The sequence below is a fragment of the Pseudorca crassidens genome, chromosome 12 (assembly GCF_039906515.1).
Source record: "Pseudorca crassidens isolate mPseCra1 chromosome 12, mPseCra1.hap1, whole genome shotgun sequence".
Classification (NCBI taxonomy): Eukaryota; Metazoa; Chordata; class Mammalia; order Artiodactyla; family Delphinidae; genus Pseudorca; species Pseudorca crassidens.
Genome location: NC_090307.1, coordinates 69,787,253 through 70,306,702, shown reverse-complemented (window position 1 = coordinate 70,306,702; position 519,450 = coordinate 69,787,253). Strand labels below are relative to the sequence as shown.

General features: G+C 48.2%; 10 protein-coding genes, 3 long non-coding RNA genes, 2 other non-coding genes and 1 pseudogene across 44 annotated transcripts; 6 read left to right on the top strand and 10 right to left on the bottom strand.

Moving 5' to 3' along the window:
* The first annotated feature begins 46,450 nt into the window (after positions 1–46,450).
* ZNRF3 (zinc and ring finger 3) lies at positions 46,451–195,099 on the top strand. Its single transcript, XM_067700364.1, has 9 exons — positions 46,451–47,001; positions 137,426–137,551; positions 182,645–182,719; positions 183,135–183,266; positions 184,599–184,709; positions 185,600–185,767; positions 187,583–187,685; positions 188,356–190,128; positions 191,543–195,099. Exons 1-9 carry the CDS (start codon positions 46,702–46,704, stop codon positions 191,584–191,586), a joined length of 2,832 nt encoding a protein of 943 aa, XP_067556465.1. The 5' UTR covers positions 46,451–46,701; the 3' UTR covers positions 191,587–195,099.
* On the bottom strand, positions 94,444–95,780 carry LOC137204159 (origin recognition complex subunit 4 pseudogene; annotated as a pseudogene).
* Positions 195,100–195,693: 594 nt separating the features above from the next.
* Positions 195,694–197,042, bottom strand: C12H22orf31 (chromosome 12 C22orf31 homolog). The gene is given in 3 exon segments (XM_067701391.1): positions 195,694–196,011; positions 196,014–196,137; positions 197,038–197,042. Coding segments are annotated over 3 exon segments (447 nt in total).
* Positions 197,043–206,261: 9,219 nt separating this feature from the next.
* KREMEN1 (kringle containing transmembrane protein 1) lies at positions 206,262–270,768 on the top strand. Of its 2 annotated transcripts, none has more exons than XM_067700361.1 (9): positions 206,262–206,454; positions 224,522–224,684; positions 229,550–229,641; positions 246,526–246,650; positions 253,004–253,157; positions 263,047–263,379; positions 264,230–264,391; positions 265,467–265,551; positions 267,172–270,768. In XM_067700361.1, exons 1-9 carry the CDS (start codon positions 206,358–206,360, stop codon positions 267,338–267,340), a joined length of 1,380 nt encoding a protein of 459 aa, XP_067556462.1. In that variant the 5' UTR covers positions 206,262–206,357; the 3' UTR covers positions 267,341–270,768. The 2 variants fall into 2 exon arrangements, with proteins under 2 accessions (XP_067556462.1, XP_067556463.1); XM_067700362.1 differs by having other exon boundaries at positions 206,263–206,454; positions 264,230–264,388.
* Positions 270,769–270,792: 24 nt separating this feature from the next.
* On the top strand, positions 270,793–351,992 carry EMID1 (EMI domain containing 1). 5 transcript variants are annotated; one of them, XR_010933242.1, is made up of 20 exons: positions 270,793–270,923; positions 277,156–277,293; positions 300,705–300,829; positions 318,692–318,805; positions 319,272–319,375; positions 327,357–327,440; positions 328,467–328,528; positions 329,983–330,103; positions 330,343–330,393; positions 330,473–330,562; positions 331,178–331,315; positions 331,908–332,057; positions 332,589–332,678; positions 332,811–332,863; positions 333,382–333,444; positions 333,547–333,591; positions 341,528–341,572; positions 346,835–346,919; positions 347,680–347,917; positions 351,157–351,213. XR_010933242.1 is itself a non-coding variant. In XM_067700359.1 (16 exons), exons 1-16 carry the CDS (start codon positions 311,005–311,007, stop codon positions 351,279–351,281), a joined length of 1,377 nt encoding a protein of 458 aa, XP_067556460.1. In that variant the 5' UTR covers positions 310,915–311,004; the 3' UTR covers positions 351,282–351,992. The 5 variants fall into 5 exon arrangements, 3 of the variants coding, with proteins under 3 accessions (XP_067556460.1, XP_067556461.1, XP_067556459.1); XR_010933243.1 differs by lacking the exons at positions 270,793–270,923; positions 277,156–277,293; positions 300,705–300,829; positions 331,908–332,057 and adding an exon at positions 310,915–311,105; XM_067700359.1 differs by lacking the exons at positions 270,793–270,923; positions 277,156–277,293; positions 300,705–300,829; positions 331,908–332,057; positions 346,835–346,919 and adding an exon at positions 310,915–311,105 and having other exon boundaries at positions 347,827–347,917; positions 351,157–351,992.
* LOC137203692 (uncharacterized) lies at positions 270,917–273,222 on the bottom strand. Its single transcript, XR_010933244.1, has 4 exons — positions 273,112–273,222; positions 272,819–272,920; positions 272,212–272,302; positions 270,917–271,062 (listed from the first exon to the last, which is right to left on the bottom strand). It is a non-coding gene; the product is annotated as an uncharacterized lncRNA (long non-coding RNA).
* Positions 316,319–316,425, bottom strand: LOC137204237 (U6 spliceosomal RNA). The gene has a single exon (XR_010933475.1). It is a non-coding gene; the product is annotated as a U6 spliceosomal RNA (small nuclear RNA).
* Positions 351,993–353,066: 1,074 nt separating the features above from the next.
* On the bottom strand, positions 353,067–358,720 carry RHBDD3 (rhomboid domain containing 3). 10 transcript variants are annotated; one of them, XM_067700349.1, is made up of 8 exons: positions 358,242–358,673; positions 357,910–358,077; positions 357,457–357,593; positions 356,023–356,212; positions 354,947–355,330; positions 353,854–354,016; positions 353,480–353,767; positions 353,067–353,392 (listed from the first exon to the last, which is right to left on the bottom strand). In XM_067700349.1, exons 4-8 carry the CDS (start codon positions 356,168–356,170, stop codon positions 353,215–353,217), a joined length of 1,161 nt encoding a protein of 386 aa, XP_067556450.1. In that variant the 5' UTR covers positions 356,171–356,212; positions 357,457–357,593; positions 357,910–358,077; positions 358,242–358,673; the 3' UTR covers positions 353,067–353,214. The 10 variants fall into 10 exon arrangements, with proteins under 10 accessions (XP_067556450.1, XP_067556454.1, XP_067556456.1 ...); XM_067700353.1 differs by lacking the exon at positions 357,457–357,593 and having other exon boundaries at positions 358,577–358,697; XM_067700355.1 differs by lacking the exon at positions 357,910–358,077 and having other exon boundaries at positions 358,577–358,688.
* On the top strand, positions 358,701–386,523 carry EWSR1 (EWS RNA binding protein 1). 6 transcript variants are annotated; one of them, XM_067700341.1, is made up of 18 exons: positions 358,709–358,845; positions 363,151–363,187; positions 363,325–363,376; positions 364,624–364,747; positions 365,174–365,191; positions 369,695–369,881; positions 372,131–372,298; positions 374,382–374,593; positions 375,513–375,693; positions 378,450–378,484; positions 379,015–379,047; positions 379,326–379,444; positions 383,058–383,187; positions 383,961–384,083; positions 384,447–384,609; positions 384,981–385,078; positions 385,703–385,955; positions 386,119–386,523. In XM_067700341.1, exons 1-18 carry the CDS (start codon positions 358,833–358,835, stop codon positions 386,156–386,158), a joined length of 1,986 nt encoding a protein of 661 aa, XP_067556442.1. In that variant the 5' UTR covers positions 358,709–358,832; the 3' UTR covers positions 386,159–386,523. The 6 variants fall into 6 exon arrangements, with proteins under 6 accessions (XP_067556446.1, XP_067556445.1, XP_067556443.1 ...); XM_067700340.1 differs by having other exon boundaries at positions 378,447–378,484; XM_067700342.1 differs by lacking the exon at positions 365,174–365,191 and having other exon boundaries at positions 358,705–358,845; positions 378,447–378,484.
* On the bottom strand, positions 376,719–381,131 carry LOC137203689 (uncharacterized). The gene is made up of 2 exons (XR_010933241.1): positions 380,600–381,131; positions 376,719–379,522 (listed from the first exon to the last, which is right to left on the bottom strand). It is a non-coding gene; the product is annotated as an uncharacterized lncRNA (long non-coding RNA).
* Positions 386,524–392,711: 6,188 nt separating the features above from the next.
* Positions 392,712–398,209, top strand: GAS2L1 (growth arrest specific 2 like 1). Its single transcript, XM_067700339.1, has 6 exons — positions 392,712–392,880; positions 393,803–394,472; positions 395,833–395,940; positions 396,025–396,121; positions 396,202–396,373; positions 396,898–398,209. Exons 2-6 carry the CDS (start codon positions 393,822–393,824, stop codon positions 397,910–397,912), a joined length of 2,043 nt encoding a protein of 680 aa, XP_067556440.1. The 5' UTR covers positions 392,712–392,880; positions 393,803–393,821; the 3' UTR covers positions 397,913–398,209.
* A 161-nt stretch (positions 398,210–398,370) lies between these two features.
* RASL10A (RAS like family 10 member A) lies at positions 398,371–401,138 on the bottom strand. Its single transcript, XM_067700357.1, has 3 exons — positions 400,406–401,138; positions 399,282–399,406; positions 398,371–398,998 (listed from the first exon to the last, which is right to left on the bottom strand). Exons 1-3 carry the CDS (start codon positions 400,622–400,624, stop codon positions 398,731–398,733), a joined length of 612 nt encoding a protein of 203 aa, XP_067556458.1. The 5' UTR covers positions 400,625–401,138; the 3' UTR covers positions 398,371–398,730.
* An 8,430-nt stretch (positions 401,139–409,568) lies between these two features.
* On the bottom strand, positions 409,569–462,778 carry AP1B1 (adaptor related protein complex 1 subunit beta 1). Of its 6 annotated transcripts, XM_067700334.1 has the most exons (24): positions 462,632–462,760; positions 446,106–446,182; positions 445,562–445,639; positions 442,765–442,827; positions 438,863–438,968; positions 436,214–436,349; positions 435,198–435,443; positions 433,797–433,987; positions 432,540–432,761; positions 429,944–430,064; positions 429,485–429,580; positions 428,356–428,471; positions 427,841–428,006; positions 422,512–422,610; positions 421,780–422,039; positions 420,963–421,164; positions 420,146–420,166; positions 419,402–419,545; positions 414,715–414,860; positions 413,327–413,456; positions 412,940–413,024; positions 412,221–412,307; positions 411,981–412,128; positions 409,569–410,503 (listed from the first exon to the last, which is right to left on the bottom strand). In XM_067700334.1, the coding sequence occupies exons 4-24, from the start codon at positions 442,799–442,801 to the stop codon at positions 410,413–410,415; spliced, it is 2,850 nt and encodes a 949-aa protein (XP_067556435.1). In that variant the 5' UTR covers positions 442,802–442,827; positions 445,562–445,639; positions 446,106–446,182; positions 462,632–462,760; the 3' UTR covers positions 409,569–410,412. The 6 variants fall into 6 exon arrangements, with proteins under 6 accessions (XP_067556435.1, XP_067556436.1, XP_067556434.1 ...); XM_067700335.1 differs by lacking the exons at positions 445,562–445,639; positions 446,106–446,182 and having other exon boundaries at positions 409,569–410,487; positions 411,974–412,128; positions 462,632–462,772; XM_067700333.1 differs by lacking the exons at positions 445,562–445,639; positions 446,106–446,182 and having other exon boundaries at positions 462,632–462,772.
* LOC137204228 (small nucleolar RNA SNORD125) lies at positions 414,128–414,224 on the bottom strand. The gene has a single exon (XR_010933468.1). It is a non-coding gene; the product is annotated as a small nucleolar RNA SNORD125 (small nucleolar RNA).
* A 1,038-nt stretch (positions 462,779–463,816) lies between the features above and the next one.
* LOC137203681 (uncharacterized) lies at positions 463,817–504,155 on the bottom strand. Of its 2 annotated transcripts, none has more exons than XR_010933236.1 (3): positions 504,031–504,155; positions 465,742–465,842; positions 463,817–464,083 (listed from the first exon to the last, which is right to left on the bottom strand). It is a non-coding gene; the product is annotated as an uncharacterized lncRNA (long non-coding RNA). The 2 variants fall into 2 exon arrangements; XR_010933235.1 differs by lacking the exons at positions 463,817–464,083; positions 465,742–465,842 and adding exons at positions 492,077–495,302; positions 499,429–499,633.
* Positions 504,156–506,246: 2,091 nt separating this feature from the next.
* On the top strand, positions 506,247–514,182 carry NEFH (neurofilament heavy chain). Of its 5 annotated transcripts, none has more exons than XM_067700316.1 (5): positions 506,248–507,216; positions 509,108–509,307; positions 510,285–510,409; positions 511,859–512,276; positions 512,367–514,182. In XM_067700316.1, exons 1-5 carry the CDS (start codon positions 506,349–506,351, stop codon positions 513,579–513,581), a joined length of 2,826 nt encoding a protein of 941 aa, XP_067556417.1. In that variant the 5' UTR covers positions 506,248–506,348; the 3' UTR covers positions 513,582–514,182. The 5 variants fall into 5 exon arrangements, with proteins under 5 accessions (XP_067556416.1, XP_067556417.1, XP_067556418.1 ...); XM_067700317.1 differs by having other exon boundaries at positions 506,250–507,216; positions 512,493–514,182; XM_067700318.1 differs by having other exon boundaries at positions 506,253–507,216; positions 512,655–514,182.
* Positions 514,183–519,450: the final 5,268 nt, after the last annotated feature.

The following is a 519,450-nucleotide window of genomic DNA, read 5'->3' as shown; positions in this document are numbered from 1 at the left end:
ACACAGGTCAGCTGGATAATCTTGGAGAATTTACATAACTTCTCTGAATGATTTCCTGCTCTTATGATGGTTAGTTTAATGAGTCAATTTGGCTAAACTATAATACCCAGTTAGGCTGTTAAACACTAATCTAGGTGTTGCTGTGAAGATATTTTGTAGACGTGATTAACCTCTGCAATCAGGTAAAGGGGATCATCTGAGCGGGCCTCCTCCAATCAAAGACAGGCCTTAGGAGCAAATCTGAAGTTACTCAGAAGAAGAAGAAATTCCTTCTCAGGCAGCACTGGCTTCTGCCCAGTTTCCAGCCTGCCAGTCTACCCTGCAAACTTCAGACTTGCCAGCCTCACAACCACATAAGCCAATTCATATACATATATGAGTCTTTATCTATATACACACATGTATATGACTCATCCCTCCTCCTGGTCCTGGTTCTTTGGTAGGAGGCAAGCAGACACGCTTCTTCCCTTTCTCTTCCCTGACCCCCCCAGGACCCACTACCTCCTGCTCCTCTCAGTTTTCCCACATCTAGTCGTGAAACCACAGAACTTGGACCTGGAGGGCCCCTAGGGGCTGTGTAGTCCACCCTCCTCCGCATGTGGATGAAGACATTCAGACGGAGAAGACCTGTGATTTGTCCCAGGTCTGGTGACTAGCACTGAAGGCTGCCCTGCAGGGTTGGGACAGGGATGAGACCAGAGAGACACTTGCCTCAGGTGCAAAATTCAAGAGAAATTCAGTAATCAAGATAAAGAATACTTTGATGCAATTTTTTTTTTTTTTTTTTTTTTTTTTTTTTTGCGGTACGTGGGCCTCTCACTGTTGTGGCCTCTCCCATTGCGGAGCACAGGCTCCAGACGCGCAGGCTCAGCGGCCATGGCTCACGGGCCCAGCCACTCCGCTGCATGTGGGATCTTCCCGGACCGGGGCACGAACCCATGTTCCCTGCATCGGCAGGCGGACTCTCAACCACTGCGCCACCAGGGAAGCCCTGATGCAATATTTTTAAAAATCTAAATTGCTGCAAAAGAAATCTGTGATGAACAAAGTATCCCATTTTTTGTTACTATTTTTTTAATGTTTTATATTGGAGTATCCTTGATTAACAATGTTGTGTTAGTTTCAGGTGTACAACAATGTGATTTGGTTATACAAGTATCTATTCTTTTTCAAATTCTTTTCCCATTTAGGTTATTACAGAATATCGAGCAGAGTTCCCTGTGCTATACAGTAGGTCCTTGTTGGTTATTTTAAATATAGTAGTGTGTACGGGTCAATCCCAAACTCCCAATCTATCCCTTCCCACACCCTTCCTCCTGGTAACCATGAGTTCGTTCTCTAAGTCTGTGAGTCTGTTTCGGATCAGTGTTGTTGGTTTTTCCTTGTGCTGCATGCTCCATTGAGGTTGGCACAGCACCGTTGCCCTGTGTCCACTGGGGTCTTTGTATTACACATGGCGTCACGTGCTCCCTGTGGTGCTGTCATTATCATGCGTGTGCTTTCCTCTGGCCACCGAGACCGCACAGAGGTGGCCAAGGGACTGAGGGGTTTTCCCGGACGCGGGACTTTCAGTGCTTGAATTGGAAGAGTCCCAGCAAACCAGGATGGTTGGTCACCTATCAGAGAAAGAAGCAGGGACCAGATCTTATGCACTTTTGTGTCCCTGAGCCACTTGATTGCACTCAGTGATTTTTCTTGACTGAGTTTGCCCTTTCTGGCAGAGCGTTTGGCAGGCACTCAGCACATCCCTAATCCGTTTCATATCTGAGGCACAGAAAGGAAAAAGGGACTTGGCCAGGACCCACTGGCTAATCCCTGGTGTTCCTGTGCCCAGCCCGCCTGCCTCCTGAGTGTCCGGCCTGCTGCTGCTCACCCATGATCGTCCCCCGGGATTCCTGAGATATGGGTGTAACTAGTGTAACCGGTAAAGGCTTAATTGCCTAAAACCTGCCCAGGAGGCTGGTGGTCTTTATTTATTTTTTTAAACAAGCACTAGATTTGGAAACTCTATGCCTAGACACAATGGTCCTTTTGCTTCTAGGATCAGTACACCCTGCCTTCAGCTAACAGACTTGGTGTGAGTTTCGGCCACTCAAAATGGATGTTCTCTTGCTCTCTGTCCATCCCCCCTGCTCTACCAGTCCCTGCTTCACTCACATGACTACTCAACCCTCTTCATTATAGGGCTTCATTAATCCCTGTTTATTGATGAGCCCACCTGATGTCAATTCCCCCTATAAAGGGCAGCCTCCTTCTCCTCCAAGCAAGGAAGATTACTGCTATGTCCTTCCTGCTGTCTGCTGTACATGGTGGCGGTATTGCTCCAGGACATTTTGTGTAAGATCCTCTGTCCAACAAGTCATTGATGTCTCTGTAGCTGTCTCCAGGCTCTTTCTTTGGTCTCAAGGCTGGGCAACTACAAGGCTCTCAGGCCTGCGAGGTGCAGCCCAACATCTGGGAACATTCCAGGTAGGTTGCTAACTAAACAGCCTTGACTCGGTCACCTGAGTCAAGACCCCTGACTGCCTTGGGCCCGAGTTTCCTCAGTTACCAAACGAAAGCCTTGAACTTGCTATTCCAGGAGATAGCAGGGTGCCTCTGTGACCATCAGTCTCCTCATCTGTGAAGTTGGCATCATGATACCTTTTAAGGTAATTGTGAGGATGAAGTGGGATGATGTATGGAAACCGCCTTGCACAGTCCCTTGTGGGAGGTCATTTGTTTTCCTTCTTTCTAGTTCTGCTGAGTCTAAAGTACAGTGATTTTATGATTCCACTTTTACAATCAGTAGCACAGTTCATGTATTTCACTCCAAAATGTCTTATTGTTCACCTACTGTGTGCCAAGCATCACCTTAGATATTAGGTGCTAAGCACGTGATGGTGAGCAAGAATCTGGTTAGAAAACATCCAAATTATCCAGAAATCTCCTGCAAAGAAAGAACGAGCAAAAATACCAACGGCAGAAAGCACCTAGAGGTCAGAAATCATCCCTGTGATTAGCCATTTTAGATTGAGTAGCTACTACTTAGCAGGTGGTCACAATTCTCCCAAGTGGCTGCTATTCTTGTATTTAAAACACCTGCTGCTGTTTCCAGGATGCTAACATTTACTTTGGTCTTTATGTCAATGCCTTTTGTACAGAGAGCCAGCTGTGGGGCTTTTCTGTTTCAACATTGTCCCTGAATTGTGCTTTGTTGATAAGAAAATAAACACCACTTGCTAAGATAGCACCGAGCAGCCTTTAAGACTGGTTGGAGCAGGAGCCTTCTGCTCAAGATGAAGAATAGGTTTTCTCTTGCTGGTGTTAGGAATGTTGTCCTTCTTCGTGGCTTGATCATGTGGCTTAATTTTACTTTACCTAGTGTTGCTTCTGTCCTCCTGCTTTCCCTTCCTTGGAGCCCTTTTTAATAATTCCTCTCTACTTGTGGGATTTTACCAGACATTTGAGGATTGATGAGCCATAAAAAGTAAAGGTTAGAGAGCAGATGAATGGTTGCCAGGTGCTGGGGGTGGGGAAGAACTGGAGGGTGAGTGCTTATTGGGGGCGTGGTCTCCTTTGGGGGAGTGATGAAACTGTTTTAGAACTTGATAGAGGTGGTGGTTTCACAACATTGTGAATGTACTAAATGCCATGAAACTGCACACTTTAAAATGATTACTTTTATGTTATGTGAATTTCACCTCAATCAAAAACAATAAACGTTCTGAAGCCAGATACAAAAGAATATGATCTGTATGAATCAATTTATCTGAAGTTTGGGAACAGGCTTGTCTCTGGTGATAGAAATCAGAACAGGGGTAGCCGGGGAGGAAAGGGCATGACTGGAAAGAGGCACAGGGAACTTTCTGGGGTGATGGAAATTGTCTGCATCTTGTTTTGGGCAATTGTTACAGAGTATAAACAATTGTCCAAAAGTACCGAATTGTATGTCAAGATTTGTGCATTTTATTGATGTTAATTATACCTCATTAAATTTTTTTTAAATTTTTAATTAAAAAATGAAAAGGTGGGGAATTCCCTGGTGGTCTAGTGGTTAGGACTCCAGCTTTCACTGCCGAGGGCCCAGGTTCAATCCCTGGTCAGGGAACCAAGATCCCATAAGCCGCATGGTGCAGCCAAATAAAAATAAAAGAGAACCCAGCGATATTTTTTTAACATTTATTTATTTTTAATTAATTAATTTTTGGCTGCATTGGGTCTTAGTTACTGTGCATGGGCTTTCTCTAGTTGCGGCCAGTGGGGGACACTCTTCGTTTCGATGTGCGGGCTTCTCATCACGGTAGCTTCTCTTCTTGTGGAGCACAGGCTCTAGGCACGCGGGCTCAGCAATTATGGCACACGGGCTTAGCTGCTCCGCGGCATGTGGAATCCTCCCAGACCAGGGCTCGATCCCATGTCCCCTGCATTGGCAGGCGGATTCCTAACTACTGCCCCACCAGGGAAGTCCTGGTCCCAGCAATATTTGATTTGACAAGTTTCCCTGGAGTCAATTCATCCGTTTTTTAAAAATTAATTTTTATTGAAGTAAAGTTGATTTACAATGTTGTGTTAGTTTCTGCTGTACCGCAAAGTGAAGCCATTATTCATATACATATATCCACTCTTTTTTAGATTCTATTCCCATATAGGTCATTACAGAGTATTAAGTAGAGTTCCCTTTTTTAGATTCTATTCCCATGTAGGTCATTACAGAGTATTAAGTAGAGTTCCCTGTGCTATACAGTAGGAATTCATCCATTTTTAAAGGTGTTGCCCTGAAGAACTGTTTGCTGGTACTTCATTGCTTGTTTTATGAGTACAGTTTTTGGAGGGGAAGAGGTTGCATTATTACTCACTTGTGGGCATATGGCTTTTGTACACACATAATTTCATTTCGGAGAACTCTATGTGCTTTGAGCTAATGGAGCTGGGTCCTGAGCACAATAGTAGATTTAGCCCTCTCTGGAGAGCGGCTTTGAAAAAGCGGTCACCTGGGGACTTCCCTGGTGGTCCAGTGTTAAGACCCTGTGCTTCCAATGCAGGGGGCGCCGGTTCCATCCTGATCGGGGAACTAAGATCCCACATGCCATGAGGCACGGCCAAAAGATTAAAAAAGAAAAGAAAAAGTGGTCACCAGCCTTGTTTTGTAGTCAGATGCTCTGGGTTTGACCCTGCCTCATCTATCTGCCTCAGCCACTTGGTAGTTGTGTGACTTTGGGCAAGTTGCTTAATTTCTCAAGGCATGCCTTCTTCCTGGGGTAAAAGCAGGAATGATAACAGCCCCCCTAGCAGCACTGTCTCGAGGACTGAGCCAGCTGATCCCAGAGTCCAGCACAGGGAAAGGTGTCAGAAAGCATGGCTGTGTGAGTAGGATTGTCAGGTAAAATGTAGAACATCCAGTTACATTTGAATTTCAAATAAACAACAAATAATCTTTAGCATATCAGTGTTATGCACTGAATGTTTGTGTTTGCCCCTCCATCCCCCAAATTCACACGTTGAAGCCCTAACCTGTATTTGGAAGAAGTAATTAAGGTTAAATGAGGTCAGATGGGTGGGGCCCTGATGCAATAAAGTTAGTGTCCTTAGAAGAAATACCAGAAAGCTGCTCTCTGTTCTCTCCCCATCCTGTAAAGACACAGTGAGAAGGCTGCCATCTGCAAGCCAGGAAGAGAACTCTCACTAGAAAATGAATTAGCCAGAACCTTGATCTTGGACCCCTAGCCTCCAGAACTGTGAGAAAATCATTTTTGTTGTTTAAGCCCCCACATCTATGGTATTTCATTATGGCAGCCCAAGCTGACTAGTACAAAGCATGTATCAAATATCATATTGTTTATCTGAAATTCACATTTAACTGATCATCCTGTATTTTCATTTGGTAAATCTGGCAACCCTATGTTTGAGGCATTATAGAAAGCCTTGTCATCATTAAGGGATAAAATGAAATGACATGTCTGGTGAAAAATAAACAGATTCATTCTCTGAAAAGTTCACCTGTGGAGCTAAATTTAGATTCTGGGAAAACTGAGCCTCAGAGACCTTAGATTTGGGGACCCCCGCAGAGCAGAGGATGGAAGTAAGACTCTGAACTAAGAACAAAGGGATTAATGGAAAGTCTTCAGAACAAATGGTTAGACTTCCAGGCCTCATTCCCTCTCCTAGTCCCAGACAGTTTATTCCCAAACAGGAGTTCAGAGGTTCTTCTCCAGAAAAACTGAATTGTCCCAGATAAATGACTTACATGCCCTGTCATTTTGGGAGCCCTCAAACGAAAAAGACAGGCTTTCCCTTGATCGCATTACAGGGAAAAGCAAATGACTGACAAGCCCCCCCCCCCAACATATACAGAACCTTGAATCAGGTTTCTAGTTCCTCCATTCTTTTCTTTTTTAAAAAATTATTTATTTATTTATTTTTGGCTGCATTGGGTCTTCGTTGCTGCAGGCAGGCTTTCTTCAGTTGCGTTGACTTCATTGCAGTGGTTTCTCATTGCGGTGGCTTCTCTTGTTGCGGAGCACAGGCTCCACGCGTGTGGGCTTTAGTAGTTGTGGCATGCAGGCTCAGTAGCTGTGGCTCGTGGGCTCTAGAACGCAGGTTCAGTAGTTGTGGCGCACGGACTTCATTGCTCTGCAGCATGTGGGATCCTCCCAGACCAGGGCTCGATCCCATGTCCCCTGCATTGGCAGGTGGGTTCTTAACCACTGTGCCACCACAGAAGCCCAGTTCCTCCATTCTTAACTTTGAACTGATGGCCAAGGATCCTTAGACATTTGAGGAAATTCTTAACTATGAAAGCCTGAGAACAAAAGAAAAAGAAAAAGGAATCTGAGAAAACAGAACCAATGCAGGGGGTATGAGAAAACAAAACAACAACAGTAATAAACAAGTAACCCCAAACCTAGAGTCATTATCCTCAGAGAGGTAGGGAAAATATTGCCATCACTCCAGAACAGGATGTTATGAAAAAGGAACAAAATTTAAAAAGAGCTCTTGATAAGAAGAAGTATGATAGCTAAAATTAAAAAGCAACAACAAAAAACCCCAGAAAGCTTGTAAGGTAGAGACAAAGAAATGCCTGGGGGAGCAGAACAAAAAGACAAAGAGATGGACAATATGAGAGAAAAAAGTATTCCCTATTGGTGGCTCAATCCAGGAGGTCTAATATCCAACTAATAGACGTTCCAGTAAGAAAGAACAGAGAAAATGGAAGTGTGGAAATTATTGAAGAAGTAATACAAAAAAAAAAATTTCCCCAAAGTAGAGGCTATGAAGCTTTATCTTTAAAAGTGTTTTCTGACTACCCAGCACAGAGAATGCAAAGAGCCACAGGAAGGCATTTTTACATTCAGAACACCATGGATAAAGAGAGAGTAGTACATTTCTAGAATGAAAAACAATCAAATACAACAGACTGGAAATCATAACGGATAGAATTTCTCAACAGCAACATTCAAACCTTGAAGTCATAGGCAACGTCTTCAAATTTTGAGGAAAATTATTTTCAACTTTGACTTCGCAACCCAGCCAAACCCACTAATCAAGTGTTAGGATGGAATAAAGAATTTCTTCAAACATTCCAGGACTCAAAAAGTGTATCTTGCAGGAATTCCTGGCAGTCCAGTGGTTAGGACTCGACGCTTTCACTGCTGTGGGCCTGGGTTGATCCCTGGTCAGGGAACTAAGATCCTGCAAGCCGTGTGGTGCAGCCAAAAAAAAAAAAAGTATCCTGCCATCCCATAGAATGGGAGAAAATGTTTGAAAATCCTATATCTGATAAGGGGCTTGTATTTAAAATATATAGTCTATTATAATTTAATAATAAAAAGACAAGCCATTAAAAATGGAAAAAGGATCTGAGTAGACATTTCTCCAAAGAAGATACACAAATGGCCAACAAGCACATGAAAAGATGTTCAACATCATTAGTCATTTAGGGAAATGCAAATCAAAAGCACAATGAGATATCACTTTATACTAACTAGGGTGGCTTTAATTAAAAAGAGAAAATAACAAGTGTTGATGAGAAGGTGGAGAAATTGGAATCAACTCTCACCCCCTGCTGGTAGGAATGTTAAATGGTGCAGCTGCTTTGGAAAGCAGTCTGCAGTTTCCTCAAAATGTGAAATAGAGTTACCCTATAACCCAGCAATTCCACTCCTAGGTATATACCCAAGAGAAATGAAAACATGTCTATACAAAAACTTGTACACAAATTTTCATAGCAGCATTATTTATAAGAGCCAAAAAGTAGAGACAACTTATGCCCATCAACTGATGAGTAGATAAATAAAACGTAGTTTATCTCTACAATGGAATAATACTTGGCAATAAAAAGAGTTGAAAGCAGGGACTCAAGATACTTGCACACCACGTTCATAGCAGCATTATTCACAAATAGCAAAAAGGTGAGAGCAACCCAAGTGTCCACTGATGGATGAATGGATAAACAAAATGTGGTCTATACCTACAATGGAAAAGGAAGGAAATTGTGACACATGCTCTGACACAGATAAACCTGGAGGATGTTATGGCAAGCGAAATAAGCCAGTCACAAATGACATGAGGTCCCCATGAGTAATCAAATTCATACAGAAAGTAGAACAATGAATGCCCGGGACTAGGGGGAGGGCAAATAGGGAGATGTTTAGCGGGTATAGTGTTTCAGTTTTACAAGATAAAAAAGAGTTTTGGAGACTGGATGCACAACACAATGTGAATATACTTAACACTACAGAACTGTACCCTTAAATGGTTAAGATGGTAAATTTTATTATGTGTATTTTACCATAATTAAAGTTTTTAAGTAAAGTGCTGATACATGCTACAACATGGATGAATCTTGAAAACTTTATGCTAATTGAAAGCAGCCAGTCACAAAGAACCATGTACTGTGTGATTCCATTTATATGAAAAGTTCGTAACAGGCAAATCCATAGAGGCAGAAAGTAGGTTTGTTGTTGCCCAGGGCTGGCGTGGTAGAATAGTGAGAGGGGTTGGGGGTAACAGCTAAAGGTATGGAGTTTCTTTTGGCGTGGGGATGATTGTAGTTATGATTTCACAACTCTGAATATACTGAAAACCGTTGAATTTTACATTTTAAATGGATTAATTATACGGTATGTAAATTTTATGGAAATTAAAGATGTCCATATGTAAAGATGTCCACTGCATATGTTTAGAGCACTACAGGCCAGATGTGCTTCAGGAAAATAAGAACGTGTCCAAGAAAGAGGAAGTAATGAGATCCAGAAAATAAAGAACTCCCACGCAGGAGCGGGTGAAGAGAATCTGAGGAGGACGTTTGTACCACAGGCTAAGGCAGCAAACAGTCTACATTGGAGCAGGAAGGTTCTAGATAGGAACAACAACAACAAAAATCCACAAAAGCATTTGGGTAAAAAATTTTTAAAAAAAGCAACAATTACATAGAAAAGTAAGAAAACGAAAAAAACAAGGTTGTTATCAAGTACAGGAAAACGAAAAAGTTCCAAAAAGAAAGGCAATCTAATCATCATAGACTATGCGTCTCAGCTGTGACTAATAATAACAATCATAATAACTCACACCACTAATAAAAATGGTGACATAAAATATATCGGAAGAATGAGGGGCAGTGGGGGGTGATGGTAAAAAGAGAATGAATTTCTCACCTGCAAGTCAATTAAGGAAGTCAAAATAGAACAATATAAGGTTATTATTTACAGAAATGGAGATAAACCCATGACATAACATGAAGTAATGGCAAGGAAGTTGCCTCTGATGGGTAAGACTCGGAAGAGGCTAGAGGTAGGGTAGGCAACCTGGATTTTGTTGTAAGCCTTTTAAGTCTGCCTTGACTAAAAACAAAACAAGCTATATGCACATGTTACTTAGAATGTAGTTTAAAAAGGGAAACCTAGAATTAGAAGGATCAAATCGTATGCCTACTGAACACTTTTGCATGCCTATTTCCTATTCAGGAAAATGGGGGGTACTTTTAGAGCTCAGAGCACCGAGATGGAGGAGGGAGGGGAAAATGCAAGAATTGGAGGTGAGGTGCCCCACACAGAGACACTCTCTTCCGCCTCCAGCTGTGTCTAACTTCTGGGGCCAGCCTCATTTCTTGCCTCCCTCTGAGGTTATGGATTCCAGGTGCCACACAATCCCACCCCTCCACCCCCCACCCCCGCCCCCAGAATGTTCTTGCTCATCAATCCCTGTGTCTATGGGAATCTTCCCAGCACTGCATCCCAGACTTGCTGGCTCTGTTTGCTTGCTCTCAGATGACCATCTTGGCTTCCTAGCTGATGCCCCAAACTTACTTTTCTAAACATGACACTTGGGACTTTGCCTGCCTCTCTGCATTTGGGGTTCAGACTCCAATTCCTCCATACACCCCACAGCTGCAGACCAACCGCACCCAGCCCGGCTCCCGAAGGCCTAGCCTAGGGAGAATCCAGGATCCACCTGCATGACCAAGAGGGAAAGTCACCTCTAGAGAATCACCACAGCTCTCTGTAGTCTCAGACCCCTCTCTGGTAACTTGGGAGAGATTATTCGTGTTGTGAAGATTCAAGGTGTACAGCAATTCGAACTGTGATCGGCACAGAGTGGGCCTAAGGAAATTATTAGCCAAAGAAACACGGAAGGAGCATTTCTAGTCAGGCCAAGAAACAGCAGCAGACAGTTGGCTTTGGTGAGTGCGTGGGCAGCGGGACAGAGCCAAGACTTCTGGAAGCGAGGCCAAGCTGAGTGAGGGTCTCAGATTTTAACAGTTCTTAAGAAAAAACCAAAACATACAGAACAACAGCTGTGTGCATAATTGGATGGTCTTCTACACCCATCCCCGGGACTCTGATGCTGTTTGGCCACACCTAGAGACTCACCATCTTTCCCTCTCACTGTTGTGGCCTCTCCCGTTGCGGAGCACAGGCTCTGGACGCACAGGCTCAGCGGCCATGGCTCACGGGCCCAGCCACTCCGCGGCATGTGGGATCTTCCCGGACCGGGGCACAAACCCGTGTCTGCTGCATTGGCAGGCGGACTCTCAACCACTGTGCCACCAGGGAAGCCTGAGATTCACCATCTTTAAGTGCAAGACCAAAGCCTGTGTTCATCCAGGATTCCTCTTCCCTGTTCCCCTTCCTTCCATTTCAGAACATCCCCAACCCTGGGCAGGTCTGAGCTTTCTCATCAACCTCTCAGTTGTGCCTTGACCTGCAATGTGATAAAAGACTTCTTGCTTTACTTTCTCTAGAGACATCTCCATGTATCTTTCTGTTGATACCTTCCTGACACTCCTACTATTTAACAACTGAGTCAATATTTCCCTTGGGAAATTCCTACTGGCTCTGAACTTCCTTGACTTTACAATTCTTTTATCAACATCTTTTCATTTCACTATTTTTTAAAAAGCCTATAAATACGGTGTTCATGACTATATTGAAATTTCTCAGGTACCGTAGCTTGTTTATTTCAAAGGCCGCTGCTTGGAGGGCTGAGAATCTTTAAACCGCATTAAGATATTTGACTTGGATCCATTTTTCATGATAAGCTAGTACTTTACTGATCCCAGACTTTCCAGTAGGTCAATTTTGCCAAGGAAGAATATTTGCTAAGGAGTGACCATCTATTGCCATCCCCCAGAGTAAGAAGGGCATGATCTCAGAATAGAGAAAGGTCTTTTAAATTTAATACATTAAACTTTTTGAAAAATGCCCCACATTGTGCATATTTTTCTCATTTCTCTGCTCTTTTTGTGGTTTGGCCACTAGGAGCGCAGAGGCCAAGGTGGAGGGCGGTGACACTGAAAAGAACTGCAGGGCCATCTAGTGGCCATTTGTTCTCACTGTATGTGCAAGTGACAACTATTCCACAGCTCCCAACAAAGGTTAATTCCCCCCCAGGGCTTCTGGCATGAGAATCAACCTTGGTCATTTTGTGGAATTTCTGAAATTCATTTTAAAAACGTTCCTACAACCTTAGACTTAAAATTATTGCCTCAGAATAAATCTGAAGATTGCGTTTCCAGCCAGTAAATGGTGATTCTGAGCACTGTTACCCAAGTCAGACAGGCCTGGGTGAGTTTGCTGTCTGGGTGACTTTGGGCAAGTTACCCAAACTCTCTGACCCTCAGTTTCCTCTTACACAATGGAGATAACAGTGGACAGGACTGTTCTGAAGACAAAGGAAAGTGTACATGGTGTGTATTTGCCACTGTTCCTGACAAGTAAACTTCTGCTATTAATTTGTTCAGTGCTTATAGAAAGACAGCATAGCCCAGGTAGGGACACAAATCCACCCAACAGGCTCAAGTATTGTAAAAGGCTCACTATGAAGAGCCCAAGCATTGTCTCAGAAATCCTTTACTTCCTCTCAATAGTGTTTTATAGGTGTTGTTCGTTGTTTTTTGTTTGTCTTTGTTTTTTAATTTAATTTTTATTTTATATTGGAGTATAGTTGATTTACAATGTATTAGTTTCAGGTGTACAGCAAAGTGATTCAGTTATACATATACATATATCCATTCTTTTTCAGATTCTTTTCCCATATAGGTTATTACAGAAATATTGAGTAGAGTTCCCTGTGCTATACAGTAGGTCCTTGTTTATCTATTTTATATACAGTAGTGTATATATGTTGTTTGTCTTCGTAAAGAGATCATATACAGCTTTTTAATACTGATTTCTAGGTATTTTACTTTTGATGCCATTATACACGATGCTGTTTTACATTTCATTTTATAATTGTTGCTTGTGTGTAGAAATGCATCTTTTATATCAACCGTGTATCTGGCAAACTTGCTAAATTAATGTCTTTATTTTAATAGTTTATGTTTAGATTCATTTGGGCTTTCTACATGCACAATCATGGGACTACTGAATACTGGTAGTTTTACTTCTGTCTGTCCATACCTTATGCCTTAATTATTGCCTCTCGAATGGCCTAAAGGACCATGCTAAATATTTGTGATGAGAGCAGATACCTTGGTCTCCTTCCCCGTCTCAGAAAGAGAGCTTTCAAAGTTACCATTAAGTATATTTGCTAAAGGTTTCCAGAGGGTCAGGTTTAATGGGATGTCTTCTGCTTTCTAGACCTTTCCACATGGTGACTCCTATAGATAAGAACTGAGATAATATAATTCCAACTCTTAACAGTGGTTCTCTCAGAATGGGGGAGAGGTTGCATGACATTACTTACTAAGATATAAATTACTTTAGCATCTGAATAATTTACCATGAACCTAGATTTCTTTTGTCATCAGAAAAAATAAAGCCAAAGGACAATTTAATTAAACCAATGTAACATAACAAGCATCAAACAGTAAAATAGATCATTCTCAGACAAAGTTTGGTGAAGATATGTCCATGTACATATTTTTCAATATTCCTTTCCCATCAGCACATCCTCAGACTCTGCTTAGACTATTTCTTTCTAATTCACACTGAACTGCAGTGTGTAGGGAGATTTGGTCTCTGGGGTAGATGCTGTTGGTGCCCTGCCCACTAGGAAATGGTACACCCTCTTCCTAGCTGCTCTGGGTGTTGGCTACTAAAAGCTCATGGCTCCATCCTTCTCTGGAGGATTCTCTTAGCTAATGGGATCTGCCCTGCCAGGAGATGCCTGGGAGGTTACAACACACGACTGGCCGGGGTGGCCCATGGCCAATGGCTGACTAACAGGGTGGGATATAAAGCCCAGCTCCCTGGCCTCAAGGCGGGACAGACTGCAGTGTAATAAATACCCCTAGCTCCCTGTGGGATCAGGCTGTGGTTAGACCTCTCCTGAAAGCACACATTTTCTTGGCTTCCTCCCTGGCTCTGTCCTGCTTCTTTCACTTCCTTACAGGTTCCTCCCTAGGGTCCTTCCTCAATAAATCACTTGCACTAGAATCCCTGCCTGCTCCAGGCTCTGCTTCTAGGGAAACCAACCTAAGCCTCTGAGAGTAGGCTCCCTTTGTCCAGCGCCCACCTGAGTCATCTGTGACTTGGGTGGGGGGACGCGGAGTTAGGCAGCCAGGGAAGAGCGGGGGGTGATGTTGTGGTCAGAGCAGGGGATACCCAGGAGGGGCAGCCATGGAGCACCAGGAGGAAACACGTGTGAGAGGGAAAGTGGGGGCTGATGTAAATCTGCCTGACTCTAAACCCTGGATCTGTAACTATGACCTTGGACTACTCTTCGCTCTCTGCCCATACTTTCTAAAGTTTTAAGCTGCAACTTTTCTAAAAACCATAAAAGGTGTCTGCTTCATCAACACAGCTTCTAAAGTGTTGGCTGTAAGTTCAGCGCCCAAGAGGGCGGCTGCTCCGACAGGCCTCCGCTGCAGCTGCTGAACTGGCCCACTTTGACTCAGGTGCCAGACCAGTAGGTCGGCATGGAAGGGTTGGTGTTGAGACAACAGACTCTTTGTATGGAAAAAAACAGAATTGTCTCCCTCTGTCCCATCAGACCATAATGAATTTCAGATGCATTAAAGCTCCAAAGGTGAAACATTAAACTTTACAATTTTATTTTATTATAAATTTATTTATTTATTTTTGGCTGCGTTGGGTCTTCGTTGCTGCCCACGGGCTTTCTCTAGTTGTAGCGAGCAGGGGCTACTCTTTGTTGCGGTGCGGTGGCTTCTCTTGTTGCGGAGCACAGGCCATAGGCGCGCAGGCTCAGTAGTTGTGGCGCACGGGCTTAGTTGCTCCACGGCATGTGGGATCTTCCCGGACCAGGGCTCGAACCCATGTTCCCTGCATTGGCAGGTGGATTCTTAACCACTGCGCCACCAGGGAAGTCCCCAAACCTTAAAATTTTAGAAAAAATTTTAACAAATATATTTGGAATATCAGAGTGGAGAAGGACCTTTTAAATAAGATGCAAAAAGTACAAACCATTAAAGAAAAGATTGTCAAATTTGACTGTATCAAAATTTAAGACATCTGCGTGACAAATTGCATTGTAAAGGGAAAAGTGACGGTGACTGTTTCTGACTTACTACATGCTTCGTGTTCACAGTGCTTCTGCCTGGAGAGGTATCTCACCCTTCAAGCCATTTCGTCCTCTGTAGTCTGTGACCGCCCATAACTAGGTGAGACTATGAGCTAGGCCAGACGCTCTCCAGGTTCAAGGACTGGTGAGGCAGATGACTTGGACCAGCTGCCAAAGAGCTGCACGAAGGAGACAGTGAGATGGAAGGTACCCCCGGCCATGGATTTAGACCCCTAGTCCCCAGAGGTGCACCGGAAATCCAGTGGCCTCAGCTTTCCTAGTGGGAGGAGGAATGTTACCCACCAGAGTGGTGTAGAACCCTGGTGGGGGGCATTTGTCTCTTTTTATTCTGGAAGAGGGACCTAGGTTAGCCACTGTGCCATGAGCCTGATATTGGTAAGTTCAAAATTCCTTACAAAGTTCAAAATGCCCCAGTCACCGGTCACTTCTGCATTTTATTTCTCGCTGCCCTACTAAACCCACTTGAGGTTTCAATGCAGCAGGGCTAGTCTGGGCTACCACAGCCTATAGGTATTAAAAAATTGAATCGAAATTTTCAGTTACGGTAAAAGGAAACTATCCAGCTCTCTTTAGCCCGCAGTTCTCTGGGGTTGTTTTGTGACTTTAAAACTGCCCTTGGAGCACCTGAGCAATCAGCTTAAGCTCTGTGCTTTCCATAGATCCCCTTTTCAAATATACTAGCCTTCAAGAAAAGGAGGTGGGATTTCCCTGGTGGTGCAGTGGTTAGGACTCTGCACTCCCGGTGAGTGGTGGTGGGGGACCCGGGTTTGATCCATGGTCGGGGAGTGGGATCCTGCATGCATGCCGTGGCCGGGAGTTCACATGTCACAACTAAGGAGCCCATGAGCCACAGCCAGGACCCAGCACAACCAAATAAATAAAATAAATAAATATTTTTAAAAAAGAAAAGGAGGGCTTCCCTGGTGGCGCAGTGGTTGAGAGTCCGCCTGCCGATGCAGGGGACACGGGTTCGTGCCCCGGTCCGGGAGGATCCCACATGCCCCGGAGTGGCTGGGCCCACGGGCCATGGCTGCTGAGCCTGCGCGTCCGGAGCCTGTGCTCCGCAACAGGAGAGGCCACAACAGTGAGAGGCCCGTGTACCGCAAAAAAGAAAAAAAAAAAAGAAAAGGAGGTGACGTCTTAAGGCAAGTGACTATGGTGACAACTTTACACCACACTATGTTGCTAACTCTGATCATGATACGTATTTTTTTAAAATAAACGTAATTTTTAAAGAAAAGTTTTAGATATACCAAGAAAAATTGCAAAGATAGTACACAGAGTCCCCACACACCCAACACCCAGTTTTCTCCTATATTAACATCTTACATCAATGTGGTATATTTGTTACAATGAATGACCCATAGCAATATGTTTTTATTAACTACAGTCCATACTTTATTCAAATTTCCTTAGTTTTTACCTAATGTCCTTCTGCTCCAGGATTCCATCCGGAAGACATTATATCTAGTTATCATGTCTCCTTAGGCTGTTGTTGGCTGTGACAGTTTCTCGGACTTTCCTTGTTTTTGATGACCTTGACAGTTTTGAGGAGTCCTGGTCAGGTATAATTTTATGACGATTAGAGCAGAGTTATGAGTTTTTAGGAGGAAGACTCCAGAGGTAAAGTGCCACTCTCATCACATCCAGTCCAGGGCACACACTTCCAACATGTGTCATCACTGTTGGTGTTGACCTTGATCACCCGGCTGAGGTGGTGATCCACATTTCTCCACATTTCTCAGTGGGGACGAGGGAGTAACAATTATTGAGGGTCAAGTATGTGCTGAGGCCATTTTGTTTTTACCCCATTTAGTCATCAAAGCAAATCTGCAAAGTACTGTTGCCTCACTTGCCAACAGTAGGATGGCCAAGCCTAGCTGCCTGGGGGTGCAGGGCAAGCTGGCATCTGGGGCTGGGGGCTTCTGAGGTGGGAAGAGTGTTCTTCCAAGATTTACCTAGCAGGGAACTCCACACACACAGAAGGGGGAAAGGGATTCCTCCTCCACACTCGGTGGAGGGGAGAAGAGGCCAGGACATTCAGGACATGAGTTTGAACTTCAGACTTGGTTCTGCAGGCATCATGGAAGTAGGATTTTGAGAAGTCCTTCAATCCAAAAATCTAACACAGCATATGGTGTCATGAAGATGCGTCGCTCAGCTCTCCTGCTTCAGGGAGCATCACTGACTGGCCGCCCAGGTGCTGCCCTCTGGGTCCAGCCTGCATTCACACCAACGCCTCCCAGCCAGTGACACAGCAAGTGGGGCTACTGGTGCACACCCATTCCTAGGAGACTCGGGACACCTAAAATAGGCAGCATTGGCTCCGGGCCTCCCCGTTGGCATGGCTGAAACTTTACTAGAACTGCATGGTCATCTGAGAGTCTTTTCAGCCAGCCCTCCTTCCGGCCCCTCCCTTTCACACGTTTGAGACCTGCGTGGAGGTCTAAAGACTCTCCTTTCCTTCTCTGTCTCCTCCCCTTTAACGTCCACAGCTGTTTCTCCCATAAATCTCTCCCACGTCTAAGCCTATCTCACTGTCTGCTTCTTGAAAAATATGACAGACACATCTGTATTTTGGGGACTTTTTGCAGTAGAAGCAGCCATTGTCCAGGATGTGGAAATCCTTTCCATTTTCTCAGCTTCACTGGAGAAACTGACAGTCACCGCCAGCAGGTAAGCAAACCTTTCAGAACCTGGTGGCCAAATGTAGACATTGTTGAGATGGCATGTTGAAAGCAACAAAGATTAAATGAAAATGTGAGTTGTAACTGGCTAGAGCCTATTGCCCATATAAAAACCACTCCAGGGACTTCCCTGGTGGTCCAGTGGCTAAGACTCCACGCTCCCAATGCAGGGGGCCTGGGTTCGATCTCTGGTCAGGGAACTAGATCCCACATGGCACAACTAAGAGTTCACATGCCACAACAAAGATCCCATGCGCTGCAACTAAGACCTGGTGAAGCCAAATAAATAAATATTTAAAAAAACAAAAACAAAAAGCACTCCAAGTGAGAGAGGCTATAGCAAAGGCAGAAAAATTCATGCAGGTCCTACAAAAAAGCTGCAAGTCGATAAGAAACATAGTTTCCTGAGGTTCTTACACTGCTAGCTTTGCCCAAGTCCATCAGAGACAAGGGCCAGGTAAAAATCAAGATGCAAGGGCTTCCCTGGTGGTGCAGTGGTTGAGAGTCTGCCTGCTGATGCAGGGGACATGGGTTCGTGCCCTGGTCCGGGAAGATCCCACATGCTGCGGAGTGGCTGGGCCCGTGAGCCATGGCCGCTGAGCCTGCACGTCTGGAGCCTGTGCTCCGCAACGGGAGAGGCCACAAGAGTGAGAGGCCCGCGTACCGCAAAAAAAAAACAAAAAACAAAACAAAACAAAAAATCAAGATGCAAAAATAGATCAATTGGACAGCATCAAAATTTAAAACTTTTGTGTGTCAAAGCGCTTAATTTCCAAAATATACAAATAGCTCATTCAGCTCAATATCAAAAAAACAAACAACCCAATCAAAAAGTGGGCAGAAGACCTAAATAGACATTTCTCCAAAGAAGACTTACAGATGGCCAACAGGCACATGAAAAGATGCTCAATATTGCTAATTATTAGAGAAATGCAAATAAAAACTACAATGAGATATTGCCTCACATTAGTCAGAATGGCCATCATCAAAAATAATAAATGCTGGAGAGGGTGTGGAGAAAAGGGAACCCTCCTACACTGTTGGTGGGAATGTAACCTGGCTCAGCCACTATGGACAACAGTATGGAGGTTCCTTAAAAAACTAAAATAGTTACCATATAATCTGGCAATTCCACTCCTGGGCAGAAAAGATGAAAACTCTAATTCAAAAAGATACATGCATCCCAATGTTCATAGCAGCACTATTTATAATAGCTAAGACATGGAAGCAACCTAAATGTCCATCAACAGATGAATAGATAAAGAAAATGTGGCACATGTATACAATGGAATATTACTCGGCCATAAAAAAGAATGAAATAATGCCATTTGCAGCAACATGGATGGACCTAGAGCTTATCATACTAAGAAAAGTAAGTCAGACAGAGAAAGACAAATATCCTATGATTTCACTTACATGTGGAATCTTAAAAAATAATACAAATGAATTTATTTACAAAACAAACAGACTCACAGACATAGAAAACAAACTTACGGTTATCAAAGGGGAAAGGAAGAGGAGGGATAAATTAGGAGTTTGGGATTAACAGATACACACTATTGTATATATAAAATAGATAAACAACAAAGACCTACTGTATAGCACAGGGAACTATACTCAGTATCTTGTAATAACCTATAATGGAAAAGAATCCGAAAAAGAATATATATATATATATATATATATATATATATATCTCATATATAAGATATATACATCAGAATATATATATGTATATGTATATGTGTGTGTGTATATATATATAAAAAACTGAATCACTTTGCTGTACACCTGAAACTAACACAACATTGTACATCAACTATGCTTCAATAAGGGGTCTCTGTTGGCATCGAGGAGCCACAATACAAGCCCTCGGCTGCCCAGATCTGGGCTTTCTGTTACATGAGAAGAATAAGGCCCCCATTTGGTTAAGCCACCATAAGCTGGGCTTTCTGTTATACGGAGCCAAACCAATTCCTAGTTTATTCAAGGCCTGAGAGAGCAAGATATGTTAAGCTGCGGAGCTAGAAGTGGTTCAGGGGACTGGAGAAAAGGAGCTGTAGAGATGATGGGGTTGGACACGTGCAGGGACCAGATCACAAAGGGCCTTTGATGTTTTGCCTAGGGATTTGGGCTGTATCCCGGAGGCTTCTGTTCCTTGAACCTGGATAATGTATAAATGGGCTTCTTTAAAAGGAAGATACTTCTTCCTGCCCTCTCCTTGCCATAGTATTCACTGAAAGTGCTTTTATGATAATGCAGAAACATAACACTAGCTGTACACTCCTTACAAAGATATAAAACCAAATTTGCAAATAAAAATTAGTTGTCAACAATCTAATGTGACAGATGATGTTGTTTTGTTTGTTTGTTTTTTTGCCCGCACCTCACAGCAGGTAGGATCTCAGTTCCCCGACCAGGGATCTAACCTGTGCCCCCTGCAATGGAAGCACGGAGTCCTAACCACTGGACCACCAGGGAAGCCCCAGATGGTGTTGCTTTGCTCAAACTGTATTACCACTCAAAACAAGGAGGTGATGCTGACTGCAATGGCTCAGTTCTTTACAGGTGACCCGCTTATAGTCCAGTGGGTCAGGCTGACGCTATTTTCCCACGACTTTTCTCTGAGTATCGACCCCACCTGGTCTTTGTAATGTGCGCTCTGGAGTCAGGCTGCCCGAGGTAGACCCGGGCTCCTACCACTTACTAGCTATGTGCTTTGGGCAAATGACTTCTCTTCTCTGAGTCATGGTTTTCTCAGGAATAAAATGGTGTGGTGATGACACCTATCTCATAGGGATAACAAAATGAAAGAATTTGTGTAAGATGCTTAGAACAGTGCTTGTATTAGTGACAGCAGAAGTGCTAGGAAGCAGAGGGGGAGGAGGGAAAGGAGGCTCTGAAACCTTCCACCGTTCACCCTGCTGGGATATCACCAGCCTTTGCTTGATGCGAGCATAAATTTTAAGCATTGAGTCCAACTCTTTTCTTTCCTTACTGGCCCATGACAATTAAAGCAGTGCTGTCTCATCTCCATGAGGATCAAACACAAACAAAAACTTGAGCATTGTGTTGCTCATTTACTCTGTTCACCTAAATTTCTGCCTCTCTGACTTCTGGCCACCTATGGACAAATGAGAGGTGAACTGAGCCAGAATATTTCATTGTTGGTGTGAGAGCTTTCAGAGCTCTATTCTCTGCTGTCATGACAACCAGCAACATTCAAAATGGGGGCTACTTTGGTATTATGCTGGCTTTTGAAGGGAGGTGGTGTGGAACAAAGCACCAGCCAACATGTAATGAATATGTAGCATAAGATAGTAATAAAGATAGTAACGTTATTACAAGACACTGAGGTTTGGAGTCTGTTTGTTACTGCAGCATAATCTAACCTATCCTGTCTAATCCAGGCACTGAATTTGAGTGGCAATGCTATAATATAAAAAGGTCATCTGGATGATCCAGAATACGTTTATATCAAGTTTTTTATATTATTAAAACAGAACAGTAAAATGGTCATAAACATAAAAATATTGTGGTTATATAAGAAAATGTCCTTATTCTTAGGAGATGTATTTTGAAGTGTGTAGGAGTAAAATGTTTTCACATCTGTAACTTACTTTCAAATCGTTCAGCAAAAGTGGAACAGAAAGATAGGGAAGAAGGTTAATAATTTGTAATTCTAAATGAAAGCTATATAGGCTGTTCTTGACACTCTTCTGTGGATTTGAGATTTAGAGAGAAAATTATCACAGACAGCTCAGGGAGCCCCAAGAATACGTCATTAGCTCTTGGTTTCAGAAGCAGCTCTTATTAGTGGGGGACACTGAAGTATTTTCAGTAAAGAAGGGGCAGGATCATATTTTCAGTCCAAAAGATCAGTCTGGCAGCAGCAGGTGAGCAACCTGCACCAGGTTTTGGCTGTGATGTAAGTCAGATTGACAGTGGGATGGGGAGGAGGCTGTGGATTTGGAACATCTGCAGGAAGCAGAGTGGACAAGGCTTGGTAACGGCTTGTAAGTGGGGGATCAGTTCCTCTCCAAAATTCAATTTAATTAATTATAATTAAGGAAAATTGAAAATTCAGTTCCTCAGCCACACTTGTCACATTTCAAGCCATACTTGGCTACTGGCATAGGACTGGACAGAGGAAATAGAGCACATATCCATCATCACAGATGTTCTCTTGGAAGGTGCTGGTCTATACCTTTCCCACTTCATCATACTGCTTTCCCCACCCTCTCTCAAAGGAATCCGATGTTGTTCCCTGTTCTCTAGAAGCTCACAGACAACCAGATAACCAAAGGATTTTAATACAATGTTGAGATACAACAGAAAGATGTGGAGAGCTTTCTGTGAAACTTCAGAGGAGGAAGCAAGCATTTCTGGGAGAAAGTAGCATTAGTGGAAACTTGCTGATGACATGAAGGTGAGGAGAGGAGTATGGGGAGGCATGGCAACCTGATGGAGAAGGATCTTTGCCTGCTTGCGGGAGAGAAAGATTGAGGATGGCCTCTTGACTCTCTATCAGCCTTTCCCCAACAGATCTATAGCTTCAGTATAATCCCAGTCAAAATCCCAGCAGGTGTGTGTGTGTGTAAATTGGTAAATTGATTGTAAAATTTATATGGAAGTGCAAAAGACCTAGAATAACCAAGGTAATAGCAAAGAAGAACAAAGCTAGAAGACCTGCACTACCAGACATTGAGACCTTGTAAAAAGCTGCAGCCAATTAGACAACTTGGTACTGGTGCCAGGTGGGCCAACAGTCCAACAGATGGAACGTAGGGTCCAGAAGCAGATCCTCACATAGTTCATCACCAGATTTTAACAAAGGTGACACTGCAGTGCAGTGGGGAAAGGATGGTATTTCAATAAATGATCTGGGTGAACTTGGTTTCTGTATGGAAGAAAATGAACCTTCACTCATACTTCATACCATGCACAAGCATTAATTAGGGATAATCACAGACTTCAACTTGAAACAAATCAAGCATCTAGAAAAAGATATAGAAGAATGTTTCATGACCTTAGGATAGGCAAAGATTTCTTCAATGAGGCACAAAAAGCACTATTAATATGAAAGACTGATGAACTGGATGTCATCAGAATTAAGGACTTTCATTCATCAAAAGACAACACTGAGGTGCTTCCCTGGTGGCGCAGTGGTTGAGAGTCCGCCTGCTGATGCAGGGGACATGGGTTCGTGCCCCGGTCTGAGAAGATCCCACATGCCGCGGAGCGGTTGGGCCCGTGAGCCATGGCTGCTGAGCCTGCGCGTCCGGAGCCTGTGCTCCGCAACAGGAGAGGCCACAACAGTGAGAGGCCCGCATACTGCAAAAAAAAAAAAAAAAAAAAAGACAACACTGAGGACTTCCCTGACGGTCCAGTGGTTAAGACTCCGTGCTTCCACTGAAGGGCGCACAGGTTTGATCCCTAGTCGAGGAACTAAGATCCCGCATGCTGCATGGTGTGACCAAAAAAAAAAAAAGACAACGCTGAGGGTGGGAAGGTAAGACACAGAGATGTAGAAGATATTTATCATAGATATATATTGCAAAAGACTCATATCCAGAATATATAAAAAACTCTTACAAATGAATAAGAAATGACAACCCACTTTTTTGTATGGGGTAAAATACACATAATATAAAATTCGTCATTGTAAATTTTTTTTTTAATATTTATTTATTTATTAGGCTGGGCCAGGTCTTAGTTGCTGCATGCAGGATCCAGTTCCCTGACCAGGGATCGAACCCGGGCATCCTGCATTGGGAGCACAGAGTCTTAACTACTGTGCCACCAGGGAAGTCCCATTGTCATTGTAAATTTTAAAGTATACAGTTCAGTGGCACTAAGGACATCTACAGTATTGTGCAACCATCACCTCTATCTAATTCCAGAACTTTTCCATCACCTCAAATACCCATTAGCAGTCACTCCCTATTCCCCCCTCCCTCATCCTCTGGTAACCACTAATCTGCTTTCTGTCTCTATGGGTTTGCATTTTCTGGATATTGCATATAAATGGAATCATACAACATGAGGCCTTTGGGGTCTGGCTTCTTTCACTTGGCATAATGTTTTCAAGGTTCATCTAGGTTGTGCTTCATTCCTTTTCTGGCTGAATAATATTCCATTGTATAGTTGCACTACATTTAATTTATCCTTCATCAGTTGATGGACACTTGGGTTGTTTCCACATTTTGACTATTGTTGAGTTGCTATAAACATGCGCATACAAGTTTTTGCACAAGTGTGGACGTATGTTTTCAATTCTTTCGGGATGTAACTGAGAGTTGAATGGCTGGGTCGTGTGGTGATTCTATGTTTACCCTTGTGAGGAGCTGCCAAACTGTTTTCCACAGGAACTACGCCTTTAGACATTCCCACCAGCAATGTGTGAGGGTTCCAAATTCCCTGCATATTTATTATTATTATTATTTTGTTCTAATGGCTATCCTAGTGGGTGTGAAATGGTACCTCATTGTGTTTTTTTTTTTTTTTTGCAGTACGCGGGCCTCTCACTGTTGTGGCCTCTCCCGCTGCGGAGCACAGGCTCCGGATGTGCAGGCTCAGCGGCCATGGCTCACGGGCCCAGCCGCTCCGCGGCATGTGGGATCCTCCTGGACCGGGACATGAACCCGCGTCCCCTGCATCGGCAGGCGGACTCTCAACCACTGTGCCACCAGGGAAGCCCACCTCATTGTGGTTTTGATTTGCATTTCCCTATTGACTAATGATGTTGAACATCTTTTCACATACTTTTTGGTCATTTACATATCTTCTTTGAAGAAATGTCTACACAAGTCCTTTCCTCATTTTTAAATGGGGTTGTTTGTATTTTTGTTGTTGAGTTGTAGGAATTCTTTATATATTCTGGATACTAGACCCTTATATATAATTTGCACCTCCCCTTCTGTGGGTAAACAATCCAATTTTTTAAATGGGCAAAAGAATTGCACAGATATTTCACAGAAAAGAATATCAAAATGACCAATAAACTCATGAAAAGTTGCTCACCGTCTTCATGAGAGAAATGTAAATTACAACCACAAAGGGCTAGCACAATATACTCACCAGAAGGGCTAAAGTGAGAAAGACTGACATACCAAGTGTTGGTGAGGAACAACGGAATCCTCTCCTTCTGTTGATACCATGTTGATACCGGGAACATGTGTTGATACCGCTTTGAAAAAGTATTCGGCAGTAGTTACTAAACCTAAATATATGTATACTCCATGACCCAGCAATTCCATTCCTGGGCACATACCCAACAGAAGTAAGTGTTACATCTACCAAAGGACATGTTCAAGAATGTTCTCTGCAGCTTTATTCATAATGACCTCAAACTGGAAACAACCCAAATGTCCATCAACGTAAGATTCCACTAGTATAAAGTTTAGAAACAGACAAGATTAATCCACAATGATGGAAATCAGAATAATGGTTACCCGGGAATTCCCTGGTGGTCCAGTGGTTAGGACTTGGTGCTTTCACTGACAGGACGGTGTTCAATCCCTGGTCGGGGAACTAAGATCCTGCAAGCCGAGAGGCGTGGCCAAAAAAAAAAAAAAAGTTACCCTTAGGTGGGTACTGACTGTCGGGGGCCACAAGTGAGTGTGTTTAGGTGCTAGAAATTTCATATCTTTTTTAAAAATTGAAGTATAGTTGATTTATGGAAATGTTTCACGTCTTGATCTGGATGGATGTTCCACAAGTATGGTATATGTACACTGGCACCATATCAGAAAGACTTTTCCTCACCACTTCAGTGGAAGTAGTATATTGCCTCCCCACATCCTGATACTGTGGCCCTGTCTTATTTTTCTTCACAGTAATTATGACTACTCAACTGTCTTAGTCAGCTCGGGCTGCCATAACATAGTACCACAGACAGGGTGGCCTAAACAACAGACATTTGTTTTCTTGTAATTCTGGAGGCTGAGAAGTTCAAGATTCAAGGTTCAGGCTGACTCCATTTCTGGGGAGAGTCCCCTTCCTGGCTGCGTGCTGCTGCCTTCCCACTGTGTGCTCACATGACCTCTTTGTGCATGAGGGGACGGAGAGCAAACAAGTGCTCTTTGGGGTCTCACCTTATGAGGACACTAATCCTACTGGATCAGGGCCCCATCCTTATGACCTCATTTAATCTTAATTAGTTCCTTATAGGTCCTCTCTCCAAAGTCACACTGGGGCTTAGAGCTTCAATATTAGGATTTGTGGTGGGGGGACACAAACATTCAGTCCATAACACCAACATGCCATGTGTTTGGTTATTGCCCTGTTTACCACCCATCTTTCCAAATTAGAATCTAGTCTCCCTGAAGGCAGGGATTCCATTTGGGTCCATTTGGCATCCCCAGAACCAATAACAGTGCCTGGTACAGAGGAAGAGCTCCATAAGTGTTTGTTGAGTGAATGAAAGAAGGAAGATGGGGTGGTGGTCACAGCAGCCTAGTGCTACTAAGCTCAGTGTCTGGAACATAGCACAATAGGTAGTAAGGCCACCATCATTATTAATCCTCGGGGTACACCACCCAAAGTTCTTGCCTTCAAGTAATTTGCATTCTAAAACAAGAAAAAAATGTATGTGAATTTGTCTGTCTTATATCATGTTCTATATTGGGTTTTTGAGAAAATTATTTCTTGGATTATCGCTTTATGGTAGGCATCCAGAATATGGGAGTCAAAGTTTAGGAGTTGGTTCTAGTCCTGGCTTCACCATTAAGTTACCGTACGTCCTGATGATTTCCTTTCCCTCTGTGGACCTTGCCTTCCTCAACTTCCTCTCTAATCCAATAGGATTAGTGTCCTTATTAGACTTGAAATGAAGGGTTTTGATTGAATTAAGATCTCTAAGGGCAGTTTTTTGCAGCTAGAAATTGTTACAACCCCCGTAGTGTGCTGTTCTTGTTTCTAGCACTAGGGGGCGGTCAGAACATTGGAACGCATTCTGCTATTGCAGTTGCGTGCTGTTAGATGCAGGGGTTGATGCAGAAAGATGATTGCTCTCTGCTTTGGTTCCCCTACCTCTTCTGAAACCTGAAGCTCACAAACCCGAACCTTCTACAGGGATGGCTGGAGACTCAGACTTCCATCAAAGGGAACAGGGCTGAATCGCCCATGAATCTTGGATCTGTCATGGATCACACATGTAGTTGGAGGTAAGGCATGTGAGTGATAAATGGCCTGTGAATGACAAATGGACAACCAGAAGGAGGAACACTAGGGTGTAGACTGAGATTTTGTTTAGAAGAGAAAACAGTTTAGCGATACTCTCTTGCTGTGATGTACCGATAAGACCAGCACGTGATAGGAAGGTCCATTGAGGCCATGCATAGAGAAGAAGAGCCACAGCCTGAATGCGAGGAGAGCATGTACGCAACTTTGCCCTTGACCTTCAGAACTTTGCTTGGAATTTTCACATCCAGGTACAGAATGTGGCTACATTTAGGCACAAATATCAGGTTCCTCTAAGGAAATTTGGAATTAACTAGGGTTTCATTCCTGAAAGATATGTCCATTGTATGATGTAGCCACCATCCATTTAAAACCGGATGCAAGTAAATGTGTCCTGTTAGTACTACTGGACTAGAAGTCAGAAGACCTGCGTTCTGTTCCTGGCCTCACTATTTATAAACCTAATGACTAAATGTCTCAGAACCTCAGTCCCTCCACCTATAAAATGGAGATAATTATATCTACTTTACCTATCTCAGGTTATGAAGGTCAAAGACCATATACCTGAAACTACATTGCAAAGGGCAAATACACCATACAAGTCCAAGGGAACGTGATAATGATTTTTGTAGGGACCCTTTTGGGGACATATTTATCATCTTTTTTTTTTTTCCTCTTCTTTCTACTTTAAAAACATTTTAAAATTTTTTAATACAATTTTTAAAGGTTACTTTCCATTTACAGTTATTACAAAATACTGACTATATTCCTCATGTACAATATATCCTTGTAACCTATCTTATACCCAATAGTTTGTACCTCCCATTCCTCACCCTCTCCCCACTTCCCTCTCCCCACTAGTTTGTTCTCTATATCTGTGAGTCTGCGTCTTTTTTGTTATATTCACTAGCTTGTTGTATATTTTTTTTAGTTTGTTGTATTTTTTTAGATTCCACATATAAGTGATATCATACAGTATTTGTCTTTCTCTGACTTCTTTCACTTAGCATAATGCCCTTCAAGTCCATCCATGTTGCCGCAAATGGCAAAATTTCATTCTTTTTTATGGTGAGATAATATTCCATTGTATACATATACCACATCAGCTTTATCCATTCATCTATTGATGGACACTTAGGTCATCGTGGACTCAGTAAAGGAATGCCAGATTTCTGAGCTCTTATGCATTGTTGGCAGAAACAAAATCAGAGCAGCTCTCCAGAGATCTACTGGGCAAAATGAATCAAAAGCCTTTTAAAAACGTGCATGGGGCTTCCCTGGTGGTGCAGTGGTTGAGAGTCCGCCTGCCGATGCAGGGGCCACGGGTTCGTGCCCCGGTCCGGGAAGATCCCACATGCCGCGGAGCGGCTGGGCCCCTGAGCGATGGCCGCTGAGCCATGGTCGCTGAGCCTGCGCGTCCGGAGCCTGTGTCCTGCAACGGGAGAGGCCACAACAGTGAGAGGCCCGCGTACCACAAAAACAAAAAACAGAAAACAAAAAATGTGCATGTCACACACCCACTAGATTAAGATGTGTTAAGATGAAAAAGGCACACAATACCTACCAAATGTTGGGGATGTGGAGCAGTTGGAGCTCTCGCATGCTGCTGGCAGGAGGGATGACTGGGACAGCCACTTTGGAAATCTGTTTACTGAAGTTGGCAATATACACAAATTTTATGACCCAGTAGTGCCACTCCTAGGTATTCACTCAACAGAAATGTGTGCATATGTGCACCAAAAGGCATGGACCAGAGTGTTCACAGCAGCACTCTTTGTAATAGCAGCAAACACTGAAAACTGCCCTGAAGCTCATCAACAGTAGAATGGATAAATAAACGGGTATATTTGCACAATGGGATTCTATTCAGCAGTGAGAATGAAAGAACTAAAATTACTTACTGCAATAGGAGGAATCTTATAAATGTGTTGAATTAAAAGTGCCGACTCAAAAGACTATGTGCCATGTAATTCCATTTACATTAAGTTCAAAAACAGGCAAAACTCATTTGTGGTGATGAAAGTCACGAAACTGGTTACTCTTGGGGGAAGGTAGGTATTAAGAAGGCTTCTGGGTGGGGCAGGATAATGTTTTGTTTCTTGGTCTAGTAGCTGGTTACACAGATGTGTTCATTTTGTAAAACTTCATCAAGGTGCACGCTTATGATTTTTTGCACTTCTCTGCAAGTAGGTTAATATTTGACAAAATAATGTGTATGCCCCCGACCCGGAAACTTTAAAGAGTTACATTTTTAAAATAAAATATTTATTAAGCAAATATTGGTGATAACTAGCTTAGATTCAATGCTGTGTCACTTTGCTATAGTATCTTTTTTTAAAAAATACAGTCACTACAGTTTTCTTTTTATTAGAATTTAGTTGGTATATCTTTTTCCATCCTTTTATTATTATTTTTTAAATAGCTTAATACCAGCTTTTGTTTTTAAGATTTTTTCTTTTGATGTGGACCATTTTTTAAGTCTTCATTGAATTTGTTACAATATTGCTTCTGTTTTATGTTCTGTTTTTTTGGCCGGGAGGCATGTGGGATCCTAGCTCCCTGACCAGGGATCAAACCTGCACCCCCTGCCTTGGAAGGTGAAGTCCCAACCACTAGACTGCCAGGGAAGTCCCCATCCTTTTACTTTTTTGGTGAATTTTTTTGGCCATGCAGGGATTGAACCTGTGCCACTGCAGTGGAAGTGCAGAGCCTTAACCACTGGACCACCAGGGAAGTCACAGTGAATTTTTTTTTTTTTTTTTTTTTGAGGTACTTGGGCCTCTCACTGTTGTGGCCTCTCCCGTTGTGGAGCACAGGCTCCGGATGCGCAGGCTCAGCGGCCATGGCTCACAGGCCCAGCTGCTCCGCGGCATGTGGGATCTTCCCGGACCGGGGCACGAACCCATATCCCCTACATCGGCAGGCGGACTCTCAACCACTGCGCCACCAGGGAAGCCCCTATATTTAACTTTCTGAGGAACTGCCAAACTGTTTTCTATAGCAGCTGCACTATTTTCCATTCCCACCAGCAATGCAGAGTGTTTCAATTTCTCTGCATCTTTGTCAACACTTGTTACTTTCTGTTTTTGTTTTTTAAATCATGGCCATCCTAGTGGCTGTGAAGTAGTATCTCACTGTGGTTTTGATTTGGATTTCTCTGATGGCTTAAAGACATTGAGAATCGTTTCATGACCTTGTTGGCCATTTATCTATTTCTTTGGTATCACCTCTTTTAAAAGTATGTAATATTTGATGTGCCAAAATATATAAAGGGTGATACAATAAACACCTGTGTTTCCACCACATGGCTCAAGGAATAAAACATTCTCCAAGCTGCAGGATTCCCTCTGCGTCCCTTCCCGTTCACTTCTCCCCCACGTGAACCCTATCCCAAGCCTGATGTCTATTATTCCCGTGTATTTCTTTATAACTATATTACACCTATATGTATGCCCTACCAAAAAGTAGTATTGTTTTGCATGTTTGTACAGCTTATTTAAATGAAATCATGCAGTGTGTCTTCACCTTTTTATTTAGCATTTATGAAACAACCAAGTTGAGGCATGTAGCTTAGTCCATTCACTTCCCCTGCTCTATGCTGTTTCATGGTGAATGAACCACATCTATCCATTCTTCTGTTAATAGTCATTTTCTCCCCAATTTTTTGCTATTACAAACAATGCTCTCTGAGCATTTTGACTCACCTCCTTGTGTGCATGAGCACGACTTTTTGCATATATATGCATGTAGGCATGTGAGTGAGGGGTGGTTTGGGGCAACACATCTTTCGCTTTACCAGATACTATGAAATTACTCTCCAAACCCACCGTGCCAACTTACACGCTCCCAGCGGTGTGAGTTTCTGTGGTTGCACGTCACTACCGACACTTGGTATTGTCAGCCTTTCTAACTTTTGCCAACTGATGGCCGTGAAATGGATCTAACCATGGTTTTAATTTGCACTTCCCTTTTCATCAGTGAGTTTCTTCACACATTTATTGGCTGTTCACATTGCCTATTCTGTGGCTTGCCTGATGGTGTTGTGCCCACTTTTCTATTGGTTGCTTATCTTTAGCCTATTTGTTCATAGATGCTCTTTAGGTCTTCCTGATACCGATATTTTGTTGATTACGTATTGCAAAAATCTTCCCATCTGTGGTTTGTGTTTTCCCTTTTTAATGATGTCTTTTGTTGAACAGAAGATTTAAAGTTTAATTTGTCTCTCTTTTCCTTTATGGTGTGACTTGTTTAAGATATATTTTCCTACTCCAGAGTCAAAACAATATTTGCCTTTTGAAGTCTTGCTTTTTAAGTTGAGCAATTTAATCTTCTTGGAATTGATTTTTGGGGATGTTGTGATGCAGGGATTCCCTCCCCTCATTTTTCTATTTGGATAACAAGTTGTCTGTTCACCAGATGTTCAATAATCAATGACAATTGGCTAATGTCATTCCGCTACTTAAAACCCTTCCGTGGTTCTCCATGCCATGAGGAGAGGCCCCAGTTTCCTTGCTTCAGTCTGCAAGGTCTTGCACATACTCCCCCCGCAAAGTTCCCTCCTCACCTCTCACCATTCTGTGCTCCAGCCACATGGACCAGGCTCTCTTATTACCTCGGGCCTTCACTGGTTTTGTTCTCATTACCTAGCATGTCCATATTCTTCTGGTCTCAGTTAATATTAGTTGTGGTGGGTTGAATGGTGCCCCCCCGCAAAAGATACATCTACCCAGAATCCGTAACTATGATCTTATTTGGAAAAAGTGTCTGTGCAAATGTAATAATGTTAAAGATCTCAAGATGGGATCATCCTGGATTACCTAGTAGACCCTAAATCCAATGTCAAGTGTCCTCATAAGAGACAGAAGACAAAAAGCCACACAGAGAGAAGAAGAAGGCTGTGTAAAGATGGAGGCAGAGTTGGAGTGAAGCAGCCACAAGCCCAGGAACTCAGGCAGCCACCAGAAGCTGGGAGAGCCAAGGAAGGATCCTCTCCCAAGAGTCTTTGGAGGGAGCATAGTCCTGGGGACACCTTGATTTCAGACTTCTGGCCTCCAGAACTGTGAGAGACTATATTTCTGTTGTGGTAAGCCCCCAAGTTTGTGGGAATCTCTTCCGGCAGCCCTAGAAGACTCATACGGGTGGGTAGCTGGAGTGGGGGGCGCTGATGGATGGGGAGCCCAGGCTGGAGGACTGGAGAAGATGAGGTGGGCAGCAGGATGCAGCCTGTCCAAACTCTCAGCCAGGAGGAAGTCCACTCCCTCACTTCTAGGAAGAGGGCACAGCGGCCAGGGAGAGGATGTAAGTGACAGGGCCACAATGGAAGGAACCTTGGCTCCCAGTGTCCCCAGTGAAATGAATGAATCTACTCCAGACCCCTTGAGATACCTCACCTACAGAGGAGAGAGGCAGGAGGGACCCCAGGGAGGCCCAAGGGGCATGGGGCAGTGAGGGAGTGGACACTTCAGCCACCACAGTGGGCCGGAGAGCAGCAGACGAGTCTCAAAGACAGGCTAAGGGCTAACCAGTGCGTAATTAACGGCAGAATAGGTAAGGTCCGGGGGCAGCAGTGCAGAGGTGGATGCTTGCAGACTAAAGGACAATTCCAGGACGGGGCAGAGGGAGGCTTGCTGTGTCTTTGAGCTTCTTTGATCCCTGGGCCACTTTGGTGGAGACAGAGCCTTGGGCACCAACAGGGTCATGTCTGTTTAAACAAAATTAAACACTGGAGGTAAATCATTAACTCACTGAAGGAGACAGGAGCGTAGGCCACTCCAGCACGAGGACGTGAGAGCCGCCTGGACGTTAAGAAGTCCCACTTATCAGGAGAGACTGCCACTCAAGGTTCCCACAGGCTGGTGGGAGCATTTTCTGAGCAACTTCTCTACAAAGGAGTCACAGTGCAGGTGCTGTGTGGACAGAGGCATGGAAAATCAGAATCTGCCCTCAGCTCGGAGCTGGGGGTACCAGAGCTCGCAGCCATCACAGGTAGCCATGTGCCACCATGGGTATGCCATCACCGTGCCCTCCACGATCCATGATGATCTCATCTAATCCTCATGCCGACCCTCTGAGGTAGGGTGAGGACTGCCTACATTTCACAGACCAGGAAAACCAAGCCCAGAGAGGGAGAGAACTTGGCCCGGTCACACAGCTTATCAGTGGTGGGGAAAACAACAGAGCTGGCTTTAGCAAAAAGGGGAATGAATTAAGGTTCAGGGTGTGTTTAGGACATTAAGGGTAACAAGCATAGCTGGGCCTCTTAAAAGACAGGGGCCAGGACTTCCCTGGTGGCGCAGTGGTTGAGAATCCGCCTGCCAATGCAGGAGACACGGGTTCGATCCCTGGTCCAGGAAGATCCCACATGCCATGGTACAACTAAGCCCGTGTGCCACAACTACTGAGCCTGCATGCTGCAACTACTGAAGCCTGTGCGCCTAGAGCCCATGCTCCGCAATAAGAGAAGCCACCGCAATGAGAAGCCCGTGCACCACAACAAAGAGTAGCCCTGTTCGCCACAATTAGAGTAAGCCCGTGCGTAGCAACGAAGGCCCAACACAGCCAAAAATAAATAAATAAACAAATTTTTAAAAATGGCTTATGAACTTCCCACAAGACTCTGTAATGATATATGTAACTTGTTAAAAAAAAAAAAAAAAAAAAAGGACAGGGGCCAGGACTAGCAAAGCCATCAGGAGACCAGGAGGCCACTGACCCCTTCTCTCTCTTTTTCTGGGATTACATAGTCTCCCAACTCTACTTCTAACTGAACATTAATTTTATTCCTCCCTCTATTTTTGGGTTAAGAGCAAGGGTGATAGCATCAGAGCTGGGTCCAATCCTAGCCTCACCATTTATTACCTCTGCGACCTCAGGCACACATGCCACTTCCCCACCACTAAATGGGGTTGCTGTGCTTCCCATGGAGGGATCAAAGGTGATAACACGTGCAAAGCCCTTGGCACAAAGCCTGGCACATAATAAATGCTCAACAAACAGGAGTTGCTCTTATCATCTCACATGGTAGGAAACAGCCTCCCCAGCCCTCCCGGCTCCAACACTGCCCATCAACTCACTAGCACCTGGTCCTGACTTCTTCAGTCAGAGAACCAGCTATTGCAAGGGAGGGTGCTTTTGTTCAAACAGTCTCAAGTGAGTGTGGATTAACTTTAAGTGGAGATGAGGGACTTCCCTGGTGATTCAGTGGTTAGGAGTCTGCCTTCCAATGCGGAGGACGTGGATTCGATCCCTGGTCAGGGAACTAAGATCCCACGTGCCGTGGGTCAACTAAGCCTGCATGCCACAACTACTGAGCCCGCGGGCTCTGGAGCCTGCGCCACAACTAGAGAGAAGCCCGTGCGCTGTAACGAAGAACCTGCATGATGCAACAAGCATCCCGCCTGCCACAACTAAGACGCAAATCAGCCAAATAAATAGATAAATAATTTAAAATAATAATAATACCTTATAAAAAAAGAAAGAAAAGTGGAGATGAGAAGTTGAGCAGACTAGTCAAAAGGTTTATATTACAGAAATTTCAACTGCAAGGTCTTGTTGTCAGAAAACTGGTTGGCCAACCTTTCCAGATCCCTCCATTGTGAACCCTTTGGGTGTGGAGGGAGGGCAATCAGGCCAAGGGAGTAGCAGGATGAAGGCTTAGAGGTGGTTGCTGACCTATAGGCTGTGGAAGGTGCAGAAGAGGCAGGTTGGTTTGAATGTCAGGACTTTATTTTAGCATAGACTGAAGCTATTCATTCATTTAGCAAATATTTATAATGTGCCAACTGTATGTAAGGCATTTTGGCAGGAATTACTGCCTAAGTGAAAGGCATAGTCGTTATCCTCAAGGAATTAAACGGTCCAGTAGGAGGAAACAGGCACACAAATGGAGGAATGTTGTCAATGTGATCGAAACTCTAAACGGGATCTGCTTAAGGTGCCAGGAGAACAGGGGAGGAACACCTGTCCATGCAGGGGTAGGGAGCCGGGGAAGGAGGAGGTGACTATGGCATCTAGTTTTGCTTTTGTGGGTTTTGCCTGCCCAGCATCCATTCCCCCTCCAGTCATCAGTCAATCTCAGTCCCTGTGGCTGGAAGGGACTGACCCTCTTCTCCAGGTCCAAAGAACACCTTGAGCCAGGCCTAGTCAATCAGCATAGTCCATCCCCCTGGCCATAGTGATTGGTTCACTGTGGTGTACGTAAACCAGCTCTGGCCAATGAGAGTCAAGTTATGACGGGGTGGAAACGAGAGTAAAGAAGCTCTGCCTTCCCTGGGAGTGTTGGCAACGTGGATGATGTGAGCCTGGAAGACAGCATGATGTGAGCCTGGAAGACAACCCCCTGGAAGGGGTTGCTGAGTAGAAACCGAGAAAAATGACGTCATAGAAGAAAGCAGAGCTAAGAGCTGGAGGAAAAGGTGCTTGATAACATCCTTTGAGCCCCTGAACTCAGCTGTGTCTGAAACCAAAATTATCTCTGGACCTTGCGGTTACGTGAATCATTAAATCCACCCCCGACTTTTTTTTTTTTTTTTGCTTAAGCCTGTTTGAGTTGGATTTCTGTTATAAGAGAAAGGATTATGTTTAGTCTCTCTCCCATCCCAGACTTACAATTTTTTCCTTTATTCAAACAATTCTGAATAACAGTTTCTTCTGTACATTCCAGGGGAAAAAAATGTATACATACATATATGTTTGTTTGTTTTACAGAAATGGATATCTAACCATAAGATACCTCCATCTCATGACCCTGCCTTCCCCCATTGAGTTATTCATCTTGAATCCCTGGCTTTCCTTTTATATACTTTAATTGCATTAATATATAATGCTGAGTTTTTTCCCAAATCAGTTACTTTTAACTTTATAAAAGGATATCACAATGAATATAATCTTTGCGGATCTTTTTTTCACTTAATATTATATTGCTAATATTCATCCATATTGTTCTAAGTCGTTGAAGTTTACTTGTTTTGACTGGTATAATATTTCATTGCATAGATATGTCAGAATTTATTCATTTCGTTCTTATGTTGATGTGCATTTGGGCTATCTCCCAAGTTTTTGCTCTTGTGAGTAATGCTTCTCTTAACATAATTCATGTCACATTATACAATAGCCTATAGGTTATTTTCAAGGTCCTAGTTTTCATTTCATCCAAAATGAAATTCAGTGGGATCATGGGTGGTATTCTATTATTAAAACTAATTAGCTAACTAAATAAAAGTGGGCCATGTATGGACCAATAATGTGTGTGCCAAGGCTAATTTAATTCTATATACCTGAGGACCAGAGAGAAAAATAAATTGGGAAAATACTGTGTATGTTATAATGTACACTGTATTTTGTATGTAACAATATGTCTCGGAACTCTTGCTGTATCAGTGCATATAGCACATCCTATATAATTTTTAACCTATACAGAATATTCTGTTAATGGACATGTCATAATTTAAATACTTAAAAATTTTTATCATGGAAAATTTCAAACATATACAAGAGAACAGCAAAAGGGAGTTCCATGTATCCAACACCCTGCTTCAGTAATTACCATCATCTGGCCAATCTTGTTTCATTTGTACCCCAGCCCTGCTCCCTCCCCCAGTGCATTATTTTGAAGCAAATCTTGTCTACCTTATCATTTGTCCATAACTTGCGCTCTATTGGTGAACACAGGTTGTTTGCACTCTTTGGCTTCTATGAACAGTGCTACAGTGAACATCCTTATAAATAAATCTTTACAGCAAGTGTAAGGGAATCTGTAGAATAAGTTTACACTAGTGGGCTTGTTTGATCCAAAGGGCAAATGAATGTTAAATTCTGATAGATTTTGCCAGATTGTCTCCTAAAGGGGTTGCCCCAGTTCCCACTCTGCATCATCAATTCTTTGGTATCTTTTTTTAAAAATATATTTATTTATTTGGCTGCACCGGGTCTTAGTTGTGGCATGTGGGATCTAGTTCCCTGACCAGGGATCAAACCCGGGCCCCCTGCGCTGGGAGCATGGAGTCTTAACCGCTGGACCACCAGGGGAGTCCAGTTCTTTGGCATCTTTTAAACCTCTTTCTCATTCAATAATGAGAAATTCATTTCAGGTTGCTGTTTCTTGATTTTTCTCTTCTTCCTTCTATCTAAGATGAAAACAGGAAAGATGCCCAGAGGCAGGAATAAGTATGAAAGGCAGAAGTAAGGCCACTCATAAAGCTGTTCTTGGGAAAGGACTGTCAGCTCCTTGGTGCCTGAGCTGTGGCTTCCAAGAGCCTCAAGGCTCCAGCTGACCAGGGCAGGAGAAGGTGGCACTGCTGCAAGCCAGTGCCCCAAACACACAAACAAATAAAGCAGAAGTGTGGGACTTCTCTCTTCCACAGCACTTCTGTGCCCAGTGTTTAATTGTTGCCAGACAGCACTTGTACATAAATGAGGAGATGTCGAAGGCTAGGGAAAGCTGTACTCTATAATTTGCGTCCATCTATTAGCTTGTTGTGGGTTCTAGGTCTTGGTTTTCTTATCTGTCAAACAAACAACACTTATATGATTCCTAAGGTGCCTTTGAGCAGTAAAATGTGAGGCCTCTCTGAATTCCATGTCACATTTTGGAGATTACAGTTTTGTTGTTTTCTATGTAGTGAGCTATTTCCTCCAAGTTTTCTCAAATTGAAATGACAAGGAACTCTAGTCTGAGTATGTACTCATTCATTCATTCATTCATTCATCCAGTCAGTTAATATATTGAATACTTCTTTATTTTAGATCTTTTGTTTTGGAATTCTTTCATTTTTCTCGACTTGCAAAAATTTGGGGGGCGTGATAGATACTAGAGCTCTCAAGATGAAACTGATTGACTCAATTGCTTTTAGCAAAATGTGGGTTTCTCGATCTACCTCAATCTCAGAGTTTCTTGTGTGTGTGTGTGTGTGTGTGTGTGTGTGTGTGTGTTACTTCCTATTGCTGCTGCTGCAACTATCATTGAACTAGGCACCTTTTTTACTGTTGTATTTGACATGAGTCTTTTTTTTTTTTAATATTTATTTATTTACTACCAGAAAACTACTAGAGCTAATCAATGAATTTGGTAAAGTAGCAGGATACAAAATTAATGCACAGAAATCTCTGGCATTCCTATACACTAATGATGAAAAATCTGAAAGTGAAATCAAGAAAACACTCCCATTTACCACTGCAACAAAAAGAATAAAATATCTAGGAATAAATCTACCTAAGGAGACAAAAGACCTGTATGCAGAAAATTATAAGACACTGATGAAAGAAATTAGAGATGTTACAAATAGATGGAGAGATATACCATGTTCTTGGATTGGAAGAATCAACATTGTGAAAATGACTCTACTACCCAAAGCAATCTACAGATTCAATGCAATCCCTATCAAACTACCACTGGCATTTTTCACAGAACTAGAACAAAAAATTTCACAATTTGTATGGAAAAACAAAAGACCCCGAATAGCCAAAGCAATCTTGAGAATGAAAAACGGAGCTGGAGGAATCAGGCTCCCTGACTTCAGACTATACTACAAAGCTACAGTAATCAAGACAGTATGGTACTGGCACAAAAACAGAAAGATAGATCAATGGAACAGGATAGAAAGCCCAGAGATAAACCCACGCACATATGGTCACCTTATCTTTGATAAAGGAGGCAGGAACGTACAGTGGTGAAAGGACAGCCTCTTCAATAAGTGGTGCTGGGAAAACTGGACAGGTACATGTAAAAGTATGAGATTAGAACACTCCCTAACACCATACACAAAAATAAGCTCAAAATGGATTAAAGACCTAAATGTAAGGCCAGAAACTATCAAACTCTTAGAGGAAAACATACGCAGAACACTTACGACATAAATCACAGCAAGATACTTTTTGACCCACCTCCTAGAGAAATGGAAATAAAACCAAAAATAAACAAATGGAACCTAATGAAACTTCAAAGCCTTTGCACAGCAAAGGAAACTATAAACAAGACCGAAAGGCAACCCTCAGAATGGGAGAAAATATTTGCTAATGAAGCAACTGACAAAGGATTAATCTCCAAAATTTATAAGCAGCTCATGCAGCTCAATAACAAAAAAACAAACAACCCAATCCAAAAATGGGCAGAAGACCTAAATAGACATTTCTCCAAAGAAGATGTACAGAGTGCCAACAAACATATGAAAGAATGCTCAACATCATTAATCATTAGAGAAATGCAAATCAAAACTACAATGAGATATCATCTCACACCAGTCAGAATGGCCATCATCAAAAAATCTACAAACAATAGATGCTGGAGAGGGTGTGGAGAAAAGGGAACACTCTTGCATTGCTGGTGGGAATGTGAAGTGGTACAGCCACTATGGAGAACAGTATGGAGGTTCCTTAAAAAACTACAAATAGAACTACCATATGACCCAGCAATCCCACTACTGGGCATATACCCTGAGAAAACCATAATTCAAAAAGAGTCATGTACCAAAATGTTCACTGCAGCTCTATTTACAATAGCCCGGAGATGGAAACAACCTAAGTGTCCATCATCGGATGAATGGATAAAGAAGATGTGGCACATATATACAATGGGATATTACTCAGCCATAAAATGAAATGAAATTGAGCTATTTGTGATGAGGTGGATGGACCTAGAGTCTGTCATACAGAGTGAAGTAAGTCAGAAAGAGAAAGACAAATACCGTATGCTAACACATATACATGGAATCTAAGAAAAAAAAGTCATGAAGAACCTAGGGGTAAGACAGGAATAAAGACACAGACCTACTAGAGAATGGACTTGAGGATATGGGGAGGGGGAAGGGTAAGCTGTGACAAAGTGAGAGAGTGGCATGGACATATATACACTACCAAACGTAAAACAGATAGCTAGTGGGAAATAGCCGCATAGCACAGGGAGATCAGCTCGGTGCTTTGTGACCACCTAGAGGGGTGGGATAGGGAGGGTGGATAGGAAGGAACCTCAAGAGGGAAGAGATATGGGAACATATGTATATGTATAACTGATTCACTTTGGTATAAAGCAGAAACTAACACACCATTGTAAAACAATTATACTCCAATAAAGATGTAAAAAATATATATTTATTTATTTTGGCTGCACTGGGTCTTAGTTGTGGTACGTAGGATTTTTTTTTTAGTTGCAGCATGCGGACTCTTAGTTGCGGCATGCATGTGGGATCTAGTTCCCTGACCAAGGATCGAACCCAGGCCCCCTGCATTGGGAGTGAGGAGTCTTACCCACTGGACCTCCAGGGAAATCCTATGAGTCTTTTGTCATAGGGATGGATCCAGGGGATCAAAGGATGCAGCCAGTACCCTTCGTATTCTTGTTTGTCTCATCTCAGCTTGCCTCTGCTTCTCCTTCTTCTCCTACAGTAGCAGCATCTTCTCTGTGGTTGGGGAAAATAGCCACAAATACCTTAAATTTACATAATCCTTAGGGTTTGAGATCCCATGGGGGAAGACAGACCTTCTCTCCCTCAGTTTCCAAAAAGATCAAATTTTAGGGAAGACTCTGGTTGCCCCTGCTTTGGTCACATGCCTACCTCTGAACCAACCACTGTAGCTAGAGGAGTGGAGTACTCTGGCCATTCTGGGCCACATGCCCACCTAAGCTGGGGAGCTGAGTCCTGTGTTTGACAGCCGCAGAGAGATGGTATGGGCCAGGAAGAGGTGGGTACCCACAGGAAGAGATGCTGAGTCAACAATTCCTGTTCATTACCACTTCTCTGCAAGCTGATGGGGCTTTCCAGCCAGGATGAATGGAGTGTGCATTTCTGCATTCTCACCCCAAATCCCTCTTCTCTCTTATTGACTCACCTCTGTTCTAAGCCACTTTGTCCCACACAGTTGGAGAAAAGCAAGTGATTGGCCTTTACTTTCTTCTAGTGTTTTCACTCAATCCCTTTTTACCTTCAAATAGAGGTATAATCAGTGTTAAAGCCACCTGACTCATCTATCTTTCAAAGCTCCAATGACCCCCTTATCTACTATCAGCCTTTCTTTGTCAAGTAGGTATGTGATTACATTTCCACCTCAATTGAATATTACATCCTGAAGATAGGCTCCTCCTGTGGTCAGAGGTGCAGCCCACACATACAGCTATCTCCTTTATATAGTGCAGCATTTATGCTTCTCAGATATTAGGGTTTCTTCCTTTTCCTCTAACTTAGCAGCCTAGAAGCAACAGTTTTACGACCTGGTCCAATCAGCATTTGCTTTGTCACTGGTCTGTGTCTTTTGGGCACAAAATGTGTTGCTTTTTGGACCTGTAGGTGTGTTTATTTGGCCCCACACAGCAATATAAATATTTTAAATCTATTGTAAACATTTTAAAACCAGGAGACACTACAAATACATTTGGAATTTTGCTTGTTTTGAACAACTTGGAAGATCTGTGAACCTGGGCCCATGTTCCCCAGAGCAATGATGCTCGGGAGTGGCCCTCTGGACCGGCTGTGCGTTCCCAGGCCACCACTCCCAAGGGTGTTCCTGCCTGAGGCCCCTTTGCCATTTACCTTCTTACTTGCTGGTTATTTTTGCTTACACCTGGCCCACCTCACTCAGTCACATTCCCTGCCTGGCCCCTGGAGCATTGTTTGAGTTTGTGACTCCTGGTTGGGTGGCCATTGCAAATCAGGGACAGGTTGAAGCAGGGTTTAAACCACTGATGAATCGGGCCCAGATTGGCCTTCTGCCTCAAGGCTCAAAGTAGACATAGATTGATGGTATACTTCAAAGGCGGAAGAGACACTTGTAAGAGTTTTGAAAGAACTGCCGCTACTTGTCCGTGTAACATCTATTGTACCTTTCAAGAGAATTATATGATCTTTAAATACAATAAATTAAAGTTTCCAGAAATAGATATAAATACTGTGGAAGAATGCTAGCATGTCTTAAGTTTGAATCGCCTTAAAGAAACAAGATGAGATTCAAACTCTTAAAATTACTTTGTAAAATAAAGTAGACTTTATTGTAATCTTTTATGACTTCTCTAACTGCCCCATAGAGATATCAATGTTTGCAGAAGGATGGAAGGAGAGAAGAAAGGAAGGAAGGAAAAAGGAAGGAAGCTACTTGAATACTGGGACTTGCCAATTGATTTTTTAAAAGATTTTTTTTGATGTGGACCATTTTTTAAGTTTTATTGAATTTGTTAAAATATTGCTTCTGTTTTATGTTTTGCTTTTTTGGCCACGATGCATGTGGGATCTTATCTCCCTGACCAGGGATCTTATCTCCCTGACCAGTGCACCCCCTGCACTGGAAGGTGAAGGCTTAATCACTGGACCACCAGGGAAGTCCCATGGCCAATCCATTATTAAAATTTTAATTTTTACTTGTAAATAACTAGAAGAAGAAGTTACAAAAATAGTACAGAGAGGTCCCATGTTCTCATTACCTAGATTCCACTAATGCTAACACCTTCCATAACTGTAGGCCAATCCCATTTCATATTCCAGTGGCACGTAGAAGGTGTTCAATATAGTTTTTTTGAGGGGACTTCCCTGGTGGTCCAGTGGTTAAGACTTCGCCCTTCCAGTGCAGGGGGTACAAATTAGATCCCTGGTCAGGGAGCTAAGATCCCACATGTCTTGCGGCCAAAAGCCAAAACATAAAACAGAAGCAATATTTTAACAAATTCAGTAAAGACTTTCAAAAAAATTTTTTAAAAATAAGGTTTATTGAATGAATATGTTTGCATATGGAAAATGAATGTTATCTGTTGACTTAGCGGGTTGGTTGCTCTATTTTATTTTATTACCTTTGAATAGGTAATATATGTGCAGGGAACAAATTCAATACATTCAAAGGGTATACAGGGAAGAGTACGTCTCCTTCCTTTCCCTGCCTCCCAGTCACCCAGATGCCTCCAGAGGCAACCATTTATTCATTTCTTATAGCTTCTTCCACACATTGTTCATGTTTGCAAGTTCATACCTCACGTATCTGTTGCCTCCTCACCACCCCCCTCCACTGTAGAATAACCATATGCACATCTTCTTCACTGGGCAATATGTATTGGAGATCATTCTATGTAAGTTCATAGAACGCTTCTTCATTGTTTTTAATGACTATTTAATATGTGTTCCATGATATAATAAATGGATGTATCATAAAAGAATTTATTTAACTAATCCCCTATTGATAAGCATTTAGACTGTTTCCTGTCTTTTATTATTAAATGTATTACGGCTGTGGGACTTCCCTGGTGGTTCAGTGGTTAAGACTCTGTGCTTCCACTCTTCCACTGCAGGGGACGTGGGTTTGATTCGTGGTCCCTGGTTGTTGAACTAAGATCCCGCACCCCAAGGCTTGGGGTTAGGGGGAGAGGAGACAATACTGCTGTGAATATCCATGTCTGTTTTGATTTAAGCAGATACAGTCTCTCTCTCTTTTTTAAAAATTTTATTGAAGCATAGTTGATTTACAATGTTGCGTTAATTTCTTCTGTACAGCAAAGTGACTCAGTAATATATACATATATATATTCTTTTTCATATTCTTTTCTATTATGGTTTGTCACAGGATATTGAATATAGTTATCTGTGCTCTACAGTAGGACCTTGTTGTTTATCCAGCCCATATATAATAGTTTGCCTCTGCTAATCCCAAATTCCCATTCCTTCCCTCCCCTCCCCACCTCCCCCCGGCAACCACAAGTCTGTTCTCTATAACAGATACAGTCTCTTTAGGTACTAAAGCATATGTTTTATGGATCTGAAATCCCCAAACTTCGCTATTTGGTCATGTAAATAGAACTTTGATGGCAGAAAATTTCCTGAAGCTTTGTGTGGTTTCTGGCCTAAGTCAGTGAGATTTGTTCAAGGTCTGGCTGGCAGCTTTAACTGATGCTGATGCACCTGTTCTCCGTTATTTTCATCTGAGCTGTGTCTGATAAGTAGAGAAAGGAGCAAGGCAAGTTATACTCGGGATGATTAGGGATGTGCCTTGAAGGATAGTGAATGTGCATTGCTTCTCTTCACTCCTATCACTTGATCCAGCTCGCTGATCCAGCCCTTGCTCCTGGCCTATGTGCCTTCCCTCTTATCTGAAGTTATCTTCTATCTTCCCTTACTGCCCAGCAGATTTTGGTGACATTTCATTACTCAGCAAACACCTCCATTTCTAAACAGCTTTACACTGTTGAGATGAATAATATTACCTCTGTGTTGATGACCTGTGTCTTATTAACTGTACCTTTCTTCAAGCAGATTTTAAAAAATCTAAACCGGTTTCTTTTTTGACCCTTTACTGGGTTTTCATCACAGTCCCTGAGGGAAAGACTGTGCTCTTCTCCATGTTCAGAGTTTATTTTGGTTCCATGAAGCCCAGTGCTCCTAAACAGCTGTTAACAAGCTGCCCCAAATGCCTGCAAAATGAGAGGGTTACACAACAATGAGCTTATCACTCATTCATTTAGTCATTAATTCATGCAACAAATATTTATAATTGAGTGTGGACTCTGGGCCAGGCAGCCTCAGCCTAAGTCAGTGAACAAGACAAGATCCTTGCCATTACAGAGTTTGTTCTCCAGCATGTGTGTTTATGCGCATGGAGGAGAGACAAAAATAAACAAGCAAGTTATTTAGTATGTGAGGAGGTGATAAATGCTATGGGGTGGGGGGATGAACAGGCCAAAGGAGGTTGGGATTGGGGGGACAGGGGGCATACTGCTGTTTTTGCTGAGGGTGTGAGATTTGAACTAAGACTTCAAAGAACACAGAATATCCTTACACAGTATCTTGTATGTTATGTGTATGTTTGCATGAAAAAGACCACTAATGACTTTGTATTTGTTGAACAACTGTACTGAGATATAATGCTCATACCATTAAACTCATCCTTTTAAAGTGTACAATTCAGTAGTTTTTAGTGTATTTACAGAGTTGTGCAACCATCACCATTATCTAATTCTGGAACATTTTCATCACCCCCAGAAGAAACCCATTAGCAGCCACTACCCATTCCTGCCTCCTCCCGGTCCCTGGCAACCACTAATCTACTTTCTGTCTCTGTAGATTTGCCTAATTTGGACATTTCATATAAATGGAATCATGTACTATGTGGTCCTTTGTGATTGGATTCTATCACTCAGCATGTTTTCAAGGTTCATCCATGTTGCAGCATGCATCAGTACTTCATTCCTTGAAGAATAATATGCCATTGTATGGATATACCACATTTTGTTTATCCATTCATCAGTTGATGGTGACCTTGAATTTTAAATATTGCAGCGTGTCACGGATGGGCTGTAGCGATGGACCTCCCTGTTAAGGACTGGACTGTGCCATGTAGAGGGAGCCCATTGTCAGGACTGATGTTGCCCAGTCCAGTCAGCACTGGTTAGGCTTGGTTCTGGAGAAACTAAAAAGCCACCATACTCAAAACCCTGCTTTTCCAGGTGCCTCCCTCCTGAGCAGTAGCTCTGGGTGGTCCAAATGCAGCAACACAGACCTGTGGAGTTTTTTCAAGTGTATTTTCTATTCCACATTTTTTCTACTTTAAATTGTAACCTTGGTAAGTTGTTTACCCAAGACAATTCACAATGAGTTTTCTTTTTAATATTTTGGGTGTGGTAGCAAGTAGAAGCAGATCATCTTAACCAACTATTTGCAAATATCTGAACAAAGTCATTCTGGTCATACAGGGAAGACTCCACAGAGGAAATGGGAATTGAATCTGGATTTTGAAAGAAGGTTCGATTCTCAGAGAGGAATAGATGAGGAAGGAATATTCCAAAGAGAATATTCCAAAGAGGCAATATCCAAGGCATATTCCAAAGAGAATTCAAAGTTTATCTTTTGGGTGACTGGGAAACCCTGGGCCCTAGAGCACGTGTCTTAGGTATGATAATTTAGCATCTATCCTCTGCGCATAAAGTGCGATGGTGTTGGAATCCTCTGGACTCCTGCACAGGAGACAATCAAAGTTTCAGAACTTCTATCGAGGGGGATGTTTCAGTTACAGCCTCTGGGGTTGCAGACAGATTATTTCCATCAGAGTCCAAATGACTTAATGGCTTTCTCACCCCCGCCCCCCTCCTACACACACAGTTGAGAGTAGCTGTCTAAGCGACACCAGTGCAAGAACCGGACACGCCCCGTCATGGCCCAGCGGCACACCTCCCCAGACCGCCGGAGTCGTTCCCTTTCGATCCTGGGGGTGGGGGTGGGGGTGGAGGACCAGGTGCAGTGGCTCCGCTCCCAGGAACTGCAGATTGGGGCGGGGGAGCCGGGAAGGACAAGAATCTAAATCTTGCATGGGAGCAGGAGGCGTGGGGTCTCCATAGAGGACGCACATCGGCCCAGAGCAGAATGCGGTCCCCATTCCCGCCGAACTTCAGCAACCGCGAGGAGAAATGTCTGCCGCGGAGGGCGGAGCGCGGTGGGGGCGGAGCTCGACCCAAGGGGTGGAGCTAGAGCGTGGGGGCGGGGCGAGGATGAGGGGGCGGAGCGAGACGGTGGGCGGTGCGACAGCAAGGGGAGGAGCGCAGCTGCGGACGAGAGGCGGGGCTGGGATGAGGGGCGGGGCTAACACGGGGGCGTGCCCGGCCATCCGGCCCCGCCCCCGCCGCAGGCGCGCCCGCCCCGCCTTCCCTCTCCCCCCGGCTGCAGAGGCGGTCGAGCGCTGAGAGGGAGGGGAGAGCGGGTCACGACGTTGCCGGGGCGGGGATAACCCCTCACGTGGAGCAGATGAAAGGGCCGCAGCGCGACGCCCGGGGGAGCCGAGCAGAGCCTGCGACCCACAAAGCCGCCGCCGCCGCCGCCGCGATGGGGCTGTGAGGCGTCCGCCCGCGCTCGGTCCTCCGCCGGCCCGCGACTATGCCCGGCCGCGCCCGCCCTCCGCGCCCTCCCGCCGCAGGACCATGAGGCCGCGCTCGGGCGGGCGCCCAGGGGCCCCGGGCCGCCGCCGCCGCCGCCTCCGCCGCCGCCCCCGCTGCCCCCGCGGCCGCCGCCTGCCGCCGCCGCCGCCGCTGCCGCTGCTGCTCGGGCTGTTGCTGGCGGCCGCGGGGCCCGGCGCGGCGCGGGCCAAGGAGACGGCGTTCGTGGAGGTGGTGCTGTTCGAGTCGAGCCCGAGCGGCGACTACACCACCTACACCACCGGCCTCACGGGCCGCTTCTCGCGGGCCGGGGCCACGCTCAGCGCGGAGGGCGAGATTGTGCAGGTAGCTGCCCGCCGCCCGGGCCCCGCGCCGCCGCCGCCACAAGATGGCTCCGGGGGCTGCGCCCGCCGACCCCGCCGCGGGCTGGCGGGCGGGCGGGCGGGAGGGGCAGCGAGGAGGCCAGCGGCATCCCTCCCTGGCTGGCGGGCGGGACGCGGCCTCCAGGGCGCCGCTGCGGGGGGCGAGCGCACGTGGGGGCTCGGCCTCCTGTGGGTCCGGGGAGCGGGAGCGGGACCCCGGGTCCGGGCACCCACGTTGGGGCAGCCGCCTCGGGCCGTTGGGGCTTTCGGTTTGCCTCAGGTGTAAGTCCCGGGAACTACCTGTTGAATGCCAACTTCGGAAAGATAAGTGATGAAGGATGGGTTGGCTTGTTCCAGGTCGCAGGCTGTCCTTCCCACCCGTGCATGTTCTTTTGGGGAGTAGCCAGCCTTGTCTGAGGGGCTGCACAACATCAGGTTCTCCCGTGGAACCTGCCGCCAGCCTCACCTGGGCGCTGACCCTCCTGTGGGGCTCTGGACAAGCAGCGGCAGGAGGAGAGCAGCGGGAGCCCGCCGAGGAGTGGGGCTCGCGGGTGCCCTGGAGTGGACGAAGCAGGCAGCCCTCGCTGCGTGCCTCAGATTACAGAGGGTGGGAGGGAGGCAGCCTGCCCGCTTCTCGGCCAAGGACTTCTGCAGAGGGCCTGCAAATCGGGAGACGGGGTCGCTCACTGACAGGGCCTCCGCCTTGCTCCAGATGAAAGAGGTGTGCATTCCAAAGGCTAGGGAGAGCTAGCTTTAAGCTGACCCCGCTCTTTCAAGGAGGAACTCTGAGCCCAAGCCTCTGCAGATGGTGAACTGGGTAGATGCCTTCCTGCTTCGGGGCTATGATTTTATCAACTTGTTAGTAGACAGCCAGCGCACTTACTGCGGTTAATATGCGTGCCTGGGATGGGGGCGATTTGAAACGTTTGGCTTGTCTTTGAACCTTTTGGGGGAGAAGGGTTGGCTGCAGGGCTCTAAGCTTTGGGCCTTCTGCACTTCACTCTTGGATGACTTATGAATGAAGAGAGGGGGACCGAGTGGAATAACTGCAAGCAGCCTTTCCTTTCCCCTCTCCTGGTGCAGACTCAAAGGCCTGCGTGGTTAGGACAGGGAGCCCTGCAGCTTGGCCCTTAGAGGTGTGTCCTTACATCCCTATCTTAAACTTCTGCAGGTTGAATAGAAGGGAAAACGCATGTTGTTTGAGTTCTGTGACTACATATATGTTAAAGGATTTTGGACTTTTTTTGTTTTGATAATGTTATAATTACGGTCTTTATAAGATTTAGAGACCATGGTTTGCTGAAGATTCCTACACATTTCATTCGCAACCTTCAAGCACAGTTTGAATCTTAAAGCTTACTCGTTGTGACTCCTTGTTTCTCTTTGAGGCTTTCACTGTGGCCTGATGCCTATAGAAAATGTTTGATTTACAGCCTTCTAAGAGAAAAGATGTTTTAACGTGGCACTTCACTTTTTGAAGGAGACTTTTGAAGTTTGCGATTTTTATCTGCAGTGTTTTTTAACTTGTACTCTTTCTCCCTGGTAGTTTGTCTGGCGAGCTATCCGTTATGAGTAGTGCTATGCTTTGGAGATAATCTGGGGTTCGCCATTTAATACAAAATTAGCAGTTTAAACACACCATTTGTAACTTTTATCCTTGTGAGTGGAGAGATAATGTGTGAATTTGGCAGAAGGAATCTATTCTCTTTTAAAACTTTTTGAAGTGCTTATCTAACTCCTTTGTAGTCCATTAGCCTCGCCAAAAAAAAAGTCAACAATTGCTAAGTAAAGAAAAATGACTTAAATGGTATTTAATAAGTTTACCTGTTAAGCAGTCACTAATAGGTGTCCTTAATTCCCTTATAACTGCAGTAATGCTGGTGAGTTTATCTGAGCTGTCTGAATAGTCATTTCTTGGTGTTCTCACTCTATATCTTTGATAACTTTGTTGTGAGGCCTACTTGCCGAACCTCTCCGTGTGCACAGAAGGAGCTCAGCGTGGCTTCTAGGGCTGTGTGTGTACAGAGGCTGGCATGCTTTTATTATTTCTTCGAATACGCTTGAGTGAAGGAACTGGTGTGGCCCGTCAGCCCTGAAGAACGTTTTTGTAAGGAAAGCTGATGTTTTAGGACTGCTGAGAAGGAATGTCACATTTTGCGTGAGAAATGAGAATGTACAAGAAACAAATTGGTGTTCAGCTTCAGATTAATCAGGTTTTCTAAGTGCCCTTGTTGAACTTTTCAAGCCTCCTTCTATTTACTATCTTGAAAAAACTCTGCATAACTTGCTATTTAATATTTTATGGTCTTCAGAGCAGAGTTCATTTTCCTTTAACAAAACGTAAATAGTAGCACCTATAGGATTGCTTTTGTTATTTCCCGTGGGATTCCGCAGCCCTGTTGTTCATGCTTTAGGGGAGAAAAGAACCGTTTTGGGAGACTCTCTCCTTTAAGAATTCTAAGATAGGAAATTGGTTTGTATCACTGATTTTTTTCCCTCCGTATTGTATGCAATGGAAGTATGTGTGTGTGTATGTTTATAGAGTAGATACCTTATCATAGTCTGGTTTGCCCAGATACTCCTAATTAGAGTACCTGTTCATTCATCTGCATGAGTTGGAGTAGGGGGAGGCTTAGGGTGTGTGTGTGTGTGTGTGTGTGTGTGTGTGTGTGTGTGTGTGTGTGTGTGTGTGTGTCTGTGAGGGAGAGAGAGAGAGAGGGAGAGAGAGAGGGAGAGATTCGAACCTTGGGATTAGTCACAGGAGTCTTGGTTCTCTCCTTGTGCATTTTAGGCTTAAATAACTTTCCCAAGGTCATCAGTGTGCTCTGGAAAAAGTTTTTTTTTGACATCTTCCTCTGTGAAAGTTGTGAAAACAATGTGTTGCTATGAAATGCTATTCATTACTTTTATTATCTTATTTATTCATGCAGCATTAAAGCCCATTTGCTTTTAAGTGTCAAGCATACAGTGTGAATGATGGAGGAAGTAATTACACTTCTCCCATAGTTCTGAAGTGTGGAACTTTAAAGGGTTCTTAGACATATTGATACATATTTCATCTTTGAACCAATTTGTTGCTATTAATGAGATCCTTATCTGAAACTTTGAGACTTGGTTGTTCAACTCACATGGTTAGTGATGTTAAATAAAGGCCCAATTAAACACTGGCTAGGGTATGTGGATTGGTTAAGCAAACAAAGAAAACTTGCATAGAGGTGAAAGATTGTTTCAAAGTGGAAATGCATCTTTTCCCCTCTTGAAGTCAGATATTTGGAAATGCTTGAGAAATTCATCTGTAGAAGACATCTGATTGGTAGGTTTTGTGTAACTTTAAAATCGGCCTCTCTGGATCCTGGGTTAAGTGATGAATGATCTTGAAAGCACAGCTTGCTGAGAACATTTAAGAACTAAGCCAGTGGGACTTCCCTGGTGGTGTAGTGGTTAAGAATCTGCCTGCTAATGCAGGGGACGCGGGTTTGATCCCTGGTTCGTGAAGATCCCACATGCTGCGGAGCAACTAAGCCCGTGCGCCACAACTACTGAGCCTGCACTCTAGAGCCCGCGAGCCACAACTACTGAGCCTGCGTGCTACAGCTACTGAAGCCCGTGCGCCTAGAGCCCGTGCTTCACAACAAGAGAAGCCACTGCAATGAGACTCCCGCGCACTGCAAGGAAGGGTAGTCCCTGCTCACTGCAACTAGGGAAAGCCCGCACACAGCAATGAAGAGCCAACGCAGCCAAAAATAAATACATTTATTAAAAAAAAAAAAAAGAACTAAGCCAGTGCCTTTAGCCATGAGGGGTGGGAGGAGAGCTGAGTGGTAGGTTAGAAAGGCTGAGTGAGGTCCTTAAATAGCCAGTGTTAACTAAGGGTATCAGAGACAATAATTTTAGGAACCTAATTCCTCTGCCTTGTTTCCCTGTCAGTTTGTTTCTGCAGTTTAGCATTTGATCACTTTCTTTTCATCTCCATTTTAAGTTAACTTAACAGGCCTGCCTCTAAAAATTGACTTGGCCTAATAGAACAATTGCGTGCTGACAGCTGACCTGGATTTACACAAAAAGGGACTGCTGACTGTCTTGTCAGAAGGGCCTTCATAGGTTAAAACCAAGCATTTGATTTTGGGAAAAACATTAGGGCTGTGTTTTGTGACCTGGTGAATTCTTAGGGGCTCTTATTTTCTGTCTTGTTCTTTGAGATGCCCTGGGGGTTACTAATACAGCTCTGTATGGAGATGAAGATGGGAGTGGGAGGTAAGTGTGGGGTCTGGAGACTAGAGAGGGTGGTGATGGCTTCCATTTAGGAGCATTTATTTTGTACCGGGCACTGTGCCAAGCACGTCATGTGTTTGCTCATCTAATCATTACTTTAACATGGACTCAACAACTGTTGTTAACCCATTTCACAGATGAGGAAACTGAGGCTGAGAAAGGCGATTTGACTTATTCGACCTCACACATCTAGCGCATGATAAAACCTGGGTTGAAACCCAGGTCTTTCTGGCCCCTTTCTTCCTATTATCGCCAAATAAATAGGACTTGGCCGGCTAGGTCTTGACATTAATTCACGTCTAATTTTTAAAATTATTTTATTTATTTAATTTTATTTTTTTTGGCCGCATTGGGTCTTAGTTGCAGCATGCGGTATCTTCGTTGAGGCATGCGGGATCTTTCACTGCGTTGCGGGCTCTTCGTTGTGGTGTGTGGGCTTATCTTTAGCTGTGGCGTGGGTTTCTCTCTAGTTGTGGCACAGGGGCTCCAGGATGCACGGGCTCAGTAGTTGTGGCGTGCAGGCTTAGTTGCCCCATGGCATGTGGGATCTTAGTTCCCTGACTAGGGATTGAACCCGTGTCCCCTGCATTGGAAGGTGGATTCTTTACCACTGGACCACCAGGGAAGTCCCAAGTCTAATTTTTAACAGTCTAGCATAGGGGTTCTTAACCCGAGGGACACAGACTTCCAGAGAGCGCCTGTGAACCCCTGAAATTATACACACAATCCCGTGTATGTGCACTTTCATTTTCCTGAGAAGATACATAATTTTTCCCCTTGGTGGGTTCTGTGATGCCCCTCCTCTCCAAGAGGAAAAAGAAGCACTCACCTAGTACCTGTCATCAAGTAGTGCATCACTGAGGATTTGAGTGGCGTGAGTTGTAGAGAGGTCTGCAGGTTTATGTGTTTCCATCGAGCATGTTCATTTGATAGATTTCTACCAAAGCCCTATTCTGTACCAGATACTGTATTGCTGTTGTCTTCTGGAGTTCACAGTCCCTTATAGAGCCAGACGTGTGTGGATAAATGATAATTCTTCCCAACTGGGTTTCCCTGCACAATAGAGCCCTTGGTCCTGAAGGCATCCATTGTCTCTAATGGATTAACTTCTCTCCTGTGCGTCTATCTGATAGTAGTTAAATGCATCATCCTTGGGGGAAGTGAGAAGATGGTCACTCCCAGAATTTTGTGCATTTTAATATCGAATCATTATGTTGTGTACCTGGAACTAACATAATGTTGTAGGTCAATTATACTTAAGTTAAAAAAATAAAGAATTTTCTGCATTTAGCTGGTGAAGGGCAAGAAGGTGAGGCTCAATGCAGGGTGTGAGAGTGCGAAGTGCGGATGTTTGTGCCTTTGCAGTAATTCACTGGAAAATGAAACGGAGTGTCCGTCGATGTTGAAATGCCTTAAGAGCAACTCCTTACATCTTCCTTGTGGACCTGGGCACAGGCCTATTTGCTTTTGTTCATCCCTGGGTCCCTGGTACCTGCTGCTTATCAGACACTCACTATTAGTGAATGAATGATGGATTCAGAGTGGACACCAGGCAGACAGTGGGTCTTAATGGGCTTGGATTAATCGATGAGAACAACGTCATTTGCTTTGGCTATACATGCTGGGATTAGCTTTCCTTCTTGGTTGTTATTTACAGAAACTTGCTTGATTAGATGCAAAGAATGGTTCTGGTGGACCCACTGATATTATAATACCAGGTTGTATGAAAGTGACCTGTGTGTGTGCACATGTTCAGGGGCAGGGTACCTGACATAAAGGTCTGAAGACGTGCTTTTCGTGGTAAAACACTGATAATTGAGAAAGCCCTAATGTGGACAGCTGTTATGGATGGACAGACACATGGAGAATAGTTCACAGCCAAACCCTAGTGTCCCTGGGAATAACTATAAAGGTTTGGTATTCAGAATCATCATTAACCTGAATATATGTCATGTGAAAACTTTGCTTCTTGATGGCGTTTCCCACGTCTGGACGATGCGGATTTGCAGTTCATGACAAAAATGACTTTTAAATCCATCTTAATAATCCGAAGAACCAGACTCAGCCCTTTAATGTGTTCGATAAGGAGACGAAGTTCCAAAGAAGCGAAGGGCCAGGGCCACATGGTGAGGTATAGATGACCCTGGAGAACTGTCTGGGTCTCCTGACTTCCAGGCTTGGGCCTTTATGTCATCCTCGGCTGCACCTCGTCTGAGTGTGCCAGGGAGAGCCAACAGAGAAGCGTGCTTTATGATCAGGTGTATACTTGGGGAAAGCCAGACTTTCTAAATCTGCACATTGGGTTTAAGTGGTTGCTTTTCTCCTTTAATTTAGATTTTGAGTTGCTCAGTTTTCCTCTGTCAGAGCTTTTAAAAATAGGTAGTAATGATCATATGCTTCTGCATGCCAGGCCTTGGGCCAGTGCTGTGCTTACACTTAACGGACGAGGTAAATGGGATGCCCCAGGTTTTCAGATGAAGAAACTAAGCTCAGAGAGGTGAAGTCACTGAGCAGGTCGGTAGCAGGGATCAGATTCAAACCCAGGTCTGTGTGATTCTAAGCCATTTCTGTTTTTACAAGACTGCTTCACTTGGCACTTTCTTCTGCTTGGGGTGAGATTATGGCAGCTGATGGTGGAATTTAGAGTCAGTAATCCAGACTGATGGACCAAGAAATGAGTCTGTAACTTCAACTGAGAAAACCCTCCACTCTTAGAGATCTCTTCCCTCCCTGCCTCCCGCCCTTCCTTCCTTCCTTCCTTCCTTCCTTCCTTTCTTCCCTCCTTCCCCTTTTCTCTCTTTCTTCTTTTTTTAATCACACAGTCTCATTCTACCTTGTTTTTTCCACAAAGAGCCATTCTGCCAAGGTTGGGAAGAGGGACCAGTGACTTGAGTACACAACCGTCGCTCCGTGGCACATCCGTTGTTGTTTGGCTTTGGGAAAGTTGGAATGGCCATGGCGCTCTGGCATTTAAAGGGATTTCTGACGTGAGACACACCTCCTTCCTGTGGCCAGCTTTTTAGAGCCATTTCGGAGCCTGCATGGCTTTTTCCAAAGAGGCCCCATCCTGTGTCCATCACCTTTCTTACTTTACACAGTCTGCATGTTCCTTGTGATTTGAAATTTGATTTAAAAGATTGTAAGAACCTAAAGCTGTGGCTTCTCCCCGCTCATGCCATCCTTCTGGCTGTTAAACCTTCCCATAGGTCTGCATTTCCGTAATGGACAGGCATTCACTGCTGCCTTCTGTCCCCAGACCCTGTGCTGGGTGAGGCAGCAGGTGGGGACGAGTGAGACACTGGCCCTGCCTGCATGCAGCTGAGTGGAGGGGGCGGACAGCGTGCCAACCACAGGTCCTCTGGTGGAACACGCCTATGGGATACTGAGGGTACGTCTGGCCCTGGTGCTATGTGTAGGCCTGGGCAACCCATTCTGAAGAAGAACGTCTGTAATGACACAGTACATGGATTTGCGCCTTCTGGCCCTTTCTGACTCATTTTTTTACCTACCTTTGAGGTTAAAGCTGATAACCCCTTCGTGGAGACGTGCCTTTATACCTGTCAAACAGGATGGGGAGGCTGTAAAGGGTAGAGGTTCTTTGTTCCATTTGCAGCTTGAATGAGATGTTTTAAAATCTGACTTTTAGCGGCTCTGTTGACTCATGATAGTGTGAAGAGAATGAGGTCAGCTGGCCTATTGTGGTTCAAGGGAGAGCGTTTTATTTTTATTACCCTTAAGATGTGTTGTAAGACTTGATATTAACCCCCTTCTTTCCCCAGCAGCCAGTCTGTTATGGTTGTTTAGAAACTCAGTGTGTAGAGCTCATTTGGTGAAAACAGACTTTGATGATTCTAGAAGTTTCACGGGGGAATTTATGTTGGAATGGGGACTTCTGGTCTCCTGGTGCAGAAGCTGCTGCATTTTAAAAATAGGAGAGTAGGGGTGGTGCTCGATTAGGTGTGTGTATGGGAAGCCATTCAGTGCTGTAAAAGTTTAATTAAAACTTGATTTTCTACTTAAACTGAATACCCTAACTTGTCAGCAGACATTTATTGAGTTCTTACCATGAATACAGCCTAGAGAAGAAACATATACACCCACAATACAGTTTGTGATTTACAGATGTCATTTTCATGATTTCTCCCATACATATTTGGGCAGTTGAATTAGCTGCACTTAACAGAGGAAACCAGGGCTGAGAGTGTAAGTAAGCTTCTCAAGGCCACAGAGCTGGGAGTGAACTTGGGTCACTTGAAGACAAAGCTCACTGACCTTCTTGCTTAAGGACCTGGGTGTATTTTGATACAATTTGGGCAAAAATGTTAGAGTAGATTCATTTTACATTACTTCTTGTCAGGGCCAAAATTTTCCTTTAAAAAAAAATCATCTAACTTATTTTTTAATTATAAAAATAATGCATATTTATTGTAGAATACTTGGAAAATACAGAAAAGTATGAAAAAGAAAATCAATCCCGCTGCCTACACATACTCTGTTAACCTTTTGTGTTTTGGTATAGATTTCCTTTCTTTTTTTCCTATGAGCTTGGAGGGATTTTTAAGAAAATTGGAAAAAACATTACATAGTGTTTATAACCCTTCATGTACCTTAAGTATTTTCCTCTTACTAATAAATACTCTGAAACATTTTTAGTGTCTTGTTTTTCTTTATTGTAAGTAATGCTGTGAGGAACATCTTTTCTCTGTCTCTTGATTGTCTTCAAAGAATCAAGTTCTAGAATTGGGACCACTGGGTCGAGAGGTATAAACATTTTTCATGCTCTTGTTATGTATTGTCAGTTTGCTCTGCAGAAGAGTGGATCTAGTTTACACTCCCCAACCAGGTCCACACACACCCACTCACAATGGGTAGTATCTGTTTCTTAAAAAAAAAACAAACCCACATCAGAAAACAATTTCATAAAAGTGAAAGGCTATATATTCCTATCACTTAGTAAATGGTAAAGTACTGGCTTTTTCCCTCTGCCATGAGGATCCGAGTTATGACCAATGTCCGCATCGAAGGGAAGGTACCTGGCGTGGTACCTGGGTCCCTCCCTTGTAGGCGTATCTGAGCACAATCCAGGAGCTGCTACCCTAGTGTTCTGGGCAGGGACACATCGGCTGGCCAGGCAGATGGCCATGCTCCGAGGCCTAGAGGCGACCTCACGGGAGGGACCACTGTGCTGTCAGCATACCCCGTGGCAACTGATTGTGGCCCAGGTGGGTGCTGCTGCACTTGATGTTTTCTGCCCTGTCTCTTTCCCCGTCCTTTCATTCAGAGTGATGCCGTCAGTTTGTGGTGGGCAGAGATGCATTAGAGCCAAGCACCAGACCGTCAGGGTGCCTCCAAACAGCAGGCCCATGGGCTGAAAATGAATTCTTGCTATTTTGTTTGATCCCTGTTAAAAAAATCTAGAAATTTTACATAATAATCTGGAGCTTTGGCTCTTCCTGAAAAATGAAAAGATCTGGCAACGTTGGACCCACATTCCCACGTGGCGACAGCCTGCCCCAGTGGAATAACAGCTGCCCTCTTCAGATGGGACACAGGCCCCAGTTTATAAGCCTCTGTTGCGTTGCTGCGGCTTGCTGCGCGCACTGTAGCGATCCGGTGTCTACCAGTGCCTGGGCCCTGTGGGTATTGACGTTTGCCATCCGTTCTATCGCTGGAAGTTCTGGAGCTGAAAGCTTTTAAGTTGCACTTGGCAGGTCTCTGTTCGCTCCTTTCTCAGCCATTTGCGTTTCAGATGGCCATTAGTGGCTTTATGACACTTCACCAGACCATGTGAGCCTCAAGTTCTGCTACCGAGGAGGGCTGCACTGGCCCTAGGGTGACCAGAGTGTTCTCTTCACTTTGACATAGGTGCTTTCATTTTCTAGAGCCATTTGGCCTGTGCCTTCATTATGATCTTTGTCCCTTCTCTCTTTTTGCTCCTTGGTTTCTTTTGACTGCAAGAGTCCTTGATTGAGCTGGAGGGCACCCTGGAATGCTGTGGCTTTGCTCTCCTTTTACAGTGAGGGCGCTGTGGGCAGGCTCCTCAAGCCTTTGGTCACGAGAGGAGCTGGGGTTAGAACTTGGGTCTTGGTGTTCCCAGGTGCTGGTCTTTCTAGAGCGGCATCCCACTCTGATGCTCAGGTTCCAGCAAATCTTCCACATGCTTTAGGGGCCCCCATGAACTTTCACCTGTGTTATCTTGTTTCATCCTCCCAGCTAGGAGCACCTTCCCTGGATTCTACCCAGAAGGCCGTCTGCTGTTCAGGTTGTCCTGGTTGCCAAGGCTTGTCCCACACTTGACGTAGAATGCTTCTCTTTGTACCTATTGTATGCTTTTACTTAAATGCATTTGACATTGTGTGTTCAGCACCTTTATACGATTTTTGGAACCATCAATGGGTACTCGGTGACTTGGCATCTTTTCAGAAAGTGCCTCAGTCTTGGAGTAGGTGGGAAGCAGGCAGCTAATGGCATGTAAAGAATGTTGCAAGCTTGACTTGCAAAGCCATTTCAAAATTTAAATCACGGTAGCTTGTGGCCAAGTCAGAGGAAATGAACTTGCTCGTTCCTTGATGACCTTACCGCTTCATGCCAGGTGCTGCCTAAGCATCTCCCTGCCTCACAGTCTCACTCCTCCCACCAGTTCTTCCCCTCCCCACCGGATTCATCTTTCCAAAGTAACCTCTGATCTTGTCATTCCCTTGATCAAAATCTTTCAGTGCCATCCTGTTGTTTACTAGCAAGTTGAGCACAGAGATGGCCTGGGATGCGGGCCTGGATCCTGTGTGTTCCCGCCCTTATTTCCTGAATGGGTCCTGGGCTTTCTTCCTTCTGTGCCCTTCGTTTTGGATTGCCCTTCTGCGGGAATATGTTTCTACGCCTCCATGTTCCTGACCCCCACCTTTGCCCCCTACCCTCCTATCCTCTCTCCCAATGCTTTCACCTGTGGTCAAACTTCCAGCTCTTCCCATCAAGTGTTTCCAAGTTCTACTGGTGGGTTCCTTCGACTGAAGCACTCCATTTTTCACTTCTCAGCTGGTCTTCAATACCTTATTCTTTGTTTTCTTTTCCCCACAAAATCACAGCTCCCAGCAGAGCGGGCTTGTGTCTTACTCATCCCCCTGTTGCCCTGCAGTAAAACTCTTAAATATTTACTGAGCTGAAATTCTTCTAGATCATGATACTTTGGGATAGGATAGTGATGGAGATGTTAGTGTAGCCAGAAGAAGACTTGGCTTTTTGAGGGAGAGCTTTCTGTGATTGTAGAAACAATTCACAAGACATGGGTGTGTCCTAGGGATATTCCAAGTAGTTGGGAATGGAGCAGACTCTGAAAATAATTTCACCTTGCCTCTGTTCTCCAGGCCTGGAAAAAGGATGTGGGATCAGGACGTAGCACCATCTGACTCCTCCCAGGCTGGCGTGTGGCTGCCTGGGTGCAGTGTTCAGAGCATGCTGGAGAAGAGACATCTCAGCCTGACTGTAGACTTTTAGGGGGTATGTTTTATTTAAATATGAACAATATTTTGGTGTCACTTAAAAAACTGGCATTTTGGGGAATAGGAACAGTTACGTGTAGTTCCAGAATGAACCATCCTTACTTAAATTTATACCATATTGTTTCCTCGATCCCCCTCCCTCCAGCCTTGGAAGTTCTGGCTGAGCCTGTGTTTAGGTGCTGGATGGGAAGCAGTTTTAAAGGACTACAGTAGTATTTCTAAAGAGACCAGCACACTACGAGTGGAAGAAATTTAGATTTCAGTTTAATGAATGTGATTTTCTACTCTTTAAGGGCCCCACTATAAGCATTTGGGAATTATTAAGTTATTGCTTCATTATGTACATATTGAAATTTTTTTGGGTTATTGTTGCTGTTTGTTGTGGAACAGTGGTTATTATATGGGTGCTGGGGCCTCCAGGAATATTCCAGAGTCTATCCATGACGTGTTATAGTTCACTTGTACTAGAGGGTTGTCATGCCTTTTCACGGCATGTCCACTCCGGAAATGTTCCAGTGCCCATCAGTAAATATCACCCTCACTCAGGGAGTTAAATGAACAGCTAATGTGTAGTTTTGAAACTTTGGAGTTATTAGGTGTAAATCTCTAGGACACATATAAACTTGCTTGGCATTAAATGTGCCGTATGAGTGATTCAAGTTCGAGAGGCAATTTTTGCATTTCCTGACTCTTGTGTTTAAATTTGCAGTCTCAACATTGCATCACCATAGGATTTCACATTTAATGAATATTTATGTTGAGCCGAGTTCTATACAAATGCGATGGTTTCTGACTTGATTATAGCTTGCTGTGTGCTGTGGCCAGGAGTGCCCTACAGACAACAGAGCTGGCACACGTCTTAGCAAGCCAGGCCCTGGCGGATGTGGTTAGGGACCACAGTGACTGGTGCTCTGGTTGCCATGCCAACCTTGTTTTTGGAAGGGGGAGGCTCTGAAACAGCAATGGGATGGGGGTAGAATAGTTTTGAATATTCCAAGTGAAATTATTCCCTATATATATATTCCCTATATTCCCTATATAGGGAATATATATTCCCTATATAGGGAATATATATTCCCTATATTATTCCCTACATCTTCTTGTGTTCCTACAAGAAGATGTAGAAAACTCTAGAATTCTTACAACATGCTCAGATGACATTAATTTTCTTAATAATTAATTTTTAAAATTTACTTAGGCAAGGCTGTTTTAATTGTCCTCTTGCAAACTTGTCTAATTTCACGTATAAATGTCTTCCCTACTTGCTGCAGGGTAAATAAGGAATCTTCTGTGTCGTACTATTTACAAACCCTTCCTCCCACCTCCTGCCAACATCCCTTGCCCTCTGGTAACTCTGATCCAGTAATGGCTGATTGGGGGAGGGGAAGGGAAAGAGCAGTAGGCGGGATGGTTGGGGGACTCCCCCTCCCCAGCTCCTTATCCTCATTCCTCCCTACTTCCCATTTCAGGAAGGCTTATCCTCTCCCCTCCCTGATCGTGTATATTCAGCAAAGACCATGGTGACAGGTGCCATCACCCATAAGTGGGATCTTAGGATGCCCCAAGCTCTCAAGGTTTGGCATTCAAGAGCTGGGAGAGGAAGAGGAGTGATGTGTCTTGGCATCCAGCACTGGAATTCTGTCAGCCCCTTTGCATATGGTATCCCGCATAATTCTGTGGTGCTTGGTGGTGTGCAGTGAAAGGTCCAGAAGGGAATTGATTAGGCCTGGTAAGCCAGATGGGAGCCCCGGATGGCAGGATGGGATGGGACGCTTGGGCACCATCCTCTGTCCTAGAGCCCCTCTACATAAGGAGACCCAAGCCACTGGAGGCTGGGCTTGTGCAGCTTCAGTAGCTCAGGCAGTCCCATGACGTAGAGGGCCTGTCCTCAAGGCTCATCCCACAGAAAAGAAAGCACCCCACCCCTTTGTAAATTTATTTATTTATTTATTTATTTTTGGCTGCATTGGATCCTGGTTGCTACGCGCGGGGGCTACTCTTCATTGTGCATGGCTTCTCACTGCGGTGACTTCTCTCGTGGAGCACGGGCTCTAGGCACGCAGGCTTCAGTAGTTGTGTCACGCAGGTTCAGTAGTTGTGGCCCGTGGGCTCTAGAGCGCAGGCTCAGTAGTTGTGGTGTACGGGCTTTGTTGCTCCGTGGCATGTGGGATCCTCCCAGACGAGGGCTCAAACCTGCGTCCCCTGCATTGGCAGGCAGATTCTTAACCACTGCGCCACCAGAGAAGTCCCTGCCTTTGAATGAAAACTTACTATTCAGAAGTGGATGCTGACCACACATCTAATCGTTGCTTGCTGACTTGGAGTCGCCTGTGTGACTCCCCAGTAGATTGTCTCATCTTCAGCACAGGGCTGGTGTCTCAACCTTTTAACATTTCCCCACTCCAACACAAAGGGTCCCTCTGCGTGAATTAGGGAAAGCTGTCCCTTCCTTAAGATACCTGGCTTCTGTTTGCCATAATGTGGATCTAGGATGACTCCAGAAGTGGACAGCGCCTCCTAGAGTTGTGCAGGCTTGAGGCACCTGTCTGCAAGTTGTTCCCTCCTCTCCAGCGCTTCTCTCTCAGAAGTTGTGATTTGCCGCTTCTAATTTCTGTAGTCTATTCCTAGAACACCAGGGAACCATGTTTGCCAGAATTGAGTGTAACGTTAAAAAACAAGATACCAAGGTGAGTAAGGAGTTTAGTACACGGATTCTTGACATCTCCTTTGGCTGCTTTTTTGCTTTGTGCTGACTGGAGCGGGGTCCTCAGGCCTTGGGTGCATTACAATTAAATGGATAGGCCTTTTGTGGAGCAGAAATGGCATCACCATTTTATGGGAGAAGATACACATGTCTTCCTAGTAACCAACTTAAAAATTAACTTTCTGTCTATAACCTGATTTGGGTGTAAGTTCTCTTTAGTTCAGTGTTACAACCTTGAACCAACTGTATTTGGGAGGAGTTGGGACAGCACTTCCGTGTCATGGGACATTGGTGTGGCTATTAGAAGCAGGAGTCTGCACCTTTGCTATGCAGACACCCAAGGTTTGTCGGGTTCCTTAAACTGTGTTGTAAATTTTGCAGAACAAAGTGGTTCTGGATTTCCTTTGCTGATGGGAGAGGCAGCAGAGCACCAAGTCTGGAGCCAGACTGCCTTGGCTTGGACCTGACTCTGCCAGTTACCTGCTGTGGAAAGGTGACTTTGCCTTTCTGGGCCTCAGTTTCTTCATCTGTACAATGGAGTTGAGTTCCTCACACCACGCTCTTTGTGTCTAGTGATGATAACGATGATGATGAAGAAAATAACATACAGAGTTACATAATGTTCCTCACATATACTAACACTTATGTTGTAGTTCCCAAATGGCTGGAAATTTTTATTCTAAAGTCGTAGTTTATCAAGGTTAAAGAATCCAAAGATGCTAGTCATTGACAAGAGAAATGATCATATTGTAGGTATCATTTCCAACATGCTCAGTACTGACCACTTGCACCTGTGTCCTTTCTCCCCTGGAAGCGCTCTGCGAGGGGCCGGGGTGTTCACACCTTGCTGATCCCTGGTTCCCTCTTTCAGCTCTGTGTCCTGGGCAGGGGTGGGGTGGGGGGCGGGGGGTGTGGGGGTGTTTGCTGCGGCTCCATCTGCTCACCCCTGCACGCTACAGCTAGATCACCGTCCAGGCTCTGAGCTCTGTCACTTGGGCCCGTGCGCACACACACACAGACACACACACACAGAAGTGTGTGAACTGCAAGTCCGGTGCACAGGAGGCTGGGTTTCTAGGCCAGCCTGTCTGTTGTTCCTGAGGACGCTTGGCCTGCACATGGGCATGACTGCTCGGAAGGGAAGTGGCGTTGTGGCTTGCTTCTTTGGATCCAGCCAGGTCATGTGGAATGTTGTGATGTGCTAAGGCTGTGCTCTGGGGTCCTAATTATGTGGGACCTGTGGCAGGCACAGGTGACTTCAATGCTTGATTTGATCCACTGTGCAATTATGCCAATGCAAATACTGTATTAATCTTAACCCCCCAAGTTAGGCACGTGGACTTTTTCTAAAAATGGGAATGATAGGAGTGCATTGTGGGTTTTTTGTTTTTTTTTTAATAACTCCCCCCACCGACTCTGCCAAGACTGTGCAGTGCATTCCTCTCCTTGAATGGAGACGGTAGTTTCCATCTCTGTCTACCCCCTTCTCGCACATTCCTGAGACTGGGTGACGGAAAGATGCCCCTTCCCCTTCTGTGCAGGTGTGTTTTCTCCTTGCTTTCTCCAAGAGGTACCGCTTCTTTCTACTTCAAGGCCAAAGAATCTTGCTCCTCGAAGGATCTGGCATCCTGATGGAACTTTCTTAAATGGGGACTCTTCTGGTTTCCTTAGGATCCTGATCCTGAATGTGTGTAGGGAAACTGCTCGGTGACTTCCTGCAGTGACCTTGAGTGTGCCTGGTGGGGCTCAGCTGTAATTTCTCGTGAGGCACTCGAGCGAGGTCAGGGCTTCCACTCGACACCCTTGCAGTGTCTTAGGTGAAGGGCCCACTCACAGGGTAAGTAGAATGTATCTGGTATCAGGAAGTGAGGTCATTCTTACCCAGTCCAAACTGGAAAGAAGAAAAGCCTCTAAATAAGCAAGCAACCTAACCTCACCTTGAAAACGATTCTGGGCCAGCCTCCTCCCTTCTCTTCACTCGGCCTCTGAGCGGACCTGGTGGGATTTACCAGCTTTGAAGTCCTAAGGTGCTATTTTAATACTTTTCTTTTACACTGCAGGTTTCGAGACCGATTTAACTAGATTCTGGAGGGAGCTCACTTTACAGCATTCTTAAGAGCTCGGACAGTCTTGAAAGAGTTAAACTCTAATTAGCTCATTCCTAAGGTATTTAATGCCCTTATTAAAACTCAACTGCTCGTTCGCTTTTTTCTTTAGTGAATCAGATTTCTCGAGGAGCTGAGCCCTCACTCCTCAGATCACAGGCTCACATGTTGAAGCTGGCAGTGCTAGAGGCTAGTTCCTATCTGTGTGACAGCATTTTTAATTTAACAGGACCGCCTTTGATGTTCCCAAATATTTATAGGCAGCTTTAGATCATTTCAGCGTGTGCTTTCTTTTTCTTTTCTTTTCTTCTCTCTCTCTCTCTCTCTTTTTTTTTCAAACTGGAGCAAAAGTTCTTCCTCATGCAACAGCCTTCCTTTTATCCTGTTAGTTTATTTTTGTTTCCTTTGCAGCTTTGGCGAAGGCTCTTTGGCTGCATTCACACACACAGGATTGACTCTTCCTTTTGCTTCTTTGGTAAAGGCTACCTCTGTGTATCATCTGCCTGCTTGAATTTGCTTAAAGCACTTCTCTTTGTCCCTTGACTTTCTAGAGACTGAGGTTTTTTCTGATTTGGATCAGGAATCTGCTCTCTGGCTGACCTGAAACCTTTTAGGTCCATGCAGAGACCTGGGCAATGTGTGTGAAGGTGTCTCTTTATGGATGACCAGGCTGCGCTGTCCTACTCTGCCTGTGCGTCTTGACCGGGCCTCAGCAAGTTATGATTTATGATGTAACTTTGGCAGAGACTGTTGTAGCTGGGGCAGGAAATACAGATAGACAGAACTCTGTTCTGATCATTGCAGGCTTGCTCCATTTGGCTTTGCTGGACTTCCTGGCCGAAAGTAATAGAGAATGGTCGACTTCAGACTCAGGAATGGGAAAAACAGAGCTGTGATGTAGATTTGTTAAACCATTAAGGAAAAGGAAAAGGAAACTTTGTACCAATCAAATCAAATGACAGGACAGAGGACAGTGGTTTCTCCAGCTTGGACTCTGGGTAAACACTCTGCTTGTGAAACAATCTAAGCTTTTTTTCTTCCTTCTCAGCTGCTGTCACTTCCCCGGGCCTGGAACCTTTCTGTGGCTGCCTTCATCGCTGCTGGCTGCCTCCTCCTACATGGAAGGCTTTTGGGGCTGAAGGTCACATAGGTGGTTGGTGAAATATTTGAATGAATGAATACTGTGTCAGACACTGTCCTTGGAGCTTTACATCGTTGGTCCCACTAGATCCTCAGGACCATTCTGAGTGATAAGAGGTTCCATCCCTGTGTTTCTAGATGAGGACACCAAGGTGCAGAGAGGTTTAACACAACTAGTGAATGGAGAAGCTGGCCTGGAACACAGGACTGTGTTTCCAGCCTCACCATAAGGTAGTCTGAGGTGGGTAAATCCGATGGCGGTCTGCTGATCTCTTATGGCTAAAAACCTTTTACATCTAACATCAGCTGTGAGTTGCATTCTGAGAGTTCAGAGTTAACCAGACTTTTGCCACGTAAGGGGTACAGTAGTGGAGAGCAGCGTCCTGGAGTCAGGCCAGCATTTGCATCCCGGCTCTGCCACTGCCAGCTCTGTGACCTTGGCCAGGTCACCCAACCTCCCTGAACTACTGTTTCCTCATCTCTAACATGGGACAGTATAGCTTGTACCTCCAAAGGATTGTGAGGATTAAATGAGATAATATATGTATGGCATCCAGTAAGTGCTTAATACGTGTAGTACCTGTGGCTTTGCTGCTATAGAATTATCACCCTCAAGGAATTCACAGTCCTGCCGGAAGGACAGTCAGGTAAAGCAGGTGAACGTGGTAGCTGCCGCAGAGATGTGCTAGTGCTTAGCACGGGCCCAGGAGAGAGCCACCGGCTTGGTTTTCTGTCTTCTTTCATTCAGCAGATGCGGATTGAGTGCTTGCCCTGTGTGAGGCAGAGCTTTGAGTCACACTCCCCTCCCCCTCCTGAAATTTCCCTTTCCCTTGGGGGAATTTGGGTTAAAATGTTAATTGCCACCTGGAGAAAAATTTCCAGAAGTCATTTTCACATGAAATCCTAAGGTGCCAAATGGGCATTTGACAGTTTATCTCTTATGGCTTTGTGTTATCCTTCAACTGTTATTTTAACCTTATCTAATTTTCCCGGTCTCTCATACATGAAAACGGTACTGTCCTTGAGAATGTACAAGCGATTGCCGAGGGAGCAGGTGGTGATCCTTTTGTTCCTCACAGTGCCCAGATGGTGTCCGTGCCTTCTCATGGTCTGGTTCCGTGGGGATTTTGTTGATAAGATTTTGCTTTGATTTGGTTTTCCAACCCAGTGCCATATTCGGATTTGATTACCGGCACTGTAGCTTGTTTCTCTGCTTAGTTTCATTGTCTCTGTCATTGGCCGTCTGGAAACATAGGTCCCATTCTTCACCTCCCCATCCCTTCACAAGCCGCGGGGATGGTTGTGCAGGAGAACTTTTTAACTAACCACCGTGTGCGTGGTACAGAGTGGATGGTTCATAACTTTCATTTGTTGAGTTGATTGATAACATATTTAACCAAATATGTTAAATATTTTTAACAAGTAGTACAACTGAACAAAAGATACAGTTGAAAGGCAGTTGCTATTGTCTTCTATATACGTTAAGAACCCAAATAAGCCTTTTTTCTAAAATAGATTTAAGGTAATTTCTGTGCCTTTCTCGTAGAGTTAGCGAGCTTTCAGTGGGAGGTGGGTGTTTTCTAAATACACTGTTGATTTGAAGCTAAGATGATGCTCTAACTACTTTTGGACCATGAACATAATGTTAATTTTTTACCTGGCTCTGTTTGAAGGTACCACCAGCATGGGTCAATCTATTCAGCATTCGTACCCATGCTTTCTTTAAATAGCATGCTTGGGCTTCCCTGATGGCGCAGTGGTTAAGAATCCGCCTGCCAATGCAGGGGACACGGGTTCAAGCCCTGGTCCAGGAAGATCCCACATGCCACGGAGCAACTAAGCCCGTGCGCCACAACTACTTAGCCTGCGCTCTAGGGCCCACGAGCCACAACTACGCGCCACGTAGTTGAATTCTGTTGAAGAATTCAACACGCGCCACCCCTGTTGAAGCCCGCACACCTAGAGCCTGTGCTCCGCAACGAGAGGTCACCGCAATGAGAAGCCCACACACCGCAGCGAAGAGCAGGCGCCGCTGGCTGCAACTAGAGAAAGCCCGTGGACAGCAATGAAGACCCAACGCAGCCAAAAATAAATTAATAAATAAATCTATTTTAAAAATAAATAAATCGCATGCTTAACTTCACGTTAAAGTAGCTTATATTCAGCTAAATCAAGCACTGATTGACTTAGGAGGAGGGTTTGGAAGAAGGGTGAATGAGAGAGAGAAGGCAGCATGCGACTGAAATTTGCTGCAGGTCAGCTCCATAGTGTCCATGAGAATTGAGCAAAGCCGATTTCTTTCCAAAGAACCCCCAACACCCTTGATGTTTACTTACCTTCTCTTGGGCATCTTGGTGGCGTCCTTTTGTCCTTGGTCCCCAGTACACTCCAGCCATGGATAAGGATAAAGCAGTAGTGTCTGGAAGCACATCTCCAAGCAGTGTTGGGTAGTGTGCAAGGCTGTTTTGGAGGGGAGAAGTGGGCGTCACTAACAAATTTGGACAGAAAGAAGTCTAAGAGGGTTGAATTAGTCCCCCTAGGGCCTGAACATGGCGATATTTATGTTTTCTAACAATACTTATGGACCATCCACTTGCCCCATGCCCTATGGGGTGTGTCTGCCCCGACTCTCGTTGTCAAAACTAGGAGCAAAGGCCATTCCACATCGCACCCCTTCCTCCGGCTCAGCTGGACTGCCGCTTGCACAGTCAGTCGGACGCAGTGTGGTTTTGCTCAAGGAGGGGAAATCCTGCATTGATGATAACAGTGATAGGACCTGTGCTTGCAGTTTGGGTGTTTGTAATTGGGGATTAGAGCTGTCTGGGCAGGGAGCAAAGATGAAGGTAATGGTCGAGTAGAGACCATGGGTTCCCAGGCCAGGCCTCGTGTCTCAGTTGGGCTTTTTAGGCACCCTTGCCTGCAGAAGGTTTTTTGGTTTTGAACCACTTTCCCAAACTCTGAAGCCCTTCCTGGTCTTAAGTCTGTGGAAACTTGCCCTTTGGGGATGGGCAGCACCTAGGAGCTGACAGCCTCTTAGCCTCGACGGTCCTGTGGCCTTCCTGTTGGCCTTGTTCACTGCCCTGCTGTGGACTCTACCTACCTCTAGACCAGGACAGTTTTCACTTGTACTGATTTTCTCAGAAAATAATCAAACTAAAATTTGCTCTTGCTGGTATAGGATGATTATGCAAATCAGATCCGTATGCTATGTTCCTGGAAATGTTCAGCAAAAAGAAGAAAAGGCCTTCCTCTGGCTCATGTACTTTCCTCATTTACGCAATGAATTTGATGAAATCTGGTTTGTGCCCGGGAGCCTCAGTTTCTCTGTTAGACTTTGGATCTGAAGTGTAGTAAGAGGAAAGGTGAGGTAACGCAGTGCCGTCTTCTGTGGATTGGAGCAGCCCCAGTGTCTTCACCGACGTCTGCCCTGTTCCTGTGTTCTTGGGTACGCCGGTAAGGAAACCTCTGGTGTATAAAGTTGTGTCTGGCCGTGCTAAGTGCCTTCTTTCCTGGAGCGGTTTGATGGATACGGGCTTGACATCTTCTGGATAGTGTTCACAGAATCACTGCCGGCCTCCTTCTGAGTGTCTGGGGGCATGGGTGGTGGGGAGGGCTTATGGGCCAGTGGGAAAGCCAGCATGTGTCCCTGAGATGGTGACATGGCTGGACTGAGTACCACATGCCTGGGGTTGCGGGAAAGTGCCTAGAATTGCTGAGAAGCTCCTGGGGGCGGGCCTCCAGCTGGATTCTTAAAGAAGGCTGCCGCTTGGATCTTAGCCCTGCCAGCCTGTGGGTGGGTGGGTGGGTAGGTGGGGGGCATTCCTTGCTGAGACCCAGGCTGGCTTGGCATCCGATGGGGCTTTTCCTAGTTTGTGGGGGTAACAAGTAGACCGGAGGCCACCTGGTGTGTAATGTGCTTGTGGCAGAATGAGGCATGGCTAGGAGACAAGACGCCCGATCTGCTCCCCGATCTGTCACTTAAGTGAGACCCGAGGGGAGCCAGCCTCCCTGAGCCTCAGCCCACACATCGGTAAACTGGGTGAGATGCCTGGGGGCTTAGATCTGTGTGCCCGGGGTCGGGGGTGGGGCAGGAGCAGGAAGGGGGAGAATCACCCAAACTGGACACCCAAACTGGAGAACCAGGGAGGGAAATGAACTTCAGAGGGCGAGTAGGGGATGGACAGGAGGGGCTTTCAATGTCAGGGAAGGTGTTTGACGTTTTTTGTAGAGACTGATAGGTCCCACAGCCATGTGCGGTAGATGAGGTCTATGTGCACGGCCAGATTTTTGATAACACCACCTCCCCTGGTCTGTGTTCCCCAGCAGCACGGTTTGTAATCACACCAGCCCGGAGGCTCAGTTGGGAGCTGTGCTCTCCTCTCCTGAGAACAGCCTGGAATGTAAGGGAGTAAGTGGCATTCAAGTGAAAACCTTGAATTCGCTTTATTAAAGATAAATAAATTACATGCCAGCTTTGGCCTTTAACTGTTATTACTAACAAATTGCTCTCCACCCGTACTCTCAACCATTCATGACACCCTGGGGAAATTTGCTGTTGTGGCTCTTTTTTCCGAGAGTTTTTTTTTAATATACCATGAGTGCGTAGAAACTTCGGGAGGGCGATTCATCAGCTGCCATTCAGGTCCTGCCCATAACCCATCAGTTGGGGCTCCATCTGTTGACAGTCCTGGGTTTCAGAGGAGAGATTTCGAGGTCCGTTAGGATTAGGCAATAGAGTGACAGGGTGGTTTGGACATTTTTCTGGTTATTGACAGGCCTTACTGTGGCTTCTCCCAAATGAATGAGGAATATATTTTTCTAAATCCAGCCACTGAGCCAAATGAGCCACACTAGGATAAACTCTGTTTGTTTACAAATTATGTAAGAGAAGGGCCTGGCCATTAAATTCTTCTGGGCCAGAATTCCTACCCCTCTTCAAAGTTGTAATCAAACTAAACAAACACTTTCCACAGGAACTAACTCCCTCCTGAGAAACAGGAGCAGATGCTCCTGGGAGGCCTTTAGCAACTTCGGAATGTTTAAAGTAGAAATATGTAACCAAGGTGAAGTTGTTCCAGAAGCGTTGCTTGCTCTAGCCAGGACCAGAGCACGTGTCAGCTTTTTAATTTAGGGCAGGAGGTGCAGAATGATCTGGGCCAGTCCAGGCGGAATTTTCTCTAGGATGTTTAATTTTCTATTTTCATCTTCCCCTGCTTCTCATAATTTCAGCTCTTTGTGACCTTTATTCCTTTCTGCTTAAGTAACTTTTTTTTTTTTTTTTAGCTTGATTCTTATCTCTTAGCTATGCTGGATTACATCTGGGGATCAAGGAACCCTCCTCCTAACCAAAGCACTTAATTATTGCTTCTCTGTCCCTAGGAAGGATGTCAGGTGCAGAGCAAACACTCCAGGGGAGGGAGACAGAGGCTGCCTTGCCTTTGTTGTTGTCCCATAAGACGTGCTTCTGGGGATAGGCAAAGACCATCAGGCTCAGGGACAGAGTTTCCCAGCTCTTACTGATTTGGGTCTTTACCAGCTGGCTTGATTTATTTTGGTTTGGGTATGCTGTGAATTTTTAGGGCCTCAGGCACACCTGTATTAAAATAGAGGTACAGTTTCTAATGCCAGATGCAGATTTCTCTGGATTATGCCTCAAAATGAGCTTTCTTCAAGGCACCTTCTGAAGGATACCAGTCCTACAGAATACTCTGGAAAGGGTTCCTTGGTGAGCTAACTTTGAGAATGCTGTTTATCATCATTGCCTCTTGGAGATTTAGACTGCACAGTAGTAATAGCTCTGAGAAATACTGCTGAAAAGGAATTTAAATGAACTCTATTCAAGCTGGCATTTTGCAAATATCCTTGATCCCAGAACTCCTTTTTCGAAGGCCCCAAGGTGCTGGGGAAATTCCACTCTCAAATAGCTTGTGTTAGGTTGGTTTACGGGCCGGGCTTGTCCAGTTGGTGTCCCACTGGATTATGAGCTCAGAAGCCCAAGACTGTTGATTTCCAACTTCCCACAGGGCCCTGGGATACAGTTGTGCCCACCAAGAGCGGTCAGAATGCCTTTCAGCTGTGATGGGACCTTTTCTTCCATTTGGGCTTAGCAGGTTTGTGGTCTTCTCTGTACTTGGGTGATGGATGGGGTAGGGGTCGGAGTATAAAAGAAGCAAGAAACAGCACCTCTCTTTGAAGAATTTAATTTCTACTAGAATGGGAAGATTCATGAAAGAGTTAAACAGAAATACCTTCCAAGCGGATAGGAAGTGATACCAAAGCAAGCTTAGCACGGGTCCAAGCAGCCTGTCCTCTGGGTGCTTGTCAGGGGTGGGAAGGAGTGCGTGTGTTGCAACTGAGCGAGCTGTGGGGAGATAAGATAAAGGAGCACCCTGGCAGCTGGGACGTCCTAAATGACTTGTCATTAGACTCGGCCCTGTGTTTAGCACATGTTCACGCGGAACAATCCCTTAGACCCCCCCCAAGGTTGGCGTGTTAAGAGTTGGATGAAATGCAGCTCTGAGAGCTCTCTGGAAGGGAGCTGTCTCTGGCTGCTCTGCTGGATTTGGGGTTGGCCACCCTCCCCAACTCTGACTCTTTAAGCTGTGAGTTTGGCTGCCGGGTTTTGGGGGCCAACTGCCTTGGAGGCGCTGGGCTGAGGTGAATGGATGTGCATTTTTCAACTTTGTCTACCTTGGTTAATGCACAAAAAGATTAAATACGCATTTCTGGCTCTAGTTGCCTTTAGGAAGAATGTGACGTGAGCAGGGCTGAGATGCTCCTCCCCCTGTGAGGTGCTAAGAGGAGACTCCAGATGAATTTAAATTCTTCTCCAACAACGTGTCACATTTCATAGAGTGTTGACATAGGGCTTTTTTTTTTTTTTTTAACTTTTTAAAGTTGGGTTGACCTACCTGACGGATATTGTCAGCAGCTAAGTTCTCTCCATAGCCTTGGGCATCCAGCCCTTTGCCTCAGTGGCTTTTGATGAGGCCCCAGGCTCTGCTACTGCACTAAGGGTGGGGCTCAGCCCCTTCTCAGCTTCCCCCCTCAACACACACACACCCGTTAAGGAAGCATCCTCTTCTTGCAGGGTGCTGATTGTCAGAAAGTTCTTCCTTACACTGGATCAGACTTCTGTGCCTTGGTTCTGGTTCTGCTTTCTAGAGTATATTAGTGTCCTAGGGCTGCCAGAACAAAGCACCAAAGAGTAGGTGGCTTATACAACAGAAATTAGTTTTCTCACAGTTCTGGAGGCTACAAGTCCAAGAAGAAGGTGATGGCAGGGTTGATTTCTTTGGAGGCCTTTCCCTTTGGCTTGTAGACGGCCAACTGTCTTCTTCCTATGTCTTCACATGGTCTTCCGTCTGTGACTGTCTGTGTCCAAATTTCCTCCTCTTAAAAATGACACCAGTCATATTGGATTAGAGCTCATCTTTAACTTAATTACCTCTTTAAAGACCCTGTCTCCAAATAGTCACACTCTGAGGTCCTGGGGGTTTGACCTTCAATATAGAGATTTGGGGAGACACAATTCAACCCATAACGTAGAGCCACTAAGACATGATGGCCCTTCAGATCTTTGAAGGTGGTTATCCTGTCACCCCGTACCCACCACCACCACCAATTAAACCAATAACATTTGTTTTCTCCTTGCTGAGCACCCTGGTTCTTTTCATTATTCTTCACATGAGATGGTTTTGAGGTCCCTGACCGTCTTGGAGTCTTCTAGACTTGCTTTCAGTTAAAAAGAGACAAAGTCGAGCACTCTGAACTGCTTGCTGTATTCTAGATGGAATTCATCCCAATATCTGCTCCAGCAAATGGTTTTGATGATTTTTTTGAAAAATTTAAAAGATTAAAAATGGACCTGAGTTTCAGTGGCAACTTTTATATATTCATCTTTAATTGTGCCTGAATAGGTCTGACCATTGACACATGCACACGTGTGTATACACACACACACACACACACACTCATGAGAGCAGTGCTAACCATAGTCTTCTTCTGAGTCAGGCATTGATTTTTAGAGTTAAGTGCTCAGGGTCCAAGTTTATACACCACTCTTGTCCTTCCTTATACTTCAGTTTTAGGAAAGCCAATGCGGGTAGTTATTTCAAAAGAACAAATAAATGTAGAGATGTGTTTGTTCTTTTGAAGTGTAATTGCTGTCTGGAGAGTCTAGAAGTAACTCAGTTACTTGAATATAACTCCTTTTAGGTACAGACTCTTATGCCAAGTTCTAGTGTAATTAGATTTAAAATTATAAGGTATCCTCTTCACTTTTGGAGATTGTTTTACTTCTTATTGCCCACATCTCCTCCACCAGAAATTAAGTGTCAAAAGGCTTATCTGTTTTGTTCTTTGTATTTTCAGCACTTGGCAGAACCAAGTTTAAAAAAAAAAAAGTTTGTTGAATGACTAAATGAAGCCTCTGAATCATCTTGTGCTTATTTAATCAGGAGTGTCCTGTTGTGCCTCAGAGGCCTAAATGCGGCAGAAATATCAGCTTGGGGTTAGGGGGTTTTTCTGGTTGCTTCCCCTTTTGCTGTTGAATTGTGGATCTTTCCACGAAGAGACCCTCAGCGCCATTCACTTTTCTGCTAAGTAGTGGTTTGTAAATCCTGATGGATAGTTCTGACAGACTTTCTCCCTCCACTGTATTCTGTTCAGATGGAGTGCGACACTCTTGGAGTTCCTTTCTTTGAAGATGCTTTGACTACACCACCCAGGGTTTCCAAATTGTAGCTCTGAGATGCCCAGAGCCCTGGCCCCATACAGCTGTTAGGCCCGACAACATCAAAAACACCAACTATTTATAGCATACTTTTCAGTGTCAGGAAATTACAGGATGCTCTTGCCAGTGGGACAGGGCAAACACCCACCTGCCCGCCACTATGCTGCTGCCCAGAAGTTTGCAGCCAGGTGGCAGGAGCTGAGTCCCACCTGAGTGCTGCGGGGGCCTCCCTGGGCTGAGGCCTGCTGGGATGCCAATTACACTTCAAAAGAATAAACACATCTCTACATTTATTTGTTCTTTTGAAATAAGTATCCCCACTGGCTTTCCTAAAACTGAAGTATAAGGAAGGACAAGACTGGTGAATAAACTTGGACCCTGAGCACTCTAAACATCAATGCCTGAGTCAGAAGAAGACTTATGGTTAGCACTGCTCTAGTAGAGCCCAGGTCCTTGGAGATGGTGTGGTTGCGGGTAAAAGAACAAAGGATGCCAGGGTATGTGGACTCTTGAGAGAAGCCCATGCTGCTCTAACTGCCAGCCCCCAGGTAGCTGTGTCTTCAGTGGTCTGTGCAGAGAAGCTTGTTAGGTTAGATCAGTGTGCAGTGCAGTGTCTGTGTAATTGTCCCTGGAAGGATCCCTCAGATTTCAACCCAGGAACTCAAGATGCTGGCTTTGGATTTGGGTTGGTACAATCTCTGGAGGGTGAAGAATCTGGAGAGAATGTGAAAGCTCTCGAGAAGGCCTGAAAGGGGTCTTAATCTTCCCTCACCTGCCTCTGTGGAAAGCTTTGCAGGCCGCCCTTGAGAGTCCAGGGGAAGGGGCAGCCCCCCCTCAGGGCGCTGCTTTGAACGTTTAGAAAGGGCTCAGCTGCTAGGATGCTGCTGAGGGCGAGCTCTCCCCTGGCCTCCAGGCCTGAAGGGGTCGGACTTTGGGGGGCAGGCTTCATGGTGCTGGCTTTTGAGCCCTTCATCCCCTCGTGTGGCTCAGGGAGGGACTGGGTGTGAGAGAGAGGCCTGTTCTGTTAGTTGGAGTTGCCACTGAAGCGCTGGCTGCCGGAGCCTCTGAACCTCCAGCAGGAGGGGATTTATCACGGGCTGTTTGCGTGCTCGGAGGAAGCGGGGCGGCCTGACTGTAGGGAGTGAGCAGGCTGAGCGGGCGTGGCTCCGCTCCCCGCGACCCCACCAGGCCCCCACGGCCCTCTCAGGGTTAACGGCTCTGCTTTGGAAGCAGCTGGCCAGTTTACACTCCTCCCTGGGCTGTACAAAAATACTTCCTTTGAAGTGTGGGGAGAAGCGGTGAAGGGTAAAACCTGGTGGCGAACCGAACCTGGAGCGGGGCCTGCGCGCATGTCTCTCCCAGGAAGTTTGCCCGGGGACCGAGCCCCCAGGCTTCCTGGTGACCCACCAGCCGGTAGGGTCTCCCCACACATTTCACAGCTCACAGCCGGGTCGCAGCTGGCTTCCTCTGTGTGTATTTGTGTTTAAAGTCTCTGCGAAAGGAGTGTTTCTCCACGAGAGAGACGGTTAGACTGCAGCTCCTGGCGCGGGCAGGAATCCCTTTGACTATACGGCTCCCTAGGGCTGCTCCAGTGGGGGTGGCCGGGTGGCGTCTTGGTTCATGGGAAGCCCTGGTATCTCTACTTGGTCCTCAAGCGGTGAGCCTGACTCCTTGCTCCCCACACCGGTGTAGGACAGCCGCCACGGATCCCGCCTCTGATTCAGATCAGAGCAGCTCAGTCCAGAAGACCCGTGGGCTCAGAGCAGGGAAGTTCTGGTTCTGACGCTTGGGACTACTTGCTGAGACCCAGCACGATGCTCTGACTCCTCTTAACCTTGGGGTCCCATTCTGTAAAGTGGGGCTGGCAGCTCCTGCCACCAGGATGTTGTAAGGATCTGTGGAAATAAAGGGTTGGGGGCACCCTGAGAAAGTACAAGACACTTCTCCAGTGCAGGGCCTGCTGTTGAGCAGAAATGGCATTTAGGAAAAAGGGGCCGAAGAGAAGAATGCCAGAGCAGAAATGAGACGGAACAAAGCTTGAATGTCTTCTTAATCCTTGAGTATTTGCAGCCGAGGAGGGGTCAGGGTGAGATGGGAGGAGAGGCAGCTGTTATATTCTAGAGAAGAATGCCAACCTGTTTCTCCCCACAGATGGGGCCACACAAGTTCTTTCTGAGCTGGGGTTTGCAGTCCTTTCTTCCTTGGGAGATGCCCTTATCATATGGATTTCTTACTTCTTATGACACTACTTCCTGTCTCTTAGACAAGGCGTGAGGGCCACAGATTTAAAATATCACAGGGCTAACATTTATCGCTGACTTGTGCCAGGCATGACGTTAAGCACCCAACACAAACGATCATATTTACTCCTCATAGCAGTCTTGTGCTGTGAAGCACTTGTCCCTGTTTTATAGATGAAGAAACTGAGGCTTAAAGAAGGGAAATGACTTACCCAAGGTCTTACTACCTACTGATACAAGTATGGAAATACAGGCCCAGTCAAGCTGATTTTAGACCCTTTACTCTTCATAACTCTAAATTACAGTAAGTGTTGAAGGATGAAATTTAATTCAGTGCCCCAAGCCCGGTCAGAAACTGTTTTTAGGGAAAGAAGCAGAACGTTGAACTCTGCAGATGGTTACGTTCATCTGTTGATTCTTGCTGATCAGTTGTATTTGAATAAACATAAATGCTTTTTCCCCTTGTCATTTCTGAAAAGGAACTTTTCTAATTTCTAACTCTCTGTGTTGTCTTTATAACGTAAATGCTGTTTTCTTTCTCATTGGGAAGGAGGGACGATGGTTGTAGGGCTCTGTAGTCGTGGCTTTCCTACAGTTGAAGTTCTTGGTGTTAGGGATTGATGGGTATAGTCTGTACCTCTAGGAATCTTAGCTGTAGGCTGTCGGTCTTTTCCCCAACCTAGATCCAGACTTGGCACTTACTACAAGGGACTTGAGATCCCATCCTTGACCTTCCTCAGTTAAGGAGGGAGAGGGGGAGCGAGCTGGGAAAGCTTGAGTGATTTGCCCCCTATTACACTTGGGGCCAGACCCAGGGCTGGCCAGCAGGCCACTGGCCACATGCTTCTTCTTTTCACCTGAATTTCAAACAGGAGGGAAGATGAAAGGAATAGAAATGACAAGTCAGAGGAGTAGGAGGGCTGTCATTTGCAAACAGTTTCTTTTGATCTTCATCCCCTTGTTACACACACACACACACACACACACATACACCCCAAAAAAGCCACACTCATAGTAGGCTGAGCACATGATTCTCTCTAGTTCATTGAGGGACAGTCATTTTTCTTTGAGCAGGAAGCCCCCCACCCTCCAGTGGTCTGTTTCAGTTAGGGCCCCACATCCCCTCTTCGATTCTGCTACTTGGCTGCCAGATGTCACGTTGCTCTTCACAAATCTTTAAGAGCTTTTTTACTCTTTATAGGATGGAGTCTAAACCCTGCCTTAACCCTAATGTTAAAGCCCTTGGCATTTTGCTCCCCATCTGTCTTTGCAGTTTGATACCCTACTGTAGAACCATTCGCCTCCTCCAAGCAGGCTCTGGCCTTTATTTGCCTCTGCTCACATTCTGCCCATCTTTCAAGGCTGCCACCTCCAGGAAGCTCTCTTGGACCATTGCAGGACCCAGTCATCTCTGCTGCCTCTGAACTTGAGACAGCCTGGTCTGGTCATGAATTCGACACTTCATAATGTGTTATTTTTTTGTTGTTTAATTTGTGGGTGTGTCTGTCTTCTCACTAGATTGCGGGCCTACTGAGGTCAGAGGCAGGCCTTCTGAACTGCTTTACATCACACCAGCACTCCATTGGGCCTAGGCTGGATGCTACATAAGGATCTGGGACTGTAATGTTAACTTTTTTCTGTTAATAGGAATGAAAGACTTGATAAATGAGTTTCCAAAATAAAATAATTAGCAGAGAGATTTTTATGCCAGAAAGATCTTGAGATCTTGCTATGCCAGAATCAGTATGCTTTTAAATCAGGAGTCCTTGAATGAATCGGGGAGTTTGTGTACATTTTTTAATATGTGTGGTTTTACTGAGAAATGGTCTATAGTGGGAATTTTGGACCTAGACCCCTTCAGGATGACATCTAACAAATACATGCAGTTTTAATCTGCTGATGATGTTTTGCTCCCCAGTTAGTTGCCCTTTTATTTTTAGGTTTTTACTTCAGTGTTCTGATAACTTCTCCCTCAAACTCATTTCTTGGATCTCTTCTCACACTGTTATAGTTGTGTTCTTCTCTTAAAAATATCCCTAATCTTTTCTTTTCTTTTTTTTTTTTTTTTGCTGCACGGCATGGGGAATCTTAGTTCACTGACCGGGGATCAAACCCTTGCCCCCTGCAGTGGAAGCACGGGGTCTTAACCACTGGACCACCAGTGGTTAGATTAGAAGTCCCCCTAATCTTCTTAGCTATTATGATACTGTGTTTTGTTTCCTTGACCCTTTCCGTAGTTTATGGTTTTGCCCTCGACTCTGAGGGGTGCAGGTAGGTTGGTGGTCTTCACTGGATTTTTAGTTTGACCTCCAAAGGCGGATCCACCTGTATGGGAAGGATATATTTTCCCTTCTCCGCCCCCTCCCATTCCTCCCCTCTGCCTTCAGGCCTGTGTGTATGAAATTCTGGCTTTGAACACACCTAACAGTCCTGGACCCTTCCTGCTTCTGAGTTAACTCTTTTGTGCCTGGTCTGCGTGTGGCTTGTTCAGCTGCAGCAGTGGATAGAATCGTGTTTGCATCCCCATGTACCTTTTCCTTCTTGGCATTTTTTCCACTTCTTACTCCCCAGTTAAGCGTGTAGTAGAAGAGGTGGTGGCAACACAGGTCGTCATTAATACCTCTCCATTTACAAAATGCGGGGACCTGCAGGGAGTGGTTCACGACTTACCTAAGGCCACAGGGCCAGTAAGGAGCAGAATTGGCCTTGTGAGGCAACTCAGAGATGTACCATGCCCCACGACGGCCCTGTGTGGTGGCATTGGGAGGCCAGTGACTGGTTGGGTACCTGTAGCCCTTTGAGGGAGGGAGTTGTCCAAATGAAGCAACCTGGAGTGCTTAGTCCAAGGGCCATTTCTAATCAGATTTCTATACATGATGGATTTTGAGGGTGGGTTTGGTATTTCCTCCAGGTTCTCCTGTGTTTATGGGTGTTTTTCTGGAGAGATGAGTTTTACAACATTCATCTTTCTGTTAAAGAGGGCTGAGATCCTTCAACCAGTGAAGAGCCCCCAAGGGGGGGGTGCCATTTGTGCCTCTCTCCCTGCAGGGATTGCACTGGGGAAGCTGGCCCTGGGGGCCTGCTGCGCCCTGGTAACTCCAGGGACTGCCCTGGGGGCACAGTTGGAAAGTCTGATGTGATCCACCCTCACCCCATCCAGTGTCAAACTGCTGTTTTCTTTCCTAAAATAAAAGTCTGTGAGGAATAACCTTTTAAAATAGCAAAGAGTTAGAGGTTGGTTTCTTTTTCAAGTTCTTATTATAGAAAGTGTTACATGTATTCACAAGTAGACAGTAGGTGTCCTGTACACAGTGTACCTCCGCTGTCATGCCCCACCCAGTCATCATCACCTGCTTTAGAAGTTGTCAACTCCTGGCCCCTCTTGTTTCATCTGCACCCCAACCTCTCATGTTATTTTGAAGCAAAGCCAGCATTATCATTTTTTAATCTGTAAATATTTATCAATCTGTAAATATCTGAGTTTTTCTTAAAAAATGTAATCTTAGTGCTATTCCCACAACAGGTTAACGCTGTTAGTGGTGTCCCCCCAAAGGGACAGTGCCCCTTCCCCCCACTTCGTAAGCCGTCAGGTGTCCCTGGCACTGGTGCCCTGATCTGGCGGGCGCTGGCGGGGACGGAGAGCTGGTGGGGACAGAGGCGGGCTTGGGCCGGACGGTCCCAGCGTGGACGGTGGGTCCCTGCGTGGGCGCGCGATGGTATCAGCTTGGCCCCAGGGCTGGAACCTCAAGATCAAAGGGCGCCGCGCGCTCAGCGCTTCAAAGCCGCCGGAGCAGCCCGGATTGATGCAGAGAATGAGAGCGCTCTGCTGATGTAATCATAGCCTGTGAGACAGGTTCTTTTTTTTTTTTTTTTTTTTTTAATTTAAACAAAGACACCCCTTGTTTGTTTAGAGAGGTGAAGCGTGTGCCGTGGAGGGCAGGCGGCATCTGGAGGCTCTAAGCCGGGCTGGGGTAGGCGCGGGGGCGGGAGCGGGGGGGCGGTCGGGCAGGAATGCCCCAAGCGGAGGGAGTTTTCTTAGATGGACTTGCAGATTTTTCCGTAAAAGACAAACTGTTTCTGTTAAGAGCAGCTGATTTTTGTCCCTTTCTTAGGATGGTCGGGTTTGTTCCCAAGTGACCCTCCTGAGATTTTGAAAGCAGCCTCCTCTGGTGGATGAGTCAGGCTTTGGAACACACCTGGTCCAGGTGGGAGACAAACCAGGAGTAGGCAGGGGAGTGTGTGGGCTGTCTGGGGTCGTTCCTGCTCATCTGTCCCTTCCCCAGTGGGTGTGAGAGGCTTGCCTGAGGCTGGTGAGCAGGGCTTTCTGTTGAGGGGGGGTCCCCAACAATATGGCAGAATGCCAGGATCTCCACCACCCCCAGCCTGAATATTTTCCAAGTTTTTATAAGAATCACAGACGAGTGGCTGATTTTCTAGGTGTTCCCAGCTTAAGCTGGTGTGTCTGCCTTTAGCTGTTTGTTCAGGACACACATTGGCGAAACTCTGTGCCATGCATACCTCCATGATAGCCATGCTCCATTGTCTTACAGACAAGTAGTTGCACAGACAAAGCAGTCTTCCAAATTGAGCCAGCTTGCTGGCCCTTGAGCTCCTTCCCAAGATCTTTCTCACATCAGAGGTCGGGATCAGTGGGGTCTGAGGCACTCACCAGGCTAAGTCATGGTGACTAACGTCCACCTCAGCATCTTATGGGCACGCCAAGCAAACCAGCACCTGTAAAACCAGATTTCTCTTCTGTCCCCAAATCCTTTTCTCTTGGGTTCTTGCCTGTAACTCAAGCTGAAATCCTGCTGTCTGTCTAGACTGTCTTCTCTCTTCTGGCCCCAAAGATGCCTCTGTCCACGCATGTCGAATTGTCTGTAAGCTTCTTGACAGCAAGACTGGGAGGGTTTTTTTTATCCTTTTTTAAACTGTAAATCAGATTTCCCCCATCTTCTACAACCCCCGCCCCCCAGTATTTGATCATGAAAAATTTCAGACATAAAGGAAAAGTAAAAGAATTTTATAGTGAACACCTATATACTCATTGTCTATATTCTACCATTAACATTTTACTCTGCTTGCCATATCACATATCTGTCCATCTGTTCATGTGATATGTCTTTAATATTTGAAACCTGGGTACATGTATATGGTAGGTGCTCAGATGTTTTAATGGATATGACAGGGTTTTTTGAGGTTCCCTTTTTATTCTGGTTTTACAACTTTTAGATCCAAATATCTGTCTTTCTCTCTCTCTCTCTCTCTCAAGTTGGAGCAGCCCCAGGGATTTTGCTTCTTGATTTGGACACTCAAGGGAGAACCCAGAAGCTTGCAGTGGCCAGAGGACAACCTGGGGCATGGAGTTTGCCTTGGAGACCTGTTGTGTTTGAGTGACTTGCCTCCTCATGCTTCCTGGAATGGAGCCCATTGCTCTTCCTTGGTCTTGTCCAACCCTTTGCTGCCTGGTGGTTGCAGGGCTCAGAGACTGTAGATTTTCATACAACAAGGGTGCTACTGTAGAGTGAACGGTTAGCCAGCTGGGTGGAACTTCTGGTAGTTTTTTTTTTTGCGGTATGCGGGCCTCTCACTGTTCTGGCCTCTCCCGTTGTGGAGCACAGGCTCCAGACGCGCAGGCTCAGCGGCCATGGCTCACGGGCCCAGCCGCTCCACGGCATGTGGGATCCTCCCGGACCGGGGCATGAACCCGTGTTCCCTGCGTCGGCAGGCAGACTCTCAACCACTGCACCACCAGGGAAGCCCCTGGTAGGTTTTTAAAGAAGCTGGTTTTAAAGATCTCTAGTTTGAAGAGTACTGTGTTGTTTATTTTTATTTTTGAGTAAGTAAAACAAGTCACATTTCTTGAAATATCAATATGAACATGTGCTTTGGAGGGAAGTCTCATTGGAATCGACAAAGTCAGCTTATTTGTATGACCCTTTCAGTTGAAAGGCTTTAGCTCTCACTTGTAAATCTGCTCGAAGGATCCTGGAATCCTAAAATATTTTGACTTATATGTAAAAACTTAGATGTAAAAAGCTTTGCAAAGTTTAGATGAACCACAGCTTGTTGCACTTAAACTGGCTTCCCGTGAGCTTTTCTTTTTCTTTGCTTTGCTCAGCTTTGTGTCTCCTCCGGAACAAGCCGTTGGGATTGCGGGTGTGTGCAAAGTCTTCTAGAGCAGAAGCCCTTTCTTTCACTGTTATAAGCAGGAAATGGACCAGGTCTGCAAGCTTACCAGATTCTTTCTCTTCATAGGATGGGTAAGCTCTTCACCTTGCGCGTGGGGAGCATATTTTCATTCCAGCCTGTGGTTTCCTTGCTTAAGGGGTTGGGTTCAGAGAGGTTTCAGTTTTAGGGGTGTGTGTGTATGTGTTCAGAAGAACGACCTGACTTTGCCATGGTCTCCATGGTGCCTCCAGGGTGCCAAGAGGTGTGTGACATGGGTTGTGTTGTGAATCTGCTGGGTGTGCCTTTTTTTTACTCCAGGGTTATACCTATTTTATTTTGCTGTAGCGGTAGAAGGCAGCTATGCAGCCTTTTAATAATGAAGCGAAGACCACCATCTCCAGTTTGATTCTGTTTGGAGACCTTTTTTTTGGTTGGTCTAGATTCATGATCCAGCGGTACTTGTGATTTGATTGTCTCCCTAACCGCCGTCTTGGTCTGTGTTTAATTTTTGCCTAGCTCTTTTATTTTGAAGTTTTTAAGCATTTAGAAAAGTTAAATGAATAGTTGAGTGTGGCAAAATGTTAACAGTGGCTCAGTTTATACTCTAACATATGCTGTGTGTGTGTGTGTGTGTGTGTGTGTGTATTTTTTTCTGTTTTGGCTAGACCATTTGAAAGATGCCAATACCATGACCTTTTACCCCTTAATACTCCAGCATACATCCAGCTAAGATTAAGGACATGCTCCTAACCACTGTGTCATCATCACGCCTGTGAAATTGACATGTTAGAGATTTCTCTAAGTGTCTCAGACATGTCCGAAATAGCTGGCCTTAAAAAATCCAGGATGCATTCAGGCTTCTCTCATAGTATTCAACTTTTAAGTAGTTATATTGTGATGATGCACAGATACTGTAATGCTAATGGGAAAGCAAAATAAAAGGAAAAGCTTCTAACACAGTCCTACTATCACAATAAACCAAACCAATTTCACTTTTCCATCTTCTTATATTTAAAAACGAAGCTCTGGACAAATTTTTTAGTTCATTTTTATCGTCATCCATGAGATAATCGGAGGTATTGTGGAATGTAAAAGAAAAAAGAAAACTGACCAAGACTCTTGCGCAGTTTCACCACATAACCAAAAATTGTGGTCTTTGAAAATTCTTGCTGAGAGATTGGGAGTTTTACTAAGAATGCCAAGAGGCCGGTGGCCTTTGAGTACTGTTTGAATCAAGAGGGAAGAAATCAGCTCTTCCTTTGGTTTGTTCAGAAGGCTGTTTTTTTTCTGATGATGTAACAGTGTCTGTAGGTCTTAGATCTCCTTTTTCCAGGGTGGCTTCTCTACTCTTGGCACTTCAAGCTGGATCATTCTTTGTGGTGGGGGCACTGTCCCACGCATCAGAGGATGTTGAGCAGCATCCCAGGCCCCTACCCACTAGATGCCAGTAACAAGCTTCCCTGTCAGTTATGACAGCTAGAAACGTCTCCAGATATGTGTGTGTGTGTGTTGGGGGGCGGGGGCACAGCACAAAACTGCCTGTAGTTAAGAACCATTGTTCTAGAAACTCTTTAGGGTTAATTATTGAGTTGGGGTTAATTATGCTACTGATGAATTTCTGTGGAGAGACATTTCCTATTACAGTGAGAATTAAACTATGTTAAGCCCTATCCCTGTCTGAGAACCCAGAAATTTCTAGATGTCACTGGCATCTAGAAGGGATTGAAATCACTTGGCAGATGACAACAGAGCGTGTGCCTTTTGTGATTTTCACACTTTAGCTGGAGTTTGTTACCTGATATTATTGGGACCTGTGGATAGTTGGATGATTGAAAAAGGTCAGTTCAGTTGAAGCTGGGAATGATTTAAAAAGTTTAAAATCATATTTTAATGAAAGTCTGTGAGCAGACAGTCAAACCCAGGCTTTTGTGAATGGGACCACTGATCTGTATTCCTTAGAGTCTTACTTTAGTCCTCCTCTTGATTTAGCACTTAAAATTCACAGTTCTGGGCTTTTTTTTCAAAGTGAAGGAAAAACAAGTACTTGCAGACTATCAGGAGCCTTCTAGAAATTTGCCGTTTTCCCCCTTTTTGTCTAGTCTTCAAAAGTTGCACTTAGGGGCTTCCCTGGTGGCGCAGTGGTTGAGAGTCCGCCTGCCGATGCAGGGGACACGGGTTCGTGCCCCGGTCTGGGAGGATCCCACATGCCACGGAGCGGCTGGGCCCGTGAGCCATGGCCGCTGGGCCTGCGCGTCCAGAGCTTGTGCTCCGCAGCGGGAGAGGTCACAACAGTGAGAGGCCCGCGTACCGCAAAAAAAAAAAAAAAAAGTTGCACTTAGTTCTCAGCCATTTTTAGTTATTTGTCTTCGTTTAATCTTTCTTTCCAAATTATTTGACTTAGTCTTCCTAGGGTAAAACTCAACTTTTTGTATCATTTAAGATTTAGTGTTGTTATAAATTTATATCAGATAGAGTTAGCATAAACAGATTTACAAACACGTACAGCCTGGCTGGTGGGAGCAGTGGCGTGTGGTGGTCCTGGTGATGGTTTCCTGGCCAGGCATCTGCAGTGGGAGCAGGTGCTGGCTCACGGCATATTGGGCTGGTCTGTCAATAGCCCCTGCTCTATTCTGAAGTAGCGGAGAGGCTCCAGACAAAGGTGGTGCCCTTTCTAAGTGTGGGCCTCCTCAGGAGTTGGAAGATCTGGGGGAAAGATCTGCCTTAGAGGCCCCAAGCTTCTCGTTGCTCATCTGCCAGGTGGGAGTGACAGCTATGCCTAACTACCAAGCAGGTTATCCTGCAGGTTCCACGCAGGTCACCTAACGGACACGCAGGATGTGCCTTTGCAAATGTGCTGTGGGCCCCTGGGGTGTTATTGATGAGTTAGCTTTTGCTGAGTCTGAGAATGGATTGCTCTTCTGAGGATGTGTTTGGCTGCTTCTTGCTCTCTGACCAGAGGACACTTGAACCCTCACACTGAGAGCTTTGGACCAGAGTAGGAAACAAGCGACTTTGCTCAGTGCATGTTCATACCCATCCCGGAGGAAATCGCTCTGGGCTCCTACCATGCTGATGGCAAAGCCACATGGCATGACTGAGTCTTTGTTGCAGGTCTTGCTTGAGTGGAGATTACTGGCTTCTCAGTGATGAACCCAGAGAGCAGACGGGAATGAGGGGGCAGGAGGTGGGAGGACAGGGGCTCGGCTGGGGTGTCAGAGGCTGGCAGGGTTCTCATCACAGGTCCTGTACCCGCGCTTTGACGCGCATGCAAAGTAAGTGACTTGTGGAGACTGCACCACCCCGGAGGAGAAGAAATCATCGTTGCAGTGCAACATTCTAGGGTCTTCTGGACAGTAAAATTTATTTATTTTTGCCAGGATGCCACTTTCATTCTTTCATCATCAGGCTGACCAACGTTGGTTATGTCAGCAGAGTCTTGTGCTGTTGAATGAATGGTTAGGTAAATCTCACACTGATGTTCAGACCTTGAAGGACCGTTTGTTGTGGAGTGTCACCAGTTAGGGAAACTGAACCCATCCAGTTACTTCTTTTTGTAACCTTCCTCCTTCTCCCATCAAGGGAAGCTAGAATCTTCTCAGTAAGTGAAGACGTTACTTTGTAAGTATGTTTGTAGCTTGAAGAATAGCGAAATTGTGTCTCAGTTAGCATTAGGGAAACCCTGGAATTATTGATGCAAATTGTTATTAATACAGCACAAATTCTGCCCTGAAGCTAACACTAGTCTTTTGACATGGGAAGTGACAAAAGGGGAATCAATCCAGGAGGCTACTATTGGTTAGGGAGCCCATCCATCCTTGCCAGGCACTAGGTCAGGCACTAGGAACGCTGCAATGGAAAAGACATGGATCCAACATCGCACTGGGGAACCTATGTCCCAGTACAGTCATTCTGGAAACAGAGGGACTCTTCCTGTCCAGTTCCCTGGGGCTGTATGTGTAGTACATGTGTGATCGAGAAACAGCTAAGCTTTGGTCACATGCCAAAATACAGGTGAGGCTCCCGTGGTCAGAGAAGGCGTGATGGGGACATGCCGAGCTTGGTGATGCATCGGTGTGGAGAGCCTGGGAGACTCGAACTCGGTGACAAGTGTAGGTTGTCAGCCAGGCACGGGGCCAACTTGGAACAGAGGCTGTGGAAGGGACAGGGGTGTGTGCGGTACCTATAGCTGAGGCTCAGGTGATGACCTTACCCTGCTCAAGCTCGGAGAGGACGAGTTGAGCCACGCACACAGTCATCCCTGAGCACCTATTTGAAATCAAGGGTAAGAGCCTAGAACAGGGAGGTCTGCCTGGGGCAGTAGGGTGTGGAGGAGCTGATGCTTATCTTAGCTGGGGAGGGGCCTGGCCCTCTCCTGAGCTTGGTTTCCTTACCTGTAAAACGAGGCCTACATCTCAAAGGTCTCTCCTGGTTTGATTTAAAAAAAAAAAAAAAAACACACAGAAAAAAACTTAACATTGTTGAGTAAGAATGTAACCACTTGCCTCTTTGATCTTTGATCAGTGATCCGGGTGAGTGGAGGGGACCTGGCTTTTCCTGGCTTGTGCTACCTTTGGAGTGAATGCAAAACGTCTGTTTGTAGATGGCCAGGCCCCTGTTGTCATGTACAGAAGCTCAGGCAGCGTGAGAGTGCAGGAGGCACACAGCAACATGGGGTCATTTTGTGCATGTACTCGTGGTCTGTCCCCGGGCCGCTCTGCCCGGCAGTGACTTGAGCTGAGAGGCAAGACTGAGCAGAGAAGTGGTTTCTGCAACTAGAGCCCTGAAAGCTGGTGCAGGGCTGATCCCTATTTACTTCAGTCCTTGTCTTGGGTGTCTCTGGCTGTGGTTGGTTCTCCTTAAGAACCTGCCTGGAGGAGGTTTACTCAGTGTCCGCCTTCTCTTTACTGGCAGTAGTGAATCTTCAGTTGCATCCTCTCTCAGATGTGCTGTTCCTTCTCGCCCCTCGTCCCCATGCCCCTTGCCTCTCCCTCCCTCTGCCTGAAAGACAGAAAGCAAAACTTCTAATTATATGGAAACAAAGATTGCCGAGGTTTATTAGAATGAAGTGTTGTGTGTGTGTGTGTGTGTGTGTGTGTGTGTGTGTGTTCCACCTATAATAACAGCCAAATCTTCCAAAGTACATCATCTGACGTTTTAGGATATAGACCTTCTTCTCATGGCAAAGCTGTATTTTAATAGCTTGTGGTTTTTAAAATATCATCTAAACTCACGAACAAATGCATTCTTCTCAATTATACCCTGATTCTCCCATGATCTTCCCTTTCTTCTCCTTAATGTCTCTAGAAATTATTGGAATCTACTTATAAAAACTGAGGGATTGTACATTATAAGTGTTCAAAAATGAATCAGTTCAAGTCTGAGCAGTATGGTAGTTAAAAGGAGTTTTAGGTGTTATTCTGATTTTCTTTTTTTAAGGAACATTCCTGAACTTGATTGAAGCCGTCAGTGTACCTGATGAGCCATGGGCCCGTGAAGCAAACGTTGGAGTCTTCTGGTGGGCATCATAACTGTTAAGGAGTTAGTGTTACCCTTGCCGTGTTTCAACATTAACCAGAGGGCTTCCTCTGCCGTTATCTGTTATCAACAATTATTTGGAACATTTTCTGGCAGTCGAGCTTTGTTTTTCCTCCAAGGAGATGCTAGAACAGGATGAGAATAGACATTAGGCCTCAACAAAGGAAGATTCTTGATTATATCCAGAGAAACAACTGGCTTTGCGGGTACATAGAGTTTGCCTTCTTAACATTTTGTAACCTCCTGTCAGCACCCCCTGCCCCCCCAATACACACACACACACACACACACACACACACACACACACACGAGTTATCTGGATCCGGGGGAGAGCGCTGTAGTAATTATTTTATTGTATAAAAATGAATGGTACCTCTTTTCCTATTAGGGATACTCATTAAAATTGCTTCTTGGAGACAGAGTGATGGCGAGGTACAATGAGACACAGTCGAGTGCTCTCTGAGGTATTAATGCTCTGAGGCCACTAATATTTGGGGGGACACATAAAGGGGGTACTGCTCTATTGCAGATGTGTTCATTTGGTTATTAACAAAAGGCTGGGGTGACCCAGAAACTTAAACCCAGAGAAGAACAAAAGTACTTTCAAACTCACAAATGGGACGATGTTGGAGGCTCCTGAATAGCCCCTCTGGAGTGCTTTCTCTGCCACCTAGCTGCTTTGGAGCTGTGGCTTCTAATAGCTTCTCAGCCTAGAGGGCCCCATAAAATTTTAGCCTGTTTCTGTATAGAGTGCTTTGGAGTGGCCATTTCTCTGTGCCTCTTATTTACTCTCAAATACCCTCTGGAAAAAGAGCTGATGAGGTGCATTGAGAGTTGACATCAAAGGCCATTCATTGATCACCATCACTCAGTGCTCCTGTATTTTTGGCCTTAAATTTTGTTTTAAAAAATTGTTTTAAGGCAAAACTCGTATAATTCAAGCAAGCATTAAAGTCTAATCAGTGAAAAAGTATATAGATTAAGAAAGGAGAAGCCTTCCCACCCTACTCTTCCTCCTGTAGATGCTGCCATGACCAGCTGGGTGCCTGGTTTTTCTTTTTGGCAGTTATCTGTGTACCCTGTTCCTAGACTTGCTGACCCAGGGCTTCTCCGAATGGAGCAGGGGCACCGGAGCACCATAACCAAGCCTCAGCGGGGTGTGCAGTGTGGGTCGCGTGAAACAGGACACACTCGCAGGCATTCGTGGGGCAGCGGTGCTTACCTTACGCCCCTGGGTTTCATGTCTCTTCTGTACGCTTCAGATGTTGCCCCAGTTTCTGGGTATGGCTGTCAACAATTCTTGATTCTTCTGGTGTTGTTCTCCTAATAGGGCACTTCCGAAATGGAATTTCTGAATAAATATCTCAATTCTTTTGATCTCAGATACGAGCACACAGACCCTGTCCCTGTACCCGACCTTTGTCCCGAGAGGCATTTCTGTGGGAGCCCTTCAGAGGCAGCCCACCTTGGTGTCACAGGTGATAAAGCCCCGTTGTTTTCAGGTTTCTGGTCACTCGGCCCCGACCTCGGCATTGCTTCTCTGTGGCTTGGGTTTCGCGTGCCCTGCTGGTGCCCTCGGTTCATCTGTCTTTATTCTGGGCTCTTTGCTTGGCATGCATTCACCAGGCTCTGCTCCCTGAGGGCAAGGCTGCTGTCTTTGCACCTTGGAGGCTGGCCTGTCCACTGTTGATCCCCTGACACCCCACACATCTGGCCAGCTGCCCCAGGTCAGCCCACCTCCTCCTCCAAGGTTTGTTGGGTTCTGTCCTCCAGTGGCTGCAGAAAATGATTTTCTACAATTCCATCACAGTGGTTTATGAGAGAATCCATTTTCCTAATCTGGATATGGGGTCCCTTCCACCAGCAACAGAGTATTCCCTGAGGGCCTCCAAAGAGGCTCCCCACCTGGATCCCCAGCCACCTCACCAACCCCAGGAGTCTCGGCAGGTGAGTAGATGATCTTTTTATTAGAAGAAGCAGTGCTTGTACTTTTGTCCTTCCCCACCGTGCACTGAACCCCACCAGGCCTTTCCTGGTCCCCTCCTCGGCGCGGGAGACTCCAGGGGTGCAGACCAAAGGCCCAGTCGAGGTGATTTAGGAAGCCAGACCCTCGCTTCTCTGGCATAGGTTTCTCTGCATCTGTCAGGCTCTCCCAAGAGCTGTTTTGATTCACCCGGCACCTTTATTGCTGGTTTCCACTCACTGGCTGGCCTGCTGCTCCCAGACTCATGTGAAGGTCTTTCAGCTGTAGGTCCCTAATGGGGAGGACAGTCTCCTGTCGACTCTCCAGTGTCACTCTCCTTATCCTCTGGCTGAAAGTCCTGACCTGACCCAGCCATGTCCCAGACTCGGACCCTAGGTGGCCTTTCTAGCTTGGTCGACCTCCCATCTCTACTTGTGCAACCTGGGTTGTGTGGCTGTCATGCCCCCTCCGCACACCACACCTGTGCAGTTTCCTGCCTTGAGGACGTGCTGTCCCCGAGCCCTGGAGTCCGTCAGCAGCAGGCCCGACATCTTTCAGGTCCCAGTGCCTCGGCACCTCTCTTGGGTTCCCGGGGCCCTGGCAGAGCAGCAGGCTCAGTGCCTGGGTGTGTGGCCCTCGGTTCCTGGGCCTGTGAAGTGCCCTGAGTGGCTGCTGGGTCGTGGATGGCTCACTTCTGATGGCTGTGGTCTTGCTCATCTCCCATTCCTCCTCCCCCTTGGCTCTAGGAGGTAGTAATTTTTTTAAAATTAATTAATTTATTATTTATCTTTGGCTGCATTGGGTCTTTGTTGCTGCGCGCGGGCTTTCTCTAGTTGTGGCAGGTGGGGGCTGCTCTTCATTGCAGTGCGTGGGCTTCTCATTACGGTGGCTTCTCGTTGCAGAGCATGGGCTCTAGGCGCATGGGCTTCAGTAGTTGTGGCTCGCGGGCTTAGTTGCTCTGCAGCATGTGGGATCTTCCTGGACCAGGGCTCGAACCCGTGTCCCGTGCATTGGCAGGCGGATTTTTTTGTGTGTGTGTGTGGTACACGGGCCTCTCACTGTTGTGGCCTCTCCCGTTGTGGAGCACAGGCTCTGGACGCACAGGCTCAGCGGCCATGGCTCACGGGCCCAGCCGCTCCACGGCATGTGGGATCTTCCCAGACCGGGGCACGAACCCGCGTCCCCTGCATCAGCAGGCAGACTCTCAACCACTGCACCACCAGGGAAGCCCCTCTGTGCTTTTCTTTACCATGGCTTTCCAGTTTCTCTTTTTCACCTTTTAAAAATATTACTTTTTAGGAACATTTGGTATAATGTGCATAAAATTATTTACTGATTTATGGGCAAAATGATACAAATAGCATCTTTTTTTTTCATAAATTTATTTTATTTTTGGCTGCACTGGTTCTTCGTTGCTGCGAGTGGGCTTTCTTTAGTTGTGGCGAGCTGGGGCTACTCTTCATTGTGGTGCGCAGCCTTCTCATTGTGGTGGCTTCTCTTGTTGCGGAGCACAGGCTCTAGGCGTGTGGGCTTCATGGGTTGTGGCACGTGGGCTCAGTAGTTGTGTCTCGTGGGCTCTAGAGCACAGGCTCAGTAGTTGTGGCACACGGGCTTAGTTGCTCCGCGGCATGTGGGATCTTCCCGGACCAGGGCTTGAACCTGTGTCCCCTGCATTGGCAGGCGGATTCCTAACCACTGCACCACCAGGGAAGCCACAAGTAGCATCTTGATTGAACATCATTTACCTCAGATATTCAACCAGCAGTACATTTTTTATGCAGTCTCAACCAATATCATATTTGTTACCTCTCAAAATATTGGTAAACAATTATTTTGGCTTTACTCTGTATTTCGTGTTAGTGTTTTGGGCACAGGTTGTGCTACTGTCAAATTTTACTTGCTCTTTTTTCTGCAAGTATTTAACAGAAAGTTAAAAAAAGAAAAAAAGTCCCATAAAACCCCACCTTGGGTAAGTGATTAAGTATTGTACAAATAAAATGTGTGCTATCCCCATTCCATTCCCAAGTTAAAAAAAAAGCTGTATGATTCGCATATGAAGTTTTTCTTCAGTTATATGTTCTTAAAGAGAGAAACAGTAGCTTTATAATTTATAGTGAGGCTTACACCTTGAGATTTGCAAGAATGGGGATAGGTGAAAGGGAGGTTTGTCAGTTGTGGCATTTCCCTCCTTTGTGTGTAAGCAGATTGTATTCCCACAAAAGTACATATGTTGGTCCTGTCAATTTTAAAAGAGGCTAAATGGCATTAGTTATCTTGTCTTTTTCATACAGAGATTTTTTAAAAGTGGCTTAGGAAATAGACATCAAGATATAAACTACACTTCCCAGCTATAACTAGTTTAACAATTGAACGGAAGAATTCTGTTATTTTCACTTAGGGTGATCACCAAGGAAGCTAGTTTCATTTACATTTTTAGTGTTGCAAATTCTTTCGTTTATCCCATGACTTGCAAAGAAAATGGGGGTGGAAGAGCCCCACCTAGTCACATTTAGTGTCATAGTTCACACCAATGGATTCTCAGTTTTTTTAGGGTAAAGGTTAAGGAAAGGGCAACACTTGGGTTATGGTGGTTTGAAAGAACCTGTGTTGTCTTCTAAAACCAAATGAAAATGCAAACCACAGTGGAATCTGCAAGGAATCTCTGCAGAAAGACCAAAACTGTTTCCACAGCGCTGCTCTGCAAAACAGATTCTTCAGGAAGTTAATTGTATATAATCATCATATATAGCATTATGATGTGGTAAATTTGAACCAGCAGCTCTTAATTCCTCAGAGCCATTCACATGCATGTCCACAAAATTGGAAAGACTTTTTGTTTTTTTTTCTTAGTAAGATCCTGTTTCTGGTAGGGCACTTGGAGGGATCACATGCGTGAAAACTGCAGCAATGCCTCTAACATTCCTCCTCACCTGTTTTTCAATCTTTTGATTGTGCTGTTAACAGGCTACATTCCTCTTCTAGTAAATGAAAATATCTTTAAGCCATATTTGTTTACATTATTCTCAAAAGTTTTTTACTAGGGCTTTTTCAGATTTGGTTTTTATTTTATTGATGATGGTTTAAACAATTTAAGAGATGAAGTTAGTTTTAAAAATTTAAAGTATATTTTAGCTTCTCTGTATTAGGGAATATGGAAAGGGGAATATCAACATTCCTTCTCTGAAAAAATGTCTTTGAAATGTAGGCACGTGCTTCATTTGTATGACTTTTGCTAACCTATTTTTTCTAGTTTGTTTTATAGCTCTTTCACTGATGTTGATGGATTTTCTGTAGCTCTTATGGAGACAGGGAGGCAGATGAGTGCTCTTAATCTTTTAGTGGAATCTTAAGCTGATAAAAATTTGCAGTCTTCAAGCCAGTTCTTTAGGTACTTTTGTGGTCAGTGCCTTTAAAGCAGGGTACTTCCCTAAAACAGTTCAGAAAAATTTTTAAAGGGACAATTTTAGCTCAAGTGCAAAATCCTTGCTTCTAGTAATAGTGAATCTACCATGGTAAGTATTTTGGCAAACTGTCCCCTAAAAATCTATAGACTATTGCATAGAACCAGGATGCAAGCCTTAGCTTTCATGAGACACTGCTGAAAAGTAATTGACAGTGATCTGAAAACTTAGAATGCCTAAGTATGCAAAGAATAGGTTGCAACTACTGAAGAGCTATTTTTATGCACAGAAATCTCATATTCCATTCTAAACGCAATACTTCTTCAAAACCAAGTAAATAATTTCTTAGAGTACACTTTTAAAAATACATGGTAAGGAACACGTTACTGAGCTTTGGTGTCAGCGAAATGAGTTGAATTCCAGGGTCTGTCAATCCTCTGGACAGGGCCACTACTGTGTTAGTTTTCTCACCTGTAAACAACAGTAACTAAATATCATTGGGTCTTCGACAGTTAAAAGGATTACAAACTGCACAAGGATAGGGACTCTCTCTTCTGTAAACCTTCCATGAAAGGAATAGGCAATCAAATATTCTTGAATAAATGAAGTCACAACACTTAATGAATGCTTATTAAATTTCACTTTAAACATATACCAGGGACTTCCCTGGTGGTCCAGTGGTTAAGAATCCGCCTTCCAGTGCAGGGGACGCGGGTTCAATCCCTGGTCGGGTAACTAAGATTCCATACGCCTCCGGGCAACTAAGCCCTCACGCAGCAACTACTGAACCTGCATGCTCGCCTCGCATTGAAGATCCATTGCTGCCAAAATAAAAATAAATAAATAAACAAGCAAACATATACCAGTATTAGTTCATGGATTCCTGAATTTATAAGGTAATGCTTTGACATTTCCACGTTCCTCATAGGGGTCTACTTTTTGTTACAAATAGATTTAGTTAACACTGTCACACACTTTCCATTATTTGTGGGAGTGGTTTTACAGGAATTTCGTAAAGTGCCTGTTAGAAAGACAAATGCTAGTCCCTAGAAGAGGCCCAAAAATCTGTATTTAAAAACCTCCTACAAAAGATTCTTCTGTAGATGGTATGAGTACCATATTTTAAGAAGTCTGGAAGAAAATGTTCAAACTTTTGGCTTTTTTCTTCCATGTGAACCATCTTCTAGCCAAACTGATCAGTCTCCTGAACTAGAAGACCTTGGTCTGGGACAGAAACCCAAATTTCCATGAATACAGAAAAACTGCAGCACCTCCCAATGGACCAAAAGATTACTCATTACACCTCAACTCTTACCATTGTTTCTTTACTGTTTTAAGGATTGTTAAAACATCTGGCTGCTGGGTTGAAATGAACTCTTCAAATGTACCACATAAATACTTCACAAGTGTTAAATAAGCATGTGGTTCAATCCCTAAAAGAGTCATACTTATTTTTTTGAACAGCTACTTACAAAATAATCTAAGTCACTGGAATTATAAATCATGTAACTGCTTGTGATTCAAAGGCAAGGCACAGCCATGATACTGCATATGTAACAGTCTCCATAAATACAAAAATACATCTTTATAAATATAGGAAAACATAGTAACATATCTTGTTAAAGGACAATAGCTTTTAGTTCTTTAGAGAAGTATGCCTGAAACTCCATAACTGAAGCCATGGTTATATTTATAACCAGTTTAAGGAGGATGTTGCCCACTGCCTAACATATGTAGGACAGTTAGGGTATTTCTGCAAAGCATTCATAATTTGTGTGTTATCCAGAAGTAGTTTCATCAGCCGGTACTCCCTCTGTGCATTTACTGATGTTCTTTCCAGGGGCCTTATTAATTCTAATTGTTGTAAGTGTTCAAAAGCCTTCATGACAACAGGTTTCTCAAAATTATAAACAGAATGGGCCCTCCTTTGAACAAACTTCTGAAACTCATTATAAACCATTTTAAAATTAAAGGGCTCCTCTTCATAGATGTCATTTAAATGTTTCATTGCTATGATAAGACAAATTTCCAAGACCGACAGACCACGTACAATATTTGCTTTAGAGTCCACGCTACACAGCTGGTTTGCCCCCATCAGATCTGCTGCAGTCATAAATGGTTGTGATGTTGTTACGCAATTTAAAGCAAGCCTCAGTAGCATGTGTAATGACCGCAGGTTTTTGCTGACATTGAAATGCTTCTGCAGCACTTCTTGCACACTTCTATCTTCTGAGAGACTCTGAACCTTCTCATTCCACTTCTCAGTGAAAATCTTGTCTGGAAATACTGCAGATAGAGATAATTGTTCTCTAAATATTTTAAGATACTGTGGAAAACCAAATGAATTCATTAAGTGTATCTGCCAGTGGAAAAATCGTGACTTCACTCTTTTTTCTAAGAGTTCCAAAATATGCAATCTACGTGTAAGACCAATAACTGCTACTGGAGTCTGTGCAAACTGAGAAATGTCAAAAAGATTATAGAGGAGCGTTTGGTTTTTATGATGAGCAAAAAGATCAAATTCATCTAACATGAAGATCGCTGGGCAACTACTAGTCCAGTCACCTTTTTTTAAAGCTTCCAGAAGAAATGAAAGGTTTTCAGCAAAGCTTCCAAAAACTTTATCTCCAACTACAGTTTCCAGATTTAACTGCCTTTAGGGCAATTTTATCATCGATCTGCAGCAGTCCATTTAAGTGAACTTGTAATACATTTTCACTCCCTCTTCTACTTCTATTAGTTCTTTCAAAGCATGGTTTATTAACATAGTCTTTCCTGATCCTCGGGGTCCAATAATGAGAGCAGAATTACTTTCTCCATGGATAGCAGTTCTTTTCAGCAGCTCAATTAAGTGTTTATATTGTACTTGTACTCCAAATAGGTTACTATGTGGACTCTGATGACAAAATCTTTCACGTAAAATTCTTTGTACCCGCGAAAGGTATTCTGCTTGTATTAAGTTGTTACTCTTTGATTTACGACTGCTCATTTCAACAAATTGAAATCCAGGGCAGAGCAGGATTCTGGGGACCGCAGGAATCCCTTCATAGGCTCCTCTCACCGCATACTCTGCTCTGCCTCACCTGCTGCCGCTGCCAGCGATACACCCATACTCCCTTTACCATGGCTCTCATGGAGCTGAGCCAGCAGGCAGAGCAGCCCCTTGAGGGTCTCTGAAAGCAGAGCTGAAGTACAGACTCCAAGGGTCTTCTGCACGAGGTGGAAGGAGTCTCGGGATGTACCTGGAGGGGAGGAAGCCAGCCGGGCATTATAAATACTCCCGGGGCCTCGGAGTAGGATGGCAGAGGACATCCGGGGCCATTCCAAAGGCAGGGCTGATAGGCTCACACCTTGTTCATGTGAGCTGCTACTACATTCATGTTTTAGGAATTTTTTTTTTTTAATTATGAAGATGAGTCTCTACCTCTTAAACTGTTAGTTGTCATGCCCTGGCTGGTGCTGTTAATATACAACTGAGACTGGAGGCCATAAATTTGAAGATGATGAGCTGTTGCCAGCAAACTTTCCTCTTACAATAAAAAATTTTTAAAAAAAGAAACCCTCCCCCCATGCCAGATTTGTTTGTCTGAAACTTGTCTCTGTAGGTATCCCAGGGGCTCCCATGGAAGCTGGCCTGGGATGGTGGGGAGACAAGGGAAGGGACAGAGCAGGTCAGTCTGAGTTGGGACTGGCCTGTGCTTGCATCCTGGTGCACGTGCTGTGTCAGGGCCTGCATCTGGGCTTAAAATGCTATTCATTCATCAACATACTGACCCCCTTTTCAAGTTTCATTTTTCTGTTGTTTTGACTATAAAAGGGACACTTTTTATAAAACCAGTTTCTGTGATCTGGAACAGGGTTCTCAAACTTTTATGTGCATCAAAATCATCTGGCCCCCACCTCAAGAGAGTCTGATTCAGTGGCCCTGGGGTGGGGCCTGATAATTTGCATTTCTAACAAGTTTCCCGATATCACTGCTACGGCTGATCTGGCAACCACCCTTTGAGAACCACTGATCTAGAAGGTACAAGGAAATGAGCACCATCTTCAATCTTACCACTCAGAACCATTGTTAACATTTGAAATGTAGTGAATATATATTTATGTATATGGACAGAGTTTTAAAAGCAAAGGTGGTTCTGTGCTATACATATTATTGCTTTTACCTTGCAGCATGTGGAACTTCCCCCACCAGGGACTGAACCTGCACCCCCTGCAGTGGACACACGGAATCTTAACCACTGGACCGCCAGGGAAGTCCAAAACAAACTTTAAATTTTAGAATCGTTTTAGACTTAAGATAAGCTGCCAAGATAGCGAGTTCCCATATACCATTCACCCAGTTTCTCTTATTGTTAATGTCTTACATTATTGTGGTACATTTGTCACAACTAAGGAACCAACAGTGGTACATTACTGTTAACTCCACACTGTTTTTGCTTTTAATGAAAATATTACTTTTAATGTTTTTTTATAATAAGATTCAAATATCAGAACTGAATAGTGACAGAAGGAAAAGACCTCTTTACTCCTCCCATCTCATTACCTATATATTTCAGAGTATTTTTCTGTGCACTTATATACCTATGTAATCAGACCACACACACACCTTTTTTTTTTTTCATTTAATGTGTCTTGAAAGTTTTTCTTTATCAGTATATCTAGATCTGTCCCATTGTATTTCAATGGATAGCACACATTGCTTGGAACCCTTTTAAAACTTAATAATATCAGTTTCCAGAATTTAAGTCTAGTGGATGAAAGGTGAGGTAGGGCATACCTCCCTTTTATCTTGCATTGGAGGTTAGACATTATTTGCCCGCCTCTGTGGAGTACTTAGCATGTTCCAGGCACTGCCAAGCCTTTAGCATGCATTATCTAACACACTTATCAAAACAACCTTATGAAACAGGTATCATTATTGTCCTTATTAACAGATGAGGAAACAGGGTCAGGGAGGTTAAGCGAGCAAAACCCTTTGACGACTTTCTAGCTGAAGCAGGCTCTCTGGCGTTTTGAGTGTCGTGAGCCACTCAGTTTAGTGTGACCATGGTGTGTTTGTTCAGCTTTCCTGTGTGCCACACCCAGTGCTAGAATATGAAGGTGAAGGATGTCGTTAAGGAACTTGGGTTAGTTGGGAGGACATGCATGTAAACAAATAATTATAGGCTAAGAATTACACCGGAGGTTTAAAATTCCTGGTGGGGTTTTGACACCTTAAAAAAAAATCCACTGGAGGAGGGGATGTGTGCTTGGAACTGTTGCATTGCCGAGGTGCAGAGGGAAATGCAGCATCAGACTTGGCAATCTGACCTGAGTTCGAAGTCTAGTGTTACTTTTCAGCTGAGTGACCCTAGGTAAGGCACTTAGCCTCTCTGAGTTTTTGTTATGAGTATCTTAAAAAATACTTCTTATGGGCTTCCCTGGTGGCGCAGTGGTTGAGAGTCTGCCTGCCGATGCAGGGGATACAGGTTCGTGCCCCGGTCCGGGAAGATCCCACATGCTACAGAGCGGCTGGGCCCGTGAGCCATGGCCGCTAAGCTTGCGCGTCCAGAGCCTGTGCTCCGCAACGGGAGAGGCCACAACAGTGAGAGGCCCGCGTACAGCAAAAAAAAAAAAAAACTTCTTATGGTTGTAAGATTAAACAGATACATAGTAAGAGCTAGCTATTGTTATGCTTAATAAATACACAAATATATATTAAGTATTTTATATATTTAGTGGGCTTAATAAATATAAATGTGTAATCTGTGCCACATCAGTTGCTGAGTGGAAACTTGGAGGACTTCCCTGGCGGTGCAGTGGTTGGGACTCAGCGCTTCCACTGCAGGGGGCACGGGTTTGATCCCTGGTTGGGGAACTAGGATCATGCATGGTATGCGGCGCGGCCTAAATTAAGGGAAAAAAAAAAAATCCTTGGAAAGTTCTAGACAGAAATAAGTAAGGAGCCAAATCTCACAGTCTGTTATCTCTCGAGACCAAATCCTGAAGGCCTCCCGGGACGCCTCATGCCCCCATCTTGCCCTCTCTTGATGGGCCTCGCTCTTGGCACTTACCCCTCACTCCCACGTGCATTTTATTCTTTTCGTGCCTTCTCTCCTCTGTGTAACTGCAGTCTCTTTGAAGGGCAGGATCTCTGCCTTTCATTCTTGTGTCCCCTGCAGTTAAATGGAAACACGTTGAACATCAGTTGCAGAACCAGGTGCTTTAGGAGGGGAGGTGCACGCTCTCCTTGCCAAGATGGTCGAGCTTAAACAGGATGGTCTTGGAAGAGTTTTTTCACCTCTCCCAACCATTCTTCCCCCCTGGGTTTTTCAGACGTTGGCCTTTTACACCCAAACTTGAGTTTTTAACATGGATGGGTCACTCAACATTTTGTTCAAGATTTTTAATGAACTGTATCTTAATATATGAGTAGTCTGTGTTATGAGTTAACTTAGTCCTCGGATCTTTCACTGGGAAGAAAGATTTATGTTGATATTCCCCGCCCCCCAACTTAGAAAAGCAGAACAAAACCTCAGCAGGCCTGCGTCTTGTGTAGCCAGGACAATTCCGACCAGACTGCCACAGGTTAGATAAAATGCCTTTTGCCTTTTTCCTTTCCTACTTATGCTTGGGGTAAAGAACCTTCTGGCAAAGATTCTGGACCAGCAAAGCTGGAATAATATTGTAAAGAAGTTTTGGTTGAAGATGAAGCTAAGTGAGTTGAAGGAAAGAGTAGCTTCTTTGCTGTGTAATGGCTTGGAGAAGTTTCTAAGTTTGTCCTGGGGGATTGGCGGTTCAAACATGGTCCATGTCAACCTGAACTGTCTAAATAGTAATCTGGAGAAGAAATAAGGCAGTGTTATTTTTTTTCTCCTTTCCCTTGAAAATTGGCTGAACCCCACACGTTGGTTGGAAAGTGGGCTTGACTTGAGTATGTGAAAATCCACTTTCCTGGATCCAAAGAGCAGGACTCCCATTTCTGAAGGGTAGTAACAGAGAGCCAGGCGAGGTTTCTGCTGTTTTGTGTTTTTTTTTTGGAAGGAGTTTGCTCCCCCTAAGAGAGCCAACTATTCAGAAAACTTAATCACAGGTTCTTCCTCCATTCAGACTTAATCTGGTCATTCAGAAGCACTTTCCCTCCCCTTCAGAGGCTGCTGGCACCTGACCTGGGGCCACAGAGGTCTTCCTCTGGGCCTTTGGAAGGCTGAGAGGGCAGGAGCAAGTTTGATTCTTTGGGTTAGGGGGTTGGGTTGGGTCTCTTAAACTTAATCTCCAGTTGTGAACTGTAAGGGAGACCAACTCCCCTTTATCATTTACCATTGCAGCCAGAAGCTTCTAATGGTTTCAGCCAAAAATATTTATGAAAATGACCCAATATAACAAAAATGTATTTAACTGAGGTTGTTCATTTTATGGACAGTTGTTCCTTTTCAGGCACTTGAATCACCCTCATGAATTCCTTTTTTTTTTTCCCTCCTCGTTTTCTGTCTTCAGTTCTCTAACATGTTAAGTGACAGTGGAAGGTACTCGAGAAGTCTTTCTTCATATAAATAAGTGCCTACATCTTTCCTCATACTTCTCTTTTCTTTTTTTTTCTTTTTAATTTTTATTGGAGTATAGTTGATTTACAATGTTGTGTTAGTTTCTGCTGTATAGCAAAGTGAGTCAGTTATACATATATCTACTCTTTTTTAGATTCTTTTCCCATATAGGCCATTACAGAGTACTGTACTTCTCTCTTTTCTTGACACTAAAAACCAAAACAAAACAAAAAACCCACAAGAGTAGAAGTAGGGTTCTGAGAAGTCCTGTGTTGGTGGCAGCATTGGCGGCTGAGGAAGAAAGTGATGAGACCCTGGCACGCTGATTAGGAGCACTTGCTTGTTTACTAGCTGGGTGGCAATAAAAGGTGTCTGGAGTACTGCAGACTTATTTTTGTTGATTTGAATTCAGAGTTTATTTCATTTTTATTTTTTTAATTTCATGTTTACTCTTTTCCACTTGGCTGAGGACAAATACAGATAAAGTCTTGGCCTATTGAAAGAACCATTTAAATTTGTTTGTTTTTTTTTTTAACAGCACATTTTATATCCGCAAAATGTGATGAAGACAGAGCCATTCATAAAAACAGATTGCACAAGTCTGTGACTTCTGAGTGTTTACCCTGGAAGAAATCACCCGTGCCATTTTAGCCTTGCCCTTTCACATGGGATATGGTTCTGTGATTGAGTTTCAGGCCTGAACCCTTTGTGTGTGTACATCTAGCCCCATGAACCTCTCACCTGTTTCAGGAAATCATTTTGAGCAAAATGATATCTTCTTTGAGAGTCTGAGCACTTTCTCAGCAGAGCCATGTGATACAGACACAGAGAGCAGGGTGAGGACATACAGATGTGTCCACCTGCCTGTGGGCCTGACTTCTGTGAAAACCCACCAGAACCAACAGATGGACTGTTCTTTGGGAGCACTTTGTTTCAGAACTTCATATAGCACATCAAGCCATTTAGTAGCAGCCAGAAGCGAAGACGAAGCTTTAGCCCCTCTCCTTGTCCCTAGACCTTTATGGTTGTTGCCCATGACAACCAAGAACTTCAGCTTGGGATTTGGGAGACCTGGCTTCCAGATGAGCTGGGGGAATGGCCTAAGGTCTGTCTTCATTTGGAGTGAAGGAATGGGACTTGATTCTCTAGTGGTCTCTTCCCCCTGAGTCCTGTGTGATTTCTGTGCACCAGTGCTACATCTGGGGTTGGAGAGCTCAAATGCAAAAGGGACTATTTGAGATGTCCACTTAGGGGCTGTGAATCCTGTCGACTCTTGTGCTTTTTACCTGGAAAAATGAGGGCAGCTTTTACCCAAATTAAAGGCCGCCCTGAGATTCCCCTATTTGGATTCTGTGGGCAAGTGGTAGGTCTACTCTTCTTTGTGGCTGCTGTTGCTGTATTGGGAAGGGGGCATTTGGACCAAGGATTTAGAGATTTTTCTGCCGGGAGGTGATCACATTTGTACTGAGATGGTGCTTAAAGCTGATACTTGCCGTTTTATCACTAATGGCTGTTTCTCTTTCCATAGCCGTGGGTTTTATCTGGCCGTCTCTGAGGTACGTTGACAGTTTTGACTAGCGCTTAAAAAGGCAAGTTCAGGAAATGCTATTTTCTGTGTTTCTTCTTTTCCTACTTTCCCCCTTGTTGAGCAGCACAAAACTGCCAGGTTTTATGTTCCACTGGGCAGTTGCTGCTGGTCTGATGTTTTTCTCTCCCCTTCTTCCTCCTCCTCCTGTGCCCCCTCCCCCGGAGACGCCCCTCCCGCATCCGTGCTATGCTCCGAGGGGAGCTGTACCTTTGTGGTTCTTCTGCAGCTGCCGGACTTTGATGGGGACATGCTTGCTGCCTCTACACTTGCTTCCCGTAGCAACCGGCTCTTTGAAGATGACCTCTTGCTGTTTGCCTGTTGTCTCTTGTGTTGGATTATAGATGAGAGATTTACCAGGCTGGGGGTAGGAGCCTGCTGTTAGCACATTTCTTTTAGGGTTCCCAGCGTCCCTCAGCCTGTGCTTTCTCTTTCCAGAATATGAGGTTTTGCGGGGGTGGGGGTGTGGAGGGGATATTTGTGCAGAATCAAGCACAGTTTTGAGTGTGTAGGATTGCCCTAGTTGTGAGATAATGTGGAAATAGTTGCTGCAGTGATTCCTTACTGAAGCTATTTGGTTTACTTTTCATTTTTATTATAATGTGATTAACACTTATTAGGACGGGAGGGCACTCTTTGGCCCCCCACTCCCCCCAGGTGTTAGTATGTTGGCAGTAAACTTGCTTCCCCATGTAACATGAGTGCTAGGAATTGCCGAAGTACCTAAATCTCCACACACTTGAACACCCGTGTTTTCCCCCAAAGCATCAATTTTTCTTTCTTTACAGCAGCAGAATCCCCTCACATGTGGCCCCTGTCTTGCTTGGACAGCCCCTGATGTGCTGTGCACAGCTAGTGTGTGGATTTCTGTTCAGCTCTGTGAACTTGCCTTGGACAGAATGAGGACATTGTGGAACAGCAAGGATTCCAAAGGAACCCTCGATTAAAACAAAAACTAGCCTTTTTTTTTTTTAACCTATCCAAGTGACAACGGCTAAAATAATAGTAGCACACATTTTAGTAAAAAGGTACAAGAAAATAGACATTTTTATGCACTGCTGGTAGGAGGGTTGTTTGTAGCAGCGTACGTATCAAGGGCCTTAAAAATATTCATACTCCTTGACTCAACAGTTTTTCTTCTAGGAATTTATCCTAAAAAACAAAAAATAAAAAACAAAATCAGAGGTGCATATCAAGATTTTTGTGTGAGGATGTTCACTAATACGTTATTTATGATAAAAATTGCCAACAATGAGGATATCTGGCTGGCAAAGTGATAGTGCTTTTGTTCATATAGTAGAGTGCTTTACAGACATTAAAATTGTTTGAGAGTATCTAATGTCAAGGGAAAATGCTCATAAATGGGAAAAAAGCAGAATATAATAATGTAGTATAGGGAATTCCCTGGCGGTCCAGTAGTTAGGGCTCTGCGCTTCCACTGCAGGGGGTATGGGTTCAATCCCTGGTTGCGGAACTAAGATCCCGCGTGCTGCGAGGTACAGCAAAAAAAGTGTAGTATATCATATGATCCTACTTTTTTTTCATTAAAAAATAAGAAAAATTGTATGGCATACATAGAAAAAGGCTATAATGAAATACTACCTCTCAATTTTTTCTCCGGTAATGAGATTTTGGGGTGTGTTAATTTTCTTCATATTCCGAGTTCTTCAGTGATCAGATAATTACTTTTATAAGCTGAGAAATTTAAAAAATTGATTCCCTACAGATTAACCTACAAAGTACATTGATAATATTTTCTTTCAAAGCTAAGTATTTTTTAAATAGGTGAACCAAGATAATGCATCTCTTCTTTGTTTTTTTTGTCATTAGAATGTGCTTGTGGTTTTTTTTTTTGTTTTTTTTTTAAATTGATGCAACCATCATTCTTTGTGTGAGAGAAATGGCTTTGCAGCTTTAAGAAGTTGTGGTTTTATCCAAAAGGAAGTTCTATCCCTTAGGAGGAATTCAATAAAATAATATATCATCTTTTGTAATCATGCAATGATGCCTGACTTCAAAGTGACTTACTAGTTTGTGGGCATTGGTGTTTGGATTGGTTGTTTTTGGCAAAGTCCAGCTGGACTGTCCATTTGTTAAAGGTGGATGCATGGCACTGGGCTTTGGAAGCCCTTCTGTTTGTTAGTGGTTGAAATCACTAGTTATGGACCTTACCTTTATTTGGAAATATTTGTGATTTGGGGGAAGAAAGAGAAGTTTCGCAGGTGATGGTTCTATGAGCAGGTTATCTAGGGGCATCAGGGTGGTGGGAGAGTGTTTTGGGGACCGGAGGGCGTGTTTCATTTGTGTTTGACAGTAGCCGATGGTGGCTGATGGTAGGAAGATCTGCACTGTTTGTTAAGGTGAACTTGACTATGAGGTTGGTTGAGTTATTCAGCTATGCTACAAGCCTTATGCTTCTTCAACCCTCACTGTCACCAATTACTTGGGAAGCTCATAAAGCTGGGAGGAAGAGAAATATAGCACTCATTTCTTGGGAAGGCATTGAGAGGCAAGTCTAGAATGCTGGAATATGGGTAAAACTAGCTTCTGTTGGGTTCATCTTGTGGGAGGGACTGGTGAAGTTAGGGTTGGCTCTCCTGAGAGGGTTTAGTTTTTTAATATCTCTTCTATTTTGAATCCTTTAAATAGGCACATGTGGGAATCCACAGGTGTCTAGATGGAGTTTTCTTTTAACTGGTATCCTGTTATTAACCACAGATTACTGAATAACGTTACATCGTATGGACACCACATTTTGTTTATCCATTCATCAGTTTATGATCATTTGGGTTGTTTCCACTCTTTGGTTATTATAAACAGTGCTGCTGTGAACATTCATGTTCACGTCCTTGTGTGGACATGTTTTCATTTCTCTTGGGTGTAAACGTACCAGTAGAATTGCTAGGTCATACGGTAACTCTATGTTTCATATTTTCAGGAACTACTAGACTATTTTCCAAGTGATTGCACCATTTTACATTCTTATCAGCAGTGCATGAGGGTTCCAATTTCTCTCTGTCCTCATCAACACTTGTCTGTTTTTTTGATTATAGTCATCCTAGTAGATGTGAAGTAGTACCTCGTGTTCTGATTGCATTTCTCTGGGGCTAATGGTGTTAAGCATCTTTCCGTATGCTTATTGGTCTTTTGTATATCTTATTTGGAAAAATGTCTACTCAGATCCTTTGTCCACTTAAATTGGGTAATTCTTTTTTTTTTATTGTAAGAGTTCTTAACGCTCATAAAGTTTTTTTTTTTTTAATATTTATTTATTTGCACTGGGTCTTAGTTGCAGCGCGCATGCTCCTTAGTTGTGGCATGTGGACTTACTGGTTGCGGCATGCGGACTCTTGGTTGTGGCATGCATGTGGGATCTAGTTCCCCAGCCAGGAACGAACCTGGGCCCCCTGCATTGGGAGCGCAGAGTCTTACCCACTGGATCACGAGGGAAGTCCCTCATGAAGTATTAAGGTGCACAAAGAGATTTTCTTTATGTGGGTTGTATCTACTGATATTTGCCAGGTGAGAAATTAAAACAAAAACTTTAAAAATATTTAATTTTAAAATATGCTTTAAAATAATAATAAACCCATTACATGTTAACATAACTAACATTTTTTATGAAACAATATTATGCTTTGGAAAATATAATGAAGAGTGGTCTTTTTAATATTTTTATCTCTTTAATATCTGGCTTAATAGAAGATAGTTGGATTCTCACATCTACTTCTGTACCCAGTTTGTTTTGATATGCTTTGGTTGAAGTATATGAAGAAAATCTGGCCTTATACAGATGTGTAGTTGGAAAAGGGAGAAGTATTTTATTAGTTTCTTAAGATAATTGTGGATATCTTTGATACTACATCAAAACTCAGCAAGAGGTAGTTTCTTGAAGGTTAATTGTAATGTGGAACCTGAAGCCATATAGATGAACTCTTCATATTCTTTTATGTTGAAATCCATTGGTCTTGCTTGCACTTTGAATGGGTCTGTTACTAATGAATGATTTTGTATTATCGTGCATTGGTTATTTAGAAAATACTGATTCACTGAGTCATATGGCTCTTTCAAATGCTGACACATTTCATTATACAGTATTAAAAAATCACATTTGTTAATATCCTCATCATCCTCAATAGGAAAGTCTTTAAGTAGTATTGGGATTCTGTCAAGCACATGGTGGTAGATACAAATTTCCCCAAATTCTTATTTTACTTGGAAGCTCAGATTTTATTGTTGGCAACAAATATTGTCAATTGTTTTCCTTGAAGTGGCAGGCTCGCTTCATTCGTGAGAAAATGTCTGCCCTGTACTTATCTGTATAACCATACTTTGTCAGTTATTCTTTTAAGTAAAAATGGTGTCCCATAAAAAAGTGGCTAGTTCAGTTTGCAACTCACAATTGCACAAGTACTTTATCATGAAGCAGCCATGTGCTTTGGTATGCAGCAGAAGTGCTCTACGCATACTTCCTTTGTCACACAGAATATTAAAGAAGTATGTACTCAGGAGTTGGGAGCTAATAAAATAAAAAACAATAAAATAAAAATAGTTTTTATTCATCAGTGTTCTTCATCAGTATTGCTTCGTCAGCATTCTTAAGGAAACTCCTTTTTCTGATTGCAAGTATACAGTAGTCAGGAGTGCAATCTGGCGCCACTGCCTTGATTCACTCAACAGTATTATCCCACTGTTACATTTACACAATCAGTGCAAATGTCGGCATAATGTAAAAGGCAGTTGTTGTCTTAGTATTATTACAAATATGGTATTGCCCTCGCAGATTCTTTTAAAAGGTTTAAGGACCACCCCCACTGCCGCCCCACCAGGAGCTTATAGAGTGGACTTTGAGAAACACGGGCTAGATGGCATTTAATGGAAATTGGGGTGAAATTGTTTTGAAGGCACTTGCCTCTCTGTTATCTCAGATGTTAGCACACATTTGCATGATGATAGTGACAGTGTGTGTGTATGTGTGCGTGTATTATGCACCTTGTAGTTGGACATTCTTCCTAGTCTTCAGCAATATTCAGAATCACAAAGCTATTACCACTGAGGCTCCTTTGAAAATAAAATGCCTTCCCGTTTTCTTTTCTTTTTCTTCCAAGAAAAAGCCTCTCTTCATCACCCACCTTTGCCAGATGTGATGTTTCCTTATTTCATGTTTTGAGTTTGAGAAAACAGGGGCCCTTTAGGGCCTTCCTGCATATGTCTGTTTCTCAGGACACTCCTTACTCTGGAAACCCTAGATGGGTGTCTAGCTCAAGCCCAGGCCAGTGGCTGGCAATGACCTGATCCTTTCCATGTAAATCCTCACTGAATGGCATGAGACTCAAAGTTAGCAGTTCACGGAATTGTAAGGTGAGCCCCGTTTCCCAGCCAATTATGACCCGATCTAAAGCCATAGCTGGGCCATTAATGTATTTTGGGCCTTGTTCTCTTTTATATCTTGCCAAACTCAGAGAGTCTACTGTATAGCTCCTGGCAACAGGCCTCTGCCAAAACTGTTTATGAATGTATCATTTTACACCTCATTTTTCCTGTTTCCCCTTGTGATGGCACCTTGCCTGTGTTTCTCTCCCACATCTTTCTGCCCACTTAAAAAAAATTATTCATTTAACTTATTCCTGCATTGTGATACAGACTTTTGGCTTCTGCAGTTACTTATTGTGCAAGAGATGCTAAAGAATGAAAATGCTAATTTCTTACAGGACCCTTTCTTTCTCAACTACCAGTGATTCTCCAAGGGCCCTCTTATGGGGTTGAATTATGTCCCTTCCTCCAAATTCATGTGTTGAAGCTTTAACCCCCAGTACCTCAGAATGTGACCATTTTGGGAGATGGATTCTTTACAGAGGTAATCAAGTGAAAATGAGATCATTTAGGGAGGGTCCTGATCAAATATGGCTGGTGTCCTTATAAAATGGGGAAATCTGGACACAGACACGAACACAGGGAGAACCATGTGAAGATGGGAAGCAGTGATGGGGTGATGATTCTACAAACCACGGAACGCCAAAGATTGCCAGCAGCCCCCCGCCAGAAGCGAAGGGAGAGGTGGGAACAGATTCTCCCTCAGCCATCAGACACCTTGATCTCTGACTTCCGGCCTTCTGCACTGTGAGACAGTGCGTTGGTGTTGAAACCACCCAGTCTGTGGCATTTGTTAGGACAACCCTAGGACCCTGATCCTGGTTTCAAGGCTGACTGCTCTCCCTCGTGGCCCCGTGGTTCTGTTATTCACCTTGGACCTTTGTTCCGTAGGTCGCACCATGGATGGTCTCCCAGGGCGACCTGTGCCACCCCCCCGTGTGAGGGTCCTGCTCAGAGCAATGCTCCCTTAGTGCTCTCACTGATGAGGAATGCAAGGTTGAGGATGGCATCCTCTGGAGGAATGGAGAGAGACGGTATTGGACTCCGGGGCAGGCAGCTTCACGCATCTGCACCCATCCTTTCCCCGGCACTGATGAGAGATGTTGAAATCTGCCTGGCCTCCTCTTGCTCCCCTTTCCTGCGGAGCAAGGAGTGTTGAGCCAGAATGGGTACATTTGGCTTTATTTTCTCCAAGTGCTTTCTCCCTGGGACCCTCCTGCGGGTTCCCAGCTGACCGCCTGTTTGCACCACACTGCAAGGAGAGGTGGCCAAGAAAAGCGAGCTGCTGGAATGCTCGGGGCCCCGAAACATTGCTCTTCGTGGTAATTTGGTTCTTGCCAGGATGTCCTTGTAAAACTTTTATGAAGATGTTGTTGTACTTGCATTGGAGGTTGAAAATTGCTGTTAACTTTGCTAAGTCCCGTGTCCCCCAGGAATGTGGGCCACTGAGGAAATGCCTCCGGCCCTCCCTTCTGGACGGGCGCTGCGCTGTGGCAGCTGCCTGCGCAGAAAGTTGAGCTGGATGGATGGATTAAGGGACATCAGCTAGGCCTTTGTTTAAAAATATTTAAAATATGTTTGAACCTCCCTTTATCAACAAAGAACAGTTCCTTTCGGCAGAGAGAAGTTTTTCATTTCCATGTTTTTTTTGCGATTTTGTTTGGTCCTTTTGTATATTCGTGACTTTGGTAAAGTGTTCCCATTCACATTTTGAAAGCCGAGTACAAAAGGCGCTGCATAATGTTCTATTTTGCTTAAGGGAAAAGAGCAGTTTACTTCTATTAAGAACATAATGTTTATGAAGATAATCTTCTCTGGCTTGAGTTAATTTTTTCTGGTGCTGAGCTTTGACGATTAAAAAAAAAAGAACATGTTTGAGAATGTGTGTATTTTAAACTTCTCTGGAATTAGGAGTTAATGGAGGCATATCAGTAATGAGAATGAGCTTTGCAAGTTACAAAGAAATAAAAATGAAAGAGGTTCCTATGTCGGGGTCTGTGCTGCTTTTAGAACCAGGAGTATTAACCAGCTCAGAGTCCTTGACTATTAAGGTATTTTGAGTTAAATGTCAGAATAAAGTATTTTCCTAAAATAAGATCCAGGTTTTTCCTTGCCTTCCTCCGTGATGATCCCAGTTTTGTGTATCAGGTTTCTGCTTAACTTCAGATCTTCTCTGGGCATTTGCCCAGAGTTATTAGAAACCTGAGCTCCTTCTCTACATATGTGCAGGAAGGACCAGCATGTTGCACAACTCTAGGGGCCCCATTCATCTGAGTAGATGAGACCAGGGTGTGAAGGGTGCCGGCTGGAGCCGGCTGCATGCAGCCCTGAGTGCAGGTGCCGACAGGAAAGGCATGGTGGGTGGGGGCCCCTGCTTTGGGGGTCATTTATTACATAATTACTTTTAGAAACAGACCCTGGGCATAACCTTTGATATTCTGTGCCCTTGATGAACCAAATCATTCATCTTGAGAAGTATTTGGCCAACCCCGGCTTATGGCTTTTGCCCTCCAGCCACTAGCTTAGCCACAGCTTGACAGGGGTGAGGCCACAGCTTGTGAAAGATCAATCCAGAGAATTATTAGTTGTCTCTTAAGGTTGTCCTGAAATTGCTTGCAGGCCAGCCCTGAAGTTTAGGAACAGAATGTACTTGCATTTCTCCTTTTTATACCTTTCTCCTGCAAGTATTCCTTCCTGTCCTTCAATTGATTCTGGAGACTGGAATCCAAGTGAAGAAAATGAAAGGGGCTTTAGGTAAACATTCTAGAATATTTCAAAAGTTTCAGGGTTTTGGATTGAGGTTAGGGATGCGCCGCCCACGACCGAGGTTCCACTCTGCCCTGAAAGGAATTCTCTCTAGTCAGTCACGTTTCAGCCGTTAATCAGACATTTAACAAATGGCTGGTGCGACTATTAGATTGAATCCTTTGCACTTGCCATTTTTGTAAGTCAGAAATAGTTAAATATTGGCGGTTTCCCATGGTCCTACCCGGAGTTCTCTGGAGAGGCTCAGAAGAGCAGGGAGCTGGGACCCACATGCCTGGTGCTGGGCTGGGCTTCTCACCTCGGCACCACCTGTGTGTGACATTGGGCAGGTCACCGCCCCCATCATTCTGCAGTTCGCTGCTCTGAAAACAGGCATGATGCGGTACCTCGTCATGGGGTTGTTTTAAAGATTAAATATATTCAGTTCTATAAAGCACTTAGAGCAGGGCCCTAAGCAAGCACGGCTTGCTCTTGTTATATAATGTAGTCATTCTTATAACACCTTCACAATTCCTCCCATATCTGTGTGCCACACTCATTTAATATTTCTCTTTAAAGTGACTATAATTCTAAAAACTGAAGTAACTTTTGATTTTGTTGATTCTTAGATGCTTTGCTTTTTTTGTGTCTTATCATTTCTGACATTGGAATGTCTTAAAATCCATTGTGTGTCCTTGTTTAATTTTTTCCTTGCCACTCAAAGATGTTTGGTTGATGGTGTCTTAGCTTTGGTGAAAAAGGAGATTTTATCAAGAATTTGTGCTTCTCTCTTCTAATTCATGGTAAAATGAACATATGTATATTTATGTATATGAACATAAAACATATGTTTTAAAAAGTCCGCCTGTCCACCACCTAGAATCCTCTGTGGATTTACTTAAGGGTGGGTTGATAGAAAGGACTTCCTGGGGCCTCCCTGGGGGTGCAGTGGTTAAGAATCTGCCTGCTAATGCAGGGGACGTGGGTTCAAGCCCTGGTCCGGGAAGATCCCACATGCCACGGAGCAACTAAGCCCGTGTGCCACAACTACTGAGCCTGCTCTCTAGAGCCTGTGAGTCACAACTACTGAGCCCACATGCCACAACTACTGAAGCCCATGCGCCTAGAGCCCATGCTTCTCAACAAGAGAAACCACTGCAATGAGAAGCCCACGCACCACAATGAAGAGTAAGTAGCCCCTGCTCGCTGCAACTAGAGAAAGCCCACGCGCAGCAACGAAGACCCAACGCGGCCAAAAATAAATAAATAAATTTTAAAAAAGAAAAAGAAAGGACTTCCTGTACTAAACATGGCTTGGAAACCAGCAATAAGCCATCCTTCCATTTACCCCACTGACTACCTGCTGCGGTCCTAAAGGCTGGGCAGGATGGAGTGCAAAGTGTTCTCTTCATCCCCGGGACAGGAAAAGCACGTTGGCCCACCTGGCTGATGGGTGGTTGCTCTGTTCATTGTTGGAGCATATCAAGTACCACAGAGATGGTCAGAGACAGGGATGTCCGCCTTGGCCAATAGTGCCTTCAAGTAGGGGGTGTGTTCTCTGCAGGCTGCTTTCTGGGATGGAAATGGGCTGGTAAAGTGATGTGGGAGGCCAACCCTGAAATACAAGGGACTGGACAGTGTGTAGTACAGATAAGGTGGGGAGGGGTGAGGGATAGTTCCTGCTAATACCTGTAGATCTTCCTGTTAGCCGGAAGTGTCTGATGACATATTTTAGGTTTTCTGAGCAACCTTTGATTTTTGTTTCCTTGATTTTTTTTTTTTTTCTTTTTTTAGCAGCAGCTTCTTGTATTGGATGAAATCCCGAGCTTCCTAGAAACAAAGAGACCTCCTGACTCTTCTTTCCTTCCCTTTTCTGGGGCTGGTGTTTTCTTCATGACCGAGTGTGTAGCATGGAGAATTTGGGGAAGCTGATTTTGCCTACTCCAGGAAGAGAGGCATGTCTACAAAGCATGGGGCCTGACTTTCAGTCCTTTGAAGTCATCTGCTCTGACTGAGACCGTTTCCCCACTAGCTTCTTGAACCTTGAGCTGAGCAAAAAGTTACTTAATCGCCCCCAAAGCAGTACGTGAGGTGCGTGCAGAGGGCTTCATGCATTCCTGCTTTAACTTTATCTGCCAGAGAGCTGAGAACCGAGTAAGGCACTCCTGCTTCTTAGACCTCTGGGCATCAGAGGCCTCCTGTAGAGGGGGGTCTCCATGCCTTCAGGTCTGGGGGATGAATAGTCCCAGAAGGCTTTGGAATCATGCTGGGTCCATTCTGGAGGAAAAATAGGGCCTAACAGCCATGACTGCTTTTCACCCCAAAGTGTATTTAGCCCTGAGGGTCTCAGCAGCCAAGTGGGGTCCAGGGGCACCAGGAGTCCCGAGTGGCACTTCCCCCTCCCAGCACATCTTGATTTGTTAAGAAGGAAGATTTGAATTAGGTCTAGAAAGGTAATATGCATATAGGGCAGACCACAGGGCTTTTTGTTCAAGGCTGTCTGCATTTGGAAGAGAATTGTAGAGCAGTGTAGATTTGTGTGTAGTGTCTTTGGTTTATGACAATTTTTGGTTTATTACAGTGTTATGGTTTGGAGCCAGGACAGTGCTTGCTTTCCAGATTACATCTTTGGAGCCAGGACAGTGCTTTCCAAATTCTGTCTTTGTCGAGGGGCTTTGCAGTTCTGAGATTCTGCTCTGTTGGCACCGGTTACAAGATAAGACTGACAGTCAAAGAATTCCAAGCCGATTATCATCTGGAGCCTCTCCAGCGTGGGATCCTTGGTCTGACTCTTCACTGTGTCACTCACAGCACCTGTCACAGTGCATGACACCCAGAGGGTGCTCAGTAAATTTAGTGAACGTGTTTATTTATATATTTTTAATAAATTTATTTAATTTATTTATTTATTTTTGGTTGCATTGGGTCTTTGTTGCTGAGCACGGGCTTTCTCTTGTTGTGGCGAGCGGGGGCTACTCATTGCGGTGGCTTCTCTTGTTGTGGAGCACGGGCTCTAGGCACGTGGGCTTCAGTAGTTGTGGCACATGGGCTCAGTAGTTGTGGCTTGTGGGCTCTAGAGCGCAGGCTCAGTAGTTGTGGCACACGGGCTTAGTTGCTCCGTGGCATGTGGGATCTTCCTGGACCAGGGCTCGAACCCGTGTCCCCTGCATTGGCAGGCGATTCTTTTTTCTTTTTTTGTGATACGCAGGCCTCTCACTGATGTGGCCTCTCCCATTGTGGAGCACAGGCTCCGTACGCGCAGGCTCAGTGGCCATGGCTCACGGGCCCAGCCACTCTGCGGCATGTGGGATCTTCCTGGACTGGGGCACGAACCCGTGTCCTCTGCATCGGCAGGCGGACTCTCAACCACTGCGCCACCAGGGAAGCCCTGAACGGGTTTATAAACTTACAGATTGCTTTCTGAGACCTCGTCCATTGTGCTGCATCCAGCAAGATCGTATACTGCCTCCCCCAGGTTGCACCACGTTTAGAGGCGGGAACCAATGTTTTTTCTCTGTCTGGCAGTGTGAAGAACTTTGGGATATGGGGTGGGGCAGCGGAGTGGAGAACGATGCTTTGAAAAGCAAGTGACTCTTCTGTCTAGTTGTTAATAAGAACTGAGGCTCCAAGCCATTGGAATCAGTTTGGTCTTTGCTGAAACCAGTTGATCTACCAACAACTATTTGCCTACTATGCCGGCAATAAATCAGTAATTGATTGATTTGGCAATGGGTAAAAGTTGTTTTTACTTTTGTCTCCCTCAAATCCAAAGAATGACTAAACAGTCATTTATTTTTCCTGTTGGGGAAGGTGTATGACCCAGTGACTCGGGGGCCTAGTTGGCAGAGGGGATCAGAGTGGCTGGTTTGAACGTGGGTCCAGCTGCCTCTGTGTCTCTTTGGATGTGTCGCCTCCTGAACGCAGGCTCTTCCTCAACACACAGGGACAGTAATCTCTGTCATGCATACTTGCAGCGAAGGAGTGGATATGACCTTCATTAAGGGTTGTAAAGACTGGGTACCCCAAAGTGGTTGCCGCTCACGGGAAGAGAGGCATGTCTACAAAGCATGGGGCCTGTCTTTCAGTCGGGGGGAGAGGATGAAAGAGTGGCCCTTGTGGGGCACAGACTCCAGGAGCCTCAGGCTTGTGACGGGCTGCATTTGGTGGGTACCAACTCATCCAGTTTCCTTCGTTTGGCCCATTTCCCAGTTTGGCTTCTCTCTTAGCTCTAGGTAAACAAGTTACTGTGGTCGAAACTGAATGACTTGCACCTGGTACATTTTGTCCTCGCATCTTATAGCAAGAGCTAAATGGTACCCTGGGAGCTTGGCAGAGTGAGTGCCGACTTCATCAGCAGAGAAGAACGCAGTCTCGTGGGAAGGCGAGGCCCTGGAGGAGAGTGCCCTTTCTGGTCTGGAATTTCTCACCAGTCACAAGTGCTCATGAAAATTACCTTTTGGTACTCACTCTCCCATCCTTCCCAAGGGAAGCTGAGTAGCTTCTCAAGTATGTCTTACAACCACAGGGATGAGAATCCCAGTTTTGTTGAAAAACTAGACCTCAGAAACAGGAAGATACAAGCTGGTCTTTTTAGAGGACGAAGGAGATTCAGTTTACACAAGGCTCTGGCCCAGCAGCTCTGTGGCTCCCACATGGGAAGTGATCCCTTAGCTGTGGAACCAGGCAGCTGGAGGGACGCCATGCCCGCAGACTGCCACACACCCTGGCTAGTGCCACCTCCCCTCTCCTAGGGGAGCATTGCAGTTCACAATGGAGACAAACCTCTGGCCTGAGTGGACCTCTTATATTGACAAATTAAGGTTATCCTCTTCTATGGATAAGAAGATGCCCATTCGCCAAGGTGCATGCTTGCATCTAGAAGTAATAGTACCTAATTACCATATGCAAGTGCAATTTTTGTAAATAAAGAACTTGGCAAACAGTAGCCATTTCATATCATTTTTTCCACTACTTGGAAGCATTGAGTTATGATTTCTGTCATGTAGTCAGTTTCAGGTAGAAAATGGGAAGCCTAATTTGAATTATCTTCCTTGTCTACACTTGACCTGTTTTCTTTGGCCTAGGCAAGTAATTTTCAAAGTGTTCTCAGAAGTTCACCTTCATCAGAATCATGTTAAAATTCCTAAGTCTGTGTCCCAGCCCTAGAGACTCTGGCTGGGGTTCTGTGTATGGCTGGACCGTGCATTTTTTGTTTCTTTACAGTTCTTTCTTTGAGGTTAAAATTTGCATGGAATGAAATGTACAAATCTTAAGTATTCTACCCTGTGGGTTTTGACAAATGTGTCCCCTTATGTAACTCAACCTGTATCTTTTTTGTCAAGATAAAGAACAATATGACCATCAGTCCAGAAGATTCCCTCGTGCCCCTTCCCAGTCAGTCCCCACTGGACTGTGCATCTAGCAGTGCCCCAGTGCTTCTTGTTAATAGTGGCTGAGGCCAGAGAGCCACTGGTAATTAATGAACTACAGTACAGCGTTGGAAGTTTGATCTAGCAGGAAGGGTTGGGGATTGGAGTTACCATCTGAATTCAAGGTTCTTGAATTCTGTAGATCTTGGATCCTATTGATAGGGACTATATTTTAAAAAGACATATTTTGGCAACTTGCTTAGGAGTTGCAGGCAACCTCTGGGCCTGCCTTGCTTCTCCCTTCCGAAATCAGGGTGTTTTCAGTTCCAGATGTGGCGTCTACGTTGTTGCTTGCACTTTCAACTCCTTTGGGCTGTTTTAACAAAATACCACGGACTGGGTAGCTTATAAACAACCGAAATTTATCATTCACCGTCCTGGAGGCTGGAAGTCTGAGATGTGGGTGCCAGCATGGTCGAGTGAGGGCCCTCTCCTGGGTTACAGACTTCTTGTATCCTTGTGTGGCAGAGGAGTCCAGGGAGCTCTGTGGAGCCTCTTTCATGAGGCACTGATCCCATACGTAACTTTAAGCACCTCCCAGAGGCCCCACCTACTTAATACCATCACCTTTGGGGGTTAGGATTGCAACATAGGAATTCTGTGGGGAGACAAGCATTCAGACCATAGCAGAGCCCATCGCCTGTCAGGCTCTTGCAGGCTCCAACCCCTTCTTGGCGGGGTCCCCTGCAATTCCATGGTTAGGGTTTCCCAGCTACTGGTTCTTCTGTGGCTGTTGCCAGTCATCCTAAGTGTAGAAGACCAATGCCATTCTTGGCTTCTTCTTGGTGACTCACTTGAGTGCATCAGCTCCCTTTCCTTTATGATGTTGCTGTTTATTTTTCATAATATCAAGGTTTGTCATTTGATCCAGAGCCAGTGATTGACAACCCCCTACCCTCTCCATAGGGAGAGAATACACATGCAGTAGTTAAGCTTAGAAGAGTCCAAACAGGGTAGGCGTTCAGAAGTGGGAGCAGTAATAGTGAGTGGAAGGGTTCTGGAAAGATCAAGCAGAGGCAGTGGGGTTAGAGCTGGACCATGAAGAGTGGATGGAGCCAAGGAATGGGGCATAAGGACCTCCAGGTTACTTAGGTGAATTTATGGTGACATCTTGCTTTTAGGTAGCATTTGGTACTCTTCGGTACTCATTACTTTTTCTTCTCCTTTCTAACAGCTCTGTGAATTAGATGTATGTATGTGAATCCTATGTATTGCTGAGAAACTGAGGTCCAGAGAGAAGAAGTGATTTGCCCAAGACTACCCAGTGAGATCACTGGCAGCCTGAGCTCTCCCTCTTGCTATCTTAAGTTTCCTGTGTCACCTGACCTCCCACTGGTCTCTGACCCCAGAACACCTTCACTACTCGTTTCCTGTGGTGTTTTGTTTTATTTTGCATTGCCTGGTGCTGCCAAAACAAAATCTTTTTAAAACAGCATTTCCACTGTTAACCTGTATCATCAAACACATTTCTTTATCTTCTAGATTTGAGCCAGTCCTGACTTTAATTTGATACTTTTAAGATAACTGGAGGTGGACAGGGTAAGAGTGTGTTTGGACTTTTGTTTTCCTTTCTTTCTTGAGATTGTAGGGGAGTATTAGATTTCAGAGTCTAAAGTTAACATAGCAGTCATTAGCCAGATGTGGCTTCTTAAATTTGAATTAATTAAAATTAAGTAAAATTTAAAGTCCAGTTCCCTGCCTCCAACAGCCACACGTGGCTCACGGCTCCTGCATTGTCAGTGCAGGAACAGAGCTTGCCCATTGCCGTGGAAGGTGCTGTTGTTTGCCAGCCCTGGTCCACAGCTGCAGCCCCGACTGAGTGACTTCCCATGACCTCTGACCTTACAAGGAAGGCTCGGAGCATAGAAGGTGTGATAAAGCTGTCCATGGCACTGACATGTGTTTAGGCCATGTTCTAGCAGTCTCTGGTTCAGCTCCCTAAAAGACACAAGCAGTCGCTTGTTTTTCACAGAGAGGGAAGACCTCTGACCTGAGTTGTACTGACTCCGGTACAAGTGCTCCTGTGGTTGGGCAGCATCCCACGATAGAATCTAGAATCAGTGTCCGTCAGCCCAGCGTAACCACAGGTTCCACATCCATGGATTGAACCAACTGTAGATTGAAAATGTTCAGTTGGGAAACAAAATTCCAGAAAGTTCCAGAAAGCAAAAAGTGAATTTGCCTCATTATGGTGACTATTTAGCATTTACATTGTGTTTACAACTGTTTACATTGTACTGAGTATTATAAGTAACCTAGAGATGATTTAAAGTATACGGGAGGATGTGTGTAGGTTATATGCAAATACTGCACCATTTCGTGTAAGGGACTTGAGCATCCTCGGATTTTGGTGTCCGCAGGGGTCCCAGAACCAGTCACCCGTGGAGACTGAGGGACAACTGTATTATCGTTTGTCCCATGTTTATATGTGGCCATATTACATGTGCTGTTAGTGGTGCGTATTTACATGGTTGTGTGTGGGTGGGTGAAGGCATACGTGTGAAGATATCTGCCTGTGTTGGGAGAGGTATGGTGGGGAGAACAGCTGTAGCCAGAAAAGCTCCTGTGCAGAGGAACGAGCTGCCATGTTGCCGCCTCCACCCTTAAGAATGTTCTTTGTTGCCCGTCTCCGACTGGAATTTGGTTTGTACATACTTTGGGTTTGCAAGAATAAAAACCTGAATGCAGAGTTACAGATAAGGGGCTGGTCTTAGTTCAACTGCATTGAGGTGAGTCGTTTTACACACAGTAGCTTACACTGGGAGTGTCCTTTTGGAAGAGGGAGGGAAAGAGGGCTCTTGTGTGTCTCAGCATGTACACTGCCTCTGACGGGATGGTTAGACATCTCAAGGGCCCTGCTCTAGGTTTTAGTCTTTATTCTACCAAGATTAGGGTTTACGAAGCATGAAGAGCCAAACCCATACTAGCTGTCTAAAAAAGACGTCGTCTCATATTGGTTTTCATGGCCCGATTCTGAGCTAGACCTGAATCAGAAAAGGAAGGTTTTCTCTTTTCTCCCCTGGGTCATCATGTGTTTATGAATTAAAGCCCACTTACATAACTGAGTGTTGGCGCTGGGATGCTTGTTACTTTGGGTTGGATTGGAGAGCTCCATGGTAGAGTTGTTGACTCTCTTTTTATAATGCTGTCTTTGTTTTTGCACCGAATTCCGCAATTTCCTTAAAAAAAACAAACAAAAACCCTTTTAATTGAAGTATTTATTTACCATAAACTAACCATTTAAAGATGCAGTATAGGGTTTTTTTAAAATTAATTGATTATTTATTTTTGGCTGCATTGGGTCTTTGTTGCTGTGTGTGGTCTTTCTCTAGTTGCAGCGAGTAGGGGGCTACTCTTTGTTGCTGTACGTGGGCTTCTCATTGTGGTGGATTCTCTTGTTGCAGAGCACGGGCTCTAGGCGTGCAGGCTTCAGTAGTTGTGGCTCACGGGCTCTAGAGCGCAGGCTCGGTAGTTGTGGTGCACGGGCTTAGTTGCTCCACAGCATGTAGGATCTTCCCGGATCAGGCCTCGAACCCGTGTCTCCTGCATTGGCAGGCTGATTCTTAACCACTGCACCACCAGGGAAGCCCCCATTAGGGAGTTTTGATAGATGTATACACCTGTGAAACCAGCACCACAACCAACATTTTCATCACCCCTGAATGTTTCTTGTCCCTTGGCAGTCCATCCCTTCCTCTGCCCCAGCCCCAGACAATCCCTGCATTCTGTCACTGTAGATAACCTTTTATTTTCTAGAATTTTATATGAATGGAAACATGCATTATGTACCCTTTTTGGGGGGAGGGGAGTAAGTCTGGGTTATTTTATTCACTGTGTTGATTTTGTATTCATCTATGTTGTAGCGTGCATCAATGTTTTGTTGCTTTTTATGGCCAGGTAGTATTCCATTGTATGAATGCACCAGATTTTATTTATTCATTTACTTTGTTGATGGACGTTGGGTTGTTTCCACTTTTTGGCTATTACAAACAAAGCTGCTATGGCTATTTGAGTACAAGATTTGTGTGGAAAAATGTTTTCATTTCTCTTGTATAAATACCTAGGAGTAGAATGGCTGGGTCACCTGGTAGGTGTATGTTTTACTTTATAAGAAACTGCCGAACTGTTTTCCAGAGTGACTGTGGCACTTTGCATTCCTGAAAGCAGTGCATGAGAGTTCCCGTTGCTCCACGTTGTCACCAACGCTTCGTATTATCAGTCTTTTAATTTCAGCCATTCTAGTGGGTATGTAGCAGTATCTTGTGTTTACTTTGCATTTCTCTGATGACTAATGATGTTGAGCATCGTTTCATGTGCTTGTTTGTCATCCCTGTCTCTCCTTTGTGAAGTCTTTATTCAAATCCTTTGCCCGTTTTTAATTGGATTGTTTTGTGCTTCTGTTATTGAGTTTTAAGAGTTCTTTATATATTCCGGATAGTAGTCCTCAGTCTTCTTTTGAGTCTCACAGTAATTTTGGTGTCTTTGTAGTAAGACAAGGCCCAACTTTCATTTTAGTGTTTAAAACTGAACTCCTTCCAAAACAAACCTATTCTGTCATTCTTCCTCATCTCAGCTAATAGCATTTCTATCCTTGGAGTCATTCTTGACTCCTGTCTTTCTCCCCCACCCACATCCAGCCCATCAACAATTTCTGCTGCTCTACCTTCAAATTATATTCAGAATCCAACCACTTTCACCACCTCTACCCTGTTCTCACCCACCCTCATTTATCCTCTGGGTTCTTGCAGGAGCCTCCTAACTGGTCTCCCTTCATCTTACCTCCCACTTCCTGCCACTCTCCCCCACCCCATCTTTTTCCAAGTGCAGCAGCCAGAACAATCCTGTTAAAACCTAAGTCCAACCCTCTTGCTACTCTGTGGAGAATTTCCCATTGACTTATGAGGGCTTGTAACCCTCCGTGGTTTGGCCTCCTGTCCCCTCTCTCCCTTTTCTCCTGCTGCGCTCCATCCCCTGTGCTCACTCTGTTCTTCAAACATTCCAGACCTGCCTCAGGCTTTTTGCACTTGCTGTTGTTCCCTCTGTCTGGAATAACTTTCTTCCTCCAGGCGTGACTCTCTCCCTTACTTCCCTTTACGTCTTTGTTTAAATATCTATCACCTTCTGTTCAGTGTATATGTTTAATTTTGGATCACTTGCATTTGTCCCCCAGTTCCAAACACCAAACAAAATTAAAGATGTAATTATGCTCAAAAACAAGATAAACATATCTGTAAAAAAACAAATACAAAGCAGATTGATGCTGAAGCCACAGCCCCGCTCTGCTGTGAGTCTGGAAATAGGCGGTGGAGCTGGGAGCTCCGCTCTGCTGGGGCAGAGGGAACTAAAAGTAGCCCATGAGCCAGACTCACTGCTGAAAACAAGGTCTGGGCTGGGCTGCTCCAGCTATGGAAGGAGGCTAAAAACATCCAAGACAATTACTGCTCAGGGTGAAGTCTAGGGCGGCGGGAAGAAACAGACACAAGCTTGCAGCCCACTCATGGGCCAACATCACCTGGAGACATGACTGAAGTTTACCCGTGTCACTGTGTTCGAGGGGTCCTGGTCTGTCAACACGAGACTTGTTCTAGGCTTGCAGATCCTGGGAGTAGTGACCACAAAACTGTGGGGGAGGGGTGGTACGGAGAAGACCTCCCCTCCCCAACCCTACCTCACCCCACTCCACGTCCTCCTGACCAACTCTGACCATATGAATTTACAAACCAAAATTCCAGAACACCTAAACTACTAAAGATAACCAGCAAAATCAACAGTGAGAGATTAATTTGTTCAGGATTAAATGAAAAGAGAGCCATCTGATACCAAGTGTAAGATGCATGTTTAGAATTATCAGAGATGAAAGGCATTACAGCTAAAAGAAAATATGAAACACAACAGGCAGAAAGGAAATATTAATAGGTAGGTATGAACAAAAACCTGTAAATGCTGGAAATGAAAAGTAAGCATCGAAATTTAAATCTTAATAAATGAAGCTCCACACTGGCCAAAGATGCAGATAGGATTAGTGAGTTGGAAGATATGCAGAATGCAGGAGGAGGAGTAGAAATGTTTTGACAGAGTACTTGGGCCACGTGGAGGGCAGACCTAAGCCTCCAACCCTGGTCTGATAGATGTTCTAGAGGAAGAGAGATGGGTCAGTGGCAGACAAGCACTGTTCAGAAAGATGAAGGCTGAGAATTTTCCAGAAGCAAAATAAGACATGAGTTTTCAGATTGAAAACACACACAGTGCTTTGTTTAACAAGGTGAATTAAAATAAACCCACAAGTCCACCCCTAGACATGTTGCAGTGAAATAGCCCAATGTAGGGATAAAGCCAAAATCTCCCAAACCACCGAAAGAGAGAAGGCAGGTAATCTACCAAGGAGTGGCAGTTTTAAGGTAGTCTTTTTTTTCTAACCACATCCTACTTCATCACAAGCCTCGATCCTAAATGCTAAGGCAGTAGGTTATTGTTTATGCCCTTAAGCAGCCACAGATTGCCTCATTGAGCGGGAACTGGGACCTGTGTTCTAAGTGGCCACCCTCTGCTACACACTGTATCTGAAGATGTACGAGCTGGGGTGTTTCTTGCCATATTTTATAGACACAGAACCTCGAGGCCCAGAGGGTCTAAATGACAATGACATGTTCAAGGCCATGGCTGTAAGAGACCGAGTTGAGGCTGTGACCCAGAGTCCGTGCTCTGTCCACCTCTCCTCAGGGTGGTAAGTCAGCTAAGCAGACGTCCTGGGCGATCTGGAATTATTTAGTTCTCCAGGCTAAGGTGTAAGTTAAAGTTCTCTTGCTGGGCTCCTATTGTGGCAGGTGATCTTTCTTGCCAGGGCTTCTGGCTGTGTGTCCGCTGCATCCTGGTGAAGGAGAAGGGAAGACTGGCTGGTTACCCTCCTGTGCCGACACACAGACTAAACACCTGGTGTAGTCCCTGCTTCTTTGGCCGCCTCCCAGTTTTGTTTTTTTTTTAAATGACCTATTTCCTTTATTAACTTGTTGCTGGACCAAGTTGGTACACTTACGATTTGCTATTATGTGTTACTTTTTTCTTCAGGTTGGGAAAGTTGACATAGATTGGTAGTTTTCTTCCTGCCAAGGTATTTTTGGTACCTTGTTGAATTTCAGACGTTTAATTTTTTTACACCTTTCCCCTTCATTTAGACAAGGACCTAAGAGCTTTGCAGAGGTAGGAATTAGGTTTTTGCCACTCAGGGCTTTGGGAAAAATATCTGAAAGTAGACAGACATGCTAGGGAGATCACTGATTTATGGAGTGGGTAGAGTGTGCTTGAGATGGGGGTGCTATGGGTGGATTTCTTATGTAATAATGTCATCCGGTTTATGCTTTCTTAAGAAATCAAGGGATTGAGATGTGAAACAATATATAAGATACTTGGGTATTTATGAACAAGCCCAAGAAATAGTATTTCCCTCTCCTTTCCTGCAAAATGTGACCACCATCTTGAATTTGGTATTTTTACTTCCATTGCTACATCTGTCTTACACGGGTCCAGTGTTTGGCTGAATTATTGTGAATGCTTGCATATTCCTAGATTTGGACCTTTGGTTTGTGGAGGCAGAGGGTCATGAAGCTCAGTTTGTCCTTCTTAACTGGGAACCTATTTGATTCTGCTCTGCTCCCCACCCCCCATCACTTATCACTTCTTCAGTCTCTTGTTATCTACATCCCTGCCAAGCCTTCTCTTTTTCTCATTGTTTGTTTGTTTGTTTAAACTCAAGGTTAATCAAATAACTAAGAGGGTATCAGGACAGGCACCATTCTAAGCACTTGGATTAGATAAAACATGTTACTTTCTTTTCAGCACCAAGAAGGTAATGGGAATATATTTCATGTCTACTATGGCAGGGTGGTAAAGGCTACCCGGGTTTAAATCCCAGCTCTGCCACTGACTTGGGTGTGACCTTGAGCAAATCACTGAACGTCTTCTTGGTTTCCTCATCTATAAAACGAGAATACTAAGAATACCCCCCTCAAGCCTGTTAGGATCAAATGAGTTGACACCTATAAAACTAGAAAACCAGTGCCCAGAACATGGCAAGCACACAGTTAAGTGTTAGCGGCTATTATAATCACCGCTCTGGAAGTTTAACATATGTTATCTCTAATCTTTACAACACCCTTATAATATCAGTTCACCGAACTGGATAGAGACCCTTGAAGACAGAGACCCACATCAAGTATAGTTTTTTGTATCAATTTTACACGCACACGCAATTTTACACATGGCCTTGCCCTCGCTTTGAAACACCGTAAATACAGGTTTCTTTGTATGTGAACTCAGAGTCCATCTGGTTTCATTAGTTGGTAGCCTTGAACTTAAAACCTACAAAAACCTGTCCGTGAGCCTGACACCCAGGAACAGAGTAGTTCAGTACTCCGGGAGCTTGTTCCTGCTCCCCTCCCCAGCATGGCGGTCACTCCCCTAGGGCCCTAAATGTTGGGGTGTGAGGGCAGTAACACGAAGCAAAGGGTCTCAATTAAAACCCAAAAGTCCAGAGAGCCTTTTTAACCATCCGTCTCTGGCATCAAATGCTGGGCGCTGTGCTGAACGTTCAAGGTACCCTATTGCTGATGAGCAGGGTGTAGGGAGTGGCGTTAACAAGGTTGGCCAGGCAGAGCAGACCCAGCCTGGGTTATGACCTCCCTGGTCCACTCTTTGAGAGAGAACTTTAATAGCAGACGTAATAAAGCACAGGTGGCATAATGAGGTGAGGAATGGGCAAGAAACTGTCCTAGCTTGTGCTAATAGTGCCTGAGACCTAGTATTGTCTCCAGGGAGCCCGAACCACAGCTCAGACATTATCTCATTAATCTTCCCAAAACCCCCATGGGGTAGGCAGGTGGCAGGCATTCCCCTTGCTCTCAGGATCAGAGAGAATGGGGCCCTTATATGACTCACCCAAGGTCGGGTGAGGGTGGCAAAGCGCAGCATATAATTTATTGCTTTTAACACTGTGGTTTCCTTTCCTCCCTAGCCCCCTGCCCCTGTTATTAACAGACTACACAGGACTATTTTAATCAGGCGATTTTCATCAAGTGACCCTTTCTGAAGCGCTCTGGTTTGGAAACTCACCAGTGCAGTTACAGAGAAGCGAGGATGGGATGGGGGTGAATCTGTAGCCTGTGGGTGTAGCTAGCGAGTCCTCGAGGAGCTTGAGGTGCCCTTCCCCTCCCCACGGGCTCTTGCCCCCATTCTGGATCTATCACTGGTGTCCTGCTTTCCTGCATTCTTGCGATAGGTTTCTTGCTTGGGTCCATGGTCTTGGGCATGGTGAATAGGAGTAGTTCTATTTCCACCTCACTCTGCTCTCACCAATCTCCTGTTGTTACTCTTTTCATGGTGACACTGCCCTGGCTAGAGCCCTTTCCCTCTTAGGCACTGTGCTCTAATACAGTCCCCTCACCCCCAACCTTGGAATCCTAATTTACCGAGTGCATTGGCTTGTGCCATCTAACTCGGGTGATGCAGGCGCTGTCCCTATTTTACACACGAGGAAACTGGACCTTGGGGCTGTGTTCTTTTCAACACGGCATAATTAGAGTCTTGCCCTACTCTTTTTTTTTTTTTCTTTTCTAACTTGCCCTTTATTTGCATTAACTCTTTCACTAGCAGCTTTGTTGAGATATAATTCACACACCATTCAATTCACCTATATGAAGTGTACAGTTTAGTGGGTTTTAGTATATTCACAGAGTTGTAGACCATCACCACAATCAATTTTAGAACATATAAATCATATCAAAAAACAAACCCTGTACCTTTTAGCTCCTACTTCCCTATCCTTTCATTCCTCAACCCTCCAGCCTTATGCAACCACTAATCTATTTTCTGTCTTTATAGATTTCCCTATGCCGGACTTTCATATGAATAGCGAATAGAAGATGTGGACTTTTGACTGGCTTCTTTCACTCAGCTTAATATTTTCCAGGCTTATCCACGTTGTAGCATGTATCAATATTGTTCCTTTGTGTAGCCAAATGATATTCCATTGTTTGGGTATACCACATTTTGTTTACTGATTCACCCGTTGATGGACATTTGGGTTATTTCCACTTTTTTGGCTGCTATGAATAATGTTACCATAAACTTTCAGGTACAAGTTTTTGTGTGGGGGCAGGGAGTGTATTTCTAGCAGATGGTGAAAGGATTTTTAGCTTTGTTTTTGTTTTGAGTGTTTTTCTCCATCTGTTTTGCGTGTGTCAAAGGAAGGAACCAAAACCATGGTGTAACTTCATAAAGTATTTCTTTGATCAGGTGGCCTCTGGCACAAGCTCATCGTGTCGGGATGACCGACGCTAGACTGCTGTCATCATCCATTAGGATGGTGTTTATTGTTGATTCCACACTGCTTGCCGGTTTATCATACTTTCCTCTCATGTTTTCTTGCTGAGCCCTTGCAGGCAGCCTGTGCTGCTTGGCCAGCACAGGCTCCCAGTGCCTGGCTGTCCTGTCCAGCACCCACGGAACGCTCTCTCCAGGGTGTGCTCAGCTGCTGGACCATTCTGTGGTGGCGTGTTGCTGTGGGGAGGAGCACATCTGTTTGCAGATGCGTGTCACTACCTAGCAATGCCGTTTGTTACTTTTAAACTGTGTTGTACATAGAGCTGATTTATATGAGAAAAGCCCTGATGAGCTTCAAATTTCCGTCACCTGTTGTGTCAGCAAATGCACATACATTTTAGATTTTTTTTTTTTTTTTCAAATTACTGATCAAACAACAGTGGGTCTTAATTACCTTTTCTTGTCCAGTGTCCGGCACAGAGTCAGTGCTCAGCAAATATTGGTTTGGATGAATACTAGAATCCAAAAAAGGAAAGTCTCCAGCTACCCTTACTCTCTAAACCCATCAACTTTTAAGATTCTTTGTTTCCTTGCGGTTTTCGCCCATCTGCAGATGGTATTTTTAAATAGGTGTTGTTTTGCACATATGCTTTTCTTAAAATTTCATACATGGTACTTTTTATACCATGTTATCTTCATCATTATCCTCTTATAATTATATAATATCCCCTAAATTATGCACATTGTTTTGTTTGATTATATAGTCTTTGGGAAGACTTTTTTTTTTTTCTTTCACATTTTCATAGTTTGGAGAAGGACTGCTTGAAGATTTTATCATGGAAAGTTACTTCTTTGTTTTATTTATTTATTTCGTTTGTTTTTGACTTAGTTTTAGGTTACTTCCTCAGGATCTGCTCTAAAAATGGAATTATGGGAGAAAGAAAGTCATAGGATCTTGGGTTTGTTGCATATTGATAGACAGATTACCCCAAACTGAGCCAATTTGCAGCGTGGCCAGCCAGGTGTGTCCACATATACCCAGCAGCCCATACACCCAGTAGCATTGAGTTACGTTGGTGATTTTACTGTGCATTCATCAGCAACAAGGTTGATGGTCTTTCTGTTTTCTTACTATAAACTATTTATATATATCCCATAACTGTCACTTCATTCCTTTCTGTTACTGATAATACGGAGAAGTTTTAAGAATATATTGCTCTTTCCGCCTCCTTTGTCACTGTCTAGCTTGTTAATTGTCCTAAAGGACTTCCCTTAACTCGAGTTGCCTCACTGATTCTCAGAATAACTTATGGACGGCCAAACTGAGCTTTTCTCTGCATTGCTATCCACCTGTCCCGACAGAATTTATTGAGTCCTTTCTGCATCCTTATGTTGTCCTGGTTTGCATCATAAGATCTTTTAATATTTTAAATATGTTTTTGGAATTTCTTTTCCACTTGTTTTATTTTTCTAGTTCCAGACTGGCATCATGTAGTTTTATTGATTTTGTGGTTTTATAGTATTCTTTTTAAATCTGGAAGAATGAGAAGCCTTCTTTACCCTTTCCCCTCCAACATATTTCTTCTTGATTTAATAACTGTTTTGTGTGCACAAGCACCAAATCCTTACCTTTTTATAATAAGAACAATCAAGTGTCCTTTATGATGTTGCCTTGTAATTTAAAATAAAACTATGTCTGTGAATTTCTATTTAGAGCTCAATACTTGTCATCTGGTAGCTGTATGTGTCACTTTGAGTCATTTAAAGAATAGATTTAGAATTAAATTTTGCTTAACATTTTCAGATGGTTTCCTATCGGCTATTGGATACTTTTTTTTTTTTTTTTTTTACAAAACGTAACCTATGAAACATCTCCTTACCTACTTGGAATTGGAAGTTCTAAGTGAAGGTCTGTAAAGTCAGACATGCGATATACACAGGGCCATATCTAAGTTTCAACATGATTATCTGACAAAATGCAATTCAGGGGATGGGAGATATTCAGGTGAGAAGGTAGATTTGAAATACTTGCTGCTTTGCCCAGATTCCGACAGGCAACTTCTCAGTTGTTCTTTTGGTACCAAGAACAAGAGGAACCAAACAGGGTAGAGGCTGTTCTTGGTTTTTCTCTAAAAAGTGACACCCACTGCAGAAGACAGCGTTTGGAAGACCAGACCCCTCAGCGAAGAAATGCCGGTTTTAATCCTCACGCAATTCCCATTTGGAAGTTTCCAACAAACAGCAGCAACAGCCAGCTCCTTTTCTGTGTCTGGGGTCCTTTCCGTTCCCATTGCTATGACAACGGGGGGAAAAAACTGTGTTCGGGTACCTCTGGATTCTAGATCCAGAAAAAGGCTCAGGCTGTTTGTTCAAAGAGCAAAAGAGAGTTGTCTGTTTCCTTGTACATAGAAGAGAAAAAATAATCCTTATGATTCAAGAGAAAAATGGGTGGAGCTGTCCTTTTCCATTCTTTCACATAAATTATAAGTCTTGATTCCAGCCACCACACCTTTTAAGAAAAGGTCCAGGGCTGTTGTTTCATGTGAAACTCTGTACCACAGTGACACCCTACCCTGGTCTGCGGCGGCAAAAGGACAAAAGGAAGGAAGTTTCCCTTTTAAATCCCCAGGAATTTTTTGATGAGATAATATTACAGAGTAAAATGTCTCTCCTCCTATTCGTTCCGTGTTTGGCTCCAGTGTAACAGTAACCCACTTAGAAGCAGGCGGCCCTTTTGAAGTTATTTTAAACTTCCAGCAGAGTGTGGAGATATTGTAGCCTTGGATAAGAGCACCACCAGCCCCGGTTTCAGTTTTGCCCTTTCAGGCGTGTGGAAAGTGCCCCAGTATATCTCCAGGATTTTGTACTGAAAGCTTCTTAAAGAGCTGGTCTTGGTTTCAAAGCTTGGCTTGATGTCCTGTACCCAAGGGAACGTAGTTCTGTTTCTCCAGATACTTAACCTTGTCTGACATAGTCTTTTGGCTTTGAAGTTCCCGTAGAGTCTTTGTCCATTAACAAAACAGTGAAATCATGATAGCCAACCTCATTGGGCTCCGAGAAATTTGAAGAAGGTCCATCTTCATGTTTCAGCGTAAAACCAGATGCTCGATACCTGGCACTGATGGTGGCCAGGACGCTGCCCTGCTTATTGTTAGCCATTTTGCCCGAGCAGCTCCTTGTTTGGAAATGCAAGGAGGATGTTCAGCACCCCTTGTAGAGGTTATAGGATCTGTCTGTGTCTGGGAGAAAACTGGGGCTCCCTAGAACAACCACCCTGGTTGTTGTGTCTGCCACCTCTGTAACTCCCAAATCCACATCACACTCTGGTGCCCCCGGAAGTTATTTGGCTTATGGGGGTGGTGAGGGCTGCTGGTTCCTTCTTCACCATTCTCCCTGAATCATCCATGTGCTGTGTTCCAGCTGTCCCCAGCCCAGGGCCTGGGGGCTCCCGAGCGTCGTCCCAGGCAGTCCTCCAAGTCCATAGTCCTGTGCAGGTTGCCTGTTGGGGTCTCTCTTTGGCCTGATGCAATGCTTCCCTGCAGGACCCAGAGAATCTGCTGGAACACCTGAGGAAGGGGACATTTGTCCAGCAGTGCCTACGAAGATCTTAACCAAAATAAAGCACGTATACGTTTACAGAAGGGAAAGAGTACTTCATGGCTTTTAATTAAAAGAGCGTTCCTCTGGTGTACCCTTTGCCATCCCTGATTGCTATTCTCAGAGGCAACTACTTTCAATTATTTAGTGGTTTCTTCTGCCGTTCACCTCTGGGAATATTTCTAAATTTCTGTCAATAATTTCTAAACCTGCTTATACTGCCTCATATTTTTAGCCCATTTATACATTTTTCAACTTCCTACTCTGGAAGATGGCGATTTTGTTCTCTTAACCCCCTCATCCCTTCCCCTGCCCGGCCTTTCCACCTCCCCACCCCCATACACAAATTTCCCATCTCTGCATTTTCCCAATGTAGTTATATCACAATCAATGTTTAGATAAGGATTTACGTTATTATGGCTGTCACTGTTGCCAGCCAGGCCATGCATGCCATACCCTGCTTATGGTTTACAATTCTGGTGTGACTTTTTGGTTTTTTTCTTCTGGAGTTAATAACTGTCGCCCCCACCCCATTACTTTAGTTTGCTATCTGATTATCACATTTCATTCTCCTGTTCGGGACTGTAACACTTCTCAACACTGTCAGTCCCACTGGGTGATGACTCAGGTTGTTGTTTGTTTGCTTATTTGGGGAGCTCTCCTGCAGCCCTCATCCTTCTGACCCTATCTGGGCTGGTCGCCTGGCAGGCTGGTGGCATAGCTGTCCTCCTGGGATTTCCCTCTATTTTTCTTCTCTGTTGGATTCTCTGTGCCCTGGATCCCATGCCTGCCTCTTCCTCGGTTTATTCCCTTGTTTTCTCGGAGCTGACAGCAGCTTCTGAGGTCAGACAGGGGCCGGAAATTTTGAGGTTTTGCTTTTTAGGGGAGGAATCCTCTATTCCTCTTCCCCCTCCATCACCCTCATAAAGCACTGTTGTGGGCCTGCCTGAGTAAGGGCAGCGGCATTGTGTTTTCTGCACATGGAGAGTGTTACCTGCCTCTGCAAGCCCAGCTGCTGAGACCAAGAAGGAACAGCCTTTGCTCCTGTGCCATTCCCAGTAAATCTTGAGATTGCCGGTAAAGTCCTGGGAATGTGTTTGGTGACTTGGGGATCAATGACTCTAGGAGCCGGATCTTTTATTAAAGTTCCGGCAGCAATTTGTTGAAATCCTGATCTCTTTGTCTTGTTCCCTCAGTTAGCCGAACAGAGACGCAAATGGCTTCCCCAAACAGAGCTGAGATGCGGCAGCAGGCCTGTCTCCAGGCTGAGGGCTGGAGACACCCAGCGGTCATTTATTGAGCACCTATTGGGCACAAGGCTCTGGGTGGGGTGAAAGGGGACCTCTGGGCAAGACTCCTTGTAGGAGCAGGTACCCATCCCAGAGGAGAGGCTGAGGGAACTGTGCTAAGCACCATGTAAAGCATTTGGGAATGTAGAGGTGGAAGCAACTAGCTATACTGGTGCCTTCAAGAAAGCTCCATGGAAGGGCTGACGTTTAAACTGGTCTTGAAGGACAGAGAATTCTAGGCAAATGCATGAAGGGCAAGCAAACGTGATATGTCAAGAGAAAGTGAAGAAGGAGAGGGCTTTCCCACTGATTGAGCGTCTACCATGCAACTAAGATTATATATTTTATCTCATTTAATCTGCACAGCACCCTGTTGAAGTGGATGGTACTGTCCCCATTTTACAGATGAGAAAATAGAGGTTTATAGAAATCGAGTCATCTGCTCAAGGAGGTATGCCTCATAAGAGGCAGGTTTCAAAACATGGTTACATGATTCCAAAGCTCTCATCCTCTCCATCCCCCAAACACCCCTCAGAACAAAATCAGGAGTAAGACAGCCAGAGGCACCGCTTCTTAATGTCAAACCTCCCGATAGAGGACTAACTGGGAATTTGCCTTCAATTGACTTAAGCCAGGGTGTTGACATCCTGAAGTTATTCTGAGAGCACAAGACCAAAGTTATAACTCAGGACATATCTTCTGTTAAATCCTCACACTTTAGTGTGGCTTGTTAATTATTGGCATTTTTCTTCTCTGGACCCGCCCCAGGAGTTTTGCTTATCTTCTCATTTCAGGCTGTCCTTCTCCTCCTTCAGTATTCTCTGTCCAGTGAGTTTTTGTCAAGTTTTGTCAAACCCATTCTAGGTTTCTGAGTTTATTTGGTTTTCCCTTTATGTTTTCATTAGTAGTTCTTTCTGACAATCCTGAGTTCTTATACACAATTTAGCCATTTTTTTCCTTCCAGTTTTGACATACAGCACTGCATAAGTTTAGGATGTAGAGCATAATGATTTGACTTACATACATCATGAAGTAATTATCACAAGAAGTCTAGTGAACATCCATCATCTCATACAGATACAACATTAAAGAGAGAAAAATATATTTTTTCCTTGTGATGAGAACTCAGGATTTACTCTCTTAACCATTCATATGTAACATACAGCAGTGTTCATTATATTTATCATGATGTACATTACATCCCTGGTACTTATTTATCTTATGTCCTGGAAATTTGTACCTTCTGACTACCTTCATCCAGTTCTCCCCACCCCCAATTCAGCCATTTTTAACCTTCTTAAAAATATGAAGGCAAAAACTTCTTAAATTTCAAACATCTGATCAGGTAAACCCCACACACCCAAACATTTTAAGAAAATAAACTCAGAAATTCCTATAATTGTTAAATGCTTATATGCCACATTAAGTTCAAAGTTAACATGCTTGAACATCATTCATTGAAATCTCCTAAGATTAATTTTGCACACACAGGTCTTATGTGTAGTCACTGCCTATATGTCACTGGCTGGTGTCAGCATGTACGAATTCACAAGCGTGGTTTTCATGTGATGACTGTCTGGCAGCAATGTATCACTGAATATTTAGAATATATGTGTTTCATATGTTGGAGGTCCTCATTCTCCGTAGATGACTGTGATCCAGAAAAGGACTTTGGGATCTTTTTAAGTTAAGGGCTACTATTTCTCAGTAGACAGTAGAAAGATTTGGTTGGGGCTTTATCTTGAAACGTGGAACACAAAATAAGTTTGTATTTGAATTTAACAAGTTAAATTATAATTGCAACTTTGTTCTGATTTCTGAGAACAAAGAGCAAATCCCCTGTTGGCAGTGTTGGGATATTTCCAGCAAAACTGTCTGAGAATATGGATGTGACATCCTTCTCTTATGTTTGACTCCAGCGGCAGGATCACCCAAAGTCATTTTTCCAAAAATGTTAGAGAACTCTCTCTTTTCCCAAAGTTCTGTCTTAATCCTTTTATCATTCTCCATGGAAACCCCCATGTGGATTTCTTCTTTAATCCTTAGCTAGATTGTTTGCCATTTGCTTTGAGTGGATCCTGTTGTTGACTAATATGACTTTGGTGGACTCTGTTATATTGGCATCATTGGCCGATTTGCGGTTCTAGTTTGCAATTTATCGCCATGGTCTAGTCACTCTGTCGTCTGATAGACCAATTAGCAAGAGGTTGCTGTAAGGATTAAACAAGGTAAAATACATAAACAGAGTAATATGGTTGATGCTCAGTTAACAAGAAAGCTGTCTCCTTCACTTTCCCCAGATTTGGCATATTCGTTTGCATTTTATGCCTTTGCCTAGAGTATTCCATCCTTTGACACAGGTCAGTTTATGAGTGAATATTTTCATGTTATGGCTTCCCTATAAAACATTCTGCTGAGCCCTTGGGAAAAGAGAACCCCAGGGCGTAAATGTTTGGAGACCTAGGGTGGCGGGCATTTCTGGAAGCTGATGCTGTCATCAGGGGCGAGCTGAAAGAGACCTGAATTGTACAATATTGGCAGGTGAGTCAGAGAGGCCAGTTACACTTGAGACGTAGCTGAGGTTGAATTCACAACCCCAGTAGTTTGGACCTCTGGAGATACAGACTGGAATAAGGAACTCAGAAGAGAAGAAACTCCGGAGTGGAGCTGGGAAGGGGGAGGATGGTGAGGTCGGTTTTGGATGCTCTGAGATGTGATTTTGGTGGCCCTTTACCCTCCCTGGGAAAATAAACCACCCACGCCAACCGATTACACCCACCAGCACTTGAGAAAAAATTCCTTTTGGTTTTTAAATCTTTGATCCCCGTGCAGAAGTCAACACCCTTGACAGGGCTGACACTTTGAGCTGCTCACAGGCACCTCAGTGACAGCGGATGCTTTGAAAAGGAGTCTTGGGGCCAAGGAGGGGGAGGGCCCCACATGGGGTGCGGCCCAGGGTGCCAGGGGGACCTCAGCGTGTGTGAGGCTCACACAGTTGGGATTTCCAAGTGCTTCGGACGCCCTCTTGCCATGCCTCCCCTGGCCACGTGTCCTGCTCCACAGCTCGAGCCTCAGCCTGGTCTGCTAAGGGCCTCAACTTCTACTCCTGCTTCTGTTGCTCTGGGTTCACAGTCACGCCCTCCTCCTCCTCCCGCCCTCCCAGGCCCCCCCTTCTCTCCAGCTGCCCCCCACCGTCCCTCCATCTCCTCCCACTGCAGCCTTTGCTCTTCGCATCACGCGTGTCAGCGTTTGGCTCGGATCACATCTACTTCAGGTTCGTTTCTTCTCACACGCGTACCTGTGCTCTCCCTAACTTGGCATTTCTCGGAGTGTGTCCCATGAAACAGTGTGAGCATATTAAACACAAAATGGGTTGATCATCAACGGGTAGGAAATGCTGGTTTTAGCAAAGGTTAAAACCCTTTTAAGTTATTTAAACCTTAGGCCTCTGCAGAGCTTTAATTTCCAAATGTAGATCCCGAATCCCTATGTCCTATTCCTCAGCATTAGTTGCGTGTGCAGGAACCCATTTATCATCGTGCAGGGCTAGTATTCTGCAGGACACAGTTTCCCGAAGGGCTCTGGTGGTTGGCTTAGGCTCAGGAAGTGTGGAAACCACATCGTCCTACACTGTGGATTCCCATGTTGGCTGAGGACAGTCATTTCTGAGTAAACTCTTAGGACTTTTTTTTTTTTTAATGTTTATTTATTTATTTATAATTTATTTTGGCTGCACTGGCTCTTAGTTGCGGCACGCAGGATCTTTTAGTTGCAGCGTGTGTGCGGAATCTAGTTCCCCAACCAGGGATCGAACCTGGGCCCCCTGCATTGGGAGCGTGGAGTCTTACCCACTGGACCACCAGGGCAGTCCCTGACTCTTGGGACTTTTTTTAAAAACTTATTTATTGTGGTAAAATTGATACAGAATTTACCACTTAAGCCATTTTAAAGTATAAAATTCAGAGGCATTTGGTACATTCACAATGGTCACCCATCTGTTACTATCATCTGATGCCAGAACATTTTTATCACCGTAAAAGGTCTCCTGTACCTATTAAGCAGTCACTCTCCGTTTCCCCCTCCCCCAGGCAGGCATCCACTAATCTGCTGCTGTCTGTTTCTATGGATTTGCCTGTTGTGGATATTTCATATCAGTGGAATTATACAATATATGGCCTTTTACATCTGGCTTCCTTCTTCAGTAAAGTTTTAATACAAAGTCTTAGACCTGCATGATTCCTCTGCTTCCCTCGACGCAGCTCTCTATCACTGACCAAACCCTATATAGGTGTAAGTAACAAAAAGCACCTTTCCCTCTGGAAACCTCCAAGGCACATGGCCAGGTTAAAAATATCACGGAACACTGTAGAAAAGTGTCAGTAGAGGGGCTACCATTGACGTGACTTGACCTGGGATTCAGGAAGCAGACTTGAGCCCGGCTGGGAGCCACTTCCTGGAGGGTCAGAAGTACCTGGCTCTTGGCACGACTGGCTTATTGCCCTTGCCCATCCTCTCCAGTTGGAGATCTGCATTTCAAGCCGCTCATCATTTAATAACCATCGAACATCGTAGAGTGGGCTGAGTTTTTCAGGGGCAGCTGGAGGGAGGCTGTGCCATCCACTGCACTGCAGGACCCTCCTTGGTCCTTTGGGCAGACTCTTCGAGCCTGAGGGCTGGTGCAAAAATCATATGTCGCAGGCTTCCCCATCTCAGGTCCTGCAATTCCCAGGGCAGGGTTATCCTGTGCCTGCTACGAAGACAGCTGCCGGCCACCCCTTGAGCTTGCGGCGCTCACCCTTCCTTGTGGGTCCATCGACTTGCCAAGGATCTCTGCCCTCTGGGCTGCTCCCTCCCCTCCTCCGCTCACTCATCCTCTCCAGTCCAGGGCCACCATTGCCAGAAGGTGCAACCCGCCTGCCTCAAATTACTGTTCTTGGTGCGCCGCTTTTCCAAAGAACCTGTGGTGCTGTCCTGGTGTCCACATGCCTTCCTGATTTTTGAGCCTGTCTCTCTCTTCTTGGTGTCGACTGTGTCCCTCCATTCTGCTCAGGTAGCCTCTCTTCTCCCCCTAAATCCCTCAGCTCCTCGTCCCCGGGTGTGGATGGCCGCCCGTCCTCTCCCCTGCCCCGGACCCGTCCAGCTCTCCCTTTGAAGCTCAGCTCAAGGCTCAGCTGCAGCTCTGGCCACCTGCACCAAACTCACATTACACTCCCACACCACCCAGTTCAGAGCTGGCAGGCAGCCTTTCTTTACAGAGATTTGTACCTCTTAGTCTTTTCTCCCCAGTCAGGTGACCAGCTCTCAGAAGAAGGGACAATAAAGTTAAGCAAGTGGAGTTGGAAGGTACTGGACTGTGAATTCAAGGGCCAGGCCACCCCAGGGGCAGCCACTTGCTGGCTGTGTTGTCTTGGAAAAGCTATTTATCTTGAACTTCTCATCCTAAAATGAGTGGGGGATAAGGAGGTTGTATTAGTTTCCTATTTGCTACTATAACAAGTTACTACAAACTTAGTGGCTTAAAGCAACACAAACTTAATCTCTCATAGTTCTGGAGGTCAGAAGTCAAAAATGGGTCAGCAGGGCTACGTTCCTTGTGGAGGGTCTAGAGAGAATCCTTGTCTTTTCCAGCTTCTGGAGGCAGGCCGCCTGCATTCCTTGGCTCATGGCTCCCACCTCCATCTTCTGAGCACATCACTCCAACCCCTGCTTCCCTGGTCACATCTCTTCTGTTTCCACGATTCCCTTTTTTCCTTGTAAGGACCTTTGCAATTACATTGGGCTTACCCAGGTAATCCAGGATATCAAGCTTAATCACGTCTATAAAGTTTCTGGTGCCTTGTAAGGTAACGTATTCACAGGTTCTGGGGATTAGGACATAGATGTCTCATGGGCCATTATTCTGGCTAACACAGTGGATTCTTCAGTCTCTTGTATCTCTAATATGCCATGACTCTAAAGACATATTTCTTCCAGCTATTTAAAGAGTTTAGCACCGTGCTAGACTCCTTCACGTCTCGGTAGGTTAGGTTTATCCACAAGGACTTCCTCTTCTCAGATGGTTATTAGGGATTCTGGGGTCTGATAAAACTCAATACTAGAACTGTGAGCGCAAGCCGTAGTACCATTCTGTGTTCAGGCTTCCACTAAATGCACTTTTACTAGTAAAAATTTGACAGTGCTCTCCTACCTATCTTTGCTTTTGTGTTTTGCAAATTTTGAAGAAACCTCAAAGAATTTCGTCTATTTTCCAGTAACCAGGGGTAGCCTTTAAACAGCCTGTTAATTATCCTGGTGATTCCGCTGTATGTCTAATGGTCTCTCCATAAATTCCTGAATGTGTTTCGAGGTCCTCTTGCATCAGTTGAAGTAGATGTGTTGTCAAGGTCTGGAAGCCAAATAGTTTTGGATGCTAACCTAGCTCGTCTCCTCTGTAGCTGCCACTGAATGTTATGGTATTTCACAGCCATCTAGACCGGGATTTATGTGGGAGTTACGCTATCTCTCTTTTCCTACATCCCATTGGGTGGTGTCCACCTTAGGTAACCACTGCTTACAAAGCAGTGAGAAAGCATCTGTGAAGTCTATTTGTAGTGGCTCTACTGTGTTCTCTCCAGGGCTCAGCTCATTGTACTGAAATAGGATCCACTCAATGGGTTGAAAAATGCATCCCGCCCATATGACTTTAAGTTTTGAAGTTGTTTTTGACTGTTGAGTCTGAGACGTGCACACCGGGAGTCAAGCAGGTCTGCAGCCTGCCTACTGAAGTTTTCTTTCCATTTGTTTCCTAGATGCACCCACTGGGCCTGTGTAATAACAATGATGAAGAGGACTTGTATGAATATGGCTGGGTAGGAGTGGTGAAGCTGGAACAACCAGAACTGGACCCGAAACCATGCCTCACTGTCCTCGGCAAGGTAAGCACGAGGCCCTCTGAATTGCTCCCGTTTTGATTGGTGTTCTCCACACCCTTATTTCCCCAATTCCTCAAACAGCCGGTTACGGAGAAGAGCCTTGCTGGCACAGCACTCTTTCCTGGCTGAAGTCATGGCTTGGAGCAGCCCCCCATGGTACCCAGAAGCTTGGACTCTGATGGCAGCTGCCAGCCTCAGAGTGGGCTCCACCCTGCCCACTGTGTGGCCTTGGGCAGGCCACTTCCCCTTGAGGAGTCTCAGTTTCTTCTCTGTGAACTGGGTTGATAATAGAGATTCACCATCCCTATCTTACACCCTTGGGGCCAGATATTTCAGAATTCGGAGATTTGGGGCATTTAGAAAGGTATTAAGATGCACATATTTTGTATTAAGGAGCTCCCAGGAGACGTGGGGCCGTCCTCAGGAACGAAACACATGCATATTTGTGTAGCAAACTACATGGATATTCACATTAAGTGGGACAACTAAAATCTAAATAGCCCCGTGTTAGTTCAGGGCAGCTGTGCCTCCAAATGAGTTCAGGGCCATTAAGTTTCGCTGCCAAGTAAGTTCTGAATAGACTCTGGGGTTGTAGAGCTTTTTCAGTTTCAGAATGGCAGATAGCAGTTGTGGTCCTGTATTAGACCTTACCTCATAGGATGGTTAGCAGGTGAGATGAGATACAAACGTCTAGCAGAGAAAGCTCTCCAGAAATGTTCACTGCCATTGGCTATTGATATTCCGTTTAGAAGTACTAAAAAAAAAAAAACTTTCTTAGCCTTAAGGGTCAGCATTACCTCTGGCTGCAGTATAAGATAAAAGACAGAAATACATTTACTTTGGAAAACCATCTGTCAATGATCTTAAAATATGACAGATAACAACCTGTTTTGGTTTTTTTTTTAATTATTTATTTTTGGCTGCATTGGGTCTTTGTTGCCGCGTGCAGGCTTTCTCTAGTTGCAGTGAGCGGGAGCTGCTCTTCGTTATGGTGCGCGGGCTTCTCACTGTGGTTGCTTCTTTTGTTGCGGAGCACCGGCTCTAGGCGTGAGCTTCAGTAGTTGCAGCACGCGGGCTCAGTAGTTGTGGCACACGGGCTTAGTTGCACCGCAACATGTGGGATCTTCTTGGACCAGGGCTTGAACCCGTGTCCCCTACATTGGCAGGTGGATTCTTAACCACTGTGCCACCAGGGAAGTCCCAACAACCTGTTTTAAACTGGATCATTTTGTTAAAGGGAAAGGTTTGGAGAAAGTTGTTAGAATTTTGGTTGGAGAAAAGGTAGTATATCCTAAGGGTAGTGTTATTGCTTGGGAATTTTTTATATTCTCAGAAGCTGCTGTTCTAAGTATCATGGGGAGACAGCTGGGGGGAAAACAGTCCTGGTTCTGACCTCTTGAGGAGATTCAGGCCAGAGAAGAGGTGGTTTTGATGTAGGGAGCCTTTCCCACAGTCAAAGCTGTCCCAGCCGGTGTCTCCTGAAAGACTTCTGGCCCAGGAGACCCTCATGGATCTAATTTGTGATGTTTGTGTCCCACTTGTCTTCTGAGTAGCTTCCGACCACTTGTCAAGTTCCCCTGCCCTTTTATAGAAGGAGAAGAAGAAGAAAAAAAAAACCACAGGGACTATTACCTATTTGATTTATAATTCCCGAAGGTGAATCAATGTGTTTTAGGCAGCCCAGGCCCCGATACTTCATCGTTTAAATAGTTGGCCAGAGCTGCCTAATGATGCTCGGAGAGCAGTGACCCCCTTGAGAATACGTTAGTGTTTTCCTAGGAGAAATGCCAGCTCCATCCAAAGATTAGGAACAGTGCTTTCCTTGTAGGTAGCACTCTCCTAATAGAATATTTTCTCCTGTACTTAAGCTGCTGCTGTGCAGGGCTCAGCAGCTCAGCTTCATTTTGTTTGCCCCACTCCAGTGGGTCTCCACCTACGCGTCTGTCATGTCTGTAAATGGGTTGGAACAGGGCCCCTCAGAGACACCCCATGTTCTCCCATGGCCTAGTGGTGATGAAGTCCCTCAGAGAACCCAACTGCTCCTCCTCCGCCTGGGACAACCATGTAGTGGTTTGACTTGAAGAGTTCTGTATGGTTTGGCCTGCCGGCCTGTGAAGCCACAGGGAATAAAAACCCTCGACATATATTGCCTCATTAAGTATTTCTTGAGTTTATTCATTCACCAAGTATTTATTGAATGCAGGGGCCCAGGAGCTAAGCGCACGGTTGTACCTTCTAACAAGCAGCACCCCACTCCATGTTTCTCCGTGTTGGGAGAAACATGTTTCTGTTTGGAGAGGCTGTGGTGGTGGCCAGGTCGTATTTGCAAGTGGTTAATTACTGAAATTTGGCTTAACACCTGAATAAAATCATTAGCCAACGCGCTTGGGCCAGACAAAGCAAGACGGTTTAGCGTTTGCTTAAAACCTGGGTTGGTACAGGAGGTACAAAGAGTCAGGCATCTCTCCCTCTCCCTCTCCCTCTCCCTCTCCCTCTCCCTCTCCCTCTCCCTCTCCCTCTCCCTCTCCTTCCTCTTCCTCTTTCTCCCTCCCTCTCTTCTGCTCTCTCACCTTGTTCTTAAGTGTAGTTGTTTTCAGCTTCAATTTTATTAACTTCGCTAACTGTTTTCTTTCTTTCTGAGCCCCCAAGTGCAGTGGCAAGAGGCTAGGGTAGGAAGAGCAAAGTGGTCCTCATGGGTGGCCTGCTCACCTGCAGACACACAGCATGGTTTTCTACCCTTTCTTTGCCCTTAGTGGTGAAGGCAAGAAGGAGGTGGGCAGCTAAGAGAAGCACAAAAGGAAGACGCTACAGCCAGGTCCCCGTGGGGGTGGGGGAGGGACTCCTCCGTGTAGATGTTGAGACTTGTTGAAAACCATAGACCGGGGTGGGGGGTGGGGGTGCTGTCGGGCGTTTGGAGGAGCCTGGGGGAGAAGGGGGAGGGGCAGACGCAGACCCCTCTCCCTCCCCCATCACCTACCCCCATCACCCACCTGCCCACAGAAAGTGCCATGGGGTGAAATGTGGAAAATAACAGAGGAATGTCCTAAATTAAGAAAACGTAAATGCCTCTCCAGGAGTTCAAATAAAGTTTCATTTTAAAAGGGAAAGACGTAAACTCATCACCTCCGTTTATTACTAAGTGCTTTTGAACTCCAAAAAAGGAACACTATAAACTCATGAGAGAAAAATGATTTATGATCCCCGCCTTATAATCTTTTTGATTCTGGAGGAGGCAGGGCAGACAGTCGGATCAGCTAGGGGGGCAGAGTTGGGGTGGGGGTGAGCTCCCCCAGAACGTAGCAGGCCAGGGCACCAGGCCAGGCCCCGGGCAAATCCCTTCCGCTTTCTGGGCCTTTCTTTTCCACTTCATGTGAAGAGGCTGTTCTGGGCTCCTTGATTGTCTAACATTTTGAACTTCTGTATCATATTAAAAATCTCCCCTTGACATTCCAGTTTTTGGGGATTTCTAGGTGCGGCCTTGAAAGTCTCTGTTAACCTGCAACAGTTTACCGTCCTCGGAAATTGAAACAGAAAGAAATAGACGTTACTGAGCAGCTTGTTATTGAAAGTAAGGGTCTTAAACCATCCGCAAAGTGCAGGAGTCTGTGTTTATGCCCCAGGCATTTTAACCCTTCAGTTCAAACAGTGTTTATTATTTAAGCATCTTACGGGATTGGTAAGACATTGGAAGGTCGACTTTAATAGCCGTGGTTCTTACGACTCTTCCACCTCATGGAGAGCCTCGTGGCAGGGAACACACAAGACGTGCTCAGATCTAACACAGCCCGCCTGGCCCAGATTCACCAAACATGGAAGAAAACCAGCCTCTCTCCCTCACACCCCACGCTGGAGTGGACTCGTAGGGATGGTTTTAAAGGGCAGGGTGGACAACAGGCATGATATTGGCTCTTGCCAGTCCTTAGGAGGAGAGCAGAAAGTTAGCAGAAAGACAAGAAAAACAAGGGATTTAGGTCAAAGAGATGCAGCTCTGGCTGAGTGACCTCGAGAAGGTCACTTCAGTTCTTGGGGCTCATGCTGCCCTTGTCACTGTGTTGGGGGTACTGCGAGGGGCCCTGAACACAGAGCCTGGCCCTCGGGGGACGCCCGGAAAGAGTGTAAGAGCAGCCCTCGTGTGGTGGGTGCTCGCTGAATGCCGAGAGCTTTCCGAGCAGCGTCTCCTCTCATTGTCAGGCCAACTCTGGGACCGTGTCCAGATTCCCATCTTAACGATGAGGAGATCTCAACCTAACCTGAGATCCAACGGCTCCCAATTGCTGAGCCGAGATCTGAGATCAGGACTGTCACGCCGCCGCATCAGCGCTGGTTTCTTCCTCCTGCCTCCTTTTGCCTTTGCCGGTTTTTCTAGATAAAAATCGGATGCGTTTCAGTAGTCACCGGCTGGGCAAGGACTGTTGGTCGCATTGAATAGAAACCGTGCTTGAACTGTGTTGAGCCGAAAGGGGAATCTTCTCTGGAAGCTCCTGAGTGTGTCGTCAGGGAGCCTGTGATGGGTGCGCTGCTGCTCCTCTGGAACCGCCGACCGCAGGGCTTAGGTCTTCTGGGAATCTGCGATATTCTCCACCACCCCCCACCTCCTTGGTCGGGGACAGCACCCCAATATCCCTTGGGCTGTCGCTCTTGGTTTCAAGTCTAAAGGATTCCAGAAAAGGGATTTAGTGGCCCATCTTGGATCAGGTGCTCACCTGTAGTCTGGTCAGCTGTGATCCGGGGCTGGGAGTACACTGCGACTGCCCAGCCGTGTGTGCGGCGTGGGTGGAAGGTGTGCCTTCCAGAAGGAAGCTGGTGGGGGCAGTGACCGTCCCCAAGCAGCTCCCTCAGTCACCCAATCACATGTGCACTCACAAGCAGCTGGACGATGGCCTCAGTTTATCCCAGGTCGGTCAGAGAGGCGCCAGTTGGAAGGGCCTGCTCTGGTTCCTGTGTGCTGGCAAGAGTCACCTCCTCTTGCCCTGAACCGAGGGCCAGTCGCTGGCACAGACAGTGGTTGTTGTGAGGAGAAGCACGTCCCCAGTGCCGGAGGGGTTGGGGCTCTGAGGCGGGCGCATAACCTCCAGGAAGAGGGCGGGAAGAACGGGAGCAAGTTCCTCAGGGGGCATTGAAAGTTGCTGGGGCAGGAAGAGGGTTTCGGATGAAGGAGTTTCATCTTCATCCCCAGGAAGCTGGGAGCCACTGAAGGTTGTGGGGATGTTCATTTGGCAGTGTGTCTAGGCTGGTGGGAGAGGGGAGGGTCAGGTTACTCTGCTGGTGGGTGCTTCTGGAGCTGAATGGGCCCAGACGTCAAGTCTCTTGAACGCTTTGGTGAGGCTCCAGCCTGTGACGTTGCCAAGGACACCTCGTGTTCACCTTCAGATTTCCCGGCTTGTCTACGGCCAAACCACCCTAGACGGGCCCGATCTTGTCTCCATCTCGGAAAATTTCCCGGCTCTTCATCTCGCCTCTCCAGTTTCCACCTGCAGCAGCAGCCTGGCCGAGCGCACGGCAGGTGGACACTGCCGGGAACCGCTGTGCCTGTGAGGCAGGGGAGCGGCTCGGCAGTCCTGGCTCTTCTGATGAGCAGCGCGAAACCCGGTGGCAGGTGGGGGCATGGTCAGTGGAGAACTGAACCCTTGCGTTCACTCCACCGACCCACATCCAGCCCTCGGAGTGTCTAGGTAACTTCTTCAAAGAGAACAAAGACCTTAGTGACCAAAGTGACCACAAGGCAGAAAACAGAATCAAAGGAATTTAATATTTTCAGGATGGTTGGGAGGAGAGGGAACACATAATGGTTAAGACTGGGGTTTAGTCATCAAACTAACCTGAATTTAAACCCCAGTTCCAACCCTTTAATCCATGTGACCTGGGATGGTTCCTGAACCCCTCTGCCCATTTCTACCTCAGGAGACAGGAACCTCGAGGCACCTCAGGGAGAGAGTGTATGTCAGGTTCACACGTGGCTGGAAACACAAATTAGCAGCTCTTGGTGCACATCCTCTCTCCCTCCCTCGCTCCTTCCCTCCCTTATTATCCTTCAGTTTCTTTCAGCACTCACAGTGCTGTTACTTAAGTAGTCAGATCCTTAGAGACAGAAAATAGAGTGGTGGTTGCCAGGGCTGCGGGAAGGGGAGAATGAGGAATTAGAGTTTAACGGGGCCAGAGTTTCAGGAGGAGGTGGAAAAGTTCTGGAGATGGGCGGTGGAGGGGGCAGGGGGCTCGTCGTGCCCTTCTCGTTCAGAGTTTGGTCACAGATGGGTATTTCCTGCAGTATTGGGTGCCCCGGCCCTTAGGCTGAGCCCAGCCTAGCGCTCCTGAGAATGAGATTCCCCGCTTTGTCTCAAGAGCGATGGTGGGACTAAAATCTTAGGGTCTGACTTGAAAGGAAGGTGGTGGCTGACTGGAGCAGGGTCTCAGAGCAGCTGCCCCCATCACAGGCATTGGCCTCTTGAGGCAGGGAAGTGAGTGTGATATTTGCCACATACCTGAGCTCAGGGTACTGTGACTACCCACAGCTCATTGCCGTGGTATCCTTGGGAGCACCTGTGCTTGGGACACTTACCTGTGTCACACCTTCCCAGAGCATGTTACCCAAGGCATCTTATTGCAGCGGTTCTCAACTGGGGGTGTACACAGTGTGCGCCCATGTGCGCGCACACACACACACACACACACATATACACACACACCGCCCCAGGGGACATTTGGCAATATCTGGAGACATTTTTGGTTTTCAGATAAAAATATCCAGGCGAGGATGGGGGTGGGGCTGCTGCTTATCACCCTACAAGGCATAGGCCAGCCCCCCTACAACAAAGAACATTCTGGCCCCAATGTCAGTAGTGTCACCATTGAGAATTCCTGTCTTTCTGTGACATGTTTTCTCTCCCTAAGAAGACCTTAAATTCCACTTCTTCCTTCATCCTTTGCTTCTCTGCCCTGCTGGCCTCCAGTACAGAGACAGGTTCCTGGTGTCCTGTGGTGTGTTCGTTGAAGTGCACGAGCAGTGTTAGAGCACGTTTGTGTTTCCACGTGAGGAGCGCGGGGAGCACGGTTTGCAACTATGCTGCGTGGCTTCACGATCTGGGCTCCCTGCGGTCCTCTGCGCTCCTCACTTTAGGCTAGTTAACCTCTCTTGGTCTTTGTTTCTCCATATTGCCCTCTGTAAAGATAGTTGTGACAATTAAAAAAATGATGTGTGTCGAGTTCTCGGAGTGTGTGAATACTCAACAAATATCAATTTCCTCCCTTCTCTAAACATACTCCTGAGGTGAGGTGGGTTTCTGGTTGGAGAGGAAGTTTGGAAGGCTCTTCAGATTTATTTTAAGGAGTACTTGGGTAAATACCTCCCATCTTTGGTTAAAAAGGAAAGCAAGAAAGGAACTTAGTGAAAGAAATCAAATCAGGAGGAAAAGATTGACATGATATGAATGGAAAAAGGAAAAACTTGGGGACTCCCACTTTTCTTCTAAGGTCATGTGTCTGATTTGAAAGTCACAAACTTTTAATCTGTTGCTTTTCTTCTATGCCTAAATCTTCCAGGAACCTCTTGGTTAAAAGGCTATATTAAGCACAAGACTTTTTTTTTTTTTCCTTAAACTAGGTCTGAGACATTTTCAGCTATAAAAGGCTAACTGAAACCATTATTTGAAATCCTCTGAAAGACTTAAGGGAGTTTTGAAGATAGAGCGAGTGAACAGAACAAATAATGTTTCTGCCAACCCAAGGAGCACAGGCTGATGGCCATCTCCCCAGCCTGGGGGAAGCCTGGCTCACTACACTCCTTCTGGCCATTGTCCCCTCTGATTGAGCCAGGCCATCAATAGAGCAGGGGCCACAAATGAGGCTGTCCTGGAAGACTAGGACTGGTGTGATGAGCCAGCAGAAAAACCATCAAAAACAGTTGATGACCTTGTCGACTTTTGAGAGGCCATTTTGAATAATAACCGAAGTTAAAACCTAACATATTAAGTCATGATAATATGTATAGTACCAGTCCCAAGTCAGGTGACCTGAATCTCTTATACCTGGAGATAAGCCCCAAAGTCCCATCTGCTCACTGTTCTCAGAGAAAGGGGTCTTGCACGCACCTGGCTGTGTGCGTGAATTAACCCAAATAAGCAGCAGCGGGCTGCCCCTCGAGTGCGTTTCTGGCCATGTCCAGGGGCATTTCAGATTTGGTGGGGGCCTGTCTTGACAGTGACTGCATGTAACTGGTTAACGATGTACGTGGAGAACCTGTGCACAAGGTTTGACCAGCTCACAGTCTAGGGCACTTGAGCTGCACCTGTGCAGGAGGGCGCCTGGGTGCCCAACCTGGGCGGAGAGACCCATTGGGTGAAGACGTGGAGGAACGGGAATACTGGCCAGATCTTTTTTTTTCTTTTTTTTTTTGCGGTACGCGGGCCTATCACTGTTGTGGCCTCTCCCGTTGCGGAGCACAGGCTCCAGACACGCAGGCTCAGTGGCCATGGCTCACGGGCCCAGCCGCTCCACGGCATGTGGGATCTTCCCAGACCGGGGCACGAACCTGTGTCCCCTGCATCAGCAGGCGGACTCTCAACCACTGCGCCACCAGGGAAGCCCCTGACCAGATCTTGTCTGCTAACCTTGGTCACAAGACCTTCTCAGACTGCGGACAAAAGCCACTTCTTTGCCTCGTCCTCTGTCTTTCGTGTTTGTTCCCCTTACAGAAAGCACCATATTTCATTTGATAAAAGGTAGCATTCAGCTTTGGTGATCTTATTTTCCAAATCAGACCTCGGGCTGTGTGTTCTAATACTTTCTGTGCTGTTTTAAGTTCGAGGCAGTCTAAACAATTGGGATACTGAAATCCTTTAAATTCTGCATCATTTTTGCTAGTTATAAAAATAATAAAAGAGTATCAACACATTCCAGTAGTTCTATGCACTGCTGGATGCAATAAAATTCTAGTCAGCCTGAAGAACTTTGGCTGTTTCTTGGCATGTGTAAAGCCCTCGGCCTTCACTATTACACCTTACCCGGTTGCTGATAGATGTTCACAAATGTATCAACTTTTAACTTAACCTCAGAGAAAAGAATGTGGAATATGCAAGGAACTTTTGTTACCTTGGCTTGCTCTTAATCAAATTTTAAAGCGTTTAGCTTCAAAAGCTTTCTTTTTCATCTATTTGTAAGCATAGTAGATTGGCTTTTAAAATGAGTTATTTTCTTAGTGTTTTTCCTTTTTTTTTAGAGTTTCAGTTGCTAGAATCTTAACTTTTTTTTTTTTTGCGGTGTGCGGGCCTCTCACTGTTGTGGCCTCTCCCGTTGTGGAGCACAGGCTCCGGACGCGCAGGCTCAGCGGCCATGGCTCACAGGCCCAGCCACTCCACAGCATGTGGGATCTTCCCGGACCGGGGCACGAACCCGTGTCCCCTGCATCGGCAGGCGGACTCTCAACCACTGCGCCACCAGGGGAGCCCTAGAATCTTAACATTTTTATAACCCCTAATCTTAACCCCTAATTTTAAAGGTATATCCAAAATTTATAGCATTAACTTATTTTACTGTTTCTGTAACTAACAAATTTTCTGGTTCCTTTGTCTTTTTTTTTAAGTGTGTAATTCTCATATTCCTAGTGCCAGGAACAGTGCCTCGTACATATAGTGGGCACTCAGTAGATATTTGTTGCATGAAACAATTAACTATGGAGAATTTAAAAATAGAAGGAAAAAACCCAACTTTAATTTTGCTCCTTTAACACATGTACTGTCAATCTTGGTTTATTCCTTTCCTGTCTTCCAGGGAACACAAGTCTGATTTTTAACGTAATTATTATGAAGGTATGAACATCTGTTCTGCCTTTTCAAACTTAATAACATATGGTAGTCATTTTACCAGTTTGCTATTATCTTCATAACCTATCATTTTATTGGTTGCATAACATGACAATAGAACATACCGTGATGTAGTTGACCATTCCCCCAGGGTTCAGTAATTAGATTGCTTCTGTTTTATTTTTAATCCTTACAAAGAAACCAAACTGAAAGCTTTCTTTATGTAAGATGGGCTTTTGGGGGTTTTTTTCCCTCTTTGAATTATTCTCTCATGGTAATATTCCAGGAGGAGATTATAGATCAAAGGATATGAACATTTTTTAAATGATTCTTGGTGCAAACAGTTACAAATTGCTTTTCAGGAAAGTTCCCTCAGTTTACCTTGCCACTAGTGAAGTAAGAGTGAACCATTTTCCACAGAAACAATGCTAACATTGACTGTTATCATTAATGTTTCTTTACTAGTTTGAAAGATAAAAATAGTACTTCATTGTTTTCATTCGCATTTCTTTGATTATTAGCAAGTATTAAGCGCCAAGCATTTTTCCATCTACTAATTAAATTTCCTCTCTTGTGAATTGTCTATTCTGGTCCCTTGCTCATTTATGTGTGGATCTTAATGTAGGTTTTTTTTTTATAGCAATGTATTAATTCCTTGTCATTTTGGAATATTTTTAAACTGGCCCTTTTTGTTTACTAATTTTTTTTTTGTTTTAGCTCTCTTGGCATGCAGGAGTTTAAAATTTTACAGTCATCACTCCTTCATGATTTCTTCTATTGCTTTTAAACTTAATTATTTTCTTCCCTCCCTTGCAAGCTTAGAATCATTTTTGCCTTTTCTACATTTTCTGTGATCACTGGTTTTAATATATTGCACCTTTAAATCACTCAAAATTTATTTTGATGTGTAATATCAGGGAGTGGCTAAGTAGAGTCTCTCTCTTTCTCAGAGTTGTCATTGCCTTCATTTTATGTATCTTCCTCCTTTTAAAAAATATATTCTGTTCTACTGAATTCTGTAACAGAATCACATCCTGTGTTATCTACTGTCAAATTCTGTATCCCTTTTTGGGCCAATACCACACTGTTTTAATTTTTGTTGTTTTAGAACACAGTCCCAGAGTTAAATGAAATATGCTTGCGAACACATTTAAAAGAATTAATCCATCAGTAAATCAACAAAGCAAATGCCTGTTTGTGGTATTCTTTAGAGCAGGGAATCCTAGTTAATCCTCATCCTCTCCCACTTAGTGAGTATATCATAACCCTGCCCCAACTCTGTCAGCATGGGGAGCTGCTTTCAGAATCTGTTCATTATTGTAATTGCCATATTCCAGTTTCACTCCATTCCAGCACGCACACAAAATTTTTATTAGGAAATGTATACTGTGGTTAAAACCAACTACTAAGCCTATTTCAACTTTCGGTTACCCAAGATTGTTTCACCACCAAAACTTTTCTACCCATTTCTGTTCAAGAAATAGATGATTGGACTCTATACAGAAATAGAACAGAAATGACTGATCAGATTGTTCCCACATGAAGGCTTCTTTTTCTCTAAGTGCCCAGTGGTTTTTAGTATATTCATAGAATTGTGCAACTACCACCACAATCAATTTTAGTATTTTCATGTTCTTTAAATATTATTAGATACAAGTCCCTTATCAGATGTCTGAACATTTCCATCAACCCAAAAAGAAACCCCTTACCACTGAGCCATTATCTCCCTTCCATCCTGGACATTCCGTATAAATGGAGTCATGCAGAACGTGGTCTTTTGTATTTGTTTCTTTTTGTTTACCATTATGTCTTCAGGGTTCATCCGTGTTGCAGCAAGCAGCAGTCAGCAGTACATCATTTCTTCTTATTGCCAAATAGTTCATTGTGTGTTTATTGCTTGTTTATCAGTTGATGGACATTTTGGTTACTAAGAATAATCTGTGAATATTTGTGTACATGATTTCTTTTTTAAGATTTATTTATTATTTATTTATTTTATTTATTTTTGGCTGCATCAGGTCTTAGTTGCAGCATGCGGGACATTTGTGGCAGCATGCGGGATATTCGTTGAGGTGCGCGGGCTCTTCATTGTGGCGCACAGGCTTCTCTCTAGTTGTGGCATGTGGGTTTTCTCTTCTTTAGTTGTGGCGCGCAGACTCCAGGGCACATGGGCTCTGTAGTTGTGGTGCGCGGGCTCTCTAGTTGAGGTGCACGAGCTCAGTAGTTGTGGTGTGCGGGCTTAGTTGCCCCACGGCATGTGGGATCTTAGTTCCCTGACCAGGGATTGAACCCGTGTCCCCTGCATTGTAAGGCAGATTCTTTACCACCGGACCACCAGGGAAGTCCCTGTGTACATGATTTTGTGTAGGTATAGGTTTTCACTTCTCTTGGATAAATAACTAAGAGTGGAATTGCTGGGTCATATGGTAACTGTTTAACCTCTGAGGAACTGCCAGACTGTTTTCCAAAGTGGCCACACATTCTGCATTACTGCCAGCAGTGTATGATTTCTCCACATCCTAGCCAACACTTGTTATTATCTGTCTTTTTGATTACAGCCATCCTAGTGGGTATGAAGTGGTATCTCATTGTGGTTTTGATTTGCATTTCCCTGATGGCTAATGATGTTGAACATCTTTTCCATGAGCTTATTGAAGGGTTGTATATCTTCTTTGGCGAAATATCTCTTCAGATCCTTTGCCCATTTTTTAATTGATAATTTATCTCTTTATTATTGAGTTGTAAGTGTTCTTTATGTATCCTAGATACATGTCCCTTATCAGACACATGATTTGCAAATATTTTCTCCTATTCTATGGGGCTTCTTTCACTTTGTTACTAGTGTCCTTTGAAGCATAAAAGTTTAAATTTCAGCAAAGTTCAGTTGATCTGTTTTCTTTTGGTGTCATGCCTAAGAAACCATTGGAAAACTCATTCTTTTTAATTTTATTGAAGTATAGTTGATTTACAACGTTGTGTCAATTTCTGTTGTACAGCAAAGTGATTGAGTTATACATATATATATATTCTTTTTCATATTCTTTTCCATTGTGGTTTATCACAGGATGGAAAGCTCATTCTTTCACTGAGACCCACTAGTCATCTTTAGTGTGGTATTTTACATGGTCGTATATTTAAAGCCCTTCTGGGATTTGTAATAAAGAATTTATTCTCTTTCTTTCCAGAAGCTTAAAGCTAACAGAGGGCCAGGAAGCACTGGTCTCTCTTCATCGCCAGTCCTTGTCTTGAGCTGCTCTCCAGATCCCTTGATTTCACCGGGGTCATCTGAGCCACTACAGTCTCCACGTATCCTGTGGCAGGTGGCTGGTCCAGCACGGGGCATGCAGTGGTGAGGACTCCTTCAGTTCCAGCTCAGTAGCTGAATGGCTGGGTTAAATATATGGAAAGGCAGCAGAGCTACTGCCCAGCCTTCTCCTTTTTTTAGCTAATGATGGTTTTGGAAGAGACTGGCCTGCCACTTCCTAGAATCCCAGCAAATGCCCATGAATATGGGTACTCCTGCTGACCAGAGTTAGGGACCCGATTTCTTTAGGGTTTAAGGTTATATTCTGTCAGGTTTAAGTAGGGAAGACAAGACAGTCTATCAAAATAAAGGGAAAAGAAGAGCCAAATGCTACAGAAAGGACGTAGGCGAGTGACAGCTGTCAGTAAGGCTCCCACCTCTGCTGTGCTATTAGTGCCTTTGAAAAGACAATAGCTCAAAGGTCCCATTTTAGAACACTCAAGATCTTCAAATGTTTCTAAAATCATTTTTCTCTCAAAGGTTTACTGATGAGCACCAGACTGTGAAAATAATTCCCCCTAACTGATGGCCACACCCCTGTTCTCAGAAGAGAGTGTAGGTACGGTCTTCTGGGTTGAGGGTCATCGACCAGGATGCTGTGCTCCTAAGAGCAGCACCAACAGGCAGTGCAGGGACCTTCCATTGAGTTCTAGCCGTAACCCACAGCCTGTCTGGAAGGCCTGACTTCACTCAGCCTTGGCAATCAGAAAGCGCCCGGCAGAAATGGGAGCTGATAGACGGGCACACATGGCAGAGGAGCTGGTGGTTGCAGTGACTTCATGCCTGCTAGACCTGAGACTTTTCCCAAGTTCTTTCTCGTGGGGCCAGAAGCACCGAGAAAAGGGAGAAAAGTTTTTGTAGTTATTTCTGTGTCATTTATAGCATCTGAAATTCATCTAAGACCCTGCAAATACTGTTTGTTGTTCAAGCACCCCATTTTTCCTGTTATATAGTCTTGAGTTCCTCTGCTCATATTACAGTGCAGTTAGCTTTTATATCATGATTATGTGAAGATGGATAGATAGATCGATCCATCCATCGATCCGATAGATAGGAGACTGGATGCAATTGGCTACCACACAGAATGTTTACTTGACATGGAAATGGACTCTTCCCTAAAGGTCAAAGTAGTCAGTTTGTTTTGCAAAAGGATTACTTGTAGAATTGCTTTCAGCTATCCACACTGCCCTGCAAACGAACCCCCATCACCACCAAAAAAAAAGACAAATGCAGTATACACCCATCTCTTAAGCATTGTATTATGTTAAGAAGGTGGTATTCTGTAAAGCTGCATCTCTTACCAGGCCCTCACCCTCTTTATCCCTCTGTGCTATTGTCATCTCTGCTGAGGTTGGGCTCTCTTCTATGAATGAGAGAAAATAAGAAAATTGCCTGTTTTAGGCAATGCAGGTGTGTTTCAGAGATATAGAGTTAAGAAGTCAAGTAAATATTTTGGCAGCCCAACAAAGGTAAGCAAGGGAGAACGCACCTCATGGGCTTTTCAAATTACAGGCCTGTCCAAACACTGCCTTCCTCAAGAGCTGCTGGTCAGGGCCAGAGCCTACCCTGCTCGGCGGTGGCGACAAGGCCTGGCCGAGAAGTGGGCTCGCTTCTCTCACTGTCCCTGGCCCTGTGCCCAGTAGGACGCTGTTGGACTTCGATCCATCCGACCCGAGAGGAAAGATACTTATCAGTAAGGGAGAGATCTTTCCTCCTTAACAGATTCTAATCACATAGCTTCCTCTTCCTTGCTGAAAAAATCCCCGATAGCTTTTTCTCCCCTTTTAAATTGGAACGCTGAAGAGACGGGGCATAGCATCTCAGGTAACTTTTTCAGTGTAATGTCATCCATCTCGAGGGTTAGGAGGTGGACAGCTATGAAAGAGGACCTGGAAGTAGCATGTCTCAGGGGGGCTGGGCATCCACGTGCACCCCAAGTGCATCATTCTAGGTGGCTTCTGGGTCTCCTGGTTTAAGAGCAGAGACATCCCAGAAGGAGGTTGCTCTGACCTGCTAGTGGCATGTCTCCTCCATTCAAGCTGTGCTTTGTGTCTCTTCTAACAGAACGGCAGACGTGAAAACTCCCTCTCTTCCTTGCCCTCCCCCAGTGGCTTCCACTGGATCACCTTGGCAGGGCCTCATCGGAGGAGGGCGGGAGGGCTGGCGGGAGGAGGGTGGTGGCTGCACCAGCGGCCCCTTTGATCACCTCCCTCCCGGTTCCAGGCCCCGCCGCCAGCAGGCCAGCCAAAGGCCCGGCTCTACTGATCTGATGAGGTGCTGAATAGGACCCGAGGGGCAGTGACGGGAGCGAGAAGAAAGCCTCGGGAATGAAAAGGAAACCCTGTGAACCTGCTTGGCTTCACTGGCCAGATTTTCCTACCGGGGAGCCGCTCAGTTCCTGCCAGCTCAGCCGCCTGCCCCTCACCCCAGCCCCTCCTGTCTCTGCTTTTCAGACCCAGTGTGTGTTTTGTGTTTGAATCATGGCTGCTCTCCCTGGTTCTCAGGCTGGGAACCCACTGCGCCTGTTTCCATGGTCACTGGGAAGCGCTCAGCGCCATGTGCTTCAAAGGGAACCTTTCCCCTCCCGGCGCTTGAGCTGCCCGCCCCAGGCGGCCACACAATAAGCAGCTCCTCCGAGCCAGGCCTCTGACCCTCGCTTGCCAGGAGGAAAACCTTGCCTCTGCCGAGTGAGGCTGTGCAGCCTCGCAGAAATACCCTCAGCAGAGCGTGTGGATGTGCACAGGGCAGGCGAGTGCATGTGTACGCCCGTCTCGCGTGCCCCGGCTAGATTTGGATGGGATGTAGAGATTACAGGTGGTGAGCCTTTGGGAGCCTTTCTGAAGTTGAAGGAAAGAACAAAGCCTAAGGCCCTTATAAACTGGAAGAGAGGTGGCCTTGTTGGGGGTAGGAGAGGGGAAGGAAGAGGAGGCTTGGACTGAGGAAGGTCATGGGACTGGCAGGCCATGTGGGACTTTCTCCGTTAGCTTTTGGGGTCAGCAGAGAATGGAGTCAAGGCAGGTGACCCTGGCTTCCTGTCCCCAGAGCCAGGGTGAGGAGGGTATCTGCTCACTCCTCCAGGACCACGGATGCCAGAGCAGTCACCCTACCCCTCACCTCCAGGTTTGACTTTCATCTTTGCTTGTTTGTTGAATAATGCAGAGGAGTGGAGCCTCTCACATTGTTTGGAGAGACAGAATCAGTGTTAACCATCTGGGTGGGCTGCTGTACAGTGATGCTGGAAGTAAAAGGTGAATGTGCTCTGAGAGCTCACCTTTCAAATGTCAAGCCTGCCCCCCTCGCTTGCGGCCCAAGATGTTAATTTCTGCCTTGAGCTTCCTGAGCTAGAACATGTGTGGGAAATTGGATGTTTCTCCAGCTGTTAATTTGCTACCTGTCTTTACCTTTTGTAATATTTTGATCGTACCTCCTCTTTTTCTCTTGCTCATTTGCCCCTTCTATAAAAACTGTATCTCTTTCCTTTTTACAAAACTATCTGAAATGGTACTTCTCTCGTTTGCACACTCAGATGATGAGGAAGGACATGCAAGGATGGCACAAGTTCTGTGTATTAAAAAATGTCATCATCACCATGTCCTGTTTGGTGGGCAGAGTACATGCTCCAAATTGTATTCTTACTAGTGGGAGTTGGAGACCTTGAGCTGTTCAGAGTCTGGCCGTGGCCATGGGGTCCAGGGATAGCTGTTCACCCGAGTGCATGCTCCTGGAGGTGATGGCTTCCCTCATTCCAGGTTCTGAGCCAACTCTCTCGAGATTCTTTATCTACCTCGACATGCAGAAGTTAATGGTGGTGTGATTTACTTTGGCCCTTTTAGGTGTCAGGCACGTGTCTTGAAGAAACTAGGAAAGAGAGGTTAGGGTTCTTGATTCACTTGAACCTTTTGGGTTTTCTGTCTTTCCTTTCTCCCCAGTGTCAGGCCTAACTTGGACGTAGTACTTCAAGGCTGAACGAATGAGCACCGTTTTCTTTCTGTGTGTTCTCAGGACAGAACTAAATGGGATGGGTGTGGGATGGCAGGTGGAGGGTGCATTGGTGATGGCTCTTGGCTTGAATTTAGCAGTTCTTCAGAAGAAGGTTATTGGTTTTTCACCAGTTATGCTAACGACTATCCTTGTTGGCAGCTTTAATAGAAGGATTAGGAGAATTGGATGTCTCTCACCGCTCGAAATTGATTCTCCAATTCAGTTCTATTGTTTGTCCAAGTTCTGTGGCTGTGATAGTATAAGGAGCCAATTACTCTTTTTTGTTACCAAGAAGGTTTATTCAGTTATTGGGCCAGAGTTTGTCATTTAAGATGCGGATGTGTACAGGATGTTAAATTTACCTGATGGCTCAGAACTACAGCTTCCCACATACTCCTTTGCCCTGGTTGCCACGGTCCCTTGATCTACAGAGGTAGCTTCGGGGTGTCCACAGGGCTCCAACCACCCTCTGGGCACTGCAGGGCCGTCATGGGGAGAAAATTAGGACAGACTCCTTCAGGTCTTTGCTTATACATTGCTTTCTTTTAAAAGTCTTTCTGGGTCTGTGGTGTGTTAGCAAGGGAAGGCTTCACAGAAGAGGTGAAACCGAACCTTCAGGAATGGGTGGGTTTGGGGTAAGAAAGGGATGCAGGAGGAAACGCCAGGAGTGGGGCCAGCAGGAGTAGCCTGCTGGTGTGTAGTTGGTGTGTCCCAGGGTGGGTCAGAAAGAGCAACTTGACCCGGCTGTGTGGTTTTAGTAGACAGGAGATCCCCTTGGTAGGGAAGGCATTTCCAGGGAGTGTGTCAAGAGGTGTGCAAAAGAGGAACACACAGTGGAGGGGAGGGGCACGTGGTCCCAGCAGAGGGAACCAGGATGTGATTAGGCCTAGAAATAGATTCCCAGTTTGGACATTTCTATGATGTTGCTGTAAATTGCTATTCTGTGGCAATTTAAGTAAAAGAGAGGAATAAAACAACGTATCAGAGGCCTTAAAATGTAAAATCCCAGAGAAGTTTTACATGATTGAACTAAAGTGGTACTTGGTAGAACCTGCCCGGCCAACGTAAAACACAAACAGGGCTCTAATTTCCCTTCCCTGTGGCGCTAATTCTTTTTACCCTGAATCTTCTCTCTCTCTCTCTCTAAATCGTGGTTCAATATATACATAATGTAAAGTTACCATTTTAGGCATTTTCAAGTGTGCGATTCTGTGGCATTAAGTGCATTCACATTTTGTGCCACCATCACCACCATCCATCTCCAGAACTTTCTCATTTTCAGTTGAAACTTGGTACCCGTTAAATACTAACTCCGCATTCATCCCTCTCCCCAGCCCCTGGCAGCCACCATTCTACTTTTTGTCTCTATGAATTTGACTACTCCAGGTGCCTCATGTAAGTGGAATCATATAATATTTGTCCTTTTATATGCTTTTTACTTAGCATAATGTCTTTAAGATTCATCCATGCTGTAGCACGTATCAGAATTTCCTTCCTTTTTATGGTTGAGTAATATCCCACTGTATGTATACACCATGTTTGTTTATGCATTCATCCCTCGATGGACATTTGGGTTGTTTCCATCTTTTGGGTATTGTGAATAATGTTACTATGAACACAGATATACAAATGTCTCTTTAAGACCCTACTTTTGGTTCTTTTGGGTATATACCCAGAAGTGGAATTGCTGGGTCATACGGTAATTCCATTTTCTACAACAGTTGCACCATTTTGCATTCCCGCCAGTAATGTACAAGGGTTCAATTTCTCCACATCCCATCAACACTTCTTGTTTTCTGTTTTGTTTTGTAGAATAGTCATCTTAAGAGGTGTGAGGTGGTTTTTCACTGTGATTTTGACTTGCATTTTCCTAATGATTGGTGATGCTGAGCATCTTTTCATGTGCTTATTGGCTATTTGTATATCTGCTTTGGAGAAGGACTATTCAAGTCCTTTGCCCATTTTTTAATTGAGTTGAAATCCAGATTCTCCAGTTTTTTTTTTCCTTTTGTGGCCTGTGCTTTTGTTGTCTCTTCTCTCTCTTTTGCACTTGCTCCTTAATTCATCATCAGCTAACATTTTCTTACACATAGAAAGTTATACAAGCATATCTTACTACTCGGTCTTGGTTTAGAATTTACTGTTGTCCTGAGAGTTCCAGAAAGGAAGAGAAATTTTACTTCCTGGGCCAGGCTCTCGGGGACTCGACATGTTGGAAGATGTGCTGTTGTGGATACAAAGAATGATACGGAACTGCACAGAAGGTTCCAAGGCTGTTCCTAGGCTGGCCACAGGGGTCCAGCAAGCTGGCTGCACTATTCTGTGGTTGACCCCTTGCAAATGGGGAGCTCCTGTCCGCCTCCGTGGCCAGCTGCCACCAGCCCCATGGTGTGAATGGTGAGGAAGTGGGGGCTGGCGGCTGGCCGGGCTCCAGGATGCAGCCTTTGCTGGCGGAGAACCAAGGCGGGGGGGGGGGGGAACACTCTTGTGTATGAGAGAAGTAGTGCCAGTTCCAAAACCTATAATTCCCAAGTTTAAAAAAGAAAAAAAGATTTTTCAACCAAACTGTGCTTTTATCTTTGGATTCTGAATGGGAGATTGTTCACACAGCTAAGCTGGCTGCAGAAGCCAAGCCAGTTAAAACAATATGCAGGCAGCTCTCCTCCAAGTAACCAGAAACTGTTGGCTCAAAGGACCCTGAACCGAGGAACCAACCTGCTGGGAGACGTTTTCCAAGTAACTCCAAGCAACGGCCTGAATGTAAATTCTCCTGTTGGGGAATGGCACTTTGGCAAATGAAGACCCTAATTAGAGATGGAAGGGTTTCTATTTTGTTTTTCTTTAATCCTTACCCTGGGGCCTTTGCAGGGCCGCCATGTCTCTGCTTGTGTGCAAAGAAATTTCCAGCTTCTCTTTGTAACAAGATCCTCTTTTGGGAAAGAAGCAACAAGCTGACAATGTGGGCCCACCGCAGCCGGGGGACCCCACCACCAGCCTAACCCAAAACAAAGAGCTCGGTCTGGGCCAAGAGCTGGGTCACCTGGATTGGCCAGTCGTTTGAAGCTGTTGGCCAAGTTGGATCCCAGGCTGCGCCCCCGCCCCATGAGATGCTCAAATCCACGCTTAGACTGCAAGTGAAGTTTCTTAAGTCCCGAAGGAGAACAGTGAGAACAAAATGCAAAGCAGTGAGGGGGAACTGCAGCTCTGAGGTGCCAAGGCCAAGGTCGAATTGGCACTGGGTGGTGGGACCCTCTTATGTCTTCAGCCTTGCACATGAGTCTATGCTTCTTGATCTTGGCCATGAAGTGGAGGGGCTATGCTCCTTTCAGACTGATCACCTCTTAGTTCTTGATTATCCGGAAGTATCGCGTGTGTAGAGAATCCACATACACCTGTTTTGTTTTGTTGTGGGTACATCGTTGACTTGCCCAGGAACCCTCAGGGGCTAGAACAGATGATCTCTCTCATTTTTACTCTTTTGTCCTAAAAAGGCAAAAGAGCAGTGTTCTCTGGGCCCAAAGTATAAGACTGTTGGTAAATGATAGAATCAATTTTAGACAATTCTAGATAATTACCATGAGCACGAGCGATGTGCCATTTCCCAGCTGATCTTTGAGGCACCCTTCGTCCTTCATGTTGGTAAGTGTGGGAAGGGCGCGTGAGAACTTTGTGTGCCTGAGCATTTTATGCACAATTGAGGGCTGTTACCTTATTCATCGTTAAGTTCACTGGGTGCTTGTGCCTGAGTGACTTTAAAAGTTCATAAGGGGAAATTACACTTTTTGGAGTCAAATGTGTGAAGCACGCTTCTCCTGAGTTCCGTGCTGAGCCCTGGGCTGCACTCTGTCCAGACAGAGTGTCCTCTGGTGTTCACAGCTCCGGGAGCCAGTTGATACCCGCCTTTAAGATGAATACACTGAGTCTCGGGGAGGAGACTTACCCACAGCCACCTCCTGGCTCTGTCCAGGTCCTGAGGTAACTTCAGACCTGCTCTTTCTAGGCCACCCAGCTCCTCTTTGCCCGTTAGTTACGTCCTTTGAATTAGAAGCTGAGCCTACAGACGGCAGTTCTTCTTCTACTTGTGCATGTGTAACAGGACAGACAGATTCCTGACCAACAGTCCACGCCCCCGACTGGGGAGGAGCCCAGCGCTGCCACCCATTCCTGGTTGTCATGTGCCAGAGGGACGTGTCCACTGTGTCTGTTTCCCACAAGCCCTCAGCTTGCTCAGACTGTCTGAAGTGAGGTTTCAGGGAACCCCAGGACGTCTGTCTTCCCGCGCCATGCCTGTGGTTAGGCCGCTGTAGCTCGGCCACTGCCTGGCAAGATGATGCCAGTGGAGAGTATCCTGTCAGTGCCAGCAACTGGCCCTGTTCCAACCTCGCATTCGTGCTTCAGTTTTCATTGGGGCTTGTAGAAACTACTTAAAGTCATTGGGAAACGGGTAGATCCAGAAATAAAAAGACAACTAAGTTTTTAGAGGCCACGTTGATCCTTTTAAAGAGATAAGACAAAAGAAAACCTTCCCACCATGGCCTTGATTTATCCTGTCGCTCTTTGGGGAGTGTGGTGCTTAGGTGACAGAATGTGGTAGCAACTTGACCCTTGTTGTAGAAAATCTTGGCCATGTTACACCCTCACAGCTAATTTAAAGCTGTATCAGACCGAAAGGAGGGTATATGATCATTTGCATGTCAGCTTGTACCTAATGATCAGCTTAAACCGTTGCCTGCTAAACTTGTGAAGACAGTGGGCTTGGAAAGGGACTCACGTGTCAGGAACCGAATTCTATCACAGATTTTTCAATTGCCGGTGTAGCTATGACACGGAGAAAACTGAACAATAGTGGATTTACGGCAATGATGCTTCACTCCATTAGCATGAGGAACTGGTGGGGTGGGCCTGGGTTGGAGTGGGTACCATTCTCTAACATAAGCAACCACAGTCGTCACAGAATATTGGTGGTGGTCTTTCCCAGAACAGCCTAGCATTGTTAGTAATGTTAAAATATCTCCATGCTCAGAAGAGAAAAAAACAAAACAGTGCAAAAGGCTTCGTAGTCTTAATATTGTTCCGTAAATATCTTTCCCTGTATTTTTCCTCTTGCCCTGGTTATTTCCATGTTGCCAGAAAGTCACACAGACGGGCGAGGGCTGAAACAACAGTGAGGATCCTCGCCCAAATCTTGCCCCTAGGAAGAGCTGAGAAATGTCACTCGAATTACCACTGTTGTTTTTCTTGCTTTGTGCTCCCCCTTCCCCGCCACTTTTTAAAATTGTTTTTGTTTGTTTTTTTAACAAGGCAGTTTAATAGTAGTGGCATCTTTGGTGTCACTCAGTCATCTGAAGTCATTTGTTAATGCCCTACACGCCCTCAGTCCCTTCCCCCAGGAGCAGTAGCCCCATGGGCTGCTTGACCTGTCGGGCAGGCTTGGGTGATGTGATTTCTCATGTCTGTGGGATCCCTGAGCCAGGGCAGCTCAGCAGTGCACTGCACAGAAGCCAGGGTGGGGACAAAAGCTTGTGGACCATTTTACTGCAACCCCTTCATGTGACCAGAAGCAAAGACACCCGAGGCTCCCAGCAGTGGTGAAAGGATGCAACGAGCTTGACTCTAAGCGGCTCCCTTTTGTAGCTCAATGTAGAAGAACCGACTGCATCTTTAGATTTCATTCCTCTGTTTATTAAGTACCTCCTATATCCCAGGTCTTCTGCTAAATGCTGCTAATACAGTGGTGACTCAGATAGACAAGTCCCCTGCCCACAGGGGGCTCACAGGCAGTGGGGGGATGCAGAGGACACCAGCAAGTACACACATATACAACAGGCTGAGTGCAGCCTGTGACGTGCATCGCAAGACCAATAAACAGGGGTGGGAGGATGAGTGGGGTGTCTCTCCATATAGGCTGCCTTGAACTGAGAGCCCAGGGTCAAGGTTCCTGGAAAAAAAGAGGGAAACATTCCCACACCCCTCACCACGTCACAGTGTACCTGCCTCTGCACCTACCCGCTCTGGCACCTGCTCTTCAGCACATCTGCCGCGTGAGGTGTGAGCTCTTGATTCCTGTGATTCCTGTCACTTTCTAACCATCAAATGGCACTTTGCTACCATATATGTCCTATCTGCCAAGTAATAAAACAAGAGCACTCAAGTTTTGCAGAAAGTTAACGGCTTATTTTAGGTATCTTGTTAAATATTATCTACTTGACTATTTGGTGACAACTGCTTTCAAACCTCTAAAAGTTATATAATGTGCTATGTGATGTAACAGGATGTACTATATGCAAAATCTTTTATTCTAATAATTGCCAAAAACTTACCGTGTGGGTTTTTTTTTTTTTTTAATGCTAAGTTGTAGCCTAAGAAACCCAAAGTTTAATTGAAACTTACTCCGGTTTTGGTGTATTGCTTTGAGTTAACATCCTTCCTTCCAGACTTCTTGCCCTCTCCCAGTGGCTTTAAGAAGGGAAGGAAGGAAAGGGGGAAAAGAACAACCCAAAACTGATTAACATGCAGACTGGCTTGGCTGATGAGACTTGTATCTTCTACTCTGAATTAAATAATGTTGCAAGAGGTCAGCTGATCCATCCCTATGTCTGTGGTCCTGGCAAAGCCCACGGTCACGGTTCACGCAGAGCTTCCCGGTGCGTTGACCTTGCCTTCGCTTCAGAATCTAGAGACCAGACCACCCAAGCGCCCTCTCAGCCCGCGATCCGTGCATTTGGGAAGGTGAAGCGGTGTCTGACCACCTACGGAAGACACAAGTGTGGAGACAGGTTGCAATGAGCTAGAGAACTTTCTCTTTAGAAAAAAGTGAATGGGAAGTAAGGCTTTGCCAGGGCAAGGGGTGGGAGCTCTAGCAAATAAAAGGTTTATACTAGAACCCACTTCCTTTGTTTGTTCTACTAAGTAAAGTCTTGCTAACACTGAATAATTATAGTAGGAAAAGCCTGAATGAGGCCATCCTTTCAGTTGTTCAATGAAGGTTAATTTAAGGAACTTAAATTCAAGGGTTAATTTAATGAGACTTGAGATAAAGCTTGAATTTAGGGATTTTTGCAAATTACCTGTTAGAGGCAGTGGAAACAGAAGTGTATTTGTTCCTTAATACGTGAGTGACCTCTTAGTATTTAAGTGATTACTGATTAACCAAGGAGTTTCAAATAAGACTTTTCATATTCTGATTTAAAGTACTTGCCCCGGCTGAGAGAGAGCTGGCTTATGTTGGGGTGGGCTGGGAGCAGTGGTGGTGGTGGGGGGGCTGCTGTACCTCACAGAAACATGACTTCAGCTGGAGAAACATCCCTCCCCTTCTGGATGAGGCTCCCCCATGTCCTCGGGAGTGTGCACAGCAGTGCACAAAGCCACCTGTGCAACTCATTTTCATCCAGGAGACTTGAAATGGGAGAGAAACGTAATGCTTGCCTAGAGAGAAAGGTGGTTTGGTCCCTGTATTCTAGATAAACTGAGACAGCGGTGCTCTGCCCCCACAAATGGTCTTTGGGGGCAGAGCTGGTGAGTGGCAGAGACGGACTCGGCCCAGCTCAGGAGCCTACTCATTTATTTCCGTTCCTGAAGTGGGGCGTTTTCCAGGCAGAAATCTGAGGGTTTGTTGAAGGCCAAAGATGTAAGGCACTGGCCACTCAACGTGCACCTGCACAGTGTTTTAAGTATAAATTAGGTGTCAACACTTCAGTTGGAAGATTTTAATATAAAAACCTGCATTTCTACCTTCTCTTGAAAAATGAGAAGGTCCGGCAGTGCTGGTGCCCCATCCCTGCTGATCAGGATCACCTGAGCTGCATGGACCCTGCCCCCATCAAACAGACGTGCCCCAACCAGTCTGCCACTGTCCCCGCCACTCGGCTGCTTTCCTCTCACCGTGGCAGCATATGTGCTGCCGTCAGCCTTCTACCTGGCCCTGTGGGCAGCTGAGTTTGTGATCTCCATTGCGTGATTTTTAAACTGCCAGGGAAATACCATCAAGGTTGTCTGCAGAAGGTTTAGTGAATCAAGTGTGAACACAGACCACTATTTTCTGATGGTCAAACAGTCAGTATGAAGAAGAATCCAAGATGGGTTGGATTTGCCAAATTCTTTTATGCCTCTGATTTGTGTCAAGCACTATAAGACCAATGTAGGGTGACCACGTCATTTGTCATCCATGCTAGAACACTTTTGAGAATGGAAGGGTATGCTGTCACTATTCATTATGGTGGGAAGACAAGTATAAATCACAGCTGTCCCAGGCATGCTGGGCACAGGACACATGACCGTGCTAGGCCTATACGACATGAAAACAGGAAGCTTACATTCCATCAACCAGGGTGAGTGAAGTAAAGGTTCATAAGAGGCGCTCACACGGAGGCTACGGTGGTATAGAGATGGTTCTGGAAAAAATGGGTAAGACTTTGCAGAGAAAGGAGGCTTTTGGGTAGGTCCTTGAGCATGAGGAGGGCTTTGAGAGGTAGAGAAGGATCCAGAAGAGCCATTCAGGGAAAAGGAACAGCCTAAGCAAGAAGGTGTTTGTGTGTCTTAATTTTTCAGAATTGGGGCGACCATATGTCGGGGGCACAAAGTGCTTTGGAGGCAGACAGCGGGAGAGGGTTTCTGGATTCACGTGATGGTGGTTCCATTAATCTGAGACAAGTAATGTAGGTTTGAGAGACACTTGCTGGCTGATTTTGGCTGTATTGAATAGGAGACCTGGAATCCAAGAAAGGGGCGGGGGCTGGCGGTTGGGAAGTCATTGTGGGGGGAGTGTGTTTTCAAACCAAGAGTCTGAATGAGCTTGTCCAGGAAGAAAATATAGACCAGGAAGAGAAAGGGGGCCAGCACAGGATTCCAAGGAAAACTTGGAATAAGGGATGACGAGAGGGGAAAGCCAATAAAAGAGATTGAGGAGTAGTTACGGAGAGCGGTATGTCAAGAGGAGATTAGTGTTTGGAAATTTCCAGAGGCAAGCAGGCAGTGAGTGGGACCACGTAAGAGTCATCAAGGGGAACCTGAACGTGTGAGAGAGGAGAGAGGCCAGCCCGTGAGCTCAGAGCAGTGTTCACAGGGTTGTGGACCAGCACAGAGGACAACCCAGGTGAGGGAGCATGACCTTGTCGTGCATTCAGTTAACACATGTGTATCCATTAGTTTTTGCTGCATAACAAAGTACCCTGAAACCTAGTATCCTAAAAAACAGCAGTTGTTCTCATTTATTCATGATTCTATGGGTCAGCTGAGCAGTTTTGGTCTGGGCCAGCTTGGCTGATCCCTGTGGTCTGCTGGCGGTTCTTTGGGGCCTCGCTCGGAACAGTGGTACCTTCTCAGTCCGTGCTCTCATCATCCAGGAGGCTGGCCCAGGCTTCTTCATGTGGTCGTCTCAGGGTTCCCAGCAGAAGAAGAGGGCAAGCCCAGTGCACAGGCACTTACCAAGCCTCTGCAGGCATCATATGTGCTAATGAACCACTGGCCAAAGCAAGTAACATGACCAAGCCCAAGTTCAAGGGCTGTAGAAATAAACTCCACCCCTTGATGGGAGGAGCCACAAAATATTGTGGCCATTTTTTCCCCATCTACCCTGACAGGTGTGAATTTCTCGTAACAGTTGGCCAAAGGAGCTATTTGATGCTTTGGGTCAATCGTGTAATTCTCAATTGAGCCAGGAAGGATTGAAGATCACAGTGGAGCAGTTTAAATTCTGAAGACTCATCTAATTGTGGAGATTGTTTCAGTTCTGCTCCAAATGAAAACTGAAGGTGGTGCAGGGGAAAACAATGCCACTCGTATTCATGAGAGCAAGCTAAAGAGATTACTAAAGACATTGATATTCCTTGTTCAAAACTCAAACCCAAGTTCCTTTCTCTCAAAGCAGCATTGTCTAATTTGCAGCAATCAACACTTCTTAGTGCTGTGACTCATTTAAGACTAGATCATAGCTGCCATTAATTGGTGCCTTCAGTGTGCCCAAACCGTGGCAAGCACTTTACGCCCATGAACTGTCTGATCCCCTGAACACCCTTACGGAGTCCTGTCACTGGCCCGTTTCTACAGATGAGGCGCCTGAGGATCAGAAGTGACTCGACAGTGGGCACCTATTTAGGAAGTAATAGAATTGGGAATTTTTAAAAATCCCTCAGGCCACTGGGCTCCCAGGACTACGGGCAGCAGGAGCATGTGCGCAGGGACACGCACCCCCCTCGCTGCCCCCTCCAGTCCTGACCATCCTCACATTGATGTGATCTCCTGCGTGACCTGGGAGTCCCCGTGGGCTCCCTACTGCTGGTCCAGCTTTACCATTCACCTAGATTCACTGAGAGTGGATTTGTTTTAGGATGCTGGGACACTTTTACATATCAGAAGGTCTTACCTTGCTCAGTCTGGATAATTTTTAAAACCAGCTTTAGAATTTTCCTATATTAACTAGAATTAACAGCATTCACATGATGAAAGCTACTTGTGTCATAAAAATTTCGCTTTTAAGCAATAAGAGCAATAATGGGAAAAGAATGTTTGTACATTCTGTCCCCACCCCTAATTTTTTAAAGTTCTTTATTGAAGTATAGTAGACATTATAAACAGAATGTATTTAAAGTGTACAATTTGATAAGTTTTGACCTACACACACACACGTCCATGAAACCATGACCACAATCAAAATAATGAACTTCCCATCGCTCCAGAAAGTTCCCTCATGCCCCTTTGAAGCCCTTCCTCCCCCTTCTCTCTCTGTCCCTTGCCAGTCCCCACACAACCATTATCTGCTTTCTTCTCTCTAGATTAGTTTGACTTTATATGAATGAAATCATACAATATGTACTCTTTAATCCGACTTCTTTCACTCAGCATAATTACTGTGAGGTTCATCCATGTTGATTGTATCAGCAGTTTATTCCTTTTTATTCCTTTTTAAATTTTAAACGAGAAAAGGGAACACTGCTTTTTTTAACTGAACTTGGCCCAGGACTATTGAAGTTACCTACAAAATTGTCCATTAACTAACTAATGCCAGTGATGAGTTAATCTATAACTTCATCTGTTAGCTGTTAACGTGACCCCCAAACCTAACAACCTCTTGACTGTCAGACCCTGATCCTGGGCACCCTTTCTCTCGGGGCTAAAACTGAAGTCGGGCTGTGGGGCTTGGGGAACCCAGTACTTGTGAGTCTTGGTTGGTCCCTGCCCAGCATCATATCTGAATGTAGCACATCTTCATTCTCTCATGACAGTGGGACTTTGGGCTTTATGGTGGTGTGACCAGCAGAATAGGAGGAGCTGGGTGCTCAGTGAAAAGCCTGGGCTTCAGTCAACTCTTTTATTTATATACCTGAGCTATGCAAATGCCCAGTAGAAGCAAACTCAGTATATGGGCAGAAATTAGGGGCCTTCTGTATTGTTTCAAAAGTACTCACTTTAGGATTTTTTTTTATAGTGAACTCAATTGGTATATTTGAAATTATTTTAATTTACACTTCTTTTCAAGACTCCATCCCCTTTTAAGGCTAGCATACACTTGTCTGCTACCAAGTTCATTACAGTCAACCTTATTCCTTTCACAAATCAGTTTTTAATAAACTCTTTCCTTAAATGCTTGGTTTCAGACCTCTTAGTATAGGAATGTTCTAGTAAACGATCGCTTAAAATAATATGCAAAATACTTATATTCTTACTAATAGGTGCTGGTTAAATATTATCTTTCAGTTATTTTTGGAAAACTAACATTGGATTTCCCTAAGTTTTGATTTTCTCCAAAAGGGAAAACTTAGACATGACAAAACGTAAGGGACCATAAAGAAGTTGGGGGGCAGGGCTGACAGGATGCAGTCAGCTCTGAGTTGAACACCCTCCCCTGCTGCCAGCAGCTCTGACCTCGGGAAGTCACCGCATCCTTTTGCAAATCTGGGACGTGGGACTAGGTGCTCTTTAATCCCATTCCAGGACTGAGAGGCACTTAATCGATTCAGATGGACCGTAGTCAAGGTCATTGTTGCCTAAGAGGCCCCATTTGTCCCTCTGCATGAGGACTGCAGTGACTCTTCAGCTGGGCCATACTGGTGCTCGGGGCTGGGGAAAGCAGGCTCAGTCTCTCCTCTGGATTTGGCTCACTGGTCCTTCCAAATGTCCAGCCTCCTGCAGTGTACACAATTTGACTTGTTTAGTCTCAAAATGATGCCAGCCAGCCCCCACCCCCCGCCTGCCTGATAGTTGGGTGCCTCTTGAACCAACCTTGGCATATTCTACAATTGTCTGCTTGTTTGCGGGGGGGGGAGTCTCATGGCACTTTGTAGTTTCAGCTCTCTCCACTTACCACAAACCAGACTGCCAAGCTCCTAGGTTGTGAAACAAAGCGTAAGCACCTGGATCATGACCCAGGTCTTTTCCTGTTCTTCTTTTGAGACTTCCCCAACAGGAAAGGCTCTGGGTAATTGATAGAGATTATCCCTGATTCCCTTAATGTAACCTTCTTACTCTTTCCTTTTCCTGGGATTAAACTGTTCCTTTGCAAGAAGTCCTTTTCTTAATGACACAGTCATCGACCTATTATTGACCAAAGGAAGTGATCCAGCCCAACTCCACCTTTCTGTGGTTCATAGTCCTTTTAGTCTGTTTCATTATAATGACTTTCAAAGTTATTAACTGTTTTTTTCAATTTTCGGCACAGTTAAAGACTATCAAACTGTACTTTAAAATTAATCTGCCTTCTTGAAGCAATAATTGCCCGTATATTTGTTCTTGGATAAGAGAGATGTTTCAGTATTTGCTGAGTGAGGGTTCCGTGCACAGGATGATGAGTTGAGGTCTGATGTAAAGGGGAGACACATGAGCCCTGTCAGCAGGCACCTTTCTTCCCCCCCTGCCACCCCCACCTTCCCTTCATTCAAGGAAGTATTTCTTGCTGTGCACGCAGGCCCCCTAGTGTGATTACTGGAGCTCCAAGTTAAGAGGGACTAAATCTTCTAGGACTGAGCCTGTTCAGCATACGATTGTACCATCATGGTAGGCATTCAAGAAATATGTGTTAAATTAACTCCTGGGGAAGACGGTCACTTAGAATTACACGTTTCCCTGTAAGCACACAGTGAGCAGACTGAGCTAGTGTAGGGGTCAGAGAAAATAAAATTTCAGTTAGTGATCCAAAAATGTCAGTAAACTATAGGGGCTGCTTGGACACTGTGTCACAAACTAACCTGTGGGTGTGCTGCCTGCTACTGAGAGAAAAAGAGTCAGTAAGTAGTAGTCAGTGTTTATATGATGGCCTTAGGAGTGGACTGTAATGTGTAATCACCATGCAACCGAGCACCGCCTCTTCCCTTCGTGGGACTTGACGTGTTTGCAGGGTCTGTGGCCTCAGCCAGCGCCTTGTATGTCCAGCTCCTGGCCAGCCTTCCCTTCCTCTTCATCCGGGCAGCTTGGTCTCCATGAAGCCCTTCCCGACCACGCCAGCCCATAGCACACACCACCCCCACATCCAAGCTCATCTGTTCCAGACCTGTTTGGAGCCTCCCTCAGGGTGGTCCCACACAGTTGGGCTCTTGACCCATTTGTTTTCCTTGTTGGTCCAGCTCCCTCTCTCTAAGTCAGAAGATTGCAAGCTCTGCACAGGCGAGCTCTCATTCCCGACTGCTTTGCAGCCCAGGTGGTGGGGCAGGATGGGACTGTGAACCCAGGAGCAGGAAGTACCATTGCCTGACACCGGGCAGGGATGCCCGAGAGCATCTTCTTCCTCCAGCTCAGGTCCTTTCTCGGCCTGAGGAAGTCCTGCTTGGTGCCTATTCAGCTTTTCTCCTTCCCCTTCCATCATCACCACCATTGTTGTGACTGTTTATTGAGCGCCAGGCCTGGAATGCATTCGGAAAAAAATAAAGAGTGTACTTTCAATGTGGCCTTCAGCTTGTTGGCCTATAGAAATGGGATTCTAAGGCTTGTTCTTTGAATTAGACACTAAAATATGGCCTTTCTGGGTTTAACTCACATTATGTTTTATAGCCTAACCTGTGATCTGAGCTGCTGCAGCCTGTATCACCCCTCCACACGCATAGTCCCATCAAGCAGTCGTGACTTATTGCAGGGAAGTGGAGATTAGGTGGGCAGTTGGCATCCACGTTCTGTGACTTGGTTAACTCAGCTCAGTGTGTTTGCAGACTTCATTCAGGAAAGCATGTGTTTTAGGGACTTCCCTGGTGGCACAGTGGTTAAGAATCCACCTGCCAATGCAGGGGACACGGATTCGAGCCCTGGTCCGCAAAGATCCCACATGCCATGGAGCAACTAAGCCCGTGCACCACAACTACTAGCCTGCACTCTAGAGCCCACGAGCCACAACTACTGAGCCTGTGTGCCACAACTACTGAAGCCCACGTGCCTAGAGCCCGTGCTCCGCAACAAGAGAAGCCACGGCAATGAGAAGCCCGCGCACCGCAATGAAGAGTAGCCCCGCTTCGCTGCAACTAGAGAAAGCCCGCGCGCAGCAACAAAGACCCAACGCAGCCAAAGATAGATAAATAAATTAATTAAATAAATTAATTTTTTTAAAAAAGCGTGTGTTTTGTGAAGAAAAACGGGACTTAAACTTGAAAATGGCTTTCTTGAAATTCTTGTCTTTCTGAATTTTCATCATGCTATTATCACAGAAGACTTTTGGAACTTACATTCTATTGCTCTGTCCAGTCAGGGGGTGGAGGGTCCTGGACTCAGGGAGGTCCTAAGCTGTGAACCCCAAAGCCTGCCCTGTAAGGAGTAGATAGTTGCTCTTATGCCACAGCGCCTCCCCCCAGCATCTGTGCCCCGTGGCATTTGCTGCCTGCTGGGTTCCAGATACCCTGCCTGCTGGGGGCCTGGTGACCGGAGGATGCCTGGGATAGTGGCTGCCCACCCCCAGACCTTTGACTGTGAGAGCCCCAGGCTTCTGCTTGGGGCAGGGCGGGGGGGAGGTGTATCATTCCCACAGCCAGACATGCCAAGAAGCTCAACTGCTTATTGCCTTGAAGCACATTTTTCTGAGAGCTTTCCTTAAGTCTGAGTTACAGTAGCCTAAGTGGGTTTCTAGAAACCAAATAGTCTAACTGAGAAAGGAATCTGGCAGTTCCGGGAGGGGAGGAACAAGGGATGGGTGAGCTGGGCTTGAGAAGCACACTCCCACCACCCTGTCCTCTGACCTCCTTAAGGTCTTTGTCTGGTGGGTCCCTATCTTGGCTGTGCCCAAGGATCAACCTGGGGAGCTTTCAGGCCTACAGAGGCTGGGTCCACTTCTAGCCCAGTGCCCCCCAGTCTCCAGGGAGGGGTCTGCCCCTGTTTTTAATATTTATTTATTTATTTGGCTGCCTCGGGTCTTAGTTGCAGCATGTGGCATCTTAGTTCCCTGAGCAGGGATCGAACCTGAGCCCCCTGCATTGGGAGCACGGAGTCCTAGCCACTGGACCACCAGGGAAGTCCCTGTCTCTGTATTGTTAAAAAGCTCCCCAGAACATTCCGATGTGCCACTCTGACAGCCACTGACCACCTTCTGCCGGTTTTGGTGCCTAAACCGTGAGGTTCCTGTGTGTATATGGTGTGCAGTACACTAAGGTCGACTTCCAGAACCTTCCGAAGGTACAGTCACTGTGAGTCCCAAGTGCGTGCCACTCTGTGTGGGAACTGGACCTGCAGGAGGGTTCAGACAGGGTGCCTCAGCTCTCCTTCCTGGAGAGGAGAGGAACCCTGTATGCAGATGGTCAAGGGGAGGGCCGGGCGCCCCAAGGAAACACTCATAGTGTATGTGCTGTGTCGAGATGGAGATCCAGCTGAAGTGCTTACCGTGTGCCAGGCATCTTCTCATCTTGCCTGTTAGCATTATCCCCACTGTGCAGGTGAACAAATGGGAGCTGAGAAAGGTCGTCACGTCTACTCACAGCCAGAGCTGGGGAGATGAGCCCGAATTAAACAGTGTGAGGTGACAGCTCCATCCCCTGCCTTCCCCCATGGCAGTGCTAAAAAGAACCTGGGTTGGCCCGCCCATTCACAAGTCACCTTCAGGCTGTGTTCTTCCTCAGGGCCACCGTGGCTGGGGGCCAGATAAGAATAGCTAGGCTGAGGGGGACCCAGCTGGTAACACTGCCCAAGGTAGGTGTGGGGAGAGATTTGGTTCTGTTGCTGTTATAAATGATTTTGGTGTGAAGTTGAGATAATGAAACTATATCATTCTTAAATTCTAATACAAGTCACAGATACAAGGAATCAATACAATAGGGTATGCCAAGGACCATATGGAAACAAGCTTCGTAGATCCTTAAGAAGTATACAGGGTGAAGGTTGTACTATTTGTGAACTTGCATTGGCTAAAGAGCAATGGATATAACTCCTCTGAATGAAAGAGCCTCTGATGAAACAGGCATGAGCTTTCAAAGCAGCTAACCTTGTACAAAAGTAGAACTTTCAACCCTGCCATCCCTCCTTATGTTGACTATATGAGCTGCATGACATTTGTAAAGGGAGTTTTAAAGATGGAGTCCGTGGGACTTCCCTGTTGGTCCAGTGGTTAAGACTCTGTGCTTCCAATGCAGGGGGCATGGGTTCGATCCCTGGTCGGAGAACAAAGATCCCACATGCTGTGTGGCATGCCCCCCCACGCCCCCCAAAAAAGATGGAGGGAGTCCAGATGGGTTAGGATAAGAGATATCTGGAATTTCCTTGTGGGGTTGGGAAATAGAATACTTACATAAGCTGTTAATGGACTACCTGAGTTTCAGCATTCATGTTTATACTTGTGCACATACCTCCATCATGCTTGATTTTTGGAAGCCCCTAGGATAACATGAGTGTTTCTGTAGCCTGGGATTATGGAGAGAGGCTGATGTCAAATTGTCAGCTCTCTACTACTCCGTGGCTGTGTGATGTAACTTCTGAGCCTCCAGCTGTGAAATGGGAATCAGCCCCACCTCGCCTGCAGATGCTGTGCAGATTTAGTGCTATTTGAAAGCGCTCATTGCCTTGCCCCGTACATAATAAGTACTTTCCTTACTTTTCCCCCTTGGAGTCTGATACTTTGGGGCAGTAACGTCCCAAGACCAGGCAAGGGAGCCCTTGCTTCTAAAGCTTCTGGCCAATTGGTGACGAGTCCAAGAGGAAGTCCCCTTCTAAATCATTTCCCAGATCCCCACATTGCCCCAAGATGACCCTGTGCTGGCTTCCAGGACCTTGCAGACCTCTTCTCCAAGACCCTCCTCCTGGGCGCAGACTATCCTAGGAGCACACCCGTCTTCCCAAGGAGGGTGGACAGACCTTGGCCTCAAGGCTGGAGTGTCCACTCGCACGTGTGTAAGCCCCCCTCAAAATGCACAGTGGGCCAGGGGTGAGCTTTCTCCACACTGACACATTCTAATAAGGAGTTAGAGAAATCGTTTGGAACCTGAACTTTCAGGTCTTTATGAAGGTGTATATGTTAAGATAGAGGGTAGCATTGATTTTATTTAATGGTTTTTTAGCTTTGTCCCAAGCCCCAGAAATGTTAGGAGCCAGCCTGCTTCGGGCATGCAGAAATTCTTTCATCCAGATTCCTTTCCTCTTAATAAAAATAAGAAAGTCATATAATCAAAATATCTTGGGTTTTTGTTTTGTTTTGTTTTTTCAGTTTGCCACCTGATTCAGGAATTCTCTACCATGTTCCTTTGCCTCATCACAAGGTTTGCCTGGGGTGCTGGGTAGGCAGCTTCTGGACCTCCACGAGTCCAGCTGAACCAGGAGAGGGTCCGGAATGTGCATCTGACAGGCATCCCAGAGGCTTCGTGCAGTTTGGGGCTCAGTGGTACTCAGCCCTACCTGAATTTTAAAACTAACTGGGGAACTTTGAGAAAAATACTTCTGTGGGGCTCCATTCCCCATAGATGAAATAGGCATCTCGAGGGGCCGGCGGGGCCCAGTTGCCTCCCCAGGGGGCCAAGGTTGAGAAGCAAGTCCACCCAGCTCAGCCTCAACAAGAGCCCCGTCTCCACTCTCCTGGTGGAAGGGAGACTGTAGGGTCTTCAGACTTTGCAGGCACTGTTGTTCCTTGTTAAGCCCCATTCCGCCACCTAATTAACACTTGTTTATAAACAAGTGTTCGCTGCCATATGCAAAGAAGGGGGTGGTCCTTTCTGAAGTTTCTAGTTGCTGACTTTGTAAGATTTGGCCCGAAGTGGGACTTCTGGAAACTCAACCCGGGATAGCTAGCAGCTAACAGGTTCTTCCAGAAGTTTCTCTTGCAGCCATAGACATCTCACTAAACAAGCCAGCTGCTGACGTTTTTCCATAACACCCCCTGACCCGGCAGTGGCGACGGAGCGGAGGGTGTGGACAGCTTCCTGGGTTTTGGTGCTCCTTGTCAGGTGTTAAAACAAAGAGGATCATTGTGTTTCTTGGAACTGGCCTAAATGTCTATGTTTAAGATTAAGATCTAGGGAAACGCATTTCCGTTTGAGACCCAGTATTTTCTGACTGTGAAGGGCACCAACCTGGTAATGGCGCCGTGACACGGCCGCGGCCTCCAGCCTCTTCTGCCGGTTCCTTTAATTAGGAGAAATTAAGTGGGGCTGCTACATATTTTGAGAATAAATAACGCTAAACTTAGGCAGCCTTAACCACTAACTTAACCGCGGAGTTCTCGCTGCTACATGTCTCCTAAATAGATGAGCATAATCTTCCCTAGGACTTAAAATGCATCACCTTCGTTCCGGAGCTCAGAACCAGCAGCCGACAGGAGACTTTGGAGGCTTAATGACTTCAATTATGGCGAAGAGTACCTTCTCCGGGTGGGAGGGGCCCGGCCGGCGAGCTAGGGTCAGAGGAGGCCGGATGGGAGCCCGCCCCCGCCCCCCCCCCCGAAAGCGGCCCCACCGGGTGGGGGGAGGGGCTGGGGGTGTGGGGAAGCCGATGGGGAGGGACCGGGGACGGGGGTGGCCGCGGGGCCTCGGAGTTCTGAGCCGTGTTTGTGGCTCTGGCGCTTTGATCTCCGGCCAGGGAAACCTGGAAGGTCAGGCCCGGCTGCAGCCAAGCCCCGGAGCCAGGAGCCGGTGGAGCGGGCCGGGCTGCGCCACCCACCTGCACCCCCCACCCGCACCCCCCACTCGCCTCCTCCCGCCGCGGAAAGTGAGCCCGCCTGGCTGCCTGGCATCCCGACCTCCACTCCGTTGGGGGCTGTTTTGTGTTGGTCTGCCTTAGGCAGTGGGTTAGGGGCTCCAAGCCGTGACAGTCAACTAGCCAAATGCCCTGCACGTTTGGTTTGCAAAGATCGTGTTTGTTGTACATACTGTAAAAGAAACCAGGTTATTTTTTAAGCTATGTGCCCCCCCTCCTTCCTACCCCCTACAGATTCCCTCAGAGCTGCAGGTGATTCCCCTGAGGTTTGTGCACGTTAAGGTGTTAGGGTCGTTTTTTTCTGGCCACTTCTTCTGATGCCCCGCCCCCTTCTTGGCACCAGGATTTTCTCACCAGTTACCCATGTGCGCTGGTGTGTGACCTCATTTCCTATGGAATGAAAGGTTTCTGCAGGAAAACAGGGCTCTTGGTGAGACGGGCCTTGCAAGCCCCCTTGCCTGGCAAGTGTGTCCCCTGTCGTGCAGTGACTCATGCTTCAGGGCACAGCAGCTGACCAGAATGCTCAAGAGCCCGGTGCCTGGGTGGTCACTACTCAGTGAAGAACACGGGGGAGGAGGAAAGGAAAAAGTGAGGAGGGCAGCTTTAAAATCCACTTAGTGGCCTCCAGAGGGAGGGGCATAAAGGGACGTGGTGAGCGCTGGCTTGTTTGCACTGGGGCGGGAGCAGCCAAGAGAGACTGGTGGCCATCAGGCGAGGTGTCTCTGGGTCTGGCTGGTGGGTCTCTGTCGTGTTGACAGGCCCTTGCCCCTCCCTGGCCACAGAAGCAGGCCCTGTGGCAGTGGCAGCCTAAGCAGGGCTTGTTACCGGCCCTGGGTTCCTGGCAGTGATTTGCTTGAAGCTCAGGCCTCAGGTGGACAAGCCTCGCAAGCCTGTGCTTTTAGTCTCTCATTGGTCCACCTGAGGCCACCACTGAGTTTAGAGTTTGGAATCTGCGGCCAGTTCCCAGGATCTTCACAGCAGGTGGGGAGGGCAGGCCACTGTCCACACACTCTCTTCCCTGTGTGGTGCAGGCCATCTTTTTCCATCAGTCTTTTAGGCTGAAGAAAAGCAAAGTTCCCCTAAGTGATATCGGGAGAAAACTGAAAATCCACATCTCCTGCCGTTTGTCCCCGTGGATATGCCCGAAGCTGATCGTTTGGTCTGCTTTCCTTTGGTGAGAGTTCTCAGGGAGGCTTGCATTCCTCCCTTGAGTAGAAAGGCCAGACTCTGCAAGTGCACAGGCTCCTTTTCTGAGAGCTCTGACATCGGAGATGTGTTCACAAGAGGCCTGGGGCCCCATAAGGATCCACCACGAGGCAGAGCCACTTTCAGTGACTGGGGTCGAGGTTGCCCAGGGAGAATAATTCCTACATTAGAACCAACCACCAATCAAAGACCCATCAGCAAGCACTACGGCAGAAGACGTGCATGCGGTTAATAAGAAACCAAATCCCGAACATCTGCACTGCGGAGAATCTTGAGTTCTAAGAAGATATGGTAGAGAACTGGACCTTCCACAATTCAAGAGTCAAAGGAAACAGGAGATCAGGCGGCCTGGAGCGAGCTACAGCCTGTGTTTGGAGTAGCAGGGCCCAGGGTGTTTGATGCTAACCCCAAGGGCAAAATCTCATCCTTTTTAGGTTAAGCAACAGACATTTCTTGGCCATTTACCCTGTGCCAGGCTCTCTGTGGGATTCTGGGCATTGAGCAGGAAAGAAGTCTGAGGCCTTGGCTGCCCTCTAGTGAGGGAGGCACTTTAAGTAAACAGTTACAGTGTGATGTCACAAGAGCTGCACCCGTGGGGCTCAGAGGCAGGCTGCAGGCCAGGCAGTGCAGAGGGAGTGACACCCAAGGCAGGGAGAGTTAGAGGAGGCAAGGCGGGCTGTGGGGCGATGTGGTGTGTTTCCCCAGCAGGTGGGCAGGCTCACCTATAGAGGCTCCTCCTAGTCAAGCTCTGGGGCTGGAGTGTTGAGTTTGCTAAAAGCCAGGGAAGTCACATCTTATTCTAAGAGCAGACACAGAGTCGTTCGGGGAGAGTGGGGCAGGTCAGATCGGTGGTTTATTAACTAGAAAAGTCCCTCTTATGCTGCGTGGAGACCCTACCAGGGGCAGGTGGGGTGGACTAAGGAACCCCCAGGGGGGGAGTGTTGTTGTGACTTACGTGGGAAGTCTGGTGTCCTGTACAGGGTGGCAGCAGTGGAGATGGAAAAACAGTGGATGGATTTGGAAGATGGAATCAGCAAAACTTAGTAAGCAGTTGAGTGTAGGGGTGAGGGCAAAGGGTTGTAGTTTAGCTTGGCCCCCTGGGGGCGCTAGCGGGGCACCTCCCTAAGGAGGGAGCCCTGGTTGTAGGAATGTGAGGACTGCATGGAGGGTAGGCCCATGCACCTGTATCAGCCTGAGCAAGAACAGTGAGCTCTGCCCCGGGAGCAGCGGCAGGAGCTTGGGGACCTTGCTGAAGCAGAAAGCTGATGCCAGGTTGTGGGAACTAAGCCCTGAGACTCTGGTGCCATTTTGGATTCTCCATGATCATGGTTTCTGCCACCTTGGGTCATACTGCTGTATCAGTATGCCAGAGGAGAGCTGCAAGAGAACACTCTCTTGGGTAAGAAAGGAAGAGACCTCAGTGCCCTCACCCTGCTCCTTGCTAAGCAAGATCTCTTCCCCCAGGACACCAGCAAGTGTGTGGAGACAGACACTTCTAGGAGGTCCTGGCTTGTATCTTTCTTGGGGCTCCTGGCACACAGTTGGCCCTCTTAGGTAGTTGTCAAATTGAACTGTATACAGTTGACCCTTGAACAACACAGGTTTGAACCATGCAGCCCACTTATACATGGGTTTTTTTCGGTAGTAAATATTACAGTGCTACACATCCCAGTTGGTTGAATCTGTGGATGCAGGACTGTGGGTATGGAGGACCTTGGAGACAGAGGAACCGAGATTGCGGAGGGTGACTGAGTTACACGTGGATTTTCCTTCAACTGCGCAGAGGGTTAGCACCCTAACCCCTACGTCGTTCAAGGGTCAACTGTAATTGAATATACCAGGAACCATCTCATTTAAACTGCAGTGTGTGTATTCCTTAGTATCATTTTCCAGATCAAAACGTCGATCTGTGGCCCATCCCTCACCCTCTTACGTGAGTTAAAGCCAGGGAGTGGTTAGGGGGTGAGATTCCTGTCACGTGAGCGTGGCCTGTGCACGGAGCCTTGGGTCCCAAAATTTCTCCCATAGAAGGGAGGGTAGGGTATGGACAGGAGTTGCTGCAAAAAGGGTCCTGTGTCAAAAAACCTGGGGATGCCGGGTAGCTAAGAGCCTTATCACAGGCAGCATTTCTCAAAGGACACTGACCGGGACAGTCTCTCCTCCCCTGACACCTACTACAGGGATGTGGGATAAGTGACTCCTGGTTGGTAGTTTCTTACTCATTGGCCCTCAGAACCAAACGCTCGGACCTTTCCTGATGACTCCCCCAGCCTCTTCAGAGAGCCCCGTGCCAGCACTGCTGACAGAATGGACACTCCGTGAGGACGCGCGGCCACCATTCTGCTCACTGTGTGTATCCTCCAGGCCTGGCGCACGTAGTAATTGGTTAATTACTACGTGAACAAATAAAGTAATAAATGGCACCTCAAATAGAATTAAACTCTACTGCCGCCTACTATGTTAATTTGTGGAGTATGGGCCGCGCCCAGGGCAGTCTGCTCTGTTAGGCTTTACAGGGCACAGACACTGGTCAGAGATGTACCTCCTGGCTCCATAGATCCCGGGGCAGCTTAGCCTGGTACCCAGTCAAGACATTTACATGTGAGATGTTAGTGCCATCCGACTCCGCAGGGCCACTTGTAGCAATTTAAAGGATATAGATTCCACCAGAATGCTAGTACAAGAAGATAAATACAGCACTGTTCATAATAGAGAAAATGAAGAAATCCCCTGAATGCCTGTCAGAGGGACAGTCTTAAGCTCCATATAAGGGAAGAATATATGTAGCCGGTAAGAAGAATGGACATTTTTCTGCATCACTGCATATAATATTGTTGAGTTAAGGGGGAAAACAGCAGAGTTGAGAACATTATATACATCCAATTTATTTTTAAGTATATTTTGGTATGTGAGTGTATATAAACATAAGCATTTTATTGCTGCTAATATATGAGTTTGAAAAAAATGGAAAGATATAAACCACACTATTATAAAGCTGGGATATAGGGAGGTAATAGGTAGATTATCTTTTGCTTTCAGTTTCTCAATTGTTTTAAAATTTTCATGTCAGGCTCATATTACTTTTATTAATAGCAAAAATACTAAAGATGGTCACACTTGTGGGGAAAAATGCATCCCAGAAAGTGGTAAGTGGCAGAGGAGAATCTTGACTGGTATTAGAACTCAGAGAGGGATAAGAGCTGCTTTTCACTAAAGAGAAGCACTTACCGGTCTTATGTGACAGGCTTTGCACATGAACTTGACCTTGAAGAATCAGTAGGCTAGGTAAGATCAACTCATTATAGTTCACTTTGGAGATCTTTGTGCACCTGAAGCATCACGCAGAGCGTTACTCTGAGACTGCCTGCCTCCTCCTAGCCAGCTCAGCAATGGGCCACTTTATCCAGAAGTTAAATCTGTTGACAGATTTGCCTTTTACTGTCTGTGTCATCTTATCTTGTCATTACTGCAGATAAATTAAGAGTTGAGTGGGTTTATAAGGAGGGGCCTTAAAATCCTATGTGGATTGTATTAAGATTCTTAATAATCTTCATATTCTTTGGCCCTGGGCCTCCATCCTAAGAAAATTGGAAATGTAAGCCAAGATTCATTCAACATGGCATTAATTACAAGAATAAAGAAAAAACTGGAATAGCCCAAATATCAAAAAGATATGAGTAGCGTATATGAAGAGATATATCACAGCCTTAAACATATTAACAAAAAAATTTAAATGACTTGTTGGAAGCTTATAAGTACAAAAAGGCCAGAATGGGAAATTATATTCAATAGAGGCAAAAAAAAAAAAAAAAGTCTGCTTGAAGCCCCCATATGTCAGAACTTCCTGTGAGAGGTTGAAGACACAAGCCTTCATATCAGTGCTAACAGTCCAGCTTCCTGGGTTATCCTCTGGTCAGGCGTTTGGGACAAAGGAGATTTGGGGCCATCTTTTGGGTTATTTCCGATTAAGGTTGTGTGCTATCGAAAGTTTTCCTACAATAAAGATTAGGCACTGGGACGCCACATCCAGTGCTTGACGAAGAAACGGATAAACGGGGAAATGGAGTCTGTTCCCAGGGGCTCTGTGGAGTAGCTATGGGGTGGGACCAAGCCCCGAACCAAGTCTGGGTGTTACTGCACACACCAGGGAGAGTGCCAGGTCCATTCCTGATTGGAATTCCTGAATTTAATTGAAACCCAAGCAGACTCTAGGCTGTAGGTTTTCTCACCCACAAGGTGGTAATGGGACTATTCTTATCAGAATGCCCCCCACGCGTCCAGAAATTCACGAGCCCCCTGCATTGAGAGTGTGGAGTCTTAACCACTCGACCGCCAGGGAAGTCCCAAGACTCAAACATATTGATAGAAGCACTTTCTTAGGAGAAAACCACATCCACGTTCAGGGAGCAGTAACCCAAGAGTACGGTCTGGGCAGGTTTGCTTTCAATTAGAATGACCGTTTATCGAATAACCATAGGAGTCTCGCATTGTGATAAGTGCCAGCCACGTAAGATCCTGTCTTCTAGAGCTTGACCTTTTGTACTTTGCAATAGGTAAGTCTGCAGATGTTTGTGCTTTTGCTACGTGTCTCAGTGGCTGTGGCAACTGTCTAGCCTCGGGTCTCACAGCCCTGGAAAGGTAAATGAGAGACCATGACAACCTTTTACTCCTCATTCTGCTGCGGGGCTTGTGGTCACCTGCTGGCTGGTGCCAACCTGTCCTGGCCTGATGGAAGCAGCAGCAGTGATGAAGGGTGGGGAACACCTGTGTGAGTGGGGTGAGGGGAAGGGCGAGCAGAGGTCAGTAGGCAAGGCCTTCAGTTGCTTCTGGGAGGCCTTGCCAGGACATCCCACCTGCTTTCTGCTGCTCACACCCTTCTCATGCTCTTCTTCCCAATCCAGTCTGTGCACAGGTCAAGGGTAACTGCCCTGTCCAACTGAAGCCCAGTGACCAGTGACCTTCATCTAGCAACAGGCACCAGGCTGTATCTTTCTCAGCCTTTTGTTGAAACAGCCTTATTCTGAGAGATTTGGACATTGGGTGTGTGCCTTTATAAAGTTAGTGTTTTGAAATAATATTCCAGCCCAAGCTTGACTAGAGAAAACAGTGAAAGATCTAACATATGAAGACATGTTTAAGGATGCCTCATCAATTTTTAAACTGAAAATGTGGGGCAAGGGGGAAAGTATGACCAAGTAGTGGTCTGTGTTTTCGTTTGTTTTAGGAATAGTATGATCAACGTGTCATTTTCTTAAGTGTGGATTATTCATGGCCTATTTTCAATCCCAAGCCTTGCTCCTGACAGGCGAGTTCCTGACGTAATCCTGACTTGCTTCCTGTCCAGTCCTGAGTGCAGGAAATACAACCTTAATTTAACAGCAGCTTACATTAAACATAACTTTTAAAGTAAGCCGACTGTGAGAATTATCATTTTCTCAAAATATTAGTACTTTGGACCCTGTGCATTAACCTGGTTGTGTCTAAAGTTGAGCTATAAACAGGATTAAGCACCTTATTCTTGACCTGCTCTTTTCACTCGAGAAACCTGGAGATGAGTCCTCCCTCCTAGATTTTGTTTAAAATGTCTTTTAAAACATGCCTGGCCCACGGGGGTCATACCTGGCCTCCAGATCCCCGTGACTTCTGCCTCCTCGTGAAGCCAGGGGGGCTGGAGGCGGGAGCAGGCGGCAGCCGAGGCTTGCACTGCCCTGGGGCCTGCAGCCTCTTGGCCTCCAGGCTCTCCAGATGCACCCCACTGAAGCTCCCAAGCAAGAGGGAGCTGCACGCACAGTCCCCTCAGGTGCTGTTTGATGTGCTCAAGCAGGGAACAAAAGCCAAATAAAGGAACGAGAAGTCCTGTCTATTTCCTCGTTTGTGGTGCTGTCCCTCAGGGCCTTCTGCGTCCCTGAATTTGTGAACACGGCTGGGCTACCCCCTGAGACTGGCACCCACTTGCTGTTAGTTAACTCTGGAGACCCCGAGGGCTTGTTGACCTCAGGCAAAGGGGTCTGTGCCCCTAAAGAGCTTCATGGAGGAAAGTGACACCACCTGGCCCCGAACCTTCTCACTGGGCCATCATGTCCTCTCTTGCTGGAGGCAAGTGACAGCTGTTGCAGCTCTTTCTGCGTCACTCTGGACAGTCCCTTGCCTCCTTGAGTGGCCAAGACTGCGAACTGGAAGGGACCCTAGTCCTCATGACAGAGGCTCCCTCCTCCTTTTACAGATGGGGAAACTGAGGCTGGGGCTGAAAGAGACTCTGACTCGCCCACCACTGGCAGCTTGTCTGGCAGAGCTGGAGACAGCGCCCAGGGGCCCCTCCTGATGCAGCGTGCTGGTGGGGAAACGGGGTGGGACAGGCAAGCGGCAGAGCAGACTAAATACATCGAATCTCAGTTCAACAGGAAAGGGTCCCCAGCAGAACAAGGACAGCTTCTGCAGCACAGCACTCAGGTGTCTGAGCTTGTTCAGTTGCGGAGGACTTTGCTGCATCCCTGACAATCCACCGTCCTGCTTATTTAGTACCAAGTACAGGGAGCTGTCTTGTTGTAGAAGGTGTGAGGTAAGGCCGCCCTCTGGTGGCTGATGGAGCTATTGCTCTAGCCACATTCTGGTCTAAGGCTCAGTGTTGCTTTCCTGTGGGGAAGGAATTCAGATTTTATTCTTTCTCAAGCACTCTGGCTCACAGAGACTTTCTTGACCTCTGAGTACTAGCCATCATTTGCCCATCTTATAGGGGCTTTGGTTTTTGTTTTGAGCTCTCCCCCCACCCGTTAGAGGTGTCTCGCTTCCCTAACGAGATTCAGGTTCCTATAAGCAAGGATTATGTCTTACATCTTGTTCTTCCTCAGCTTCTACCCGTTGTTCCCTTAGCTGGACATGAAATTAGAAGGTTCACTGGGGTGGAAAGGAATCCTTTCCTCCAAAAGAGAATCCCACCCCTTCTCATTTTTCCCTAAAACGTTCTAATCTCATCTTTGATCAGTAGTTCCCCAAGTGGCTGAATCATCAGAATCCCTCGGAAAAGCTTCAGAACTCAGTTTCCTGGGCCTTACTCCAGCCCTGCTGAATCAGTCTCTGTGGTTTGAGCCAGGAAATCTGCTTTACAGACTTCCCAAGTGGTTTTTGATGTGCAGCCAGGTTTGGCAGCCAACTGCTCCAAATCCCCATTTACAATTATTTCTCATAGCTTTTCCCCCGACAGCATGTCCAAAGGTCTTTAGTTTATGTCACTTATTAAAATTGACCGTTTTGAGATTCCTTCGGAAATATTCAGTATGTTCCTCTAACTGCGGTGCTGGATGATGTGGGGAGGAAGCAGGACCGCAAGAGAAGGACCAAAGGCATTTGCTTTAGTTGCCAGTGGCCCTGTGTTCATAGCAGAAAATACTGAAACCAATACCTTTATGCTGACTGGGCAGGTTATTGGTTTGTAGTTTGATTTTAAGGTTTAGGCTGGATAGGGAGACAAAGGTTAATCGAGTACCCAGCTGTTTATTTTCACCATTTCTAACTCATTTGGTTCCCAGGATAACTGTACAAGGTGCTGTTGCCCACTCCCCACCCCCCCTTTTTTTAAACAGATGGGCAAGTTGAGGCTTAGGAAAGTTAGTAACTCACCCAGTCACATTAGTTGGTGACTGTCAGATTCTGCATTCGAATACAGGTCTGATTTCCAAGGCCAGCTTCAGAAAGGTAAGGACCAGGGTGCCAACCTGCTCTTTTTCACTCTGCCAGGCCAAGCGAGCCGTGCAGCGGGGAGCCACCGCAGTCATCTTCGATGTGTCTGAAAACCCAGAAGCTATCGACCAGGTAAGCTCCTCGGGCCAGGCCAATGCTGCAGTGTCCCTGAGAGAAGCACCTCCTTTACTTAGCCTGGCTTCTCACGGTTGTGTCACCCTCATCCTCAGGGCCCTTGCACTTGTCTGCCCTTGTTAGTTATCCGTGTTTGCACATCATACTCCAAGGCAAGTGTATCAAGAGGGGTAAGAGCCAAGAAGCTGAGGGTTGGTGAGGCATTTTCAAAGGCCCTTCTGGGGTCCCGCTCCATCCTAAAAGGGGCATCATCCTCAGCCTCGTCCTTCTGGGAGCTCCAAGCCTACGATGCTTGAGGAGTTTGAGGATTTCCAAAAGGGTATCTCATGTTCTTTTCCTCCAGCCTTTCTTTCTCTCTCCTGCTTCTTGAAGTAATTACGTCTTCTAACCAGGACCTCCTCTCCTTCCTTAGCTAAACCAGGGGTCAGAAGACCCACTCAAGAGGCCAGTGGTGTACGTGAAGGGCGCAGACGCCATCAAGCTGATGAACATTGTCAACAAGCAGAAAGTGGCTCGAGCAAGGATCCAGCACCGCCCTCCTCGAGTGAGCCTCCGCTGGCCACGCCGCCACCTTCCCTGCTGCCGCCTGTGCCTTAATCCCCTTTGGGCTTTGGCCTTTTGCTCCTACCTTCTTTCCGTCTACAATGCTGATGCGCCCCAGGTTCCTGCAGGTTTAGATCAGACTTAAGGCTGGAGGCCAGGGAGAAATTTCACCCAGCTCCTCTAGAGGGGATTTGAAAAGTCCTTCCAGAGATAGGTGATTTGTGACCAAATGTCTCTTCCACCTGGCATCCCCTCCGGGTAAACTCCTATCCTTTTTTCTCTTCTGTCCCATCTCCCTGTGAAAGGCTAACTGAGGAGCATTGAAGGGAAGGACACCCTGCACTCAGCTTCCTGTATCTCCCTCCTTCCGTCTGGCCTAGACTAGAGGATAAAGCCTGTGCTTCCTTCTTCCTATGGGGCAAATGCATTACTGAAACCCCCTAACTTGTATTTGATTCTGGAAAAGTAAGCTTTCAACAGGGATTGGGGCTCACGACTTCCAGGTGGTTAATGAATAGCTTCATTTTTTAGGCTTCTCTTAGGTGTATTAAAGGGACACTGCTGGCATCTTTTGCCCAACCTCAGACTGAAGATTCTAGGAACCTAGGACAGGTGCCCCACAGATGGTTTATTTCCTCCTCACGAATATTGGAATATTCACATAGAGGATGGGTCTTTTGCACAAAATATCCGGATACCCGTAGCATTCAATTAGCAAAACTCCATTCCTGTTGGCTAAACACGTCCCAGATGAGGTAACTTTAAGGTTTTAGGAGGCAGTGTGCCATGAGGAAAAGGTAAGAACTAAAACTAGAGGGAGTTTGCAAAAGAACTGACTTGCTGGCTGCTTTTTAAAGGAAAAAAGGGCCCTTTGGTAAATATGACTCATTGTAGTGGAAGCTGATATTTGTGGAAGCAGCATACAATTTTCTGAGTTGTTGTAAACCATTAATTATATGGTTAGTAATCACGGTTCCCTCAAAACATGACACTCACTCTTTTGTCCCATAAATGTGATATTTGTGTTTATTTGGAAGGGCCTCTCCTACCGGTTACGGCGAACTTTGCGCTATTCTGCAGGGAGCGAGGCTCTGTGAACAGAGTTCTCCTGGCTGTTAGGAGGCCTGGCTGAGACCGCTGCGGCCTCCCCGGGCCACGCTGTGGGGCACTACCTGGGCCTGGATAGCACACTGTGTGTGTCTTAGCAGAACCCTACATGTGCCCTGCAAAGGAGGGGAAATGCAGCCCGGTGGCCCCATCCTTCTCCCGACCAGGGCTGGCCCAGCCCGTGTGCCAATCCCCTGTGACTCACTGTGTCCGTGTTCTGTTCCAGCAACCCACGGAATACTTTGATATGGGGATCTTCCTGGCCTTCTTTGTCGTGGTCTCCTTGGTCTGCCTCATCCTCCTTGTCAAAATCAAGCTGAAGCAGCGACGCAGTCAGGTAACGCAGAGCAGCCTGTGAGCGTTCATCCCTGCGGCCCCTTTGCCGGCGCAGACCTGGTCCTGAGCCCTGCAGCCTGTCCCCAGCGGCCTAGAACCAGCAAAGATGGAGAAAAAGCAGAGCAAAGCTTATAGCACTGTGTCGTCTCTGTTCTGAAAGGGCCAGTCCTACAAAGGCCAAGCCCTGGGGCCGTTTCCAGCCGGGGGTTTTTCCAAAGAAATGTTTAAATGTCAACCTGGACCCCTAGAGCCCTGCTCCTCAAATATGATCTGGGGACCAGCAGCATCAGCATCACCTGGGAGCTTGGCAGAAACTCAGAATCTCAGGCCCCACCTCAGACCTGCTTCATCCGACTCTGCATCTACCAAGCTCTCCAGGCGATGTGCTTGTAGGAAGGAAGGATTGGGGGTAGAGGGCAATGGGAGGATACTCGGGAATCTAGACTCTCAGAGGTGTAGCAGTGTGATGTCCACAGCGAGAGACGGTGGACTGGGCGCTGACTTCTCTGGAGGATGGGTGGCCATCAGCGACGGAGCAGCAGCTGATGTTTGTCGAGCGTGTCTGGTTTGCTAAGTGCTGGGCACCCCAATGCATGGTCTCATTTGCCCTCAGAACGTTCTCCAATGAAGGAAGGAACCCTTAGCACAGAGCAGAGTTGGCCAAATAATTAGAGTAGACCTCTGCTGGTACTGCTGCTTAGACCGATGTGGTGGACACTTGGGAGTCTAGAAGATCTGTGCTCTTGTGCCGTGGCCTCTGAATCTTTAGTGATTTCTCAGAAGTCTGTCCTGGCCTGATGGAGACTAGTGTTTGGCCGACCATGGCCCCAGGGGTGACTAGTGCTGTTAACATGTCCCAGACCCTAACATGGACCACGTTCTGCTGTGCAGAATTCCATGAACAGACTGGCCGTGCAGGCCCTGGAGAAGATGGAAACCAGGAAGTTCAACTCCAAGAGCAAGGGGCGCCGGGAGGGGAGCTGCGGGGCCCTGGACACGCTCAGCAGCAGCTCCACGTCCGACTGTGCCATCTGCCTGGAGAAGTACATCGATGGAGAGGTAACGGCAGAGGCGGGGCCAGTCCTGGTGGGGATGAGGTAGACAGGCCTGCAGATGGAAGGGGAAGGGCTTTTCCCACAGGGGAAGGGCCGAGCTGCCTAGGTCTCCAGGAGACGTCCTGAGACCTTCAAACTGCTCTTCCCCCCCGCCCCCCGGAAGCAGGTGGCCACATACACAGACACTCTCTCCAGGGGACCGAGCTGAACATAGGTGATTTCGGAAGTTGATCAGAAATATATAATGGGCCAGAAAACATCTAGTTGTAAGAACATTTACACTTAATTTCAGAATTGCTCTTCTGAAAACTCTGGCGCTTGACTTGATACAAACCTCTCTTACAAAGCCGTATGGAACGTTTACGTTTTTACTTATAAAGAGACAAGGGGGGCTTCCCTGGTGGCACAGTGGTTGAGAGTCCGCCTGCCGATGCAGGGGACGCAGGTTCGTGACCCGGTCCGGGAAGATCCCACATGCCGCGGAGTGACTGGGCCCATGAGCCATGGCTGCTGAGCCTGTGCGTCCGGAGCCTGTGCTCCGCAACGGGAGAGGCCACAACAGTGAGAGGCCCGCGTACCGCAAAAAAAAAAAAGAAAGAAAGAGAGACAAGGGATGTGATGTCCCCTTTTTCCTTCTAGCTTTTTTCTGAAATTTTAAGACTTTCAGAAAAGTTGCAAGAATCAGACAATGAATGCTGGATCATTCATCTAGAATCACCCATTGTTAACATTTTGCCACATTTGCTTCATCTCCTTCTGGATAGAGGCGTGCATATACACACACATTTTGGGGAGTGGGGAGCAAACCACTTCAGAATTAGTTGCAGGCATTTGATGCCCCTTTGATGAAAGTGTCCCGCTGCTGTGTAGACTGTTGGATGAAAAAAGAGGTTTTGCAGAGGCCTCCAGATGAATAGTCTCACATGGTCTCTACCTGCAGACTGCCTGAGTTCTCATCTGGGCCCAGGAGGGTTCTAGCTTTGTGATCTTGGGCAAGTGACTTTATTCTCTGTGCCTATGCTTGTGATATGGGCCCGAGACTGACCTGTACTCCAGGTGATCACAAAGGTTACACGAGAAAATCCAGGTAGGACTCTTGCCACGGTCAGGCACAGCCTTAGGTGTTTGAATGTTACTGCATTGAGCTGGTCAGAGAATGGAAAATCAAAGTAAAATTAGCAAGTCTGGAGGGTGCTTTGGGCTCAGGAACTTCAGAGGTGGTTCTGCCTGCCTCAGAACCCCATTACCTCCTCTCCACGTTGGGTGCTTTGTTATTAACTGTGTGCCCCCAGGTGAGTGCTGAGGGTCCAGTGAAGGGGAGGACGGGAGAATTTTGCCCCCTTGCCGCCCCACCTGTCAATCATGAGTCCTGGGCATCTTCCTTTCTACCCACCCCATTTTGGGTATCTGGAGCCAGCCACCATCCCAGAAGTGCAGAAGGTTTTGGGGTGTATCTAGCCACCCTTCCATACCCCCAGGCTCACCATTTGCACTAGCATACAGCTCTGGCGGTCCCTTATATGTGGCGTGGGTGTGAGTGCCCTCCTCACAAGAAGGGAGCTGGCTTCCTCCCTCAACACCAAGCACCGTGGTTGGAGCTGGCTGATGGTCCATGTCTTTCTCCCTAGAACCCATGTGTGGGCCCTGACTCCAGGGAACGGAGCCCACTTGTAGCTAGAGATGGGGAGGGGGAGCCTCTGGGCACTGCCACAGTGAACTGGGCTCCTTGGTCCACGGGAAGAAACACTGCAGGGCTGAAGACAGCACCGCCCTCTGCCTGTGCCCTTCCTTCAGGCTGTGTGTCCTCTCTCCCTCCCAGGAGCTGCGGGTCATCCCCTGTACTCACCGCTTTCACAGGAAGTGCGTGGACCCGTGGCTGCTGCAGCACCACACCTGCCCCCACTGTCGACACAACATCATAGGTAATTCTCCGCTGCCTCTGTTGTTGCTGGAGTGTCACTGTCTTTACCGAGTACCTAGCAGGAGCAGGACACGTGCTGGGGAGCGAGCAAACCACCGCAGCATTGCCACCTGGACTTGGAGGCGTGGGGGCTTGGGGTTTGGAGGCCTCTGAAGAATCACCCTGAGTCTGGGTTCTGGCTTTGACATGAACTGGCTTCCTGACCTTGGGCCAGGCACCCGGCCTCTCCAGGCCCTGGGCCCACAATCTCTTCAGCGGGATGACAGTGGTGACGCTTGCTGTGCCTGGTACCTCGGGGTTGTGATGCTGCTGCTGCCTCCCTGTGGTGGTGGATGAGGGCCCAGAAGGCAGGGTGCCCTCCAGGTATAGCTGTTCTCCCAAGAGGGAAAATGCCTTTCCCCTCCGTGTCCCTGTTGCTCTCTCGAGCCTTATGCCGTGCAGAGCAGCTGGGAGGTGGGAGATGGACCCTGACAGGAGTGACCACCTTTCGAGTGGAGAAGCAGGAGGCCTCTACCCGCGTGGCCAGGTTTGGCGACAGCTTAGAATGGGCCATGGTCGTGAGACTGGGCACCTTGGCGCCGGCCGCCTCAGTCTCTGCCCGCATCCGCCCCTTGAGCCCTTGGCCCCAGCGTGCACGCCCCCCTGACCGCGTTTCCTCCGCCTCTCCCCAGAACAAAAGGGAAACCCGAGCGCCGTGTGCTTGGAGACCGGCAGTCTGGCGCGCGGCCGGCAGCAGAGGGTGATCTTGCCGGTGCACTACCCCGGCCGCGTACACAGGGCCAGCGCCATCCCCGCCTACCCCACGAGGACGAGCATGGACGCCCACGGGAACCCTGTCACGCTGCTGACCGTGGACCGGCGCGGGGAGCAGGGCCTCTTCCCGCCGCAGACCCCCGCCTACATCCGCGGCTACCCGCCCCTCCATCTGGACCACAGCCTGGCCCCTCACCGCTGCGGCCTGGAGCACCGGCCTTACTCGCCGGCCCCCCCCTTCCGCAGGCCCAAGTTCGGCGGCCGCAGCTTCTCCAAGGCAGCTTGCTTCTCCCAGTACGAGACCATGTACCAGCACTACTACTTCCGGGGCCTCAGCTACCCCGAGCAGGAGGGGCAGCCCCCTCCCGGCCTCACCCCTGGGGGGCCGGCTCGGGCCTTCCCCCCGGGCGGCGGCGGCGGCAGCAGCGGCCTGCTCTTCGCCCCCGCGGTGCACGCGGCCCCGGCCTCGCACCTGGAGAGCGGCAGCGCGTCCAGCTTCAGCTGCTACCACGGCCACCGCTCGGTGTGCAGCGGCTACCTGGCCGACGGCCCGGGCAGCGACAGCAGCAGCAGCAGCGGCAGCTCGGGCCAGTGCCGCTGCTCCTCCAGCGACTCGGTGGTGGACTGCACGGAGGTCAGCAACCAGGGCGTGTACGGGAGCTGCTCCACCTTCCGCAGCTCTCTCAGCAGCGACTACGACCCCTTCGTATACCGCAGCCGCAGCCCCTGTCGCGCCGGAGACATGGGGGGCTCAGGCCGGGGGCCCGTGGTGCGCCTCGAGGGCTCCCCGCCCCCCGAGGAGGTCCTGGCTGCGGCCCGAGGCCCAGGTGCGGGGCGGGGAGAGCCCTGGCCCGGGCCCGCCTCTCCCTCGGGGGACCAGCTGTCCACCTGCAGCCTGGAGATGAACTACAGCAGTAGCTCCTCCCTGGAGCCCCGGGGGCCCAACAGCTCTACCTCAGAAGGGGGGCTCGAGGCCTCTCCCGGGGCCGCCCCGGACCTCAGGAGGACCTGGAAGGGGGCCCGGGAGGGGCCGATGTGTGCCTGCTGCTGTGAGCCCCAGACCCCCGCCCCAGACCCCGGAGCGGGAGCGGCTGGGGGCGGCATCTTGTTCCTGGGCCCCCCGCCCTGTGAGGGCTGCGGCCCCCAGGGTGGGGAGTCACAGCCGGGGAGCTCCCAGGGCCCCTATGGCCTTCACCCAGACCACTTGCCCAGGACAGATGGGGTGAAGTATGAGGGCCTGCCCTGCTGCTTCTATGAAGAGAAGCAGGTGGCCCATGGCGGGGGCGGGGGCGGGGGCGGGGGTGGCGGCCACTACACCGAGGACTGCTCGGTACGTGTGCAGTACACGCTGGCCCAGGAGCTCCCGCCCAGCTGCCACCCCGGGGCCCGGGACCTGAGCCAGCGCATCCCCATCATTCCGGAGGATGTGGACTGTGACTTGGGCTTGCCCTCTGAATGCCAAGGGACCCGGGGCCTCAGCCCCTGGGGTGGGACACTGCCAGGTCCGGATGCCCTGTGGCCCCACAGAGGCTTGGGAGCAGCCCAGCAAGAAGAGCGGGTTCCGTGCTGCCCGGCCAGGGCACCGCTGTCACTTCCCTGCCCTCCAGAGGATGTGGGGGCCCCTGGGGCCAGCTTCCCCAGTGCCCCCCAGGACACTCAGGACTCCAGTGCCACAGCCACTGAGGCTGCAGGTGAGAGCGGGCGGTGACGGTAGGCCAGGATCTGGGTCTTCTCTCCACACAGTCACTTTCTGAGTGACTTTCTTGGTGCCCTTGGCTTTAAACAGCATCCGTAACTGATGATTTCCAAGTGTTACTCCCCAATCCAGCCCTTCCTCTGGGCTCCAGACCTGCTGGCCCTCTGCTTCCATGAGCTCTCTCCCCCAGATGCTGCAGAAGCATCCCGCTTGATCCTGCCACAGCAGTGTCTCGAGTTCCTCCCTCTGCACCCCCTTCTCCAAGGCTCCCTACCCAGATGCTCAGGCCAAAAGCCCAGGCCCCAGCCCTGAGCCTGCCCTGCCCCTCATGCATCAGGGTCCTGGGCTTCTCAGCCTGTCTGTGAGAACCACATGTGCTGGTTTTCCCCTGGTCCAGAAAATTGAATCCCCAGAAAAATGAAACTTAGCAAAAGACATGCAAAACCCAAGTCCAGATTTTTTATTATTAGATTCAGCAGACATCATCAAATTGTGATAAAGTTGCCAAATCTTTTGTCTTCAGTAGTGAACAGTGTGCAGTCTAGCACCTTTGAATAGCACTGGGACAATTCCAACTCCAAAGTAAACCCCACGTGGATCTGCTCTGCTCCCCGCCTGCTGTCCGCAGCCAGGCCTATTTCCTCTCTCTAGGGTGAGGGCAGTAGCCTTCTGACTGGTCTCCTGTGGCCAGTCTTGCCTTCTGTTCCACGTGGGTGCCAGAGTCGTCTTTTTTAAAACATAAGTCTGTCTTTATACCAGAAAACTCTTCACTGACTTGCCATTACCTTCCAAATTTTAGAAATGTAAACCCCTCACCCAGGTCTGTATGATCAGGCCCTGCCGCCCCCGCCCAACCTCCTCCCGCATCCCTCCTTCTTCATGATGTCAGCCGCCTTGCCCCCGTCCTGTTCCTCCAACGTGCCAGGTTCATTCCAGCCTCCAGGCCTCTCTACCGCTTCTCTCCTGCAGATCTTGGGTTAAGAGCCGGCCTCCAGCCCCCTCCGAGCTCACTCTCACACCCTCTGTTTACTTCCCAGGTTTTCACAATCTGAAATTACTTTGTTGTGAGGTGTGGGAGCTCCGTAATGGGGGTCTTCCCAGTGCCTGCAACAGGGCCCAAGGCACATCTTTTGTACATTGTGTTTTCATGCTGCCTAAGGGTTTCCAGAAGGCTCTGCACAGCCCAATGTGGGAGGCCGGCTCCCTAGAAGGCCTCCGTGCCCTCAGAAAGGGGGCTCCACTTCAGCCCTTTACCATATACACAGTCCATCCAGCATCCAGAGCTGTTACTTCTGAGAGCCCACCACACGCTGGGATGGGCCCCCAGGTCCCTTGCCTCGTCCCTGCATGTGGTGCCCAAAGCCTGCGGGCCTGGCCCCCTCCCCTGACGATTGTTCTTTCTCTCCCAGGACCAAGATCTCGCCTGGCCGACAGTGGAGGCCCTGGAGCCTGAGCTCAGATGGAACTCTTCCGTGGAAATGGGAACTGTATGGAGATTCCAAACTCTGACTTCCTACAGAAAAAAAAAGAAAAAAAAAAGATTTTTTTAGCTTTGACAAACACAAAAGTGGTAATAAAGAGAGCCCTCCTCAACCCAAAATGTGAGCCACGTGTGGCAACCCCTCCTCCCAATTAACAAACCAACAGACAAAATTCTCTTAGTCTTTTGCCTCTTGATAACATGTTACTCTTCTGTTTTGTAAAGTGTGTGTGCTTGGGGTTCGAGGTGTGTGGGATTGACTTCTCTGCTTTGTTTTTTAAGATATTATATGTAAATGTAAAAAGTTATTTAAATATATATTTTAAAGAACCCTAACCGCCAACTTTTGCTGAAAAAAAAATCACTGCTGCAGTAATTGAACCACATCATGTGTAGATACTGTTGTCTCCCTGGAGGGAGCTCAGGCCTTTGAAAAGCTCAGGGCTACACCTGCCTTAGAAAATGAACCAGAAACTTGAAGTAAAGCTAGTTGATATGGGTACAAACTCTGAGGAACAATGCAATGCTGCCTCTTACTTTCTCGTGGCAAATCCCAACATACAAAATGTCAGGCCTTCTCGGAAGCCATGCCTCTCCAGCCTGCACCTTCAGGCAGCTGATGGAAACAGCTTGGGGTCGGGTGGAAGGTCTGCAGCACTGCGGAGCCGGGACAAGCCATTGCTACGTAAGCCCCAGGGTGACAGGGACGATTCTGCGTAGTGTCCTCAGTCTGTCCCCTCTGGTCATCGTCCTAACTAGAACAGAGTTTACAGTCCTGATTTTGGGCTTCCCGCCACTGGCTGCAGAGATGGCTCGACGGGGTGTGTGGGGAGAGACACCCAGGAGGAATGTACGTGGTTTTGCAGCCTTGGTGTCTACCCCAGCTGTGGGAGAGGTGGGATGGAGGGCGCCCCGGAGCGGACCTGTGCGCATGCGTCCGTGTGTGCCCGGCCACACACACCCCGGCTGCTTCCGGCGTTGGGCTGCCTTCCTGGGTGCGCGTCGCCGGGACCCGATAGGGTCTGAGCTCCCTTTGAATGACAACGTTTCCCATCCCATTGCTTCAGGGTTGTTCAGCCCTCTGCCTCGTGGCTGAAATTGCTCATCTCGCCTGTAAATGTCTACTATCCTTTCTACCTAATGCACTATTCTGTATTGATTCTCCATGAGACAGAGTGAAAGAGACTATCAGATAGTTTAGACCCAAAGGGTAGGTTTTTATATATTGTTCCAACCTTTTGTTGTTTGTTGTTGCTGTTGTTGTTTTAAGAGGGAAGAAGAGTTTAAAAACCCAAACCATTTTTTAAAAGTTTCCATTTTAAAAGGGAGAATCTATTTAAAGCTATTTCAGATCAGGGATCGTTATCCTTTTTGTCCAATGTATTTCTTGTTATTAAAAAATTTTTTAGAAGAAACTAATCACATTAGCTCTTGTGTTCGCTAACTCTTCTGGTCACTTCTGTTTATTCATTTATTCAGCAGGTGTTTGTTGTCATCTGAAATGCTCATTTGCTGAATAGGAACCTTGAGTCCTGGCCCCCTGTAGGTGGGGAAGCAGAGACCCACCCTGGGCTGCCAGGGGACTGTGACGGCTCTTCTCCAGTCAGGCCCAGGGAAGGTCAGCCCAGGGTCCACATCACAACGTTTTGAATGAGAATCTTACTGAATCCCTTTTTCTTAAAAACCCCAGCCTGTGATGAGGAAATTTACTTACTTCCAGCCAGGATTTGTCAGAAAGAAATTCCAGCATCAAACGATTGAGCCGTTTGCCATTAAGGAGCTCACTGTGGTGAGATTTGTCATCCAGCCTCTGAGGTGCAGTCCCTTGGGGGCTGCCCCCACCCCCACCCCCAGCACCGCCTGTGCCCAGCACACCTGTTGGCGAGGGTGTGCGAAATGCCTGAGCCCCGTGACACGTGATCTGGGCCGCCTTTATTCCTCGGGCCAGGAGTAGCAGCTGCTGAGGACAGCAGCTTGCATCTTGTGATTTTAGGGAAGGGGTGGGGGGTATGGCTTCTAACATGAACTACAAAAAGCAGCTTCTCATTGTTGAGATTTTGTTTGTTCGTTTGTGGCTTTGTGTTTGTTTGTTTGTTTTTAATGCCTTTGAGTGCATATTATCTTCCTTGTCTGAAATCATACCCCCAAAGTGGCTTTCTTTAGCCCTGGCTGGAAAACCACTCCTCAGCAGCCTTAAGCAATAAATAGATGAGGAGAGCATGTGGCTTCAACTGGGCTTATTAAAATAAATGAGTCCAATTTTCATTTGAAAGAGCAGTAACTACAGATGGCCAAAAAAACGACATTTAATTTTCATAGTTTATAGGGTGGTAGAAACAGAAAAGTGAAACTTTCAGGCTTTAAACCTCAGCCGTTGTCTTAAATTTGTGTTGGGTCACCAGAGTATGGTGACCAACTATATCGCCTCACCATTCAAATCAAAAGAAATGTCTTCTTTGAAGTCGTAAGACTCCAATAATGATGACAAGTACCTTTCCTTGGTGGCCTCTCAGTGGCATGTGGGAGTTACATAGCTATGGAAACTGGGAGCATCACATCTTCCATTGAGAGAGACACACACACGCACGCACACACACACACACACACAAACACACGCGCGCGCAGGAATGTGACTGTTGGGTGTGGTCCCGTGGCTCAGCCTTGGGTGTAGGACAGCCATGTAGACTGAAGAGTGCTAGAACCAGTTAAAAATGGGGGGTTGGGAGTTCTGGTCCACCAGGTACCTCTTTGTAGTAGACACAGCCCCAGGATGCTGGCCTTAACTCTCCGTCTCTTTGCCTCTCCCTAACCCTAACCCTAACCCTAACCCACGCCGTTTTATGACACGTCCACCACTCTGCTGTCCACCACTCACACCCTCCCTTATGTGCTGCTAGTTCCTACTCAAAGTTCATGCAGGACTAATGCTTTTAAAATGAGGTCTAAAAAATAATTACTAATCAAGAGTATTATTTTTTAAACAGAACTGCCTTTTTCTATTCTTTATATAAACTCTATTGTGTTGGTCTAACAAGGCACTATTTTAAAATGTTTTTTTAAAAATTTCTCCCATAGCACTTAAAAGATATTTTGTAAAGACTTTGCTGTAAAGATTTTGTAATAAAGTGGTCTAAGGGCTCCTTCTCCAACATTACCATTAAAAAAAAAATGTTTTAAAGGCTAGAAAACAACTTATGTATATTCTGTATATGTATAGCAGCACATTTCATTTATGGAAATATGTTCTCAGAATATTTATTTACTAATATATTTATCTTAAGCCATGTCTTATGTTGAGAGTGTGACGTTGGAATAATCATTGAAAATGACTAACATGAGGCCCTGTAAATACATGATAATTGCACACAGATTTTACATATTTGCCGACCAAAAATGATTTAAAACAAGTTGTAGTCTTCTATGGTTTTGTAACAAATTGTACAAATGACTGTAAAAAAAAAAAATACAATTTTATCAAGTACGTTATATATTGTCATTGCTCTATTTGGTAAAGGTCTACAGATTCCACAAAGGAGAGGTCTGCGTGAAGCAGTGCCTAATAACATCCGCTCGCTCATGGGAGCATCTGTGTAATTTCCTCTCCTGTTAACACAGAGTTCAGGTTATTGGGGATCCAGGTGGTGTCTGGGCAAGTATCTGAGAGACAGCGTTTGAGATTATGTCTCTGAGGTGGTGATAGGTTTTCTCCTCAGCCCTATGGGGGGAATGGTGGTCAATCCCAGCAGTCCACTTTTTGAACATAGGGACCGTAAACTGGGTATAACCATCGACTTCATCTGCTAAGCCTTTTCCTATCTGGAAGACTGAGGCCCTCCAGCCCCTCTTTAAGGAAAAGGGACTTGTAGGAAAAAAGCTTAAGCATCCAGCCTGGAAATGACCAAATCATGAAGGTGGAGAGGGGCCCCAAGTCTAAAGTGAATCTCATACCCATCTGTCTTGTTTCCCGGGGAGGGTAGTCACTGATCTGTAAAGTGCTCTGAGATCGCGTGGAAGGTGCAAAGTGGTGTTTATTCTTCGGACATTTAGCAGAGAATACCCTAATCCTGTGAGCTCCTGTCCCTATTTCTCGCTCTTTGACTTGGGCCATTTCTTGGGAGCATGCTCCTCGTGGACCTCTGGCCTCTTCCTGCCTGGCAGTGGGTCCTTCTGAGCACCTTCAGGGGTGGCAGCCTGGCTGCAAAGAGCCTCCCAGGGCTTTGTTTTGATGGCCTTGCCCAGCTCCTAAGTGTACCTCTCGGGGGTCCCTGAAGGGTTCCACAGCATTGGCTCCACCACCGTGTGGTGCAGAGCCCAGTGGCCCTCTGTGCAGAGGCCATGGGTGGTTAATGCATCCTCCGACAGCTGCTGTCTCTTCCTGGTTTCCGGAAGTGAGGTGAGGCTCGGCCCTTCCAGGACACTGTCCCAATGTCCCGGGGTAGCACTTGGGAGGCAGCCACATGTTCAGCATATCTGCTCTCGAGATCTTGGCAGAGTGTTCCTTTTTTCTCCTTTGAACTTTCTTTACTGTAGCCAGGAAGAAAGCAGAGAAGTCAAAGCTAAAACTTGAGAAGGGAGCTCAGGATAATTATCTGGGATTTGTGTCCCCAGGTCTTGGTTACAGCCACAACCAACATTTGTCTAGCATGTTCTAGTTTACCGAATTCCTTCAGGGATACCACTGCGAGTGTTTCCCCACAGCCCTGTAAGGTCAGCAGGAGACAGCTTTAAAAGCAAGGAAATTGGAATGGGTTTGCCCAAGGCCACACAGCCAGAAGGTGGACCACGGCTGTTACCTACTGAGTGCCACCCAGGACCCTAAACATCTACTCTGTGCCAGGCTCTGCTCAAAAGCCCTTTGCATGCATTAACTCATTTCATCCTCATGAAACCCTGTGAGGGGAGGGCTGTTTCTCCACATCTTATAGATAACAAAAACCTAGGTAGAAAGAGACTGAGCCCACGGTCCCCCTCAATTACGGTCAGAGCTGGGATTTGAACACTGACCACCTAGCTCCAGGGTGCATTCTGAGCTCTGCCGGCCACTGTGGACTAACGGAGCTGGACTCAGATCAGGCCTCTGGGCGCCAAGTTCTCCATGTGGACGTTCATGACCAGGTCTGTGGCTCAGCTCTGGGGTTCAAGCATGTGCATCTGAGCCTTTCCCATCCTCATTTTTGCTTCAAGTCAAGTTTCTTTTGTCTCCACTTCTGAAAGCCACTTTATCCTCCTCTCAAACTGAGCAAAGGAGAAATATGCATGACCCCAGATCTGTCCTCTCTCCACTAAATCACGCCCCCACCCCCATCCTGACCCCCCACAATCCTGTCTTTAACTTCAGGGTTTCCTTCTCTTGGCATGAAGCCCTAGCTTACCTTTCCTTCTCCCCACCCCATCACATTTTCTCCACCACCAGCCATCACCTACCTCATTGACGCCTCCTGCAGGCCTCCTGTGCCTGGGTGAACCTGGCCACTGCCCCACTGGCCACTTGCTGTTGGAACTGATGGAGTTTCTTATCCCGCCCCGCTGGGCGGCTTTCGTTGCTGAATCGTCCTTGGGCTTTAATCTCTTTGAGGGTTTCGCATCTCCAAACTTGCGTGGTACTGGGCAGCATTTCTCCTTCAGTTGTCGCCTGAGCAAAAGTCTAACCAGGGAGAAGGAACTGGCAATTAATGGGTTCTTTACAACTTCCCAAGAAGAGGTGGTACCTGGTACGGGAGCATTGATGTTCTGCTTTGCACACTTTCTGGTTGTCCAGATGTTGGTGAGAGCTGGCGAGTCCACATAGCAGTCCTGAAGCCTGGTGTTCATAAGATAGACTGTCAGAGTCCATAGGTGGGGTTGCTGGGATCTCATCTCACAGAGATTGGATGCTAGAATTATAAGGGGGAGAAAAGGAATAAAAAAGGCCAATTCTCAAGCAGAGACTAGAAGGTCTACTTTGGAGGTAAAGTATTAACATCTTTTTATAGACCATTCCTTCCACACAGCTCTTAGAAATCTTTCTGCACAACCTCTCTCCTGCACACCAAAACCTTTTGTACCAAGTAGGGAAGCAGTAGAACTTCACAAGGTCACAGTGATGGTCAGGTTCTCAGAGAACATAGCATGCTTGGGCTGGAAGCTGAGGGAGGGTCAGAGAGCATTTATAAGGAATTAAAGACCATTTCTGTCCCCTGGAAAGCTAAGGGAACCCATGGCAGGAAAGGAATGGGAGATGGGATCGCTCAAGCTTCCTATAGGAGCTGTAGCCACTCCTCAACTATGCTGCAACCCAGAAATGACAGCAGGTAAAATCGTGCCAAGCCCTGAAATCACTTTCTAACCAGACTGCCATGAGCCAAGAAAAGCTGCTAAGCAGGGAAATATACTCTGGGGTCTAAAAAGGCAAAAGCACAATGTAAATGATGCTGGCCTCCATTTCTTGGGACCAGCCAAGAACAAGAGAACAATTTGGATAGATTAGAATCACACACTTAAAGAGACCTGGCTTTCTAAGAAATGTCATCTATAATAAAATAAAATCACCTTACCATATTTCGGTTGCCTTAAATTTTATTTTAGTTAGCTTAGTAGGGGGAAGAAATATGTATTTTCTTTTCCCTTTTCTCTGTTTTTTGTTTTGTTTTAATATTTCTATCACCTGTCTTTCTCTGCCTCAGTCACGTATGGGCAAATTGCTGTTTGTTTAGATTTTGCCTCTCATGCAGTTTTGAACCATTATCTCTAGTATTTGTGATGTCACTCTGGTTTGTGATGTGGGTGTGGGTGGGTGTTACATCATCAGATTTTTATAATTAAATTATGTTGGAAGAAGTTCTATTTTCTTGTGCTTACAGCCTCAGGAACTTCTCAAGCCCTCATTTTCCCCAATATGGCGCGGGTGAATTTTGAAGGTTCTGACATTCTTAAGAAGCACACTTTGCACGCAATGTAGTCAAATATGCAGACCAGATCTGTGGATACAGGTAGCGAGATGCATCCTTACAGGTGCGAAAGGGCCCTTCTCCGTGCACATAAAGGAGGTACTGTTAAGTTCTCAGAATAGCTGCCAAGGCTAGGGACCAGAAATGAAAGAACACGTTCCTGCAGCCCTGGGCACCTCTGCCCGCATGTCTCTCTCGGGGGAGAATACGTGGTTTCTGGAATGCGGTTTTATTTTACATCCCATGGCAAATGCAGTAATTAGAGCTGTTAGCAGTGTCAAGGGCTTGAAACAAGAACAAAGACGCCTCTTCCTGGGAACTCTTGGGCAATGCCTATCTCCTTATCAGGTGCCTGCCCTGTTGGTGGTTTTGATTTTTCATGTACAGAATGCCAAAGGAGGCTCCCTCTCCGGGGGGAGGAGAGCGAAATGGTGGAAAAACAGAGTATGAGTCTGGCAGGAGTTCCTGGAATCACATGCGTTGCCTGTTTGAGTTTTTTTGTCCCTGGAGTGAATCAAAGTCGCAGGCAGACCGCACCGCAGGCCACCGTGGAACCACCACCAGGCCACCGGCATCTGGACCCACAGATGCTTGGGAGGACAGTGGGGTTAATTCAGTGGCAAGCTCTGGCCTCACCTCTCGAGAGGTCGGTCAGTTTTAGAGCTGGGCGTTGGAAAGGGTTTGTCTTTGGGAAGGGTCTGCAAACGTCTGGAGACTGGGCAGGCAGGCATCCTTTCAAAGCCAGTGAGCCCTGGAGAAGTGCCACCGGGCCCTGGGGCTACGGTCTGCCTTTACTCTGCGTGGCAGGGACAGAAGGGCAAGAATGGCACATGGAGCTGCTCTTCTGCTTTCCTTCTCTCCTTCCCCATCTTGAGGTTGGCTTTCCCACACCACCTCTTTCCAGACACTCAAATGTATTTACTTTCCTAGGCCTTTGACTCAAGAAGCACTCAGTGTCTCCTTCTAGCACAGAGCTGTTCACACAGATGGCAGCTGATACAGACTCTTCAAGTTCTATCAAATTCTTCTCTCCCTTCTGTGTAACTCCCTTCAATTGACCCTGCCCTAGCAGTAAGCCTCACGTTCCTTAGAAATAACTCAGGGTAATTTGGCCTGTGCTATTTCTCCTGTTTCAGTAAAATCTGTGTTGATTTGAATGCTCATTGTAGTCCAAACATGGTTCTAGACAACACTTTACCAACATCATCTCACCAAATGCTACCAACAGTCTTCTGCATGAGTTTGGGTGCTGCTGCCATCCCTACTTTATAGATGAAGAAACTGAAGGTCAGGGACTTCCCTGGTGGTCCAGTGGTAAAGAATCTGCCTTCCAATGCAGGGTACGTGGGTTCAATCCATGGCTGCGGAACTAAGGTCCCACATGCTGCGGGGCAACTAAGCCCGCATGCCACAACTACTGAGCTCTTGTGCCCAAATAGAGAGCCCGAATGCCGCAAGCTACAGAGCCCACGTGCTCTGGAGCCCGCGTGCCACAACTAGAGAGAGAAAACCTACACACCACAACTAGAGAGAAGCCCATACCACAACGAAGAGCCTGCGTGCTGCAACTAAGACCCAACACAGCCATAAATAAATACATTAATTAATTAAAATTTTTTAAAAAGAAAAGAAACTGAAGGTTCAATTGCTCAAGGACCATGCCTCAGGCCCAAAAGCTAGTAACCAACAAAGGCTGGACTCAACCCAACCAGGGTCTATACCACCTTTGCTCTTATCCACTCAGAGCTATGCTGTGACACTTTGCCTTGCATCTGGTTGGCCCATCCACGTACCACACCTGGGCACGGACCACATCAAATCCTATTGATGGCTCCCAGATCCATTTCTCAATGGGCAAGTGAATTCACATCTCTGGGCCTTACTTGCCTCATCTGTGAAATGCGGATAGTAGGAGTGCCTACCCCAGGATCACTACGCGGAGGAAATGGGACAACGCATGTGAAGCACTTGGCATGGCTCCTGGCAGAGAGTAAGTGCTCAGTAAATAAAGTTCTAATTAATGTTGGGGTTTTTTTGGGGTTTTTTTTTTTTTGTTTTTTTTGGCTGTGCTGTGAGGCATGCGGGACCTTAGTTCCCGAACCAAAGATTGAACCCACGCCCCCTGTGGTGGAAGCACGGAGTCTTAACCACTGGACCAGCAGGGAAGTCCCTAATGTTATTAACATTATGGCCCATTCACTCATCTGACCCCTTCTTGAGCCCCTGTTGCTCATGGTCTGAGTGACTTAACCCAACATTTTATAGGAACTTCATCCCAGGTCCTTAGCTGTGTGCCCATCTGGTTTATGAGACCAAGCAATGAGCCTCTTTTTTTTTTTTTAATTGAGGTATAGTTTTTCAGATTCTTTTCTATTATAGGTTATTACAAGATATTGAATATAGTTCCCTGTGCCACACAGTAAATCCTTGCTGTCAAGCAATCAGCCTCTTGAAACAGGGGATGATTCTGATCTGACTTGGGTATCATGACATTTCTTTTCCCACGATCCACCTTCACTAAACATTTGTCAGATTCATCAACCTTATGGAGGTGATGTATCTACAGGAGCTACATTTCCCCTTGGTTTTAGAAGTTGTCCCGAATATCCCTGCTTTGTTAGATGGAAAGGGAAGCGGGTACCTGAGGATACACTAAGGAAAGTAACTAGTCTTTAACAGAGGTTGTTCTGTTGAAGGTTGTTCAGAAGTATAAAGTCAGGATGGAAAGACTCTATTTGATCCAGGGTCCTGAAACCATGGCAAGAGTTTCCATTGTTGGTGCCAACACTTGATCCAGAGACCTTGGGGCTGAGGTCATAGGGCTTCCATGTTGCTGAAAGTCCTGTTCCTGAGTTTGGTTCGCCAATGAACCTTTTTCACTCTGCTGAGATCAGTCTAAATAACCTTTATTTTCCACCCATCCTTTGGAGCTGTTCTTCCTGACATATCTAAACCACTGCTTCTGTCTGGAAACACATCTGCCCGTCTCTGATGCTTAGCCAGTCTCTGCTCAATGTATTTTTAGCTCCGATAATCTTTCTTCTTTCTTTCTCTCCTCTACTACCACTCTTCTCTCTAATTTCTCTGAGCTCCTGTTCTCTTTCCGGAGGGTCAGTGAATAAAGAGGAAATTGAGCCGGGCTTCCCTGGTGGAGCAGTGGTTAAGAATCCTCCTGCCAATTCAGGGAACACAGGTTCGAGCCCTGGTCAGGGAAGATCCCTCATGCCGTAAAGCAACTAAGCCCGTGCGCTACAACTACTGAGCCTGTGCTCTAGAGCCGGCGAGCCACAACTACCGAGTCCACGCGCCGCAGCTACTGAAGTCTGCGCACCTGGAGCCCGTGCTCCGCGAGGAGAGAAGCCACCATGATGAGAAACCCGCACACTCACCAAAGAGCAGCCCCGCTCTCCGCAACTAGAGAAAGCCTGCGTGCAGCAATGAAGACCCAACGCAGCCAAAAATTAAAAAAAAAAAAAAGTTAAAGAAAAGAGGAAATTGAGCCAATTTATATGAACTCTCATCTTCCTCCTTCATGCCCCACCCCCAAATTCTAGTGGAATTTAGTTGTTTTTAATTTCCTCAGAAGATGTTTTTATTTTAACACCCAAGCAAGTAAACTTCCACACCCATATGGGAACACATCTGAGGTTTGTGATGTAGAAGTTTTAGGAGAGAAGAGAAAAACTTTGGATGAGAGAACTTGAAAAGATTCCTGAACCATGATGCAAACTCGGAGGACTAGTGATTTAGACCACATGTACTGAATACACACCTATCATGGGCCAAGTATGTGAAATGAGGTTGCCCTGCCCATTCTGCCGCCCCTTCTCACCTGGCTCTGAGTTCTCAGGTGTGGCCACCTGGATGCCCCACAGACACTGCTAACTCATTATGTTCAAAACCAAATTCTTTTTCTCCCTTCACCCCCATCAGAACAGACTAACTACTGCTTCTCTTGAATTTTCCATCACTAGTTGCCTGACCCAGAACCTGGGAGACAGGATCAGTGCTGAGATGAGCCTGAGGCTAAAGGAAAATCAGGAATCTAGGTCCTGTTTTTATTTACAGTTTTTTTTTTATTTTTTATTTTTATTTACAGTTTTGAGATTCTGTTCATCATTAATTTTTTTTTTTTTTTTTTGAGGTACGCAGACCTCTCACTGTTGTGGCCTCTCCCGTTGCGGAGCACAGGCTCCGGACGTGCAGGCTTAGCGGCCATGGCTCACGGGCCCAGCCGCTCTGCGGCATGTGGGATCTTCCCGGACCGGGGCACGAACCCGCGTCCCCTGCATTGGCAGGCGGACTCTCAACCACTGCGCCACCAGGGAAGCCCTGTCCATCATTAATTTTTTGACGTTCATTTAGAGTTTTTAAAGATATTGCATTAAAACACTGTCCATTAAATATATTTAATATATTTAAAAATTGATTAAATATTTGTCTTGATTACTGAGTTTTGGGGGGCCCCCTTAAATCTTGTGCCTGAGGCCAATGCCTCACTTGCCTCACCCTAATCCCAGCCCTGGACCACTCAGTAGGCGTTGGTTGCTAGAACCCCATAAAGATAAGAAGGCAATTTACCACGGTGATGAGGAGTAGGGTCCTAAAGTCCCACTGCCTGGGGTCATAGCCCAGCTCCACCACTAGGCAACCTCTAAGCAAGCCATTTAACCTCTCTGTATGAGGGGGCTCGTAAGAGTGCCTCCCTCATAGGGCTACCGTCATATGAGAAATGTGATGACAAACATTGCACACTGCTGAAAGCTTAGTAAAATCCTCAGTAAAGGTTTGCTATTCTTGTTATTATAATCAGACTCCTCATCCAGTGCTCTCTCCACAACATGACTGCCCTTTGAGTAGAAATCACCGCAGCTGGAGTTTCAAAGATACCAGGATCGCCCAAACTCCACCAGCTGAGATCTCTCAGCTTCTTGGCAAATCCTGCTGCCCTCGGGAGGAATCCAAGGGCCTGACTGCAGAGCCGGCAGACAGACAGACACCAATATCTTCCTGGAGGCCCGGGGGCTACAGTCAATGCCCTCACTCTTTCCATGAAATAAAGCTGCTTAAGGACTGAGGCATGTGAAGTATTGAAATGAATATCTCAGGCAGCTCCTTGCCAGGGCCAGGGACCACATAACTGAGCAAAGACCTTGAGCCATTACGTGCCCTGACCTAGACCTCCTCGGTGGTATTTTTAGCCTCTGTGTGCTGTTTCCATCACCTGTGCTGGGCTTTACGCTGGAAAAGAGGGGAGGGAGGGCTGGGGACAGCTAGAGAGATGTTTCTCATGGCAGCCAGTGGGGGCAGGAGCTTGCACACTATTTCTGAGCTCTGTTGCACAAGTCAGCTTTCATGGGCTTGCAACATTTCAGGGGTGTGTGTAGTTAATGACACAGGCCCACCCCCCCGCCCCCGAGCTTAGAAGGACCTCAGGCTTGGTTTAATGCTCTGTTGTCACCATCTTGAAATTCTTAAAAATTTTGAACAAGGGGCCCCACATTTTCATTTTCATTTTTCACTGTAGCCCATTCTGGTTACACAAGGCCAAGAGAGCAGAATAAAGGAAGGGGGCTGGTACCCAGTCAACAGGGGTGCCTTTCTGCAGGGCAGTAAGACAGATGGGAGCTGCTACCATGAGGCATAAATCCCCAGACTTGGCCAAATAAACCTGATTTTGAATCCCCGCCCCCCCCATCTGCCTCTTCTTATTTCCTCCTCTGAAACTAGGATGAGATATGAAAGGACCTTGTAAACTGTAGACAGCTGTGTCCTGCTTTGCTAAAACCTTTCCCCTGCACTCTGTTTAAAACAGTCCACAGAGCACCCTCTGTCAATATCATCATTTTCTTGTTTTTGTAGTACATTTTGCTCTCTGAAATTCACATTATTTTCCAGTTGGTTGACTGGCCTCTCCCCTCCTTTTGAGTGTCAGTTCTAGGAGTGTAAGTTCTTGTCTTGCTGGTGCTCTTGACAGGCTCCACACTGAATATTTGTTGAATGGAGGAGGGATCACGCTTACTGAGTACTTGCTTTGTGCTGATGGTTTTACCTGCATCTTCCCATTTTATTCTCCTTCTAGGGCCTCCTGCCTGGGAGAGTGCAAGTTAAGAGTTGAAGGAGTGCCAGGTTATGTTGGAGGAGGTGATTTTGGAGGTGGGGAAGGGCCCAAAATGGTGAAGGAGAAGGTAAGCAAGAGTGGGAGACACCAGGTGGGATGTGGAGGGCATCCCCCTGCTCCAATAAGGAGCCAGAGGATTCTCGACCTTGGTAATGACCCAGGGAAAACAGTGATTGAACAAGCATACTCTTGCCGTGGCACTGGGTCGTGTGGGTAGTGTGACGGAGCCAAGAAGCCTCGTGGGTGTAGTTGTGCCTTTGGGGCCCAGCTCTGGGAGCAGCTGGGATGGGGGGATGGTTGGGGGCGAGGTGGCGGGTCTTTGGACCGGGCGAGGGGGATGGCTAGGGGGCGAAGGGGCCGGTGCACCGAAGGCGGGCCGGGGACAGCCCAGCACCGCTCAGGGCGCGGCGAGTCAGCACAGGAGGGCTGAGGTTCCCGCCGCCGCGTGGGGCACAGGCCCGCACTTGCAAGTCTGGGACCAGGGACTTAAAAGCGCCCGGCGCACCGCCCGGACCTGCCCCGCGGGGCGTCACCGCGGCGGTTTAGGCTGGAGCCGAAGGAGAATCTCTGCCTGGGGTAGTGTGGGGGAGGAGAGAGGCCCACCACAGACCGCGGGGGCGGGCGGGGAAGACCTTGTGGGGGAGTGAGGCCACGCGGGGCCGAGAGTTTAAGCGAGCCACGCGCTCTCTGCGTCCCGGGATGGCAGTGTCTAAGAAAGCACCATTGCCCCACCCACTTCTGGATTTTCTTGGTATCGGGCGCTTTACTTGCATCTAGCTAATCTAATCTTGTGAAGACCTTTTAATATTCCTATTTTGCAGATGACAAAGAGCAGGAAACATGCCCCAGCTGACAAAAAATGTGCGATAGGATTCGGAACCGGGGCTCAGTATGCTGCCTCTTTTGTGGCTGCAAAAATTGGGTTGGTAAAAGGAGCTCAACATTTTCTAAGCTCCTACTGTGTGTGTGTCAAAGTTTCCACGCATTGTCTCATTTAGTACAACCTCTTTGGGAGTAATTGCTATCAACGTCCCCATTTAACAGATAAGGAAATTGAAGTAAGAGAGCTATTTTTCTTTTAAATCCGCCCAAGATTTTACGGGTGATCAAGTGGGATATGAACCCGGACAGGCTGACTCCAGAGCACCCTTTTTTAAACCGCTGTGATGAGCCAAGCAGGGAAAAGCGGTTTGCAGACTGTTGTTCTGACTATGACGGCTGCGGCTGAGCCCGCGTGTGGGTCACGACCCGAGTGAGGTTGGAGCAAGGGTCACTGGACGCCCGGCCCGGTCCAGCCGGGTCAAACCTCCGCTTGTGGACTCGGAGGCTGTGCCCCAGGCTCCGCCCCTCACCTGCTGGCCCCGCCCCTCAAACCAACCAAGAAAGTGGTCCGCGGGTGGGCGGGCCCAGGTGCAGGGGGGGATGTGGGTGGGGCCTGGGGCGTGAGTGACAGGCGCGGGCGGGGCGAGGCGGGCGTGCGCAGTCGGCTCCGCCCCTCGGGCCTCGCGGCGGAGCCTGGCGGGCTGCTGGCGGCAGGGGTGGTGGCGGCGCTGGGGAGGGCGGGCCGGGGCGGGGCGGCCGGGCGGCCGGGGCGGGGCCACGCTCAAGCCTAGCGTCCCGCTCCCATGGCCGCCCCCGGCTCCCTGCGTTGCCCCTTCTCCCCCGGGCCGCGCCCCGGGGCCCCGCACTGACGGCCCATGGCGCCGCCCGCCGCCCGCCTCGCCCTGCTCTCCGCCGCCGCGCTCACGCTGGCCGCCCGGCCCGCGCCCAGCCCCGGCCTCGGTCCCGGACCCGGTGAGTGAGCTGCCCCCCCACCCCCCGCTCCGCCCGTCCTGCGGGGAGCCCGCCCGGGGGGCCCAACTCCCTCGCCCCTGCCTTCTGGGACTCCTTCTCCAGTCCCTCAGCGACGCCCCTCAGACGGGGCGGCCCCTCTCCTCAGGACCTGGGACTCCCCCAGACCCCTTCAGCCGCCCTCGGCCGGCGCCCTGTCTGCCTCAGTACCTCCCAGACCCTTTGGTCAGGCTCCTCAGCGACGTTCCCCCGGCCGGGATGTCTCCTCTGTCTCAGGACTCGGCACCCCCAGCTCAAGTCCCTCAGCGACTCCCCCCGGGCCGGGACGCTCCCCCACTCCGCCTCAAGACGCTGCCGCCCCCCGCCAAGCCCCTCAGCGACACCCGGGGCCAGGATCCCCTCCGCAAGCCCCACAACGGCGCCCCCAGTCCCCCCTCCCACCCACGCCCGCGAACCCTGAGTCTACCCGCTCACGAGCGGGTGCGGAGGCGACGGGAGCGGGTACCCGGCCCCTCTGCCCGGTCCCGGCTGCACCCGCTTGCCCAACACTAATTTCTGAGTACAAGTTGAGGAGAGTAAAGTTGACCTGCCCGCCCTGCTAGAGGTAGACCTGGGTCCGGAGACGACCGGCTCTACCCAGCCAGAACGTTCCCTCCCTAGCCATCCCCCACCCCACCGGGGCCGCTTTGAACTTCCCCGTGACTCGGTGCAGGTCCAGCGTGGAGAGGGGAAGAAAGTAAGGGGTGATGGGAATCTTCTCCCCTACAGAGCTTAGGGTGCTTATCCTGAGAGTACAGTGCAGAGCACTCGTTTCCCCAGTAGGCCCACACTTTAAACAGGGTAACCCGCTCCCCAGGCCAAGGTCAAGGCCAGGTCTTCCCCAAGTGGGGCCCTAGACCAGGATGGAAGCTGTGACTTTGCTTAGCTTGCCCGCACACCCTTCCTTGCAACAGAACTCTCCAAGTTGAAGAGCAGGCAAGGGGGCGTTGTCTGGCCCAGGTACATTGGTCCGCAAGTTGTTCAGGTGTTGAGAATTCAGCATTAATGGAAGGGACAGGAAAAGTGCATTACAGGTTTGCTGAAGTAAGAAAACCGGCCTCTGGGTTCTCCACCCAAAGTCGCAGACTGTGATGTTGGAGAGACAGGATTTTGCTGATGAAAGAAAACTCCAAGTTGCTTTGTTTACTTACCAGCTTGGATTTGTGATAAAGATAAGGATTTAGTGTTGTCACTTACTATGTGACTTTGGGTTGTGCCTTCAGCTCTCTGAGCCTCAGTTTCCTCATCTGTAAAGGAGGGATGATGATAACTCCCTTGCAGGGTGTTGTGAAGATTAAATGATGTACTGCAGGTAACACACCCACATGTAGCAGGCAGTCACTAAACATATTTAATACTTCTTTTTATAGTGCTTTACAGTTCACCAAGTGCTGGACACCTCCTTTGCCCTGGGAATGCTATGAGCTTCGAGTCTGATTAATCCCTGTTAAAGGCAAAGCTTGGCTTTAGAGTGGTAGAAGGGGGCTCTCCAAGTGCTATAAACCTTAGGCTCAGGAAGTGGTTTCTGAGTGATCAGTGGCCTTCCAGGGGACAACTACAAAAACTTGTGCAGAAGTTTGATCACTTCTACTGTTTGCTGTATGTGGGGAATGAAGGAGGGACTTTCTGAGAGCCAGGATATGTCAACATAACTGTAACCTAGTAACCCCTTAGCTCCACTTTGCCATATGTGTGGTCAGGATTTAATGACCTCTATGGAGAGAGAGGTATGGGTGGAAATAAACTGTTTCCTCTCCTGGAAAGGGCAGAGTAATAGCTCTGAAAAGTGTTCAATGAGCCAGCTGTGTGCTTATGCTTGTTGGAAGGTGGCACCCTCTCCTCAGGCACCTTTGCTTTGCTTGGAAGGGTCAAATGCAGCAGCTCTTATGTAGTTTGAACCTCAAACCTTGGTGTGTGCTTTTATTGGAGTCTGGTTAATAAATAACCATTGTGAAATGATTTATGATAAGTGGCCCATGTTCCCAATTCAGTGAGCCTTACCAGCTTTTTTCCCTCCCATCCTAGTACATCAGTGCCTTTGTGACTTCTCCTCTTTAGTTCCAGAGGCAGTTTTAGGGAGATACCACATGGTCTTCAGCATCACATCCTGTCTAGAGCCTACCCACTAGTTTTTAAAAATCCTTTCCAATGAAAAACACGTTTTACTCTGAGGATATGCCAAACTTGACATTTCATATTTTTGATACTGTAATTTTCTCTAAAATTTTGTGGATGGAAAAAATTATTTCAATACTTATATTCTGCATAATTTTGTAATATTTAGATTACTGGTGGTTTGCATTTTTGAATGCTGACTTTATAAAAAGTTAGCTCATTCCCTATCAGTGCTACTTCTAATTACAGTGTGTAGCCAACCCCAGATGACCTCCCTTCTCTTCATTCTTTGAGATTCTTTCCTTTCCTTCACAACTGATAAGGAGGAAGGTAGAGGTTAGTGGTGGAATCTAGACTCCCTTTTCAAGGAGGAAGGCAGCCAGGGCCGTGGGCTGATGGGCTCTCTGAAGTGAACTCCCATCTGGAATTTACTGACCTGCAGGGGACAGCCGAGAGGTAGGAAGAGCAGAGAAGGCTGAGTGGACTTCAGCTCTGAGTTTTCCGCCTAAGGCATATACCTGCTTGGGTGTTTCACCACATTTAGGGGTTTTCAGGTGTGCGTCAACAGAGTGTATCAACTCTGGTTATGTTTGCTGTGAACAGCCTTTTATGCTCATCCTCCTCCAGCTCCTCATGTAGAATTTGTCCCATTAGACAGCAGTGTGTCTTGCCATAAAACCTATGAGTTCAGTTAACAGTGAGAGCTTCATACTGTACAGGGCCTTATCCCTCTTGGGGACTCCATTTATGTTGTATAGAATTACCTGTATACAACCCAGGGGCTGAGAGGAGTGAAGGGGACTAATGTGCATTACCAGTTACTTTTATGTATTTTAAGAAACAGGAAACTATCAAAACTGACCTGGCATCAAAGAACTCTGATCTTTTTGTGAAAATTTTTGGCTCCTCGACAAAGCTGTTTAACTGTTTGAGATATGCAGTGAGACCTTTTATAAATCTTAGAGCAAAATGAAGTTCAGTTTAGGCTCACTGCTAATAAACAGCAAGTTGGTACACTTAATATAGATATTATTGATACACTTATGATTTAGCATATGTGGATCAAAAGCAATAAATGATGAAGGTAAAATATATTGCTTTAAATTGCTTTACAATATACAGATTAGAAATTTTGGGTGATGGGCAATATACCATCTTTAGTTTAGAATTTTTGAGCCTATAATGCCATCTTAGGCTCTAAGTCAGGTAGGTGTCAGCAAACATTTTTTGTAAAGGGCTAGACAGTAAATAATTTGGGCTTTGTGGGCCATGTACTGTCTGTTGCAGTACAACAGCTGCAGAATCTCAAAGAATGAAGAGAAGGGAGGTCATGTTTATAGAGCAAAGCAGCCATAGACAGACTGTGAATGGATAGGTGTGGCTGTCTTCCAAGAAAACTTACATGGACACCAATATTTGAATTTCATGTGATTTTTTTAACAGTTTTTTAAAAATTTTATTTATTTTTGGCTGTGTTGGGTCTTCATTGTTGTACATGCGGGCGTTCTCTAGTTGCAGCGAGTGGGGGCAACTCTTTGTTGTGGTGTCCGGGCTTCTCATTGCGGTGGCTTCTCTAATTGCGGAGCACGGGCTGTAGGCGTGCGGGCTTCAGTAGTTGTGGCACGTGGGCTCAGTAGTTGTGGCTTGCAGGCTCTAGAGTGCAGACTGAGTAGTTGTGGCACACGGGCTTAGTTGCTCCGCGGCATGTGGGATCTTCCCGGACCAGGGCTCGAACCCATGTCCCCTCCATTGGCAGGTGGATTCTTAACCACCAGGGAAGTCTAATGTGATTTTTATATGTCACAAAATACTGTTCTTTTGGTTGTTTTCAACCGTTTAAAAGTTTAAAAAGCATTTTTAGCTCATGGGCCATACAAAAACAGGCAGTGGGCCAGAGTTGGCCTGCAGGCTGGACTTGACCAAGTCCTGCTCTAGGTCCATATGTGTTGATTTTTTGCAGTGTTCACTGGTCTGGAAAAGTGACAAGGAGGCTTGCTAAATGAACCTTTTACCTTTTACTATAAACTAACTTTAAGAGGCATGGGAGAAATGGTTAAAAAGGTAAATTTTGTGTTAGGTATATTTTACCACAATTAAAAAAAAACATATCGAGGGAGGGAAATTTCATACACATACATTTAGATCTTTAATAAGACTTTAAAAAATACTTTAAAAAGAAATTCAGGGGCTTCCCTGGTGGCGCGGTGGTTGAGTCCGCCTGCCGATGCAGGGGACACGGGTTCGTGCCCCGGTCCAAGAAGATCCCACGTGCCGCGGAGCGGCTGGGCCCGTGAGCCATGGCCGCTGAGCCTGCGCGTCCGGAGCCTGTGCTCCGCAACGGGAGAGGCCACAACAGTGAGAGGCCCAAGTACCGCAAAAAAAAAAAAAAAAAAAAAGTAATTCAGTATGGTTCAGTGTGCACTACATAAAGAAAATAGAGCCTTTCTCGGAACCAGCGCATTGTTTGTTCAGCTATGCAGATGTTGCTTGGATCAAACTGTTGAGAGATTTGTTTCTCAGAGGAAAGCCCAGGCAGCAGGTGGCACCAGCCCTGAGACATTTTAAAAAAAAGAAAAAAAAAAGAAAACTTCTGTCACTTTCCTAAACAGTTGAATGGTTCTATTGTCATTTTTAAAGTGGCCTTTAAAAAACAACTGTGCTTAGCATGGATGATTATTTTGTTTTAATTAAAACATTTTCGAAAAAACAAAATGAAACACTCAAACATACCAAATTGATTGTGTTTGTACTGTGGAACAGTTAATGCAAAACACTTGGGAGAGGCCGAAAGTTTGGATCTGTAGTTTTTTCTTAGTTTTTGCCTCCTGAATAAGGATAACAGAGGAGGAAGTGAATGTGTTCCTTAGCAAACTACCTGTGCAGGTTTTGAGGTGAGGTCTCCTCAAGCCCCCTTTTGTCACCTGGCAGGTTAGTTTCTGTCTGGCTCACAGTGAATGGGTGAAGACGGTGACTGACATTCTTCCACATTCATTTTGACCTTGAGTATCCAGGTGGAACCCGGAAGCATTAGTCTAGGAGAGGAGCCTGAGGTCACTCTGTTTTTTCCCCCTCTGTTGTCTTCAGTGTCATTCTCTCAAGATGGCAGTGCTTCTTCCCCAGACGTCACCTCTGGGACATTATCCTGGATTCGGATTAAACAGGGAAAGGATAGAGGCCGTTGTAGAAACATTAGAAGGGTGTCCACACTCCTCAAAAATAGCCACTCCACAGAAACCTGCCTTCTCATCCTCTAAGGAAATTCCTTCCATCCCCCTTTTAATCCTCTTTCTAGGTAAACACCTCCCTCTTCTGGACTTGCAACGGTTTGAAGAGGAATGAGGTTGGGGGCTAGGAAGTACTTTACAGACAAAAGATTTGAGGCCACCTCACGCAAGGCTGCCTCTCCCTCCTGCAGTTATGAGAGGGTACTTAATAACAGTACCCTCTCGGGGCTGCCCCTCTGCTGGGCCCAGCTTCTAGTTTTCTTGCCACTGATTTAATCCCTGGCAAGTAGCCAAAGCATTAAACTTTTATTGTTCAATTTACCACGAGGGCGGGGCCCTGCTTCTAGTGGGCTGAGGAGGCTTCCAAACCCCAGTGTCATACCACATTAGCAACTTCAGACTTTGAGGGCTGGATTTCTTTCAGTTTGGTTAGATTCTTGGTTAGAACCAGAGCAGTATATTCACACTCAAAGTTTGAAAGCTCGGAAATAATAAAAACAGCATAGGCAACTTTTAAAGATGATACAAAACAGTTGTGGCATTGACTTATAGGACTAACTCTAAACAGAGTTAGAGTTTATATCTTTTAAACAGAAATGTTAAATGGCTGTCCATGTTCCTTGGTGTCCTAAAGTTGGATGAAAACATGGCGACCAAGTAGTTCTAGAACAGTAGGGATTGTTAACCAGTGTCATCACAGTATGTAAATTACTTGCTGCTGTTCAATCTATAAAAATTCATCTTCAAAGAAAATTATTGGGCTGGTAAAAATATTTTTAATAATGACCACAGAAGCCATATTTGTTTTTCTTTGATGTTCTTCCAAAGACTTCTTCTGGTTTTAATCAGATTGTTCCCACATAAAATACAGTGGAAATCTACAATAATAAAATCCCTATTCCTATGTCTATGGGGAAATAAACAGGATGGGGACTGTCCTTTTAAGGGGCTTTCCCCTTCCTTTTCCCCAGACTCAAAGCCTCTATTACTGGTGGGTGTTTTGGCATCAGTTAAGGGCCTTCAATCCTTCCCTCCCTCCATGTTTTGCTCTTTCATTAAAGTGTTTCTGTTGTCTAATTATATCCTTTCAATCAAATTAGAGACTGCAGCATCTGGTGAGGGCCGTAACTGCTGCCATCTGCACCTCGTATATACAGTCCTTTTCAGCTGAGAATCACTCAACTTCCAAATGGCAGGAAGAGATTTGGAAAAAGTTTAGTTGGAAGGGAGGTTAACTTAAAAGGAACATCTTCAAAGGCTGGGTTCGATGCCCTGCTTGCTGTGATGTGTGTACTGCCATGCAGAGCTTCATCAGCTTGGCTTACCAAAGATTCTTCTGTAGTGCTTCTGGCAGATGAAGGGTTTCTGATTGTCTTAGCTGAAATGACTAGCCCTCTCATCCCGAGGCAGCCCCGGGGTGAGCTGAAAATTTCTCCCTTGAGAAGAATCTTTTGTTGTATGACCACCGGTTGGTTAATGGATATGACACTTTCTGTTTATTTGACCATTTGTTCTAAGTCAGTGGTTTCAACTAGAGGAGATTTTTTGCCCCCAAGGGACACTTGGCAATATCTGGAGACATTTTTGCTTGTCACAACTCACTGTGTGGTGGGGAGGGGTGTGCTACTGGCATCTAGCAGGTAGAGAGGCCAGGGATGCTGCTTACGATCCTGGAGTGCACAGGACAGCGGCCCCCTTCCCCCCCAGAATTATCCAACCTGAAACGTCAGTAGCGCTGAGGTCGAGAAACCGTGTCCTAATTATATTATTCTCTTATCCTTCCCTTCACTGTGGCCTCGGAGTAGGCAACTCTGATCAACATCTTTTTTCACTCTTAAGAAAATAGATTCTTCATTGTCCATATCTAAACTCCTTAAGCATTTCCGTGAACAGTGTTTCAGAAATCTTAATGGAGTAAGGTCTGTGGGTCACTGTATGTTTCCACTTTCTCTAGAGTAAGAGTGCCAGATTAAATACAGGACACTCAATTAAATTTGAATTTCAGATAAACAGTAATTTTTTGTGTTTGTCTCATGCAATATTTGGGAATACTTTAAAAATCATTCGTTGTTTATATGAAATTCAAATGTAACTGGGCATTCTGTACTTTCATTTGCTAAATCTGACAACCCTACTCTAGATCCATGAAACATTACATGAAACTTTAAACCTTTGACTAGCAAATCAGTCTGTTGGCCACCATCTGCCCTTATTGTTCTGGGTGACTAGAGGTGACAGCAACGCCTGTTCTTGTTTGTAAGTCAGTGCTACACTGACACTTTCCTTCTGCCTCAAGCTGTCTCCATGGCCAGAACTTCTGAAACTTGTCACTTGAGTCATATTTTTATCTTGGGACCAACTAACAAACGCTTATCAAATGCCTACTGTATGCCCAGCATCTCTGACTAGGACTCATCCCTGTACCGGTTCTTAGAAGATGACAATTTTGTTGCTTCGGGTTTTACTTTAAAGATGTTCTCTAGAGATACGCTGTCTACCTGGCAGTCAGCTAGCTCCCCATTCAAGGACTGTTGTATTACTTGCCCATCCCACGTCAGCCAAGGGAAGCTGAATAGCCCAGAGCCTGGCTTCCATGGAGCATTGGCTGCCCTCCAGGGCTCCATTATTGGGGAACTTTCTTGCCCTCTGAAATTAAAAATAGGGTACAGGCAATACTGATGAAAGTTGTGCAAAAGCTGGATTATAACAGTTTATTTTATCTCCTTTTTAGTCTGACTGAGAGCTTCAGACAGCGTGAAATAGTGTTGCTCAAGTGATGGTGAGGCAAGGTGTAGATTTGAGCCAGGTGTCTCCCATTGAAAGCAAACTCAGTATCAACATGAGTGTTCATTACAAAGGGGGTTGCTTATTCCCTATTACAAGTAGCTCTACCGTGGATTCCATTTAAATAGCAGACTCCCCTGGTTTAAATAGCAAGCATTTGATTTTCAAATACTTGATTTATATGAGCTTTTCTGGAACTTCTCCCAGGTCATTGCTAGGTAGGGCGTGATAGCTAGCCTGGAGGCACAAATTGGTGAGGAAACCAGGGCACTCTGAACATGTCTGTCATGGGTTTTTCCCCTTAGCCCTCCATACACCTGATTCCCTCATTCAACAAAAGTTTGCCAGGCACGTTCTGTTTGTTCTGTAGTTGCTGAGAATACAAAGATGAGTGAAGAAACTTGCGGGCTAGTGGAAGCAGGGCCAGGTGCTTCTTGAGCAATTATAGATCAAGCTGATCAAATCTTAGAAGAGCTGGGGCAGCAGGTGCTGTGGGACTTGTTTTAGAGCCTCTGGTTTCCATAGGAGTATAGTGCTCTCTCCTCTAGACCCTCAGCTTTCAAATAGTTCTCCATCTTTTGTCTTTTTTGTTTCCTTTAGAGTTGATTTATAATGTACTAAGTTATTGTCCATCAGAGAACTGGACTTTGAGCTTTAAAACATCTTATTGTGCTTCCCGTTTCCTTATGTGAAAACTCTAGTGTGAAATTTTATTTCAAGATTGAAGAGGATATTTATAAATAAACATCTAAAGTAGATCCATTTATACTCAAACATTACACCGAGAGAGGTGCCATCACCACACCATGATAGAATATGTTCTGTTGGTATTGGCAGTAAAGCCCATGGTTAATTAATGAAATGTTTTTCGTAGAGTTCTGCTGAGCTAGTAACTTCTAACTTAGTGAGTCCATGCTTTCACTGAGGCTTGGCCTAATCTCTCTGTATATGTTACAGAGCTAGATGTTGATAGGTTAATGGTCATTCTTTCTTAAGAACTATCTCCTGGTCTTCAGTTTGATGATTGTACTTGTATATAATATCCTAAATGATGAATGTAAGTTCCTCAAGCACTACTGCATGTTCATGGTGACTCTTCCTAGCAAAAACACATGTCCTTCACAGTGACAGCCACAGCATGCTTTCCAGTGCGTCCTGCCTGGGTAGGAGTGGAGCATATTCAAGATGAGAGCCAGATGGGAGGAGTGGTACCCAAGCAGCACTGCATTCTGGGCCTGCTCTGCCTCAAGAATTATCTATTTTTCCAATTTTTATATAGCAAATAATAAGGACCCCTCTCTGAAGTGTTTTCGTGGGTCTTCTGGATTTAAACCTGTTGTCTGTTGCTTATGATATGTTCAGTTTTTCTTAAAATAGTCTTTTAATTAAGTATTTATCTGTTAATAGAGATGAATAAACTGGAGATTCAAATAGAAGACCTCAGGTCTCCTTCCAAAAGTATGAATTCTTTAGTTAAAATAACTTTGAGAGGTATGGCCTTTTCTTCTGACATTGTTCCCATGAATGAAAAGGAAGATCTAAAAGAGATTTTAATGGAAAAGCTACTGATAAATAATTGCAGATTATTTTTGTGGTAATTCTACTTTGGGCAAAAGTACAAAAGTACTTTGTCCTCTGGTCATTTGAACTGTGAATACATAGTCTAAGAACATGGTAGGTGAATGTCTGTCTTGATTTTAGATGACTGAATTTATGGCTGATTGAGTTTGTTTATCGTTCTTGAAAAGAAACTAAGGTAGATTAATTGTAAAACAACATGTTAGTAAGTATTTTCAAGATGTCCTTTCAAAAAATTTTGCTTTGGGAGATTTAGAACATATTCAAAAATAAAAGTGTAAGGAAGTCATGTGTATCCATCTCCCAGCTTCCACAATCATAAACCAAGGCCAAAGTATTTCATCTCTACCTCTTTCATCCCCCCAACTAGATTATTTCTTAACAAATCTCAGATATCATATCATCTTATCTGTAAATATTTCAGTATGTATCCCTAAAGGATAAGAACTCTTTTCAAAAACATAGCAACAGAGACTTCCCTGGTGGTCCACTGGGTAAGACTCCGTGCTCCCAATGCGGGGCGGGGGCGGGGGGGGTTCGGGGGGTGGGGCGCTGGGTTTGATCCCTGCTCGGAGAACTAAATCCAGCATGCATGCTGCAAGTAAGAGTCCGTGTGCCACAACTACGAAGTCCACACACCGCAGCTAAAAAAAAAAAGATCCCACATGCTGCAACGAAGATCCCACGTGCCACAACTAAGATCTGGCGCAACTTAAATAAATGAATAAATATTTAAAAAAAACAAACATAGTAGCAGTACCACTACCATTATCACAACTAAAATTTTAGCAGTAATTTCTTAATATCATCAAATATCCAGTCAGTAATCAGTTTTCAGATATCCCTGGTTGTCTCATCGGTGTTTTTACCGTTCAAACCAGGACCGAAGCCAGGTACAGTTAGGTGATGTGACTTTTGAGTCTCTATTAACCTAGAGGTTTCTCCTCTTTTTCTTTTTTTTTCTTGAAATTTATTTGTTGAAGATGTAGTTTCTTCTAAACAAAAAGAGTGCTTAAATGCCTCTTCAGAAGGAGGGCCCACATAAAGGTGAGTTATTTTTTTCCATAGAATTCTCACTTCCATTAGAGAAATAGGTAGAATTAGAGAATTTTAAGCCTGGGAGAGATTTTAGCCATCAGTCCTTTCCTGTCACACTCCCTCAGACTTTTGAGCCTCAGTTCTATTTTGTTAGAATCTTGAAATTAGAGTTTAGTGTGAAGGGATATTGAGACCACCTGTCTCAAGTCCCCTTGTTTCACCAGTGAAGAAATGGAGCCCCAAATCCAGGTGATTTCTTCAAACCCCGCAGTGTCAGCTACTCGTCTGGTGTCATTTCCCCTTTCTTCCAGTGATTCTCAATATGTACCATGTGCTTAGAAGGCCCCTCCCTCCTACCGTCTCTCTAAGTAATCTAGGTGATCTAGACCTGATCGCCTGCCTCCATGTAATCATGGGAATCTCTTCCCTTGGGGAGCCATCGGCGTTAAAGACGCACAGTGTCTTCTCACAGGCTCAGCTGTGTTAGGATGGGAAAGTCTGGGAACCCCTGCCTTCCCAAGGCCACGTGCCTCTTTACCGTGGGGTTCCACATAACTGAAATAAGCATTCCTGAAGTGCTTTGGAGTGTCTGAGGGCAAAAGGCGATTTTGCCAGGGACCATAGGCTTTGAAGACCTACCCATGAGTTCCCACTGGACACCAGTCTGTACTGGAAACCCAACAGAGCATCAGGTGTGTTGTGCAAACATCTGACGACACTCTTGTGTTGCCCTCTGTATATTAAACGGAGCTTTTTCAACTAAGCCTTGTATTTCTATAATCTACCCACCTACCAAATTTTATAGATGTCTTTAAAAGAACAGATGTTCCCACTGGAAAATGTTTCTGCCTTCTTATTTTAAGATGCCATAATTCAATTTAATGCTTATTGATTCATGTTAATTTCAAACTGGGCTAAAACCAGCCAGATTCTTCCAACATAGGATCAATAGAGATGCTGAGTGGTCCTACATGGAACAGAAAGTCAGCTTTGATGGATTAAAAACAGTGACTCTCACAAACATCATATAATAGAGATCTAACTAGTAATTAGCTACCAGAAAACCAGGAAAATTCAAGACTCAATATGAGAAAAACCTCAATAGTGTGGTTTCAGGCAAACAGTGTAGTTAGGAATGACCTAGTTATAGAGCTTCATTGAGAACTTATTCTTCAACTTTATTAAATGTTATCAAGGAATAGAATGTCTTTTGCTTTCCTACCACCATCTCATATATGTCAAGTTTTGATTATTTTAAAACACATCATTATAGTTTTAAATATGAACTTTAAAAATGCAGTGCACGTGCAACCTGTCAGGAGTTAAATTGCCTGGTTCTCTTAACTTGGCATTTTCTTCACTTATAATAAGTACAGATATTGAATTATGTGACTTCAGTAGCATATATAAACAAAGATGTGTTTCATCCCACAGTTTAAATGTTGATTAAGAAAAACGTACCTTTTTTTCCTTACTTTTTATCCACTGAATGCTGGGATTCAACATAGGGTTCAAACCATATATATTTTTCCTATCCTGATGGTAGCCTGATAACTGCCCATTAAATCACTAGGTAGACAGACTTTGGGAATTGTATTGTGGAAAATGTATCTGGGAATATTTCTAGGTCCTCTACAGGTCATGCCTCTAAATCAACTGAAATCTTCAAATAATGTTACATACAGCATGCGAGTATGAGAGCCTATAGAATTTGAGGGATAAATATCAAAGTTTTGAATATATATGCCATCAAGTCAATCAGTCTTTATACCGACCCTTCTGAATTCCAAACATAATAAACAATAATAGTTTTATGAGAGAAAACTCAAGCTTGCCTTTATTAGCAATGGGGAGTATTGAACTTTCACCCAGACATGGTCTTTGTCCTCAGATCTTCCTACCATGGGGATGACCTCCAGGCCTTCATGCAGCAGCAGGTCCTGCAGAAAACAGTTGGTCTGCACAAAACCATTTGCGCAGAGATTCTCACCCAAGATTTGTATACCCTAATGTGATTCCATATATCTCCAGAGAATTTCAATGAAAGTAGCATCTCCAGGTTTTTTTTAAAAAATAAATTTATTTATTTATTTTTGGCTGCGTTGGGTCTTCATTGCTGGGCGTGGGCTTTCTCTAGTTGCGGAAAGTGGGGGCTACTCTTTGTTGCCATGCGCGGGCTTCTCATTGCGGTGGCTTCTCTTGTTGCAGAGCACGGGCTCTAGACCTGTGGGCTCAGCAGTTGTGGCTCATGGGTTCTAGAGCGCAGACTCAGTAGTTGTGGCGCACGGGCTTATTTACTCTGTGGCATGCGGTTTCTTAACCACTGCACCACCAGGGAAGCCCGCATCTCCAGTTTTTAAAAATAAATGCCATATGCCATATTTTGGAGGGTTTTGGTGCTGGAGAAAAAGATAAGGAATCGCCAGCTTAGGAAAGTAGAATTAATTCCGAGTGCTTTGATGCCAGCCTTGGAAGTTTTTATTAAGGAGTTTTCTTCTGTATTTACTAAGTTTTTGTCAGACTTGTATCTAACTTAATGGCTGTTTTCATTCAATCCCCAAAGCAAAAGATTTCTGATGGAGAGGAAGGTCCAGCAGAGATGAATGGAATGGGTTCCAACTGGAGAAGACAGGGAGGAAATAAAAGTGCTTTCACAGCTTCTTATTCCTCTCTTCTCAAAACACCTTCTCCCTTACCTTCTGAGACCCACATGCTTTTCTCTCACCTCCCAGGCTGCACATCACTGCTGGGCCCTTCTCTTTCCAGGCCTGAAACATTGCAGGGCCCCAGGGCTCAGCCCCAGATGTCTTCTCTCTCCACACAAGTGCTGTTACCTCCACACTCTGGATCTAGCCTTGGCTTCTTTCCTCAACTCTAGGCTCATCTAGCCGTCTGCTTACTCTGTATCTCCATCCAATTTTCCTATCCAAAACCAAAGCCTTGATTCCACCCCAAGATATTCTGTGCCTCTTGGGTCATCCCCATCGTAGTAAATGGCAACACCGCTTATCCAGCTGCTTGGTGTTGTACCTAATTCCTCTCTCTCTGGGACCCCAGCAAATACTTTTGGTTCTACCTTCAAAATACATCTGGAATCCGGGCACTTCTTCCTATCCTTCAGCTACCAGCCTGGCCCAAGCCATCCTTCTTTCCAGCTCATCCTTCTGCAAGTAGGCACCTAACTGGTTTCCCTGCTGAGTGCCTAGCTGTCTCTACACAGCTCTTCCTCCACCCAGCAGCTACAGTTCTACTAAAAGATAAGTCAGATCGTGTCATTTCTCTGCTCAGAGCCCTCCAATGACGTCCTGTAACTCTTAGAACAAAAGCCAAAATCTAATTTATACGACCCTCAAGACTTTACATGTCCTGGCCTTGCCTGCCTCCTCCTCCTCTTCATTTCCCACCACCCTCCCCTGCACTCACCCTACCTGGTCGGATCAGAGGAGCTGCCTCACAGTTCCCCAAGCCTTCCCCAGCACATTGCTGCTTGCGGAGGTTTTGCACTGGCTGTGCCCTCTGCCTGGAATGCCCTTCCCGTGTCCTTTCCGTTGTTCGCTTCCTCCCCTTGTCCACATCTCCCCTCGTCCTCCCCTCGTCTCCTTTCCAGGCCTTTCCTGACCCACTTCTTCTAAAAGAGAACCCCCACCCTTCCATCTCCGTCCCCTAACTCCATTTTCCCTTGTAGCACTTCTCACTGGCTAGTGTTAATTTTGATTGGTGTATTATGAGCGTGAAGCCCTGTGAGCATGTGCGCTCTAGGAACACAGAGTGTTCACCACTGCTGTCCCAGTGCTGTGAACAGTGCCAGACACATAGTGTTGAGTAAATATTTGTTGAATTAATGAATAATATCGTAGACATTAGATTTATCACCTTTGCTTGTTCTCTTTCACTGAATGCATAAATATTACAACCAGCCATGTGATATTTTATTTTTTATTGGTTTAATCCACTCCTTGCTTGTCTAGCCAGAGCTTAGGCCAGTTTCATAGTGGTAGGAAACAAGGGAGGCAGGGTCCTCATTACCTAGTGCACACCCCAGTATTCTGATGAAATCAAGATGCACACATAACTTTAATCCAGAACGTTCAAGTTTGTTTTTTTTTCCCCCCCAAAATTGACATGCACTGGACAAGTCTGTTAAAAAAATAATTGTCAAATCTGGTAACACTGCCTCCATTTCCCTAGCATAGCTAAGAATAAGACTGGGTCTAGGAGGAATAGACTAAAGCAAACAGGCTTGCTCTTACCCATTCCCTGTCTCAGATGCCACCTCACTCCATTCCTGAGGGCTGACACTTGTGTGGATGGCTACCACATTCTTTTGTGTTACAAATCAAGTCATCTGAGTCTCCGGGAACACCGACCCCACTGCCCTGCAGGTTGCTGTCTATTACTAAGGCTTTCCAGTGCCTTCCAGTGGTCGGCCAGCATTTCTGGCTCCCAAGCCACCCTCAACCACTTTTGATAGGAGAAAAAGATGTATTAACACGTAGCAATTAAAATTCTAGCAATTAGCAAAGATTGGCTTGATGTTCTTAGAATCATCACCTGAGCAGCTTTCTAGAAATATAGGTTCCCAGATCCCACTCTAACCTTGGGATTGGGTAGGGCTCTGGTGTGGTACACACACACACGCACACACACACACATGCGCACACGTGAGTCTCGCTCTCCCTCTTTCTTTCTCTCTAGCAGATCATATATATTCCTAGTGATAATAAATGCTATGAAGCAAGAAAATGAAGGGCAGAAAAACAGGAGTGGAGATGGTGGGTAAGGGTTTTCTGAGGAGGTAATATTTAGTCTGTGATGGGAAGTATTAGGGAAAGAACGTTTCGGGCAGGAAATAGCGTGGTGTGTTTACAGAATTAAAAGCAGACGAGTGTGGCTGGAGCACAGCACGTGATGAGGGGAAGAGCTCGGGCCCGGTGGAGGGAGGGCCTGGGGCCACATCGAGGGGGCTTCACAGACAAGGATGACGGCTTTGGGTTTTGTTCCCAGTGCTCACGTTTTCCTGGGCACTTTGAGCCCTGTGCAGAGAATGCATTGCGGGAGCACGAAAGTCGAAGCTGTGAGACCTGAACAGGACCGTATTGTCCTCCGATGGTGAACAGGAAGAAGGTGGCAGCACCCAAGATGGAGAGGAGAGGGGGGTTTCAGGGAACATATTCGAAGAAAGTCAACAGGACTTGCTGATGAGCAGAAATGGGGGTGAGGAAGAGCATGGGGAAAGCAAGGATGATGCCGAAGTGTTCTGTCGGAGGCAGTATAGAGTGTGATCGAGTGCCCCAGGTGCCTCATCTGTGAAATGGGAGTATTAAGGGACCTCCCCACTGGGTTGGTGGTGAGTTGTTTTAAAGCACTTAGCACAGAGCTTGGCACACGGTAGAACACTCTGTAAACATCAGCGGTGATGCAGACTGTGGTGATTTGTCCAAGGTTGCACAACTGGTCAGCAGCAGGTCCAGGACAAGAAGCCAGGGCTTAGGCTCTTGGTTCAGTGTATTTTCTGCTGTACCGAGCTGCCTCCTTCAATTACCTTTGAACTTTTTTATTTATGCAGACTCTTGGTGGAGGGTTCGGTTGTCTTGGAACATGATGAGTTGCACTTCTCATAACATGTAAATGTCACACCAGGCACGATAAAGTGCTAGGGTGTCCTTTGCAGCCTGGGAGTCCAGGTTATTTTGGCTGTCCATAAAACTGGGCTGTTCCAGATGAAACGCAGGGCCCAGATAGGGAGAGGAAGGGGGTACAGGAAGAGAGATGGTTAGCAGGTAGATTTCAAATAGTAAAAGGAATATCTTTCAGAATATAGATGTGCTTGTGTTGTGCACATGCTTAGGCCAGAGGAGGCACATGCACTGCAGCAGGAGCCGGCAGTGAGAGTCCTTCATACCGGAAGTCGTGGGTCAGCACATGCCAGGAGAGGGAAAGAAATAAAGCTAAGAATGTTAATGTAACTCCCCCAGATTGTCAGGTTCCTAGTGATACATCTTTAAAAAGTGTTTGAAGTGCTTCTATCTGTCAGTTTCAACTAAGCTAATTTTTAAAAATTGCTCTTTGTACTGTGCCTTTCTCATGAACCTCTGTGAATTTAATGCATGCAACATGTGGGGGGAAATCCTCTCAGCTAAAGTTCCCATCCCCCCCAAAGTCTGAGAGGCAGATTTAATTTGATTTGATCTGATTTGATTTGATTTGGCTGCATTGGGTCTTCGTTGCTATGCGCGGGCTTTCTCTAGTTGTGGCGAGCAGGGGCTGCTCTTCGTTGCAGTGCGTGGGCTTCTCACTGCGGTGGCTTCTCTTGTTGTGGAGCATGGGCTTTAGGCATGCGGGCTTCAGTAGTTGCAGCATGTGGACTCAGTAGTTGCAGCGCGCGGGCTCTAGAGCGCAGGCTCAGTAGTTGTGGCGCACGGACTTAGTTGCTCCGCGGCATGTGGGATCTTCCCAGACCAGGGCTCGAACCCGTGTCCCCTGCATTGGCAGGCGGATTCTTAACCACTGCACCACCAGGGATGTCCCTGAGAGGCAGATTTTAGAAGCACATTGCTGCACCTGCAAGGATTTTGTCATTTTATTAAACGGACCTCAGACCATGTTGAATGTGTCCTGTAGGAACGAATTTCAGAAAGAGGTGAGAGAAAATGCCAACTCAGCCCCTGTTCCCTCCTGTTGACTGTCTGTTTTGTGGCACCTCTATCTCAAACAGCGTGGGGAGGACTGTTCTTCATTACCGGGGAATGTGAGTCATTCCCAGACTCGTGTGATTGGGATTCCAAAACTTTGCTGTATCTGATGGTCTTATTAAATCCAAGTGTCAGTGCAGCCTTTCAGACTGTAGGGGAGAGCTCAGTTACAGCTGGTGACCTGGTTCTAGTTACCACACAGAGATGCTGGCGAGAGCAGTGACCCCCTCCGAGCACCCAGAGTTCCTCACGGATGGCTGTTACCAACTCTTCCCAGATTTGGGGGTTTCCCGGTTCACTCCATAGGCTTCATTACCGTTCAGCTCCCTGTTTATATCCTAGTTGGGATCTGTATACTTCAGGGGAAAATGTCCTAGTGTCTGTAGACAAGCGAGTGCCAAGATGAGCCTAGCATTTGGAGGGTACCTCGTTTCAGATTTCCTCAGCCCTACCAATGTTAAATCCACTGTGTCCAGGATCAGCAAGACACTATCCATTTCTAGCTTGGTCCAAACAAAACAAATAAAACATCAAGCAGAGAGGGAGGAAGCTATAGATGTTGCCAGAAAATTAGTTTGCTCTGTCTTTTCTTTCTCCTAGAATGTTTCACAGCCAACGGTGCAGATTATAGGGGAACACAGAACTGGACAGCACTGCAAGGCGGGAAGCCATGTCTGTTCTGGAACGAGACTTTCCAGCATCCATACAACACTCTGAAATACCCCAATGGGGAGGGGGGCCTGGGCGAGCATAACTACTGCAGGTAAGATGGGGTTTCACAGTACTTAAAAAAATCTCTGGTCTCCTCTTCCCATTTCTTCTGGCCTTACTCACAACAGGGAGGGCTTCTTTGTCTTCTTTTGCCCAACTCACAAGGCCTTTCTTGTTACTGTTTTAAAAATCTTTCTCCCAAAACTGCGCACGCACACACACAATCTACCCACTCTTTTCAACTTGGGTTGCTTTGATACTGGTTTTCAGAGCTCTGCTTTCCTGTCTGATAGCTTCATGTCTCTCTGAGAGGGTTTTCTTAGTTGTCCCAGAAGACAGTGCACAAACAGCGCAGCTTCTTAAGCTGCTGTGAATGTCATGGGCAAGCAGAGCACCATCTGTGACCCAAACCTCCCTCTGCTTCTGAGCAAAGGAAGCTGCCCTCCCTGCGTTGTACCACCTCCTGCCAGCCCAGTACCACCTTGCTCTGGGAGCAGCTGTAGCCATCAGATTTGTGCTGTTTCCTTCTTTTCAACAGACTAAGGTGTTCCTTTGCTCTTTCACCTCCTGTCTGACCCTCGCAGGGGCTGAGACCCATGGTGCTTCAAGCATGTACTTGTGATTGGAGAGATGATCCATGGCTTTGATCAGATTCTCAAAGTTTTCTGTGATCCAAAACAAGTTGAGAATCACTGGTCAGTAGGGACCAGAGCACCCTTGGTTATAGCTACGTTTTAGCTATTTATACCCAGGATCCTGGTAACATGACTCATGGGTCAGCCATGTGTTGAATTTAATTATTAATAGGACAGGTGCAAAGGCAGCCTCTTGAGCCTTTGGGACAGGGAAAAATGATCACCAAGCTACTCTTTGAGCTACACACTGTGCCCCCAGTGCTACCAGAATGTTGGAATCTCAACCATGGTACTGTTGACCCAGCTGAGACAACATATTTATACCTGCATTGCATGGGCCACAGTGTTTACCTACTGCCCTCTCCAGGTACCTTTGCTAACACCCTAGGACCCTTGTGCTTTTCTTGAAGTCTCAAGGCCTGTAGTCCATGTTATCTTTATCCCTGTGCCTTCAGCTCTTTGCTTCACCTTGGTTCTAATGTGTACCAACTGGTCATTCCCCCATTGTTGCTATTGCACTATTTTTTAGTTTGTTATTTGATTGCTATATTTTATATGTTACACTGTATTATTTGTTTGTTATAAAAGTATTAAAAGTTTTTCCAAAAAAAAATTCTCCAACACAACAGATATATATATTGTTTAAATAAAAGTCCCCATTGTACCTCTTTCCTCCCAAATCCTCTCCAACAAGGCCTACTTCCCAGAGGTAACAATTTGTATATATGCTATTTCACATTTCGCTATCATTTGTATTTTATTGTTAACATTACACATGCTCATTAAAGAATTCTTTGATGTTTTATTTTCAAAGTTATACATGTTCATTCATTTTTTTCTTGCATAATTAAAAAAATTAACCCCACTCCACTTCTGGCTTATTTTCTTCCCCTAGTTTTCCTATTCATGGGAATAGTTGGCTTGGGTTGGGAAGAGTATTTAGGAAGAGAAACCAGTGTTTGTTTTTTATTTTTACATAGTTACTTATCTTATTGTTCTAAAGTGTCCCTTGGTATTAGGCTGTTGGTTTATTCTATTATATTATTCTGTTATTCTGTTGCCTTCTATCAAGCAAGGCTTCTCAGACGTGCTCCTGATTTTAAGGTAAATTTTAAATTTCCAATGAAGTTTATTTATCTGACAAGAAAATCTTTTCTTATAGATTAGTACCCAGTTTACCACTAGGCTCTCAGAAATGCACCAGTAAATATCCATTAAGAAAACACTGAGAGCCAGGGGACCACCTTCCTCCTGAGCCTTGGCTGGCTGCGGTCCTCTCCTTTGATTTGATGGAATGTACCAGACCTGAACTAACAGTTTATCCTTCAGAAAAAGGGATACTGAAATTGTCGATTATTATCACATCAGAGAGCTGGGGCCTTTCGTTTTAGCACTGCAGCAGAGTCAAAGATGAATTTGCTTGTTCTTTTTTTTTTTTAACCTATTCCGATGCTTTTCAGAATGGTTTTGACATTGATGACAAACAGTTGTTTTCGAAAGCCTTTACCAAATACTACATCAAAGCTGAACACTGAATAGAGGGAGGAAAATGACAGTGAAACTGTTTAAAGAAGGGCTTTGTACAAATTCTCCGACTTTGATTTCTCAGCTGACATCCGACACCATGTTTGTCTTATGCGATGTTTCCAGACCCATCCCAGTTGAGATGTCTGCGAGATGGCCAGTGATGGGGACGCACTTCTCTGGCTCCACGTATCTGGACTGGGGGGAGGCAGAGAGGCCAGGACAGCAGGGTTGGCACTGGTACCTGCCTTTGGGCACAAAAAAAATAAAAGGACCCTTTGTGCTTCAGGGCAGTTTATCTTCTGGGCCACACAATAGGCTGATCCCTCCCAGGCCTGATAGGGGCTGCTCCAGAGCTCCGGCTGCAGGGTCTTTATGCCCATTTCCGGCCTAACCGGAGTGTCAGGTTTCCAGTGTTCTGAGTCCAAATAAAAGGAGCTTGAAAAGCAGCGAGGAGAGGCGAGGCTTTTCTGTGTGTCCAGTAACCCCTGCCATCTTTTGCTCTGTTTCAGCAGTGCTGCCCATTATTGTCGTGGCATCTCTGAGTTGAAAAGACCTTAAAGGCATTTATTCCAAGCCACTCATTTAGAAATGTGGAATAAGTCTTTTGCAATTATTATTGCCATATCAGAAGTTGGTACCAGGATTATAGGACTGTATGTTCTGAGTCAAACTCTTTGGCATCGTTTTTTTCAGAATTCCCTGAGAAGTTAGTGTTTTGACGTGGAAATAGGACCCATTTCTATCAAACATGAGTTGACTGGCCTGATCCTGGTGAAAGCTTGTCAGTGCAGGCTACATGATGTGAATTTTACTTTATTGCTTAAAAATTACACAGTGTTCATTGTAGAAGAAATGAGAAAATAAAGAGAATTGGAAAAGAAAAAAATTAAAATTACCAGTAGTCCCATCATCCAGTGATAAATACTTTCAAAGTCTGGTGCATATCCTTCCTTAAATATATCTTTTCAAAAATGGGATTGTTGTCATCCATCATGTTTTAGAGCTGCCTTTTTAAAAAAACCTAACAAGACATTGTGAATATCTTTCCATATTAATAAATGTGTCTCTACACCACATTTTTACCAGCTGCCTAGCATTCCCTTATATGGACATATTTGTTTAACCAATCCTTAATTGTTGTTTCTATCTTTTTTGCATTATGAAAATGCTGTGGTGAACATCTTTGTAAGTAAAGATTTCCTTAGAATATAGCACTAAAGGAGAAATTGCCAAGTAAAGGGGGTTTGCGTATCTTCAGGGCCTTTGACTCTAATCACCAAGTTTCCATCCTGACCGTTCACTCCATTCACATTATTATTATATTTTTAAAAATTTATTCATTTATTTTGGCTGCATTGGGCCTTCATTGCTGCGTGTGGGCTTTCTCTAGTTGCGGCGAGCAGGGGCTGCTCTTCATTGCGGTTCATGGGCTTCTCATTGCAGTGGCTTCTCTTGTTGCAGAGCACGGGTTCTAGGTGCGCGGGCTTCAGTAGTTGTGGCATGTGACTCAGTAGTTGTGGCTCACGGGGTCTAGAGCACAAGCTCAGTAGTTGTGGTGCAGGGCTTAGTTGCTGCATGGCACGTGGGATCTTCCCAGACCAGGGCTCAAACCTGTGTCCCCTGCATTGGCAGGTGGATTCTTTTTTAATTTAATTTAATTTTTTAATTTTTATACAGCAGGTTCTTATTAGTTAGCTATTTTATACATATTAGTGTATATATATCAACCCCAATCTCCCAATTCATCCCACCACCACCATGCCCCCCCCCCCACTTTCCCCCCTTGGTGTCCATACGTTTGTTCTCTACACCTGTGTCTCAATTTCTGCCTTGCAAACCAGTTCATCTGTACCATTTTTCTAGATTCCATATATATGCATTAATATACGATATTTGTTTTTCTCTTTCTGAATTAACTTCACTCTGTATGACAGTCTCTAGGTCCATCCACGTCTCTACAAATGACCTAGTTTCGTTCCTTTTAATGGCTGAGTAATATTCCATTGTATATATTTACTACATCTTCTTTATCTATTCGTCTGTCGATGGGCATTTAGGTTGTTTCCATGACCTGGCTATTGTAAATAGTGCTGCAGTGAACCTTGGGGTGCATGTGTCTTTCTGAATTATGGTTTTCTCTGGGTATATGCCCAGTAGTGGGATTGCTGGGTCATATGGTAATTCTATTTTTAGTTTTTTAAGGAACCTCCATACTGTTCTCCATAGTGGTTGTATCAATTTACATTCCCACCAACAGTGCAGGAGGGTTCCCTTTTCTCCATGGCAGGTGGATTCTTAACCACTGTGCCACCAGGGTAGTCCCTGCTCCATTCGTATTCTTATCTGTAGTTTTGCGAGCACCTGTGTTCTCCCAGCCATGGGACCACCGTGTTCATGGTTAAGGTGCCAGTGCTGTTTGGCATCATCTGTTCAGTGGTTAATTGTCCCAGTTACACTGCAGTGAATTTGTGTAAACATATTTCACCTTTACTCACTCCCTACCCCCACCCTCAAACTCTGAAGTTTCTGTTGGAGTGGATAGCTTTGTTCTTGTAGTATTACCACTTTTTTCTTCTTCATAAGAGGTGGCATTAAAATCTATACGAATTATTAGAAACAACACAGAAGCTGAAGTGTTTTTTTGTTTTTTGTTTGTTTGTTTTTGGTGAGGGGCATTTGGTAAAACTGAAAAGCAATGAGCCAGTTGACTTAAAACAATGGGAGTGTTACCAGGTGTGTCCTTTTCCCTCCACAGAAACCCAGACGGTGATGTGAGCCCCTGGTGCTACGTGGCGGAGCACGAGGATGGTGTCTACTGGAAGTACTGTGAGATTCCCGCCTGCCAGAGTAAGGCTCTAATGCACCCATGGCAGGTTTCGGGACGCTGAGCACTAGGCGTGCAGAGTGGAGGCCACTGCCGGGGGCAGGTAGTGCAGGCAGGTGGATTTCCTGAAGCAGGTGAAAGGAGGAGCCACCTGGGCTGAGGATTTTCACTTCTCTTATGGAGGCTTTTCAGAAACGGGACTCTCAGGTTCTCTCAGGACCCATTCCCTTGATGGATAAGCCCAACCACAATTTCTGCTTCTGCTTGATTTCCTCATGCTGATTCTTTCTTGAATAGAGATGGCACCAGCTCAGTAGCAGTCCAGAAAAAAAAAAGTACCTTGCACTTTGGGGAATTAATTTTTTAGAATGAGGGAATTCCCTGGCGGTCCAGTGGTTAGGGCTCAGCACTCTCACTGCTGGGGCCCAGGTTCAGTCCCTAGTTGGGGAACTAAGATCTCTCAGGCCACATGGTGCTGCCAAAAAAAAAATTTTTTTTTTTACAATGAATGAATAGCCCTTTATAGACAGTAAAACTAAGTTATGATACTGCTTACTATTTAGATTTGATGTGATATGTCTCCTGAAAAATGGTGTTCAGTAAATATCTAATTAGATACCCTCCAAAGCCAATGTGATAGTCCCTTTCCTCACATTAGCATAAATATGTTCTATTGTTATTTTATGATAACTCACAACTTGTCACTCTGTACTACTGGAAAACCCACTTTCTTCTTTCTTTAGCACAAGACCTGTTTTCTAACTGGTTCATTCATTCATTCCCGTATTCAGTGTTTATTATCTGTAAGGTACAAAGGCAGAAAGATACCCTGACCCTCAGGGAATATGTGATGTGGCAGGGGATCTTAGAAGGATACTTTAAAACAAGGTGGAAACTGTTGTGGGAAGATTTAGAGTACAGGAACCAAAATCAAACATGGCACTGTAAGGCGTTTACTAATGCAGTGTTTATAATATCTTCTTAAATATGCCAAAGGAACAAGGTTTTTCAGGTCCTAGAGCTGAAGAAAAGGACAGCTCATTCATAATAATTCTACCTGTTTTTTTTTCTTTTTCCTTATGATTTAAACCTACCCCTTGCCCTGCCTCCTCTCCCAGTCCTCAGGGCAGGAGGGTGTGTGTGGAGAGGGTATGGAGGTCCATGTGGGACCCGCGACCCTCTCCCTCCTGCCGACCACAGCGGTCTGAATTCTGCCTCAAGGGGACCAGTGCTCACCTTTCATGAACTAAACTTCCACATGTCACGACTGTCTGGCAGTCAGACCCTCACTTTGCTATCCTTCCAACCTGATATACCTTGATTCAGTCCCCCAAATTGAGAAAACAGTAAAGACCAGAAGACTAGGCTTTTGCCCAGGCTGCTTAATCAAATTTTTAAAGTGAAAAACATCTCATTTGGCTCTAGTTATGTAAAAAAGGAAGGGGCAGGGGGAGAGGAAAGCAGATTTTCCTTGGTCCATTTGTTCTACACAAAGATAGTCTTTTAGTACCAGCCTATGTCATTCTCTCAGGAATGGCGAAGAGGGGATTTCAATCCGGTCGCTTTTATTTGGAAAGATAATCCTCAACTCGCATTTATAAAATATAATTTGGGCCAATGGGAGTGGACTCATGTGGTCACTGAGACTAAGTTCCAGAGGAGAGAATTATAGCAAAACAGTATGAACCACCTAAATTTCCCTCTAATCTGTAATATTTGTCAGATGTGCCTCACTGTCCCCAAAGAGAAAAATTAAATATTATTTTTCTTAAGGCCCTTTGGTAACTCTCTCAAAGCTTCTAAAGCCAGTCTTGAAATGATCAGGGTAGGGAGACATACAGAAGTTGGGAATGAGAACTGGGGAGCCCCTGGTTTGGGGGTGTGGGAGGAATGAGCAGTGTCTGGCTTTGGTTCTTCGGAAAACCCTTCTGTTCACCCTGTGGGCACCAGTGCTTCCCATGAAGCTGAGCCTCAGACCTTGAGTCTGGAAGGACATTGTGCTTCTAATGTGTCAGATTAACAAAGTTGAGAAAAACTTCTGTGCTGTTTGCAGCAAGAGACCTTGGTAATTGCCTGGTGGACTCAACTGAGATCCAGCCTGCCTATTTTAGGTCAATTTTGCCCTTTTTCTGGATGTGGAGTCATCATGAATAATGCTAACCCTCTGTGTGAAGCCTGCTATTCATGATTAGCATTGAACTTGTCATACAGGAAAAGGCCTGTGACATGATCAGATTCCTGGAAAGTTCATATCTGAATATAACAGACCCAGCAGGAGCCAGGGGGAGTGAATGTTTAGGGACAAAGCTGAGTGTGGTTGAATGGTGGGCCATTGTGTGGAGACCGGAATTTCTGTTACGTAGAGAGCTAAAAGGAGCAGGGAGGCAAAGACAAGCCTGATTCAGAAGGGGGCAAAGAGAGATTTGAACTGTGCTCTTGACCTACGGAACATGGATCAGAACTTACTGTTAAAAGGAGAACAACTCTGAGGTAATTGGATTTGCTGTTTAAACTGCTTCTGCCAGTATGTTTCTCAGAAACCTCGTTCTTATTGCAGAGAGAAGAAATACAGATTTTTAAAAGGAAATTCCAACAGCATCAAGTTTACCACTCCTCTGTGTCCCGCCTTCTAAATCTCTAAGTCCTATTGGTTTGGCTACTGAGGGAGAAATCATTTGGCTTAATGTCCACCCCTTGCGCATCTGTCTGTTGTTAAATAATCATCCTCACCAGTCCAATTCCTCTTTATTTTATTGCTTTTGAGGGACATGCTGTGTAATGCTTAGCATGGCTTTTGTTTTGTTCTTTTACCTATAGATTCTTATAAAAGTTTTGTACAGTTTTTTAAAGTAAGTAATCTAGTTGAGGGGGAGCAGAACCTGCAAATGGCACTTAAAGGCAGATATAATTTTTTTCACATACCTGATTAGGGCCTGAGGCCACAGGCATGAGATATTTATCATGTTGGCTCCGAGAGCTATTTTTGGTTTGCTGTTAAATATTCACCTCATTTCTACAAACTCAACTATAAAAATTCATCTTTGAAATAGGGAAATTTGAATACAGGCTGAGTATTAGATTATATTAAGAAATCACTCTTAATTTTATTAGGTACAATAATGGCATGGTCGTTTACATATACAGAGTGTCCTTTTTTTTTTTTTATTTTGCGGTATGCGGGCCTCTCACTGTTGTGGCCTCTCCCGTTGCGGAGCACAGGCTCCGGACACACAGGCTCAGCGGCCATGGCTCACGGGCCCAGCCGCTCCGCAGCATGTGGGATCTTCCCGGACCGGGGCACGAACCCATGTCCCCTGCATCGGCAGGTGGACTCTCAACCATTGTGCCACTAGGGAAGCCCAAGAATGGTTTTTTAAAAGTGGCTATTTGTTGATGCTGGGTAAGGGCCTCATATTCTTTCCTACTTTTGTGTATACTTGAAAGTTTCAATTATAAAAATAATTTTTGTAATATTAAAAAATTTTATAACGTTTAAAAAATTTAAAAGTGAATGTGTAAATACATTCAAAGTATCTGGATTCAAATGTGTAACATGACTAAGCTAAATTGTAGTACTTTTTAAATATAACTCACAGGTATTTGAGTTATTTATTAAGGTTAGTTATTAAAGTTTTAGTTATTAAACTTATTAAAACTATTAGTTATTTAAAGTTATTAAAACTATTAGTTATTAGAGTTAGTTATTTAAAATTAGTTATTAGAGTTTAAAATCACAAGGACTTTAGAAGTCATTAGCTGTGACAAATGACATTATTTAAGCTCTAACCATATACCAGACCTTGTACAAAGTAGAGGACACAGGGTGGCATGATCTGCAGCCTGTGGGGAGCCCCTAGTTTAGGACTGAAGGCCGACATATAAACAGATCAGCAAATGTGAGATACTCTGTAATAAGTGAGATGAGCAAAAGGATGGGAGCACTAAAGGGGGGCATCTGCCCTGGCACGGTGGGTGGCAGGCCTGCTCTTTGTCAGAGGGCTTCTGGAAGGAGTGGGGTCTTAGTTCAGGGCTTCTCCCACTGTAAGGTACATACCATCACCAAGGATCTTATTAAAGTGCAGATTCTGATTCAGTAGTTCTGGGACAGATCTGGGACTCTGCATTTCTAACACACCCCTGGGATGCTGGCACTGCAGGACCACACTTCAAGCAGCCAGGTTCTAGGTGTTAGGGTTGGGCAAAGGAAACAGTTTACATGCGTATACACACACACGCACACATGAATTCCCAAGCAAAATCAGTGTTGCTGAGATATCAGTTTTAAGAAGGAAGGACAGGAGATGAGGTCCGAGAAGAATTAGATGGGGCCAGATAATGTTCTGGGTACAGACTTGACCCAAGAAGATAGTGATGAGGCTGAGGGGAGTGTGGAGGGTCAGAAGGAAACATTTCTCCATAACTTCTTAAGCCTCTGTATTAGGGATATGGGGTGAGGTTTCTCCCTCCTAATCCGTGAGAAGTTCTGTAGTGATTGTATCATATTCTCCCAGACCAGCCTAAGAGGATGCCAGCAATGGCACCTCTGCCATATGGGAACTTCGGTCAGTCTCACTGACTCAATTTCCTTTTATTTAAATGATACCCTGACTTTGTTAAAACAGATTTGTTGCTCCTTACAAAAGTGCAACCCCCAAAACAGGATTTGAAACCTTCCGATTGTGATCCCTAATAAGAGTTTTTCAAGTTCAGACTTCAAGTTTTAAAGTTCAGACTGAGTTTTTAAAGTTCAGACTTTGAGTAAAAAGCCAAGGGCACTTTGGTAGTAGTGGTCAAAGCAGTCTCTCAATTATAGAAAATGTTTCGTTTTTGTCAGCACTTTCTGCATTTTAATGTCAGCACTGATTTTTAAACATTTTAGCTTTTATTTCAGTTATTATTGAGTACCTAGTACGTGTACAGCACTTATATTCACATTATCTTATTAACCTTTTCAACAATTCTATGAAGCAGGTGGTATGTCCTCTCCCGCCTGCTCCCCTTGGTCAGATGAGAAAATGAAGCTGGAGTGGTTAAGTGATTTGATGAGGATTACCCTCTGAGCCAAATAGGATTTGAATCTAGGACTCCTAATGGCAAGACCAGTGCCATTTCTGTCCAGTACTTGAGAACAGCCCCATTTCCTTTATTTCCTTAAAAGCGGGAACCTTGAGATGGATCCAGGCTACTGTTGAGGTCATTCTTGAGAATTTTTCTTTGTGGATTGTTTGGGAATTAGAGTTTGAAATTCTGATAGTATGCTGAATTATTAGGATTGCCTTTTTGACATTGTAGAAACCAAAGGATTAACTCAGTGGCGACAGAGGGTCTGCAGTTCAAGCTGTTAGCTCCAAGTCATTTTCTTTTCTTCTTTGAGTTTGGGAAATCCCAAGCCCCGGGAGTAAGCAGGCTGCGATGGTATCCAGGAAGCATTTGTTGCAGGCAGAGCCAGCTCTGGAGACTGTTGGGCCCATCTCCGCGGGTGTTCCCGGCCCAGCTGTTCTCAGCTGGGAAGGGGCTCCCCAGAAGTGGACCTTTTGTTTGAAACCCTGCATCAGCAGCCTTGTCCAGGCCTCAGGGTCTCTCCCGGCACCGTGTTTCCATTGCACTGGCTGAACCTCACCTTGAAAAAGACACATCTCAGCACGTCACTAACACTTTACAGCTAAAATGAAACCTTAAACTTTAGCTGGTAGCCAAAGAAAAGATGAACGTTAATAATATGAATTATGCCGGCTCATTTTTTACCTTTTCTCTCTTTCCACTACAATTATTTAATGTTTTTGTCTAATTGAACCCTTTTAGACTACCCAAATTAGCATGGTCAGAATCTTGTTTTTGATTGTTTATTCTTGCTTGATGTGAGCAGTTTTGTTTTCCCAACTGGACTAAGCTGTTCAAATATCGGCACAGGGGTAGCTCTGGAATCTCTGAAGGAGAGACTTAAGGTGGAGGGGTACTCGAGGGTTTCTCTGAAAGCTGTGTTTGCTCAGCCGGCCCCCTCATTTTACTTGGACTGTATGTTTATTTACAGAGGGGTACTGATGGAATTTATTGGGGCTTTCCCTCCTCGAGCCATATATTTTAAAAATCTTCCACAACATCTAGCACTGTGGAGGCTGTAACAGGTGCTCACTAAATATTCTTGCTGATGTGATGTCATATCTCTCCCAAGAAGAGAGACAACACAATCTAGTGGAAAGAATGTGGCCTCCAGAGTCATACCGGCTTAGGTTGTAATCATTACTCGCTTAATAGCTCACGGCCAAATGACTCTCCTCTGAGCCTTGGTTTCCACATCTCTACCTTTCAGGGTTATTTTGAAGATTAGATGAGTAAAATACACATGACTCTGAGTCCAGGACCTAGCAGAGGGAAGGCATGCAAGTAACAGCATGGATTGTGGTGGCCTGTGCTTTCTCCAAGACATAAACCACCATTGGCATGCTCCTGTCATCTAATTCCTAAACAGGTTATTCCTGACCTGCATTTTATTTCTTTCTGTTCCTGCTTTATATGACTGGCCCCAGGGCCCCGGAGCTGTGCCTCAGCTGCTTGGAGGCCGTTCCCCTGGGGCCTGATGTGACACTGCACTCGGGGAGCACAGGAGGCCCCACATTCATTCTGACAGTGCAGTTTTATGGTTTCAGATCTGGCATATACTCGATTACTCATTGTTTTTGGCAGTGGATATTATTTAATTTTTCACTAAAAAAATACAGACTTTCTGAACCAAATGGACATTTTCCTCAGCGACAGTTATGTATATCACATTTCCAAAATGTTCTAAAGCAAAGTTGTGTAAAGCATACTAATAACTTAAAAAGGGAAAATCATTTAGATCAATAAGGGCAATTTTACTGTAAAATCTTTACACCAGCACTTGCCTGTAAGGAGTATACATAAACATAAGAAATAGTCCCTACCCTCAATCTTATGATGTAATTAGGAATCTGAGTTATAAACACAGGAGAAAATTGGAGACCAGCCCATCAATTATATAAATAAGATTGAATTACGAGGTAGAGAGCTGTGAGTTCTTGAAGATGAGAGGGCTCCGTGAGGGTTGGGGAGCTGGAGGCATTGTTATCGAGTAAGGCTGATGGGGCTGGACAGGTCAGGGCACAGCAGGTCAGGGAACAGCTGGACAGAGACTTGGAGGAAGGACACGGGATTGCCATGCACGCTGGTGGGAGCCAAGATGCCTGAGGAAAGGAGCAGACAGAGAGGAACCGGGTCAGAACCTTGAAAGCCAGGGCTGATTAGTTGGCAGCTGACACGCTGAAAGCCCTCGTTCAGGAAGATGAGCCCAGTGTCCCTTAGAGGGTAGATCGGGGGAGGGACGTTTGGGGAGGAGAGAATGGGTGTAGATTTCTAAACGCAGGAGATGAGGGCCTGGGCGGTGATGGCAGCAGTGAGATCGTGCAGGAAGGGTTAATCCAAGATGCATTTAGGAAGAAGTCAGAACTTGACAAGTGGAATATATAAGGGATGAAACAGCAGGAAGAGTAAAAGATGCCTCTGTGGTTCTTTGCCTGGGATATTTGTGGTGTCCCAGAAAAAAAGTTCAAGTCAGACTGAGCTCTTCTTCCCAGAGACACAGCTGTATCATTCCTCTTGAACTTGGACTGAACTTTTGTCAAGTAAGGTGTTTCAGTTGTCTGTTACTGCATCAGAAACCACCCCAAACCCCAGTGGCTTAAAACAACAACAACTTGTCATTTCTCCTGACTCTGTGGGTTGGCTGAGTTTCAGCTCGGCCATGCTTCTACTGCTCTTACCTGGGCTCAGTCAGGTGGCTGCATCCACCTGGGGGCTCTCCTGGGGCTGGGGCATCCAAGACAGCTTCAGGCCTCTACCTGGGCAACCTCTCTTTCCAACAGCATACTTAGACCTCTTATAGGGTGGCTGGCTTCCAAGAGAAGCTTCCAGTCCCCTTAAGAAGTGAACTCAGAAGTCCACCATATTCTTTTAATCAAAGCAAGTCACAAGGTCAGTCCAGATTCAAGAGGAGAAGAAATTGATTCCAAGTTTAAAGTGGGGAGTCACACACATGTATGACATAAGTGGGGAGGGGAGAAATGATTAGACCCTCCTTTGGAGACTGTCTCCCGCATTATATCACCAGAAATTAAGTTTCAAAGAAGGAACTCCTGCCAGAGAAGAACTATCTCTGTGATACATCAGGGTTATATGGGGGTCAGGATCCTTAGGAACTCTTACCACCTTCCCCTAAAGGTAAAATTTCAAAGCGGAAGAAAAAGCGGTGTTTACTTATTTATTTGGGTGAGTCGATAACGAGACTCAGAGACATAAGTAGGGCTGCTATGAAGAATCAGAGTGACTGAAAATGAGAATTGATGTTTAGAAATAAAGTTATAGAGGTAGAGGGATTCCCTGATGGTCCAGTGGTTAAGACTCCACGCTTCCACTGCAGGGTGCACGGGTTCAATCCCTGGTGCGGGAACTAGGATCCCGCATGCCGCACAGCGTGGCCAAAAAAAGAAAAAAAACTTTAAAAAAAAGTTATAGAGGTAGAAAGGGGCCATATTATGATAGGACTTGGACCAAACTGGTGGCTGTCAGGTTTGGAACGGAAGTTATAGATGGACAGGATGGGGTACAGTGTGCTCATAGTCATGGGCTGAGAGTGTGGAGTAATCCACGCTTAGCCTATTGATGCTCTGAAGGAGGTATTTGAATTGGCTGGTCCTCTGATAGGACACCAGTGGTATCATCTCATGTGTACTTAGTCCTTATTCCCACGGAAGGGAGAATTCAGCTACTGAGGCACCAATGTGGAGTCCCTGAGACAGAAGATAGTCTCTGCCACACAAGGTTAAATGACATTTAAAATAAGCAGTCACCGCCCCCCCCTTCTGTAGCAGGAAACAAATTGCTTGTTCTTGAGAACTTTCCCATCAAGAATTTAATAGAAGCAGGTATACTTATATAATTTTGATGTTTTTGTCAATGTTTCCAAACAATGTACTTTGAAATCAGATCACTTCTTATTCATTTTTATATAATTCTCCTGATGCTCTTCATCACACATTAGTGATCAGAAATAAGATGCAATTCCCCAGTCCCTGCCTGCAAGACCTGAGTAGGGTCTTACTGTAAGTTGAAGGGAGTTTTGCCTTAAGTCATGGATTGTGCAAGAATGAACTGCTGTTGGGTTTGACTGATTGTATATGGGTTGTGGTGTGGTGTATCTGAAGGCTATTGAATGCAACTTACAATGCTTAATAAAAATCTTTATTCTTGTAGTATAAAAAAATAAGCAGTCACTGCATGGTTTCTGAAGAACCAAATTTTTATTTGTAAGAAAAAGTAAGAGGAGTTCTGTACAGCCAGGGAAGAGTTTTCTAAAATGTAGAACTTTGCTTCTGGTTTCTTTCTCTTTTTTTTTTTTTTTTTCTTTTTGGCGGTATGCGGGCCTCTCACTGTTGTAGCCTCTCCCGTTGCGGAGCACAGGCTCCAGACGCGCAGGTTCAGCAGCCATGGCTCACGGGCCCAGCCACTCTGCGGCATGTGGGATCTTCCTGGACCGGGGCACAAACCCGTGTCCCCTGCATCGGCAGGCGGACTCTCAACTACTGCGCCACTAGGGAAGCCCTGCTTCTGGTTTCTTAAACAAATATCTCAGATTTGGTCAGAGCACTGGAATAGAAAACACAGTAATGGGTCAGGACTTCTTCTTAAGCAAATTACCATCTGAAGATTTTTATTCAGATTGAGCTTGTACAATAAAAGCCATGTTTTCTGTGTTTGTCAGGAATTGTTAGATTGCGAGGAATAGAACTCACTCAAGCTAACTTGAGCAAAAGAGATTTATTTATTGGAAGGACACTGGGAATATATTGCAGAAGTCAATACCTGTGTCCCAAGAACCTGGGAAGGAAGTACCCACTCTTGCCATTTCTCTTTGGGGCCACATGGCCTCCCGTCTATGCCTCTCTCTCAGTATGGTGTCCATTCTTCTTCCTCTTTGTGGACCAACAGAATCAGCTCACTCATCCACTCACGTGCTCCAAACATGGCTGGTTGCCTTAATCCCTACTTGACTGAACCCTACAAGTCCAGTGCCTGTAATTCACTTACTGGAATCCAGTTCCACCTTCCTGGGAGAGAGGATCTGGTGGCCCCAGTGGGAGTCAGCTGTGACCAGAGGATGGGTGGGGTTCTTTGGCCTGTCCCCACCCAGCAGCAGTTACGGTAGCAGGTAGCAGGTCCTCTGAGACAGTGGTTCTCAGAAAAGGGCTGTCGGCTGTGGAGGCCCCCATGGAGGTGTGTTTAGCACCTTCACAATGAGGCCACAGTCATATCCAAATGTAATGGCTATTTAGGAAGCCTGCCTGGTTGCTTCCCAACAGTTCCTTGTGGTAGTAAAAGAACAATAGTTCTTGGATTAATCCGAAGAGAGAACCATCTTCCCTCAGCCACCTCTAAAACTTTTATCTCTGTCAGGAACTCTGAACATCTGAAGAGGTTGTTGGTAATTAACTGTCACATTTTAAAGCATCAAGTATGATAAACAAGGGGTCCATTTATATTTTAAGATGATTTTTAAAACTTGAATGTGTTGGAGCCTCTTTGGTAAGAAAAAAATGCATGACCAAGCAACAGGACTTTAAAGTGGTCTTGAAAGTAAAAAAGAATCTGAGGACAAATATCCTTTTTCAAATTGACTTTTCCTCCCTGCTTCTGGGAAGAGCTAAGGGTGGGACACAGTCTGGAAATCCACTCAGTTGACTAGTCATGCTTTTGAAGACGACAATGACGTGTCTTCTCTGGCGAGACTTCGAGCCACACTTTCCAGTGCGAGTCAGAGGCAGTGACAGCCCTCAGAGGCCAGCCTTGTGGGACACAGGGCGCTGAGGGACTGCGTGTTTGCAGATTCAGTCCTTATTCTCAGGAAGTCACTGTCGTTTAGCTCCCAGACTGTCCCCATGAGGAAAGGGGGGGGCAGGGACACCAAGAAAAATACCGTGGAGTGAGAATCTGCCACTCTAGAGCTGACCTCTGCTCTCCAGTTAGTTCCATCTTGTGTGTCCCCATGCAAGGCCCTTAACCTTGCTGAACTGCAGCTTCTCAGTCACCTAGGAAGCACATCACCTGTCCCACCTTCTTGAAAGGGACCTGAGTTTCATGTGAAAGGCTCGCATGGCAGTGCACTGTATCTAGCCAGATGTAAGAGGTTAATATTTTAATATCTAGAATCAAACCCGGTTTTCCAAGGTGGCTGCCTTTGACTTTATCTTTTAAGTCAATGCTATTTTACTCTTCTTTTTTTTTTAAATTAATTAATTTATTTTTGGCTGCATTGGGTCTTCCTTGTTGCACACGGGCTTTCTCTAGTTGCGGCGAGCGGGGGCTATTCTTTGTTGCGGTGCGTGGGCTTTTCATTGTCGTGGCTTCTCTTGTTGCAGAGCATGGGCTCTAGGTGCACCGGCTTCCGTAGTTGTGGTATGCAGGCTCAGTAGTTGTGGCTTGCGGGCTCCAGGGTGCAGGCTCAGTAGTTGTGGCACCGGGGCTTAGTTGCTCCACGGCATGTGGGATCTTCCCAGACCAGGGCTTGAACTCGTGTCCCCTGCATTGGCAGGCAGGTTCTTAACCACTGTGCCACCAGGGAAGTCCCATTTTACTCTTCTGTTAACCGAGCAGGTTATTCTTGTTGGTGCGGTAAATGATGAAAGCCTTGTTGTATATAATGATAACAAACACTGTTTATTCAGCACATACTATATTGCCAGGCCTTGTGGTGTTTACTTTATTTACATTATCTAATTTTAATTCTCACAAGAACCCTTTGAGGCCCATATTGTTCCTCATTCCACTGTGGACGAACCTCAGCTTAGAAAGGCCATGGTGGAGGGGCCAGAGTTAAGCCTGGGGTCCTTCTGACTCGAAAGCCCACATTTGTGAATGCTGCAAAATGCTGGCTGCTTCTGGACAGGTGATGGTAGCACCAGTGCTCTTCAGAACGTTGCCAAGAACCGGGAAGTGAGCAAGCAAAAAACAACCCCTGAGCTACAGTATGGATGGCCGAAAGTGGGAAGTGGTAAAGGCCTTCCCTCTTTCAGAAACTATTATTTTCCACACAGTTCTAATAAGCTCGATAGTTTTCTTCTAAGCCTAAGAAGCAGAAAATTAAGAAGAGGATAAGCAAGGACCACAGGCACGAACAGTAGCAAGTAGATGCTAAGACTCCTTCCAGTTCTAATGTTCTGAGGGTTCAGCTGCCCCAACAGTAACCACGGAGACAGGTTAACTATTATAGTCAGACACAGGAACACAGAAAAGCACACCAGTCTGGGACCATTTGGTGACGTACATCTGGTGACCTCAAGCCACCAAGAAAAACTTAAAAGTGTGTAAGTTAAACTAAGTTTTTTTAAAAAAAATAGCTAATGCATTTTAGAAAAGTTTCATCCAAAATGATAAAGATAGAATTTTAAGTTTTAAAGTTAACCTTTAATGGAGAACTTGGTTATCTGGAATGGTGTTTCCAGATAGTCAAAGAGGACAGAGAGGAGTCAAAACCAATGGGTACTGGCTGTAAGTGGACGTCGTGATGCAGATCAGCTCTGCCTTTCACTCTGCTCTGCTCTCTCGACTCCCTGCTGCCTAAGAGGTACCTCTCTCTCTCCATGAGTTCAGCTGGCAGTGTGGGACACATTTGTTCACTCAGCACACAGTTTTAGAGCACCTGCTGTATGGCTAGGACCATGCTAGGCCCTGGGAATACAAGTGGGCAGAAGGTACAGTCCTACCCTTAAGTTGTTCATGGTTAACTGGGGAGAGAGACACATAAACAAGTGTTTAGAATCAAGCTTAGCATAGGCTGCTGTAGGACTACACAGCAGGGGCGTATAACCTGTTTTGTGGGATGGGAGGATGATGGGAGGCCCATGGGGCTTCCCAAGGGAAATGATGCTCAGGCTGCAATCTTAAGCAGGGAAGAGCATTCTAAGCAGAAGAAACAGACTTTTGTAAGAAAGTCCAGAGGCCATAGAGCAATGTGCAGGTGGGAAACTTGCAGATGCACTATGATTTATCTTGGCTTTCATATAGAATGTGAGCCGAGGGATAGAGAGAGGGGTCATGCTGATGGGGGTGGGGTAGGGGAACAGCACAGATCAGGCAGGACCTTGTGTACCATGTGAGAGAGTTTGGACTTTATCCTGAAGGGCAGCATGGGAGCTTTGAGGGTTTTAGGCAGGGCTCCTGCATACCTCTGCATCTCCTGCTGCTTTTCCCTCTCTTTCACTGGTCATACTCACTACTTTGTGTTCCTGCAAAGGCCAAGGTTGTTCTTGCCTTAGGCCTTTGCCCTTGGCCTTCCTCTGCCTGGAATGTACTGTAAAGATTACTCTGCTTGCAGTGTACTAACTAGATTAGAATAGGGTGAGCCTAGGAGCAGGGAAATGGAATAGGAGACTGATGGAATAGTCTGAGTGGGAGAACGGTGGCCTAAACGGGGGAAATGGCAGGCTGGATAGAGACGTGGACAGGTGTCTGCAGTATTTTAGGAGGTAGAATTGACAGTGTCTGGCAAGCGATTGACTTGGGTGTCAAGGATGATACCTAAGGCCATGGGTATTCAGAGGGGTGGAGCAGCAGCAGCATGGTGTGGTCTGATTTCCAGTGATCTACCTCCCGGTGCGTTTTGGGACCTCACTGCCCCACTGGAACATGAGCTGCCTGGATTTGCTCACCGAATTATTGTGAATAAAGCTTATAGGTTCCAGCTGCATCAATGCAAACTACGACCCTGTTTATGTCTAATCTTAACATTTATGATTATGTGCCTTGGGCTGTCTATAAATGAATACATAATATCATGCTTATTTGTGAACATAATGGAATAAATGAGAGAGAAATCAGAGTAAATGACCAAGACGATCACGATCAAGTAGCTCTTATTAAAAACCATTAAACGCATGGCTCAGGTTTCCATATGTAAAGCCCCTTTAACAAACTGGGCTTATAAGATATGCCTCCGACTAGAGATGCTTACTTAACTCACTGCATTTGTTTAAACTCTAAAATCCAGCCATTCCCAAGCTAGGCCCCCACTGAACACTGTGAACTCCTACTGCCTAGAGCTTTTCTGTTTGCATTTGCTTCTATAGAGATTTGGTTTGTTTCCGAAAGATGCATTTTAACATTTGTGTGGTGAGCCACATTTGTTATATTTGAACCATGTGTGATGCAAAGGAGAAGGGTAACCACTTGGCTTAGGGGGGAAGGATGACTCTTTGAGTTAACTTCCTGCCAATTTAAAATGAGCTGGTTAAATGCAGATGGTGACAGAAATTAAAAAGTGTGTATGTGTACATATATATATTATGCACACATATACCTATATACATGTATATTTTTATATGCCAAAAACTAGTTTGGATATAAAGCTTACTAAACTGGACCGTGCTGTTCTCCAGTCTTAAACATAAAGGAAAAGTGCTTCCTAAGAATCTATATGTCTCACTTTGGAATTGGATAATGTATAACTCTTGACTGACCTAGAAGTGCTTCTAGGACCAGGCCTCATTCATGTCTTTTTATAGCTGTAGTTATGTAAACTGTGAGGAGCCAAACAGAGAACGTAGGGAAAGGGCTTCATCTGATAGTGAAGTGATTCATAAATTAATAACACAGATGGAAAACTAAGGGGCAGAGAGGTTGATTTGTCCATGGCTCACAATAAATTCATTCCTTCATTCAATGAGCATATATTTAGTATGTGTTATATAGGTGTGTTAGTTGTCTATTGCTATATGACAAATTACTCTAAAATTTAATGAATCAAAACAGCACACATTTTTTAATGACTTTTTTAAAAATTATTTTTATTTATTTATTTGGCTGCGTTGGGTCTTCGTTGCTGCACGTGGGCTTTCTCTAGTTGCGGCGAGCGGGGGCTACTCTTCGTCGCGGCGCACGGGCTTCTCATTGTGGTGGCTTCTCCTGTTGCGGAGCACTGGCTCTAGGCGCACAGGCTTCAGTGGTTGCGGCTCGCAGGCTCAGTAGTTGTGGCTCGCGGGCTCTAGAGCACAGACTTAGTAGCTGTGGCGCATGGGCGTAGTTGCTCCACGGCATGTGGGATCTTCCCGGACCAGGGCTCGAACCCATGTCCCCTGCATTGGCAGGCAGATTCTTAACCACTGCACCACCAGGAAAGCCCCAGCACACATTTATTATCTCACACTTTCTGTGGGCCAGGAAATCTGGGCATGGCTTAGCTGGGTCCTCTGCTTCAAGGTCTCTCATGTGTCTGCCAGGGCCGGGATCTCCTCTGAAGGTTCCTCTGGGGAAGGATCTACTTCAAGCATACATAGTTGTTGGTGGGATTCAGCCTTTGCAGAAACTGAAAGTCTCAGTTCCTTGCTGGCTGTTGGCTGAAGGCCATTCTCAGTTCCTTGCCATATGACATCTTGGGCATGATATGTTGCTTTAACAAAGTATATAAGCTGAGAGGGCGATAGAGAGAGTCTACTAGCAAGACTAAAGTCACAGTCTCTTGTAACCCAATCACAGAAGTGGCGTCCCATCAACTTTGCCACATTCTGTTGGACGAAAGCAAGTAACTCTTCCAGCCCACACTCAAGGGGAGGGGATCACACAAGGGCATGAACACCAGGAGGTAGGGATCATGGAGGGCCGTCTTTGAAAGCTGTCTACCACAGTTGGTATATATATTTAGGTTTCCTTATTCTCAGTTGCAGCTTTTTCTACTAGACCAGACCATCTGATTGTGTGAAACACTAATATGTTCACTGTGGTAAACAGAATAATCTCCTTCCCCAAAATGTCTATTTTGTAACCCCCAGAATCTTTAAATATGTTACCTTACATGGCACATGTGATCAAGTTAAGAATTTTGAGATGGGGAGGATTGTCCTGAATTACCCAGGTGGGCCGGTGTAACCACACAGGTCCTTGTAACATAGAGGCAGGAGGACTAGAGTCAGAGAAGGTGATGTGATGATAGAAGCAGAGGGGGGCAAGCAGAGGCTGGGATGGGGCAGCCACAAGCCAAGGAATAGGGGCAGCTTCTAGGAGACGGAAAAGGCAAGGAACAGGTTGTCCCCTCGAGCCTGTGAAGGAACACAGCTCTGCTGACGCCTTGATTTTAGCCCCAAAAGACCCATTTAGTACATCTGACCTCCAGAACTGTTAAGATAATGAATTTATGCTACTTTAAGCCACTAGATTTGTGGTCATTTATTCCAGTAGCAATAGGAAACTAATACATTCACCAAAGGACCTGGTTAAACCAACTTGCGGGGCTTTTTAAGAAACAAGGGGAGGCATAAGGCATAGGATGGTGGGCTTCCAAGGGCTTTTTTGCTGTCCAGTGACTCTGAAACGTAATTTACATATTGTAGCTTCTCTGTTTTTAGGAAGTTATTCCTAGTTCTCATCAATACTAAATTCTATCAATATTGAACAGGTGAAAAATTTCTTAGGCTTAGTTATATGGGCCTCACTCGTCAAAATAAAACAAAAACATAGCAGCTAGCAGAGGACACTAAGGCTTCCTTTTTTTTTTTTTTGCGGTACGCGGGCCTCTAACTGCTGTGGCCTCCCCCATTGCGGAGCACAGGCTCCAGACACGCAGGCTCAGCGGCCATGGCTCATGGGCCCAGCCGCTCTGCGGCATATGGGATCTTCTTGGACCGGGGCACGAACCCGTGTCCTCTGCATCGGCAGGCGGACTCTCAACTACTGCACCACCAGGGAAGCCCAAGGTTTCCATTTTTAAAGCTTATTGCTTGTTATTCATTTGCACCTTAGGAGTGGAAATGTTGGCTGAGATGAGAGTACCTGACACAACACGCTTTTCCCTCTTGGTGTTCACAGCCAGATGTTGTAAAGTTCTTTTGTTTTTCTTTTTTCTTCAGTGCCTGGAAACCTTGGCTGCTACAAGGATCATGGAAACCCACCTCCTCTAACTGGTGCCAGTAAAACGTCTAACAGACTTACCATACAAACCTGTATCAGTTTTTGTCGGAGTCAAAGGTTCAAGGTAATGGTTCTGTGGCTATGTATCTATAGAAAAAGATAAAGGTGTAAGTGCATTCTGCTAAGATACCTTTAAAACATATAAATTTTAAAAAACAACCTGTGAAGCTATATGACTGTATACTTTTTTGCCAAGGAGAAGTTGGAGGAAGCGTGAGGTTTGGGATTCAAGGGCGTGAGGCAGCACTCTGTCCAAAGACTGCGAGAAAAGGGGAGGAAAAGCACCAATATCTGCATCCCAGTTTGACCTCCAACACAGTTACATGTGTCCTTGAGCCCCTGCATGTTATGAGCAGAGACATCTCTGGCTCCGTGGGGGATCTGGGAATAAGCCAAGGTAGTGGTTACTTCTTTGATACATTAGGGTGCCCTAGCCTGGACACCAGTCCAAAATAGTTTCTTTCCTTCCTATCCATTCTTCTATCTGAAACTCATTCGTCGGCCATGAAGGTTCAGTAATGCTCTTGTTTATTATATCAAAAAAAAGAAAGAAAGTCTTTCCCTCCCTCCCTCCCTCCCTTCCTTCCTTCCTTCTTCAGTCAAAAGATCATTAATCAGGCCCAAGCGAGGAGAATAGACTGGCAGGGTTCAGGGCCTCTGTGGGGCAGGTAGCTGAGCAAGGCAGTTAGCCCAACGTGATCAAGGGATTGGTTGCTTGCAAAAGATTGAGCGTATAAGTAACTATATTGAGGATAATGGGAGCTAGGTTTCTCATTATTAGAGAAGAAAGCCAGGGAAAACTGGAATGAAGTCTATAGTGTTGGACAGGGATTGAAGTTATTAGTGTAGTGTATGGTTTCTGATACATATATATAGAGAAGTAAATTTAACTATAAAAGTGTGTGTGTGTATGTATGTATGTATATACATGTATATTTCCTAGGTCTGTCCACTGAAAAGGCCTGGGAACAGTGCCACACTGGTAGTAAAGGTCACATTTAGCACTCATATCTTGGTTTATAAATACTGTTCTCCATTAAAAAGAACTAGGGCTCCTTGGAGAAAATTGCTGATTCTAGAGAAATCGCAAGATAAGGTTGTTGAGTTTTTTTTTCTGAGAAAGCACAAAATGATCCTGAAACATCTTGTACAAGAAAGTAAGGAATGTGAGGGACTTGTCAAAAGGACACAGGAACCCACTTGGAGGGACTCCCACTGGCTAAATCTAACATAATTTGAGCTTCAAAACAAATAATAAGAATAATAAATATACTCCATTAAATAAAATAAGAATCTGCAAATTCACGCTGATATAAAAAAAATAACTGAATACTACCAAATGTAAAATAGATAGCTAGTGGGAAGCAGCCACATAGCACAGGGAGATCAACTTGGTGCTTTGTGACCACCTAGAGGGGTGGGATAGGGAGGGTGGGAAGGAGATGCAAGAGGGAGGAGATATGGGGATATATGTATAGCTGATTCACTTTGTTATAGAGCAGAAACTAACACACCATGGTAAAGCAATTATACTCCAATAAAGATGTTAAAAAAAAAAGTGAACAAATAAATGAGGAGAAGAAAAGCATTTCCTTACAGGAGAATGCCAACTAATAAATGTAGAAGAAATGATGGAATTAGAAAATTCACCATTTGGCCACCATCATAGTAATAATTGATTCAGAGAACAAATATCAAGGTATGTAAATATTCCACATCCTCATGGATGGTGAGTAAAAGTTTTACTAGTGAGTGAAAGTTGCGTGAGGAATAGGATATTTATATAGCTTCAGAGATCTCCCCACAAAATACTACCATAAAGGGAAAACAAGTAATTCTACAGTGAAGAAAACTGGCGTACACTACCATATGCAGGTGATCAAAGTTAGTATCACCAGTGATGGGACCACTAGACATTGTGTCTCACCTGACCTGTCAAGAGCATAACATCACTTTGGTGATTGTCTGCCAAAAATGTGTAATATGAATATAAGCATGAAACACTAGGTAAATCTGAAACGAGGGACATTCTACAAAATAGCCTTTATTCTTCAGAAATGTTAAGGTCACAAAGGTCAAGGAAGGCCTGCAGCTATTCCAGATTGAAGGAGACTGAGGAGACCCGACAGCTAAGTATGTCTGTGATGCTGGATTGGATCCTTTTCTACAAAGGCAGTTGCCAACTTGAATGTGGGTCTCTAGGTGAGAGGGAAAGGGCAGTTCTTTGTATTATTCTTGCAACTTTTCTGTAGGTTTGGAATTATTTCAAAATGAAAATACAGCATAAGTATTTGAGAAAACACAACACCCATTAATGAGAAAAGTCATAAGCAAACTAGGAAGAGAAGGGAACTTCCTCAATTTGATTACGAGCATCTACCAAAAACGCTAAAGCTAAATTTATGTTCAGTGGTGAAAGGTTCAGTGCTTTACATGTACGATCAGGAACAAACAGTGAGACCCACTGCCACCTCTTCTGATCAGCATTGTATTGGAGGTCCTTTCCAATAAAATAAGGAAAGAAAAGTAAATAAAAGGCATGTAGGTTGGAAAGGGAGAAGTAAAATTTTCTTTATTTATGGACAAGATGATCATGTATGTAGACATAAGGAATCTATGAGAAAGCTATTAGAACTAATAAGTAGATTTAGCAGGGTTGCAGTTTATAAGGTCATATACAAAAATTAGTTGCATTTCTATATACTAAAAGTGAACAATTAAATTTTCAATTTAAAAATTAATTTTAAAAATAATTTTTAATTAAAGTTTTATTTTAAAAATTAAAACAAAAATTTAAATGCTATTTACAGTAGCATAAATAACAGAAATAAGTTTAACAAAGGATATTGAAGACCTATACACTGAATACTACATGGCAAGGGAAAATTAAAGACGATCTAAATGAATGGAGACATAGACATTGTTCATAGATCAGAAGGCTCAATATTGTTATAATGTCAGTTTTCCCCAAATTGATCTATAGATTCAATACAATCCTAATCAAAATCATACCAGATTTTTTAAATTGACAAGCTGATCCTAGAATTTATATGGAAAGGCAAAGAACTTAGAATAATCAAAATAATTTTTAAAGAGATCATCCTAGGAGGACTTGCCCTGCATGATCTCAAGACTTTCTGTAAAGCTACAGTAATCAAGACAGTAGTATTGGCATACAAATAGTCACATAGATCATGAGTCAGATTTGGCATGTGGGCCAAATCCTACCACCCACATATTTCTGTAAAAAAAAAAAAAAAAGTTTTATTGACACACAGCCACACCCATTCCTGTATATATTGTCCAGGCCTGCTTTCATGTTTAGTCATTGAGAAGAGACCGTGTGACCCACAAAGCTGAAAACATTTACTGTATGACCTTTTATAGAAGGAGTTTTCCAACCTTTGTTATAGATCAATGGAACTGGATAGAGAGTCCAGAAATAGACCTGCACTTAGATGGACAGTTGATTTTCAACAGAGATGCCAAGGTAATTCAGTGGGAGAGAGGATAGTCTTTCAACAAATGGTTCTGGAGAACTGGAGCTCTTTATGAAAAACATGAACCCCTGTCCTTACATCACATCATAACTTCAAATTATACTACTGAAAAAATAGCTATAGTACTGACATAAAGATGGACATATAAGCCAATGGAATAGAATTTAGAGTCCAGAGATAAACCCATACATTTATTTAAGGCCAATTGATTTTTTTTTAAGTTTCTTTTTTATGTGGACCATTTTTTAAAAGTCTTTATTAAGTTTGTTACAATATTGCTTCTGTTTTATGTTTTGGTTTTTTGGCCCTGAGGCATGTGGGATCTTAGCTCCCTGAACAGGGATCGAACCCACATCCCCTGCATTGGAAGGCAAAGTCTTAACCACTGGGCCGCCAGGGAAGTCCCAAGGCTAATTGATATTTGACAAGGGTGCCATATCATTCAATGGGGAAAGAATAGTCTTTTCAACAAATAGTGCTGGGACAACTGGATATCCACATGGAAAAAGAATGAATTTGGACCCCTACCTCATATTACATATGAAAATTAATTAAAAATGGATCACAGGCCTACATGTAATAGCTAAAACTATAAAAGTTTAGAAAGAAGTATGGGTACAAATATACATGACCTTGGATTAAGCAGTGGTTTTTTTAGTTATGATACCAAAAGCACAAACAAACAAAGAAAAAATAGGTAAATTGGACTTCATCAAAATTTAAAACGTCTGTGTATCAGGGACACTATTAAGAAAGTGAAAAAGCAACTCACAGAATAGAGAAAATATTTGCAAAACATATATCTGAATAAAAATCTAATGCCCAGAATATATAAAGAACTCTTACAATGTGACAATAAAAAGACAAGCAACCCAACTAAAAAATGAGCAAATGATCTGTAGATTTTTTTTTTTATATTTATTTATTTATTTATTTATTTTTGGCTGCATTGGGTCTTTGTTGCTGCGCATGGGCTTTCTCTAGTTGTGGCTAACGGGGGCTACTCTTTGTTGCCGGTGCACAGCCTTCTCATTGCGGTGGCTTCTCTTGTTGTGGAGCATGGGCTTTAGGCACGCGGGCTTCAGTAGTTGTGGCATGCGGGCTCAGTAGTTGTGGCTCTCAGGCTGTAGAGTGCAGGCTCAGTAGTTGTGGTGCATGGGCTTAGTTGCTCCACGGCATAGTTGTGGCTAGCGGGGGCTACTCTTCGTTGCGGTGCACAGGCTTCTTATTGTGGTGGCTTCTCGTGTTGTGGAGCATGGGCTCTAGGCACGCAGGCTTCAGTAGTTGTGACACGCGGGCTCAGTAGTTGTGGCTCACAGGCTGTAGAGCGCAGGCTCAGTAGTTGTGGCTCACGGGCTTAGTTGTTCCAGGCATGTGGGATCTTCCCAGACCAAGGCTCAAACCCTTGTCCCCGGCATTGGCAGGCGGATTCTTGACCCCTGTGCCACCAGGGAAGCCCTGATGAGCAAAGGATTTGAATAGACATTTCTCCATAGAAGATGTACAAATGGCCAATAAGCACATGAAAAGATGCTGAATATTACTAGTCTTTAGGGAAATGCAAATCAAAACCCATCAGATACCACTTCATATAATAAATAACCTAGGACAGCTGTAATTTTTTTTAAACGACAAAAGCAAGTGTTAGTGAGGTTGTAGAGAAATTACAACCCAGAAATCTCGTTTCTAGGTATTTACCCTAGAGAAAGGAAAACTTATGTTCACACAAAAATCTACACAAATGTTTATAGCAGCTCTATTTTATAATTATGAAAAACTAAAAACAACTCAATGGATTAACAAACTGTGGTACATTCATACAACAGACTACTGCTCAGCAAATTATAAAATACATGCATCAATTTGGATGAACCTCAGAGACATTATGCTGAGTGAAAGAAGCCACTCTCAAAACATAACATACTGTATGATTCCATGTACAGTATACAATGTCTTAGTCCATTCTGGCTGCTGTTACAAAATGGTTGGCTTAAACCAAGCATTCATTTCTCATGGTTCTAAAGGCTGAGAAGTCCAAAATCAAGGCTTTGGCAGATTTGGTGTCTGGTGATGGCCCGTTTCCTGGTTCATAGATGGCCATCTTCTCACTGTGTCCTCGCATGGCAGAAGGGGCAAGGGGGTCTCTTTTATAAAGGCTCTAACCCCATTCATGAGAGCAAGCCCTCACTTCCCAGAGGTCTCACCACTAAGTACCATCACATTGGGAATTAGCTTTCAACATATAAATTTCGGGGGTTGGGGGGGACACCGGCATTCAGTCTATAGCGTATGACATACTCGAAAAGATAAAACTATAGTGTAGAAAACTAATTAGTGGTTGCCAGGGGTTCTAGAGGGAGAACTATTATATAAAGCGATAGCACAAGGAAGGTTCCTGGGGTGATGCACCTGTTCTGTATCCTGATTGTAGTGGTGGGTGTACAAATCTATACATAGGTTAAAATTCATAGGACTGTGTACCATATAAATAGTCGTACTGTATGGTAATATAAAAAATAAAAATGTTAAATGGGGCCTAGAGTAAGTTTTCTGTGAGTACTAACTTTAAAGCATTTACCACCTGGCACATAGTAAACATTCAATAAAGTGTTTAGCTGTTATTATTATTAATGTTTCAAGTTAATGAGATTCCCCCCTGCCTTTAACTTACTTAAATACAGTAGAAATGCAAACATTAATAAGGGATGCTTACTGAAGGGGAAGCACCTTGGTGGTGTGTAGTTACCAGTCCACATGTAATGAAGTGTGGTGAGGGTGGGATGAGGCAGAGGTCCCTGGGGAACATGGGCTGGGAAGACGAAGTGCTTGCTTGCTGGGGGCCAAACCTGCCAGGCTCCTTCAGGCCACCGACACCCCTGACTGACGCTTACCAAGTGCTGCTTCTCTGTCGTGGCAGTTTGCCGGGATGGAGTCAGGCTATGCTTGCTTCTGTGGAAACAGTCCTGATTACTGGAAGTACGGGGAGGCAGCCAGTACTGAGTGCAACAGCGTCTGCTTCGGGGATCACACCCAGCCCTGTGGGGGCGATGGCAGGATCATCGTCTTTGACAGTGAGTATGCCCTGTGCCCGGCACTGTCCAAGGCACAGGAACCCTGGGCCAGGGGAACCAGCCTGCCCCTGCTTCCTCCCTCCCCGTTATCCATTCATTCACTTGGCAATACTTATTAAGCACCTACTACAGGCCAGGCAGTCACTGACCAGACCCTGGGGATACAGCACTGAACCAGAAGACTCTAGAAGGGAGCACAGACGTTTAACAAGTAATTACTTACAGTTGTGCCCTGGCCTATTGTGAGATGCTCAGACAACCTAGAAAAGATAATAGGGACACTGATGTAATGGTTCAGTATCAGCTTTAAGATCCTCTTGTTTAATGTAATTTGCAAGCCCTTTTAGTGTTTTCTGAGGCATCTGAGATCTTACTGTGATAAGATCACACACATCTTACTGTGATAGAGCAGAGAAGAGATGCAAAGCTTCGAGTTATCTTTCCAGGCCTGGTACTGAGTGTGCTCTGACCCACCCATCTCCTCCCTGACCCGCCACTCCGCCACTCTGTGAGATGCTGGCCAGGGCAGAGCATCTAAACGGGGTATGGCCTGGGGCCTTGACCTCTTCAACCGCTGGCCCACTTGATCCCCCGTAATCCACCCACATCTACGCGGTGGTAATGAGAGTTTGCAAGCGCCCTCGTACCAGTGCAGCGCCAGATTTTAAGATGGCAGAAAGGAGATAGTCACAGATGAGGCAGACGAAGGGAAAGGCTTGAGCTTACTGAGACACACTGTAGAGTCTACAGTGTTGTTAGTCCCCAGGCTAGATTAGATGCTGACATCTTGACTAGGCTGAGTGGCTCAGTTTTAAGCCAGAATGTCATGTGGTGCGTCAGTGTCCTGGGGCTGCTGCCATAGCAAATTATCACCAACTGGGTGGCTTCAAACAACAGAAATTTCTTCTCTCATAGTTTGGGAGCCTAGAAGTCCAAAATCAAGGCGTTGTCAGGGCCATGTTCCCTATGAAGGCTCCAGGGAAGAATCTTCCTTTGCCTCTTCCTACTATCCGGTCATTGCTGGCAGTCTTCGGCATTCCTTGACTTGTAGCTGCATCACTCCGGTCTCTGTCTTCTTTACGTGACTGACTTCCCTCTGTGCCTCCTTACAAGGACACTAGTCATTGGATTAGGCCTACCCTAATCTAGTACAGCCTCAGTTAACTTGATAACATGTGTAAAGACCCTGTTTTCAAATAAGGTCACCAACACAGACACCAGGCATTAGGACTTAAACATATCTTTTTGGAGGACATGATTCAGCCACTACGTATGGTGTCTGTAAAACCCAGCCCGAGTTTATAACTGATGCTTTCGCAGGTTACAGCTTAGACACTGTCAAAAATGTGTTTTTTTTGTGGGGGGAGGACAGCAGGAGGATTGGCGAGCAGAACTCACGTGGTTAATTTTTGGTCTTTTTAGTTGTGTGCCCATTGGAGACTGTCAGTGGCTTTCTATACATCCTGTTTTGCTCAGTGTTAGTACCTCTGTTAAAGGCTGCACCTTAGCTAATGTTTAAGGGAGAATAGTTGGCAAATAATATGTGCTGCACATCCATTTAGCCTTTCATCTCCAGAGTTCATTGTTATAAAATCCTCTGCCTCAACACCCCAACCCAGGAGAGTATGTTGGCTGACCTTACAGAGTGCCTGGTATACTCTTTTTTTTTTTTTTTCTGCCAAGGGTGACCTTCAAGATTCAGCTAAATCCCGCACACCGTTTTGGTTTTTTGTTTTGTTTTGTTGTTGCTGTTGTTGTTGCTGTTTTTTTTTAAATTTATGGCCACGCCGCGAGACACGTGGGATCTTAATTCCTCGACCAGGGGTTGAACCCGCGCCCCCTGCATTGGAAGGTGGAGTCTTAACCACTGGACTGCCGGGGAAGTCCACTGCACACTGTTCTTAATGTTCAGTACTTCTGTTTTTCTCATAACACCTATTCTTTACCTTCCCTACATCCCTTTTCTATCTCTGTTCTTCCTGTTGTTGTTTTTGTGTGTGTGTGTGTGTGGTATGCGAGCCTCTTACTGCTGTGGCCTCTCCCGTTGCGGAGCACAGGCTCCAGAAGCGCAGGCTCAGCGGCCACGGCTCACGGGCCCAGCCGCTCCGCGGCATGTGGGATCTTCCCGGACCGGGGCACGAACCCGTGTCCCCTGCATCGGCAGGCGGACTCTCAACCACTGCGCCACCAGGGAAGCCCTGGTATACTCTTAAGTAAAAAAAATAAGGAGAAAAATACTGAGTCCCTAGTATGTAAGGCTTTATAAGAATTGTCACGTTGGGCCCTCCTGGCAGCCATCTGAGGAAGGCATTATTATCCCTCTCATTTTACGGAAGAGAGTCCTAGGTTGTGGAGAGGATAAATAACTTGCCAGGACTCACACCACCAACAAGCCGTGGGCGTAGACAGTAAACAGAAGCAGGGTGTGTGGGTTCATTACCTGTTTTTCTACTTTAAACAGAATATAGTGTTAATTTTTTTTAATGAAAAATAAGTGCTGGTGAGAATATGGAGAAATTGAAACCCTGTACGTTGTTGGTATAAATGTTAATGGTGCAGCTCCTTTGAAGCAGTCTGGCAGTTCCTCAAAACGTGAAACAGAATCATCTTATGACCCAGTAATTCCACTCCTAAGTATATACCCGAGAGAGCTGAAAACATATGTTCACACAAAAGCTTGTACATGAATGTTCATTAGCAGCATTATTCATAACAGCCAAAAAGTAGCAACAACCCAGATGTCCATCAACTGACAAATGGGTGAACAAAATGTGGTGTGTCCATACAATGGAATATTATTTAGCCCCAAAAAGAAATGAATTACTGACCCCTGCCACAACATGAGGAACCTTGAAAACATGATGCTCGGTGAAAGAAACCAGACATACGGGGCGCATATTTAATGATTCCATTGATAAGAAATGTCCAGAATAGGCAAATCCATACAGACAGAAAACAGATTAATGGTTGCCAAGAGCTGGGGAAAGGGGAGGCATGAGAAATGATTGCTTAGGAGGTATGGGTTTTCTTTTTGGGGTAATGAAAATATCCTGGAATTAGATAGTAGCAGTGGATACACAACATTGTGACAAAACTAAATACCACTGAATTGTACTCTTTTAAGTGGTTAAAATGGTAAATTTCATATCTATAAAAATAAGTGTAGTTTTTATATGGTACTCTTTCATTCATTTAGCACATTTTTATTGGGTATCTTCAGTGTGGCAGATAAATTATGTTTTATTTGCACAGTGCCTCTACTGGAGTGTCAAACGGAAATAATTTGGTTTAAAGTCAGTCATCTTTGTACCAAGTATCATCTTTGGTACTAGAAATATATCTAGGAGTTAGCACTGGGCCTCACACAAAAGTGCCCTAAGACAAATTAATTACGATGAAAATAGTTGCTCTCTATTGAGTGCTTGCTTCATGTTAGACTTGATGCTGGGGCACTTGTTTAGTTTGTTATTTAATCCTTGCAACAGCCCAGTTGATAAGGAAGCTGTGGATCAAAAGATTAAATAATTTGTCCAAGCTAATAAGTGCCAGAGCCAGGATTCAAACTCAGGTTTGCCACAGTTTTTTATTTTTCTATTTTCAGCAGCTAAAAATCCCTTGTATTAACAATAACAAAATAGATCATAATACCAGATCCAGTTTAATGCTTTAAAAGTATGTGAACAGGGCTTCCCTGGTGGCGCAGTGGTTGAGAGTCCGCCTGCCGATGCAGCGGACACGGGTTCGTGCCCCGGTCTGGGAAGATCCCACATGCCGCGGAGTGGCTGGGCCCGTGAGCCATGGCCGCTGAGCCTGCGCGTCCGGAGCCTGTGCTCCGCAACGGGAGAGGCCACAACAGTGAGAGGCCCGCGTACCAAAAAAAAAAAAAAAAAAAAGTATGTGAACAAAGTTTGCCCGGTTGTTCAGATTATGATCAAACTGGCCCCTTCCGCAGGTCTCTAACTGCCCCCTCTGGCTTCCACGCCCTCGAGGACTAAAAAGAATGGCACTGAGAGGCTGCCTATTCCAGTCTTCAGAGGCCCCGATGTGTGTTGACTGGCAGGGGCCCCTGACAGCAGCCAACTCATAATTCGTACCCCACAGCTTTGTAAAGAAAGGTACAAAATGCAGCACTGTAGAAATAATCTGTAAAGTTTCATCTGTTAGGAGTAAAATAGTTTAAAGAGCTTAAGTACTGCCTCATGGAGATCCTTATGATCCACTGGATGAGGCTGAGCATTTCAGAGATGGTGACTGCAGACTATCCCGTAATTTGGGAGGGCAAAGGTGCCTCTCCTAAGAGATTGGAGGAGAGTTAGATGTGAGAAAGGGACCAGGTTTCAGTCTCTGTGTCTCAGAACAACCACCTCGGGAGAGAGACTACTCAGGCAGCGGGCGGAAGCTGTCTGCTCAGTATTTGTTGCCACATCCAGTGATTTGTCACAGGCTCTGTGACTGATTTTCCAGCAGGCTCTCATGAGCTTAGGGAGGTTGCTGAAGTAGGTTGTGTTCTGTGTGTAAAAGTGGCGCTGATGAAGGCTTCAGAGCCTCTGCTGCCCCCAGAGTTAAACGTACTGAATTAACAGAACCAAACAGAAGATCAGATAGGCCAGCGTCAGCAACAGGTCACAGGGACTGCCCAACAGCCCTCTTGGCCTCCCTCAGCTTCTAGGCACTGAAGGGAGAAGTGAGTCATATAGGTTGGGTCTTACTTGGTAACATTAGTGGAGCACTTATATTTACAGGGCACTGTGCTATCCATTTCCCAGGCATTCTCTCCCTTAATTCTCATAATACTGTGAAGCAGGTACTGTTATCTTTACTTGCCCCACAAGAAAACTGAGGCTCATAAAAGTTTAGTAACTTGCCCAGAGTCCCACAGATAGAGATCCTGCCCTCATGGAACTTACATTTTGGTGGGAAGGGAGGAGATTAATGGTGAAAAAGATTGAGGGCCTAAGGACATGTAGGATCTGACAGCTGGGACTGTATTAGTAATTGTATTTCATAGATTCCAAGATGCCATCAGTTGTGAGATGCAACATTATTTTATATGCCACTGAAGGGAAAAAAATGCTTCCAATTAAACAGTGACATGCACGGACTGAAAGACACATCCTAGGTTGTGTGTCAGGTCAATGTCCCCTTCAAAAAATAAGATCTTGAATATATTCGTAAGTTTTAAGTTTCCTTATTATCCGAAATGTAAGTTTCCTTTTTTCCTGAATTATCACTGAACTTAATAATCCATCATAGATGTCACGTGCTTATTCTCAAAATTGCTGAATTGGATGTACTGTCAGCATGGCACGCATCTAGGAATCGAAATTTCTGAGTTTGTCTGCCTTTGCTGTTGAAACATCAGTTTAACCTGGACACTTTTTTCTTTTCAAATAATAATAATAATAATAAAATAACTAACACGTAACTGAGCTTGTACTCTGTGCCAGATCTCATACTAAACACTTTACATGCATCAACTCATTTTGATTCTTATAACCTCATGAGGGAGAAACTATTACTAATTTCATTTTATAGATGAGGAAACTGAGGTATACAGAAGATAAGTATCTTGCTCAAATTCATAGTTAGTACATGGTAAAGTCAAGATTAGAACCCAGGAATCTTTATTTTGTTAATTTAGGTTTATTGAGGTGAAATTACATATAGTAAAGTCACCCTTTTAGTTGCATAGTCCAGTAAGATTTGACAAATATGTACACAGTCGAAATATAGGACATTTTTGTCACCTCAGAAAGCTCTCTTGTGCCCCTTTGTGGTCACCACCCCCAGCCCTCAGCAGCCACTGATCCCATGTTCCATCTGTATGGTTTTGTGTTCTGAACAAAGTCATATAAATGGAATTATACAGTACTTAAACATTTGCGTTTGGCTTCTTTCACTTAGAAGAATACTTTTGAGATTCGCTTGTGTTGTTTCAGTAGTTCCTTTTTATTGCTAAGAAACATGCCTTTGTACAAATGTATCAGAACTCATTCATCATTTACCAATCGATAAACATCAGTCTATGATAAAGATGCTGTACAGCTGCTGTACACACACATGTACAGGTGTTTGTGTGAGCGTGTGTTTGTATTTCTCTTGGGTGAGTACCTAGGAATTACAGCATTTCTGGGCCATACACTAAGTGCATATTCAGCGTTTATAAGACACTGCCAGCTGTTTTTTGAAGTGGTTATACCATTTTGCGCTCTGGCTGACAAGATATAAGATTTCCAGTTGCTCCTCATCCTCACCTGTACTTTTGTATTGTCTCTTTTTTAATGTTAACCATTCTGTCGTGTGTGTCATGGTAACTCATGGTTTTACTTTGCATTTCCATAATTTCTAATGATGTTGAACATCTTTTCATCTTCTTATTTGCCATCTGGTATCATATTCTTTCGGCCTAAAGAAGTTCCTTTAGCATTTTCTCTAATGCAGGTCTGCTGTCAATGGCTTCTCTCAGCTTTTGTTTGAGAAAGCCTTATTTCACCTTCTTTTTTTTTTTTGGCCATGCCACACGGCATGTGGGATCTTTGTTCCCGGACCAGGGATCGAACCTGGGCCCTTGACAGTGAAAGTGCCAAGTCCTAACCACTGGACCTCCTGGGAATTCCCTTTGTTTTTTAAATTTTTGTTTTATTTGCCTGAAGATTGCTGAGATTCTTAAATAACCTTTCATCAACTTTGGAGCATTCTTAGCCATTATCTCTTCAACTATTTCTCCTATTTTATTCTCTTTTTCTTCTCTTTCTGGGACTCCAATTATATATTGTTAGACCGTTTGATATTGTGCCCCAGCTGTTGGAAGCTCTGTTCTGCTTTTTTCATTTATTTTTTTCTCTGTGTTTCATTTTGGATAATTTCTACTGACCTATTTTCAAGCATGTTGATTCTTTTCTCAGTGTGTGTAATCTGTTTCTAAGCCCATCAAAGGAATTCTTCATCTCTAATATTGTTTGTTTTATTTCTAGAATTTACATCTGACTCTTTTTTGTAGTTTCCATATCTCTGCTGAAATTTCCAATCTGTTCAAGCATGTTGTCCATCTTTTCCCCTAGATATTTTCTGTCTGGTAGTTCTAATGTCTGGGTCATTATTGAGTCTGGTTCTGTGGATTGTTTTATCTCCTTTTTTAAAAATTGAGATGTAATTGACATATAACACTAGATTAGTTTTAGGTGTACAACATAATCACTCAATATGTATATATATTGTGAAATGATTACCAGATGTTTTATCTCTTGACAGTGTCTTTTTTTTTAATATAAATTAATTAATTTATTTTTGGCTGCTTTGGGTCTTCGTTGCGGCGTGTGGGCTTCTCATTGCGCTGGCTTCTCTTGTTGCGGAGCACAGGCTCTAGGCACACAGGCTTCAGTGATTGTGGCACACAGGCTCAGTAGTGGCTTGCAAGCTCTAGAGCGCAGGCTCAGTAGCTGTAGCACATGGGGGCTTCACAGCATGTGGGATCTTCCCTGACCAGGGATTGAACCTGTGTCCCCTGCATTGGCAGGTGGACTCTTAACTATCGCACCACCAGGGAAGTCCTGACAGTGTCTTTTATTTTCCTTTCTTTTATTTTCCTTTCTTTCTTGCTTGCTTGCTTTTATGTTTTTTTTGGGTTTTTTTTTAGCAGTACGTGGGCCTCTCACTGTTGTGGCCTCTCCCGTTGTGGAGCACAGGCTCTGGACGTGCAGGCTCAGCAGCCATGGCTCACGGGCCCAGCCGCTCTGCGGCATGTGGGATCTTCCCGGACCGGGGCACGAACCCATGTCCCCTGCATCGGCAGGCGGACTCTCAACCACTGTGCCACCAGGGAAGCCCGCTTTTATGTTTTGTGTGTTGTAATATTGTATTGAATACCGTACACTATACGTAGAAGGATAGTAGAGGCTGAGGAAGTGTATTTACACCTGGAAATGGGCAGGCCTGCTCGGTGTGGGGATTGATTGAGCCTTTCTATCAGTGGTCGAGCTGGGTTTGGGTTTCCCTGTTCCTGTCATCACCTGCAGTGCATGTCAACCTTCAGATTCCTCCCATGATGGCTGCTGTTACCTCGTGCTCAGTGTGGAGCCTGGGATGCCAGTGGGGTTTTTTCATTGTTCCCATTCCACCCTCAACTTTGAGCAGTTCCTCCTTGCCCGTGACCTTTCCCCTCCCTTGATGGTAGACTTCTGCTGCTTGTTACTTGGCGCTGTGCTCGTGGTGTGGTTGGGGGTTCTTGGTTCTCCTGCACCATCCTCCATCTCAGACACGTCGTGTCACTGGGCCTCAGGGATGGGGTCTTTCCAGCATCCCCAAATACCCCTCTCCCGGCAGCCGAGCACTGCCTTGTATCTGTGGGGGCTTCCGGGAAGAAAAGAGTCTCCTGCCCCTCCATTGGGTAGCAGACCTCTGCTTGACATTGGTCCAGGATCCTGGGGCTCAAGGCAACCAGGGGCTGATGGCTTTTGCCTCTGCTCTTCCCCCGGAAGCAATGAGTTTTTGCCTGGTTACTTTGACAGGAACGAGAGAGTCTCCTGCTCCCTCCCCAGGGGCTTCTACGCTGGCCCTGGGAGCAGGAGGGTTTGCTACCCCTCCCCTTGCAGCTTAAGGCTTTTGTTTCCTTTGAGAGGAGGGTCCTGGAAGAGGGCAGGGTTTCAGGCCTGTCCCCCAGCAGTGGCTCATCACCTCCTACCCGTCACCTTCTGCTCACTGGTACCACCAATGGGGACCCTTTGGTGTCCTGCCCTACCCTGGTCATTCTCGTGGGCCCTGGGTGGAGGCCTGCACAGAATTGCTTGCAAGTGAGTGCAGACTCCTGTTGTGTCTGGGGTCCCCGGGCATCCTGGACTGAGAGGCTAGCCCACATTCAGCCTTTAGAAATTTGTTAAAATTTTAGCTGCTTTCTTCTTTCTTACTTTCATGGCGACCCCCTCTTCCTCTTGTGCTCCGTCAACGATGAAACACTTTGTGTGGCCTGACTCTCCTCAGAGGAGCTTCTTACTTTTTAGAATTAAATTGCCTTGGTTGTCTTGAGACCTCAGCTTTCTAATGCATTGAAGAAAAGTTCTGAGCTTTTTCTCATTGTTAGGATGAAAGCAGCTTTCTACATCCTAAAGGGAAGCAGAACTCCCCCAAAGCCTGCTTTTTAAATCCCGGCCCTACCCTCCCTCTTGAGGACTTTCATTTCCAGGATCTTATTTGCACTTCAGCACATAAGATACAGTGAAGTGTATCTGCCACTCAGAACCTGCCACTCAGAACTGGGAGTCCAGAGACATCAAATGTGCTGCTGCAGAGTGATCAGTGAGCTTCCCCTCTGCAGAAAGTCATTTCTTGTGCCACAGTTTCCCACTTGAAAAACAAGTGTGGCCCCTCAAATGAACCTCGCACCCCTAAGGTACTTGGGATGCCCTTGGCTTTTTACGACCTTACCTCATCAGTGCCCCCTGCAGAGAGGTCCTGTGTTTTCATGTGCTTTGTCTCATCTGTCCTCACACATTTATGTGATACGAGAGCAGGTAGGTGGTGGTCTCTCCACTCTCAAAGCTGTGAGAAGCTAGAGGTCTGGATGTGAAGTATGGCCCCTGGGATCAATGGCCCAGCTGGTTCCGAACCCAGACTCTCTGACTCCAGCCTGGCCCCTGCCGGGGCCGCACTGCTGTGCTGTGTGCTAACTTTAAGGTCTCCTGGGGGAAAAAAAAAAAGCCTCCAGTCATTTGTTCAGGGTTTAAGCGATTCATTCTGTGATTCAATCCTGAAACATGAGACAGTCTGGTTTTGCAGACAAAAAACATCCCAAACTGGATCCCATCAGCTAGGAAGTTTTGTTTGTAACAGGTTGAAAAGTGAGCCCTGTGGCCGAGCCCCAGCCTGAGGGCTGGTATCCTTTTGTCTCCTGCAGCTCTGGTCGGTGCCTGTGGTGGGAATTACTCGGCCATGACTTCCGTGGTCTATTCCCCCGACTTTCCCGACGCATACGCCACAGGGAGGGTCTGCTACTGGACCATCCGGGTCCCGGGAGCCTCCCACATCTACTTCAACTTTGCCTTGTTTGACATCCGGGATTCCGCAGACATGGTGGAGCTGCTGGACGGCTACACCCACCGCGTCCTGGTCCGTTTCAACGGGAGGAACCGCCCACCTTTGTCCTTTAACATCTCTCTGGACTTTGTCATCTTGTATTTCTTCTCTGATCGCGTCAATCAGGCCCAGGGATTTGCTGTCTTGTACCAAGGTAAGACCCCGGCCTCCTTGGGCTCCCCTTGAACCTCATTGTGACGTGTGGACCTCGGGTGCTTCTTGCCAGAAGGACTGTACGTCAGGATCTGCCCACTCAACTTGCAGGTTTTCCCGCCTCCTATTTTATAACTTGTACCCACTTCATGATACAGAAACGAGGTGCCACCTGTGAGTTCTACTGTCTTAGTCGTTCTCATGACAGTTTTCATGGGAGAGTTAAAAGACTAACTAAAAGAAAGAGCTGAGATTGGCAGAATCGGAAGGTTCCAGAGAGGTCATTTGCTCCATCCTCCTGCCTCTGAACATCCTAGCCAATCCCCAAAGCCTGGTTTACCATCTTCAGACCCTCCTAACATGGGGCTGCACTCCTGCCCCTGTAATGTGAACACACGTGTGCTAGGCACAACTCCTTGCCCGCACATGAGAACACAGCAGGTGTCCATGACCTAGTCTCTGTCCTGGACGTCAAGGGCCTCAAGAAGAGTTCGGTCAGTGTGCGGCTACAGGAAGGAGGAGGAGGCCTCCTCACGGGTGGGACGGGCTGAAAGAACAGGTAGAGTTGGGGCAGACAGATAGGAAGGAAGAGGGCCTTCGGGGCAGACGGACCATAGCTGCAGAGGCACAAGGGCAGGAAAACCCTAAAGCACGTTCCGGGATCCACGCAGAGACACGTCAAATGGCTCCTTCGGAGCCAGAGCCTGGCAGGTTCTGCTTTGGGGCCAGCGGGGCCAAGAATTGCCCCCAGCACTGAACTATAGAAAACTGCCTTCTCTTCATGACCAGTGCCTCCTCCTCTTCATTGTCTCCACCAGCTTTCCCCCAGCTAATTCCTTTTGATCTTCCAGCCGTCAAGGAAGACCCGCCACAGGAGAGGCCCACTGCCAACCAGACGCTGGCTGAGGTGTTCACGGAGCAGGCCAACCTCAGTGTCAGCGCTGCCCGGTCCTCCAAAGTCCTCTACGTCATCACCACCAGCCCCAGCCACCCACCCCAGACCATGCCAGGTAGCAGTTCCCAGACACCATCAAAGGGGTGGGAGCCACAGAGCTTGGGGGTAGTGCACTTGGCGGTTACAGAAACAGAGCTCTCTCAGGTGTTTCTCTTTCCGAGGTAGGCTGGGGGTCCTGGCTCCATGACTCTGTTTGTCCTGGCCTTGGAGGGACATTTTCTCTTTAGCTTGATTCCGTAGTCCTTACCTCCAACATCCAACACGGCTGCCTTTAGTACGTGGTGATTAATCAGCTAACCCAGTGTTTCCTGCGGCCCCAAGTTGTAGCTCTCTGAGTGCATCAGCAGTTGCCAGAGCTGTGTTTATTCAGTCATTCGGAAGATGTGTAAGTGCTTTAATGGTGTCAGGCTCTGTCTTAGGCACTGGATTGTACAGCGAACCACACAAAATCCCTGCCCATCTGTGGCTGACACATGGAAGGAGAAAGACAAAAAGCAAAAGAAGAGTCAGATAGTCACCAGAGCTGTGAAGGCAGGTCCTGCAGGAGACGGGTGGAGAGAGGGTGGTGATCTTATGGTTCAAGCTGGCTAACTTGGTCGGGTACGGACTGTGACTCTCTCTTTTCTGCCAAGGAAGTTGGAGCTGCAGATACCATTCGCAATTCCCTGGACTAGAGGTTTTCCCCTGCAAGACTCACAGTAGGAAGTCAGGGAGGAGAGCCCCTTCCTGTGTATCCTATTGTTTGTGTATCTGTAGGATTTCACAAGTCACACATCCCATTCCTCAGATGAGGAAATGAGGCCCAGAGAGTTTATGTAATTCGTCTGTGGTCGCACAGTGATTCCAGTGGTAGAGACAGAATGTGCACCACTCCTTTCAACTCCAAGTTGAGTGTGCTTTGGACCACACTGCCTGCCTCTCTCCAGGAGGGGGTCTAGAGCAAGTCGAGGTGCTCAGAAGGTCTGGTACTCCGGGCCAGCCCAGCTCGAGCTGCGTTGCATGGCTACCCCCCACCTGCAGGGAGCTCCTCAGCCAGGCCTGCTTCTCTGAGCCACCAGGCCTCACTCAGACCTCCTTCTGAAAAGTGAGCTCACACAACACAGTCCGATCACCCCTGTCTTTTGCACTTGCAGGATGGACAGTGTATGGCCTGGCAACGCTCCTTATCCTCACGGTCACAGCCGTCATAGCAAAGATGCTTCTGCACATCACTTTCAAGTGAGTATGAGAGCCATCCGACTCCAGGAGGGGAAGGCTCAGGGCTCCTTTTCTACTACGCTTCAGTTGTCTGAGAACACTTGTAATATCGGAACATGATTCCAAAGCGCTCAGTGCTGGGCAGTGTGAGGCCATAGACATTCCTCATTCTCTGTAGAGTGAAATGTACAACTGGACAAATCTCACTAGGTTTGAGGGATTGTGTGTGTGCTCCTGGGTCTAAAGGATACGATTTCAAGGAGGATTGAAATAGTCTGGGCATAAAACAGGACAATTTCCATCTTTTGGCTTGTGCTTGCCCCCTGAAGAGATGTTTACATAAGAGCAAAGATTCCTAGGACAATACCAGGCATATTTCCTGATGCCTTCTAGAAACTGTGAGACATTCTTAGGAAGAGAATTCCAACATTTTATTAACTATTGCTTAATAATTATTTTAAAACAATTATTTAAGAAGCTTTTAAAAACTTCATCCTTCAGTTCCAACCAATTTGGAAAAAAATATTTCCTCCCCTTACTTCCGCTGTTCAGGTTTAACTGTTCTGCCTTCCAGGAAAGGGGTGATGGTTCATGCACTGATGTTTGTGTGCCTGCAGAGGGGGGTGCTAATTTTCTTAGCCCTCTGCTCTGTCTTTCCTGTGGTTCTCAGTCCAGGCTCTCTCCATTTCTTTTCTTTTCCTCAGTAAAACTTTTTTCTCAGTTTTACTGAGATATAATTAACATAAGGGCTCTCTCCATTTCAAGGCCTTCCTGAGCATTGGTGTCCTGTAAAAGCTACCTTTTCCCTGACCTTCTGGCTTGCTCTCTGCCACAGACTTCTTTGTACATTAAATGCCGTCTCCTCCATTGCCCTGTAAAGGCTGCCCTTGGCCTCTTTGGCACCACCCATAGGCCTTTCCACCCTGCACTTTACATTTTTCAGTGGAAACAATGTCCTTGTTATTGTCTACTGGGCATCTATATCTGTGTTTCTCTTTCCTTTTTTTTTTTAAGTCCCAGTTCACACATTCTGGGGAAGCCTCTCAGGCACAGTCCCGTCTGCGTGTCCCCCACAGCAGGGAGAGCGCAGGACACTCTCTCTAGGGTCCAGCACTTCACCGCACACTGAGGCACCAAAGCCCGTGTCTGACTTTCATCTGACACCGAGCCCCTCTGCAGCTTCCCTGTCAAGCAGTGCCGGGGGCTGGCATGGGGGCAGGGCAGGCGTGGGCAGAAAGGCAGGTCCCAGTCCAAGAAGAGCAGGCTTGCCTTCATCCTGTTTAGCTAGGTGGGCTTCCGAATAAGTGTCATTTGAAAAGAGTTCTTCTGCTTAAAAAGAAAGAAGTATTTTGAAAACTCATAATCTCTCAGGCCAGCCCTTTCCAGATTTGAATAATCCTTCCAGCTAGAAGGTTCTTCATTACACTGAGCTGGAACCTGCCCCACTGCACTGCCATCCCACAGGGCGCAGGTCATCCAGATGGCAGTCCCTCGGGTCTCTAAAGGCAGCTATAAGGTTTCCTGAGGCCTCACGTCACTGAATGTCCCATTTTATAGGTGCAGGTATCTCATGAGATGGTAGGTTCTTTCGGACGCTTTGTTCTATTCTACTTGAAAAATTAAGTTATTTTTGTTCGACAGATCCCATCGTGTTCCTGCCTTAGGGGACCTTAGGGACTGTCGTCAACCAGGGACGTCGGGGGAAATCTGGAGCATTTTTTATAAGCCTTCTACTTCGATTTCCATCTTTAAGAAGAAGCTCAAGGGTCAGAGTCAACAAGATGACCGTAATCCTCTTGTGAGTGACTAAAACCTACGCGCTCTGTGCCCAGGACGTGAGATCCCTCTGAGCTCGAGGCCCCTGGGGACCACTTCTCCCGTGGTTTCCTTTGACTGACTCTTCCTGCCTCTCCCTTGGCCTCTTCTGGGGCACCGGCCACAGGGGCAGCATAGCCTGGATTCGACCTGCTTCATCACTGCACTTAGGAGAGAGACTCATGGTCCTACGGTCCGTGCCTCCTGCATCTCTCTCTCTCTGATCTAGGAACAGGGTGTCGGGACAGTGGGGCTGAGATGACAGAGATGGTTGTGTCCAGCACTGGGCTCAGGTACGTTCTAGACGACTGTCAGGTAGTGGGTAGGTAGTGCTTCTTCTCAGTTTTGTCCACACAGATTGCTTTCTCCTGGTCTTTATGGTTTGGAACAGGCTAGGCAGAGAGAGTTCTGAGGCTGTCCTGGGGGTTGGCCCCCCAAAGCATGACAGAAACCCACGCTCTGTGCTGACTCTGGGGCTTTGCTCCGTGGGCTCCAGGAGAGAATGGGCCGCCTCCAGCCTGGAAGGGCCTGTCATGTAAAAACCTGACACCTTCACCCATGGGCTTCTTTCTATGGCTTCTTCTGCAGCTTGGTGACCAGCAGACAAGTTTGAGGGGTGGTCATAGGAAACATCCATTCATTTATTCATGCAGTAGACTTTACCGAAAGCTTTTCTAGGTGCTCAGTAGCTCCTTGTTGGGCTGGATTTGGTGACCTCTCCCCCAAGCTGCTCGTCCTGTGAAGCCTGAGCCAGGCCCCGTCTCGGGATTCCTAAGCTGACTCTCAGTTCAGAACAGGGAGTGTAAACATGGTTGAGCATCCAGGAAGCAACGTGTGACACAGGGTGCCAGCAGTCCCTCCTTTAAGTGTCCCTTATTTTAAAAGAGGATGAAAAATTTCCCATGGCCTGTGCTCTCTGCGGCCTCCATGCCTCTTCTTATGGGGACAGGGTGGGCTTCGGAATGGCTCAGTGGGGAAGGAGAGGCCTCTTGTCCCTACTCCCACACCCTCTGCCCCCCAGAAGGGGAGGGGAGCCGCAGAGAGTGGCATGCGGAGTGGGGAAGGAGGGTGTGGGAACGGGAGCCCCACTGAGGAAAGGCCTCCGAAGATTGAGAGCTGCACCTGCAGCGGCCGTGGGCGGTGGGAGTCCGTGCCATCCCGTCCAGAAGCCCTGCCGTCCGTCCAAGAGCAGCCTTGTCTACAGCAGCCGGGAGGAGCACCTGGGACCCCAAAGGCCGGGCCTGGCCTCTGTCGGAGTGTGGCTCTCCCGCAGGCACTTGAGCCTTGGGCCTCGTTGTGCCAAGTGTTTGGGGCACTTTGCCCCCCCTCGCCGAACCCCTGAGCTACTGCCTGCTGTGGCCTTCCCTAGGGGTCTGCCACACCGGCAGGCGTCTGCGCCCAGCTCCCAGAAAGACAGAGGGCCACGTGGGGCCAGCTGGGAGGCGACACCAGCAACCAGGAGAGATGCTGGGAGCTGGCAGCGTGGGCCAGGGGCGTTTGGAGGGGGAAACGCCACGTGTCCACGGGAGAGCGGGGACGCTGCCCCAGGCACCGGGTGAGGCTTTGATCTGGAAAGGGCGGTTACCCCGAGCAGCTGTCAGCAGGGTCTGGAGACAGGCCTGCCGAGTGCAAGGACCACTGGAATATACTGACGTATGCAGTCTCCCCTCCAAGCTATTCCTGGCCTTTATGGAATCTCCTCTCAAACACAAGTGTCAGGTGTGTGCAGTCACAGAGGGCCCTGTGCTGTGAATAGGTCCGCGCAGCACAGAGGGAATGTGGAGTCCCACCCGGGAGGGGTCCACCCGGCCAGGGGCAGTCGCTCGCAGCCATGGGCTCCCTCTGATCACTGGCCTTGGGGCATCCTATGGGCCCGCCTGCCCTCTTCACATTTCGTGACTTCAGGTCACGGTGTGTCTGAGCACCTGGAGCAGCCCTTTTTCAGAGATCCCAGAAGGGCTGTGACCCCAGTGTTGTCCTTCTTGCCACCCCAGGCACAGCCCAGCACCCTGGGACCCACTTACCATCCCGGGAGCAGCCCCAGGAATCCCAAACCGGCCTCAGGACAGCATGGGGGGAGAGGGCCATAAATTGTCCCAGGCCAACCTCTGTAAGCATGATCCCCCAGAGGGCCCCCCGTGGCTAAGTAAACACTGGAGGCATAAATTGTCCCAGAAGAGGGGAACCTGTGAGGCCAGAAGAGGGGAGATGTACACCCAGGAGCACCGAAGGAGGAAGCACTTGATCTGCTAAGAAACCACTTTAGAGGCAAGAAAGTGGGGGTTGGAGGGGACTGGAAAGGGGTGACCCTGAGAAAAGGGTGAGGCGCCCCCTTTCTGGGCATGAGCGAGGTAACCAGGTTGCTGTAACTTCTGAAGTGTGGGCTCTGGCTCAAGACTCCAGCCGGCCAGAAACCCGCAGCGCAAAGATCAAAGCACTCGCAAGCACAGCTGTCCTGGCCCTTAGGCCGAACCCATGGGTGGGCACGGCCCCACCCGCATGGCCCATCATCAGCCCCAGGCAGGAGTGGCCTGACCTGCTCAGTGTCCGGCCGGGTCATCCTGACACCAGCAGGGCATGCAGCCTGTCACCAAGCCCCCATGCTTCCTGGCACTTCATCTTCCCTAGCACTTACAGGGGGACGGCCTCCGAGGTCCCATCCCCTTGTCTGATGAGCACCCCAGGCCTCCTGCAGAGCCTGGTGGCCCCCACTCTGTAGCCCGGTCAACTGCTGCCCTCTTGGGTTTCCAATCTTCTCCTTGCTGTTTGATGTCTGCTTTTGTTACCACCTTGGGAATGTTTAACCTTTTGATTGTTTTCCTCTGGTGTCTGTTTACCCTCCTCACTGTTCTACCTCCTGACCAGGGCTCTCAGCTTAGCTACCCTGGCCCAGGGTGTTTTTCAGACCTTCCAGCCCAGCTGCCTCCTCTCAGGCTGGCTGGCCCAGGGGGATGGGGCCTCACCCTCTGTTTGCAGACCCCAGGGGGCCCATCTCCCAGGTTCCCATCTTGCCAAGTTGAACATATTTAACGAGACAGCAGTGGGGTGTGGAGGAAAGTCTGAGGTCAATCTACTGCTTCAGAAAGGACGTGTCCTCAGGAGCACACGGTTGAGGGGCTGCCGCCGAGGGGTCCACACAGCGCCAGGACCTGCCCACATCCAGACTCACCTTCCCGCAGGGATCCTGACTTTGGATGACATGGCTTTATTTGTAAATATGCTCTTAATACACAACTTTGAGAATAAAATAGAAACATCATGTATTTTAAAATATAAGATGAAGTGTGACGCACTGTATACAATTTAATATATATTTTTAGGATTGTTATTTAAGAAAATGGAATGTAATGGTACTTTTACAAAAGAGAGAAAAATGTTATTTTTACCGTCTGGAGAAAATAAATATTCTCATTGTTGTAGAAACCGTGATGGGCCCTAGGTTGTCGTGTTTACGGGAGGCTCCCAAGCCCGAGGCCAGGAAGGTGTCGCGCTGGGAGGACCTCAGGCTCTCACTGGGTCAGCGTCTCCCAGTCGCTCAGCTCTCATCGCGTCTCTGACCCACAGCCGATCTCCGGCCGGTAAGGTCTGAAGAGTTGGGATTCCAAACTCACATGGTGCACGGTGGACATAGGGTGGCCACGGGCAAGGGCACAGGGCTCTGCACTCAGAAAACCTGGGTCTGAAGTGGCTTCAGGTCGGTCGGCCCAGCTTCCCCTCCTGTAAGATGCACAGCATCTACGTCTCAGAAGGTCAAGAAGGCTAGCATGCTGCATGATTATCATCCACATGGGTTTCCCTGCCTTTCAGAGCAGCCAGCTCTTCCTCTCCCCTTTCCCCCCACCCCTTCCTTTTTATAACACGGAAGAAGCTCGGATGTGACCTGCCCTCTCCCGTGAGGAGCTGTGCACCCCAGTGGCCCTTGCATTGGGTCCTGTGGTCCCTGTTTTGACGATGAGGAAGCTGAGGCTCAGATAGGAGTGCGGGGCAGTAAACTAAGAGTACGGCTGAGTCAGCCTGCAGGATTCAGCTCCCACCATTGGTTCGCTGTGAGCCCGGGGGTGTAAAACAGGGAGCCTTTGAAGGGTTTCAGTGGAGGAGCGACGCCAGATTCCCAGTGAGAAGGATTTCCTACGTGCATTTGGAAAACAGGTCGGAGTGGGGTAAGACCAAGGGCGAGGAGGCCAGTTGGGAGATGCCGAGGCCCCCACACCAGCGCCGTGGAGGGAGGGGAGGGCCTGAGAGAGAGTTGGCCACCTCCGCAGGCCAGGGGCCTGGCTCATCCCCCAACCCCACTACCACGTGACCTCGGGCGCATGTCCCCTCCCCAGGTGCCTGTTTTCTCACCTGTCAGGTGAGGGCAATTACAGTACTTATTTACCTCATCGAGTTGTGATGAGTTATTACCTGTGGTATGTTTTCAGTAAGTGGTGGCTGTTCCTTGTTATTTTAGAAAGGAGCTGGGGGGTGAAGAACAAGGGAGTGTCTAGGGTGATGCCCAAGTATCCTGACTTGGGTGCTGGGGAGAGAGAGAGGCCAGTCTTTTCGATAAAGGACCGGAAGAGAGAGAAGACACGCTGAGTTCTGTTTGGGCTGAGTGAGATCCCGTGGGACATGGAGGCAGAGCTGTCAGGCCGGGACAGGCAGCCTGAGACCCAGGGAGGGTCAGACCTAGGTTCCACAGCCCATGGAAATGGGGACACAGATGACATCTCCAGGGTGTGTCTGGGGCCACCCAGGAGGCTGCTGAGGACAGTGTCACGGACACACTCAGGCAGATGAGGGGGAGCCTGGGCAGGAGTGGGGTGGGGGGAGCTGGCTCGTGGAGAAGGAGAGGGGGCAGCCCCGGAAGCCAAGCTTCGGACCTACCTGGTTCAGTCACACAGCCACTGCTGGTTCTGGGAGCCCCGGGTCCAAATTCTCAGGAGGCAGTTTGCTGGGGGAGGTCTCCCTGCTCCAGCTGGTTATGGCAATGAGAAAAGGGGGCACGTTACCACCGCCTCAGATGCAGACGCGTTCCTCAGAGCAGTGCCTGGACCACTTGCTTCAGAATCCCTGGTGTGCTTGTTCGAAATGCAGGTTCCTGGGCCCCACCCCAGACCTGCCAGAATCCCTGGGAAGCTTCTGAGTGTTGCCGACGCTCACTGAACTGTGACAGCCCTCTTGTTTGAGACGTTTGGTCAGTAGTCACCTTTTCCTCTAAAACGAATCATCCACTCATAGGCAGTGGCCTTAAGTTCCACTGGCTGCTTCCTCCACTATCCACAGTGTATTGGTTACTCGACTTTGAAGGCCGTATCACTCCAGAGATTCATTGCGGAACAGAGAGGGGCAGGGGAGGAGAACTGCGCAGCACAGCAGTCATTCCAGACACTTCTCCAGAAAGCACTGCCTTGACGTGGGGTTTGTGCCCCCCTCCCGCTGTCCCCTCCCTTCCTGACCTCGGCCTGCGCCCAGGGCGCCAGTCAGCCCTAACCTGCTGTGGCCGTTGCCACATGATGGCACCTCACAGGCCAGCTTCACTTGAGTGTTTATCTTCTCTGAGCTCTCCTCTGTTTCCCATATGCGCTTTCCTTCCCTGAAGGAAAATATTTTTAATGTCTGGTGGAAGACAAATGGGACAGCCTAGCTGGTGAACTTCTTAGAGATGGATCCGCCTGCAACAGAAAAATAAATACACGCAGCCAGGATGCACACCACTGTCCTGCCCAAAGCAGCGCCAGGAGGAGCCCCCAAAACCCATCTGAGTGGACTCTGGAGATCGCTGACCTTGACCTCATCTCCTTGTTCCAAACCCGCAAGATGGGACACTAAAACCCGCCCATCCGGGAGCCAGCACCAGGGCAGCATCAGCACCATCCTCTGTCAGGCAACCAAGGCCCTTCTTCCCATGGAGACGAAAGGGCTGGACAAGGGTGACCTTGTCTCCAAGCTTGGGGGTCATGTGATCATCCCCTCTCCCCACTGGGCTGTGCGTGCCTGAAGCTGCAGACGGTCTCTGGGATGCAGAGAACTGGGAAGCTTTTGTTCCTCTGGCAGGGTCGGGTCCCCATGGGGGATTGATTGTTTTTGCTTGGCTGAAAGGGACACTTTGGGGATAGAATATTTCAGCCTCAAGAAGCAGCAACATTTGCTTGTAGCTGGAAGTCTCCCGTCCTGGTCTCCAGCTGTTGTCTGGAGCCACCAGATCCCTGCTGAATGGGACTACACCCGGCAACTGGACGCAGACAGCACCGGGCTGGGCTGGCCGTGGACCAGCCTGTGTCTGAGAAGCCCCTCTCCAGGACAGCCCGGTAGCAGGGATGCCCTCAGCCCTCTCAGTGGTGTTTACCAGGCTCTGGAATGAACCTGCCCACTGTGGATGACTGGGCTGGGGAACCAGGCTCCACAGGGAAGCATTTTAGGGGGAAAACAGATCCAAGCTTGAGGTCCAGAGTAACTCCTTGGGAAAAAAGATGGTAGGATCTGAAACAGCCAAAGTTCTTGCAACAGAGAAGCTTCAGTTCTCTTATTTAGCTCTCAGGAACGTTTACCATTGTCCCTGTTCAAGTGAAGCCACTGAACTTCTAAAAACTTAATTGAGGACCTGCTGTTTTGCACACTGATCGTGAGAATATGTGTAATGAACTCGCCTTAGTCACTGGTACCAAAGGTAAAATCGGATCAAGAGCACTCAGTGGGAATTCAAACCTCATATTAGCCAAATGTGGGGCAGCTTTTTATAGGTCCCAGGTGAGCTGAGGAAATCTGAATGTGCAAGGATGCTGCTGCTGCTGATAATAATAATAGCTACCATTTCTGCGGTATGTGTGCCAGACACTGTGCTCAACCCTTAAAGTCGTCCCTGGGTCAACCCAGCCTGGGAACCAAGGCTCAGAGAAGCAGTCCGGCCAGTGGAGGGCAAGGCCAGGACTGAGCCCAAGTCTGCTGGCTCCAAAGCCAAGGCTCCTGGTTCCTGTTGCTCTGCAAGCCCCTCCCACTTGGGCAGGGGGTTGGGGTCTGAGGGGAAACCCTGTGGCCCCCAAATATTTCCCCCAAATATCATCCCTGTTGCTTCCAGACAGCCCAGGGAAAATACAGATCAATTTGCCTGGGGTGAGGAAGGCATCAACTCTACACTTCTTTACCTATTTGGCAACCCAGACTCCTTTGGGAATCAGAGGAATGTCACGAAGCCTGTCCCCAAAAGACCTCACCTGCAAAAGCTACATAGAAATTCTGGAGATTCACAGATGCTCCCCACCCAGCCCCAGAAACCCTTCCATGGACTTCAGGTTCAGAATCTCTCCATTAAGCCAAAACAGGGGTACCTGAAAGTTAAAACTAGACCAAAAGAGTAATAATCATAATAGTAACCATGCATATACACTTTACTGATCACTTATCCAGTGTCAGGTACTCACACCAGGAGTTAGCAAACTTCTTCTGCAAAGGGCTAAATAGTAACTATTTTACCTTTTGTGGGTCCTGTGGTCTCCAGTCTCTGTCACAACCTCTCAACTCTGCCTGCACTGGTTGGGGGCAGCATCCACTCCAACCATAGCCTATTCCCAGGGACTCCCAAGGACCTCCCCCATCACCTCAAGTCCTCAAGCCTTCGGGTGACTGTGAGGGAGTGGGGATCGGCAGTGGGAGGCGGGCACCAAGGCCCACCCCTAAACAGCCACAGACAATATATAAACACATGGCAGCTTGTATGCCAATAGAACTTCATTTATGGACACTGAAACCTGGATTTTGTATAACTTTCACATGTCACCAAAGTATTCTTCCTCTTTTTTGACTCTCCTCCAATAATTAAAACATGTAAATACCATTCTCAGCTCGCGGGCTGTAGGAAAACAGAAGGCAAGCCCACAGGCCAGCCCCTGCACCATGCCAACCGCTTTTCATCCTTTTGAATGCTTACAACAGCTGGATGGGTTAGACCTCGTTATTATCCCCATGTGTCGGATGAGGACGCTGAGGCTCAGAGAGGTTAAATAACTCACTCAAGAAGCACAGCAATCGGGACTTGAACCCACCCCCAAGCCTGTTTGCTTTTCTGAGAGACAAGCTGGGTGAGTTTAAATTGTGGAGAAAGGGAAGGAAAAGGTGCTGGTGGGGCAGAAAGGGAGACCCTAACACACAGCAGCGCTTGCCCCCTGGGAGCACAAGGGAGGGCGGGGTGGGGATAGGGGAGGCTCTTTGCTTGAAAGGGCTGCACTGCAGGGGTGGCGACCGGTTTCCTCCAGAGGCCCCAGATCCACGACAGCTGGTGGCCCTCACATTGTTTTGCGTCTCCCAGGTTCTCTTAATTATAACTAATTTGCCACCCTCAGCAATGCCTTGTTCTCCTTTGCTAATACCCATGAGTTGGAACCATGAGCCAGACTCCCAGCCAAATGTTGGGCAAAAATCACTTCCCTTTCCCACGTAGGGAGCCCCAGTCTCTTAGAAACTGGCCTTCTCAGTGCCGCAAGGCGGGCAGGGCGGCCCTTTTGCATGTGGCCTTGCTTGGCTGAGATTTGCCATCAAATCTGTCAGCAAAGGGGCTTAGCAAAGAATCTGCTTAACTTTCTCCAACCCCTTGGCTCCCCGGCTGACTCTCGGGACAGGAGACTGGCTGCACGGGTGGCCTTTCTCTTTGGTGCTGTTCGCCTTTTCTCCATTCCCACCGAGTCATTTGCAACTTGGGCCCAAGTCTCGGGAACCCTCTACCCCAGAAACACTCCGGGCTGTGCCTCTGTCTTGTTTGGGGTGACAGGGACCGGAAGCTGGGACTGAGGAAGGCGGCCGCTGCTGAGGGGTGGGGGAAGGAGGCAGGCTTGCCAACATACCTGTGTAGGTAACCCTAGCCAAGCCACCTGGCTTCACCGAGGAAGCCTTGATTCCTCATCAGAGGAGCATTAATACCATGAGCTCTGAACTTGTGGGGACTGGGTTTAATACAGGCTCTGCTGTCACCAGCTCCCAGACCTCAGGCAAGTTATTTTACCTTTGTATCTTCAGTTGACTCATCTATAAAATAGGTCTAACAGTAGTTTTCTCATAGAGTTGTTGTGAAGATTAAATAACGTAATAAAGGTAAAGTGTTCAGCTCTGGCACTGGCATTTTAATGATTTTCATCAGTAAACTAAGGGTGGTGACACTCTAACCACACAGGTCTGGAAAGGGTCAGCATGTCAAGGGCCTGGTCCATAGTCCCAAACGGGAGCGGAATCACACGGTTCTGCAGCCAGACCTCCCGGGGACCACCAAGAGCATGGGACCTCAGATGCGCCCTGCCTTTGGGATTGAAACTCTGTTTATCAAATTCTAAGCACACAATGCACAAAGGGCAGTTCACTCCTTAGAAAAATAATTCCTGACTCGGTTCCTTTAAGTAGCTAATTTCCCCCAATATGTTCATTGTATGGCCCTATTTTATAAAAATATCTACTGACCATCACCTTCTCAGTAACGTTATCTATTGGGTGAAAATACCCTTCTCCTGCAGGCCTCCTGCCTGCAGTGGATTTCTTCATCTGTTGCTTCAGGTCAGGAACAAATGCAGAATTTTGATGTCCTTTTATTTCCCTCCTGGCCCCAGGTGGGCAAACAGGCAGGCTAAAACCCCAGGCCCAGCTCTTTCTCTGCTCGCCCCGACTCTGCCTCCCACGCCCTTGCTTTCATGGCAGGAGCCGCCCCTGCGCAGCCTTGCTCACCAGCGCTGCTCAGTGGTAATATCTGAGTGCTGCGGCAGAACATCAGCCCTGAACCGCCACCTCCATTGCTCTGGGCCCTAACCCTGTTGACTAACCCAGGGCACTCTCTCTCACCACGACACCTAGGAGCTCTCGGATTCTCAAAATGTCTGCTCAGAAGGCGAGTCCTCTGCGCCCTGACCCCACGGGACCCAACAACAGGAAGATCTTTATTTAAGAGCATCCTTTTTGTCTGCTTATAAAAGGAACACACCCCATCAGCAGGTACGTGAGCAGATGAATTATTCTACTTCCATACCATGAAATTCTAAGTCACTGTTCAACACATTTTATTTGATGTGTTTATATGTAGCTTGAATCTTTTATATTATTGAATTACATGTGCAATTTGGGGGGGGGGAAGCACATTGATTATTTTTTTTTAAATGGAAAGTGTAAAAAACAAAGCAACATTTGCCTCTCACTGGCATACCACTCAGAAGAAAGCAGTTCGTTCTTCTGTCTCTTCTGAAGAGTCAAAATGCTGGGGTGTGTGTTTCCAAGACAGACTAAGCCTGAGAGGTAGCACTTCCCCTGCTTGGGGAAGTCACCTGGGCTCCCAGGGCCGGGCTGAAGCTGCTAGCCTGCCCCACCCCAACCTGAGCCACCCCCAGAGGCACCTGCTTGTGTAGGGGGTACCTCCCAAAAGGTTCTCCCTGAGGCCAGCAGAATACTTGGGCCACAAGCCAAAAGGTTCTTCTCTTTGTTAACTACAAAATAAACAACTCAAGCCCCCCGGGCTACTTGCAGTACAAATGTTTATGCCTTTGGAAAGAGAAAAAAGAAAAACTCTTGAGAGTTCTGGAGCAGATGGGCGCCAAGTTTGTAATTAACCCTTAGCAATCGGGGTGTCTGATCTTCCGCCAAGGGGTCTGCAGCAGTTTGAGGCGGGTGGCTGATCTGGGCTTCTGCTATAACTTTGCTATTGATGGGCTTTTGAGGCCTTGGAATGCTCTCTGGAAATGACACCGGCTACATCTTTAAAACTCTGAATTAGGTACTAGAGACTCACCCTGAGAAAGAGCCTGACACCACAGCACCCCCTCCAGGTGAAGGGTTGTGAGCAGCTACAGCATTCAAACCACTTGGGGCAAGACCCCCTGATGATGGGTGTGTACAGAGTCAGGGGGAGCAAGGCCCACCCACCACGGGGCTAACATTTGCTGAAGAGCAGGTACTTTGTCATATCAATGGTGGACATTGATTAAATGCCCGAGGACCAGACTCTCTGCTAAACTCGACACACTTCATATTATTTCATTTGATCCTCCCAACCACCCAGTAGGGTGGGTATGGTTATATTCACATTTCACAGATGAGGAAATTGAGTCTCAGAGAAGTAAAGTCTGCTTTATTTTTTTTTTGAGTCTCATTTAATCCTGGCTGCTTAGGTCCTCCTCTTCAGATGATAGGTGTCCCTTGCCCGAGGTCATCGACCTGGTGAGTGGTGGCAGAGCTGGGACTGAAACCCAGGGCTTTGCAACTTCATAGTCACCTCCGGCCATCCCTGTCCATTTGTGTTCACTAACACAAATGACGGTTATCACCTTTCAGACTTCCAGAAGCAATGCCGAACTCAAAGGAGCTACCTGTGGGAGCTGAGTGCACAGACAAGCTCGCCACTTAGGGGTACCCAGAGGGAGTGAGAGGGGCAGCTGTCAGCCCCCAGGTCCCAAAGCCCATCATGAGAGGCTGGGGGATCTCAAAGGATCATCCTCCTCCATCTTTCCAATGGGGAAACTGAGGCCCAGAAGGCGGAATTCATGCCCAAGTTGCTACTATGACTTTGCCTCCACAGTCTGTGCTTTTCCACAGCTGCATGGAGCTTCCTGAAAAAAAACTGAAGGTGGTGGCAAGCACTGGACTGGGAAGATGGGGAGAAAGCTGATCTGGCATGTTCCCTGGGCCCTCGGTTTAGATGGAGGGCATCACCCAGTTGCCAAGGGTGTTTCTTCCTTTATGCAAAGTCAGCCGTGGACTGCTTCCATCTTTAGCTCCAGTATCTTGTGGATTCAAGGCACCCTTAATGTCACAAACAGGCAGGGTGGGGAGTGAGTGGGCAGAGGATCTCCAGGAGATTTTAGAGGCAGGACCCAAGAGTATACTCCTTCACTGTACTTCACTTCCTCCCACATCCCATTGGCTGTAACCAGTCACATGGGCTGGGCTGGATACAAGGGCTTCTGGGAAGTATAGTCCTCCTGCCGGGGAGGCGGTGTGGGAAATGAAATTGGTGAATCCACAGCACTGTCTCTGCCATAACTATTCAAAATCTCACAGTCGTGTCAGGGCCTGAAATGCCTCAAGATCTGAAGGAAGGTCCAGTGTGAGTGCTGTTCAGCATAGCATGTAGGAGGAGCAAGTGGGTGAGGCTGGAAAAGTGGGCTGGCCCAGCTTGAGAAACACCAGTGGAAAAGTAGCAGGGAGAGAGGGTACTGATCTGCAACCAAGCCCCACGTGGCTAAAGTCCCTGACATCAATTCAGCCACGGCAGGAGAGGGACATGATGGTGCCAGACACATATATACAACGGAATATTACTCAGCCATAAAAAGAAATGAAACTGAGTTATTTGTAGTGAGGTGGATGGACCTAGAGACTGTCATACAGAGTGAAGTAAGTCAGAAAGAGAAGAATAAATACCATATGCTAACACATATATATGGAATCTAAAAACAACAACAAAAAACTGGTTCTGAAGAACCTAGGGGCAGGACAGGAATAAAGACACAGACGTAGAGAATGGACTTGAGGACACGGGGAGGGGGAAGGGTAAGCTGGGACAAAGTGAGAGAGTAGCATGGACTTATATATACTACCAAATGTAAAATAGATAGCCAGTGGGAAGCAGCCGCATAGCACAGGGAGATCAGCTCGGTGCTTTGTGACCACCTACAGGGGTGGGATAGGGAGGGTGGGAGGGAGATGCAAGAGGGAGGGGATATGGGGATATATGTATATGTATAGCTGATTCACTTCGTTATACAGCAGAAACTAACACACCATTGTTAAGCAATTATACTCCAATAAAGATGTTAAAAAAAAAAAAAAAAAAAGATGGTGCCAGAGCAAGAGGCAGATGAATGTTAAGGGAAACCCAATAGCCCTGAAGATGTCCAGAGGAGGCCACACCAGCCAAGAGTCCTGGCTAGCTTTCCAGAAAAGAAGAGGATGCAAGGGGGAGCTGGAAAATGAAAATAAAGAACAGAGGAGAAAAGCAAACACAAGGCACTGGAGAGTTCTAAGACAACAGGGACTGGTGCCAGCAGGGCCCGCATCACACAAAGGCTACCTCTGCGGTGACACAGGGCCACACGTTCAGAAGGGTCCTGTGCTCGGCTCTGCTGTCACCATCTTGAAATTCTTAATAATTGTCAAAGAAGGGGCCCCATGTTTTCATTGTGCATTGGGCCGCACAAATTATGCAGCCAGCCCTATGTCTAGCGGTATCAGCATGATGACCCTGCCTCCAGGGCAGGGGTGCTGCTGAAAGAGGCTGCTTTCCAGCCTGATGGGATAGCAGGGCAACAGGAGATGGATCTAGAGGAAGATGGGGAGTGGGGGCTGGTCAGCTCAGGTGTGTCTTGTTCCTTAGTGTTCTCAGGTATAAATATTTAGGAGAGACTGGTTTCAGATTCCACTTGCTCAGGGAGCCAGATTAGGAGGAAACAAGTGCTTGCCGGTGAGAGATTTTTTTAAAAATTGAGAATGATGAGCTCTGTAAGAGATGTGATGTTGAGAATGACAGATGATAGATGAAGTCCAGGTGCCCAAATGGGGAAATGGGGACATTGGATTAAAGTGAGAGGGAGGGGCATTAGACTAGGAGACTTGAGGTTCATCCTAACTTTAGGAGCCTCTACCTTCATAGACAAAGAGACATTCAAGGAGGCCTGCCTGTATGTTTTTTAAAACCAGTCCTGGTGTTGGAGACATCACAAAATCAGGAAATAGGTTAACTAGTCCAAGATGGAAATGCCTGTGGATGGTGGTGGTGGGGATCCTCTTCAAGTCAAAGAGGGATTCAGACACAGCTGGCAAACTGATGAGACCAGCCCTCCATTGCATTACCTAGAACAGCCCACAGCCTAAGGGAAGAAGGAACCTAGTACAGGGAGCTCAACCTAGATACAAAGCTTGATTCCAAAGGAGAGGAGTGACTAATAACCGTGCCTTCCTATCATTTGTTGAGTACACGCAGTGCCAGACACTGTGCTGCACACATATATGAGTTATACTCTGCTGTGTAACGTACCCCACAGTTCAGCAGCTTAAAACAATGAAAATGTATTATTGTCAGTTTCTCTGGGTCAGGATTCAGGAGCAGTTTAGCTGACTGGTTTTGGTTTAGGGTCTCCCACAAGGTTATAATCAAGATGTCAGCCAGGGAGGCCGTCATCTGAAGACTTGTCTGGGGCTGGAGGATCCATGTCCAGGATGGTGCACTCATGCAGCTGGCAAGTCGGTCCTGGCCCCCTCAGTTCCTTGCCTCTTAAACCTCTGCATGGTACTTCTTAAGCATCCTCAAGATATGGTAGCTGGCTACTGGAGCATGTGATGCAAGAGAGAGAAGGATGGAAGCCTCAATGTCTTTTATGATGTAGCCTCAGAAATCACACTTAGTCATTTCTGCAGTGTCCTGCTGGTACAGAGATCAGACCTATTCGGTGTGGGAGGCAACTACACAAGGGTGTGAATACCAGGAGGTGAGGATCATTGGTGGCCACTGTGGGGGCTGCCTACTACAGCATGTTGCTTGCATTATCTCATTTAATCATGACAACAGAGTTGGTAATAATATTTTCCCCTACTCGGAGGAAGAAAGTTTGTTCAATATCAAAGAACTAATAGCAGAGCTGGGATTTGAACCCAGCTGTCCCTTGGATATGTCTGAGCTCTATGGTGAGCAGGGATGATGTAAGCGAGGACTGACAGAAATGCTCACAAACCCTGTTAGACCCTGGCCTCCAAGCAGGAAGATGTTGCATTTCTCTCCTTTGGAGAGTCCCAAGTGGGAATGGCATCTTCTCCCCGACTCTCCCACAGGCCATTGGGAGCTTTGGCCCCGGGAGGGCACCAGTGAATAAGAGGTAGAGAAAGGGGCTGCATCTCTCCAACCCCTCCTCACTTCTCCCCAAGAGAGGGGGCTGCTACTTCGAATGAGTCTGATTCCAGAACAGTGACTGAGTAGAATTTACTAGTCACTGTTAGAAGATCTTTCACATACACATACACTACACACATGCACACACACACTGTCTCTCCATACACACCACATGCATGCACACAACCACACATGCACAAGCATGCCCACACTGTCATACAAATGTGCTTATCATGCAGGTGCACATCTGACACACACACATGCACACACACCACACACTCTTCTCTTAGGCTTTCTGCCTCTAAGTGACCACATGGTTCATTTTTTCCATAAATATTTATTGAGCAGCTACTTATGCCTGGCATGGTGCTGGGTACAAAGGATACAGTGGCATTAAAAATAGGTGTGGTCTCTCCTAGCTAATGCAATAAGACAAGAGAAGGAAATTAAAGGTATACAGAGTGGGAAGGAAGAAATAAAACTGTCTTTGTTCACAGATGACATGATCATCCATGTAGAAAATCTGAAAGAATCAGTAAAAAAAAACTCCCAGAACTAATTAGTGATTATAGCAAAGTTGCAGGATACAAGATTAATATACAAAATTAATTAGTTTCCTATATACTAGCAGTGCACAAGTGGAATTTGAAATTAGAGAAATAGTACTGTTTACATGAGTACCCCCAAAATGGAATACTTAGGTATAAATCTAACAAAATATGTACGAAATCTATATGAAGAAAACCAGAAAACTCTGATGAAAGATATCAAAGAATAAATAAATGGAGAGATATTTCATGTTCATGAATAGAAGGACTCAATATTGTCAAGATGTCAGTTCTTCCCAACTTGATCTATAGATCCAATGCAATTCCAATTGAAGTCTCAGCAAGTTATTTTTGGATACTAAAAAACTGACTCTAAAGTTTATATGGAAATGCGAAAGACCCAGAATAGCCAACATGATATTGAAGGAGAAGAACAAAGTTGGAGGAATGACACTACCTGATGTCAAAACTTACTGTAAAGTTATGGTAATCAAGACAGTGTGGTATCAGTGAAAGAACAGACAAATCAATCAGTGGAACAGAATAGAGAACCCAGAAAAAGATCCCCATAAATATAGTCAACTTCTCTTTAACAAAGAAACAAAGACAATATAATGGAGCAAAGATAGTCTTTTCAGCAAATGCTATTGGAACAACTGGACATCCACATGTAAAAAAAAAAAAAAAAATCTAACCACAGACCTTACACCTCTAACAAAACTTAACTTGAAATGAATCAGAGACATAAATGTAAAATGTGAAACTATAAAACTTCTAGAAGATAATAAAGGAGAAAACCTAGATGACCTTGTGTATGGTGATGACTTTTTTAGATATAACACCAAAGGCATGATCCATGAAAGAAATCGTTGATAAGCTGGACTTCATTAAAATGTAAAACTTCTGCTCTGCAAAGACATATCAGGAGAATGAGAAGACAAGCCACACACTGGGGGAAAATATTTTTTTCCCCCAGACAAGCCACACACATCTGACAAAGACTGTTATCCAAAATATATTTACAAAGAACTCTTCAAACAACAATAAGAAAATAAATGACCTGATTTTTAAAATGGGCCAAAGACCTTAACATACATCTCACCAAAAAAGATATACAGATGACAAATAGCATGTGAAAATATGCTCCATGTCGTATGTCATCAGGGAAATGCAAATTAAAACAATTAGATACCACTACACACCTATTAGAATGAACCAAATCTAGAATACTGACAACACCAAACGCTGGTGAGGAGCAATAGGAACTCTCATTGCTGGTGGGAATGCAAAATGGTACAGCTACTTTGGAAGACAGTTTGGTGGTTTCTTACAAAACTAAACATGCTCTTACTATATGATCCTTGCAGTCATGCTCCTTGGTATTTACCAAAAGGAATTGAAAACATGTCCACATAAAAACCTGCACTCAAATGAGTATGGCAGCTTTATTCATAATTGCCAAAACTTGGAAGAAACCAAAATGTCCTTCAGGAGGTGAATGTATAAATAAATTGTGCTACATCCAGGCAATGGAATATTATTCAGTACTGAAAAGGAATAGTCCATCAAGCCATGAAAAGATGTGGAGGAAACTTAAAAGTGTTTTACTACGTGAAAGAAGCCAATCTGAAAAGGCTACATACTGTATGATGCCAACTATATGACATTCTGGAAAACGCAAAACTATGGAGACAGCAAAAAGGTCCAGCAAAAAGACAGCAGGGGTTAGTGGGGAGGGAGGGATGAGTAGGCAGAGCACAGAAGATGGTGAAAATACTCTGTATGATACTTTGATGGTGGATACATGTCATTATACATTTGCCAAAGCCCATAGAATGTACAACACCAAGAGTGAACTGTAGTGTGAACTTTGGACTTTGGGTGATAATGACATGTCAGTGTAGGTTCATCAACTGTAACAGATGTCCCACAACCATCTGACATGCTTGAGGCAGGTCACAACTTTCTTACCTCATCTGGGACCCCCGGAGGTCCCACTGTGTTCTCTCAGTGAAACAGCACACAGCAAGCCACAAACGCCAGAGCAGACAGAAGGAGGGATGCCCCAAAGGAATCCAGCCCTGGTCGCAATATGTTTTATCATCTGCACAAGCACATAAAGCCTTGTGTGGCTTGCTCAGGATCAATGGCCATAATCATTTAATGGCAAAGCAGGACTTGTCACTCGGTGACATCAAAGGCCCCCAAGACCAGTGCGGGCTCCTCTGAGACTATTCCAGAACCAAGTTATATATCATTTTTCTGTTTGTCAATGTCTTGGTGTGTATATTTCACTGGGCAACCTCACAGGAAGCAAGATTTGGGCACCCCGGACCTCCCTTCCGGACACCAGCCCTGAGGACCACAGTCCCACCATGCCTTCAGCCACAGGCTTTTGGCACCACTGGGCAGCCTGGGCACCCAGCAGAAGACAAGGGTAGTGGGTGAGAACAGGTGGAGTGTGCACCTGGTGGGCAGGCCCATGCATGCATGTAAGAGAGCCTGGAGGCCCTCAGATAGCACGTTGAGACTTTGAGGGAGGCTAACCACCCCATCTGTGGCCCAGGCCTGCCTAATTTACCTCTGGTTACAGATGCTTTCCTATATGCCAGGACCAAGTAATTTAAGTCACAATCTGGAATGTCTGTCAGAGCTGGAGGTCGTGCTCTGTCCAAGTGCAGGCACCCCCTGTAGCATCCTTAGCAGGTGGCCCTTTACCCCTGCGTTCACCTTCCTGCGGCAGGAAGCTTGTACCTCTGCAGGCAGCCGCTCCTGCACTTGACAGGTGTGACTCTTACCTATCCGGCCCTTGGACTCTTGTTGGCCCAGAAACGTGGGCCTTGTCCCAACCTTCCTCTCAATCCCATCTACTGCCCTTTATCCCTCTGCCACTGCCAAGGTCAAGCCAAAAACCACTCCTTGCTGGGTGACAGCAGTAGTGTCCTTGGTGGTTTTCCCTCTCCCATCCATTCTCCACCCTCCCACAGGGGGGCCCTCCTAAACCCAGGGCTGACCAGCTCCTTCCTGCCTAAACCCTTCCATAACCGAATACCAGCCCTAAGAACCCCAGTGCTCCCAGGATAACGGGGCTTCCTGGGCTTTTATGATCTGCCTTCAACTGACCTCTCTAACCTCATTATTAAGAAGAAGAAGAAGAAGAAGAAGAAAAAGAAGAAGGTGATGATGATTGCCAACACTTAGCACCTACTGAGCTCCAGGCACTGTTTAAATGCCCCAGACTGCCCTGGTGACACCTTGGTTTTGGCTCAATGAGACCCATTTCCAACTTCTGACCTTTAGAATGGTAAGAGAATGAATTAGTGTTATTTTAAGCCACACAAAATTTGCGGTAATTTGTTACAGCAGTCATAGAAAACTAATACTCCTATTAGAAATTTAAATTGAGAACTTAAAAAATCTATTAATTTGTTTAAAAATAACAGTAAGTATATTTTTTGTTAGCATAAAACTATTTTTATTTTAAAGTAACTATATTTTAAAAAATATTAGTGAGAAGATGGCTTTTTAAAAAATATTTTCGTAAATCTTTTCATGTCTGGCTCCACAGATGATAGCTGGATTCCCATGTCTGCTCTTGCATTCTCTCTGTTGTGGTGTATTGTTTTGGTTGAAAATATGAAGAAAATTCAACCTCATACAGATAGGAAGGTGGAAAAAAAGAGGAGCATTTCAATAGCTTTTTCAGACAACAATGGCTATTCTTCTTTGATATAAACTAAAACACAAAATTGGCAGTTTTTCAAAGGTTAGTTGCCGTGTGGAATCTGAAACCATATCAATGGTCTTTGTTATGACGGCCTTTGAATGATTCTGGCCTTGATGCCCCTTTGCTACACAGAGGAGCTGACAGTCCCCTTGCTGGGGAGCCCAGGAAAATGCTGAAGGTAACTCAGCCCTAGTAGGAGCTGGGCCAGGGAAAGGACAGAGGTGACAATGGGGTGGAAGTGGCAGAGCAGTTTAGGACAGTGGCATTGGACACAGCCAGCTGAGACCTTTAGAGGCTGCCAATGACAAGCTGACACTGCCCCGTCCCCTCCCCATAGCCAATTACAGCTCAAACAAAACCAACCATAAGCTCCAAACCTTTGTGCATGTTGGAATTAAAATAGCTTCTTTCTAAATCTTCTGCTATCTTCTAGCCAGATTCTGGCTAAGTTTGTCAAAGCCCATCTCTGCTAATTGCTCTGGTCCTTGGGTATCCAGCCTGCTGGGAGTTAAGACAAGCTGAGTATGAGTGCAGGTCCTGCTATGCACCAGGCCTGTGGCCCTCGGTGTCCTCCTCTGTACAGCAGGTATCTTAACACCAGGGTTGTGAGGACCCTGAGATGAGGCTTGTGAGGCATTTTAGCCAGCGCCTGGTGAGTGCAAGTTCAAGTTTGCTGTTATTATTGCAGGAATGCAAGTGACCTTCCAGGTGCCTCCAACTGGCCCCTGCAGCCCAGATCTTTCAGCCAGTGCCCAGGGCTTAGTGAGGTTGGCTGAACTGTCCACTCTCTCCCCAGCTCCATAACCTGGGGTTTCCCTGGAAGCCTCAGGGCTGGGGATGGAGGTGTTGATGAAAATAATCAACAAACCATTTATAATAAGAATAGCAAAGAGTTTTATTTGAGCCAAACTAAGGACTATAGCCAGGAAGACAGCCTCTCAGATAACTCTGAGAAACTGCTCCATAGAAGCATGGTTTTCAGCACAGTTTTATGTCTTGTCAGAACAAAGAACATCAAACAAGTCAGGGATACATTCCTTCAAGTTTAAAAAAAAAAAAACAGATCAGCATGTACACATCAGGTCAGTATGGCCTTGGCACCTGGGAAGGGAGTCTTAGCACCAGAGGAGTGACATCCCAGGAGGGAGGCATTTAATCTTTATTTTTAACATGGGCATTCTTTACTTCTGGTCAAAGTGCCCCTTTCTTGAATCAAAGCAGATGTACAATGTATGTTTAATAGGCCACAAACGGGCTGTACTAGTTAGCATAAAATTCAAGTTAACTCATGTATAAGCCAGAATGACTTCCCCAGACCTCAATACATGAACATTTCTTTTATCAGAGGAATACAAGGAAATGTCTCAAACACAAGCAACTTTTCCATTTCCTCTTCCCGCAGAGCCCAGAACCACTGCAGCTGCTTCCAGAAGGATAGGATCTGGGAGGCCAGGGGGAGGAGGGGAGCAGGTCAAGGAGGCAGCACACTTGTCCCACAAACTTGAAGCTTGGGGTGGACACTCTGAGGGGGACTGTCCAGATCCCCCTTCCAGGCCGGGGCACCCAGAGCTCATCCCAGCAGCCCAGAGCTCATCCCAGCAGCCCGCCCCAGGAAGCGGGAACACATGGCTGGATGTCCTCATTGTCCTCCCTTGGGGGACCTGGTCTGCCTTCAGTGGCTCACTTTGCACAAGTCCAAAGGTCCATACCAGCAGCAGAGTCCCAGTGGCCAGCCAGCTCCCCCTGCCTAAGCCTGCCTTCCTGAGAACAAGCTCTTATAACCTGCTCTCAGATCTGGGGTCTCTGAGCTGCCCTCGGGGAGCCTGCCAAGGGACCTGGGTCCTGCTGGGTGGTCCAGGTGAGCCCCTCACCCTTCCCAGTCTCAAGACCTCCCGCAAGGGACTGGAGGAGCCTCTAGTTAGGAAGGGAATGTGCAGCCAGTGGCACATATGTCACACCTCCTTAGCAGACCCCTCCGCACCCCACCTGAGTCAGAGGCTGAGTCAAAGGAGAGGAGGGAAGTCTCCTTGAAACCTCCCAAGCATGCGGGGGAGAGGGGAGGGATGGAGACAGAGATGGGGATGGGGCCTCCTGCCCTTTCTGCAGACTTTGGGGACAATCGGCAGAGTGCTTGTTTCTTCTATCCAGCCTTTGCATCTTAAGGGGAACAGAACCCTAACCTTCCCTGGTGGTAGAATGCCACCCTCAGCTGCAGATTTTCGGGAGGGGGTCTCTGAGGTATGGTGGTTTTGCCCGAAGGGGCAGTTCTGCCCCTGGCACAGGGAGGTGGACAGGGGAGCCAGGGCAGCCCCATGGATCTCTACTGAACTAAAAAGGGGAGTTCAGAAGGGAGATGGGTCAGACTACCCTTGGTTTCCAAGGGTTGGCCATAAAAGGCGTTGCAGTGCCTGCCTTCCTCTCTCTTGGATCACTCGCTCTGGGGAAAGCCAGCTGCCATATTGTGAGGACACTGAAGCAGCCCCATGGGAGGCCTGAGTGATGAGGAACTGAGATCTCCAGCCAAGAGCCATGTGAGCAAGCCATCTTGGAAGTGGGTCTTTCAGCTCCAGTCAAGTCTTCAGGTGATGGTAGCCTTAGCCAATATCTTGACCTCAGTCTTATGAGTGACCTGAGCCAGAACAGCTCAGCTAAGCTGCTCCGGAACTCTTGACCCACAAGAGCAACAGATAACTAATAAAGAGTTCCTCAGAATTTGGAGATCTAGGTGTGGAGGAAACAGGTTCTGCTCCAACCTTTGTTGGTGGTTGGATTCTTCAGCCCTCAGATCCTCGGGCTGTGGCCTCTTGGCTCTGCCAGGAACCAAAAAGATCTGCATCCAGCTCTGCAGACTGGCTGAGGGTATGACTGGGCCACCTCCCTCGATGGGTAGAAAAGCTTGTGTGTGTGTGATGAGGGGATGAGGGGTGATGATTAATTTGCTAGGGCTACCATAACAAAATACCACAAACTAGGTGGTTTAAATAACAGAAATGTATTTTCTCACAGTCCTGAAGGCTGAAAGTCCAAGATCAGAGTGCTGGCAGGTTTGGTTTCTCCTGAGACCCTATTCTTGGCTTTCAGATGGCCACCCTCTTTCTGCCTCTCCACATAGTTGTCCCTGTGTGCATGTGCATCCCTGGTATCTCTTTGTGTATCCAAATTTCCTCTTCTCAAAAGGACTCCAGATTCGGGTCTACCCTAATGACCTTCTTTTAACTTAATTACCTCTTTAAAGACCTTAGGTCCAAATGTGGTTACTTTTTGAGATACTGGGAGTTAGGACATCAACATATGAGTTTGGGGGTGGGCATGGTTCACCTGATACAGGTGCTGAGAGCTTAGTTTTGTCTGAGCCAAGGGGCTGCTGGCAGTGGGGAGGAGCATAAAAGAACTGGGTGTGGGAACAGGACCCATGATCTGAGGAGGAAGAGTGAGGCTCAGGGTAGGCTGCCTGCCACAGATAACTTTCTGGGAAATAGAGGAGCCAGGACCCAAACATATAGTGCCTGTACCCCACCTGAGTGGACACAGAATCCAGTGGGGGGTCTCTCTGTGGCCAGAGTTTCATTGGTAGGCCCAGTGGCCACGTCAAGGCCTGGGGCCTTGATGAAGGTGGAAATTGGAACTTGGGTATCAGCCCAGCCCAGCAGGGGGGACCTGTGAAGGAGATAGCCAGGGAGGCGGCCATGAGGGCCACAATGCAGACAGGCCCAGGGCCAAGATGACATTGAACCTGCACCTCCCTCCTGGACCTCTCCTTGCCAGAACCAGGTGTTTACCCACAGACCCTGGACAGACCACCTCTGTACAGCCTCAGCCTTCCCTATGACTGAGAAATATTCCTGCAGTTTCTGCAACAACCCTTGACCTCTTCACTGCCTGGACTCATTCAGGGTTTTTCCACACTCTTTTCAACTTAACTGACATTTATACAACTTCCTACCCCAAAATCGCAGAATGCACATGGAACGTTTACCAAGATAGACCATATTCTGGGCTATAAAACAGACCTCAATGAATTTTAAAGAATTGGAGTGAGCTTTCGCCTTAAGAAACTAAAAGGCAAGAAGAAAAAGGAGCAGAAGGAGGAGATGAAGAAGGGGGGTGGGGGAGGAGGAGGAGGAGATTAGTGAGACCCCAAGTAAGTAGAAGAAGGGCATAAAAATCAACATGGAAATCAAACAAATGGAAAACAGAAAAATAATAGAGAAAATCACTGGAAAAAAAAAACTGGTTCTCTGAGAGCAATAAAATTGATTAACCTCCAGCCAGATTGGCCAATAAAAAAGAAAGAAGACACACTACAGAAGTGACATCACTATAGATTTTATAGATATTTAAAAAACAAAAAGGGAATATTTTGAACAACTTTGTGCCAAAAATTTTGGCAATTTAGATGAAATAGACAAATTCCTTGAAAAGACATGATTTACCAAAGATCATTCAAGAACCAAGAAATACCCTGAATACCTCTTTATCTATTAAAGACTTTGAATTTATAGTTAAAATCCTTCCTACAAACAAAACTTGAGGCCTAAATGGATTCACTGGGCCCGCAAATCCCCCCCAATATTTAAGGAAGAAATAATACCAATTCCATACAAACTTTCAGAAAATTGAACAGGAAGAAATATTTCCCAATTCATTCTATGAGGCCATTAATTCAACTGATACCAAAACCAGACAGTAGTATTTTAAGAACAGAAAAATTACAATATCACTCATGAACATAGAAACAAAAAATTCTTACCAAAATGTTGGAAAATTGAATCCAATAGTATACAGCAAATTCTCTTGTTTTATTGTCTATCTGGGGATGTCTTTATTTCACCTTCAGCTTTGAAAGATAGTTTTTGCTGGATATAAGATTCTTGGCTGACATATTTTTCCTTTCAGCACTTTGCCTCCATTGTTTCTTTCTCTTTTTTTTTTAAATAAATTTATTTATTTATCTATCTATTTATTTTTGGCCGTGTTGGGTCTTTGTTGCTGCGTGCAGGCTTTCTCCAGTTGTGGCAAATGGGGGCTACTCTTCGTTGTGGTGCTCACGCTTCTCATTGTGGTGGCTTCTCTTGTTGCGGAGCACAGGCTCTAGGCATGCAGTCTTCAGTAGTTGTGACACATGGGTTCAGTAGTTGTGGCTCACAGGCTCTAGAGTGCAGGCTCAGTAGTCGTGGCACACGGGCTTAGTTGCTCTGCAGCATGTGGGATCTTCCCGGACCAGGGCTCAAATCAGTGTCCCCTCCACTGGCAGGCAGATTCTTTTATTTTTTTAATAAATTTATTTACTTTATTTATTTATTTTTGGCTGTGTTGGGTCTTCTTTGCTGCGTGCAGACTATCTCTAGCTGTGGTGAGCGAGAGCTACTCTTTGGTGTGGTGCACGGGCTTCTCATTGCAGGGGCTTCTCTTGTTGCAGAGCACAGGTTCTAGGCACATGGGCTTCAGTAGTTGTGGTGCACAGGCTAGGTAGTTGTGGCACGTGGGCTTCAGTAGGTGTGGCTCTTGGGCTGTAGAGCGCAGGCTCAGTAGTTGTGGCACACGGGCCTAGTAGCTCCACAGCATGTGGGATCTTCCCAGACCAGGGCTTGAACCCATGTCCCCTGCATTGGCAGGTGGATTCTTAACCACTGTGCCACCAGGGAAGCCCTACCTCCATTGTTTCTGATGAGAAGTCAGCTACTAGTCTTATTGAAGTCCTCTTGTATGTGGTGATATACTTTTCTTTTGATGCTTTCAAGAATTTCTTTTTGTCCTTGAACTTTTTTTTTATTATGATGTGTTTGGATGTGGATCTGTTTTCATTTTTCCTACTTGGAGTTCATTAAGCTTCTTGTATATGTAAATTAACGTTTTCATCAAATTTGAGGAGTTTTCAACCATTATTTCTTCAAAAAGTTTTTCTTCCCCCTTTTCTCTCTCCTCTCCTCTGGTGCTCCCATTATACATGTGTTGGTGCACGTAATGCTGTATCACATTTCTCTAACTCTCTGTTCATTTTTCTGCATTCTTTTCTCTCTCCATTCTTCAGATTGTATAATCTCTGTCAGTCTATCCTCATTTGCTGATTCTTTCTGATCTGAAATGGGTGGGGGAGGGAGGGAATGTGCCATGTCTCAAATGCTACAGACTCTTGCTGTTCTGAGATTTACTAAATTTTCTTGAATAAATGTTTCTTTGTTTGCTGTATGCCCTTAAGGCAATTTCCAGAGACTTTAAGTGTGTTTTTTGTTTGTTTGTTTTACAAATAATTGTTATCAATTATAGTTGTTTATCTGGGGTGAGGGAGCCACAGAGTTCCTCACACCACTATTGCATAAGCCATCTCTGAATATATGACATGTAAAAAGAGTAATACATCACAACCAAGTGAGATTTCTCTAAAGAATGCAAAGTTGCTTTAACATTGGAAAATCAATCAGTATGATTCACTGTATTAATAGACTGAAAAATAAAAACTGTAAGAGCATCTCAATAAATGCAGAAAAACATGCATTCCTGTTAAAAAAAAACTTCAAGCAAACCAAGAATAGAAGGGAAATTCCTTACCTAATAAAGGACATCTACACAAAAAACACCAAGCAACAACAACAAAAATCCTACAGCTAACATCATCTTTAATGACGGAAAACTGAATACTTGCCCCCAAGATCATGAACAAGACAGGCCTGTCTACTCTCACCACTTCTATCCAGCATTGTACGAGAGGTTCTAGCCAATATAATCTGGCAAGAAAAAGAAATAAAAGGCATCTGTATTTGAGAGAAAGGGGGGAAACTGCCTTTATTTGAAAATAACATGTATGTCTACATTGAAAATCTGATGGAATTTACAAAAAAGCTATGAGAACAAGTAAGTGAGGATGAAAGATACAAGATCAACATACAAAAATCAATAGTATTACTAGCAACAAACAATTGGAAATTTAAAAAAATTTATTTACAATAGTACAAAAATATGAAATACTTAGGGATAAATACAACAGAAAGTATGAAGCATTGTACAGAACATTGTTCCGAGAAATTTAAAAAGTCTAAATAAGTGGAAAAGTATGCCATGTTTGTGGATCGAAAGACTTAATATTGTCAAACATGTCAATTCTCCCTAAATCAATCTACAGATTCAACATAATCCTAATCGAAATCCCAACAGGGCTTTTGGTAGACATTGACAAGCTGATTCTAAAATTTATATGGAAATGCAAAGGATTTAGAATAGTCCTTTCAACAACTTTTTAAAAGAACAAAGTTGGAGGACTTAAATGCCTTCAAGATATTATAAAGCTACAGCAATGAAGACAATGTGACATTGGTATAAAAATAGACAAGTGATTTAATGGAACAGAACAAAGAATCCAGAAATAGACTCATGTATGTATATGGTCAATTGACTTTCAACAAAGGTGCAAAGGCAATTTCATAGAGAAAGGGTAGTATTGATATTTTCAACAAATGGTGCTAAAACAATGATAGTGTGCTGAACCTCCACCCCCAAGATACGTCCACATCCTAATTCCCAGAACCTCTGAATGTTACCTTATTTGGGAAAATGGTCTTTGCAGATGTAATTACATTAAGGATCATGAAATTAGAAGATCATCCTGGATTATCTGAGTGGGCCCTAAATCCAATGACAAGTATGTTTATAAGAGACACACAGAGGAGAGACATACAAGGAGAAGGTGGTATGAAGTCAGAGGCAGAGATGGGAGTGATGTGACCAGGGAATGCCAGGCAGCCACCAGAAGCTATAAGATATGAGGAAGAGATTTTCTCACAGAGGCCCCGAGGGAGCACGGCCCTGCCAATGTCTTGCTTTCAGACTTCTGAACTCCAGAACTGTTACAGAGAGTTGTTTTAAGCCACCAAGTATGTGGTAATTTGTCATGGTATCCTCAAGAAACTAATGTAGACATCCATATGCAATTTTCTTTTAAAAAGAATTTTGATCCACACCTTGCACTGTATATAAAAATTAACTCAAAAATAGATCATAAACCTAAATGTAAAACCTAAAACTATAAAACTTCTAGAAGGAAAGATAGGAAAAGAAAATCTTTGCAACCTTAGGTTAGGCAAAGATTTTTTATTTATATGCTCCTGCATATCCAACACCGAACCTGAACTCGGGCTCCGAGTGGCCACTCAGCAAACGTGTGTGTGGGAGGAATGAGCCATTCCCTGTACAGGCCCGGGATGCTCAGGCCACAGAGCCAGCATTGAATCTCCTGGGGATTCAAGTCAGCCACGTTACACCCAGCAGGAAAAATTCAGAGCTGACATTAATTCAGACCCCACATACATGATTCTTACTGAGTGAGGCATTGAGACAATCTCGCCCTTTGTCAGAACTGTGGGAGTCTTACTTACACGTAGAGAGAAGCCAGTCTAAAATCAGTCGCTTTTTGAAACCATCAACTCAAGAAATTAAGGATTCTGTCAGCGTGCCCTGAATTTCTGAGCCCAGCAATTAATTCCTTCTAGATTAAAGGATTGTTGTGTTTCTAATACATTATTATGCGGAGTGGGCTTGCTGTGAATTTTAAAACTTTAGCTAGAATCCTCATTAACTGGGACCTTTTATCCGTGTGCAACTTCTAGAAGAGGCCAGTGGCTAGAAAGTGAGCTGACACATCCAAAAAGAAAAAAAAAAGCATCCAAGGGGGCGTCCCAATGCACATTCAGCCCGGGCAGCTGTCGTCTCTCCTAACGGTAACAGGGCCATTTCCTCATAAGGCACGAGGCCCAGGCTGGACATTGTACACCACCCCACGAATCCTCGCCCGCCCTGTCAGGTGAACACGGTTGTTATTATCTCCAGTTTACAAATGAGGAGACTGTGGCTGGTGAAGGGAGGTGAGGACCCTTGCTCAGGCCCGTGGTGGCCCAAGTCTGCCTAACCTCCAGGCTCCATGCTTGGTCCCATTTTCCACTGCATCCCCTACTACCTGGACTGTGAAGATCGCTGTGCAGAAGGATGACCCCAAGGCCTTTTGAGTCCACCATCCACCTAAGAACCATTCCATTGTGGAGTGGTACCCAGGGCCATTTACATGCTGGGAGGGAGCCATGGAAATGCAGCCGTGCATGAGGCGGAGGGTGACCCAGAGGCCAGGGTCTCCATCCCATGTCTGGGAACCTCGGGATTCTTTCAGGCAGGGTCCAGCCTGGCTGCACTTATGGCAGAACCTGAACTCAGATGCAGCCCTTGAGGGGAGATTTCTAGGACCTGGGTCAGACGCTGGCTGAGCCACCCCACATTAACCTGGGTCCCCTCAGTATTTTAGTCAATCCTCGTTTTTAGTTCACACGGGTTCATATACCTAATGTGTGTGCACCCAGCCATCTCCTCACCCCACCCCAGCCCCTGGCAGGCTGGGAACCAGTGCCCACCTCCCCTCAGTCCAGTGCAGGTCCCTGGAACCCTGGGGTCTCCTCCTAGAAACTTTAGAAACTCACAAGGGAGCGGGTCAGGAGCTCCAGCCCCCCTAATAAAATGCCCCCTTCCAGCTCCCCAGACGAGAGGTCGGGAGACAGGCAGCCCCGAGAGCAGACCCATCCGAGGGCCTCCTTCCTCTGGGCCCACGGCACCTACCTAAAGCAGAGGGGCTGCTCAGCACCTCCTGCCATGGTGGCTGGAGCTCACCACCGCACAAAGCCGCTCACAATATTCTTGTTGTGAGAAATAAAATCTAAAGGAAATTCCGATACATGCTGCAACATGGATGAACCTTGAGGACATTATGCTGAGTGAAATTAGCCAGTCACAAAAAGACAAATACTGTATGATTCCACTTATATGAGATCCCTAGAGCAGCCAAATTCATAGAGACAGAAAGTAGAGTGGTGGTTACCAGGGGCAGGAGGGGAGGAGGGATGGGGAGTTAGTGTTTAATGAGGATGGGGTTTCAGTTTTGCAAGATGCAAAGAGCTCTGGAGATGGATGGTGCTGACAGTTGCACAACAAATATGAATGTACTTAATGCCACTGAACCATATACTTAAAAATGGTTAAAAAGGTAAATTTAAATAATGTATATTTTACCACAATTTTTTTAGTAAATTTATGTATTTTATTATTTTATTTTATTTATTTATTGTTTCTGGCTGCGTTGGGTCTTCGTTGCTGCACATGGGCTTTTCTCTGGTTGAGGCGAGTGAGGGCAACTCTTTGTTGCAGTTCCCGGGCTTCTCATTGCGGTAGCTTCTCTTGTTGCGGAGCACAGGCTCTAGGCGCACAGGCTTCAGTAGTTGTGGCACATGGGATCAGTAGTTGTGGCACGTGGGCTCAGTAGTTGTGGCTCGTGGGCTCTAGAGCACAGGCTCAGTAGTTGTAGCGCACAGGCTTAGTTGCTCCACGGCATGTGGGATCTTCCCGGACTAGGGATTGAACCCATGTCCCCTGCACTGGCAGGCGGATTCTCAACCACTGCGCCACCAGGGAAGCCCTACGATATTTTTAAGTTAAAAAAAATATCTAAAATTTCCCTTCATCAAGCATCCTGCTATTCCCATTCTCCCACTGAATGCTGGCAGCAACATTTGGAAGTAACTTCTACTATTATTCTCATTTAATAGGTAAGAAAACAAAGACAAGGGAGGTGACATGAGTGGACTGAGTTCACCCAGCAAGTAAGTGTAGAGCTAGGGCTTGACCCAGGGCCAGACTGCAGGACCTGCTGTCTCCCACCAGGAGCCCTGGCCACAAAGGGAGCCGCCCCTCCCTGATTACTTGCTACAGCTCTGCTCTGATTCCCCTGCCAGGGGCTGCAGACAGGATCCAGATGGTGGTTCCCCTGCTGACCAGGATGGGGCCGAATTGGAAAACCCCTCCTCCAGTGTTTCCAAATGCATCCCGGACTTCTGTCCTGGAAGCGCCTGGTGCCCTCTTGCTGGGACAGTGGGGGGCAGAGGGGCAGCCGAGCCTGGCCACTGGCCTGGACGGTGACTGTTGTGGACGACAGGGGTTGGCACCAACCCAAGTACCCCTACAGGCCCTGGAATGCCCAGTTTCCTTGGACCGTGAGACTCACCTTATCCTCACCTGAGTTCGTGCCCTGGGGCCGCAGTAACAAAGTATCACAACTGGAGGGTATAAACAACACACTTATTGTGTCACAGCTCGGGAGGCTGGGAGGCTGGGAGTCTGCAGTTGAGGGCTCAGCAGGTGCCTTTGTGGATTGGGAGGGAGAATCTGTTCCATTGCTCTCTCCACCTTCTGGTGGCCTCAGGCGTTCCTTGACTCGTAGGTGGCCTTCTCCCTGTGTCTTCACATCATCTTCCCTCCATCTGTCTCTGTGTCCAAATTTCCCCTTTCATAAGGACACGGCCGTAGTGGATGAGGACCCACCCCAATTACCTCATCTTAACTTGATCATCTACAAAGACTCTATTTCTAAATAACATCACATTTCAAGGGGTGGGACTTCAACATCTTTTAGGGGGACACCATCCAACCCATAACTCTGTTCCACTACGCTCTTACTCCTCTCAGCCTCCCTGGAGGCCAGTGGGGAAGGTTCTGAGGGTTGGGGACGTTTGCAAAGTGAAAGGGTATTTCACATACTCTCTAAGGTTTTGTGAATTTATAACCATCATCGCATGTACTGAATACTCACCGTGTGCCAGGCACTGGGCATAAACATTCCCCCATCCTTAGCTGCAGGGCAGCTGTTACCATCCCATTTCACAAGTGGGTGACACAGCCCTCAGTTGAAGGAATGAAGCTTAGATCACTGCAGTTGGAGTAAAAGGCAATGCCTGGGAATTCGGGCAGGAGAGGCGGTGTGAGGGGAGGTTATTTCTACCTCCTAAAAATCTTCGGATCTGGTGACTTCTCTCCATCCCCACGTGCCTGCCTGTATCTGTGTCCTGGGGCTGCTGTAGCAAATGACCATAGACTTGGTGGCTTAAAACAACAGAAGTTTATTCTTTCACACTTCTGGAATCCGGAAGTCAAGATGTCAGCAGGGCTCCCTCTGAAGCCTCTAGAGGGGATCCTTCCCTGCAATGTGCAGCTTCTGGTGGCTCCAGGCATTCCTTGGCTTGTGGCTGCATCCCTCTCCGATCTCTGCCTCTGTCTCCACATGGCCTCCTCTTCTCTGTCTCTCCTCCAGTGTCCTTTATAAGGACAATTTGTCCTTGGATTCAGGGCTCACCCAGGTAATCCAGGACGATGTCACCTCAAAATCGTTAATTACATCTGCAGAGAGTCTTTTCCAAATAAGGACACATTCACAGCTTACAGGACGTGGACATATGTTTTGGAGGTCACCATTCAACCCCTTCTTATAGTCCCAGCTGCCATCATCCAAGCTGGGCCACTGCAACTACCCCGTCTCCCAGCCTCCAGGGCGCACAGCCAGAGGAATCTTTCAGAAGCAGAGACCAGACCCCAGTCCCTTCCAACTGAAAGCCTCACAGGCTCCCAGAGCCTCAGGAAGCTCCCTTGGCCGGGCCCTGCTGACCTCTTAGGCCTCGGGTCTCCCTGCTCCCCTCCCCACACCCTGTTCCCACCACACTGACCTGCCCTTGGTTCCTGCAAGCGTCCACACGCGCTCTTGCCTTCAGGCGTCCCCCGTGCGGTTACCGCCGCTCCCTCTGCCTGGGACTCTTCCGGTGAGCTTCACCTGGATGACTTTTGCTAGTCTACCAAGTCTGTTTAGAGAGATTCTACTGCACTCCCCTTGACAAGTGAATCAGGGGCCTGAGTTCCCACAGCCTGTCCCCGTCAAGTCGTCCCAGGGGGTTATAAGGTGGGTTCACCTGTCTTTGCTCTCCGGACCGCGAGCTCGGCTGGAGCAGGGCCCACCTCACCCACATCCATCCTGCTCACTGCAGAATGGCCGCCACCCGCCGCAGGGCACAGCTGGCATCCTGCAGTGTGTCTGGGGGAGCATGGGGATCAGACAGGGCTGGAACTTTCCTCCCACCTCCCACCCCTGCCCATCTTCCTTCCTCAGAGTCTTTTTTCCCACCTTTAAAATCAAGTTCTGTTTGAATGTATGTATGTGTGTTTTCTATATAATAGCTTTATTGAGATATAATTTACATACCGTACAATTCACCCAAACTGTACAAGTCAATAGTTTTCAGGGTATTCAGAATTGTGCAAGCATCACTACAATCAACTTTAGAACATTTTCATTATCCCAAAAAGAAATCCTATGCATATGAGCAGTCACGACCCATTTCCCTCTGACTGCACCCCTTCCCCAGCCCCAGCCTCAGGCAGCCACTAATCTCTCTGTCTCCATGGAGCTCCCTATTCTGGACATTTCATACCAATAGAATCTTACAGTACGTGGCCTTTTGTGTCTGGCTTCTTTCACTTAGCATAATGTTTTCTAGATTCAGCCACGTTGTAGCATGTGTCAGCACTGCATTCCTTTTTATTGCCTGAATAATATTCCATTATATGGATAGACCACTATTTATCCATTCGTCAGCTGATGGACATTTGGGTTGTTTCCACTTTGGGGCTATGATGAATAGTGATGCTGTGAACCTTTGTGTGCAAGTTTCTGTGTGGATATATGTTTTCATTTCTCTTGGGTCTATACCTAAGTGTGGTGAATGTGTTTTTCTTAATTAAAAATAATTTATATTTTAAATTACAAACACAAAACACGAGAGATCACGGAAGCCACAAATTAGAAACAAGAAAATACAGACACACCCATAATCCCTACAAACAAAGATATCTGGTGTCCTGCCCTGGAAACATCCCTTTGCTCTTGTTTACTTATATGGATCATGAACGGGAGGCCGTGTATGTAGAAACTGTGACAACTCCTGGCCCTTGCATTCAGCTTCCTCTGATCTCTCGTGTGACTATCAATAAAGAACCATGCAGCGCAGATTAGAAATGAAACCAGCTTTAACTTCAAAGGACAAACAGCTAAGAGTTTAGCTAACAGCTAAGAAAGAAGGAGGATTTTCAGCTGTCTGGAGGTGGGGGAAAGATTTTCAATGGGGCTGGAACTTCTCATTCTTTGGCCAAAAAAAAAGCACTAAAAAGAAGGGAAACCCAAACCCCAAACAAAAATCTAGGGAATCATTACATCAAGATAGATGGATTACAAGTGATTTATTTTCTTTTTGAAAAAATTTAATGATATTATATTATTATAATGTTTTACCACTGAAAAGATTCTAAGAAGGCTTTGAGGGATTACTGATGAAAAAGAGTGATTTTATAAAACCCAGCAATTCTTAAGGAGAGTGCAGCCAAAAAGGCCTTTTTTGTTCTTTTATAGTTTCTTCCAAGAACGGGCTCACTGAGACAGAGGCCGAGTGAGCAGACAGCCGCAGACTTGAGGGAAGCTGTGAACATCTCAACTCCAAGAATGAGAGTTGCCTGTGCGCACATAGGAAAAAGCAGGTAAGAAAAGGCATTAAAGGTGTCTCTCTTTAAAACGATTGTGGGGGAAAAATGGAAATTCTTAACCATTCATGACCGGTAAGAAAGGCTGAAACTTCATGTTTGCTTTCTTAAATATCTTGCTGCAAACCTTTTCCCAAACTATATGTTCATTATTACAAAAATAATTCTTATAAGCATCCCTTCTTAAGCAGAGATTAGTAATTCTAATATTCATGATCACGTGTTTTAAAGATTTCCACTTATTCTGAAAAGTATCATTAAACAGAAACACATTCTTGTCTACTCAGAAGCACAGTCTAGAGGCGGCTGGATGCCTGGCACAGAAGCTGCTGTTTTCCACTCCTTCACCCAGGGTAGACATTGCTAAGTGATCACAGCACTCTTTTCCACCAAACTATAGACTGTCTCTGTATCCCTATCTATTCTTCTCAAAAGGTAACTTCTAGGAGTGAATCAGAGGGGGCAAAAAACCAAAAAACAAAAAACACTCATTAATGTGCAAGTACAAACCCAAGGCTCCACCTAGTGGCAGAGCTTCCTAATTGCAGGCAGAGTACAACAAACTATCCCCAGTTTTAGAAAGAACCGGATCCCTGGGCCAGCAAAGCCAGTCACGATGATAGTAAATAAACTATTCAGTCTAGTCTTGAGTAAATACAGTAGCCCTCCTAGAGAAAAGTTTTGTATTTCAACATGGGTTTTCCTTGCTTTAGCCCAAGAGATTGGCCAATAGAAGAATGTCAGGCAACAACTAGTAGCAACAAAGGGCCTTTAGAAAACACCAAATTCTTCCCCAATATTCTCTTTGCCACAGACTGACTCTTCTGTCTGTCAGGTTCCCAAGCTGCCCAGATTTCTCATTCTGCAAACTACATACACCATGCCTCAGAGTCACGTGGGTACTTTTTCCTGAGCAGAATATGCCAGGCCCTGCATAAGGAGCTCATCTGAATTCTCCTCTTAGCAACCTACCCTGAGACAAATGCTGCTATCCCCATTTTCCAGGCAAATACACTGAGGCTCAGAGAGGGGAAGCAACTTGGCCAATGTCACACAGTGAGGAAGATACAGGCAGGATTGAAACGTCCTCCTGGCCAAGCTGGGGTTACAGACCCCACAATGTCAGCCCCTTCCTGACAGCAGGCTGCCCTTCTTGCTGGAGGAGTCTAAGCAGGTCAGCTGTGCTCCTGGGAACGTACCACTGGGGCAGGGCACAGGCAGCCCAGATGGGCCAACGGGCCCCGTCAGGAGGGGGCTGGGCACAGTGCAGGCTCCCAGGGCCAATTTCGGACCTGGACTGTCCCGACCACCTGCTCCAAGGTTCTGCAGCAAGACATTGAGTCGCCCTCTGTGGTCACTCGCTGTGCAGTTTATCAGCCTCCCTGGCCTCCCTTTCCTGGGCAGAACACCTCTGCATGGGCAGCTGTGATAATGCATGCCGTCTGCAGGCACATAGATACAGGCTCAGGGCTGACTCAGTAGAAGACAGGTCATTTCTGCCCACCCCACTCCCCCTGCTCCTGTCCACCATCCTGTCCTCCTGCTGTCTCTCTGCTCTCTCCACATCGCTGTCTGCCTGTGTGGCTACTCTGAGCCCCACCTCTTTCCATGTCAGTCCCGGCTCCTCCCTGCTGACCGCAGGGCTCAGTCTCTCTGTCTCTGTGTGTTTATCTCTGTCTCTAACATTCTCTTTCTCTCTCTCTCACCCTCCTTTTCTCTATCTCTGTCTTCCCTCCCCTTCTCTTCCTCTTCTTCCCTCCCTGGGATCAGGGGAGGACACAGTCAACTTCAGCTTCTCGTGGCTCCAGCAGGCAGACATGGGGGGCAGCCCCGGCTCTCTGTCAGGTCCTTCCCTCTGGCCAGGGCCCCCACCTCCCCATCACCTCCCTGAACAGCCTCCACTCAGGTGTGTCATGAGTAACCAGAATCCTTGGGCCAGGCCTGCTGAGGACAGGGGCACAGGGTCCTTCCCGGGAGGGGAGGGAGGGGCCGCCTCCCAGGGTACAGCTTGTTCAGAGGCGCAGCTCCTGATCCAGCCCTGGCCCTTGTGGATCCTCTGCCTGCCCAGAGGTGGAGATCCAAAACTTCACCCCAGCACCCAGGGGCCCTCCCAGGATGAAGGCAATAGCAGCTTCCAGAGCTGGAATTGTAAGAGTTGCCATTTCATACGTGTGCATGAGCGGGCGCACACACACATGAATTTAATTCTTAGGGCAGAGGGTGAATATAATATGTATACTTTTTGGTATTAATTTTTTTCAAACCATGCAAAAGGATTCACAGTGAAAACTAACACCCTCAGTCCCTCAGTTCACCTTCCCAAAGGCAGCCAGTTAGCAGTTTCTTGTGAATTCTTCTAGAGAAAGTAAGTGCATGATCTGAGTACTTACGGGTAGATATTCCTGCAATTTCCCCCCAGTGGCAGCATCCTTTACACACAACTGCACTTACTTTTTTCACTTAACAACTGATCTTAGAAGTTCCATAATCTAGGGACTTCCCTGGTGGCACAGTGGTTAAGAATCCACCTGCCAATGCAGGGGACATGCATTCGAGCCCTGGTCCAGGAAGATCCCACATGCCACGGAGCAACTAAGCCCGTGTGCCACAACTACTGAGCCTGAGCTCTAGAGCCCGTGAGCCACAACTACTGGGCCTGCGTGCCACAGCTGCTGAAGCCCACGTGCCTATAGTCTGTGCTCTGCAACAAGAGAAACCACCACAAAGAAAAGTAGCCCCGCTCGCTGCAACTAGAGAAAAGCCCGTGCACAGCAACGAAGACCCAACGCAGCCAAAAAAAAAAGTTCCATAATCTCCCTCATCTTTACATATGTAAATATATATATAAGCCTCATCTTTATATGTATATGTATATATAATTCACATGCCACAAAACTCATTCTTTAGTATGAACAATTCAGTGTTTTTTAGTATATTCAGAGTTGTGTAACCATCGCCACTAATTTTAGAACATTTTCATCACCCTAAAAAGAAACCCCATACCCACTAGCAGTCACTCCCCACCCCCTGCCCCCAGCCCCTGGCAACCACTAATCTATTTTTTGTCTCTAGGGATTTGCCTATTCTAGACATTTCATATAAATACAATATGTAGCCTTTTGTTTCTGGCTTCTTTCACTCAGCATGATGTTTTCAAGGTTCATCCGTGCTGGAGCATGTATCAGTACTGTGTTCCTTTCAATGGCTGACTAATATTCCACTGTATATGTATGCCACATTTCACTTATCTCTGTTCTTTTTACTGGCAATACAGCATTCCACTGATGGGTGTACCTTAATATACTAGTCTCCTACAAGGGGCATTTAGGTTGTTTCCAGTCTTTTGATACTACGTATAGTACTGCAGTTAATTTCCTTCTGTTCTTTGCAAATATACATGTAAGAGACTTCCTCACTGTGGAATTACTAGGTCAAAGGAAGACACATTTTACCTTCTATTACATATTACCAACTGTGCTCCAAAGAGGGCATATGTGAAGTGACAATTTCTCCACATCCTTGCCAACTCATTTTATCAAAGATTTTAAGTCCTTACCATCAGTTTTGGAAGGTGCTATCTCATTGTGGTTTTCATCTGCAATTTTTTCTTTTGAGTGAAATTGAATGCCCTTTCATTCTGAGTTGTCTGTTCATAACTTTTGTCTATTTCTCTATTGGGTCATTGATTGATGTTATTGATTTGTAAGAGCTCGTTATATGTGGAGGAAAATAGTCTTTTTTTCTGATTGATATGTTGAACATTTTTTCCACAGTTAATCATATTATTCTTTTTAATGCAGAAATTTTTATGTACCCAGTGTATCCTTTATGGCTTCTGGGGTATGTAGTTTTCTTAGTACTCTTAGAAAGATTACGGAAAGGGCCCAGCATCTATTTATGATCCATTAGGGGAATCAGACAAATCAACAGATGGCTCCTGCATAGAACGCTGTGAGTGGAGAAGCCCAGTGGACATGTGATCCAGTCTTGGATCCAGTCTTGGTATGGGACACCTTCCCAGAGGCAGGGAGGGGGTGATGTCTGAGCTGTGACAGAAGGGGGAGTGGGCATTGGTAGGCAGAGGGGATGGGATGGGATGGGAAAGCCCTGCAGTCCAGCTGGAGAGCACAGGGTTGGCTGGGAGGATGGAGACTTGCTTTGGTGTCCCAGGGTCTGGGACACAGGGAGGATGGGCAGGCCAGGACACATTCAGTTCCCACCCTGAGGGCAGCAGGGACACTGAAGGTTTCCCTCACAGGGAAATACCTCCAGTCACCTTTGGGAAGATCCCAAAAGACTGGAAGGGTCAGAGAGGAGGTAAGAAGCCACCAAGGAAACTGAGGCCACATCCCATAGATGGTGGGGAGGCTGGAAGGGACAGAGCCGAGGAGTGGGCAGATGGAGAGGATCCAGGCTTGGCACCGCAGGGCTGGACAGGAGGGCAGGGCAGGGAGAGCCTGGAGTCCAGGTGCTCCAGGGGTGCACATCCCCCATATGCTGTCCATCCACTTATGACTCCCTGGGCCAAGCCACAGGCTAGAAATCCATCTCTTCTGGGTCCAGCAGCTCCATCTGCCTAACAGTGCTTCCCAGGCACAATTTATACCAATGCAGGCAGCCCAGAGCCCATTGGTCAGCCAGTGCCAGGCAAGGGCAGCAGATGGCAGAAGGACCAGCTCCTGACTCTTAGGGGTTTGGGAGTGTGGGTCTGAGGGAGGCAGAGCCTGTCGTGCAGAAGATGGTGCTGGGCTGGCACCCTGGTCCTGCCCCCTCTGCCTGGTCCCCACAGGAGCTGAGACCGACAACCTGGGGTCCTCTTCCCCAAGTGCTCTTCTCTCTGTGTCTGTCTGTTTCTTTTTCTGTCTCTCTGTCTTTCCATCTGCCTCTCTCTACATCTCTCTGGCTGACATCTCTCCCTCTGTCTCCAGCTTGCTGGCTCTCTTTCTCTCTTTCTGAGTATCTCTCTATATCTCTATATCTCTCTCTGACTCTTTCTCCCTCTCCTCTTCCTCCTCAGAATCACTTCCTCAGAGTGGAACCCATTCATCCTGGGGGTGTCAGGTGGGGCAGGCCCACATGCTCCTGGCCCAGCAGGCACCTCCTGGGACTGGCAGGGCTGGCAGGCAGCTCCAGGGTCTCCGCTCTAAGTGGCTCCTCTTGCCTGTCCTTCGTGCCTGCCAGGTCCATCTAAACCACATGGACTTGTGGCCACCACTCCAGATGCGTCCAGCAGGGGGTGGGTTTCACCTCACTGTGGCCAGGAAAAGGACATTTTCCCACACAGAAGGCCCTTTCACTTGGCAGACCTTGTTCCTAGATCCTTGGTCACCAAGCATCCCCCTTACTAGCCTAGAAGTGATTACTAGCCCACTACTAGTGATTTAGGGTTTAAATGAGGAAGAATCCCTGTTAACTGGGCCCCAACATTTAACAACACTCAATATATCAGTCATTAACACGCTAGTGTAAATGAGCCAAACTCTACCCCCTCCCAGCTAGGTGGATGTTGCCTAAGGAGACCTCATTAGTCTGTTTTTGCAGGAGGAGAGATGTGGAAAAAGAAGCAGAGCCAGGGATACCCAAAGAAGGGAAATAGGACAAAGGTGGGGGGCAGAAAGGAGGGGATTTGTGGGCAAGGAACCAGAGGAAGGGAAGTGGGACAAGCATTGTTAAGGAGAAGGCCTCTTATCTGTCCATTTCTTCACAGTCAACAAAGCACAGTCACAGGAAAGTCCCCAAGTCTTGTATCCCTCCCTCCCCCGGTTTCCAGATGGGGGCACTGAGGCCCAGAGAGAAGGGACTCACTGTAGATCACGCAGACATCCAGGTGTCCTAACTCCAAATACAGGTGCCCTGGTTGCCACCCTGTCGTCCTCCCCTGACCCAAGGTGCCGGTCTCTCCCCCTGAGGATTCCTGAGGAGGGCAGGAAAGCCCTCTCTCGGAGCCCTAATTTATGATTTTCCGACAGCTTCTTTCCTCCCATCACTCCTTCTAGCTCCCGTCCCAGCTTCATGAAGAAGGAATGAACTGGGTGAGAAGGGCAGCTCCATGGAGCATAATTAACTTGGCTGGGCAGCTGCAGGCTCTCTGGGTCCCCCAGCATCCCCGCCCTGGCCCAGTGAGGGGCCGCAGGGCCAGGCCTCCAGATCAAAGGCACAGAAAGCGGGCATTGTTCCCTAACCTGGAAGGCCGGCCCACTGGCCCTGCCCTTTGTCTGGGCAGAGGCTTCGATGGCGCTGGCTCTGACTGGGCCCCTGGGGGCTGCCGCCACAGGCTCCGGTACCCCCAGGCCTCTTGGGCTGCTCCCTCCCCTGTAGAATGTGCACGACATGGGTACAGATCAACTGGGGCACCTGGACTCACACAAGCTGGTGTGCAAGCAGGGCTAATTTTATGGGTCCCCCCCCACCCCGAGCTGGGGAGACTGTCCTTGGGACATAGGCAGAGGGAAGAGGTCCTTAGCACAGGCTCCAGGGGCAGTTCACAGGGAAGGGAGGCTGCGACCCAGGTTTGTTTGCTATTAGAAGAACAGCATTTCCTGTTTGGATTAGGCCGGCTGGATGTGTCAGTGAATACACACCAGAAGGGCTGTGTTTCCCAGACCCCATGGCCTGCTCCCGGTGGGGGCTGTGTGTGTGTGTGTGTGTGTGTGTGTGTGTGTGCGCGCGCGCGCGCGCGTGTGTGTGTGTGTGTGTTTATGCATGTGCTCCCTCTCACGGGAGTCTAAATCTGAGCTGAGTTCTCTTTTTGCCCAAAGAAACACCCTTGCAGGGTCAGAGGGCAGCAGTGTGGCCTAATGGGTAAGTGCAGAGGCCGGCACCCATCACTCACCAGCCGTGGGCCCCGCACCTGGGGATAATATGGAGGCCTCCCGGGTTTGGGAGAAGAGGGCAGGCGACAATGCAAGCAAAATGCTTAGCACAGCGCCTGGCACACGGTCAGCGCTCAGACCGGACCGGAAGCTGCTGTTGTTACTGGCGGTTGTGGTTCCGTCTTGGCAGCTGAGAAGATCAGCCCCCCAGGGAAGAGGCCCCACCCACAGGGGCCTTGAGCCAGCGGGCCCCTCTCCTCCCCATCTCAGCAAACACTGAAACCTCAAATGACCAAACCCAGGCCCCTGCAGCATTTCCTGCCCTTCCTGCTCAGTGGGGAAAGAGGACCAGAAAATAAGCTGATATCCACCAGGACAGTGCGCCCTCAAAAGGGGGCTTCATACTGTGCCCCAGGACCACCGCGCAGAGACCCAAAGCTTTAAAAACTGCCTTGTTTTTTGTTTGTTTAATTGAAGTATAGTTGATTTACAACGTTGTGTTAGTTTCTGGTGTACAGGCAAGTGATTCAGTTATATATATATATTCAGATTATTTTCCATTATAGCTTATTACAAGATATTGAATATAGTTCTCTATGCTATACAGTAGGACCTTGTTGTTTATCTATCTTATATAAAGTAGTGTGTATCTGTTAATCCCAAACTCCTAATTTATCCCTCCCCCGCTTTCCCCTTTGGTAACCATAGGTTTGTTTTCTATGTCTGTGAGTCTGTTTCTGTTTTGTAAATAAGTTCATTTGTACCATTTTTTTAGAATCTACAGGTAAGTGATATCATATAGTATTTGCCTCTCTCTCTCTGACTTACTTCTCTTAGTATGATAATCTCTAGGTCCATCCATGTTTCTGTAAATGGCAATATTTCATTCTTTTTTATGGCTGAGTAATATTCCATGGTATATATGTGCCGCATCTTCTTTATCCATTCATCTGTCGATGGACACTTAGGTTGCTTCCATGTCTTAAAACTGCCTTGTTTTTTCAGGCAAGGAAATGAGGCTCCGAGAGGGGAGGTGACTTGTCCCGGGTCACACAGTGTCCAGTGGTTGCTCTGGAATTGACACCTAGGCCTATGGGGTGCTGAGCCTATGTGGTAACCACCAGGCTGCACTAGCATGGGGGTCTAGCTGTAGTTTTAAATAAATACCCTGGACCAAGGGACCCCAGCCTCAGTAAGGATAGGACCCTTTCTGATGTCCAAATGTTGATAACAGCTTTTCCTGGGAGCATCCATTGCTGGAGAAATTTGCAGTGGCCTGGAGCGCCCACGAGTTTGGTGATAAAGGAACATGTATGCCATTCATCACAGGAGCATCTCAGACACGTTGCAAAAAGATGTGGTAGTGCCTCCTCATTCTGTGGCCCTCCTGAGCCTTCCCAGGACAGAAGCCACTGCCCAGCACTTCCCCTTCCTAAAGAGCTGCATACCCTCCAAAGTGCCCTTTGGGGTGTTGGGTTTTGATCGTGGCCGCCTGACCAGGCCTCAGATGGGCCTGGGACCATCTCATGAGATGGCCCCTTGAGAGTGACAAGTTATCTAGAGGATTAAGTAACTGATCTAGTTGTGTCAAAAATAAGAGCTAACCAGAGAGGTGCAAAGCTGCTTTTCTTGGGGGTCAGACAGATGGCACATAGAGGTGCCCAAAAATCACAGGTGGAAGGGAGGGAGCTCCCCTAGGGGGGCAAAGTTGGCACCATGATGATGTGATGATGTTGTTGGAGGATGTGAGGAGCCCTTGGGGGAACCACGTGAAGCAGGGGACTGTGGGGGTCAAGGCATATCTCATTCCTGCACACACCCCATAAGGAACGTGCAACTGTTCTCCTTACAAAGAGAAACTGAGGCTCAGAGAGGGGCAGGCCTTGCCCAAGCTAACACGGGCAGAGGGGGCAGAGGGAGGGTTTGAACCCAGCTCTCACTGCCTGCCCCCTCGGGGGACAGGAGTCGGCTCTCTCCACTGGCACACCCTCCCCCCTCTGACTCAGCCCAGGGCCCTGTGCTGCTCTGGTGAGTCTAGGAGAGGTAGTCCCAGGAATCAGAGGTCAGGGCCAGCATGCCCTTCTTGCTGGAGTGTTTCTAGCAGAGATCCTAGATCTGGACAAGCCACAGCAGGATCCCGTAGGACAGGTCACCGGTGCACTGCCGGGGTGGTAGGGGCTTCACCAGCCTGGGACTGCCTGCTGCCCATCAGTTCTGGCAGAAGGGGGTGGGGGGGAGGTCAGAGACTGTCCTGGAGTTTGGGGAGGGTCTGGATGCCCTCTGATGAGAACATAAACATACTCTCCTGTCACAGACACATACACCACACACATGCATACAGGCATCACACATTTCACATGCCCCCATCACACCTGCACACATATGTATCACACACACATACCATACTTTCATACTCTTTGGTGGAATTCACATGTACCCCAGATGAAGTAACTCCACTGTAAGCCAGTCCTTTCCTTGTCACTGATGGGCCCAGAGCAACTGATGTCTGCACTCTTCCTTAATTGTGCTAAAGAGCTGACACCCCCTCTGAAGTCAGGAGACCTGGATTTGAATCCGAGCTCTTCCAACCACTGATGGGGTGCTTTAGGCAGATGACATCTCCTCTCTGCCTCAGTTTCTCCGTCTGTAAAATGGTGATACAAGTGGACACTGACTTTATGGGGTCAGCCCAGGTCTTCTCCCAGGGGGACTACGAGTGCCTGGGCCTCCTTTTTTCTCTCTGTAAAATGGGGATAATTGTGCCCACCTCACCCAGAGTGGTTTGAAGATTAAACCGAGAGAGGATGTGAAGCGGAGGTGAGGTGCCCTGCACACAGTGGCGTTCACTGCTCAGGAAGCCTTTGTTGCATGGATGAACCGTCCCTCGTGGCTCGGGAACTGGAACCCTCAAAAATGTCGAGAGGGGATGAGGCCCCCGCATCATTAGCCCAGGCTTGTTGGGTTTGGGTCCTGGCTGCGTCTGAGACCATGGCCCGGCTTCAGCTCCCCACTTGGCAACACGTGGGAGGGCACCTCGAAACTGGCACTGCGCCCCCAAAAGGGCCACGCGGCGCAGGGCGCCAGGCTCAGGTGGGCACCTGGTGGCCTTCCTGGCGGGGGCGCCCGACCCCCGGGGCTTCTTCCGGGTTGGCAGCGGCGGCGCAAAGGGCGGGGGGCCGCGCGGAGGGGCCGGGCGAGGCCGGGAACGCGCGCCCCCGCCCCGCGCCCGCCTCCCGCCCGCCCTCCCGCCGCTGCGCTGGGAACCGGGATCCGCGCGTCCTGGGCGGCTGGCTGCGCGGGCGGGGACGCCAGGCTGGAGGCGACGGCGAGGGTCCGCGCGCGGAGGGCGCCGGGCGCAACATGGGCGGCCCGCGAGCCTGGGCGCTGCTTTGCTTCGGGCTCCTGCTCCCGGGAGGCAGCGCCGCGTGGAGCGTTGGGGGAGCCCCGTTCTCTGCACGCAGGTAAGGGCTGCCCCTACCCCCCGCACCACCTCTGTGCCCTGCCAGCCCGGGGTTGGGGACAGGGACTCCAGGAACCGCCCCCCTACAAACTCCGTGCAAGCCCGGGATTGGGAAAGGGACCCGGTTCCCCACCTCATTGCCAGCCCGGGTTGGGGCAGGAACCCTGGGCCTCCTCGCTATCTGGCAGAAGCTCCAGGCCCTGCGGGGGTCACCTACTTCACGTATACAGAGCCGGCAGTCCCCCGACAGCGTTCTCCACCCCCCACCACTTCACCTCCAGAGCCCCAGGGGGTGGTTTCCCCCGAGGGAGGAAACCACCAAGACTTCCCCCACCCTTTCCCTAGGGCCCCCTTCCTGCACATAGGAGAAGCCCAGGACATCCTCTAGCTGCCACTTGGGGGACCCTCCCCGCTTTACTCTGCTCCTGGCTTTTTTTTAGTATCCCAGCTATTTATTTCTCTCAAAGGAAGAAGACTGGGGTGGAGTTTCACAGACCGAGGGTCAGTGTCGGCTCCCAGGGAGCTGGCATTTTGGACTGCGCTGGGAGCAAGTGCTCTGTCTTCCTGCTGCTCTCTCAGGAGCAGGGAGCATTCTATCTGGTGGTGTTTATGGAGCATCTCCCAATACCAGTGAGGGGGCCCTTTATGTGCAGTGTTCAAGGATTGAATGAGGTAGGGAACACTTGTCCCCATTTAGCAGATGAGCAAACTGAGGCCCCAGAGAATTAACATAATCTTCTAGGCTCATTGACCATTAATAGAAGAACTGGGATTCAAATCTGTGTCTTTCTGGCCTTGGTGACTCTGTTTGGACCTACCCAGGCCCCTGTTCTGGCTGTAGCCCCTGCCCCTGCCCCTGCCGGGGTCCTGTTTCGAGGGCCAGCCTCCGCTGTTGTCTGAGGCAGACAATACGGAGTAGCCAGGCCTCTCCAGGCCTTTTCATCCCATTCAAAGGCCTGCCCGGCCCCCACCCCCTACGGGCTCAATTCTTTAATTCTTTTCAGAAATTCCCTTTTCCCAGTGGTCAGGGGCCAGTGTGCCCCCTCTGGGCTAGCAAGAGCAGGTGACATGGGCAGGGCTGGAGGGCAGAGGTGGCCGTGGCATCAGAGGCCAGAGGAGCAGTTGTTTTGAGACAGGGGCTGACGGCTGGCAGATGTCACAGCCACCACCATGCATGCTGACCTGGGCTGGCATTTCACCTGTACCTATACCCTCCAGAATCTTCCTAACTGCCATGGGAGGCACACATTTTTATGGTCCTCATTTCATAGAGGAGGAAGGTGAGGCTCAGAGAGGGGACATGACCTGCCTAGGGTCATGAACCCCCAGGGTCCCCAGTGTCAAGCTCAGGATGATGGTTGAGAAGGCATAAGGCTTGGACTGCCCTTTAGCCAGTCCACTGCCTCCCAGCCTGGGCTCCTTGGCCCCCCAGGACTTGCTATGTGGGAGCAGGATGGTGTCTGTGGGCAGGTATCTGGTGGTCACGGGGGACTGTCACCCCATCTGGTCATAGAAGGCTCACAGTGGCCTGAGCATCACAAAAGCTCTGTAGGCAATGCTGTTGCTCCCATTTTACAGATAAGAAAACCAAGGCCAAAAAAAAAAAAAAGAAAACCAAGGCTTAGAGAGGAAAAGACACCTCAATCTAAGTCAGTCAGTTTCCAGATCCAGTGTACTTTTCACTCCAGCAGCTCTCCTGGAGGAGGGCGAGCTTTTGTCAGCTTGGGGAGCTGAGAAAGGTTTGCAGGTCATGGTTAGGAATTAGGGGCTCTGGCCTCAGGTAGAGCAGCGTTTTATTCCTGGCTCTGTCACCCACTCAATGTGTGACCTCAGGCAGGTCTCTTCAGGGCCCCAGGTCTCAGTTCCCCTCTTTCCTCCCCTCATCCCCTGCACACAGGCCTGTTCTGAGGACAGTCCCCCACAGGAGGAACCAGTGCAGGGCCTGATGTACAGTGGTTCCTGCTATGACCAACATTAAGTGAGGGGAGGGACCCGTAGCCAGAGGAGTCTGGTTCTTGGCTGCAAGGACCTCCCCTTGTGGCCCCGTCCCAGCATCATTGGAGACGGCATGGGGATGTTGCTCCCCATCAGCCCTCCCTCCACCCCTATCCCGGTGCCCCAGGCACCCCTTGGCAGCCAAGAGACCAGAGGGAGAAAAGAGGCTTTGTGCCTGGGGAGGGGGAGGCCCGGGAAGGCATCCAAGGGGCCGCCCCCAGGCCCAAGAATGTGGCAAGACTTTGAGACCCCTGGAACCAGGGTGTCCAGGGCTGTGCAGAGCTGCCTTGTCTCGCCCTTGCCCCTGTCTGCCGCCCCAGTCCCTGCTGGGGGTGCTTCCTGCCCCTCTGAGGGCCCTTCCAGCCTTTAATGACCCATCTCAGTGTCTCAACGCTGTGGCTCTAGAGTTGAAGCCGTCACCGGTGTCCTGGTCCAGGCTTCTTTCCCTGCAGTACTGGCTTCCTTTGGGCAAATCTAAGAATCAAGGAGAGTGGAGAATTTTCTTCCCCACCCCCTCCGTTGGGAGCTCAGATCCCAGCGCTATACCCACAGGGGTGACCTGGGTAGGTGACTTCTCTTGGGGCCTCAGTTTCCACTTGGTAGAATGCAGAGCCTGACAATCCCTATCCCAAAGTCAAGGGGAGGACCTTGTGCGAAAGGTACAGTGCTGGTGTCCCTCAGGGAAGCCCCTGGACCACAGCCGCCTGGTGTGGGCCCTATGTCACGGTCCAGGAACAAGAACTACCAAAAGCCGTCAGCGCTGCGCTAAGGGCTTTACGTGAAACCTCCCTTGCAGGAGGAGTGTCTGCTGTCCCCATTTGCAGATGGACAAAGTGAGGCCCCGAGCGGGTCAGGGCCTTGTCCAAGGTCACCAACTTAGGAAGCAGCAGAGCCAGTGTGTGGGGTTCGCCTCTGGTGTGGGGTTCTGGCTCTGTTCACCCCACCCCCACCCTGTGGGTCTTCTTTCTTTCCTCTCCTTTTCATAGCGGCCCTTGGCCCCCAGCCCGCTTGGCTGCCTCCTGCAATTAGCCCCTATCACTGTTCCGGATCACAGCCCTGGGCCCCGTGGAGACAAAGTCCCCTGAGCTCCTCGTGGCAGGGGGTGGAGGGCAGATGGGGGGGGCCCCCTCGTGGGGGCGGCCAGTGCCAGGCCGAGCTGGTCTGGCCTGTTTTCTCTCCTCCCGGCAGCCTCTGGAGGCCCAGGAGGTGCTGAGTGGGCAGAAGTGGCAGGCCCAGGAGAGAAGTGCTGCCTCCTCCCAGCCCCTGCCATTGTCCCATCCCACAGGAGGTAACCCAGCGTCATCGGGTTCCTGGGCGGCTTATCACCAACCACTTCCCAGAAAAGAAGCTCCCAAGGGCAGCAGGATGGGGGCGGGGCCTCCAAGGACTGCGCCCATCTCTGGGAACCTGGGTCCCGGCTCCTCTGCCCAGGGCCACTGTCTGTTCTCAGTCATTCAGCAAACCTCCCTGAGCGCCCCCGGGCTGAGCCCCATACTGGCTTGGTCCCCGCCAGCGCCCTCCCCCAGCGCCATCGGGGGAAGAAAAAGCTCAGGGCTGCTGTGAGTGGCTGAGGGGGGCCCGTGCAGGTGCCCAACTGTGCCCAGAGCCTCAGGACTGAGACCCAGAGGATGAATAGGAGTTTGCTGGAGCAGGGAGAGGGCTTTCCAGGCAGAGGAAATCTCCTATGCAAAGATCTGAGGTGGGGAGAAGATGCGCATGGGAGGGAGGGCAGGAAGGAGGGAGAGCAGCAGCGCAAGTGTGCAGGACCCAGCGGTCAGGGCGACGGGCAGCGTGGTGGGCTGTGGACTTCAGGCCAGCAGCGCCCCTGGAAAGTGGGTGGGTGGTGGAGCCAGGCTATGATCCTGCGGAGGAGCTCGGGCTTATCCTGGCAGCAGTGGGGCTGGGTGGGTCTTCAAGGCCAGGGAGGGGCAGCGTGTAATTATTGGTGACCCCCCAGGTGGAGGGCACGAGGGGCTGACCTTGAACCCCACCTGGCCAGAGTGTCCCCTCCTGTCTAAAATGTCTGCTAGCCGGCCATCAGCTCCGTGTCTCCTAAGCAGGGGATTCAAGCAAACTCCAGCTGGTGGGAAATAAGCAGGGAACCAGGCAGCAACTCACATGGGGGAGATTTTAAGTAAGAAAGAAGAAAAAAACTGTTTTCTCTGGCTCCTCCGTGGTCAAAAGAATTGCTAGGGCAATTTTGGGCAGTCACAGGCCCGCCTCCCCCAGTCCAGTCCAGGGGCTGGGCATGGGGTGTGTGTGCACACTTGTGTGTGAGGGTGCACGGCTCTGTATCTGCAGGTTTTGGCCCGAGTGCAAGTTGGACAGTCATTTCTGTGGTTATGTGTCCTGCTAGATTGACCTTGGTCTGATTGCGTGCTGTAGTGTGTGTGTGCATGCACACACTTATGTAGATCTGTGTGTGCACATGGACACGTGTGTTTGGATGTTGTATATGTGAGCGTGTCTGTGTACTTTCATGTCTGCATGTGTGTGTGCATATTGATGTGTATGCATGTGTGTGAGTCTGTACACTGGCATGGAGTCTTCAGTCCGTGCCAGGGCCCTCCTCCTGTGTCCCATGCTCTGGCCATCCTCTGCCCAGGTTGCTCCCTCCCTCCCTCCTTCCTCCACTCACAGAGCCCCTGGGCTAGCCTGGGGGACATCACACAGGCTCAGGGAGCCCCTGAGTCCCCCTGAACTTGTACCCCACATTTTATGCATTTTTGGGGGGAGGAGCGACAACTCACATCAGTCTCCAAAGGGGCTTATGTCCCCCCAAACAAGATCCCAGTGGGTTTTAAACCACAGCTCTGGGGACCCAGAGGCTCTCACGGGTGGGGGACCTTTTTTTTTTTAACATCTTTATTGGAGTATAATTGCTTTACAGTGGTGTGTTAGTTTCTGCTTTATAACAAAGTGAATCAGCTATATATATACATATATCCCCATATCTCCTCCGTCTCGCGTGTCTCCCTCCCACCCTCCCTATCCCACCCCTCTAGGTGGTCACAAAGCACGGAGCTGATCTCCCTGTGCTATGCGGCTGCTTCCCACTAGCTATCTATTTTACATTTGGTAGTGTATATATGGCCATGCCACTCTCTCACTTCGTCCCAGCTTACCTTTCCCACTCCCCGTGTCCTCAAGTCCATTCTCTACGTCTGCGTCTTTATTCCTGTCCTGCCCCTAGGTTCTTCAGAACCATTTTTTTGTTTTTTAAATATGGAATGCTTCAGGAATTTGCGTGTCATCCTTGCGCAGGGGCCATGTTAATCTTCTCTGTATCGTTCCAATTTTAGTATATGTGCTGCTGAAGCAAGCACTGGGGGGCCTTTTTGAAATGCATCTTTTTAAACTTATAAAATCCCCACTTGCTCATTAGGAGAAACATTTCCAGCCTGTGGTTAAGAGCACAAGCCCTGGGGTTAGAAGAAGCTGAGTTCCAACCGTGACTGTGTCACTCATCGTGGGTGCCCGGGGCACATCCCAGACCCCAGAGCCTCAGTCTTCCCATCTGTAAAGTGGCACTTATAATTAGGTGTGTGGAAGGCCCTGGGCACAGCTCCTGGCATGGTAAACGGAGGCTGCTGTGAGCACAGGGGACTGAGTGGATGGAACTCATCTAGGCATGTGATTTTTCCTCACTTAATACACACATAGGGAATTCCCTGGCGTCCAGCGGTTAGGACTCCGAGCTTTCACTGCCAAGGGCCAGGGTTCAATCCCTGGTTGGGGGACTAAGGTCCCACAAGCCGCACAGCGTGGCCAAATAAAATTAAAAAAAAAACACACATAGCTTTATATGTACATACATTTACAGTCTTTTGGCTTTCTCTGCTTTTCATGTATTAATAGAAATGTCATTCTCTTGGTCCACACATACTTTTTCCCCCTTAAGCAGGCACATGGAGACCTCGGACTCTGTCACAGCACCTGGTTCTCTGTGTCTAGGGGTCCCACTTAGGCTGTTCCAGTTTTGCGCCATTCCTGACAGTGCTGTAACAAGCGCCTGGCACCTCTGCTGTGGGTTCCCTGGCCGAGGGCTCTTTTGAGTTCCTGCCCCATCACTGGGCTGATCAGAGCCACCCTTCTCTGGCTTTCCCACCTCCGTGCAGTCGGCCAGGGTGTTTCCTCCTCCTGGACTGATTTCAGCGTGACACAGAACCGTGAAGGGACTTCTGCAGAGTCCCATAGTGAGTTTGTCAACTGGTCCCCGCCAAAGATTCTCCTTCAGGTGGGCTGGGTGGGGGTGGGGCCGCAGCTGCAGGGCTGGGTTTCCGAGGTGGCAGGCACCTCCGTGATGGGTGGAACATTCCAGGTGCTCACCGGCCCTCAGCTCTGCATGGGGTCACGGGCCTGCGTTCTTTTGCTGGTGCTGGGAAAGGAGTGACCGTTTCAGGTGACCCTTCTCAGCTTGAGCCCCCACCCCACCAGACTTTTCTTTGTGGCCTGGAGCCCAGGGTCAGCAGGTTCCCAGGCTGAGGCCTTCACAGAGCCACAGACCGTGGCTCAGGAGGTGGGGAGGAGACGGGAGCTGACGGGGCCTCTGGGATGGAGGTGGGGGCCAGGCTGAGCCGTCCACATTCCTGGGTTCAAATCCAGATCCGCCATGCACCAGCTCTTTAACATGAACAATTGTCTTCCCCTCCCTGAGCCTCAGTTTACCCCTCTGTTAAATGGGGGGGGGGCGTTTCCTGGTTCTCTGTGGGAAGATGATGTAAATACCTTTAGCGTACAGTAGGTGCTCAGTATGTGCAGTGCAAGGTGATTATTTGTTGGCATTTGAAGAAGTCAGTCCTCCATGCTTGGGATATTGATTGTGCATCCCAGCTGTCACACAGAGGGGACCTGAGGATAAGTGAGACAGAGCTTCTTTCTCACATGCCTCAGGGAGGGAGAGGGCAGATGTGAATCACCAGCTTAATTCAGCATGACAGGGATACAGAGAGCTTAGGATCCCAGGCAGGGAACCATCGCTTCTACTCAGATGGGGGTGGAGGTGGAAGAGGACAAGGGAAGAGGTGACAGCACAGCGGGGCTTTGAAGGTAGGAGGTGTCAGGAAGAGAAATGGGAGAAGGGTGCTGCAGGCATCAGGTCCAGCATGAGCAAAGGCCTGGAGGTGAGGGATCCACAGCAGGAGTGGGAGCAGGAGACTTGGAGGGCTGAGGGTAGGGCTAGGCAAGGGACACCACCGCCAGGTTTCCATTGTCTGACCCTCCCTCTGGGGAGAGAGTGAGGGGAAAGACACTCACTCACTTCCCTTGTCCAGGTGGGAGGTGGGAGGCAGTGGTGGCCTGGAGGGGTCAGGGTTGGAAAGGAGATGCTGAGGAGGAAGAGCCCCAGTCAAGATGCCCTGCTCCCGTCTGGGCCCCTGCAGCTCATTCCCCAAGACCTCTGAGAGCACCCAGCACAGCTGTCCCCTCCAGGGTTCTGGAATTCACTGCTCAGCCACTTCAGCTCAGAGACTCCCACCAGGGCCCAAAGAACTTGGAGAGCTTAGGGGTCTCCCTGCCTGGAGACTCGGGGCTCCCAGAGAGAACATGGGCTGCGCGTGGCACCTGAGCTTCCTCTCTGCTGGTCTGTTTCAGGAACTGGTGCTCATACGTGGTGACCCGCACCATCTCGTGCCACGTGCAGAATGGCACCTACCTGCAGCGCGTGCTGCAGAATTGCCCCTGGCCCATGAGCTGCCCTGGGAACAGGTGAGTGAGACCGTGTGGAGTAGGAGCTGCTGGCGTTCCCACGGTGGGCACGGCCTGGTGGAAGAGCTGGGGCTGGGGCTGGAACCCTGTGCAGGAGATGCCTGGGACCCCAAGGGTGGGCGGACAAAGGGACCATTGTCCATTCCCAGCGCCTCCCCTTGGCTCTTGGGCCTTCCTGGGGGAGGGATTCCAGCATTCACCTGCACGCCTTCGCTCAGTGAGCGTTCACCGCTGGGGACAGTCTAGCCCAGCTCGCAGGGGCTTCCTGTCCAGTTGGTTTCTAGATCCCCCCGGCTGGGGGCTGGGGAGGGAATGGAAGGGCTGAGGCCCAGAATGCATGAGGAAAGAGGCTCCAGAGGGACCTGGAGGTGGCAGAGGACCCTGGAGGCTCTGGGCTTGTCCCCATGGATGGTGGGAGGGGTGGCGGAAGGCCCATCTGAACCGGGCCACCTGGGCGCTCTTTCAGCTACAGAACCGTGGTGAGACCCGCATACAAGGTGATGTACAAGACAGTGACAGCCCGCGAGTGGAGGTGCTGCCCTGGGCGCTCGGGGTCGAGCTGCGAGGAAGGTAGGACTGCCCCAGGCGCAGCCCAGGTGCCTCCCCTCAGGTGTGTGGGAGGGAGCTGTAAACCGTAGCTGAGTCGGTAGGTGCTCAAGGGCGCAGCACCACACTTACCAGGGCTGCTGCACAGAGCTGCTGGCCAGACGCAGCTGGGCCACAGTGGGTGTCTGCTCTCCCACGGGTGTTGACCACCTGCCTCTTGGGACACTGTCAGGACCCCTGGAGGAATTTCATACATGCTGGGTAGCTCACGTCTTAGGTCACACATCCCAAGCCTTTCCTCCAAACTTGGGGACATTTCCATGGGAGGTGGTAATGGTGCAGGGAAGCAAAGCACCACTTAGTGCAGTGGGTCAGCAAGGTCGGGATGGCTACACCCAGTCTGCAGGTGAGGAGAACAAGGCTGTGTGATGGGCACACAAGGGCGTGTGATGGGCAGACAGCTCCTAAGTGACAGGATTCAAACCCAGGTCTGCCTGGCTTCCCCCAGGCCCTCAGGGATGGGAGGACTCAGCTGGGCACCCTGTGTGCGGAGTGTGTCCCAGGCAGAGGCCCCCCTCTCTCCCCCCACCTCCTCTGCGTGCAGCTTGGTGGTTTGGGGCCAAGCACCCAGCAGGAGCGCAGAGGAGGCAGCCCGCCCCTCCCCTGGCCACACAGCTACTGGCAGTGCCGTCTCCTCGAGGGCGCCTACCTCTGCTGAGGGGTCCAGGCTGCATCCACCCTCACTGCCTGGCTGAACCCAGTGTGCTCCGAAGAATGACCAGAAAGAGGATGGACTGGCCTAGAGCCAGCCTGAGAACCAGGCCCGTAGGCCCCTCAATAGAAAGAGGCATTCGGGGCCCCCAAGTAGCACATTAATGTGACTATCGGTCGAAAGATGCATTCTGATTCCAGAAACACCGATGTGTGAAACACAGCCTCCGAATCAAGGGAAGGTGAGGCTTATAGCGCCATTCATAGGTGTTTCTTGAGAGATTTACACACTTCACCTCCCTGGGACCCCACAGCAGCCCCAGTTCACAGATGGGGCAACGCAGGCCCAGAGAGGTGAAGTCACACGGGGTGGGGGCAGACTCCCCATGGAGTGGGGCAGGGAGGGAGCCTGGTGGTTTCCATATGGGGTGGGAGAGCCCCCAGCACAGCGGGGGAGGAGCAGGGCGGCCAGAGGGAGCGGGGAGCTGCTCGAGGTCCAGCAGGGGTCCGGTACAGAGAGGCAGCCCTTTTTACGGATGGAGAAACTGAGGCTCAGAGAGGTGAGGGGGTTGACCTGCGGTCACGCAGTATGTGAGAGCTGGGACTGGGACCACCCTGACCAAGCATCCATGTGTCAGTGCCTCCAGGCCTTGGGGCTGGATGGCAGGGAAGGAGACTGGCTGAGACTCTCACCAAGGCAGATGTGGGAGGCTGGGAGGGGCAGACAGGGAGGGAAGGGAGGGGGCCAGGAACAGCGCCTTCCCCTGCATGCTGGGAGGAAGAGGGGCAGGCAGAAGGGCCCCAGGGGCAGGAGGGGAGCCAGCCAGGAGGGACTGTTGCCAAGGAGGCCACAGAGGAGCTGGTGGTAAGGAGGGGGCGAGTCCCCAGGGTACGGGGGCCCCCTGGGTGCAGAGCACCTGCCCATACATAGGCCACTCTGTCCCTGGCTCCCCTCCCAAGGGCAAACCTTCCCAGGTCTATGGGGCCGTCGTGGAGCAGGTGGCGGCAGCGCCCATGCCCTTGAGTGCAGCCGCTGTAGGCTGTGCATCCACGACCAAGCCAAGGGCTGTGGCTGTGCCGCGGGGGTGAGGTGGGGGTGCGAGACGAGGACTGGGGCCGGGCCAGCCCTGACGTCTCCCTCGGCAGGGCCTTGGGGTTCCAGCCTGGGGACAGCTCTGCCGCACACCAGCTGTGTGGCCTTGGGCCGGGTACTCCCCGTGCACCGTGCGAGTAGCTGTGCAGGGGTATCGGGCCGGGGGGCGGGGAGGCTGCAGTTCAGGCGGCACTTGTCTCGTGCCCTCTCAGAGGGAGGGGCACCTTCTCTAAAGGGCACCAGGCTGCCTTGTGCTCTTGCAACACCTGGGGCTCTCCTGCCCTGGGCCTCAGTGTGCTCACCTGTGAAATGGGCAGGATCATACAGTCGGCCTCCCAGGGATGTTGCAAGGGTGAAATGAAGCAGGTGGCGCCGCAGCCCATGGAGGGCAGCACGTGGCGTGATGCCCAGTGGGACAGGAAAGGAAGGGCCTCTCCACACCCATGAGGTTGGAGCCGAGTAAAGGGATGCCAAGGCCTGGATATTCTAGAAAACTGCTTTGCTGGGGCCCTGGGAATGGGGACGGGGAAGCATGAGGACATTGCTGACCCACGCCGGGCCCTGCCCTTCCTATGACAGCCAGCTTCAGGCTGGGCTCCCCCAGCTGTTTTCCCTGCTGGTGACTGCCCTTGCAGTCTGTCTGGTGTTGTGACATGACCTGAGGTCAAAGAGCTCCGTCACTAGGGGCAACAGGGCCCAGAGTGAGCTGAAGAGGGAAAGGAAACACCTATCATTCCAGAATCCAGCCTTGGATCAGCTGTGCTCTGCTGTGTGACCTGGGGCAAGTCACTTCACCTCTCTGAACCCCGTCTCTATCTGAAAGTCACCTCAGATGGAGAAGTGCCTGCCTCACACCTTATTATGAGGACCAGAGACATGCCTCCAACATAGCTACTGAATAAATGTCTTCCTTTCCCCTTTGGCCCCCTGTTCTGGGGAGTCTGCCCTGCCTCCCAGCTCTGAGACCCGATTTCTCAGTCAGCTGCTCAGCAAACAGGCCTCTACTCTCTGGACTGGATGTTTGTGAGGCGAGCAGACTTCATGACTTTTAGTTCTGGTTTTCCCATCTGTACAGTGGGAGTGTTCACTCCGTGATAATGAGTGAGGATGGTTTCTCTGATGTTCTTGACAACTGTGAGGAAGGGGCTAGAATGGGTCCCTTTTTACAAATGGAGAAACTGAGGCTCAGAGAGGTGAGGGGGTTGGCCTGGGGTCACTCAGTATGTGAGAGCCGGGACTGGGACCAGCCTGACCAAGCGTCCATCTGCCAGTGCCTCCAGGCCTTGGGGCTGGATGGCAGGGAGGAGACTGGCCCAGGCTCTCACCTGGCTGCCTGCTACCACCAGACACAATGGGCAAGGAATGGCCAAGGCCAGAATGCATCATGTGGGCTGGTCCTGATCCCCTGAGTGGCCTGGGCTGTTGGGCTCTGCTGAGGGTAGGGCTGTAGTGATCACCCTGCCTCTAGGGGCTCCCCGCAGACCGATCTCTCACCCAACAACCCCATTGTCCAGATGATGAACGTGAGGCTCAGAGAGGGTATAGGTCTCACGCAAGGTCACACAGCAAGTAAACATCATGGCTGGGATTCTCCCAAGGGCTCTGACCTGAGGTCTACGATGTCGCCCTGCCTCAGACCCTCCTGCAGTCATAATGATGTAGACTTTATGACTGCCACTGACATAAAGGGGGAGGAAAGCTGCCACTGTCCTCTGTGCTGGGCACCATGATTTGTACTCACCTGCATCGTGCCACCATGTCGTGGTACAGAAGGTCCAACTGTGGAAACTGAGGCTGGGAGAGAGGAGTGCCTTGCTCTGGGTTACAGCTGGATTCAAAGCCCTTCAGTCTGACCAGAGCCGAGGTCTTTCCTCTGCAGCAGCGCTGGCCAAGGACTTCGTGGGGCACGTGTTCAGACAGCTGGGACTGACGGAAGCCAGCCTCAGCCCCAGCTCCTCCCAGATAGAAAGATAGAGGAGAGGGGACTCCCTCACCTTCCCCTCCCCATGGGCTCCCCCAGAGCCGGGCTGCCTCCACTTACCCCCTCACTATCCCCATCTGTTCCTCACACCTGTGCCTTCCCCATCCATGGACCCCCACAGCCCTTGTCTTCTGTGGTGGGGAACAGCAAGGGAAGAAGTTTGCCCAGGGTCACATAGTAAAAAAGCTTAAAAGCAGACGGAGATTCCAGCCCAGCACTTCCTGGGCCCCTCGGCCTCTCCACCGTCCAGGGCTTGGCCCTTCCCATACATGGCTCTTGTGCTCTAACCAAATGCCAGGTGCAGTGCCAAGCCTGTGCCTTACTCTGCGGATTCAGAATCCTGCAGGTTAAATGCTGTTGGAATTTGCCCATATCTGCCACCCGTCTACTCCACTCCTGTCTGGGAGGCTTAGTGGCCCCCACCTCCGACTCCCACCAGTGTATTCTCCACCCCCAGCTGGGAGGCTCCCCCTCTGCCCTCCCAGCTGCCCCAGCGAGGTGCCCCAGCTTTGCCCTCCCTCCGTTTTGCCCGGGGCCCACTATGGCCTTCTCTCCCACCCCAGAGCCTGGGCAGTGGCTGTCCTCTCTGCCTGTAACCTTCTTGGCGCTCCCGCCTGGCTCCGAGGATCCCCACCCTTTCATCATTAATCCTGTCTCTCTGGTTCCTGGAACGGGTCTGGCGTTAAGTGGGTGCATGGGAAATGAGTGGGAACCTCATTTTACCCGCAGAGGGACCAGGACAGACACAGACCAGGGCTTCCCAGAGGGCTGCTGGAGAGTTCTTGGAGCTCCCAGCCCCAGCCCTGACCCCAAACCCTGACTCAGGCCAACAGTAGCAAATATTTACATTTGCAAAGTAAATTCCAGGGAAGGGAGCTGGGCAGGGGCAGGGGAGGCTGCGCTCATGTGGTCTGTGGTCACTGGACCCAGCAGACCTGGGGGGAGGGCTATGAAGGAATAAGCCCCTCAGAGAGAAAGTCAGGACTGGAGCCCAGGGACACCGCCAACGTCTCACACCCCTGTTCCCAGCTGAGGGTGGGATTTAAACACCATGCTCTGCTCCCCTCTTCTCCTGCCCTGGTCCTGCTGTGTGGACGGGCAGCCTCTTCTCTCTGGGCCTCAGTGTTCTGATGAGGATCTGTTGAGACGGAACATGAGACACTGGGCAGAGGGAAGGGCGGCTGCTTAGGGGGCACAGGACTAGAAACTGCAGATGGCACTGGCCTTGTGGAGGTCAAGATGGAGTGATGAGAGCTTGTTGGTGGGGGGCTTTGGTGGGTTCCCTGGTCTGTGCAGGAAGGCTTTCTGGAGGAGGTGACATGGGGGCAGTGGCTGTGGGGATGAGGAGGCAGTGCGCTCGTGTGTGTGTGTGTGTGTGTGTGTGTGTGTGTGTGTGTGTGTGTGTGTGTGTGTGTGTCGGGCTGGCTGGGACCTCCCAGATGGTGGGAAGTGGCCCACAGTCAGGGTCCCAGGGTGGAGCCAGGGTTTGTGGTCCTGGGACTAGCGTGGAGCTCCTTGGAGGGTGAGGTTGGGGCTGGGGAGGGGCCCTTCAGGGTGGACCACCAGGCTGGGGTGAGGGGGGCTCTCAGCCCACTGGGGCCCGCTCCAGGGGCCCTGGCTCAACACCAGTGGGAGGGATGTGACATTTTTATCCTACAGGAGACCTCCCCCAGCCCTAGACTTTTTACGTACTGGAATTTTGTGTGGTATAGGGCCATTTACAACCTGGTTCATCCCTTAAAGTATTTCTGTCTGTTTCTTAGAATTTAGGGAGAGCTTGGGGGGCCATTTTTTGTGAATCTTGAATCCAGAACCAATATTTTCTGGTCTTTTTGACAGTTTTTGTTATTTAAACTTTCTTTTTTTTTTTTAATTTTAACTCACAATTTCTTTGAGTCAGTTATGTCTGCACTGCTGGTCAGACCGTGCTTTCATTAGTTTTTCTAGTTCTCTCTGGCTCCCAGTGAAATGTCCCAAAGCAAGTGGGTTGAAAAAGAATTTCCAACCATATGTTCACAGATTAAAAACTTGGGGACCCCCTGGCGTGACATTAGAACCCTTATGTTCATTTTCAAGACAGTCATGTCTGCCGTCCACATTATTTTGCCTTTTATTTTGTTTGCTTGCTTTAAATTCATTTTCAGCCAGTGATTCATGCATTCCTCAACAAGAGGTTTAGTGAAGCCCTGAGGCCCTACTGCGCGCGGGGCACTTTCCCCAGCCACTCGCAAGACGGACAAGGTCCCTGCCTGGTGGAGTTCACGTTCCAGCCAAGGAGGGCGGAAGATCAGACCGGGGAACTGGCAAGCAGATAACATGTTAGAGGGTGGAAAGTGCCATGGAAAAAATGGAAGACGATAGCAGGGTGGTGCGGAGGATGGGCAGGGCGGACGCTCTGCCCAACTTCATCCCAGAGAAAACCCAAACTTCCATGGGGTTGGAGGGACGGCCTCTTCTTTTGGTTGACTTCCTGGAAGCAGTCATCCAGTGGCCTTTTACATCTTCACCTGGGAGCAAAGGAGATGCGGAGGGCTTACCGAGGTCGTTCTTCTAAGGAACCAGCATTCTTGACGGGCGCCAGGCCTCCCTGCCTCTGCCAAGGGGAACCTGGGGGACTTGCAGTGCCAGGTGGCCCAGGAGAGAGGAGGACGGGCCCTGGAGTTAGACTAACTGGGTTCCAGTCCAGGCTCCAGCCTTCAGCTGGGTGACCAGTCTCTTTACCTCTCTGCCTTGTTTCCCCCCAAAGGGAAATACTCATATTCACTCATCCATTTATCTGAGCACGGGGTGGGGGGGCAGAGGAGTGATAATACCAAGCTACTCTGTGCCCGTTTCCCCATCTGTAAAGCAGAGGGGTTACTAGCACCCACTCACAGGGCTTCGTGAGGACAGTGAGTTAAGACTGTTTACGAGAAGTGCTTAGAATGTGCCGGGCCCAGCATAAGTGCCGCACAAGCATTGGCTGTTATTATTATTACCTACCTTGTAGGATCGAGCTGGGCTTAGCACCGGGCGTGGCTCATGGTGGCATTATCACCCCCCCACTGCTGTTGTTCTGCCCACAGAGCCCCTAACCCCTGCCCCAGTCTTGGGCTGCCAACCCCCTTCCTCTATCCCAGGTGAGATTTACCCCCTGTGAAAGGGCAAGTCGCAGGCCCCCAGGGAGGGCATGCTGGGGATGCGGGCCCAGCCTGAGCGAAGGCCCCGTGGTGGGACCTGGAGAGGGTCTGGCAGCCACCCTGCTGGGGGTTGGCCAGAGGGACCCGTCTGGTTTGAATTCCCGGCGCCTCTCACTCCCTGCACCAACCCACAGCCTGGCTCTGAGCTGCCAGGCCCGTGCCTTATTTGGGTCTTGTCTCCCCCCAGGCAACACTTCGCGGCCTTAAAAGGCAGGCCCGGGAGGGGGGTGGGTGGGGCAGTTGCCACTGGTGGCTTCAGAGCCCCTCCAGCTGCACAACCCGCCCCCCCCCCCCCGCCCCTGGCTTGGCCAGCCCAACCCTCCAGCTATGGAGAGAACCTGGTCCCCAAAGCCAGACCAGCCAGGATGGCCTGCTCCTCATAGGGGTGGCTGCAGGGGTGGCCTCCTGGAACAGGCCCCCCGTGCCCTCCCAGGCAGCCAGCCTCCCTCTGGTTTTCATTTAAAACCAGAGCTGGATCCACTTCAGTGTCTTCTTACCAAGTGGGGCAGGGAGAGGGTGGATGGTGACGTTGCTGTGTTTATTGAGCACCTACTGCATACCAGGCCCTGTGTGTGCTCATTAAGCCCTTTGCATGCATGTCCATCCTCAGGCCTCACGCCAGCCCGGGAGGTGTAGAGACCTTATGATCCCATTTTACAGATGGGAAAATCAGCAGGTCCAGGGAGGACAAGTCACATAGGTCAGCAATTAGCAGGGCTGGGACCTGACCTTGCATCTGTTGACTCTAAGCTGTTAACCCATGCAGCTTGCTGGGGTTGTTGGAGAAGCCCCCAGCCTCACCCATGGCCCCCACCCATTGCCAGCCCCCCTCCCCAGCCCCATCAGGTTGATAGCCTTGTCCCAGCTCAGCCCAGTTCATGCTGTGTGACCCAGGCAAACTGCCCCACCTCTCTGGGCCTCTCTCCCTTTGCACTAAGGGGAGTAGGGATCCCTCTGTGACTGCAGTGGCAGGTGGGGGGCGGGAGGGGGACAGAACAAAATGTCACAGCCAGCAGGGCTCTGACCCTCACTGTCCCTCAGTTGTAGGCTCCTCTGGCTTCGTGGAGCCCAGGTGGTCAGGCAACACCATGTGGCGGATGGCACTTCGGCCCACAGCCCTGTCAGGTGGGTCCTGGGGCAGCTGCTTGGGGTCCCCCTGGGCTAGGGGAGGCTGGAGGGGCTGGTGGTGACTGTCCTAAAAACCAGCTGGGCCCAGCAGTGGAGGGTCAGGGATAGCACCCTGCGCTTGTCCACTGCAGGCTGGAAAGAAAACTGGAAGGTGGAGGAAAGGCCCCCAAGGGGAGTCTGACCTGGGCCCAGGCACCTGAGACCCAGGACCCCCAGAGTCTTGCAGACATGGGTCCAAGCCCCCACTTTCCTTTTTTTATTGAAACGACACTTTTCTGAGTGTCTGTAGGATGCGGGGCACTGTGCCAGGAGCTTTCCATAATCAACTTGTGTAAACCTCACCCCAGGAAGGCATCATTGTTGCCACTTTAAAGAGGAGGCTGAGGGTCAGAGAGGGGACGTGCCCTGCCGGGGGCCCCGCAGCCAGGAAGGGGCAGCGCGCTGGGCCTCGATCCAGGGTTTTTGCCTGTTACACACTCACTCCACCCTTGCTCTGAGCTCAGCCTTCCCAGGTGTGAACGGGGTGACACTTGTCCTAACACGCAGGATCATGGTGAGGACCGGAGAGGCGAGCTTGTATCGTGCTCGGTGGCTGCCCGGCACTGTTATGAATAACGTTGGGGTATCAGTGAGGAGGCCAGGGAGCTGGACAGTGGTTCTGGAAGAAGGGTCAGAGCGTGGCACCTAAGGCCATCCCAGTCTGGACTGTAATGTGTCGGTCCCCAAAGCTTCAAGCCGAGGCCAGCCCCGCCCATGTGGGATGCAGTCGTATTGGATGAGGAGTCAGATCCCTGGTCCTGCTCTGAGAGAAACAGTCCCCTTGGAGGCTCTGGAGCCAAAGGACACCCACAGGGCATGGCTCACCTTGGACAGGCTGTGACTCTTTAGCTCCTTCCCTGTGATGGGCTATCTCATGGGTTAGGGTCATCAGGTATCTGTCCCCTCCCTCCATCCTGCCCCCAGGGGCTGAGGGGCTCCAAGGGGAACCTGGGAGCCCTGGCCCAGCCTGCTTCCTCCCTGCAGGTTGTCTCAACTGCAGCAAAGTGTCGGAGCTGACGGAGAGGCTGAAGGTTCTAGAAGCCAAGGTGGGTGAACAGCTTCCGGGCCAGGCAGGCACCACCCTCCCATTCAGCTTTCTCAGCTTCCCTTCCAGCGCCCACCCCGGGAAGCCTGCGCACAGTCAGGCAGCCTGGCCTGCTCTCCTTCCAGGAGATCCATGAGGTTCTCCTATCCCCATCCCACCCAGAGACTCCTAGACACCCCCCCAGAGCTCGTGGCTGGGTCCCCTCATTGCCCCGTCACCTTCATCCTTTATCCCACCCACCCATAATACCATCTTCCCAGTTCCAGAAAACAAAAACATCTATTGCGTGTCTCAAATTATCTCAAGATAAAAAGTTTTTAACCATTAAAAAGTAAGACATTCTAAATTTAGAAACATGAAGAACTCAGCACCATGAAAAAACCTACCAGAAAACCATTGGCCTCTGTCGCCTGTGCCCCCAGAGAGAGCGATTGCCAACATTTAAGCATCTTTTCTTCCAGATTTTCTAAACACACATAGATGCATTTACATTAATCTCCATATCCATTCCCTCCTCTGGGAATTTATCTTAGGAAGATTAGTTGCAAAGATGTTCATCCAAGTGTTAATTAAGAGGGAAATTTGAAAACCAAACAACAGAAGGGGTGGTTGTATAATGAGCAAGTGTGGCTCAGTGGAATACTGGACAGCCATTAACAACGCCTCCATTTTCCAACACAAAAAGATGCCCCTGATCTATCAAGTGGAAAAACCAAGCTTCTAAACAGCATGGGTTAAAACCCCCGTTATGAGGTGTGAGCACCCTAGGAACCCCACCCTGCTCCCCAAGCTCCCTCCCAGGGGAAGCCGGCATGAGGGGCAGCTCAGCTCAGATCTGGGGGCTGGGTCTCAGTTCCGGGTCAGCTTCTCTCTGGGCACGTCTACACGGCCCCCCACTTCCTGGTCTGCGGACATTCCGGCCTCTCTTAATCCTCAGTAAGTGGCTCAGGGGACACCGCTGACCCTTCAGGCTCTCCCCTCCACTGGGTCCAAAAGTGGTTTTGTACACACCTCGGCACCTCTGTTTCATGCCAGACCCTCCCAAATTTCCCTTCAAATTTAGTAAAAATCCGTGCAGCCTGTGGTGCTTTAAGAGACCAAGAGAAGTTTAATATTATGTATGCATCTAAATGTATATAAATGTACTTACTAACATGCAGGTAAGCATAGGAGAAAGCGCAGGGCCCAGCACACACGAGGGCAGTCTCAGAACTAAAGTGGGTGACTGTGATGGTGTGTGATGACTTTTCTACAATGAATGTGATGAATTGTGCATTTTGAAAACCATGGTCACTTCTGATGAAGTTCGGGGCCCCTGTGAGTCCGGGTCTCCACTCCAGGCTGGGTTCTGCCAGCCACGTGGCCTCCTGCCCCCCAACACCAGGGCCCCGAGCTGGCCTGACCCTGGTGAGACCCTGGTACCCACCCCATCCCTATTGTCCTCTTCCTCCATAGGTGGCGGTGCTGACTGTCACTGAGCAGGCAGTGCCCCCGACCCCAGCTGCCCCTGAGGACCCCGCCCCGCTCTGGGGTTCCCCAGCTGCCCAGGGCAGCCCCGGGGATGAAGGCCTCCAAGGTGAGTGGGTCAGTGGGGAACACGCTCCCGTGTGGCAATGAGTTGGATCCAGCCCCCTCCCTGCTGCTGACTCCCAGCTTGGCCCCCTTGTGAGCCTCAGTCTTCCTAGTTTTCCCTTGGGCCTGAGGGGATGGTCTCCAGGGGCCCCTGAGCACTGGAGTCCTGGGAGGCCCAGCAGCTGGTGGAGCAGGGGTAGGAACTCTAGACACCACTGACCCCTGCCTACCTCTCCACCCCAGGGCTACCAGGAACCAGAGAAAACGTGAGGGCCCCTCTGCTCCCCCGAGATGGTAGGTGCTAGCGGGGCGGGCAGGGCCGGGGGCAGGCCAAGCTGCCGGAGCTGCGGAGCTGATGAACTTTCTCCCCCAGATCGAGTTGGTGCCCGGGGGCTTCCTGGGCCCTCTGGCCCCAAGGGAGACCCTGGCAGCCGGGGCCCAATGGGGATGAGAGGCCTGCCAGGTGAGTGCCCACAACACCGGCCCTTCCAGCTCCCCTGGCCAGCCCTGCTCAGGTGAGCCCAGGCTGGGGCCTTCCTTACCAGACCCTGCCCTTCTGGAGCTCCCAGACCATGAAGGCTAGTGGGGGTGGGCCTAGTAGGCAGGGGAGAAATAGCAGTGCCCACCCCATGTGACCAGGGTTCTTATGGGGGACGTTGCAGCTAAGGGAGCCCTAAGGAGGGAAGCCCAGACCCAGCCTGGATGGAGTGGGGGACAGGGAGGGCTTCCCAGTGGGAGCTACACCTTAGGTGAGGCCTCAGAATGACCAGAAGTGCACACCAGGCAGCGCCAAGGGAGGACTGATAGAGGGAGCAGCTCGTGCAAAAGCCTAGAAGAGAGAGGAGAGAACATTCTGGAAATCAGCGTCTGCTAGGCACCTGTTGTGTACCAAGTGTCCACTGTCCTGAAGCCCCAGGGGAGGGATGTGTTCATCCCCCTCATAGACGGCCAGGGAGGGAGTCTGGCCTGTGGCCTCTGGAGCCATCTCGTACCTGCTGCCCCTGGCTGCCTCATCCCTGGGCCACCCTGGGCCTCCCTGCCTCTTGCACACCCACCAAACCCCCTGGTTCCATTGCAGGTCCGCAGGGCCCCCCAGGGAGCCCTGGGCAGGCTGGAGCTGTGGGCACCCCTGGAGAGAGGGGACCTCCAGGCCCCCCAGGGCCTCCTGGCCCCCCAGCCCCACTTGGACCACCCTACGCCCGGATCTCCCAGCATGGTGAGTCCCTTGGGGTCACAGCAGGTCCAGGTGGTGATGGGGTGAGGCTGGCATGACCATCTGCCAGGCACCTTCTGTATACCAGGCTTGGCCTTGGGCCATAAGTCACCTGATCCTCCAGTGGGCGCTGTTGTCACTGATGAGGAAAACTGAGGGCCAGAGAGGGGAGATCACACAGCCAGGGCACAGGGGGGCCGGCTTCAGATCCATGAACCCTCCAGAGCCTGTGCTGGGAACCACCAGCATCAGGCCCTCCCACCAAGCCTTGGAGCTGGCCGGGATCCAGCCCTCAGAGCACTGGGAAGCTCAAGGCCTAGCAGCAGGACGTGAGCCCTGAACTCCCAAGGCCACAGCCCTGCCTCTGTGCTCAGAGAGGCCCTGCCCCTTCCGCCCAGCTGGGCCCTGACGCGCATCCTTCACCTTCTCCAAAGCCTGACTTGCACGCGCTGCCAGGGGTCAGCGCTTGGAATGCCAGGTTCAACCCCATCTGCATCATACCTTTGGTGCGTGACCAGGCACCATTCATTCATTCTCTCTCTCCAAGGGACTCCCCTGGCGGTTCAGTGGTTAAGACTCTGCCCTTCCAATGCAGGGGGCACGGGTTCGATCCCTGCTCAGGGAACCAAGATCCCACGTGTGGCGGGGTGTTGCCAAAAAACAACAACAACAACAAAACATTCTCCATCTCAGAGCCTCAGTTTCCTTATCTGTATGACACCCATGCACAGAAGCTTGGCACAAAGTAAGTGTCAAAAATGGTAACTTTTATTATTATTCCCATTAGGCACGTGACAGTACAGGCTCAGCAGGGTAGACACTTGCTGGATGTCACTGGCTAGACTCTGGCAGTGTCTCCCTGCTTCCTGGTCCTGCATGGCCAACAGTCTCCTGACTCCCTACCCTTGGAGTGGGTGCCTGGTGGCCCCAGCCATGCTGCAGGCTGTCCCACAGGGCAGTCAAAGCTGGCTTGTCAGAAGTGACAGGTTAAAACTGACTGCCCGGGCTTCCCTGGTGGTGCAGTGGTTGAGAGTCCGCCTGCGGATGCAGGGGACACAGGTTCGTGCCTTGGTCCGGGAAGATCCCACATGCCGCGGAGCGGCTAGGCCCATGAGACATGGCCGCTGAGCCTGTGCGTCCGGAGCCTGTGCTCCACGGGAGAGGCCGCAGCAGTGAGAGACCCACGTACTGGAAACAAACAAACAAAACAAAAAAACTGACTGCCCCACTCTGCCCCGCCCAGCCCAGCCCTGCTCACTCATCTTTCCTCCCCCAGGGGACCCATTTCTGTCCAACACCTTCACTGAGACCAGCAGCTACTGGCCCCAGGGACCGACTGGGCCCCCAGGCCCCCCAGGACCCATGGGTAAGTTGAGTCCAGGTCTAGGGTAAGGGGCAGGGTTGAGGGATGGCAGAGAGACTAGGGCTGGCTATCAGGAGGGAGCTGATGGTGGACTTCCTGGCATTGTACTGTTGAGGGCATCATGTCTTATTCCAGGTCCTCCTGGACCTCCTGGTCCCATGGGCATCCCTGGGAATCCTGGACATATAGTGAGTATTTCTCCAAGTACTCCCACTCTTCTGTCCGTCCATCCACCCACCCCCACCCCCGCACCCAACCCGTCCATCCACTCACCTATCCACCCACCCACCCACTCAACCACCCATCCATCCATCATCCATTCATCCATCCTTTCATTCATTCATTCAAGCATTTATGGAGCACTTAATGTGCAAGATACTTTCCGTAAATCTTCTTATTCAGTCCATGTAACAAGAAGCAAATATTGTTATCACCTAAGGCCAAGAAAGGTGGAGATTCTTGCCCTAGGGCTGTGGCCAGCACATGGCAGCTTCCAGATCAATGCAGGGACTGTCTGACTCCAAGGCCATCACTCTGAACACTGAGCTGTATGCACTTCCTGTTGTGTGCTAGGCATTGGGTGTGTGGTGAAGGGCCCAGAAGCCCAGGGCAAGCTGGGGTGCCCTTCCCTACCCCTCTGCCCCCTAAGTCCCTGCCCCCTCTACCCTGCCCCAGCACAAGGCTGAGGCCCTGTCTTGTTGCTCAGGGACCCCCAGGCCCCACTGGACCCAAAGGAATCTCCGGCCACCCAGGAGAGAAGGGTGAGAGAGTGAGTATTGAGGTGGCCCTGGGTGGAGGATTCTGGGGAGTCCTGGGCACCCTGGGTCAGACCCTCTGACAGCGCACTCCATTCTTCTCCTCCCTCCTACAGGGACTGCGTGGGGAGCCTGGCCCCCAGGGCTCCATGGGGCAGCAGGTAAGTGATGCTGCCCACCCTGCAGCACCCCCTCCAGGATCCCACAGGCCCAGACCCCTGCTATGGCTCCATCTCCTATGGCCAGAGCCCCTGTCCCTCCCTGTCTGGTCCAGAGCAACCTCCGTCTCCTTTCTCACCCCCCGTCTCAGGGTTCCATAGCCTCTTAGGATCAGGCTGCCTCCATCTCCCTCGCTCTCGCTCTGTGTCTCTGTACCTGTTTGTCTTTCTCTATCTTCCCTCTGCGTCTCCATCTCTCTGACTCTTTGTATTTCTCTCTTTCTCCATCTCTCCAACTATGACTGTAGATTTGTCTATTTCTCGCTCTAGTTTGGTCAGTTTTTGCTCCATGTATTTTGAAGCTTTGTTATTAGGTGCATACACTTTCAAGATTTTAATGACTTCTTGGTCCTTTTATCTGTATGAAATGAATATCTTTCTCTCTGGTAATACTTCTTGTCTTGAATTCTATTTTGTTTGATATTAAAATAGCCACACCAGCTTTCTTATGCTTGGTGTTTGCGTGATATATCTTTTCCAATCCTTTTACTTTCAACTTGTTTGTCTTTCTATTAAAAATGTGTCTTGGGCTTCCCTGGTGGTGCAGTGGTTAAGAATCCGCCTGCCAATGCAGGGGACATGGGTTCGAGCCCTGGTCAGGGAACTGGGATCCTGCATTCTGCGTGGTGCGGCCAAAAAAAGAAAAAAGACATACTTGAGTCTTGCTTTTTTTTTTTAAACAGCCTAACTATTGAGTTCATTTACTTTTTTTTTTTTTTTTTTGGCCACACTGCCCAGCTTGCAGGATCTTAGCTCCCCAAAAAGGGATTGAACCCACACCCTCGGCAGTGAAAGCATGGAGTCCTAACCACTGGACCACTGGACCAGGGAATTCCCCATTTACATTTATTTATTTATTTGGTTGCAATGGGTCTTAGTTGCAGCAGGCAGGCTCCTTAGTTGCAGCTTGCAGGCTCCTTAGTTGCAGTTCGTGGTCTCCTTAGTTGTAGCATGTGAACTCTTAGTTGCAGCATGCATGTGGGATCTAGTTCCCTGAGCAAGGATCGAACCCGGGCCCCCTGCATTGGGACCATGGGAGTCTTTTTTTTTGTTTTTTGTTTTTTGCGATACACGGGCCTCTCACTGCTGTGGCCTCTCCCGTTGTGGAGCACAGGCTCCGGACGCACAGCCTCCGGACGCGCAGGCTCAGCGGCCATGGCTCACGGGCCCAGCCGCTACGCGGCATGTGGGATCTTCCCGGACCGGGGCACGAACCCGTGTCCCCTGCATCGGCAGGCGGACTCTCAACCACTGCGCCACCAGGGAAGCCCAAGGGAACATGGAGTCTTAACTACTGTGCCACCAGGGAAGTCCCTCCATTTACATTTAGTGATGTATATTATTATTGATATGGTTCTGTTTAAGTCAACTATCTGGCTATTTGTGTTCTACTTACCCCAATGTCTCCTTTATTTCTTTTTCTCCCCTTCTTTTCCTGCCTTCTTTTTTTTTATTTTAGATTTTAAAAAAAATTTTATTGGAGTATAGTTGATTTACAATGTTGTGTTTCAGGTGTACAGCAAAGTGAATCGGTTATACATATACAAATACCTGCTCTTTTTAAGATTCTTTTCCCATATAGGTCATTGCAGAGTATTGAGTAGAGTTCCCTGTGCTATACAGTAGGTCCTTATTAGTTATCTATTTTATATACAGTAGTGTGTATATGTTAATCCCAATCTCCCAATTTATCCCTCCTCCCCCCTTTCCTCCCTGTTAACCATAAGTTTGTTTTCTACATCTGTGACTCTATTTCTGCTTTGTAAATAAGTTCATTTGTACCTTTTTTTTTAGATCCCCTACCTTCTTTTGGATTGAGAATTGTTCTGTGTTGTCTCTACTAATGACTTTTTCACTATACCTCTTTGTGTTACTTTTTTCATGGTTGCTCTAAGGATAACAATATGCATCCTTTTACTTGAATTAGTATTATACCTCTTCATGTATACATAAGAACGTTACAACAGTATAATCCACTCCCTTCTGTCCTTGTGCTATTGCCATCATATATTTTACTTCTGTATTTGTTATAAATCCTCAATACATTGTTGTTATTGCTTTAAACAGTTGACTTTTAAAGAAGTTTAAAAAACAAAGAAAAATAGTCTTTTATATCTCATGATGTATTTATCATTTCTATACTCTTTATACCTTCCTGTAGATCCAGATTTTCATATAGTATCATCTCTCTTGAGCCTAAAGAACATCCTTTAGCTTTTTTTGTGGTGTGGGTCTGCTGGCAACAAATCCTCACTGCTTTTGTTATCTCAAACTGTATTTAACCTTAATTTTTGAAAGATATTTTCACTGGATATAAAATGATAGGTTGGCAGTTTTATCCCCCTTTATTACTTTAAAGATGTTGTTCCGTGGTCCTCTGGCTTATGTAGACAATTACAATTTCTCATGAGAAACTGACTGTCATTCTTATTGTTTTTCCCCTGTACATAATATGTCTCTTTTTCCTTTGGCATTTAAGACTTTCTCTTTACCCTTGGTTTTCATCAGATTGATCATGATGTGGATGGCTGTGATTTTCTTTGTGTTTATCCTGCTTTGGGTTGGCTGAGATTCCCGGATCTGTAAGGTTGCTGGGTTGTGTTTTTCGTTGGTGGTTTTGTTTAATGAATAAAATTCTTTTTTACAGCATTTTTTGAGTTCACAGCAAAATTGAGTAGAAAGTACAGAGAATTCTCATATACTCCGTGTCCCCACACGTGGATAGCCTACCCCACCATCAACATCTCACATCACAGTGGTGCATTTGATACGATTGATGAACCCATATTGTCATGTCATTATCCCCCAAAGTCCATAGTTTACATTAGGATTCATTCTTGGTGTTGTACATTCTATGGGTATTAATAGATGTATAATGACATGTATACACCATTGTAGTATCATATAGAATATTTCACTGCCCTAAAAATCCTCTGTGCTCTGCTTATTCATCCCTCTCTCCCTTCTAACCCCTGATCTTTTAACTGTCTCCACATTTTTGCTTTTTCCAGAATGTCATATAGCTGGAATAATACAGTATGTAGCCTTTTCAGATTGGCCTTTTTCACTTAGTAATACACATTTAAGGTTCCAGCGTGTCTCTTCATGGCTTGATAGCCCTTTTTTTTTTGAATAATATTCCATTGTATGTACCACAGTTCATTTATCCATTCACCTACTGAAGGACATCTTGGTTGCTTCCACATTTTGGCAATAGTGAATAAAGCTGCTATAAACATCCAAGTGTAGGTCTTTGTGTGGACATAACTTTTCAATTAATTTGGTTAAATGCCAATGAGTGCAATTGCTGGATCATATGGTAAGAGTATGGTTAGTTTTATAAACTTTTTTGTAAGTTTTTGTAAGAAACTATGGTCACCATACTATATCTTAGATCCTTAGATTAGAACTTAGTCATCTGGGAGTTCACTGGCAGTCTAGTGGTGAGGACTTGGCACTTTCACTGCCATGGGTTCAGTCCCTGGTCGGGGAACTAAGATCCCTCAAGCTGCACGATGCAGCCAAAAGAAAAAGAAAAAGAACTTAGTCATCTTATAACTGAAAGTTTGTACCCTTTTACCAACCTTTCTCCATTCCTTCCCTCCCCACAACCCAGTCCCTGGCAACCACCGTTCTACCGTTCTACTGTTTCTCTGAGTTCAACTTTTCTTTTCTTTTCTTTTTTTTTTTCCGCATTCCACGTATAAGTGATACCACACGGTAGTTGTCTTTCTCTGTCTGGCTTATTTCACTTAGCATAATGCCCTCCAGATTCATCCATGTGGTCACAAATGGCAGGATTTCCTTCTTTTTTAAGGCTGAATAATATTCCTGTGTGTGTGTGTATAACCCACATAGTATTTATCTGTTCATCAATCAATGGACACAGGTTCTTTCCATATCTTGGCTATCATGAATAATGCTGCAATGAACATACCTCTTCAAGACAGTGATTTCCTTTCCTTTGGATAGATAACCAGAAGTGGGATTGCTGGATCATACAGTAGTTCTATGTTTAATTTCTTGAGGAATCTCCATACTGTTTTCCATAATGGCTGTACCAGTTTACATTTCCACCAGCAGTATACAAGTGTTCCCCTTTTTCCACATTCTCACCACCATTTGTTATCTCTCATCTTTTTGATAACAGACATCCTAACAGGTATGAAGTGATAGCTCAAGTTGTGGTTTTGATTTGCATATTCCTGATGACTAGTGATGTTGAGCATCTTTTCACATACCTATTGGCCATTTGTATATCTTCTTTGCAAAAATGTCTATTCAGGTCCTTAGCCCATTTTTTAATTGGCTTATTTGGGGGTTTTGCTATTGAGTTGTATAAGTTCCTTATATATTTTGGATATTAACTCCTTATTGGACATGTGGCTTGCAAATATCTTTTACGATTTCATAGGTCGCCTTTTCATTTTGTTGATGACATTTCCTTTTCTGTGCAAAAGCTTTTTAAATTGGGTTGTTTGTTTTCTTCTTGTTGAAGTTTGAGTTCTTTGTATATTTTGCATATACAGAGATACACCTTTGTACACCTTTATCAGATGTATCTTTTGCAAATATTTTCTCCGAGTCTATAACTTGTCTTCTAATTCTCTTGACATTCACTTTTGCAGAGCAGAAGTTTGTAATTTTAATGAAGTCCAGCTTATCAATGATTTCTTTCATGGATTGTGCTTCTGGCATTGTATCTAAAAAGTCATCATTAAACCCAAGGTCATCAAGGTTTTCTTCTATGTTATCTTCTACGAATTTTATAGTTTTGCATTTTACATTTAGGTCTGTGATATATTTTGAGTTAATTTTTGTGAAGAGTATGAGGTCTGTGTCTAGATTCATGTTTTTGCATTTAGATGTCCAGTTGTTCCAGCATCATTTGTGGAAAAGACTACCTTTGCTCCATTGTATTGCCTTTGCTCCTTTGTCAAAGAAAAGTCAACTACATTTATGTGGGTCTATTTCTGGGCTCTCTATTCTGTTCCATTAATCTATTTGACTATTCTTTAGCCAATACCACACTGTCTTGACTAGTGTAGATTTATACTAAGTTCCCTCTAAGCACTGCTTTCACCATCTCCCACAAATTTTGCTAAGTTGCATTTTTATTTTCTTTTTCTTTTTTTTTTCTTTTTTCTTTTTTATTTTTTTGCGGTACGCGGGCCTCTCACTGTTGTGGCCTCTCCCGTTGCGGAGCACAGGCTCCGGACGCGCAGGCTCAGCGGCCATGGCTCACGGGCCCAGCTGCTCCACGGCATGTGGGATCCTCCCGGACCGGGGCACGAACCCGTGTCCCCTGCATCGGCAGGCGGACTCTCAACCACTGCGCCACCAGGGAAGCCCTGCATTTTTATTTTCATGTAGTTCAGAGTATTTTAAAATTTCTCTTGAGATTTGTTCTTTGGTCCACCTGTTATTTAGAAGTCTTTTGTTTAATCTCCAAGTATTGGGGGAGTTTCCAGTTATCCTTTTTTGTGAGGGGGGCTGTGCCTCGTGGCTTGTGGGATCTTAATTCCCCGACCCGGGATCGAACCCATGCCCCCGGCAATGGAAGCTTGGAGTCCTGACCACTGGACCGCCAGGGAATTCCCTCCAGTTATCTTTTTGTTAGGGATTTCTAGTTTAATTCCATTGTGGTCTAAGAGCATACATTGTATGATTTTTATTCTTTTTAATTTGTTGAGTTATATTTTATGGGCCAGAATGTGGTCTATCTTGGTGAATGTTCCATGTGAGCTTGAGAAGAATGTGTAATCTGCTGTTGTTGGATAAAGTGGTCTATAGATGTCAATTTTATCTGGTTGATTAATGGCATTGGCGGATTCATATATTTCTCTTTGCAGTTCTATCGGATTTGGCCTCACATATTTTGATGCTCCGTTGTAAAGTGCATACACATTAAGGATTGTTATGCCTTCATGGAATGCTGACCCCTCTATGTCCGTGATAACTTTCCTTGCTCTGAAGTGTGCTCTGTCTGAAATTAATATAGCTACTCCCACTTTTGTTAAAAAATTAATTTATTTTATTTTTGGTTGCATTTGGGTCTTTGTTGCTCCGTGCAGGCTTTTCTCTAGATGCAGCGAGCGGGAGCTACTATTTGTTGCAGTGCGCAGGCTTCTCATTGCCGTGGCTTCTCTTGTTGCGGAGGATGGGCTCTAGGTGCGTGGGCTTCAGTAGTTGTGGCACACAGGCTCAGTAGTTGTGGCTCGTAGGCTCTAGAGTGCGGGCTCAGTAGTTGTGGTGCACGGGCTTAGTTGCTCCGCGGCATGTGGGATCTTCCTGGACCAGGGCTTGAACCCATGTCCCCTGCATTGGCAGGCGGATTCTTAACCACTGTGCCACCAGGGAAGTCTGAGGCTCTGTTAATTTTTTTTTTTTTTTTTTGCGGTAAGCAGGCCTCTCTCACTGTTGTGGCCTCTCCCGTTGTGGAGCACAGGCTCCGGACGCGCAGGCTCAGCGGCCATGGCTCACGGGCCCAGCCGCTCCGCGGCATGTGGGATCTTCCCGGACCGGGGCACGAACCCATGTCCCCTGCATCGGCAGGCGGACTCTCAACCACTGCGCCACCAGGGAAGCCCTCTGTTAATTTTTTAAAAAATCTTTCTTCTCTCTGTGCTTCACTTAGAATTATTGCATTGACCTGTCAAGTTAGTTGATTCTTTCTTCTGTTATGGCACATCTTCAATTAATCCCAGCTAATTAATTTTTTATTTCTAGTATTATCATTTTTATTTCCAGGATTTCCATTTGATTCTCTTTTCATAATTTTCACATCCCTCCTGAAATTCCCCATCTCATCACCCATTGTATCAATTCCACTAGATTCAATTTTTTATTTTTGGCTGCGTTGGGTCTTAGTTGTGGCAGGCGGGCTCTTCACTGAGGCACGTGGGAGCTTTTGTTGTGGCACGTGGGCTTTTCACTGCAGTGCGCGCAATTCTAGTTGTGGTGTGCGGGTTTTCTCTTCTCTAGTTGTGGCATGCGGGTTTTCTCTTCTCTAGTTGTAGCATGCTGCCTCTGGGGTGCATGGGCTCTGTAGTTTGCAGCGTGCAGGCTCTCTAGTTGAGGCACGCGAGCTCAGTAGTTGTGGCATGCAGGCTTAGTTGCCCCACATCCCCTGCATTGGAAGGTGGCTTCTTTACAACTGGACCACCAGGGAAGTCCCTCCACTATATCCGTTAACATAGTTGTCACAGGTATTTTAATCTCCATGTCTGGTAATCCCAGTACCTGGATTGGTTATGGGTCTGTTTCTACTAACTGATTTTTCTCTTGCATATGGGTCACATTTTTCCATTTCTTCACATGTCTAATAATTTTGTATTGCATCCTGGACAATATAGACAATATAGTGAAGACAGTCTTCCTCTGAAGAGTGTTGAGTTTTGCTCTATGGTGTGGCTCCAACTCAGCTCTGTGACTTTAGCATGGGCATTTCACGGACCATCCAAGGATTAGAGTGGAGTATTTATACAGATTTTGCTCCCCTACTGTGGCTCCCTGCTTTCCAGCATTTCCCCTCCGTTTCCTCCTTCTTTGTCAGTCTTGACCCCGACCTCTGATTCCTCAGGCCAATAAGACTAAAGCTTGCTGCTTGAGCTGTTTGCCAGGCAGAGGGGGTTGGGATGAGCCCTCAGAGGAAAAGCCATAAATATACTGATGTTACCCAGTGCAGTTCCCTTCTTTCTAAGGTCAGATATCCTTCAGTTACTGGCTGCTCTTTATCACTTTCCATTGCCTTCAAACAGTTGTTTTTTTGCATTTTTATCTCGCCCAAACGAGCTACTCTCTGTCTCACCCTTGCTCAGCCTCTCTTCCTCTCTCTATCCTCGCCTCTCTCACTGTTCCTACCTCTCTCTCCTTGCAGGGAGAACCTGGCCCCAAAGGAGACCCTGGTGAGAAGAGCCACTGGGTAAGCCACTAGCCCAGCACTGCCCTCCCGCTGCCTCCCCGCCCTGGACACTCAGGAGATTATTTGGGGGTGGGGGCACCCCATCCAGATCCCCTTTGCAACCTGGTCTCCAAGTGGGGAGCCTTGCCAGTTCTCAGCCCCAGCGTCCTCCCCTATCCTGTCCCTCCCCAGTGGGCAGGGCCAGCCGTATCAGCAGACCCTACATTCTTTGCCTCTGTCTTTATCCCTATCTCTGCCTTCCTTCTGCGGCCTTTCCAGGCCAGGGTGACCCTGCCAGTTCCTCCTGGGCAGTTTGGGCTGACCCAGTCCAGACTGCATCCCCTGCCTCCATAGCCCCCTCCCAGCAAGGGCTTTGGCTTCTGCTCCCCTGTCTGCAAAAGAAAGGGAAGCATGAAAACAATATCCACACAGAAGAACGGGACAGGAGGCCTTAGGAGAGCCATGCAGCAGAGGAAGGGAGTTGTAGAAACGCTGAGGTACACAGGAGCGCTTCGGTAAAAGGGACAGGGCACTAGACACCACCATACACATAGGAATCCGTGAATCACAGGAAGGGAGACCTGGAAACCACCATGGACACGTTGTACATGGTAAATGAGGTCAGGGGACCTAGATCCATTGTACCCAAAAGACCTATAATTAACATGAGGTCCCAGACACCATCACATACACAGGAGACGCATGAGGAGTGGGAGGAGAGGCCTAGAAACTGCCATACGCACCAGAAAACCATGGAAAATGAGATGGGGGATCTGGAAACCACTGTACACAAAGGAAGCCCATGAAGGCTGGGAAGGGAGGTCTAGAAACTGTCACATACACAGCAGACATAGAATAAATGGGAAAGGGGACCTAGAAACCACATGTGGGATCCTAGAACCTTCACATCACGAGAGAGACTTGCAGTGAATGAATTTCAGGGCCTAGAAATCACCCACCCAGGAGACATGGGGGGAGGACTAAAAGCCCCACGGTGCAGGGACCTGGAAACCATCACTGATATAGGACACATTTGGAAAACTGGATGGGATGGGGGCAGACAGGAGAGGCAACTGGGGAGTTCTTTTGGAGGCTGGTATTGTGCCTCCCTCCCTCGTCCACCCCTCTCCCTGGTGCAGTCTGGCTGGGACGCCCTACTTCCTGGCAGGCATTAGTTAATGAAGACATGGGAAGCACCCAGCGCCTGCCCTGCCCTCTCTGCTCCTGATTGTGGGGTCAGTGATGGATACAGCCGTGGGAGCCCCCCACCCTGCACGAGCCCTCCCCCATGTCTTTCCATGACTTCTGGGGTCCTGCTACCTCTCGGGCAAGCCTCTCCCAGCCCTCACTGCCACCCCACTCCCTTACCCACCCTCTACCCACTAGTGGCTCCAGAGCCTCTTAAGCCTACTGCCTGCTTAGGCATGAGCTGGGCTGGGGCTCAGCTAGACCCATGTGATCCCAGCCCTCTGCCGCCTCTAGGCCCCTTCACTGGCCTCTCCCAGAGGCCTTTCATTTGGAAACACATTTTTCACCCCGCCTAGAGGAGGTGGGAGAGGTGGGATGAAGGCTGAATTAGGCTGGGGAGCCCCATCCCTATATGGGGGTCCCAACAGGAGAACAGATGCCTGAACTCTCCCAGAACAGACTTCAAACTCAGGACCACCTGTGGGAGGGGCCCCCACAAGAGGTAGCAGGGCCCCTGCCCATCCACCTGCTTTCCACTTACCCACCTGCACTTCTGCCCCTGCTTGCCGCCTGCCTGGGAGGGGACCCGCTGGGCTGGGGGCTGCATGAGGCTTTGGGGGCTGGGGGAACAGCTCTGTTGGGGGCAGGTGGGGATGAGGTCTGTGTGGGGAAGAGGCCTGAGGGCTCCTATACACACTCCACCTACCAACCCCCACTTAGTGAAGCTTTTGGAGCCACTGACCTGGCTGTGGCTCAGCATTGACACCCAGTGGTCATGAGGATGCACTGCAGGCACTGCCTGGGAGTGACGGGGCTCAGCTGGCCCATCTAGACCAAAGCTCATACCCCTTATTCAGACAGGAAAAACTGAGGCCCAACTCCACAGAGTGAATTGTTGGCAGAGCTTGAACTGAAGCCCAGGCTTTTCAGCTCCCAGGACTGGGGGAGCCAGCTAACTTTCCCCAAGCGCCTCCTTGGTGGGTGCCAGGCCCCAGGCTGGGCACTGTGGACATAGATGTGATTTGGACACAGTCCCCATCCTCAGGGTGGTCACAGTGGGGTGGGGGGAAACAGACCAGTAACCAGCAGTGACAGGACAGGGGGAGCTCAGCTATGATTGTGGAGGGGTAGATTTAGCATCTTCTTGGATAAGGAGACCCAGGCCGAAGCCTGGCAAAGGGTGTTCACGCAGAGGAGAGGAAACATCACATGCAAAGGCCCTGGGGCAAGAGTGGGCCCAGGGTGTTTGAGGAGCTGCAAATACTTGGAGTGACAGTGTGACAGGTAAGGAGTGAGACAGAGGTCATAGAGGCTTTTAGGACTTGAGAGGCCATGCTGAGGAATTAGAACTTTGTTCTATGGGCAGTGGGGAGTCATTGAAATATTTATAAGTAGGGAAGTGACATGGTCAGATTTTTGTTTGCAAAAGATCCCTCTGATTGCCATGTGGAGAAAGGATGGGAGAAGGGAGCAGAAAGAGAGACTAGACAGGAGGCTGTCCTGGTCACCCTGGCAAGAGGCTGTGGGGGCCGGAACTAGAAGGGGGACAGTGAAGAGGGACAGATGTCAATGGAGCTGAGAGACACTTGGGTGCTTGTCTGGCTATGGAGGGGGGAGCGAGAAGTTAAGGGAGATGTTTACAATAGTAAAAGAGAGAAGAGAGCCAGGAGAAGCTGGCCTGCTGAGTTTTCTCCATGGAGAACGGGGAATGTCTACATGACAGCCGAGTGGGGGTGTCCAACAGGCCCTGGACACTAAGGCCAGGATTGGAGGGCACTGGGACGTCATTGGTGCAAGCAGCCGGCCACCCACCCAGAATATTTTTTTGGCATTTTCCCCCATATTTTTACTTTGAAAATTTTCAAATATATAGAAAATTTGCTACAATGACTATCCTTGTACCCTTCTTCTAGACTGACCAATTATTAGTATTTTGCTGCCTTTGTTCTTTCGCTCTTTATATATCTATAGATCTTTTTTTTCTAATCCATTTGAAAGTAAGTTGCAGACCTCATCCACATCTCCCCTAACACATCAGCATGTGTCTTGAAAGAATATGGACATTCTCCCAAAGAGCCACAGTAACACTGTCACACCTGAGAAAGCTGACATTAATTCAGTGAAATGATGCCACTTAATATACAGCTTATATATAAATTTTACCCATTGTCCCCAAAATGCCTTTTGTAGCTAGTTTTAAAAAAAAACAAGATCAATCAAGATTCATGTGTTGCATTTGGTTGTCACATCTCTAGGTTCTTTTTTTTTGCGGCACGCGGGCCTCTCACTGTTGTGGCCTCTCCCGTTGCGGAGCACAGGCTCCGGACGCACAGGCTCAGCGGCCATGGCTCACGGGCCCAGCCTCTCTGCGGCATGTGGGATCTTCCCGGACCGGGGTACAAACCCATGTCCCCTGCATTGGCAGGCGGACTCTCAACCACTGCACCACCAGGGAAGCCCTCTAGGTTCTTTTCATGTAAAATAGACCCCCTGCCCTTTTCTTCTTTCTCTTGACTTTGTCATTTTGTGACTATCCCACTGTCTAGATTTGTCTGACTGTTCCCTTGTGATGAGATGCAGGTTAAATACCCTTGGCAGGTGCACTAACTGGGGATGTGGTGCCCTCTTATTGCATCTCATCAGGAGGCTTATGACATCAGCTTGTCCCATTGTCGATGCTGGCAGTGGCTTAATGTAATTTTTGAAGGTCATCCATGTTTAGATGGGTGTAATACTTGAAGAGAGATTACTTTAGTGTGACCCGGTGACCCCCAGGCCCAATGGCCAGTCAGTGGCCCCATCCATGTGATGTGGACAGGACAGCCAGATCATAAGGGACAGTCTCAGCATGGCCACAGTGGGCTCACTCAGAACAGACATGTTGGGAGGACTCTTGATTGTTAGACGTTTTTGTGGGAACAGCTTCCTTGAAGGTAGTAATTGTACCAAGATGCATATTATACCTCATCCCTTCATTTAATCTGTACTAAGTGAAGCACTCTGAGAGACTCCCAGATGTGTCAGGGCGGGAATAGTTCTATTGCTATCCTGGTGCTCTGTCAGAATTAAGATATCTACATTCCAGAAATAGCTTTAGTCTGGACTCGGAAAGAGGAAGGAGTGAGGGAGTGTGGAGTTTTGGCAAGACCGCGGACCCTATGCTGGGGGAGGAAAGGACAGACAGACAGACACTGGGAAGAAGTGAAGGTGAGGGCCAGCTGGCGGTCCCTGGCCAGCACCGGCACCACTTGAGACAGGAGACCCCAGAGCAGGGAGGCCTAGGGGAGGGGTCTGAGGGCCACTGCCGCATCCCCGGGCCTGGGTGCTGGAGACTCAGCTGAGAAGAGAGGGTGGGGCTGAGGGCTGGGCTCCGGGATGTGCAGCACATGGACCTGGAGTAGTCAGAGCCCAGGGAGGGATGGGCTCAAAAGGGCTGGGGCAGGGGCACCTGGGCCTGAACTTCAGCTTTGCCGGCATTTTAAGCCTGGCTTCCCAACTGCGGTGCCACACAAACATTTTCTGATTTTACTCTTACATGTTCATTTGGACATGAGTGGGAAGGATATCGGTAAGTAGCCTGATCCCACCAATGGAGTTAATTAGGGTGAGACAAATACAGTATTTAAGGCAAAATTGAGTCAGTTTAAAGACTGTTAAGTAAAGAAGAGTACAAGTGGCCCAGGGATGTGGCAGGAATCATGCAGATGATGTGAGACCAACTGGTTTCAGGCAACAGAGATGGAGGAGGGGCCGGGGCTCTGCGGCAGCGTCTGGGCAGGTTCTGTGGCAGGCTCTGGGACAGCAGTGCTGCCCCTGCAGACTGGCCTCCGCCCGCCCTCAGTGCAGCAGGATTTGCAGGGGTGTGAGGAAAGAGCAGCCAGCTGGGTGGGATCCTACTGAGGAGGTTGCTTCTGCCTGCCTTGGCCCCCTCCCATCCTCTCCTGGTCTTGTCCCTGCTGTCCGTGGGCCCTGGGCTGTGGCAGGTGGTGTGGAGCTGCAGGTGCATGTCCAGGGTGGGGCATGGGCCTCCAACAAGCTTTGCAGGGCCCCCTCCCCTGCCCCCTTCACGGCTGCATCTGTCTCTTTCCTCCACAGGGGGAGGGGTTGCACCAACTACGCGAGGCTTTGAAGATTTTAGCTGAGAGGGTTTTAATCTTGGAAACAATGATTGGGCTCTATGGTGAGTAGAGACAGACAGACGGACAGACAGCCCAGCCCCCGCCTGCCAGGCTTCCCCAGGCCCTCCAGGGTGGAGCTGCCCGGGTCCAGTCAAGAGGCTGGATAAGGTACCTGCCCTTCTCCAGGTGGAGACCTGAAAGGTCAAGACCACCCATCTCTCAATGACTGGTCCCTTGTCCATGGGTGAAGGGGGGGGCCCTAGAAACCCAGGCCCCCACCCCTGTGGTAAGACCTGGGGCTCCAGACATTGTGGGTAATGTGGTTTTCAGGCCTGCAGGGGAACCAGAGGTGACAGATTTCAAGTCTGAAAGGAATTATGGGCAATGGAGCCAAACTCCAGAACTGCAGGGGACTGTGGGTAACAGAGCCAGACTGTAACAGTGCAGGGGGTTGTGGGTAATAACGTCAGAGCCCAGGCCCCCAGGAGGATTATGGGTAATGAATCCAGACCCCAGTCAGGCCTCAGCTCAAGAGAAATTGTGGGGAACAGAGCCAGTCTGCAGGCCCACAGGACAACAGGTCATGGGGCTAGACTCCAGAAGTGCAGGGGACTGTGGGTGACAGAGCCAGGCTCAGGTCCCAGGGGACTCTGGGTAATGTACCACCCACCAGTTCTGACCCCAGAGGCTCTCACTGGGCAGGCCATCCTGGCCCCAGGGTCCCCCTTTAGTGGCCTGAGAGACCCTCCCCCAGGCATTCACCCACCAGTTCTCCACCCATCTGGTCACTTGAGGAGACAAGTGAGCCCCATCCCCACTTAGAAGGAGCAGCCAAGGTCCCAACAGAGACTCACGCCCAGGCTCCTGCCCGGAAGCCAGAAGGAACTGGCCCCGCCCCCCACCCTCGGTGCCCAGCCCAGCCCCTGGAGGCCGGACACGCACCGTCTGCTCTTCTCGATCTCCCATCAGGCTCCTAGCTTACAGAGCTTCCTGCAGCAGCAGGCTCAGCTGGAGCTCCTGGCCAGACGGGTCACCCTGCTGGAAGCCATCATCTGGCCAGGTAACGGCAGGGTGGGCAGGCAGGGGCAGCCCCTGCCAGGAAGGGCCTGGGAAGGGCCTGGGGACACAGAAGGCACCTCCCAATACTGGATCCAGACTAGCAGACAGCCACTCTTCAGCCCTTCCATCCAGCCAGCAGACGGTGTCTGGCACAGAGGAGGTTCTGGTAACTAGTTCTTGAGTGAATGAGCACCTGCTCTGTGCCAGGTACCTTGCTGACACAGGCTCCAACAGATAAGACAGACAGGGTCCTGCTCTCATGGAGCTTAGGGTGCTGGGGGAAGCCCTGGAACTGGGCGTTAAACCTAGGGTGAGGAATACCACAGTGGAGTGAATACAGGTGGCCACCAAAGCCCACAAGTGCTCCTGATGCAGGCTGGGGGGGTGGTAGAGGGCATCTCAGGAGGGCTTCCTGGAGGAGGAGGCATCTAAGTGGAGACCTGAAAGGCAAGGATCGGGGGCAAGTGAACAGGCAGAGGAACAGCATGGACAAAAGCCAGGAGACCAGAGAGAACCTAGAGGGACAGTTCCGTGAGGTTGCTGAGGGTGAGAACAGAGGCTAGAAGATCTGGTAGGGCCCCATTTGAGAAGGTCCTCGAAGGTAGGTCAGGGAGGCATGGAAGGAGGTTAGACACCACCTGGCTGTCACAGTGGGCCTAAGGAGGTCTCTCCACGTTAAACTGGAGCCTGTGGCTGGCCCTGGAGAGAGTCAGGGATCGGCCACCCCGTTCCTCACCTACCCGTGAAGAGGCCCCAGCCCTTCTCCCAGCTGCCCCATCTCTCAGCCCAGTCCTAGCGCATCAGTGCACACAGCCTCAGACATAATGTCCCACCTCCCATCTATTTTACAGATGGGGAAATTGAGGCCCCCAGCAGGAAGGAGAGCCAAGGTTAGAGCCAAGCCTCCTTCATTTGGCAAAACTGTAGGGCACACCTACTGCAGGCTGGGTCTGAGGCAGATCTCAGGGTACCCACCTTGGGGAGCTGCCCATTGGGTGGTGGGCAATCCTCAGCATCTATAGAGATGAGGGCCATGGGGTACAGGAGCACCAAAGGATGTGTGTGAGGAGAAGCCTTCCTGGAAGATGGGACCCTTGCGTTAGTCATAGAAGGTCCCTACGAGTGTGCCAGTAAGAAGTGGTGGGAGGGCAGCCCCCATGGGGACAAAGGCCTAGAAGTGGGAAGGTGTGTGGGTTCTGCTTCCAAAGCTGCTCTCGCCATGCCACAGGGCTTCCCCAACTTGTGAAAACTCAGACCATCTCCCAGACCTCCTCCCCTCTCCCAGAGGAAGGACCAAGGACCAAATCCCAGGTGCTCAGCTCCTTGTCAGGTGTCCCCCGACTCCCCTCTCAGGAGGATTGGGAGGGGAGCCAGAAGGGACACACTGTGGCCTTGGATCTGTGCTCCGCCCCCCTCAGCTGGCTCTGTCTCCAGCAGCCCAGGGAGGAAGTGCCAGGCACCTGGCAGTGTGGCCAGGAGGAGGGGAGTAGAGGAGATGGAGCCTTCCCCATTGGCCCATCATACACAGCAGGTGCTAACAGAAGACCCAGATGGGGCTCATGTTTAGATTATAATCAATAATGATGATAATAGTAACAGCTGTCACACATCCAGTCCACCTGGGCCGGGAAATTTACATCCATCATCTCCAGTCCTTGCAACAAGCTTTCTAGGTGGGCGACACTGTGCCCACTTCACAGATGAAGAAACACAGGTTCAGAGGGCTCGTGTGACTCCCCCGGGACATAGGGATAGTAGTGGTGAGGCCAGGGGTCCGCCCTAGGTCAGGTCTCTGAAGCGCCAGCTCTTTGGGCTCCATCGGCAAAGGTTCCCTGACCCCTCTGCTTTGCTAGGCACTGAGTGGGGCCCGGGGGAAACCAAAGCCCTGAATTTGATCATGTCAGGACAGCATCTCATGACTGATTCACAGTGACCAGACCTGCAGGAGCCCTGGGTCGAAAACACACCAACCTAGTGACCATAATAATCCAACATTTACTGTGAAAACCACTTTCCACTCTTGGTCACATTGAACACTCTGCAAGGGTGTGACAACAGGAGTGTCATCCCACATTCCAGATGAGGCTTAAAGGTTCTGGGACTTGCCCAAGGCCACATAACTGGGACATGATAGGGCCAGGACTTGGCCTGAGCTGATGTTGGAACCTGAGCTTTGAGCTACCCTCCTCCTATGCTCCCTGTTTTAGGGCATGAAATGTTCCTTGGCTGTGATTGCAGATACCTGTCTGCCCCAAGGGCGCCAAATCTCAGCCCAGAGGTGCATGAGACACAGGGTCAGAGTGCTAGACAGTTATGAGTATGAGGGTATAGCTCCCTCCCTGGCATTGCCTTCAGTGGGAAGCTGGTGCTCACCAGAGTCAAAGTGTCTCTCCTGTGAACAGTGTTTCGAAGGCTCAGCCAAGTCCTCCATCCTGGGGCCCTCCCCCTGGAAAAACAGCCCATCCTTCCGAGCTGCCTAACCCCTCATTTAACGTTGAGAGGGACTGAGGTGATAGTTACATAAGGCTTCCTGGAAGAGGTAGGTCCTGATCTGCATTTTAAAGGTTGAGTAGTTTTCCAGGTGGGAAGAATGCCAATTATCCGGTTTTACTCTTGGGGGCCAGCTTATTTGCAGGTTGGGGCATATCTCACCATAGCTAAATCGAAACTAACTTCAGTAATTACTGGAGTTGGCCAGGGCCTCTGTATCTGGAACTGTCCCCCTGGTTTTAGAGATGAGACAGCTGAGGCCCTGACAGAGGTCCAAAGCCACACAGTAGGTCAGTGGCAGAGCCTGGCCTTCCTAAACCCTTCCCCACTACAGGTGGCCTAACCTGAAAAGAGAGGAAGAGTGAGGCTGATGCCTGGCCTTAGTTTACCCAGCTCTGAAATGGGAATGATTCAGGGCACACCTCTGCTCCAAGATATGTTAACGAAGAAAAGAGCTATACTGTTTATGGAGCATCTGCTACATGCTAAGCATTTCAGAAACATGGTGGGTTCATTGATCCCCACTTGACAGAGAAAATCAAATAGAGGCCCTGAGTGTTCTAGTTGGGTTAGGGGCTAATAAATCCTGCGGGGAGGGGCACTAACCAGCTTTGCAGACCCCCTTCTTTCCCACACCTCTGCCTCTTAGACTTGGGCAGAGCCCCACCCCCCACCCCCTCAGAGGGCCAAGGGAAGGTGGGCACCTCACACAGACGTCACTAACCCGGCCTCTTTCCTTCCCTCCCGCAGAACCAGAGGGGTCAGGGGCAGACCCTGCCGGCACGGGCACCCCCAGCCTCTTGCGGGGCAAGAGGGGAGGACACGCCACCAGCTACCGGATCGTGGCCCCCAGGAGCCGAAACGAGAGAGACTGAGTGTGGTGGTGGCCCCTTGGTGAGGGCCAGGCCAGGCTTCCCTTCCCAGCCTGGACTTGGCCAGCTGCCTCCAAGGTCCGCCATCCGTATTTATTAATATCCTCAGGGTCCCTTCTGCCACCTAGGCCTTTGGGGTGGGCATGTCTTGGTCCTGGCAGCCCGTGCGCATCTGCCTCCTATGAGGCTGAGCCGGGACTGGAGCCTGAGAGGGAGGTGTGGTCCAGGCAAGAGGCGAGGCTTTGCTCAGGGCCGTGGGCCTCAGTTTCCCTCTGTGAAATGGGGTGATGCAGGCCTGTGGGGAGGGGCGGCAGGTTTGGAGCTTCTGTCTTCTCATCAACCGCCTGGCCATCCAGGCCCCAAGCAACTGAGGGATTTGGAAGCTGGGGCTCTGCCCGGCCCTCAGCACACCCAGGGATGATGAGAGCGGGCAGTCTCACCTCCCCACTCCCCAGCCAAACCTGGGGGGCCCACCTGTACCCCTCGTCTCCTTGTTTTCTGGTGCTGGGTTCCTGACCCTGAGGTCAAGCTACCTGATCTGACTGGACATTCAGGGCTCCTTGTCTCAGTTCTGACCCCTGAACCCTCAGTCCTTCTCATGTCCCAGGCGGAGGGGGCATGGAGAGGGAGGGGCCACCTGCTCCCACAACGGCTTGTGACAGACACCAGGAGGTAGATGTGTATTGGCCAATAAAGGCCCCCAGCCTCACTGCCCACCAGCCTGGTCTCAGTGTGTGCTTAGATGAGGGGCAGCCGGGCAGGGCCAGCAGCCTTTCTTCTCAGTGGCCTTCACTATCCACCTGCAAAGCACAACTGTGAGGCCAGGGCTCCCCTGGCCATCACCTGGGCAGCTGGGGAATGGGGGTAGGTGAGCAGAACAGAGGCTCAGGCCATCCCCACCCCCTAGCCAGGTGTCCAGCAGGAGCTACCAGACCTCAGGGCAGCTTCCCTTCTCTGAGCCTGTTTCCTCACCTGTAAAATGAGGCTGATGGTGTAGTCCTCAGGTTTCCCAGTCTGTTTCTGGCCCCTGGCTGGTGACCAATGGCAGGGTCGGTCTCTGTGGCCCCTCCACTCTGGCCCTGGCCTGGGGTACAGCCTCACGGGTGACCAGAGCACAGGCCAATCCGGGGCCTACAGCCCCCTGTACTGCCCCTCAAAGTCCAGCTTCCCGGCCCCTCTGCCTTGCAGAGTTCCCATCGGTGACTCACACCCATGCCCCACCCTCTGTCCTCTAGGCTTTGGCTACACCTCCCCTCCCTGGGAGGGGGCAAGGACTGAGAGGGGCCAGGAGGGAGGAGCTGCTTCTACAAAGCTGAGGAAGCTTCTCCCCCACAGCACGCCCACATTGCTTCCTGCCCCCGCCCGCCCCCCCCCCCCCACCGCAGGGCCCAGCCACCAGCCTCAGAGCCTGCCCTGGGGCTCTGGCCCTTGTCGCACTGAACTGGCCCTTGTCCAGCAGGGACACAGGGGGCTGTGGGCGGTGAAGGGATGCTGTTCCTGGCGAATCAGGGAAGGCTTCCTGGAGGAAGGTCTCCGTGTAGGCCAAGACCTGAGGATGGGTAGAAATTAGCTGGGAAACAGATGATAAATGCTCCTTGGCAGAGGGTCCAGCCCAACAAAGACCCTGAGGCAGAAGCTCAGTAACACTGTGTCTCTGGACATCAGGGAGCTGCTCTCCTGCAGTCGGCTGTTCATTCACTGCTCGTTCATTCTTTCATTCATTCATTCATCCCCCTGATGCTAATGTAGAAGAGTCAGACACAACTGCTGCCTCCAAGGAGGTCCAGGTTGAAAAGTGAACTGGTTTTTATTCTAAACAGTACCAGGGCAGGATGCTGGGGGGCCTCCTCTGAACCCACCCTGACTCTCAGCAGACAGGGCTGGGCTCTGACTTCCCACCCACAGGCCAGGCTTCTCACCTGAGAGCCTGCCTGTGCTAGGGGGGCCCAGGACCCTCAGGGTGGGTGGGCCCACCCCTCCCCTGAGTCACCAGCGCCTCGGTGCCCACATCCCCGCCGACCAGCAGTGACACGGCACCCTCCACACGGCTTGTGGCTGCCAGGGCCACCACCGCCTGCTCCGTGGGGAAGCCCATGCGCTCCAGTTGCTGCAGCCTGTGGGAAGGGGGGACAGGGAGGGAGTGTCAGGGCCGCTTCCAGCCCCCACACCAGGGGACCCCACCCCTACTTACCCCACCTTACCGCAGGGAGGAGACGGAGGACTTAGACAGCCGGAGTGGGCTTTCGGGACCCTGGACTGGCCCCTCGAGGAGTGAGGCCTGGATCCCCTTCTGCAGCATCTGCTCGTCTAGGGCTGCCCACAGCAGGGTCCCTGGGGGGAAGCTGGGCCCAGACCAGGCCAGTCCCACCTCTGAGGAGCCCTCCCAGAGCGGCTGCATAGGCCCCAGGCCTGGCGGGAGCGGGGCTGAGCCTTCTCTGAGGGGCCAGAGGCTAGGGGAGGCCATGTAAGGCGGTCCAGGGGTGGGCGGCCTGGAGGGGCAGAAGCAGAAGGCCTGACTGCCAGCCACCGGCATGGCTTCCACCACCGGGGCCAGTGTCCTCGGCATCACCCTCACCTCACTCCGGCAGGATGGGTGACAGGCAGCTCAGCCAGGCCACCTGGGGTGGGAAGGAGCTGGAGCGGCCAGCACCCCGCCAGGGCCCTGCACAGGACACCCTCCTGCAGTGCCTGCAGCCGCTGCTCAGAGATCTCCAGCCACCGGAAGGCCCCAGCCGCGTCTGTCTGCCCAGGGCAGGGCAGCGGGTCAAGGAAAACCACATTCAGCCAGGGGTGAGCCTGCGCCACATGCCAGGCCCCGTGCCAAGTGTGTGATGGGAATTCCCTCCTGTCTCCTCACTGTGGCCCTGCCAGGGAGGTGTCATCACCCTCGTCAGCAGTGGAGGCTCAGAGAGGGAAAAGGGCCCCTGCCTGAAGCTACCCAGCCAATGAGAGGCAGAGCCAGATGTGCCTCATCCCAAAACCTGTCTCATCCCCATTCAGCTGCCCCCTGCCCGCTGTCCCCTGAGGCCTGTTGCTGGCCTGCTCAGGCCTGTGACCCCAGGCCCACCCCTGGGCCCTGCCCCAGCCAGGGCGACATGCTCCCCTCTCCAGGATTCAGCTGGGTGTCCCCAATCCTAAACGACTCCAGGGTCAGCCTGTACCCACTGTTCCCTCTGACTGCACTGTTGTCCCCGACAGGCATTAAGCATCTTTGGAGCAAAAGCCTGTTTAACACACCTGCACCACCGGCCACAGGTCGTTCCCCCTTTTGGTGCCAGGAGAGCCGCAGGCTCACGCTCACCCTGGTCCTTAACACCCTCTGTACTGTCTGCCAGGCCCGTGCTCTCCTTTTCCACTTCTCGTCACCTGAACCCCTCCTTCTGCATGGTCTCGGCGTAGACCCACCTCCACTGGGACGTCCAGATTAAGTGCCTCCTTGGGCCCCTCAGCTCCCAGGCTCTCCTTTAAATTGTAATTGGTACCTCTACATGGCCACAAGCCCCCAGTTCCCAGCCCAGAGCCAGGCGAGAGGAGGACTTGGAGACGCTCCTGGGATGTGTGTGAATGTGGGGGCCCGACCTCTTGTGCCAATTCCTTCCCAGGCACCCTGGGGGCCCAGCCACAGAACCCACACGTCCACATGAGCCCTGGGCCCAGGCAAAGGATACAGGCCAGGCCAGCCAGGAGGCCACAGAAGAGCTGCAGGAAGGGCGGCTCGGAGCTGAGCAGTGGTGTCAGGGCGAGCAGCAGCCACGGCAGGAGCCATGGTGGCAGTGCCCCACGGGGCCGTCTAGGGTTGTAACCCTGCCCCGCCAGCATGGCCAGGTGGACAGGCATGTATCCACAGCCCCCGGCTGCACTGGACACCCCGAGGCCTGCCAGCAGCACAGCCATCAGCCCGGAGGCCAGGGCAAGGAGGGTGGAGGCATGCAGGAACCGCAGTGTGCCCAGGTGGCACTCCTGCCGCCAGCCCAGCGTGGGCAGGAGCAGCAGGCTCAGCAGCAGCCCTGGGAGGGCCTTGTGGCCCAGGGCATGTGTCAGCAGCCGGTGCGCTGGGAGAGAGAATGGGCTTATGTGCCAGGTTAGTGGCCCTAACCCCCAAGGCTGGCCCCGGTGTGCCAGATGGGGAAACACCCTCCGCCAGGGCCGCCCACTAAGCCAGCACCCCCTCCCCGGGAGCCAAAGTCTGCCCACTGCCAGTAGTTTAATCACTGGTGGTGGGGACCAAGGGCTTCCAAACACTGTGACCGGCCCCCTGCTGCTTTAAGTAGAACAAGCCAGACCCAACACTCGGTCTTCTTAAGAACAACCAACCATGGATAAGTCACTTCACTTCTGTGAGCATCATTTGGGTTCCTCAAATGTAAATGGAAGCTGTCATTCTTGGGAAACAGGTGTTCAGCTGGGGTTACTCTTCAAACCCCTAGTGCCTCCTTCCTGTTCTTGGGCTTAGCTGAAAGTCTTAGTTTATTTTAAGGGAAAGCCACCCGAAAGGGGAGCCGTCTGAAAAGAATTCCTACTCACAGGCTCCCACCCCTGTGCTGGCCCCTCTGCCCAGGTCCTCGGCCCTCCCTTCTTGGCTGTAGTTGAGCTGGGCATGCTCCCGTCCAAGGCTGACCTTCCCCAGGGCCCTGGGTCCTGTCCTTGCCTGACAACTGCAGGATGCATGCTGCTCCTGCCAACTGGTCTCAGGCCCTACAGCAAGTCTCCTGCCTCCTCCAAGGGCCATGTGGCCGGCCCTCACCCTGCCAAGGGTCCAGCAGCAGCTCTGGGGCCAGGACAAGGCTGGGGCCAGCTCCCAGCAGCCACAGGCCGCTCATGAGCAGCATCAGGACAGAGGAGGCGAGAGGCAGCGCCGGGGTCAGTAGGCCAGGGGGACCTCTGGCATGCATAGCTTGTCTGAAGGTGATCAAAGGTGGTCTTGGGGCTGTGTGCTAGGGGTAAAGGAAAAACAATAACAAGTTATTATTGCAGCTTTTATCTGACTTCCTTTCGGCTACCATACCAACAGTACCATTTTACAGAAATAAAAACTGAGGCTGGAGAGGCGGGTGCAGCAACTTGGCCATAGAGGACCTCAGAGCCTAACCATGTGTTTAGCCATCTTGCCATCCCACTGATGTGTGAGGATGGGAAGAGGCCAGGCCAAAAGGTCCCTGAGCCCTGATGGGCCCTGGAAAGGGGCCTGGAGTGGGAAGCACAGGGAATGGGAAGTTGAATGGGAGCCCTGGACTCCCAAAATTTTTTGGATTTGTGCAGCCCCCCAGGGCAAATTCAGAGCCATCTCCAGCTTTCCTCTGCCTCCCTCTTCCCTCAGGCTACAGACCAGCTACCTTCCTCCCTCCCTCCTCCCCTCCACTGACTTAGAGCTCCAGGTGGCCTGAGCTGCCCTTGACAGAGGGGGTAAGGCCAGCCAAAGGGCAGACAGATTAGGGAGGGGGTGGAGCAGAAGGGTTGGAGGAGAGGCAACAGGAGTCTCACACCCTGAGTGCACACAGTGACACTGGACAGAGACGTCCTCTTCCTCAAGCCCCAACCACAGCCCCTCTGACCCTACCCTCCCTTTCACAGAAAGGTTTCAGTATCCACTCCACTTCTTCCTGCTGTTATCTCTCCCTGGGCAAATCTGGAGCCTCTCCTTCCTCATCTGTAAATTGGGGATTAAGAAAATCCATTCCTCATAGAATGAGAAAAAGGAATGGACTCAGGCAGTCCCACAGCTCCTGCTGGATAAACTGTAGCCATCCTGGCTGTCCCCAACAAGGGGAAGCCTGAACATGGAAGCAGCTGCTCCAGCCCTCAAATGTGCCTATTTCCTGCCCATGAAGCAAGGCTTTCTCTCCCATTCTCCCTCCTCACATCCAGCCTGTCCTCTAGGCCCTGCTGGAATCTCCTCACTCCTGTACCCTAGCCTGTCTCAGGACTCCCACTGAGCTGATTTTATAGGGCAGGAAGCAAAATCCCAGAGACAAGAAGGCTGCTTCATCTGCTCCCTTGTCATGGGCATCCTTGGCATCAAAACCCACCCGGCAGTTTCCTGCAGGAAAAATATAGGAAACTCCTCTGCCTGCGACGTCCTTCCCTTCATCTCTCTAACAGCAAACTCCTATTCACCCACTGAAACCCAGCTCAAAGGTTCCCTTCCCCTCCTCTGGTCCCTCCACATCTTGGAGCCTACCCTATCCAGTGAGCACCGCTTGGCCTGTTTTTCTCTAGGCAGGTGGTCTGAACTCTGGGAGGAGGGGTGCTCCTCCTACTCATGGTCAAGTTCCCCAGGGTGCTCCTAGCACACAGCTTGTGCTTTATGTGTCTTCACTGAAAGAAAGACACTAGCTTTGCTCCAGGTCCCGCTGAAGGATTTGGTGAGCCCTGCCCTTCGCTGGGCCTGGGCACCTGCCTAGGGAGACTGGGTTGAGTCCAAGAAGTCAGGCAGGTGCAAGCCTTGCGGGGAGCCAAGGCACCCACTGCCAGCCTTCTCCTGCACCTTCACAACCATCCCGCCCCCCCACCCCGTGTACTTTAGCAAGAGTGAGAGACTTGCCCATGGACCAGCAGAACTGGGATCTGAACGCCCCAGGTCGCAGTCTCTTTATCTATAAAACGGGGCTGTGCAGCATCAGGCCCTGCCTACCTTACTGGGAAGGCGGGAGGACAGAATGTGAAGACAGGACGGGGACAATTCTTCCGGGTGATGGAGAGTGTGTGGGGGGGTGGGGGTGGGGGTCCCAGGCTGTGGGTGGGGCTCAGCTTTGTGACTTTAGGAAAAGTACCCCAAGTCCTTGGGCCTCAGTTTCCCCTTCTGTAAAAACAAGGATGTTGGATGAGAGGTGATTAAAGGGTCTTCTCAACCTCGACCGTTACTGGGGGGCTCTCGGGCCGGGCGCTACGTTCGGGGCCTCCCATCCAGCCCACCGGCCTTGGGCCCCTCCCCCGCGGACCGGGCCACGTGTCTGGGGTACTCACAGCACAGCGCGCCCCCCGCCCCCATAAGGCTGAGTGGAGCCCTTGGCTGGGAGTCCGTACTCTAGCTTCCCGCCGACACCCGAGCGCCCCGAGCCCATTCTGCTCGCCCTCGGGCGCGTGACCCGGGCCGACCGGTCGGCAGGCCACCCCCTCCTCCTCCGCCGCCGCCCGCCGATTAGTCAGCAGTTGTTCTAGGCCCCGGTCCCTTCCCCCAGCCCTCCCGCCGGCCTCCGTTTCCCTCCAAGGCCGACTCTTCAGAGACGGTCCCTAGAGCCAGCGGGAGTAACCATTCCAAACAACCTAGCATCAACCGGAGAATCACTCCGACTTGTTACCAAGATCCGCTCGCCAGCCGCTCCCGCCCCTGCGGTGCTATTTTGGCCCACACGTCACATCCGGTGCTCTTTAGAGAGGATTAGGACTCGGTTTGCGGGCGCGAAAGCTGTGGTTCGTCCCTCCCTCTCCCACCCCCGTGGCCTGGCCCGATGGTAGCGCCCGAGGTTGCGGGTTTCGCGCCTGCGCAGTGCGGCGCCTAGAGGGAAAGCGAGAGGGAGACGGACGTTGAGAGAACGAGAAGGAAGGAGAGAGAAAATGGCGTCCACGGGTGAGTGTGGTGGAACTGCGGTCGCTCCGGCGACGGCCGGGATGCCCAAATTGGGGGCCGCTTGTTTCTCGGGGTGGCCGGGATGACTGAGTGGACCTGCCAAGAAGGGCGTGAGGTACCCGTCGCGGCTCGAGAAGCTCGAGGGCCGGCGTCTCCCTCCGCTCCCTCCCCTCCCCCAACTGGGCAGGCCGGTTCTGGAACCTTCCGGCGCCCCCCGTGCGCGGGGGGCTCGAGGCGGCGGGTACGCGCGGGGCCTGCTTTGGTCTCCATTGTGTGATGGCCGTCGGGCCCCGCGCCCTGGGCAGCCCGCCACGTGGGCGGGGCCTGTGGCCTCTGGGCCCCCGCGTGGGGGTGGGGGGAGGGTTCGGCTAGGCTTCGGGCCCGGCACCCCGAAACCGGAGGTGGGGGGGGCCGGCGGCGGCTCGAGAAGCCGCAGGCCCGCTGACCCTCTGATTCTCCCCACCCCAACCCCATTTCCAGGGCGGTAGCCCAAGCCCGAGCGCTTCCTCTGCCTCACCGAGAAGATGAGGGAAAAAAGCAAATAAACAAAAAAGGTTTCGCGGATTTGTGAGCCGAGGGGCGCCGACCTATGAGCGGGAGCCCCGTCATTCTTAAAGCCGGGTCGGCTGGGGCATCCGGGGCCGCAGAGCTGCGTCTAAGGCGGGATCCAGCTCCCAAGCCGAACTTCTGCCCGAACTGGGGTTTAGACGGAGTGCCCCCCCGCTCCTTTACAGCCCCCCAATCGGCTGCCTCTTCGGGATTCGGTTTTTACCGTTATTAATTCTCCTTACCGCCCCAAAAGGCAATTCCCAGAGCCATTTTTCAGCAAACGCCGAGGGAGATTTTTTGTATAAGGCCAACCCGGATCGTGTGGCCAGAAATCCCCACCGAAAGAAATTTCTGGCCTCTTTGACTTAGGGGAAACAAAAGGCCCCAGTCGGCGTTTGAATTATACTTAAGTAATCGTTTCGCACGTTTATTCGCTTAGATTAAGCCGAGAGGCTTGTTTATTTCGTGGACTGATAGAAGAGAGCGGAAGGAGGCGCGGACTGGACTTTGAAAGCCCGGGGTGGGAGCTGGAATATGATGTCTGGGGTGGTCCTTGACGCCCGGAGTGTGTAAGAGAGTAGCCTAAACGTGACCTGCGGTTTGCAGCCTGTTCCTGCACTAACTTGTGGTTATTGGTTGAGTGGGGCATTTTTGCCTCCGGGGGTGTTCTTAGGCAGCCTGACTCCAGGCCTTAAGAAGCAGTTGGAGAAGATGGAAGATGGGAAAAGCTCTGGGTCCTTCAGAGTTTTAATTTGAAAAGGGTCCAGAATCCAGCAACGGAATGACAGTTTAAGAACTCTCTGCAACTATGTAGTCAGTAAACAAGCAGGTAGATGCTGGCTGTTAGTGCCAGGGTACAGAGTGCCCCTAGAAGAAAGAACTCTGAAATAACCACAGTCTTACACACATCTTGGTGGGAAATGGTTTCCTCAAAGCCCTTTCCACCTTCCTCTTCCCTGCAGTGTTAGGATTTTGTAAGGAGGAGTGCTACTCTCCCTTCCCTGTTAACGTTTGGGGAGTAAATATGAGTGTTCAAATTTGTGTGTGGCTGGACTTGCCCCTTTTTCGTTCTACTTTGCTCAAGCTCTTTTTACTGGTAACCACCACATACGATATTAGAATTACAATTATGGATTATGAAGACACACAGTAGTAGGCCTGGCTGGGGGCCCTTTGCTGGGGGGGGGGTCACTAACTTATCTGGACTTTGGTTTCCTTTCAGTCCAAATGAAGGGGTTAGGCTAGACCTTTTAAGAGCTTTTTCAGCCTTTAGCTTCTGACCTTACAGCAAAGTATTTTGGCTCCCACAAAGTTGTCCCATAGTGACTTGAACTCATGATGTTAGTCTGAAGCTCTAAATCTCTGCAGTTTCTTGATCGTGACTGCCTTAAAGTATCTAAAAGCCACCACCTTCGGTAATGTTAGTTGTTTTTCCTCCTCATGTGTAGCATATATAGAAAAGTACCTAGAGTATGTGTCCACTTTATCGAAGAATTACAACGCGAACTCCCAAGTGACCACCATTCAGAGCAAGAAATAGAACATTGTCAGCACTCTGGAGGTCCCCCACCCCCACCCCAGTCACAGCCCCTTCTCTCCTCAACCTGTCCTGTATTTTTAGTGTAGTCTTCAGCTGCAGATTTGGTAGTTAAAAAAACAAAACAAAACAATAACTGCTAAAAAATCTGACAAATGTGTAACTGTAGATTTTTGAGGCCATATAATGTTTGTATGCTGTAGGTAGATAACGTAAGTTCTCATGAAGCACATTTGCCACTTCCTGTAGCCCACCAATATGGGGCTAAATCAGCTGGTTTCCCATGGATCTGAGATCATTCCTTGTTCATGTCAGCTTCGCCACTTTGATGTTTTACATAACTGTTCTTGTGTAGCAGTCCTCTTGCAGACATTGAGCTTACATGTCAGCTATTTAGAATCATTTCTCATACAGAAGCCTCTGCAGAAGGTAGTTTGAAGTATTTGATTTTTGATGCTTCATTGGTATGTTTATTCTGTAACTACAACATGGAAGAAGTGATTTGCATTTAGTTTTTTATATGTCACATACAGAGCTAAGATTGTCTTGAACAAATCAATTTGTTCATTATACATAGCCTTTGGCCGTTGATTTGATAATGTTGATGATTCAGGGTTCTGAGTTAAGGGTGTACAGAGGAAGGAAAGTGGTCAAGTGAAGTGTAGAGAGATGAAAAATGAGCTAAGTTAAAGAGATGGATTCAGCAAAATGCTCTGGGGGCAAGCCAGGTGAACTGTGAAGCAGGCTTTGAATGGAGTGGGGTTAGAAACCCCTCCACAAAGAGCTGTCAACTGTTGCTTTCAGGTGAGGGACTATTTTCTGATTGGAGAAGAAAGGACCCTTTGGTCTGCCTTAATGACAGTGTTGCCTTATAGAATAAGATACATAGTTCTTGTGGAGAGCAAAGAATTGGACAGAAAAAAAAAAGAATTGGGCAGGATTTTTTAAAAATAATTACTTTAACTTCTTTAAAAATATATGTTTGATTCAGTAGTGCCATGAAAACCTCTTAACCATTTTGTTCTCTGTTTTCACTACTTGCAGACGCCTCAGTGGACCAGAGGGGTTTTTTTGTTTTCATTTTTAGTCCTTTTTTGTGCGTGTTGTAAATTTCTTATGAAAAGGAAAGTTGTAGGAAGCTTTACTTAGAGAGGAGAGGGGAAGATAAGTTGTTTTGTTTTTTTTAAGTTGAAATCACTTGAGTTTAAAAAGATGATGTTACCTAAAACCAAGTTATTCCCCCAAAGATTAAATGCTTTCTCCTCTGCCAGTTATCATGATTCTGCCTTGACTGCTTCACTTGTACTTACAATGTGTCTAGTTTTTTAATTATTCTACAGATGTAGCCCTCATATAGACTGCAAACCCTTTAAAACACTGGATTGAGATGATTGTCCTCTTGTTTTCTGCCATTTCATTTCACAGTCCTCCTAGGGAATTATGGTTGGTCTAACTTGCTAAAGTGAGGGAGTGATTTTTTTTTTTAACTAGTTTTTGAGGAGATGTAGCTACTGGTATAACCATTCTGGTGTTAAACATTGTTATATTGTTGCATGCCTCCTTTTTATATGAAGGTAAAACTTCCGATCCTCTTGAGTTTATCTTGTTCTCCTGTTAGTTTTAGGATGATGATCATATATTTGAAATGACAGCCTACGGTTAAGGGAAGTTTGTAGTCATGGGAACATGCAAAGTATCTTTGCCAAATCAGATGATCTTGACCTCATTAGCTGGCACTTTGTTAAAATTTTCTGTTTAACTGGCTCAGATTTTTTTAGTTTGGTGTTGAAAGATAAGAGGTACTCATTTGGACCTGTGTTGTCCTGTAGGTCCTCTCAATACCGTGTTTTTTTTTAATATATTTATTTTATTTATTTATTTTTGGCTGTGTTGGGTCTTCATTGCTGTGTGTGGGCTTTCTCTAGTTATGGTGAGCGGGGGCTTCTCTTGTTGTGGAGCACAGGCTCTAGGCACACGGGCCTCAGTAATTGTGGCGCACGGGCTTAGTTGCTCCACGGCATGTGGGATCTTCCCAGACCAGGGCTCGAACCCGTGTCCCCTGCATTGGCAGGCGGATTCTTAACCACTGTGCCACCAGGGAAGTCCCTCAATACAGTTTTTAAAATTCATCTTCCTGCCACCTGAATTCCTTCCCCCCTTTTTTCCTTTCTCCTTGTAAACGTTGGCTTCACACTATTTTCTCTCCTTGTTTTCTCTAGATTACAGTACCTACAGCCAAGCTGCAGCCCAGCAGGGGTAAGTCGAACTTTTACAGCAGTACCTTGGGTGTGATTCGTTGTTTTTTAGAGTACAGAGCCTCCTTTAATTGTAGAGGATTTAGTAATGGAATCTGGATTTCTATATTCAGTTCTTGCATTTAATTTCTCTTACAGCTACAGTGCTTACACCGCCCAGCCCACTCAAGGATATGCACAGACCACCCAGGTAATCTTTAAGATAATTATTTGTGGCTGCATCCCCAAGTTAAATATTTCCATCAGCCATTGAAACAATAGCTAGCACAAATCTTTTTCAGAAATTAGGTAGTAGAAGAGTATAATGTGCTTGTAATCATAAAATACACAGGTGTTTAAACTTTCACAGTGGGAGTGCCATTGTAATGAAACCATCCTCAAACTGGGAGTTGCTAGCTCTCCTTTCCTCCCTAGTATGGTTTCTCAAGTTCGGTGTTTTGCTCCATGCTTGTTCCTTCTACATATTTTGTGTTTAAATTTATTTAACTTAATCATACAGCAGTTCTGCAGAGGAAGGTGATATTATGACATTTTGCAGATGAAAAATTGCAGTGCATAGATATTACACCATTCGCCACTGGTCACACATTAAGTGATGGGTTAACTCTTATGGGTGCCTAACTATAGGGCTTTTGAGCTCTTTCTAGTACGTGAGTCTATTCTAAAGTCTAGGCTAACAGATACTAGAAATTAGCCACCTAGTGTTCTCAATATCATCTCAAGTTCTGAAATGGTCTGTGGCATAAAATGGATACAGTAGCTCTGCCATGGAAACATTATAGGACAGGCAGAATGTGATGTCTCTGGCTGATCTTACATAACTGGTCATTCACATCTAGAATGTGATCTTGCTAATACCTGAAAAAACAGTTCATTCCTTGCCAGGTTTTAAGTATTACTGATGTCCAGGTTCAGAAGACAGCAGTCTTGCTGTCTTAAGAAGACATGCAGCGTTCTTGTTCATTTTCTTTGAAGTGGTATGATAATTTTAAAAATTTTGTCTCAAGCTGAAAATATAGTTTTCAAGATTGTCTGACAGATTTTAGTCCCATTTTCATTTTCGTTGTTCATTTTATCTTCCTAGCATTTGTTTCCGTTTGCTAAAACTGCTACACTAAGTGCTGGCAATTATACACCTGTTCCCTCATTGTTAATCATTTGAGGGCATCTTGTTAATCTCCTGTATCGTTAAACTGTGGTTTTGCCTGATTATCTCAGGAACTTTTTTGTAGTTTATGAAAATATGAGTGGATTAGATAAGGAGAAACAAGCATTCATGATACTGCGATCACTTGTCTGGTTTTTTTTTTAACCTTTTTATTAGAAAGCATATTTTTGACTTTGGTTTTCCAATTTAGGAACTTAGAAGTCAGTCCATTTTATTGCTAAAATGCAAGATTCATATATGAAGTTCTTAAATCCATTTTCTTTGAGCAGGCATATGGGCAACAAAGTTACGGAACCTATGGACAGCCCACTGATGTCAGCTATACCCAGGCTCAGACCACTGCAACCTATGGGCAGACCGCCTATGCAACTTCTTATGGACAGCCTCCCACTGGTAAGACTCTAGAGAGACTTTGGGGTTACATTAGCTAGGGTGTTTGCTAAGAAGCTTGTTACTTGTGCTCTTGGGTGTATATTCTGGTTGATACCTTGGTGTTTGGGAATCCTTTATTCTTAGGAGGAGCTGGGGGTTTTTGTTTTGTTTTTTTCCTTTTCATTATATTCTCCTTGAGGGATCTCTAATAGAATGTGGGTGGGATAAATTCCAAGGGAAAAAAGAACTTTTCATGCTAGCTATTTTATACAGTGTATTGAGTAATCTCACGACAAAATAGAGAGTATATAAGAGATTGTGCTAATGCTAATACTGGGAAAGAATGAGCCTTCTTAAACTGAGCTGCTTAAAAATCAAACTGATTTTCACATCTGTTTGCTTCATCTGATAGTGTGCCCTCTACTTTTTGTTTTGTGCTTTCCACAGTAGAAGGGACCAGTACAGGTTTGACTATCCTGCTCATTCTTGCATGGGAATTGCTTTCCATCTTGTCTAACCCTGTAATGTTAACCCTTTAGGTGTTTTCATTTGTTTAACCCTCAAACTTTCTAACATCACACACAATAAGGTGCTAATGGAAAACTGCTTCAGGTGCCATTCGCAGATTCATGTCCCTTTTCTTTATGTGATTTTGGGAAAGGTTTCGCTTTTTTATTTTACATTATTTTGTGTCAAGCCTTAATAATAGTTGTTCACCTTCTCAAAGGTATTTCAGGTGACTACTCCCCAGCTGATTTCCCCCTATTCCCTGAAGGATAGATTGCATGATTAGATTTATTCAGAGGAACAGATTGCCACCTTGCATGTATTATGTTTGTCTGTTGGTTGGCTTCCGGTCCAGACACATTTTATTGTCTGTTTAAATGTTAATGAATTATTTTAATCCATAGTATGTCTTAAATATATATGTAACAGCATTCCAGGGAGCAAAAAAAAAAATTATTTTAAGAATTAGAATAAATTGTATCCTAATACTGGGGTTGAAATGGAGCCTGTGAAAATTTTACAATAACTTTTTTATGTTTGGTGCTGTGTGACATTTCAGGATCCCTACCTTTAAGATGTAAAAACTTTGATTTTTCAAACTATCTTTAATCCCAAGTTATATATGGTCTATCAGAGTCATTAGTAGGGAGAAACCCACCTGTAATTTATCTCACTTCGTGACAATGTCCTGGATTTGATGGGAAGTATTTCCTAATCTATCTCATTAATGCATATCATTGAATAGGATGGGAAATGTTTAAACTTTCTGTGGGTGTTGGCAACTGTAGGAAGAGCTGGAACTGAGACTCTGCAGTTTGTATTTTTAGCACAGAATTTTGAAATTGTGAGATGAACTTTACATTTTCAAGCTATTATGTTTTTAATGAGATGTAATTGACATATAACATTAGTTTCAGGTGTACAACATGATTCAGTATTTGTGTATGTTGTGAAATCACCACAGTAAGTCTAGTTAACATGAATTACCACACATCCTTTTGATGAGAACTTTTAGGATCATCTGTCTTAGCAACTTTCAAATATACAATACAGTATTGCTAACTGTAGTCATCATGCTGCACATTACATCCCCATGACTAATTTATTATAGCTAGATGTTTTGTATCTTTTTGACCTTAACTAATTTTAAAAGTAAGTATCATCTGAAGTAATACAGCTTAGATCTAGCCTTTGGAGCCTTTGGATCATTTTATAAGAACATGATAAAGTCATTTATAGGAAATACAGTAGTCTTCTAGATTCTGTGGAGCCATGTTTTCACTTTGTAGTTTATGGAAGACCCTTCATATCTCCCCAAATTCTTCCATCAGCTCTTGGAGTGTAGGAACTAAAATTAAACATAGTGAGCAGATTGAGGCTGAACCAAACCAAGCAGGACCCTGACAGTAGTAAGTAGGTTCAGGAACACTTAATGCTTTTTTCCTTACCTCTTACTGTCTTTACACATAAAAGTCATTGGATAGGGCTTCCCTGGTGGTGCAGTGGTTAAGAATCTGCCTGCCAATGCAGAGGACATGGGTTCGAGCCCTGGTCCGGGAACATCCCTCATGCCGTGGAGCAATGAAGCCCATGCGCTGCAACTACTGAGCCTGCGCTCTAGAGCCCATGAGCCACAACTACTGAGCCCACGCGCTGCATCTAAAGCCCGTGCGCTCTAGAGCCCGTGCTCTGCAACAAGAGAAGCCACCACAATGAGAAGTCCGCACACCACAACAAAGAGCAGCCCCTGCTCCCTGCAACTAGAGAAAGCCCGCACACAGCAACGAAGACCCAACACGGCCAAAACTAATAAATAAATTTATTTTTAAAAGAGTCATTGGATAATTATTGAAAGAAATATATAAAAAGACACTTATAGAATATTTTAAAATTAAGATTCATGAGAGGGAGCTATATAAATCTCAACTCTTAATTGGAATAGAAATCTTAGACTTTAGTTTTTACCGTTGAAGTTGAACAAAAATTCTGGTTGGTTTGTGTGATGTTTCTTACTACCCTTTTCCTTAAATTTATCAACACATAGTAGATATGTTGTCTTTTTGCTATTGGTCTTTTTTATTGTCATTAAATCATTTTGCTCTGTTAATTTTTGCTCATTTTGATTGGCTGCTTGTGCGGGTACTACAATTAAAAGATTATTAATTTTTGAAAAAGATGATTAATTAACCAGTGTCTGTGTAATCTTTAGCACTGCAAGGCTCTGTTGCTGGATACTTCTATGACACGAGTTACTGCCCTTGTCACTTTTTTTTGTTGTTGTTTTTTAATTGTTCTTCTTATAAATCTTTTTTTTTTAACTGTATTTATTTATTTTTGGCTGCATTGGGTCTTTGTTGCTGCCTGCGGGCTTTCTCTAGTTGCCGCAGGCGGGGGCTACTCTTCGTTCCGGTGCGTGGGCTTCTCATTGCGGTGGCTTCTTTTGTTGCGGAGCACGGGCTTCAGTAGTTGTGGCTCGCGGGCTCTAGAGCACAGGCTCAATAGTTGTGGTGCACGGCTTCGTTGCTCTGCAGCATGGTCTGCAGCCCTGGTCCAGGATCTTCCTGGACCAGGGCTCGAACCCGTGTCCCCTGCATTGGCAGGCGGATTCTTAAGCACTGTGCCACCAGGGAAGTCCTCTTCTTGTAAATCTTATAGATGGCCTGTCATGTAGGGGAAAAAAAATCTGTGTAGGAGTAATAGGGTAGGTGGAATTAGATTCCAGTTAAATAAATGAGTGCTTTATGTGGTTGACATTAGGATTCTGCAAAGAACTTTTAAGTTAAATAAACAGTTCAGATGAATAATATGCCAACTTGAAAAACTTCCAGTGCTTGGGGCTCCCTGTTTGAGAAGGAAATATGTGTATAATTAATTTCAGAATTTCCCTAAAATGTTTGGGATGGAGAAGAAAGTAGTATACTCTGTGCTACAAAAGATGACACTTTAGATTGTACAAAGAGAAGTTGGTATTTGTTTTTGGCTATTTGTTGGTATTTGGCTAAGTTGGTATTTGTATTTATTTTTGTGTGTATAGTGAGGACACTTTATTCTAACTGAAGTTTAAGTACTAAAACATTTTTACTTTAGTGAGATTTGGGTTTTTCTTTGATGGACATAAATGCTGACAGCTAGACCCAACTTTTTATTGCATGGCTTACTTGTGCTCGTTGACCGTGAGGGAGGAGTAGGAGGGAGGGAAGCCAAGCACCAGGAAAGGTTATAATACTTCTTGTAGAAAAGGGACGCAAGTTAGGAGCTGCAGGTCCAGGGGTGGGAGTTGTCACATTCCAAGCCCAAGTTCCAGATGAAAGGGCATGGATCCCAGAAATTCCCTGGCAGTCCAGTGGTTAGGACTCCAGGGACTGGGTTCAGTCCCTGGTCAGGGAACTAAGATCTTGCAAGCCGAGCAGTATGGCAAAAAAAGAAAAAGGCATGGATCCTGCCTGGTTTGGCAGAGGCAGGAACTAGGGAAAGAGCCTAGCTTGGTCTCTGCACACCTGTGACAGCAGGTCTGTAACATTTGGTTAGGGAAATAGCAAGGGGGCTGCAGAGTCCATCTCCAGTATTGCTGAGCAGGAAAAAGACTCATTTGCTTGCGGTGGGTAAATAAGAAATGGGGTGGGTAATTTGATGACCGGCTTAGAATCTCAAATGGTTTTATTATGTGAAAAACATTTACCTTTTCATTGTTTATTTTGGGAATGTTAACTTTAATTTAAAATAATTTATCAGAAAAGTTAAATAGGGAAAGCCTTTGTTGGTCATGTACATAAGCAAATATAATTTGTAATATGTCTTTATTACTAATGTGCCATTTCAAATCTTAGTGCCGGTAACAAGCATTTTCTTAGTTGTTTGTTACCGGAAACAAAATTAGCAGTTCTTAGAGTGTTTAATCAATTGTTAACATCTCACTGAAAATTAAACACATGTTCTCTGCAATTTCCAGTTTCCTTAAACATGAACTGCCCATGATGCTTGGGGTTGAAAGCAGATAGTTCCAAATGATAGGTTTTAATGCTAAAACTTGTACCTGGATCATTATTCTATAGCTACTTAAAGATGTTGTGTCATTTGCCTTTTACCTCCCTTTCTGTGACATTTTATTCCTGTTGGATTATAGAATTAGTGAAAGCAGAATTGTCCCCTATTGAATGCTTTCGAGGTGGGGGCAAGGGGAGCCCTTTTTTCTATACCAGCACTTTCTGTGGCCTACTCTCTCTCCTTTCTTTTAGGTGTGGTTTAGAGCAAAAGAGACAGTGCTTTGCTGAAAACTGAGTATTTTCAGAGAACTTAGGCTTTAAATATTGGTTTGTTGCTATTTTTACTGAAGGGGAAATATTTAAAGGAGCTAAATATCATGATGGTTGAAAGTAGGTGGTTTACAGATTGTCCTGTTAATGAGTGTCTAGGCAGGTCTCTGAGGAGCCAGAAATCTAACGTAGCTCTCCTTTATTCCAGGATATTCTACTCCAACTGCCCCCCAGGCATACAGTCAGCCTGTCCAGGGGTACGGCACTGGTGCTTATGATACCACCACTGCTACAGTCACTACCACCCAGGCCTCCTATGCAGCTCAGTCTGCATATGGCACTCAGCCTGCTTATCCAGCCTATGGGCAGCAGCCAGCAGCCACCGCGCCTGCAAGGTAAGGCCCCCTCACCTACTCCTAACACAGCATCCTCAGGCTTTCAGAAAAGAGAGCAAGCCTCACTTAGAGAATGTATGACTTGGTTCCTTTGTAATGCTTACTCACATACTTAGGTGTTAATTAATTGTTCTTCACCCGCTACAGTCACACCACAAACAGTACTCTTCATTTAGTAGAGAAATGGTGCCATCCAGGGGCCAAAATGAGGAATGTCACTGAGTGGGTTGTCTAGTTTCAGAAGAGTGGACTTTTCGGTAGGAGGAAGCTGGTTATTTACTTTGCTAAACCCAGAAGAAAATTGAGTGTGGTTTCCTCACAACAGAACAACTGATAGAATTGTACTTTGATGCTTTTACCTTTGGTTTTATTGACCCTGTAAATGGGTAACACCTTTCTCTTTGGGAAGAACACTAGTTCACAGTTGGGATGGGGGTAGAATCATGTGGTTCAAGAAATAGTCACACGATCCAGTTGTCAGTAAAGGGTATATCCATATCCAGAAGTCAAACGTCGGTGACATGATTTTCTCTGTATTATGTATTGGGTTGGTAATCTAACTATCCCAGGCAAGTATAAATTCTTAACTGGGTGTCCTGCTATAGGGTGAATATTTGAGCAGAGTTCATACTCCGTGACTGATTAGCAAGTAAACAGTATTAATTATTACTTAACAGAAGATTTCAGGTCTTTGCTTTAGGCAATGCACTTAGGTGGCTTCTGCATACAGTCTTGAAGGAACATTGAATTCTGGTTTGAAAGAAGACTTTTTAGGGAGTAAACAAGAGATCAACTTGTAACCTAGACTTTTTGTCTGCTGTAGAGGTAAGAAATTAGCTCTGGCAAACACTCATGAGATTACTTCTAAAATGCACAGTGAGTAATCAGAGCTACTTGGTAATTTACCTCTTCTAGACAGCCTGTGCAGTGGTTAGTGTTAAGCTGATTCCTGTAGGGTCCCAATTCAGTTGACCTAGAGTGTTCTCAGATGTTTGAAGTCCCATTTGATGCTCCATTGCAACAGTATATCCAAGCCATAGCTGGGGGGCGGGGGTATATACTAATTGGTCTTTGAATAAATCATCCTTTTTGATTCCTTTTAATTTTTCGATCGTTAACACTTTATAACAGCTGTCTTGTGATCAGTGATAGCTACTCCCTTTTCCCCTAGAAAGAGGGGGCTTGTGACCCGTTTCAGCTCTTTGGAGAAACCAGTGCTTCCACATCCTCCCTGGTCTGCCTGCTGATTCTTGGGCTTTGCTTAAAATAGCATGTGCTCACTTTGCTACAACCCTGTTATAAACTGTTAACGTAAAGGGATAATAGAAACCTTTTTTTTTTCCTTGGGATTAAGATTGGTTTTCGTCATTTAACAAGGATATTTTCCAGTTCACCTGAGCGTGAGAGGAGTGTGTGTGTTTGTCTGTCTCCATCCCTATGTGTGTCCCTGCCCTACTCTGGTATTTCCATTATGGAGACTGAGGCAGGGTTAGATTAATTTATGGCAGTTCAAGTTAGGAAATGTTTTTTTCAGGTCTGTTCTTAATAGATGAGAAACATAAAAAGAGACATAAACCCACAGATTGTCCAAACTTATAAATGCCATGGACTTTTGTAAATGTTACTCTGACCCAGAATTTGCATTATTGTTAAAGTTTCTTGTTTGTCTTTAATGGTCCTTTTTGAGAAAAGGCATTTTCTTACCGAACAAACCACGTCCCCTCCCACATCTCTTAAATGGGCAGCACAAAGTATTGTAACTGCCTTTTTTTTTTTTTTTTTTTTTTTGCGGTACGCAGGCCTCTCACTGTTGTGGCCTCTCCCATTGCGGAGCACAGGCTCCGGACACGCAGGCTCAGTGGCCATGGCTCATGGGCCCAGCCGCTCCGCGGCATGTGGGATCTTCCCGGACCGGGGCACGAACCCGTGTACCCTGCATCGGCAGGCGGACTCTCAACCACTGCGCCACCAGGGAAGCCCGTAACTGCCTTTTGTAGCTGCTGATATGGAATGAATGGAGCATGTTGATGTCTCTTCTGTGGATGAGATTAAGTCTCCCCCATCTTTAGTGTTGTCTTCCAGCAGAAACAGTTGGACCGACATTGGGTTTTGATGTAGTTCGCTTTGCAATTGTATATATTTCCAAGCTCAATACTAACATTGCTTATTGCTCATAGATTGTAGAGTTCGTACCCAAGAATTTTGTGGTTGAGAAAAAAGAAGTCTCACTTTTTTATTTCTCCTTTTAGACCGCAGGATGGTAACAAACCCGCTGAGACTAGTCAACCTCAATCTAGCACAGGGGGTTACAACCAGCCCAGCCTAGGATATGGACAGAGTAACTACAGTTATCCCCAGGTACCTGGGAGCTACCCCATGCAGCCAGTCACAGCACCACCATCCTATCCTCCTACCAGGTCAGTCTTCTCATTCTTGTTCTTGCGTCCAGTGAGCTAGTAGAATAACAAAACAGATTTTTTTCAGGCTGACCAGCTTGCTTCTGCTTCCTCAGGTGGGCTATGTTATCTGACTCTCTCAGTGATAAGCCTGACCACATATTGTACATTAAAACCTCAGTCCTAAGTTCTGATAGCAGTGCCTGACAGTCAAAAACTCTTCTCTCTAAATACGTTTTTATCACTCTAGGTTTTTTCTTTGAATTTTTTTCTTTTAGTTTATTCAGTTGAGAAACAATGAAAGCAGGTAAACAGAACCACAGAAGCCACATTCGCCGATGCATTTGAGCTGGGTAAAGTGCAGGGCATTATTTTTTCGAAAAAAAGAAAGTTCACCTTAATCATTTTATATTTGAAGGTCCATTTATGCAGCAGGCTTTTTTTTTTTAATAAATTTATTTAGTTATTTATTTTTGGCCGCATTGGGTCGTCTCTTTGTGCGGGCTTTCTCTGGTTGCAGCAAATGAGGGCAACTCTTAGCTGCGGTGCGCGGACTTCTCATTGAGGTGGCTTCTATTGCTGCTGAGCACGGGCTCAAGGCATGCAGGCTTCGGTAGTTGTGGCTCGTGGGCTCTAGAGCGCAGGCTCAGTAGTTGTGGAGCACGGACTTAGTTGCTCCACGGCATGTGGGATCTTCCCAGACCAGGGATCAAACCTGTGCCCCCTGCATTGGCAGGCGGACCCCTAACCACTGGGCCACCAGGGAAGTCCATGCACCAGCCTTTTAATGGTTAGGCCAAGGCCCTTCCTTTTGACTAAGAGTTTACTTGTTCTGTATTTTGTCTTACATTAACCACACCAGAAGCTACAATGTCCAGTTTTGGTTTCTTTAAAGTAGAGGAAGAACTGCAAGTTCTCACATTTAATTTGATGCAAGTTTTCAAATGAATTGTCTGAATTGTGTCCTAAAGTGTTAACTTAGTTTTGGTAGAATTAACAGTTCCCCTTTTTGTACTCATTTCATTGGTTTATACATTAAAGTACAGCAGACATGAGCAGGTTTATGAGCCAATACAGCTGACTGGTAAGTGTCTCTGTTCAGCTTGGAGCAGCAGTGGGCAGGGCTCTAGCAGTTCTTCCACAGGGCCCACCCACAGCTGTCATGCTGAGAGCACTTAATCTGGCTAGTGGAATAGGTGCACTTGGTGTGAAGAGAGGCCTTTGAATCCTTACAGCTGTGGTGAGGGAGGTGGTGATACTTAAAATTGTTGTTCTTAGAATTAAAATTGTAAAATGTGTTGTCTTTTTGGTTTTGCATTATGGTTCATCCAGAGTTTAATACCAGTTCTTTCAAGCTTTATTTCTGTGTAAGAATGTATCTTTGTTTAGTTTCCCTGCCCTGTAGTTGACATGTGTGAAGATGAATATCAATGTAATAGTCATCTTTCATACAATGCCTTGATAGTGACATTTCCTTGTCCATCTTTTCTTTATTAATGCCTGGATTTCGTAGATGATCAGGCATGTCTGAAAGTTTGAAACTGTATACATACCAAAGCAGTTTGAAACTTAGACTTATCCTCAAGAGAAAAGTGGCCAAACACACACCAAGTGGCCTTTTAGCTTCAGAAAAATTGTCATCACTCAAGGGAATTATTGGAGGCAGCCTTAGGACTGAATACCGCACTTAACTGCCTCATTTTTCTCAGTGCCTTTTTTGCTGGGGCAACCTTCCCTGGCAGCACATCTGCATATTCTCCCCTTAATACAGGAAGCACCTAAACTCCCCAATTTGCCTTGAATTTGGTTGAGAATAACTATTGTTTTCATGAGGCTGGGGGTAAAGGAGAGGCTCTAGGGTTATACATTTTATAAATGGGTTGTTTTTAATAATATCCCCTCCCTTCCATTCAGTTTTATTCTGAATACAAAAATATTTGCTTATTTAAAATTCATTGTATGTTAATATGTAGAAAGTAACTGCATTTTTAAGGATTTCTATGTCATGTACTATTTATGTCTCATGTTTAGGGGACTAGAAAAAATAACAAGTCTCTCCTTCCTAACAAGCTCTTTGTTGTGTTTTTTTTTTTTTTACTTTCAGCTATTCTTCTACACAGCCGACTAGTTATGATCAGAGCAGTTACTCCCAGCAGAACACCTATGGGCAGCCGAGCAGCTATGGACAACAGAGTAGCTATGGTCAACAAAGCAGCTATGGGCAGCAGCCGCCCACTAGTTACCCCCCCCAAACTGGATCCTACAGCCAGGCTCCAAGTCAATATAGCCAACAGAGCAGCAGCTACGGGCAGCAGAGTGAGTTGCTAAGAGAGAAAACCAAATAAGAATGGTTATGTTTGGAGTTTCTGAAATGGGGAAATGCTCTTTACTATTGTGTACTTTTGAACTCCAGGATGCATCTTGAAGGTATCATATCCTGGCTAATATCCTGGCTTTTCTCCAATTTAATTGTTATTAGTATGCCTTACAAGAAAAGAGAGTTTGTAACTGACCAGAGAAAATGTTGTAGACTGCCAGCCCTGCTCTCTTTGGGGAGGTTATATGCAGTGAGTGAAGCCAGCATTTCTTATGGCCTGCCCACCCCAGCTTATTAAGAGAGAGTGAGCAGGTAGCTATTGAAGACTACTGCAATTTTGATAGTTAACAAAATGCTATGTTTTGTTTTTATTTACATTCATAAAACAAACCAAAAAAAGTTTCACAGAATGCTTACAGTTTTATGTGGAAAAGCAACCAAAAACTCAAGAAACTGTCTTCACAGTTTAATCTCTTACCTGGATTGTTGTTGTCTTTTAACTAAATTCCATCCTGAGTATGTCTCATTATGACAATGAGATGAGTAGTGCTACTTGATGGAGACTACCCCTTAGCAACCCCCAAGAAACCTGGCTCCATTTTTGTTTCTTGAGTGTGGTTTAAAGAAGCAACTTTTTAAAGACATCTTAGGATACAGAACCCTGTAAACTGTTGACCAGAGTCCTTTTTTTGTTTGGGAGTGGTTTATTCTAGATGAACTATATGAGGTTACTTCAGCCTTAATGAGCCAGTTGTTCTTGTTGAACTTTAAAAAGATCAGGGGTGCTTAATCAGGTGTAAAGAAGATGGTACCTTGGTTTGTGCCTTGCAATTGAGAATTCTATGATTCCAGGAGAAAGTACAACAGGCAGTGGTGTAAATGCTGGTCCACGGCTTACAGATGTGACTCTTTCCTCAGGTTCATTCCGACAGGACCACCCCAGTAGCATGGGTGTTTATGGGCAGGAGTCTGGAGGATTTTCCGGACCAGGAGAGAACCGGAGCATGAGTGGCCCTGATAACCGGGGCAGGGGAAGAGGGGGATTTGATCGTGGAGGCATGAGCAGAGGTGGGCGGGGAGGAGGACGCGGTGGAATGGGGTAAGAGCAAACCTTTTCTCCTTTTACCTAATTTTGTTTCATCCATAGGATTTTCAATGGAAAGAAGGGACTGAAAGACATAAGAAATTTATTTCTGCATTTCCATGGATAATCTGATGAGCCCAAGCCATCTTCCAAAACATGGAAATGTCATCTCTGTGGCATATCTAGAGGCAGTTTGCTTTTTTCAGTGCCAATCTACTTGGTTGGGATGGGGAGAACAAAGAATGGTTTTGAAATTAGAGCTTTCAGTTCCCTTCATGGTTTCCAGAGGTCCAAAGCCTCTGTGGGTAATAGACTTGGGATGGAACACACACAACTCTTAAAACAACCCTAGGTATTTAACTAATTGCTTCTGAATGGTTGTCTTGAAATACCTGGTATATATACTGCAAAAAAGGAATGCAGCTGTCTTCCACAATGTTTGTCCCCAACTTCTGTTTGTACTCGGAACTGTTGAACATAACGGTGAAGATCTTGGTTCCATAACCCTTGAACTATGGCCTGAGGTGCACCTGGTACACAAGAAGTCCAATAGCTTTTTGAAGAGTAATGTATATAATTATGGGATCACTCTTCCCATTGGAGATTTTGAGAAGTCTAAATCGGTTTGACCATTTTAATTGGTGGCACAATCTGGTTTAGAAAACTTTGTTTAGATCAGTAACATAACCCTGCTACCTGTGCCTACCCTTCCCCTCCCTTCTCCCATACCCTCTCCCCTTTCTGGTGTCTATACTTTGATGAAGGTGAGGTATAATGTTGGTTAACATAATCCAGAAGGCTTAGTTCTGTGTGTGTTCTGTCCCTATATAAATAGTAAAAAAGTTATGCAGAATGTTAATGTAGGTATAAATTGGATTTGGTGCCACTGTAGGTTCAAGGAAAAACTGAACAGAATTTCTTTAGAAATGTACTTCAAGATTAAAAAGTTGGTCTTTATTTTTTACATTAGCAATCTGTTTACTATTGAATAATACTGGTTTAAAATACTGTTTTGCATATTCTGCATAACTTAAAACGTCTTCAGTGAAATCTTTATTGGAAGAAAGTCATTTTACAAGAGCAAAAACTTACGAATAATTTGGTATAAAGTAAAATTAATATTCTGATTTGAAGAATGTCATTCCATTATAAAGGTTTCACCTTCTTTATGGATGTTTTAAATAGATGTAGACACTTGAAATCACTATCATCACGTTTCCAATCACCTAGAATCCTAGTATTTTTTGATTGCAAAACCAATTTCAAGTTTATTCATTTTAATTCTCCAGAAGTAATAATTCTACTAATTTTGCTAGACTTTGCTAGTAGAGGGGTTCCCTCTTTCTGGGTGAGAAGTCTCTCCTGAAGCCATAGAAAACATCATGGCTTTCCTCATAGGTTTTTCAACAGACTGTGAAGCAGTCGGTTGGATCCTTTGGGGACAGGACAAGGGCTTTCCCCTCTCCCCTCTTTTTTATTGTGGTGTGGTGATGGTTTTCAGTGTCTTCTGCAGGTAAGGCACTCAATGTTGTTAACATGCCCTTTTCATTGCCTCAGTATTTTGATATTTTCATTGGCTGTTAAACGTGGAAACTTTTTAACATGCTTTGTCGCATTTATATGCTACAGGTTACAAAGTGAGAGCCTTGTATACACTTCAATACTTAAAAAGTACCCGTACTCAGTACTCAGCCGGCAGCATAATGAAAAGTGGGACTAGACACGGTGTCCATATGGAGAGGACAAATATACATAGAATATTTTTAACAAAATGTATTCATTGTATAAATGGAATCCTTCTGTAACTTTGGTAACTGCATACTTGTTGTTTGGTAATGAACCAGAGGAGGTATAATACTCTAGAATTGTGTAACATTAAAGTGTAAACTTTTGTGTTTAAAGAGAGAGAACATTTTATGGTGTGTACTTTTAAAAAGGAAACAAAGCTGCATGCAACAGCTTGAAATTGTATATTCAGGTATTAAAGGTGCAATACTGGTTAGAAAAAGCTCAGGGCCTCCTACTGAGGAGCTGCCTTTATTTAATTTTTTAAAAAAGAAACAGGCCCAATTCATATTTCTTCTCCCTTTAAAATACGTAAGGCGGTGATTTTATACTGCCATTGTCATTGTTTTCAACTGATATGTCTATAAAGTTGCACCCCCATTCCGTGGAGCCTTGGTATTTGTTGTAAATTCTCCTTTCACAGCTATTGTTAAACCCATTAGTGCCCTGAAATGTATGGCTTTATGCTGAAGATCGGCTGGATGCGTCCTCTGGTGTGTGTTGTAGGCCTTTACTTTGGTGTCTCCTGCTTTATTATACTGTGACTTGTTAGGAAGCCCAGGGCCTCACTTGGCTCTCCCCTGGGAGAGGTTGAGGGTGCACCTTTATGAACATGAAAAGATTCAGTTACCCCAGCTTGCTACTTCTCTCCACACCAAGCTCTCCCTGTTTTTCAGCTGACGACGGGGTGGGTGTTTGGGATGTATTTTTCCCCCAATTTGCCAAGTATTGCACTATTAATACCAGCCCCCCGAAATGAAAGGAACCAACCACAGTGGTGTGTACAATCAGACGAGCAAGGTTGTATATAAAGGAAATTTGAGCGAGCTGCCCTGAAGAAAGGCATAGTGACAAGATGAGAGAGATGCATTGTTTGGAGATGTGTTTAGCCAGTGCCCTTCTTCCCCACGAGCCCCCACAAGGCTCAGAGCGGTACTGGCTTTTAAAGGGAAAGGCCTTCATTTCTTCGTTTATCCCCCCAGCAGCGCTGGAGAGCGAGGTGGCTTCAATAAGCCTGGTGGTAAGTTTTTGAGTATTACCATGGATAGTGTTTAAAAAAAATACAGTCAGTATTTAGAAAACTATAATTTTATATTAGTTTCATAAGCGGTTTAAAAATGATCTGTACAAAAGAGACTAATGGGTACTGCCGGCATTGTCTTAGGGGTAATAAGGTTAACCTATGGTTACAAAACAAAGGGTAACTTGAAGTATTGAGCAACTGCTTCTGTAATATGGGGGAGAATACAGTTTTAAAGTTTGGTTTATTTGGAGGAAAAAATTTGACTTAAATTTAACACTAATTTGGCACATAAGCATTGAGAGTGTATTTGGTTAATGGTTTAAAAGCAAACCAAAGAAAAAGCAAACCCTAGCAAACCTTTCACAGATGTTAAAGGGGCACTGCTCCATTTTAGCAGTGCGGGTCATTTTGAATTTAATGAAGCCCCATCAAATGGTGGTGTAGTAGATAGCTATGTGTGTTTGTAAGGTTTGTAGCTTGCAAGACGTGCACTAACAGTATTTTATATGATCTTTCCTGGTTGGCAGGACCCATGGACGAAGGACCAGATCTTGATTTAGGTAACTCCAAATTCCTGATTTTTATATTGTGCTTTATAAATGAATAGCACAGAAGCAAGTGCGTGTTGGGGTTCAACAGCCTGGTAAATCAATGGGATTACTCTTGCTGTCAAGAGCAGTTTGGGGCTTCCTTTATCAAAAATAAACCAAGAGTTCCATGTCATTCTTATTAGTAAGGTTGGTAGTTCTCTTAGCACCAGTGGGCAGTAGTGACCATTGGTTAATAAGCCCTAATGGATACATGACAATAACTCCCTTTGTCTACTTTTCTCTGGAAGGCCCACCTGTAGATCCAGATGAAGACTGTGACAACAGTGCAATTTATGTGCAAGGATTAAGTGACAGTGTGACTCTAGATGATCTGGCAGACTTCTTTAAGCAGTGTGGAGTTGTCAAGGTAAGTAAAAGCGTGACCATGTGATCTGGCAGATCTTGCAACCACTTCCTTCTGGACTGTCCATATTGTGGTTTGCTCCTTAAAATACAAAAAGCAAAAAACAAAAATTTTTTATAGAAAAGAAATGCTAAACATGATTTAAGCATACTTGATAACTCAGGGTCATTTTTATAATTATCATGTTAATTGTAAGAATACTTAACACGAACATTACTTATTGTGAAATATAGAATATGACATAGTTTTAAAAATAACACTTACGTATCCATATCCCCAGCATAGGAAGTACGGCTTTATATGAGTACCTTTGAAGTACCTGGTATATGTCTTCCCAGTTTTACCCCTTCTCTCAACTCCCATCCTGAAATTTATCATTCCCTTTCTTTACTTTATAGATGTGTCCTCAGTAATATTTTGTTTTACGTAATTTTTGAAGAGTATTTATTAAACACTATTGTAAGGCAGTATACTGGGAACAAACAGATAAGAACCCTTGGAGTTTACGTATAGTGGGGAACATTGTAAAAAGGAATATAGTTGTACTATGTTCAGTGATCGTGATTGTTAGGGAGGAAAATAAATACAGCAAGATAGAACAGGGATAAAATGAGGAACAGAGCCACTAGGAGCAGGGAAATAATTTCAGAATAGTGGAGGGAATAGTGAGGCAGGAGCTTGCCTGGTAAGCTCAAAGAAGCTAGTGTGGCTAGAATGGTTTGGTCTGAGCTGGTGTAATGGTGGTGGGGTTATTAATTAGATGAGGAAAACTAAGAGAAACTGGGATTTTGAGAAGGTGGGGGGTCCCTAGGTCAAAATTCCACAAGTCTGGGCATCTGTATTTCATTCATAAATACATCACAAGTTATTCATAAATTCTCTTAACAGGCTGTTTCTAACTTTTTAGTTTATAAGCCATGCTCCAGTGAATGTCCTTGTACCTGTCTCCTGGTGTGCTAGTTTCTCTATTGTGTATATACTTGATTCTTGTTATTCATGGTAGTTAAAATCATTATGCTGAGCCACTGTCCCCGGGGGAAGTATGTACAAATACACACATCTCACATATATTATAATCATAAATTCTAAAAAAATTCATCCTGATAGATCTACTCACTTCATTTTACAAAGAAAAAAAGATTCAGAAATGTGACTTGCCCAAGTTGGTATTCATATTCATCCATCTAGTCCCAGAGCCAGAACTTCTTACAGAACACTGCCCCATCCTCCCAGTCTCTGTCCTCTGGTCTTCTAGAGAGAGTTAGAATGAGAGGGGGAGAGCATCATCTTGTTCCTTCTCAGCTGGGAACATGTGCATCTGGCAACATGTGTTTCACGCTCTGTGCACGTCTGCAAGTAACCACAAAAAGTGCCCCAAGTGTTGATTTTGGTAGGCAAAATACTGATGAGTAGGCAGATTTGCAAATTTGAATCCACGGATAATGAGACCCCATTATGTCCAGGTGTAGAACTGCTGGTTCTTAAGATGTGTACAGTGTTTAACCTCAAAATAACTGTCTGGCTGACCAGCTTAGACTCCCACTGGCACTCTGACTGCACACCTGCCACAGCCTCACCGGGAATTGCCTTTTTTTTAACTTGGGTTGTTTGTCCTTTGTTGCAAATACAGGTCTCCCAGTTTGTGGCTCACTTTTTTCTTTTTTTTGGCCGTGCCACACAGCTTGCGGGATACTAGTTCCCCGACCAGGGATTGAACCTGTGCCCTCAGCAGTGAAAGAGCAGAGTCCTAAGCACTGGACCGCCAGGGAATTCCCTGTGGCCCACTTATTCATTTTTTTTTTTGATGAGTAGAAGTTCTTAATTTTACTGTGGTTGAACTTAGAGGTCGTTACCTTACTGGTTTGTGTCTTTATTTTTTTCCATTTGCAAGAGCTTTTATTCCGCAACATCTTTTGAAAGAGCCATCTTCTCCCTGGTGGTGTATAATGCTTTCACATAGAAAGTACACCTCTACCTGAAGCTGTTTCTTGGCTGTTTTGTATACTTGGTTAATTTGCATGATCCTATGCTAGTAGCACTGCTAATTACTCTATGCTCGATATTGATACCTAGTAAGGCAAATTCTTCTGTTTTATTCTTTTTCTTCAGAAATGTTTACTCCTTGCTCTATACATTTTATATATATATACATTTTAGAACCAGTTTATGAAGTTCCTTAAAAAACCCCAATTGGAGGAATTCCCTGGCGGTCCAGTGGTTAGGACTCCACACTTCCACTGCCGGGGGCACTCGTTTGATCCCTAGTCAGGGAACTGAGATCCCATATGCTGTGCAGAGCGGCAAAAAACCCACAAAAACCTATTGGATGTTTACTGAACCTGTAAGAATTTTATTTATTTTGGCTGCATCGGGTCTTCGTTGCTGCATGTGAGGGCTCAGTAGTTGTGGCACACGGGGTTAGTTGCTCCATGGCATGTGGGATCTTCACAGAGCAGGGATCCCGAACCCGTGTCCCCTGCATTGGCAGGCGGATTCTTAACCACTGCGGGGAAGTCACTGAATCTATAAGAATTTGACCCATTAACATTGTATTTCTCCATTTATTAGGTCTTTGGTAAAGCCAATCTCCTTAAAAGTTTTGCAGATCTTTTTAGATTTAGATTTATTTTTTAGTTAATGGTATATTTTGAATGGCATTTTCTATCCAGCGATTTTGGTAAATCTTAAATCATATAAGGAGATTTCTCTCTACTTGTGAATATGTTTATTTGGGTATGTGGGGTTTATGCGTAGTTAAGAAAGCAGTGTTTACTATCAAAGTTTTGTAAAATTACAGATTTTAAACTGACATACCCCATCATTCATACCACTATTTCGCCACATTTCCTTTCAGTGTTTATGTGTATGTCCTTTATAAAAACATACGTATCAGCATATATATATATATATATTATATAACATATATATCGTAATTTATCTATAAATGCAGATAAGAGTTTGATCATATGCAAAATACACATAAAGCCATATTCTTGTGCAGTGTGGCTCTTGAAGTCAAGCCACTTGCATCTGGTGTTGAGCTGAAAAACTAGCCATCTGTTCTGTCTCGAAAAACTGGCTGTGTTGAACTTGAGATAACCAAGATCCTTTTAGAGCACTCACAGCCCTGTATGTTGTACTTAATGATAGTAATTTTTACTTTATGTGAGATGTGTCTTATATGATGGCATCAAAGCCTGCCTGAGTCCTAAGAGGTGGCTGCTCACTGGGTGCCTGTTAGTGTGACCTACAGGGTGTTGGGGCAGGTGCAGGGACACAGGAAGGAAAAGGTGGCTGGGGAGGAATGGGACCTGAAAAATTCATTTACACAATTTGGAACTTTGGTTTTATGATAAAACCTATTTTGGTTTTATGATAAAACACATCTAAGGGAAAGTCTTCTAAGTACAGATTTGTGGTAGCTATTTAGGAAATAAGTCACCCATAATTCCACCACTCAGATAAACTATAACATCCTTCTGAATGTGTGTCTGGAAAATTGACTGCTTTTTGACAGTAGAGAACTTGGATGGAAAAGAAAAAGAAGAATTTCACATGGATTTTCCCCTGAAAACTATATTCTGGTCACAGCTTCATTATGCTATTTTATGCCTAGATAAACAAGAGGACTGGACAACCCATGATCCATATCTATTTGGACAAGGAAACAGGAAAGCCCAAAGGCGATGCTACTGTATCCTATGAAGACCCGCCAACTGCCAAAACTGCTGTCGAGTGGTTTGATGGTAGGAACCCTAGGTCAACAAGGGTGTACTCCTAGCCTTAGCTCTGCCTCCTCTGGGGCACACAGAAGGTCTGGTAGCAAGTGTTGCCTGTGTCAACTTGTGGGTAAAGAAAGGGTCTTGCTCTGATGTATTAATTCTGGCTGTTAAATGTTGTTCTCTTAAAGTGGTTCTAGGGACCGGGGACAGATAGGTTCTCCCTCTGTGTGGCTATAGGACATGGCAGGAAGGAGGACCTCAAGAGCCAGAGGAGCAAGAAGACCCTCTGTCTGCTCCTGGAGGAGCACTGGATGGCTGCTGGGAAGTGCTTGTCACGTGCTCCCCTCAGCCACGTGAGGGCCCGGGCGCTGACCATGGGTTAAGAGATCCCTTACTTTCAGTCATTGTTGTTCAAAGCCTCATGCTAAAGTTGTAATTCTTCTCTAAGGATGTCAGAGGTGCAGAAAGTCCCACAGACACCTCAGCCGTATACATTTGCGTTTACATATATATGTGGCTTTGACATTGATCCTGGAATTTCACTTCGCACAAAAGTGTCAGAAAGTTCTGCCTCTCCTATTTTTTTGTTTTTCTGTTTGTTTCTTTTAAAGGCTTTTCTGGCCTTGCCTAAAAATCTTAGGGAACATCATGGGTGGGCACACTTGATGAAGCAGGAATGGTTGGTTTGATATAGGGGGCGGGGTTGGTGAAAGGAGTCATCTAACCTTGCCTGGTCCCTCAAGGGGACTAAGAGTTGGAAGGTTGGGAGTAATTGGTGTTCTGTTACCTTGTTTCAGGGAAAGATTTTCAAGGGAGCAAACTTAAAGTTTCTCTTGCTCGGAAGAAGCCTCCAATGAACAGCATGCGGGGAGGAATGCCCCCCCGTGAGGGTAGAGGGATGCCACCGCCGCTCCGAGGAGGTATTTACTGGATGCTGTCTCTGGGCTCTTTCTGTGTTGCTTTGGAAGTTTTTTAGTACACTTGTCTTTGAGGAACTTGGTTTCTAGAGTGAAGGCAAGCCCGTTAGCAATACTGAAAAGGTATCTAGATCGATGACTATTGGGAACCACACTGCCTGGGGTTTAGCCCTGGGCTGTTCTCTTCATCTGCCCTCCTTAAGTTGTTGTGGAGCTAACTGCAGTGACTAGCCCTTGGGCCTGTGGGAAAGTATGGGCCAGGTGATGGGGCAGCGAGAGCTGTGATCTCTATTTCTGTTTCCCTTCATGAGATGTATGCCTGTAGCAAATCTGGTGCTGCAAAGAGGTGGTTTATGCTTATTGCAGGTCCAGGAGGCCCGGGAGGTCCTGGAGGACCCATGGGTCGCATGGGAGGCCGTGGAGGAGACAGAGGAGGCTTCCCACCAAGAGGGCCCCGCGGTTCCCGAGGGAACCCATCTGGAGGAGGAAACGTCCAGCACCGAGCTGGAGACTGGCAGTGCCCCAATCCGTATGTACTTCTCGGGGCACACTGATAGCCTACTAGTGCAGTCTCCCTACATCTTGCCCCATTCCCATTCTGGGGAGGCCTGCTGGATTCTTTTCATCCGCAGGAGCGTAATGATGACCATGATGGCTCTGCTGGGGGCGGTGGTGGTACTCGGTCCTTTACTGGCTTGGAGCCTTAGGGAGACGGTCAGAGTCCACTGGACTCAGGCCCACATGGTTTGACTTTGCTGGATCAAACTCTGGTGCTATGTGTGTTGCTGCCTGAGGCTCAAAAGCCGTTTTCTGTGGACTCAGTGATTATGGTGGTTTCTGCTCAGGTGGTGCCTTTACTTGTTCACTTAAGTGATACTGTTGTGATGTAACTTTATGCAGGGGGTGTGGAAACCAGAACTTTGCGTGGAGAACAGAGTGCAACCAGTGTAAGGCCCCAAAGCCTGAAGGCTTCCTCCCACCACCTTTCCCACCCCCGGGTAGGTACCCTCAATTGGCACTAACCTCTTGTGTTGCCCAGACCAGGTTGGTAATTTCAGCAAGTTCAGCCCTGGACACTGGGGCTCTTTAAGTTACACGGTTGACCCTTGAACAGTGCGGGGGTTGGGGCGCTGGGCCTCTGTGCAGTCAAAAAAAGTCCACTTAGGGGCTCCCCTGGTGGTACAGTGGTTGAGAGTCCGCCTGGTGATGCAGGGGACACGGTTCGTGCCCCAGTCCGGGAAGATCCCACATGCCGCCGAGTAGCTGGGCCCGTGTAGCTGGGCCCGTGAGCCCTGGCCGCTGAGCCTGCGCGTCCGGAGCCTGTGCTCCGCAGTGGGAGAGGCGACAGCAGTGAGAGGCCTGTGTACAGCAAAAAAAAAAAAAATCCACTTTCAGCCCTCCCTCCACATCCTCAGATTCTACCAACCTCAGATTAGTACTGTAGTTTATATTAGTGGGAAAAAATCGATGTATAAGTGGACCCATGCACCTCAAACCTGTTGCTGTTGTTCAAGGGTCACCTGTAGTTCCATCAGTTCTAAACTGTGACCCCAGCAGATCCTGAGGGGACCTCTGCGTTCACCCATTCTCTCTGTCCTCTCCTGTACTTTCCCTTACCTTAGGCGGTGACCGTGGCAGAGGTGGCCCTGGTGGCATGCGGGGAGGAAGAGGTGGCCTCATGGATCGAGGTGGTCCTGGTGGAATGTTCAGAGGTGGCCGTGGTGGAGACAGAGGTGGCTTCCGTGGCACCCGGGGCATGGACCGTGGTGGCTTTGGTGGAGGAAGACGAGGTGGCCCTGGGGGACCCCCTGGACCTTTGATGGAACAGATGGGAGGAAGAAGAGGCGGGCGTGGAGGACCTGGAAAAATGGATAAGTATGTGGTGGTAGAAACAGCTGTGGAGCACAGGGCCCATTGGGCGGCAGGTCTCACCTGTTCTGTGGGAATGAGGCAAGCAGCTCAGCTCAGGGCTGTGGAAGGGCTTCCTTTCCTCTCCCCATTTTTAACACATTGCCCCTTTTTCCTTTTTGCCCTGCAGAGGTGAGCACCGTCAGGAACGCAGAGACCGGCCCTACTAGACGCAGAGACCCCGCAGAGCTGCATTGACTACCAGATTTATTTTTTAAACCAGAAAATGTTTTAAATTTATAATTCCATATTTATAATGTTGGCCACAACATTATGATTATTCCTGTCTGTACTTTAGTATTTTTCACCATTTGTGAAGAAACATTAAAACAAGTTAAATGGTAGTGTGCCGAGTTTTTTTTTCCTTCTTTTAAAGATGGTTGTTTAACTAAAAGACTAAACAATGGGAATCCCTTGTGAGCATGCTCAGTATCATTGTGGAGAACCAAGAGGGCCTCTCTAACTGTAACAAACAATGTTCATGGTTGTGATGTTTTTTTTTAAAAATAAAATTCCAAATGTTTATAAACCGTCATCCTTCTCGGCCTCTGTTCTGCAGCCACTGCACATCTACTTGGAGCATGTCCCCAACCCCCCAGATCACAGCTCATTCAAGCGTCATGTGTGAGGAAATCTGTACGGTCAAGATGTGACACTGCAGTGTTGGTCACGGTGCTGCTGGCAAGGAAAGGGGGTTCGAGTGTCACTTTGACCCTGAGCCGTGTCTCAAGGGGACGTCATAGCCCAGGTCTGTCGATTTGCAGTGGCGGGGGGGGGGGGCACTGTGTTGGGTATCCATGGCTGGGAGCCCTCTGAGGGAGCTTTGGGTCACAGGGCCCTCTGAACGCCCCTCCCAGCAGTGGCGGAGTTGGTGGGCCTCTGAGCCTCCACACACTTCAGGACACAGGTCTGCCTTAGTGACAGTAAAGGAGGGGAACCGTTTTTATATTTCCTACTTAAGTGGTAGTGGTTATTGTGCTTCCTTGATGTTATGGGGTTAGAGTTTTAAAGTTAGGTAAACAGCCTAAAACTAAAATGGAGGCCTTGGTTAAGACTGCCTTGGTTGCCTTGTGTGGGGTCAGAGCACATTTCTGTTGTCGGGGAGGAGATGTGAAGAGCCGTAGACCCATCACCTGTTGGCCTTGTGGTCAGTCTGGTCTCTTCTTGGAGCCGCATGAAGGTAAGTATCCAAAGCAGGCCAGTAGGTTTCAGTCATTCAAAGATCCAAGGCTCTTATCACGTCCATCTGGGAAAAGCCATTTTCCAGGTAAGCAATTGTAACTTAGTCCATAAATGTGTCCCCAGGCAGATGCTCAAGAAACAAACTTAACACACCCACCCAGTCAAAGACAGCTAGTGTCCTAAGGCTCAAGGAGAGATTGTCACCTTCAACCAGGGGAAGGGGCAAGGGTTTGGAGTGAATTTTCCCTACCATCCCCTGCCCAGAGAGAGCAGGGCCTGGGGAAGTGGGTACACTGCTCACAGCACCCTACTGGCCCCACGGTCTGACCATTCACCCCGGGTCTTCTCTCTCCCCAGCCCACCTGGACGTACTTTACATACAACTAACTCTGGTTTCCCGTTTCCTCTTTTTCTGCATTACCAGCCCATTTCCCAAATGAATACGCATTGTGCTTGCACCTTTGGAAAACCCTCCCTTACCCCTCGTTAATCCCCCTCCAGCCACCAAGCCATTTTACTCTTTCCTTGGCATCCACCTCTTCTCCCTTTCTAGAAACCACTTCCAATCGGTCTTGCCTCTGCGGAGACAGTAGCAACCTCCATGTCACCAGATCACTGGTGGTGCCTTCCCAGCCTCTGCTGCCCTCCTTCTCTGCCTGACCTCTAAATACAGGGGCTCCCAGGCTGTGACAGGGCTCCTCTGACCCCTCACTGCTTGGCTGACTGCCCACCCTTCTCCCAAGTGCCAGCTCTTCCCGGGATCTGATGGGCTGAAAGGGCTGGATCCTGCCCCGCACCTCCCTCCACCCCATTCTCAGCAAGTGGAAGAGTTTGTTCCCTCATCCTGAACCTTGGAGTTCCTCATTGACTCCTGTTCTCTCAGACCCCAAAGTAAACCATCAGGCTCTCCAAGACGCAGCACCAAAAACACCCATGCCTCCCACGGCCCTCTCGCAGGGCTCCCAGCTTCCCTCCACCCCTCTAGCCCTTACCCCATGGAGGCTGACCGACCTCACCATTCTCAAAACCCTCCGGAGGCTCCTGCCACGCTGGCTATGACCCATGAGATCTGGCCTCCCTCAGGCCCCCATGACCCGAGCTGCCCTCTCTGCCTTCCTCCCCGCAGCCCCGCCACACAGGCCAGTGCTGTTCTTGCAAGGAGCCAAGGACGCTCCCACCTCAGTCTTGGCAGGTGTCAGAGCCAGAGTTCACACTCCTGCGGCCTGAACGCACCCACGACATCACCGGGCTGCATCGTGCCAAGTGCACATCAGCCCCTGAGGCAGTGTGAGCACCCCGTGGCTCAGGTGAGGAGATGGGACTTGTCTTCAGGCCCGAGGGGGCTCCTCAGAGCTCTCCCCCTGCGCTCTCCCCCTGCGCTCTCCCCCTCCTGACCTGCCGCCCACAGGCATCCTATTTCTAAAGGGCTGGGTGCCCGGTCCACCCCCTCCCCAGCCTGCAGCCCAAGCTAGGGGATCATGAGCAGCCCTCCCAGCAGCTGCTGCAGGGACAGCCACGGAGTGTGACAGGCGTTGCCTAACTCCTGCCCAGAGCTTGAGGACCCCGCGGGGGCAGCCTCGCGTCCCTGGCGCCTAGGCCCAGGGTGGAGGTGCTTATGTCAGGCAGGCCAGGTCCTCTCAGCCAAAAGAAACGTCTGGACTGCACTGACCTCAGATGCCCTCAGGAGGCGTGGGTTCCAAGCCCTGTCTCAAAGGGCCGCGCAGAGCTGGCTGAAGCCTGGGGATGGGGTGGGGAGTGGAAACCGGGTTCCTCACGCTGCTCCCAATTCTCAAGAGCCCCTGGTCAGTCACACTTAGGATAAAAATTTTCCGCACACCCTCGTGGTCCCACAAGGCCACACCCCGCAGACCCAGGCCAAGGCTCAGGGGTCAGTGGGAGACCGATCTCTGCCCCTACGCGTGGACAAAGGCTCACAGGGAGTGGCTCACCTCCAAGGGAGGAAATTGGAGCCAAGGACAGTGCAGTGACAGGGCCTCCCCTAGGCCCAACCACGGGCCCTGGAGCGCCCCATCCTGCCCCGCTCCTGACAGAGCTGCTGGGCGCAGAGTGAGCATGAGCAGAGAGATGGAGGCTGGTGGGAAAGCGGGCATTCCAGGCTTTCTGGTCCTGCTTCTCCGGGGCACAGGAGGCAGCTCAGGGGAGCTTGGGGTCACTCACCCCGCAGCCGGGGCAGGAGCAGTCGTCATGATTGGACCCACATCTGGACAAAGCATCCTGAAGCCCCCGGCGGGTCACCAACTCATCCTGGGCCATGCTCACAGGTCAGTCTAGCCCAGAGGGCATCGGATGGAACCAGCCAGGATCTGAGCTGCCCAGTGCCAGGGCTGGGGCCTGCCGGCAAGCCCATCGTCCAACCTCCGGCTGCAACCGAGGCCAGCAGGCTGCACCCTAGCACCCAGCAGCTGAGGCTGGAAATCCAGCCATGTGCCCATCGCCCAAGGGCCAGCCCGAGCCTGCACTGGAGCCACAGCATTCTGTACTCAAAGGTGGCCTGTGGGGTCTGTGGGGATGGGCTCAGGACAACCATAGCCCAAACCTCTTGTCCCACCAGTGGTGTCTGTACTTCCCTTGGTCCTGCCAGGAAGAGGAGAGGACGCCTTACGATACAGGGGATCAAAGCCAAGGCCCTCCATGGCCTGGGCCGTGGGTCTGGCCACACCAGTGGGAACCGCACCTGCCATGTGTCCTAGAGTCAGAATATTGGAGTCTCTGGTCTGCAGTGGGCCTCTGTGATGGCAGGCCACAGCTCAGGGGACTGGAGATAGAGAGGAACAATCCCCCCTCGGCTCCTCCTCCTCAGAGGAGCCGTGGATGTATGCCCTGGCTGCACTCGGCTGAGTAATAACATTTTCACAACTCTGTGGTGTGACTGCTGTTGTCCCATTTTACAAACAGTGCAACTGACTCAGGGAGCTTAACCAATGACCAACGGAAGGGCCTAGGTTCAGTCTGACCTCTCCTGTGTCCAGGGCCCTGCAGAGACACGAGGTAGATATGAGCAGGGGTCAAATTCCTACACAGCTGCTGACCACACACATCCCTTGCCCTCTCTGGGCCTCAGTTTCCCAAAATTGTAAAAGGAGAACACAAAAAAGCATGGAGAATTTAATTACTTAGTTTCCACACCCTGATCTTCCCCTGCCCCATCTGCAGCAATCCTGTCCTCCCCAGGTATCAGCAGCCCCAAACCTGTAACTCTGTCCTCACCTTCACACCCGATTCACCAGCATATTCTATCCGCTTTCCCCTCAAAATACAGCCAGAATCCAACTCCTCTCAACACTGGCACCACCTGGTTTCCTCCAGGGCCCCTGCCCTGTCCACCACAGTACCACAGGGAACCTGTTATGACCTAAGTCAGGTCACACCCCTCCCCTGCTCTAATTCCCTCCCTGGCTCCCAGGTCCCTCAAAAGAGGTGTGGCCCTTCAGCCCCACCTCCATCTGCCTCCACCCAGCCTCACAGACCCCCTCCCTCTTTCTTGAACACACCAGGCACCCGCCTACCTTGACCTTTGCCCTGGCTATTCCCTGAAACTGAAACACTCTCTTTCCAGATATCCACACAGCTCCCTCCCTCACCTTTACTGTTCACTGATCAAAAATTACAGGCCTGGGACTTCCCTGGTGGTCCAGTGGCTAAGACTCCGTTCTCCCAATACAGGTGGCCCGGGTTCAATCCCTGGTCAGGGAACTAGATCCCACATGCCACAACTAAAGATTCCGCATGCTGCAACAAATATCCCTCCTGCCGCAACTAAGACCCAGCGCAGACAAATAAATATTTTTAAAAAAACAAACAGGGACTTCCCTGGTAGCACAGTGGTTAAGAATCCGCCTGCCAATGCAGGGGACAGGGGTTCAATCCCTAGTCTCGGAAGGTCCCACATGCCGTGAAGCAACTAAGCCCATGAACCACAACTACTGAGTCTGTGCTCTAGAGCCTGTAAGCCACAACTACTGAAGCCCGCGCACCTAGAGCCCATGCTCTGCAATAAGAGAAGCCACCGCAATGAGAAGCCCTCGCACCACAATGAAGAGTAGCCCCCGTGCGCGGCAACTAGAGAAAGCCCTCGCACAGCAACGAAGACCCAACGCAGCCAAAAATAAATACTAAATAAATAAATTAAAAAAAAAAATTGCAGGCCCATCCCACCCCCACTCCTGCTCCCCACTCCCTTCTCCCCAGTGCCTTGTCCCTGTTGCAGCCCAGGAGCCACCTCTAGACTGTGAGCCTGGGAGCTGGCTCTGTTTTGTTCCCTGCTTTTTGCTCTTGGTTTTGCAGTGCCAAAAGACACAGCACCCAGTAGGCTCCATGTCAATGTCAGCCGTTAGTTACTACTTCTAGACACGGGCCTTCCTCACTCTACAGTGGATGGAGTGGGCTGTGGAGAGGGTAGAGTGGGACCTGCACGACCTGGGTATTGGGGTAAGAGCCCACCTTTTGAAAGGTCACAAGGACTCAGTGAGATGATGTGAGCAGCCTGCCACCAGGAGGTCAGGCACATAGTAGGTAACAAATGCCCCCATCCTTGAATGAAGGTATTCCCATAATAGTCATTGTTCAAATCCCTGCGCCACCAGCTACTCTCCTGACTCAGCCCAAGTTTGGGCATGAGTGTCCCTCATAGAGGTGACTCATTGTTTCCTTCAGGTCAAGGGCACACAGCTGGCCTGGCACACAGTAGGAGCTTTATTAAAGCTCTGAGCATTGGGCGGTTGGTGGTGGTGCTTCCCCGCAGCAGCCCCGCCTGGCCAGTGAGGCTGCTGCCCAGCCAGGCCTGGTGTCCCCGCCCAACGGCAGCAGGGGCAGGATTTCCCGCTGGTCCCAGCCAGGTCTATCCTGTGCAGCTTGAAAAGAAACCAGTGGGTCTTAACTCTCCAGAGCCAGGCTGCCGCCTAGCCTCTGCCGTTTATTCCATGGCCCACCCCGATAGCCAGAGGTGGTCCAGGACTGGCCTGTCCCCACTGCAGTGTATGGGCCGCAGCGTCAGAAACGTGGGCCTCAGCCACGGATTCCCCTAACCTGAGGGAGCATTCGATAAGGAGCCAGTGGTTAAGTGGGGGTAAAACGGAGCCATCCTCCCCCTCCCCCAGGCCGGCGTTGCTGATAGGAAGTCCGACACCCAAGGCTGGACGGCCTCATTTATCTGAGCTAAGGAGGTCCACTCCAGCCGGAGGTGACTTGCATCCCCGGGCCCCTATCGCTTCCTGAGTTCGTCTTGGGAACTGCCCGTTTGTGCTCACCCGGGGAGGCCACTATCTGGGGAGGCAGAGCAACTAGAAACACCCAAACCCCTCCCCAGGAGACCAAGGAGGGTGGAAGGGACCGTGGGGACTAGCCTGACTGGGGATGGGACTTCTGGGCTGGAAGGGTCGCCTGGGGGCCGTGGTCCCGCCTCCGCTCAGGGCTGGGCCGAGTCCCTGGCCCGCTCCGCATCTGGAGACTCCAGCCCCTCCACAGGCCGGGAACAGCGCGTCCCCTTTAAGAGAGCGCGGCCCCGCCCACCCCCTCCGGCCGGATCCAAATTCCAGAGAGGCGGGGCGGAGACTGCAGGCGCTGAGGACGCGGTGGTGGGACAGGGATCCGCTGTAGCTCGGGCGGCGCCTCCCTGCGGCGGCCCGGCCCGGCTCCGGCCCGGCTCCGGCCCCGCCGGGGCGATGCTCCCCGAGGCCGCGGGATGAGCCAGGTGAGCGCGGGGACCCCCAGCACCCACTGCCCGGCGCACACTGAAGGGGACCTGGCGGCGGCAGCCGCGGGCCTCTGTTCCCCAGGGCTGTGTGACCTTGGGCAGCCCCGCACCCTCTCTGGGCCGAAGCCCAGAGGACAGCCAGGACTGGCGAAGGCCCTTCTGAGTCCCGGCTCACAGGCACCAGCCTGGGGCGCTAGCGAGGCTCCTTGGAGGAGGCGGGCGGGCCAGCCGGCTGCCGGATCAGCAACGCGGGCAGGTCGGCCCCGGCTCCGCCACCCACTGCTCTGTGACCTTGAGCGAGCTCTGCGCCTCAGTTTCCTCATCTGTAAAATGGAGATAATATCACTGCACGCTCAGACCTGGCCAAGGTCACTGCGATTACTTTACTACTGCTGCTGTTCTGTCGTTAGAATGACACAGTCCTTACGGAAGGGAGGCTGAGGGAGGACCTAGGATCTTTCCGGAGGAAGTGGGATCGCCACCAGCCCTCAGCAGTCGACCTAACCCCTCTCTGAGGTCGGACCGGGGTTCCTACTGTGAGTCCAGGGCCGTGGGCTACATCTCTCTAGGGCTCATCTCTTTACCTATCACAGGGGCAGTAAGGATGGGTGCCTCCCTGCCTGGGCAGGAGGACTCTGCCAAGTCTTTCAATCCCCCCTCCCCCAAAGAACCAAGCAGCAAACACTTATGGACACTAAGTCATTTATAAAAATCATCCCATTAGTTCCTATGAGGAAGGTACTATTATTGCATCCATTTTGCAGATGGGAAAATTAAGGCGAAGAGTTTCTCACAGCCAGGGCTCAAACCCAGGCATTTGGTCTGAAACGACAGGCGGGTGCAGGTGGTCAGCGGCATAGCCTGTACTGAGCGCCTGCTGGGTCCTCACAGCCATCCTGACCCGTGTCCCTGCCCACAGTGACTCGGCTGGCCTGGGCATGGCAGACCCCGTGGTGGGCATCGCGGGCTCGGCAGCCAAGAGCGTGCGGCCGTTTCGCTCAAGTGAGGCCTACGTGGAGGCCATGAAGGAGGACCTGGCCGAGTGGCTCAACGCCTTGTATGGCCTGGGTCTGCCCAGCGGTGGCGATGGCTTCCTGACGGGGCTGGCCACGGGCACCACCCTGTGCCAGCATGCCAATGCCGTCACCGAGGCCGCCCGCGCGATGACCGCCACCCGCCCAGCCCGTGGGGTGGCCTTCCAGGCACACAGCGTGGCACCCGGCTCCTTCGTGGCCCGAGACAATGTGGCCACCTTCATCGGCTGGTGCCGCGCAGAGCTGGGTGTGCCTGAAGTGCTCATGTTTGAGACCGAGGATTTGGTGCTGCGAAAGAACGAGAAAAGCGTGGTGCTGTGCCTGCTGGAGGTGGCGCGGCGCGGGGCCCGCCTCGGCCTGCTGGCCCCTCGCCTCGTGCAGTTCGAACAGGAAATTGAGCAGGAGTTGTGCGCCGCGCCCATGGCCCCCAACGCCCCCAGTGCCGGGGAGGACGCTGCCACCGCTGCTGCTGCTGCTGAGATCGCCACTGCCCCGGGGGCTCCCTCCCGCGGGCCCCGCATGACACCCAGCGACCTACGCAACCTTGATGAGCTGGTGAGTCCCCGAGTGCGTATGCCCGGCGGCCTGGCTTACTCTCCCTTTACCCAGGGACCAGACAGCAGGGTGGTGCCTGCAACCTCCGGGGGCCTATCCTCGTATCTGCAGGACAGCCTGCCCCATGGAAAGACTGCTTATGTTGAGCACCAAGTGGATACCTGGCCCCAAGGAGTTGAGCAGGCCCAGAGAGGGAGAGGTGCTGGGTGAGGTCACAGGGCCCAGCACGGCCTGGGAGAAAACTCGGGTCCCATTGCACGATCTCCCTGCTTCCTTTCTGTGGTAACCATGCACCAGATAAGTGCTAGGTGTTCCTTCATCCTGGGGGCCGTGTGATTTGAGCCCCTCCTGTATGCCCTCCCTGCGCTCAGCTGCTAGACATTTGCATTCACACCATCACTGAGCTCGAGGTTGAATGGGTGCCTGTGTTGTTTGGTCCTGGGCAAGGCGCTTGGCACACAGTAGGTGCTCAGTGAGTGCCTAGGGAAGCTCCCAGGGGCTCTGCAGGTCCCTCCTTCTCTCCAGGGCCCTGCACACATCACTTATCTGGGAACCCAAGCCTGGAGTAGCTGCTGCTACTGGGGGCTAAAGTCCTTTCAGGAGCTGCAGGATTAGTTCTACCCTGAGCATAGGAGGTGCCAGACCATGACCCCAGCTTCCTCCTCCTCTTCCCGGGACCTAGGTGTCCCTAACACCCACACAGCCGGGCCAAGAGTTTCCTTCTTATCAGGAGGTTAGAACATGATGTCCCCTTCCTGGAGGCGGGTAGCCGGATGGCTGTGGGCAGAGGTTGCCACCCCACCCCATCCTGCACCAGGGTCACCAGAGGCTCCATCTGCTCATTTTCTCAGCAGCTCCGCTGTGGGCAAGGAGGCAGGCGGGCCGCCCACACAGCCAGCCTGGCAGCTCCCAGCCTGGGGGAGCATGTGGGCAGATGTATGCTAGCTGGGCGGGTGGCCTGGTGTGCACGTTGGTGTATGCGTGTGCCCCATATGTCTGTGGCACTCCTGCCTCCATGGGGTGTGGGTCCTGCCTCCACCCCAAACCTGGCCTCTCTGTGGCCTGCCTCCACCCCAAACCTGGCCTCTCTGTGGGTCTCAACATTCATGTCTGTGAAGTGGGCGAGGGGGAGTGAGGACTCCCCCAGGGCTCAGGGACTTGAAGAATGTGCCTTGTTGGGGTCCCAGGCCCTGGCCCAACCACAGTCCCTCCATCTTTTCCTAGTCAGCTCCCTGACCCCTGGTAGCCAAAGGGGGAGAGCTTCCAGAAGGACTTAATTCCTTCTGACCCTGGAGTTGCTGACATTGGGCCAGGGGAGGAGTGACCTGACCCCTGACCTCCAGCCTCTCTCTGGCTTCAGGTGAGAGAGATCTTGGGGTGCTGCACCTGCCCAGACCAGTTTCCCATGATCAAAGTCTCGGAGGGGAAGTACCGCGTGGGAGACTCCAGTCTGCTCATCTTTGTGCGGGTGAGAGCGAGGGGCTACCTGAGCAGGTGGCAGCCTGGGAGGTGGGGGGGCAGGCCGTGACCTGCCCACGCTGGGCTGCCACAGGTGCTGAGAAGCCACGTGATGGTGCGCGTGGGCGGCGGCTGGGACACGCTGGAGCACTACCTGGACAAGCACGACCCCTGCCGCTGCTCCTCCACGGGTCAGTGCCCACGGCGGGGGCGGGGGGGGGCACCTCTGTGGCCCCACCTCTCATGCGCCACCCGTCCTCTCTCCCTGCAGCCCACCGCCCACCCCAGACGAGGGCCCGCACCTTCTCCCCACAGCGGGTGTCGCCCACCCGAAGCCCCCGAGCTGGTAGCCCAGCCTCCGGGGGTGAGCGCAGGGGCTCCCGCCCGGAGGTGACACCCATTAGCTTACGCAGCTCGAAGGAGGGGCCCGAGACCCCGCTCAGGTGAGAAGCAGGAGGACGCGGGGTGAGGGGTCCAGGGGGTGGGGGTGGGGGTGCCCGCTCTGGCCTGGATGACTGTGCTCCGTGATTCACACCCTGGGAAAAGTTCCCGGGGGTGGGGAGGTGGCGGCAGGCCCGGCTTCCCGTCTCCATGGCAACCCAACCAAACGAACAACACAGCTGGGCGGGCCTTGGGGGCTGGGTGGTGGCCAGTCCAACCCTGCTTCCCGATGGCCTGCCCAGGAAACTGGAGGCCCGGGGAGGGGGAGCTTAGGGCCTTACTTCTTCTGCTGCCTTGGGGCGGCGGGGGTGGCCGTGGCTGCAGGAAGCTGTGGCAGAGCCTCTCACTTCTCCCTGGAAGTCCCCAGGGCAACAGACACCCTTGGCACTCCCGTCACCACACCACAGGTGCCTCTCCCACCCCCCGCCCCAACCACGCGGCTGCTGGTTCCTTACTCTTCCTGCCCTTTCTGCACGCCAGTCCCCTCCGCGTTGCCCCAGCTCGCTCTCTTGCTCCCCTGCCCCAGGGCCCGGGACCAGCTGCCCCCCCACCCCCGCTCCCGCCGCTACTCCGGGGACAGCGATTCCTCAGCCTCCTCAGCCCAGAGCGGCCCCCTTGGTGCCCGCAGTGAAGACTCAGGCACTGGCCCCCGACGGGAACGGCCCAGCCGTCGGGTGACCACAGGCACTCCGGCCTCCCCGAGACGCCCCCCCGCCCCGCGCAGCCAGTCCCGAGACCGGCTGGATCGGGGGCGGCCGCGTGGGGCCCCAGGAGGCAGAGGAGGCCAGCTGTTGGGCCCCAGCCCTGCCCGGCGGGCCCGGAGCCAGAGCCGTGAAGAGCAGGCTGTGCTGCTGGTGCGTCGGGACCGAGATGGGCAGCACTCATGGATGCCACGGGGCAGGAGCAGCCCCCAGACTCCCCGTGCCCACAGCCCCGCAGCCCCCCGGCCTCCCCGGGTCCCCAGCCCCAGTCCAGAGTTGAGCACCACCCCGGCCAGTGTCTTCCGCACACCCCTGCAGCTTGACCCAAAGGAGGAGCAGCAACTATTCCAGCGCCTGGAAGAGGAGTTCCTGGCCAATGCCCGAGCGCTTAAGGCTGCTGCTGGCGGGACCCCGACGGGACCAGCCCCTGACCTGGTTCGGGCCCCAGACCCTCCAGCTCCTGACTCAGCCTACTGTTCCTCCAGCTCCTCCTCTTCGTCCCTCAGCGTTCTGGGTGGCAAGTGTGGCCAACCCGCAGACTCTGGCAGGATGGCCAATGGGCTGCCCGGGCCCCGAGGCCCAGCTCTGTCTAGCTCTTCCGATGAAGGCAACCCCTGCCCCGGTGTAGGGGGCCCACCAGATGCACCTGGGAGCCCCATGGCCGGCCCAGAGCCCCTGAGGACCTGGGCACGAGGCCGGATGGACACACAGCCAGACCGAAAACCCTCACGCATCCCCACCCCGAGGGGCCCCCGCCGCCCATCTGGACCCACGGAGTCCAGGGCCTGGCATGCCCTGCAGTCAGTCAGCCCAAGGGCTGAGCCAGATTCCTGGATGTGATGGACCAGCCCAGCTGCCCCCAGTCCCCCATTCCTTCTCCTTTTCCTTTGTGGCCTTAACCCCTCTGCATCAGGGAGTCCCCCCTGCCTCTTGGGGACCAGACCTCATGGGACCAGACCCCTTGGGACCACATGGCACAATGGGACCTCTGTTGTACATTCCGGTTGGGGGATGAGCATTGCTATTTAATTACTAATATTATTGAATGCCTTAGAGGGGGCTGGGCCAGCCCAATAAGGACCCTTCCTGCGGTCCTGTGGCCCTGCAGAGCCTGACAGTAAAGTTTTGTTCCAGCTACTTGCGTCTGCTTCTTGGGGACTCAGCCTTGGGGCCATCACACCCATTTGGGGGCCCTCATTACAGGTTGGATTCTGGAGTTAATTGCCAGGGGGCAACGCCTGGCAGCTCTGACCTTCACGCTTAAGATTATCCTGCCATCCCAGAAGTGCCAGGTGCACTTGAGTTGTTTCCCCCTTTATTTCCTCCTGAGAGGCGGGATTTAACTGTTTGTCCAATGGAACTCCAAGAGCAGTCTGAGAGCTTCCAATCAGATGCATAACCACGTCCCTTCCATCCAATGGGATCGTGACCCAATGAGGTCCCAGAAAGGACTGTCCAATGGGGCCTAGCTGGGTCCAATGAGATTCAAAGAGAAGCCTGTCGCCCAGGAGACTGGGTGGGAGTGTTCCTCAGCCAATCAGAGGAGGCTGTCCTGTCCAATCCGAGAGAAGTTGGGCAATCTCGTCCAATCCGGGTCCCCAGTTGTTCCAGTCAAATGGAGGACCCCTCCCCGCCATCGGTCGTGTCGTCCAATTCAATCACATGAGGCTGCAGCGCGCCGGATGCAGCGCGCCCTGCAGGCGCAGAGCCGGATGCGCAGGGCGTGCGCGCACCAAAGCGCAGCGCAGCAGCTCGCGGAAGAGACGCAGCACGTGCCAATTGTACTTGGCCGAGCACTCGAGGTATCCACAGCGCCAGCCCCTGCGCACTAGCGCAGCCAGTGCGCGCCGAGGCCCGAACCGCAGCCGCTGCCGGTCCCGCTTGTTGCCCACCACAAGGATGGGCGCCTCGGGTGCGCCCGCCGGCCTGGGGGCCAAATGGGAAAAAGGGTCGCGGTGCCACGGACCCCATGGCCGGAGAATCCCCCCAAGTGGGTATATACATTCCCCTCTTGCGGCCAGAGACCCCCCAGCAAATTACCAGAACCACAAAGACACAAAGACCCAGGCCTAAAGACCGCATAGGGCTAGAGGCCAGGCCCGGAAGGCCTGAGACCAGGCCCAAGATGGCGGAAGAACCCCCTCACTCACCTCAGGCAAAGGCCTGGCCAGACCCGCAAACACTCCCCTCCGCCCCGCTGCTCACCTACCTGGTCTCCGCGATGCGCTGTCGCAGCGCCTTCACATAGTCAAAGCTGTCTGGGCTGCAGATATCATAGACGAGCACGAAGGCGTCCGTGTCCTGCAAGCTCCAGTCTTTAGGGTCCGGCCACTCCTGGGGGCGGGAGGCAAGAATTTGCCGGAGCCCCCACTTCCCACTCTCCCATGTCCAGTCCTCCAGCAGGGGCCTTGACGCTAAACCCACTGTCCTTACGGACGCTGGGGTATGAATTTTAAAACCGTGCCTGAAGCCGGTCAGCTCTCAACCCTCTTTCACTCTGGGTCTCCTCTCCCCTCACTCCTACCTTCTTCCTCCTCCTCCAGTTTCCCACAGTTCAACTCGGGACAAACCCCACCCCTCCCCAGACCCCCTCCTTGGTAGTTATGCCTCAGCCTAATTCCAAAGCCCTTGGCCGGTGTTCCCCCAGCCCGCAGAGACCACTAATTAGCGGCAGCTGTACACGTTTAGGCCTTTGGCCTAAGCACATGCTGCTCTTTCCACCTGGAATGCTTCCACTACTTCTTTTCATCAAAAGTTCACTCATCCTTCCAGGTTTAGCCCAAATGCCACCCCCTCCAGGAAGCCCTGCTTAATCCTGCCTGCTCCTTCCTCTTCACCTCTCGAAGGCATCAGCTCCAAGGATTCAAAGTCTGTCCTGGACTTTGCAAAATTACTAGACGAGTCTTTGCTGCAGGTCACAGGAATGAGGGAGCAGAGAATGATCCCCCTAGAAAGTACACCACTATGTCTGGCTTCAACCTCTCCCAGTGCGGCTCTGCTCAAGGCCCCAGACCCACAACGCTCACCCTCAGGGAGGCAGGACCATGCTCCCCCACGCACGGATCCCCACCCACCAGCGGAGGCAGGCAAATAGAGAGGCACTTAAGCGAGCTAGAAAAAGCCACCTTGCAAACTCGCCGGGTCTCGGGCCTGATTTTGGGCAACTTCAGGCCAGCAGAAGGGGTGAGACACACAAACGCAAGGACACACATTCATTCTTCGGCCCATGAACACAGTCGGGCACCCCTGGGCCGTCCACGCGGACTCGCACGTGTGTACCGAGCACCCACACACATGCTGTCACACGCCCCTGCCCACTCCTCGAGCTGCTACCTCTAGCCCCCCGGGGCTCTGACCGGGGCCAGCACCGTCGCCGTCGCGGATGCTCAGGTCGTAGACGGCGCCGTCGAGCAGCACCGCGGGCCGGTAGAGGCGCGGCCCGTCCGTGGGCCGGTGGCGCTCGGGGTAGTCACCGAACAGGAACTGGCGGATGATGGCTGTCTTGCCCACGCCCGGGGCGCCCAGCACCGCCACCCGCAGGCTGCCCCCCATGGCCCGCGCGTGCTGCCGCGCCCCGCGCTGAGAAGCCTCATGGGCCGACGCCGCTCGGCGCGCGCCGCGCGCACTGCCCGGTACGCCCCGGCCCCGCCGCGCTCCTCATCGCCCCTCGGAGCACCCGGGGCCCAGAGAGGCCAGGCCGGAGGACGCAACTGGCGGTGGGCGGGCAGACAGACAGCAGAGCAGGCCGACGGAAGACGTGAGAGCAGCTCCGGGGGTGCCAAGCTCGGAAGAGAACAGACCGAACGCGCCGCGCACAGACACGGCCTCCTCTCGCAGCGCGACTGGAGGCGCCGCCCGCAGCGCGGGGCACCGAGGTCGGACCCCCTGCTTGGGTCCCGCGGCGGAGAGGGGCGCTGGGGGCGGCACTGCCTCTCGGCGCCTCCGTCCCTCTGTCCTTATCTGGCTCCGGCACCCGGAGTCGCCGCCCCAGCCGGCGGCGCGAGAAAGCGAGCGAGCGGAGCCTCCCGGAGGCGGCGATGAGGTAACCGCCTGCCCGCCCGCCCCTCCCACCTCTCCCCTACCCGCCCGGGACGCCCCTCCCGGGAAGGGTCGCGGGAAGGTGACCGGGACTCGGGGAGCCCGGGGAGGGACCCAGCCCCCTCTGCGTTCCGCACTCCTGTCACCCGCTCCAAAATAGAAGTCCCTTCCCGCCCACATCCTTGTCCCCTCCTCCAAACACCGCTCCCCCAAGCTGGCTCCTCACAAATCCGGCCCGCTGGAGTCAGGGCGCCCGGGTCGGATCCAGCCCAGCTGTGTGACCTTGGACGAGTTGCCGCACTGCGCCGGCTCTGCTCCACATCCATCAAACGCAGACACCGTTTCTTGAGAACCTACTACGTGCCAAGCCCTATACTAAGATATGTGATCCTTGAATCAAAGCCTCAACCTGGTGTCTCTGAGAGAGGAAAAGAAAACTAAGGCTGGAGAGGGGACTCTCCGAGGTTGGGAGGCAGTGGGTGGCCCCTGACCCGCCGCCCTGCGGTCTCTTCTGAGGAGTTCTCCCACCTCCCTCCTGCCCACAGGGGTAAATGGCCAGCACTAAATAACATGTCAAATGGCATCATGGAGGGGGGCGTGGGACAAAGGGTGCTGAACCCGGCATGCACCAGGTCCCAGCAGCTCAGCCCCAAATCCCTGTCCCAACAATGCTGAAAGATCCAGAAATTGGTCGACACCACCTTCGTCATAGCTAAGGCCAAATTTTCTGCCTATGTCTCCACTGTAGCTTCCCTCAAACCCTGCAGCCTCCACGCCAGATTCTCAGAGCCCAAATCCCTCCCTGGAGCTGGCCGGAAGCTCCTTCCCCATCAGGGCTTGGGAAGTCTGGGTTTACCAGCCCCATCCTCTGCCTCTGCTTGCCTACCCCCTACAGTGGGGGGCTCCCACATCTCTGATGCCCAGGTACTGGGGGAAATGCACAGGCATGTCTGTTTCTGCACTGAACAAGGGTTTTTCTTATCTGTCTCTTCAACAAACATCTCCAATCTTACTGCTTGCCAGGATGCTGAGATAGGTTTTTTAAAAAGTCCTGCCTTAAGAGAGAACGTTCTAGGGATGGGATGCAGGAATTGTAAGAGCACAGACAACATGCCCACCCTAGCCTGGGAGAAGTGGGAGAGGGAGAAGGAGCTGAGTCTTGAAGTGGAGAGTGGGGTTCATCCTCCTGGGAGCAGGCGATGGTACCTGGATCAGGGATATGGGTCTGCTCTCACTATTCTTCTCAGCCACTAGGGAGAGCAGAGCCAGAGTTGTGGCTACATCTGACAGGTGTTCTAGGTCTTCAGGCCCAGTGAGTGGGGACCCTTGGCTTTATTTTACTTTCTGCTGTGATTTTTCCCTTCACCCGATTTCCCCTCTGACTTTTTAACTTTTCAGGCATCTGGGTTTTGTGAGCCGCCTCAGTTCCTTTGGGGAACAAGGCAGGGAGTAAATAAACTAGGCACCACTTTCCCTGTTGGCACTCAGCAGGGTGTGGGGCTGACATCATTATGGTCTTCCTTGGGGCACTCGGGACCACCAACCCCTGCCTGGAGCACCCTCCCTCCCACACGTGGGAGCCAGCTCTGGGTGTCCTGGAAACCTTCCTTGCTTCACTTTCTGACAGAGAGCCCTTTTCTTGGGTAGGGCTTCTTTGGGAACCACAGACAGGGCTGTGTGTGAGGCATCTCAGGGACCTAGCGTGTGGTTTTTGGAGTGATGGAAGACACTCTGGACAGAGTACGTCCAAAAGCTCCCACAAAGTCGTCCACACTCCACAGGGGTGACACATTCCCAAGGGAAGTCTCCCATCAGTATTACTAGCAGCCATTCCCATTTATCAAGGACCTGTGGGGAATTCCCTGGTGGTCCAGTGGTTAGGACTCCAAACTTCCACTGCAGGGAGCATGGGTTCGATCCCTGGTCGGGGAAATAAGATCCCACAAGCCACAAGGTGCAGCCAAAAAAAAAAAAAGGACCTGTGATGTGCCAAGCCTTGACTGTAGCTATGCTCATTGAGGCCCAAAGGGATGAGCAGGAAAGTGGCAGCACAGGGACCAGAACCCAGGACCTTAGGCCACTGAAGCTGACTTTCTGAGAAGCCCAACTTCATTGGGGCTCAGAGACCAGAAGGGCTTCAGGAGGAGGTCAGCTGGAGCCTAGGGCCCTGTAGGGAGGGACTCTGAGGAGGCCCCTGTCACTGTGGGAGCTGAGCTGAGACAGAAGTGGGCCGCCCAGGGCCAGGCTTCCCAAAGACTAGCTAGCCAGAGAACTCGGGCTGCCTGTTGGCCACTGCCTGACATTTGCCCAAAAGGTTTCTTCCCATCCGGCCTGATTCCAGACCTTCTCTGGGGTTGAGCACCGTGGACCATGTCCAGCTCCCAGGGGTATTTGCTCTGGACTCCTCTCACCCAGCCATCTGCGTCAGTCCACTGACCATTAATCATAGTCTGTCCTGCCTGTTAATCACTTGTCCCAGCTTAACTCCCTCCCCCAGAGTCCTGATGGGGGGAACCCTTACCATTTGGATGCCTCATGCACAGTGGGTCCTTGGTGGCCATTGTAAGGCTGCCCATTGATTGTAGCCAGTCAGCCCCTTGAATGCCATGGGGTTTTATAACCATCAGGACACAAGGAGGCAGCACAGGGCAGGGCTTCCAGGCCTCTGGAGTGAGACCTCTAGGGTTTGAAACCTCCTTCCTGGAGGGGTGTCATCTGCACAAGTTATTTAAACTCTCTGAACCTCAGTTTCCTTCTCTAAAGGGGATAATAATGGTCTTGACTTCATATAGTTGTTGTGGGATGAAATGAGATGATACAAAGAGGAAAACAAGACAATTTAGTAAGGCTGGTGGGGGGACTAAGTTTGTACATATAAAATAATTTCATTTTATATGCTAGTTTACAAACTATAACGGAGGCATATGTGTGTACACACAGGTAAGTATGTAGACAGATATTTCCTAGTTCTGTCTGCCGAAAGGGCCTAGAAGTGCCACCCCAAGAGCAACACACACACCCAGCACCCAGATCTTGGTTTCTAATTCTGTTCTCCAGGCTTCCTGGAAAATGGCTGATGCTAGGGTTGGAGCAGGATGAATAAAAGATGAGCCTGGAGCATCTTATAGTACTGGAAAGTAAGGAAGTGCTCAAAAGAAGCCAAAGGATGGGGGCATGTCAAAGAGACACAGAGCCTACTTGAAAGAGCTCCCAATAGCCAAAGCTTAAAAAATTTAAGCAAAAAAATAAATAATGCACTTTTGGATTAAACCCAAATTATAAAATAAATATCCATGAGTCCAAACTGATATAAAATGATTGAATTAATACATAAATGCAGGAGAAGAAACAAATTTTCCTTACAGAAGAATTCCAAACATTTTATGTAGCTGCTCCCTGCCCCCACGCTCTTTCCCGAGTGTAGGCTGCACTTCGTGACTTGCTTCTGAAGAACAGTGTGTGGAAAGGGGAGAAAGTAACTTCGCAGTGGAGACCACTGGAAACACTACCTCGGCCAAGTGATCCAGGCTGATGTGACGGCGATAACTCACGTCGATAGTGTGGACCCCTGATACGATGGGACGAGAAGGGCGCCTCCCTTGTCTCCTTCCTAAAAACCTGTAACCCCAGTCTAACTGTGAGAAAAACATCAGACAGACCCAAGTTGAGGGACAGTCTACAAAATACCTGACCAGCACTCCTCGGAATGGTTAAGGTCATGACAAACAAAGAAAGTCTCAGAAACTATCACAAAACTAAGGAGACTCAGGAAACATGACAACCACATGGAACGTGGGATCCGGGAACAGAACGAAGACATGAGTGGGAAAACTAGTGAAAACTGAATAAAGTCTGGAGTTTAGTTTTAAAATTATATGTTATATAATTTGTTATTTATTTTATATTATAAATATATATTATTCTTATTCTTGTGTATTATATATTAATAAACATTTACATCATAAACATATTATATATATAGAAAAGAATAGAAAAGATCCCATTTACAAAAGGAACAAAAAAATAGAAAAAACTCATGTATCTATGAAGAATAAATGTGCATGCAAGACTTTTTTTTTTTCTGGCACACCACAGCTTGCAGGGATCAAACCCGGGCCCTGGCAGTGAAAGCGCCAAGTCCTAACCACTGGACTGCCAGGGACTTCTGCATGCGAGAACTTTTAAATGAAGAAAACTTAAAAGGTTATAGAAGACTTCCCTGGTGGAGCAGTGGTTAAGAATCCACCTGCCAATGCAGGAGACACGGGTTCAATCCCTGGTCCAGGAAGATCCCACATGCCACGGAGCAACTAAGCCTGTGCACCACAACTACTGAGCCTGCGCTCTAGAGCTCGCGAGCCACAACTACTGAGCCTGTGCTCTAGAGCCTGTGCTCCACAACAAAAGAAGCCACCGCAATGAGAAGCCCATGCACACAACGAAGAGCAGCCCCTGCTCGCCGCAACTAGAGAAAACCCACGCGCAGCAACAAAGACCCAACGCAGCCAAAAATAAATAAGTTTATATATAAAAAAAAAAAAGGTTATAGAGACGTAAAAGAAAGCATGAACCAATGGAAAGGCATCTACTCCTATATTTGGATGTACAGAGTAATACTATTATTATTATTTGTTTTGGGTTTTTTTTTAAATTTATTTTGTTTATTTGTTTGTTGTTCCACGGCATGTGGGATCTTCCCAGACCAGGGCTCGAACCCGTGTCCCTTGCGTTGGCAGGCAGATTCTTAACCACTGTGCCACTAGGGAAGTCCAGATTAATATTATTAATATTATTATCCTCACATCGTTTTGAGGATGTCAATTCTCCATAAGTTAATATAAACATTTGATGTGATCCAAATAAAAACAATACCATCATTAAAAAAAAAGAAACTTAGTTCTAAAGTTCAAATGGGACCAAAAGGGTGAATAAGAGGGTACTATAAATTATGAAAATATAAAGGTACAATACTTTTTAAAAAACTCAGTGGTGGGGAGTTCTCTGGTGGCCTAGTGGTTAGGATTCTGGACTTTCACTGCCATGGCCTGGGTTCAATATCTGGTTGGGGAAGATTCCGCAAGCCACACGATACAGCCAAACAAAAACAAAAACAAACAGAAACAAATGCAATGACCGATGAATAGACAAATTCTCTGGTACTGAACAGAGTCCAGAAAAGCACTGATATATATGTGGAAATTTAGTATATGATACAAATGATATTTCAGATCTGTGGGGAAAAGATGAATTATACAGTAAATGGTGTGGAAACAACTACGTAACCATCTGGGAAAAGAAAGTTGAATCCCTACCTCGTTCCTAACATAAAGCCCACATGGAACAGGCTCAAAATGCAAAAACTGAGATGAGACAAGCACTGGGAAGAAAGAAGAGATTAGGACTTCCCTGGTGGTGCAGTGGTTAAGCGTCCACCTGCCAAAGCAGGGTACACGGGTTCAAGCCCTCGTCCAGGAAGATGCCACATGCTGCAGAGCAACTAAGCCCGTGTGCCACAACTACTGAGCCTGAGCTCTAGAGCCCGTAAGCCACAACTACTGAGCCCGCGTGCCAAAACTACTGAAGCCCACACGCCTAGAGCCCGTGCTCCACAACAAGAGAAGCCACTGCCACGAGAAGCCCGTGCACTGCAACGAAGAAGTAGCCCCCACCTGCCGCAACTAGAGAAAGCCCGCGCACAGCAACGAAGACCCAACACAGCCAAAAATACATAAATAAGTTTATAAAAAAAAAAAAAAGAAGAAGAGATTAAAAGAAGACAATGCCCAACACAATTTCAGCATGGAAAAGTAAAAACAGTAACAAAATGGGGAGAAATAACGACAAATCGGGAAGAAAAGGACCAATAACCATGTCAAAAAAGGGCAACAAATAAGAAAACGGCTCACAGAAAAGGACACACAAATGGCTCGAAAACACACGAACGGAGGCATGTTTAAAACACAGTAAGGTACAGTTTTTTGCCCGTCACTTAAACACACCGCGATATGCTGAGTGTGTGAGGGTGTGGGGAAACAGGCTTCGCATTTCTGGTTGGTGGGTGTGTAAACTAGAGAATTTTTAGCAGTAGCTATCAAAATGATTAACGCACCTACCTTCGAACCAGCAATTTCAGTCTGAGGAATTTACCGACATGAAAATGAATGTTCTTTGCAGTATCAGTTGCACCAACACCACCAAAGACACAATTAAGAGGACATCACGGCGAGGACTGGTTCATCATGGTGCCTCCATTCAATGGAAAACCACACGGCTGTTATATAAAGGCATGAGGCCGCTCTCTATAATGGGCTAATAATGGAAAAGTCTCGAAGATACAAGTACGATGCAGATCGGGGTGTATTCCATGCTACTCTTTGTGTATAAAAAGGGAAAAAATCGTATCAGACGTCATTGAGTCTCTTTGGAAGGTAACACTGGTCCCTTTAGGGAGAGGAATGAGAAGGATTATTTCACTTCTACATTCTTTTTGCCTTTTGGATTTTGAACCATGTGAATTCATTACCTTTTCAAAACAAGAACTAAAATTTAAAATGTGAAATGCTTATACCCTCTGGTCCAGCAATTCTGGGGCTAGATCCTATAGCTGCATTTGTGTCTACGAGCAAGGATGTCTAGAAAGATATTCACTGCACCTTTGCTTGGACTCCAGAAGATGGAAACAGCCAGAATGTCCGTCTGCAGACACCAGCCCATCTGCACAAGAAATTCCAAGGCCTATTTGTACTGATAGGTAAATAAAGCAAAGTGCTGGTAACATCTAGGGTGTGCTATTTATTTAGTAAACACGTTCCTGGATTTGCTTTATACAGGCACAGAATTATTCCTGGAAAACCAAAATGTAGCAACGAACTTTGCCTCTAGGGGGGAAAATAAGAACTGAGGAAATGTGGAAGGGAGAACTTTATCCTTTGTGTGACTGATCTCACCGTGGTCCAGAATCACTCTCTCCATAAAACAAACCACTAGTTGAAGATAAAAAAAATGTACAATGAGGTCACGCCGCAGGCCTTGGCAGGGTGTCTGGCACACAGGGAACCCATCAGGCCCCTGGGTGTTTGTTGGACCCTCTCAAATAACTGGTTGCTGTGTTGAATTCCCCGACTGGCTGGGAAGGCTCAGGACCCTGGAGAATCTTCTGCAAGATGCCAAGGCCCCTGAGAAGCATCGAGAGCTGAGAATAAGGACACCTGAGCACACCGGGACTGGGGAGAGCACGTGATGGGTGTCACTGGGGTGAGGGAGGCACAGGAAAGCTGGAGAGGGACAAAATCATGGTAAGTTTCCTCCCACAACCGCCTGAGGCCCGAGCACATGAACCCAAGGTGTCTGATGACAGTCCAAGGGCCTCTGTCTGGCCAGGACAGCGTTCCTCACTGGCATTTCCCCCTCACCTGAGGGGCTTGGTCCTGGGCCTCATCATCGCCCCACTGGGGAAAGCAGTGCACTCACAAGGCTGGGTGGGCGTTGGGCCTCAGCAGGTCAGGACGGCAGGCGACAGGGCAGGCTGCGGTGAGTCCACAGACGGAGGGGACTCCAGCTGCGTTTGTGTGTGGCCTTCTGAGCTGGGGACTTTCAGATGAGGCGAGAACTGGGGTTGTACGGTCAGGGGCCTTGGTTGGTTCTAGACTCTGGGGTCCCAGGGCAGTATGGTGACACCCCAGGGGTCAGAGGTGGGGCAGTGGAAGGCCAGGTGCCCCTGCCAATGCCTACAGCAGTGTGTCCAGCATGGGCAGGGTGCAGGGAGTGGCCATGGCAAGAAGGGGCTGAGGGCCCACCAGCCATGAGGCACTGAGAACCCACTGGCAGCTCTGCCCACAGAGCCCTGCCCAGAGTCCCCCCACCTCCCTCCCCACCCCGGGAGCCAGGCCAGTGCCAGAACTGGGGCCACATGAGGTGTCCCTGGTGGTGGCTGGGGAGGCCGCTGCAGATGCAGGGCGGGGAACAGCCCGCCCAGACAGGCCTGGTGCTGGGCCTCCCTGCCGCTCCCAGGAGCTGAGGAAAACCAAGATGCACTCGGCCCTCCCAGCATCTAAAGGCAAGACGGCATGGGCTCGGGTGGAGCTGGGGTCAAGGGTGGGAGAGGTGCTGGGAGACCAGCAGGCCTCAGCAGGCAGTTTCCAAGGACAAGAGAGGGAAAGGTACTGTCAGCAGGGCTAGGCAGGGGCTGACACAGCTCAAGCCCTTGACCCTGGACCCCAGGAGATCCAGGACCCTGCCCAGAAGAGCCTCAGGACCTGACACACTGGCCAGGGACACACTTGATGTCATCATTTTTATTCACTTTCTCTTTTTGAAAATAAGAGTAAACATACAATATATAGTCTCTATTTATATATATTAGACATCGTTACTGCAGGGCTCAAGAAAACCATCCTCAACCACTTGGAAGCAGTTTTTAATTCTGACATTTGGTGGAAGAGGAAAAAAGTGTCCGTGATTGCCAAAAGCAGAATCTTTCTTTATTATTAAACAGCAGTAACAGGAAAACCTAATGCTCTGTCAGACACAACTGAAGGAGGCCAGGAGGGGGGCAGCAGATGCTAAGGAGAAACCCCAGACAGGATGCACCACGCTCGCCCACATGCCCCACCTCTCAGCCGTGTCTCCGCTCCAGGAACCCTGGACACATCGAGGAATGTATCAGAGGCAGAGACCGTCCTCGCGGGCAAGAGGGGGAGCGGGCGGGCGTGTCTGCCAGGGGAGCAAGAGCCCGGGGGGGCTCTGGGAGCTTCCACATGGTCTTCTCCGAGCGGCTCAGTGCTCGGGAGGGTGGGGTTGTAGGCCCTGGGAGCCCCAGGCCCTGACAGAGCAGCTCTCCTGGTACCCAGTGGACCCTCCACACACGCCAGGATGCCTGCCAGGGTCCATCCCAAGAGAGAGGCGGTGAGCAGGGCACCACCAAGAGAGACTAACACCAGCCCAAGAGAGACTGGGGCAGGGGGCTTCCTGGGCTGGGAACCGAGGAGGGAACTGCGTGCTCGCCCTCAGGTGCCGGGAAAAGCAAGAGAAGAACCCTGGATCTCCCCGTCCAGCTCTTGTGCCGCTCTGGCTCCTTTGGTCCCCTCCTCACCTGACGCTAAACGTCAGCAGCAATGGAAAGAGGGGGGTCTCAAGCACGCGAGTATCCTGAGGACCCAGGCAGGCCCTACTGTCAGGACCAGGGAAGCCTGTGGGTGCCAGGAGCCTCGCCCGGTCCCTCCCGGGAGAAGGAGGTGCTGCCACCTCCCAGGGGGCTCCTTGACGCGGCTGGTGGAAGGCTGGAGCGGATGCTGGACGGGGCCTCAGTTCTTGAGGATGGTCTCATAGGCCTGGTACACGTGCTGGGACACCTCCGGTGCTCGGCACTTCAGGGACAGCTGCAGGGAGAGAGGGGTCAGGGGACAGGGAGTGCTCATTCCTGGAGCTCCTCTCCAGGGCTGGGAAGGAACAGGCGGGGAAGGCAGAGAAGGAGGGAACCAGATGGGAGAGGGTGGTGCGCACACGTGGCCTGGTGGCAGCAGTGGCTGGGGCTGTTGTGTGGTTTAGGTGAGGGGGCGGCCGCTGCAGCCAGCCGGGTGGGGACCAAATTTACTCGCAGCCCACATGCCTGCTGTCCGCCCACCACCATGGCCCTCTGCAGCGTGAATCACGAGCCCGAGGCTGCCAGGCAGTGCTGGCTGCACCCTGCAGAGCTGCCAGGCCCCCCACAGCCCATGGAGGGCGGAGGAGGTTTGGGGCCAGGAGGGAGGCCATGGGGACGCTGGGTGGTCTTTCTGGTTTCTTGCACAGGAAGCAGGCACATCAGACTTGGCTCGGCTCTAACTGTGGGAAGAGCCTGGAGAGCCCTGGCAGCGGAGACAAGCGCAGCCACCCCTCCTGCCAACATCACTGCTCTGAAGGGGGCCGTTGGGAAGGGGGAGGGGCACGTGGCGCTCTAGCAGTCAGGGCCCCAGTCTCCTCTGAAGGGCTCTGTGCACACTGACTGTGGGAAGTGAAGGCACCAGGCTGGGGAGCACAGGGCAGCCAATTCTCCTGCCTGCAGCCTGCATGCGTGTCTGCCCGGCTTTGGGGAGCAGCGGGGTGAGGCCAACTCAGGAGAGCCGGGCCAAGAGATGGGGTGTGCGAGGTACAGCTGGGAGGATGGAGGGGAAGAGGAAGAGAAAAGCAATCCGCTAACCTCCAAGTCCTGCACCACGGGCACCAGCAGGGAAGGTGGACATGCAGCAACCGAACACAGGGAGACGGAAATTACCACCACCGAAGCCACCGCCGAGGCCCCACCCGACCTCTGCACCCACACCACCAGCGGAGCCCAGGGAGCAGCCTCTGGAGGGTCATGCCTGCTCGAGACTTGGGTGCAGGGAGAAGCAAAGCCTGGGCTCTCTGGGTCCTGGAACAGCAGCTTGGCCTCTGGGAAGCCACGTCCTGACTGAGGTCTGACTCAAAGGTCAGGAAGGATGAGTTGCTCGGAATCCACATCCTCCCAGGAGGACACTCAGGTGGGGAAGAGCCGGAGGGCCAGGGCCGGGGCCCAGCGGAGCCACTTCCCAGTCAGACGGGCCTTGGGCCAACTGGGCCGCCTCACAGGGCCCAATTTTACAGAATCTTCTGGTCCAACTCACTGTTCTGAGACCCAATTTGGTGTCTTATCTGAGAAACTAGATGGGACTGAGTTGAAAGCTTTCTAAGGTCAGAATTCTGATGCTCCTCCAATGCCAGGCTCAAAGGGATCCCAGCTCAGCTGGGCTAGAGTGCCCCCCGATCAGGGCCGACCCCTGGCCCGGGAAGGAGGGGAACGGGAGAGGCTGCCCAGACAAGAAGGCAGAGGCCCCATGGCAGGCAGGCAGGAGCGGGGGCCCTCACCATGAAGCTGGGGTTGCCGGGCTGGATGCGCAGCTCCGCCAGCACCCAGATGCCATTGGTCAGCTTGAGGGACTGGTAAAGCATGTCCTGGCCTTCCACGTTCCTCTTGGCGATGGTGAAGATGTTGCTGCTCTGCAGCCTACTGCTCACGGCCTCTGGGGGTCAGAAGGCCCCCAGTCAGAGATGGGGAGGCCTGGGGCACAGGCGAGGGGCAGCATGGAGTGCGGGCGGGGCTCAGGAGTCCTACCCGCATTCAGGGGGCAGTCTCTGATCTGGAACTGGGCTTCGTTCTCATTGGGAATGTCCTTCCACGTGGCCAGGAACATCTGCCGGTCTGGAGGGGTAGAGGTGGGATCCTGATACACTTTTGCTCCCGCTCAGTAACCCTCAGCAGGAAGTGGGTCGGGGGGCAGTGCCACCTTGCAGCTGAGGACAGGACTGGCTCTGCCACAGCCCCTCCTGCTTCCCTGAGCAAACCCTGAGCTCTGTGAGGGTGGCCACTTGTGCTGTTCCCAAAAGACCCAGGGTTCCTGCCTCTGGGCCTCAGAGCTCTCCCCACTACCACCCAAATCCGACCTCCTGCTGCTCTGGAGCCGAGCACCCTGCTCATTAGTCACAGCGGTGTTACAGAGCTTCTGATGTGACAGAGATGACGTGGGCAAAGCGCTCCATGCCCTATGGGTGCTGGGATGAGTCTTCCCAGGGGTTCCAGCTGGGGCACAGGGGATGGGCATCAGGTGTGACACATGGCCGAGGCTCCCTGCCTCGGGGGGCCCATACGACGACTGTCTAGAGGCTGCAGGCAAGACTGAGGGGCAGAGCTGGCCAGATAAGACCCTGGGGGCCCCGGTGAAGTTGTGACCCTCACTCCAGACTCTGCAGGGGAGCCGGTGACTCATGGAGTCTATCGTGGGGCAAAGCCAATCCATCTGTTCTAGGGATCCCAGGGGCACCCTCATGACTCACCCATCTTCCCATCCTCCACAAAGAGGATGTGCAGCGGGTACAAGGTGCTGAAGTAGAAGACGTCAATGTTGTTCTTTACGGCCACCTAGGAACAAGGGGGTCCCTGATTAGTCCCTGATGCTCGACACCCTGAAGGCCCCAGGAAGTGCCTGCTCCCTGTGAGCCCACCTGAGCAGGTTCCCTCTCATGACTTCCCCGGTAGCCATGCCCAACACCCCCTCCCACCAGCCTCCCCCACTCCCCATCCCTGCCCCCAGTCTGTGTCCAAGAGCAAGATTCCACAGACAGCCCTTTGCCAGCACCAGCCAGGCCCCAGACGGTTCCCCCAGGCTCCTCCCCGGGGCAGGTGGGTAAGGACTGGGGTGCCAAGCCCTGCCTGGAACATACCTGGAGGTTGTTCAGAGGCTCCATCTTCATGACTGAGCCCACCGTGTTGAGAGGCAGGGAGATCTCCACAGTCTGGTTGGGGCTGAGCGGCGCATGGACCTGGAGGGGGGCGGCGGGGGCCAGGCCAAAGCTGGGGAGAGACAAGCCCCCGTGGGGGTGGCGGGGGAACAGGTGCTGACACAGGACAGGTGGGCTCCTGGGGCTCCGGAGCCTGGGCAGCAGCTGGCGAGAAGCCTCTCCAGTGAGCCGGCCTCATCCCAGGCCCAGACCCAGGCCTGAAGGACAAGCTCCTGACCCCCACTCCCCAACCCTCAATGGCCACAGGAACAGGAAGAGAAATCTGGGACAGCTGAAGGCCTGAAGCCCATCTCTGTTCCTCTTTCTCCTCTGGGTGAGGTGCTGGGCAGGCCCAGGTAAGAGTGCCCCTGCCCTGCCCTCAAGGAGCTCCATTTAAAAGCAGGGGAAAAAACGACAAAACAAAACAAAACAAACCAGGGGGCCTTTAAGCTTCTTTTAATTTGAAAACTCTGTGACTGCCCAACTCTCAGTGACCGACCTCCATCTCCCAGGAGGGATGTGACCATCCCAAACGAGACACTGGGTTTTACTGTCTGGGCCAGAACTGGCTAGATCATAAGATGGCCACAGAGATTCAGAAAAGCCCTGCTTCTTGGTATAGCAGCATGTGAGCAAATCAGGAGGATGCCCAAGAGCGTAAGAGACACTGGAGTGTTTCTGTGGCCTCTAGGGTCTCCCTGGTCTGACAGAGGGTCGGAAACCACTGGCCCACAGGCTCACCCTGAGGAAACAGCCCCTTCAGTCAACTTCTTAGAGGCTCAGTTTGCTCATCACTAGAGCCGCTCAGGAAGAAGGATCATCAGGAGAGGCTGCTGGGGTCCCCCAGAGAGCCCTGGCCTAGCTGGCCTGGTCCATGAAGACCCTGATGGTGCCAGACAGGAGAACTTCCCTGGAAGGGGACCTGGTAGGGGTTAGGAGCCTGGAGCAGCCACCATTCACAGAGGCCCTGTCTGGTGGTTTAATCCTGCCACATGGGGGAGGCTGGGGGGCAGGCCCACTCCCCATCCTCCTTCTTAGAGACTCCTGAGACAGGAGCTGCTCAGATCTGGAGATTATGTCAGTAAAATGCCCCTGGGGCAGTGGGGGAAAGCAAAAATAAAGGGAGGTGCGCTGCCCCTCCACCTCATACTTTGGTGTCCACATAAAGAGGTTACTGTGGGGAAAAATCACTGCTTTAGAGAGTTTTGGCCTGAGATGTGGTTGTGAGGAATATCCTCCTTCACCAGAAAGAGGCTCCAGGCCCACAGCCCTCAGCACCTGCCTGCAGTCACCAGCGTGGGCTCTCAGCAGGCGGGCCTCAGGGAGCTCACCTGTTGCGGTTGAACTGGATGGCAAAGTCGGTCATGACCTGCAAGGCCTTGTTGGTCAGCTGCAGGTCCATGGAGATGGAGCCCACCTGGCGGGTGAAGGTGCCTGAGATCTCCAATCCTTTGGCCTTCATAGCTGGGAGCCAGACCTGCAGGGAAGACGATGGGAAGGGGGCTGGTGTTCACCATGTCCCCAACTCCATAGCCCACGTGAGGGTCCTTCCCCCACCCCCCCTTCCCTCACACCTAAAGGGGCCTCTCAGATTGATCACACCTGCCTTTACCATCAGGGGACGACCATGTGAACCGTAGGAAGGGAGGAAGGCTCCTGCACAGCCTGCCCAGGACCCCCGAGCTGTGTGGCCACGTGCTGGAGCAGCACAGGGCAGGGAGGAACTTGGTGTGCCCAAGGCTGAGCCGAGTCTCCGGAGGTCAGAGGATGACTCAGAAGCAGGGTTGAGGAAGGCGATGAGACAAGCGGGCCCTGCCAGCCTCCTGACGAGCCAAGGAGAGTCGAGAGCCAAGGGCACTCTGGGCCTCAGCCAGAGCCTGAGGCCTCCCTGGCTGTCACAGCCTGCCCTTCCTCGCAGAAGGCAGGGCTGGCCTTTAATTGTACAAACTGGCCTGACCAAGGACAGTACTAAGAGCACCCCTCGCCTGGCAGGTCTTCTGCTGCTTGCTTGGCTGCCCTTGTCATCCGAGTCTCAGCTCAAGCCCACCTCCTCCTGGAAGCCTGCCCCCAGGTTCCTTCTCCAGGCTCCCGCTGCAATGACGTTTTAGCAAATAAACTGTCTTCTCGGTCCCCAGACAGCTCTTCGAGGGGAGGGCTCTGCTTTTCTGTCTTTGTATCCTTGGCTCGGAGCCTCGTGTGAGATTGGTATGCAGGGAACGTTTGCTAAGCGAACAGCATGAATTAAAAGCTGTGCCCGTGAGGGACACCAGTAGGGGCCATCCTGTGGACGCGCAAATGCCTCTCAAGTTGCCATTCTCACCAGGACAGCTCACAGCCCCGCCCCAGGCCAGCTTCTCCAGGTGCCCTGTGTCAGTGAACGCCCCACTGTCTCTCAAGTCGCCAACACCAGGAACCAGAGCATCTGGGCACCAGCCCTCAGCCCACCCATGACCCCCATGGTCATGCAGCTCAGGTCCTGTCAACACCACCTCCTCCCATCTGCCACCACGTTCTCTGCTCTCCCCTCTCCACAGGCACTGCTTGCGTCTGAGCCACCATCAGAGATCCCCAGGTAAGATGGCAGCCACCCGCATAGCTGCCCAATTCTTCTATCCCCAATTTCCACAGCAGCCAAAGCCATCTTTTAAAATGCAAATCAGATCACAGCACCCTTGAACCCCCTCAATCCTGCAATGCTTCCACTGCCCATGGCCTCCGAGGCCTGGTGCCCTGCTCTCCCTGGGCTCTGGTCCTCACACACACACTGTTCTCCCTCTGCTTGGAAAGCATGCCCCACCCTAACCCCGTCCTAATTGCTAACTCTGATCATGCTTTGCTTCCCCCAGACAAATCTGTGAGAGCAGAATCTCATGGCTTTAGCCATGAGCTGTGATTTGGCACACAGCACTCAGAGGGCTCCCACGGTGACTTCCCTGCTCCCTGCCCTTCCAAGGAACCTGGCTTCCTTTCCCAGGTTCTTGCAAAACTGGCTCTTTCTGGCACTGTCACCATCCTGACTGCCGAGGGTAGGGACCTCATCTCTCTTGGTCATTGTAGGTTCATGGAGTCTAGAACTGTCAGCATCCACTGGCCCAAGTGCTTGAGGAACTCCAAGTTCTTGTACAGAGAGTCTCATTCCCCTTGACCAGGAGGAGCGGGGAATGCACGCAGGACAAACTATTCGAGGTAGTCACAGCGCTGTCAGGAAAATGTAGCCCGCACAGCCACTGCTTCTGGAGGGAGAGCACACCCACATCCCAGAACCCGCCTGTGACTACGGTAGCGGGAGGGAGAAAGTCCTGCCCATGTTGCAAGGACTCCTCCTCCAGGCAGCCTGCTCTGATTACTCCTAACCTGGGATCCCTTCACCTCTCCTTCCAGTTGGTACTCTCATCTGGCCCTCCACTAAGACAAAGCAGTGATAATACCTGTTAAAATGAACCCACATGTAGAAGGCAAGCTCCCTGAGGGCCAGCTGATTCTGACAACCCCTGACATTAAGATAGGCACACTGAGGTCCTTAAACACTTTAAGATCACATAAGGGGGACCTCCCTGGTGGCGCAGTGGTTAAGAATCCGCCTGCCAATGCAGGGGACACGGGTTCGAGCCCTGGTCCGAGAAGATCCCACATGCTGCGGAGCAACTAAGCCCGTGAACCACAACTACTGAGCCTGGCTCTAGAGCCCGCAAGCCACAACTACTGAAGCCCGCGCACCTAGAGCCCGTGCTGTGCAACAAGAGAAGCCACTGCAAAAAGAAGCCCTCACACCACAACGAAGAGTAGCCCCCGCTCACCACATCTAGAGAAAGCCTGTGCACAGCAACGAAGACCCAATGCAGCCAAAAATAAATGAAATTAAATCTTTAAAGAAAAACAAAAAGATCGCATAAGGGTTGGGGGCAGAGGCTTTGGTGCCACAGCCCTACATTAGTTCCAGACTCTGTCACTTACCAGCTATGTGACCTTAGGAAAAAGCAATCAGATTTCTCAATTGCAAAAATGGGAATAACAGCATCATAAGGCTGCTGGGAGGACTTAGTGGGATGGTGGCCATGCCATGTTCATGCAGTACCCGGCACGGAAGTGTGTAGTTGCCAGCACTAGACTTGCCGCCTGCTGGGGGCCCCTCAGGCCCAGATCCTGCCAGGAATCCTGGCTGGGGGCTCTGGCCACCACCACTGTGGTGTAGTGGGCAGGGCAGGGCAGGTGCTGGCTCATAGCTCCCCAGTCATGAGGGAGATGTCCCTGTGCCCCTGAAGCCCTGCTGTGTCTTGCTTTGGGGAGGGGACCTTGGAATAGAGAGCGGCTCTGGCTGGGAACGAAGCGGCAGACGTGGTGTGTGACCTGAGTGTCGTGAGGGATCAGGCCACATCTGTCCCCTCTGGCAGCTTCCTTGAGGCTAAAAGCCTGGCCCACACTGTGCTCTCCTTAGTGCCAGGCCCACATGTTCTCACACCCCGAACTCAGCTCTCCTTCCCTCATCCTGCCCCTTGCCCACTGTTCCAGCTGGAATCCCCCTCCCCGCCAGCCCCATGTCCTGCCACGTCCTGCTATGCCTGCCTCCAGTCCAGCCTCCTTTCCACCCCTACAAGTGCCTTGCTGTCCGGCAGCCATCAGCCAACTCCTGCCAGTCTCCCCACCGGCTCCTTGCTTCTGCTCTAGCCTTTCCAGTCTGGCCTCCACATGGTGGCCAGAGGATTGCTATCAAGTGCAAATCTGCTTCATCCCTGCTTAAAACCTTCCAATGTCTCCTGCTGCACCAGGATCAAGAACAAAGGCTCAAAGCTGGTGCAGCCGACCTTGCCAGCTTCCTCCCTCCTCAGCTCTGGTCTAGGCAGGAGTCTGGGGGTAGGGGTACTGCCCTGCGTGGCCCAGTGGGCATTCTGAGGCACCGCCAGGCAGGCAATGGTGGGGGGGGGGGGGACACACTGTGTTTAGTGGGCTGGGGTCAGGGATGCTGCCTTGAGGACAACGGTCTTCACAATGAGCCACTGTCCTGCAGCCCTTGAGTATTTTCTGCATGGTTTCAACTGCCCTGAAATTTCCAGGAAACTAATGATGGTGAAAATCAAGGGAAGCCTGTTTCTTGTTTTGTTTGGAACTTAACTGGAAGTCAGTCACCATTTCAGAAACTAATGGCACCTCTGGCCACATCACTCATGGCACGTGAGCTACAAACACTCTCTATAGCTGTGGTGTCACTGTGACTCTGCACTGCTGCCAGCACCCAACAATGTGATCAGATCTGGGGCGGGCATGCCCAAGCCTCCACAACACTGAAATACATCATTTTACTCTCTTCTTTTTAAGTCTCTCTCTCTCTTTTTTTTTTTCTTTTGCTGTACACGGGCCTCTCACTGTTGTGGCCTCTCCCGTTGCGGAGCACAGGCTCTGGACGCGCAGGCTCAGCGGCCATGGCTCACAGCCCAGTCGCTCCGCGGTATGTGGGATCTTCCCGGACCGGGGCACGAACCTGTGTCCCCTGCATCGGCAGGCGGACTCTCAACCACTGTGCCACCAGGGAAGCCCTTAAGTCTCTTTTATGCGATGACAACATCTTACCATTTTTGAAATTATATGTATAGGTAGGATGTACAGTCCACAGATCTCATTTATTATGAAAGGAGGGGGCATTAAAAAACCCCTGTTATCAATTAGGAGCATTGGGTAGGACAGCACTGAGAACCACCGACCCAACTAGATGGGACTTTTGCCAGTTTTCTGGAAGGTGTGGGCTTTCCCTCAACTCTGGGCCTGGAGCCCGCTCCCCATTTTTGCCTTGCTAATTCTGACTTGATCTGAAGGCCTGAGCTCCAGCAACACCACCCTCCGTGAAGCCTTCCCCAGGCCTCCACGCCTGACTTAGCATCCCTTCCCTGTGCTCCCTGCTGCCCTCAGCATCGTGCTGGCCAACTGCTGCTCCAGGAGCCCATCCTGGCCGGCCAGGGCCAATCCCACACAGTGGGCCACTTAAGGAGCCACACGTCCTGCCACGAGAGAAGCCATGGCACTTACTGCTTTGGGAGCCACATATGATCCTGATAAGGTGCCCACGCCACTGGTCAGGTCAAAGAGGTCACTCAGGCCACTGCCCATGGGTGCTCCTAGGTTGGCTGGTACTGCTGCTGCTGGGGGTGACACGAAGTTGGAGGCCCCGATCTAGAAAGGAAGGGAAACAGGTCAAAGGCGGGCATCAAAGGCAGGGACATCAGGGCCCCAGGATGAGTGTGGCCACCTGGCCCTTTAGAAAACAGGGGGGCAGGCCAGGAGGGGGTATTGCAGGGCTGCAATCACATCAACTCTAAGTTGCAGAAACAAGACAGAGTGAGGTGGGTGGAGAGGAGAGGCCGAGCCCTCCCGTGCTCCGCAGGCCCTGAGGGAAAGGGCTGGGGACACTCACAAACTAACAGCCCATGGATAAAGGGGTACTTGAGACACAATGCTGTGAGGGGGCTGTGCTCAGCAGATGACAGCACGCACCCCAGGATGTCAGAGAGGGGTTGTGGGGACTGAGAGGGCCGGCGAGCCTCAGGATGACAAGGCAACTTCATTGTAGGGTAGTGAGGATGGGCTGAGGAATTAATGGACATGGGGGCCCAAGGGCAGCTGGATGCTGGGCAGTCAATGCGGAGGATGCCAGGACACTGGACAGAGGCCAGGGCTAGCAGGGAGGAACTGCTTTGACATCACCCGACCCTTGGGATGCTGGGGGCGCGATCTAGGAGCAGCAGGGTTGGTGGCACAAGGGTTGAACCATACCCCTTCAGGCTCATCCCCCATCTCCAAGCAGAAGCAGGCAGGGTGAAGAGAACAGGCAGCCACATGCAGAGAGAAAAGCCAGGAAAGAAGACACAGAGAGATAAGAAAGAGAGGGAAAGAGGGAGAAAATTAGTCATTGCTGCTCCACCCAAAAGGGGCCTGGTGTGAAGCTGTGCCGGGCCTATGAGGGGCCCACATTGTCTCTACGAAGGGCATGACCCACTGGCCTCACTTGACCACCCTCGTCCTTCCTACCCTTTCCTATGCTGTGGCCTTGGGGACCTGAGACAGGCATAGCCAAGTGACAAGGGCCCCACTGCCCCCTCCACCCGGCTCTACCAGCTGCCTGAAGAAATCCCAGGGAAACACCCAGACCAGTCTTACCACCCCCTTTCACAGGGGAAGAGGGACTGTCCCTGACCTCTCATGGGCCTCTCTCAGGCCTGCTGGGCTGCTACTCCCAACCAGTGCAGCATGTGGGGTAAGTGGATGCAGGTATGGCTTACAGGGCCGAGGTGCCAGACTCAGGGGAAGGGGCTAAGACAGGCCCTACACTGCTCCAGGTCTCTTGGGGTTCAGCAGCCCGGCAAGGGGCTAAATCCTGTGTCTGCCACTTAGCAGCTGTGTTCTCTTTGGAAGGAAGGTCACCTGACCTCTTTAAGCCTCAGTCTCTCACCGATGTGTAAGGAGCTACATGATCACCTTCGCAGGCAAATGTGCCTGAAGCCCTTGGCTGGCGTCTGGCAGAGAGGGCGTTCAACGATCGGTCCTCCAGAGATCACTATCAACCTCATCCACAGGGGGCCCCAGGACATACCAGGCTGTCGAGGCCGCTGCCGAGAAGGTCCACAGCTCCCATCTGCACCGAGGAGGTGGCCAGGGGTGGGCCACTCACCGGAGGGCCAAGGTCCAGGTTGAGGAGGTCGCCCAGCAGGTCGCCCTGGGTGGGGATGACATCCAGCTGCTCGCCAGGGGGCGCTCCAGCAGGGGCCGTCTCCGGGCTCTCTGTGCTCTCACTCCTGTCAGGACAGGGAAAAAGGCTCAGCAGGGTGGGGGGTCAGGCTATCTCAGGGAGGCCAGAGCCCCCAGTCTCCAGGATCCACCCTCAGGAGAGGCACCTGGGTCTCCTCACTGTCCCAGAAGCCTGTCTATATCCCCCCTTCCTCCGCCTTCCGACGCCTGATCCATCATGTTGGCTCTCCGAGAGATCCAGCTTCACGGGCTGAGGGAAGGGAGGGCCATCTGTATTCCCCTCACTCAGCCCACTCTAAAGAGAAGAGCGGGTGCTGGTCCCCAGAGGACTGGACAACCAGGCCAACAACCCTGGGAGCCGCAGAGCAGGAAGGCGAGAGGAACGGGGCTCTGGAGTCAGGCAGAATCGAGTCTGAGCCCAGCTCTGCTGCCTGGGATGCTGCACCAGGCACTCAAGCTCTCTATGCCTCTTGTCCCCATCTCTTAAGAGGGGACATCTCTCAGAGCTGTTGTCACCGAGTCAATACCTGGTATGTAGTAAGCATTCACTAAAAAGTTGCTAGAATCGTAATTTTGCTCAGACTCAGGCCCGAGTGCTTGTGCTACTGAACCGAGGAAGCAGATGGGGAGGCTCAGGCCAGCGAGTGGCCCCTGGTACTCACGAGGCGGTGCGGGGCGGCAGGCTCTTGTGCACGACGCCCCGGCCCCCCTCCACAAAGGCACTGGGCGGCTTGTGGTAGACGGAGGCCAGGGTGCCGATGTAGCAGATGAGCTCGTCCAGCAGCGTCGGCTCGATGAGGTCTGTCTCCTCCGAGATGAGCGGCTTCTCCGCCAGCACCACCTCCTTGGCAGCCACGGGGTCCGTGGAGAGCAAGCGCCAGTAGATGTAGCCGCGGTCTCGCAGGTCCGGGTTGTCTGAGTCCTGGGAGGTGATGAGAAGCCAGTGAAACTCGGAGCAACCAGGTGAGGGGAAGGGGGAGCCCCATCCGTAGTCCCACGACATGGAGGGGATCACAGGGTGACTGATGATGGCAACCTGAGCACTGGCGGGAGCACACCTGTAAACCGCCTGAATAGATGTGGCCCAGCCCCCCGGTTTCCCCCCAGCCCGCTCCTGCCTCCGTTCCCTGCGTCCTCCACCGTCTGCCCTCCCGGTTCTCAGGGACTTCCCTCTCCTCTCTCATGTATGGTCTGGCTCAGTCACCACCTGCCCCTGCCCCACCTCTATTTGATTGTGACTGAGCTCCTTGAGCAGGGATCCTGGAATGCTCTGGGACCAAATCCCAGTGGTGCCAGTTTTAGGGGCAGGACCACCCAGGTCTGGCTCCTTGGACTGAAGCTCCCTCCGTGGAACAAGGGCTGTGCTGGGCACATCAGGCAGGCTGCGCACCCACCTGAGTGGCCAAGCTGAGGACCTGCTGCACCAGCTCCTGAGTCTCTGTCGGCTTCTTCAGAAAGAGTTTCACGATGGCTGTCAGCAGCTGCAGCTGGACCTGCAGGAAGACAGAGAGGAGGCGAGGAAGGAGTGTAAGCTTCTTGTGGGGACAGTAGGAAACCAGGTGAGGACCTCAGAGAGGTAAAACGATGTTCAAAGGCTGAGAACAGCTTTCCGGGGTTTGGGGTTGGCCACACAAACAGGCCAAGTCCAGCAGGGGAGAGGTAGTGCTGAGAAGCCTGGACCTTCGCCCGACCGCTCAGGAAGGAGCTGCCCACAGTGCTATCTGGCAACCCCAGGCAGGTGGGGGCTGCTGCCCAGTGCTAGGGTCCCAGAAACCCATCAGGGCTCCAGGCCTCACAGCCTTCAGGAGCCCGCAGCTTACGGAGGCAACACATGTGCCTGGTATGCTTATTAAAGACCATCTGCCAACAAGTGCAACAGGTGCCAGGGATGCCCAGCAGACTGGGGCAGCAGGGCCCACAGTCAGCCTGTTGTGAGGAACTGTGCTTCCACCAGAGGACGGGAACCATTCCTGCCCCACCCCCACCAGCCCCACCTCTCACCTGCCACTGTCTTCACCTGAACGTACCTCCTGTGCCCCCTCCCCACTTCTGTAGCCTCCTGTCCCCCTCACTGGCACCACCCCACAGTACTGGAGATGCTTTCCAGCCACTGGGAAGCCCTATGGAGAGATCCCCTTGAGGTCAGGGATCGTGTCTGTCACTGCTGCATCCCTGGCTATTGTTCATTCTAGTGCCTGGTGTGTAACGGGCACTTAGGAAAAACCTGCTGACTAAAAACACACCTCTGAAAGAACAATTCTGTGCATAGACCTTCCTTAGCCCCATCGCATTTTGTCAGTCCTGGGACAAGAGGACAGCCTGAGGCTCCCCAGACTGTGCTAGGGACAGGCCTGCGGCAGAAGGGTGGCAACAGGGCTGGCTGCACCTCCTGGGCCTGTCCGGTAGGAGGGCACTTACAAAAACAAATGGCTTAGCTGCCCTGGTATGCAGGATTGAGGGGATGCAGTCTGTTTCTGGGACTAAGCATCCAGAGTCCCTGCAATTTGGTGACACATGGGCCAATGGCAGAGGAGCAGGCTAGCTGTGTCCAAGGCAGGAGGTGGCTCGGGGACTGGCTTCCAGACCTGGCTCGAGTCGCTGGCTGGGTAGCCTAGAGAAAGCCACTTACCCTCAGTCGTTGAGGGAGATGTGTGGCCTACCTCAGGGGGTCCTTGTGAGCTCTGAAGACCAATCTATGGCAGCTTACTTGGAGCCAGAGTTAGATCACACCTCATTTGAACTCTGATTCTATGCCTTCCCAGCTGGTGACCCTGGACGAGCCATTTAACTTCTGAGTCTGTTTCCTCATCTATAAAATGGAGGCACCACCTCACAGAGTTGATGGGAAGAGTCAATGAGACAACAAACGGAAAGAACTGTGTCCTCTGCTCAATGCACAACAGCTGTCATCATCGTCAACGTCACCACAACTGCCACACAGGGACTCTTTACCAAGTTCTCCCCAATCCCGGGCAGCTGGCTGCCAGCGCTCATTCATCACTGTCGGGTCTGCAGTGCTGCCTGGGAACAGGGCCGCCTCAGCTCCCTACCTCATCTCCCCACACACACACTGAGGCTCCCGTTAGCCTGCAGGTCCGGGCAGTCCCCCTGCCAAGATGCCGCTGCCCCTGCCCTCAGACAGGCCAGACGCAGCGCTCCCTGTCCACGGCTGGAGAGGCTTAGGAGCCAGGACGAGGGGGCTCAAAGAGACAATCTAAAGTAAGTTCCTAGGACTTCCCTGGTGACGCAGTGGTTAAGAATCTGCCTGCCAATGCAGGGGACACAGGTTTGAGCCCTGGTCCGGGAAGATCCCACATGCCGCAGAGCAACTAAGCCCGTGCGCCACAACTACTGAGCCCGCGGTCTGCAACAAGAGAAGCCACCGTAATAAGAAGCCCCTGCTCGCCGCAACTTAGAGAAAGCCCGCGCAGCAATGAAGACCCAATGCAGCCAAAAATAAATAAGTTCCCAAACTGCAAAGCATTAAGTATTCTTATAAAAGCTCTGAACTGTGCTGTGAACCCAGGAGGCAAAGGAAACAGGCCATCTAATTAAAACACCACCACCACCCAACTACTGTTTGCTGAGCACTGGAGCGGGCAGTTTACACACAACATCCAATAAGCTTTGCAGGAACCCTGTGCCAGAGATGAGGAAATGGGCTTGGCGGGTTGAACGCTCCAGACCCTACAATGGGGGAGGAGCCACAGGCAGAAACACCTCCACAGGGCATCCTCTGCAGTCATCCCAGCAGGACCTGACTACAGGAGCAGAAACCAGCCCAGACTGGGCTTTGCTTCTCTGACAAGGGAGGGAGGCTGGTGCGGTGGAAGTGGAGGCAGCCCTGGGGCAGGCTGCCAGCTGGACGTGGCAGGTGGCAGTGGGAGTCGGTGAGAATTACTATTATTATTTTGTGACAGACACCTGTTGTTTTTCCCACCCAGCATCCATTCGATCTTCTGGCTTTGAAACGCTGGCTTTCCCTCAGAGAACTGTCCTTCTCTCTGGCCCTCTCAATCCACGGAGACAGGGACTGGCTCAGGGTAATGCAAACAGGCCTGAACTGTTGCTGGAACCACTGAGGGGAAGGCAGTTACGGGGTTGCTAAGTGAGAAGGACGTAGCCTGGAAGCACTGACACCTCGCAAGCTTCACTGGTGGGGAGCCTGCCCAAGGGCAATGCCACCCAAGGAAGGCAGAGACAGCCCCACTGCCACCACCCACGCACCTTCACCCAGGGGTGCAGAAGAGAGAACGCTCCTTGGACTCAGCTACAGGAACCTAAAGGTCCCGTTTTCTGCCTGGACAAGTGTGCTTTTAAACCAATTCCGACCAACACTGACACCACCATTAATGAGTGCTTCTAATTTAGGGGCTGCGCACGTGTTAGGGACATTACACAAAGCATCCCATTTAACTTTCACAGCACAGGATGAGGGAAAGTCTTATGACTCTCATTTTGTAAATGAGGAAACTGAGGCTCAGACAGGTAAAGGGTTAGCATAAAGGCAGCAAGCCAGGAAGGGGCAGAAGAGGGGTTTGGACTCTGGTATCTCTGATTCAAGGTCCAAAGTCTGATCCACTGGGTTCCACTGCGCCAGCTGGGCAGCTAAGATTTCTGTGCTCACAGACATTTTAAAGGCCCCACGTGCATGAGCACAGTTCACGTAAGAGGGAATACAAATGTACAGATGTTCAACCCCACTCAAAACAGAAATGCAAACAAAACTATACCAAGGTACCATTTGTTATCAATCAGATAGGCAAAAATAAAGTCTGAGCATGCACTAGGCTGGCAAAGGAGGTAAGGAGAGGACTCTCCCACCTCTGAGACAGGAGTGTAAACCAGAACAATCTCCACACCAAGGGAAATCTGCTACAGCAACCTGAACCTGCAATGCACGGGCCCTTCTACCTAGCATCGTGCTTCTAAGAATTCACCCTCCAGCTGCACATGCAGGTGTGCTTTCCACAGGTTATTCACAGCAGTACTGTTTAAAAGAGCAGAAGGTTGGACACCTAAATATCCGTCAGGGGAGGCTGGTTAAACAAACATGGTCCTTCTGCATGAAGGACTCCTCTGAAATTGTAAATTAATAATGGCACAAATTAATAATTAATAATGGCATGGCCTTCCAATGTATTTTTAAGGGAAAGATGAAAGGTACTGATCAGTTTCAATTTGTATAGTTTACTATCAGTATTTAAAAATAAGTGAGGGGACTTTCCTGGTGGCGTAGTGGTTAAGAATCCGCCTGCCAATGCAGGGGACACGGGTTTGAGCCCTGGTATGGGAAGATCCCACATGCCACGGAGCAACTAAGCCCGTGTGCCACAACTACTGAGCCTGCGCTCTAGAGCCCGCAAGCCACAACTACTGAGCCTGTGTAGCACAACTACTGAAGCCCGTGTGCCTAGAGCCTGTGCTCTGCAACAAGAGAAGCCACTGCAATGAGAAGCCTGCACGCTGCAACGAATAGTAGCCCCTGCTCGCCACAACTAGAGAAAGCCCGTGCACAGCAGTGAAGACCCAACACAGCCAAAAATAAATAAATATTTTAAAAAAGTGAGAAAGAAATATATATATATATATAGTTGATCCTCATTATTCACAGAGGACACATCTGCAAATTTGTCTGCTTGCTAAAATTTACTGGTGACCCTGAAATCAGTGCTTGTGGCATTTTCACGGTCATTCACAGACATGCACAGCAGTGAAAAATTCGAGTTGCCTGAAGTACACATTCCCAGCTGAGGTCGAGTGAGGCGGTGCCCTGCCGTCTGTCTCAACTCTCATACTGTAAACAAGTGACTTCTTCACAGTCTACTTAGTGCCATGTCTTTCACATTTTGGTGCTTTTTGTTGGTGATTTTGCTGTTTAAAATGCCCCCATCCCACCCCCAGTGTAGTGCTAAAGCGCTATCTGGTGTTCCTAAGCGCAAGAAGGCTGTGATGTGCCTTTTAGAGAAAATACATGTGTTAGATGAGCTTTGTTCAGGCATGAGTTACAGTGCTGCTGGCTATGACTTCAATGCTAATGAATCAACAGTAATATATTAATAAATAAGGTGTCTCTAAACAGAGACACACATAAAACAAGGTTTACCTTGACCAGCTGATAAAAATGCTGTGACTGGGGTTTGTAGGAACCCAACTCTATATTTCTCCTGGAAGCAATGGTTTAGCACTTACTAAATCAGTGTTTGACTTTATGTAATATAAGTACCACAAACGATGAAAATTGACTATTCATGTCTCTGTAGAGGAACTGGCTGGTGTGTTCCTAAACTCTCTCTCTGGAAGTACCCGCCAGAAACCAATAAATAACATGGTGTTCTCCAGGAGAACTTGTGACCAGGAAAGTGGTAGGAAACAGAATTTTCACTATATATCCTTTTGTGTCTTTTCAATTTTGAACCAAGTCAATGTACTATACCTATCCAAACATAAATACAAAATTAAAACAAAACCAGAAACTTTTGCAGTCTTCAATAGCCACCACCACAGAGTGTCCTCACATGTCCCCCTTAGGTACCGCAGTGTGGGAGGCAAGGAGCCACACCTGTCACCCATACAGCACTCCTGTGTCTGTCTGCACCGTCAGTGCAGTTTTAGGAGGGGCAGGGCCCTGAGGCCTCCTGGCTGAGAGGAGGGTTTCAGGGCAGGAGGGACCGCAGGTGCTGAGCTGCTGGCCATGCCCAAGTCGGCCACCCAACATCTCACCTGGGTGCTCTCGTCATGGAAGCCCTCTAGGAAGCTCTCGAGCAGCTCATCCGCGTTGTCTATCCGCTCGGCGTACTCGCCCACTATCCAGATCATGGCGGCCCGGGCCTCAGGCTCGTCCAGGGAATCCAGGTTCTCGCACAGCGTGGCGATCACGCTCTCATACCTGGAGACCAGGGCACGGCTGGCACGTGAGCACTGAGGGAGCCCGGGCCACCCAGGGGAGGCCCGGGAGGGGCCAACAGAGACGGGCAGCTGTCCCACAAGAGCCCGAGAGGCTGGCAAGTAACAGGATTTGAGTTTTATCCTTTACATTTCAGTTCTTATTTGGGCCTGGGGAGCAGAGCAGGGTCGGCTCAGGAGAAATAAGCAAAAAATAAAGGGTTTCTTTTGAGAATGCTGTTTACGGCAGAAAAATAAGGAAGAGGGAGAGGCTCCTCCTTGCTTTTCCTCCCCACCAGCCCGTCCCTGGCAGAGCCACAACATCCTCATGGGGCGGGGGGGCAGCCACATACTTGTTGGGGTACTTGCGGAAGATGTCCTTGATGACCACGATGGCTTCCTGGACCACGTAGTTGACCTTGGTCTGGATGAGATCGAGCAGTGTGCTCACGCAGCGCTCGGCAGATTGCTGTGTGGGAAGAGGAGAGTGTGGGCAAGGCCTTGCACCCACTTCCAGCAGAACCTCTGACCAACATGCCTTGGTCAAGGGCTCAGTCACACCTTGCCCACCTTCCTTTTCACAGCAGGAAAACAGGAGAACCCTCTCTGCAGGTAACAGGTGGGAGAATGAGTACAAAATGATGGTCCTGGGATGGCAGGGACACAGGGAGATAGAATTAGACTGAGGAGAAGGCCAGTAGAGCTTCTGAGAGCAGGGAGGGTCTTTGGAGCTCTTCTAGGCCAAGCCCTGAGAGCAGGGTTTCACTTCTACTTGTTCCACAAAATGGGCTCCCGTGACCAGAAGCATTTAGGAGGTCTCTGCTTGGACCAGCCCTCCCCACACCCCTCTACTCCAACACGCTGCACTAGGCTCTATGGGAGAGATTTCTCAGACTGCCATCACGGGTGCCAAATGGAAAACGTCTCAAGGGGCTGGGCTAAAGTGACCAGCTGTCCCAGATCCCCTAGCCTCCAGGAGACCCATTTAAGGAGAGTCAGATCAGTGATCAAGGAACCTCTCCAGAGGCAAAGAATGGGAGGGATGAAGTGCCAGGACACAGGGGTCTGAATGACCCTTGGGAATTTGAAGATAAGGGCACATGGACAGCTGAATCATGATATCTGCCAAAACGTCCAATAGGCAGAGCCCCTGCCCCAAAGCTCCACAAAGTGAGAGCTAAGTCTACCAGGGCCACCACCAGCTTGGGCTGCCACACTGTCTTAGCTAATGCTGCAGGAGACCCCTGACGATGATGGGCTAATTTCACCTGCAGCAACTCAGAGGCCCACGGGAGATTACAGATGAGAAGGAGCCCAACCAAATCTGTACCGTGGGTACCTTGGGGGCTCCAGTTGTGACCCTCAGGCCTTCCTGGACCATGAGCAGCTGGCAGATTCTGCTGGAATCAGACTGGTTTCCTGGTTTCAGCTTCCTTTCCTTTCCTCCTTCCCCCCGCCAAGGACAGAGTCTCAGAGCCTCACCTCCACCTTGATGGCGCAACGGCCAATGGCTCGCACAGCCTTCCGTACAAAGTCCACATCCACCTCTGTAGCGTACTCTTTCAACTCCGCCAACACCTGTGGCCCAAAGATGCAGTTGGGGGGATCTGGCAGGGCAACCTCCTGGAACACCCCTGGGCTGTGGGTATGCACACACCCCTAGAAGGGTGGGATTCTGCCTCCTGTTCGAAGTGGAAGTTCCAAGGGAGGGAGAGAGCTGTCACAGGTGCCCCAAGAGGAAAACAGGAAGGACTAGTTGGCAGGGATGGACAATCCTTAGTTTGGTTGATCTAGCTAACATATCCACCTAACTACCACTTCAATGGATGTGAAGTAATAACAGAGAGAACAAACTCTTTAATCACAAAAATATCAGTTAACATTCATTTGTGGAGAGCTTGCTCACAGAGCCCGGTGCACTGGGCACCACCCTCTGCTGACCTGGGCGATGTTGGCCTGGGAGGCCAGGCGGATCATGATGTCCAGCTTCTCCAGCTTCACGTAGATGGGGTCATTGTACTTCACAAAGAACACCTTCATCTCGTGCTTCAGGATCTCAGGCCTGGTGGTGGGCAAGTTGCCCGAAGAGCAAAGAGCAAGTCACAGGCCCTGTGAGAAAACCCTTCCATGTTTGCTGGGACATTTCTGGGGTCGGACATGGAAACTGACATCCATGAAAGTAGTCGCCCCCATGGCTGCACGCTCCTGGGCACAGGACCTGCCAACCAAGGTTCTGACCGGCCCCTGTGTGTCCAAGCACATTCCAGGAAGGGAAGAGGGAATATGAGCAAGAAACAGTTCACATTCAAGAGGCCACAGGCATCAGGCAACAGGCTTGGGAGTCAGGCCTCAGTTCCAATCCTAGCTGGTGACCTCAGGCCCGTTTCCTCACTCACGAAATAGGAAGCGTTCTGTGTCAGAAGCATTACCTTTGCAGGCCCGAGTTGCCAGTCTTAGAAAGGACTGGCATCTGGGAATTCAGCTTTTGGGAGTGCTCTCACCATTCCCTAAATGATAAAGGTGGTTAACTGTGCCTTGACTGTTTGTATAAACAACATGGTTTTTGCTGAACACCTGCTTTCCTTCTAGGAGCCTGGAATTTTGGTAGGTGTCAGGCAGAGGGTGCCTTTATGACTCGTCCCCCCCAAAAAAAACCCAGGGTGCTAAGTCTCAAACAGGCATCCCTGGGCAGAAACATTACACACATGCTGCTGCACTGTCGCTGGGGGAGGAACATGCTCTGTGTGACCCCCCATGGGAAGCCTGCACGAGGATTCCTCCAGACTCCACCTGTCTTTCTCCCTCATGATCCAGCTGTGCAGCCCTACGAGGTCGATGATAAACCTCAGCTATGAAAACAATGATATGCTGTCTCCTGTGAGTCCTTCTAGTGAATCTCTAAGTGTGTGTGTGTGTGTGGGGGGGGGGTGGTCCTGGGGATCCCGGCACAGAGACCTACATAACAGGGCTGTTGTGAGAGGTAGATGCAAAGCATCTAGCATGATCCGTATCTGCCTCAGAGAAGGCACTTGCTAGGCAGGAACTGTCACCAGTGTCATTGCTCCTCCCTCACTGGCACCACCCACCTCATTTTTCTTAGCTGAGGAAAACTGAGGGGGGAGGGGCCTGCCCTAGGTCACACATCTAGTGCTAATAAGGGTGGGAGCAAGATGAGAGTCACCTCCCCTACCTGACTCCTACTCCCACACCCTTCCCAGAAAAGAGAGCAGGAACAAAAAGGAATGAGGACAGATGGTGAAGAGGCGAGAAGACCCAGCAAAGAGAAAGGAGGGACCCTGCCCAGGATGGTCCTCAGTGCTGCTGAGCAGGCTGCGGGGAGGTCCTGGCAAAGCGAGGCAGGATCCTGAGCTGGGCGGCAGAAGTTGTGATTTCTGCCATCAGGACTCGGCACAAGCTACCCAACAGCATGTTGGGTCTGGGCCTGGTAGTGCCTCAGCAACAGGGTCAACTTCTTAGGAGGTTTGCCTTGTTAAATATAGCACAGGGAGCCCCTCCTGCTGATTGGGATCCACAGGTCACGACACCTCACTAAACCCCACACTGCAACTGTGAATCCCTAGTCTCATCCCTTTGTTCAGGCACTCAGAAAGCTTGCCCCAATTTACCTCCCAAACCATCGCAAATGTCTGAATTCCACTGATTTTTCTGGGCCCCCATGTGTGTACTAAGAACCAGACTGAAGCTATAAAGACAGGGAGCATGTGTGGTCTTCCAAACATGCTCCCTGTCCACAAGAGGCCCTTGTTCTGCTTTTGAGTTAGTTGCTGATCCAGCCATTTGACCAAAGAGGCTGGAAGTAGAACTGCAGAGTCTGGCCCCACTCCATGGAGCTGCCCGGCACCCTTACTGGATTGGTCCTTGTTTCTTAGCCCAACCCACCCCGGTGTCAGGTACCTTCCCTTAAGCAGTGGCTCACTACTGTGGTCATTCCTACTGGGTGGACTGAAACTGGCTGCTCAGCATTCTGAGTGGCCCTGAGGCTAATGCAAAATCCATGGTGCCTCATCTTGGAGTCCTCCAGCCTCTAGAGCTATGGACTCTTACCGAGGAAAAATGAGTGTGCGCACACGTACACGATCTTACAGCCTGTTTCAGGAAGGCTGTGTGGACTGTGGACCATCCACTCTCCAAGGTTAAGAAGTGCATGCTAGCTTTTATCCAGCATGCTACCTGGTTAGGCTAAGCCGAGGTTTCCCAACCTCAGCACTACAGACTTTTTGGTATGGATAGTTCTATGGGGGGGCAGAGCTGTCCTGTGTACTGTAGGATGTTGAGCAGCATCCCTGGCTTCCACCCACTAGATGACAGTAGCAGCCCCCACTGTGACAACCAAAAATGTCTCCGGACATTGTCAAATGTCCCCTGTGGGACAAAGATGCCGATGGCTCAGAACCCCTGGGTTAAGCTGTTGAGACATCCTGCACGGTGACAGGTCACTTTCCCTTCAGAGCCCCTGTTCCCAGCAGGAGATCCCCCCCCCAGGGCACACACTACCCATATGTGGTGGTCCCAGTACCTTTTCTGCACGATGAGGTTGATGTTTCGCAGGGCCACGTACTGCAGCTCCGGTTCGGCCGACAGCAGTGTGACCAGGGGCGGGGCCAGCTTCTTGAGCAGCGTGCCATAGTAGTCCAGGTCCTTGGACAACATCTCCATGAACTTCATCAGCACCTTCACAGCAGACAACACTACAGCGGAGTTGGCGTGGGAGAGCCTGGGGGTGACCCGCTCACAGATGCTGCGGTCCATTCCGAGGGGGACAAATAGGAGAGACAAGCAAGGGGAAACACCCTGTTTTTAGTTATCAAGATAGCTTGTCTTCTGTAGGAGGAAGACCTAGCTCCTGGTTCTGTTTCCTGCTAACTGACCCCAAGCAGCTTAAAACCACTCTGAACCTCAAGTTTCCTCATCTAAAAAAATGGAGATGATGATGCCAACTTCACACGGTTGCTGGTGGCTTAAATGAGGCAATGCATGTACAGCACTGAGCACAGTGCCTGGCAGTCAGTAAACACTGGATGAATGTCAACTCACGCCCTTCTGTTGTGAGGGCATTCAAAAGGGGCAGGAGGGTTTCCCTGGTGGCGCAGTGGTTGAGAGTCCGCCTGCCGATGCAGGGGACATGGGTTCGTGCCCCGGTCTGGGAGTATCCCGCGTGCCGCGGAGCGGCAGGGCCCATGAGCCACGGCCGCTGAGCCTGCGCGTCCGGAGCCTGTGCTCCGCAACGGGAGTAGGCCACAACAGTGAGAGACCCGCGTACCGCAAGAAACAAAAACAAAAAAAAAGGGGCAGGATACCATGTTGGTTAGGACCAAGAGTCAGGGGAGACCCAGCTGGGTGACCTAGGTGATTTCTTCCACCTCCCTAAGTCAGAGTTTCCCTACCTGTAAAACGGGGACAGTGATGGGGCTGCCTTCACAGAGTTTCTTTAAAGATTATCTAACGCGTAGGAAGCACCCAGCAGAGTCCCAGGCACCCAGTAAGAATTCAACGAGTGGTGGCTCTCATGCTGTCCACCTCTTTCCTCAGCCCGCAGTGACCAAGATCTCTCTGTCAGCTCCCAGGTCAGGCCCTGGCTTCTGTTCTGTGCCCTCAGTGAGCAGTGTGCTGACTGCCTGAAGCAACACCACTGTCAACCTGCTGGCTCTGTGTCTGAGGATGGTCTGTGGGGCAAGGCCTGGAAAGAAGCCCCCTGGAGGCCTGGGGCCAGCTCATGGTTGGAGCCTCCCACCCCAGGGCCTGGCGAGGCTGGCAATCAAGGGCAGCCTCCTACCTCTGGGCCTCCCGGTCGTCCTTGGGTGTGTAGTTGGCCAGGCAGTCCAGGATGAAGATCTGGCCCCACTCGGTGCACTCGTTCAGGGCTGTCAGCAGCTTGTTAATGGACTGCGGGTTCAGATCGAGCAGGTTGCTGCTGGGGTGAGATTCGGCGATCTCCGAGAGGGCAGCCACTGCGTTTGCCACCACCTGGTTGAGAGGGTAGAAGGGACAGAGTCTGGGATGCTGCTCTCAGGTCAGGGAGGTAGTGAGGCTAATGATGTTGGCCAGTCAGAGCTCAAACATCCTGAAAGGAATATGACCTGAAGGGCAGGGTCTGGAGCACCGAGACCCACTCCAAGCACGCACCCTACTGACTCCTCTGTAAGCTGAAACTAAAGTCAGTGCACCTGACAATAAAGAAAAACACAAAACAAGAAAGATCTAGCTCCAAGTTCCTGCAACAGATAGTGCTCCCTGCTACCTAACACGGAGTCCCGCTCTACCAGCTACAGCAGCTCACTGTGGGAGCTGACAACTGTGCTTCTCAGAGCTAGAAGGTTCCTCCTGCAGAGCCCCTCAGGGGCTGGAGCACAGAGGGGTTGCCAGGTGAAGCTCTGGGGCTGCAACCCATTTCCACCAGAGCAGCTGTTTTTATGTGTTTTCTGCGTGGTTTTCAACTTTCCCGTAATCAAGCAATGCTCCCACGGTCATCGTCGTACTGGCCACTCGGCACCCGCATGGGATCAGTGTTTCAGAGGGACACAGAATGACACGTCTGGGCCGGGTGGGTTGTATACTTCATTTTAAACATGGCCCTACCGAACTGTTCTCCAAACTGCTGCCATCACCAGCCGTGAGGAGACCAGCTCCCCTCCCAGCTGCTTTCTGGTCCCCTGTCCTCCAGGCTACACTACTTCAAGGGTGATTCTCTACAACCCTGCAAAGAAGTGAGGAAAGGGAGAAGTACCTCACATTCAGAGCTCTCTGACAGTCTTGGTGAGAGGACGGTGACAATGACAGTGACTGGAAGGGGAAGGAGGGTACTAGTCTTGGGTGCACACCCACTGTGTGCCAGGCTACGCCAGGCACATTACCTTAACGGCTTAAGCCTCCCAACACCCCCGGCAGTCATGCAGAATTAGATCCATCTTACTAATGAAGAAAAGAGGACTCTGGAAGGTTAGGTAGGATGCCTGAGGTCACACAGCTCCTTAAAGAGGGCTGTGCAGAGAAGGGAATCCAGGTCTAGCTCACTCCAAAGATGGCGCCCAAACCACTGCGGGTAGGAAAACAGCTAGCCCACCCCGCAGGGCTCTGACTTCCAAGAACTGGGGCTGCCTAGTGGAGGGTCAAGCAGAGGTCTTCCCAAGCAACCCTGGAGGTGGTGGAGGTGGCAGGGTGGGTGGCAGAGACTTACCATGGGGTTAGAGTCAGAGATGAGGTCTTTAAGGGTATCCAGGAAGCCCTGGTCCTCTACCAGCTGGGCATTGATGTCGTGGAGCTTGGCCACGCACACGGCCGCCGTCTTGCGCACATATGGGTCCTCGTCCTTCAGGCACTTCCGGAGTGGCTCGCATAGGTACTCTGTGATCTTGTCAACGCGGATGCAGCCCATGGTCCGCACAGCCAGGGCCCGGATCAGGGGGTTGGGGTCCTCACAGTCCTGAGGGAAACCAGCCATTGGCCGAGGGCAGGGGCGAGCTGAGCAACATTAGACAGCTGCTGTGGGATCTCCCACCGACTGTGGCCAACAGCACCAAAAGTAAGTGCCGTGTGTTTAGCACGTAGCATCTGTCAGATACCAGGCTTTGTACTGTTCCCTCTGATCCTCACAGCAGACACACAATACTATTCCCATTTCACAGGTGAGGGAGCTAAGGCCCTCAGGAAGGTCAGGAGCTCACCCGGTCACAGAGCAGAGCCACAATTCAAGCCGCGTCCACCCAGCACCACAACCCTCAATCTTCCCACTGGGCCACAGAACCCTCATTCGCCCACACCTAAGCATCGACAGGGCTGGGGAGCTAAGGTTTTAAAGGTGCACAGAGCTGACGACGCAAGTCCCTGTTTCTCCTCAATCTGGAGGACAGAACATGCAGAAAGGAGCGAAGTCTAGAAGGGCAATACGGAAGCCCTCAGACACATGCTGCATCCTCAGTTGGCAAATGACACAGGGCCATGGCTCACCCCAGGGCACACGGGGATCGAAAGGCCTGGGGCGACCTCACATGGAATGAGTTAGCAGGGTCTGTAGCATCAGATTTTTTGGAGACAACGGGAGCCCTCTGCTGGAGGAAGAGGCCCCCAGGCTGGAAGTCAGACGGCCTGGAAAGGATCCTCCGTGTTTCCACCCAGGGCTGTAGCGCCCCACCCCGGGAGACTGAGGGGAGATGGAGCAGTGAGCACCCAGCCCCACACCAAGCTTCTACTTACCTTCACAAAGGTGTTGACGGCCATGATGGCCATGTCGGGCTGACTCTTGGCATAGTTCATCAAGTACAGGTATACCAGCTTTTTCAGCTCCAGGTTGTCCGTCTGCATACAGTTCACCACGTCGGGGAAGAGGGCACTGGCAGGTCAAAGTAGCGTCAATGTGGGAAAGGTGAAAAAAAGAAGAGGAAGACTTTTCAGGCAGCTAATGGGGGCTGGGGAGGAGGGTGAGTGGGAAGGAGGGAAGGAAAACATAACAGGACTTCTTAGTAAAAGGCAGGGCAACAGCTCCATTAACGTGAACATCGTTGGTAGAAATGGAATTCCAAAGGGTGATTTTAAAACCAAAGAAGTCCTCTGTTCTTTACACAGGGTTCAAACATGAGCTCTAGAGCCCATCTGACCTGGCTCAAACCCAGCTCTGCCTCTTGCTGGCTGAATCAAGTTGGGAAAATTCTTTTATCCCCAGTTTCAGTTTCCTCATTTGCAAGAAAGATATAACAAAACCCCATTTCACAGGGCCCTTGTGATAATTGAAAGAGACAACATACTTAAGGTATCTAGTCCTTGACATCTAGGAGGTGCTACAGAAATGAAAACGATGGTTTTTCCTTCTCTGTTACTTGACATGGCCACTTATATTGGGCTGCTGGTTGCAGAGGGCTTAGGGGAGCAGGGGTAGGCTGGGCTGCAGTCACTACAAGGCACCCACTAAGAACCAGCCCATGTGTACAGAGCACGCGCTACACACCTGGCTTGGTGCTAGGGGCTTTACATAATGATCTTGTTTAACAGCCCTGAGAAGTCAGTGGATTATCCCCACTTTATGGAAGACAATACTGAGGTTCACAAATATCAAACAACTGCCTAAGGCACCAGGTCTGAGTCACAGCCCATGCTCAGGACCACTGTTATACTGGGCAGAACCCTTCCCAACATGGTACCCCACAGTCCCGGGGTCACAGGCCCCTTGACATGTGAAATATGGTTAGTGGTCAATTTTCTGTCTCTGGAATTATCTATCACCCCCCTTCTCAATTTTCGTGATTTTATGGGCGAGGACCCAGTAACACAGACTTAAGAGGTCAAAGTGAATTTCCTGAGCCCCGACAGGCAGGAGAGTCCAGTCAGTGCTGAAGCTGATGCATCACCTTGGAAGATGACGAACCAGGAAAGGGGGGAGCTGAGAGGCCTGACTTGCTCTTTTGGGCCCGTCACATCAGCAAAACAAGCTCATTTGAGATGACAGGGGTGCCTCCTCTGTGACAGGGGTGTTCTAGCTGAAGGAAAGCAGCTTTGTCCTGGGAAGAATCTGTCTTGGAAGGAGGCCCAGTTTTCCAGCAGACACCTGATTCCTTTGCCACTGTGTCCTCAGCAGGTTTCTCTGCAGAACTGTTTCTACTGTGTGCTGTCAGGAGGCCCCTTGATGAGCATGGCAATGGGACAGGGAAATCCATGGAGAAGTCCGGAGCTGTGGGTTACTGCTGAGGGATCCAGATGGGGAGCTGCTCCACGTCAGCACCCAGGCCTATGAGGCACAGGACTGGGCACCAAAAGGGCCCAAAGGAGAGGGAATGGGGGAAAGCACCCTGGGTCTGGAGTTCAGAAGGGCTGAGCATGAGTCCAGTTCCTCCATTAACCACGTGACCATGGGGCAGTCATCGTTTCTGGTTTCTTTGGCAGGAAAAATATCCTTACCTACAGTATGGGAATTGCTAGGAAAATATTTAAAAGCGTTTTGCTGACTCTCAAACACTGTGCAAGTGTTAAGTTGTCACAGAACCCAGCTCCTGTCCTTGGGGACTCAACAATGTGGTGGGCAGGTAAGCACAAGTATACATAAGAAGAGGACAGTCTACAATTAGTGCCAGGCGACAGGAACACAGCAAATGCTGCGTGTTCAGGGTAGTCAGCCGGCATGATGAGGGAGGCAGCAGTGTAAATGGACAAGGGGAAGGGACGTTCCAGGCTGGGGAGATGTGTGAGCAAAGGAGTGGCCACAATTCTACATGTGATGTGCTCTGGCAACAGATGCACACCAGGGGATGCAAACTGACAACAAATTTAACAAGCCCAACATGCAGGTGTGTTTTACTTGCACAGTGTTTATTTGTTTGTTTAGTATTATCTGGCAATTTTTTTTTTTTTTTTTTGCCGCACCACATGGCTTGTGGGATCTTAGTTCCCCGACCAGGGATTGAACCTGGGGCTACAGCAGTGAAAGCGCCAAGTCTTAACCATTGGACTGCCAGGGAATTCCCTCATCTGGCAATCTAAAACAAGGAGATTTAAAATGAAAAATCCAGATTCCCCGTTCTTTTTAAAGACCTGGTCCCACTGGGGTCATTTTCCCCAGCAGGCAGCATCCTCTGGAGTTCCTGACAGGGCTCACAGCACATCCACTGCATTGCCTGTTCCCTTTTCGACCTAGCCCACTTCACTTGCTCCATTACTGCCTGACCCCATCAACATCTGAGCACATGACCCCTCTGCAAACAAAACCTTCTATTTGGAAAGATCTGCGAAGGGAGCTACACCAGGGGAGACATGGGTCCCTAGGGATATCTTAAAGGAGGGATCGAACTGGACCCAAGCTCAAAAGCTTCCCTCTGTCAGCTGCCTCCAGCTGCCAGCCAGCCTACCCCTGCACACCTGACATCTTTGCCCACGGTCATGGACGCAATCACTTTCTTCACCGCCTCCTTCTTCTTCTCCTTCTTGTCACTGTTCAGTTCTGCCTTCAGCTCGAAGATCTCCCCTAAAAAAGGAGGCAGCATGAGTGATCCATTTCCACTCTGCCAAGGGGCGCTTCCCAGTCCCCAACTTCCAAAAGAATGGGAGGGAGGCAGGGAAGACACTCTGTGCTGCCCGCTGAAGGCAGCTTCAGGCCCTGGCCCTGGGTGGGCAGGCAGAAACAACTGAATTATCAGGAAGGAAGGTTGGAGATCACGTCAGATCGAGGGGAGAGGAGCCATGGAAGCTACAGAGGTTCTGAGGGAGACAAAAAATTTGCTGCCAGGTCCTGCTCAGCCAGATGGCTAAAAACATGCCGAGGGAAGCAAAGCTCTCCTCAGCCACCCACACCCAAAGCCCTCAAAGCAGTGTGGGATGGAACCTGGGGACTTAAGGTTTGAGGGAAAAGGGCAGGATTTGCTCAGGCTTTTCCTGTTTTCCTAGCGCTTCGAGTTAAAAGAGCTCACTCAGGGTTTCACTTCCTGATCCACAAGTGGTTGCTCGGCTCTGAAAATGGGAATTCAGCTGTCCCACGAGGGCTCTAGCATTTAATAAACTGTTCTTAAGAACTTGATGATCTGGAAAAAGCAAACAAGGAAGTAGGACTGTTCAGGGCCCTGCCATGGAGAGGTAGTCAGGGGCCTGATAACCCCAATAACAGGTTAAGAGGGCAGATGCTGGAGTGAGACAGACCTCCTGCCCTTAAACCAGCTGCAGCCAGCCTTTCCTGAGCCTTTCTCTAAGCCAGGCACCTCCCTAACTTCTTCCCACACCTTTTCTCATTGCATCCTCACAACAACTCCACACTTGCCCGCATTTTGCAGATGAGCAAATGGAGGCCAGAAGAGGTTCAGGAACTTGCCCAAGGACACAGCCATGAGGAGGAAGGCTAAGATTCAAAACCAGGTCTGCCAGCTCCAAAGCCCATGTGCTCTGGCCGACCCAGGACATTCACCCTGCTTCTCTGAAACCATTTCCTTGTCTGTACTCTCTGCCTTGCCTGGGGCCTTGACTCTTCTCATGTAACAGATGCAAAACGCTCAGCTCAGTGCCTGGCACTCAGTGGCCTGCATTAAACGTGGTCACTATTATTACTAATTTACCACGTGAACCTCTGTCTTGGCTCCCTCTTTTGTAGGAGAGTCCCGGGCTTCCCTCTCAAGTTACTTGGGTTGGGGGTGAAGCAGAAACTATCATGTGGGGGGAAGTGCTAGGAGAAGTTCTAGATGGATTTACAGTGAAAAAAAGAAAACTAACAGGGTTTTTTTGTTGTTCTTTTTTGTTGTTGTTGTTTGTTTTGTTCTTTTTTAAAAAATTTTTTTAATGACTGAACAATGTGGTGTTCAGCAAAGACTTGAGATGAGAGACAGTAAGCAAGTTAATTAAGAACAATCATGCAGCACAGCCCGGGCAAGGCCACATTGAGGATATTGCTCAACAGAGCCAGAAGGAATCTGCAGACCTTGCAGTTCAAATCCAAGGCTCTGGAGAGCTGAAGGAACACACGCCCTTCTCCTCCAAGGGACTAAGGGGGCTGTGTCCCTGCTATGAGATCCAACAGACCATGTGACTGACCCTGGGCCTTGCTGCTGGGCTGCCCCTGCTTTGTTTGAGGTGTTTGGCCAGATTCAGTACAACTGGCAGTCAACTGATGGATCTAGGCCCGAGTCACCTTGGCCCCAAGAAGGCTAGTGAGGTGATCCCGGGATCTGCCTGCTTCAGAAATGCCTCCTTCCTATAATGTGCCCCAAATCCAACCAGTTACCAAGCCTACCTCCTCAATCACATACGAGGCATCCAATTCTATCCCCAACACCCCTGCCTTCCTCCCCAGCTCAGGCAGCATCATCTCTCATGCGAACTGTGGTTCTGATCTCCCTGCCTCTCCACAGCCTCACCCACTTCGATCCTTGATTAGAATCTGCCTCTGACCTCCCCCTGCCTAAAACCATCAATGATGTCAAATTTGGTCCCAGATATTTCTCTAGACATTCTCCTCAAAAGAAAACCCATAAAAAAAACCCCACTACTGACACCTCAGTTTACTCGGCACTGTTCACCCACTTTGACCTGGCTCGCCAGGCACCACAAACCTCTCCAACCTTTCTTCCATCACACTCTTCAGTAACTTGTGCCTAGGCTTTCCTTTGCCTGATGGACCTGGGACAGCACTCACTCCACCCCATTTTATCTGTCTAGCTCCACCCCAACCCTCCCACGGGCCCCGCCCCTCCCTTACCACAGCACCCACTGCCCTTTAGAGTGATCACTACTTAATAAACTGTCCTCTCAGGCTTCCCTGGTGGCGCACTGGATAAGAATCTGCCTGCCAATGCAGGGGACACAGGTTTGATCCCTGGTCCGGGAAGATCCCACAGGCCGCAGAACAACTAAGCCCGTGCGCCACAACTACTGAGCCTGCACTCTAGAGTCCGCTCGTCACAACTACTGAAGCCCATGCGCCTAGAGCCCGTGCTCCACAACAAGAGAAACCACCACAATGAGAAGCCCGCACACCACAACGAAGAGGAGTCCCTGCTCGCCACAACTAGAGAAAGCCTGCGTGCAGCAACGAAGACCCAACACAGCCAAAAATAAATAAATAAAAAAATTTTTAAATTAAAATAAATAGATAAATAAATAAATAAACTGTCCTCTCTGCCCAAGGGCAAGCAAAGCCAGGTCAGAGACTCCATTTGTCTCCTCCACTGCACATGGAAGAGACACAGGAAAACTGGCTGGACTGAGAAATGAACCACCTGATGAGGGGACTGCAGGTCCTGGCTCAGCTGTCCCAACAACAAACTCTCCTCATCTGGTCAGCAGGCGAGTGTTAATCTCACTTGGAGGGAAGGAAGGAGGAAGGAAGGGCCAGCCAGAAAGATTGCTTACAGGGTTAAAGCACATTTGTCAGCCACTACAACCAACTCCATTTCCCGAAAAGCAAAATCAACTGTAATACCCAAACAATACAAGACTAGCTTAGCAAATTTTGATGCAGCAACTCAACAGACTGAGTCTTCAGAACTGTGGGGAAACGTTTATGATAATGCTAGATGAAAAACAGGATATAAACTCTGACTTCAACCACGTAAAACATGTGCCCAACGATAAGGACCAAACATGCACAGATACCACTGTGCAGTTGCTGACAGGATTGTGTGCTTTCTTTCCTCTGGGCGGTGGGGCGTCATTTTTCACAATTTAAAGCCATAGGGAACAAAAGAGGGCTTTTTTCTATACGTGGAGCTAATGCTTTTTCCTTCTGGAATTCTGAAAGTAGTCATACTTCTTACACCATCCGCAGTTCAAATTTCCGGATCCACAAGGTTCAAAATGCTCTCAGTGATTCTTGCCACTTGCTTCCAGGCCTCCACACGCCCTCAACCCCCCACTACCACAGGGAGCAAGCAGAAGGGTCAGGCAAGGAAAGAAGAGGATAAGACCCCACAATGGGGATGTCCCTGCTGGCGCAGTGGTTAAGAATCCGCCTGCCAATGCAGGGGACACGGGTTTGAGCCCTGGTCCGGAAAGATCCCACATGCCACAGAGCAGCTAAGCCCGTGCACCACAACTACTGAGCCTGCATTCTAGAGCCGGCGAGCCACAACTACTGAGCCCGCGTGCCATGACTACTGAAGCCCACACGCCTAGAGCCCGTGCTCTGCAACAAGAGAAGCCACTGCAATGAGAAGCCCGTGCACTGCAATGAAAAGTAGCCCCCACCTGCTGCAACTAGAGAAAGCCCGTGTGCAGCAATGAATACCAAAGGCAGCCAAAAAAAAAAAAAACAAAAGACCCCACAATGAAACAAACAGTACCTTTCTTGGTTGTGGTGAAATATTTTGAGTCCGTCATTTTGGTCCCTTATCTGTGGCCAGACTCTGCAAGACAGAAAAGAGGTAACTTGCCCTTGTGTTCCATTCTTCATTTCACAAGAGGGGAGAGGGATCCAGTGCATGCCTGATGAGGGGAGATAGCTTCTCATCTCTTTACTGGGCAAATGAACTGTTAGATAATGGCTGATTAGATTTTGGAGGGTAATTCCGAAGGATCTATCAAATTTTAAAATGTGCGTATTCTTTGACCCAGGGATTTTACTTCTAGGAATCTCTCCCACAGAAATATCTGCACAGGATAAAAGGGTTTTATATCCTGCAGCACTGTCCATAACAATATACCACTGGAAATAACTTAAATGTCCATCGGTAGGGAATGGCTCAATACTTTGGAAGAGTCCACAGATTAAAAAGCACTGAACAATCATGGTTACAGCAGCCCCTCTGTGGTGCTCACTCTGCCCAGCACTAAGTGCTTCTCACATGTGAACTCACTGAAGCCTCATCACAGTCTCATGGAAGTACTATCGCTATCATTGCCTATATAGTCAAAGGAGCTTGGAAAACGCCAAGGTTAAAAAGCTAGAGAGATTTCTTCTCTACCCAACTTTTCCAAGCTTCTCTAAACAGTGATAGGCACTATTCATCTCTAGAGAGGGCTAGAAACTACACACTGCAGACTCTACAGCACTCCCCAAATCTGACTGGTCAGTTTTCTCAAAGCACCTCTCAGGACACCTCCTAGGGTAAAACTCACACTGTGAAGTACTGGTCTAAGGCAACAGGGCAAAGAAAGTACCAAGGCCCTCTCATTCATTCAACAATTTGCTGAGCATTTACGATGTAACTTCAATAGTTATTCTTGGTCAACAGATGAGAGATATAAGAAGCTACACAGGAGCCAAGTACCCTGGATGCATGGCAGAGGCTTCAGGGGTTGTTCTAACATTTATTAAGAAGCTATCATTTACTGAACCCCTATTAAAGCTTTACAAACATTATCTCATTTAATTCTACCAATAAAGTAATTGCTTTTACCCCCTTTTTAGATGAGGAAACTGAGGCTCAGGGATGTTAAGTAACTTGCCCAAGGTCACATGGCTTGTAAATGGCTGGACTGGGAGACAATTTCAGGTCCATCTGAGCTCAGGACCTGTGCTCTAGAGAGGAGGGAATTCTGCTTCCCCATCTGAGAGAAAGGACAGAACCCTGAGAGTGGCTTAAGGACTCAGTCCAAAAAGCCATGAGACTTTCAACTTCCAGTCCTACCTATAGTTTCACATGGTACATAAAACCACACAACCCAAAGAACAGACATTTGCATGGAGAAAACTCACTCACTTGGTCCCTTCTGTTGCCTCTATAGAAGAGACTCAAACATGTAAACCATTAATATCTTCTTTCAATTCATTGCTATCAGTAGGGGGAGATTAAGGTTACTCTTGCGATGGATGTGAGGAGTCAAGGAACATCTCAAAAGTCTCTGGAGGGACTTCCCTGGTGGCGCAGTGGTTAAGAATCCACCTGCCAACGCAGGGGACATGGGTTCAAACCCTGGTCCGGGAAGATCCCACATGCCGCGGAGCAACTAAACCAGTGCACCACTACTACTGAGCCTGAGCTATAGAGCCCATTGGCCACAACTAATGAAGCCCGTGCGCCTAGAGCCCATGCTCCACAAGAAAAGCCACCGCAATGAGAAGCCCATGCACTGCAACAAAGAGTAGCCCCCCCTCTGCACATAGAGAAAGCCCATACGCAGCAACGAAGACCCAACACAGCCAAAAATAAATAAATAAAATAAATAAATTTATTTTATAAAAAATCTCTGGAAACAATGGCAACACAGCTCCCCTGCAGCCCAACTGTATTTTTCCAGTTTAAGCCTGTATTTATGGCAGGATGGCAACAGGGCTGTTTCCCAACTGAGACACCTGCCCATAGGTTTTGTTTCAGTAACCAACAGGGAACCGATAAGTACTGCCTCAGGGCTGCCTTAAAGCCTTTGTGGATCCCATTAGGATAAAGGAATAAAGGCTTCACTGACAAAAGTATAAAGAAAAAGACACAATTCCACATTCCTTTTGCTTTGTCAGGTTGAAAAGGGATGATGGCACTTTTCTGTGGGAGCTGTGGGAAAGACCAGAAGAGACCCGTGTCTGCTGATGCCAGTGCCACTGTGGGGCCACTAACTGCCAGTCTCAGCAGCGGGAGTCAGGGCTGCAAACAGATCCACAAAGGCAAGTACCCAAGTCGGCCTGGTCCACAGCTGCATCCATCCTCCACACAAGCGTGGCCAGGGTTCAGTCAATAGTTGTTGAAAGAAATGAAAAGTAGCCACTGAAAAGCCCAGGAACCCTCAGCCTCCTCTCCGACAGCTGTGAGGTAACTATATAAGCATTTGTTTCCTACCGGAGTTTACATACATTAAAAATAATTTCATTTTGAGCACAGAGAAAGCCATTTTCTCAGAGAAACCTCACCAACCTAGAGGTTCTTTGTGGAGCTCTGCGAATGAGCAGGTAAAGAAAGCAATGGCACGTCTGTCACACAATAAAAGGCTGTATGGCTTCAGAAGTCACAGGCCTGAGAGCATAACCAGAGGTATCCAGAATAGGAGAGTACCTTGGGTTTCCCAAGTTAAATTTAGTTGAAGAAGAGGGATCAATGAAGGCAAGAGGGGCTAAAAATCACAGGCCAAAAAATCACAGAAAGTAACGTACAAACCCCTCCAACGTTAAATCTAGAAGGAAATCAAAGTGAACAAAGCAAAAACTACCTTAGATGTCCAACTTCAGCGCTGCCCAGAAATTCTTCCTTCTCTGGTAGAGGAGGGTGTCACAGGTGTTCCCCTCATCTGCAGGCACAACACAACATCCAAGGGCCCTGAATTCCCAGAACACAGCCTGGCAGATCTGTGTTGGATGCAACCACCCAGATGGAGAAAGGGTGGGAAAATTTCTCTTTGGGGGATTAAAAAAAGCAAGAGAGCTGCAGGGTCAGCTAGTGAAGCCACCACAGCTGCTGATGCCCCTACAGCTGGAGCTTTTGATGACACTCTTCCTTTTACAGGTGCTAAGCAACTACTCACAAACTTAAACCGCCATCCCATGTGACGGCTGGCGCTGGTGGCCTCTTTCCTCCGCAGTATCTATTTCGCATATCCCTCTGCAGAGGGCCCAGTGGGACTGCTGATGCAGAAATTGTATCCCTCTGAAGTTGTTTCACATACAGGAAATTAAGGTAGAGGAGGAAGGAGAAGATGGAGAGAAATGAAAATGCTTTTGCAAAGCCACCCCAGAGCACCGATGAAAAAACCTCACCTCACCATGAAAGATCACCAGCACCATGTGGATCTACTGAGGGTGGCTACCTCCGCATGTTCTTTCACCGCAGTTGCCTAGGGTATCAGCGCAAGAGAGATTTTTCATTCTCTCTGCAGGAATGGAAAAAACCCTACAGTTCAGTCAGACTTTGAGCTCAGACTTGCAGATGCCACAGGAAAGACTGGTGCTTTTCTTGGCCCTGCTCTCAGCCGTTGCTATGCATTGTATCCCTGCTAATGGAGGCCACAGGGGCCAAGACTCTGACCATGTACATGAGCCACAATTGAAAGCAAGCAGCCAATTTAGGCAAGAAAAAGCTTAGGGTTTGGATTCCATCTTTGGAAGTGGCAGAGCGCATTAAAAAAAGCAATAATTGGAGGGAATTTTTGTTTCAGAAGCTGCTCTGGCCAATGTGATGAGTCACTTCTGCTAAGGATACAGCATTCTATGCTGGGATACCCCTCAGTTTCAGTATTTACAGGCCAAGGAATGCCTGAAGGGGATGGCACTGTCCAAATTCAAAGCGGGGCACACCTGGGACCAGTTTGTCTTTGGAGGAGACACTGCTGCTGTCCCCACCTCTGTCCTCCCTCCCCACATCCATTCTCAGTAGATGACTCTGATGCCACAATCCCAGGGCCAGTTCCTGTTAATCTCACTTTTTTCTTGGTTTTAAATCCTATTGACAAGGGCTGCTTCCCTTGTCACTAGGTGTAAAGAAATGAACTGAGTAATAAGGCCTGAAACAGAGTAGTTTTCTCCTACGTTTTCTAGAATTATAAAGAAGTCCTTGGTGAGAATCACTGACGTACTGGCCAGGGACAAAGATGTAATTTAAGAGTGGAAAAATGAGGCCCTAGGAAGAAAAGGAAAGGAAAAAAACTCACAAAAAATATTGTCAGCTAAAGACTGAATTTTAGCAACTGGAGTTAGGGGTGGGTTTAAGAAAAAAAGTCCTCAACACTTTTAAAATTTTTGCGTCATCACAAATCTAAATGTAATTTTATGACCAGGAGATTAAAAATATCTTTCTGTGTTTTAAGCTAACAAAATGAATTTAAATCTATTAAAAAACACATTAAGGGACTTCCCTGGTGGTCCAGTGGTTAAGACTCCATGCTTCCAGTGCAGAAGGCATGGGTTAGATCCCTGGCTGGGGAACTAGGATCCCGCATGCCGCATAGCGCCACAAAAAAAAAAAAAAAAATTTTTTTTTGAGAAAATATTGAGGGACTTCCCTGGTGGCGCAGTGGTTAGGAATATGCCTGCCAATGAAGGGGACATGGGTTCGATCCCTGGTCCAGGAGGATCCCACATGCTGCAGAGAAACTGAGCCTGTGTGCCACAACTACTGAGCTGGCGCTCTAGAGCCCGTGCACCACAACTACTGAGCCCACATGCCACAACTACTGAGGCCCGTGTACCTGGAGCCCGTGCTCCGCAATGGGAGAGGCCACTGCAGTGAGAGGCCTGTGCACAGCAACGAGGAGTGGCCCTTGCTTGCCGCAACTGGAGAAAGCCCGCACGCAGCAACGAAGACCCAACACAACCAAGATCAATAAATTAATTAATTAATTATTTTAAAAAGAAAATATTGAATATATTTCAACTTTTCTCCAAGGTCTCAAACTTGCTAATAATAATTAACTGAAGAATACTGAGCTGAGGTTACAGTTTACTTCATCTCTACAATTCAACTTCATCTCTTAAAAATGGGGAACTCAGGGACTTCCCTGGTGGCGCAGTGGTTAAGAATCCACCTGCCAACGCAGGGGGCAAGGGTTTGAGCCCTGGTCCAGGAAGATCCCACATGCCGCGGAGCAACTAAGCCCGTGCGCCACAACTACTGAGCCTGCACTCTAGAGCCCGCGAGCCGCAAATACTGAAGCCCGTGCGCCTAGAGTCCGTGCTCCACAACAAGAGAAGCCACTGCAATAAGAAACCCTCGCACCGCAATGAAGAGTAGCCCCAGCCCGCCACAACTAGAGAAAGCCCATGCACAGCAACGAAGACCCAAAGCAGCCAAAGATAAATAAAAAAATAAATCAAAAAAAAAATGGGGAATTTACCATGGACGGGATAATGTGAGAATGAAAGACACCGACAACTGCAAACATAAACATCGTAAATATGAAATTCTAGAATAAGCAGAAGAGGCAAAATTAACCTATAGTGACAGAAGTCTGATCAGTGGATGCTTCTAGGTGGGAAGGACTGATTTATGCGTGGGTGAAAGAACTCTAGGGGTGACGGAAATGATCTGTATTTTGATGCAGATACTGGCCAAACTGTACACGTAAGAGCTGAGCATTTCACTTGGTGTAAATTAAACAAACATTAATTATTTTAAAAAAATAACAAAGTAGAACCCAATGCTGGAGAAGAAAAATAGAGCACTGTATAATCCAAAGGAAATAAAGCCTTTCTGAGTATGACATAAAATCAAGAAGTCTTAAAAGACCTATGAATTCAATTATATAAAAATCAAGTTTTCCTGCATGGCCAAAACCAATAAAAACCAAATGGCGTACAAAACAAAAGAAACACACACACAAAAAATGTTGCATCACATCACAAAAGCTTATTTTCCTTAATACATAAAAAGTGACTACAAAGAGAATGGCGAAGGATGTGACCCATTCATAGAAAATGAAATACAACGATTTAGGCTTACTTGTAAGAGAAATGGAAATTACAATGAAATACCATCCATCAGCTATTGGATTGGTAAAGGCCCAGAAGTCTGCTAACACTCCTTGTTGGTGTTGATGTGGGGAAATAGATACCCTCATACGATGCTAGTGAGAGTCTAAATTGCTACAACCTCTATAGTAATTTGGCAACAGCAGCTACCAAAATTGCAAAGGTACTTACCCACTGACCTAGTAATTCTGCTTCCAGGAGTTTCTTCTATATGTATAAAACTATGTAGATACAGTTACTCATGTGGCATCCTTTATAATAGCAAAACACTGTAAACACCTTAAATGTCCTCCCACAGAGGACTGACTGGTTTAAAAAAGAAACGAAATTGAGCTATTTGTAATGAAGTGGATAGACCTAGAGTCTGTCATACAGAGTGAAGTAAGTCAGAAAGAGAAAGACAAATACCGTATGCTAACACATATATATGGAATTTAAGAAAAAAAATGTCATGAAGAACCTAGGGGTAAGACAGGAATAAAGACACAGACCTACTGGAGAACGGACTTGAGGATATGGGGAGGGGGAAGGGTGAGCTCTGACAAGGCGAGAGAGAGGCATGGACATATATACACTAACAAATGTAAGGTAGATAGCTAGTGGGAAGCAGCCGCATAACACAGGGATATCAGCTCAGTGCTTTGTGACCGCCTGGAGGGGTGGGATAGGGAGGGTGGGAGGGAGGGAGACGCAAGAGGGAAGAGATATGGGAACATATGTATATGTATAACTGATTCACTTTATCATAAAGCAGAAACTAACACACCATTGTAAAGCAATTATACCCCAATAAAGATGTTAAAAAAAAAATTACGGCACTACATACAGACATGGGGAATACTGTGCAATCATGAAAAAGAATGAGGCAGTTCTACATGTACTTGTATGTAACACTCTCTAAGATATTAAGTGAAAAAAAGCAAGATGAAAAACTATATGTAGTATACTACCATTTCTATTAAAAATTAAAATATTAATAAAACATAAATACCAAGTGTTTGCAAATGCATGGACTATCCTTGAAAGGGTAAATAAGAAAAGTGGACAGTGGTTGCCTCAAGAAAGGAAGCTGGATTACCAATGGTTGGGGTAAGAGACTGACCCTTCATCGTTTACCTTTGTCTATCTTGGGAATTTTATATCCTATGCATGTATCATCTCTTTTAAACATAATGCAGTTTAGAAAACAATGGTGCATCTAATTCAAAACACTATCCCCACCCCCGGGCTCCTCCTTCAGTCTCTGCTCAAACACCATTGCCCCAGAGGACCCCTCTCCAGACCCAGAGGGGCAGAAGCCTCCTCGACATTTGAGTCAATCATACTGTGGACTTCTCCATAGCCCTCCTCACAACTCTAATTTAGGATCTTTCCTGTTTAATGCTGTCAACCCAGTGACTGGCACAATGTCTGACATATTCCAGGAGTTCACCAAATGTTTGCTGACAAAATGAAAGGACAGGTTCCCAGAGAAGCTAGAAAACCAAGGGCCCATAATAGATCAAAACAATAGGACTCCCTGATGAGTGCCAGACAGCGACAACTGGGCAAACCGGGAACATGAGGCTTTGCAGCTAACTTTCCACAAACATGGCACGGCTGATCCAATGCCAAGATGGCTGCCAGGAATTCTAGCTTTGCTACCAACAGCTGTGTGACCCTGGGCAAATACCCCCCATCTCTGGGCCTTCCTTTCTCCAATTGTCAAATAAGAGAATTCAACCACATCAATGGCTTTTCAAGCCCCACCCCCCATCACCCCATTTCTAAATTGTTTAAAATAAAAGTGGAACTGCTCTGATTGAAGTAACGGTGAGGGCCCAGAGCCTGACTCATTTCACTATGCCCACTTTTCCCCCTCCTCACCAGGGGCCCTTCAGACACCCCATAGTTCCACAGAAAAAAGTTTGAAGACAAAGTTTAAAGGACAAGATCCCTCCTGCATCTCATGTTCTATGATTCCTTGCTAGAGGTGGAATCCACTTCCTCACCAGAGTGTTCTTCCTGGGTATCAAACAAGAGAATATGGAGCATGATCATTCACAGAGCACGACAGAAAACGTTTCCAAGGGGACAAAAAAGAAAACAAATTCAGAATGCAGCCAGGGCCAGCAAACCTCATTAGGTCTTCAGTAGAAGGGAAAACAGTAACAAGCCAAGCAATTCCCCAAATGGCCAGCCAATGGCCAGGGGAGGACTTTTCTAGTCTCAGGGCAGTGGTTCATGTCAGAGCAGCCCATACTCTGCAGTCGGACAAGAAGCATGAAGTTGGCAGCACCAGCACAGTGGACTGCACGCCATCGGCATCCAGTGATGGAACCAGGGAGACTATCGGTGTAGTGAGACCAGCCAGAGAAGTTGAGGAAGCGAAACGGGGAGAAAGACATCTGACAAGGTCTGATCCAGCTCCCAAGACCCATCTCTGAATTCAAGGGTATCCGGGCAGGGAAAACTGATCCTTAAAAGTCTGTGTTGGTGGCTTCCAACTTCAGTGCTGAATTTTACTGTTAAACCCTTGCCTGATGAATAGCTTTCAGAAACCTGCTCAAGGACAGTCAAGACTAAGCTAGGGGGACTTCCCTGGTGGCGCAGTGGTTAAGAATCCACCTGCCAATGCAGGGGACATGGGTTCGAGTCCTGGTCCAGGAAGATCCCACATGCTGTGGAGCAACTAAGCCCATGTGCCACAACTACTGAGCCTGCGTTCTAGAGCCCGCGAGCCACAACAACTGAGCCTGCGTGCCGCAACTACTGAAGCCCATGTGCCTAGAGCCTGTGCTCCACAACAAGAAGACCTCAATGAGAAGCTTGCACACCACAATGAAGAGTAGCCCCCACTCGCCGCAACTAGAGAAAGCCCGCGCACAGCAATGAAGAACCAACACAGAGAAAAATAAAATAAATAAATTGAAAAAAAAAAAAAGGAAAAGGTCCTCACAAGTCAGTACTCAAGTTCACATTACAGACAGGTAAACAGGTAAGGCCACCTTGAAGATTAAAAGGTGAGTCAGGGGCTTCCCTGGTGGTGCAGTGGTTGAGAGTCCGCCTGCTGATGCAGGGGACACGGGTTCCTGCCCCGGTCCGGGAAGATCCCACATGCCGCAGAGCGGCTGGGCCCGTGAGCCATGGCCACTGAACCTGCGCAACAGGAGAGGCCACAAGAGTGAGAAAAAAAAAAAAAAAAAAGGTGAGTCAGCAGTAGAGAAACCAGATTTCAGACTTTCTCTCTGAGACAATGTGGTCACCAAACTCAGATAGGCTCTTTCAAGCCAGTTCAATTACTATGAGAAAATACTGTATTCTCCTTTGGGCTTGGCACAAGAATTGAAACAAAGGTGGCGATGGAAGTGGTAATGACAGATGGATATGTGCTATGGGCCAGAAACTACGTAAACAGCTTTACAGTAATCTGTGAAGAAGGTATTGATAATATCCCAAGTTTCATATAAGGAAACCGAAGCCCAGAGAGGTCAAGGCGTTTGTCTGGAGTCACACAGCTAGAAAATGGTAGCGCCGACACACTCTACTCCTGCTCCATAATGAGGTCACACACATCTCACTGTGTCCAGTGAGGCAGCTCCTCCTCTCTGATGAAACCCTGGCAGAAACACACACACTCTAGGCTAAATGGTATGTGAAGTATGTTGCCACACATCCCTGCCGAGTCCCTCGAAGGTTGAATTACAGGTTATTTTAGGGCCAGCCCATCCAGTTTGGACAGCAGGGATGTCAAGCTTGGTAATGTGCCTAGTGAAAGCCTGTCTGGATGAGATCACCCAGTTATGGGTCTCCTGGGATTTGGAGGAAAACTGACTAGTCAAAGTCAATCTTCTGAGACCCACTAGCAATTAAAGTCTCAAAATGAAAAGGAACTAAAGGCAGGCAAATGGTACATGCAAACGTTCTTCTATCAGCACTGAGTCTCTAGGACTGAATTCTAGCATCAAGGGCCAGTTCTCGACTAATCTACAAGCAGTAATGCATGGAAAGATCTGCTGCCAAGGAAAAGTTCCTTAAAAACGAAATAACAAGGACTTCCCTGGTGGCGCATTGGTTAAGAATCTGCCTGCCAATGCAAGGGACACAGGTTCGCACCCTGGTCTGGGAAGATCCCACATGCCATGGAGCAACTATGCCTGTGCGCCACAACAACTGAGCCTGCGCTCTGGAGCCCGTGAGCCATAACTACTGAAGCCCACATTCCTAGAGTCCTGCTCTGCAGCAAGAGAAGCCACTGCAATGAGAAGCCTGCGTACTGCAATGAAGAGTAGCCCCCGCTCGCCGCAACTAGAGAAAGCCTGGGCACAGCAATGAAGACCCAACATAGCCAAAAATAAATAAATAAACGAAATAATAGGGGCTTCTTCTGAACAATCCTTAAATCAATGAAGATGAGGAAACAGAGGCCAAAGACTAAAGAACTAGGCTCCTGAGACCTCAGTTTTCCCGCCTATACATTGGGAACACTTTCTGAAAATCTGTCACATTTTGGATATAGCATGTTTAGCAGTGTGGAGCACCATCAGCTCCAAGCCTGCAACTGCGCCCCACACAGGAGCTCACACACAGCAGACAAAGAACAATCTTTTCCTGATGGCTCCTACAGATTCAGAGGGCAGGTGAAGGACTTCAGGGGAACAGCAGAGTAATCGTGCCCTCCAGATAACTGCCACCAAAGCTCTGAGGAGGAGACTTTGAGATGAGTGGAGCATCAAAGGAAGCCCTCTTGGATTAAAAGGGGCTTGGCTGGACATGAAAATATGTGTCGGATTTGGAAAGGGTGGGGCGAAGGTGACATGGAGAAGACCCACAAGATGACCACATAACAGGGAGTGAATTGAGAATAACTAAACAAACACAAACACTGGCTGGGGCACAGGTTCTGTGCTAAGTAATTTAGAGCCCCTGTGTCATTTAATTCTCCAGTAACCTATTTAAAAATGAGGAGTTAGAGATGCTGAGAGAGGAGTGACATATCCAAGGCCAAAACAAGCACACATATTTAGGAGTCTGTGAGACCCCTGCTTGGCTGAAGGCAAGATCATGGCAGGGAAAGGAGCAGATGAGGTTAGTCAGGGAAGGATGAGATTCAAAGACAGCCTTGGATGCCAGGGTGAGTTGGACCCTGCCAGCAGAAGACGCAGTGATCTTATGACAAGTCTCATGCTAACAAGCATTTGATGCTACTGATCACTCCATCCTCCTTGAAACATTTTCTTCCCTTGGATTACAGGATGTCATGCTCTCCACTTTCCCTTCTACCCCACTGTCTAGTCTCCTTTGTTCCTCCTCCTCTCCCTCTCCTTCAACACCTGGAGTGACCCAGGGCTCAGGCCTGGTTCCTCTGCCCTTTCCCAGAGGCCCTCTTCCCTCCTCCAGCTGCTTGCTTCATCCAGTGTCATGCCTTTAAGTACCATCTATGTGCTGACAACTCACAACTTTACATCCCCAGGCCCAACCTCTCCTCTGAACTCCCAGCTCATATATTCAAATTGCCTGATATCACTGGAATGTCTATATGGCTAACAGGCAGCTCAAACTTAAAATGATAAAAACTGCCACTTGCTTCCTCCTATCCCCCAACTGACTCATCCTGCAGTCTTCATTATCCAGTTATTACCAAAACCATCTTTGACAGGTTCTCAGGCCCAAAACCTCAGTTACCCTTGATAACACACTCTCTCTCATATCATACATCTAATCCATCAGTAATTCCTGTCGGGCCTAACCTCAAAATGAATTCCGAGTCCACGAAGGGGGCTTCTCACCAGCTCTATCACTACCACCTGGCCCCAGGCCATCATCCCCTCCCACTGAGATTGCTACCAAAGCTGCTTCCACACTGCACCTGACAGCCCATCCCGGCAACAGCCAGAATGGTCCTATGACAGTCTAAATCACACAATGGCACCCCTCTGCTCAAAATCCCCCAATGGTTCCCTGTCTCACTCAGAGTAAAAGCCAAAGTCCCTACCATGGCCTCATGGCCCACAAAGCCCTAGATGAGATGCATACCCGCTTCTGTGTCTCACACACACACCCTCCCTGTCATTATCTCTTTCAAACTCTTCTTCCACTGTTCTCCCCATCACTCCCTCAGTTCCAGCCATACAGGCCTCTTTGCTGATCCTGGAACACAACAGGCATGTTTCAACCCCAGGGCCTTTGCACATGCTGTTCACTTTGCCAAGGAGGCTCTTTCTCTATAAAGTCTCATGGCTCAGCTCCTCATCTTTTTTCCCCCCTCCAGTTTTATTGAGATATAATTGACATACAGCACTGTATAAGTTTAAGGTGTACAGCATAATGATTTGACTTTCATACATCATGAAATGATTATCACAGTAAGTTTAGTGAACATCCATCATCTCATATAAATACAAAATAAAACAGAAAAAAAATGTTTTCCTTGTGATGAGAAATCTAAGTTTACTCTCAACAACTTTCATACACAACATACAGCAGTGTTAATTATATTTATCATGTTGTGCATTACATTCCTAATACTTATGTATCTTTTAACTGGGAGCTTGTACCTTTTGACTGCCTTCATTCAATTCCCCTTCCCCCAACCCCCACCTCTGGTAACCACAAATCTTATCTCTTTCTCTGTAAGTTTGTTTGTTTTTTAAAGTATAATTGACCTACAACACTATGTTAGTTCCTTTTACACAACATAGTGATTCGATATTTATACATATTTCCAAGTTATCACCACTGTAAGTCTAGTTATGATATGTCACCATACAGATATTACATAGTTATGGACTATATTCTCCACGCTGTACATTTCATACCTGTGACTCATTTATGTTGTAACTGGAAGTTTGTACCTCTTAATCTCCCGCACCTATTTCTTTCCTCCCCCCCACCCCAGTCCCTCACCTCTTTTTTTTTAATATCTTTATTGGAGTATAATTGCTTTACAATAGTGTGTTAGTTTCTGCTTTATAACAAAGTGAATCAGCTACACATATGCATATATCCCCATATCTCCTCCCTCTTGCATCTCCCTCCCACCCTCCTTATCCCACCCTCCCTATCCCACCCCTCTAGGTGGTCACAAAGCACCGAGCTGATCTCCCTGTGCTATGCAGTTGCTTCCCACTAGGTATCTATTTTACATTTGGTAGTGTATGTATCCCTCACCTCTTTCATGTCTTGGCTCAAATGTCACCTTCTCACTGAGGTCTTCTCCAACCACTTTATTTAAAACTGTACACACCCCCAACAAATCCCCCACACTTCCTATCCTTCTTTCCTCTTTCTGTTTTTTCCTCTAAGTACTTATCACCAACATAGGATAAAACACTTATCTATTTTTTTCCCCTCCATAATGAAATTCCATAAGGACAAGGATTTTGTTCATTTTGTTCCCTACTGTATTCCTAGCTCCTAGACTGGTACCTGGCAAGTAGTAGGGGCTCAGTAAATATTCAAATGACTGGTGCTCAATCCTCCTCTTAGGGAAATTTCATGTTTTGTAAACCAACCTCAGCTAGAGAGCAGCTTCCCAATGTTGATTTCATGGTGTTTGTCAGGGTCAGAGCTACATCTGTTCTGGTTGTCAAGCTATTTTGAAATTGAGAATGCCAAACACCCTAGCCCATTTTACAGACAGTAAATGGAAGGTAAGTAGATAAATGATAAGAGAGAGAAGAAAGGGCAAAGGGTAGACGGTCAGGTGGCAACATCTCCAATGGGAGAAATGTTCAGGCCACTTCCTTCAGATCACCATCAGATCACTATCCCCAGCCCTGGGCATCAGCTCAGGGTGACCAGAGCTGCAGGAAGTGGGGAAACAAATTACTGGGGGAGGTGTGCAGAGGGGGTTCTGACACAGGCTATGATGTGAGCTCAGCTAGGCCCTTCCTTCCGCCTATAACCCTCCAGGCCCACAGCCTTCTGTGTTCCTCTAGTTGACAAGCTCTTCACTGCCTTCATACTTGCTGATCCTTCTGCCTGGATTATCTCTCCAGCTTCTAGATTTATCCTTCAAATCTCAGCTTAGGTGACATCACTTCAAAGATACCATCCTTGCACGCACTAAGTAGGTATTTTTCTGTCCTCATAGCCCAGTACTCCTATTCACATATTTACTGAGCCATAAATAGGTTTATATGCTGGGGATGAAGCAGTGAATTAAACAGACAAAAACCTTTCCCTTCATAGAACTTACATCCTAATGGCAGACAGGAACTACAAGCAAGATAAATAAGTAACATATATAGTATCTCAGACAGTGATAAATGCTATGGAGAAAAAGAAAGCAGGGAAGGAGGATAGGGAGTGTGGGGGAGGACGAGTGGGAGGTTGAAATTTAACCAGGGTGGCCACAAAAGGCCTCCTTGAGAGGTGACACTGCCTGGGGAAGAGCCTTCCAGGCATAAAAAATAGTGCAAAGGTGGGAGTATGCCTGGCCTGTTTGAGGAACAGCAGGGAAGTGATGTGGCTTGAACAGAGTGAGCTGTGAGGGGGGCAGTGGGTTATGAGGTCAGAGAATGGAGGGGGCCTTACAGGTCAAGGTAAGGACTCTGGCTTTTACTCTGAATAAGCTGAGTGCCACTGGAGGGTTTTAAGCAAGAGTCCTGAGATCTGGCTTACATTTTAACAGGGGTGAGCTGCTCTGCCTCATTTCCCTCATGATTTATCTGTTTTTCTAATTATAACATTTGTTTTCTATTTCTTCTTTGTCTCTCTCCCCCACTAGAATGTGGTAAGCAATCCAAGGGCAGAAACTGTCTGGCTTGTTTACCTGTCACCACATTTAGCCCAGTGCCAGGGGCACAGCAGGGCTCAATAAATACTGAATGAATGAAGGAACGAACAAACGAATAAATGAATGTTGGGCATATGAAGGCTCTGTCCTCAGTGTCTCAACATCCAGCCACCCAGCCCTTAGAGATCAAAGAGTGAAAACCACAGAAAAGACTCAATAGCTTGCTATAATGAAATTTTGTCATTCTACTCTAAATATGCTTAGGACCCTAAAAGCAATTAGGGTGTGATAAAAAGTATGTCATCCAGGCTTCCCTGGTGGCGCAGTGGTTGAGAGTCCGCCTGCCGATGCAGGGGACGCAGGTTCGTGCCCCGGTCCGGGAAGATCCCACATGCCGCGGAGCGGCTGGGCCTGTGAGCCATGGCTGCTGAGCCTGCGCGCCCGGAGCCCGTGCTCCGCAACGGGAGAGGCCACAACAGTGAGAGGCCCGCACACCGCAAAAAAAAAAAAAAAAAAAAAAAAAAAGAGTATGTCACCTAAGGCTAGTCCTCTATAGAGCTCAGCTGTAACAAATGTCTTCACTGCTGAAAACCAACACTGAAGGGCTGGTTTTAAAACTTTTTTTTTTTTTTTAAACTTTCTGGCCACGCCACACAGCTTGTGGGATCTTATTTCCCATACCAGGGATTGAACCCGCACCCCCTGCAGTGGAAGCGTGGAGTCTTAACCACTGGACTGCCATTGAAGTCCCAGTTTTAAAGCTTTTGAGACCTGACTTCCAAACCTACAAATCTTGCAGCTCAAGTCCACAGAGGAGACAATGGATCAATGACTAAGGCATCCTGGCTGATGATGACCTCTGGGCATTCTGTAGTCAACCAACCATACTGTTACCTTAACTAGAGAAGGCCTCCCAACTTCAGGGAGACCCTCTTAATGGAGGTCAGAGGTCAAGCCCAAGGCCAAAAACCCAAAAAGCATGAGGCTTGGGAGGCTAGAACCATAGCCAAGCCCTTCCTCAGCTCCATTAAATAACAGGAGACAATTCAAGAACAAGGGATTGGGAAAGGAAAGGTGGCCACAGAGGGTACAACATGGGCTCTCAAGGGGTCTACACAACCTAACAGGCACAACCATACCACAACTGCAAAACGAGAATTACAATGTCACATACTTGAGGGGTTTGTGAGGCTAAAACAAGTGAATACATGCAAAGCCCTCAGCAGTACCCAGCCCACCAAGTGCTTGATAAATGTTAGCCACTTTTACTACTACACAGGGAGAGCCGTTACCACCAGCACCTCCTGCTGCTCTCCAACCCCCAGGTCTCTGGAGGCCCTGAAGCACTCTGATGGCTGGCTGGGTGGTAGCAGTAGTTCGAGAGTAGTTATTCCCACCATTGGGCAGATTTCTCCCTACCTCCCTGGGGTGACATGATGATGGACAGGAGATCATCTGGGAAGTGCTCTGAATTCCTTAGGAGTCAAGGAATCCTAAAAATTCAATGTGATATTCATTCATTCATTCACCAGACATTTACTGAGCACCTACTATGTGCCAGATATTTCACTAGGTGCTGGAGACACAGACAGTTAAAACAAGTCCTCTCCAGGGATTAAGAGCTGTTTACTTAGAAGACAGCCAAGTACACAGACAATGACAACCCACTGTGATCAATGCCACAGGACAATCAGTTCAGGCTTGCAAGGTGCAGGAGATGATCAGATGGGAAGCACCAAGTAGTGGTCTAGCAAAGAAGTGGGTGTGTGTGACAGGAACTGGTGCTCAGGAGGTGGGAACAGCACAAAGCAAAGACACAGAGGTAAACAACTGGGGATGGCAGAAGTGGCAAGCAGTTGAGTTTGACTGGAACTTGGGGAGATGCTGGAAGTGAGTAGTAGGAGAGATGAGGCAGGAGAACCCGGCAGAGGTCAGAGCTCAAAAGGCTTTGACCGCCACGCTAAGGAATGTGAATTTCAGCCTGAGAGCAATGAGGATCCACTGATGGATATTCAAGCAGAATTTTTTTTTTAAAGGATTCGCCACTTGCCCAAGTAATATTCTCTCTCTGGAGTTATTTGTTCCTCTCTGTGTGAAGCGAAGAAGAACACAAAAACCATTCCTGTGCTCTGATAACTTATCAGTGACCTATCTTAGGCAAAAAGACCTGTTCAGGGCTTCCCTGGTGGCACAGTGGTTGAGAGTCCGCCTGCCGATGCAGGGGACGCGGGTTCGTGCCCCGGTCCGGGAAGATCCCATATGCTGCGGAGCGGCTGAGCCTGTGAGCCATGGCCACTGAGCCTGCGCATCCGGAGCCTGTGCTCTGCAATGGGAGAGGCCACAGCAGTGAGACGCCCACGTACCACAAAAAAAAAAAAAAAAAAGACCTGTTCAGAAAAAGAAATACCTACAAGCAACAGATGCCCCTTTAGCTTTCAGAAATACACCAAAGCGCGAAACTCATAACCAAGCAATGTTTGCTCACCATCAGCACATCAGGCTTTGGTGCCAGGCGTGGGGGTTTTCAGGAAGTGAGCAGTCAAGACATACAACAGCTTCAAAGGATGACTAGAAAAAGATGAAAGTCCAAGCCCAGAGCCAGGAGGACCAACAGACTGAATTTCTTCTGAAACACTTTTAGGAAGTGAAACAAGAAGGATGGGAGAAGTCCTGTGTACATAAAGGTCTCTGTCTGCAGATAGAAGTAACACCCCCAAAACCAGGCCCCCAGTGGGCATCAACTGCCTAGGGTCAAGGCACCCACCACCACAACAGGCTCTGACAAATGTCCTTGTCCAGCCCCGACATATGCCAGTGTTCGGTGGTGGGGGGGTGGGGAGGGGAAGGTATTATTTGAGAGCTGAGGTAAAGAAGGCTCCAGGTCACACTACCAAGAAGCTGCTGAGCTGGGACTGGAACCCAGGGTTAACTGATGGGGAGTCGAGGAGTGCTTTTTCCATCACACCTCTAAGCTATTCACGTCGCTCAGGTGAAGCCTCTGCTCAAACCACACTCAACAGATAATCTCTACACAACCTCTAAGGGATCTGAGTCTTTGTAAACTAGTGAAGTCACTCTTCATGAAGCTGCTCTAAGAGGTCGAAGAGGCCTGGTAGGCTCAACTCAGGACAGGGAGCCAGATGCTCTGAGCTCTGCTCATGTTCCTACCATCTGTGACAAGTCACTTCATCTCAAATCCTCCCTTGGAAGGATGGGGATAAGGTGACAATATTAAGTTTCCGTGAATTCAATGGAACTAGGAGAACAGATCATAGAGTTTAAAAACAGGCACTACAGTAATATTTATATCACAGCTTTCTTCAGAAGCATGTGGAAACCCTCAAGGGTTCGTTAAGGCTTATAATACCTAGGAGTGGGTAGGAAATCAGCAGCTCTGTGCTGCTATCAGGGAAACTGAGGCAGAACTGGAGCAAGTGAATGTCTCTGCAAAGGAATAAGGCTCAGACTCACAAAGCCTCATCCTCTGGCCATGAAATCACCTTACCAGCTCCTGGACAAGATGTGGCTCCCCAGTCAAGAAGCCATGGGACCTGTACTTTTCTCAGAGACACAGACCTTTCCCTTGGGAATGTTCTTCAAGAACCCAGGGCCAAAAGATCCCCTAGCGGTCACGTGGTTCCTCTCTTCACTCCAAAAAGAATGCAGCTCAACCACTCTCAAGAGAGGTTCTGGATATTGTTTTCTTCTTTTTTTAAAAAAATTAATTTCTTTAGTTAGTTTTTTGGCTGTGTTGGGTCTTCATGGCTGCGTGCAGGCTTTCTCTAGTTGCAGCAAGTGGGGGCTACTCTTTGTTGAGGTGCGTGGGCTTCTCATTGTCATGGCTTCTCTTGTTGTGGAACATGAGCTCTAGGTGCGTAGGCTTCAGTAGTTGTGGTGTGTGGGCTCAGTAGCTGTGGCTCACAGGCTCTAGAGCGCAGGCTCAGTAGTTGTGGCACATGGGCTTAGTTACTCTGCGGCATGTGGGATCTTCCCGGACCAGGGCTCAAACCCGTGTCCCCTGCATTGGCAGGTGGATTCCCAACCACTGCGCCACCAGGGAAGTCCTGGATATTCTTAAATTCATTTCATGGCCAGCCTGTTTTATGTCTCACAGTTCTCAATAGTCAGGAAAAACTTCCTCTCTTGCCCTGAAAGGTAATCAGTTATAGCAATAGCCTACAGAACTGTTTCATCCTGAAGAAAGTGAATCAAATACTCCTTATGAAGATCAGACGAGAAGCAAGAAGGCTACATCTTTATATAGGTGCAAATTTAATGGTAGCTAAAAATATTAAATAGCCCCTACACCCCAACCTTGCTCCAGCCTCTCCTTTGTCTCTGCACTTACAGGTCCGTGAGAGCCTGGGTGGGAACCCTGGCTCTTGTCTATACTACCCAATTGACCTTACAGGTGTGATTTAACCTCTCTGTGCCTCAGTTTCCTCGTGGATAAAATGGGGATAACAACAGTAGCTACCTCACAAAGGTTGCTGGGAAGCTTAAATGAGGCATTATAAGTGCCTAGCACAGGGCTTGGTACACAGTAGGAGGAGCTCAGTAACCAGTAGCTAGCATTTCCATCAGTACTTTTGGCATTATTACAGGTGTCCCCAGTTAACTTGTCCGTGAGGCGCCTACGGACAGACCAAGCCCAACCCCACCCCAGAGGAGGCTGCGCCAGGCCATTTCTTAGTTTTTCTTTTTTTCCTTTTTGAACCTTGGCAAAGAGATAAGGCCCTGAACGACGAGGAGGCCTCAGGATAGCCACGGGGGTGACTGTGCAGGGGGAACCAGTACCCAAAGAGAAGTTTCCTGTCTGGCCAGGCGCAGGCTCCCTCAGGCCTAAGTCTAGGAGTCTCTCCGGGAGGGCGCCCTGGGAGGGAATGCGGACTTGGGGTGGCTGGGGTGCAGGCCGGCGGCCAAGGAGGCGCGAATGAATGAACCCGCAGCCCTTCTGCCTCGTCCTGGCTTGGGAAGCCACTCTAGCCCCTCCAGCTCCCTGTCCTCTCCGTGACCTTTGACCCCAGAAACCCCTCACCTCAGACCCCTGACTCCCCGCCCCACCACTTCTCCGGCCTCGTCAGGCTTCCCGTTTCCTCACCCACAGGTCCGAACGGCTCCCGGAGCCACGGCGCTGCTCGACGCGGCAGTAAAATGTCTGCGGCCTTGTCCCCCTGCTCTCCCCGTGCGTCCGTGCCGCCGGCAGCTCCGAGCCCCACGACTGTCACCTGCCGGGCGGAAGTGAGCTGCCCGCGCGCGGGCACTTCCGGTGGACGCACGGGCTGGGGGCGGGGTCAAGGGTGCACTGGCTGGGGCGGGGGTTGGTGCCCGCGGGGTGGGGCCAGAAGGGGCGGGGCCTACCGGAATTAACTCCGCCCCCGACACGTCCTTCTCTGCCCCTGTCTTCGGTAGAGCGCGGAGAAAAATTAGGCCAGCTAACCGTTAAGCAATTGAACGTGATGGAGATGAAAAAGTTCGTAGAGACTTTGAGGTCCGTTTCCCTTCTGTGTTACAGATGGGAAAACTGAGGTTCTGAAAGGGGCAGGTGTTGCTCAAGAGCACTTACCTTGTGAAGGGAAGAGTTAAACTAGAGCTGTAAGTCTAGTCTAGCGCTTGCAGCCCTTCAGTGCAGCCCTATAGGGGAATTCCGCGTTTTACGGGAAAACCTCAGACCCTCCAAGGAGAACTTCATAATGTCCCATTTCCCCTTTTGCTGGGTCGGCCAGGACCTCAATTTCTATAGCTATCTCGCTCCCAACTCTGGTACTATTAACTTTCTCCTCCTCCTAGATAATTTCTGATTATTCTCTTTAAAATATTTAAAATAATATTTGCATTGTAGAGAAATGGAAATATACTAGTAAGCAAAAGGAGATAAAAAATCATCTGCAATCCCACCGACCTGAGACAATCATTTTTAACATTTTGGTGAATACCCTTCCAGACTCGACATATCATGCGGTATTTTTAACTCACCAAGATATTGGTAAAGCTTTCCCAAAACAATAAATAAATTTCTATTTGGTGCTTTCCAATGCCTGCATGGAATTCTACAGTATGGGTGGCATCACTGTTCTAAAAAACAATCCCCTACAGCTGAACACTTAGGTTGTCACCAAACTTTTAATATTATAAAATATATTGATAAATAAGCATGCACAGCCAAGTCTGTATGTCCCATCTAATCCAGATATTACTGTTTTAATATTTAATATAGTTTTCTATGTTTAATCAGCCTGAACTACTTTTTTAAAAAATTTATTTTATTTATTTATTTTTGGCTGCATTGGGTCTTCACTGCTGCGCGCTGGCGTTCTCTAGTTGCGGCAAGTGGGGACTACTCTTTGTCGCAGTGTGCGGGCTTCTCATTGCAGTGGCTTCTCTTGTCGCGGAGCACGGGCTCTAGGCGTGTGGGCTTCAGTAGTTGTGGCACACGGGCTCAGTAGGTGTGGCTCACAGGCTCTAGAGCGCAGGCTCAGTAGTTGTGGCACACGGGCTTAGTTGCTCCACGGCATGTGGGATCTTCCCAGACCAGGGCTCGAACACGTGTCCCCTGCATCGGCAGGTGAATTCTTAACCACTGTGCCACCAGGGAAGTCCCTCAACTACTTTTTATAAAATGTTATTTTTAAAATAATTATAGACTTACAGGAAGTTGCAAAAATAGTACACAAAGGGTATCATGTACCCCTCACCCAGCTTCCCTCCATGGTGACATTTTATATATTGGTAGTATAATATTGAAACCAGGATATTGTCATTGGAACAATACCATTAACTACATTACAGACCTTACTCCACTTTTTAAATCCTCTTCTGAAGTAGACAGGAAACAAATAGAATTCTATATGTACATGCCATGTTCCATGTGCTATATACAGCTGTCTGGAGGAACCACCATTCCCCTAATGATAAATGTTGGCAAATGCCATCAGCCTCATTGGAAAACAAAATTTCACTGGGAATGTGACATGGAAAGAGAAGAATTACCCAACAAAACAAACCAAGGAACTTAAAGGTACCAAGCTGGACAGCTTATGTGAAAGTGACAAGTTAGTGGTAGAAGCAGTCAGAGATGGAAGATTTCCAAGGAGACAGAAGTCACAGCGTCAGTTTGCTCAGGAAGGATATCCTGAGGAAAGTGACATTTGTGCTAGGCTTTGCCCAATAAGAACACAGTTGCATGGGCTGAGACAGAAGGAAAAGGTGATCCAGGGACAACAGTGTAGAGGCAGGAAGGCAAGGGAACCAGACATCTGGGTCCTTCAGAAAGCAGTTCCCAAGTCCCTGATCTGAATCATGCCCTGGACTGGGTGTTGGATAGTTGCATGGCTGAGGCAAAGGCCCTGCTCTTGCTGACCCTACTGTTTGTCTGGGGAGGATGACAGAGCAGCAGACACGAGTGTGATTGGTGCTGTGGTAGGGGATGGGCTGGGGGCTATGGGAGTCCAAAGCAGGAAGTGCAGAGCAACAATGAATGTTTATGGAGCACCTCTGGTGGGCCAGGCAGTGTGCAGAGGGTCTCATTTCCTTCTCACTTCAGCTCCACTTTATCCAGGTGGACGGTTGTTGCAACTCCAAGAGCTTAAGCCAAACAGTGTGTGAGTGACAGCGCTGAGGGACTGGCCCCAGAGCCCTTGGATATGTGCTCTGACAAGTCCCACTCATTCACCTAAAATATATTTGTCACTAAACCAGCCATATTGGGAATACAACAATGAGCAAAAGGCAGCACGATCCCTCCTTGGGGCTACGGTGGAGTGTGGGAGAAAGACAGACAAAGGGATAATTATAACACCACTCAGGGTGGCTTCCTGGAGGAGGTGACATCCAGCCTGAATTGTGAAGGATGATATTCCTCCTACTAACAGTTACTGTGAACGAATCACTGTGCTTGGCTTTTTCACATATTAACCCACTGAACTCTCCCAACAATTCAATCCCATGACTGTCTCCAAGGAAAGATGAGAAGACTTAGGCCAGTGGGCAGAGCCGATTTCTCCCCGACTCCCCTGTGGGCCTGGGCCTTCTCTCCCACAGCTCAGCCTGACAGGAAAGCTAAAAGGATGCTACTAATAAGAGGAGGCCAAAGGCCGTATAGTTACAGCTTGCAGAGGTGGGAGACGGAAGCAGGGAAAGGGTGCGTTTGGGGGCTTCCCTCTCCACCGCCACCACCAAACCCAGCTGGCCACACGGCCGAGTCACACTCACCATCAAACGCTGACCGCTGTGTCTAGAACAGTCGCTCCTGGGACCCTGGCCCTCTGAGACTCCAGGATGGGTGGAGCAGAGCCGATGATGGCGAAGCCCACCTGGAGAGAGAACCAGGTTCTCCCAGCAAATACATCATTACTAACAACATCACCTCCTGATTGGAGGAGGACATTTTTCATTTTCTACCCTGCCCTACTGAGCTGGCTGATGTTGGACAGGCCTGTGCACCTCTTTGGGCCTCAATTTCTCCACTCTAAGAACTCTGAACCCATCATGGGCCAAGTACTTTGTATACCCTTGACCTCCATCACTTTATTTAACCCTCACTGTTCTCAAGAGGTGGGTGCTACGATAACCCTCACTTTACAGGTGAGCACACTGAAGCCCTGAGAGGCTGAGGAACTTTCCCAACTTCACAAGGCAACAATGTGCCGAGCTGGGAGTCCAGGCCAGGGCTGGTGACTGCAGGGCCCAGGCTTTCCCCCTTGTCCCATCTTCACCTGCCAATGAGGTCTCATCCAATCAGAGGAAGGTGGTGTCGAGAATTGACCTGGTGCTGTGTGACCTTCAGCAAGTTCCTTCCTCTTTGTGACACACAGAAACTGAGAGCACGCTCTTCCCACCCTCTCTCCACACTGGTGCATAATAAATAAAGGTTGAACAAATTAAATATTCTTTCCGTCTGTGCCCACTAGAGGGCGCACGGGTGACATTAATTGCCACCCTTCCCTTCCAATGGAATTGTTGCATGGGCAGCCTCACGTCAGCCTTTCTACGTCTGGACCTTCTTTCTAGATTCTTCTTCCTGTAATTACTATTCCTCTACTTCAGTTTGTGTGTGCTTGTTTTTTCTGTTGTTTTTATCTTACACATTTCTAAAAGTTGCTGCAGAGCCTTTCTGGAAGGAAGCAGGAGGTGACTGTCCACGAGCCTCACTGACTAGGCCAGTGTCCCACCTGCTGAAGGTGGGCAGCTCCAACTCCCCCCGCCCCGCCCAGGCCAGGACTGGCACAGCTCCCAGGGCAGAGGGGCTTAGAGTCTGCCCAGGACCCCTCCTCCACTGCCCCCATCTCCCCCTGCTGCAAATGTTCTCATTACACCATCCCTGGGCTTCCCAGTAACAAAATGCTGCTCAACCCTCCTGGTTTCTCCGCCACCGCAGGCTGCTTCTCAAAGGGCTCTGCTCTCCTCTCTCAGGTGCCCCTGAGAGGGCTGGATGACCCTCCACTGGTGCAATCGAAAAGGCCCAGACTCTGAAACACACCTGGGTTCAAATCTCCAGCTGGACCTCACTTTCCAATTTGGAAAATGGGGCTGATTGAGCCTTCGTGCAAAGCTGTTACAGAGATTAAATTGTACAACTTCTGTGGAGTGCTTGGCAACCTAGAAACCCTCCTTCAAGGCAGCTGTTATTTGTGTTAATATTAGTTCAGCTCAGCCACTTCCTGACTGTGTCTGTGAGCACATGACGTAGCTTCTTTGAGCCTCAGCTTCCCTATCTAGAAAGTGGTACTAATACTCTATACAGATGTCAAGAAAATTACAGTAGATGTTGTAGGTAATATTCCTAGAGCAACAGCTAGCAGGCACTAAATAAGCATAGTGATTACGTTTATTAAAGGCCATAGATTAGGGCACAGAGAAAATGTCAATAAATTATAATATAGAAGAACTGGAGTTCATACATCCTTCTTTGATAACAATCTACAAAACTAGAAATTAAAAATAAAACCAGAAAACTACCCCTACACCTGGCAAATAAAACCCTTTCTTTTAAACAACTCCCGAGACTTCTGGGTCAGGTAGTGGATTCAACATGGGCATGTGATTCTGCTCCTTTCTGAAATTCTACTAAAACAACAGTAAGGGAACTTTAAAATTTTGACAAACTATAGATAAAATAAAATTTGCCTTTTAAACCATTTTTAAGTGTACACTTTAATGGGATTAAGTAGATTTACATTGTTATCACCGCCATCCATCTCCAGAGCTTTTTCATCTTTCCAAACTGACACTCAACCCATTAAACGCTAAACTCCCCATTTCCCCCTTCCCTTAGCCCCTGGCAACCACGATTCTACTTTCTGTATCTACAAATTTGACTGTTCTAGGTACCTCCTGTAAGTGGAATCATAGTGTTTGTCTTTTTGTGTCTGGCTCAATTCACTTAGCATAATGTCCTAAAGGTTCATCCACGTTGTGGCATGTGTCAGAATTTCATTCCTTTTTATGGTTGAATAACATTCCATTGTATGGATAGACCATATTTTATTATATTTATCCATTCATCCATCAGTTGACAGTTGTGTTGCTTCCACCTTTTGGCTATTGTGAATAATGCTATAGAAATATTGGTGTACAATGGGGGAAACAGACTCCACTCTTGGAGGGCACACACAAAGTAGGGTGCGCATTGGGACCCAGGGCAAAGAGCAGTGACCCCATAGGAGACTGAACCAGACCTATCTGCTAGTGTTGGAGGATCTCCTGCAGAGGCAGTGGGTGGCTGTGGCTCACCGTGGTGTCAAGGACACTGGCAGCAGAAGTTCTGGGAAGTACTCCTTGGTGTGAGCCCTCCCAGAGTCCGCCATTAGCCCCAACAAAGAGCCACGTAGGCTCCAGTGCTGGGTCACCTCATGCCAAACAACCAGTAGGGAGGGAACCCAGCCCCACCCATCAGCAGACAAGAGGATTAAAGTTTTACTGAGCTCTGCCCACCAGAGCAACACCCAGCTCTACCCACCACCAGTCCCTCCCATCAGGAAGCTTGCACAAGCCTCTTAGATAGCCTCATCCACCAGAGGGCAGACCCCAGAAGCAAGAAGAACTACAATTCTGCAGCCTGTGGAAGGAAAACCACATTCACAGAAAGGTAGACAAAATGAAAAGGCAGAGGACTTTGTACCAGATGAAGGAACAAGATAAAACCCCAGAAAAACAACTAAATGAAGTGGAAATAGGCAAACTTCCAAAGAAAGAATTCAGAATAATGATAGTGAAGATGATCCAGGACCTCGGAAAAAGAATGGAGCAAAGATCGAGAAGATGCAAGAAATGTTTAACAAAGACCTAGAAGAATTAAAGAACAAACAAACAGAGATGAACAATACAATAATTGAAATGAAAAATACACTAGAAGGAATCAATAGCAGAATAACTGAGGCAGAAGAACGGATACATGACCTGGAAGACAGAATGGTGGAATTCACTGCTGTGGAACAGAATAAAGAAAAAAGAATGAAAAGAAATGAAGACAGCCTAAGAGACCTCTGGGACAACATTAAATGCAACAACATTCGCATTTTAGGGGTCGCAGAAGGAGAAGAGAGAGAGAAAGGACCTGAGAAAATATTTGAAGAGATTATAGTCGAAAACTTCCCTAACACAAGAAAGGAAATAGCCATCCAGGTCCAGGAAGTGCAGAGAGTCCCAAGCAGGAAAAACCCAAGGAGAAACACGCCAAGACACATAGTAATCAAATTGACAAAAATTAAAGACAAAGAAAAATTATTGAAAGCAACAAGGGAAAAATGACAAATAACATACAAGGGAACTCCCATAAGGTTAACAGCTGATTTCTCAGCAGAAACTCTACAAGCCAGAAGGGAGTGACACGATATATTTAAAATGATGAAAGGGAAGAACCTACAACCAAGATTACTCTACCTGGCAAGGATCTCATTCAGATTTGACGGAGAAATCAAAAGCTTTACAGACAAGCAAAAGCTAAGAGAATTCAGTACCACCAAACCAGCTCTACAACAAATGCTAAAGGAACTTCTCTAAGTGGGAAACACAAGAGAAGAAAAGGACCTACAAAAACAAACCCATAACAATTAAGAAAATGGTAATAGGAACATACATATTGATAATTACCTTAAACGTGACTGGATTAAATGCTCCAACCAAAAGACACAGGCTCGCTAAATGGATACAAAAACAAGACCCATATATATACTGTCTACAAGAGACCCACTTCAGACCTAGGGACACATACAGACTGAAAGAAAGGGTATGGAAAAAGATATTCCATGCAAATGGAAATCAAAAGAAAGCTGGAGTAGCAATACTCATATCAGATAAAATAGACTTTAAAATAATGTTACAAGAGACAAGTAAGGACACTACATAATGATCAAGGGATCAATCCAAGAAGAAGATATAACAATTACAAATATATATGTACCCAACATAGGTGCACCTCAATACATAAGGCAACTACTAACAGCTATGAAAGAGGAAATCGACAATAATACAATAATAGTGGGGGACTTAACATCTCACTTACACCAATGGACAGATCATCCAGACAGAAAAGTAATAAGGAAACACAAGCTTTAAATGACACAACAGACCAGATAGGTTTCATTGATATTTATAGGACATTCCATCCAAAAACAGCAGATTACACTTTCCTCTCAAGTGCGCTTGGAACATTCTCCAGGATAGATCACATCTTGGGTCACAAATCAAGCCTCGGTAAATTTAAGAAAATTGAAATCATATCGAGCATCTTTTCTGACCACAATGCTATGAGATTAGAAATCAATTACAGGGAAAAAAACATAAAGAACACAAACACATGGAAGCTAAACAATACGTTACTAAATAACCAAGAGATCACTGAAGAAATCAAAGAGGAAATCAAAAAATACCTAGAGACAAATTACAATGAGAACACGATGATCCAAAACCTATGCGACGCAGCAAAAGCAGTTCTAAGGGGGAAGTTTATAGCAATACAAGCCTACCTCAAGAAACAAGAAACATCTCAAATAAACAATCTAACCTTACACCTAAAGCAATTAGAGAAAGAAGAACAAACAAAACCCAAAGTTAGTAGAAGGAAAGAAATCATAAAGATCAGAGCAGAAATAAATGAAATAGAAACAAAGAAAACAATAGCAAAGATCAATAAAACTAAAAGCTGTTTCTTTGAGAAGATAAATAAAATTGATAAACCTTTAGCCAGACTCATCAAGAAAAAGAGGGAGAGGACTCAAATCAATAAAATTAGAAATGAAAAAGGAGAAGTTACAACAGACACTGCAGAAATACAAAGCATCCAAAGAGACTACTACAAGCAACTCTATGCCAATAAAATGGACAACCTGGAAGAAATGGACAAATTCTTAAAAAGGTATAAGCTTCCAAGACTGAACCGGGAAGAAATAGAAAATATGAACAGACCAATCACAAGTAATGAAATTGGAACTGTGATTAAAAATCTTCCAACAAACAAAAGTCCAGGACCAGATGGCTTCCCAGGTGAATTCTATAAACATTTAGAGAAGAGCTAACACCCATCCTTCTCAAACTCTTCCAAAAAATTGCAGAGGGAGGAACACTCCCAAACTCATTCTATGAGGCCACCATCACCCTGATACCAAAACCAGACAAAGATACTACAAAAAAAGAAAATTACAGACCAATATCACTGACGAATATAGATGCAAAAATCCTCAACAAAATACTAGCAAACAGAATCCAACAACACATTGAAAGGATCATACACCATGATCAAGTGGGATTTATCCCAGGGATGCAAGGATTTTTCAATATATGCAAATCTATCAATGTGACACACCATATGAACAAATTGAAGGAGAAAAACCATACAATCATCTCAATAGATGCAGAAAAAGCTTTTGACAAAATTCAACACCCATTTATGATAAAAACTCTCCAGAAAGTGGGCATAGAGGGAACCTACCTCAATATAATAAAGGCCATATATGACAAACCCACAGCAAACATCCTCAATAGTGAAAAACTGAAAGCATTTCCTCTAAGATCGGGAAAAAGACAAGGACGTCCACTCTCGCCACTATTATTCAACATAGTTTTGGAAGTTTTAGCCACGGCAATCAGAGAAGAAAAAGAAATAAAAGGAATACAAATTAGAAAAGAAGAAGTAAAACTATCACTGTTTGCAGATGACATGATACTATACATAGAGAATCCTAAAGATGCCACCAGACAACTACTAGAACTAGTCAGTGAATTTGGTAAAGTTGCAGGATACAAAATTAATGCACAGAAATCTCTTGCATTCCTATACACTAACAACAAAAGATCATAAAGAGAAATTAAGGAAACAATCCCATTCACCACTGCAACAAAAAGAATAAAATACCTAGGAATAAACCTACCTAAGGAGGTAAAAGACCTGTACTCAGAAAACTATAAGACACTGATGAAAGAAATCAAAGATGACACAAACAGATGGAGAGATATACCACGTTCTTGGATTGGAAGAATCAATATTGTGAAAATGACTATACTACCCAAAGCAATCTACAGATTCAATGCAATCCCTACCAAATTACCATGGCATTTTTTACAGAACTAGAACAAAGAAATCTTAACATTTGTATGGAGACACAAAAGACCCCGAATAGCCAAAGCAGTCTTGAGTGAAAAAAACAGAGGTGGAGGAATCAGACTCCCTGACTTCAGACTGTACTACAAAGGTACAGTAATCAAGACAATATGGTACTGGCACAAAAACAGAAATATAGATCAATGGAACAGGATAGAAAGCCCAGAGATAAACACATGCACTTATGGTCAACTAATCTATGACAAAGGAGGCAAGGATATATAATGGAGAAAAGACAGTCTCTTCAGTAAGTGCTGCTGGGATGGGCTTCCCTGGTGGCACAGTGGTTGAGAATCCGTCTGCCAGTGCAAGGGATACAGGTTCGAGCCCTGGTCTGGGAAGATCCCACATGCTGCAGAACAACTAAGCCCGTGTGCCACAACTACTGAGCCTGCACTCTAGAGCTCGCGAGCCACAACTGCTGAAGTCTGTGTGCCTAGAGCCCATGCTCCACAACAAGAGAAGCCACCACAGTGAGAAGCCCGTGCATGACAATGAAGAGTAGCCCCCACTCACCGCAACTAGAGCAAAGCCCGTGTACAGCAACTACGACCCAGTGCAGCCAAAAATAAATAAATAAACTTATTTTAAAAAAGTGGTGCTGGGAAAACTGGACAGCTACATGTACAAGAATGAAATTAGAACACTCCCTAACACCATACATAAAAATAAACTCAAAATGGATTAGAGGCCTAAATGTAAGACCACACACTATAAAACTCTTAGAGGAAAACATAGGAAGAACACTCTTTGACATAAATCACAGCAAGATTTTTTTGATCCACCTCTTAGAGTAATGGAAATAAAAACAAAAATAAACACATGAGACCTAATGAAACGTAAAAGCTTTTGCAAAGCAAAGGAAACTACAAACAAGACGAAAAGACAACCCTCAGAATAGGAGAAAATATTTGCCAATGAATCAACAAAGGATTAATCTCCAAAATATATAAACAGCTCATGCAGCTCAATATTAGAAAAAACAACAACCCAATCAAAAAATGGGCAGAAGACCTAAATAGACCTAAATTTCTCCAAAGAAGACATACAGATGGCCAAGAAGCACATGAAAAGCTGCTCAACATCACTAATTATTAGAGAAATGCAAATCAAAACTACAATGAGGGGCCTTCCCTGGTGGCACAGTGGTTTAGAGTCCGCCTGCCGATGCAGGGGACATGGGTTCGTGCCCCGGTCCGGGAAGATCCCACATGCCGCGGAGCGGCTCGGCCTGTGAGCCATGGCCGCTGAGCCTGCGCGTCTGGAGCCTGTGCTCCGCAACGGGAGAGGCCACAACAGTGAGAGGCCCACGTACCTCAAAAAAATAAATAAATAAATAAATAAATAAATTGCAACATGCAGACATTTAAAAAAAAAAAAAAAAAACTACAATGAGGTATCACCTCACACCAGTTAGAATGGGCATCATCAGAAAATCTACAAACAATAAATGCTGGAGAGGGTGTGGAGAAAAGGGAACCCTCTTGCACTGTTGGTGGGAATGTAAATTTATACAGCCACTATGGAGAACAGTATGGAGGTTCCTTAAAAAACTAAAAATAGAATTACTATATGACCCAGCAATCCCACTACTGGGCATATACCCAGAGAAAACCGTAATTCAAAAAGACACATGCACCCCAATGTTCATTGCAGCCTTATTTGCAATAGCCAGGTCATGGAGGCAACCTAAATGCCCGACAGATGAATAGATAAAGAAGATGTGGTACATATATACAATGGAATATTACTCAGCCATAAAAAGGAATGAAATTGGGTCATTTGTAGAGATGTTGATGGATCTAGAGACTGTCATACAGAGCGAAGTAAGTCAGAAAGAGAAAAACAAATATCGTACATTAACGCATATATGTGGAACCTAGAAAAATGGTACAGATGAACCGGTTTGCAGGGCAAAAATAGAGACACAGAGGTAGAGAACAAACAAACGTATGGACACCAAGGGGGGAAAGTGGCGGTGGTGGTGGTGGTGGTGGTATGAATTTGGAGATTGGGATTGACATGTATACACTGATGTGTATAAAATTGATGACTAGGGCTTCCCTGGTGGCGCAGTGGTTGAGAGTCCGTCTGCCGATGCAGGGGACACCAGTTCGTGCCCCGGTCCGGGAGGATCCCACATGCCACGGAGCGGCTGGGCCCGTGAGCCATGGCCGCTGAGCCTGCGCGTCTGGAGCCTGTGCTCCACAACGGGAGAGGCCACAGCAGTGAGAGGCCTGCGTACCGCAAAAAAAAAAAAAATTTAATTCTAATAAGAGCCTGCTGTATAAAAAATAAAATAAAATTTAAAAATTAAAAAAAAAACCCCACAGATATGATCTAGACTAGTTGCTGCAGACACATAGATTATTCTGGAAGGAAACATCAGAAACTGATAACATTGATCCCTGTGGGGAAGGGACTTGCATAGTTGAAGGACACCAGAAGAAAGGAGATTTCCCACTGAACTTCCTTTTCAACCTATAAAATTATTTTAAACTTTTCATTTTGAAATACTTTTAGACTTACAGAGAAGTTACAAAAATAGCAGTGTTCCCATTTACCCTTCACCTGGCTTCCTCTAATGTTTATATCTTACCTAACTGTAGTACAAGGATCAAAACCAAAACATCAAAACTGTTCATACGGTGCTAGTACCTAAATGCTAGGCTTTATTCAAATGTCACCAGTTTTCCCACTAATGTCCTTTCTGCATCAGGATCCAGGATGCCACATTATACTTCACCATCATGTCTCTTTCAACTCCTCTGGTCCGTGACAGTTTCTCAGTCTTTCCCTTAATTTATCAACGTTAAGCATCATGCATTTTTGGTAATACCACAAAAGTGATGTGCCCTTCTTGGTACGTGGTATCAGGGGATACATGGTACATGATGGCCATAGGTCTTATTACTGGTGATGTCGACTATTGTCACCTGGTTGAGGTTTTATCTGTCATGTTTCTCCACTGTAAAGTTACTATTTTTCCTTTGTAATTAATAAATATGTTGTGGGGAAATACTGTGAGATTATACAAAATCCTATTTCATATCGCACTTTTTCCCACTAATTTTAGCATCCCTCACTGGTTCTTGACTGCAACAGTTATCACTATGGTGTTTGCCTAATGATGATTTTCTATTTCCCTCATTTCTTCTGTATGTATTAATTGGAATTCTACTGTAAGGAAGAGCTGCCCTTTCTTCCCCATTAATTTATTTATTCAATTATTTATTTCTATTCATATTAGATTTTTAAATTTAAATCCAATTATTAGCCTTAGGAACTCATGAACATTTTTTCTGAGTTATAATCCAATTCTGTACTTATTTATTTTGTGGATCATTTTGTCCAGCTTCAGCCTTTGGGAATTCCTTAAGGTTGGCTCATGTCAATAGCCCTCATCTTTTTTTTTCAGCACTTCCTTACTTTCTGGTACTGCAAGAGATTTCCAGGTTCTTCATCAAGAGATGAATGAAGAAGTGGTATACACACACACACACACACACACACACACACACACACACACACATACACACAATGGAATACTACCCATCCATAAAAAAGAATGAAATTTTGCCATTTGCAACAACATGGGTGGACTTGGAGGGTATTATGCTAAGTGAAATAAGCAGACAGAGAAAGGCAAATACTGTATGATATCACTTATATGTGGAATCTAAAAAATACAACGAACCAGTGACTATAACAAAAAAGAAATAGACTCACAGATATAGAGAACAAACTAGTGGTTACCAGTGGGGAGAGAGAAGGGGGAGGGGCAATACAGGGGTAGGAGATTAAGAAGTACAAACCATTACGTATAAAATAAGCTACAAGAGGGCTTCCCTGGTGGCGCAGTGGTTGAGAGTCTGCCTGCCGATGCAGGGGACACGGGTTCGTGCCCCGGTCCGGGAAGATCCCACATGCCGTGGAGCGGCTAGGCCCGTGAGCCTTGGCCGCTGAGCCCGCGCGTCCGGAGCCTGTGCTCCGCAACGGGAGAGGCCACAATGGTGAGAGGTCCACGTAGCGCAAATAAATAAATATAAATAAATAAAATAAGCTACAAGAATATATTATACAACACAAGGAATATACCCAGTATTTTCCAATAACTATAAATGGAGTATAACCTTTAAAAATTGTGAATCACTATATTGTACACCTGTAACATATAATATTGTACAGCAACTACACTTCAACTTAAAAAATAGGGTTAAAAAAAAAGGAGTCTTTGTTCATGGAAGATCCAGTGCTCCAATAAAATCAATACAACTTTGGATTAAAAATCTGAAATGAGGAATTCCCTGGCAGTCCAGTGGTTAGGACTCCGAGCTTTACTGCCAAGGGCCCGGGGTTCAATCCCTGGTCGGGGAACTAAGACCTTGCAAGCCGTGTGGCGCGGCCAAAAAAAAAAAATATCTGAAATGATGTCCCGTCCCATCAACCACAAATTAAGCTTTGAGATTATAGAGTCACAACCTTTCCCTGGCAAACCCCTCAAATATCCAGCCACCTTATGAAAGAAAAACTGTTCAAAATGTAATGTTACACATTTTGATAATATTAAACATTTCTTCTGTTAAAAAAAAAAAAAAGAAGTTTCCAGACCCATCTTGTATTTTCTCTGCCCCAGCACTGGAATCAACCATTTTTCCAAACAAATTACCCTGGGCTCATGATTTTATTAACCACAGATTAAATTTGTTCATTATGCTTTCTTTAGGTTAATATGAACCAGGTTACCTGAACACAGCATCCTGGGTGTGTTATGTGCATTATCTTCAATCCTCATATTACTGCTGCAGGCAGTGTACTATTATTACTGCTGTTTCACACATGGGGAAACTGAGGCTCAAAGCTCAGTTCGTCCATCCAGGTGGAGAGTTTGAGCTCAGGTCTGTGGGCCTCCAAGCCCAGGCTCTTTTCCCTGATGGAGACTGGAATTTAGGGAGGGCACGAGGGAACTGACAGGTCCACATCAACATCTAGAAGGATGGTGATGGCTGCCTCAGAGGCTGTGGTGGAGGTGTAACGTGTCACTCTGGCTAGACTGAGTGACATTTCCCACAGCTCCCTTCCCTGGGTGGGTCACAGGAGAGGTCCTTGCATGCCTGCCACTGGCCCACCTTCCCCAGGGTTGGGCCTTCAACTTCAACTCCTAGGCCGATGATGTGTGTTTGGCTCTTTGAGGAGCAGTCTGGCAGTAGAACTGACCTGGGTTTCAGCCTGTCTGCACAGGCTTGTGCCTGTGGATTCCAGCACGTTCTTGCTCCCCCGCCACCTGCCCTTCCGACAGCCTACCCTGTGGCTTCAAGCTCCAGCAACAGACTCAAGGATACAGCCTTCCAGAGACAGCTTAAGATGCCCCTACAGTCACCCTAAGTTCAAACACTTGTGACAAATCCTTTACTCTCTGTGGCCAGGTGTTTCCACTTGAGCCCTAACTGCATCAGAGGAGAGACAGTGGTTCAGAGCAGGTGGGCCCTTAGAGCTCAGGGCCTCCAAGGGTCACCATCATCGGGGTCCTCCCACCAGGCCTGCTCAGAGTCCAGCTTTCCTATCTGTCCTGCAGCTATCAGTGGAGGAGGAGGACAGAGTTTCCCAAGCTGATGCTGACAACAAAAAGCTGCAGTTACGTACTGAATCTTACATAAAAATCAGATGCTCTGTGTCATAGGAGGTATTTTGGTAAATGGGCATCCTGGAACTGGGGCACCCTGGGGACAAAGTTGGTGCTGTGACTCCGTGGGTGGGTACCACCACCAGGATGGGGTCATCCGCTCCTCAGGAGCAGGGCTGGGCCTCAGCGTCCAGGGTGGGACCCTGCTCCGGAACTCAGCTGGGTAAAGAGACACAGGTGAACTGGACATCTGTGATGGCCAGACTCTGCAGCTCAGGCTTGGGGTGGCCACCAGGGGGCGCTGAGGCCATGCTCAGATGGCAGTGATGTCCCTAGGGGTGTCAGGGTGCCTGGGAGTTAGGAAGAATCCAGGGTAGAGGAATGGGGGTCTCCAAGGTTGAGCAGGGCAAATGCCCACCGTATCTGTAGGAACCCTGGGTGCTTTGGCTCCACCTGCTCCACCGTGGGCAGCTGGAGTACAGAGCTGGGTTGGTGCCACCTGGGACCCCCCAGGAGGGCTACACTTGTTGGAAGGCCTGAGGCCATCACCATGCAGGGTGGGAGGCCGGATGTGGCAGGCCTCAACTGCGTGAGGATTTCTGTTACTCCTTCACTGCTTACCGATCATGTGACCCACCGACCCCTGTTTAGGCCTCAGTTTCCCCATCTGTACAATAAGGGGGTGGATTGGAAGATCATTCAGGTGACTCCCAGCTTACCAGTAATAATAGAGATGATGGTGGCGATGGTGATGGTGGTGCCACTTGCCAAGAATTCATCATGTGCCGGACTCTGCACAAAAGTCATTTAATCGGGACTTCCCTGGTGGTCTAGTGGTTAGGACTCCACGCTTCCACTGCAGGGGGCGTGGGTTTGATCCTGGTCGGGAAACTAAGATTCCTCATGCCACGCGGCGCAGCCATAAAAAAGGAGAAAGTGGGACTTCCCTGGTGGCGCAGTGGTTAAGAATCTGCCTGCCAATGCAGGGGACACGGGTTTGAGCCCTGGTCTGGGAAGATCCCACATGCCGCGGAGCAACTGAGCCTGCACGCCTAGAGCCCATGCTCCCCAACGAGAAGCCACCGCAACGAGAAGCCACCGCAATGAGAAGCCTGTGTGTCGCAAATAGCAGCCCCTGCTTGCCGCAACTAGAGAAAGCCCGCATGCAGCGACGAAAATCCAACGTAGCCAAAAATAAATAAATAAAATAAATTAAAAAAAAAAAAGGAAAAAGTAATTGAATTGGGCTGTGTCCCTTACTCTGCATGATGACCCCATAGGGTGGGAACAGTTGTCATCCCCATTTCATAGGTGAGGGCATAGAGGCTCACACAGCTGGAAAGGAGCTGAGCTGGGAGACAGCACAGCTGGGAAGAGTCTAGCCCAGGATCACATGGACCTGGGCTTGGACCCAGGTTCTGCCATTTCTGTCTGTGTGACTCTGAGCAAATCACTAGCCCTCTCTGTGCCTCTGTGTCCTCTGATGACCACTCCACAGGGCAGCCATGAGGACCAAAGGAGGTCATGCCCAATGCCTGGTGCCCAGGGAGCACACCGTGGACATCGACCATTGTTCTAGGCTAAATGCATCACTGTCTGTGGTTGAGGTTGAACCACAGTTCACTGGATCCCACAGCCCTGGCTCTCCACTCTCTGGGTAAATCCTTGCAGAAGCAGGAGGTGAGATGCTGCCTGGGTTGAGAACTCCCATTTCATGACAGGCTCAGGTTGTTCCCTAGAGGAGCCAGGTCGCCACAGCTGCACATCAGGCCTGCTGGGCGCCTAGGAAGCTGCCTGCCCAGCTCCCCAGCCAGATGTGGCTGCCCCCAGGCTGCACAGGTATTCTTGCCTCACCTGGGCAGCAGCCTCTGCCATCCCATCCTGGCAGTCTCAGAGCCGGCCTCTGTCCCCAGGATCTCACCAGACTCTCAGCCCCCCTGCCAGGCCCAGCTCGCATCCCACTTCTCCACCACGTCCTGGGAGAGCCCTATGACCAGACGCCCAGCAGCTGCCCCAGCCTTGGGGGTCTCCAGAGCTGCTGACCCCAGACCGCCAGTGCAGGATGGGAGCTGCCTCTACTGATCTTCTGCAGTTGTTAGAGAGTGAAAAAGACTTGGAAGATGCTGAGGAATATAAGGAGGACGCTTAGTACTGGATTCAGTGAAGTTAGAAGCCTGATGTTTTTCTGTACAGCGTGTCTTTGGCATTCAATCCTGGGATCCATTCCACATTCATTATTTTTGACCATTACTGAGTGTTCAAGGAGTATGAGTATGTGATTCTTTTTACACAGTGCATATATTTTTCTTTGTCTGATTTAATGTGCCAAGTAAATGAGTTCATCTAATAAAATTGCTTCTTTTATACTTTAAAAAATGGTAAATGTTATAATATGTGAATTATATCTCAATTTTATAAAAGGAGAAAGAGGACCTGGGCTACAGTGCTGACCCTAGCCATGTGGCCTTGGGTGAGTTTCTTACCCTGCTGGTGCCTCCTTTCCATCCCCTATAAAATGGGGACAAAATGTTTCCCTTTGGAAGTTGCTGGGAGGATTTACCTTATAATGAATGTGGAGCCTCAGCACAGTGCCTCACCTGCGGTGGGTCCCCAGTGATGAACGTGGCCACTGTGGTGCTGGTGAAGCACCAGGATGACGTCCACCTCAGCTCCTGCCAAGCCACGGCAGGACGGCCAAAAAGAGGACCTTTTCTTGGGCCACTCACTGTGCAGCAGGATGTCAGAAGCCAGATGACCTGGCCTGGCTGTGTGATTTGGGGCAAGTCACTTGCCTTCCCTGAGTCTCTGTTTCCTCATCTGCAGAGTGGAGATGATCATAGCACCCTCCCCACCTGCTGCATGAGAAGATGTGGACAAAAACCCAAGTGTGAAATGCCACATGCTGCGTAGACCCCTACACTGAAAATAGCTCTGAGATGGGAAAAGTGTGCTCCCGGCCGTGCTGGCTGGTCCTCTTTGTCACCCCCTCCCCCATATGCTCACCTATTCCTTCAGCTGCCTAATCTCAGCCTCCCTGTGGTCTACCCACAGGCACTAGTTCTGGTGGCAGAGCTCTGGCCTGATAGGATCCAGTGGGGGGACAGCACGTGGGGCTGCAGCATGGGGGACACACTGTGGATGCTCCAGAGGCTTGGACAACAGGGCAGGAGAGCACCTCCCAGGCCTCACCAGGGTGGCAGAGTGACTTGAATTCGGGCCAGGGCAGGAATGCACACAGCCCCACTTCTTTGTTGAGTGTCCAAGGTGAGAAGGCATTTGTCTGCTGGAGCCTCAGTTTCCAGTTTCCCAAACCCACAAATAATGGAACCCCTCATAACTTCTCATGAGCTGCCCTTTAGAAGATACTGCTTTAGTGTCCCCCCAGCCCCAAACTCCTGCCCGATTCCTCACCCAGTAACCCCCAAACTGGCGGATCCCCTTGCCCCAACATGGCTTACCTGCCTGGGTACTGAGGAGATACTGTTCTCAAAGAGGACGTTGCTCGCATCCACGCTGTGTCCCTTAGCAGTAGCGTCTGGCGGATGCCATCAAGGGGTGGGGCTGGTGGTGTCCCTGGTCTCCCCAGTCCCCACCACCTGGCTGCTGCTGGAGCTGCTATCCTTTGCACACAGAGTCAGGGCAGCCCCCTGGTAGTACAGGGTCTGCTGCCTGCATTCCTCCCTGAGGCCTCGCCAGTGCTTAGCAGAGCAGCTGGGGCTCATGAGAGTGATGATGAGTGAATGAATGAATGAATGAACTAATGAATAGTAATACAAGGCTGCATTTGGCCTGTGGATCTGGGGGACTTAGGGGCTCTCAGTGGAACTGGGACCCTGGATTTGGGTCCTGGCTCTGTCTGCCCCCACTCAGAGGCCGTGGGACCTTGGCCAAGGTTCTCGACCTCCCCAAGCCTCAGGTTCCTTTTCTGTAAACCAGGGAGAGTAACAGTCCCAACCTCCCGGAGCCACCGGAGAGAAGCGAACACAGCCTGGGGCTATCACGATTACCCACCCCAGCCAAGGCCCACCTTCCTGAGACACCTAGGCACCACCACCTGGGAGCTAGAGGTGGGTTTGGAGGTGAAGTGGGGATGCTGAGCTGCTCTCAAGGGTACTGGCATGAAGCCTTGGTGAGGAGGCTTCGGGACCTGTGGCAGGGAGCCAAAGAGTGACCCCCCCCAGCCTGTTCTGTGGCCCCTCTCTGTCTGCACCCAGCCCAGGGTGGCACACAGCCACCCAGCAGTGCTTCCCCGCCACCGTCGCATCCCCAGCTCCCCCAGATCCAGCCTCTGTCAGAAGGAGCCTTCAAATACTGCCACTGCCTGAGCCCTTCTCAGAACCTTCCCTGGTCCAGCTCTCCACCTGGCACCTGGCCCTGTGACCTCTGCAGCCTCTCCCCCTCCTCCCCCGCCCTCCCACTCTGAGCTCTGGCCATAGGGACCACCTGTTGAATTCCTCATGTCCTTCTACCTGTGCTGGTCCCTCTGTCCTCGAGAACACTTCCAAGGTTCCCTTAGACTCAGCTCAGCTGCATCTCTTCCAGGAAAGTTTTGCTGCCCCTCCACTGGGCTCCCCTACCACCCTGTGCCTTTGTCCACTTAGCACGGCCCTTTCCACCTTCCTCAATGACTAGATTTGTGGTTCTAAATCAGAACCACCATCTACTGAGTCTCAGTGTATGCCAGGCACTGAGCTGAGCTCAGTGACCTCAGACAAGCCCCTTCACATCTCCTTAGAAGGGGATGCCAGGACCTCCTTCACGGGGTGTGGGGTGGGGTAGAGGGGCTTATGCTTGTCAGGTGCCCACACAATACCCAGCATCAGGGTTGTCCTGGTTACCAAGGGGCTAGTCCCAGGGCTGCCCTCTGACATCCACCCCCCAGTGGGGAGAACTCCCCAGATTCCCTCCTCTGCTCTTCCTGCCCCCTCCCAGGCCACGCAGCCAGCAGGGAATTGTCCTCTGCGGGGATGTGCAGGCTCCTTTTATATTTATTTATTTACTTACTTACTTATTACTTACTTACTTACTTTTGGCTGTGCTGCGCCGTTTGCAGGATCTTAGTTCCCCGACCAGGGATGGAATAGGGGCCCCAGCAGTGAAAGCGTTGAGTCCTAAGCACTGGACCTCCAAGAAATTCCCTGTCAGGCTCCTTTCAAAGCCTGACTTTTAACCACCACCCTGAGCTGTGCGCGCCTGCCCCTCCCATGTCACTGCATACTCCTGTCTTAGTGGCTAGGAGCACGCGGTCTGGCACCAAGCGGGGCTAAATAGAGTCTGTTGGGCTGAAGGAAGAAATGACGTGATTAAGCAGCAGCTTAGGGTGGTCTGGATTCGCTGAAATGCCTGGGCCCCCACCATGGCTCCTGCCTCCCATGTCACCCTGGCCCTCTGTCCACAGCGGTTTCACCAACAGTGAGCAGGCCTTGTTGCCTAGAATTTTCTGCTCTTGGCAGTGTTCCAGAAGCTCTCCTGAGCTGATCTTATTCTAAGATCAGCTCACACTCGCCCACATTTCTGAGCCTTTATCTAGGCTGTACACCCTTCCCAAGCCCCCCACCCCACCCCTACCCCACCACAACCCCAGCAGCCCATAAGCCTCCTCAGCCAGGAAGCCCACCCTGCTTTGAGGCCAGGAACTCAGGGGAAGAAGCTTCTCCTGGCCCAAGGCTGGGTCTGAGGAAGGTGGCACCTGAGAAGGGCGCCCATGGGCAGGAGGCCTGTGGTGTCCAGCCTCAGTGGGCCTTTATTGGGCCCCGCATGTAAAGCACTAAGCTGAGCTATTTGCTAGTCATTTCAGAAATACAGATTAAACCAACACGGACCTACTGTATAGCACAGGGAACTCTGCTCAATATTCTGTAATAACCTAAATGGGAAAAGAATATGAAAAAGAATAAATACATGTATATATATGACTGAATCACTTTGCTGTATACCTGAAACTAATGTAACATTGTTAATCAACTATACTTCAATATAAAATAAAAATTAAAAAAAAAATACAGATTAAAAAAAAATTTTTTTTCCCCTTAAATACAAAAGTGATGTGTACTTGTGGTAAAAAAAAAAAAGTTCAGGGACTTCCCTGGTGGTCCAGTGGTTAAGACTCCATGCTCCCAATACAGGGGACATGGGATTCCATCCCTGGTCAGGGAACTAGATCCCACATGCTGCAACTAAGAGCCCTCATGCTGCAACGAAGATCCCGCACGCGGCAATGAAGATCCGTCAAGCCGCAACTAACACCCGGTGCAGCCAAATAAATAAATAAATATATATATATATATATATATATATATATATATTTAAAGTTCAAAAACAACAATAACTCCTCCACCCTCACCTTGTATAGTTTATTCCTGCACCAGGGTGCGGCTCCCTGCCCCCGCTCCGCCCAGGGAGGGCAGAGGAGAGCAGCTCTGGTTGAGGACAGGGGCTCAGGCACCGGGCATATGAGGCTCACATCTGCACGGTGCCACTGCTGACCCCTTGGCCTTGGGTGGGCTCTTAGCCATGCTGAGCCACTGTGAAGTGGGGAGAATAACAGGAACTCGCCCCAGGGGGTTGCTGTGGGCGTTGAAGGCTGGGGTACACAGGCCCACATAGGAGATGAGACCGATGGACGGTGCCCATCGTTACTGGTGATATCATACCCCACCCCTTCCCACCGCGGCAGCTGGAAAAGTCCTGAGCAGCCCAAACTCTGTGGAGCCTGCTGGCTGTACGAATCAGTAACAAGAGCTGGCCAGGCCCCGTGCTCAGCACCTTCCTCAGGGTCTGGGTCCCAGCACAAGCTCTGTGTATGTTTAGGGGAGAGGGGGTGTTTCTGATCCCGACAGCATCCTTTAACCCCTCCCCCTTGCCCAACCCCATGCCTTCCCCTTGGAGGGCTTTTCTGAGCCTGGAGGAGCCAGGCCTGCCCAAAAGCTGGCCCACTGCAGGCACTGCAGGCAGCATACTTCCAAAGTGCTGCACCAGGTTTTTCCTGTACCCTCCCCAGCTCCTAGTGGCTGTAAATCTTCTCCCCACAGGGACTGCAGAGGCGCTGCCCGGCAGCTCAGGCAGGGCTGACTCCCTTGCCCTCCTCCTGGCTCTGTAGGGCACAGCTCCTGTCTGTGGCCCAGAAAGGATGCCCAGGGCAGGCGACTGCAGCTTTCTTGCCCTCATCCTTCCAGGCCATCCCGCAGGGCTGGGTTCCCCACTCACCACGCCCTTCCCTCTCAGCCAGCCTCGCTTTCTCCATCTGAAAAACAAGAGGCTTGGGTCTGAATCTTTTCTAAAGATCCTCACCTGAAACTAACACAACATTGTAAATCAACTATGCTCCAATAAAAATTTTTTTTAAAAAAAGATCCTAATGAGAGTCATAATCACTATCCCTAAAAAGTGCTCACACACAACACACAGTTTTGCATCAAACATTACCAGCTGCCTCCTCCACCAGATCTGCCACAACTCTGGACTCTGCCTGGTTAGGAACCTCTGTGTCTCCAGAGCTACTGTTATTTTCAAAAAGCAAGCTGCAAAACAGAATGTATCGTATCATCTTTTTAAAAACATAAATATTAGCATTTACTTGTAAATGCATAGGAAAATCTAAAGGAATCTATATAAGAAATTATTCCAGAGCTTGTCTCTAGGGTGTGGGGTTTCAGGAGCTTTTACTGTGTACCTCAGACATTTTTGGAACTGAATATTTTTGTAACAATTGTATGCTTTTAGGGATTTCTCTTATTCTCATTTAAAATATGATCCTATTATAGTATCACCAACAACCCCGAGTTCACCAGGCCATTGTTTCTTTTGTTGAGCACATTGAGTCAACCAGGGACCCAGATGGTATTGAGGACTCAGGCTTCTGAAGCGTGATAAGCAAGGGATCAACAGGATTAAGACCATGACTTGACACTTAATACTGGGTTCCTACGGGCAAGGTAATTAACCTGTCTAGGCCTCAGTTTACCCTCCAAAATGGAGTTTATCCTCAGTTCATGCCTCAAAGGGTTTCTTACTTTGCTAAGAAGGAAAAATAATTAATTTATTTACTTATTTTTAATAATTTTTTTTTAAAGAAAAGACTCTTGAATGAGGCAGGCTCTTAAAGACCCTGCCTGGGTCCCCAGAGGAGTCACTAGGTCTTGGTACCATTTTCATTGCCCCCCCAAATTCTTCCCAGCTGTTGGGTCTCAAGCTGGACCCCCAGAAGGTTCCCACAAGACCAGGAGCCCAGAGGACGAATGTGGCTAATGGAATCTGGCCTGGACTCTTTTGTGTCTGGCACCCGTTCAGCAATGGGGATATAAAAAACCCAGACATCACCTCATCGCTGTTTCATCAAAAAAAAGACTTTCTCCCTGCACATTCCTGCAGAGGACAAGTCCCTGCTAGCTGCATGGCCTAGGAGGGGGCAGGAAGAGCAGAGGAGGGAATCTGGGGAGTTCTCCCCACTGGGGGGTGGATGTCAGAGGGCAGCCCTGGGACTAGCCCCTTGGTAACCAGGACAACCCTGATGCTGGGTATTGTGTGGGCACCTGACAAGCATAAGCCCCTCTACCCCACCCCACACCCCGTGAAGGAGGTCCTGGCATCCCCTTCTAAGGAGATGTGAAGGGGCTTGTCTGAGGTCACTGGGCTACACCCAGGATTTGCCCCAAGTCTGACTGACTCCGGAGCCGGTGCTCTCTGCTTCCTAGGAGTCCAGAGGCCCGTGGCCTAAGCACACCTCTCTTCAAACAACATGTGCAACCTTGGGTAGGTCTGAGACCCTTCCTGAATGCTTCCATATCCCCCAAAGCCTCTGGATTTTCAGAGGAAAACTCTGGGCCATCTAACCTCTTCCTCCAGGTTAGCTCTGCCATGCGTTTACATGTTGGGCTTTCCTGGAAGAGCTGATCTGAACACAGGGCCTGACAGCCTCAGAAAGTGAACTAAAACAGCAACCAAACAGACAAACAGAACCCCCACGGGCCCAGACAGTCTCCAAGAGCTACGATAGGAAGGTTCCCACAGTCCCAGATACCCAATGCACTCTTTCTAGGGGCCAGTCCTGCCCCGCAGGCCCCTCTGGCTGCCTGTTCAGTCTACCTGGCTCAGGGTCCTCACGCTTCCCCCCCTCTACCCCACTCTAGAGGACCTGGGTCCCCTCATGCCTCACTGAGTGCAAGTCAGAATACTAGGGACCCTGGGCGTCTCAGGACTCCTCAGCAGGGCCCCCCAAGGCCAGTGCACCAGCACGACTAGGCAGAGGTGGGCCTCACCACTCCCCAACCCCCATCTTCCTTTCTTCACCCACCTTCTTTGGGGTGATTACTGGGAAAACGGGCACAAGGGTGTCTTAGGAGAAGCTATAAATTCAGATTTTTATGCTACATCACCTGGTTGTTTTCTTTTGTTTTTGTTTTTTGGCAGTGCCACGCAGCATGTGGGATTTTCATTCCCTGACCAGGGACTGAACCTGTGCCCCCTGCAGTGGAAGTGCGGAGCCCTAACCACTGGACCGCCAGGGAAGTCCCCACCTGGTTGTTAAATGTAGACAACAGTTCTGATCATTTGGTATGTGATCTCAAAACTGCCCTTCCGCGGCTCTGCTTGGCATCCCGGGGGCTGACCCTTGTGAACTACATTTCCCAAGTTCCTTTGCCAACTGGCCCTGGTTTGGTTCAGCCAATGGGAGGCACTGAAGGGAGACTGGAGGGTGGGAAGAAGCCAGGGTATTTCCCCCTCTCTGCGCAGTGGCTGGGTATCCTCTGAAGCTCCACTGCCCCGCCTGCAGCCCATTCTCCATGATCCCAGGCCAGGAGTTCCAGTAACCACTCCCCCATTTCCTGTTTGGCTTTTCAAAATTGCCCCTATGCAACCCCTTAAAGTGGGCTCTGGTTTTCTGACTGATACAGTAACTAATTCAAATCCTCTTTTTCCCCCCACATTAAAAAAAAAAAAGTGGTAAAAAATATGACATGAAATTTACCATTTTAATTTTTTTTTTTTTTTTTTGCAGTACGCGGGCCTCTCACTGTCGTGGCCTCTCCCGTTGCGGAGCACAGGCTCCGGATGCGCAGGCTCAGCGACCATGGCTCACGGGCCTAGCCACTCCGAGGCATGTGGGATCTTCTCGGACCGAGACACGAACCCGTGTCCCCTGCATCGGCAGGCAGACTCTCAACCACTGCACCACTAGGGAAGCCCATTTTAATCATTTTTAAGTGTACAGTTCAGTGGTTTTAATTACATTCACAATGTTGGGCAACCATGACGACTATCCATTTGTAAATTAGAGCCTTTTAATATCCTTGGGGCTGAACCAAGCTGGTCTGCAGCCTACATCAGCCTGCGTGTTCTTCACTTTGCAGGTGGCAAATACCCTCTTATGAATTCTCCCACCTGAGCATCCCAAAGCCCCTGATGTTAATGGGAGAGGGAAGATGACCTCCATTTCACAGAGGAGGAAACTGGGGCTCAGGCAGATCAAGGCTACTGACCAAGACACCCGATTCCAAGCCCTGTGCTCTGTCCTCTTAGCTCCCCCAGCTTTTTGTTAGCTCCCCCCCTCCCCACTCTCCAAACCCCTGCACATACCCCCTGCTGCCCTGCCCCCCATCAGGGGTAAACTCCTGCCACTGAGCTTCCCCACAAAGTGTCATCCCAGAGAGTTGGGTGGGGGTGGGGGTTCTTGGGGTCTGCACACCCAAGGACACCACAGAGCTGGGCACCAAATAAGAACAATGACAACAACAACAATAATAAAACCACCTAATGTTTATTCACACTCAATTCCTTCTGCATGTGGGAAGGAAGGAAGAGTTCTGAGGGTCTCGTGTCTGTGCTTTTCAGCGGTCAGATATAAGAAGGGGGTGGTGGAAAAGCTCAGAGCAGAGGCTTCCATAATTGAAACAACCCAACTAATCACTTATCAAGGGCCAACTACATTCCCCAGTTTGAGGTACTTTGTCTCTTAATCCTCATGCATGAGAAAACAGAGGCTCCTCAGGGAGGTGGACTCACCTGGTTCCACAGCAGAAAGGGCTGGAGCTGGGACCCACACCTAAGTCAGTTTGGTTGCCAAAGACCAAGGCTGCCCCGCCTGCCCTGACACTCCCCCTCTGTTCACTCTGGCCTCCCAGCCTTTGCACAGGTTGTTTCCACACACTGAGCAGCGTCCATGAGGGATAATGAAGTGGGTCTCAGATTGGGCAGAAGAGATCTCCCCAGGCCTGCCGCAGCCCTTCCCAGTCGCCGGGCAGGGCCCTGGACCAGAGCCCAGGCTCTGCTGCAGCCTGAAGAGAAGAGGCAGTTGCTGGGGTGTGGGGGTGGGCACAACGGCAGCGGGGAGAGCGGCCCCGGTGGGGGGATGGAGGCCTTCAGTGACCCCACGTCTCCACCAGGGCATGACAGACATTCTATGTCAAGCCCTGAGCCACTCACAGACCTGGGTTTAAACCTGGCTCTGAATAACACACATTCAGGTTTGCCTGTGAACACACAGTCCTGCTCTGAAGGACACTTGAGAATCATCCTGGTTGCCTCCAGGGGAGGAGCTGAGTGGCTGTGGATCAAGGCAGAGTAGGCAGACTTTTCACTGTCTACCCTTTGGGCCCTTGGACTCTTGAACCATTAATAAATAATTTAAAAAATTTAAATCCTGGATTGGTAAATCACTGTGTGACCCTGAGTAAGTCACTTAGCCTCTCTGAGCCTCTATTTCCCCAACTGTAAAAGAGTGTTAATTATAGCACTTACTCCATAGGGTAAGGGTAAAGCATAAATAAAAGCATGCATGCAAAGAGTTAAGCATGACACCTGACACACAATAAGAGCTCCTAGAATGGGATTGTTATTATTATTATTGGCCATTTGCCTGACAGACCCCAGGCAAGGGCTACTGCCACAGTCCTCTGTCACCTTCCAGGATCTCATCCTCAATATGGAGGCCATTCCAGCAAATGCCAGCTCCGTTGCCACTAGCTCTGTGACTTGTGTAGATTATGTCACTGCTCTGTGCCTCTGTTTTCTCCTCTGTGAAACAGAGACACTAGAACTTGCCCACTATCCACAAGACTATTAACAGTCAAGATTGGTCATTCAACATTTCCTAGTGATCTCGGTACCGCATATGGTGCCCGGCACAGGGTGCCAGGGTAAGGGTGAAGGGCGCACAGTCTGGTGGGGGAGGGAGGCAGATACATTAACCGATGCTTACAAAAGAGAGACGTGGTGGATGAGGGAAAGAGAACTAAGAGAGGCCAGCAAAGGAGCCTAACCCAGCCCGGGGAGGGAAGGACAACAAGGAAGCCTTCCTGGAGGAGGTGTTGCCACACCTGAGCACTGAAGGATGATCAGGGGTTGGTCAGTCAGTTAAAGGAGAAAGGGGGGACTTCCCTGGTGATCCACTGGTTAAGACTCTGCACTTCCACTGCAGGGGAAACAGGTTTGATCCCTGGTCAGGGAACTAAGATCCCGCATGCCGTGCGGCGCAGCCAATAAATAAAGAAAATTTTAAACATTTTTAAAAAGGAGAAAGGGGGTCAGAAAAGGAAATGCAGGCAGAAGAAGCAGTAAGAGCAAGGGCTGGAGGTAGAAGACCCAATGGGTTGTTCCAGAACAAACAGGAAGGAGGCTTGGTGCTAAGGGCAGTGGGAAGCAGAGGAAAGTCTTTTGTCATCGACCTTAAAGAATTGCCTGGTTTCAGAGCCCAGCTCTACCTCTTATCAGCTGTGTGACCTTGGGCAAGTTACTTAACTTCTCTGTGCCAAATGAGGGGAACAGTGCTTACTCCATACTGTTTCTGTGAGAATAAAAGTGAGTTAATTCATGTAAGGTGCTTAGGACAGGACCTGGCACACAGCTCTGTTCAGCTGTCTTCTGCTGGCCCAGGTACACAGTGGCCTTCAAGGAGATGATGCTGCTTAAATATTTGCCGAGTGGATGAACAAATGAGCAAACAGGCTGCCAAACCCTTGCACAGTCCCATGGCCCCTTGCCCACGCCCAGGGTTGGGGCCTGCCCTGGCTTCTCCACTTCCTGACCACTGAGCAGGGATCACAGATCGCCTGGAGGCTCAGTGATGCCCCCCCCACCCCTCCACATCTGGGAACCACCTTGGTCACAACATGCCCACTGCCAGCCCATCCCCCATCTCTGACACAGTTCACAGGGGCCTGGACTTGACCACCCCAGGCTGAGGGGGCTGCTCTGGGCCTCAGAGGGGAAGGAGGCCCTTGTTTATTGTCACCTGCTAGTACCATGTCTGGCACAGGGATACACCTCCAATAACTCAGGTCTGACTCTCAGGGAGGTGAGGACCGGCCTGGAGGGAGGGGAGCCCTGCCCTAGACCATGGGGCTCCGAGGCTGGGCTTCTCCACCATCCCCATCACCCATCCTGTCCTTCCTCTCCCTTGTCTGCCTGGCCTGGCTGCCGAGGTCCCTGTTCAGACACAGAGATTCAGTTCCAAGGTGAGAAATCCAGGGTTGGGGGAGGTGAGGGTAAATCAGAAGCAGGATGCAGTGAGGACACCTTCAAGATCATTCACACTGTACAAAAGGGGAACCTGAGGCCCAGAGAGAATCCGTAAGTCACGTCATCAGGCTGCCCAGCCCACCTACGGCAGGGCTGGGATGGGACCTGCTCCTTCCTCCCAGTGCTCAGGGAAGCTCCGCAGGCTGGGGCCTGAAACAACCTGGCTGTCTGCAAATGGGAACCAGGAAAAAGGGGAAGGAGGGAGTGGTTTGCAGGCAGTTTGCTGGAGAGAGCCTTGGGGGAGCCCTATAACTGGCACTGCGGCTAAGGGTCCAGAGCAGGGAGTAGTGCCCAACAGAGGAAGCAGCCGCCACTCCCTGCCACCCCCCTCCCCCGACCTGTGCCTGCTGCTACCACAGCAGTGGGGATGCTGCAGAGGCTGCTGCGGCCCTGGCCGAGTCCCCAGCCTGGCCTGCAGCTCTGCAGAGGGAGGGACGTGGGAGGAGATGCTGAGTCGGGCTCTGCCACTCCAGCTCCAGCCGCAGTGAGAGCAGAATGCTCAGAAAGGCCCGCTGGGGGGTGGCCTGGTGACCTTACCCTGCAGCTGGGCGGAAGGAGAGGGCAGGAGTTGGGCTTTCATTCCCTGCCTGGTCAGGCCTGCAGGCCCCAGGGCGACATGGCTTTAGTGGCTGGGCCTGAAGAAAGGGGGCAGAAAGGGGGCCTGAGGCTGCGCAGAGGAGAAGCTTCTTCAGGCCTGGGGGCTGGGTCTGAAAGGGGGCATCCAGGCCCTGCCCTGAGAGAGTTGACTGATGGCCTGGGGCAGGGACAGGGGAGATGTAGCCCTGACACAATTCACTGTGTGACAAGATAGCTGAGGTGGGATGAAAAAAGGCACTTGATGGATGAGGATAATGACATTAATCATAGCAATCGTGACAATAATGATTCAGCGCAGGTGCTGGGCCAGTCACTGTGAGGCTCAGCACAGCCCTATGAGGGAGGCATTATTTTTCCCCCTTCTACAGGTGAGGTAACTGAGGCCTGCATAGCTGGCTTGCTCCATCCTCGCCCCAGAGACCCTTGTAGGCCTCTCCTCCTGGACTCTGAGCTCCGGGCAGGTGGGGCTCTGACTATTTTGGCCCCTGCTCTTTCCTCCACCCGGAGCCTTCAACCCAACCTGCACTCAAGTGCACAAGATAAGTGGATGCAGGAAGCCAGCCCCGTGGGGGGCAGAGAGAGGGCACACCCACCACCCTTCCCCACTTCCCCATGTAAGTGGAGACACGTCCAACCCTGCATTTGTGTCTGGCAAAACCCACGGTCTGATCTGAGCCTCATGGTGTCTCAAGAGGTGGCCAAGGCCTGGAAAATCACCCCCAATTCACTGATGAGAAAACTGAGGCTCAGGGAGGTTATGTGCCTTGCTTAGGGCCCCAGCCAGCAGTGGTGGGCCAGGCCCCTTCTCCTCCTCCTCCCAGAGCCTATCAGCCCTCTGTGAGGGAGGGCCGGCTTGCTGCCAGGAATAAACGATGCCAGTGGTAGCTAACGTTTAGGGAGCGCTTACAATGGGCCTGGTATGTAGCATCTCATCTAATTCTCCCAATAACATTTTGGGGTTTTGGTGACAGTTGATTAAGGTATAATTCACATAGCATACAATTCACCCACTTAAAGTGTATGAGTCGATGGTTTCTAGTATATTCAGAGTGTGCAACCATCACCACACGATAATCAATTTTAGACCATTTTCATCACCCCCAAAATAAACCCTGTACTCTAACTATCAGCCCTCAAGCCCCTCATACCTACAGCTCCAGGCAGCCACTAATCTACTTTCTTCCCTGTAGATATGCCTGTTCTGGATATTTCATATAAATGGAGTCATATAATATCCAGCAACCTTTTGAATGGGGTGTTATTATTGCTCCTGTTTCCCAGATGAAAGTGACTGAGGCTTGGACAGGTGAAAACCTTACCAAGGGCCTCAATGAAGCAGTAATGGGAAGGATTGGAACCCAGGCCCACCTGACTCCAGAGGCCCTGCTCTTTGTCCTCAACTCCCCCAGTTAGGGAGCCTGGGAGCTCACTGAGTACCCCACTCATCCCCTCCCTTCTACCTGAATCCAGGGCCCCACCCCCAAATTCCTCCATCACACTCAGGGCTTCTGCCAGGGAAACCCCAAGCCCAGAAATCACACACAGTTCTCTCATGACCCTTGCTCTCAATCCTTCAGGCCTCAGCTATGCCACCCCCTCTGAGAAGCTTTCCCTGACTGCTCACTTTCTTGGCACTCCACTGCCCATGTGCCTTTGCCCACAGAAGACCGGGCAGCCTGGCTCCCTCTCTGTGGTTGGGAAATTGAGGCCCTGGGGAGGTGTCTAGGGTCACCCAGTGAGACAAGGCAGAGCGGGGAGCAGGGCCAGACTCCCGACTCCCACACCAATGCTCTTCCTCCTGGCTATTCCAAACAGGAAGCCCTCATCTCCTCCACCCTTATCCCATCCTGAAAGTGGTGTCATCAGGCCCACGGGCAAGAGGGGGAAACTGAGGCTCAGCAGAGTTAGTGATCTGCTCAAGGCCACAGGCACTGAGCCAGGACTCACCTGCTGACTCCCCAACCTCCCCCACCAGACGAGCTGAGTCAGGAGCCGCAGCGTGTGGCTCCCATGGCTCCTGGACTTGCCCCTCTACCAACCCTCATAAAATCGGCTCCTTACTTGGTGATGAGGGGAGCTGGGATTCCCGTCTTCTTCGTGGCTGTATTCCCAGCGCAGTCCTGAGCCTGGAACAGGTTCAGGAATTGTTTGTTGAATGGATGATGGAAAAAGGGAAGGAAGGTAGGAGTGCGGGTGGGGCGGGAGAGGGTGGTGTGGGCCGTTAAACCGCCTGCTCAGAATCGCAGGATGCCTTTTACTAGAATCGCAGGGTCTTACACCAATTCTTCTGACTCCTGAATCTAGAACTCCTTACATCTGTGGGTCTATGCCTCTTGGGGAGTCACCCACACAATCCTGCGCCCAGTTTTGAGGGCTCCTGGCCCACTAGAGCTCACCCACAGGCCTCCAGGAGTCGAGTCTCTGTACTGCAGGTTGAGAACCTTGTACAGGCTACACAGCCCTGTCCTGGGGACACAACTGACATGAACACACTTCACCAGAGCCTGAAGCACAGCACACTGTCTCCACCTTAAGCCTGTGTGGAGCTGCAGCCCCTGGCACACAATGCAGCAGTTCTGACACCATTCCTCCACCTCCTCCCTCCTCACTCACATGGCCCACTGTCCCTCCCCAGGGGCTGCCACCAGCCAGGGACGTGATGGAATGCTTGTTAATGCTATTTAAGCCTCCATCAGGCCTGGCAGCCTACGCCCTCAGCTTCCGGGGCAGGGAAGCCTGCATCCCACATCTGGGTCCCCCGATAACTCAGCAGGACCCTGCCTCTCTTCCCTCGACCCTAACACCATCTTGGTTGTAAGGGGCAGAGGATCGGCAGGGTCCAAGGCTCAGGAACTCTCCCAGTGTCCAGAATGGTGCGGCAGACACAATTGGTAACAGTTGTGTTTGTTGAGGGTTTTCTAAGCCAGAAATGGTGTTAGGCTTTTTGCATATGTTTTTTCACCAAATCTCAAATGAAGCTGGTCCTGTTACACCCCGTCTTACAGATGCAGAAACCAAGCCACAGAAAGGAGAGTCACTTGTCTGAGGTATCCCAGAGGGAGTGCAGGCATTCAGTCTTGGGTTGGTCCAACCTCGAGGGTGGATTCTGAACCATTAGTTACTGTTGATTGTTCCCCTTCACCTGTGTAGGCATCTGTCCTTGGAAGCCCGGCACCAGGAATATTCTGTGTGGGGTGGTAGATTCACATTCATTACCATTTCTCAGAGGATGCAGAGTCTGCTGAACCTCAGCTTGTCTCTTCACTTGCAGTCATAAAATATTAAAGCCAGAAGATGCCCTGGTGACTGGGATTGTCTAGTCTCCACATTTTATGAAGCGGGAAGCTGAGGCCCAGAGATCCACACGACTTGGACAAGGTGTTCCCAAGTCACAGGTAATTAGGAACAAACCCAGGACTCCAGATGTCATGTCAATGCTCCCTAAAATCAAAGAATGTGAGCTCAGGAAACAACGTCCAGGGCCTTCCAGCCCAAGCCTCTCATTTTACAGAAGGGGAAACCGAGACTCAGAGAAGAGTGGGGTCTTCTAAGAGTGATATACAGGCAGGCAGGGTGTACCATCAATGGACCCAAAAGTCCCAGTTTTGTACTAGCAGCGACCAGACATATGAGATGACCTATCAGAGCCTCATCTGTGAAGTGGCAATAATAAAACCTATAGTATAGGCTCACTGTCAGGAGTATAAATGATGCTGGACCTTAGGCCAGCACCCAACACATACTAAGTGCTCAATTCACGGTATATTTTATTAACACTGGTAGGCTCTTGTCATTTTCCTCCTCTGCCATCTGCCTTCCAGGTCAAACGTTTCTCGGTACAGTACAGTGGGTAAGACTGTGGACTACTGCTTCAGCCACTTGTTAGCTGGGTGACTTTGGACTGGTTACTACTTTGTGACTCTGGGCTTCAAATGTCTCATCAGTAAACTGGGGATGGCAAATACAGGACCTACCAGGCAGGGCTGTTGGGTGCTGGAAATAATACACGTGACAGGTTTAATGCAAAGCGAGGTATATAGTAAGTGCTCAACATATTTGAGCTACCACAATTACTTATTACTTTCATGGCCATGTCGCATGTCTGTCACATCTCTGGCTGCAGGGCGCCTGCTCCACCTGGAAGGATCTGGTCCCCAATCTCCAGAACTCTCCAGTGTCAGGAGTGCTAACGCAGCAAGGGAAGGAGATCTCAGAGCTCTGCGCCTTCACGGGGACGCAGCTCTAATTTCTCAGTGCCTGCCTGGAGACGGGAATTCTGGAAATGCTGGACGAAATTCCGATTTTTGCAGTTGTGGAAGTGTCCTGGAAGAGACCCCCATTGTACAGGTGCAGAAACTGAGGTCTGGGGAGGGGAAGGTTGCTGCCCACAGATGCACAGACGCCCGGACACAGGCCCGTGGCATGACGCACCGGTGTCCTCGCTTGTGGCACCCCAGGGACGATGCCCTTCCCCAGGAGCCCCCGCCCCCGAAGAGCGCTGGTCGGGCCCCTCCCAGAGCCCTGCCCCCTGCGTTCGAGGCTGCTCGTCCCGCCCTTCCGGTGGCCTCTTCGCCTCTGTCCCGGCTTTATTTAAGACAAAGGGAGCGATGGCAACCAAGGCCGTCGCCACCTTTCTGCGGTCTCCAGGGATAATTTTTTTTAAAAATAAATTTTATTTATTTATTTACTGGCTGCGTTGGGTCTTCGTTGCTGTGTGCGGGCTTTCTCTAGTTGTGGTGAGCGGGGGCTACTCTTTGTTGCGGTGCGCGGGGGCTACTCTTTGTTGCAGTGCGCGGGCTTCTCATTGTCGTGGCTTCTCTTGCTGCGGAGCACGGGCTCTAGGCGCGTAGGCTTCAGTAGTTGTGGCACGTGGGCTCAGTAGTTGTGGCGCACGGGCTTAGTTGCTCCGCGGCGCGTGGGATCTTTCCAGGCCAGGGCTCGCACCTGTGTCCCTTGCATTGGCAGGCAGATTCTTAACCATTGCGGCACCAGGGAAGCCAAGCCCTCCACGGATGCTTTTGACCCATGACTTCTGACCAAGGCTGCTTGGGAGTTAGGTCCGAGTTGTAGGGAGCACTCCCGGCTTCTCCGAGCCCGTGCTTCGGAGAAGTGCTCGACAGTCTTCGGAAGCCGGAGGGAGCGCTCGGGCATTTCCGGCGCCGAGGGGCGAGGCTGATGGTGAACGCAGGCGTACCCGCCCCCGCCTGTAGAGTCTGTCAGGCCAGAGAGCCGGCCTACGTATTAGCAGGCACAGAAACAGGCTCTGTAACCCTGGAGCCTCCATTACTTCCTCTGGAAAATGGGCTGATGACAAGTCTTGTGAGGCTCCAATGGAACCCCGATAAGTTTTTGAGAGAAACTAGAAGACACATTGGTAAATATCCACGCTATTTAACTTGCCTCAGTTTGTTCATTGTAATTAAGGGTAATTGTACCTTCCTTTCCTGTGTAAATTGTGAGAATTGCAAACTGTGGGAAAGATACATGTAAGAGATCTGGCACCTTGTAAGCACCCAGTAAAAGGCAATGATTGTGATAATGGGCAAAGCACCCTCCTTGCCAAGACAGGAAAGAAAGTCCACGTGTCTATTCCTGCTTCCAAGGACCTTCAGCCTCAGAACCAGAAGCAAGGTAGCTGTGAGCCGCAGTGAAAGCACTGGCTGGGAGTCAGATCTGCCACGGACCACTTGGCCTCAGTTTCCTCATCTGTACAACTGATGGCCTTTAAGGCCCTCTAGCCTGGCTTCCTTGAACTCTGGGTTGTGAAACGCAGTCCAAGATGGCTCTAATTATAGATGGATAAGGTGGAGGACAGTCTATAGGAAGTCACCGTGGACTGGCATTTATTCATTCAACAAACTTCACTGAGGTAATACTCTGGTACCAGGTCCTAGGGAAGCAACATTGAATAAGAGATGCCTGTCACCCTTGCCCAAAGTACAGTTAGGAGACAAATAGCCCTTTAGAATACAGTGTTAGGCTAGAATGAGGGAAAGGCAGGGGGCTATGGGAGCCCACACGTTGCGGGTAGGGAAGGCTCCCTGAAGGCAGAGTTAACATGGAATAGCTAAAGCATAAAAAGAAGTTATGTAAATGGGGGAAGTGAATTTGGGGTGGGGGAAAGGATGTCAGAGAAGAAGCTCTGGGTACAAGAGATTATGGCAGAATCAAGAATTTCATGGAGGGACTTCCCTGGTGGCACAGTGGTTAAGAATCCGCCTGCCAAGGCAGGGCACACGGGTTCCAGCCCTGCTCCAGGAAGATCCCACATGCCACGGAGCAACTAAGCCCGTGTGCCACAACTACTGAGCCTGTGCTCTAGAGCCCACGAGCCACAACTACTGAGCACGCGTGACACAACTACTGACGCCCCCGCGCCTAGAGCCCGTGCTCCGCAGCAAGAGAAGCCATGACAATGAGAAGTCCGCACACTGCAACCAAGAGTAGTCCCCGCTTGCCACAACTAGAGAAAGCCCGCACACAGCAATGAAGACCCAACGCAGCCAAATAAATAAATTAATTAATTAATTAAATAAAAAAAGTTTCATGGAGGTGGGCCTGGAAGGCAGGAGAGATTTGGGCAGAGAGGGATGTGGGCAGGGGAGGGCATACCAGCTCTCTCTGTCCTTTCCATCCAGCCCTGCCCCCTCCAAAGCCACCGCCAGGAAACATTCTTGTGTCCTTCTCTCTGTGCCTCAAGTGTTTATATCCCCACCATATGTTCACCCACTGCACACATCCTGAGTGCCCCAGTACAAGGACCACTCCCTGCACTCATGGACTCATGGTCTAGGAAGGATGTGAAGACACAGGCACCAGGGACTCCAGCACATGCCATCACCTAGGTCCCAGGACAGGCACCTAGGTGATGAATGGGGTTCAAGGCAGCAGGAAGGACATGGAGGAGGAGGAAGTCTCGGACTGAAGAGATGAGGCGGGCCAGCATTCCCAGGAGAGGTCCAGTTGTGAGCAAAGACAGGGAGGTGGGACCGGGTGGCCATGTTCTAGAGCCAAGTTTTGTGCTTGGCAAGTGATTTAACCTCTCCAGGCCTCAATTTTTCTCACCAAAACTTCTTAAGAGTGGATGTGACACCTAAATGAGATAAGGTATGTAAAAGACTTAACAGCAGGGCTCAATCAGTGAACTTGGAAGGTTGGTCAAGGCCAAATCAACACAGGCAGTACTGCTGTAGGGACACTGGTTCAGGATGTACATCCCCAGGCCCCTCCACCAGAGATTCTGACTCAGAGGTTATGGGCGGGCCGGGGGATTTGCTTTGGTGACCAGCATTGTGGCAGAATGTTTTAAATTTTTAAATAAAAAGCACATTTTCTCCACTAACTGCCCCTGAGAGAGCAAAGACCTCAAGGTCAGCTCTGTCTCCTCCTTCCTTCACCACTAACCTCCCCAGAAGCCAGAAGGCGGTTCAGATGCCCAGCAGAGTTTTTACCGGCGTGTGTGACCGAGTGCCCGGTCCAGGTCTGCTATGGGCTCCCGCAGTCTTCCGTCCACCCATCCGTGGCAGGCGCCTGGCTCAGGGCCGAGGAAGAGGTTTTAGAAACCTACCTGGCATGTCTCCTCGCTGCTGCCGTTTGCTACTTTTGGGTGGTGCCAGGCTGCTGCCAGGCCCTGTGTGTCCTCATGCAGACTGACTTCAAAGGGATGGGCCAGGATGTGGCTGCCCCTCAGCAAAGCAAGCTTCATGTCCCCAGAGCCCTGGCTGTGCCCATTTGTAGGGGCCTCTTTTAAGGCCCAGTAATGCCTCATCTACCTGCCAACACCAACCATCAGAAATGAACTTTTATCCAACTGATAGTTCTCCCCCTAAGCCTCAACACCCCAATTTAAACTCATTGGCATAGAATCTTTCTCAAATGTCCTATGGACAGCCTTCTCCTCCAGAATAAAGAGATGAAGCAACACGGAAATGTTTTTTTCTGAGAGCCGTTGTGGATCCCAGGAAGTGCAGGTGGCCCTGCTGTGAGCCACAGCCCCACCACCACCTTGCTCAGTGACCTTGGCAGGTCACTTTCTCTGACTTAGACGTCCTACTCTGTATTGGGGGATGACCCTGCGGACCTAGGGCAGTTGTTGCAGACACCACATACATAGGGGGCCAGCACACAGCAGGCAAGTGCTCAGCACACAGAGGTTGCCAAAATTGTTTTCTTGATGACTCAAGATCTACACTGTGAACATTAATCATGGTTCCATGACTGCTGTCTAGTTATCTGTCTCCTCAGGGTAGGCCATCCAGAAAGCTGCCAGCTGTCATTTCAACTTCCTGACCATACTGCCTTGGGGGCCTCCTTCCCCAAGACAATGCCAGTTCTCAACCCCCCTTGCTTCCATCAAGAGGCTGGAAGGAACTCCCAGAGCAAAGCTCCAGCCAGTGTGATGGGACCAGGAAAGTGCTGGGTCCAGTTCTAAAGCAGTGGTCCTGTGGGAACCTAGCTGGGCCTTCCTATGAATGTGAGAGGTGATAGCACAGTCTTGTAGTTGAGCATACTTGCTGTCGAGCCCATCAGACCTGGGTTTGAATCCCACCTTCACCACTTACTAGCTGTGACCTGGGGCAAGTTTCCCAACCTCTCCGAACCTCCATTTCCCAAACCATGAAGTGGGGATAGTAACCGTCTCTATTTCATAGGGTTGCTGGAATGAGAGAGGCCAGGTGTAAAAGAGGCCAGGTGTAAAAGCAGAGGTACCTCACAACTATACTCCAATAAAAATTAAGTTAAAAAAAAAAAAGAGGGCTTCCCTGGTGGCACGGTGGTTGAGAGTCCGCCTGCCGATGCAGGGGACACCAGTTCGTGCCCCGGTCCGGGAAGATCCCACATGCCACGGAGCGGCTGGGCCTGTGAGCCATGGCCGCTGAGCCTGCGCGTCCGGAGCCTGTGCTCTGCAACGGGAGAGGCCACAACAGTGAGAGGCCCGCGTACCGCAAAAAAAAAAAAAAAAAAAAAGAAAAAGAAAAATAAAAAAGAAATAAACAAAACCAAAAAAAAAGAAAAACTTGCATAATGAAATTATGATGAGATGGACATTTTTGCACGTATGTAAAATTTCAGTTGATGTGTCATACTCAACTGAAATAATGATGAACATGTTTTGAAATAATGATGAATGAACATGACTGGTTCAAAGCTTTAAAGAAAATATTTGATGATCCCTGCAAAAATGTCAAACCATGCAATAATGCTTTTTTTATGAAATCATGTTAGTTAAAGCACAACTATTTGATTTCCATTACTGAAGCAAATAAAATGCATCCAAAAAAAAAAAGCAGAGGTACCTCTTCCCCTCCTTAGCTGAGAGCCTTGAGTCCTATTACTGCTTAGCCTCTTGCACTAGATAACAAGAATAAAACAGCCCTAGAGCGCGTGTAACTCCGAATGCCTCATCCAGTTGCTAGAACTTTTTCCTTAGGGAAAACGAATGAACCGTCTCACCCTCAGACTCGGGAACCACAGCCGGAGAATCATTCATCCATAATTGCTCGCAAAGGGAACCAGGGCGGGAGACATGGGGCGGATCTGTAAATCCACCCACCAGCTCCTGACCTTTGTGGCAGAATTCAGCTTCCCACACGGTGTCATCCCAGGGCGGCAGACAGATGGGTGGGCAGGCAGACCTGCTGCAGGCTTTCATCAGCTTTGGGCCAGTCCCCTTGTGGTTACAACTATGGGCGGATACTAGGAGGGGGAGGCTTATGCAAAACTGCACGTAGTTCAGTTTTTGCTGTCTGTTTCATAAAGGGAGTAGGGGGAGGGAGGCTGCCTCCCCTTTACTATAAATCAAGGCCTGCAAAAATAGGACAACTCTAAGGAGCGGGAGGAGGAAGAGGGGAGGAGGAAAGGGATAAGGAGGACAGAGAAACTGGGGGTGGGGGAGAGATGGAAGAACGTGATAGAAGAAGGAACAGAGAGAAGGGAAGGAGAGAGAGTATGTGAGGCATGATGAGCACCAAAGAGAGATAAGGAGAAAGAGAAATGCTTGGCACTTCACAAATACATAAAAGTAATTGAGGAACTCAAAAAGGAAAAGATATTACCGAGGTGAGTTTGCAAGCAATGCAGTGGGCAGGGCTTGAGCCCCAGCAAATGTGACCGCGCACAGCTCAGGCTGGCTGGGGGGCTCCAAGCCTGCGGCGGCCACGCTCCAAGGGCTGAGCCGGCCTGGAGCTGTCCAGATGCCTGGTGCTGAAATGACCAGGTGCTCACCAGCTTCTCAGGCAGGACTGCTCAGGTATTCGACTACTTGTTAAACACCTACTGTTTGCCAGCCATTGTTCCAAGGGCTGAGGAAAGCTGTACTGAATAAGACAGGCAAAAGTGTCTGTCCTTATGAAGCTTAAATTGTATGGGAGGAGACAAGATAGTAGAATTTTCCATGTTAGAAAAGGTCAAGTTCTATGGAAAGGAGGAAGAGAATGAGTTTAGCAAATGCACCCCCAAACAGTGGTCACAGAGAGGTGACACAGTGGTGCAGGATGCCCAGGGGGGAGTGAGCCCCCACGTAAAGGATGTGCTGACATTTGGTCACAGGTCACAGAGGCTCTCAGCTGGGCGATCTGTCAGGGGCCAGAACCCAATTCCAGCCAGCTGCCTGTTCTCTCTCTGGGGGCCTCTCATTCCTCCAACCTCAGGCCATCTGGGCCCCGACTGTGCCTGAGAAATGGATTTCCACCCACAGTGTACAGCACCAGCTTAAACTTGGATGATTTGAGACCCTGTCACTGGGTCAACTCGGGCAACTCACTACCTTACTCTGGCCTTCATTTACTCATCTATAATAGGGACAGCGATCCTTGCCTAGTGATCCTTGCCAAGTTTGAGGAGGTACCAAGGAGAAAGTGGTGGCCGAGTTCTCTCTGCTGTACACATGGGGGGATTCCCCCTCACTAGGGTCTCATTCTTCAGAGTCCCCACTGCTCACCACAGGGTCTAATCCTGTAGACACTGAATGAATGAAGTAAGTGGCAGCAATGCTTGGCTGATATTCACCGAGGGCTGTACTGCTTTACCCTTCACACTGCAGCCCTGTTCCTGAAGAACACTAACCTTGGGGGTACGCAGGAGCCCAGATGGCAGCCCAGGGGGAACAGGGGCTGAAGCCCATGTCTGAGTGGGTTCTGCAGTGAGGGCCGATGTGGGCGACACTTGGGGACAAGAAGGGCCTGTGGTCTAATAAGTTTGGGGAAGTCGGCACCTCTGGGAGATTCCCAATGCTCATCACCACGTCCAGGCTCCAAGGGTTGCCCCAAGAGCCCTGTTTAACTCCTTTAACTGTGAAATTCTTCTTTTCCTCTCCTTTTTGGGGAACACTTATCACCATCCTCAAGAAGTTGCCCTGGGAAATGCTGCACTGGGATTTGGGAAGGACTTGAGAACCCTTGTCCCAGGGAGGCAATTTTAGAGGTTTATGGGGCTCTGAACCTCCGTGTTTTGTGTGTGCCTATCACATAGCAGGCACTCAGTAAACATGTGAAGAATGGATGAATGAATGAATGAATGAATATGTTGTTCTACTCACTTTCAAATGGTAAGAATTGAGGGCAGGAAGATGAAAGTGATTTGAGACTCAAGGACTCAGGGCAGGATCATTTTTAGTCCCCTCTAGACCACAAGTTTGGCTGGAGAACTGATGGAATTTATTCATCCATCCATTCATTCACCCAATGACAACTCGGAGTGGTAAGTGTGATGTGGTGGATTAGCACTGGGGACCATGGAGGGGATAACTGACTACATGTAGGGGTAAAATGGATGGCTTCCTGGAGGTGAGCCTGAAGGGCCCTTTGGGGGGCACTGACCCCAGGACTCCCACCCTCATGTCATTTTGCCCAGCCACATGAATCATGCTTGGGACTTCTTGCTTAGAATCTCATGTTTGTGGCCCCACAGGCTTGGCAGAATCCATCTTGGCCCCTCCCCTCTTTTACCCAGCCTCTGCTACCACTCTCCCTTGCTGTCAGCTGCTTGTCAGCCTCCCCACACCCAGAGGATGCATCTGCATTATGCAGATGACTGAAAAGACCCAAAGGAACTGGGCTCTAATGGCAAGATTCCAAGCAGAATGACAAGTAATGGGGAGCCATGTGAGAGCATGGGAGTCCTCTTGAGCCCCCCAAATGCCATTCTCAGAAGCCTCAGACCAGACACTCACCTCCATCCTCCACCAACTGCAAAGGTGCCCTTCTGCCCCCTGCAAACTGGAGCATGGCTGGATCTTTAAACAGGGGAAAAATGCTTCATCATGTTCTGCTTCTCCATGCAAAACCAGAAACTCCCTTCCCCCTCCCTCCTCCTCCCCAGCGCACTCTCCTCCCTGTAAAACGTGGTTAAAGGGACAGCGCCATCACTTCCCCGTCTCTGAGGGTCTGCTTAGAACCAGGGGTCTGGGAGTGAGGTGGAGGGCAAAGAGAAAAGAACTGGCATAGGTCTTTCCTAGGGTATTTTTCTGTCCCCATCCTGGGGATCCTACAGAATGAAAACCATGTTAAACTGGAAATGTAGTGGGGTTTGGGTTAACTGCCTGAGGGAGGCTCAGGTCTGGGAGGGGAGTCTACACTGACTCCCCAGGAGGTCTCAAGGTTCCCTCCTGGCATCTGGCATCTAGGGGTGTCCCTTCAGCTCCCAATGGAGAGGCAAGACAGCCCAGGTGTGTATGTGGGAGAACGTCACAGAAAACAGGGGACCGGATCCCTAGCAGAAGGTCAAGGGGCTGGGTCTCTGGCTGCGGGTGTTTCTCCACTGGATCATTCACCCATCCCTCCTCAGCTCCCTATCTGCATAACACAGGGATCAGGCAAGGGGGAGATAGCATTCCTCCGTCCCATCCCTCAAGGGAAAGGCAGAGGCTAATTAACCCCTTCCTCCCCAACAATGAGCAGTAGGCCCTGTCCCTGGTGCTGAAGCACCAGCCGCAGCGCCGCCCCCACTCCCAAGGCACTTGACAGGAGCCAAACCCAAGAAAAAGCCAAATAACCACCAGCTGTTGCAGGGCCCTCCAAATACCAGGGTCCTCTTTTCTACGTGAATTAGGGTTTATGGGGGTGAGGGATTCTGGTACCCTGAAAGCATCCCATCACTTCTCTGGGGGGGAGAAGGGAAATCTATCATGGCACCCACTTGTCTGTTGTGGGTGTTGGGGAGAGACTACAAGTTGAAGCTGAGGAGATGGGGAGGGGAGAGGAACAAAGATGGACTTCCTAGTTGTGGGAAAGTGGCTGCTATATCCACGGGCAGTAGGAGGTTCTCCTCCCCCAATTCTGCCAGAGATCCCCCAAGTCAGAAGCTGCTGGGGGAGCAGGGGGTCTCAAGTTGCAGCCTGACCCAGGGCAAGGTCCTTTCTCTGTAAAGATGGGAAAACCGAGTGGGGGGATGGGGGACAACTTGTCCAAGGTCATTTGCCAGCAACTGTGGAGCTGACCTCAGTGTGCAGACCCTGGCCTGAGTGACTCCTAGCCCTCCTGTCACTTCCCCAACTCCCCACAGGCATCAACTCTCCCAGCTTCATGCCAAGTTCCCCGCAGCACGCCCACTCTTGGTTCTCTGACCCTCACACACCCTGCCTTTACAGGGGACCCTCTGCCACTTCACTGAGGGCCCTCCTTGCTGGGGCCGGTTGTAGGGTCTCCTGCCTCCTATCCTGCGGAGACCACTGTGTTCCCCAATCCAGGCTTCCCTTCTCCATCCTCTGCAGTGTCTCCCACACGCCCAATTCAGGGCAGCCTTGTCGCCCTCCCCAACTCCAGGTCCTCCCCCTCTATTCCGGAGCCGGCTGCAAAGTTCCTTGAGCCCTCTCCTGGTGGCCCCTCTAGCTACTAGGGGAACAGTGTACCTCCACTCAGGGGTTTTCTACCTCTACCCTCTGTAGTGCCCACTATGCTTCCATTCAGGATTACTTTTCTCCCTCCCCTATTCCGGGCCGGCTGCAGACACTCTGCATTCCCTATCCTGAAGGTCTAACTATGAGGAAAAACCTGTGCTCCCTCTCATTCGGGGGTCCTCTCATCCTACCGAGTTTTCTATCGCTCCATCCCGAAGGCATCCTGCCCCTATTCCCATCAGGTCTCCTTGCCCTCCCCCCATTTCAGGCTCCTTCTTTAATTCCGAACATAGTAGCAGGGTCTCCCGACACGCACCAGGGGGCTCCCCTTCGGTCCACTCCGGGAGTCCTCTACCGCCTGACTGCTTCGGGGGTGCTTCTCTGACGCTGCGTCGTCGATTCCCCTCCACTCCTTGGTTTCCCTGCCCCGCCCCTCTCACTGCGGCGGAGCCAGCCGGCCCCGGGCCGCTGGGGGAGGAGGCGGAGAGGGCGGGGCCCTCCTCCCCTGCTCACCCCCCCAGCAACTGCTGAGGGGCTGGACCCCGCCGGGCTGCTATAAAAGGGCCGGCCGGCCGGGTGCTACCGCAGTGCCGCCCGCCCCGTCCCGGCCTCGGGTTCCCACTCCGCCGGCAGCCGCACCTGCTCCGGCCAAGATGAGCTTCAGCGGCGCTGAGGCGCTGCTGGGCGCCTTCGCGCCGCTCCACGGAGGCGGCAGTCTGCACTACGGGCTGACTCGCAAGGGCGGCGCGCGCTCTGCAGCCGGCTCCTCCAGCGGCTTCCACTCATGGGCGCGGACGTCCGTGAGCTCCGTGTCGGCCTCGCCGAGCCGCTTCCGCGGCGCGGGAGCCGCCTCCAGCACCGACTCGCTAGACACGCTGAGCAACGGACCGGAGGGCTGCGTGGTGGCGGCGGCGGCGGCGCGCAGCGAGAAGGAACAGCTGCAGGCGCTGAATGACCGCTTCGCGGGCTACATCGACAAGGTGCGGCAGCTCGAGGCACATAACCGCAGCCTGGAGGGAGAGGCGGCGGCGCTGCGGCAGCAGCAGGCGGGCCGCGCCGCCATGGGCGAGCTATACGAGCGCGAGGTGCGCGAGATGCGCGGCGCTGTGCTGCGCTTGGGCGCGGCCCGCGGCCAGCTGCGCCTGGAGCAAGAGCACCTGCTGGAGGACATCGCGCACGTGCGCCAGCGCCTAGACGACGAGGCCCGGCAGCGCGAGGAGGCTGAGGCGGCGGCGCGCGCACTTGCGCGCTTTGCGCAGGAGGCTGAAGCGGCGCGCGTCGAGCTGCAGAAGAAAGCTCAGGCCCTGCAGGAAGAGTGCGGCTACCTGCGGCGTCACCACCAGCAGGAGGTGGGCGAGTTGCTCGGCCAGATCCAGGGCAGCAGCGCCGCGCAGACTCAGGCGCAGGCCGAGGCGCGCGACGCCCTCAAGTGCGACGTGACGTCGGCACTGCGCGAGATCCGCGCGCAGCTGGAAGGCCACGCAGTGCAGAGCACGCTACAGTCCGAGGAGTGGTTCCGAGGTTCGCAGGCGAGCGGGGACAGGGAGGATGGGGCGCCCTCTGTTGGTCGGTCAGTGAGGGGAAGGGTGGCGTGACAGGGTGCTGGTGGACTCTGCATAGAGGTGGCTGGACTGGATGGTGCGCTGCTCAGCTTCCTCCTGCAGAGTGAATGCCCCTTAGTTAAAAAACAGTTTTACTCTGGGTCTCTTGTGGAACACCCCCCTTCCCCGCAACTCTAGGTTCTCCTTTGGCCTTCTCCAGGGTCCTTATATCTGTCCTTCAACTCTGGGTCCTCTCTGCTCCTTCTCCCGAGTTTTGGTAACCCCACTATGAGGCCCCTTTTCATCAGGTTCCCTCTACTGCTCCAGAGCGGTGCCGGCTTCTAGTCGCTGGGGCGCTCTTTGCCCTTCAAAGTAACATGGCTTCCCTGTCCAATGCTGCCCGCCCCCTTTCTTGCACACTGCAGGGAACCCTATTCAGACACCTATCGGGCTCCTCCCCACTACAGTTGGGGAGGGTGGGTCATTCTCACATTCTTTCTCCCCAGGGGGACCACCATTACAACCAATTGGTGCCTGAAGCTGAAGTGGCTTGTGGGCCCTTTAATGTCCCTGCTCCCCTTTAGAAAAGCCGGGAGCCTCCCAAACCCATCTCCCTCCCCCAACTCCGTGCCACCCCGAGTCAGCTAGGTTGCAGCTGCAGCAGCTCTGAAGCTGTGCGCAGCACCTGCAGGGTGACTTTGACCAACACTTGCCCTCTCTGGTTTTCATTTCTTTTGGGGTTGAAAGGGGGGTCGACTAACTGGGCTTCTTACCCTGGGGAGCTCCATGAGCCTTCCTGAAACTGTCTGTAAAACTTCTGCATTGTTCTTGGGAGAGGGTACGAGGCTTCAGTGATTTTCAGACAGGTCTGTGATCCACAGTGCGTAAGAATCCTCACCCACTTGGATGGTTTCTAAGTCTTTGCCAGTACTAGCAGAGAAAAACCAGAAAAGCTGGGATTTTGATGCATTGCTTTTCCAGTTCCTTCCTCTCCTCTGCAGTGGCAGAACCATCCCCTCCCCCATCTCTGCAGCAAGGCTCCTCCCAAAGCAAACCTCTCTGCTCTCTTGGGCGTTGCCCTTCATCCATCTCAGGACTTCTGGACCACCCAGCTGGCATCCCTTCTTCCTCCCCCACTCCCAAGACTCAGGTCCTGAATGTCATTATCTCAGGATTCAGGATGTCCACATTCAGGAGGTTCAGACTAGCCTCCAGACCCCCACTGGTCCCTGAAAAGTCTTCTGGGAACCTGCAGCCCATTGCTCACAGGGGCCAGGGTGTGGCTGCCATTGGCACAGGGGCTCCTGTGCTAGAGAATGCACAACAAGGGGGAGGAAGGGACAGAGGAGCTGGCACGCAGGCCCCAGGCTCTGCAGTGACCTTGGTCTCTGCAAAGCAGAAACCTGCAAGGAAGGGGCTATGGCTACATGGTGGCTCACGGCGCCCTCATGCCTCTAAAGGTCACAGACTCATTAACTTGTTCAACCACAAGCTCAGAGTTAAGTCCCATGGGTCAGGTTTCACATATGACCCTCAGCACTGCCAGCCTTTGCTGGGGAGCTGAACCAGGAGGACCAGAAATGTGGGCTTCTTTTGCCCTGCAGAGTTTCCAGATCCTGAGTTTGGGGAGACAGTGTGATCTTTAGAGCCAGATAGACACTAGATCTGAATCCCAGCTCTGCTGCTCAAACTGGCCTACCGGCCTTGGGCAGTGGTCATTTGCCTATCACAAAGGATACGGTGAGTTAAACATCCAAGATGGCACCGGCACTCAGAAGGTCCTCAACCCATGTGTGTCACCTTCCAGATCTGGGCAGTAGAATCCAAATCCAGTTGTGTCTAACCCTGTGCCCTACTCCCTTCTCTCCCAGTGAGACTGGACCGACTGTCAGAGGCAGCCAAGGTGAACACAGACGCCATGCGCTTGGCACAGGAGGAGATAACTGAGTACCGGCGGCAGCTGCAGGCCAGGACCACAGAGCTGGAGGCGCTCAAAAGCACCAAGGACTCACTGGAGAGGCAGCGCTCTGAGCTGGAGGACCGTCATCAGGCTGACATCGCATCCTACCAGGTGGGCAGGGGTGGGGCAGAGAGCCAGATTGTCTCACCTGGTTGGGTGACCCTGGACAAGTCATTGCCCCTCTCTGAGTGGGGTCATCGTAGTTAAGACCATGGGCCTTGGAGTCAGACATACCAGGGGTACCAGTATGTCTTTCTAGCCGTGTGACCCCAGGAAAGTGTCTGCCTCTCTGACTCTGAATTCCCTCAATGCAATGGGGAAAAAAAAAGCCTCCTTTGCAGAGCTATGAAGCTTAAAGAGAGAGACGAACTTTTCACGTGAGGAGTGAGTGTGCTCAGCAGGGTCTTGGTCATAGTGGGCATTCAGTAAACAATAACCAGTGTCTATGAGTGAGGGTAGCCTGGGGAAGGCCTTGGCAGATACCTCCCGTTAAAGACAACCACCAAAAGAAAATATCGCTTTTAAAGAGCTTATTATGCAAGTAATATATGGTGACTGTAGAAAAAGGAGGCAATAAAAATCAGCCATACTGATTCACTCCAAGCAGTGGCTAAGTGGCCTTGGGGTCAGGGGAGAAGCTTCAGCTCGTATTGAGTGTGCTTCTGTGTATTGTCTCGGTTAACAGATGCCTCCCAAGCCTGTACTGTGTGGCAGGCACTTTGGAGCACTGGGGAAACGATAAGGAGCCAAAGCAGACAAGGCCGTGTTCCCACTGAGCCCTTTCTAAGCTTAAGATCTGTAAAAATTCACCCATCATCCCACTGACCTGTGATGACCATTGTTGGTGTCTGGTGTGTTTCGTTCCAGACCACTCCCCAGGCTGAGGTTATACACACAGCAGGAGTTTTGTGCCAGGTGGCTTTCACGTCCATGAATGAGATCCGTAGCTTTCACCGGGTGGGGGTTGGCCCCAGCACGCCTGGGTGAACAGGACTACGTTGGGTTTGCGTAGCCCGCCCCAGCTCCTCCGGTGCTGAGGGCCAGAATGCTGACTGGCGCGTGACATGTATGTGACTTCTCCTCCCCAGGAAGCCATCCAGCAGCTGGATGCTGAGCTCAGGAACACCAAGTGGGAGATGGCAGCCCAGCTCCGAGAGTACCAGGACCTGCTCAATGTCAAGATGGCTCTGGATATTGAGATTGCTGCTTACAGGTGAGGGGCCAGGGGGCCTTTGGGTGGTGCTTCTTAGAAGGAGAAGCCTTGGATTTTAAGCCCCATAGTGAGGTAGCCTGCCAGTCTTAGAGACAAAAAAAAATTTTTTCTTTTCGTATTGCGGTGAAATGTATATAACAGAAAATTTACCATTTAACCATTTTTAAGTATACAGCTCAGGGGCATTAAAAATATTTACATTATTGTGCAATCATCACCATCATCTATGTCCAGACCGTTTTTCATCTTCCCAAACTGAAATTCAGTGCTCATTAAACAGTAACTCTCCACTCCCTTCCCTTCCCTCCCCCCAGCCCTGGCAACCACCATTCTACCTTTTGAGAGACAAATATATTGAGAGTGACTTAGTTTCATTCTGACAGTGATTCAGAGGGTTAAAGCTCCTCACCCTCTTCCCAAATCCAGCCAGCTAGAGGTTGGCTTGGAGGGAAAGGAGGTACTTCAGTTGTCAAGGGCCTTCACAACTCTACCTCTTAGAGATTCCTAGCTCTCTGAGCAGTTGTTTCCTGGAGAAATAAAATAGGGGTGATAATAACAGTACCCACGTCCTGGGATTGTTGGGAGGAGGTGCTAATCCTGTTCCTGAGCTAATCCAGGTAACACAGGTACCACTGGGCGGCCACAGAGAAAGCCCTCAGTAAAAAGTAGCCATGAGAAAGCCAAGAGACCTCCCAGCTCAGCAGTTTCCTGCTAAGGAACAGGGCTGACCCCGTGATCCCTGGGTGATTTGCATGCCGTTAAATTTGCAAAGCACTGGTCTGTATGGGTAACCCCTACACTTACTCTGAGGTAGGTATTGCCAGGTTTTTTTAATTTATTATTTCACTGAAACAACCCTCTGAGGTTAGGACTCTTAATGACCCTGTTTTTACCAATGAGGAGACTGAGGATGAAAGAGTTTGAGTGGCTTAGCTAAAGTCACACATCTAGTGAGTAGGAAAGAGTGGAAACTGCCCCCACCATGTTCCTAAAACCCAAAGGATGAGACTATAAGGTAACAGGAGACCCTTGAAATTCAAATGGGAACATTCTAAGACCTCTTAAACCCAGGTTTATACATGTGGAATTCCTTGCTCATATTCCCACCTTTCTCTTGAATAACATTTTAATTGAGGGACAATAAGTATAAATGTTGTTAATATAGGTGTTTTCTCTTGAGGTCCATTTTTCAGGAGAGAAAGTTTTATAAGTTGCAACCTTAGCTGCATTAAACAAGAGCAGTGCCATTAGGGTGTGGATTCTGGGTGGTCCCTGGGATGATCTGCTAAGTGACCTTCTCCAGTCTCAAAGTGCCCACCATTCACACCCCTTCCTCCACCAAAGTGCATATCACTGGTTGCGGTGGACCTTCAGAGTAGCTCAGGAAGCCCCCTAACTTATTGATCGGCTCTGAGTTAATAGTAACGTGTTCCATTATCCATTCTGCAGAAAACTCCTGGAGGGTGAAGAGTGTCGGATTGGCTTTGGCCCGAGTCCTTTCTCCCTTCTAGAAGGACTCCCCAAAATCCCTGCCATATCCACTCATATAAAAGTCAAAAGCGAAGAGAAGATCAAGGTGGTAGAAAAGTCAGAGAAGGAAACTGTGATTGTGCAGGAACAGACAGAGGAGGTCCAGCTGACTGAGGAAGTGACTGAAGAAGAAGAGAAAGAGGCCAAAGAGGAGGAGGAAGGGGGAGAAGAAGCAGCAAAATCTCCCCCAGCAGAAGAGGCCGCATCTCCAGAGAAAGAGGAGGCCAAGTCCCCAGTGAAGGAAGAAGGCAAGTCCCCAGAAAAGGCTGAGTCCCCTGTGAAAGAAGAAGCAAAATCGCCAGCTGAGGCCAAATCCCCAGAGAAGGCCAAGTCCCCTGTGAAGGAAGAGGCCAAATCCCCAGAGAAGGCCAAGTCCCCTGTGAAGGAAGAGGCCAAGTCCCCAGAGAAGGCCAAGTCCCCTGTGAAGGAAGAGGCCAAGTCCCCAGAGAAGGCCAAGTCCCCTGTGAAGGAAGAGGCCAAATCCCCAGAGAAGGCCAAGTCCCCTGTGAAGGAAGAGGCCAAGTCCCCAGAGAAGGCCAAGTCCCCTGTGAAGGAAGAGGCCAAGTCCCCAGAGAAGGCCAAGTCCCCAGTGGAGGTGAAGTCCCCAGAGAAGGCCAAGTCCCCAGAGAAGGAAGAGGCCAAATCCCCAGAGAAGGCCAAATCCCCAGTGAAGGAAGAGGCCAAATCCCCAGAGAAGGCCAAGTCCCCTGTGAAGGAAGAGACCAAATCCCCAGAGAAGGCCAAGTCCCCAGAGAAGGAAGAGGCCAAGTCCCCAGAGAAGGCCAAGTCCCCAGTGAAGGAAGAGGCCAAGTCCCCAGAGAAGGCCAAGTCCCCAGAGAAGGCCAAGTCCCCGGTGAAGGAAGAGACCAAATCCCCAGAGAAGGCCAAGTCTCCCGTGAAGGAAGAAGCAAAGTCCCCGGAGAAGGCCAAAAGCCCTGTCAAGGAGGAGGCCAAATCCCCAGAGAAGGTCAAGTCTCCTGTGAAGGAGGTCCCAAAGAAGGAGGAGGCAAAGTCCCCCATGAAGGAGGAAGAGAAAGCCCAGGAGGTGAAAGCCAAAGAGCCCCCAAAGAAGACAGAGGAAGAGAAAGCTCCAGCCACACTGAAAACCGAGGAGAAGAAGGACAGCAAGAAAGATGAGGTGCCCAAGAAGGAGGCTCCAAAGCCCGAGGTCCAGGAGAAGAAGGACCCTGCTGCGGAAAAGCCCAAAGAACCCAAAGCTGAAGCCAAGAAGGAAGAGGCTGAAGATAAGAAAAAAGCAACCACCCCAGAGAAGGAGGCTGCTGCCAAGGGGAAGGAAGAAGCCAAACCCAAAGAGAAGACTGAGGTGGCCAAGAAGGAACCAGATGATGCCAAGGCCAAAGAACCCAGCAAAGCAGCAGAGAAAGAGCCGGAAAAGCCAAAGAAGGAAGAGACGCCAGCGGCACCTGAGAAAAAAGACGCCAAGGAGGGGAAGGCCACAGAGGCCAAGAAGCCTGAGGAGAAACCCAAAGCAGAGGCCCAAGCCAAGGAGCCCAGCAAGGAGGCCTCCACACCAGGCAAAGCCAAGGCAGAAAAGGCTGAGAAATCCTCTAGCACAGACCAGAAAGACAGCAGGCCTCCAGAGAAGGCCACAGAAGACAAGGCCACCAAGGGAGAGAAGTAAGGCAGGGAGAGAGGAACATCCAGAGCAGCCAAAGAAACTCAGGAGGGTCTGGGAGCTCAAGGGTCGGTGTAACCAATTTTCATTTTTTCTCCCTTTTCTTTAAGAAGAAACTTTGCTTAGACTATGGGCCCTCCTTCACCAAACAGGAATTTCTTTTAGCAATGTGTTAGCAAGAGAGGGTCCTTCCAAACCCCGGCCCCACGCCCCAAACCCTCCCTAGGCGATGGACAATTATGTTATGATAGCTTATGTAGCCGAATGTGATATATGCAGAATGCCACATGTAAACACTTGACTATAAAAACTGCCCCCTCCTCTCCAAATAAGTGCATTTATTTCCTGTATGTGCAACTGACAGATGACCGCAATAATGAATGAGCAGTTAGAAACACATTATGCTTGAGATGTCTTAACCTATTCCTGAATGCCTTCTGTTTTCCAAAGGAGTGGTCGAGCCCTTGCCCAAAGCTCTCTGTCCTGGAAGAGCTGGATCAGGTGGGGCTGGGCGCTGGCCACTGAACCATGCCAGGGCGCACTTTTCCACTGGAGTCCACTTTCAATTGCTTCTGTGCAATAAAACCAAGTGCTTATAAAATGAAAATGCTGCTGTTGTTATTTATTCTTTTCCCGTGGGCAGGCTGGGGGATGGGCGAGGGAGGTCTTGATCTCACTCTTAAGAATGCACAGGACTGAATGGGAATCAGAGGTCTTGTGCGGGTCTGGGACCAGTTACAAGACCTCTCCTGGGCTATTTCCCGGGCACAGACCATGTGCCAGGCAATGTGCTCGGTGCTTTATCTTTAAAATCTTGCAGACAGGTGGCCTGGTGTGTGGTTTCTCAGTGAGGTCCGTGGACCACCTACATGAGCATCATCTGGGAGCCTTATGAATAGGCACACTCCTTGATTCCACCCTACACACCGAATCAGAATCCGAGGGGTAGGCCTGGGACAGTGAATGCTTCACCAGGTCCCACTTGATTCTAATGCACGCTGAAGCCTGGGAACAGGTGAGGTCCTGAGGACACTAAGCCATCTATTTAAGAGTTCTGCATGTGTCCTTTTTTGTAAGGAGGGACGAGCTTTCTGAATAGGGGCCATATGTAGCTAATTCACCTGTAGTGAAGACTATAGTCACCACTATTGGGAACAATTTGTCAATAGTCACTTAACTGGACTCCAACATGCTTCTCCAGATACAAGTTTGAAAGCTGTGGTGCTCTTGTGGATTTACGTGGGGTCTTTACTGTAAAATTTTGACCTCACGACTTACTTGTAATGACTAGAATATGGCAAAATGATGAGATGTCATTTCTGAGAGTAGATTACAAAAAGATTCTGGCTTCTGTTTTGCTTATTCTCTCTTGCTCATTCTACTTGCTCATTCCAATGGAAGAAGGAGAAGCCTACATGGCCAGGAACTGAAAGAGGCCCCTGGCCAACAGCCAGTGAGGAACTGCGGTCCTCAGTACAACAAGAAACCAAATCCTGCCAACAACCACACTGTTGAGCATAGATGCAGATTCTCCCCTGCTGAGCCTTCAGCCCCAGACAACACACTGGCTGCAGCCTTCTGAGAGACCTTAAGGAAGAAGCACCCAGCTAAACGGCACCTGGATGATAGATGTTTGTTGTTTTAAGCCACTAAGTTTTGGGGTAATATGTTACATAGAAATAGATGACTGGACTTCTCTGGTGGCACAGTGGTTAAGAATCCGCCTGCCAATGCAGGGGACACGGGTTCGAGTCCTGATCCAGGAAGATCCCACATGCCACGGAGCAACTAAGCCCGTGTGCCACAACTACTGAGCCTGTGCTCTAGAGCCTGTGAACCGCAACTACTGAGCCCGTGTGCTGCAACTACTGAAGCCCACGTGCCTAGAGCCCGTGCTCCGCAACAAGAGAGGCCACCACGATGAGAAGCCCATGCACTGCGAGAAAGAGTAGCCCCCACTCGCCACAACTAGAAAAGCCCGCTTGCAGCAACGAAGACCCAGCGCAGCCAAAAAATATAAATAAAAGAAAATAGTTAACTAATACAGCTTCTCTCTCAGGAAGGCCTTCTTTTCATGGAGATCCTAAGTAGCTATGGGCTTGCACCCTTCCAGGTACAAATCAGGGAGAGAGAGATTGTGTCCTCACCAGTTCAACCAAAGTCTGAGAACTGAGTCTCATTACATGGTCAGGTTATGTGCCCATCCTGAAATTAATGGAACATACTAATTGGACCTGCTGGGTCACATGTCAAACTCTAGATCCAGGGTGGAGGCAGCCATCTGAATTATATAAACTGGACCTGACATTTCAGAACTCAGGGATAGAGAGGATTCTAAAATCTTCTAGAGAGAGAGAGAGAGAGGAGGAAAAAAAAAAAAAATGGATCAAGAACAAGAATGGTCCCAAACTTCTCAATGATGGGAAATGCCTAGAAGTCTATACTGATAAATCAAGTGTGAGGATAGATAAAGGGCAATTTAAAGCATACAAGGTCCCAAAAGGTTACTTCCAATAAACCCTTTCTCTGAAATCACTAGGGGGACATGCTCCGACAACAGGAGACTATAAACCAAGAAATAGAAAATCTAAGAATACAGAAAACAGGGACTATAACAAAGAAGAGACAAGAAGGGAATCCCCAGGATGACGACAGAGAGTTGATGGACAAGAGCTGTGCAGCCCTGTCTAGACTAGAGTGGGTCTGGGGAGAGAAGGGGGGGTTCCAAGAAAAAAATTAAACTGATAAATTATTTGACATGATCCACCATGTATAAAATTGAATTGAAAGCCCTTTACTGAACTATTGGAGAGTGTGGGAAAATTTAGTCAATTTCAAAGAAAACAAAGTAACTCCAAGAGAAACAAAAAAATTACGTATAAGAGGAAGTGTAATTATAACACATTAGTCAAATCAACAGGTAACAATATTTACATAAAAATAACAAAAGCAATGAATATGGATTATACCAAAAAGCAAGATAAAAAATGGGAAAGGGAAAATGGAGTGTGTAATTGACAAAAATACTCATCTCTTATACTCCTCTGGAGAAAATGCTTAATATTGATAAATGAAAAGAAAGACTGAGAAACTATCACAGACTAGAGGAGACTAAGATGACATAATGACACAGGGCAATGTGGAACCCTGGACTGGATCCTGCAACATTTGTGGAAAACACGGTGACCTCCAAATAAAGTTTGTAATTCAGTTAATAGTAATGTACCAACATTAATTTTAATTTTAGTTTTGACAAATGTACCATGATCATGTAAGATGTCAACATGAGATGGAGCTGGGTGAGAACATTCAGGAGCTCTCTATGCTGTCTTTGCAACTTTTCAGTAAATTTAAAATTACTTCAAAATAAAAAGTTTAAGAAAAAAGTTTAAGATATATCAATAAATTGTATATGATTAAAAACATGGAGGTAAATACCAAAACCTAAGAGCTATGGTTGAAAATAAGAATAGGGACTTCCTTGGCAGCCCAGTGGTTAAGACTTCGACTTCCAATGCAGGGGGTGTGGGTTCGATCCCTGGTCAGGGAGCTAAGATCCCACATGTCTCCCCACCAATAAACCGAAACATAAAACAGAAGCAATATTGCAACAAATTCAATAAAGACTTAAAAAAAAAGAAAGAAAATAAGAATAGATGGGGGTTGGGAAGAGAAGGCAAAGGCCCCTGTATATTACTATAAGTAAATCATAACCAGTCAAAGCAAATAGGGACCCAAATAGCATCTAGTCCAATCCCATTATACAGATGAGGAAATTGAGGCCAGAGAGACAGGAGCCTGCCTAAGGCCCAACAGCCAGTTGGTAGCAGAGCTACATTTTCCTATTTGTTCTATAGAGAAAACATGAATTACATGGATATTAATTTTTTTAAGAATCTGATTTTTTAATAAATTATCCTCAGTGACCCTTACTTAGAAAATCTACATTTTCTTAGTTTTGAAACCACAGGGAAGACATGAAAGGTATTAGAGCTACAAGGGCTCTCTCTCATGAATCATTGTCTCAGCTGATGTCCACAGAAGAAAAGATGGGACTTGTCCAGACTAGAATCCATGGTCACCACTTACTGAGCATCCCCAAGGACTGGGCCCTGGACTATACACTCTATGTCCACAGTCTAAAGCAGCCAGCCTAATGAAGTGAGCACTATTGAACCTGCATTTCTCAGTTGAGGAAACTGAGGCTCAGAGAAGCAGACCTTGCCCAAAGTCCAGAGCCAGGAAGAGGTGGAGCGTGGATTTAAATTCAGGCCTGCCTGACCACAGAACCCAGGCTCGTCCTTACTCTGCCATCCTGCCTCCATCCTCTCCAGGGACATATTACATGGCCACCCCTAAACCAGATGCTGAAGGTATTCAGAATGCCAAAAGCCCCAGCCCTCCTTGATGATATCATTCTCATGGTGGCCCTAAGTGGCACAGGCAGGGCAGAAGGATCTGACCAGGATGCCCCTCCTTTTTTGCCCTAACTGGACGTGTACCCAATGCTGTAGGCAGGATTCGCTGGCCAGATACCAGCCAGACTGACTTTAACCATCTGCAAACAAAATCATCCTCCCTCTGGGAGGATAACAAACCTTAGGAAAAACCAATAGAGTCAATTTGCTATGGAATTGCTTGTCAGATGTTAGAGGCCTGGGGGACAGAGACGAAATGTGGAAGGAGCTGACTGCTTTAGGATGTGCCCTTCCTGCTGGTTAGCTGTTGGCCCTGCAGATACAGCTGAGCTGATGAAAACCATCCTTCATTTTTTTCCCAGGGGGATTGTTTCAGAAAGAAGAGGTTAGGTTCTGTCTATAATAATGAACAACTACATCTCGGTGGCTTAACACAAAAAAAACATCTTTCTCACTTATGCTATACACTCTGGGTAGGTCAGCAGGGGTCTCTGTTCATAATGGTCATTCAAAGGCCAAGCTAATAGGGGATCCATCTAGACCCAGGCTTCCAAGTTCACTAAGGCAGGGGCGAGAGGATGTGGCACACCAGGCACAGGCTCTTAAAACTTCTACCTAGAAGTGATACAGGTCTCTTCTGACAACATTTCATCATCCAAAGCAATCCACACAGTTATATCTAACATCAGAGGGGATGGGCAGAGCAGTCCTACCAAGTGCCTGGAGGGAGGAGAGTAGGGACTCTTTTAGGGGGAATCAAACAGAATCAAACTAGTTTAAGCAAAATACTTGCTACTGATAATAATGATTGATATAACATATTAGCTTACATAACCAAGGAGTTTAAGAAGGTTGACTTGCTTCAGATACAGCTAGAGCCAGGAGAATTCTCAAGTAATGTTCCCCAAGATCCTGTCACTCGTTTCTTCATCTCTCAGCTGTTTCCTTTTGTGTAGGCTTCATTCTCAGGCAGGACCTCTCCATGTGGTCTCCAGAAGCTTCAGGCTTACATCCCACCTGTTTAGGAAACTTGGGGGGGAAAAAGAACTCTTTTTCAATATTCCAGGAAAAGTCCAGGGGTTGATTCTCGTTGGGGCCCTCAAACTGAAACTGAGAGTTTGTGAGGTGTGGTTCCAAAAGAAAATTAGAGGATGGTTAGCAGAAGAAAAAGGAGTGGATGCTGGGCAGCAACAATGATAACTGTCCACAGTGGCTTGAGTGCTTGTAGCAGAAGATCCAAATAGGCAGTAATACCCAGTGTTTGTGGGTGTGCAGAGAAACTTGAACTTTCTGACACTAATGATTGGAATGAAAATTGACAAAACCTTCCTGGAAGGCAACATAATGAGACATATTAAAAGCCTTAAAAGCTTAGACACTCTAACCAAAGTATGCCACTTTTAGGAATGTATCCTAAATAATCAGGTCTGTACAGAAATATTCAAATACAAAATATA

What these genes read in the sequence shown, in the direction of transcription:
- RHBDD3 (XM_067700351.1), bottom strand. Translation starts at nt 356,170, where the DNA reads ATGCATGCCAGAGGTCCCCCTGGCCTACTGACCCCGGCGCTGCCTCTC. An exon ending in CCTCCTGGCTGGCCTGGCCT is followed by an intron (nt 354,017 to 354,946) that starts GTATCCTTTGCC and finishes CTGGGCAGACAG; the next exon opens with ACGCGGCTGGGGCCTTCCGG. An exon ending in TCCTCCGTCTCCTCCCTGCG is followed by an intron (nt 353,393 to 353,479) that starts GTAAGGTGGGGT and finishes CCCTTCCCACAG; the next exon opens with GCTGCAGCAACTGGAGCGCA.
- EMID1 (XM_067700358.1), top strand. Translation starts at nt 311,005, where the DNA reads ATGGGCGGCCCGCGAGCCTGGGCGCTGCTTTGCTTCGGGCTCCTGCTC. An exon ending in CCCTCTGCTCCCCCGAGATG is followed by an intron (nt 330,394 to 330,472) that starts GTAGGTGCTAGC and finishes TTTCTCCCCCAG; the next exon opens with ATCGAGTTGGTGCCCGGGGG. An exon ending in CAGGAGAGAAGGGTGAGAGA is followed by an intron (nt 333,445 to 333,546) that starts GTGAGTATTGAG and finishes TCCCTCCTACAG; the next exon opens with GGACTGCGTGGGGAGCCTGG.
- RASL10A (XM_067700357.1), bottom strand. Translation starts at nt 400,624, where the DNA reads ATGGGGGGCAGCCTGCGGGTGGCGGTGCTGGGCGCCCCGGGCGTGGGC. An exon ending in AGAGCCCCGGGGGGCTAGAG is followed by an intron (nt 399,407 to 400,405) that starts GTAGCAGCTCGA and finishes TCCCGCCCCCAG; the next exon opens with GAGTGGCCGGACCCTAAAGA. An exon ending in CAGCGCATCGCGGAGACCAG is followed by an intron (nt 398,999 to 399,281) that starts GTAGGTGAGCAG and finishes TTTGGCCCCCAG; the next exon opens with GCCGGCGGGCGCACCCGAGG.
- NEFH (XM_067700315.1), top strand. Translation starts at nt 506,349, where the DNA reads ATGAGCTTCAGCGGCGCTGAGGCGCTGCTGGGCGCCTTCGCGCCGCTC. An exon ending in GTCCGAGGAGTGGTTCCGAG is followed by an intron (nt 507,217 to 509,107) that starts GTTCGCAGGCGA and finishes CTTCTCTCCCAG; the next exon opens with TGAGACTGGACCGACTGTCA. An exon ending in CTGACATCGCATCCTACCAG is followed by an intron (nt 509,308 to 510,284) that starts GTGGGCAGGGGT and finishes TCTCCTCCCCAG; the next exon opens with GAAGCCATCCAGCAGCTGGA.
- EWSR1 (XM_067700340.1), top strand. An exon ending in GATATGCACAGACCACCCAG is followed by an intron (nt 363,377 to 364,623) that starts GTAATCTTTAAG and finishes TTCTTTGAGCAG; the next exon opens with GCATATGGGCAACAAAGTTA. An exon ending in ACCACCTTTCCCACCCCCGG is followed by an intron (nt 385,079 to 385,702) that starts GTAGGTACCCTC and finishes CCCTTACCTTAG; the next exon opens with GCGGTGACCGTGGCAGAGGT.
- KREMEN1 (XM_067700361.1), top strand. Translation starts at nt 206,358, where the DNA reads ATGGCGCCGCCCGCCGCCCGCCTCGCCCTGCTCTCCGCCGCCGCGCTC. An exon ending in CGGCCTCGGTCCCGGACCCG is followed by an intron (nt 206,455 to 224,521) that starts GTGAGTGAGCTG and finishes TCTTTCTCCTAG; the next exon opens with AATGTTTCACAGCCAACGGT. An exon ending in GGCGAGCATAACTACTGCAG is followed by an intron (nt 224,685 to 229,549) that starts GTAAGATGGGGT and finishes TTCCCTCCACAG; the next exon opens with AAACCCAGACGGTGATGTGA.
- GAS2L1 (XM_067700339.1), top strand. Translation starts at nt 393,822, where the DNA reads ATGGCAGACCCCGTGGTGGGCATCGCGGGCTCGGCAGCCAAGAGCGTG. An exon ending in CTGCCGCTGCTCCTCCACGG is followed by an intron (nt 396,122 to 396,201) that starts GTCAGTGCCCAC and finishes CTCTCCCTGCAG; the next exon opens with CCCACCGCCCACCCCAGACG. An exon ending in GGGCCCGAGACCCCGCTCAG is followed by an intron (nt 396,374 to 396,897) that starts GTGAGAAGCAGG and finishes CCCCTGCCCCAG; the next exon opens with GGCCCGGGACCAGCTGCCCC.
- ZNRF3 (XM_067700364.1), top strand. Translation starts at nt 46,702, where the DNA reads ATGAGGCCGCGCTCGGGCGGGCGCCCAGGGGCCCCGGGCCGCCGCCGC. An exon ending in AGAAGTACATCGATGGAGAG is followed by an intron (nt 185,768 to 187,582) that starts GTAACGGCAGAG and finishes TCTCCCTCCCAG; the next exon opens with GAGCTGCGGGTCATCCCCTG. An exon ending in CACAGCCACTGAGGCTGCAG is followed by an intron (nt 190,129 to 191,542) that starts GTGAGAGCGGGC and finishes TTTCTCTCCCAG; the next exon opens with GACCAAGATCTCGCCTGGCC.
- AP1B1 (XM_067700333.1), bottom strand. Translation starts at nt 442,801, where the DNA reads ATGACGGACTCAAAATATTTCACCACAACCAAGAAAG. An exon ending in CCCAGGCCAACATCGCCCAG is followed by an intron (nt 429,581 to 429,943) that starts GTCAGCAGAGGG and finishes TTTGGGCCACAG; the next exon opens with GTGTTGGCGGAGTTGAAAGA. An exon ending in TGTGGAGGATGGGAAGATGG is followed by an intron (nt 412,308 to 412,939) that starts GTGAGTCATGAG and finishes CTACCCCTCCAG; the next exon opens with ACCGGCAGATGTTCCTGGCC.